The following is a 576,716-nucleotide window of genomic DNA, read 5'->3' on the forward strand; positions in this document are numbered from 1 at the left end:
AGCATAATGGGCCCCAGAGTCCAAGTACAATGCAAAGAATGCAAAATGTACAGTAGATATAAAGGGAGTCACTAACAGCCCCAATCCACCAAGGAGCATGGTCTCTCAGAATTGCCAAGAAAAATAAGAAAGGTTCTCATTAACTTTCTGCTTCCAAGTGACCCCTTCAAGTGCAGAAGTTTCCCTGGAAAACTCATGACCAGGAAATCAATCTCAATGGACAAAGAGAATTTGACCTCTGCCTAGTTATCCTCTACTTTGGAATAGTAGCCAGGTTGGAAAAACTGGGAGAAAAGGTGGCATGAAAACTGCCTTTAACTCTTTAACCACTGTTATGTAAAGAAGAAAATAATATCTTAACATTACAACCATCAAAAAATGCACAGATATGACAGAGGCTAGGGAACATGCTGTGTCCCTGTTTAAGTCTAAGAAAGAGAGTTTTTTCATAAGATATATAAGCTGAACTCCGGGGACTTTTGTACTTTCACCAAGCACATTCCTCTTCCAATGAAACTCCGTACTCTCTGTATCTATTGTGTGTGTGGGGTGGCGGGGGGGGGGGGGGGCGGCGCAAGGAAGAGGAAGAGAGGGAAGCAGCAGAGAGAACATTAGGAGAGACAGTTTGCTCCTAAACATGTGCCCTTTGCGCAAGGGGACATCATTCCTTTCACATCCAAATCAGCCAGTACCTACCACCTTGCCCACAGTAAGCCTGGTTAACAGAAGTCTGTGCTGCGGCCCTTGGTCTGAATAGGCATAGCTAAACCAATTAGCTGGGGAAGACAGAACAAAAGAGGGTCTCTCTGCAGATACCTCTTTCAATACCCTTCTGATGTTTCCTACAGTAGTAAGGGGGTGGGGTCAAGTCTAAACGACTTCCCTCTGAGTTTGTTGCTAATTCTATTTGACTACCCTCCACATTATTAATAAATATTATAATTCAGGCATTCTTAACAAACTCTACATGCCCTGACACTGCACCCTTTCTTCTAGGTCTGTCTTCTCTTCCAGATCTGCCCTCTCTTCCTCTGCCTTCCTTCGTCTTCCTTCTTAACACATCCGAGTTCTTTCTGCTGTCAACTGAAAAATTACAAATGTATACATTTAACAAGGAGACTTTATGTGATATAAAGAGTTACAGCCTGCAGGGTGGCCATCCTGACAGACTAGGAAATGTAGCCTCCAGTAGAACCCAGAAGCAGGCAGTTAAGGGAGTGGAGGGTGAAATGGGGATTTACACTGAATGGGTTGGCCAAGGATACACATTCAATAGGTTACAGGCAGAGTTATGAATATTGACGAAGGAGGGACATGTGCATGCATGAAAAGCAAACTTGCATGCTACATGCATCCTATGTTCACTCTGAAGTGGAGACTTAACAATTAAATGTACTACAGTTCAACCCCATGTGTCAAACTGTGAAGCAGGGACACAACAGCACTCAAGTGCACACATTCTGTAAACTGGCCAGAACCAGCCCATAGTCAGTGTTCTTTTCTCAGAAAAAAGTTACTGAAATCAGTCTCTTGTTCAATCAAAGATGTGGTTATGACACGTGGAGCAGGAGGATCCGTTTGTCGGCATCTGGTGGTGGATGAGCCGTCCTTATTCTAATATTGCTTATATCTGCCCAGTGATTGTCTAGCTGCTAGAGTAAATGAAAAACCTTGTGACAGTCAGAAAACAGCTTATTATTTAAGTATCGGGGTGCCTGATTTATCCCTTGTCTGGCATGGTCCTGCATCCTGTTTATAAGTCGGTATCTTATTGCTACAAAGATTTCATTCTGTCAGTCTTATGCTCTCTATGTTAACATTAATGCTGATCAGTTGTTGTGTCTAAATTGTAAAAGAGAGGGCCAATAATGAGCTGTGTCTGACCTCCAGACCCATTATGGCTGGGAACTTAATATTTCAAGGTTTTTCTAGGGTCCACCTGGCCAACAGGGCTCCATTGAGTTGGTTGGAGAGCTTAGAATTTTATTTTTAGTTGTAATTTCCTTGCTTCTCTCTATCCCACTTTCTTTCTGCCCATCATTTTTTCTAGTACTTCATCTTCCTTCTCTCCACCTTTCTATCTTCCTCAGTTTGGGCTCCCTTTGCCAAGCTCCTTCCTTTATCACTTCCCATTTAACCCTCCCCACTCTCTTCTTTCCAGCCACCATATTGAATCTCTGAAACTTGCTGACATTGAGATTCAAGATTGTTTAGTGTAGTAAAAACTCTGTCATTTATCATAATTGGGAGAAAAAAGGTCATTTTCACTTAATGAAATTTTGAGGAAGAAAATGTTTCCTCCACAAGAAAAAATCAGGCTTCACATAGACACAGAGAAGGGAACATCACACACTGGGGCCTCTTGGGGGTGGAGGGCATGGGGAGGGAGAGCATCAGAACAGATACCCAATGCACGTGGAGCTTAAAACCAAGATGATGGGTTGATAGGTGCAGCAAACCACCATGGCACATGTATACCTATGTGGCAAACCTGCACGCTCTGCACATGTATCCCAGAATTTAAAGTAAAATTTAAAAAAAAAAAGAAGAAGAGGAAGAAAATCAGACTTCAATACACTCCAGGAAAAAGCCGTGAAACCACTGTTGCAGAAGCAAGCTGTGAAGGTGTTTTAACTGATAGCATTATTTATAATTAGTACAGCCATTGTATGAGTACAAATGTTTCAGCTGAAGGCCTTCACTCTTAATCAGCGTAACATTTTCCTTGTTTACTCTATCAATTTACTCAGCAACCCCTTTTTCATGGAAGCAGGTTAAACAAAGATTCTGAGTAACAAAGCTCTAGGTCCCAGCAGATGGCCCATAGGAACAGCCTTGTTGGTCTAGTCAAAACAAATTTTGCGCAATAAACACTTGCTCTGTTCCACCGCCTTGTCACAATCACACTCCATGTCAGAATCATTCTCTGTGGAGGAAAAAAATTTTAATTGGTTACTGTTTGGTGTTTGCCTTGTAAGCTGTCAGAGTTGGCCTTGGGTATAAATATAGAAATAGTCTAAGTTTATCAGCTAAGTCCTGCCCTCTTGTTTTCTTATCCTTCTCCCTGCTTCTATCCCACTGGATAGAAAATGAACAAGTAGTTCATTTTCCTGCCCTCCATGGAAATGCCTCCCTCTTCCAATGATCAGTCCCCATTCCACTGGAAAATTTACCTCACTAATAACACTATTCAAAAGAAAAGACACCCAGCATTATGCCATGTATATAGTCAGGATTAAATAAATATTTGTGGCTGGGCACAGTGGCTCACACCAGTAATCTCAGCACTTTGGGAGGCCGAGGCAGGTGGATTACATGAGGTCAGGAGTTCAAGACCAGCCTGGCCAACATGGTGAAACCCCATCTCCACTAAAAATACAAATATTAGCTGGGCATGGTGGCATATGCCTGTAATCCCAGCTACTTGGGAGGCTGAGGCAGTCAAATCACTTGAACCTGGGAGGCGAAGGTGGCAGTGAGCTGAAATTGCACCACTGCACTCCAGCTTGAGCAACAGAGCAAAATTCTGTCTCAAAATAAAGGAATAAATACACACAAACATACATACATATTTGTTGAATAAACTAAAAAAAGTAATGTCCTATCAAGAACGCTTTTATTATTTTACCAATCAACTCTGTTTTCTGTAAGATTTAACCTGTCTAAAAAAGTGTTGAATTTTAAAGAATAATATCTTTTTCTGGATCAAAGACACACACAACTTTGAATCTGATGAATATGAGATCTCAAGGCACTTACCTTGTTGACAGCCCTTTCTGTGAAATCTACCCTTCACCCACAACCCAGCCTGCACCCCATTTTCAGAGAGTGCACAGCCACGCCTCTTGCTGAGAGGCTGGCTTTGGAACTGCTGACTACTACACAACTCAGAAACTTCACTGGCCAAAGCAGATTGAACTAGAACACCTTATCCAAGTTGAAAGAACCAGTGCTTTCTCCAGAGAAACTGGAAATAGAACCGAGGGACTCCGGTCATTTGGAGTCTAAGGGCTTATATTTTTATGCAGACCTAAAGGCTGAGATGAGACCAGTTTGGGAGTGACTGTGGTATCTCCCCATTGCAAAAACCTGCCTAAAATAAGTTGATCACTTACAACTATTGGTTCTTTCACTGAAGGCAGAGGCAACAATATTTTAGCATCACAATTCAGAAAAAAATTCTTATCACAACTGAATGGCAAAATGCATAAACAGAGTCAAACTGAGTCTTAAGACAAGAATTGCCCTTCCAAAAATGTAATCTTACACATTTTCTAGGAGAGAAGAGTTGTACATGTATTTCTAGCCAATCCAATATCCTGAACATCACATATTTCACTAATGAAAAGTCATTTCTAATGCACTTCATGCTAATTTTAAAATGGTGTAAAGCCGATCTGAGATAAACATGGTTTAAACTTGTGGTAACTGTCTTCAGAATGTAGATTTCTCCTTAAGTTATTTCAAACACTAAGAAGCAAGTGTATGTTGCCAATTAGCACCTCCCCAAGAGGAGCATCTGACTGGATATTTCAAATCTTAACTAATGATCCTTCAAGTACAAATCAACTATGTATATATAGATGTATGTATACATGTGCATACCTATATATGTATGTGGGTATGTGTGTATCTACATATACATATATGTATACATATACATACCATCTTCACTAAAGTGTTTTAATATAATTTACAGATATTATAATAGGCATGTGCTAGGAGAGCCCAAGTACCCACTCTGCAGAAAGAAGGATGAAACTTATGGAGGCAGAAGCAGAAGGAGGACACGGGGGACTCCAGAAAGAGAACTCTCAAGATACCTGCGTTTTGGTGATTTCCCTCATACTGGCTTCAATTCTTTTTAAGACCTAGTTGTACTTTCTACTTTGAGGTTGTACAAGATACCCCTATATTATTATATTAAATTTCTTCTTTACCTTAAACTCACTTGAATATATTCTGGTACTTGCCTCTAAACAATCCTAGGCTAAGAGATTAATGCTATTGTTACAGAGTTAATATAAATACAAACAAAAATAAAGAAACTGGACATTTTAGTTAACTTCCCAGCCTTATTACAGGGAAAGGTCTGATTTCCATTAGGCATACTAAAACACAGAAAGTGGTTCAAGGACCACACTTACCATCTTACAGACTCCTAGGGACCTCTAGTTCAGAACCACCAAACAGAGGTATGAATGCTCAACTGCTTTTCTACAAGCCTTTCTTAGTGTATGCTCATTTTAAAAGAGGAGACTTCTTAAACTCAACCAACCTTTGTTGGGTACTTAATGTATGCAAAGAACTGACTTAATTGCAGTCTAGACTTTGAAACATTGGCCAGTATCAGACAGACGCAGATGAAGGGAAATGGTCATTCAGACAAGGCTGGCATCGGACCCAGACTTGTAAAGGACACGGCAGAGGATCAAAGGATGAACCAATGAGTACTTCAGTAAGACCAGGACAAAGACAATTCTTGGAGCTGTTTCTAAATAATAGTGCTACTGAATTCTTGTTCACAAGAGAGTGAAGTAAATCTGTTTCCGTAATTAAGTTAACTTTTCAGTAAGATATATATGATTTGTTATATAACGTGCATTCTGCCAATTTATGCAAAAATATCTGTTCAGGCTGGGCGTGGTGGCTCACGCCTGTATTCCCAACACTTTGGGAGGCCAAGGCAAGCAGATCACGAGGTCAGGAGTTCGAGACCAGCCTGGCCAACATAGTGAAACCCTGTCTCTACTAAAAATGCAAACATTAGCCAGGTGTAGTGGCACGTGCCTGTAGTCCCAGCTACTTGGGAGGCTAAGGCATTAGAATCGCTTGAACCCGGGAGGCGGAGGTTGCAGTGAGCTGAGACCATGCCATTACTCTCCAGCCTGGGTGACAGGGTAAGACTCTGTCTCAAAAAAAAAAAGAAATCTGTTCAAAGCACCCTCTTTCACCCTAGCCCCTGTTAGAAAGTGTCAAAATGAATATTTGAACTCGGTGTATCCTAATTAACAATAGTAGTTAAGATTCTGTGGTCTTGAGGGGGCAAATCAGGCAATTCCCATTATCCAATTCTTATTAAGTCCTCCTGGCTAGATGTGTCACACTGCTTTTGTGAAAGCAGCCATGTCAGTCCTTTGTGTAGTAGCACAGATGCCCAAATGTTTGTTTTGCTTTCTTTGTTAACCTTGAGACTCTTCCATAATTTTCTCTATTCTCCAAAGGGCCTGTTCATGTAGGAACTCATCAGTCCAGATACCCTCTTGCTTTCCAGCCCTTTGGAGGGCCATGGTATCCTTTCTCACCAGCAGGTCAAGGCTACCTGGCCCACCACACTAGTGTCCTCCAGATCAGTATCATGGAAAACGAGGGCTGTGGTTCTCCTTTCTCCTCTTGAAGGCTTTGGCCTTCTTATACACAGTGATCTACCTTCTAATCATTAAGGACCTCTGCTTAGAAGAGGTCTTGGGGAAATACTTCCTAGCCCTCTCCTAGGATAACGGGGATCTTTTTGCCATTTATTTGCATAACTAAGAAGTTATTCAAATGACTCTCCTCTTCAAAGGTCTTATTAAGGTGACTGTGGCCTAAACCTCTAGAAGGCACTTCATTCATTCACACAAATACATCTTGAGTCCCTACAGAGGCTAGTATGCATTTCAAATGTTTACTTCCCACCCTACAACCCACTCAGCTCACCTAGTCTATAAAGGCACTGATTTGCATATTCATTTTCCCTTTGAATCTGACATCACCATGTATTTTCTGCCAACACACTTGATTTTCTTTCCTTTGCGCTCAGTGAGTTATGCTTCAAAAGAAAAGCAATCAAAGGCAGTGGTTAAGAGAATAGACTCCGTATCCCCACTTCCCGAGTTTGTTCCAGCCCTGGCACTTATTAGTGTGAACTTGGGTAAATTATGGCACCTCTGGGCCCCTAGTTTTCTCATTTATAAGATGGGAAAAGTGATAGCTCCCACTGACCTCCCGAAGCTGTTGTGAGGATTGAAGAAGTTGATTTAGGTAAGGCACTTCTTAGAAAAACAGAAGAGTTCCTGGCATATTACATAACCACTACATAAGTGTCAGCTATTATTATGCAAACTCCACTGTTAAAATGCTTCACTTCTCAGTTGTCCCTCACTGGCCCCTTAGTCTTGACCTTCCCCAGTGGCCTAAGCCTGTGGGGCTCAATACCATCACACTCAACATCCTCTTTATTAACAATTACCCCCCTGAAATAATATCGATAGATGACAAAACCTACCTATGTACAGAATTGCACAATAATTAATATAATGCCTTAATGATAATAAGTGAAATATATTACAAATAGTAAAAAAAAAAAAAAAAAAAAAAAGTATTTCACAACATAAATAATTGGGCAGGCTACAAGCTTTAAAGTTTTGGAGGCCTGGATAAAAAAGCATGATGAAGTAATCAGCCCTGTAAAGGCAATAGCCAAAAAGCACACTAATACAGGTGTATTGTGTTGGTAACCCAAGAACTATGAGTGGCAATGCTGCTAGTGGTTTTCTGTAATAGAAAATTTCAAGCAAAACAGAGTTCCATCTTTCCTCAACTTACCCACTAGTTATATTGGTAGAAAATTCACGGTATTGAAGGTGCACCCAAGATGGCCGAATAGGAACAGCTCCAGCCTCCAGCTCCCAGCATGAGTGACACAGAAGACAGGTGATTTCTGCATATTCAACTGAGGTACTAGGTTCATCTCATTGGGGCATGTTGGACAGTCAGTGCTGGTCAGCAGGTGCAGCCTGACCAGCGAGAGGGGAAGCAGGGCGAGGCATTGCCTCACCTGGGAAGCGCAAGGGGAAAGGGAATTCCTTTTCCTAGCCAAGGGAAACTGAGACACACAACACCTGGAAAATTGGGTAACTCCCAATCTAATACTGCGCTTTACCAAGGGTCTTAGCAAATGGCACACCATGAGATTATATCCCACACCTGGCCTGGAGGGTCCCATACCCATGGAGCCTCCCTAATTGCTAGCACAGCAGTCTGAGATCTAACTGCAAAACAGCAGCAAGGCTGGGGGAGGGCTGCCTGCCATTGCTGAGGCTTAAGTAGGTAAATAAATGAAATAAACCCACCAGGAAGCTCGAATTGGGTGGAGCCCACCACAGCTCAAGGAGGCCTGCCTGCCTCTGTAGACTCTGCCTCTGGGGACAGGACATAGCTAAACAAAAAGCAGCAGAAACCTCTGCAGTTGCAAATGTCCCTGTCTGATAGCTTTGAAGAGAGCAGTGGTTCTCCCAGCACGGAGGTTGAGATCTGAAATGGACAGACTGCCTGCTCAAGTGCGTCCCTGACCCCTGAGTAGCCTAACTGGGAGACATCCCCCACTAGGTGCAGAACGACATCTCACACCTCACAGTGCTGGGTACACCTCTGAGACGAAGCTTCCAGAGCAAGAATCAGACAGCAACACTCGCTGTTCAGCAATATTCTATCTTCTGCAGCCTCCGCTGCTGATACCCAGGCAAACAGGGTCTGGAGTGGACCTCAAGCAAACTCCAACAGACCTGCAGCTGAGGGTCCTGACTGTTAGAAGGAAAACTAACAAACAGAAAGGACACCCACACCAAAACCCCATCAGGACGTCACCATCATCAAAGACCAAAGGCAGATAAAACCGCAAAGATGGGGAAAAAGCAATGCAGAAAAGCTGGAAATTCAAAAAATCAGAGCTTATCTCCCTCTCCAAAGGAACACAGCTCATCACCAGCAACAGAACAAAGCTGGAAGGAGAATGACTTTGACGAGTTGAAAGAAGAAGGCTTCAGTCAATCAAACTTCTCAGAGCTAAAGGAGGAACTATGTACCCAATGCAAAGAAACTAAAAACCTTGAAAAAAAGAATGGAAGAATGGATAACTAGAATAATCAATGCAGAGAAGGCCATAAACGAACTGATAGGGATGAAAACCATGACATGAGAACTATGTGACAAATCCACAAGCTTCAGTAACTGACTTGATCAACTGGAAGAAAGTGTATCAGTGATTAAAGATAAAATGAATGAAATGAAGTGAGAAGAGCAGTGTAGAGAAAAAAGAGTAAAAAGAAATGAACAAAGCCTCCAGGAAATATGGGATTATGTGAAAGACCAAATCTACGTCTGATTGGTGTGCCTGAAAGTGATGGGGAAAATGGAACCAAGTTGGAAAACACTCTACAGGATATCATCCAGGAGAACTTCCCCAATCTAGTAAGGCAGGCCAACATTCAAATTCAGGAAATACAGAGAACACCACAAAGATACTCCTCAAGAAGAGCAACTCCAAGACACATAATTGTCAGATTCACCAAAGTTGAAATGAAGGAAAAAATGTTAAGGGCAGCCAGAGTGAAAGGTTGGGTTACCCACAAAGGGAAGCTCATCAGACTAACAGCAGATCTCTCAGCAGAAACTCTACAAGCCAGAAGAGAGTGGGGGCCAATATTCAACATTCTTAAAGAAAAGAATTTTAAACCCAGAATTTCATATCCAGCCAAACTAAGTTTCAAAAGTGAAGGAGAAATAAAATCCTTTACAGACAAGCAAATGCTTAGAGATTTTGTCACCACCAGACCTGCCTACAAGAGATCCTGAAGGGAAGGAACAACCGGTACCAGCCATTGCAAAAATGCCAAAATGTAAAGACGATTGATGCTAGGAAGAAACTGCATCAACTACCAAGCAGAATAACCAGCTAATATCATAATAACAGGATCAACTTCACACATAACAATATTAACCTTAAATGTAAACCTTAAATGTATTAACTAAACTGTCCAATTAAAAGACACAGACTAGCAAATTGGATAGAGTCAAGATCATCAGTTTGCTGTATTCAGGAGACCCATCTCACATGCAGAGACACACATAGACTCAAAATAACAGGATTGAGGAAACTCTACCAAGCAAATAGAAAAAAAAAAAAAAAAGCAAGGGTTGCAATCCTAGTCTCTGATAAAACAGACTTTAAACCATCAAAAATCAAAAGAGACAAAGAAGGCCATTACATAATGGTAAAGGTATCAATTCATCAGGAAGAGCTAACTATCCTAAATATATACGCACCCAATTCATAGGTGCATATAGGAGCACCCAGATTCATAAAGCAAGTCCTTAGAGACTTACAAAAAGACTTAGACTCCCATACAATAATAATGGGAGACTTCAACACCCCACTGTCAACATTAGACAGATCAACGAGACAGAAAGTTAACAAGGATATACAGGAATTGAACTCAACTGTGCACCAAGCGGACCTAATAGACATCTACAGAACTCTCCACCCCAAATCAACAGAATATACATTCTTCTCAGCACCACATCACACTTATTCCAAAATTGACCACATAGTTGGAAGTAAAGCACTCCACAGCAAATGCAAAAGAACAGAAATTATAACAAACTGTCTCTCAGACCACAGCACAATCAAACTAGAACTCAGGACTAAGAAACTCAATCAAAACTGCTCAACTACATGGTAACTGAACAACCTGCTCCTGAATGACTACTGGATACATAACAAAATGAAGTCAGAAATAAAGATGTTCTTTGAAACCAATGAGAACAAATATACAACATACCAGAATCTCTGGGACACATTTAAAGCAGTGTGTAGAGGGAAATTTATAGCACTAAATGCCCACAAGAGAAAGCAGGAAAGTTCTAAAATTGATACCCTAACATCACAATTAAAAGAACTAGAGAAGCAAGAGCAAACACATTCAAAAGCTAGCAAGGGGCAAGAAATAACTAGGATCAGAGTAGCACTGAAGGAGATAGAGACACAGAACACCCTCCAAAAAAATCAAGGAATCAACAAAATTGATAGACCGCTAGCAAGACTAATAAAGAAGAAAAGAGAGAAGAATCAAATAGATGCAATAAAAAATGATAAAGGGGATATCACCACTGACTCCACAGAAATACAAACTACCATCACAGAATACTATAAACACCTCTATGCAAATAAACTAGAAAACCTAGAAGAAATGGATAATTTCCTGGACACTTACACTCTCCCAGGACTAAACCAGGAAGAAGTTGAATCCCTGAATAGATCAATAACAAGCTCTGAAATTGAGGAAATAATTAATAGCCTACCAACCAAAAGAAGTCCAGGACCAGACGGATTCAGAGCCGAATTCTACCAGAGGTACAAGGAGGAGCTGGTACCATTCCTTCTGAAACTATTCCAATCAATAGAAAAACAGGGATTCCTCCCTAACTCATTTTATGAGGCCAACATCATCCTGATACCAAAGCCTGACAGAGACAAAACAAAAAAAGAGAATTTTAGACCAATATCTCTGATGAACATCGATGCAAAAATCCTCAATAAAATACTGGCAAACCGAATCCAGCAGCACATCAAAAAGCTTATCCACCATGATCAGGTGGGCTTCATCCCTGGGATGCAAGACTGGTTCAACATATACAATAAATGTAATCCAGCATATAAACAGAACCAAAGACAAAAACCGCAGGATTATCTTAATAGATGCAGAAAAGGCCTTTGACAAAATTCAACAACCCTTCATGCTAAAATCTCTCAATAAATTCGGTATTGATGGAATGTATCTCAAAATAATAAGAGCTGTTTATGACAAACCCACAGCCAGTATCATACTGAATGGGCAAAAACTGGAGGCATTCCCTCTGAAAACTGGCACAAGACAGGGATGCCCTCTCTCACCACTCCTATTCAACATAGTGTTGGAAGTTCTGGCTAGGGCAATCATGCAAGAGAAAGAAATCAAGGGTATTCGGTTCGGAAAAGAAGAAGTCAAATTGTCCTTGTTTGCAGATGACATGATTGTACATTTAGAAAACCCATTGTCTCAGCCCAAAATCTCCTTAAGCTGATAAGCAACTTCAGCAAAGTCTCAGGATACAAAATCAATGTACAAAAATCACAAGCATTCTTATACACCAGTAACAGACAAACAGAGAGCCAAATCAAGAATCAACTCCCATTCACAATAGCTTCAAAGAGAATAAAATACTAGGAATCCACCTTACAAGGGATGTAAAGGACCTCTTCAAGGAGAACTACAAATCATTGCTCAGTGTAATAAAAGAGACACAAGCAAATGGAAGAACATCCCAGGCTCATGGATAGGAAGAATCAATATTGTGAAAATGGCCATACTGCCCAAGGTAATTTATAGATTCAATGCCATCCCCATTAAGCTACCAATGACTTTCTTCACAGAGTTGGAAAAAGCTGCTTTAAAGTTCATATGGAACCAAAAAAGAGTCCGCATTGCCAAGACAATCCTAAGTCATAAGAACAAAGCTGGAGACATCACAGTACCTGACTTCAAACTACACTACAAGGCTACAGTAACCAAAACAACATGATACTGGTACCAAAACAGAGATATAGACCAATGGAACAGAACAGAGCCCTCAGAAATAATATCACACATCTACAGCCATCTGATCTTTGACAAACCTGAGAGAAACAAGAAATGGGGAAAGGATTCCCTATTTAATAAATGGTGCTGGGAAAATTGGCTAGCCATAAGTAGAAAGCTGAAACTGGATCCTTTCCTTACTCCTTATACGAAAATTAATTCAAGATGAATTAGAGACTTCAATATTAGACCTAAAACCATTAAAAACCCTAGAAGAATGCCTAGGTAATACCATTCAGGACATAGGCATGGGCAAGGACTTCATGTCTAAAACACCAAAAGCAACAGCAACAAAAGCCAAAACTGACAAATGGGATCTCATTAAACTGAAGAGCTTCTGCACAGCAAAAGAAACTACCATCAGAGTGAACAGGCAACCTACAGAATGGGAGAAAATTTTTGCAATCTACTTATCTGACAAAGGGCTAATATCCAGAACCTACAAAGAACTCAAACAAATTTACAAGAAAAAAACAAACAACCCCATCAAAAAGTGGGCAAAGGATATGAACAGACACTTCTCAAAAGAAGATATTCATACCGCTAACAGACACATGAAAAAATGCTCATCATCACTGGCCATCAGAGAAATGCAAATCAAAACCACAATGAGATACCATCTCACACCAGTTAGAATGGCAATCATTAAAAAGTCAGGAAACAACATGTGCTGGAGAGGATGTAGAGAAATAGGAACACTTTTACACTGTTGGTGGGATTGTAAACTAGTTCAACCATTGTGGAAAACAGTGTGGTGATTCCTCAAGGATCTAGAACTAGAAATACCATTTGACCCATCCATCCCATTACTGGGTATATACCCAAAGGATTATAAATCATGCTACTATAAAGACACATGCACATGTATGTTTACTGCAGCGCTATTCACAATAGCAAAGACTTGGAATCAACCCAAATGTCCATCAGTGACAGACTGGATTAAGAAAATGTGGTACATATACACCATGGAATACTATGCAGCCATAAGAAAAGATGAGTTCATGTCCTTTGTAGGGACATGGATGCAGCTGGAAACCATCATTCTCAGCAAACTATCACAAGAACAGAAAAGCAAACACCGTGTGTTCTCACTCATAGATGGGGATTGAACAATGACATCACTTGGACACAGGAAGGGGAACATCACACACCAGGGCCTATTGTGGGGGGTGAGGGGAGTGGGGAGGGATAGCATTAGGAGATATACCTAATGTAAATGACAAGTTAATGGGTGCAGCACACCTACATGGCACATGTATACATATGTAACAAACTTGCACATTGTACACGTGTACCCTAGAACTTAAAGTATAATAATAACAATAATAATAAAAGAAAATTCAGGGTATTCTAAAAACATTAAAAAATTACTTGGTGATTATATGTAAAACAGAATTGAGTTCCAGTCTCAGATAATGATAAAGAATATTACACCTACATGAATTTGAGGGTAACAGCCAAAAGCAGTACAATACGGAGGACATTTCTTCAGTGGGTCCATTAACTCCATGTCCCTGTCAGTCATTTGATAACTAAAACAACCGAAAAAAATTCCAAAATAGCTTTTGGGGATGATATTATCTCACTAAGAACCACTGGTTTCTTGAATGTGGAGTTGGAGAGAGGGAAGATATCTGTTGGTACACAGAAGGGATGATGCCAAGAGCATTAGTTCAATAATTGAAAGAGATCTAGTGGCAGGACTATCCTCACAATTGAACACTCAAAATATCCTTCAGCAAGTATGTATTACCTTTATAATGAAAATATTAAGAAATAAAAGATCATTCTCAAAAGCAAGTATGATCAGCAAAACCCAGATTCTTGGAAAATGTCTGAATACAAAAGTATCTTCACATATCAAATTGTAAGAAAAAGAGAAAGGAGATGAGAAGAGAGAGATTATAGATTTAAAAAGATGTAAATGATATATTATTCAGTTGGAATGTGTGGCTCTTATGAATACTATATATTTGGTTATACTAAATAATTATCATTAATTTTCTTGTGATATTAGAATTCTAGTTTTTTAAAATAAGCCCATATCTCCTAGAAATACAAATTACAATATTTATAGATGAAAACATATAGGATTTTCTTGAAAATAATATGGGGTTGGGGAAAGCAAGTGGAGATATAGCTGAAACAAGATTGGCCATGAGTTCCATTCTATTTCTGGCTTTGTTTTACATATTCCACAATCTTTAAATGAAAAGAAAATTATTAAGATGTGGCTATAGAGAAAGAAGAACTAAGAAGGATCACAGTTTGGTAACATTCTAATTAATGCTATACTTTATAGAGGGAGAAACTTTAAAATATAGAAAGGGAGAAAGAATCCCCCACAGTTTCATCACAGCATCAGTTCTATTGTGATTTGGGGAATTTGGCAATAATTGACACACATTTCTAGAAAGATCATATGAGTACCTTAGCAATTACATTTGTATAAATCTGGTCACCCAGCAGCTTACTCCCTTTGAATGGCATTCTTAGCCTAGGACCCTTTTATTTCCTGGGTTTTGCCATTAACAGAGAATTCTGTCACCCAGTTCCTGGGTTATTTGAATACTGGCTGCAGAATGTTATCTTCCTCTAGCGTACATTTCATGCAAGGTATTAGGCGTGCCTAAGAGTGAGGCTTCTAGAACAGATGCTATAACTGTGTTTGTGCCACTTGCTAGTTAATGTTTATAAACACATAGAATCTGGTGTCAGACTTGCTTACCCTGTAACTCACCTACTGGATATGAAGGTGGAATTGAGAGAGACTTACAGCCCTCACCTACATCCAAATAATAATAGCTCTTCCTTCTACCAATAAAAATCTACTCATTGTGCACTGCCAACTTGGCTTAGATCATTCTGTAACAGATGTGTTCTTGACATTTCCCTTTGAATATAAAATGTTTTTTTTCCTGCAGAATCCACAAGTTCCTTAAGTATTTTAACATACATGCAGTTACATACATACATACATACAGGAGTCTACTACTTAGAGGTCAAATATGGCTTGCCGCCTGTTTTTGTACAGCCAGTGAGCTAAAATTAGTTTCTACAGTTTTAAACAGTTGAAAAATTAAAAGAATATTTTGAGGCACTTGAAAAGTATATAAAATTTCAATTTCATAAGTAAATATATTGGAATACAATTACACTCATTTGTTCATGCTGCTTTCACACCGCAACATGAGATGGACACTGTATGATACTCAAAGCCTGAAATACTTACTATCTGGCCCTTCACAGAAAAAGTTGGTCAACCCCTGGTGTATATCATAGGTGTTCTTAAACCTATAGAAAACAAATACCATCATATTATGAACTGATATTTAAGTTCCAAATAGCTAACTTAAGAAATATCAGAAGTATGGGCCACCTGTAAGTTGGGAAAAGACTTTAAGAGGGATTTAGTACTTTCATTTTTGAAGTAAGATAAATGTTTATCACTCATGCATAAAAGTTAATAACCTTTGCTAGCCTTTGGACTGAGGCCAGGGCACAGCATCTGACCAAAGACACTGTAAACAGGGAATAGAAATGCCTTGCTCATAAGCAAAAGACAAAAATTAAAACTTAAAAAATTAAAAACCTTGAATAAAATTGTCACTACCATGCTGCCTCAATTTGAAATTCATTTCTATCTTTTTCTCTCTCCTTTTTAATCCTACAGATACATAAAAATGTTTTTTATTTAGCATCTGTGCATATTTCATGGTTTTTAATATGCCTGAAAGTTGAATACATTAAGAGGATAATTATAGCATGTTGAGTTCACAGTAATAAACCAATGATAAGTTTTTGATGAAGTTTTGGAGCAAGAACAGCCAGTTAAAGTGTACATGCCACTGCCTCCTGTCTAAGTCATTCTGGAGTGATTTGTCAACAAATAGGCCAAGAACTGCCATGAGTAGTTACTTTAAAACAAAAGAAGTAGACACATTTTCATATACTAATCTACAGATTTCTCTGGATTCTGTGTCTCTTCTATTTAACCTCAGTGACAGGCTCTCCAAGTTAGATGCAAACAACCTGTCAAAACAGTAGCTGAGGAAGAAGGTTCCAGTTCATTAAGACTGTGCTCATGATGATCTTATCTCCTGGAAAAATGAAACGTTAAGCAGGGCAATTCAGATTCACATTTTAAAAATCCAGACAGGGATATTTTTAAATTTATCTCTTTTATTCTTCATTGGCAAAGGCCACATTGAGCATTTTTGGACCATTCTTAAAAAGTGTTGTTAAAAGTGTATGTATTCCCACATGAAAACATCTCTTGATTTTCAAGATTCAGCAATCTATATTTATGAGACACTCACAACCAATGAAGAAGAAATTCAGTATATAATATTAACATATGGAAATATCTGTGGATAAACTCAAACTGGGAGAAAAATCAAAGCTATTTGTTGGTCTGATTTTCAAATGCATGCTTAAGAAATTGTGAAAGAATTTAGTCAAAGTTTTTATTTAGCCTTACACAGGGTCATGATGCTACATGCTTAATAAAAACTAAATGTTGAATGTGTCACTGAATAATAATATAGATTCCAGTAGGGGTGTGGCAGGCACACCGCTCTTTGTTCTAAACTATCAGTGAGTGATTCATCCTTTGTTTCCTAGGGGAATTGGGGAGATCATGCAACCCTGGGGAAACTAGTGTTGACAGTCTACTCAGCTCTACTCATTCTACTTACTCAGAGTGAGCATCTGGAGGCCATTTTGCCTTTACTTGGAACCCATAGGGACAGTCAGCAAGTCTCTCGGTCTCCCTTGCTAGTCCTGGTACAAACCACTCTGTGTGGAGACTCTGCATGGATCTGCATTTTCAAAACCGTTTACTTCCTAACTCTTAAGACATGATTAGAATTCTGTCCTTGTTTTGCCTGATGTTTCTAATGGCCTCCTACAATAGCAAGAAGAAAAACAGTGTTAAGAGTGTAGCTCTAAGATCCACAGCGTTCAGTCCAAACCCTGGCTCCCTACCTTACCAGCTGTGCAACCCGGGCTAGTTGCTTGTTTCCTGATCTGAAAATGGAGAAAACTGGGGGCGGAGCAAGATGGCCAAATAGGAACAGCTCCAGTCTCCAACTCCCAGCGCGAGGGACACAGAAGACCAGCGATTTCTGCATTTTCAACTGAGGTACTGGGTTCATCTCACTGGGGAGTGCCGGACGATCGGTGCTGGTCAGCTGCTGCAGCCCGACCAGTGAGAGCTGAAGCAGGGCGAGGCATTGCCTCACCTGGGAAGCACAAGGGGGAAGGGAATCCCTTTTCCTAGCCAGGGGAACTGAGACACACAACACCTGGAAAATCGGGTAACTCCCACCCCAATACTGCGCTTTAAGCAAACAGGCACACCAGGAGATCATATCCCACACCTGGCCGGGAGGGTCCCACACCCACGGAGCCGCCCTCATTGCTAGCACAGCAGTCTGTGATCTACTGGCAAGGCAGCAGCGAGGCTGGGGGAGGGGCGCCTGCCATTGCTGAGGCTTAAGTAGGTAAACAAAGCTGCTGGGAAGCTCAAACTGGGTGGAGCTCACAGCAGCTCAAGGAAACCTGCCTGTCTCTGTAGACTCCACCTCTGGGGACAGGGCAATAGCAAACACAGCCGAAACCTCTGCAGACGCAAATGACTCTGTCTGACAGCTTTGAAGAGAGCAGTGGATCTCCCAACACGGAGGTTGAGATCTGAGAAGGGACAGACTCCCTGCTCAAGTGGGTCCCTGACCCCTGAGTAGCCTAACTGGGAGACATCCCCCACTAGGGGCAGTCTGACACCCCACACCTCACAGGGTGGAGTACACCCCTGAGAGGAAGCTTCCAAAGCAAGAATCAGACAGGTACACTCGCTGTTCAGAAATATTTTATCTTCTGCAGCCTCTGCTGCTGATACCCAGGCAAACAGGGTCCAGAGTGGACCTCAAGCAATCTCCAACAGACCTACAGCTGAGGGTCCTGACTGTTAGAAGGAAAACTATCAAACAGGAAGGACACCTACACCAAAACCCCATCAGTACATCACCATCATCAAAGACCAGAGGCAGATAAAATCACAAAGATGGGGAAAAAGCAGGGCAGAAAAGCTGGAAATTCAAAAAATAAGAGCGCATCTCCCCCGGCAAAGGAGCGCAGCTCATCGCCAGCAACGGATCAAAGCTGGATGGAGAATGACTTTGATGAGATGAGAGAAGAAGGCTTCAGTCCATCAAATTTCTCAGAGCTAAAGGAGGAATTACGTACCCAGTGCAAAGAAACTAAAAATCTTGAAAAAAAAGTGGAAGAATTGATGGCTAGAGTAATTAATGCAGAGAAGGTCCTAAACGAAATGAAAGAGATGAAAACCATGACACGAGAAATACATGACAAATGCACAAGCTTCAGTAACCGACTCGATCAACTGGAAGAAAGAGTATCTGCGATTGAGGATCAAATGAATGAAATGAAGCGAGAAGAGAAACCAAAAGAAAAAAGAAGAAAAAGAAATGAACAAAGCCTGCAAGAAGTATGGGATTATGTAAAAAGACCAAATCTACGTCTGATTGGGGTGCCTGAAAGTGAGGGGGAAAATGGAACCAAGTTGGAAAACACTCTTCAGGATATCATCCAGGAGAACTTCCCCAACCTAGTAGGCCAGGCCAACATTCAAATCCAGGAAATACAGAGAACGCCACAAAGATACTCCTCGAGAAGAGCAACTCCAAGACACATAATTGCCAGATTCACCAAAGTTGAAATGAAGGAAAAAATCTTAAGGGCAGCCAGAGAGAAAGGTCGGGTTACCCACAAAGGGAAGCCCATCAGACTAACAGCAGATCTCTCGGCAGAAACTTTCCAAGCCAGAACAGAGTGGGGGCCAATATTCAACATTCTTAAAGAAAAGAATTTTAAACCCAGAATTTCATATCCAGCCAAACTAAGTTTCATAAGTGAAGGAGAAATAAAATCCTTTACAGATAAGCAAATGCTTAGAGATTTTGTCACCACCAGGCCTGCCTTACAAGAGACCCTGAAGGAAGCACTAAACATGGAAAGGAACAACCGGTACCAGCCATTGCAAAAACATGCCAAAATGTAAAGACCATCGAGGCTAGGAAGAAACTGCATCAACTAATGAGCAAAATAACCAGTTAATATCATAATGGCAGGATCAAGTTCACACATAACAATCTTAACCTTAAATGTAAATGGACTAAATGCTCCAATTAAGAGACACAGACTGGCAAACTGGATAAAGAGTCAAGACCCATCAGTCTGCTGTATTCAGGAGACCCATCTCACATGCAGAGACATACATAGGCTCAAAATAAAGGGATGGAGGAAGATTTACCAAGCAAATGGAGAACAAAAAAAAGCGGGGGTTGCAATACTAGTCTCTGATAAAACAGACTTTAAACCATCAAAGATCAAAAGAGACAAAGAAGGCCATTACATAATGGTAAAGGGATCAATTCAACAGGAAGAGCTAACAATCCTAAATATATATGCACCCAACACAGGAGCACCCAGATTCATCAAGCAAGTCCTTAGAGACTTACAAAGAGACTTAGACTCCCATACAATAATAATGGGAGACTTCAACACTCCACTGTCAACATTAGACAGATCAACGAGACAGAAAGTTAACAAGGATATCCAGGAATTGAACTCATCTCTGCAGCAAGCAGACCTAATAGACATCTATAGAACTCTCCACCCTAAATCAACAGAATATACATTCTTCTCAGCACCACATCGTACTTACTCCAAAATCGACCACGTAATTGGAAGTAAAGCACTCCTCAGCAAATGTACAAGAACAGAAATTATAAGAAACTGTCTCTCAGACCACAGTGCAATCAAACTAGAACTCAGGACTAAGAAACTCAATCAAAACTGCTCAACTACATGGAAACTGAACAACCTGCTCCTGAATGACTACTGGGTACATAACGAAATGAAGGCAGAAATAAAGATGTTCTTTGAAACCAATGAGAACAAAGATACAACATACCAGAATCTCTGGGACACATTTAAAGCAGTGTGTAGAGGGAAATTTATAGCACTAAATGCCCACAAGAGAAAGCAGGAAAGATCTAAAATTGACACTCTAACATCGCAATTAAAAGAACTAGAGAAGCAAGAGCAAACACATTCGAAAGCTAGCAGAAGGCAAGAAATAACTAAGATCAGAGCAGAACTGAAGGAGATAGAGACACAAAAAACTCTCCAAAAAATCAATGAATCCAGGAGTTGGTTTTTTTAAAAGATCAACAAAATTGACAGACCACTAGCAAGACTAATAAAGAAGAAAAGAGAGAAGAATCAAATCGACGCAATTAAAAATGATAAAGGGGATATCACCACTGACTCCACAGAAATACAAAGTACCATCACAGAATACTATAAACACCTCTATGCAAATAAACTGGAAAATCTAGAAGAAATGGATAATTTCCTGGACACTTACACTCTTCCAAGACTAAACCAGGAAGAAGTTGAATCCCTGAATAGACCAATAGCAGGCTCTGAAATTGAGGCAATAATTAATAGCCTACCAACCAAAAAAAGTCCAGGACCAGATGGATTCACAGCTGAATTCTACCAGAGGTATAAGGAGGAGTTGGTACCATTCCTTCTGAAACTATTCCAATCAATAGAAAAAGAGGGACTCCTCTTTAACTCATTTTATGAGGCCAACATCATCCTGATACCAAAGCCTGGCAGAGACACAACAAAAAAAAAGAATTTTAGACCAATATCCCTGATGAACATCGATGCAAAAATCCTCAATAAAATACTGGCAAACCAGATTCAGCAACACATCAAAAAGCTTATCCACCATGATCAAGTGGGCTTCATCCCTGGGATGCAAGGCTGGTTCAACATTCGCAAATCAATAAACATAATCCAGCATATAAACAGAACCAAAGACAAGAACCACATGATTATCTCAATAGATGCAGAAAAGGCTTTTGACAAAATTCAACAGCCCTTCATGCTAAAAACGCTCAATAAATTCGGTATTGATGGAACGTACCTCAAAATCATAAGACCTATTTATGACAAACCCACAGCCAATATCATACTGAATGGGCAAAAACTGGAAAAATTCCCTTTGAAAACTGGCACAAGACAGGGATGCCCTCTCTCACCACTCCTATTCAACATAGTGTTGGAAGTTCTGGCTAGGGCAATTAGGCAAGAGAAAGAAATCAAGGGTATTCAGTTAGGAAAAGAAGAAGTCAAATTGTCCCTGTTTGCAGATGACATGATTGTATATTTAGAAAACCCCATTGTCTCAGCCCAAAATCTCCTTAAGCTGATAAGCAACTTCAGCAAAGTCTCAGGATACAAAATTAATGTGCAAAAATCACAAGCATTCTTATACACCAGTAACAGACAAACAGAGAGCCAGATCAGGAATGAACTTCCATTCACAATTGCTTCAAAGAGAATCAAATACCTAGGAATCCAACTTACAAGGGATGTCAAGGACCTCTTCAAGGAGAACTACAAACCACTGCTCAGTGAAATAAAAGAGGACACAAACAAATGGAAGAACATACCATGCTCATGGATAGGAAGAATCAATATAGTGAAAATGGCCATACTGCCCAAGGTCATTTATAGATTCAATGCCATCCCCATCAAACTACCAATGAGTTTCTTCACAGAATTGGAAAAAACTGCTTTAAAGTTCATATGGAACCAAAAAAGAGCCCGCATCTCTAAGACAATCCTAAGTCAAAAGAACAAAGCTGGAGGCATCACGCTACCTGACTTCAAACTATACTACAAGGCTACAGTAACCAAAACAGCATGGTACTGGTACCAAAACAGAGATATAGACCAATGGAACAGAACAGAGTCCTCAGAAAGAATACCACACATCTACAGCCATCTGATCTTCGACAAACCTGAGAGAAACAAGAAATGGGGAAAGGATTCCCTATTTAATAAATGGTGCTGGGAAAATTGGCTAGCCATAAGTAGAAAGCTGAAACTGGATCCTTTCCTTACTCCTTATACGAAAATTAATTCAAGATGGATTAGAGACTTAAATGTTAGACCTAATACCATAAAAATCCTGGAGGAAAACCTAGGTAGTACCATTCAGGACATAGGCATGGGCAAAGACTTCATGTCTAAAACACCAAAAGCAATGGCAGCAAAAGCCAAAATTGACAAATGGGATCTCATTAAACTAAAGAGCTTCTGCACAGCAAAAGAAACTACCATCAGAGTGAACAGGCAACCTACAGAATGGGAGAAAATTTTTGCAATCAACTCATCTGACAAAGGACTAATATCCAGAACCTACAAAGAACTCAAACAAATTTACAAGAAAAAAACTAACAACCCCATCAAAAAGTGGGCAAAGGATATGAACAGACATTTCTCAAAAGAAGACATTCATACAGCCAACAGACACATGAAAAAATGCTCATCATCACTGGCCATCAGAGAAATGCAAATCAAAACCACAATGAGATACCATCTCACACCAGTTAGAATGGTGATCATTAAAAAGTCAGGAAACAACAGGTGCTGGAGAGGATGTGGAGAAATAGGAACACTTTTACACTGTTGGTGGGATTGTAAACTAGTTCAACCATTATGGAAAACAGTATGGCGATTCCTCAAGGATCTAGAACTAAATGTACCATATGACCCAGCCATCCCATTACTGGGTATATACCCAAAGGATTATAAATTATGCTGCTACAAAGACACATGCACACGTATGTTTATTGCAGCACTATTCACAATAGCAAAGACTTGGAATCAACCCAAATGTCCATCAGTGACAGATTGGATTAAGAGAATGTGGCACATATACACCATGGAATACTATGCAGCCATCAAAAAGGATGAGTTTGTGTCCTTTGTAGGAACATGGATGCAGCTGGAAACCATCATTCTTAGCAAACTATCACAAGAACAGAAAACCAAACACCGCACGTTCTCACTCATAGGTGGGAACTGAACAATGAGATCACTTGGACTCAGGAAGGGGAACATCACACACCGGGGCCTATCATGGGGAGGGGGGAGGGGGGAGGGATTGCATTGGGAGTTATACCTGATGTAAATGACGAGTTGATGGGTGCAGCACACCAACATGGCACAAGTATACATATGTAACAAACCTGCACGTTATGCACATGTACCCTACAACTTAAAGTATAATAATAATAAATAAATTTTAAAAAAAATAAAAATAAAATAAAAATAAAAATAAAAAAGAAAATGGAGAAAACTGTAATTATCTGCATCATGGGGCTGTCGTGAGGATAAATCAACAGTTCTCAATCCAACACGCTGTTACAAATATTTATTCACTTCCTCTTAGATATCTTGAAATGAAATTCATATATAACAACCAAGACACTTTAATGTAATAACTGTAATATAAGGAAGAAACAAAAAGTAATTTATATAAAAATAATGTGTGTTTCAATAAGTAAATACTTAGACATGATTATTCTAGAAAATTCAATAAATGGCTCCATTATGACACATGTACATGGTATTACCACCGTTAATGTAGCAGCTATAACCACAAGTCATGAGGTGCAGACAGGGACACGATGTCTGAAATAGTGAAAAGTTCTTGATAAGGTTCCAAACAAAATGGAGTACAATCTTCCTTCAATTTACATGACAGATGTGCTCTTGAAAATGTCACTATCTTCAAACCATTCAAAAATTACTTTCTGTTTATATGCAAAACAAAAGTAGGCTCTGGACTTGAAAAATTATAAACACAAGATTTTGTCTATAGGAATAGCCACAGAACATTACAGACATGTACAAGAGCTAGTTCTTCATTATGTGGGACTGTCTTTCACCATGCAGGAAGTCTAGCGTTTCTTGGCCCTCACCCACTAAATGTTAAGGGTACTCTAAAATCCCTGTGAAACCAAAAATATTCCTGCAAATTTTCACAATGCCTCCAGGGGGCGATAACATCCCCATTAAGGACCACTGGATTAAATGACAGGAAACACAAAAACAGGGTTCATCACATGGTCAATGTTCCATTTATAAAAGGTTTGGTTTCTTGTTTGTTTGAAGTTTTTTCTTTTTAAGTTTTTTTTCCCCAATTTTCATTTTAGGTTCATGAGGTACATATGCAGGTTCGTTACATGGGTAAATTGCATGTCATGGAGGTTTGGCGTACAGATTATTTCATCATGCAGGTACTGAGCACAGTTCCCAATAGGTAGATTTTTCAATCATTCTCCTCCAACCCTGAACCCTCAAGTGTGCCCCAGTGTCTATTGTTCCCTTCCTTGTTTCCTAGTATATTCAATGTTTAGCTTCCACCTGAAAGTGAAGACGTGGTATTTGATTTTCTGTCCCTGCATTAATTCACTTTGAATAATGGCCTAAAGTTGCATCCATGTTGCTGCAAAGGGCATGATTTCATTTTTTATAGTGATAGTATTCCATGTTGTTTATGTACCACATTTCTTCATCAAGCCCACCACTGATAGGCGTCTAGGTTGATTCCTTGTCTTTGCTATTGTGAATAGTTCTATGATGACCATATATGTGCATGTGTCTTTATTATTATTATTATTATTATTATTATTATTATTATACTTTAAGTTCTGAGATACATGGCAGAACATGCAGGTTTGTTACATAGGTACACACGTGCCATGGTGGTTTGCTGCACCCATCAACTGGTCATCTATATGAGGTACTTCTCCTAATGCTATCCTTCCCCTAGCCCCCAACCCCCGACAGGCCCTGGTGTGTGATATTCCCTCCTTGTGTTCATGTGTTCTCATTGTTCAAATCCCACTTGTGAGTGGAAACAAGTGGTGTTGGTTTTCTGCTCCTGTATTAGTTTGCTGAGAATGATAGTTTCCAATTTCATCCATGTCCCTGCAAAGGACATGAACTCATCCTTTTTTATGGCTGCATAGTATTCCGTGGTGAATATGTGCCACATTTTCTTTATCCAGTCTATCATTGGTGGGCATTTGGGTTGGTTCCAAATCTTTGCTATTATAAATAATACTGTAATAAACATGTGTGTGCATGTGTCTTTATGATAGAATGATTTATAATCCTTTGGGTACATACCCAGTAATGGGATTGCTGGGTCAAATGATATTTCTGGTCCAGATCCTTAAGGAATCATCACACTGTTGTCCACAATGGTTGAACGAATTTACACACCCACCAACAGTGTAAAAGTATTCTTATTTCTCCACATCCTCTCTGGCATCTGTTGTTTCCTGACTTTTTAATGATCGCCATTCTAACTGCCGTAAGGTGGTATCTCATTGTGGTTTTGATTTCCATTTCTCTAATGACCTGTGATGATGAGCATTTTTTCATATGTTGGTTGGCCACATAAACATCTTTTCTTGAGGAGTATCTGTTCATATCCTTTGTCCACTTTTTGATGAGGTTGTTTTTTTTTTCCTGTAAACTTGTTTAAGTTCCTTGTAGATTCTGAATATTAGCCGCTTGTCAGATGGATAGATTGCAAGAATTTTCTCCCATTCTGTAGGTTGCAAGTTCACTCTGATGGTAGTTTCTTTTGCTCTGCAGAAGCTCTTTAGTTTAATTAGATCCCATTTGCCAATTTCGGCTTTTGTTGCCATTGCTTTTGGTGTTTTACTCAGGAAGCCTTTGTCCATGCCTATGTCCTGAATGGTATTATGTAGGTTTTCTTCTAGGGTTTTTATGGCTTTAGGTCTCACATTTAAGTCTCTAATCCATCTTGAGTTAATTTTTGTATCAGATGTAAGGAAGTGGTCCAGTTTCAGTTTTCTGCGTATGGCTAGACAGTTTTCCAAACATCATTTATTAAATAGGGAATCCTTTCCCCATTACTTGTTTTTGTCAGGTTTATCAAAGATCAGATGGTTGAAGATGTGTGGTGTTTTATTTCTGAGGCCTCTGCTCTCTTCCATTGGTCTATATATCTGTTTTGGTACCAGTACCATAAGGTTTTGGTTACTGTAGCCTTGTAGTATAGTTTGAAGTCAGGTAACGTGATGCCACCAGCTGTGTTCTTTTCGCTTAGGATTATCTTGGATATACGGGCTCTTTTATGGTTCCATATGAAATTTAAAGTAGTTTTTCCTGATTCTGTGAAGAAAGTCAGTGGTAGCTTGATGGGGATAGCATTGAATCTATAAGTTACTTTGGGCAGAATGGCCATTTTCACAATATTAATTCTTCCTATCCATGAGCATGGAAAGTTTTTCCATTGATTGTGTCCTCTCTTATTTCCTTGAGCGATAGTTTGTACCTCTTCTTGAAGAGGTCCTTCACATCCCTTGTAAATTGTAGTCCTAGGTATTTTATTCTCTTTGTAGTAATTGTAAATGGAAGTTCACTCATGATTTGGCTCTCTGATTGTCTATTATTGGTTATAGGAATACTTGTGATATTTGCACATTGATTTTGTATCCTGAGACTTTGCTGAAGTTGCTTATCAGCTTACAGAGATTTGGGGCTGAGACAATGGGGTTTTCTAAATATACAATCATGTCATCTGCGAACAGAGACAGTTTGACTTCCTCTCTTCCTATTTGAATACCATTTATTTCTTTCTGTTGCCTGATTGCACTGGCCAGAACTTCCAATGCTATGTTGAATAGGAGTGATGAGAGAGGGCATGCTTGTCTTGTGGCAGTTTTCAAAGGGAATGCTTCCAGATTTTGCCCATTGAGTATGATATTGGCTGTGGGTTTGTCATAAATAGCTCTTATTATTTTGAGATACGTTCCATCAATACCTAGTTTATTGAGAGTTTTTAGCATGAAGGGCTGTTGAATTTTGTCGAAGGCCTTTTCTGCATCTATTGAGATAATCGTGTGGTTTCTGTCGTTGGTTCTGTTTATGTGATGGATTACATTTATTGATTTGAGTATGCTGAACCAGTCTTGCATCCCAGGGATGAAGCCGACTTTATCATGGTGGATAAGCTTTTTGATGTGCTGCTGGATTCGGTTTGCCAGTATTTTATTGAGGATTATTGCATCAATGTTCATCAGGGATATTGGCCTGAAATTTTCTTTTTTGTTGTGTCTCTGTCAGGTTTTGGTATCGGGATGATGTTGGCCTCATAAAATGAGTTAAAGAGGAGTCCCTCTTTTTCTACTGTTTGGAATAGTTTCAGAAGGAAAGGTCCCATCTCCTCTTTGTACCTCTGGTGGAATTTGGCTGTGAATCCCTCTGTTCCTGGGTTTTTTGTTTTTTTTTTTTTCATTGGTAGGCTATTAATTACTGCCTCAATTTCAGAACTTTTTATAGGTCTATTCGGGGATTTGACTTCTTCCTGGTTTAATCTTGGGAGGGTGTATGTGTCCAGGAATGTATCCATTTCTTCTAGATTTTCTAGATAACTTGCATAAAGGTGTTTATAGCATTCTCTGATGGTAGTTTGTATTTTTGTGGGATCAGTGGTAACATCCCCTTTATCGTTTTTTATGGTGTCTATTTGATTCTTCTCTCTTTTCTTCTTGATTAGTCTGGCTAGTGTTCTATTTTGTTAATTTTTTTTTAAAAAAAACTAGCTCCTGAATTCATTGATTTTCTGAAGGGTTTTTGTGTCTCTCTTTCCTTCATTTCTGCAGTGATCTTTGTTATTTCTTGTCTTCTGATAGCTTTTGAATGTGTTTGCTCTTGCTTCTCTAGTTCTTTTAATTGTGATGTTAGGGTGTCAATTTTAGATCTTTCCTGCTTTCTCTTGTGGGCACTTAGTGCTATAAATTTCCCTCTAAACACTGCTTTAGCTGTGTCCCAGAGATTCTGCTATATTGTCTCTTTGTTCTCATTGGTTTCAAAGAACTTATTTATTTCTGCCTTCATTTCATTACTTACCCAGTAGTCATTCAGAGCAGGTTGTTCTGTTTCCACGTAGTTGTGCCGTTTTGAGTGAGTTTCTTAATCCTGAGTTCTAATTTGATTGCACTGTGGTCTAAGAGACAGTTTCTTATTATTTCTATTCGTTTGCATTTGCTGAGGAGTGTTTTGCTTCTGATTATGTGGTCAATTTTAGAAAAGGTGTGATGTGGTGTTGAGAAGAATGTATCTTCTGTTGATTTGGGGTGGAGAGTTCTATAAATGTCTATTAAGTCCACTTGGTCCAGCACTGTGTTCAAGTCCTGAATATCCTTGTCAATATTCTCTCTCATTGATCTGTCTAATATTGACAGTGGGGTGTTAAAGGCTCCCACTATTATTGTATGGGAGTCTAAGTCTCTTTGTAGGTCTCTAAGAACTTGCTTTATAAATCTGGGTGCACCTATATTCGGTGCATATATATTTAAGATAGTTAGCTCTTTGTGTTGCGTTGATCCCTTTACCATTATGTAATGCCCTTCTTTTTCTGTTTTGATCTTTGTTGGTTTAAAGTTTGTTTTATCAGAGACTAGGATTGCAACCCCTGCTTGTTTTTGCTTTCCATTTAGTCCATTTACATTTAAGGTTCATATTGGTATGTGTGAATTTGATCCTATCATTATGATGCTAGCTGGTTATTTTGCCCATAAGTGTCAATGGTCTTTGCAATTTGATACATTTTTGTATCATCTTCATAGTGTCAATGGTCTTTGCAATTTGATACATTTTTGCAGTGGCTGGTACCGGTTGTTCCTTTCAATGTTTAGTGCTTCCTTCAGGAGGTCTTATAAGGCAGGCCTGGTGGTGACAAAATCTCTCAGTGTTTGCTTGTCTGCAAAGGATTTTATTTCTTCTTCACTTATGAAACTTAGTTTGGCTGGATATTAAATTCTGGGTCGAAATTCTTTTCTTTAAGAATGCTGAATATTGGGCCTCACTCTCTTCTGGCATGTAGGGTTTCTGTAGAGAGATCCGCTGTTAGTCTGATGGGCTCCCTTTTGTGGGTAACCTGACCTTTCTGTCTGGCTGCCCTTAACATTTTTTCCTTCATTTCAACCTTGGTGAATCTGATGATTCTGTGTCTTGGGATTGCTCTTTTCTAAGAGTATTTTTGTGGTATTCTCTGTATTTCCTGAATTTGATTATTGGCCTGTCTTGCTAGGTTTAGGAAGTTCTCCTGGACAATATTCTGAAGAGTGTTTTCCAACTTGGTTCCATTCTCCCCGTTACCTTCAGGTATACCAATCAAATGTAGGTTTGGTCTTTTCACATAGTCCCATATTTCTTAGAGGCTTTGTTCATTCTTTTTCTTTCTTTTTTCTGTAATCTTGTCTTTATGCTTTATTTCATTAATTTGATCTTCAATCCATGATGTCCTTTATTCTGCTTGATCGATTCAGCTATTGATACTTGTGTATTCTTCATGAAGTTCTCGTGCTGTGTTTTTCAGCTCCATCAGGTCATTTATGTTCTTCTCCAAACTGGCTATTCTAGTTAGAAATTCCTCTAACCTTGTTTCAAGGTTCTTAGCTTCCTTGCATTGGGTTAGAACATGTTCCTGTAGCTCAGATGTTATTACCCACCTTCTGAAGCCTACTTCTGTCAATTCGTCAAACTCATTCTCCATCTAGTTTCGTTCCCTTGCTGGCAAAGAGTTGTGATCCTTTGGAAGAGAAGTGGCATTCTGATTTTTGGAATTTTCAGCCTTTTCACACCACACTGGTTTTTCCTCATCTTCGTGGATTTATCTACCTTTTGTCTTTGATGATGACTTTCGAATTGGGTTTCTGTGTGGACATCCTTTTTGTTGATGTTGATGCTATTCCTTTCTGTTTGTTAGTTTTACTTCTAACAGGCCGCTCTGCTGCAGGTCTGCTGGAGTTTGCTGGAGGTCCATTGCAGACCCTGTTTGCCTGGGTATCACCAGCGAAGGCTGCAGAACAGCAAAGATTGCTGCCTGTTCCCTCCTCTGGAAGCTTCATCCCAGAAAAGCACCCACCAGTAGCCAGCCAGAGCTCTCCTGCATGAGACGGCTGTTGACCCCTGCTGGGAGGTGTCTCCCAGTCAGGAGGCACGGGGGTCAGAGACTCACTTGAGGAAGCAGTTGGTCCCTTAGCAGAACTCCAGCACTGTGCTAGGAGATCCGCTGCTTTCTTCAGAGCCAGCAGGCAGGAATGTTTGATTCTGCTGAAGCTACACCCACAGCCATCCCCTCCCCAGATGATCTGTCCCAGGGACATGGAAGTTTTATCTGTAAGTCCCTGACTGGGGCTGTTGCATTTCTTTCAGAGCTGCCCTGCCCTAAAAGGAGGAATCTAGAGAGGCTGTCTTGCTACAGCAGCTTTGCTGAGCTGCAGTGGGCTCCACCCAGTTCAAACTTCCTGGTAGTTTGCTTACAGTGTGAAGGGAAAACCAACTGCTCAAGCCTCAGTAATGGCAGATGCCCCTCCTCCCATCAAGATCCAGCATCCCAGGTAGACTTCAGACTGCTGTGCTGGCAGCAAGAATTTCAAGCCAGTGGATCTTAGCTTGATGGGCTCCATGGAGGTGGGCTCCACTGAGCTAGACCACTTTGCTCCCTGGCTCCAGCTCCCTTTCCAGGGGAGTAAATGGTTCTATCTTGCTGGCATTCCAGGTGTCACTGGGGTATGAATAAAAACTCCTGCAGCTAGCTCAGTGTCTGCCCAAATGGCCACCCAGTTTTGTGCTTGAAATCCAGGGCCCTGGTGGCATAGGCACCTGAGGGAATCTCTTGGTCTGTGGGTTGCAAAGACCATGGGAAAAGCATAGTATCTGGGCCAAAGTGCACCATTCCTCTGCATGTGTCTTTAAGGTAAAACAATTTATATTCTTTTTGTTATCTACCCAGTAATGGGATTCCTGGGCCAAATGATACTTCTGTTTTAAGTTATTTGAACAATCTCAAAACTGCTTTTGACAATGGCTGAACTAGTTTACATTCCCACCTAAAGTATATAAGCATTCCATTTTCTCCACAACTTCACCAGCATCTGTTATTTTTAAAATTTTTAGTAATAGCCATTGTGATTAGCATGAGATGATATCTCATTGTGGTTTTGATTTGCATTTCTTTGATGATTAGTAATGTGGAGGATTTTTTCATATGCTTGTTGGCCGCATGTATGCCTTTTTTTAAGAAGTGACCATTCATGTCCTTTGCCCATTTTAAAATGAGGTTGTTTGTTTTTTGCTTGTTGAATCAAGTTCGTTATAGATTCTGGATATTAGACCTTCATTGGATGCATAGTTTGCAAATATTTTCTCCCATTCTGTAGGTTCCCTGTTTACTGTATTGATAGTTTCTTTTGCTGTGCAGTTCTTTAGTTTAAGTAAGCCCTACTTGTCAATTTTTATTTTTGTTGCATTTGCTTTTAGTCTTCATTACAAAATCTTTGCCAGGGCTGATATTCAGGATGGTATTTTCTAGGTTTTCTCCTGGAATTTTTATAGTTTTAGGTTTTTCCATTTAAGTCTTTCATTTGTCTTGAGTTGACTTTTGTATATAGTGAAAGGAGTAAGTCCAGTTTCAATCATCTGCATATGGCTAGCCAGTTATCCTAGCATCATTTATTGAATAAGAAGTCTTTTCTTCATTGCCTGTTATTGTCAGCTTTGCTGAAGATCAGATGGTTGTAGGTGTGTGGCTTTATTTCTGGTTTCTGTATTCTGTTCCATTGGCCTATATGTCTGTTTTTGTATTAGTACCATGCTGTTTTGGTCACTATAGCCTTGTAGTATAGTTTGAAGTCAGGTAATGTTCATCTCTGGTTTTGTTCTTTTTCTTAGGATTATTTTGGCTATTTGGGCTCTTTTTTGGTTCCATATGAATTTTAGAATAGCTTTTTTCAAATTCTGTGAATAATGTAATTGGTAGTTTGATAGAAATAGCATTGAATCTGTAAGTTGCTTTGGGAAGTATAGCCATTTTAATGATATTGATTTTTCCAATCCATTAGCATAAAATTTTTTTCATTTGTTTGTGTCAGCTCTGATTTCTTTTAGCAGTGTTTTGTAGTTCTGTTTGTAGACTTCTTTCACCTCCCTGGTTAGCTGTGTTCCTAGGTATTTTATTCTTTTTGTAGCTAGTGTAAATGTGGTTTTGTTCTTTATTTGATTCTCATTGGCAGCACTGGTGTATTAAAAGGCTACTGATTTTTCAACATTGATTTTGTATTAAAAAAACTTTACTAAAGTTGTTTATCTGATATAGGAAACTTTGGGAGAAGACTATGTGGTTTTCTAGGTACAAGATCATATCATCTGTGAAGAGAAATAGTTTTACTTCCTCTCTTTCTATCTGGATGTCATTTATTTCTTTCTCTTGCTGATTGCTCTTGTTAGCACTTCCAATACTATGTTGAATAGGAGTGGCAAGAGTGGGAATACTTGTCTTGTTCCAGTTGTCAAAAGAAAGAAATGTTTCCAGCTTTTGCCTATTCAGTGTGATGTTGGTCATGGGTTTGTCATAGATGACACATATCATTTTGAGGTATAGTTCTTTAATGCCCAGTTCCTTGAGGGTTTTTAACGTGAAGAGATGTTAAATTTCATTGAAAGTCTTTGCTGTGTCTATTGAGATGATCTTTTTTTTTTTAGTTCTGTGTATGTGATGAATCACATTTGTTGATTTGCATACGTTAAACCAACTTCATATCCCAGGAATAAAGCCTACTTGATCATGGTAGGTTAACTTTTTGATGTGCTGCTGGGTTTGTTTTGCTAGTATTTTGTGAATAATTTTTGCATCGATGTTCATCAGGGATATTTGGTGCCATTTTCTTTTTTTGTTGTGTCACTTCCAGGTTTTAGTATCAGAATGATGCTAACTTCATAGAATGAGTTAGGGAGGAGTCCTTTCTCTTCAATTTTTTGGAACAGTTTCAGTAGGATTGGTACCAGCTCTTCTTTATATGTCTAATAGAATTTAACGTGAATCTGTCTGGTTGGTGGTCTTTGTTTGAAAAATTACTATTACTGATTCAATTTTGGAACTCATTATTGGTCTGTTTAGGGTTTTGATTTCTTCCTGGTTTGATCTTGGGAGATTGTATGTTTCCAGGATTTATTCATAATCTTCTAGGTTTTCTAGTTTGTGTGCATAGAGGTGTTTGTAATAGATGGGTTTTCTTTTTTGTATTTCTGTGGGGTTGGGGGTAGTGTTCCCTTTGTCATTTCTGATTGTGTTTATTTTGATCTTCTTTTTTTTTTTCTTTATTAGTCTAGCCAGCAGTCTATTAATTTTAGTTAGTCTTTCAAAGAACCAACCTTTGGTTTCATTGATTTTCTTGTATGGTTTTTCTCATCTCCATTTCATTCAATTCAGCTCTGATTTTGGTTATTTCTTGTCTCCTGCTAGTTGTGGGATTGGTTTGCCCTTGTTTTTCTAGTTCCTCTAGGTGTGATATTAGATTGTTAATTGGAGCTCTTTCCAACATTTTGATATGGGTGTTTAGCACTGTAAACCTTCCTCTTAACACTGCTTTAGCTGTGACTCAGAGATTCTGGTATGTTGTATCTTTGTTTTCATTAGTTTCAAAGAATCTGTTAATTTCTGCCTGTATTAGGCAATTTTTATGCTGATGATAAAGACACACCCAAGATTGGGCAATTTACAAAAGAAAGAGGTTTAATTGGACTTACAGTTCCATGTGGCTGGGGAAGTCTCACAATCATGGTAAAAGGCAAAGAGGACCAAGTGCCATCTTACATGGATTGCAGCAGGCAAAGAGAGAATGAGGAAGATGCAAAAGTGGAAACCCTGATAAAGCCATTAGATCTCATGAGACTTATTCACTACCATGAGAACAGTATGGGGAGGAAACTGCCCCCATGATTCAATTATCTCCCACAAGGTCCCTCCCACAACACATAGGAATTATGGGGGTACAATTCACGATGAGATTTAGGTGGGGACACAGAGCCAAACCATATCACTATCTCAATCTCATTGTTTACCCAAAAGTCATTCAGGAGCAGATCATTTAACTTACTTGTAATTGTATGGTTTTGAGAGATCTTCTTGACATAGATTTCTATTTTTATTGTGCTGCAATCTAAGAGTGTGGTGGCTATGATTTTGTTTTTTTGCATTTGATGAGAGTTGTTTTATGGCTGACTGTGTGGTCAGTTTTAGTGTATGTGCCATGTGCAGATGAGAAGAATATATATTCTCTTGTTGAGTGGACTGTTCTGTAGATTCTGTCAGGCCCATTTGGTCAAGTGTCAAGTTTAGATCCTAAATATCTTTGTAAGTTTTTTACCTTCATGATCTGTCTAATACTTTCAGTGGGGTATTGAAGGCTCTCACTATTATCGTGTGTTCATCTAAGTCTCTTTGTAGTTCTCTAAGAACTTGTTTTATGAGTCTGGGTGCTCTAGTGTTGGGAGTATATATTTAGGATAGTGAAGGTTTCTTGTTGAATTGAACCTTTGTCATTAAGTAATACCCTTATTTGTTCTTTTTTATCTTTGTTGGTTTAAAGCCTGTTTCATCTGAAATAAAAATAGCAAGTCCTGCCTTTTTCTGTTTTTCCATTTGCTTGATAAATCTTTCTCCATCCTTTTATTTTAAGCCTAAAGTTGTCATTGCTTGTGAGATGGGTCTGTCTTATAGACAGCATATGGTTAGGTCTTGCTTCTTTGTCCAACTTGCCACTCTACACCTTTTAAGTGGGGCCTTTTAGCCCATTTACATTCAAGGTTAATATTGATAACGTGTGGGTTAGATCTTATCATCACATTGTTAGCTGGTTGTTATATAGACTTGATTGTGTAGTTGCTTTATACTGTCAATGGTCTACATGCCTAAGTGTGTTTTTGTGGTGGTTGGTAATGGTCTTTCATTTTCATGTCTAGCGTTCCCTTAAGGACCTCATGTAAGGCAGGTCAGGCCTGATGGTAACAAATTCCCTTAGCATTTGCTTGCCTGAAAGAATTTTATTTCTCCTTTGATTATGACATTTAGTTGGTTGAATATAAATTTTTTGTTTTTAATTTTTCTTTAGGTATACTAATTATAGGCCTCCAATCTCTTCTGTCTTGTAGGATTTCTGCTGAAAGCTCCACTGTTAGCCTAATGAGGTTCCCTTTGTAGGTGACCTTCCCTTCTGTCTAGATGCCTTTAATATATTTTCTTTATTGTAGACCTTAGAGAATCTGATGACTATGTGTCTTGGGGATTGTTGCATTGTATAATACTTCTAGGAGTTTTCTAAATTCTCTGAATTTTAATGTCAACCTCTCTGGCAAGATTGGGGACATTTTCATGGACTATATCTTCAAATACGTTTTCCACATTGCTTGCTCTTGCTCTCTCTTACTCTTTCAGGGATGCCAGTGAGTCATAGGTTTGGTCTCTATGTAAAAATATGGAACTCTTTATGAGTTTCTATGTCATCCTTATGCAGTGGCCATTTTAATCCTCTCTGTATCATTCCAATTTTATTATATGTAGTGCCAAAGTAAATACCACTTATAACTGTTTTTGCAAACTCTTTACATTTCCATAAAGTGTCTTCCACCATGCTCAACAACTGTCCTCTACAGTACATTCTCACACCTGATTGGATGCTGGCAAAATAGAAATTGTTCTATTGGAGCTTTGCTGTAGGTTAGAGCAGAACATGAGAGTCAGTGTACACTTTGCCTTAAAGAGATGATGTTACTCTCACCATTGGTAAATAGGAAAACAAAGAGCAAGTTCTCCTCCATTATTTATCAAATGATAGGAAGAGCAGTTAAAAAGGCGTAAGGACCAAAGAAAATATTCACCTTGGCCTTCTGAAGGTTCACTGAAAAATGAACTCACAAAAATTAGATTTGTGAGAGAAAAGGCATATGAATTCATTTAACACGTATACATAGGAGCCTTCAGAACAAAGACCCAACCCCTCCAGTGGGGTACAGAAACTTAGATATCACCTCAAGGTTATAGAAAGATGGGAACATGAGCACTTCAATAACTGCTAAAAAGGAGCTCTAAATCTTGAGCCAAATCCTTGAAATATACCAAAATAGAACTTCCTTAAAGCATAAATCTCACATGATCTACAAAACAATAACACAATGAAAAAAAGATATTGAGGCAACAGCTAGCACAATGGATAGAATAGTACCTCACATGTCAATGCTAACATTGAATGTAAGTGGCTTAATGCTCCTCTTAAATGATACAGCATGGAAGAATGGATAAGAATTCACCAACCAAGTATCTGCTGTCTTGAAGAGATTCACCTAACACATAAAGACTCATATAAACTTAAGGTAAAAAGGTGGAAAAGATATTTCATGCAAACGAACACCAAAAGAAAGCAGGAGTCACTATTCTTATATCAAACAAAACAGACTTTAAAGCAACAAGAGTTAAAAAAGACAAAGAGAAACATTATACAATGACAAAAGGACTAGTCCAACAGGAAAATATCAGTCCTAAATATATATTCACCTAACAAACACTAGAGCTCCCAAATTTATAAAAACAATTACTATAGACCTAAGAAATGAGGTACACAGCAACACAATAATACTGGGGACTTCAATACTCCACTAGTACTAGACAGATCATCAAGACAGAAAGTCAACAAAGAAACAATGTGCATAAACTATACCCTAGAACAAATGGGCTTAACAGATATTTACAGAACATTTCACCCAATATCTGCAGAATGTACATGCTATTCATCAGTTCAAAAAACATCCTCCAAGATAGACCATATGATAGGACACAAAACAAGTCTCAATAAATCTAAGAAAATTGAAATTATATCAAGTACTCTCTCAGACCATAGTGGAATAAAATTGGAAATCAACTCCAAAATGAAGTCTCATAGTCATACAAATACATGAGAATTGAATAACCTGCTCCTGAATGATCATTAGGTCAACAATGAAATCAAGATAGAAATTTAAAAATCTTTGAACTGAATGACAGTAGCGACACAACCTATCAAAACTTCGGGGATATAGCAAAAGTGGTGCTAAGAGGAAAGTTCATAACATTGAATGCCCACTTCAAAAAGTTTGAAAGAACACAGACAATCTAAGGTCACACATCAAGGAACTACAGAAACAAGAACAAACCAAACTCAAACTCAACAGAAGAAAAGAAATTATAAAGATCAGAGCAGAACTAAGTGAAATGGAAACAAAACAAAAATACAAAAATAAGTGAAACAAAAAGCTGGTTCTTTGAAAAGATAAACAAAATTGAAAGACCATTGGCAAGATTAACCAAGAAAAAAAGGAGAGAATATCCAAATAATCTCAACTAGGAATGAAACAAGAGATATTACAACCGATACTACAGAAATATAAAAATTTATTCAGGGCCACTGTGAACACCTTTGCATACACAAACTAGAAAACCTAGAAAAGATGGACAAATTTTTGAAAATATACAGCCCTCCTAGATTAAACCAGGAAGAAATAGAAACTCTGAACAGACCAATAATAAGTGGCAAGATTGATATGGTAATTTAAAAGTTACCCCCCCCAAAAAAAAAAACAGTCGAGGACCAGACAGATTCATGTCTGAATTTTATCAGACATTCAAGAAAGAATTGGTACCAATCCTATTGACATTATTCCAAAGAATAGATAATGAGGAAATCTTCCCTAAATCATTCTATGAAGCCAGTATCACCTTTATACCAAAACCAGAAAAGGACATAACAAAAAAGAAAACTACAGACCAATATCCCTGATAAACATAGATGCAAAAATACTCAAAAAATACCGAATCCAACAGCGTGTCAGAAAGATAATCCAACATGAGCAAGTGGGTTCATACCAGGGATGCAGGGATCATTTAACATATGCAAGTCAATAAATGTGATGCACCACATAAACAGAATTAGAAACAAAAACCACATAATAATCTCAATAGATGCAGAAAAAGCATTCAACAAAATCTAGCATCCTTTATAATTAAAACCCTTAGCAAAATTGGCGTAGAAGGGACATACCTTAAGGTAATAAAAGCCATCTATGACAAACCCATAACTAACATTATACTGAATGGGGGAAACTTGAAAGCATTCCCCCTGAGAACTGGAACCAGACAAGGATGCCCATTTTCATCACTTCTATTCAACTCAGTACTGGAAGTCCTAGTCAGAGCAATCACACAAGAGAAAAAAAATAAAGGGCATTCAAATCGGTAAGGAGGAAATCAAACTGTCATTCACCGATGAGATAATCATACTCCTAGAAATCATATAATCATCACTAATGATCATGGAAATGCAAATCAAAACCACAAAAAAAAACCCTAAAGACTCATCCAAAAAGCTCCTAGATCTGATCAATGAAAATTTAGTAAAGTTTCAGGATACAAAATCTATGTACACAAACCAGTAGCACTCTATACATCAACAGCAACCAAACTGAGAATCAAATCAAGAACTCAATCCCTTTTACAACAGCTGCAAAAAAAAAAAAAAAAAAAAAAAAAAAAAAAAAACCCTTAGGAATATTTCTAGCCCAGGAGGTGAAAGACCTGTAGACAGAAAACTGCAAAACATGGCTAAAGAAATTACAGATGACACAAAGAAATGGAAACACATTCCATGTCCATGGATGAGTAGAATCAATATTGTGAAAATGATCATATTGCCAAAAACAATGTATGAATTCAATGCAATTCCCATCAAAATACCACCATCATTCTTCACAGAACTAGATAAAACAATTCTAAAATTAATATAGAACCAAAAAAGGAGTCCACATAGCCAAAGCAAGACTAAACAAAAAGAACAAATTCAAAGGCATCACATTACACAACTTCAAACTATACTATAAGGCTATAGTCACCAAAACAGCATGGTACTGGTATTAAAACAGGCAAGTAGACCAATGGAACAGAAGAGAGAACACACAAAGAAAGCCAATTACTTAACAGTCAACTCATCTTCGACAAAGCAAACAAAGACCAAAAGCAGGGAAAGGACACCCTATTAAACAAATAGTGCTGGGATAAACGGCAGCTCAATGTAGAAGACTGAGACTGGATCCTCATCTCTCACCTTACACAAAAATCATCTCAAGATGGATCAAAGACTTAAATCTAAGACTTGAACCCATAAAAACCCTACAAGATAACATCAGAAAAACCCCTCTAGACACTGGCGTAGGCAAAGACTTTATGACCAAGAACCCAAAGGCAAAGGCAACAGAAACACAAAGATAAATAGATGAGACTTAATTAAACTAAAAATCTTCTGCACAGCAAAAGAAATAATCAGCAATAATAATAAAAAATAAAATAAAAAAAAGAAATAATCAGCAGATGAAATAGACAACCCACCGAGTGGGAGAAAATATTTGCAAACTATGCATCCAACAAAGGACTAATAGGCAGAATCTACAAGGAACTCAAACAAATCAACAAGCAAAAAACAAACAATCCCACCAAAAAGTGGCATAAAGACGTGAATAGACAATTCTCGAAAGAAGATATACAAATGGCCAACAAACATGAAAATATGATCAACATCACTAATGATCAGGGAAATGCAAATCAAAACCACAATGCAACACCATCTTTCTCCTGCAAGAATAGCCATAATCAAAAAAATCAAAAGGTAACAGATGTTGGTGTGGATGTGGTGAAAAGGGAACACTTTCACACTGCTGGTAGGAATTTAAACTAGTATAATGACTATGGAAAACAGAATGGAAATTCCTGAAAGGGCTAAGTAGATCTACCATTTTATCCAGCAATCCCACTACTGGATATCTATACAGAGAAGTCATTATATGAAAAACATTCTTGCACATGCATGCTTACAGCAGCACGATTTGCAATTGCAAAAATATGGAACCATCCCAAATGCTCATCAACTGACTGGATTAAAAAATGTGTTATATATATACACCATGGAATAATACTCAGCCATAAAAAGAAATGAAATAATAGCATTCACAGCAACCTGGATGGAATTGGAGGCCATTATTCTAAGTGAAGTAACTCAGGAATAGAAAATTAAATATTGGATGTTCTCACTCATAAGTGGGAGCTAAGCTGTGAGGACACAGAGGCATAAGAATGATACATAGACTTTGGGGACTGGGGGAAAAGAGTGGGAGGAAGGTGAGAGATAAAAGACTACACATTGGGTACATTGTACACTTCTCAGGTATACCAAAATCTCAGAAATCACCACTACAGAACTTATCCATATAACCAAATACCACCTATTTCCCCCCTACCAAAAAAAACAATTGAAATAAAAAATAGAAATAAAGAAATGAAGAAACAAAAAAAGAAAGAATACGGGCTTGGACTCTGACAAAATAGGTTATGGGAAGGGCAAGAAGGGGAAGTCTCTCAAGAGGAAACAAATGATTACTAGGAGAATTCAATGGGCTTGAAGAACATACAGTGGTCTAGGACAATGTTTGGCCCACAGAGCAGACAATGGTTTGTGACAAAAGTTCATCTAGGTTTGTTGATAGACTAGTCTTCCTTCCTGCAATATGGGTTCAGTTCATGAAAAGTCAGGCAAGGGACCAGAAGTAATTGTTTACTTCTTTAGTGGGTCCAGACTTTTGCCAGATAAGGGAACTTCAGAGGATCCTATGCTTTGAGGCAGAGGGGGTGAGGAGATGGGTGTAGTAAGAAGGACCCTGAGGCTCTTTTTTTTAGTTCAGCATTTACAGGGTATCATATTTTGGGATATTAGTTTTGACCCCTACAAACGTATAAAACTCAGGATTTTTATAGGCCAGAGAAACTTCCTGATGAGTCTGGTTTCCTGATCTAAAAGTCCTAATGGGGAACTGATCATGGAGAATTATTCTGCAAGGAACTCAAAAAATGTATATATAACATGCTAGATTTGAATTGGGGTTTTAAAAGCTTCAGAGTCTTCTGTCTTCTCATGTATGTTCAGCAAGTACCAAATAAAGCAATTAAATGAGTTAACCCAAGGCCGAAGACTAGTGTGACTGATATCTAAAGACTTTGGAGGCCTGTTTTAAGCAGGAAAAAATGGTGCTTGGGCAGAGAAGTGCTTGACAGTCTGCAGAGGAGGGTGAAAGCAAAAACCCATCAGAGTCTTATTATTAAGGCCAAGCATTCGATGTTGCTTAAAAAAAAGTGGGGCTTTGGTGATATTATTCTCCCTGTCTATCTGTTCTCACTTTCTAAATAATCTCTTCCAATTCCCAAGTTTTAAAAATTACATCTAAATCTCTGGCCCTGGTCTGCACTCAACCTCAGACTTGTCTATCCAACAGCCTATACAACAACACAACTTGGTTGTCTAATGGGGTTCGCAAGCATAAGTATCTTCTGCCTGAAGATATGATACCCTGCAAAGCAAAACAAATATTTTTTGGATGAATGAACGAGTCAATGTTAGGTAGTAATAGCCAGAGTAGACAATGTGCAGCCTGGGTAGTATTCAAGGAATCTGAAAAAAGAGGAAGACCTCTAAGCCTGCAGAAACCAGGAGGAGCTAATATTGCTTAGGAAAGCCTGACTCCTGGATGGGACACCTTGGCCAGGGTCCAGGTACCTATGGGCCTAACAAAAGCAGAAGTATCTAAAACTGCTTAAGTCTGAATCTGTAATGATACATCTGAACTTATCTTAGCTTCAGAATCCCAGTGAATAATGCATCCAGGATGTAGGATTATGAGTATATAGGCATTACCTGAGGTGCAGAGGTAACTCAGGGGTAAGATACCCATTCATTCTTTTCAGACCAGAACCAGGACTGCTTTGTAAGAGAAGCCCTGACTTTTCTTTCTCTGGAGGTGGCTTTTTAAATCAGGTCTATATCCTGATTAGGTGCTTCATTTTTCATAAAAGAATGTTAACCTATTCCCAAGTCAGCCAACAGTTGTTGCACGCGGGTTGTTTTTATTCAATAACACAAATATCTGTAATCTCCTTACTTGTCAAGAAATATACTTCAGATTTTCTTCTGCCCAATGACCATGATATGATCATTTGTGAAAATGACACGCACGGTTGCCTGAAGAATTTTCCATCCATCCTTCTTAGAAATAAGTCATTCTTACAAGACTCTGCTGAGCCAGATCACTGAAGAACCAGGCCATATGACTGTTTCATTTCATATCGGCTATTACTCACCTGTCCTTGGGCATTATATCTTTAACATTCATTGGAGAACGTTATAAGGAAGAGCTCTAAGGTACTCCACATCTTATTAGCTATGCAAATATTGTTGATAAAGACTATGTTGTGACAGCCCATGGAAGAAGTCTCTCTGGACTCAGCTCCAAAAACATTCCAGTCTTCCCTAATCTACTGTCTTGTTTTCTCATGGACAACATGAGTCATGTAACTGATCATAGTTTCCTTTTGCAGGGTCTGTTGGAATGTTAGGAAATGAATTTTTCAACCACTTTACATGAGTTTGGGGTATTAACTTTATTGTGGGTTAACCTGCCCTTATCTTACTTTTGTTAATCTTTTATCTTTTCACGTATTTGTATAAACAGTAAATATAAAACTTACCTGTGTGTGTATATATTTTTTTATTTGAAAATTATTACCTTTTTTTATACTTTAAGTTCTAGAGTACATGTGCACAACGTGCAGAGTTGTTACATATGTATACATGTGCCATGTTGGTGTGCTGCACCCATTAACTCCTCATTTACATTAGGTATATCTCCTAATGCTATCCCTCCCCACTTCCCCCACTGCACGACAGGCCCTGGTGTATGATGTTCCCCGCCCTGTGTCCAAGTGTTCTCATTGTTCAATTCCCAATTCCCACCTATGAGTGAGAACATGCGGTGTTTGGTTTTTTATCCTTGCAATAGTTTCCTGAGAATGATGGTTTCCAGCTTCATCCATGTCCCTACAAAGGACATGAACTCATCCTTTTTTATGACTGCATAGTATTCCATGGTGTATATGTGCCACATTTTCTCAATCCAGTCTATCATTGATGGACATTTGGGTTGGTTCCAAGTCTTTGCTATTGTGAACAGTGCCACAATAAACATACGTGTGCAAGTGTCTTTATAGCAGCATGATTTATAATCCTTTGGGCATATACCCAGTAATGGGATGGCTGGGTCATATGGTATTTCTACTTCTAGATACTTGAGGAATTGCCACACTGTCTTCCACAATGGTTGAACTAGTTTACAGTCCCACCAACAGTGTAAAAGTGTTCCTATTTCTCCACATCCTCTCCAGCACCTGTTGTTTCCTGACTTTTTGATGATAGCCATTTCTAACTGGTGTGAGATGGTATCTCATTGTGGTTTTGATTTGCATTTCTCTGATGGCCAGTGATGATGAGCATTTTTTCATGTGTCTGTTGGCTGCATAAATGTCTTCTTTTGGGAAGTGTCTATAGCCTTCGCCCACTTTTTGATGGGTTTGTTTTTTTCTTGTAAATTTGTTTGAGTTTTTTGTAGGTTCTGGATATTAGCACTTTGTCAGATGAGTAGATTACGAAAATTTTCTCCCATTCTGTAGGTTGCCTGTTCAGTCTGATGGTAGTTTCTTTTGCTGTACAGAAGCTCTTTAGTTTAATTAGATCCCATTTGTCAATTTTGGCTTTTGTTGCCATTGCTTTGGTGTTTTAGACACGAAGTCCTTGCCCATGCCTATGTCCTGAATGGTATTGCCTAGGTTTTCTTCTAGGATTTTAATAGTTTTAGGTCTCTAAAATAATGATTTATATTTCATTTATCCAAATGCTATTTGTAAACAATTATTTGTTAACTTACCAAGGCCAGATGTCAACTATAATAATTTATTTTATTAGATCTGAGACCTACATCCTTTCTTCCTTTCAATTCATAGATAATAGTGTTTTCATTTAATAAATAACTGTGGATTTCATAAGTCTTAGGCTATAAAGTGGCTTATTTTATTTACTAACTATTTATTGAACACCAACTCTGTGCTAGGCAGTTTTCTGAGTATTAATGTACACAAATAAACAAGGTTACTACCCTTATATAGCATATATTCTGTGGCATGGAGTTAGGGGTAAATTAATAATAAACAAGCAAACGCATAAACAGGATAATTTCCAATCAGAGGCCAGACTTTTAAAACAATACACTGGGTTTATGTGGTGATAATTGGAGAGCGGTTTCAGACTGGGTTGTCAAGGAAGTCCTCTTTGGAGGTGACAGCTGATGAGGAGAGAGTCACGTAAATATCTTTAAGAGAAGAGAGCTCTAGACAGAAAGAAAAACAAGTATGATGTCCCTAATGTGAGGAATAGTTTGATGTATTGAAAAAAGGAAAAAAAAAACATAATTAGCAAAAGAGGAAGTGGTGTAAGACAAGTCAGGATATTGACAGAGACTATATTAGATAGAGATAAGGGATGTATAAAGAATTCAAAGTTATGTGGAAGAAGTCACTGTATAGCCACTTTAAATTGCATAATGGGAAAATAACTTTCTAAAGAGGTGACATCTAAACTGAGGCTATAGAGATGCTGAGCTGGTAGAAAAACCTTCGGGCTACTGAAGAGTCAAGCAAGAAGAGGACAGAAGAGTGGCCACTGGATTTGACAAGTTGAGGTTGTTCATGATCCTGACAATCAAAACATATTCATGGATTGTTAAGAAAAGAAGCCTGATTAGAATAAGTTAAAGAGAAATAAAATATATGCCATATTTAGGGATAAGAAGACTCAAGATAAAAAATATTTCAATTCTGTCTCATTTTGTCCTCAAATTTAAACAAAATTTAGTGAAAAGGTCTTCAGGGTTTTCATGATCTTGACATAATATTCATAAAATGAATATGGAAATACAAAGTACTAGAAATTTCTACAAATACTTTGAAGAAAGTACTGGGAGATATGGTCTATTAGATATCAAAATTTATTGTAAAACTACAGTAAATAAGAGAATTATACAAGTGAAGTATTAAACCCATGAAATAACATAGAGATCCAGGAAATACATATTTTTGTGCATATAAATATGCAAAATATATATTTGTGCATATAAGATACACATGACATTACAAAGCTGTGGAGAAATGGTGGGCTACTCATTGATAATGCTAAGACAAATGGACAAAAGATATGAACAGGTGATTTGAAAGAAAGAAAAACGGATGGCCAATACACATATGAAAATCTGTTCTACATGCCTAGGTATCAGAGTGACATGGTTTGGCTGTGTCCCCATCCAAATCTCATCTTGAATTGTGGTTCCCATAATCCCCAGGTGTTATGAGAAGGACCTGGTGGGAAGTGGTTGCATCATGGTTGGGGGGAGGTGAGGGTGATTTCCCTCATGCTGTCCTCATGATAGTGAGTGAGTTTTCATGAGATCTGATGGTTTTATAAGCATCTGGCATTTCCCTGCTGGCACTTCTCTCTCCTGCTGCATTGTGGAGAAAAAAGTGTTTGCTTCCCATTCCACCACGATCATAAGTTTCCTGAGGCCTCCCCAGCCATATGGAACTGTGAGTTAATTAAACCTCTTTTCCTTATGAATACTCAGTCTCAGGTATTTCTTCAAAGCAGCATAAGAACAGAGTAATACAGCAAATTGGTACCAGGAGTTGGGTACTGCTATAGGAATACCTGAAAATGTGGAAGTGATTTTGGAACTGTGTAACATGCAGAGGTTGGAACAGTTTGGAGGGCTCAGAAGAAGACCAGAAAAAGTGGGAAATTATGGGACTTCCCAGAGACTTGTTAAATATCTTTGACCAAAATGCTGACAGTGATATGGACAATGAAGTCCAGGCTGAGGTGGTCTCAAATGGAGATGAGGAACTTGTTAGAAACTGGAGTAAAGGTCACACTTGCTATGTTTTAGCAAAGACACTGGCGGCTTTTTGCCCCTGCCCTAGAGATCTGTGGAACTTTGAACTTGAGAGAAGAGATTTAGGGTATGTAGCAGAAAAAATTTCTAAGCAGCAAAGCATTCAAGAGAGGACAGAGCATAAAAGTTTGGAAAATTTGCGGCCTGGAAAATGCAGTAAAAAAGAAAAACCAATTTTCTGAGGAGAAACTCAAGCCAGCTTCAGAAATTTGCATAAGTAGCAAGGAGTCAAATGTTAATCACAAGACAATGGGGAACATGTGTCCAGGTAATGTCAGGATCTTCATGGCAGCCTCTCCTGTGACAGACCTGGAGGCCTAGGAGGGAAAAATGCTTTCCTGGGCTGGGTCCAGGACCTCCTGCCCTGCTCTGTGCAGCCTCAGAACTTGGGGCCCTGACAGCTGCTCCAGCCATGGCTAAAAGTGGCCAAGGTATAGTTTGGGCCACTGCTTCAGAGGGTATAAGCCATCAGGCTTGGCAGCTTCCACATGGTGTTGGTCCTGTGGGTGCACAGAAAACAAGAACTGAGATTTGGGAACCTCCACCTAGATTTCAGAAGTTGTATGGAAATGCCTGGATGTCCAGGAAGAGGTGTGCTGCAGGGGTAGAGCCCTCATGGAGAACCTCTGCTACAGCAGTGCAGAACGGAAATGTGGGGTCCAAGCCCCCATACAGAGTCTGCACTGGGGCACTGCCTGATGGAGCTGTGAGAAGAGGGCCACCATCCTCCAGGCCCCAGAATGGTAAATCCAATGACAGCTTGCCCTGTAGTCCTAGAAAAGCAAGAGGCACTCAATGCCAGCCCATGAAAGCAGCCAGGAAGTGGGCTGGACCCTACAAAGTCATAGGGGCAGAGCTGCCCAAGGCTATGGGGGCCCACCTCTTGCATCAGCATGACTTGGATGTGAGACATGCAATCAAAGATCATTTTGGCACCTTAAGGTTTAATGACTGCCCTATTGGATTTCCAACTTGCATAGGGCCTGTATCCACTTTGTTTTGGCCAATTTCTCCCATTTGAAATGGGTGTGTTTACCTAATGCCTCTACCCCCATTGTATCTCAGAAGTAACTAACTTGTTTTCTCTTTTAAAGCTCATAGGCAGAAGGGACTTGACTTGCCTGGTCTCAGATGGGACTTTGGACTTGGATTTTTGGGTTAATGCTGAAATGACCTAAGACTTTGGGGGACTACTGGAAAGGCATGATTGTGTTTCCAAATATGAGGACATAAGATTTGGGGGTGGAATAATATGGTTTGGCCATATCCCCAGCCATATCTCACCTTGAATTATAATTCCCATAATAATCACATGTCATGAGAGGGACCCAGTGGGAAGTGATTGGATCATAGGGGCAGGTTACTCCATGTTGTTCTCATGATACTGAGTGATTTTTCATAAGATCTGATGGTTTCAAAAGCATCTGGCATTTCCCCTGCTGGCACTTCTCTCTCTTGCTGCCTTGTGAAGAAAGAAGTGTTTGCTTCCCCTTCCACCGTGACTGTAAGTTTCCTAAGGTCTCCCTATCCACATAAAACTGTGAGTCAATTAAACCTCTTTTTGCTGGGCGTGGTGGCTCATGCCTGTAATCCCAGCATTTTGGGAGGTCGAGCTGGGTGGATCACGAGGTCAGGAGTTTAAGACCAGCCTGACCAGTGTGGTGAAACCTTGTCTCTACTAAAAATACAAACATTAGTTGGGCATGGTGGTGGGCACCTGTAGTCCCACCTACTCAGGAGGCTGAGGCAGGAAAATCACTTGAACCCGGGAAGCAGAGGTTGCAGTAAGCCAAGATCATACCACTGCACTCCAGCCTGGGTGACAGAGTGAGACTTCATCTCAAAAAATAAAAATAAAAATAAATTAAACCTCTTTTCTTTATAAATTACCCAGTCTTGAGTATTTCTCCATAGCAGCATGAGAACAGACTAATACATAGGGAAATGCAAATTAAAATTATAGTGAGACACCATTTTAAACTAATCAGTTTGGCAAAATTAAAAAGTCTGACAATTCAAGTGTTGGCATGAATGTGGAGAAATAAGAACTTCTCATTTATAATTGGTATAAATGGAAATTTGTATAATACCTGTCAACAGAGAATAAACTCAATAGCAGTTATTTAATGAAATATTAAACAAAATTGAAATGAATAAATTAGTATAAATAAATCTCAAGAACATAATGTTGACCAAAGAAATAAGTTGTAAAATGATATGTACAATATATTATTTATTTAACATTTGAAAGCTCATAAGAACAATACAAATATATATTTGTGCATTAGTATATATAAATATGCATAGACGTGATAAACACCAAATCCAGGTTAATAGTTGATGGTTAAGAGTTAACAGTTGATGATGGAAGATGAGGAAAGCTGAAGGACTATCCATCTGATTACAACTATTTTTGTATTTAAAATTTTTTTATAATTTCAAATGTATATTAGATTCAGGGGGCAAATGTGCAGGTTTCCCACATGAGTATACTGCATGATGCTGAGGTTTGGGTTAGGAATGATTCCATCACCAAAATAGTGAGCAAAATACCCAGCAGTTAGTTTTTCAACCCTTGGCCCCCTCTCACACTCTCCCCATAGAGTGTCTATGGTTGCCATCTCTATGCCCATAAATATCCAATGTTATAGCTCCCTCTATAAGGGAGAACATACAGTATTTGGTTTTCTGTTCCTACATTAATTCGCTTGGGATAATGGTCTGTAGCTACATCCATGTTCCTGCAAAGGACATAATTTCATTCTTTATATGGCTGCATAGTATTCCATGACATATGTATACTACATTTTTTTATCCAGTCCACCACTAATGGGGACTTAGGGTGATTCCATGTCTTTGCCATGCTGTGATGAACTTTCAAGTGCATGTATCTTTTTGGTAGAATGATTTATTTTCTTTTGGATATAAACTCCAGCAATGGGATTGCTGGGTCAAATAGTAGTTCTGTTTTAAGGTCTTTGAAAAATCTCCAAACTGATTTCCACAGTGACTGAACTAAGTTGCATCCCCATCAACAGTGTATAAGTGTTACCATTTCTCCACAGCCTCACCAGCATTGTTGTTTTTGACTTTTTACTAATAGCCATTCTGACTAGTATGAGATAGGTGAAGTCTGGGCAGGTAATCATCAGGATGGTAATATTAAGAAGAAGGAGAGGAATGGTTTTTTGTAAACTGGGAAGTTAACTTATAGAGAAAACTCACAAAGTTATGTGTTAAATTGATCTAGGCCAATTTAGGTAAATACAGATAGTTTGTTTAGTATGTTACATGGGCACTAATAGTTGAAAGTGGTTTAGAGGTAGCTACTCTCCTACAACCTTCTTACCAGGTTTCAGTAAAAGAAAGAATCAAACCAAAATCTTTCACACATGCAAACTATTATTAAAGCCTGTTCTGTAAGTTCAATGAAATCCCACTTTGGTTTCAAAAAAGGATTGAAGTCCTTCCAACCATGCCTTACATGAGCTTTCTTTGGTACAAATGCAAGACAGTCTAGGGGCAAATTTAAGTGACCTCATTTTCATCCTCCTCCAAAGATATGACTAGGCAACAGGACTCTTGAAGGAACAAGCTTCCAACTTCATCCTAAAAATGAAGAGTAACACAATGGACTCATGTCAGAACAGGAAATCTTTCTAAAATATTTTAACCAATTCACACATTTTAACTATTGTTAATATCACTTAGTACATGCCCATTTCCATGATCTAATTAACAAGCCACTGATCTCACCAATGAATGTCCAACTCTATCCTTCATTATGCTAGTATTTAAAACTCTGGTGTTAATCTGAATTAAAAGTCATTGAAGATTGTAGTAACCATGTTTGGAGTGTGGCTTCTTTGCTGAATTTCTGTTTGAGACTTGAGGTAACAAATTTCTCTCATTTTTACTGATAGTTAATAAGTGTAGGATTCTAACTTGTGATCAGTGACTGTACTTAAATCACTTATTAGCTATGACATGGTGAGAACTTCCTTAGCCTCCCTAAGCTCTAATGTCCTCATATGCAACATGACAATAGTAATCACCTAATATGGTTAATACAGAAATTAAAGACATCTAAAGGGCTTAAAACTCAAAAATATTTATTATGATTAGTGTTTTGGCTAGCATTTTTTGTGCAGCATCACATTGAAAGGTACTGAACTGGTAACCCCATTTCATTTTCTTTATATGCATTGTATCACTTTTAGATTGTATGCTCCTACAGAGCATATGTCTATGTGTTTCATGCTCTAACACTTTTTTGAGTCCTACAAAGTGAAGCAATTCAGGAACTTCTTTTTAAGCGAATGCTTGTTAAGCAGACACAATCTTGCACTAGCAGATCTTGAACTCGATCTCTTTCACTCTCTTCCTCCCTTAACTGTGCTACATACTTCCACCATGCCTCTTGCTCTGCCTCTATACAATCCTTTAAAAAAAAACTTCTCTAAAGAGAATTCTCACTCAGTGTCTCTTTTTCACCATCCAATTACTCTCTAATGCACTGCAAGCTGACTTCCTTCCCCACTAAGCTACTACTGAAATGGCCTCCCAAAGGTCACAGATTCCTCCTTATCACAGTTTAAGCAGAGTTTCCTCAGCACTAATCTTGATTCTCTTTTCAGCCCTTGACTCTGCTGACTCTCCACTCTTCCTTGCCGTGTACCTAAGTGCTCAGGCAATAAACACTGCAGGAATGCAAGCCACAAAGATATTTCAGCAGCATCATTTAAACTGGGTTTTAATGTCTCTCAATTCAAGTCACTCTGCTCTTAGAATGTGCAACATTTATCATGACTTCTGCAACCACATATAGAAGGGAATATATGTAACTTGCTGAGACCAAACATGTGGATTCTCTTAGCAGTTGTGGCTAATTATTTTTGAAAAATCTGCATTTCAAAATACATGCAGATTGACACATTTATGATTTTAAAAAATAAAAAGTTACCTGCTTGTGTGCTTTTCTAGTGTGTGGCTTCTGATTATGTTTACCAATGGACTAGATCAGTTTATTCTGTATTTGCTGTATTTATTACCAAGAAGTTGGAGAGAGGCAAGGAAGAAAGACAGGAAAGAACCCTACATTAAGAGCCCTCAGAGGAAGGCTGACCTGCTTTTTCTCCACAAGAGGATGGGATTATTCAACCCTTCCCACACTGGGATTCATTAAAGAGGTCTCTAAGAAAATAATGAGTGTGGATGAGGATGTAGGACCTCTGTGCCTGGGTTGCTATCTATCTCATCCTCACTAAAACTGTCATCTTGAGGCCCTATGGTTGCTTCTCTTCATTCTTGCTCTAGTGCAGTCAGCTTTTGGTAGGTTCCATCCCTTCCTTCTCCCTCATTATGTCTGAGGAATCCCTTTTTGTTTAATCCTGTAGTTTTTAGCTGACAGCCAAAGTAAGATGGATCCAGAGGGTAGACTCAAGGGATGGAAGCCTACCTTAGATGACATCCCAGTTAATGTTACCCTTGTGTTTCTGTGTATTATATCCCTAATTTCTAAGTTATAATAATGAAGGGAAAACTCTCTGAGTTACACAGAGTGTATCTTCTATTAACAACAAAGGCATTTCTTCACAACATCCAGAAATACAGGTGAGGACATTAGGGTTTTTTCATAACCAATAGAACCTATTCCTTCCAGATTACAGATTTCATACATACGGCAGTGCCTAACTGCCCCTCCTAGTAGTGGTTCCTTCTAGGAGAAGTTCAGCTACTCCTGACTAATCACACATTTTAATGGTGATAGAAATGTTTCAAGAGTCCCCTGTGCCTGCCTGGAGTGGAGAGACAAATAAACAGCCAATAATATAGCAAAGAGAAACCTAGAAACAGTAAGAGGACATTAGTCCTACTACCAAAGAAAAGACTACACCATTCCAGACACAGAAATTTTCTAGATTCCTAGGTAGTCACCTTACCTAAGTTTAAATTAGTAGATGTAATGTGAAGGAAAAGATCAATGTAAACAGTGAGCTTTTCATAGGACCCTGCCTTTTCAATGGCTTCTCTTCTGTTCAGTGTTGTTAATTTGTCCAGTATCAGTTGCTTTCTCAGCATGTTTTCCCTATAGAGGGAACATAGTGAGGAGCAATGGAAAGAACATAGGCTTTGAAAGTAGAGCAATCTTGGGTGGAAAACCTGCTTCAGTTTTGTTAGTTGCATAATTGAATAATGTACTCACCATTTCTAACCCTCAGTTTTCTCATCTGTGAGATGTAAATAAAAATAGTACTTGCAAGCTGGGTGCAGTGGCTCACACTTGTAATCCCAACACTTTGTGAGGCCAAGACAGGAGCAGCACTTGAATCCAGGAGTTTGAGGCCACTTTGGGCAACAGAGTGAGACCCCATTTCTACAAAAAAATAAAAAATCTCTAATAAAATTTAATTTAAAAAAATAGTACTTGCCTCATGGGGGTGCTGGGAAAATGTCATACTATGCATATAAAGCACTTAATTGAGTGTTTTATATTTAATAGGAACTCAAAAAAATGTGTCTATTTCGATTAACAAAAGGAATCATTTCTTTGTGATATTAACTGATTCATTTTGGTAAACATGATATGGTTTGCTCTGTGTCTCCACCCAAATCTCATCTTAAATTGTAATCCCCACATTCCAGGGGAGGGACCCTGTGGGAAGGGATTGGATCATGGGGGCAGTTTCCCCTGTGCTGTTCTCATGACACCGAGTGAATTCTCACAAGATCTGATGGTTTAAAAGTCTGGCACTGCCCCCCTTCCTGTCTCTCTCCTGCCACCATAAGAAGACGTGTTTTGCTTCCCCTTCCGCCATGATTGTAAGTTGTCTAAGACCCCGGAGTCATGCTTTCTGTTAAGCATGCCTGTTAGTCAAACTTTTTTTCTTCATAAATTACCCAATCTCAGGTAGTTCTTTATAGCAGTGTGAAATGGATTAATATAAAACTTATTATTTATATCTACTGATTTCAGATGAAGGAATATATCTGCAAAGATATACTGCCTTTTCCACCCTACCTTGTACAGTTTAAATGTACCACTGAAATTCTGCCAGAAAATACAGGGGAAAGCTTATCTCTTTAAGAATATACAATTATAGTTGACACCTTGAAGAAGCACCTCTGGATTAATTAACAGTGACCCATAATTAAACACAACAGTAATTAGAGAACAACTTGATGGTCCCAGAAAGCATTGTCTTGGGAATTATGAATGCTTATCATTCTCGTTTGCTTCCTAAGTGGGAGTTATCAACATTAGTTACCCAGATTTTTCATCAAAAGTGGGAAAAATGCATAAGGTACTTCCATCAAGAGAAACTTTTAAGTATTTATTATTTTAAAAGAAAATAAATGCTTTTATATTCATATCTATGATAGAGGATACCTTCTTGAACACAAATTAGTCTATCCTATACTTTTCTTTAAGCAACACGTTTCATTAAGAAGACTATTAAGAGAAAATCGTTTTCAGAACTTGAAATTGTTGGTTTCTTTCCTAGAGAAAGAAGAGATATTTCACAACAGGGTTAGAAATGTAAGTATAACATAGAACTATATAGCAAACCAAAAGAGAAGTATTTCTTCAGCTGACATGAATGTATTTTAGAAATATTTATGTATAAATATGTATCTAGTCTATTGCATTCTCATATCATTTTTTCTACATATAATCAAGAAAAAATCTATTCATCTTTCACCTAGTTCATTTCTCATTTTCAGATACATTGTTATAAGTAGGATTATATGCTAATTGATGGTAATTTTCTTTAAATATTACCAAAATAATCTGTAGTTGAAGGTAAGAGCTAAAAATCCATTACCTCTGACCACCTCTGGATACCCCAAGAAAATAATGTTTAAAGAATTTTTTTAAGTATGAAACCACAACAAACCATGAGAAAGAAGACAACAGTAATAAAGTTTTAGACTTTCTGCAGCTGACATTTTCAGTATCTAAATGAATGTTGTTTGCAACCTAGAATTCTATATCCAGCCAAACTATCAACCAAATATGAGGGTAGATGGAAACCATTTTCAAACATGTAAGATTTTAAATTTATCTACCACAAACTTTCAGTAATGTACTAGAGCATGTGGTCTGCTAAAACAAGAGATTAAGTTAAGAAAGAAGACAATACAGGATCCAGAAATCACAGGATCCAACACCAGAGAGAGGTTGAAGGAATCCTCAGAATGATTGCGAAGGGTAATCCCCAGATGACTGCTGTGAACAATGACAAGAAATTAAATAATACAGACTGGAGAGGGTTAGAAAGCCCTGGGAAAGACAGACTACTTGAAGTGTTTAACTATGTGAAGAGATTTACATATCCAGGGTAACATTTGGGGATAATTTATTATTTTGTATTTAGAAACTAAGAAAAGGGGTTTTTTTATTTTTTAAATGAGACAATTGCAAAAAGTATCATAGAAGGATAGTAGTGAAGGGTGTAGGCTTTTGGTAAGGTGCTGTGGCTCATGCCTATAATCCCAGCACTTTAGGAGGCCAAGGATGCTGGATCACTTGAGACCAGAAGTTCGAGACCAGCCGCCTGGGCAATATGGTGAAACCCCATCTTTACAAAAACTACAAAAAATCAGCCAGGTGTGGTGGCATCTACCTACAGTCCCAGATACTCAGGAGGCTAAGGTGGGAGGATCACCTGACCCCAGGGAAGTTGAGGCTGAAATGAGCCAATGAGCCATGACCACGCCGTTGCACTCCAACCTGGGTGACAGAGTGAGACCCCCAGCTCAAACAAAAAAACAAAATAGTGTAGGCTTTTGAACCAGGCTCTTTAGGTTCAAGTCCTGGCTCTGCCACATATGCTTTATTCTCCTCAAATTTAAAAGACATAATATTAATAGTACTTATATTGTCATATTGAGTAATCTATGAATAATCTATGGACATTTCTAAGAACAATGTCTATCCACAACACAAGAAAGAGCTCAATATACAGTAGTAATTGCAGTGTGTTTCATGGCTCCACAATATGCAGCATGTATACAGTCAAAATAATATGAAACCAAACATTCAAAAACTAAAATTACAATAATACTGATGCAGAAAGATGGAAAGATGTTTATGGTGAGTGGAAAGGGTATGTGTGGAAGTAAAGTTATTCTCAACATCCATTATTTGATAATACCTAAAAGTGAAAACCTCCAAAATATAATAGAGGCATGTTATTTAGAAGTGCAAATGAGACTACTAGAAGAATTAGCTTGATGAAGTAAAAATGGCTCCCCTTTGAAATAAGTCATGGGTAGAAGAAAGGCACAATTTTTTTCTTACAAACTTTGTAGAAAAAAAGTATTTGACTCCTTAAACTCAGTGTGTACAGATTTTAAACATTAAAACCAGAGTTAAAACAAAAAAGCCACCTGTATGTAATTCCAAATCAAAAGCAATTTATAAAGCAGAACACAGAAGAGAATGGAGACAGCTTCGCTACCTGCGGAGACTAATACAAATTGCATAACCATATCCTTTCAGGGATAGCAATTAAGCTCTTTTAATGGATGTTTCTTGTACATGTCATTTTAGAAAACATCTGAACCTAACTGTCAGCCTCATTCTCTGTTTGGCAGGACTTCCCCTGGCTCTCTGTGTCACTGTAACAGGTGAATAACTAAGAAAAAAGTGGTCTGTAGACTCTTGTTTATAACGGCATCCAGGGTCCTGGAGCTAGGCTGACAGATGCTCCTCCAGAAGGTTAATGAGATAAAGGTTCCTCCAGCTGGCCCTTAAGCAGAGATTACACCTGAGGGAAAGACAAGCAGATTATTCCAGAAACAGACACTGCTACCTGTTCTTCATAAATTAACATCCTCACAAAGGTAAACCGAGAAGGTTATCCTCTATCATCTGGTACCAGTATTTAATTATTTTTCACATTTCTGTTGCTTTTTAATGAGATTTGAGGTTGTTCTGATTGTTATCAGAATTACCAATGCTCAAAAGCCAGAATGTATTTGGAAAGTAGGAGAGCTATTTTTGTTTTTTGGATTTTTCTCCAAGTTCAAGGAACCGAAGGTAAGTTACGTAAATGTTTATTTTTAAATTGCTTATTTATAAAATCTACTTACAGAAGTGAATATTTAGAACCAACAAGGCCACCAATTTATCTCACGAGCTAGTATATAGTAGGCCTTGAATAAATATTGCCTGCTTGATTGAATAATTAATTATCAGAAATGATTTTCACTTGATTTGATATTTACTACATGATCTTAAGTGCAGTGAATACTAACATAATAGGAGAGATGAATGCATCCTATTTGCTGTTCTAAAACATTCATTGAAAATTTCTATTATTAATGCAAATAACATTAGTAGATCCATGAAACTGACTCCATTTATCCACCAAAACTCAATAAATAAAACCTAAAGGTAAAATTAATGTTTTAAGTCATTTATGGCCAGACCAAAAAAAAGTGTTTCTTACCTTCTCACAATGAAATCATGAGTTGCTTTCCCTTAGAAAATAGCAAGTATTCTTCATCTTCAGGGTTTATGATGAAAACCAACTTCAAAATTTGGTTGTTTTTGAAGTTGTACGCATAAAAGAACTAGGCAGTGTATGTTCTTATGGCAAATCTGCATCTGAATATGAAATTAAAATAAGCCACAAACAGGATGTTTTAAGAAAAATGTATTTAAAAAAAGAAAAAAAAATCCTGTTGGAGAAAATGTGACTTCTTTATATAAGGATAAGCCTAACTATTATAATATACTCAATCTTTTTAAGACATTTGAAGTCAATAAGGTTAAGGTTTTCTTTAAGGATGACATAGCTTCAAGATAATAAACACTTTAACTAAAGTATTAGTTTGGAATATCCATGAAAAAGTAAAATTAATAGTCATTGCATGTGTAAGTCACAAAATAACTGTGATTCCATCAGTTATTTTATATGAAACTTCTCAGTGGTTGCATTTGGAGGGAGAAAAAAAATTTCTGGAAAAAATTTCTTCGTGTTTTGTCACATATAAACAATAGTGAAAGAAGCAAAAGTTTATTCACTTTTTCATTAAATTATCAATTACATTTATAAAATCATTTTAATTAGAAATAATGAGATTTTGGTATATTCTGAACTGAATCTGATGAAGTAAACTAATTTGACTATTTCATAGACTTGATCAAGCAATTCAGCTGTGTTACATTTTTTGTTACATTAATACTGTTAATTTAACTATTTTTTCTATTTTCATATATTACATATCAGCTATTATAAACAATTCCAAATATATATAATTATATATAATTATTTATATGTAACATTTATAATTATGTTATATAATTATTTTTATATAACATTAATTATATATGTTATATAATTATGTATAATTATATATACATTCTAATGTATTACATATACATATAATTTAATATATATAATATATTATATATATAGGAAGTGAAATGAAATAAACTTATCAAAAAAACTGCCATTTGTTATATGCTTACTTCTAGGAAACAATGTCCGATAATTGCGTAACAAAAAATCCTAACATGTTACTTGTTTTTTTTTTTTTTAATATAGATTTAGGGAGTACAAGTGTAGTTTTGTTACACCCGTATATTGCATACTGGAGAAATCTGGGCTTTAGTGTAACCATCACCTGAATAGGGTACATTGTACTCATTAGTTAATTTTTCATCCCTCATTCCCCTTCCACTCTCCCATCTTTTTGAGTACCCAGTGTCTATTGTTCCACTCTCTTATGTCTTTCTTGTGTACACATTATTTAGCTCCCACTTATAAATGAGACCATATGATTCTTGACTTTCTGTTTCTTAGTTATTTCACTTAAGAGAGTGGCCTCCAGTTCCATCCAGGTTGCTACAAAAGCCATTATTTCATTCATTTTTTTGGCTGAGTAGCATTCCATTGATATATAACCAATAAAGAAAATAACCATTTTATATTTATATTTATATTTATATTTATATTCAATAAAGAAAATGGTTATTTTCTTTATTCATTCATTAGTTAATGTTCACTAGGGTTGATTCCACATCTTTGCTATTGGGAATACTGCTGCAATAAATATTAAAATGCAGGTATCTTTCTGATATAATGATTTCTTTCCCTTTGGGTAGATACCCAGCAGGGGATTGCTGGATCAAAGGGTAGTTCTATTTTTGGTTCTTAGGTAAATCTCCATATTATTTTCCATAGAGGTCATACTAATTTACATTTCTGCCAACAGTGCATAAGCATTTACTTTTCTCCACGTCTGTTATTTTTTGACTTTTGAAAATTAGCCATTCTGACTGATGTGAGATAGTATCTCAGTGTGGTTTTAATTTGCACTCCTCTGAGATTAGTGACATTGAGCTTTCTTTCATATGCTTATTGGTCATTTGTATGTCTCCTTTTGCAAAATATCTGTTCATGCTCTTTGTTAATTTTTTAAAATAATTTTACCTTTTATTTTAGATACAGGGCATACATATGCAGGTTAGTTACATAGGTATATTGCATGATGCTGAGTTTTGGGGTACAATTGACCTCATCATGCAGGTACTTAGCACAATACTGAAGAAAAAGTCCTTCAACCCTTGTCTCCTTCTTGCGCTGTTCCCTCTAGTAGTTCCAAGTGTCTATGGTTGCCATCTTTATGTCCATGGGGACCCAGTGTTAACTGCTCCCACTTATAAGTGAGAACATGCAGTATTGGGTTTTCTGTTCCTGCATTAATTTACTTAGGATAATGGTCTCCAGCTTTATTCATGTTGTTACAAAGGACATGATTTCATTTTTGGGGTTTTTTTAATGGCTGCAAAGTGTTTTATGGTGTATATATATATAACATTTATTTTTTCATCCACCAATGATGGGCACCTAGGTTGATTCCATGTCCTTGCTGTTGTGAATAGTGCTGTGATGAGCTTGCAAGTGTATGCGTCTTTTTGGTAGAATGATTTATTTTCTTTTGGATATATACCCAGTAATGGGATTTCTGGGTCAAATGGTAGCTCTGTTTTAAGTTATTTAAGAAATCTTCTTTGACCACTTCTTGATGGAGTTATTTAGTTTTTTCTTATTGAGTTGTTTGCATTCCTTATAGATTCTGGATATTAGCCCTTTGTTAGGTACATAATTTGCAAATATTTTCTTCCATTTTGTGTGACGTCTATTTACTCTGTTGAATATTTCTTTTACTGTGCACAAGCATTTTACTTTAATTAAGTCCCATTTGTCTATTTTTGGTTTTGTTGCATTTGCTTTTGAGGCCTCAGTAACAAATTATTTGTGCTGGCTAATGTCCAGAAGAGTCTTTCCTAGGTTTCCATTTATAATGTTTAGAGTTTTAAGGTCTCATGTTTAAGTCTTTTATCTATCTTGAGCTAATTTTTATATACAGTGAGGGATATTGGTCCAGTTTAATTCTTCTGCATATGGCTATCCAATTTTCCCAGTACCATTTATTGAATAGTATCTTCTTTCCCCAGTGTGTGTTTTTGTTGACTATGTCAAAGATGAACTGGTTGTAGGTATGTGGGTTCTCTACTCTGTTCCATTCTATATATATATTTTTATATCAGTGCTATGCTGTTTTGATTACTATAGCCTTGAAGTATAATATGAATGTGATGCCTCTAGCTTTGTTCTTTTATTATTTATTCTATTTGAGCTCTTTTTTGGTTCCATATGAATATTAGTATTGCTTTTTTTAATTCTGTGAAAAATAACATTGATATTTTGATAGGATTGCATTGAATTCGGAGATTAAGAAGTATGGCCATTTCCTGGTGTGTTGGCTCATGCCTGTAATCCCAGAACTTTGGGAGGCTGAGGTGGGTGGGTCACTTGAGGTCAGGAGTTCAAGACCAGCCTGGCCAACACAGTGAAACCCCATCTCTACTAAAAATACAAAAATTAGTCAGGCATGGTGGTGGGTGCCTATAATCCCAGCTATTTGGGAGACTGAGGCAAGAAAATCACTTGAACTCAACAGGGGTGGAAGTTGCAGTAAGCTATCACGTCACTGCGCTCCAGCCTGGGTGACAGGGCAAGACTCTGTCTCCAAAAAAAAAAAGCATGGCCATTTTAACAATATTAATTCTTCCAATCCATGACCATCAAACAATTTTCCATTTGTTTGTGTCACCTCTGATTTCTTTCAGCAGTGTTCTGTAACTCTCCTTGTTGATCACTGTTGGTGTATAGAAATGCTACTGATATTATGTGCTGATTTTGTATCCCAAATATTTACTGAGTTCATCTATCAAATCTAGGAGTCTTTTGGAGGAGTCTTTAGGGTTTTCTATGTATAAGATCATATCATCAGCGGCAAACAGATAATTTGACTCCTTCTTTTCCTATTTGGATTCCTTTTATTTTTCTTTCGCCTGATTACTCTGGCTAGAACTTCCAGTACTATGTTGAATAGGAGTGGTTAAAGTGGGCATCCTTGTCTTGTTCCAGTTCTTAGGGGTATGCTTTCAAATATTCCCCCATTCGATATGATGTTAGCTGTGGGTTTGTCATATACAGCTTTAATTATTTTGAGGTATATTCCTTCTATGTCTAGTTTCTTGAGGTCTTTTATTGTGAAGTGATGCCATATTTAATCAAATGCTTTTTCTGCATCTATAAAGATGATCATATAGTTTTTGTTTTTAATCCTGTTTATGTGGTGAATCACATTTATTGATTTCTATATGCTGAACCATCTTTGCATCCCTGGAATAAAGCTCATCTGATTATGGTTATTGTCTTTTTCTTGTGCTGTTGGATTCGATTTGTTTGTATTTTGTTGAGGATTTTTGCATCTATGTTAATCAGGGATATTGGTCTTTAGTTTTCTTTTTTTGTTGTGTCCTTGCCTGGCTTTGGTATCAGGGTGACACTGGCTTCATAGAATGAGCTAAGGAGGATTCCCTTCTCCTTGATTTTTTGAAATAGTTTCAGTAAGCTTAGTACCCAATCTTATCCATTCTTTTTTGTATGTCTGGTAGAAATCAGCTGTAAATCTACCTGGTCCTGGGCTCTTTTTTTTATTACTGATTTAACCTAACTATTCATTATTGTTCTATTCAGGATTTCTATTTCTTCCTGGTTCAACCTTGAGAAGTTGTATGTCTCCAGGAATCTATTCATTTCCTCTCAGTTTTCGAGTTTGTGAAGGTAGAGATGTTCACAGAAGTTTCTGATGATCTTTTGTATTTTTGTCATATCAGTAGTAATGTTGCCTTTTTCATTTCTGATTGTGCTTATATGAATTTTCTCACTTTTTTATTGGTTAATCTAGCTAGCAGTCTTTCAATATTCTTTACCTTTTTGAAGAATAAACTTTTCATTTCATTGATGCTTTTTTTTTTTTTTTTAGTCTCCCTTTCATTTCGTTCTCCTTTGATGTTTGTTATTTATTTACTTCTTCTACCTTTGGGTGTGATTTGTTTCTGTTTTTCTAGTTCCTTGAGGTGTGACATTAGGTTGTTAATTTGTGATCTTTCTATCTTTTCATGTAAGCATAAAACACTATAAACTTCTCTCTTAGCACTGCTTTGGCTGTATCCCAGAGGTATGTTGTGTCTCTATTTTCATTAGTTTCAATTTTTTTAACTTCCATATAATTTTGTCATTGACCCAGAGATCACTCAGGAGTAGGTTGTTTCATTTCCATGTACTTACATTGTTTTGAGTTCCTCTTGGGATTGATTTCTAGTTTTATTCCACTATGCTCTGAGAAGATACTTGATATAATTTCAATTTATTTAAATTTATTGATTCTTGTTTTGTGGCCTGATATATGTTTTTTCTTGGAAAATGTTCCATGCACTAATGAGAAGAATGTATGTTCTGCAGTTGTTAAGTAGAATGTTCCATAAATGTCTGTTAGGTCCATTTGGTATACAATACTATTTAAGTCCACTGTTTCTTTGTTGATTTTCTGTGTCCGTGAGCTCTCTAGTGTTGCCAGTGGAATGTTAAAGGCCCCCAATATTATTGTATTGCTGCCTATCTCTTTTGTAAGGTCTAGTAGAATTTGTCTTATCATTCTGGTTTTGAGTGCATATATAGTTAGAAATGTTATATTTTCTTGTTGAGTTGATCCCATTATCATTATATAATGACCTGCTTTGTCTCTTTTTCCCGCTGTTGATTTAGTGTCTTTTATTTTGTATAAGTCTAGCTACTCCTTCCCACTTTTGGTTTCTGTTTACATGGAATTTTTTTCTACCCCTTTAACTTCAGTCTATGAGTGTTTTACCAATTAGGTGAGTTTTTTGTAAGCAGCATATCATTGGACCTTGATTTTTCATCCATTTCACCAATTTTTATCTTTTAAGTGGAGCATTTAATTTATTTACATTCAAGGTAAATAGTAATATGTGAAGTTTTCTTTCTGTTATACTGTTAACTGTTACCTAGTTGCTTTGTAGTCTCAATTGTGTACTTTTATAACACCTGTGAGTATTATATTTATGTTTGTTTTTATGATGGCAAATACTGTTTTTTCATTTCCATATTTAAAATTCCCTTGAGCATTTCTTGTAGGGGTGGTCTAGAGGTGACACATTTTCTTAGCATTTGCTTGTCTGGGAAAGATTTTATTTCTCCTTCATTTATGAAACTTAGTTTGACAGGGTACAGATTTTATAGTTGAGTTTTTCTTTATGCAATCTGAAAATAGGACCTCAGTCTCTTCTGTTTTAAGGTTTCTGCTGAGAAGTCTGCTGCTAATACTATGAAATTTCCCTTATAGGTGATTAGAGGCTTTTCTTTTGCTGATTTTAGGATTTTTTTTCTTCACACTGACTTTGGATAATCTGATGACTACATAGCTCTGTGAAGTCTATTTTGCGACGTATGTTTCTGGAGTTCTCTGAGCCTCTTATATCTGGATGTCTAAATTTCTAGTAAAATTAGGGAAATTTTCCTCAGTTGCCTAAATTATATTTTCCAATCTTTTTGCTTCTTATTATCCCTCTGAAATACCTATTATGTATAGGTTTGGATGTTTTATGTAATCTCCTACTTCATGAAGGCTTTGTCCTTTTTAAAAAAAATTTTTTTTTTGAGACAGAGTCTCACTCTGTTGCCCAGGCTGGAGTGCAGTGGCTGGATCTCAGCTCACTGCAAGCTCCACCTCCCGGGTTTACGCCATTCTCCTGCCTCAGCCTCCCGAGTAGCTGGGACTACAGGTGACCGCCACCTTGCCCGGCTAGTTTTTTTTTTTTTTTTTTTTTTTTTTTTGTAGTTTTTAGTAGAGACGGGGTTTCACCGTGTTAGCCAGGATGGTCTCGATCTCCTGACCTCATGATCCACCTGTCTCGGCCTCCCAAAGTGCTGGGATTACAGGCTTGAGCCACCGTGCCCGGTCTAAAATTTTTTATTCTTGTCTGACTGGGTTAATTCAAAAACCTGCCTTCAAGCTCTGATATTCTTTCTTTCACTTGGTCTGGTCTATTGTTAAATTTTTTTTTTTTTTTTTTTTTGAGGCGGAGTCTCGCTCTGTTGCCCAGGCTGGAGTGCAGTGGCGCGATCTCGGCTCACTGCAAGCTCCGCCTCCCGGGTTCCCGCCATTCTCCTGCCTCAGCCTCCCGAGTAGCTGGGACTACAGGCGCCGCCACCACGCCCGGCTAATTTTTTTGTATTTTTAGTGGAGACGGGGTTTCATTGTGTTAGCCAGGATGGTCTCGATCTCCTGACCTCGTGATCCGCCCGTCTCGGCCTCCCAAAGTGCTGGGATTACAGGCTTGAGCCACCGCGCCCGGCCTATTGTTAAAATTTTTTACAGCATTTTGTAATTCCTTCAATGAATATTTATTTCCAGACATTCTACCAGGTTTTTTTATTTTAAATATCTATCTTTTTAGTAAATTTCTTATTCATATCTTGAATTGTTTTTCTGATTTCTTTGCATTTGTTTTCAACTTTCTCTAAAAGCTCATTGAGCTTCTTTAAAATCAATATTTTGACTTCTTTATCTGGTATTTCAAAGATTTCATTTTGGTTAAGATCCTTTGTGGGAGAGCTAGTGTGATCTTTTGGGGATCCTGTAACCCTTTGTTTTTTCACAATGGTTTCACAGAGCTTCTTCCTACCTGCATAAACTACCTCTTCTTTTGTTTTTGAATTTATTTGCATTGGACAGGATTTTTTTCCCCATCAGGATGTAACTATAATGTATGTTGTATATATATTCTAGTTACATCCTGAAGGGGAAAAATAGTCTTTTGGCTTTGGTTCTGGGTGCTTTCAGTGGCAATGACTCTATATGAGTTCCTTAGTTATAGGTAGCCTTTGTACTAGGCATATGAGCAAGTTCATGTCTCCTATGGTGCCAATATGGCTGAGGTCTCAGGAAGCCAGCACTGTGCACTTGTGTCAGCAGATTGTGTATTAGGTTGTGCAGTTCCATCTCCAGGCCAGCAGGTAGTACTTACTTACTGGTAAGAGCCAGCTGAAGCAGAAGCTGATAGGTATGTGCTTGATCTTTGTTTACCAGGAGAGTGTCTCCATTATCCCAGGCAACAGGCTGATCTAGGAATGCATGGTGACCTGAGCTCCCTCAGCACCTAAGTGAGAGACAATGCTGTGTGGAGCTGGACTGCCAAGCCCAGCCTTGGATACCCCAATGGCACGCACAAATAAGCCCTAAATGGTGGCAAGAGAAGCTCCTGGTGAAATGTGCTGAGGTCTCCCCAAGGACGAGAGGGAGCTGCCGCATCTACATGGTCTGGACAGGCAGAAACACAGTCTTCTTCCCTGTCACATTCCTGTCTCAGCTCTCAGGACACTAAGATTGGACAGACACCACTGCCTATCTCCAAGCTCCAATTTAGCCAACAGCCATAAAAAAAAAGGTTGCCCCATGGCTCTCCACTAAAATATCTATGGTGCAGAACCTCCTCCCTCAGCCCTGTTCTATGCAACAGGAACACTGCCACTCTGTGTAGAGAACGGGAGCACCTCACCTTTCCTGCAAGCCCCAGTCTGGTAGGCACACAGCCAGCAGGGATGCTGTAATTCCTAACAGCCATAGAATGGCTGTCCTCCATTCTGGGAGTTTATTCTAGTCATCTCTAATAGCCCTAGAATGGCTGTCCTCCATTCTACCCCTAGAATGTCTGTCCTTCATTTTAGCAATGTTACACATGCTGTAACCTTCAGGAGGAGCAGCCACAACTGTAGCCACAACAGTGGGTGGGATAGGGAGATGAGTAGTCCCCTTCTCCACTCCTGTGCCTGAGCACTAAGGCTGCCTGGCTGCTGGGGTAGAACCATACTCTTCCCCATAGGGCTGAACACAACACCCACATCTCCTCTGGAAGCAGTGCAGTTACTCTCAGTCCATAAGTGGGAAGCTCTTGAGCACCAGAAAGAACACACTTCAGGCTCCTTTGTCCAAAGAGGTGTTCCCTTAGTGCACTGCACTCTCTTTTCCTTTAGGAGCAGCACTCCATGAGGGCTGGAACAAGAGGAATACTGCAGCTCCCTTGGAATCACCCAGCCCTATGTGTCTGCTGCAATTTGAGCAGATGCTGGGATTGGCAATGTGAAAACACAAGGGCTGAGATTTCCTGGGCAGAACTCAGTCATTTAATGGATGTAGCCCGAAAATTGTGCCTGCCACTGCAGTTTGGGTAGAGGAGGAGGACAAGCAACCCTGTACGTGCTGGTATACTGGTGCAATGCCCTCAAGAAGTCCCCAGATCATTGCCCACACCAGTGTTTGTGTTCATGAGGACAGAGGAGCTCTCTGACATTTCAGATACCAAGGATCTGCCACCAGGGCAAGGAGAAACAAAACACTCCCACAAATCCTTTTCATGAAATAAAGCCCCTCTGGGTTTCATCTCTGACAGCCTCTTGCTTCCTTCTTTTCCTGTGCCCTAGTTACTTCTGGTGAGTTCTCCACTAGGCTCCAGCACTTTCCTCTTGAAAGTCTATGTAAAATTATTCAACTGTGACTTTGAGTCTTCTTTCTTTTTCTTTCTTATTTTTTTTATTTATTTATTTATTTATTTATTTATTTATTTATTTATTTATTTTATTTTGAGATGGAGTCTCACTCTGTCACCCAGGCTGGAGCACAGTGGTGCCATCTCAGCTCACTACAACTTCTTCCTCCTGGGTTCAAGCAATTCTCCTGCCTCAGCCTCCCAAGTAGCTGGGACTACAGGTGCCTGCCACCATGCCTGGCTAATTTTTGTATTTTCAGTAGAGGTGGGGTTTCACCATGTAGGCCAGGCTGGTCGCAAACTCCTGACCTCAAATGATCCACCCACCTCGGCCTCCCAAAGTGCTGGAATTACAAGCGTGAGTCACCGCGAGTCTTCTTTCTAAGGAGAACTGCCATCCAATGTCTCCAGTTAGCCATATTGGAGGAAGAAAAAAAAAACCTAACTTGTTACTCATTAAAGGCATTTTATTTCATAAGAATCTTAGATCTGTTAGATCTGTGAATATATGTTAATCTTTAATTAGCGAGGTCTATATTAAAGTTTTACCTCAGCCAACTGGTTTCTTATTTGTAACAAATTAACCACCATGAGTATATTTACATAGAAAATGGTTTGGGGAGAGAAAAGAAAGGTTCAATTCAACACAACTAGCTGCTAAGCATAATGATTGGGTGTTTAGTTAAATTCAACAGTTTCATTTTAAAAGATGCACAGTTTTGAAAAATTAAAGAGATGAAAATTGCCAATAGTTCCATCCAAATACAACCTATGCTAGCGCTACTTTTTATAGGTATGTGTATTTAATTTTTGCAAAATTGCAGTTCTCCCACACAAAAATTTTATGTCAGCCTTTTGGTAGTTTTATTACGTTATAAGAATGTTCCACATTGCCATCTAGTTTTGACAAGCATCATTTTATGGGCTGCATAATGTTTCTTTCAGTAAATGTGTCAAGATTTACTTTGTCTAAATATTCAACAAATGAAAACTAATTGTTACTAATTATTTTGTTACGGCAAATAACATTGCAATAAAGAGCTTTGTGCATAAGCTTCAGTATTTAAGACTCAGCATAAATTCAATAAAGCAAAATTATTGGGTCAAAGCAATGTAAACAGCTTTATGGTATTTGATTCATATTGCCAAATTGTTTCTCAAAAGTTTTCCTATGCCCTTAGATGACTTTTTACCAATTTGATTCTACAGAATGCTTACTATATACCCAATACTATGCTAGATACAGAATATACAATGATTTAAAGACATGCCAATATTTCAAAAAGCTTCCTTTAAGCTCTGCAGATTCTGAATGGAGTTTTTCACAGATACATAAAGGTGACATAGCTTTGATTTCAAAACATTCATTAAATAAAATTGTTTTAGCACAACAAAAGACAGTTGAAGAGCTCAAAGAACAATCACTTCATAAAGATACCAAGGCCCCTTTCTTTGAGGTTCATAATGGAAATACCAGTTCATCTGATATGTGCATCACTGCTTTATGTTCTTACTTTTCCATTTCATATAAATAATTTCATTTAATTCCTTGTGACATTCAATGTGTACGAGAAAGAGAAGAAAGAAAATTTACCCTTGGCGAGTCCTAAAATGGAAATAGTGTTTATCTTAGTATGTGTCTTTTGCATTACATTTGGTTATACTAAATGAAACCTTTAACCAAGTTATTATTAGTTCACCAAGGTAGGATAATTATTTTAGTAGCTGTGAAATGTCAGGAAATTTGCATTTTAAGACACTCCACTTCTTGCCAATCCTTTACTATTGGTGTGTGCTCCCATTTCATAAAATTACACAAAAGGTATTTTGCTTCATTGTGGCTTCATTAACAGAGAACATACCTGAGATAGCTGCCGAATAGTAGGCACATTAACTGTACAGCTCCTATACTTTGTTCATCTGTGCTAGTCTCAAGTCAGTGTCATTCAACGGTCCCAGGCAGACTTTCTTCTTCAATTATATCTGAGAGGATGTCCTTAAAGTTGAAACTATGTAAATTGAAGATTCTTCATGTACAAATGAACAATCTGTGGCAGCACACCTGAAACCACTTATTAGATTATATATTTGCTTTAGTAATAAAAAGCACTTGCTGCCTTGTGGCCCCTTTATCCTTGTGTCACTAAGGGACTATTGCATGTGAGAGCTAATTAAACAGGACTGAAATGACCTACTACTTTCTTAGCCATTTCTGTTAATCATGAGAAGGCAACCACCTTGAACATCAGCTACATTTGCATATTAATTATGTCTGGAAATTCAGATTCTCCATACCTTTGGTGCCACAATCATTTTCACATATTTTATTCTGTTTTAAAATAATTCATCTGAAGCAAGAAAGTTTATTTTTCACAAGAGTCTCTAGGCTTATATTTTAATTCAGAATACATGTTGTAATGATCATACTAAAAGTCCTGGTCTCCTCACTGTGTTATAAAGTGTCACACTCAAGGGTAACTGAGGTCTCCATCCACACCACCCCTTCTTGCTTAAGGGCAGAAAAGACCTCAGCAGTCATGGGGAAGGAACTTGTGATACCAAGCCTTAGAAAAACACAAAGCAATTTGCTGAAAGGAAAGAAGGCCTCTGACCAAAATGTGAGTTTTAATCTTCCACAGTGGACAGTTTTCAGCAACCACTGGACCTAAGTTCTCTGTCCAAGAAGATCATCTCATCCAAGGCTAGGATTTCAGCCTCACAAAACAAGAGCACCAAGGCAGATGAAACCTGTAATAAAGGAGGAGTGTGCACTCTGCTTTGGGTCCAAGGCAACCTGAATGTCCAAGCTTATCTCACAATGAGTTGATGAGATTGATTGGCACAGCCCTGGTAATAAGAATTTATACATGGAAATGCTGCTGTCAAGCTCTGAACTAGCAGCAGAATGCGCTGCCGTAATTATTTACTGAGAATGTTCCACCGTAATTATTTACTGAGAATGTTCTCCCTCTATTGCTCCTCTCTTCCAACCATAGGGAATGTAAAAAGAATATGAAAGAGCTACAGAACAGCAGTGCTGCCTGGACGCATATGGTTGTAGTCAGTCGATAAATATTTTCCCATTTACATTGGGTCATTCTTGAGGAAACAATGTCTTTCTGTGTGCCTTTGTAAAGTCATCTTAATTCATTCTGACTTCATTTTCTTCATTCAGCCATCTTAAGTCTCTTCACCATAGTCAGTATCTATTTTCATAATTGCCCCCGGGAGAAGAGTTAAGGAAAACTAAACCAAAAGAAATTTTGTGGAGAAAAGTCAGAACCTCAAAATTAGTGAAAAGTTTCTGCTTCAGAAATATTTTAACTACATAAAGAAAATAACACATGTAGGACTAATTTGTCTGTCTTAAGCTTCCTGCTGCATTTTTAAACAAGCAAATGACACATTTAATTAAGTTGAACTATGAAATACTATGACACTATTATTAACGCATTGTACCCAGATCAGTTTAGACCTGATCAAAACACTTTGCAGACAGTAATTATGTTAACAACCATTTAGATTAACATATCTTTTTAAATAAAAGCTCAAACTAATTTTCATTCCTTTATGGTTGGGAACCCAAGGCAGAGTGCTAAGTAATATTTCTAAATTCATTTGAGGTGAGAGGTTAGAACCAAAGTTGGGATGTGACCTATATCCAGTTATATCTCACATCTACTTCATCTATTAATAATAATCAGTCCACTGTAATATGATGAGTGGACTTACTATGGTTTTTACTATTAACCCAAAAACCAACTTTCCTCTGCTAACACCACCAGATGACTGCTGGTTCTGGACCATTTCTGACATCTGTTTTCATAACTGATCTCAGAACAGCTGGTCAGATCCTTCAGCTCTGTGCTAGAAATGGAGGCACCTATCTTAGGGTGTCTATTTTTTTCTTAAAAAGAAAAGGTGTAATGTCGTGAACTCCTCAAAGAACTGGAGCTGTTTCCTGATAGTGTCATTTTAAATGCCCATGACTTAAGTATAAGTTTAGTAGTAAGTACCTTGTTTAAGAGTGTGTTATGTATCTAAAGGCAGGACATTGCTTAATGGGTGTAACTTGACACAATGGGAAAATCTCTTCAAAACTACCCCCCTCAAAAATATCACTCCCCTACCCCACTATCAAAACATTGAAATTTCACCTCCAGATTTGCAGTCTTTTCAGCCTCTGGAGATATAAGATTCTGAAACACCTCCTTTTCAATAATTTCCCTGCCTTCTTTCTAATGGAGCTGATCCTATTCTCATCAAAACATCAGTCCTTCAGCCTCTGCCATTTTGTCCAATCCTTCAGCCTATTCCAGGCTTCGATAGGCTCACATAAATCCTAGGTCCTATAGTTTGCCACTGAACCACTCCCAACAGTCTTCTTGGTGGTACAACAGAAATCTTGCTCCTTGACCTCTGTCCCATTGGCTTTGTTAATCTCACTCTAGGAACTTAGCTTTTGCTTTTTCTACTCTCATTCCTGAGCCTACAAGTATTATTAAAGAAACTCAAACAGAGTGTTTCCATGAAACAAATTCCTGCACTATAAAGTTAGCTAGGCCCTACAAGCTATTCCATAGTCATACTTATATCTGATTCCCTAAACTAGTCCCCTGGCCAGATTTTCAAAACTTTCCTCTCCTGTTGAGCCTGCAGCATGATTTCCCTTCATTCACAGAAGCAGTGATAACAATGTAGTTAAGAGAAGAAGCTCTAAGGCTTGCACAGAACTTCATTCTGCACAGAACAGCTCTGTTACTAATTTTGTTCCGTTGGCAAATTGCTCAATCTCAAATATTACTCCCTCTTATGGTTTTCTTACCTGTAAAATAAAAATAATAATAGCCGTGTTTGCCTCAAAGGGCTAAAGTTTTTAGTGAAGTATCTGCTACAAAATGCTCAATAAATGCTAAGTCCGAAGATGGCTATAGCAACTACCACTGTTATTATTATCACCTCCTTCTACTTACCGAGAAAATAGAAGTCATTTGACTTCATTCGAAGTTTCTTCTTGTTACTTCAACGTTTCTCTGAATTTATCCAAACACTTATTCTCTTTGTTTTAGAGAGAGTAAAATGAATTCATGTCTTTGCTAATGTTATTTCTATCCACCTATGACTTTAACACCATTTACAATCAATTTCCTTAAGACCTTCCCGAAATGAAAAGGCAGCCTATGGATTGGGAGAAAATATTTGCGAACCATATATCTTGTAAGGGGTTAATATCCAAAATATGCTAAGGACTCACAAAATTCACTGCCAAAGAAACCAAACCAAATCAAACAAAGGAAAAAAACACAACTCTATTTTTTTTTATTTTATTTTTACTGAAGCACACTTTTATTTAGAAAAAGATAGAAACAATCCAAATGATTATTAAAGTTTATAACATGCAGCTATTTAAAGTAAAAGTTTTCAAAGACTAGTAGTGACTTGGAAAGATGACATAATGTTATATTAAAAATTTTACAAACAATATGATCTCAATTTTGAAACATATAGGTACATAAATAATGTACAAACAAAAAATTGAAAAAATATGTGAATATACCAGTGATTTTATTTCTGGGTGATTTTTATTTTCTTCACTATACTTCCATCATTTTAAATGTTCTAAAATAACTGTGTACTACTGGGATAGGAGACAATTAGGGGCTGGTTAGGCAAATAGAGAGAGAGGGTATCAGAAGAAGGATAGAGGAGGGCAGTGTTCACAGGCACAACCACAGGATAGCACCCACACTGCCTCTGCAGCTAATAGGAAGATATGTGGTTAAGAACTTCCCCTTGTGCCAGGATTTTGCTCAGAAGGGACTGTCCCGACTTAGGCGCAGGTCAAATAATTCACCTTAAATGTCCTTAATTTAGCCCAGCTCATTATAATGTCATTAACATGACATTAGCATTGTGGTTTTAGCCACCCCACCCCTCCATGGGTTTCACTTAGGCACTCATGAGTAATAACCAAGATGGAGTTCCTCTGGTCAACCTCAGGCACATGCAAATGCAATACCCTTAGGAGGGAATTTTACCCCTCCCATTTGGACAGAACCCACAGAAGACTTCTCTGTCTTTGCCACATAAAAGACCCAGAACTCAGCCCCATTTCTGGCAACCTGTATTCAGGCCCCCTCTCTTTGCTGAGAGCTTCCCTTTTGCCTAGTAAATCATATTCTGTTCACTCTCTGGTGGCCACATGCCTTATTCCTCTTGGTCATGGGACAAGAACTCAGACCTAGCTGATCTAGGGACTAACCAGACTGCAACATTACTTTTTAAATTTAAAAAGAAAAGAACATTATTTTGAAAGAAATCTTTAACTGAAATATTAAAAAAAAATTGAAGTAACATGAGTATTTTATCTTTTAAATTTGTTATGAAATAGCATACTAGGCTATCTAGCCAGGGCGCTTATACTCTATTTTTGGTATGCAATTTAAGCCCCACTTTTAGGAAGCACTACATGACTACTACATAACCACACCTCACAAGCAGATTTGAATCTCTTCCCCGCTGCAGGCCCCAACCTCTGGTGCACAAGCACCCCAGGCCTCACTGCTGCATGCCTCATCACATTGCATATGGGCTGTGCAGGTTTAGTACTTGGATTTTTTTCCAACTTTTATTTTAAGTTCAGAGACACATATTCAGCTTTGTTGTATAGGTAAACATGTGGCATGGTGGTTTGCTGCATAGATCATCCCATCACCTAGGTAGGAAGACCAGCATTCATTAGCTATTATTCTTGATGCTCTCCCTCTTCCCACCTTCCAACAGTCCCCAGTGTGTGTTGTTCCCTGACATGTATCCATGTGTTCTCATCATTCAGCACCCACTTATAAGTGAGAACATGTGGTATTTGGTTTTCTGTTGCTGAATTAGTTTGCTGAGGATAATGGCTTCCAGCTCTATCCATGTCCCTACAAAGGACATGATTTTGTTCCTTTTTATGGCTGCATAATATTCCGTGGTGTATATGTACCACATTTTCTTTATCCAGTCTATCATTGCTAGGCATTTACAGTGATTCCATGTCTTGGTCATAACACAACCCAATTTTAAAATGAGCAAAGGACCCAAGTAGTTAATTTTCCAAATAAGACATACAAATGGCCAACAAGTATGAAAAGGTGCTCTAATCATCAGGGGAATGTGAATCAAACCCACAATGAACTATTACCTCACACTTGTTAGGATGGCAATTATCAAAAAGACAAGAGATAAGTGTTGGCAAAGTTATGGAGAAAAGGGAACCTTTGAACACTGTTGATGGAAATGTAAATTACTACAGCTATTTTGGAAAACAGTATGGAAGTACTTCAAAAAATTAAAAATAGAATTACCATACTATCCAGTAATTTCTTTGCTGGGTGCATGCCCCAAAAATGAAATAAGCACCCCGTAGATATCTATGCTCCCATGCTGATTGCAGCATTATTCACAATAGCCGAGACCTGGGAACAGCTCAAATATCTGTCGACTATTTTCACATTTCATCATTAAGTATAATGCTTATTTTAGCTTTTTTTGCTTGTTTGTTTTCTTCTTGTAAATGCTGTTTACCAAGTAAATAAAGCTTCTAATTCTAATTTGTTGAGGTTTTAATAACGAATAAACATCAAAATTTATTGTTTCTTCTATATCTATTGAGATTGCCAAATGGTTTTTCTCCTTCGATTCATTAATGTGATAAATTGCCTTAATCAACTTTCAAATATTAAACCAACCCTACATTCCTGAGATAAATCAAACTGGGTCATACATTGCTTTTACATTGCTGGATTCTATATGCTACTATTTTATTTCTAATTGTTACACTCATATTCATAAGCAAGCTTGGACCATAAATTTTTTCTCATATTTGTTTTATCAAGTTTTATAAGAGTAGTGTGCAAATGGAATTACATTTTGCTTGAATGTTTGATAGAATCCACTGTTAAAGCCAGAGAAAGATATTTGTAGAAAGATATTTGACTACTCAATTTTTAAGGTTTTGATAATAATCATCCTACCTCTTTTTGAGTTAGTTATAGTAAGTTACATATTTCTACAAATTTATGCATTTCATATCAAATTTCAAATTTATGGATAAAACATTATTCATTATATCTTCTTGCTAATTTTTGTATATTTATAGAACATTTCATAGAAAGTCTGTAGAAAGCATAATGTTCTTCTTTCTCAATTCTGATATTGGTTAATTTTGTCTTCTTTATTTGATCAATCTCGTCTGTCTGTTTACCTGTCTTTGTTATCAGTATTTTCCAAAAAGGTTTGACTTTTATATTTCTTTTTTCTCATTTGTATTTATGTTCTCTTTCACATTTTATTACTCTCTGTTATCTTTGTTTTTCCTCATTTTCTTTGGTTTTATTTTGTTTTCTTACACTACTCTTTTGAGATGGATGCACAGGTCATTAATATTTAGCTTTTCCTTTTTCTAAAATAAACATTTTGATGATATCATTGTACTATTAGGAACTGCTTTAGTTTCATTCCACAAGTTTTATTATGTAGTAATTTTATCATTTCAGAAAAATACTAATAACCATAATTATTTCCTCTTTGACATATGGGTTATTTTGAATAATTTTTTCTTTTCAATGTCTAAAGATTTTCCATTTGTTTTTCAAACTAATTTCTAGCTTACTTCTCTATTAGTCTGAGAACATGATGCATATGATATCAGTCCTTTTCAATGTATTCAGATTTGGATTTTAGTACAGTATATAACCAATATTTGTTCATTTTCCCTCTGCTTGAAAAGAAGGTATATGTTATAGTTTGTAGATATGATGCCTCATACATGTCCATTAGGTCAAGCTTGAGCATGTTTTTCAAATCTTCCCTACCCTTACTGAATTTATTTGTTCATTCCATCAATTAAGAGAGATATCTTAAAATGTACCTACTATTATTCTGGATTTTATTTTCTGTTTTGTCTATCAACCTTTGTACTATATATTTATGTATTATTAAGTGCATAGAATTTTAACTTTCATTGTGACCTGTCTTTGTCTTTATCACTACCTTGTCATTATTAGGCAGACAATGTCATTATTAGGCAGAAGAACTTTGCCTAACAATGAACTTTGTCCATGGTTTGCTGGAACGGGCTTGTACTAACAACAGCCAATTGGGCACACCTTTTCCAGACTGTGCAATTATGTCACGTTGGTGGCTTGAAATCAGTCATGACAGAATATTAACACAGAGAAAGCAGCAAATGACAGAAATCTCACCCATGCCCCAGAGTTGGTTATTAATATTTACCAGCAGTGCTCTGACTTCCTATGATTTTAATATATCAGCTTTCTTTTGATTGGTAGTCTTCTATTATAACTTTTTTCCATTCTTCTAATCTTAACCTCTGTGTCTTTTGATTTAAATGTGTCTCTTAAAACAGCAAATCGTGGGTACTTTTTTTTTTTTTTTTTGAGAGGGAGTCTTGTTCTGTCGCGCGCAGGCCGGAGTGCAGTGGTGTGATCTTGGCTCACTGCAAGCTCCACCTCCCAGGTTCACACCATTCTCTTGCCTCAGCCTCCCGAGTAGCTGGGACTACAGGCGCCCACCACCACGCCCAGCTAATTTTTTTTGTATTTTTAATAGAGATGGAGTTTCACCGTGTTAGCCAGGATAGTCTCTGTCTCCTGACCTCGTGATCTGCCCGCCTCGGCCTTCCAAAGTGCTGGGATTACAGGCGTGAGCCACCGCGCTGGCCGGGAACTTTTTTTAATGTAGTCTGAAGATCTCTGTCTTTTAACAGGAACATTTTGTCCATATACATCTACGATGTCCCAAATATTCCATGGGACATACTTTTACTGAAAAATAAAATATTCATTATTTATCTGAAGCTTAAATTTGACTTGGTCCTATGTTTTTATTTGTTAAATCAGGCAATCCAATTCCTACCAGACCTAGCCCTAACCGTCAGAATGGAGTGGCACTAGATCATAAAAACAGGTAACAATGTGCCAGGCTCTCTGCGAAACACTAACATCTATTTTCTCACTTAATTTTTGAAATACAGCTACATAATAGGCAAGCACTAATCAAAAACTATAGTGTTGGAAATATTATCTACTTTTCAAGTTACAAACTAGAGCAAATAGAAATTAATTATTTGCCCAAATTGAGGCAGTGGCAGAGTGCTCTTACTATGCTTCAGTCCTCAAGTACCCAGAATGAAGTTTACCTGGCTTTTCTGAGGGAACTGTAGGTCCTTATGCATCTGAAAGTCAACAGGCAAAGATATACAGCTGTTACTGTTTGATCTCCTCCAATCCTGCTCTGCTTGAGAATATCATTCATTTTTGGTAATATATGCAACAAACAATCTATATATATATATGCAATTGTCTTTACTGAGAATTCCCAACATACTCCGAGATTAAGTTTACATGACAGCAGTAAAACCATAGGGCAGTGTGTGGTTTGTAATATTATAATCGTGGACAGCACAAACTTCCAGAAAACAGAGATGCTGGACTAAATTAGAGCTGACTCTGATATAAGTACTTCAGATATAATCAGAATCGAATGATATAAATTTTGCCCCCAAATATGTAACACTCTTAGCAATCACAGGAAGAAAAATACCTTCTATTTCAGCACCTCAGCACAGCTGGAACCAGAAGGAAAGTGGATATTTGGCACAAATCATTATGTCCCATAAGTAAATCAACATTCCTTTCCCCTAATGTTTCCTCAGTACACCTCAGCTTCTGAAGTTAGCTTCCTCCTGAATTTTTTGGAATTTGTTTTATAAGCTCTTAGTGGGTCTCTGTGAATTCTTGTAACTTGTCCCCATCCACCTCCAAGTCAGTTTCAAATATCAGGGGTGGAATCTGCCTCCTGCTCATGCATTACCTGACACTTTCTGGCATAACCCCTTGGTTTCCAATCTTTGTGTCAACCTAGGCTGTAATAGTGCTCTGGAAAGTACAGTGGTGCTAACATTTGTGAGATGCAATCACTATCTCGGATTTACTTGTAAAATCCCACACTTATTCTCTTACCAGTGACTTGTGTACTTATTTAAACTCTGCATTCTGAAACTTATGGAGCTGTATCCAAAAAGTACACATAATTAAGAACTGGGAGGCACAACAGTGAAAAAGGTTAGTTGAACTTCAGTTAATGTAAAGATGAGTTGATTAGGAGTGGCTTAATGGGCCCGAACCTATACACATGAGGAGATGGCTGCAGGGTGATTTGAGGGGTACTGAAAAGTAGCACTGAAAAGTCCAGCTGCTGGAGAAAGGACTGGTTTATTTGTGGCAGCCCCTGAAAACTAGGCAGCCATGTATGAAACCTTCACCAAGCTGGCTAACAATTTTAATATAACTGTTGTCACCTCAGTTTCACATTCTGTTTACTCCAACTTGACCTCAGCATTAATCCAACTCTTGTCACCATCTTTTTCAAAGTGATCATACATTTTACAATTAATCACAGTTTATAAAAATATCCTACTCTCATATTTTTTTAAGATTGGCTCATCTGTAGAGAAAGGATTTGTTGATTTTGTTTACGTATTCGGGTGGTCCTCAACATTTTAAATGTTTTGCTAAAATTGCCAAAGTAAAGTTAGCACTCCATGAAGAAGCCATGTGTTGATCCTAAGGTTTCTCACAACCCCTGGCACAGTACTGCATGCCTTGAGAGCGCCTGTACCCCTATTTGAGAAGTAAAGGCATTCCCTCATTACTAGAAATATAGTTCTCAATTTGCAGGAACAGTACCTCTGCAGCTGGCAGCTAAATGTTAGTGTACCTCATTCGAGAGGCTGCATTACCAAGTGGTTTCCCGCCTTAAATGGAGGCAGTGTGTACTACCTTTCCTTGCAACCACATAACAAGGAGCTCAGACGTGTTTCTCTCCTTTCCCAGGGCACAGAAACTAGTCAGCTTTGAGAAAGAACACTCCTCCTCTCCTCAATATGCCCTGCCCTCTCACCCTACTAAGATGGATGACGAGTTTGCACACATTTCTGTTCAGGGTACAGTTGAAAACATGGCCCTGCTAGACTCCTACCTCTTCACTCCCTGACATTTACCAGACCTTAACAACTGGCAATTCCACCTGTTCAGAAGGTCATCCCCTTTGGGGACGAAAAAGGCAACCTCCTTTTCCACCTCTCCCTTCAACTTCAGTTCTGTTCCTACCCACTCACCACGCTGCATAGGCCCTCAGCAAGAAGTGCATATGTCACCTATAGATTTGGTTCTTCTTTTTTTTTTTCTTTCTTTTTATTGTGCAATGAGGTAGGGCTCAGTACATATGTACATGTATGGAATAGAAGGTAGGCACTAGCAACCTCTTATTGCTTGTAAGTCTTTGCCAAGGTCCTAACCGTTTCCTTCTGACATAGCAAGTCTGATGGTTAAACCTGATTTTTGCAAGAAGAGAAAAATAATGCAACCACTCTAATTATTTGAGAGAAGAGACCGCTGATTTTTATCCTCAGCAGGGAGTACTGCTGCTGAAGAAAGGCTAGTTTTGGAGGTAAAAAAGACAGTGATGGCATCCAATTTTCAAAACCTACAGAGAGGGAAACGGTATAACATCCACCCCATGCATTATTGATAATCAGCATGCATGCTGCCTATTGTGAGAGTCTGTTTACTTCCTAATTCATTAAAAGAAAGAACTGCAAGTTTCCTTACTTTCTATGATCTCCTTTTGCATCATTTATTCCAACAAGTTTTGCCTCCAAGGCCACAGATTGGGGCTGGCATTGTGTAAGTTTGTTGAGAACTACCTGTAGGAGGGCAAGTGGGAGAGCAAGTTATAGAAGCTTCTCTGTTCTCTGCTTTATTGCCCAGAAAACAGTATGCTTAAAATCCATGGAAAAATTCTGGGATAGACTGAACAAGGTATTCAGAAAATCTGCATAATTTGTTGATACATACTCAGGTATGTTAAGCACGATTTGTATTTAATTGCCTTTGCTTTTTAGGAAAAATTTCTCAGGTGTATAATTGAGAATCTACTAATGTAATGGGAGGACCCAGGGATAATGCATCACAAACAAGAGAAGCATTTGCAGAAAGGCCACGGTCCCTCACTTTTTTTAGTAAGGTTGGAAAAATTGGAGAAAAATTAAATTGTGAGTTGTTTTTTTTTAACTTCCAGTCATTGATTTGGTCCTGAAATGTTACCTACCTACTCCCTATAGAGTTCTGTTCCTCAAATTATGATTTTTGTTCTGTAGAAATTACAGTAAATTTTGTCTCTGCTCCTGTTAATTTATTCATTAAGACATCGAGACCTTTTCCCCTAGGAAGACATAATGGGTTTGCTAAGTGCTTATACCAATGGCTGTTGCTTTCATAGCAATGCTACCGTGAAAACCTGATTCTCCTATTCCTGATGTCTAGTATTGTCACTGTATGTGTACAGTAAGCCTCTGTATGCCTACAGGGTTAAATAGCTTAAAAAAATTCCTCTAGAAGAGAGAGTTTGGTGAGGAATGGTCCAAACAGGTTGGTAAGTATCCACTTGAATATGTAACCAAGAAAGAGAATGACTTGCAGGCAAAGCTGAGCCCGAAATAGAAACTTTGTAAGCAGCCTGACTAGAAGCCAACTTTGGTACTGGAAGGAAAAAAGTAATAAACTCTTCAGTGATATGACAAGGAGATGATGTGGCCTATGTCTTCAGGGATACCAGTCAACACTGCAGTCACATGACCATCAGCCTTCCACCTAGAGTGAAAATAGTACTTTGACTAAAGGGCTGGCTTTCACATTAACTAATAAACATGCTTAGGTGATCCAAACCTAACTTTTTTTTTTTTTTTTTTTTTTTGAAGGAGTCTCACTCTGTCGCTCAGGCTGGAGTGCAGTGTCACAATCTCTGCTCACTGCAACCTCTGCCTCCCAGGTTCAAGCAATTCTCCTGCCTCAGCCTCCCAAGTAGCTGGGATTACAGGGATGTGCCACCATGTCTGGCTAACTTTTTTTGTATTTTTTGTAGACATGGGGTTTCACCTTGCTGACCAGGCTAGTCTCGAACTCCTGGCTTTAAGTGATCCGCCCGTCTCAGCCTCCAAAGTGCTGGGATTACAGGCATGAGCCACTGTGCCCGGCGGCCCAAACCTAATTTTTAAACAATAAACAAAGAGTCAAAAGCCCAGTATTTCAGAACTGCCACTCACATCCTTGGGCAGATTTGCCTGTTTTTGGGGATAAAGTAATGTTTGAAAGTGTTTAAATTCAGTGGTTGTTCCTTTAGTTTCTCTATCCATATATTTAGAAATTTCCAAAATTATCATAATTACACTGGGTTGCAGAATCTAGGTCAGCTCCAGGATAGAGTGGCTAAATTTTAAAAGGAAAGTAAATAAATAAAGAACACCAACCTCCCCAACTTAAGCCTTCAGTGCCAACCATTTTTCTTAGCCTGCTAGAAGGTTCCCTGCCCATCGACGTCTTGTCCTCCTTTATGCCCATCTAAATACTTTCTACCTGCCAGGTCTTTCATAAGAACCTCCCAGCTCAAAGGAGCCCATTCTACTATGCTAAATCCCTGCCTTTTCCCAAATTGTCTGTTTTGTTACAAAACCACCACCCTCACCACCTCCCCCATCAACAAATGTCAATATCCAAATTCAGAGAAGGGATCAGTGGAGCTATAGTTTACGGTCACTTTCTGTATATTGTGTGTTAGCTAGTCACACCTTCTGGTGAAGGGTCATATTCACACGTTGAATACACCAGGCTCTATGAGCACATCATAAATACTGAAATATAAAGAGAATGAAAGAGAGAGAGACAGAGAGAGAGAGAGAGTAAAGGTAGGGGACAGGTATTGGTATATATGCCTGTGGTATCAGAGGAAATCTTCACTCACTAGGAAGATCTTCCCTCCTTTTGTCTTGGAAAAGGAGGGAAAGACAAATCTTTTTTTATTTTAACTTTTAAGTGCAGGGGTAAATGTGCAGGTTCATTATATCAGAAAACTGTGTCATGGAGGTTTGGTGTATAGATTATATTTTCATCACTCAGCTGTTAAGCCTAGTACCCAATAGTTATTTTTTCTGATCCTCTCCTTCCAACCACCCTCCACTCTCTGATAGGCCCCAGTGTGTGTTGTTCCCCTCTATGTATCCATGTGTTCTCATCATTTAACTTCCACTTATAACATGCAGTGTTTTGTTTTCTGTTCCTGTATTACTTTGCTAAGAATAATGGCCTCCAGCTTCACCCATGTCCCTGCAAAGGACATAAATTCATTCTTTTTTATGGCTGTATAGTATTCCATGGTGTATGAGTACCACATTTTCTTTATCCTGTCTATCATTGATGGGCATTAGGTTGATTCCATGTATTTGCTATTATGAACAATACTACAATGAACATACGCATGCATATGCCTTTATAACAGAATGCTTTATATTCCTTTGGGCATATGCAGTAATGGGACTGCTGGATCAAATGGTATTTCTGTCCTTAGTTCTTTGAGGAATTGCCACACTGAAAAGACAGGTCTTTTTAAAGAGTTTTGCTGTCAGTGTAAATAGAAAAATGAGCTAGTATCTGGAGGAAACATGCTACAGAGAGAGGATTCTTTTAATAGAAGGTAAAATAATAGGATATTTGTGTGCTTCTAGAAATAATCCAGTAGAAAAAGGGAAAATAATGATGTAGGAAAGTTAGAGAAGAGTTTCTGGAAGAACGTTCTTGAAAGGTGAAAAAGGAGGGAACCTGGTGCCTAAGTGGAGAGTGGCTCTTAAGTAGGAGCACAGACCAATCATCAAATAGTCACAGGAGGCAAAGCATAGACCATGAGCACAGATGCAGCCAGTGAGCAGTGAGCAGATGCAGTGCTGGATGCTTGGGAAGTTCTCTTCTGGCTCCTCTTGTTCTCGGTAAAATGTGAAGCAAACTAATCAGCTAAGAGCAAGAATCAGCAAGAAGGTACCAGAAATCTGAGAAAAGTGTGTAGCTCTCCAGGAGAGTACAAAACTGAATTGGACCAGAGAAATATAATGTGATCTTACTTAAGGATCATAAATTTAAATGAGTTCCAATGCTTGTTTTTCTCCAGCCATGATCAACTATACAAAGATTCAGGTAAGGTGTAGGCAGCAGGTTGAATTTAACTATGATTCTGGTTTTGCCTGTCAAGTACAATAACTGAGTGGCAAGCAAGTTGTCATCCTCAAGAGCCAGGTAATAATGATATTCTTCCTCATTGATCTCCACATATTTAATTGGTTCCACTGACTATTTATTTATGGAAAGATTGAAAGTGTCTGGGAATGCAGATTGTACTAAAATATACTTTATACATAAACCATCTCTTTTCTGGTCTTTTGGTATTTATTCACAAAAGAATTTTTATTTGCCTTTTCACTTAGGATATTATCTTTAATAAGATGACTGTGTCCTAAGCCTCCGATATTAGACCCTTAAAAAGGGGACAGAAATTTCAAAGAGGAGTTGCAATAATGGAGGTGGGCAAGACATGAAACATTTTTTCATAGTCTAATGGTTTTTAAAACAAATCTAATTCATACATATATTCTAAAAATCCCATGAATATTTCCACACACATTTTTCATTAATTCACTTAATTAATATGTATTGCATCTCTGTCATGTACAAAACATTGTACTAGGCAAGAGCCAAGGTGAATTGGAGAGGGGAGGGCAAGACTACAATACAGATCCCAAAGGTATTTGCAGTCTAAAGGGAGAAGCTCATATTTACAACAAATTAGTATTCAAGACAGGATAAAGGAAGCACTACAATACAAGTTTCATAGCTTTTGTTTACCTCATTTACAGCTATGTGCCATAGTGGACCTGAAACAGTAGTCACTTAATGAATACAGGTGCATCAGTGAATGCCATAGAGATGTGAACCACCCTGGAGGAACAGGAGGGAGCAATGAAAGAATCCTGAATGTGGGATCTGAGAAAGCATAGTGGAGAATGTAACATTTCACTAGCTCTTAAAGGAAAAGTAGGAAAACAACAAAGCGCCTCCCATATGAAAGACAAACACGAGATGAGCACTGCAGTGTGGAAGCAGGAAAACTTCAGGGCATAGACATAGTCCTGTCTGAGGGCTGAGGATTCGCACAGTGAAGGGTGTGTTCAAACGGAAGAGTGGTAGGGGCAGAGTGGGAATAAGAACCAAGCTATGCTGGTAACGAAAATACTGTATTTAATCCATGACATATTAAGAAAACTTGTGAGCTGCATTTTTCCCACAAACCAGTTCTAAATATGTCTAATTTTACACTGTGTGATTTCATGCTCTTGCTGGTATTTTATTTCATAATTTTCGTAGGTACAGGTTTTCACTGATTTCTAAAATGTTATTCTACTGACTAATGAACATTTTGAATAAAGCTTTAGAGATCTTACTAAAAAAAAAAAAGAGAGAGAGAGAGTAAAGAAAGGAAGAGTGGTACCAACAAGTGGAATGCCTCGATTGTCTGATAAAGGAGTTTTTATTGAGCACTTACACTGTGTCTTACACTGTTTTAGATGCTGCCCATGTTATAACTCATTTAATTTCACAGAAACCCTGTAAGGGAGGTATTATTATTCCCCATTTTATAGATGAGGAAACTCAGGATGTACTTGGATGTCAAGTACACCCACATTATACAACTAGTAAGTGACAGCTCCAGGCCCTGTATACCATTGGTTCTATGAAAACATTTTGAATAGTTGAGTGACATTATATGATTTGTGTTGCTACTACCTTTTTCTTTCATAAGTAATGAACATATTTAAGCTAAATTCAGAAAGTAAACACCATGCGTATTACAGCTGTTCCTCATCTATATTTAGAAGTTCTGAATATTCAAATGTATTACTTTCCATTTCTGTCTTTTCTTTATTCAATGATATTACTATTTCCGAAACCATTGGCTTAAATGTCATTTTCCTAGTGTTTAATCTATAATTTAAAATAGTACAATTGTATTTTTTTCTTAATTCATAATTTATTTAATTAAACTGTTCTAATATTATTTTACTCCAATACTCTTTTTAGAACTACCTAAAGTAGGGAAAATATGAGGAAGTGTTTACGGAAGTAGCTGTAGCGTGGTGTTTGCTATACCAGAGGGCAGAAATAGGACTGATATATGGAAGTTATCAGAAAGTAATTTTCAACTCAAAGTGAAGGTGTTTTTTTTTTCTGAAATCACTTTGCCCTTCTCTTTGTAACTCTAATTTCATTCAGAAACAGTTGTTGATGGCAGCCAATTCATCATCATGTAGGTTACACTCATTTTGTCACCATCTTAGAGATTTCCTGCCTCAAAAACGTTTCCAGTCTTTTATTAAATATACTCTATTGTGTAGCAAGTCTTCCAACTATCAATTCATTCTCATTAAATTTTCACCTCCTCTTTTCAAGTACTTACATACACCAAAAATATCAAACTCGCAAAAGTGACGCAAAGAATCTTTAAAAGTTCAGTTCAGTATCAACATTACAATTTATGCAGCACTGGAGAACAGAATCTGATCTGGTCTAATTGCCTTACTCAAAAGTGCTTTCGTTAGCTCCAACAACTATCAGCTCTTTTTATTTCATTGAAATCCATAACAAACAGACCTTGTCACTGTGGCCTGTCCTACAAACATCCTTGGATTCAGGTGACCCTAAGTTTCTGATCTCTCACCTCGTCTCTAGTGAGGATGGGGCAGAGGCATAAACAAAAGATTCTAATCCCAGCCCGAGCTATAGCATCATCAAAGGGGGTTCTCTGTGGTTGGTTTTGTGTCACAGAAACAGAGTAGTCAAGGTATCTAATATTTGTGTGATACCAAAAAAAAAAAAAAAAATGGAGGTTGTTTGTTCAGCCAAGAGAACCTAAAATAGGAAAAAGATGAGGAAGTGTTTATGGAAGTAGTTGTATCTTGGGGTTTGCTGCACCAGAGGGCAGAAATGGGACTGATATGTGAAAGTTATCAGAAAGTAATTTTCAACCCAAAGGAAGGAATTTGTTAAGGGGAGATATTCAAAAGTGAAACATGGTACTTCCTAGAGGAAAGAAACAACCATTTGTAAAGTATTTGTCTCGGGTCTCCTCCAGCAGGAGATATTTAAAACCGGGTGACCTTATAATTTATTTCCCAAACAGGGACACATTTGAGAATGAAAGGATAACAGCTACAAACTGGGGTATCCCAGGCAAATGGATTCATATTACCCTAATTTGCCCTTGTAGACCCCTAGCTGTGTGGACTTGCTGACGTGTGGAGAACGGGGAAATACTGACCCTACTAGGGGAAAGGGAAAGGTGGGAGCTCTTGGAAGTGCTGAGAAACAGGGCAACTCTGTGACCCTCTCACCCCCGCTTCTGTACCTACCCTGATAGGATGAAACCTAAAGACCCATATCAAATAGGATCTCTGTCAGTGAACCTGCATATAAACAAAGTGTTAGGATCCACAGGGATCCACCTGGGAAAAATTCCAGGACAGCAACATTGTTCCCAGAGCCAGGGTAGAGTAGATACCCTTCCCAAGTCAAAGTTACCTACCCTGATAGGATGAAACCTAAAGATTCATATCAAATAGGATCTCTGTCAGCGAGCCTGGATATGAGCAAAGTGTTAGGATCCAAAAGGATCCACCTGGAAAAAATTCCAGGACAGTAACACTGTTCCCAGAGCAAGGGTGGAGTAGATACTCTTCCCAAGCCAAGTTACTCAGAGAGTTCTACAGGGCATAGCATTAGATAGTAAGAATAGGACCAGCCCCAAAGGACCAAGGACTGTGGTGATGACGAGGTACAGAACAGGACCAGCCCCAAAGGACCAAAGACTGTGGTGATGACGAGGTACAGAACAGGACCAGCCCGATAGCAAGACCCCACACATTACAGGCAGGCACAGTGAGAAGAATGGAGAAGGGCAAGCATATAGGGGCACAGCCTCCCTAAATATGGTCTGTGTTACACTGCCTAGACTTAGAAGTACCCAATGAGGCAGCTTTGTCTTCCATTCTAAATGGCAATTCAAATATAACAAAAACTTACTTTTTACTATGACAAGTTTATTGCAATCTATAAACTGCTTGAAAGGATTATTAAAATTAACATTCCTAAACAAAAAATCACATTTTACTAACTGTAATGGGTACTAACAGCTGTGTGCTCGGCTCCCATCCCTCTTTTGCACTTTGCCCCTAGATTGAATGGGCACCTTTCACTTCGCCATGCAGTCATTTTGACTCAGGAAAAACTGGTTCCAACTCTGTGGTTAGAATGAGCCACTTCAAGTAATCCCAGTTTCCTGCTCTGTAATTATTCAGATCAAGCTGACAGCACTGGCATATCCCTTGCAACTGGTCTTGCTCCAGGAACATGGTCTAAGTCAGCCAGACCTAAGGGAAAGGCTATTTTTCAACATGAATGAGAGTCAAGGTGGTGATCCAGTGCTGCTGGCCATCATCAGGGGAATTTGATGGAAGCCTGCCCGTGGATGATATCACCACATGAAGGGACAGAAGCAGACAAGTCAGAGCCAGACCTCCATTTCCACCAGGCATTCCCTGCCTCTGGCTGTCTTTTGGAGGTGATAACTTTCTTACTGTGTAAGCCAGTTTGAGAGGCACCCCTCTTGATTCTTCATGTGGAAGCATCTTAGTAGATCTATAGAACAGTGATTCCCAAACCTGCCTATTGAAATTACCCAAGGATCTTCAAAAATTGCTGATGCCCATATTCTACTCAGAGATTATGATTTATGGGTCTAGTGTGTCGCTGGGTAAGCCAATTAAACTGTAAATTTCCTCCCTTCCTGGAGATTCTTTCCTAAGAATGTACCTCTGCCCAAGGCTAACACAGGGCACTCTGAGACTTCTCAAAGTGACAGGAACATGTGTTCCCAGATGGACTTTCTCCACCCTCTACAATACTGAGGGACTTTCATGCTTTGCAAAAAGATTCGAATTGCTCTTCAGCTATCCTGCTTGGATTCCCCTTTTATCACATTTCACGAGATATGGGTTTGAGAGCCTTCCCTAGTAAAATGGGATTATAAGTCTCTATAAACCACATGTTGGGAGTCTCAAGAGGCCATAGTAAGAGGTCCCAATTTTTCATCAATAATTTTTTTTAAAGGTAGAATGGATAAAAGGAAAGAGATGGAGTAGAGGAGGAATAATTGAGATCTGACTACACTGTTAACATTCTCTGCCACCCTCTCTTCCCCTCTCTCTCTTTTTCTCCCAAACCCAACATCAAAACCTAGGTCTGTCTTTCACATTTATGTGTAACTTAGATCTCACTACACTGTTAACACACACTGCCACTCTGAGCCTCAGTACCCTAAACGCTGATGAACTGAGAAAAATGATATCTGTTTCACCTATGTAGTAAAGCTTTTGTGAGGCTATGAGATAATACATATAAAAATTCAAAATTAAAAAGTGTTTGATGAATCTAAGTTATTATTATGAGAGGTCCAGAAAGTTAAAAATGCAGTCTAGACCTAACCCTAATAGATACCAGCCATGCCAGCAGGATGAAATGGCTTAGAAGAGAGTTACATTCTCTGCCAGCCTGCCCCTTGGCATCCTCCCCCTTCATCCTTCCTCTCACCATACTTCATGAAACGGCAAAGCTTGCACTGTAAATACAACTCTAAGATACGTCCTTGCTCCAACCCACTTTCAGCCAAATTGCCATGCTCTGAGCCCTGCCCATACAGAATTCCTAGGGCTGCCACTCATAGGGAGGAAGGTTATTTTGCTGCCTTTTTCCCCTAGGTTTTTAGAAGCACTCCACTTCCTCATCAACAGTACACCTCTGGGCACCGCAATGCTATATCATTCCCTGCTTGAATTATATTATCTATCATAAGAGACATCTCCTGAGAGGCTTGAGTGCTAAGTGGGGAGTGATTTTTAGAAAGATGTGTGGGAAATGGTTTCAATATTTGGCAGTTCCTAAAGGCAAGATGATTTGAGACATTGGCTCTTTAAAAATACGCTTGATCAGCTCATTATACTATTCCCTTATTTCTGAAAATGCCTTGTCATTTGGAATATTACGTTTAGCAGTTGCACCAAGGTAGAAATTTCATAAACTAGAGGATTGTAATTTTCAGTTTATTTCAGTCATTTATCCATATATGTCACATATATCACATAAATGTATATATTCACCAGGATATCAATCTTTCTTTTACAGATATCTCCATTAACATATACCATTCTGAAACTAAAGACATAGACAATCCCCCAAGAAATGAAACAACTGAAAGTACTGAAAAAATGTACAAAATGTCAACTATGAGACGAATATTCGATTTGGCAAAGCATCGAACAAAAAGATCCGCATTTTTCCCAACGGGGGTTAAAGTCTGTCCACAGGAATCCATGAAACAGATTTTAGCCAGTCTTCAAGCTTATTATAGATTGAGAGGTAAGGAAAGAGGTGAAACCTGTTTAGCCTTGTGTTATTTCCATCCCTTCCCTTTCATTCATCCATAGGTTGTCTTTAGCCTAAAACTTCCAGGTCTGTCATTTAGCCACAAGAATTATAAAAATCAACCTAGTGGTAATCTGATAGTAATGAATAATAAACATTCAAAACTATGGTAGATATCAGCTCTTATGGTTTAAAGTAATATCTTGTGCAGCATAGAACCAAAAGGGCATTTATAAATCACCAGAAAACCTTGGCATCCAGATTTTACCCCTTTATTTTTTTATTTTTGCCAATGCTCAATATTGCATTTTAATGTTGTTCATATGAGTAAGAAGCACAGGATGATTGCAATGTCAGGGATCTAAGCAAATTGATTTATGACTTAAGATTTTATTTTTCAAAAGCAACATTACAATCCAGATCCTCTTATAAGTTAGTGTATTGATGATCCAGCAGAAACTTTAAAGTTTGGAAACCTAGAGGCAGTTGAAGTGCAGAGGAGAAACAAATTAAGAGTGGTTACCAAGATAGAATGCGGGAGTGTTAGCAGAATTTACAACACAATTACAGTGGTTTCTAGCAGAGTTACAGTCCACTTTTTACCCCAAGACTGCTTAAGAAGATTCTGATGGCATTCCCAGAAACCATTAATCACAGCGCAGCCATCAGTGACTATCCTTTTCACCAACTAACTATGGATGACAAAACTCTCATGGCTTCTTTTTTAAAAGAAAAAAACAAATCTTTGGTCGCTACTATTAAAATTCCCCAGGTGGCTCCAAACAATGCAGAATATCTTGTCTCTCTGAGTCCTAAATTCAATTGTCTTACATGCGAAAGTTGAGTTTTACTGATTTCTACCTTGATCACACTAGATGTTTGCTTCCATTCCAAAAAGCAGAGCCACCCTGCTTTATTTAAAGCCCATCTACTAGAGCAAGCTGGTTCAATTCCAGCCTGTGATGTGTTGTACACTATGACAACTGAGTACCCATTTCATAATGCTAACATCCAGAAAACTTCTTGGATGTCTATTTCTGTTAGATGTGTCGGGGTTAAATTAATCTGAAGAGTTCTTATTGGGTTTTGGAAGCATAATTAACTAACAGTCTCAAAAATATCAAGTCTATTGTTCCTCATGTGTCTCATTTTCTGTGGAAGTAAAAAGATATTCACTTTCTGAAAGAAGCCACACCCATAGAAAAGTGAAAAGTACTGGATCATAGTCTGAAAGAAGACTCTCACTATAGAAAATCAAGGGCACTATATTACTATTCTGAGGTCATAGAAGAGCATCTCCACAGAGCAGGTACTAGCCAATGCTTGTTGGTGTACACAGAACACAAAGAGCCCATTGGGAAAATAGAGAAAAGACACTGACATGCCTAAATTACTAATTTCAAGTGTGCCTACACATTGATCAGATAATGACCCTGGTAAATTCCATATCGTTTGCTCAGGGATGGACGTACATATAGTGTTTGCATCACACTGAATATGAATGCAACTACTCCTGTTTTCACATAACTTCTAATTCTTTACAACATTCACAGATAGGATTCACTGCAGGTATTTAGAATAGACTATTTATTGCTGCAACAAAATTTTTAGCCCTGAATTTTTATTCTCAGCTCTTTATTCTTGATTAGGTTGCCTCTTTCATTCTTGTTTCCCTGGATGAAACAAACCATTGTTTTTCTCCCCACAGCAATGACAGTCCATTATCTTTATGGCTGCCCCTAGGTAATATGAAATTTTACTATTCATCAGCATGGGTTTCTTAAGTTGAACAAATTGGTTCACAAAGAAACAAGAAATAAGACCCAGCTACAAAATGGTGTTCCTCTGACAGAGAGAACCACTTACTGTTCTTGTTGCTACTTTTACAAAATTATCTGTTGACATCTTTCAAACTTAGGAGAGAAAGCATCCATATTCCCAAATCAAATGGAACATTGAATTATTTCATTTTCCAGGGCTTAAAAGCAACGCAGTGAAATGTTCTGAGCTTTGTGGTAGAATCATAAATGTGCTTATCTCAAAGCACAAATGCAAAAGAGGCAAGTGTGTTTCTGCTAACTACAGGCTGAACTCTGTGCTCCAGCCAAACTTCCTGCTATACGGATGCCTCCCTTCAGACTCCCGTCACCCTCACCTGTGTCTCTCTCTCTATTTCCCTCCCTCTCTGTCTCCCCTACCCAACACCAAAAACTAGGTCTTGGCCAGGCGTGGTGGCTCACTCTTGTAATCCCAGCACTTTGGGAGACCGAGGTAGGCAGATCGCTTGAGGTCGGGAGTTCAAGACCAGCCTGGCCAATATGGTGAAACACTGTCTCTACTAAAAACACAAAAATTAGCTGGTGGCACAGGCCTGTAATCCCAGCAACTCAGGAGGCTGAGGCAGGAGAATCGCTTGAATCCAGGAGGTGGAGGTTGAAGTGAGCCAAGATCACATCACTCTACTCCAGCCTAGGCAACAGAGTGAGACTCCATCCCCCCGGCAAAAAAAAAAACAAAAAACAAACAAAAAAAAAAACTAGATCTTTCTTTCACATTTATGTGTGCCTTAGAGAAGGTTAAAGATGGATAGGGTCCTAGTTCTTGCTACTCCCTGTTGTCTACAGATCAACAGCATCACCACCACCTGGAAACTTGTTAGAAATACAGAATCACAGATCCCACCTGAGACCTACTGTCAGAATCTGCATTTTAACAAGTTCCACAGGTAAAATCCATTTGTACTTTAAAGTTCTAGAAGCACTAATCTAGAGAACATCTAGCCAACACTCCCTTTGTACAGATAAGAAAACTGAGATCTGATGAAGTAAAGTTTCATGTTCAGGGGCACAGCTGGCAGCAGAACAGGCGTAGAACTAAGTGTCCTGACTCCCATTTCAGTGTGTTATTTCTCCCCCTAATGTGTGCGCAACTCTGTACTGAGCATTTTCACATACCATTGGTCTAACAATACTAATTGCGAATAACTGTCTGCAGGCCAGGACTTCCAATTACAGACTGCCGTGTCTGGCCTCCAGGGTATGTGCTCCCTGGGGTTCTTCCTACACCATCAAATGACTTAGGATATGACCTTCAGCAGAGAAGCTGACGTTCTGTGATCAGATTTCAGGCATCGGCTGGCAACTGTGGGAAGACTGGGGTCGGGGGGAGGCGAAGGTGCTGGATTTCTTTAGAATCACTGTGGCAGTCCCTCCCAGTAGGTTCAAAGGAGGAGAGTACAGAACAGGTAAATCAAAGGTTTAGAAAACTCCAATTTTGAGAAGTTTTCAGATCGCTCCCAGCCCTGAAGTCCTTTGATGTCTCAACTTTCAAGGGTTTTTTTGATACTTCCCCAGTAAGGATGGGGGACTATCCTGGTGGGTTGTGGGCTTGTGCTGCCAATCATGGAAAGATTCTATGCCTCCTGGCTTGTGAGAAGCGTCCAAGAGAAAACTGACATCAGAGGAGCCACAGAAAAAGAAAGCCTGCCCCTCAGAAAGAGTCTGAGATTTCCTCCTTAACATTATGATTCCTATAAACTACAGTGTCACAGGGAGATAATTCTTCAAGCAACTTCAGACACTGTGCTCTAGGAAGAAGATTCTTTCAGGGCCCTTATGGAAGGTTTTGAGTAGTTCTGTGTCCTGTGGTAGGAGAAAGGACAGCAGGGAAAGGAGCAGAACTAGGAAGAAGATGCAAGCAACAAAAATAGCACCTCCTACTTGACTGCTCAACCTCAGTCTCCCCAACCATATGACAGGAACTGCCTGCAGAAATCTCTGCATAACTGGTAATGCATCCTCAGGCTACATAGCACCCAGGAAAATGAACTTCTGTATACATCTGTCTACATGAGTTATGATGCCTGCCAGTCTGAGTTTGGGCTCAACTGGGAGCAGCTAGGCTCAACGAAGAACACAATTAGTTCAAGACTTAAATTGGAATGAAATAAAAACAAGTCTTAATCTGAGACCAAAAGCCACACACTCAAAGGTTGTGCCTAACTTGTAACCAGAAGAGATTATCACATAATATCTTCCCCCATGTTTCACACACAGATAATGTCCATGAAATTCACCAATACTTAGATATTATCCATGAAAGTCACCAAAGACAGTGCTAGTTTATTTTATGTATTGTTGTATCTCTGGCACTTATATAGGTTTTGAACTGAAGTAGCCACAAGACAACATCCCCAGAGAGAGAGTATGGAGTATGTGGGAAAGAAGGCTAGCAAAGGCGGCTGGTTTGCTTAGACTGGACATACAACTGTTAGGATCTGGACAAATCTGAAAACATCTAAGTGCCGTTTCCTTCTTGCATATTATGTAGACTATTGACCAGAGATGAAGGATCAGAGACAGCTTGCTGGTTTGTATCAGACAAGGCATTAAATCTTCTTGATCCTTGCCTGTTATTAGACAGTTCACAAAAATGAATTCTGCAGGGTGAGGTACTCCATTGCTTCCCACATGTTGATCCCTGTTATTTCCCCCAGCGTGAGAAACCAGATGGCACATTTGAGGCGGTCAGGACTGCACCCTCTCCTGTCTTTGTGGGTTACTCATTAAAAGAACAATTACCTTGAAGGTTCTGGTCAGGTTGCTGCTGGTAAATGACCTGAGCTGCTATTGATCAAAAAGGAGTCTAAGAGAAATCCAGACGTGGAATAAGTGGGGAGGAGGGAATAACATACAGGCATAAGAGTCTCCAGATTGGTCTCCTCTCACCCTATTCCTCCCCACAGGCCTTTTTCTCAGCACAGCAACGTTTCTTTAAGTGTTTCTTTAGTAAGTCAGATGGTGTCAGCCTCTGCCCTAAAGGCTCCAATTGTTTCCATTGCTCTAGAGGTAAAAATCAACATATTACAAATGCTTATAGGGAGGCTTCCAACATTTTTTGCTCACTTAAGCCCCTAAAACAACTTTTAAGCTATATAATCCCCTCACATGCTTTTCCATTGACATCTAAAGTTTTTTGGCAAGTTTAATAAATAGGTTGTAATTTTTGGTGAGTTGTAAATATTGATATTTAAAATAAAACTAGAATTGGATCTTTCTTATGTATCCAGCAGAATCTACCACAGCCACTCAATATTTACCATCAAATTCTTTTAACAGATAGGTGAGAAAATTCTTCTTAACAGTAGGAAATGTCACATGGTTTCTTTTTCTCCATACACTTACATTTCCATTCCACTTCTCAGAGTCCCATTTTAATGTAATTTATGTTTATGCTTGAAAAATCTGTTATTGATTGCTCTAAAATACTTTTTAGTAACAAAAATATGAACATAACTTGAAATCACATTTTTTATTTCTTGTGACTATAAGATTTATGTGTAAAAATAAATTTCTTCTGGATTCAGTTGCATTTATCATTTTTAATATATAATCAATTAAAACTAAACACATATAGTTTTAGTTTTTGTTGATGGATATAGAGTGAGATTCAAGTTTTGTGGTTGTTAATGTTTGTAAATACAAAATCACAAATGCAAAATTCTAAACAGGGCTTTGGAAGAAATCAATGTTAAAAAAGGATCTGTAGCTTACGCTTCCTTAGCTTCTGCCTCTGGATCAAAGTGATTGCTTTGGTTTTGCTCCTCTAATTGTTCATATACAATTTGTCATTATTTATATTGTGCATTGATAAAATGAGACTAAATTTAACATCAATTTTATCCCTATTATCTTACTTAGTTTCAGTTAGGTGTTGAGAAAACTTCTTTAGATAAATAAGTAGATGGGAACAGATGGAGTTTTGTTACAGCACTGTTCTTGTTCTTTAAATTCCTTTTTCATTATATGCCAATAATCACATCATGATCTGTCATCATTATTTTTAATGATCTATCAATCAGCTGTCAACCTATTAGGACTCCTTCTAATTTGTTGAAAGCAAAGAATCATAAATCACCTAGATTGCCAAAATGTGTGTCATCCCTCAACTCAGTTCACTCCCTTTCTCAAACTCAGTACTGTTATTGCAAATTGTTCCTTGGTGTGGTAACCTAGAGGCACTGTGCCACAATAAGAGTAGGGATGGATGAATGGGGAAAGGATTGTGACCAAAAAGGAAGTGCTAATGAAGAGGTGTGTCTTTAGGGAGACCAATTTTGGGAAAGCTTGTACAGGAAAATGGAGACCCGGAAATTGATTCTCTTTAAATGTGTGTGCCTGCTCATCACTTGGAAAGTGTTCAAGGACAGCCAGGGGCCCTGTACTTCAGTTTGGAGACTGCTGGTCTGCGAAACCCTACACAATCTGTGTTCACCTCATCACATCTTTCTTTTTTTTGAGACGGAATTTCATTCTTGTTGCCCAGGCTGGAGTGCAATGGCATGATCTCGGCTCACCGCAACCTCCGCCTCCCAGGTTCAAGCAATTCTCCTGCCTCAGCCTCCTGAGTAGCTAGGATTGCAGGCATGCACCAACATGCCTGGCTAATTTTGTATTTTTAGTAGAGATGGGCTTTCTCCATGTTGAGGCTGGTCTCGAACTCTTGACCTCAGGTGGTCTGTTCGCCTCAGCCTCCCAAAGTGCTGGGATTACAGGCATGAGCCACCACACCTGGCCCTCGCCACATCTTTCTATCTTCATCCTCTGTTACTCTCAACCTTGCTCTGGCCACAGCGACATCCTCCCTGCTCCTTCAATGCCCCTAGCACTCCATAAACTGGGAGACTTTACTTTTCCCAAATGGCTCAAAAGTCACCTTTATAGTGAGGTCTTCCTCAACCACTCTATTTTAAACTGCAGTTTTACACACACACACCCGTGCGCACGCATGCACACACGTACACACGCACACAATATTCCCTATTTTCTTGCTTTCCTTTTTCTCCATAGCATATAGTAAGTACTCAATAAATATTTGTTAAATGAATTAACTTTTAGAGACTGTAAATTTGTGTGTCAACATAAGCCATGAAATAATTTTCCATGTTATTAGACTTTGCTTGGGATTGGGTATGGGGAGTCTCTTAGGGCATGGCCATTTTCCACCCCTAATGACTCTGTATTACAGTGTGTCAGGAAGCAGTATGGGAAGCATATCGGATCTTTCTGGATCGCATCCCTGACACAGGGGAATATCAGGACTGGGTCAGCTTCTGCCAGCAGGAGACCTTCTGCCTCTTTGACATCGGACAAAACTTCAGCAATTCCCAGGAGCACCTGGATCTTCTCCAGCAGGTGAGCCCAAACACCACACGGTTATTTGGAACACTGCACCAATAGTTCCCAGGCTCCAGCCCCTAGGCCTTTTGAATTGGTTTCCACAGCATAATAGTTAGTTGAAGAAGTGCTTGGAGGTATCTGATTAGGCCAATAGAAATTTTATTCTTGCAAAATAATATGGTACAGTCAGGTTGAAGTGTAGTTTAAGGGAGAAGGGAATGAAAATAGACTTTAGCTCTTCAGTTGGCATTATCTCCTGGTAAAATTACTTTTTATCTTTATCTTTTTGCAGAGAATAAAACAGAGAAGTTTCCCTGAGAGGCAAGTACCCAATATAGAGTGTGTGTGTGCTCTTGACTTTAAAAAGATAGTACAACGGAGTGAAACTAAGCTATTCTACCTGTAGGATTTTATGTCAGCCACTAAGATCTGCGTAGATTATTCTGACAGACAATTCCTGCATATAATGTACTGAAGATAAATCAGTACATAAGACAAAAATATATAGACCTTATAGATTTAGATAGATGTTTGCATTGTTTGCAGACAAAATGAATTAATCACTATGTGATATGTATCTAATGCGCACCTTCACTTATAAGAAATAGAGAAATTAAAATAGTTTGATTTTTAGAATTTATGGTAAACTATTAGTTACATCAAGAAAATATTTAATACAATCAAAGAACAACTTGAATTTTGAACTCTCACTTGGTATTCTGTAAAGTGTTAATATCTCTCAAACTAAATTACTAACGCTCTAAGTTATATCCTCAACAAGAACTGAATATCAAATAAGAAAATCAAAAAACAAAATAAAGAAAAAAGGAAAACTACATTAGATTAAATGATTAAAGAAGAGAGACGTTGTTGTCAAACTCTAAACTCACAAATTACATACATCTTATGGCATTTAGAAGTCTAAATCTGAAGATAATACTACAAAGAGAGACACAAATTTGGCCATACGAATTACTGACAGTACTTTACAATGCCTTTCATATTTATCCCTTTTGTTTCTATTCCCTTTGCCACTAACCTAGTCTAGGACCTTATTAATATACTCTGTGAAAAATGTCTAATCTGATCTCCCTGACAGATTTCCTTGCCTCTAACCTCTTCTTCTCCTTAACTTGCATAATTGCTACTAGATTCATAAGTCTGAAATATTCCTTTTATTACATCGAGCCCTGTTCAATGGCTTTCAAAAGATTCCTACATCTTCCTCTTGCCGTTCTGAATGTCCACCCCCGACCTTCTCCAACCCACCTCCGTGTGCAGGAGACTGAATGGTAAGAACTGCATCACTGGCATCCCTTGCCTCTGGCTTCTGGTTACGGCCAGCCAGTGAGGAGGAAGAAATCAGAGAGAGAAGAGAATGCTGGCAGAAAATGTACACACACACCTGCAGAGTCTTTAAGGCCTATTGGCCTTTGTCAGCTTCAGCTCAGTTCCTGCCAGGCCGTTCTTTCCAGAGGGCCTTCTCTGTGGCTGGCTCCTGGTCTCCTCTCATCCCTTCTGGCCCCAAGGATAGTTTTAGCACCGCACTGTTACTGAACCTGTGGGGTACTGTGCTCTCCCTTGTGGTTGCTCTTATACTCTTCACACAACTTCATAAATAATCCCTTTATTGAACTTTGCACAAGTTACCCCACTATGAGTGAGTCATCTGTTTCTTGCTAGAACCTTCACTGAGGCAGAAGCCGAACTAACTAATCCAGACCTTTCACCTCCTAACCTTTCCAACTTGGCCTCCCATTATTATTATCCATGATTCCACAGCTGCCACCATGCCTCTTCCTCACTGCATATCGACCACACCCTATTCATTCGGATTCTGACCCTAACCTTTCCCTCTTGCTTGGAAGAATCTGCCTTTTCCACTCCATCTATCAAAATTCTACTCTCGTTCAGGCTCCAGGTGGAATCCCGCCTCACCAGGATGTCTTAACGGACTATTTGAGTTTACAGCAATCTCCTCCTGCTTTGAACTTTGTACTCTTTTTGGCACTTATATTTTTATTGAACACTCCCTTGCTTTCTCCAGTTTTCCTGTAGGAGTATAAACTGCTCAAGGGCAGGAACTGTTTCATACTTTCCCACCTACTGTACAAAACTGAGCAAAATCCTCATATATTTTGTTAATCAATTATGTCTATCAAGCCACTCTTTTACAGATTTTAAAAAGAGATTGCCAGGAGAAATAATGTGACTAAGGAAAATCTTAATACTACGGTATTACCTTTGTTCACAAAACACAGACATATTGATTCTTCTCATTTAAATATAGGATAATACTTTACTGATGCTTCCACTTTTAAAAAAGAAAAAGAAGGCAACTCAGGGTGCATCCATAAGAAAAAAAAAAAATCAACAGAATGTACCAAATCTCGACAGAGAACCATTAAAAACTATAAGGAACAATTACCCAAGCCAGAAAGAAAAGGAAATAGAAGCATTTCATCTATTCCTGTACCTGCCAGCATTGCTGGAGAGAAAGAAAGGAACATGAAACAAACATTTTACATTAGCTATGGTTACCAAGTTGTTTTCAACAAAGAAAGAAAGAAAGAAAAGGAAAGAAATTATCTTTTCTTATAATCCTTTCTAAGAAGACAAAACAAAATGTTCTCACCTGACTAACCCGTAAGTCGGCCAATTTCAAATGACTTTGAAATAAATCCAGTGGAAGAACTGAGTAGCTCAGCTTCCCAAATTACAGATCCTTGGTGATGGTGTAGATTGCCAGTTTAATGGCAGAATCACATCTTTTAGTAAAGGGCAAGAAAACATCATCACAGCGTCCTGCACAAAATGGACTGTTGACTTGTAACTAATGCGATAGCCAGCATTTTACTAGCTATTATTTTGGTTATCATTTTTTTTTTTACGGCAAGACACAGAAGGAGATGAGAGTGATATTAAGAGGAAGGAGATCTTACTATAAACAAAGATCTCTAAAGTAAAAACAAATTGTCTGGGCTATGAGTGCTATAATGTTTGATATAATGAGAGTTGTTAAATATGGTCTTCATAAAAACCATTTATTAAGTACGTAGTATAATACCAGAAGAAAATAACAAGAATAGCTGATTTCAAATTCCACTATAGAGGCTAAATTTTTATCTGGCCTGTGTGCACAACTGTAGTCATCGATGTTTACAGTTAACATCTGTTCTGATGTAACAGATTAACATCTCTTAATTTTGTATATTACACATTAACAATATGGCAGAATTGTGTGTGGCAGAAATATGTAGGTGATACTATTGGCTATGACTAATTCTAGATAACTGTACTGTAAAACACCAGAACACCTAGCCATTCCCCTTGGCCTTCCCATCATCATGAGCCACAGAAAATTAGATCAAATATATCGGTCAAATGCTGCTATATTATACTAATGCAGACACAACACTTTGGACCTAATAGCTTATAGTAACAAACCTTTCAGTGAGTTTCAGAAAATATTACTACCATTGTTACAGGACTTTTCCCTAGTTCAGCTAAAAATGGGGTCCTTGTCTATCCCACAGCCATGAAAATTTAGGCTTGCGGATGGTTTGAAGGCTGAGTAAGGCAGGGTTTTATTGGGTGGAAAGGAAGAAAAGGGGGAAACGGACACTGGCCTAGCTAGACTGCTTCCCACCCACAGCTTGAATCCCAGGTTCCACACAGAAAGAGGAGGGGCCAGGCTCCTCCTTGCTGTAAATGGCATGAACTTCCAGAGGCTCTACCCCAGGGGGCAGGCTGGTTGGAATTTTTCCGGGGACCCCCTCCCCACTTGGCTCTCTCATTCCCCACTCTAAAGAAGTACGTCTAACCATTGGATTAAGAATAAAGACAAAGACAAAACCGCTTCCTGCTGACAGGGGCTGTTGTTTTGGGGAAACAGCAGTCAGAGCTCACTCAGAGGCCTATTTAAGGATTCCCAGCAGAAGGGGTCATTGTCTGAGGCTCTGGTTGCATGACTGTCAGAGTCTGATGGCCCTTTTTGCCAGCATGTTGGGCTTCTGGCTTCCTTTCCCCTGAGCCCAATCCTAAAACAACCAGTTTAAGGTTTGGGAAATTAACTCTTTCCAGTCTAGAGGATGCATCTGAGGGGAGCGTAGTATGAAGACACAATTATGTATCAGTGAAGAGGGAACAGAGGAGGAGAAAGGAAAAATAAGGCATTTTTTAAAGGAGTCCCAGGAGTTCGGGATGCATTTGCAAGGGATGCAGACTGAAGATGAATGGCTACACATCTAGAAAGAGGGGAGCAGGCATCTCTGGTTTCCTTCTCTTCCTAACATATGCCCAGGGTACATGAGGGAGAGAATGAAGAGTGTCCTCTTTCTCTCTTCCATCCTTGCATCCCCAAATCCCGGTGACCTTGTCAGTTCCCACCATGAATGCCAAAACAGCTTGCACCCATCAAGCAGGGAGGGCCTTAGAGAATGGAAATGATCTGCTCTCATCTATGTCTCTATCCCTGCTACCGTCAGTAGCCTTGGAATTCCCTAGACCTCATTTATACCACAGATATTAACGTGGCCTTTATCCACAAAACAGGAGGCTTGGGTTGGCTAAATCAGCAGGAATCAGCCATGTTCACCTGTGCTGTGCCTTTTAACCTCTGTTGTCATTTGCCTCTGGATCCCTCAGATCCAGTTTTCCTTCCTAGGGCTTTTGCCTGAAGCTTGGAATTGAGTTTGGGACAAAAATATGTCTCAGGGGATTCCATGGACTCGTTATCATAAGCTGAATGCTAAGGTGAAACTGTGGAATTGAGTCCTCCAACATGGGAGAGAAAAGGATGTCTTGTGACACACCAAGATAACTAGTAGCTATAGTTATGCTTGCTAGAATTTGGGTGCATGGTGCTTGGCTTTGGTTACTTCCCTTGGTCCTACTTCCCCAAAAAGGAAACCTCCATGTGATGGGCACCCTATTTATTCCCTATTTATTCCATCACCTGGCAGGATTTGCAGGATAATTGCTCAGAACTAGAAATTGATCCAGATTTCTACATTACCCATCCCTCTTGTTCTTTCTGAGTTGCAGCCAGAGATTGCTGGTTGGTTCACAGAAGAAGCAGGGTTAGTCTAAAATATAGGCAAAAACTTAAAAACAACTAATGAGTTTAGAATTTAATTACAAATGTGTAAGTTTTGAAACATAATTTCCCTCTCTCCAGTCCTCATTTTTGTTAAAAACAAAATCATAATAGGACTGAGTTGTTTGCAAATAGACTTTGGTTTTATACTTGGCCTAATTATTTACATAAAGTGCAGCAATAATAATTATTTCTACATAAGCCTTTTGGATTGGTTTTGGTGGACGTCTGTTCCACAAGGAATCTCAGGTGAGACCTTTAAATGCTGATCCCAGCTATGGTTGTATCCTCAAATGCTTGTGAGTTGGGTGATCCCTCCTCTTAAGGTCCTAAGATAAACTTGGAGGTCCTGGACCTGTTAGAAAGTGACATTCTTTACTGACCATAGGTCAAGGACCCTCTACAGGGACTGCATAGACAAGGGTATGAGGCCAGTTTCCCCACTGGGAGGCTTTTATTGGTTCGGTAAGTCAAGATGGACTCCTTAAAGGGAGGCATACACTTTCAGTCAAAGCCTTGATAAAATACCCAATTTTTCCAATTGTGTCTTGTTGCAAAAGAAAAATGGATTCTTATTGCACTGATGCAAACAACTATATTGCCATAAGTTAAGAATACTCACAGATAGTTTCCAAATTCTAAAGGAACCAGGCAGAGAGAAACAAACATGCTCCAAATTTTTATCCCAGGAGTATACATTACTTAATTTTTAAAGGCTATAAATAGTTCAAAATAAGTTTCCTTGACTCTGAAAAATAAAACAAGGACCAGCAATATTCCAAGAAAAAGTCAAAAGGTTGCTTCAGCTTTCTGAGTTCAGTCCATTTATTAACTCTGGTTTGGCTTGATATTCTTAAGCATTTCAGCTCCTCATGAGTCCTGTACATTTTCCCTTATTTCAATGTTACAATCTCCAAAGTTATCAGAAGTCTGTATTTGAGAGCACCTGTTAAAGTCCTACAGCTTATTATGAAACATCTTTTGAAAAGGATAAAAACAAGACAGCAACTGTCTGTGAATAGCAAAATGTCCAGCATAGTTACAGATAGAAACAATTGACAAATTTGGTTATCTCCGTGGTTTACAATAAGTTAACATAACAACCTTAATTATGATTGATAGCATACTTTTAGACATTAGAATTTTCAAAATCCCACAGAATTTTGGAACATAGATCAGCATTATTTACCCAGATATGACCTAAAGAAGATTGAACATCATTTTGACAATCCCACGTACCTAAATATGTCAAATAATCCTGTTTACCTCTTTTCTGGACATTCCAGGGGCTCTCCGGACTATCCAAAAAGCCAGGTGTCAAGAAGAACAATTTTGAAACTGAAGTTTGATTTTGGGTAGCCTTTTAAATATGTTTAAAGCACTTGATATTATGAAATGTAATTCCAGATTGCCATAAATTATTTATTGTGCCAAAATGACGACTCAGAAATCTTAAAGAAGCAAAAACCTTTTATAACTCTTTACAAATTTTGCCAAAGAGCAGATTAGGGCCTGAAGAAAATTTTGTTATGGTTTTATCTCAATGCTCAATTTACAGGAAAAACCACATAATACCTTTTGTTTAAATTTAGTCAATATGTTCACACAAAGAAACTCTTCTGAAAGAGTAATTTCCACAATTCTTCCAGCACGTCTTTGAACCTTCAGCCTTTTTCCATCTAATTTAATACAATCCTTTAACCCTAGGCCAAAGTTTACATTTCCATGCCTTCTTATAACCTTTTACTATAAAAACACATTTTACTGTTCTTACACCCCTTGCATGTCAATCTGTTTTCAGTAGTTTCAATTACATGTTATATTGTTAACTACCAACAATTTTTAACTTTAAGATAAAACCTGGTAAGTTACTTTAATTGTGTGCTAACTGCAGCAGAGGTTTGCCTTTTTAGTTAAGGGTGTAATTAGTTCCATATGTCCCCAGGCCTTACCTATTGTGAAGCCAACAAGACAGTTCTCAAAACCCAAAAAGCAGTTTATAACCTCAAAACACTTAGCAAACCTTGCATCTGACCTGCATAGTTTAGTTCACCTATTTACATTTTAATGATACCTTCATTTTACCAATAATCTTTAAGGTTGTTTTTATTTCTTAAAGATTAAAGTCACATGCACTGAAAGGTACTACAGCTTTTAACTTTCCTTAAAAAAAAATAGATCCAAGTGCTTGTCTTTCTTTAGGCCAAATTAATTAGAGCTCTTTGACAGACATTACACACAGTACACACACAGACAGGCAGAAGAAACACCAGTCATTTAAGAGACTGATTTAGAAAAACATTCAAATAGCAAACCAGAAAGGGCTCGTCTCCTAAGGCAGGATTACTAAACAAAGTCTTGCCACTGGAATTACAAGCCACGCCCTCAAGATGTATAACGATGGAGGCTTGATTTCACAACCAAAACTTTGCAGACAATACAGTGATAGTTGTTGGGGGTGGTGGTGTGGCCTGGTAAAGGGGAAAAGAACTTTAAAGGTTAACTGCAGAAGGGGTGGGGAAGAGTAAAGAAAAGAAAAACGTTTAAAAATGCCTCAAGAAGAACCTCTTATTCTTATGCAAGAGTTCCTCCACCAGGGAAGAAGTTTAATTACTGTCCGATGGAGGTGGACCCCTTGGCCGGGGAAGCAGAAGGCTGCTGCAGTGACACATGGCTGGGAACAAGCCAGCCAGCTGTGTAGGACCCTTAGACCATGTGTTCCAGCCCCAGCAGGGAGGGGAGAGCAGCGGGGAGATGCTGCTCACTGCTCCTTTTTCAACCCCTAGAAAGGAAGGAAACGGCCATGAAAATGCCCAGGAATGATGGAGTGTGGAGGCATGGTTTCCCCCACCCTCAGAAATCCGAGGATGAAAAGGCTTAGAAGCAACAGTGAGAGGTTTTGAGTCCCCATTTCACTCACTACTTCTCGAGGCCCACGTTGGGTGCCAAAAATGTTGCAGGACTTATCCTTAGTTTAGCTAAAGACAAGATCCTTGTCCCTCCCACAGCCATGACAATTTAGGCTCTCAGATGGTTTGAAGGGTGAGTAAAGCAGGGTTTTACTGGGTGTGTTGGAACCGAACTGTCGATTCCTTCCTGGGCAGGGGTCGCCGCGAAGGATCACCGACACGAGATTCACAGCAGAGAGTTATTTATTACTAGCGCGCTAGGGTCCCAAGTTCTAAGTTGGCCCTGGGACCCCGACTGCTTGTTACAGGCTGTTTATATAGGCAAATACAAGTTCAAACACAGCTTAGGGCGCGAAATTCAAACAAAGCTTTAGGCGCGTGGTAATTGGGTCTGTCTATGGCCTGAGCAAGTTGTCTTATGCTAATTGGTTAGAGCAGGACCTTATGAGGTTTTTTCTTGGAGTTGCTGATTCCGGGAACTTCGAGGCAGGGTGGGACCCCCGGAATTGGCAGGGTGGGACCCCATGAGGTTGTTTCCCGGAATTGGCAGGGTGGGACCCTATCCAGAGCCACCTGGTGTTAATTTTTTCTATATGAGGCCTATTTTCTAAATTTTATGAGGCCTAGTTTCAGGTGGAAAGGAAGAAAAGGGGGAAAACAGGGACTCTTGCTAGCCCAGAGTCCCTGCTAGAGTGCTTCCCGCATGCAGCTTGAATCTCAGGTTCCACACAGGAAGAGGAGGGTCCAGGCTCCTCCTGGCTGCAAACTGTGCAAACTTCCCAAGGCTCTATCCCATTGGGCAGGCCGGTTGGAGTTTTGTGGGGGACCCCGTCCCACCTGGCTCTCTCACCACTACTCCTTTCTAAGTAAAGCTTGTTAGAATGGGCTAACATTATACACAAATAGCTCTAACACCATGACCTTGGATCTGCTCCTAGAATCTCTTCCACACCATCATTCCATGGCACTGAGAACCTACCACCAACTTCCTGGCTAGTTACCATTACAGGCAATGGCTGTGCCCAGAATACAGATTTAGTAAACCTGTATTACCCAGAAATCTACCTCTTTCCCATTATTTAACCACAAGAGTTACTTTATTAGATAAGCTTAATGACTCTGAATATGCAGGCTTGAGGGTCTGAGATTTTAACAAGAATATTTCAGTCACAGATCATGTCATCAATTATCTCTGATGTCAAGAACACAGTGTAAGTGCAATGGAACTATAACATTAGGCCCCAAAGACCAGCTTTGCCTACCACAGAACCCCAGGACCACACAAAACCACTCCAGTGGAAAACACTGGAGCCAAACATAATCATTTTGGAGAGTTTTTTGAATTTTTCCTCAATGAAAATATATTCAAAAATTACTTCTGTAATTTAAAACCAGGTAAATCCAGTTTTAAAGTATGGTTTTCCTATAACTTTTAGGTCTACTCAGTATAAGAAATTTAAATGTATATTCTCTACTGTCATCAAGTTCTCTTTCACTACCTCTTCTTTCTTTTCTGTTGCACTAATAGAAAAGATGAAGTATCTACAGAGAAGACATTGGGAGAGCCTAGTGAAACCATTGTGGTTTCAACAGGTAAGCTTAGATCTAATTTCTTTGCTTCTAAACTTTCATTCAAATCATGATAGCATGTTATTTATAAAATAATTTCTAATTGAAGATAATGTTTAAAATGTATTTTCTCAAAGCTAGCTTATATTTCTAACCTTGTAAAATAATTTAAATTTATTGTATAAAACTCGGAAAATACAGAAAAGAATAAAGGTAAAACCAAACCACTCAATATCTTACAGTTTGGAAGCAACCATCATGAACATTTACTATTTTCTGCCTTCTTTCTTCTATTATATACACATGTTACTGAGACCGTTTTTACTTAGAGTTTGTGTCATTTTTTCCACTTAACCCGATGTAAAGGATATTTTATAGTTCCACTAAAATTTCTTCAAAATTATCATTTTAATGACTTGCAACATTCTATTGCATCCATACAGATGTCATCAACTTAACCATTGCATCATTGTAACTGACATTACAAATAGTGTTTTAATTAAGATATTTAAACATAAATCTCTGTCAAATCACTAATTTCTAAAAATAGGTTACTAAATCAAACACTATGGATTTTAAGGCTTTTAATAAATTTTGCCAAATTTGTTTTCCAGAAATTTTGTTACAATTTAAACATCCCACTGGCAGAAAAGACAAGAGCCTGTCTCATTACAACACCTATCAATATTGAATATTACTATTTATTCTAGAGTTTGCCAAAAGGCAGAGGAAAATAATTTCTCCTGTGTATATTAGATGTTTGAAATTTCTCTTTCATGTATATTTCTATTGCAGTCTTCCCACTTTCCCATATAATCTAAGAATACTTTTAAATATATACAATAAAACTATTCTCTGGGCATTGTATTCCCCAGTTCATTTGATTTTTAGTAATGTGAATAAGATTTTAAGAAATTAATTTTTGATAACTTAAAATGTAGAAATTGAGAAAATAGATATTTGTAAATAAATGACAATATTAGTTTCCCATTTCTTTCTTTACTGACATTCAGAGTAAGCTGCTGTGCCTATATTTCAGTTTTCTCCTAAGTTCAGCTGATTTATCATTTCTAGACTGGCTTGTAGATAATAATAGGACAAGCCTAGTTGAATTTTAATCATAAAATAGTTAGCAGTAAAATGCATTTTTAACAATAAAAAGAAGAACTGCATGGTTAATTCCCACTTATAAACAGCTCAGATTTGACCTGCGACACCTAATATCAAGTCTTATTCAAAAAGGTATTATTTAGAGGAGGAGCATACAAACATGTAAAAAGAAGTTTTGTACTGACTTCATTTTAAATGGGAAAACAATCAAAATTAATAAGAGAATTGAAATTTGTATTTCTACTTTAAATTTGTAGTTAGTATACTTTAGCTGATAGAAACTTTTGTAATAACAAGATTAGATTTAGTAAGATAAGTTACAATAAGTTAAAATGACCTCTTTCTTATAAATTATTTTTCATTTTTTTAAATAAAAATTTTTAGGGACCAGTGGACAACTGATATAATATAATGTGATATATCACCACCATATATTTGAGTTCTAGCAACAAATGTTTTAGAATTATTTACCCAGTACTTCTGGACACCTGAGGTTGAAGTACACACACAGAACAGTCAAGATTAGATTTTGATTGGGAAATGTTACTAGGTGCCTAGGTGTGAAGGAAGAGTGAGAAACCTCCAAAAGAGGCTGAATGCATTCAAAGGTAAACCCAGGCTACCTAATAATTGCTTTCGGTTGTAATTATGTGAATAATTTACATTTTCAAGGTAATAAAATGGAAGGATAGCCAAATAAAAATTTGTTCTTCTAGGGTACTAGCTAAGCACTTTCTTATTGTAACAAAAATTGTAGCATAAACCAATTATTCATAAAATTACAAAGTTTGAAGACGCCTTACATTGGCAATAGTCTGGTGAAGTCCAGAGCACAGAACACATCCATCCCAATTGCTCACAGCAGGATTCTTCAATGAGGGCAGAAGGGGAAGATGCCAGGGACCACATCCTTTGAGGTTCTGATATGCCACAGGGTATGTACTTTATTAGCCAAAAGTCTATCTTGCCTAGATGATTCTGATACCCGCTCTCATGCCCCCACTAGGAAGCACAATTTCACACCCAGTGCAATTACTTCACAGAGCCTCACAGTGACAAGTGACTACTTGTGACTGCCAATTCCCAGGTACCACATGCTCTTCAGGGAGTAAGGAAAGATCAAATCATTTTTCAGGATATCCTGTTTTCTAAAACACAAGAATAAACTAAGGCATTCTATGTTTTTGCCTAATTAAGGTTGAAATGGAAAGCTGTTTCTGGCTAAATATAAACCAATTAACAATAACACTATTTTATCTGAGCATTTTTTAAATAGTAATTTATTACAAAATAGAAATGCATTTGTATTACAATAATGCTTTTTTCTTTGCTTGAATAGAACCTAGACTTGCACTCTATGAAGATCTTTAAAAATATCAAAACATTTGCCACATATTTGAAATGGTTTGTGGTGATCTGTTCTAAAAGTGAAATTCATAGCATCTTAATGTTCTTTCATCTCTTGGATTTTCTGATTAAAATATTATGCCTCAATGATTGCTAAAGCAATCTACATTTTAAAGACTTGGGTAGTATTCTAAGAAAACTCTCAGAAGAGCAAATTCAAGGTAAACATCTGCCTATGCGTCCTTTGTAGTATCAAAAAGAAAAAAGTAATCAGGTCTCATCTAGCAAAAGCATTTAACTATAACACCTACAGGGGAGCACCAAACTTAGGTCTTTAATAGAAAGAATTAAGAATTTAGAACAGAGTATGAGTCATATTTTTTCAAGAACGTATTTATATGATCTTAAAAAGATGACTTCAGAAGGCATCTAACATCTGTAAATTTCAGAATGACAAAAAAGCATATTGAATTTTGACATCATTCTAATTTAAACTCCTCTGTTCTCATTTTTGTGTCCTTAATTTTTAAAATTTTCACAGATGTTGCCAGCGTCTCACTTGGGCCTTTCCCTGTCACTCCTGATGACACCCTCCTCAATGAAATTCTCGATAATGCACTCAACGACACCAAGATGCCTACAACAGTAAGAAGTTCCTAGAGTCGATCTAGCTCTTCATGTGCCTGTTTTTGTTCTTTAGCAAAACAGGAAAAGAGAATGGATAAACCATCCATTCAATAATATTAGTGCTGTATTGTTGTCACTCGGTTAAGAGTCAGTGACTTTGTTCTATTCTTTATTCTGACTTCTTCTTAGGTACTGAGGGGGGAAACATAGATTGAGACCTAGAAGAAAGGAGGAGGAGTTACAAGAAACAATTTAATTATAAGCTATGGAGTGCTGGGGCCTTTTTGCCCCAGCACCTAACAAAACTTAAATGTATTGGTGCTTAGCAAGTGTTAGAATGAATGAATCAATCAATCATGAAGCTCTTTCGCCACTGAGGTATAATTCTATGTTGACAGTAAGAGCGAAGGTTTTGTTCTCAGTCATGTCCAGGATGAATAGGTCAAATAGATATCAAAATGACCAAAATCCTATGTGTAAAACTGGAGAAAAATAAACACAGAACACAGTGAACCCAGTGTCCTAAGGCAAAGAGGAGCACTGGCCACCACTCTGACAGATGAGATGACTCATCTGTCATCTCTTTTCTCACAACCCCTATGTCCCATCTTCTTCAAAAGCTAACATAAGTTGCTCTCTCTGATTAAATATCCCCAGAATATTTCATTTCACATTCATTTAAATGTTCCATGAAACTTCAAATTTGCCTGACAAAATGGTAAGCTTCTAAAGAATACTGCATGTCAGACTTTTTAGTGTCCCATTGATCCTAGCACCATGCTACACCCATACAGATGCTCAATGTGTGTTTTTTGAATGAATGAAAATCTTTTAAACAAACATCAGAAGTCTTTTAAACGTGGATCCACATCCTCCTTGCGTCCTACTAAAGAGGCTGCAATACTGTCCACGCCCATGGCAGAGGGGAGTTTGTGACAAGAAATGGGGAGGAAATACATCTGCTACCATTTATCCAGTTGAGCTCTGTCCTTCAGGGCAATTTCCATTGACCGTTCTCTTCTTTCAGCTTCAGTAACTCTGATTTCACTATAAGAGACAATGTACGTAACCAGAGATATTCAACTTTCTGCAGATATATTTTTTACTTTTTTAAGAAAACTAACGGACCTTAGTATCTTCTGGGAATCCAAGGTTGAAAACTCTGTCAAACCCAAGTTTGAAACTGAGTTCTGGGCTCGCTCTGTGCCCTGGAAACCCATATGAATTCAGAGCAATGAGAGACCCCTGCTGGTTTCCAGACCAACAGGCAAGAAGGATGTCCCCTTGGCCGTTAGTGATGGAGCCGAGTCCAGATCCTCAGAACTGTGCCTCCGTTCTTAGCCACCTGCTTCCAAAGGTGGCCCAAATACATCATTCTTTCTGAGAGAAATTTCAAACTTTCTCTTGGCTTGATAGTACTTTCTAACTAGTTTCAATATGAAATTTAAGCACAGATATTCTCATTAAACCAGTCTAGTCTCTTCTCTAAGTTCTAGTTAAAAGGATTTTGATTGCAAAACACTTAAGCCTTCATAATCCACTTCTTGAGACAGTATCAACATATATTATCTAAAATAACCATTTATTTGTAGTTTAGGTTAACAGAGTTCTTTTTTTTTTTTTTTTTTTTTTTTTTTTTTTAACTCAGGAAAGAGAAACAGAACTCGCTGTGTCTGAGGAGCAGAGGGTGGAGCTCAGCATCTCTCTGATAAACCAGAGGTTCAAGGCAGAGCTCGCTGACTCTCAGTCACCATATTACCAGGAGCTAGCAGGAAAGTCCCAACTTCAGGTGAGTAGACCCGGCTGGTACAACCACACCCCAAGCTGTGACTGAGAGGTGGGAGCCGATAGGACATAAACCCTTATGGCGAATAGTTCCAGCTTCTCATGTCATTCATGTTCAACCATTTAAAAGAAAACCAAAATTACAATGGGTCCTAACATGTCAGAACAAATGGATCTCCAGGAAAGTTTTTTTTTTTTGGTTTTTTTTTTTGTTTTTTTTTTTTTTTTTTTTTTTTTGGAGACGGAGTCTCGCTCTGTCGCCCAGGCTGGAGTGCAGTGGCCAGATCTCAGCTCACTGCAAGCTCCGCCTCCCGGGTTCACGCCATTCTCCTGCCTCAGCCTCCCCAGCAGCTGGGACCACAGGCGCCGCCACCTCACCCGGCTAATTTTTTGTGTTTTTAGTAGAGACGGGGTTTCGCCGTGTTAGCCAGGATGGTCTCGATCTCCTGACCTTGTGATCCGCCCCTCTCGGCCTCCCAGAGTGCTGGGATTACAGGCTTGAGCCACCGCGCCCGGCCCAGGAAAGTTTTTTATTCCAGCTTTTTTATTCTCGAAACCTGCAGTGGTCCCCACCTGGCCCCTCTATCCACAGTTTCAGTTACCCTGTCAACTATAGTCCAAAAATATTAAATTGAAAATTCCAGAAATAAACAATTCACTAAGAAGGTCAATAGTCGCCTAACATATGTCACAATTTCTATACCATTTACCTTACTTCACCTCATCACATAGGCATTATACTGAGAGAGAGAGAGAGAGAGACCACATTCACATAACTTTTCTTGTAGTATATTGTTACAATTGTTCTATTTCATTATTAGTTACTGTTGTAAATCTTTTACTGTGCCTAATTTATAAATTAAACTTTATCATAGGTATGTATGTATGGAAAAAAAATAGTATATATGGGATTAGGTAGTCTCCACGATTTCAGGCATCCATGGGGTCTTAGAATGTACCCTCCACAGAGGATAAAAAGGGACTACTGTGTTTACATTTATATTTTCCTTAAAAATTAATAGGTTTTGCCAACCACGGTGGCTCATGCTTATAATCCTAGCACTTTGGGAGGCCAAAGCGGGCAGATCAGGAATTCAAGGTCAGCAATTCAAGACCAGCCTGGCCCCAATGTGGCAAAACCCTGTCTCTACTAAAAATACAAAAATTAGCTGGGTGTGGTGGTGGGTGCCTGTAATCCCAGCTACTCGGGAGACTGAGGCAGGAGAGCTGCTTGAACCCAGGGGGCAGAGGTGGCAGTGAGCCAAGATCGCGCCACTTCACTCCAGCCTGGGCGACAAGAGTGAAACTTTGTCTCAAAAAATAAATGAATGAAATTTAAAATAAATAAATAAAAATTAGTAGGTTTTAAAATCTCATTTAACTGAAAGACATATGCAGATGCTCTATAGCTAGACGACCATTATGGTGATGGTTTCACTGGTATATACTTATAGACAAATTCATCAAGATGTATATGTTAAATATGGACAGCTTTTGATATGTCAATTATGCCTCAATAAAGTAGATTTAAATAAAATAAAATGAATATTAGGCACCAAGTAGAGAAGATGCTGGATTAAAATATAAATTCTTAATTCATAATGCTTTGTCTTTACATAATACTTCTATTTTTACAGTTTGATGCAATTTAAAGACATAATATTTTTCATGGGTGATAAGAGGAAGGCAATTATATTGTCCATGTCATCAATTAATAAACTGAGGAGCTTTCCCAAGATGCCTCTTCCATCTCTGACCTTTGTTATATCTGTCTGTCCCTAATTACATTCAAAGGCTCTTCAATTCCCTGCAGGATAAATCCAGCTACTATGCTGAGTGTGGCATCTATACGCAATAACAAGATCTCTGCCTTTCTTTTTTTTTTTTTTTTTTTTGAGCCTCACCGTATACCAGTTCCTTATCATCCCCCTCCTTTTCACTCTAGTTTCCAGGAATGCAAACTATTTCCAATTTTTCCGACTGTTTAGCCTTTACATGTGCTGTCTGCTCTGTCTAGTACGCCCTTCCCCAAGTCTTGTTTTACATACTTCAACATGGAAAGTTTCCTCTACCCATTCTGCATCCAGTGTCTCTCCTGGGCTCACTCATTTCTTTCACAACACCCTTTGTTGATATTGCTTGCTTATGTGTCTATGGCCTTTGCTGTCTCTATTCCTCCCTCTTCATTCACCCTACTCATCGCCACCAGGCTATGAGCTTCTCCTAGAGAACAGGAGCTCTTTCAATCTCTGATGCCTAACCTTCTACTACAGAGTTTGGGATGCAGTTAACTACTCAGTAATCATTTGTATAAATGCAACTGAAAATAGAAGCATCCATGAGATTATATAACCAAGAACTACATTTGTGGACAACAGGAGTGCACATGAATCTTACTCAGCATGGCCAGGGAACAAACAGGCCCCCTTCTCATATTTGGAGAATTCAAACATATCTCTTCTCACCTGGAGAGGAGATGAATAAGTGAAACATTCTTAACCTCCAGCCTGTCTCTGCATCAGCATTCAGTCAATAAAATGTAAAGAATTCTTTCTACAAACGTCAAAGTAAAAGACAGCATGGGGCATTTATGAACCAGAAAACTAATTCAGACATGGATTATTAGAACAAATGAATTCAAGAATAATTTGTTAACAAACTATTTTTCTTTGGAACATTCTTTTTAGCAATTCCTTAATATAGTCAGAATATCTTCAAAGTAGAATAACTGGCCATAGGCTCTTCGATGATCTATTGTCAATTTTCTAAACACCTACAACAATTTGATGTAGAGTAATGCAAATATATTGGGATTTTTTAAAAATCAGAGTTCTAGTCCTGGTTTTGCAAAAAAATTAGCTCTGAGAAATTGGAGATCCCTAACCTAACTTCCTCACTTAGAAATTGTAGAAGATGACTTCAGAGTTCCTTTCCAAGTCGAAACTGCTGTGTATAGACATAATAGCTAGTACTTTTCTTAATGCTTCACATGTACTAACTCATTTCACTTTTCATTCTATAAGTGAGTAATATTATTTCCTCTTTTTATAAGAGGGAACTGAGGAAAGGAGATTAATATGTCCAACGGTGCCACATTTATTATCTAGCAAAACCAAGATTCCAACCCAGGCAGCCTGGCACCAGAACTCTTGCTCTTAACCACCATGCCATGCCTCCTATTTTTCCCGAATAAATATTTGTGGGAAAGGACTACTGTGTCATCATCAAATGGGCATGTCTTCTGTCTTTTTCTTTTCTTTCTTTCTATTTTTTTTTTTTTTTTTTTGAGATGGAGTTTAACTCTTGTTGCCCAGGCTGGAGTGCAATGGTGAATCTCAGCTCACTGCAACCTCCGTCTCCTGGGTTCAAGCAATTCTCCTGCCTCAGCCTCCCAAGTAGCTGAAATTACAGGCATGCACCACCACGGCCAGCTAATTTTGTATTGTTAGTAGAGACAGGATTTCACCATGTTGCTCAGGCTGGTCTCGAACTCCTGACCTCAGGTGATCCACCCTCCTCGGCCTCCCAAAGTGCTGGGATTACAGGCGTGAGCCACCACGCCCAGCCAAACAGGCATGTCTTGCTAGCCTCTGAAAAACTTATAAGCCAAAGAAGAGTATGCCCTGCCCAATCTTGTTCCAGAGACCCCTGGCATCAGTCCTGCTGGTTCCGTTTGCGCAGTCGTCACTGATTTCTCTAAGATGGAACCCCTCTGCTTACAGCATCTGTTCCCTCACCAGGCTCCCCAGCAGGGCCCCAACCACCTCACAGCCTGCCATCAGATAACTAATCAGCCCCACCACAGCCAATGCCTGCATTAGCACAGACATTCGGGCCTAATCAGGAATTAATGGACAGTGCTTTGCAGTAATTTAATTTCCACAATAAACCTAATGAGCAATTTAATACAAATGTCAAAAGGAATCATTTAGTTGTTGTCTGAATGCTTTCTCCTGTGCAAACATTCATGAGAACTCAACACGGCTGCCTTTTTATAGCCCAGTTAACATACATTCCAGCAGAATCAGGGAGGCCCCTGTGCATTCAGTATTATTAATAAGGTTAACTGGGCACTTAATTAGCAATTTAGTGGTTAGTGCTCCATGACTAGAAGGTCCCCAGAAGATTATTTAGCAGAATTAACTGAGGCTTTTGTCATCTCCTCCCTAGATGCCTTCCTCACACTCCTAAACAAAGTTGATTCTTAACCAATCCCAGACAGGTTCACAAAGAGGGCATGAACACAAACGATAAATCCCTTCCACCCAAGCCAGTGCCATGGAGCCCCTGGAGAGGAGGAGGGCTCTCCCCCGCAGTGCTCCCTGTTGCTGATGCTGCAGCTGCAGACATCTACAGTGCCAGTCCCAGGGTCGATTGACTGTTTTCATGTGTATAACAGCATCTCTGGTATCCTGGAGAAGAAAAATGGATGGTTCAGGATCTGAATCTGTTGCTCCAGAAACTGCAGCTCAGATTTAAATGTTAAATCCCTGGAGCGGTTACTGAAATGGCATGGCAAATTCCCCGTGGTCCCAAAGCTGTTTGTCCTAGGAAGCCACAGCAGACATGAAGCATGTACACAGACCTTCCTGCCTGCCCTCAGAATAAAGACTAGCTTTGCAAAACCCAACTTCCTAGATTTCTGTTGAGCCCATGGCAGGTTGTGGGTGGAGACACAGAAACTTGCTCCCCAGGCCTTCTGCTACTGTCCTCTCCAGGGACCCTCCTCCTGTCCTTCCTCCCTCTGAGTTTCAAAAATGACTAACTAAAGACTTGCTCTGCTCTTTCCAGGCTCCATGCCGTGTGCTCACTTAGGGGAGTAAGAGAAAAGTGGGCTCTCAGGAGCTGGTAATCCAGTAGAAGAAGTAGAGAATAAGAAAGTAAATAATACAAATCACTAACTGCCCAGCTGTGTGCCAGGCACTTGTTACTTATTAGTTGTCATTGTTATTCCTTTTTGGGTAAGGAGACCAAGATTCAGAGAGATTGAGCAATAAACTCAGGATCTTGCAGCTAGAAAGTAGCAGAACCAATATTTAAACCCCATCCTGTACAAATAGCTCCTCATCACTCAAAAGCTGAGCTACCTTCATCACTGTGGTTCCAATTATGTTCAGGGAATGAAACTGCTTTTAATATTGTCATCAAACATATATATAATTAGAAGGTAAATCAGTCTGCTGGGGGAAAAGAAATCGTACTGCAGTCTAAAGCCCAGTGTAAGTGATTTGGGGATTATCTGTGCATCACTGCTGTAGTCCTTCACACGAATAATGTAGAATTGGCAGTAATTTTTGATATGGTGACAACACAGTGGAATGATAATGAATTTAGAGAATGAAGAGATGCACTCAACTCAATTAAACAAAATTTGCTGAGTCCCTACTATGTGTATGACAATCTGCTAAATAGAAGGAGGGAGGTAAAGAAAAGAATAAACAAGACATGACCAAAGATCATGATCTCAGCGAGGGAAACTGACATGTACCTCACAGACTTTTATGGGGTATACTGCAATAAACTCTAGAATAGCAAAGAGAAAAAATAATTGAACCTGATTTTGGGGCTCTACAAACGCTTTTCAGTACAGAAGATGTCTGAGCTGGCTTTGAAAATGGGTGCAGTGTGGGGAGGAGGGAAAGTTAATAAGCAGAAGGTGGAAAAATTGAAGAGAAAATAATTCATAGGAACCTGAAGAAACAGAAGTGTATATTGTGTGTGGGAAGGAACAGGGGTTAGCTTAGTGTCCGTAAAGGACAAGATATTGGTCAAGGGGATAATGATAGCAGGAAGTGAACAGTAAGGTACCTGAGGGTGGGGTGCAGATTCTGGAGGGTCTTAAATGACACTCTAAACAGTTGGATCTTGTTCAGTGGGTCCAGCACGGAATTGTTAGTGAAGATTCTTAATAAAAATGTTAACTTCGAAATAAATGTAGTCAAGGAGATACCTTCTCCTTCCTCCTCTCCCAACACACTCAGAAAACCATTTCTTCTCTGCCCACTCACACACGTAAACCCATTTCAGCAGTGCAGGAGTGGGGATAGGGAGGGTGTGCCAGCCCTGTGAATAGGAACATGGGGAAAACAAAAGACCTCGTGGAATTCAAACCAACCAGAGTCAGTGTCTGCATGTGAGGGGTGAGAGGGAAGGTATCTCGGGATGCTGCGCTTTCTAGCATGGAAGACAATCGGGATTCATGACCCCGTCTGAGGCAAAGAGGCTGAGGACATAGGCAGATTTGAGAAGAAGAGAATGGCCCTGGTTTGGGCAGATTCACTTAGTGGCAAATGTTGGGATATTTATGTGGAGAACTCAAGGCTGCGTATCACTGATCAATTAAGCCACGGGAGAAAATGAGATCCCTTGAGGAAAAGGATAGGAGAGAGGAGACAGGGAAGAGAGGAAAGGGAAGAGAGGAAAGGGATGGGTGTTTGCTCACCTGTTCAGTCTCACCTTTCACCCTGCTTTCTCTCCCAAACTTCACTACTCAACCATTATCCATTCATCTTAGTCTCTCTTCCCTCCCAGTTTCCAACGGGAAAGCTGGATGGGGCAGTACTTGTCCATGTGACAGTGTCCCCAGAGCCTAGCAGAGCATCTACAGTAGAGCTTCCAGAAGAAAAGAGAGAGTGAGTGAAGCAGGGAGGCTGAAGGTGAAAACTCGAAGGCTCCTTATGTTTAAAGTAGAAAGTAAATACAGGAATAGGATGGAGCAAGGAAGATGGAGAGAGTGGTCAGAGAAGTGGAAGAAGAACCAGGAAAGAGCAGGAACACTGTAGATGGGGAACAGAAATTGCCACTGGATTTAGAGACAGCAGGAGAGACGGTGGCCTGGAGAGAATGGCCAGGCTGTGGTAGCTTAAGGATTAGTTAGTACAGCAATTATAAAATATTATGATAACAGGCCTCATTAGTAAGGTCAAATTAATTAAGAAAATTTATTGTGAAGTCCATATGAATCTAAGAGTAAATCTAATCTATTAGATTAGAATCTATTTCTACCACTTTGTTTAGGTGCAGCAGCCATTTTGAATGTAATCATCCCTTTCACATTATAGATATTTTCCAAGCCATATCATTAATTCAGAAAATATCATAGTTAAAATATTATAGCTACCTCTAGTTATAATTATAGTCAGAAAATATTACTCTATGTGTATAAGCAAAACTCCTATCAACAAAAAGTTTCCTTCAAATATCACCTTAAAGCTATTTTATATTTTATTTAAAGTAACCATAAGAGCAAATCAGAACTACCCAGTTACAGCTTTTAAATAAATAGGAAAATACTTGAAATCACTAGGAACAAAGAGTTTGGCCTCTTTAGTTGTTTCAATTTTTCATTTTCATCTGATTAATTTGGAGAGATTTTTTTAAAAGAAAAAATAATAATTTTCCATTTTCAGCTCTTCCCCTAACTCATCAAAAGTGTTTAGGTTTTTCAGTTAGGCAAGAACTGACCCAGTAGAACCAAAGAGTATTTTATAAATGTTTTTCTCTCTGCAGATGCAAAAGATATTTAAGAAACTTCCAGGATTCAAAAAAATCCATGTGTTAGGATTTAGGTAAGTAAGAGAATCAAACTCTTCTCAATTTTTAAATTACTTTCTTCCTATCCTTTTTTAAAAGCAATGTCATGAGGATTATAAGGTCCTTTTTCCCCAGTTGTTTAGCTCTGCCAAATCCTGGAAACGGAGTACGTTTCAGATAAAGGAACTGTCTAATTAGAACATGACTCCAGGTGATTCTTAAGGGGTAGCACAGGAGCTGTATTCCTTCCTTCTTCTGGGAATCAGAAATACTGCTCTCTGTAGAGAGCTCATCTGCTGTCCTTGGCCATGTGGTTATGAATGAGCTTCTTAGGAAACTACCTCAGTAGAGACAGATGAAAACAAGGTAGCAATTAAGCGCCTTGGTGTCTGATTGCCTGGTTTCCTATGGGATGCTAAATAGCATCACTATTTAAACAAACCATGCTGCCCAAGAGAGATAAGTGAACAATAAAAAGTCATCGCTATCAGGGTAGAAGAGTTGGGAAAATGGGATGGAAAGGAATAGGAGCATAAGCAAGACATTCTAAAATATACCTTTTATGTCATTTTGACATCTGACTCATAGTACTCTATTACCACTCAAAAATTATTAAATTAAAATTTTAAATAAAAACATAAGATCATAAGACAGTGCCACACTAAAGAGGGTTTAACCATGTTCCCACATCTTTGGCACAAGGAGGGCTGTATCCATCAGCATCACAACACTCTCATGTGGGTTCATGATAGGGGGAAATAATTTTTAAATCTTTTCTTTAAGTTCTCATTTTTCAAAACATCTACAGGTGAACTCATAATATGCTATTTTTAAAATGTGCCACAGGGTAAGTGTCAGTCCTGGTATGAGCAGAATGAGATTTCTTGCCCCAAACGAGCTTTGTAAACCAAGGAGAGTGGGCTTCCCCAGGAGTGTTCCAGCTCCTTCACTGCCTACTGTCTTAAAGCAAGAAGATGCGCAGAGCAAGGGCTCCACAGGCCCAGAAAAAGAAATAGCTTTGCAGGGAGCTCTCTTGGTTTATTTCTTCCAAAGCTATCAGGCCCCTCTGATTTGTATAACTCCAGAGAAAGGAAATACTGAAAAGTGAAAGTTATAAAAGATGAAACCCTTAATATCTACCAAAGCAGACTCATTTTTCTTTATTTCAAGATGCTGCTCTGTAGTATTTTATGTGAAATCAGATGGATTAGAGAAAAATAAAAGTTGATAGAAAAATATTCTGCATAAATGCAGACGTTTTCTGAATAAACCACTGCAGTGGAAGAACAAATTTTTAATTTAAAGCTGAAGGAAATGATGGGAACAGTTCTTTTGGTGAATATTAAAATGCTCATTATCCACCTCCCTTCAATAAATGAAAAACAAGTGTTTAAACAAAGTGTTTTAGAAGTAAACCAAAATGTTAGATGATGAAATTTTGCAAGGTAAATATTTTAAAGATATATCCCTTGACACTGAATTTTTACCAAGTGCTTATCTTTGTAAGGATTTATTATTATTTCTGCCAAAGATGCTTACAAAGTAAGTTTGATCACATTTTCCCAGTGATTTCCATGATGACATGAAGATTTAGTCCACCATAAAATATTTTGGCCCTTGAATACAATAAATAATATGCTCATGACAGTGGCAAAATTGTAATCATTAATAATGATGCTCACAATATTATAAAGTAAATATATTATTAAGGAAATTGCTTTTTTGTGGGCCAGATCCCTGAAGAAAACCAAAAACCCTGTGAGTCTCCTGGTACTGACTTTCCTCCAGCTCATTTGTATAAAGGTTGATTTACAATTTAACAAGTACTTTTTTATCAGTGACTTCACTGAATTCAATGTGACTGGGAAGTAGCTAGAACGTATCATTAACACAATTATGAGGATGAACAATGAAAATTCCTCTTTAAATATTGCTTTATCTCTCAGAAAGGCAGAAAACTATTAATAATCATGCAGTCTTGTTGAAGAGTATACGCCTTCAAATACTTGTTCACAAATGTTCAAAGCCACTTTATTCTTAATAACCAAGACCTGGAAATAACCCAAATGTCTATCAACAGGGCAACAAATTGTCACATATTCTTACCATAGACAACTTCTCAACAAAGAAATGAACTGTTGGAATACACAACAACATGGGTGCATCTCAAAATAACTATGTTGAGTGAAAGAAGCCAAACAAAAGTACATCATTATTTTATTTATAATAGACTCTAGAAAATGCAAACCAATTTACAGTAACAGGAAACAGATCAGCAGTTGCTTAGGAAGGTGAGGCAGATAGGGATAGGAGGGGAAGAATGACACAGTAGGATGAGTAAGCTTTGCGGATGATGAATATGCTCACTATCTTGATTGTGGTAATGGTTTGACAGGTGTATGGCATCAAAATTATTGGATTATATACCATTTATATGTCCCATTTGTTTATCACAATGATACCTCAATGAAACAATTATTTAAAAATTAACAGGACTAGAGTCTTGACCCAGGAAGCCTGGCCTCTTTACAGAACCACATGGATTACAAACTATTGCTGAAAACAAGCAAGAGGCAGGATGAATGTCTGGTTGGTAGAAAAGGAGATCTCACCCCATACAGCAGCACTAGTTAGATAGTCATAGATTCTTCCTTGCCTCCACAGAAGGAGGGTTGTGGTATGCCTGTAGCAGGTACATTTCAGTCACATTACATCTGGGGATGAAAGTTCGATTAGTTCAGATAGTCCAGGCAGAAAGGGCAACAACGCCAATCCTATCACATGTGTAGAGTGTCTTTGGCAGCAACTACCATTTGAAATGCAAAAGGAGAAAGCTGGACATAGCTACTAAACTGAATTCACACATATGTCCAAAGGAGTCCAAAATGCTTTCATCAGTTTGGTGAGTAAATGGTCTTTTTTCATGCACAAGCAGGTGGTAGCATGGAAAAATGAGCCAGGCTTGCGGTCAGGAAAGCCAGGGTTTCAACCCTGCAATTCCCATTTGACACCTCCTTCTATGTGCCTGTTCCCTTTTCTGTGAAGCTGGGATTACATTGCTGAAAAGATTAAATGAGAATGCATGTAAACGTTCTGGCACAGACCACTCACCCAGTAAACAAGTGTTAGTTTTTCTTGCAAGCTGTCCCATGGTGAATTGGACCAATCCCTCAAAGCTTACTGATTACAACAATTCAAAAAATAATCACTCAAGAAAACACCAGTTCCATGGTTTTGCCTCAGATAAATTATCTTCAAGAATAAACTAATCATTTAATGCCAGTAAGAACTGAGAAATCCATTTACAAAGTACTTTTTAAAAATGTTCCTGCACCAGCACCACCCAAAATGTAAAACATATAGGATAGATTTCCAGCCTCTTTAGGTGGAATATGAAGACATTAAGGAATTTAAGAAGAAGACCAAAGTACAGATAATCTTTGAACTAAGGCTCAAATCCTAATCAGAAACATATAATGATGTTTACTTCCTTAGATTCATATCGCTCTCAAAGTTTCCATTCAAATTCTGATGGCAGTTTATATGTTTCCTTCAAAGCTCTGGGCAAACATAAGAGACAATGGAAGGAAATTTTTTTTCTTTTGTATATAAAATAATTCCATTGAATGTCTCAATAAATGTCATTAAAATTTTTTCTCTTTTTCATGTTTCCATTGTGCATGATGAAATGAAGACCAAAGAAAGAAAAAGATGGGTAATTTGGACTTTTTTTATGTTTTGAAATATAGTACGTTTCCCCCTCCCCCAAATTTATATACTGATATTGCACAAATAATTTTTACATATAATGTCTGGGATAAGCCCATTACTTTTTGATGGTTTCTTATTTGAATGGAAGTAATTGAACAATTACCCAGTAAAAGAGTTAAAGAAAAAAACTCTCTAATCAAAGTCTCTATGTGGTATATAGGTATACATTTCCTTGGTCAACTGAACAGGATTTTATCATACTCAAGGTATAGTCAGAAAATAAAAACACATTTCTGTGCTGCAAGCATACTTTATTTCTTAAATGCCATTTGTATTGGGCATTTGTCTATCTGAAAGCACACATATACGTGGAAGCAACCGAAGTCTGGGATAAAACAGAGAAACTAATTTGTTCCTTTCCAAGGTCAATGTGAACTGAGAAAAGAGCCCACTATACCTTGGAGAGCTCAGTAATAAGAATCCAACTTTGGCTCTGTAATTGACTAGTGAAATAACAAACAATAGACTCTAAATCATTGTATGGTCTGAAAAACCACCAAGAATACGCATGATCCGTTTCTGTGGCCTTAAAACACTTCTACATCACTCTGTATAGATTTATGACATGAACTAAAGGTTAAACCTGATTCCTGAGGGGAGAGACATAAAGAATCCTGTTTCATTTTTGCATGCAAAAAAGCTTTGAGTTAATGAATAGGATAATAAATACAGCTACCTATGTACTGCTTATCTTTCTCTTTTCTCACACCTTCCTTCTAAGATGTTATTTTAAAAGCAGCTTGAGGGAAAAGAGTGTTATGTTTCAATTAAAGTTGTAATTTTTTATTTAAAAAATACTTCTTAGAAAAAAAGTAGGAAAGAAATAGCCTTAAGAACTGAACCTTTGACTTGGTTACTTGGTTACAACATATATATGGGTATATAGAAGGGTAATTTGGACTTTTTTACATACATATAGTGTGTGTATATATATATACATACTATTATCCTACTGCTGCTATATCTTACATTGCTATTTCATAGACCTTCCTAAAGGAGGCTATTTGTAGAAGAAAGGGTAATTCGTCCTTCTTCCTGATTGGCACGGCATGACTTATAAGATCACAAAAAATAGTGGTCAATACCAGCAACTTTTGACAAAAAACACTTTTTCAAAAAGACGTAGGTGGGCACGGTGGCTCAGGCCTGTAACCCCAGCACTTTGGGAGGCCACAGCAGGCAGATCACTTGAGCCAGGAGTTTGAAACCAGTCTGGACAACATGGCAAGACTCTGTCTCTACAAAAAACTTTAAAATTAGCCCACCTCCTTCCCGCATTCCCAGCTATGCTGGGGGATAAGGCAGAAGGATCACCTGAGCCCCAGGACTTCGAGGCTACAGTGAGCCATGATCATGCCAATGCACTCCAGCCTGGGTAACAGAGTGAGACCCTGTCGGAAAAAACAAACAAACAAACAAACAAAAACCTGAAGTAAAAATCTATAGTCACTTGATTCAGTTAGTAATCCTTCTTTGTGGTGGACTGAACTCCCTCCTGCCATTCTATTTTAGAACCAAAATATATGTTTGTTCTTTTTTCATATTTTAAGTTTCTGATAAATGTTGAAATGTTTTAAAGTGGGATATTCTCTCAGAGCCCATCAGGAAAGAGGTGGAAGCTATCCTGAAGCTTTGTAGCAATCTAGTGGCTCTCTTTACAAGGCATGTAACAATGGCTTTGGGTGGGGAATGTGTCTTCTGCTATCCACAGCTCAAGCTCCACAGAGATGCAACTTACAGCTATCTTTAAGAGACACAGTGCAGAAGCAAAAAGCCCTGCAAGTGACCTCCCGTCTTTTGATTCCAACAAAATTGAAAGTGAGGAAGTCTATCATGGAACCATGGAGGAGGACAAGCAACCAGAAATCTATCTCACAGCTGCAGACCTCAAAAGGCTGATCAGCAAAGCACTAGAGGAAGAGCAATCTTTGGATGTGGGGACAATTCAGTTCACTGATGGTCAGTTAGTGATTGCTTAGTTCTGAGTTTATTCTCATTTTGACAGAGACTAAGAATGTGAATGTCTCATGGAAACTGTCATTTTAACTTGGGTCTTCTAAAGTCAATCATTACTGTGACAGGAACATGTATGGTATCATTTCTAGCTTTTCTCACTCCTTCCTGTGTCTCATTTGATGTCTTTGGTACCCACTTCTTACCAAGGGCAGTTCTAGGAGAATCCAAGGGTTTCAGTTCAGTTCCAAGTCAACTGTAGACAGCCAGTGCAACCAAGGCAGAGAAAAGAACCCACAGACAGTTCTGTTACCCTGGCACGATCTAAACAGATTCTCTCATCTAGTCAATTGGTCAGATCTCAGCAAGAAACAGATGGCACATTCAAATTAGTATAATTTGAGGAGAGTTTAATAAAGGGACCATTTGTAAAGGTTTGCCGGTACACAAAGAATTAGGAGAGCTCCCTGGGGCTAGAAGCAGCCAGCCTCATTACTATCTCCAGACTTGAAGTGTTGCCTAATGTTGTAAGCCATGCCAAAGACAGAGCACAAGGAACCATTGATATAGCCAATATTATTCAACCTTCTGGGGCAGCAAGTGGCAGGGAGAGGAGGGGAGAGTGGATCTAAAGAAGTCAACAAGATCATCAGGCACACTCAAGATCCTCAGAGGGAAGTCCTCAGTAGGTTCAGTAAATGGCAAAGTAAATGGACACTGGAAATGCCATTTAGTACAACATGGCACGAAACTGTCATTTTCTGCCAGTTCTGTTTTCTGCCTAAGATAGGCACTCTAGAAAATCTCATAAAGGTCTCTTAGGACAAGATGAAGGGCCAGGGAAATTCACAGGCAAGAAAACGGCAACTTCAGAAGCTTCTCAGAGACAACCTGATACTCGGGGCTTCTCTCTTTTGAGCCCTCTGTGGCGTTCTGAGAATCAGGCTTTAGGCTGAAAGTTTGCCACAAATTATCATTGGTTCCAGTATTTATTCTAATAATTTTGTTTATTATCAGCTTAGTCATATTTTTATCCCCAATGGTCTAGATAGTCAGCCTGCTTGGTCCAAATCTATAGAATAAAACTGAACACCCTAAAAATCCACCTTAATAACTATTCTTATCACATAAACATGCAAGATGCACCCTTTGCATCTGTCCTTCAATATATCATTCAGATTAATGACCTTTTTTTCTATGCCTCTGGTTTCTTAATGATTTGTCATACTACTCCTTAAGGATTGGTTATTCTGCATGTTTCAACCTGGACTGTTTTATTGCCCCAACCTCAAAAGAAAAAGGAAAGATACACTCAAATCTTGTGATTTTTTTACCCACAGAAATTGCTGGATCACTGCCAGCCTTTGGTCCTGATACCCAATCAGAGCTGCCCACATCTTTTGCTGATATAACAGAGGTGAGTTTGTTGTCCTTTTGTTCTTTAAATAGGAACAAAGTCTCAAAACCTTCCATTAAAGAACAAATCAGCTTAGGAACTGAACAGAGCAAAATCCCCTTTGCAATGCTAATTATATTCTTTTCTGTTTTTTACAAGCAGCACTTGCTTAACCCATTTACAGTATCTGTATTAATAAAATATAATACAACTTGCATTTCAAATATCTCAAAGTTCAAAGTTTCCTTCAATTTAGTTAGATTTTTGTTTCAATTAGAATCAGGATGGCCTCTGTTTTTAATGAAACAAACATATTTTCATGAACTGAAAAGAATAATTAAAGCAGAACATATTATTTAACTTTGACTTTCAGAAATATGTATAAACACGATCATACTTTATAAATTTGTTTTTATGTCATGTCTTAAGGATTTACCTATGTATTTATTTAAGGGGTTTGATAAATGCAAATTAATGTCTTTAAAAGTAAATAATAAATTTAGTAATAATTTTTGTATTTAATTTAAACCTATGTTTACTTAATTTATGCCAGAAGTTGTCACTGGTGTGCTCATAAATAGAAGTGCTGGATTAAGCTTTATTCCCTCCTAAAATGAAATAATTCATAACATGATTGACATAAATCAAAGTATCTTAGCTATTAGTTAAGTCTATTCAGGCAGATTCAGTTATCCAAGAAGCAATAGATCTTATTTTACCACTGTATCAACGGATATTACCCTTTTAGAACATATTTCTATATCAGAACCTTCCTCCATAGTAGATTCAAGTCAACTACAAAATAGTTTGCTTAAATTTAAAAGAAAATTTTAAAATATGGGTATAGCCCTTCTTATATACATATACATCCTTCTCAACATCTGTCTTGCAAAATTCATTCTTCAGGATGCTACTTTGAGTCCAGAACTTCCTCTTGTTGAACCCCAGCTTGAGATAGTGGACGGAGCAGAGCATGGTCTACCTGGTAAGTTTCTTCTCACAAAGTCTATGTTAGATGACAACATACTCTTTGATGAATCCCATTTGATACTGGCCTCAAAGACCAGTGACAAAGCCATCCTCAACCGAGGAAAAGGTTCACTGCCACCAGCATTTCCAACAGAAAAGCAGTCCATTGAACTACCCTTTCTGCAGAGGAGGACATTCACAGCATCATCCCTTCAGCTCTAGTTCCCAGACCCACAGCCAGCACTGGCAGCCCTTTTCTAATGAACTGGTGAAGGAGGCTGAAAGCAAAACAGCACCAACTGCTGCTCACTCAGAACAACAATCTCCTCTGGGCTTGGAAACTGAGAGTCCATGAGGACAAGGTAGGTCCTAAGGCCCAAGTCCATGACAAGCGGCCATGTCAACAGTGGACTGGGCCTTTACAATCACTATATGTATTCCTGTGCCTCTTACATGCTGACCGTGGATACAGTCTGTTCTACTACACGTGTTTCTTTAGCGTAAATTAGCACGTGTGTAAGTAAGAAAGAATATCAGTAAACACTGAAGTCTTGGTGATTCACTTTTGAATCTCCAAGAAGGTTAATTTTGAGGCAATAGTATCAAACTTTTTCACAGTTAAAGAGAAATATTTAGCAACATGTGAAGACATTAGGGAAGAAAACGACCAAAAATCTTGCAGAGAGCCTTTTTTTAGTGCAAAAAGTAGCTGACTTAGTGGCTCCAAGAACTCCTATTATTTCCATTCTATAGAGCTCTGTGGTAAAAGTACAAGTAAAAAACACAAGCCCTAGGATACAAGGCTGATAAGAATGTACTGTGATGATAAATGCAAATGCCATTGGAGATTTGCTATGACTGGTATATTTAATAAGATTATTATTGTTTTAGTTAGAGGTCTCCACAAAATTCTACAAGTTTTGAGTGAACTACCTTAACTGCATTTCCCTCATAAACACTGTGCAATTATTATGCCATTTTACAGAATGCAAGGGAATACATATATGGCCTGATAGCAGAATTACTTATACAAATTGGATTTCATTTACATGATTATTGGTGAATAAATGTTAACTTCTTGACACGGTTATTTATTGCTGCATTACAAACCATCCCTAAAGTTAGTGGCCTAAACCAATAATCATTTATTTTGCCAATAAATCTGAAATTTGGGCAGGGATCAGCAGGGACAGCTTTTCTCTGCTCCATGTTGTGTCAGCTGGAATATCTCAACTGGTGTTGAAGATCCATTTCCAAAACGGTTCACTCACTGGCTGGCAAATCAGTGCTCACCCAGAGCTGTTGGCTGGGGGCCTCATTTCTTGTCTCTCCACAGGGTTGCTTGGGTTTTGCCACAGAATGGTAGCTGAGTTCAGAGTGTCAGTGTTCTAATATCGTAAGGGCCTAAAAATAGCATCATTTCATCACATTCTAATTGCTAGGCAGCTGTAGAGCCCTTCTAGATTCAAAGGGAGGGGACATAGACCTTCTCTCTTGATGGGAGAAATATCGAAGAATTTAAGCCATTTATAATTAACCACAATCCACATCAACCACTATTTGGGCATCCAAATTATTTTAAGAGTTGGTTGGACAAAACAAAACAAAACTTTTCGTGAAATGATTGATCTTATGAACTCACTGAATACTTTTCTTTCATTCTATCATAAAACTTCCTTATAAGATTAGCATTTCAGCTAGATTAATAAAAATAATAGTATATGATGAAAGCATTATCTTATTTTCAAATTGCTTTACTGTTTCCATTTTATTTATACATTTCTTTTACTCATGAATATACCATAGAACACTAAAACTGGAAGAAATCTTAGAGATGATTTGGTTAAGCTTCGGTGTTTCACAAATGAGAAAACCAAGGCTAGAAATATGAAGTGCCTTGTTCAAGGTCATATCATAGCTTGCGGCACAGCCAGGATCATTATTCAAGTTTTCTACATCTATTATACTATATTTGGCTTAAGTAGCTCCATCCTTTGCAAACAGTATAACCTCAAACTTGCTTTGCCCTCAAACCACAGCCTCTTCTCTATTTCACTACTCTGTCAATTTTTCTAAATTGTCTAGGCTTCTGAGTCTCTATTATGTCGCCTCCTAATCACCACAGGGTTTCACCTCTAACCACACAAAGCAGGGATGTAACTTTCACAAAAGTCACAGATGACTTCCTAATTGATCGATTTAGCAGTCTCATTTCCATCTTCTATTTGACATTTCTGGCACGTGACTCTTGTTAACCACTCCGCTCTTGAAACTCCTACATCTGGGCTTCCATGAAGTGACTCCTTCTTGGTTCTTCTCATATACCCTGCCTACTACTCCTCCATATCCTGCAGTGTGGCTTATTATTAAATTTTTTAAATTTTGCTTATTAAAATCCTACATCATTTAAAGAAGATTTATAGTGATTTACAGACATGGATCAATACAAAAAGATTTTGTATTGATTTTATTTTAAAGAATGGAAAGAAAAATGGAAGAGAAAATAAAACAAAGATTACTCCTTTAGTGAAATGGAGGTGTTTGGGAACTAGATTGATGTGGTGATCACACAACATTGTAAATGTACCAAATGCCACTGAATCATTTACCTTAAAATAGTTAATTTTATGTGTTATAAGTTTCACATCATTTATTAAAATAAGATAACTGTAGGAAAAATCATATACAAAATAAACATCATAGAGTTCTGTAGGTTTGCTTTCGGTGGTTCATGATTTGAGCTTCTTAACAGGCTGTGTAAAGAGGAAAATATAATCAGTCACCTAATATAGATCTGCATGCATACAGCATGGTAATTGCTTAGGAGAAAAATGTATCTGATGAATTCTCATAAGGACAGTCTGGGTCATAGTGCACCATGTCCTGTCCACATGAACCTTCCTACTGTGTAAAACCAGTGTCAAGTGTTTCCTTTAAGGCCCCCCGGACATGTTCAATGAATGCCAAAGCCCAGTTCATTACAGAACTTCCAGGAGGCACTAGGTGCTGACAGTTTGCCTTAATTCAAGAATTGATTTTGCATTATTTAGAGGAATAGCTGTGCTGTCTAACCTTCAGTCAATGCTCTATAAGTAAAAATTATATCTCATAATTGAGCTTTTGATTTGTATTGAGCAAGAAGAGTTATATTTGCTGACCTGGATCTAGAGTGCAAATATTCCATATTGACAAGAGCAGATCCATATGCTTTCATAATCAGCCCAAATGGGAGTAGAAATGACATATCTTAATGAAAATTGGAAACCCTAACTGGGAAGCATTGCTGATAAAAAGACAGTTATACATGGAAAATAGAAAACAAACAAACAAAAAAAGAAGTGGAGGGGCACTCTGGACAAGAACAAGGCTTCCCTCCCTCATAAAACAATTCTGGCTTTTTCCCAAGTACAGGTAAAATGAAAATTAGGGCTCCAAAATCCTGCACCACAGTATCAGTGAGATAATTTTAGCATGGAAAATTTTTGAGGTTAGTGTCACCAAACACCCACCAGGCCATTAAAATCTCAGTAAAGCACTCAAAGAAATCTTTCAGCTTCAGCAGTTTAACTTAGTAGTTAATTCTGAGATAAAGTATTTGCAAAATATGCATCTAGGACACTAAAAGAATTGGTATGTTGTATAGAATTGTGGGGTCTTCTATTGTTACTGTTTTTTATAGTAGCTGATCCCAAGCCATTCTTTTCTGTAGAGCCATTTATCTGTTAAGATCACTCCCATCGGCTGGGCGCAGCAGCTCATGCCTGTAATCCCAGCACTTTGGGAGGATGAGGCAGGCAGATCCCTTGAGGTCAGGAATTCGAGACCAGCCTGGCCAACGTGGTGAAACCCTGTCTCTACTAAAAATACAAAAATAAGTCAGGTGTAGTACTGCATGCCTGTAATCTCAGCTATTCAGAAGACTGAGGCAGGAGAATTGCTTGAATGGGGAGGCAGAGGTTTCAGTGAACCAAGATCGCACCACTGCACTCCAGCCTGGGTGACAGACCGAGACTTTGTCTCAAAAAGATCACTCCTATTTCATAAAAATGAGTCAGCCACATATAGGAGAAACTTGATATTCTGTCCTTCACACAACATGTATCCAACTTGTTCAAAAATAGTATCAATTCACAGGGTAAAAATTTTTTTGTGGTTTGGTTTGGTTTAGACGTGTGTAGGCGACAATACATTTCTCTTTTAGCTCATTAGAATGATCATCTGGTCTATCAGGAGAGAAGTTCTTTAGTGTCCTCCCTCCCAAATTACAGACTTTTTCACTTGCAACACATTCCATTTACAGTAGAAACCAGTCTCTTAATAAATTGCAGTATTTTAAGTGAAGAAGCAAGCTTTAAGCAGAGCTACTGTACTATTGGGCATTGTTTTGTCTTTTATTGCCCATCTAGGTAATACGTTGAAATTAACACACTTCCTACTTTTCTTTATCTCACCTCAGCCTTTGACTCTGTCAAAAGGAATCCGTGACATGAGCTAAACTGAATGAACTCAATATAAAACCAAGCTGCTAATGTTCCATGTGGTCAGGGACAGTCATCTGTCTCTATTCATTCCTATATTGGCAGTGTCCAGCCAGATGCTATATTAAAAATTAATATATGTTAAATTAATTAAAGCAGTGAATGAATGAATTTGTATTACAATATCTCCATGAAAGTCAGAGTTTATTGGAATAATCTAGTTGTCTTTTTAATCTGTCCAGTAAAAAACTTAGAGCCAAATCAATGTTCTAGAAGCAGTATTTGGCTATCATTTCTGGTCACACCACTCACCATTGCCAAAATTTGTCATTCATTGTCATGCTCTTGTGCTTTTACACAGTTACTTTTTCTTGTGCCTATAATACTCTTCCATTCTTCCAGCTTGATGACCTCCAACTCATATTTTAGTTTCAGCTAACGTGCTACCTTCTCTGTGAAGTTTTCCCCAACCGCTCCCTGAAAAGGATTTATAATTACCATCTGTTCCCTGATTCCACAGCAAAAAGTCATCTAGACCTCCATCAAACATTTACCATACAGAATTGAAACTATTGCTATGCATGTCTGGAATCCCTCCAAGACTGAATTCCTGAAGTGAAAAGATATGCTCTTATTCCTTTTTTTAAAATTCCTGTGCTAAGCTCAGTGGCTGGCATATAATTGCAGTTTCATAACTATTTGTAACTGCTGTCGACCTTATTGGGCCTGTCAGTACTATCATCTCAGACAGGAAATGCCTGGAGGATACGTGCCTTCCCTGTGCTGGTACCCACGTAGTTCCAGCCTCACGTGTAGGGCAATGTCCCTTATTGGTAAACACTTTCATCAAAATGAGAGTGCTGAAGAACTTTAATCAGCTCCACCTCATGTGATGTACCAACTACCACATTGATTACATGTAGGTATGCAGGGAAAGAAATTTGCAATAAGCCTTTCTCCTAGCGCAAAAATGGACACTTCCGGACTCAATCAGGAAGGCTTGGCAAAGATGTTATTTAAATTGCTCCACTTTAGGATGAAAGGATAATAGTAAGACTTGAAAAGAGTTGTAAGAACAACTCAACTGAACTGAGTTTAGGCAACAGTGGTCAATATTTTTGCCTGTTCTTTCCTACCAGGGAGCAAGCTTTTCTTAACAGGAGTATATTGTTTATAAAAATTATTCTGAGTGGTCTACAAGAAAAATGTCATCCAAAGAAAAGAAAGAATGGCCATTCAACAAAACTTCCAATTGCACCCCATCCCTAGATACAATCTTTACAATGCCCAGGAAAAGATGAAAAGTAAAATGACATTCTTTCAACTCTCAAATTTGGTACTTCTAGATTTAGCCTAGAAATGTCAGGTGACTTAATACATCCTTCAATATTTCAGTTTGGGAAATTCAGTACCCTGCCTCAAATGTTGGCAATTGCCAAGAAAATTGTTTTGACTTTCTGCCCTCTAGTGAACTGATATTATTCCATCTCCCTTCCTGAATCTGTTCCCTTCTTTCACCCCCTCTTCATTCTGGAGGTAGATATTTCTATGAGTAGATCAACTTTATTGTGAGTTGAGTTGATAAGGACAGGAGGAAGCCATAGTGCAGCACCACCCAGTCACCAACCTCAAGTTATTACATAGCTGTCCTGTCTTGACATGTCAGTCACATCCTTTGCTAGAAACTTCTCCCTAGCCAGTGCTATCTTGGTCATTCCCTGTTGCATCATGCTGTTAAGCCCTCATTCTCTCAAAGCCCTCTTCGTGACCACCCTTTTTCCAGGCTGCTCCCAACTCCTTTTCCAAGTCACAGTCCAATTTTTATGAAGAGTAGTGATCTGTTTAATCTCTTTCCAACATTAAAGTGAACAGAGAGAAAACCAGCACACAGCAGCTCAGGCCAGGAGTAGAGGCTTGCACCATGCCACAGAGCTCTGCAGCCCCTCAACAGACTACCTGGAAGCTGGCTTGGTTCTGTTTCCTTTCACACTCGCTAGCACTGAAACAATTAGGATAAACCTATTGAGCACTATTCCCTGATCATCCCTCAGTAGTAAACAGCTCTAATGACAAAGAGAACAGCCCTGCTTGAATAAACTTTTAAATGCTTTTCAAAATTAAGCAATTGTGACTATTTTAACAAAAATCTTTAATCTTAAAAATATATCACTCAGTTATCATATGTGGAAAATTAAGAACTTTTTTGAGAAAGGTTACTGAAGGCTTAAGGAAGAAAGACCTAAATCCTCACTGTGATGGTATTTGGAAGGTAATTAGGTCAAAGGTAAGAGCCTTTGGGAGGTAATCAGGTCATGAGGGCCAAGCCCTTATAAGAAGAGACGAAAGAGGGATGATTTCTCTCTCCCTTTCTCTCTCTCTCTCTCTCTCCTGTCTCTTCCTTTCTCTCCCTCTGTCTCCCTTTCTCTCTCTCCCTTTCTGCCATGTGGGGATACAACTAGAGGACAGCTGCCTACAAACTAAGAAGAGTGATCTCTCTAGGCACTGGTTTTGCTGGTGCCTTGATCTTGGACTTCATGGCCTCCCGAGTTGTGAGAAAGAAACGTCCATTGTTTGAGTCATCTGATCTATGGTATTCTTTATGACAGCTGTCAAAGATGCAATCCCAATTTAAATAACAATGCCCCTTACATATGTCTTAGATGTTTCCAAGGCCTAAATTTGGGGGTAAATTGAAATGTCATATTGAGAACTGTCAACAACTAATAGTTGTTAATAACTAATTAAAAACACCAGAACTTCAACATTCACTATTCTTTGTTCAACAAGCACAAAGTCTGGCTCTGAAAGGAAGATTAAGTTCACAAGAGACCGCAGTGCACTTCCCATCTACTTCCTTTATTCAAGACCTACACATATGAAATAGTGAACAATGTAAGATGTTATGTATAAAATATAAATACTACTTAAACTTTACATAGACTAAACAGAGGTACATAATTATTTTAGTTCAGAAGAGAAGAAAAACATGAGAAGCAGAGATATCAAAGAAAGCACTCATGGAGCTTTACTTGGGTCGAGAAGGGTATAAAGGACTTTCATGAAGAGAGAGGAGATGACCTTCCAAGTATAATAAGTTTCATAAGCAAAGCTGTAGAGATTGGAGTTTCAGGGAAGAATGCTGAGAAATAAGTAGGGAAGGATATGTATCAAGCAGGACTTTAAAAGTCAGAAAAAGGAGTTTGTTCTGGGTTTTCAGAAAATGAGGGGAGTAATGAAAATGGGGCTTAGGGAAAGTTTGTCTGCCCACAGCTTGGTGGGTGAAAAGTAGGGAAGTGGAGGATTTTGTTCTGTATTTGGTGTGAAGCTTTGGGAGCATGGATGCAGAAGGAAGGAAGATGATACAAGAGATATTTTATTTAAAAAGTAAAATAAATTCGGGACTACTTTGGATAATGGTGGATGGCGAAGGATAGGTCAAAGAGTCTGGATCACCATGAAATGAAACACCCCCATAGTCATCTATGTTATACATGAGACACCAAATTTCTTTTCATGCTGGAGTTGAAAATCTAATGGAACACAATGGGGCGGGGGGAGGGAGGTTTATTTAAGGAGTTGACTCATATTCTTGTGGAGGCTGGCAAGTTCAAAATCTGCAAGCTAGGTGACAGGCTGGAAAACCAGGGAAAGTTGCACTTTGATGCAGTTCTTGTTGCAGTCGATGGTCCGAAGGCCATCTGCTGGCAGAATTCCCTTTTCCTCTGCAGACATCAGTCTTTTTCCTATCGAGGCCTTTAGCTAATTGGATGAGGCCCACTCACATTATGTAGGGTAATCTGCTTTAGTCAGAGTCCACTGATTTAAATGTTAATCTCATCTTTTAAAATACCTTCACAGAAACATCTACAATAATATCTGGGTACTGTGGCCTAGCCAAGTTGACACATCAAATTAATCATCACAGTATGTCTCGAATGAGCTCAGCATAGTTGGAAAAAAACAAGGAGCCTTATATGTTATGTCAGCACCATAGATGCAAAGACAGAACTAGAACAGACAAAATCAAGTCACAATTCAACAATCCATCTGGTGCAAAGAGAAAGTGGTTTGCTTGACAGGATGCACTTAATTATAATATAGAAGACGTGTTTGTCGTTAATGGTAGTGGGTGTCCATTCCTGAGGAACTGGAAGGAGCTCGTAGCAGAAGAGAGGATAGGAAATATGTACTCAATAATGGAACGAGAATAGAGAGAAAGTTGTTCAGAAGGGGCTGGCGTAGGTTAGGTGGTCAAAGTGGCATCTAACCAGTTCCACAATTTTCTATTCTCCCACTAATCACTTCTCAAGTGATCAAGACATGGTGTTTTCATAGCTACAAAGGTTTCTGTATCATATTCCCTTGTCTGGACTCAAATGAGGTAACATCACAGTTAGGGTGGGAAGTCAGGTGTGTCTGCCTCTTTTGCCTTTCTTTTTTTTTTTTTCGAGATAGAGTCTTGCTCTGTCACCCAGGCTGGAGTGCAATGGTGCAATCTTGGCTCACTGCAACCTCTGCCTCCCGGGTTCAAGCGATTCTCCTGCCTCAGCTTCTTGAGTAGCTGGGACTGCAGGCACGTGCCACCATGCCCAGATAACTTTTTGTATTTTTAGTAGAAATGGGGTTTCACCGTGTTACCAGGATAGTCTCGATCTCCTGACCTCATGATCTGCCCACGTCGGCCTCCCAAAGTGCTGGGATTACAGGCGTGAGCCACCATGCCTGGCCGCCCATTTTTACAGAAAGTGAGAAGCACCCTTCATGTTAATGGTTTGAGGCCAGAGAATAACCAAGCACAGACAAAGCCACCTGTGAGACTATGAGGAAGGAATGTCACCTTGGGTTCCATTGCAGGGAATTGCCTTAGTACAGGTATGCAATGTGATCAACATTTTAATCAAAGAAGTAGTTCTTGCATTGAGGGAAATGACATCTTCGAAGTCCTAAGGTAGAAATAAAAAGAATATATGTAATGGATTGGGGGGCATGGATAGACACTCCTGTGAATAATCTCCTTCAGTTTTTATATTTTAAGAAAATGAAACAGCATTTGTGAAGGTGTCAGTAGATTCCAAGTTGCGTGCAATTGTCAGTTTATGGGAGAGGAGTCTACACAGCCAACTGAGCAACCTTCTGGAATTGTTATGCACTTCTGCTCAAAGTGACAGGTCACATCATCCATCTGACCTTAAATATGTAAAAGGCAGGAATGAGATTGTGTGTGTGTGTGTGTGTGTGTGTGTGTGTGTGTGTGTGTGTGTGTGTAGAGGTGGGGTCTCCTAATGTTGCTCAGGCTGCTCCCAAACTCCTGGGCTCAAGCAATCCTCCTGCCTCAGCCTCCCAAAATGTGGGGATTATAGACATGAACCACCACTGCTGGCCTGGGAAAATGAGATTTCCATCTTTAAATAGGTCCCATTAATCTCAAAGGGAATTTAACATTTTGACTATTGAATAAACCAAACGATAAGAGGATTTTCAGCTTCTTCCTCTATTTTTCTTCCATGGCACTGAATGAGATAGAAAAATAACTCTTCTTTGCTAGTTGGCCCGTTCTCTGTATTGCCAGGTTAAGTAAAATCCTTGCCAGACAATGTGTTTGAGCAGGAGCTTTATGCTATTTGAAATGCTGGAACAAGTGCTAATCCACAGAATTTTAATAATATGCTTACTAAATATCATCCAAAGTCAGCATTTCCAAAACTCGCCAAACCTCATTGATAGGGATGAAACAAATGAAAGCATTTTCAGAGAAGTAAATGAATACGTCTATTTGTATTTGTAAGTTTGTTTCTTTGCTTTGAATGACCATATGTTTATTGTTTTTTGGTTTATTTCATAAATCATATATATTTAAGGTAACAACATAATGCATTAATATACATATATAGTAAACTTATTACTACAGTCAAGCTAATTAACATTGTTTCTCTTCACATAGTTACCTGTTTTGGGTGTGTGCTAAGAACACAAGATCTACATATGTTTATTTTATTTTATTTTATTTTATTTTGTTTTATTTTATTTTTGAGACCAAATCTCGCTGTGACACCCACACTGGAGTGCAGTGGCGCAATCTCAGGTCACTACAGCCTCCACCTCATGGGTTCAAAAGATTCTCCTGCCTCAGCCTCCTTAGTAGCTGGGATTACAGGCACACACCACCACACCCAGCTCATTTTTGTATTTTTTGTAAAGACAGGGTTTCACCATGTTGGCCAGGCTGGTCTCAAGCTCCTGACCTCAAGTGATCTGCCCACCTCGGCCTCCCAAAGTGCTGGGATTACAGGTGTGAGCCACCGCGCCCAACCAAGATCTGCATATGCTTAGAGTTTAAGAAAATATATCTCTTTAGATCTTCAAACCAATCTTCACTCTATGGGATAGCAAGTTTGTCATTGATTTAAGGGCTTTTTATGAGAGTTTGCAATAATTTTGTCAGACTGTATATCTGGGACATTTTTGAATGATCTTTTAGTAAATTTCTTCAACTTGGAAGGCCAGAGTATCTCAAGGGTACTAAGCAAATTATGTGCCTCCCTTTTTGTTTTAAGCATCTTATGTGTGTTAAATTTAAATAAACGTAGTTGTACATGATGCTTTACAGTATTTGAGAAACAAAAATTAGCCAGGCACAGCGGCACATGTCTGTAATTACTACTCGGGGGGCTGAGGCAGGAATGCAGTGAGCTATGATTGTGCCATTGCACTCCAGCCTGGGCAACAGCATGAGACCTTGTTTCTAAAAAGGAAAAAAAAAAATGCCAGAAACGTTACAGCTGAGAGAACTGGCAGTGGTAAGGAGAAAGAAGACCAGAGGAAGGAAAAGTGAGATAGAACAAAACTGAAATAGCTAAAAGGGCCTTTTAATGGTGGGAAATCTTTGTTTCAATCATTGGATGTGACAGAAGAGGGCTGAGCAAGGCTTAAGACCTTGGAGGTGGACCAGTAGTGATCGGTACTGAGCGAGACATCCATGGAAGACACAACCATCAATGCTGGGGACACAGTGGCTTCCTGGAAAGGAAACTGGAACTGCAACTTGGGCATTTCCCTGGGAGAACCGATTTAAACGAGTAATGTTTCATGAAGAACCTGAGGTGGGAAAGAGGACCTGCTAGTTCAGGGAAAGGAGGCAAGCAGAACTAGTTAAGGGAAGAGGGTTCATCTTTCAAGCCGGACAAAGCCAGACTGCTATTGTGCTGTGTACCTGTAATCTGCTAGCTTTCTTGTAAGTTTCACTCATGATTTCCACATTGCTCTAAGGAGCTGAATATTTTCAGTGGTATCCCATAGAAATAAAAGTGAGAACACTTAAACAACAAGACTTGAGTGTCAGACTGAAGTTCAACGATCCTTCCCATCTTCCTGGGGGCAATGACAGAGGATGAAGAGTCATAGGAGGCCTTGGCTGAATTTCAGCTCAGGTGAATCTTTTCGCTGAACACCCCTCCCAGGGAGTTTTTTTCCTTCTTAGGGAAAGAGGAATTTAGGCCTCACCAAAGAAACACAGGTAACTAGTATTGCAATACCTAGGACTTAACTGCCCTATTCAATATGGAAAATAGAACCTGCTGCTCGGCATGACTCAACTGTAAGTGCCCTTCATTCCAGGCTAAAAACAAAAGAAAAAACTGATTGTGAGAAAACTTTCCTGAGATGTAATTATAAGTTAAAAGTCTCATTTATGGTGCAGTTTGATACATTGTTTCATTATATATGAAAGGTACAAAATTCTCCTGTTTCATTAGAATCATCTGAGGTTTTGTTGGTTTGACTGCCTGTTTTATTTGTTTTCTTTTTGCTTTTAAGTTTGCAGCCTTCACATGCAAACTAATGTATTTCTCATTTCATTTCTCCCCTAGGGAATCTCATTTTTTCTCCTCATAGTTAACATATTCTGCTTCCTCCTATGCAGGCTGGGCAAGAGATCCAATTTGACACTTTATGCAGTTTATGGCAATATTCCAGTAATGATATATTTCAGCCTTCATTATTGATAACCACTTTGCTTGATAAGGACGAGTTATATTACCTGCATCATTCTCCTCTACGGCCATTTTCCCAATTTCAAATTTTTCTCACAAATTCATGCTCAGCAATAAAGTATCTTTCTGCAGATCCTCTTCCAGATCTGAGCCTTCAGTGTCCTCCACCAATTCAAAGCCAATTTGCCCATGATTTGATGGACTTGTTTTTCTCCCCTCAATCTTTATTGTAATAATTATTAAGATCTTCAGTCCATACTGGGATTTTTTTTTTCAATTCCTTAGAATCTTTTTTCATGAATTCCTACGAAGACTTGGCTGACTCTTTCTTATTCCTCTTCACCTAATCTCAATGCACCATGTGAGTAACACGCACCACCCAAGTAGGGCTGGGATTAGAGTGCAGCGAGTGAGGCACTAGTGTCAGGTGCAACATTTAAAGGGAGCCAAAACCTCAGGAATCAAGATATTATGTAAATGTAATATTTCAAAAAATTAAAGTACCAAAGTACCAAAAAAAAAAACCATGGTACATAGCTTATCATTTACCATGATGAACACATGTCAAAATTGTAAATAAGGATTGGCTGTTGTTTGTTTTATTGTACTATTTTGTGACAGGAGCAGTCATTTCCAATCTGCCCATGGTTCCTGGCCTGTGAGGCCCTTTCATCCCTCTTCAGGTGGATTTATAAGGGTTGACATGGGCACCAACAGATGAGGCAACGTGAGACTTCATATATTGTTATGTTTTCTTTTATTAACACATTAGCACTTTTATTAACTTTTTCTTTTTGGTTCAAAATATGAGAGAATATTTTGATAAGTGCATAAAGAGGTGCACATTTTCCCTTTTGCCTCAGGATTCAGTATGGCTCAGCACAAACAGAACAAAGTCTCGCCAAAACCGGGTCCTATAAAGGAACTGCTCTCCAAGCTTTGTCCAGTCTGGAGCCAGATAATGGAATAGTAGGATTGAAATAGTCCATAAAACAACAGAAGCAATATACATAGAGTATTTATGAGGATAAGAAAAGGATTTGTTTTATATCACTAAAGCATTCTCTTAGATCAGAAATTTATTACTTTTTTTCATGTATTAATTGAAATATAAATACTTTTTAGCAGGATTCTGCAATTGGCTTCTTTTTTTTTTCTTCCCTAATGACTCAGCCAATCTGTTTAAAGTTATGATCTCTGATCTGGCCCCACCCGGAAAATGCTGGCTACCTGTGTATATTCCCTAGCCAGGCAGTTCTGCCTCTCTCTGCCTCTTTAACCATACAAGGGACACCCTGGTTCTCTGCCTACTGCATCCTGTCTTCCAGGGCCAGCGTTTTAAAGTCCCTTTTTGGTGGGAAGGTTCTCTTCCTTGGTTGATCCATATCATTCAGAATCTAACCAGAAAAACAAAACCACTTCAGACATGAGGTTACCGTATTCTGGGCCAAAATCACAAATATCAGGAATTTCAAATGGCTCAAACTATTGTTTACAAAAAAATGAATTTATCTTTATTTGTTTATATTTAAATGACAAAATTGTATATATTTATTGTGTGTAACATTGCATTAGGCTGTTCTTGCATTACTATAAAGAAATACCTGAAGTTGGGTGATTTATAAAGAAAAGAGATTAAATTGGCTCATTGTTCTGCAGGCTGTACAAACACGGCACCAACATCGGCTTGGCTTCTGGTGAGAGTCTCAGGAAGCTTGTAATCATGGTGGAAGGTGAGGTGGGAGCAAGCATGTCACATCGCAAGAGTGGGAGCAAGGGTAGGGGAAGGTGCCATGCTCTTTTAAACAACTAGATCTCACACGAACTACCAGAGCAAGAACTCAATCATAGCCAAGGGGATGGCACTAAGCCATTCATGAAGGGTCTGCCCCCGCAATCCAAACACCTTCACCAGGCCCCAACTCCAACACTGGGGATTTACATTTCAACATAAGATTTGGAGGGGATAAATATCCAAACTATATCAAACATGATATTTTGAAATATGTACACATTCTGTAATACCTAAATCAAGCTAATTAGCATATGCATTATTTTGCATACTTATCATTTATTTGTAGTAAGAACACTCTCTACTTGTAGGAATTCAACTTTTTAAAAATTCCTCATACAGTGTAAGTGAGATCATATGGTATTTGTCTTTCTGTGCCTGGCTTATTTCCCTTAACATCATGTCCTTCAAGCTCATCCATGTTGTTACAAGTGACAGCATTTTCTTCTTTTTTAAGACTGAATAGTTTTTCATTGTGTGGACAATTTTGTTTATCCATCCACTTGTTAGTGGACACTTAGCTTGATCCCATATCTTGGCTTTTATTAATAATGCTGAAAAGAACATGGGAGTGCAAGTATCTTTTCAAAATATTGATTGTATTTGCTTTGTATATATACTCACTAGTGGGATTGCTGAATAACAGAGTAGCTCTATTTTTAATTTTTTGAGGAACGTCCATACTGCTTACACTAATTTAAATGGTTACACTAATTTAAATTCCCTAGAACAATGTGCAAATGTTCCCTTTTCTCCTCATCTCACCAGCACTTTTTATCCTTTGCCTTTTTGATAATAGCCATTCTAAGAGGTATGAGGTGATATATTGTTGTGGTTTTAATTTGCATTTCCCTGATGATTAACGACGTTGAGCAGTTCTTCATATACCTGTTGGCCATTCGTGTGTCTTCTTTTGAGCAGTAACTGTTTGTGTGCTTTGCCCATTTTTTAGTCAGGTTATTTGTTTTTTTGCCATTGAGTTGTTTCAGTTTCTTATATATTTTAAATATTAATTGCCTATCACATGTATGGTTTAAAAATATTTTCTCCCATTTCTTAGGTTTCTCTTCACTCTGTTTCCTTTGCTGTGCTAAAGGTTTTTAGTTTGATGTGATCCTGTTTGTCTGTTTTCACTTTTGCTGCCTGTGCTTTTAGAGTTGTATCCAAAAAAATCATTGCCCAGACCATTGTCATGGAGATTTTTTCCCTTGTGTTCTTCTGGTAGATTTAGAGTTTCAGGTTTTATATTTAAGTCTTTAATCCATTTTGAGTTGATTTTTGTATATGGTGTGAGATGAGGGTCTAATTTCATTCTTCTGCAGGTGGATAGCCAGTTGTCCCAAAACCGTTTATTGAAGAGACTGTCCTTTCCCCATTCTGTGTTCTTGGCAACCTTATCAAAAATCAATTGGCCTTAAATGTGTGCATTTTATTTCTGGATGCTCTATTCTATTCCACTGGTCTGTATGTCTGTTTTTATGCCAGTACCATGCTATTTTGATTACTATAGCACACGTCATTTTACTTCAAAACTGTCCCTTTATTAGCTGCACTTAATTAAAATAGAAGGCTCTCTCCCTATATATTAATTCTAAAGTTGCTATAGGATTGCTTATTCATTATACTGCTTAGCATTTTATTGAAACCGATAGATTTGGGTGCACCAGGGATATATCTCCTTGTGCACCCAAATCTATCGGTTTCAATAAAATACTAAACAGCATGATCATTTAAGGTAGTTCTCATTTAGTGCTGACATCTTCTTGATGTGGTTATCCGTTTTAGCTGCCCTTGAATTGCAGCAATTTCACTCTTTCTTTTTACACTAACTCTTATCCATTTCCTTGTTTTCCTCTGCCCCAGGGACATTCTCTAGATGAATGGATGACTGACTAAATGGATGGAGGGATGGATAATGGCAGATGAGTGGATGTCAATGATAATGATGATGTCACTGGATTTTAAAGATGAGGGTGTTCCTCACCCTTTCTTTTGGTGACAGTGGAGACTATATAAAGTGCTATGGTTAATGCAGAATCATAGCTACAAAATGTGAACCTCCTCAATGTAACATTTTCTCTTCAAACCATAGTTAAAATATTACATTAAAAGTAAAAAGAGGTGATTTGCTCAGAAAAATAGTCATTATTTGGGCATTCTTTGTTGCAGGTGAGGAGAGTTGTTTGAATATATATATAAAAATTTTTTTTGAGACAGAGTCTCGCTCTGTCACCCAGGCTGGAGTGCAGTGGCACTATCTCAGCTCACTGCAACCTCTGCCTCCTGGGTCAAGCAATTCTCCTACCTCAGCCTCCTGAGTAGCTGGGATTACAGGCGCATGCCACCATGCCAGGCTAATTTTTGCATTTTTAGTAGAGACAGGGTTTTACTATGCTGGCCAGGCTGGTCTTGATCTCCTGACCTTGTGATCCACCCGCCTTGGCCTCCCAAAGTGGAATATATTTTCTTAATTCAGATGGTAAATTACAGTCTGTTGCCTGAATTATTCAGATTTTCTTCTTAACGTTCACATGACCTTAGCATTCAGGCTTTGCAGAATGCTATAAATTCTTCCCCCACCACCACCTTCATCCTACAATATATCATATAAAGCTGAATTTTTAATGGCTTAATGTTAATATATGATTAGGCTATGATTTCTTCAAATTCAGTTTGTTTTCCTTAATCCTGAAAATTTCTCGAAATCTTCTGTAAAATAAAAGTGGAAGAAATATCATATTTTAAATACAATTGTCAATACCAAGGGTGTGAAATTAATCAGGCATGTAATGCACTAAAGGCAGCTCAAGTACCTTTTATAAATCACTTGAGGATGAGTAATATTTAGAAATTTGAGTTTGAAATAGCTCCTTCTGGAACTACTAAAGTGTCCCCCAAAAAGTTGATGCTTCTAAACTATCTTTAAAAAACAGAAATTTAGAATTAATCTCTTGCATTCTTTCCTTCTTTGCACTCAACAATTCCCTCTAGCTGATAGAATGTGATGTGCTGTAGTAACATCTTCAAAACATGTATTTACAGAACCAACTTACAGAATGCTTTGAGGCAGGAAGCAATTATTTTAAGTGACTGAAATACAAATATCTTCTATTACTGTAACTTGGCAAAAGCACTAAAGACTATCTTACCAGTTCTTTTTTTATGAGGGATTTATATTCCATTAAGATCTAAGTAAAGAAAGATGTTGACCAGCTCAGACTGACAACACCTGGAAATTCAAACATGATTTTTCACATGTATTTGCTTTTTAACAAGTTCTTCAGCTACACAGCAGAAAAAGTCATTTATTTTTCCCAAATGACACTCCCTGATATAAAATGCATTTTAAATGTCAAATGGAAGAATGCCTCTAAAGAAACTTCAATGTGATCACATTATAGATTTTTCACTCATCAGAGTTCAAAGCTACTGACTAAAGTTGAATTTTCTTCCCTTTAATTAAATTAACTCTAAAGCAGCATTTCCTCTTTATGGATTTTACTAGATTTTGGTATTAAGCATAGAATGTTTGTGCGGTTCTTCTTGACCTAAGACTTTACCAGCAGACTAGCTATAATGAAGAGACACCTGTGGATCATTAGGATGTAAGAGGCTTGAGGGCAGAAGGAAAATGCTGTATTATATCCTCCACAGGGGCAGATCAGGACCAGTGCTTCATCGCAGTGCTTCGTCACTAAATTTCCCCATGACAAATTGTGGAACCTTTCCTCTACCAGTGTTCTCAAACTCTTCCATGAATCAGAATCCCACTAAAGGCTTCTTAAAACACTGACTACTGGGCCTCACCTTCAGTCTTACTGACTTAGTAGGTCTGGGATCGGAGCAAATTTGCATTTCCAACACACCCACAGGGTTCTCTAGAGGGACAGAACTAATAGGACATATGCATATATGAAAGGGAGTTTATTAAGGAGAATTGGCTCACATGATCACAAGGTGAAGTCCCACGACAGGCCATCGACAAGTTGAGGAGCAAGGAATCCAGTCCGAGTCTCCAAACCTCAAAACTAGGGAAGCCAACAGTGCAGCCTTCAGTCTGTGGCCAAAGGCCTGAGAGCCACTGGTGTAAGTCCAAGAATCCAAAACCTGAAGAACTTGGAGTCTGATGTTCAAAGGTGGGAAGCACCCAGTACAGGAGAAAGAGGAAGGCTAGAAGACTCAGCAAGTCAGCCTCTCCCACCTTCTTCTGCCTGCTTTATCCTCGCCACCCTGACAGTTTTTGGATGGTGCCCACCCCAATTGAGTGTGGGTCTGCCTTTCCCAGCCCACTGACTAAAATGTTAATCTTAATCTCCTTTGGCAACATCCTCACAGACACACCCAGGAACAATACTTTGTGTCCTTCAATCCAGTCAAGTTGACAATATTAACTATCACACCCCCCTATATTATGAATATCCTGCTCTCTTCCATGCCTTTGCACATACTGTTTTCTTTTCCTGATATACCTTAAAGGTTTAAAACTTCATGTTTAAGTTTTTTTAGAAAAATGTTTCATAAAGTTTAATATACAGTAAATCAGGACGGATTATCTTTTATATATATCTAATGTATATTGCCCTCTTTTTCATATTCATAAATCAAATTTCTCCTTCAAATTTGCACATTTTGTGGCACATCTTTTTCAATATTCTCCATTCCATAAGTGTGTGATCGTGTCTGAAACTATCCTGCTTGAAGCCTATTAGACATAGTTGACCAGACCTACTCTTCAGGTGGTACCCGAGTAGCTAATCCCCCAATACAGTGTGGAATCAGATATTCATTTCTCATCCTTGATTCATTCTTCTTTTTCTTATTACAAATACTTTGACTCTTCAGACTTTCAGTTTCTCCATTTGCCTCATTAATTTCAGCATTAGCCTCACAAAGGCCTGTGGTTTAACAGAGTGAGTGGCTCTTCTGAGACAAAGTTCATTGTTAATAAATATAGTTACTCTTTTGTTGTGAATTTGTATTAGGAATATAAATAAGGCTTTTGCTAAATTGGCAGAATTGCTACCATTAAAATATCCCTGATGTAATTTTCCTTAACTCAAAACTTCTACAGTCTGTGTTTTCATTGCAAAAAGGAATATCTGGACTCCTTGCTTGTCATTTACTAAAATCTCAGCTTCTGGACTCTCCCCAACCAGACTGGGGTGGGAAGGAGATTGTGAGTAGACTTGCTTTACTCAGCGCTTCAGACAGTTATACCACTTGGGAAATGGGATAAAAGTGATTTGGAGATCCACTGTTGACCATAGAAGACTGTCCTTCCTTTTATATAATGTATTAGGAAATCCACGTGCCCCTGACCAGCAGGGTCATTGTCCTGTGCAACAAGTGGCATTAATTCACAAAGGTTGAGCACTGCCACTTCATTGGAAGTCCCCTCTCCCCACCCCTTTTCCATTCAACTCTACACAACATATATTGGCTGTAGCACCTTGCCAAGCTACCAACTGTCCTTTGAGACTATGAGTATATTGCCCCAATGTCAGCCTTATTGAGGACCTCATCACTGATACTATATTGAGTTTATTAATCATAGTGGGGCGCAGTGGCTCATGCCTGTAATCCCAGCACTTCAGCAGGCTGAGGTGGGCAGATTCCTTGAGCCCAGGTGTTTGAGACCAGCCTGGGCAACAGGGTGAAACCCTGTCTCTACAAAAAGTAGAAAAAAAAATAGGTTGGTATGGTGGCACACACCTGTAGTCACACCTACCTGGGAGGCTGGGGTGGGAGAATGACCTGAGCCTGAGGAGGTGGAGGCTGCGGTGAGTCATGATCATGTCACCGCATTCCAACCTAGGCAACAGACAGAGACCTTGTCCTCTCCACCCCCCAAAAAAGTGTTTATCTTTCTATGCCACAGTTTGTCTATCTGCAGACTGGGGATGATAATACCTTATAAACTGGCTGTGACATTTAGGTATGACGTACACCAAAGGTGCTCAATAAATTGGAGTTATTGCAGTATTTTTAACTACTGTAATCACCTGAGGAAGGGAATATATTTATCTTATTTATTGTTATTGCCCCAGTGACTCACAAGTACATGGAAGATAGTAGATATTCAATAATTTTTGTTTAATAAATACAAGAATCCATACATGAACGAATGAATGAAGCCCTGGCAAAGAGTAAAACAACAGCTTTTGGCTGTTTTGTGGAAATAAAAGGGGTATGTTAAGGAAACTGTACATTAGTGCTGAATCTGCCATAGTTAGTTTCGAGTAGGACTTTTCATTTTTCTGAGCTTTAGATGCTTCATCTGCAAATGGGCTAACACTGCCTACCTTGCCTTTCTCAGAGGGGCATTAATAGATACAAATGAAATAAAGAGCATATAGAAAAGAAAACAATAGCAAAATATGTCAACAACAAAAGAGTATGCTGGAACTTATTAAAAGGAAAGATAGAGAAAGCACAAAAATGCATAATTACAAAGACGCTCTAGTGCAGCAAAGTTGCAGCATGAAATGGGGCCAGACATACAATACACAAAGCGGAAGAGGGAGAACCAAGACAAAAAGCCAAAGAAAGGTTTTCGAGTATTAAGTAACTGACATTGAATCAAATAACGGGAAAAGTTTTGGTTTATTGTGGGAAATATAAATTTGTATGTAATGTAAATATTTATAATATTTACTAAAACCTTTGGGGATCATAATGGATACCACAGCTCCCCCTATAATCCCAGCTACCCTGGAAGCTAAGGCGGGAGGACTGCTGGAGTACGGGAGTTGGAGACAGCAGTGAGCTACGATTGTGCCACTGACTGCACTTCAGACTGGGCAACAAAGCAAGACCCCATCTCTAAGAAATAATAATAATGGACAAAATATGTGGAAGCACTTTTTAAGGTATAAAATTTTATTATTTTTCAAAGAGTGAAATTACCTGCTGTTTTGTAGCTAAGGTATCACATTTAATGAGTGTACCACAAAGTCACTTCGGATAATTTAGAGTTCCTGCTTGGAAAAGACTCTCCAAGTCTTCCCATCCATAAACCACTCTGAGAAAATGGAAAACAATAACATTTCAGTTTGTTGTTAGCACTGATAGGTCATTAGTCCACCTCGAATTTTTTATGGAATGAAATGTGGTTTAAATAAAAAAATGTATGCTTAAGTCTTTTTTTTTTTTTTTTTTTTTTTTTTTTTTTTTTTTTTTGAGGCAGAGTTTCACTCTTGTTGCCCAGGCTGGAGTGCAATGGCGCAATCTCGGCTCACCACAACCTCCACATCCTGGGTTCAAGCCATTCTCCTGCCTCAGCCTCCTGAGTAGCTGGGATTACGGGCATGCATCACCAGGCCCAGCTAATTTTGTATTTTTAGCAGAGACGGGGTTTTTCTATATTGGTCAGGCTGGTCGCGAATTTCCAACCTCAATTGATCCGCCCGCCTCGGCCTCCTAAAGTGCTGGGATTACAAGCGTGAGCCACTGCACCCGGCCGCTTAAGTCTTTAACAGCAATCTTAATCTGCCAAGTTCCTAGCAATTAGAAAGACTGTAAGAAAAGATTAATTAAAGCAATTTATAGTCTTCTCATTTATATAATTGGATCTTTCAATCATGCCTTAAACTTAAAAAACTACATACATTATTGATATTATCATAGGTGTCCTAGCTATTATTTATTGTATATTTCATATCTTAAAGTAACAACTGGCCTTCGATATACCAAGAAAATTTTTTAAATACCACTTCCTCTAATTTACCAGTATTCAATCATGACTACACATTAGTATCACCTAGAAAGTTTCTCAAACATACCTCTCCTGAGGTCCTATTTTAATTTATTTGCAGAAGAGCCCAGGTATTGATGACATTCTGAAAACTCTTCAGGGTTCTTTTTTTTTTTAAAGACGGAGTCTCGCTCTGTTGCCCGGGCTGGAGTGCAGCGGCCGACCTCGGCTCACACTGCATGCTCCTCCTTCCGGGTTCACGCCATTCTCCCACCTCAGCCTCCTGAGTAGCTGGGACTACAGGCGCCTGCCACCACGCCTGGCTAATTCTTTGTATTTTTTAGTAATTTTGTATTTTTAATACGGGGTTTCACCGTGTTAGCCAGGATGGTCTCCATCTCCTGACCTCGTGATCCGCCCGCCTCGGCCTCCCAAAGTCCTGGGATTACAGGCGTGAGCCACTGCACCCGGCTAAGGATTCTAATATTCACTCAGTACAAAGCATCTCTCAGCCTTTTGTTGGTTTTGTTTTTTCGTTTTTGAGATGGAGTCTTGCTCTGTTGCCCAGGCTGGAGTGCAGTGGCACACTCAGCTCACTGCAACCTCCGCCTCCGGGTTCAAGTGATTCTTCTGCCTCAGCCTCCTAAGTAGCTGGGATTACAGACATGCGCAACCACACCTGGCTAATTTTTGTATATTTAGTAGAGACATGGTTTCACCATTTTGCTCAGGCTGGTCTCGAACTCCTGAACTCAAAGTGGCCCACCTTGGTCTCCCAAAGTGCTGGGATTACAGGTGTGAGCCATCATGCCCAGCCTCTCTCAACCTTTTGATTCACGGTCTCCAAATACCTCAGTTGAATGCCATTAACTACCTTTAGCAAATGTTAAGAAATAACTTTTAAGGGGTAAAATAATGACTCTCATTTAAATGTAAAATGAACATATATTGAAGATTTTATTTACCTCATTAGTTAATGAGGAAACCAATAAGATGTTATTACTGGTTCAAAAAATAATCCAAAGAACAGACCAAATATAACCCAGGAACCAGCACAATACAGCCCTGAAAACCAAATCCAACCTACCACTTGTACAGCCCACAAGCTAGGCTTGTTTTTTACTTTTCTAAGTGGTCCCAAAAAATCAAAAGTATTATAATATTTTTTGATATATGAAAATGTTATTTAATTCAACTTCGATGCTCATCAATGAACTTTTATTGGAACATAGCCATGCCTATTCACTTACGTATAGCCTATGGCTACTTTAGAGCTACAGCAGTACAATTGAGTAGTTGCCATAGAGAGCACATGGCCTACACAGCCAAAAATATGTATCATTTGGCCCTTGTCAGAAAAAGTTTGCCAACTTCTGATATAAGCAATCAGGAATGGTGACACAAATTTGCAAATTCATGCAAAACTGGTCAAAATCCACCCAGCAATAAAATGTAAGGTTGAAATCGTCTCTTTCACAGAAGGAAAATTGATGGCATCTCCATCAGACAAAATTCACTTGCATTGAATTATTTGCATTACCATTAGCTTTTTATAGTTTGTGGAGTCGTAAAATAGCTCCCCCCCTCCACAATAGGACCCGGTGTGTGATGACCCCCTTCCTGTGTCCATGTCCCTACAAAGGACACAAACTCATTCTTTTTTACTGGGGATATACCCAAAGGATTATAAATCATGCTGCTATAAAGACACATGCACACGTATGTTTATTGCGGCACTATTCACAATAGCAAAGACTTGAAATCAACCCAAATGTCCATCAGTGACAGATTGGATTAAGAAAATGTGGCACATATACACCATGGAATACTATGCAGCCATAAAAAAGGATGAGTTCGTGTCCTTTGTAGGGACATAGATGCAGCTGGAAACCATCATTCTCAGCAAACAATCTCAAGAACAGAAAACCAAATACCACATGTTCTCATTCATAGGCGGGAATTGAACAATGAGATCACTTGGACACAGGAAGGGGAACATCACACACCGGGTCCTATTGTGGGGAGGGGGTATTGGGGAGGGATAGCATTAGGAGATATACCTAATGTAAATGACGAGTTAATGGGTGCAGCACACCAACATGGCACATGTATACATATGTAACAAACCTGCACATTGTGCACATGTACCCTAGAACTTAAAGTATAATAAAAAATAAATAAATATAAAATAAAATAAAAATAAAAAGTAAAATTACAGCTGTCATACAATTATAAGATGAATAGATGCCAAAGGTTATATTTAATTAACTAATTAATAAGGAACCAAGTAAGATGTTACAACCAGTTCACAGGAGAATTCAAACATACAATCAGCAAAAAGAAATGAGGAAATAAATGTACAAGTAGATTCAAAGCTCATCAGTATCCACAGGGAAATAATCAATTACATTCCACCTGATGAAAATGCTTTGCATTTCCATGGACAAAAATAATTTGCATTACTGTAAATATTCTACCACTAAGAGGTTGCAAAGACAATATGGAAGGCAGAGGTCCCTTTGAATCAGATAGCCTGGAAGGTGCACCAGATAAGACACTTAAGTTTTTCGCATTTTTTCCTGACACTCCTTTTTGCACATACATGTAATTTGTAAAGTATATTTTGCAAAATTTATGTAAACCTGAATTTTCTAAGAATGCAATGAATGTGTAAATTAAGGGGAAGTTAAATTTTGTTTTGAACTACTAAGAGTTAACTGTCATTTCAGAAAATCACTTCTCTTAGGAAAGTAGGGATGATATTGATGTTGCCGGTACAATGTCTGAATCAGTTTGCATTCATAACTATGGAATCCACAGTGATACTTTTAGATATTAACAGAAAAGTATAAGCATCTAACTACTTTATTATGTCCTGTGTTGTAATGCCTTTTGAAGTACATATTATGTTATTAAAAATTATTTTCCTTTTATTTCTCCTTTGTTATAGTTGAAACAATGTATTTACTATTTTGAAAATGTGTATTAGCTAGGTTATATTCTTGATTAAGCTCATTTCGGGATCATAAAGGAGTCATTTCAAAACATTTGTTATAAGAAGGGGATACTGAGGTGCCTGGGTTGGGAACCCCTGGCATGGAGATTGCCTGTTACAACCTAGATTAGGCACATGCAAGTCAGAGTGGCAAAACCACTATTAGAAACCACATTCCTGAATGCACAACTCAGGTCTGTCTCTTTGCCCATATTTCGACCCACTCTTCTCCTTCTTACCATCAATACAAACACACACCCTGTTCTGAAAACTTTCCTGTAAATGGGAGGTTGACATCTAATGTCCCCATTGAAGATCAGGATACTGATAACAACATTCATTTCAGCTTATTTTATGTAAGTTATAATGCCTTCTTGTAAAATAAAGATATGTTTTAAAATAACTTTTCTACACCAAAGCCAGATGCTTTATGATAATCTATTAAAAGCCAGAGTCAGAGACTGGCAGACTGAAAACCTTGTAATGTTAGGTCTTTTGGGGTCATTTTGGGGTCATTTTATGTGCAGCAGAAACTCTTTAAGAGTTTTCTATGTGTATTGGTTATCTATTGCTACACATAAAATGACCCCAAAACTAGGTAGCTTAAAGCAAGAATAAATATTTATTATATCTCCCAGTTTCTGTAAGTCATAAATCTAGGCGTGACTTAGCTGGGGAGTTCTGGCTTAGAGTCTCTCAAGAGGTTACGGTCACCATGTCAGTGAAGGCTACAGTGTTCTTTAGACTTGACAGGGTCTGATGAATTCACTTCCAAGATGACTTACTCACATAGATGGCAAGTTGATTAAAAGAAGGCCTCAGTCCTTCCTCTTGTCAGCCTCTTCACGTGGCTGCTTGGGTGTCCTTACAACATGCCAGCTGGTTTCCACTAGAACAATTGATCCAAAAGAGCAAGGTGGAACTGCAAGACCTAGAGAGAGAACTTTAACTGACCCCACACCCTCTTACTCTAATAGGAAGATCATGAGGGTGTCTGGGCCCTTTCTATCAGTAACATATCCAACTCTGCATCCAGCAACTTCTAAAAGAGTAGTCCTTTCCCTAGGGGTATAGTTCCTCAAATAAACGACCATAGATTCCTTTGAAGGACATGGGGAAATCACTACAGTATGTACATGTTATGGTGTTATAGATTGAAGTAATATCTTTTATGACCTTGCTTCAGGAACATATATCATCCCTTTCATAGCATTCTGTGGAAGTCAGCCATAGGCAATTAAGGAAGATCTATACAGGGACATGAATGACAGGAAGTAAGGACCACCAATGATCATCTTAGAAGCTGACTACTATACGCTATGTTAGAGTGTCTTGCACTGTCCCAAATTTGTATTTTATTTTTAACCTTAATCTTTATGATTATCTCAGGTACATATGAAGTTATTAATAGATATAAGAATGTGTTGATTATTTTGCTTTGCAAATCAGAGCTGGAAAAACACAACCTTTTCAATAGTATTGGAATAAATAATTCAGATGCCATCCAGAATTGAACTTTGGTCATACTATTAAAAATTACATTATTGCATGTCAAATCCATGTCACAATTACTTCATTTATCCCAGAATTTTCATTTCTCCAGAGAAGGCAATTACAAATTTTATTAAGGCCACCAGGAAACCAGGAAATGACATAAATGTACTCTTTTCCAAATACATACTCACACTTTCTTCATATAGGGGCTGATTCTAAACTGAAAGCAATTAGTGATTATGTTTTTCAAAATGAAGACAGAAAGTAACAAGGTATGATATGGGACTGAGCTCTTTAGTTTTTATGTCATATGAAGTAATGTTTAAGTCTAATAAGATTTCACAGATTCAGCATGTTTGTTTAGTAAGGGAAAGTGTAATAAATTAGACTAGAAAAATGTGCCTTTAGTGCTTTAAGAAGGGAAATGCAGCATATTAAAAAAAGAAAGAAGAAGAAGTTTGTATTTCATTTTAATGATAACCACTGATCAAGGCAACACCCATCTTTGTAGCCTTGGGCTGCCTCTCTTAATTACCTATTTTAATCACTTAGAAAAGGCATAATTAAAAGATACTTCAAGGAATCCAAAAATTAACATCAAGTAGTAAGTGCAGAGTATACAATCAGGAGTTTATAAAATGGCTTGGGGAAAATGGAGAATTTTTTAAAAATATCCTTTGCACAGTGTCTAGAACATAAAGGTGCCAAATAAATAATAGTTTATTATCCTATCCTTCTATCCCATCCTCAATTCTGCCTCCCAAGATTCTAAGAGTGGATTTTAAGACTGTAACTTCATAGAAACATCTAACTAAAATAAGAAGAAAACACAATGTAGTTTCCCAGGGCTTAGGAATTAAATTTATTACCAGTTTCAGTTTTACTCCAGATGTTTTTTAATGGTATTAATAATAATAATAAGATAGTGGTAAAACATTTTTCTTCTATGGTGGTTCTGCCTAAGACCTTTTCTTAGAATATAGATATGTTTGAAATTTCACATTTTTCCCCAGTAACCAAGAAGCATTTGTGCTGTTTGTTTGTTTATTTTTTGAGATGGAGTCTCACCCTGTCACCCAGGCTGGAGTACAATGGCGTGATCTCGGCTCACTGCAGCCTCTGTCTCGCGAGTTCCAGCAATTCTCCTGCCTCAACTTCCTGAGTAGCTGGGACTACAGGCGTGCACCACCACACCCAGCTACTTTTGTATTTTTAGTAGAGATGGGGTTTCGCCACGTTGGCCAGGCTGGTCTCAAACTCCTCACCTCAAGTGATCATTCCACCTCAGCCTCCAAAAGTGCTAAGATTACAGACATGAGCTACCGTGTTCAGCCTCAAAGAACTATTTTTAATTAACAAATAAAAATTATATGTTTATCACATACATGATATTTTGACATATGTACACATATTTCAAGTTTTGAAAGGCTCATTCAAGCTAATAATGTATGCATTATCTCACATACTTACCATTTTTCTGGTGAGAGCATTCAAATTCCACTCAGCAATTTTTAAAATATAATACGTTGTTATTAACTATAGTCATCATGTTATACAGGTGATCTCTTGAACTTATTCCTCCTATCTAACTGAAATTTTGTATCCTTTGACCCACATCTCTCCAAACCCCAGCCCCTGCCTCTGGCCCCTAGTAATCACCATTTTACTATCTACTTGCATGAATCTGACTTTTATAGATTCCACATATAAGTGAGATCATGCAGTATTTGTCTTCCTATGCCTGGCTTATTCACTTGATGGTTCATTCATGTTGTCAAAAATAACAGAATTTTCTTCTTTTTTAAGCATTCCATTATGTATATATACCACATTTTCTTTAGTCATTCATCGATGAACACTTGGTTTGATTTCATATCACAGACTGGGTAATTTATAAAGAAAATAAATGTATTGCTTGCAGTTCTGAAGACCGGAAAGTCCAAGGTCGAGGGTCCTGTATCTGGTGAGGGCCTTTGAGCTGCATCATCTCATAGTGGAAGGCAGAAGAGAAAGAGAGGGTGAGAGCAAGAAAGCAATAAATAATGCTGCAATAAACTTGGATGGGAGTGTCAAAGTTTACAAAAAATCTAAAAATAATATCTGTGAAGAAAAAATATATTGAGAGGCTAAATAATAAGCCTTTTTAAAAAAATTAGTATTATTTTCCCTAAAAGTGAAAAATTGTAAATGATGGAGAAAGTAAAAAAATAAGGCTAAAATTTTGCTACTCAGAAATAACAAAATGATATCTATCATTTTAGGTATCTTACAATCTAAAAAGATGGAGGTATTTAGCATTTTAAGAGATAAAAGGATAGATAGAAGTACCTTTACAAAAATAGAAATTTTCTATGTTGCTATTCTAATAAAATTTACTAAATTTAATTTCACTTGACTTTAACAGAATAAAAAAGGAACTGAAATTACACTAAAGAAATTGCTGAATTCCAGATAAGCATTTTCTTATATTATAAGGTATTTATTCTTAAAAGACCTCTAGCAGTTAAGAAAAACCACCTGAAATATTTAGTGTAATTATTATTTACACCACACATTTTAACAGTAGACAGAATGTTTTAATGTAATGCAATGAAAGATAAAATTATCAGAACACTGGTAGCCTACCCATCTTCACTCCTCCACTCTCCAAGTTTTGGTAATTAGGTTTGTATTTTACCATTGTCAAGGTTTACAAATTTAGAATTGCTTCTACAACTCCCACAGCTTCTTGGACAGATTTTCATATTTAAATAGATTAGGTCTCACCCTCAAACCTTCTACCCCACAGTGTCTCCATTCCTGAGTTCTGTTTGATTTATCTTTTGGTTCGCTGGAATATACCAGCAGGCAATTATTTCAAAAAGGGTTCATGGGTTCCGTAGCTCCTGAGGGCTCAACTACTTACTACCTGTAACTTCCAAATGTGAAGGACAATGTGGCTAAATATCAAATTCTTGAACCACTCTTTCTTTCACTTACAACTTTGCTCCCGTGTCTTCAGCTATGTGATCAGCTGCAATAAACATGACACTAGCATGATTTTTCTGGCAATTTCTATATGGCTTCCTTTTTCTAACTAGATACTCACGTTTTGTTTTGTTTTGTTTTGTTTAGCTTTGCTTTGTTTCAATGCTTGAGATTCAAGACTTTTCTTTCTTGAGGGGTGTCTTAGTTCATTTGGGCTGCTGTAACTAAATACCTTATACTGGGTGGTTATACACAAGTTTATTTCTCACAGTTCTGAAAGCATGGGAGTCCAAAATCAAGGAGCTGACATTGTGTCTGATGAGGTGTCTGTTGAAGACCCAAGCCTCACAGACGGCACCTTTTTACTGTGCCCTCCTGTGGTGGAAGAGACTAGCTAGCTCTCTGGAGTCTCTTTTATAAGAACGCTAATCCTAATCACACCCTTCTCACCCCCAACCCACCAAAGGCCCAAACTCTTAATCATAATCTTGGGGATTAGGATTTCAACATATACATTGTGGGAGGATACAAATATTCAGACCATAGCAAGGGATAACTTGCCATGGATAATTTCACTTTGAATCATTTCTTGATATTGTTTGGGCCTCTACATTCAATTTTTTTTTTTTTTTTTTTTGATAAGAAGTCTTGCTCTTGTCACCCAGGCTGGAGTGCAATGGCATAATCTCAGTTCACTACAACCTCTACCTCCCAGGTTCAAGTGATTCTCCTGCCTCAGCCTCCCAAATAGCTGGGATTACAGGCATGCACCACCACACCCTGCTAATTTTTTGTATTTTTAGTAGAGATGGGGTTTCACCATGTTGGCCAGGCTAGTCTCAAACTCCTGACCTCAATGATCTGCCCACCTCGGCCTCCCAAAATGCTGGGATTACAAGCATGAGCCACCATGCCCGGACTTGTTTGTTTTAACATATCAGAAAAATTTTTCTCCTGTCCTAGGTTTGAGGACTTTTCCTAATTCACTTGTTATGTTGTTGTCTTATTGAAGGACACAAATTACATAAATGTAGGATTTCTTTTGTCTTTCTTCTACATTTTATCCCCTCCTCTATGATCAGTTTCTGAACTTTGTTCTTTTTCATATCATTTTTAATGATTTCTTAAAGCCTGTCAGTATTGACCTGAGTCTCTTCAAATAGTTTTATTCCATTCTGTGTTACTGTCACAAAATACCACAGACTGGGTAATTTATAAAGAAAATAAATGTATTGCTTACAGTTCTGGAGGCTGGAAAGTCCAAGGTCGAGGGTCCTGCATCTGGTGAGGGCCTTTGGGCTGCATAATTTCATGGTGGAAGGCAGAAGAGCAAGAGAGGGTGAGAGCAAGAAAGCGAGAGAGGGTCAAAGTGTCTTTTATAACAACCCGATTGCATGATCATGGCATTAATTCATTCATGACACCGGAGTCCTCATGGCCTAATCACCTCTAAATACTGCCACAATAACAATTAAATTTCAACATGAGTCTTAGAGGGGACATTCAAATAATAGTACATATTTAGTCTATATTTTTAATCGTTTTTTAATAAAATAAGGACATCATTTTAAAAGTTAAGTAGATTTCCACCCCCAGGAAGATGAAATGAATGTACTTTTCCTCCTGCTAAGTGCATCTAAATACCCTGATATTATACACAAAACAAATACGAGAAGGCTCTGAAAGGTAAAGAGAAGAAGACGGACTAACTAGGAACCTTAGGACCTAAAATATGACATGAAGTGAGTTTACTGAGTTCTATTTTTGTCTCGTATATCCTAGACGGAACAAAGTATTTGAATAAATAATGGCTCTGCAAAGGATGCTGTTACGAGGATGAGAAGAAAAGATACAGACTAGCGAAAATCTTTGAAACACGTATCTGGTAAAGAACAACTATGTGGAAAATATAAACAATTCTCATAACAATTAAAAATTCCAATAGAATATGAGCAAAATACAAGAAGCAACATTTTACCAAATAGGGAGGGACATTTTACCTCTTATACATGAAACGATGTTCAGATGGTTATTTATTAGGGAAGTACAAATTAAAACCGCAATGAGATATCATTAACACTGATCAGAATAGCTAAAATTAAAAAAAAAAAAAAAAAGTCACAACAAATGCTGGAAAATGCATTTGAATCTGTATCACTTGTACATTGCTGGTGGTGGAAATGTAAAACAGTACAGCCTTTCTGTGAAATAGCTTGACAATTTCTCCAAAAATTAAACATACAACTACCATGCAAGCTATTTCACTCTTGAGCATTTATTATAGAGAAAGAAAACGTATGCTCACATAAAAACCTGTACATGCATATTTATAGCAGCTTTATTCATAATAACCCAAAACTAGAAAGACACCAGATGTCCTTCAAGAGTAAATGGTTAAACCATCTGTGGTACATCTATATAATGTAATACTACTCAGCAATAAAAAGGAACAAATTCTTGATACACAGAATTTGGATGAATCTCCAGAGTTATACTGAGTAAGAAAAGTCAATCCCAAAAAGTTACATACTGTAATTTTCCATTTATATAACATCCTTGAAATTACAAAATTATAGAAATAGAAAACATATTAGTGGTTGCCAGATGTTAAGGGTGTGGGTGGGAGAGTGGGGGTAACTGCAAAAGGGCAACATGAGGGAATCTTTGTAATGATGGGAATTGTCTCTAGATTATCAATGTCAACATTGTTTGATATTATGCTATAGTTTTGCAGGATGTTATTGGGGTAATGAGTATGCAAGTTCTGTCTATATTATTTTTTCATTTTTTTTTTTTTCTTTGAGACTAGTCTCACTCTGTCACCCAGACTGGAGTGCAGTGGCACCATCTCAGCTCAGTGCAACGTCCGCCTCCCGGGTTCAAGCAATTCTCATGCCTCAGCCTCCTGAGTAGCTGGGATTACAGGCGCCTGCCACCACACCTGACTAATCTTTGTATTTTTACTAGAGACAGGGTTTCACCATATTAGCCAGGCTGGTCTTGAACTCCTGACCTCATGATCCGACTGCCTCTGCCTCCCAAAGTGCTGGGATTACAGGTGTGAGCCACTGTGCCTAGCCTATTTTTTCTTTATGGATATAAAATTCACATAACATAAAATTCACCATTTTAATCCTTGTAAGTAGACAATTCAGTGGTTTCTAGTATGTTTACAATGTTATGAAGCCCCTCAGCACTAATTCCAGAAATGTTTCATCGTCTCCAAAAGAAACCCCATAACCAGAAAGCAGCCACTTCCCTATTAGCCTTCTCTTCATGCTTTTGCAGAACTCTGAAGGTCAGAGAGAGATAAGAGTTTAATGCCCAGAACTATATGCATTCTCAGGTCCTTACTGAGCATGCATACAGCCCTGGGCATTAAAGTGGCCCTCTAGATTCCCAAAAATATGTCAGAGCTTTTGAAAGTGCTTTTTCCCCAAAGCATCTCATTCCCCAGCCTTTCCTCCCAAGTTTTTGCTTAGTCTATTGAGTGCCCAGCTGTTATCCATTGCCTCCCACAGTAGCAATTAGTGCATTTGCCTAGGTGTTTTTGACAAACTTTCCCCAGGTAACCATTTTAGAATCGGGAGAGTTCCTAGTTAGGAAAAATAAAGGCAAGCCTTTTGAGTTGGTATTCCAGGGAGTCAGGTTAAAACAAATAATTAAAACTCTTTGTCAATGAGGTCCATTCTGCTCCCTGAGGCACTGGTACTGGAAATGAGGGCTGTTATTTTCAAGGCTATCACTGAGCTGGGGAGTGGGGGATAAGAACAGGGTAAGTTAAGAATGCCACAAAGTTCACTGTTCTTACTGAGATTCAGCTGTTGTTCTTAATTAAGCATTCCCTTGTTTGCTGCAAGCTTTTGGTTAGTTTCCAGGTTTCTGAAAAAGTCAATTCTGACACTTTTCACCAGCTTTTTTTTTGAAAGGACAGACTTTTGGAGCTTCTAACTCTGCAATTTTCATGGATGTTACTCTCTGTATTATTTCTTATAACTGCATTTGAATCTACAATTATCTCAAAATAAAAAGTTTAATTTTTTAAAGTCAAATCACATTAAAGTGTTCTGACAAATACAGCATTTTACTATCTCACACCTCTTTACTGTGCAGTAACACTCACCAAAAACTGGACCTTTTAACTCAGCTGTTTTGTCTGGCATTTATTTTTCCCCATATTTTTAAATAATATACATTTTTGGGTCATCGTTTCAAGTATTATTTATTGACATTCCATTATTGTAGGTAAAGATTTAAGTTTCTTACAATACCATCCCCTCTTTCTCCCTTTAACCTTTCCAATATAGTGATATTATATTATTAAATTAGTATTCAGTATTTATAGTAAATATTCTCAGCTGATCTGTCTGCTGTGTTTCCTTTCTGTTTTCCTAGAGTTAATGTTTTCTTTGATTTTTTTTTTTTTTCTGGAGACAGAGAGTCACTCTGTAGCCTAGGCTAGAGTACAGTGGGGCAATCTTGGCTCACTGCAGCCTCCACCTCCCGGGTTCAAGTGATTCTCCTGCCTCAGCCTCACAAATAGCTGGGACTACAGGCACGCACCACCACGCCTGGCTAATTTTTGTATTTTTAGTAGAGACAGGGTTTCACCGTGTTGGCCAGGCTGGTCTCAAACTCCTGACCTCAGATGATCCACCTACCTCTGCCTCCCATAGTGCTGGGATTACCGGCGTGAGTCACTGCACCAGGCCGATTTATTTTTATTATTATTGTTCACTTATATTTCTTTGTATTTATTACTAGTTCTTCTCAAACTTTCCATTGCAATTTTAGTATACCACCTCTTTCTCTCTGGACTGCTGCTCTCTAGGACTTCTGAATTGCTGTCGTGTGGGTCTTCCCTTTGCTATCTATTTTGCTATCTTGGATTTTCCTTGGCCTTTTTTCCAGTTTGGATTCCTTGATCCCTTCTCCCTCTGGGTTTATTCTCCCAACACTTTGGGAGGCTGAGGCAGGAGGATCATTTGAGCCCAGGAGTTTCAGACCAGCCTGGGTAGCATCGAGAGACCCCCATTTCTACAAAAAAAAAAATTAAAAATTGCTGGGTGTGGTGGTGCATGCACATGGTCCCAGCTACTCAAGAGGATGAAGTGCAAGGATTGCTTGAGACAGGGAGTTTGAGGCTGCAGTGAGCCATGGCTATGCTACTGCACTCCAGCCTGGGTGACAAAGTACGAAGCTGTCTCAAAAAAAAAGGGGTGGGGGCAAAGAAATCTTTTAAAACTTGGTACAATTGCAGAAGGCTTGGTGAAAGATGCATTCAATGTACCTGTCTCTTGAGATGAATCCAGTTTTTTACTGGTTGCCTTTTACACCTGGGTAACTGGGTATTTCAAAGGCCCCTTTACCATCTTCCTGGAGATTTCCCTTTCCCTGAACTTTTTTCAGTATCCCATTTCTTTCTTTTTCTTGGTTTACTACCTCATTTTAGGTAAACGCACGCTAAGAAAAGGTGCCTGGGAGGAATTTTTAAGACTGTGTGTTTGAAAATGCCTTTAGCCACCCTGACACTTGATTGATAGTATAGAATTGCATTGTGGCCATGCTGTTCTCCCAGTTAGCTGCTCCCTGAGCATGACAGACACCCTTCTTCTTTTGGCCTTCTCATTTGCATTTGCCGAATGGCTAACTCATCTCCTCCAGGTCTATTCTCAAATATTATATTCTCAATGACAACTCTGTATAGAACTGGAAACCCTGTACTTCCATCGCCTTTTCTGCTTCATTTTATTTCCATAGCACTTATCACCACCTGGTGTACTATATATTTTTCTTGGTATTGTTTTGTTGTTTTGTTTTTTGTCCTCCTCCACTAGACAGTAAGCTCTTTGGGGCCAGAAATTTTATCTTTGCTCACTTATATATTTTAACACCTGGAATAATGCCTGGCACATACGAGGCTATCAATATCTATTTGTTGAATGAATGGATAATTAACATTTTCTATCTCTATAATATACCAAAAAGGAAGATAATAACTTTCTTGTTATTATAAATAAGAATGGATTTGCTTGACATAAAATTAAGAATTTGCTGGTCATGCCCCTTAAAGATATAAAGGAGTTGGATGGAATCTCTTCTTTTGAGAGTTTTTGACATGAATAAGCAACCACTTGATGCTTATGGTTTAGCATATATATGTGACCCTTTCTAGCAGCATTTAAAATAGCCTTTCATCTGTACTTGTTCCCCACACACTGTTCATCTTCTGCTTTGTCTTCTTCTGGCTACTGATGGGGCTTCTGGCATCTCCCACCCGCGTACTGCACTTTGGGCTTCAGCTGGACCTCAGTTCATCTACTTTGGGTTGGACTATATCATTTGTGGCCTTGCCTTTGGACAGACATCCTACCTAGAAAGTGAGCACAACAGCTACATACTCTACATTTGGCAGCTGGACTTAGAAATATTGCCCCTGACACATACACATACACGTAAACACACTCCATACCTTCACAGACCAACACACACTCTAGCATAACAGTTATTTTAAATCTTTTCATTTTGCATAGTTCAGAGTGAAATGAATGGCCTCGGCTTTTAGTGTTTGACTTTCCTATTGTAGTGCAAAAATACAATGTTGGAGTGGTCTGTGTCGCTACTATGTCTAATTTTTTCATATGAATTATATGAAAACATGATTATTTAAAATACACTTACAAATAGTGATAAGCTTTGGATAATATTTTTTCCAAAGGAATTGACTATAACCTTAGTAGCTTCAATCTCAAAACAAAAGGAGAGTAGGAGTCTTTTAAAATCACATTTAAATAGGGTTGCTGGACTCAGCAAAGAAAAATACAAGATGTCCAGTTAAATTTAAATTTCAGATAAAAAATAATAATTTTCAGTAAAAGTATGTTCCAATGAGCATCCTGTATTTTATCAAGCAACCCTATAATTAAATAGCAAATTGTTCCATTGATGAAATAACTTGTTTAAGTTTATTGTGAATATGAGGGATTAATATTAAGATGTCACAAAAAAACATCTTTTTTATTGGCCGGCAAGATGGCCTAATAGTAACAGCTCCAGTCTGCAGCTCCCAGCAAGATTGATGCAGAAGGCTGGTGATTTCTGTATTTCCAATTGAGGTACCCAGCTCATCTCATTGGGACTAGTTAGACAGTGGGTGCAGCCCACAGAGGGTGAGCTGAAGCAGGGTGGGGTGGGGCATCACCTCACCCAGGAACACAAGAAGTTGGGCAACTACCACCCCTAGTCAAGGGAAACCACGAGGGACTCTGCCGTGAGGAATGGTGCATTCCAGCCCAGATACTATGCTTTTCCCATGGTCTTTGCAACCCGCAGACCAGGAGATTCCCTCAGGTGCCTACACCACCAGGGCCCTGGGTTTCAAGCAAAAAACTGGGTGGCCGTTTGGGCAGACACTGAGCTAGCTGCAGGACTTTGTTTTTCATGCCACAGTGGCTCCTGGAACATCAATGAGACAGAATCATTCACTCCCCTGGAAAAGGGGCTGAAGCCCTGGAACCAAGAGGTCTATCTCAACAGATCCCACCCCCCACAGAGCCCAGCAAGCTAAGATCCACTGGCTTGAAATTCTTGCTGCCAGCACAGCAGTCTGAAGTTGAACTGGGATGCTCAAGTTTGGTGCAGGGAGGGATGTCCGCCATTACTTAGGCATGAGTAGGCAGTTTTCCCCTCACAGTGTAAACAAAACCACCAAGAAGTTCAAACTGGGTGAAGCACACTGCAGCTTGGCAAAGTCGCTGTAGCCAGATTGCCTCTCTAGATTCCTCGTCTCTGGGCAGGGCATCTCTGAAAGAAAGGCAGCAGCCCCAGTCAGGGGCTAATAGATCAAACTCATATCTCGCTGGGACAGAGCACCTGGGGGAAGGTGCAGCTGTGGGTGCAGCTTCAGTAGACTTAAACGTTTCTCCTGCCAGCTCTGAAGAGAGCAGCAGATCTCCCAGCACAGCACTCGAGCTCTGATAAGGAACAGACTGCCTCCTCAAGTGGGTCCCTGATCCCCGTGCCTCCTGACGGAGACACCTCCCAGCAGGGTTCGACAGACAACTCATACAGGAGAGCTCTGGCTGGCATCTGGCAAGTGCCCCTCTGGGACGGAGCTTCCAGAGGAAGAAATAGGCAGCAATCTTTTATGTTCTGGAGCCTGCACTGGTAATACCCAGGCAAACAGGGTCTGCAGTGGACCTCCAGCAAACTCCAGCAGACCTGCAGCAGAGGGGCCTGATTGTTAGAAGGAAAACTAACAAATAGAAAGGAATAGCATCAACAACAACAAAAAGGACATCCACACAAAAACTCCATCCGAATGTCACCAGCATCAAAGACCAAAGGTAGATAAATCCATGAAGATGAGGAAAAACCAGTGCAAAAGGCTGAAAATTCCAAAAATCAGAACACCTGTTCTCTTCCAAAGGATCACAACTCGTCATCACCAAGAAAACAAAACTGGATGGAGAATGAGTTTGACAAATTGACACAAGTAGTCTTCAGAAGGTGGGCTATAACAAACTCCTCCGAGCTAAAGGAGCATGTTCTAACCCAATGCAAGGAAGCTAAGAACCTTGAAAAAAGGTTAGAGGAATTGCTAACTAGAATAACCAGTTCAGAGAAGAACATAAATAACCTGATGGAGCTGAAAAACACAGCACGAAAACCTCGTGAGGCGTACACAAGTATCAATGGGCAAATCAATCAAGTGGAAGAAAGGATGTCAGAGATTGAAGATCAACTCAATGAAATAAAAGATTAGAGAAAAAAGAATGAAAAGGAACGAACGTAGTCCCAAGAAATATGGGACTATGTGAAAAGACAAAACCTACATTTGATTGGTGTACCTGGAATTGACGTGGGGGGGAGAATGGAACCAAGTTGGAAAACACTCTTCAGGATATTATCCAGGAGAACTTCCCCAACCCAGCAAGACAGGCCAACATTCAAATTCAGGAAACATAGAGAACACCACAAAGATACTTCTTGAGAAAAGCAACCCCAAGACACATAATCATCAGATTCACCAAAGTTGAAATGAAGGGAAAAATGTTAAAGGCAGCCAGAGAGAAAGGTCGGGTTATCCACAAAGGGAAGCCCATCAGATTGACAGCAGGTCTCTCTGCAGAAACCTTACAAGACAGAAGAGAGTGGGTGCCAATATTCAACATTCTTAAAAGAATTTTCAACCAGAATTTCATATCCAGCCAAACTAAGCTTCAGAAGCAAAGGAGAAATAAAATTCTTTACAGGCAAGCAAATGTTGAGAGATTTTGTCACCACCAGGCCTCCTTACAAAAGCTCCTGAAGGAAGCACTAAATATGAAAAGAACAATCAGTATCAGCCACTGCAAAAACATACCAAATTGTAAAGACCATCGACAGTATGAAGAAACTGCATCAACTAATGGGGCAAAATCACCAGCTAACATCATAATGACAGGATCAAATTCACACATACCCATATTAACCTTAAATGTAACCAGGCTAAATGCCCCAATTAAAAGACACAGACTGACAAATTGGATAGAGTCAAGACCCACTGGTATGCTGTATTCAGGAGACCCAATTCACGTGCAAAGACACACATAGGCTCAAAATAAAGGGATGCGGGAATATTTACCAAGGAAATGGAAAGCAAAAAAAAAAAGCAGAGGTTGCAATTCTAGTTGCTGATAAAACAGACTTTAAACCAACAAATATCAAAAAAAGACAAAGAAGGGCATTACTTAATGGTAAAGGGATCAATGCAACAAGAAGAGCTAACTATCCTAAATATATATGCACCCAATACAGGAGCAACCAAATTTATAGAGCAGGTTCTTAGAGTAAATTCAACCAAATTTATAGAACAAAGAGACTTAGACTCCCACACAATAATAATGGGAGACTTAACACCCTAATGTCAATATTAGCCGGATCAACAAGACAGAAAATTAACAAGGATATTCAGGACTTGAACTCAGCTCTGGGTCAAACGAACCTAATAGACATCTACAGAACTCTCCACCCCAAATCAACAGAATATACATTCTTCTCAGCACCACGTGGCACTTATTCTAAAACTGAACACATAATTGGAAGTAAAACACTCATCAGCAAATGCAAAAGAACGGAAATAATAACAAACAGTCTCTGAGACCACAACACAATCAACTTAGAACTCAGGATTACAGTGACTCATGCCTGTAATCCTAGCACTTTGGGAGACCAAGGCAAGTGGATCACGAGGTCAGGAATTCAAGACCAGTCTGGCCAAGATGGTGAAACCCCATTTCTACTAAAAATATAAAAATTTGCGGCGCATGGTGGCCGACTCCTGTAATCTCAGCTACTCAGGAGTCTGAGGCAGAAGAATTGCTTGAACCTGGGAGGCAGAGGTTGCAGTGAGCCAAGATCATGCCACTGCACTCCAGCCTGGATTACAAAGTAAGACTCCATCTCAAAAAAATAAAAGAAAGAAAGAAAAAAGAAAAAGAAACTCACTCAAAATGATACAACTACATGGAAACTGCACAACCTGCTCCTTGAATGACTACTAGGTAAATAACAAAATTAAAGCAGAAATAAATAAGTTCTTTGAAACCAATGAGAACAAACACACAATATACCAGAGTCTCTGGGACGTAGGTAAAGCAATGTTTACGGGGTAATTTATACCACTAAATGCCCACCAAGGAAAGTGGGAAAGATCTAAAATTGACACCCTAGCATCACAATTAGAAGAAATAGAGAAGCAAGAGCAAACAAAATCAAAAGCTAGCAGAAAACAAGAAATAACTAAAATCAGAGCAGGACTGAAGAAGCTAGAGACATGAAAAACACTTCAAAAAATCAATGAATACAGGAGCTGGTTTTTTGAAAAGATTAACAAGATAGACCACTAACCAGACTACTAAAGACACTAACCAGACTACTAAAGAAGAAAAGAGAGAAGAAATCAAATAGACACAGTAAAAAATGCTAAAGGGGATATCATCAATGATCCCACAGAAATACAAACTACCATCAGAGAATACTGTAAACACCTCTATGCAAATAAACTAGAAAATCTAGACAAAATGGATAAATTCCTGGACACATACACCCTCCCAAGACTAAACCAGGAAGAAGTAGAATCCTTTAATAGACAAATAACAAGTTCTGAAATTGAGGCAGTAATTAATATCTTACCAACCAAAAAAAATTTGGATGGATTCACAACCAAATTCTACCAGAGGTACAAAGAGGAGTTGGTACTATTCCTTCTGAAACTATTCCAAACAATAGAAAAAGAGGGGATCCTCCCTAATTCATTTTATGAGGCCAGCATCATCCTGGTACCAAAACCTGGCAGAGACACACACAAAAAAATTTTAGGCCAATATCCCTGATGAACATTGATGCAAAAATCCTCAATAAAATACTGGCTAACTGAATCCAGCAGCACATCAAAAAGCTCATCCACCATGATCAAGACGACTTCATCCCTGGGATGCAAGGCTGATTCAGCATACATAAATCAATAAATGTAATCCATCACATAAACAGAACCAATGACAAAAGCTACATGATTATCTCAATAGATGCAGAAAATGCCTCCTATAAAATTCAACATCCATTCATGCTAAAAACTCTCAATAAACTAGGTATTAATGGAACCTATCTCAAAATAATAAGAGCTATTAATGACAAACCCACAGCCAATGTAATACTGAATAGGCAAAAGATGGAAGATTTCCCTTTGAAAACTGGCACAAGATAAGGATGCCTTCTCTCACCATTCCTATTCAACACAGTGTTGGAAGTTCTGGCCAGGGCAATCAGGCAAGAGAAAAAAATAAAGGTATTCAAATAGGAAGAGAGGAAGTCAAATTGTCTCTGTTTGCAGATAACATGATTATATATTTAGAAAATCCCATCATCCCAGCCCAAAATCTCCTTAAGCTGATAAGTGTCAGGATACAAAACCAATGTGCAAAAATCACAAGCATTCCTATACACCAATAATAGACGACAGAGAGCCAAATCATGAGAGAACTCGCATTCACAACTGCTACAAAGAGAATAAAATACCTAGGCATACAATTTACAAAGGATGTGGAGGACCTCTTTAAAGTGAACTATAAACCACTGGTCAAGGAAATAAGAGAGGATACAAACAAATGGAAAAACATTCCATTCTCATGGATAGGAAGAATCAATATCATGAAAATGGCCATACTGCCCAAAGTAATTTGTAGATTAAATGCTATCCCCATCAAGCTACCCTTGACTTTCTTCACAGAATTAGAAAAAACTACTTTAAATTTCATATGGAACCGAAAAAGCCTGTATGGCCAAGACAATCTTAAGCAAAAAGAACAAAGCTGGAAGCATCATGCTACCTGACTTCAAACTATACTACAAGCCTACAGTAACAAAAACAGCATGGTACTGGTACCAAAACAGATATATGGACCAATGGAACAGAGCAGAGGCCTCAGAAATAATGCCACACATCTACAACCCTTTGATCTTTGACAAACTTGACAAAAGCAAGAAATGGGGAAATGATTCCCTGTTTAATAAATGCTGTTGGGAAAACTGGTTAGCCATATGCAGAAAACTGAAACTGGACTCCTTTCTTATACCTTATACAAAAATTAACACACAATGGATTACAGACTTAAGTGTAAGAACTAAAACCATAAAAACCCTAGAAGAAAACCTAGGCAGTACCATTCAGGACATAGGCATGGGCAAAGACTTCATGACTAAATTACCAAAAGCAATTGCAACAAAAGCCAAAATTGACAAATGGGATCTAATTAAACTAAGGAGCTTCTGCACAGCAAAAGAAACTATCAGCAGAGTGAACAGGCAACCTATAGAATGGGAAAAAATTTTGGCAATCTATCCACCTGAAAAAGGACTAATATCAAGAATCTACAAGAAACTTAAATTTACAAGGAAAAAACAAACAGCCCCATCAAAAAGTGGGCAAAGGATGTGAACAGACACTTCTCAAAAGGAGACATTTATGCAGCCAACAAACATATGAAAAAGAGTTCATCATCACTGGTCATTAGAAAAATGCAAATCAAAACCACAGTGAGATACCATCTCATGCCAGTTAGAACGATGATCATTAAAAAGTCAGAAAACAACAGATGCTGGAGAGGATGTGGAGAAATAGGAACGCTTTTACACTATTGGTGGGAGTGTCAATTAGTTCAACATTGTGGAAGACAGTTTGGCAGTTCCTCAAGGATCTAGAATCAGAAATGCCATTTGACCCAGCAATCCCATTACTGGGTATATACCTAAAGGATTATAAATTATTCTACTATAAAGACACATGCACACGTATGTTTATTGTGGCAGTGTTCACAATAGCAAATATTTGGAACCAACCGAAATGCCCATCAGTGATAGACTGGATAAAGAAAATGTGGCACATATGTACCATGGAATACTATGCAGCCATAACAAAGGATGAGTTCATGTCCTTTGTAGGGACATGGATGAAGCTGGAAATCATCATTCTCAGCAAACTAACACAAGAACAGAAAACCAAACATGTTCTCACTCATAAGTGGGAGATGAACAATGAGAACACATGGACATAGGGATGGGAACATCACACACCAGGGCTTGTCACGGGGTGGGGGGCTAGAGGAGGGATACCATTAGGAGAAATACCTAATGTAGATGACGTGTTGATAGGTGCAGCAAACCACCATGGCATGTATATACCTATGTAACACACCTACGTGTTCTGCACATGTATCCTCAAACTTAAAGTACAAAAAAAAAAGATGTCACAAAGGGAAATGGCCAGAAATTTATTTTTGTTGATTGATGACATAATGCAGAAACCTATTTTAAGCAGGTTAAAGTCTATGTAGTAAGAAAGAGGTGAGTAATGAAATGCTGGCAAAAGAGCAAAATGCAGACATCTATCATTGTGCTTCTTGCCAACTCATCACCTGCAGGAGCAGAGATCACATCATAGGAACACAGATTCAAATGCATTTCCCATGGCACAAAAAAAGTCAAATCAAATCCTTTCAATTTATCATCCCAGATCTGTTTGTGGGTATCTTAGTCTATTCAGACTTCCATAATGAAATATCATAGAGTGGGTGTCTTAAACAATAGAAATTTATTTCTCACGGTTCTGATGACCAGGAAATGGCAGATCAACGTGTTTGCAGATTTTATTCCTGACAAGGGCTCTCCTCCTAGTTTGGAGTTTGTTACTTTCTTGCTATATTCTCACATGGCAGAAAGAGAGATCACCTCTCTTGAGTCTCTTCTTACAAGGCCACTAATTCCATTTATGAGGACTCCACCCTCATGACCTAATTACCTCCCAAAGATCCATGTCCAAATATCATCACACTGGGGATTGGAGCCTGAACGCACAAGTTTTGCATGGACAGAAACATTCAGCCCATAGCAATGGAGATTTTAACAAAACTTTAAGTGTATCTCCAGAGAGATCTTAGATATTAGGTAATATTATTTCTCACAATTGAGTGAATTATGAGTAGACGCACGCAGGTACCCTCCCCAGGTGAGAGAAAAGAGGGTGCTTCTCTAAAAGCTGGCATAACTCACCAACAGACAGGTTTTATTTTAAGAAAGTAATAAAACTAATATGATTCCAACTTTCAGAGCTGTTTATCACTTGGAGTTTCAGTTTTGGTAATTTCACTGTAGTAAATTAGCTGACTGAGAGCCCAAAGATTATATCTGCATCCAGACAGTCCATTTATCATGCTTAGCATTTGGATTTCAATAGAGTTTTCCTGCATATTTGCCAACAGGCCACTGAAGAAATCACAAAAAGCTCCCTGTTTTTATCACTTAATGTCTTAAATATCATCAGTGGCTCTGGATTTAGGTTTAATGGAATATTTTAATAATTCAACAATCTGTTTATCTGAAAGTTTCCACCACTTTCTTAGTTTAGAAATATTTATTTTCATTTTGTACCAAAAAAAGGGATAGACTTTGGTAGTTCAATGTGTACTTACCCAAGATAGCAATGCAAAATGGTGATAGAAATTGTCAGAGTATAATAATGCAACTGTGGCAAAGGTTTTTTACTTTGTTTTATTATTATTATTATTTTAAGACAGAGTCTCACTCTGTCACCCAGGCTGGAATGCAGTGGCATGATCTTGGCTCACTGCTACCTCTGCCTCCCAAGTTTAAGAGATTCTCAGGCCTCAGTCACCTGAGTAGCTGGAATTACAGGCGTGTACTACTATACCCAGCTAATTGAGAGGTTTTAAATATTAATAAATAGCAAATTTTATGGTCAATGTAACATTCAAATTATATGTTCACCAACACCTTTATACTCCCAGTATCATTTTGCAAATTGACAAGCTATTCAATTAGATTACTCAATTTTGGAAAAGCATAATTTAAATTTTAAGTGGTAAAAATACCAAAACATCATTTTAGTAACCAAAAAAATCCAACTGCATAAAATGCAGGCTTGCATTATTGGAAAATGATTAAAATTTCTGGGCCAAAACTGCACACCTAGTTGTCTGGGAGTTCTATATGGGGATGAGGGATCTAAATCTGTTCCAATGCCAGCGGCAGTTTGGCACCAATTGGTGACTCAGTCAGTTTCTACTACTTGATTCCCAGGTGTATCGTGTCTGGCTAGGCAGTAATTCCAGAAATTCTAGTTAACTGGCGCTCTTTTAGTCTCATATATCAAGAACTGTTGGGCCTGAATAAAATGGGTGCAGGGATCCACTGTTTGTCTCCCTAGGCTGGGACAAAGGGCTGCCTGCCCTTTCTGTTCCAATTTATCTTCTTTTAAAAAAATGACTATTGAAATGATCTATGCAAATGCTATGTATTTTCTTAAGTTAAGCTTAATTTTGAATTTTCTTTTTTTCATTTTCCATTCTTTAGGGAATACTTGGACATAATGAAATTGATTTCAATAACGAAATTGTACTTCCTCCACAGACATTTCTTGGTCTCCCCCTGCTATGGCCTCTACCTCCCTATCAGAAACTCCACCTTTCTTTACGGCATCAAGTATCATCTCTCTGACTGATCAAGGCACCACAGATATAATGGCCATTGACCAGACAGTGCTAGTACCAGGGCTCACCATCCCCACCAGTGATTATTCTGCAATCAGCCAACTGACTCTGGGAATTTCACATCCACCTGCATCTTCAGATGACAGCAGGTCAACTGCAGGAGGCGAAGATATTGTCAGAGACCTAGATGAAATGGATCTGTCTGAGACTCCTGCCCCATCTGAGGTAGCAGAACTCAGCGAATATGTTTCTGTCCCGGATCATTTCTTGGAGGACACCACTCCTGTCTCAGCTTTACAGTATATCACCACTAGTTCTATGACCATTGCCCCCAAGGGCCGAGAGCTGGTAGTGTTCTTCAGTCTGCGTGTTGCTAACATGGCCTTCTCCAACGACCTGTTCAACAAGAGCTCTCTGGAGTACCGAGCTCTGGAGCAACAATTCACACAGCTGGTGAGTGGGCACTGCTCACGATTCTCAATTCTCTGTCTCTTCTTTCCTTGTTGTTATTTTATAATATAATCATTAGCTGTCTTGAGCAATGAGGGTTAGTAGAAACAAATCACTAAGACAGCTGTTGCTGAAGACATTCAACTAGAATTTTGAGATGAATTTGGATCCAGTTGGGGAAGTGAGTTCTGTGATAGACAAATGAGAAGACACCGCCACCCAACCTTGTGGGAATAAATTTATTCTTAAACTCTTTTCATTATAATTCTTCCTAACTTAGTTAATCCAGGAATAATACATAACACTCAAGCACTGAATGCGGAATCTAAAAATAGTGAGAGTGAACATTTTCTAAATTGTGTCAATCTCATGGAAGGGTACAAAGCTAGAATTGTCCAGCACAGATGAGGCTGAGAGTTCAGGAGTAAGGGTTCCTTTCTTAGTTCCCCTCAAGTTCTTGTTAACCTAAAAAATGACTAAATGGCTTATCATTCCTAGTCCCTAATAAAGAAAGTGAAAAGATGATTATTATGACATATATCTCTGAAAATAAGATACTCCCAAACTCACGTTTATTTTGTTTCTACATGTACAATGAGAAATACATATACCATAAGAAATGTTGAACTATGTAATATCTCTACACATTCATGGCTAATTAAAATAAATTATACAATGCATATCACACAGATTGCAGATTGTCTGACAATAGTAAAAAATTTGTATGCTTCATATAAGTTAAATCATTACACAGATTAAAATCCACATGACACCCAATTTCTCAAGTGAACATTTGCTTTAAAGTAAGATTTTATCTGTGCCATCTCCCCACCCCACACCATTTATAATGAGGTGAGTAGATACTGGGAGAGTCTGAGGCAACAGAGTCCCAGAGAACCTGTTGCAGAAAAGGGTCCTAATCCAGACCCCAAGAGAGGGTTCTTGGATCTCGCATAAGAAAGAGTTCAGGGCAAGTCCACAGTACAAAATGAAAGCAAGTTTATTAAGAAAGTAAAGGAATAAAAAAATGGCTACTCCACAGACAGAGCAGCCCTGAGGGCTGCTGGTTGCCCATTTTTATGGTCATTTCTTGATGCTATGCTAAACAAATGGTGGATTATTCATGCCTCCCCTTTTTAGACCATATAGTGTAACTTCCTGACATTGCCATGGCATTTGTAAACTGTCATGGTGCTGATGGGAGTGCAGTAGTGACCAGAGGTCACTCTCGTGGCCATCTTGGTTTTGGTAGGATTTAGCCAGCTTCTTTACTGCAACCTGTTTTATCAGCAAGGTCTTCATGACCTGTGTCTTGTGCTGACCTCCTCTCTCATGCTGTGACTTAGAATGCCTTCACTGTCTGGGAATGCAGCCCAGTGGGTTTCAGCCTCATTTTACCCAGCTCCTATTCAAGATGGAGTTGTTCTGGTTCACATGCCTCTGACAAACTAACCGTGGTATGTTAATTAGGGTTCACGCTAAGCTGCCATAATGAAGAGGTAAGGATATAGTAACTTTGATTCAATACAAGTTTATTTCTCTTTCACTTGATGGGTAGGACAGCTTTGCTCTACGATGTCATTCAGGGACCCACACTTCTTCCATCTTATAGCTCTGCCAACACCAGGGGCATTTCCTCATTCACATGGTCAAAGCTGGGTCATTGGTACATCCCTGTTTCCACTTGTGAGAAGCAGAGAGGAAGCTGAGAGAAAGCAATTTTCTCCTAAGCAAAAGACACCAAAGTTGCCCACATCATGTTAGTGGGAACTAGTCACATGGCCATCCTTGCCACAAGGGAGGCTGGAAAATGTGCTCTCTGGATCAGCAGCCTCTTTCTATGGAAAAGAGGAAAATGGATTTGGGAGAAGCAGCACCCAGCTATCTGAACACTAGGTGAAGACAGGGAATCTCTTCCCCGGCCAAAGCAATGCTAAGACACCAAGAATGAGGCTAGTCAAAGTAAGTAGGCAACATCAGGGGACAGTAGCTTGAAAAGGGAAGCTCCACAGTTTGTTTAAAATTTCATTTTACTCACACAAAAACCTTGTGAGGGAAGTACTAGAATGTGGGGCTGGGTCAGAGTCAAAATTGTGGTGGGGTGGGGACAAGGGCAAATACAAATCAGGTCTGGGTCATGCCTAGGAGGTTGACACTTGCATCTCTGTGCTGTCTGGGTTCATAGTACAATTCATGAAAGAGGGGGCTCACTTTCAGAGCCAAGGACAAAGTAGACATCACTGAGTTTCAGACATTTCTGAAAAATGATCTCTAGGATGGCTGTGGCTCACAGGAGGCAGATGTGGGACTCTGAAACACAATGCCATGGGGCATACTGTTGAGATTATGATAGTTTGGAAAGGGCTCGCTACGGGATCACTTTTTGTTCTTCCTCACAACTCAGATAAGGGCACTGAGGTACAACACAGTGGTTACAGGGCTTGATGAAGGTCCACGGCTAGTTAGGGACAGTTCTAGGACTGGCACCCAACTCTCCTAACTGCCAGTTTCCTGCTGTTTCCAGTGCCCCACATTTGTGTTGGCCGGGAACCATTTACTGCGTGGAGAGACATGCTGATGTTTAAGCTGATGCTTATTTTAATAGACCATTTCAAATTGGATGCATCCAAATAGATGTCCCATTTACACAGACATCGGTCAGTCTGCTCTTGGGCTCAGTTGGGAACATGTCTTTGTTTACTTGGTTTTTTTCTTTCTTTTAATAACTGAACTTGGCATTCCTGCTTTGCTAATAGCATTGGCTCGGGTTTTTAAAAATCATCTGTTCTCACAATTCACCATGAAAAAAATCACAGCCATCCATCTCAATACACAGACAGAAAGGTGGGAATGTGGAACATAATCACTGCACATCAACCATTAAGTAGTGGTGTTCTGGTCTCACATTAAATCCAAAAACAAAAATCAAAACAATAAAAAGGAACTAAAATATATGCCTCAGTTAATGAAAACTGAGTGTAAGTGGAATTAGCAGCAGCTGAGCACTTAGAACGCAGTTAAGAGTAAACCATCTTTTATTTTGCAGCTGGTTCCGTATCTACGATCCAATCTTACAGGATTTAAGCAACTTGAAATACTTAACTTCAGAAACGGGAGTGTGATTGTGAATAGCAAAATGAAGTTTGCTAAGTCGGTGCCGTATAACCTCACCAAGGCCGTGCATGGAGTCTTGGAGGATTTTCGTTCTGCTGCAGCCCAGCAACTCCATATGGAAATAGACAGCTACTCCCTCAACATTGAACCAGGTAAGAGAATCCAACCCAGAAAGTGAAGGAGATGTTTTGTTCATGTTGTTTTATTTTGTTCTGTTTTTAAGCATATATTTCAACCTTTAGGCCACAAAAATCAAACTGAAATGACACTAGATAAAACAACCTTTTGGAAGCTGTGGAGCACGTCATTAGAAAGGTAGAGTCCAAAGACATGCAAGTGAACATTTTCCTGTATCAAAAAGCAATGAACAAGCACACCTCTTGTTGCACAATCTGAGAGCTTTACTTATAAGTTTAAACAGAGCAAAACTTTTGCTGTGTTTAAGAGATTTTTTTTAATGTAGCCCACAGCCAAGCTAATTTACATTCTGCTAGAAGTCAAAAGCACTTTCTCAGTGCTCTGCAACAACCTCGGGGCTTCCTACCTAAGCAGTCTTTCAATCACAGTTCATTTTCAGAATAGCTACTTCATCACGTAATTCAGGATCAGAGACATCATTCTAAGGAAAGAAAAATAATCATTAGATAGAAATTCAAACTTGGAGAAAGTCACTTTGCCATCACCAAAAAAAAAAAAAAGAAGAAAATAAATTTGCTTTTTGGTTGTATACTACAGATCAGCTTCCATGTGAAGATTAAAGCAAAGAGTTAGACAAGGAGAAAACTTTTAAAGACATGGGAGCTTAGCCCAAAGTCACATAAGAGAAAGCAAACATTTGCTCTGATAATAAAGCAAAGTGTGTGCACCATTGTAACCAGCTGTGACCAAATTGGAAACTGTTTTTACCATTAGTTTCAAAATTCTGTTTTCTAACCAATTGAAAGAAGTCCTTTATTCCCTGGAGTGCAAGGTAGGGAGGGCTCCCGATTTCTGCCAAAGCCACCTCCCAGTCAAATTCAAAACAAAGCTTCCTAATTGGCTATGAATTAGTGGAGTGAATCTTTAACACCCTCTCTGGCTCTCTGTGGACTAACAATGAAAGCAGAAGGAAGAGGCCTCGGGCAAAATGCAAACCAAAAAGGCTCAGTGGGAGATATTTATATTTGATAGAGCAGGGCTTTGAGCAACTTTAAGCAAATTGCCTCAGTACCTTAGTAAACGGGATCCTTAAAAAGTCAGACCGCCTGTAGGCACTGAGCCTGGGAGCACTTACCTCCAAACAGGAGCAGCTAAGTAAGCCCTGTGGATCCCCTAAGAAATCAAACACCTCCTAAATGCAAGTAAGACACTGCCTCTTCCCGGGAAAACTACTTCAGAACTGAGAAGGAACCAGGGGTCTTTGCCAGTTAGGATCAGGAGGCTAATTTCTTCAACCAATTGATTAAGCGAGCAGGAAGTATATATGGGGAGAACTTGGAAAGCACTGAAGAAGTCATAGCACAATCCCCTGCCTTCCTTCCTCCCTCAGGGAGCTGACAGCTTACTTAGGGACCCATCCACCAGCACAAGGTCAACGTCCGAAGCCAAGTTGAGGCAAGGGAGAACCCAGGTGTGCGGCTGTCAGGAGCAGCTCCTCAGTGTAGATGCCACTTAAGTAGTGCCTTAGAAAGAGGGTGGGAAGCTGTTAGTGCACTGCCAGGGTGTATAAGGGACACTGTTGATACTGGAAGCAAGCACAGCATAGTAATGGTCTTGGGGATCCCCAGCCCTAAATGTGAATCTTGTGTGCTAACTGCAGCACTCAATTTCTGCAAATGGAAAATGGAGAAATTTTGGGCAGGTGTGGTGGCTCACACCCATAATCCCAGCACTTTGGGAGGCCAAGGCAGATGGATCACTTGAGGTCAGGAGTTCGAGATCAGCCTGGCCAAAATGGCAAAACCCTGTCTCTACTAAAAATACAAAAATTAGCCTGGCATGGTGGTGGGTGCCTGTAATCCCAGCTACTCAGGAGGCTGATGCAGGAGAATCCCTTGAACCCAGAAGGCAGAGGTTGCAGTGAGCTGAGATTGCCCCCACTGCACTCCAGCCTGGGCGACAGAGGGAGACTCCTCTCAAAAAACAAAAGAAAGAAAAAAAAGGAAAGAAAAGAAAATGGAGATAGTAACATTATGAGGACTAACTGAAAGAAATTTACAATACTTAGCATAGCATTTGACAAATTGTAGTTACTTAATAAACATTAGTAGTTACTATTGCAACATTGTCATAATTAACTTGACTATCAATTTGTGACCTGCATAAGGTACCAGCGAAAACAATAAAAAGTAGCATGACAAGGTATTTGTGGAGGGGGTGGAACTGAAATTATTTTCACTAATTTCTTGTGAATAGTTCTGCTATGCAGCTTTTCTTCCAAGAAGCCAAAGGTGGTAAGCATGAGATGGTGCTAATGTCAGTTTCACTCCCTGCAGAGTCATATTTATGCTGAGCTACCTAAGAATGCCTCCAGCCTACCCAGTGAACTATGGCATACATGCCCAATTCTTATTTTTAGTGGTGGAAAAGTAGGGGAAAGCCAGTGCCCGCTGGACAACCTGGGAAGTTACTTGCTTGCTTTCCAGAGGTAGCTCAACCCTGAGCCTGCACCAACTCAAATACTTTTGAAGAAATTAACATGTAAAGCCAGGAGAAGCAGTGAATCCGAATAAAAACTGTTGAATGATTGAATGACCACTCATGGTAACTACAAGGGAGATACTTTGCAGAAGCCACTGAATGTTACACTAAGCACCTCAGTGAACTTATAGTTCATACTCTATTCCTTACCAGATACCTGGAGAGTGACAAAATCTAAATTTTATATATATTGAAAATGTATAAAATAATAAATCTATGCAAAAGATCTGCCAAAAATTGGCTGTGTTGCACCAGTTAGGACATAGTGATGCTTGTCTTAATTGATGCTTAGGATATCATTAAGCATCAGCCAAATGGTGATGGTTCAATCAAAGCACTTGAGGACAGCAGAATTAGAAAGTCAAACATGGATTTTATAAAGTTAAAAATCATCAATGAACTGTGTGGGTTCATCTACGTAAATCCAAATGGGTAAATCCAATATCCAAAATGGTTCCTAATTATACTACACTATGCATAGCTAGAAGCCACTGTGGTAAACTGCCCTCAAATGTTTTCCTTCCAGTCAACAGTGAGGGGAAGGAGGAAGGTACCAGCAGGCAGGGAGGAGCAGGCAAGGAACAGAGAGGGGCACAGGGAATAGTCACTGACTCTGTGGGCTCCTTCATGCACAGCTGGGGATTCTGGTTTAGATATTTCACCAAAGGCGAAGGCTGGGTTCACCCATGTAATCAGGAAGTGGGTGCTGGACTGATGATCAGGACATTGACCATCTTCTACATGCTTAATCCAGAACAGCATTCGTCCACCACTATACAACATGTTAATGCACGAAAATCCATCCCTGCCCAAAGGAATTTGCACTGCAGTAGAAAAGGGACATCTTAGAACTATGCTGGGATCAAAACTACATCTTTTTCATTCTAACAGACTTTTTAAGGACAAGTTTCTTTTGTGCCAGCCTTCCTGTAAATTCCTGTGGGCCTGGACATCACTAAAGGATTGTCTCATAATGAAGAGAGCACTGAGTTTTCTTTAAGTGTCATTTTGTTAAGCCTGAACAGAAGAGAGAAAGTAGGAGTAGAAATAAATGAAAGGAACTCTAGTCCCTCCAGGCTGGTCAATGAGACGGTCTTCGATGGCCGGGAATAGCAAGGACTAAGCAGCCAGCTCCAGTCACTAAGGTCCAGGGCTGGGAATACAGAATACCAGCTGTCTTCATCTGTTTGTATTGCTATGAAGGAATACCTGAGGCTGGATAATTTGTAAAGAAAAGAGTTGGCTCATCTTTCCGCAGGCGCCAGCATCTGTTTCTGGTGAGGGCCTGAGGATGTTTCCACTCATGGCAAAAGGCAAAGGGGAGCCAGCATGTGCAGAGATCGCACGGTAAGGGAGGACGCAGAGGAGAGGGCGATGCCAGGCTGTTTTTGCTGGTGGGAGCTCACAGAGTGAGAACTCACTCACCCCTCCTTCCCAGGGAGGACATTAATCTACTCATGTCATGAGGGATCTGCCCCTGTGACCCAAACGCCTCCCATTAGGCCCACACTTCCAGCACTGGAGAGCAGATTTTTAATACGAGATTCAGAGGGGACCACTAACCATGCAGGGCACACAGCAGTACGAGCTCCCGTTGGAGGGTGAGGCTCCTGAGGAGGAGGAGATAGCGACCCCAAAGCGTGTGGTAGTCAGGTGCACAAACAGATTCACAAACACCACCCTCACTCACACCTCCTTTTTCCATTCAAAGCCTTGTTCCAATCCAGGGAGGAGACAGTACTAAAACCCAAAAATTCTCACCACCATTGCTTTTGAATAGAGTTAATTAACTTCTTAATTCTCTGAATCTGCATAACTTATAAAACTTTGTGAACATGAAATTTAAAATGCTGTTCTTAAAAAAAGCCTGTACAGTTACAGAAAAGTGTTTCTAGCATCAGTACTCCTATACAATTTTAGTCTGGGGAAATACATACAAAATTATTATAAGAGAAATGCATATCTAAATTTTAAAGGGGAATTTTAAGGGAAAATGTGCAGATGATTTTCAATCATTTTCTTCCTCTGTTTTAAATCTAGCAATATGACAGCTATTTTGCTCCTAGTTTTTCAGTGTGACTGGCTGATCCAGGTTTTCTCCTTTTGGTGGTATATTTGAGTGTAAGCTATCATGGTGACTGACAGGTGAGCTGATTAAAATGTCCCTAATACAACCAACCAGTGCAACCAGCAGATTGTGCTGTCTCTCAGGACCCTGGATCCGGAGTGAAGATAATTACTTCAGATTCCTAGAAAACAAGAACTCAAATTCCAATTTACCCAGCTCTTGGCTCTATTGCTGGTGTGGACTTTTCAGTTCCGGAAGGCTTGGGCTGATACACTGCAGTGCCCATCCTCCAGCAGGTAGTAAGAGAGACCCAAGAGACACTGACGCCCAAAATCCCTAATGATAAGAGGAGGTCACTTAAGCAAATTCAGGAATGGCCCCGATTGAGGTTTTGGTCTTTCAAGTATTTACTTGAACTCAACGATGACGATCCAATCTGCTGAGAAAATTCTCCTTGGAAGAGAATTAAAAGGGAGAAATCTTTAACAAGAAATAAAGGCAGCTGCTGGAAATTCTGTATGTCAAGAATAAGTACTTAGCTTTGTCTCTAGGAGAGAATCTCAAGAATCTATCCTTGGAAACTAGAGAGGGGATCCTATCATTTCAGTGTTTTCCAGCCAGGACAGTTGAATACAGCAAAACTGCATTACTGTTTTTCTTACTCTTTCACCCTTCCCTGACCACCTTCGTGGTAGACATAGATTAGAGCTAGTGGTCTGCAACACTGAAGGGTAAGAAGGTCCTCCCATCTCACGTCCAGTGTCCCCCCCAGCCTCCAAAACCACCAGCCCTACCCATCCCTGCCTCCCCTAACCCTTATCAAAGAATCATCCTCAAAATGTAAAAACCATAATTGTCATAAAGTAGATACTGAGCATATGTCAAAGTCCTATTTAATTTTGAAATAAGGGAATTGGTAGGATGACAAAGCTGGTTTAAAGAGAATATGAACATTGGAATTTTAGGTAGCCAGAGGACAAAAGAGAATGATGAAATAAGATTGGCAAATATAAAACAGAAACTACAATCATTGCACCATCAATTTTCTAATTTTACAGAGTTGTAAAATGCCTGGACCATAATCCGCAGAAAATAGTGAGTCAAACGAAGTTACTGCTTTCCATGCATCGGCAAACTTTTTCTTAAAAAGCCAAACAGTAAAATTTTAGGCATTGAAAGCCAAAAGGCAAAAATTATATAGGTACTTATATAACTAATTAGAAGTTAACCATTTAAAAATTTAAAAATCATTCTTAGCTTGCATGTTGTACAAAAGCAGGCAACTTGTCGGATTGGCCCACAGGTGGTCTCTGTTTACTGGGTGGGATTGTTGTATTCTAACATGACATTGAAGAGGCCACACAGTCAACTTTTCTCCTTATTTCCAAATATTGAATCATTTTTCTTAAATCATCAACAGTTACTCAAGCCTGTGCCTCTCTCTGGCCTTTATCTTTGCTGTTACAGAGAAGTTAGACAAGTAAATGATAATGTAATCATGATTTGGGTGCCTGTTCACTCATACATGAAGTGAACATTTATGGATTATCTGCCATGAGTCAGACACTATGATAGCCACAAGGACCAAAAGATAAATCGACCCCATCTCTGCCCCCTGCCAAGGAGCTAAATAACTAATGAGAAAAATGGAAGCATATACAAAAAGACATAATAGAGTCTGTTAAATACAGAATCAGGATGTGAGCAGAAAGAAATCTTAAGAAGTAATGAGGAGAGAGCAATTAATGCTACAGAGGCAAAGGGATATCATGGCAGGCTTCGTATACAGACAGTGAATATTGAGTTGGGTCTTGCTGTATGATGGCAGTGGGCCCAGGAAGAGAAAGGGGGGTGAGGGACTATTCCAGAAAATGCAGAAGAAAAATGTAGACATTTCTGGGAGTGCCAGGTTTCTTCGGTTACTCCACAGTGATGACAGCTTTGTTTACAGAACAGGGGTGAAGGGAGCGAAGGGAGCTCAGATTGGAAGGAAGGGAAAGCCAGGCTGAGCCAGTTCACTTAAAGCCAGGCTGTCTAAAAATGCCTGTCAAATCTATTTGCTTCGACTTTGGGTGTCCTATTTTTCTTTTTCTTTTGTTTCCTATGACTTACGGTCTTTTAAAATTAAACTTTAATAAAATTTTGGAAAGCCCAAAAAGTTTTCAAAGTAAGTGCTAGACAGTCCTTAAAGTGGTCTCAAGTTAAATAAAAATAAAACAGTTTATCGATAATGATAACAATAAACTGTTTGGAAAAACTTGGGAAAAATATAAGATAGGTACAAAGGGTGTGCACATATTAATTTGTTTTTAAATTTTAAATGCAATACATAAGGCAAAAATTAATAAGATCCTTTAAATATTTTTAAAAGACTCCAAAACTATTTGAGAGAAAACCAGTTCTAAGGAAATGGACAAGATAGATTGACTCTAGCCTATAAAGTAGGTGTCTGGAGGCCAAGGGAAAGCCAGGGCTGAAAGTATACATTTGGGGAACTTCAGCTGAAGCCAGAGAACAGATTTTTAAAAATGGCCTGGAGCAATGTGTTGGACGGGAGGAAATGGCCTGGGGCAATGTGTAGGATGGGAGGAAATGGCCTGGGGCAATGTGTAGGGTGGGAGGAAATGGCCTGGGGCAATGTGTAGGACGGGAGGAAATGGCCTGGGGCAATGTGTAGGGTGGGAGGAAATGGCCTGGGGCAATGTGTAGGGTGGGAGGAAATGGCCTGGGGCAATGTGTAGGACTGGAGGAAGAGCTGTGAATGGAACTCTGAGTAACCCCAACAGGTAATGGGGAAATAGAAAAATTACAGTAAAGGGAGTCAAGAAATAGCGGTCAGCGAGGTGGGAGACAATGTTGCAGAAAGCCGCAAAACAGAAGAGCAGAAGAGAGACAGGCCCATAATTTTAGCAGCTGTGAGTGAACAGAGTAGAGGGCACTTAAGTGGACAGGTCAAAGGTCATCAGAATGCTTTACAAAAGCAATCTAATGGAACGGCAAGGGTAGAGAAGCCAGACTTCAATGAGGCTGGAATGAAATGGAAATGGAGAACGTCAACACAGGCTGTCTACCTCTTGTCTTACAACTTAGAGCAAGGCGCCCTCCAGTGTTAGGCTCCTACCTTTCCACAGAGACCAGGAGAAAGCTGCTAACTTCCTTGAGGATCACATTTTACAGGATGGCACCCAGGCCCTGGAGCATAACATTCCTGAGTTGTAAAGGTGGCAAGAGGGTTTTTCAAAGATTTACATCTCAAAGGAACATGGAATTTGCAATTAAAAGTTTTAACTAACTGCTCTAAGAAAAAGGAAGTTGAGAGCCTTGTGGAAAAAGTTTGTCTTAAGTCTAGTGAAAGCTGGGAGTGGTGGCTCACGCCTGTAATCCTAGCACTTCGGGAGGCTGAGGCAGGTGGATTTGTTTGAGTCCAGGAATTCAAGACCAGCCTGGGCAACATGATGAAACCCCTGTCTCTACGCACACAAAGCAAAAGTTAGCTGGGTGCCATGGCACATGCCTGTAGTCCCAGTTACTCTCATCACTGCACTCCAGTCTAGGTGACAGGGTGAGACCCTGTCTTGGGGGGGGGGAAAAGTTTAGTGAAGTTGAGGGGACTGTTAAGGCTGCTTGGTCAGAATAGTTTTTTGTTTCTTTGTTTTTTGTTTGTTTGTTTGTTTGTGTTGAGATGGAGTCTGGCTCTGTAGGCTGGAGTGCAATGGAGCGATCTCCGCTCACTGCAATCTCCACCTCCCGGGTTCCAGTGATTCTCCTGTCTCAACCTCCTGAGTAGTTGGGATTACAGGGGTGTGTCACCATGCCCAGCTAATTTTTGTATTTTTAGTGGAGACGGGGTTTCACCATGTTGGCCAGTCTGGTCTCAAACTCACGGCCTCAAGTGATCCACCTGCCTCGGCCTCCCAAAGTGCTGGGATTACAGGTATGAGCCACCACATCCAGCCCAGAATAGTATTTCTTGTCTATGCCCCAATTTTATTGTATTTACAGGCAATGCCCAGATAATTTATTTAGTATCATTTGCAAGATTCAAAACAAATTCCAATTAAGTCTTTCTCTTTTCTTTTGCTTAATGTCAGGGTAGAAAGCAGTTTGTGGTCGCAATGGTGGGAGAGAGATAACATTATTCCACAATCACTTTTGAACTAAGGAGAAGAGAGAATTTGAAAACTCTCATAAGATTTTTAGTTAATACCATTCCACATTCAGATCAGCATGTGAACTCCTGGATGCATCCTCTAAATGAGGATCAGCCATCCCTTAGGCCAAATAACATCCACAGAAGTGCAGGCATGTAGGAGAAGCGACATGCTGTTCTTACTGCGTTAGGTGTGCCATTCCCCTTTTGAAAAACCCCTGGATAAATGAATCTGTGATATAAAAAGTATAAACCAGTGTTAGAACTTCCTGTGATTTATCAACTGAAAACCCGAATAAATCACAGCTTGCTCAGTATTCTGCCAGCATCTCCAGCAACTAGAGTCGTCTTTCATTTAGGCTGCTGTGAAAATTCTTCAGAAGCATGGAGGGCTTTTATGCCAGTTAGTTGTGCAGGCTGAAGATTTCAGAAATGCAAAACCACATCTAACTTATTCTCTCCTTGAATTCCTAAGAAGCCTCCTCAAAAATGGACAGCCCTCAAGGCTGATAAATGGTAAACATTGAAATTAATTACAGTCTGACAGCCAGGATGCGTTCACGACAATGTGGATCAACAAGCTTGTTTTCCCTGGAAAAGGCATAATTTGTAAGACCTTCGACAGCTCTGAAAAAGTGGTATATGTCACTCATCACAATAATGACAAAGTTACTCTTAACTAATGACAATAATAGTTACTATTGACACAAGTTTTAATCTTAATAAATATGCAAAGTAGATATTATTTCCCCCCACTATACAGTTGCAGAAATTGTGTTTCAGAGAAGAATAAGTAATTTGTCTTTTGCTGGTCAATTACCAAACACTGCAGATGGAATTCAAAGCCTGATGTGTGTGCCATCTTCAACTCTACCCTATAACCTCTTCACAAAAAAGAAACTTATAAGCCCTTCTAACTGGCTTACAGAAGCTGTTTATTTAGAAAAAGTGATAACACACTTCAGTTTAATTAATCCTAAATGAATTCTGTTAGTTTCTACACTTCACCAAATGAAATTTGTCATATTTTGTCATAGTCTTAGAATGAAAAAAAAAAAAGTGTTTATTCTCAGAAACAAAAGTTCTGAGTGCCCAAGAGTCCCCTTTATATGCACTGCTAAGAGTGTCCCTTCCCAGCTGGAGCAGTCATAGGAATTCTCCTTCCAGGTGATTCTCCTCAGCCTCTCCCCTCTTCATTTGCCCCTTCATCTCCTACGTCCCTGGCCCTGTCTCCTGGGGTCATGCTACTGGCCCTTTGCCTCCTGGGATGCGCAGCACTGCAGATTTTCTGTTTGACACTTGCCTTCACTAGAGGCCCCAACACTGGCTAGACTGCCACATTTCACCTCTCTCCAGGGTTTCAATCTGTGCCCTCATTCCACATTCCAACCACTGCATGGAGCTTCCTTAAGAGGCTCCTGGAGCTCTCTGCCCAACCCATTAACGCAAACCCCTCTACACAAGTCTGGGCCTTAGCCCAGCTGCAGAGCCTCCTCCCAGCTCCCCTAGTATCAGAATTCTCCCTCCACCCGCAGATCCTGGGTCACTTAGGCCACCACCCTAGCACCAATCCATCCAGAACACCGCTGTTCGGCAGGTAATAATAATAACTGAAAGCTGAGACAATTCTTCAACCTCATATCCAGGGCAAGATGTGTGTGGGTATTCACATATCCACTCACACAAAAAAGGATTATTGAGAGTCTACTATAAACAGCTGTGGTGGTGGTTCTTGAGAGTGGTGGAGAACTGAAATGAAACCTAAAGTCTATCACATTACTTGCCACTTTCAACCGGAAAGAACTCCTGTTAACTTAATTCCACAGATGTGTATTAAGCTCCAAACATGTGCATGGTGCTGTGCTATGTGCTATTTATCATTGAATATTCTCACTCTAACCTGCCTTTCAGCAATAAGCCATAAGCCAAACATTTTATAACAATAAAGTAATGAAGCAATCAACAATAACTTAAACATACATATTTTAAGATTTCTTTGAATCGCTGAATTGCATCAGCATTTCTGGAGGTATCATGAGCCACCTCCGTTGGCTTTATGCCGTAGAACATGCAGAATGGGAGACGTATGTTTGAGTTGGAGGGACATTAGTGATCACTTAATTTAAACACTCCATTTTATGGAAGAGAAAAGTGAGAGCCAGAGATGCTAACCTATGTTCCCAAGACCACAGACTATTTCTGGGAGCCAGGCCTTCCCCAATAGGGCCCTCTCCTGAGGCTTCTTCACTGGTAGAAAAGATGAGCAGATCCACTCTCTCTGAACGTACAACTCATCCCACAACCTTCTCAGGATTTGGTGGAAGCTGTGAGGTCCCTGTGTTACATCTCAGATGAACCCTCCGTACAGGGACATATTTATTCAGATTACTAAACACGAAGACCCAAGCACTATGTAAAAGTGATGTTCACGCCTTGAGAAGAGAACTGCCAGACTACCAGGGCCTCATTAAGACTTCCTGGGCTCTAGGCCCTTTGCCTTCATGACTATTAATAAAGAATATTAAAATTATACCTGAACTTCGTGAGCACAAAAATGAATATAATCCAGTATGGGTTGCATTAATTTTTTCTTCTGATTTTAACGAAACGTTTTCGTGGGCTCCTAAAAGCATGGCGGGCCCTCAAGCTGTGCCTCCTGCAGTTTGCTATTGATTGTGATGCGTAAGTTTGCCTTTCTCTGATGCCCCAGGCAAAGGAATGACCCCTTCACCTCCTCGCCACCAACAAAACCATGACCACAAAGCCTTGGTGATAAGTGGGGAAGGGGAGGGCGAGGAGGCGCGCCGATGCAACCAAAAATCTGTCACTTTGTTCAGGCGTGAAGTTTTGTCACGCTGGGCGCCAGGGCGTGGCAGCGCGGGAAGCGTCTGGATTCCAGAGTCTTAGCTCTGCCTTTTTGAAATGAGAAAAGATGATCCAGGAGTTTCCACCACATTACCCCCGCCAGGCAGGCCCGATCTGCCGCTGTAATCACGGAGTAATAATGGCTCTCTCAGCGGTCCCCTGGAGCTGCTCCTGCTACCGCGTGAATTCCTTGCAGACCTCGCTTCCCTCCACCAACACGCAAGGCGCAGTGGTTTTTAAGAAGTCAGAAATCAGCTGGGGTGCTTAAAATGTCATATCCGAAGTCTACTCTTGCTTCTTTTGCTACTGAGCGCCATCTAGCGAGACTTAGGTTTCACCGCATTGAAAAAAACATCCACGAAAGAGACTCAGCGGGACCTCAGCCCTGCCAGTCAAAGTGAAGCCTGAATTTTATAGGCAAGCTGAGCTGAAACCTTGCCCTTGGACAGGATCCAATCAAAGGAGATGTATCGCTTTCTGTCCAACACGTGAGTAAAATGGGACAGCGCAAAAGAAGGAGATGATGATATGATAAATGTTAGGGAGATGAAGGCACTCAGCACGCAGCCAGTAGGACAGGCGGCAAGAGCAGGTCAAGGTTAAGGGGCGGGGCTGGAGCGGGGGTGTCTCGGAAGGCACGATCTTGAGTTGGAGAAAAGGGAGTGAGACCCTGTGAGGTCTGGCAGACAGGGAAAGCCTATTTTCAGGCCTGACAAACATAAGTGCACTTGGGACCAGAAACAAGAGGCTTGAAAAAGAGGCAGTCTTGGACCACCAGGGACCTATGATCTCCATGAATTCATAAACTTTTTGGTGACAAGGACCATGATCTTTTTAACTTTGACTGTAAAATGCCTCAAGGTGTTCCCTGCAGGCAGGGGACATCTTTAAATTCTTTTTGATCACTTGATGGAGAGCTGGGAAACAAACTTCCTCAGTCACCAATTGGAATTGCTTTTCAGTACCTTTGAAATGCACACAGAAGACATTATATAAGTAAATCCAGGGGAGAAACTGTTACATCCAATGCGCTTACACTGGAAATCTCAGAATGATACAAATATTTCCAAGCCCTACATGGCAGCTCACTTACTTCAAGACACATTCATCTCTGTCATATTTAAACAACAGGAAAAAAGGTTGGAGCCACTGTAGTATCAGACTGTACTTTCTACAAGCAACACTCTGCCTCATGAAAGGGTGGAGCAGACAATGGATTTGAGCTTTTGTTTAGTTAGGGGAGCTTTATTTAAAGGAAAGCATTCATGGAGTCTGATACGTCTGCGAGTGAGAATGGCAATGCCGGTGTTGGGGCAGGGGGCCTCTCATTCTTTTTCCCTCATCCCTTATGAGCCCCTTGGAGTCCTGAGGTGTCTCCTGGAAACCCCATATTTGAAAACCTCTAGAATGATTTAAAAAGCCAAACATTGTAAACAGATATGAATGTTAATCTTGGATAATACTTACTAGCCAAAATGGGCTTCCGTTTTCTCACCGATGAAAATGATGTCAGCAATATCCATATGGATCTGAGAGGCTGCTGTGAATATGATTGAAGACACATGTTGAAAGTGCCCGGCACTGTACCAAACAAATAATGGCCCTTGATAAGTGTGGGCTCTTTGTTTATGTAAATAACTGCCCTTTCCACTGAAGCTGGAAGTTCAGGGTCATGATCCCCAGGGACACTCCAGGGACAAGGCCTGAAATGCAATGACATGTCTCTTCTGAATACAGCCAGAATCTACTGGGATACTAGTAGACTAGGCCCTGACCTCTGGCCCGGCTGGATCTGGATCTTCCCACCAACTGCTAACGAGCAGCCACTGACACAGATCTGCTTGCCGAGGTCAAATGCCCTGGACTGCCTCTATGGAGAGACTGTCAAATATGCTGTGTAGAAGAGCTATCCGCACGGCTTAAGAATAGAAAGCTAAGTCATTTTGCCAGCAAACAATTATAGTAAGCCCAGAGAATGCCTCAAACCATACTATGTATTTGTTAAACGTGGTACAGGATCATGGTGAAATCTCTGTACAGTACCAACAGTAAAAATAAATGGTTTGGGCCAGATGCAGTGGCTTACGCCTGTAAGCTCTGCACTTTGGGAGGCTGAGGCCGGTGGATCACCTGAGGTCGGGAGCTCAAAACCAGCCATAACCAACATGGAGAAACCCTGTCTCTACTAAAAACACAAAATTAGCCAGGCATGGTGGCACATGCCTGTAATCCCAGCTACTAGGGATGCTGAGGCAGGAGAATCACTTGAACCTGGGAGGCAGAAGTTGCAGTGAGCCAAGATTGTGCCATTGCATTCCAGCCTGGGTAACAAGAGTGAAACTCCATCTCAAAAAACATAAATAAATAAATAAATAAATAAATAGTTTGAAGGGAATTCAAACAAATCCAGGCAGCAAAGGCAATTATAGACCAATTTGTCTACACACCAATCATGAGGATTTCACTTCCTCGGACCCAAACACAATTTGATCATGACTTGAAAATATTCTAGACAATGGCATCTACTTTTTTCTCCCAAATTTACTATTGAGCTCTAGTCTCTTTGCCCGCTTCTTTCCAAGCTTTCAACCACGTTCAGAACAAAGCATTTCCAGTTGTTGCAGCATAGCATATAGATTATTATTATTGATCAAATCAATAGCAAAGAGTAGGAAGTTCAAACTAATTTGTCTCGTACACATGCTCTGGGATGTATTAAGGAAGAGACAAGAGACCAGGCGTCGTGGCTCATGCCTCTAATCCCAGCACTTTGGGAGGCCGAGACAGGTGGATCACCTGAAGTCAGGAGTTTGAGACCAGCCTGGCCAACATGGTGAAACCCCGTCTCTACTAAAAATACAAAAATTAGCTGGGTGTGGTGGAGGGCACCTGTAGGCCCAGCTACTCAGGAGGCTGAGGCAGGAGAATCGCTTGAACCTGGGAGGTAGAGATTGCAGTGAGCCGAGATGGTGCCACTGCCCTCCAACCTAGGGAACAAGAGTGAGACTCCATCTCAAAACAAAAGGAAGAAACAAATATTGGTATGGCCTACCCATGAATAAGTTCATTATTCTAAGGAAAAATGTCTTTGGGATATGGCAAGTAAAGACAATGATAACAACATAGGGAAAAGTTTGCTTACAAAAGTTCTGCTAGTTAAACTTCCATTCATCTATCATAGAGCCAATCTTTTCTATCCCTTCCATGGCTCTGTCTCCCCAGAATCAGCCCACATCCAGTTTTCAGTCTTTGCCTAAAGCCTAAAGTTTTAGGTGTCCCTTGAAAAATGACATGAAAGTAAAGAGGATCATGAAAATACCTAGGGAAAATATGTTTAAGGTAATAAGAGTGGAAGCAGTGTGAGTTGCTCTACAAATTACTGTTATGGTCTCTTGTTTTGACTCTAATTCTAATTGCCTTCACTTGCCATATTAGCAAAGAGGGCCAGTATGTTAGCAAAGTGGTCCCACAGCTCCTCCTTGGGGCTCTGCCCTTCCCTGGAACTTGTCCCACAGTCCACGAAGGGATGGGGGTGAGACCAGTCAGAGGACTTCAGCACAAACAGGCATGACCTTGGTAACATCACTGATTCTCAGCTTCCTCATCTGTAAAGTGAAGCAATTAGTTGAGAAGGTCTCTAAAATACCTTCTAGCTCTGAAATTCTACCTGAAATGTAAAATTTTATATATTGATAAAAATAAACATTAAAACAATCAGTTGGTCTGAAATTCTTAGAGCTGCAGATTTTGAAAGGCTAAGTCGGTATTTGTTGAATGAATGAAGGTTGTCTTAGCTGTCTTGTACCCATGAAGGCGTACACAACAAACAAAACCTATGCTTGGCGATTTAAAGTTTCCTACTACTTCTCTGTAGACTGGTCCTGAATAAATAACATGGAGAAAGCACGCAATTTATAAACTGGTTGAATTTGTTCTTCAATTATACCCAATTCAGGGCCCCCAGATTTGGAAAAATTTGTTTTTCCAATGTTGCCTACTATGCGCTTTACTGATGCATAGGTCATTCCTTGCTGAGCTAAAGGAAGTTATGGCAAAGCAGCTGATTACGTTCTCCCCTCAAAGATTCACAATAGACATTAGCTTATTAACAACCCTAAGAAGTTTAAAAGTAAAAAGAGAAAGGGCTAGGGTTGGAAGAAGAAAGAGCAAGATAAAGGAAGAAAAATCTATTATATTTATTTCACATAGCATTTTTAAAAACTTAGTCACTGAACTTCTTTTTAGTGTAAAACTTATCAAATCCTGCTGAATTAAGTTCAGCAAATGTTACCACTTGGGAAATATTGGACCGGATGATATCTGGTCATCCTAATTCTAAAAATCCTTTCTATTTATGTATCTTGTAAAGCACAATTCTGATCATATGCTTCCCCTGCTCAAAAATCCTCCATGGCTCCCATCTGACTCTAAAGTCCAAATTTCTTAGCACTGCATTTAGATACTGGCCTTAACTTACCTTTCCAGTCTTAGTTCCCTTCTTTTCCATCCACAAGTCTCTGCTCCTTCCTAACTGGGTTCCCTCTGCTCTCTCTTCTCATTTCTGTTGCTTTCCCATTTCTGTGGCTCTGCTCATGCTGCTGGCTCCAGTTGGAATGTCTTTCCTAGTCTTTGTATGGACAAATGCAACTCACTTTAAATTCTCACTTCAAAGCGATCCCCTCCATGATGCTCTCTTCTCCAAACGATCTTCCCTAGAGCTTATTTAAAGCTCTGTGCTGGTGGCCAGGTGCAGTGGCTCACACCTGTAATCCCAGCACTTTGGGAGGCCGAGGTGGGCGGGTCTCCTGAGATCAGGAGTTTGAGACCAGCCTGGCAAAACCCCATCTCTACTAAAAATACAAAAATTAGCCAGGCATGGTGGCGGGCACCTGTAATCCCAGCTACTTGGGAGGCTGGGCCAGGAGAATCACTTGAACTCAGAAGACTGAGGTTGCAGTGAGCCGAGATGGTGCCACTGCCCTCTAGCCTGGGTGACAGAGCAAAACTCCATCTCAAAAAATAAAATAAAATGAAGATCTGTACTCTACAAGATATTGGGCTTCTTGTATAGCATTATTTGTATGCATTACTTACTTCCCCTAAATTTCTTGGAAGAATGGCTTTACTGTTGCCTGTTCCCTAGTTCTTTGCACATAATAGGTATTTGGTTAAAGAATAATCTGAAAAGTAAGTGGCTGACGTGATTAAACAGGAAACCTTCCAGGGCAGAAACAACAGTGGTCTGACGACAAGAGGCCTGTTCTGGTTCTGCCATCAGCCCTTGGGGACTCCGGCCAGTTGCTTCTCTACTGAGAGTTCAATGTGCTCAGCTTTATAAGGATAAAGAAGGCAGACAGGGGCCACTGGCCTTCCAGAGCTAAATATCTGAGATTCTCTTGATTTCTAATCCACTTTCCAAACAATTGGAGACAACCCTGTAGAATTAGGAATAGAGTAAAATAGAACAATTAATGACAAGAAAGAAGAGAGTCTAAATATTAATAGGGAAGAAATAATTAATCCAAAAGAATGACTCCCTAACATTAGGGCCTTAGCAAGAGACCAAGATAAATTTATATTTGAAATCAGGAAATCATCCTGAGTTCTCAAAGCCATGAACATAAATGATGACTTTACTGCTTTATAAATGCTTACTTAAAAAAAAAAAACAAAAAACTAAGTAACAAAACATTCCTATTTCTCTAATGCAGCAGTTTTCAAAATGTGCTCCCCAGACCAGATGCATCAGCATTACCTGGAACTGTTTTAGAGCCAGAATTCAGTCCCCATTCCACGCTGCCTGCACAGGAACTCTGAGTGTGGGGCTCAGGAATATGTTTTAACAAGGCCTCCAGATGATTCAGATGCACACTGAAGATTGTAAATAATTATATTTGGAGCTAAATATAATATTACTTGTATCTGTAATTTCATTTTTCAAAGATACAGAGTGTGGTTCTCTTTTCCCTCCAGTCTGATATCACAACTGTGCAACCCACTCCAAAATGAGGTAATAGCAAATATATTTGGTCTCTTGCCTTTGACTGCTGCCAGTTCCATTGCTGAGAGAGTCTGAGATTCGCTAACATCTGCCCCATTTCTTACAGCTGATCAAGCAGATCCCTGCAAGTTCCTGGCCTGCGGTGAATTTGCCCAGTGTGTAAAGAACGAATGGACTGAGGAAGTGGAGTGTCGCTGCAAACCAGGATATGAGAGCCAGGCGGGCCTGGACGGTCTGGAACCGGGCCTCTGTGGCCCTGGCACAAAGGAATGCGAGGTCCTCCAGGGAAAGGGAGCTCCATGCAGGTGGGTCAAGCATGCTAACTTCACAGACCCAAGAACTCATTACTCATCCTTCTGGGAAACCCATCATTAGAGTAAATTCATATGGTCCTTTCAACCCACGGTTTTTGAACTTTAGTGAGCATAGGAATCACCCAGAAAAGGGCCTGTTTAAACAACATGGCTGCGCCTTACTATGCCCTGTTTCTGATTCAGTAGGTCTGGATGGGGCTCAGGTAAGGCTGATGCTGCTGCTTCTAGGACCCCACTTTGAGAACCCTGCTCCAGGCTTCCCGGCAAGAGTTCCTAAAGACCAATAGGGAAGGAAGAAAAAACCTGTATCAGCTTTAAAAGACTGAATACTTGGTCTACTACCTTAATTGGGGATGTATTTGTGCATAAAATTTGATTTTTCCCATTAGCAAACATAATAGCTTTCATCATAAGAAAGTTGGGAAATATAGAAAATTGTGAGCAAAAAATAAAAATCCCGTTAATTCAACACATTATCTTTTGGTGTTCATGTTCACATAAAATTGATTTATATGGAATTTTCTAAAGCACAATAGAATCAGACTTTCTTGTTTTATAGTCCTCTTTTTTAAACTTAGAATGTTTCCCCATATCATGAAATATTTTTGTAGCATCATTTTTACTGATTACATAATGGTCCATTTTCTAGATATGTTATGATGTGTTTAATCATTCCTTCATTTCCAGACAGAAAGGTTAAGAGAAGCTTTTTAGAAGGAGGAAAAGGAGGCAAGATACAAATGGCTTTCTATTCAGAAACCAGACTTTAGGTGTCATGAAGGTGGCCTTATGAGCAAAAAGGGAGCAGGAAAGTTTCCATATAATGCAACCTATATTACAAAGGATGAACATCCACATGTATTAATAAAGACAAACATCCTAGTATTAAAATGAGCAAAAATTACAGAGGTGTGATTCATAGAAGAAACCCCACATGACCAGTAAAATACAGAAGATTCTGGATCTCACTATAATCAGGGAAATCCAAAAACAATAAGGAGATACCATTTGAATCTGGCACGAGAAGATTGATGATACTCAGTGTGGGAATATGGAGGAAAGCAAGTTCCATCAAGCATTGCTGGTGCATATACAAATTGGAAAAGCCTTTTTTCAAAAGAAATTTGTCATTATCTATAAACTTTTAAATTTGACTTAGGTACTCTACTTTTAGACAACTATTTCTACAAAAATAGTTACACCTGTGCACCAAGATATGCTTACAAAAATGTTCACAGCGTTACTGCTTTGAGTCATGAAACAATTGTATAGCCCATCAATAGGGAAATGGTTAACCTAGAGCGCAGTACATTACTGTGAAACACAGCAGGTAAAGGCAGCAATATATAAAACTCTACTGGAGCTGCCATAGAGGGAAAAATAACATGTCATTAAATGAGAAAGCAAATTGCAGCATACAAGATCCTGTACATGTAATAAATTAGTAACAATACTGTACTTTAAGTATATTAGGTTCAACCATATGGCACTGCCATTTTGTCAGTCACAAATCATCAAATATTGGCAGTTTTGCATGGTTCAATCTAACATGTAAGTGAATTCATAGCAAAAATGTGGAATAGGTACACAACTATCATTCCAGTTAACAATGAAATGGACTGAAATTGAGGTCCGGGATTTTTAATAATGAGAATCTGTTCATGTATCACTTGTGTAGATTTTTTTTAGGCTAGTCAAGTGCAGTAGTAAGAAGAGGGAAAGAAATAGAACAAGCATTTCCATTTGCAATTGACTGTAAACAATCAGTTGAGAGAACTCACTATGTTCGGACCAGCCCACATGTGTAATTTAAAAGAAGGGTTGGGCTGGGAGCTGTAATCCCAGCACTTTGGGAGGCTGAGGTGGGCAGATCACCTGAGGTCAGGAGTTGGAGACCAGCCTGGCCAACATGGTGAAACACCGTCTCTACAGAAACACAAAAATTAGCTGGGCATGATGGCACATGCCTGTAATTTGGGACACCGAGGCAGGAGAATCGCTTGAACCTAGGAGGTGGAGGTTGCAGTGAGCCAACATCACGCCATGCACTCCAGCCTGGGCGACACAGCAAGACTCCATCTAAAAAAAGAAAGGTTGAGGGGTGGAAAGAAAGGGTCAATGAACAAGGCTGGATTAAAGTGAATAAGAAGAGGGTTGTATACTGCTTTTGTGAACAGGAATGTATTCCGTTTTTATTTTAATCGGCCCTATTTGGTATTTCAGATGGCTGTAAAGTTCATAATTTTAAACATTTCTCTTTCTTCAGTGAGAAAGATTACTTTAATTCTAGGTTGTCATAAGTGAGATCAGTAAAGCAAGGCATAAGGTGATCTGGAAATAAACACCTCTCAAAAAGGTTGGTGGTGCTCTACTTCCTCCACCTGTGGCTGTCTCTGGGGCATAACATGGGATTCAACTACATCAGAAAATTGACGCTCCTTAGACTAATGGAATGAAATGAACATTTTTCAGCACCATGTGCCAGGCACCCTGCTAGATGCTGGGCAATAGATGAGAGGAAGCAGGGAAGGAAGAAAGGGAGGGAGGGAGGGAGGGAAAGATGCTTAATTTCTTCAGGAAGAAGGGAAAAATTCCCATATCACCCCAATTTTGCCCTTTTCCACTTCCTGAATATTCCTGTTTAAATGTTAAGTATTAACCCCTGATATCCTCAGCATGAGGACAAACCCCTGTTGCCCCTACGAGCTACTTCAGACAGATTCCCATGAAGAAACAGGACCACAGCAGTGCTCTGAGGATCCCTTGTGCATCTCCGTGACCTGCCCTCCTCCCATCAGTTCTTTCTGTTCGTCCCAAGATGCCATCATTTATGTCATGAAATTTATTTATATAAGGATTAGCTGACAAATTAAAACCCAATCAACCATAGATAAGACACTGGTTACAATTAGAGGCTTTAAAGTTTGACCCAAATTTAAGAGCTCTGCCCCCAACGAGGTATGACTTTAAGCCACTTCCCCACCCCCTGCCCTGAAGCCCCAAATTTCTCATCTATCTAATGGGAATAACAGGAATAAATTCATGGGTGTTGGTAAGGAATAAATTAGATGCCTTTCAGTGTAAGCTACTCACTACTAGCATTATTGGAGCTGTTTCTGTCAACAAAGGGTAGCCCTGTAAGGAAAAACTAAGATTCCCTACCTGGCACTTAAACCTAAACTCAGAAGCAAATCCGTGAGAACACCAAGTGCTGCAACTTTGAAAACAGCGTTCTCTAAAGAACTGTAAATTTAGCTGCTGTTTTTGTTATTCTACCTGAAAGTGATGAGATGGGGAAATGATACTGAGGGCAAGTGCCCTCCTGAGAAGACTACCACTGACACACAAAGAGCAGTTTCCACTACTTCAGTTACTTGTCATTGTTTCTCATTACACTTTCACCTCTATTTTTCCTTCTATTCTTTTCCTCCATCCAATATTTATAACTATACTCCATACATTTTTACCTTTCCCTCAATTTTGGATGTCATATACATACATTCTGTCACACTAGGAACTTACTTGAAACTTCCTTTTTTTGGTATAATGAGTTAGGCTTTTATTAATCACAATTATCAGTATGCATATACAAAAACAAAGTGCAGATGTAAATCTAACAGAGTAGATTCTGACTTTTCCTTTTCAGGTCTTAACATTCTCACTTTTGTCCTTTAATTTAATAGGCCTAATATGCTCTCTGTGACATTACTTGTAATAATGAAAATTGTTTCTAAATATAGGGGACGGTTTCAGTAAATGATGGTACAAAGTGACATTCATGAGGATGTTTTAATCATATGGAAGTGCTTGTTGTAATCACAGCAAAGTCACAGGTTCACTCACATGCTACACCTCAAATGGAGAAAAGGATGTCTAGTTTTTTTCTCTCTCAATAGTTGTTACCAACTCCCTTTTGAGCTCTTTCTCCACTGAATAGTGGGTAGGTTTCGTTAGTGAGTAGGTTTGTGGGAGGAAAAGGTTGGGATTTTATATAGTCCAATTTAAAGTAGTCCAAACTTATCTGATTAATGATTTGAGCAATCACTTTAGACAACTCAGTTCGCTTGGAACATATAGTGAGGTATGGCTCTCCTGGTCTTGACAGTTCTTCTGGAAGTTTTCTAGTTCCATATTCCCCTCACCTGTGATCTCTTAGTTCTGATCCCAGGCATCTGCCCCTTCCCTGGCATTCTCAAAGCTTCCAAGTCTCCCAACCGGACAAATTGGAACCAAAAATGCTGCCTTAGGTGCTGGGACAGGGAACAATGAAATTGTTAATCAATTTCCTTGAAACAAATAAATACAGGCCTGGCACGGTGGCTCACGCCTGTAATCCCAGCACTTTCGGAGGCCGAGGTGGGTGGATTCGAGACCATCCTGGCCAACATGGTGAAACCCTGTCTCTACTAAAAATACAAAAATTAGCTGGGTACGGTTATGTGTGCCTGTAATCCCAGCTACTCGGGAGGCTGAGGCAGGAGAATCGCTTGTACCTGGGAGACAGAGGTTGCAGTGAGCTGAGATCAAGCCACTGCACTCCACTGGGTGACAGAGCGAGACTCTGTCTCAAAAAAAAAAAAAAAAAAAGTACAGATAGGGTCTCACTATGTTGCCCAGGCTGGTCTTGAACTCCTTGGCTCAATCCTCCTACCTCAGTCTACGAAAGTGCTGGGATTATAGGTATGAGCCACTGCTCCTGGTTTCAACCTCCTTAAACTGTATTTTTCCTCCTCTCTCCTCTGCCTTCTTCTCACCGAGCACTAGGACTGAAATTTTCCGTCCTTCTCCCTTTCCCTGAAATTGTAATAAACAGATGTTGAGAGAAAGAAAAAAGTTTAATAAGGAAATATATATAGGAAGATAGCTCCTAAATATTATGCCCATTTTATAATGCAAAGAGGAAAAACACAAAATGTAAAATGCATATACACTATCAATAGAAATTATGTATATAGAAAAGTCTAAAAATGTTTATTTTTTCTCTAAAAAAATTTAACTGACACACAATTGTACATATTGATGGGGTACAGTGTGGTATTTCAATACATATATACATTGCGTAATGATCAAATCAGGGTAATTAGCATTCCCATCATCTCAAACATTTATCCTTTCTTTGTAGTAAGAACATTCAAAATCCTCTCTTCCAGCTATTTTGAAATATACATCAACTACAGTCATCCTACTGTGCAGTAGGACACCAGAATTTATTCCACCTACCTAATTGTAACTTTGTACCCATTGACCAATCTCTCTCCATGATACCATGCTCCCTCCCCTCCCCAGTCTCTGGTAACTACTGTTCTATTTTGTGTTTCTATGAGATCAGCTTTTTAAATTCCACATGAGTGAGAGCTTGCAGTATTTGTCTGTGTCTGGCTTATTTCACTTAATATAATGTCTTCTGGGTTCATCCAGTTGTGGCAAATAACAGGATTTCATCCTTTTAATGACTTAATAGCATTCTATTATATATAGTATATAGTATATATAATTATATATAAATTATAGTTATATATTCTATATTATAGTTATATGTAATTTTATAATTGTATATGTAATACATATGTATCACACTTTATTGATGAACACAGGTTGACTCCAAATCTTGGGTATTATGAACACTGCTGCAATATACATGGGAGTGCAGATATCTCTTTGATATACTGATTTCATTTTCTTTGGCTAGATACCCAGTAGTGGGATTGCTCGATCATATGGTAGTCCTATTTTTAATGTTTTTAGGAACCTACAGACGGTTTTCCATAATGACTGTACTAATTTATATTCCCACCAACAGGATATAAGGGTTCCCTTTTCTCTACATCCTCGATAACACTTGTTGTCTTTTGGATTTTTGATAATAGCCATTCTAACTGAAATAAGGTGACATTTTATTGTGGTTTAAACTTTATTAGCAACATGCTATTACAGAGTTGTTTTTCAGCAACTACAACTCAGAACTTGACTTGAGAAATAAATCTATGTTTTGTAATCCTTCAGTCCTTCTGAGACCACTGCCTAAGAAATAGTAAGCCAACTAAAAGGCAAAACGCGGGGTAAATGCTGAAAGCACACTTCTTCCAACTCAGATGGAAGACACCTGCAAAAATGTTATCTATTTTCACTTGTCATGATATTAAAATTAAAATAGTAGAAAGATGTAGTTACTATTAATGTTGATAAGCCCAAGAAACAAGATACTATGTTTTTGCTTTCTTTTGTAGGTTGCCAGATCATTCTGAAAATCAAGCATACAAAACTAGTGTTAAAAAGTTCCAAAATCAACAAAATAACAAGGTAAAATCATGCTTTCTTTTATAAGTTGGTTGTAATTACTAAACTTGACTTTTGAAGGAAATTAAAAACATTTCTGTCCCTCTTGTTTTAAATAGAAATAAGCAAGATACTTTTTAATTTACTGTTTTAAGGGGAGGATATTTTCTAGTGCAAAAGGATATTTCTAGTGCAAGAGGATATTTTCTAGAATCAGAAGGCTGGGACTAACCGAAATGTGTAGATAAAATAACAGAATAACAAAACCAATCCAAGTATTTTATAATATTCCCAACCTTTTCTTATAAAAATATACATATAATTTATCAAGTATATTTTAAGGTTGAAATCTTTACAATAACAACATATTCCTGGCATTGAATAATTTTATATACTTTCAATTTCAAATAATAATCAGCTAAAGGAAAAATATGTAGAATATATGAAGAAACAAGATTTGTGAACAATAAGTAACTTAAAAAAATTCATAAAAGTTCATCTTCAGATATTTTTCAGTGTCCTAGATGTCTCTTTTAAAATATTCACTTAATCAACTTATTTTACTAAAATAATTTTATTTTACAAAGGAAAATAACTTGTCTATAAGCAATTTATATATAGTTGACATCGTTTTTTAAAATAACTTTGGGGAAAAAAACCTTGGACAATCTTTAGCCTAAAACTACCCATTTTCAAAAATTATAGTCTTTGATAGAAACAATTGGTGATAATCAGCCAATGTCTATCTAAAGTCTACAGCGCTGGATAAAAACAAATGCCTCAAAGTTTGCACCTACAAAAGTTATCACAGTCAATATATGATCAAGGATACTGGGGTAATCACACCAAATGCTAATAATAATTTTATGTATCCAAGTGCACACTGGGAATGTGTGCCACTTTAGTTTCCTGAAACAAAGAAAATTGGAAAAACAAAAAAAGTTTAGACTAGGGCCATAAGATGACAATAGGACACAGGATCTGATATTGACAAAACGTCCAACTAAATCCTGAAGTACCAGATAGAATTATGGATCATATTTCAAATAAATAAAAGGAAGTGATAATTTTCAAAGTAGGAAGTAAACTTGAAGAACTACATTTTACTTCAAGGCGGGAACAAGTATCAGTGCTAATTATTCCTGGCTAGGTGGATTTCTGTGTTGACGGACATTCAGAGGACACATGAGTTCCCTGCGGAAGCATGCTGTAATACATTAACGGTGTCTACTATGGTTGAATAGGAATATGGTGACTCATTCACAGACTATCTGCCACTCCTGCTACATGAGATGGGTCAGCCTGAGAATCTAAATACGCTTAAGAGGGCATGGAGTACATTTCTAGTCAGTTATAAAGTTAACAATATTTAGAGGCCATCTTCAACATGTCAAAGAAGATGTCATAAATGGCAAGCACGGGCCGGGCGCGGTGGCTCACGCCTGTAATCCCAGAACTTTGGGAGGCCGAGGCGGGTGGATCACGAGGTCAGGAGATCGAGACCATCCTGGCTAACACGGTGAAACCCCGTCTCTACTAAAAATACAAAAAAAATTAGCCCGGCGTGGCGGCGGGCGCCTGTAGTCCCAGCTACTTGGGAGGCTGAAGCAGGAGAATGGCGTGAACCCTGGAGGCGGAGCTTGCAGTGAGCTGAGATTGCGCCACTGCACTCCAGCCTGGGCTACAGAGCGAGACTCTGTCTCAAAAAATAATAATAATAATAATAATAATAATAAAATAAATGGCAAGCACATCCTCTTATCTACTAGTGGCAGTAATATTGGAATGAACCATTGGTTTGACCTTGGGTGGCATTTCTTAAGTTCTTAAAACTATTTCTCTTTCAGGTAATCAGTAAAAGAAATTCTGAATTACTGACCGTAGAATATGAAGAATTTAACCATCAAGATTGGGAAGGAAATTAAAAACTGAAAATGTACAATTATAATTTAGGCTATCTCAAGAGATTTGCTTTCTCAAGGAAAATGGGAGGCTGGCATATTCACTGGTCATCAAAATCCAGGCATACAGTCAACACTGACTATCAGCACACACCATATTTCAAGTATAGAAGAGTCATATACTTGACAACCAGTAAATTCTGAAGAAAAAGACACTTATATTAAAACCCCAAATGCAATCAGTGAAATACATTTTTACTAGTCTTGGACGATAGTCAAAGTGATCGTAAACCAGGTTTGCCTCCAGCTTCCGTGAAAATTTTACTCACAGATCATTTGCAACAAGCACAGCTTACTTACTGTTTAGGGACTGAACAATTTATTGGGAAGCAAACTCTTTATATGCTAGAATGTACATTTAAAAGAGGACTACCTATGCAGGGAGATGCAGGTCTCTCTAAATGCATGAATGTATGTAGTGTGTAGGCACTGTAGTGAGTGTATATATGCTCCACACGACAATGTCTGATAAACACAAACCTCAGTATGCAGTTATTAGGCACACTAGTTTTATACGCAACTACTGCTTACATAGTAGACTGTTTTGTTGCCAATAATCTTTGAATTGTTCTTTAAAAGAAACTGAGGTTCAGATATACATACCATGGAAAATCTTACTTTTCTTGTTACTACACAAAGCTATTTTTAAAGAAGATGGTATATTGGGAGAAGGGTGAAGTTGTACTATATGACATAATCAATTCCTGTCTTCTACCACAGATTAACAATGTCTTCCTATAATGACCAGAATACTTCCTCGTACCAGTTTTGGTGTGTGTATACCTAGACTGGCATCAATGTAATCCAATTCAGTCCATTTTTAATGAGCTGCTTAATAAAAAATGAATGTCTGTATCTCTTTCAAATGTTCTAATATCAGATATATTTGCAAAACCTTAATTTCAATAAAGTAAAAGCGCTATACTCATAGGTTTTTAATGAGCCTATGTTTTAGTATTCTCTAGATTTGCTTTATATATTCAATAAATGATTTTAAGCATGAAAATTTTAATGCTGCCAGAAGACAACAGAGTAGCAAATACAAAAAGCAACATTTAATGGTAAGCTTCAAAAATAAAAACAGGCCAAGCACAGTGGCTCATGCCTATAATCTCAGCACTTTGGGAGGCCAAGGCAGGTCTATCACTTGAGGTCAAGAGTTTGAGATCAGCCTGGGCAACATGGTGAAACCCCCGTCTCTACTAAAAATACAAAAATTAGCTGGGTGTGGTAGCATGTGACTGTAGTCCCAGTTACTCGGGATGCTGAGGCAGGAGAATCACTTGAACCCAGAGGTGGAGGTTGCAGTGAGCCAAGATCACACCACTGCACTCCAGCCTGGGCAACAGAGTGAGACTGTGTCTCAAACAGACACACACACACACACACACACAAAAACAAAATGTTCTCAATAATGGAGACAATTTTTTGGGAAGTGGTAGTGCCCCATAAGGGTTACAAACACCTAGCTTTCATCACCATTCCCATACCAGTCCTGTCTTCCACCACAGACGAACAATGTCATCCTATAATAACTTCATTGACTACTTCCTCACCCTAACTTTGGTGTGTGCGTACCAAAGTGAAGATCTATAATGTGGGACAAGGACTTCAAGGTGAAATATGATGACAAGGTCCCACAGAACAAAGAATGGTGGCAAGAGTTGGTGGCAAGAGGTGTACCTACCCACTTCCATATCCCTGGAACTTCACAGAGGAAAACAAATGATGGAAGCATGATAGGCTGACCAAAAGTACATGAAAACATTTCATCAGGAGAAAAAAGGATCTATCACTATCACTCCTGTATAATGTATTCCTCATTCCCTATACTGCTTGTGTTCTAACTAGTATAGGAAATGTAGTTTTCTATGGAGAAAGATAAGTAGGTAAAAGCCCTATATTCTGTGGGGAGGGTCCCATTTTGTGGTAAGTGTCTCTCACTCTTTGGATCACCCCTCTTTTGAGTTGGTCTTTTCCAACCAGCCAGGGAAGAGCTCATGAGGTGAGACAGCCAAAGTCTCCTTCCACTCTCAGAGGACCCACCAGGATCATGATAGGTTCTTGACACAGGGAATGGACCAGCTATATTCAAGGCCTTAGGGAGAAGGAGCCTTCTTTGGGTCCCCACTTTTTACATCCTGTGTCTTCTCACAGATTAGTAAGGGTCTGGAGAAAGGCAGCCAAAATTTGGTGTGTCTCTAATCTCAGCAAAATAAGTAGCTGTCACTCACACAGAGTCCTGCCTGTTTCCTGGATGGAGATCACATAGGAAATTTGGGGCCAATGTTCAAAGAAGTTTCAATCGCCTTGAGTTCCTTGCTTCTTCCTGCAGCCACCTAACACAGCGCTTCCAGCCCTGGCAACTGGATCAAGCTTCAGGAGCCCAGAATTCTCCAACTTATTCCATCTGAAACATGGCAATAAGTGCACCATTTACAACCTGTTCATGACACCCTGTAACTGTATTGAAAGCACAAGATGCAAGTGGAAATTCTACACACGGAGCATTTATTTATTTGTATTTCCAGTACATCAGTTTTTAGAGAAAGCATTAGATATACACTTTTAATGAAATGAGGAAAAACTGACAGTTTGACTAGATGAATTTTCATAAGTAAAAAGAAAACAACCAACTTATAAACCTGTGATTTAAAGGTAAGCTGCTACTTGGTACAAATCAGGATTAAATGTGTAGATATGGACACAGAGAGTAGAATAACTGACACTGGAGACTCCAGAGAGTGGGAGGGGGAGAAAAGCTTTAGGGATGAAAAATTACCTATTGGGCACAATGTATGCTTATCTGAGTGTTAGGTACACTAAAAGCCCAGATTTTACCACTGTGCAATATACCCATGTAACAAAACTGCACTGGTACCCCCTAAATCTTTTTTTTTTTTTTTTTTTTTTTTTTTTTGAGATGGACTTTCGCTCTTGTCACCCAGGCTGGAGTGCAATGGCGCCATCTTGGCTCACTGCAACATCTGCCTCCCACATTCAAGGGCTTCTCCTGCCTCAGTCTCCCGAGTAGTTGGGATTACAAGTACCCACTACCACGTCTGGCTAATGTTTTGTGTTTTTAGTAGAGACGGGGTGAAACAGGCTGGTCTCGAAGTCTTGACCTCGTGATCCACCCGCCTCGGCCTTCCAAAGTGCTGGGATTACAGGTGTGAGCCACCACGCCCGGCCCTAAATCTATTTTTAAAAAAACAAATTAGTATTGAAGATTCTCCTTTTGAATGTGCATTAATTATTCCTGATTATCTCTTGAAAAACTTCTGAGACAGCTAAGCTTGCTTCATATAGTAGGTTAGCAATGGGGAAAGAATACACTGATTTGAATTGAACTAAAGCGTACTCAAAGATGCGGTCCCAGCAGAGTAGGCGCTACCTCTGCCAGTCTCTCCATCTTACCCTTCCATGAGGCTTATGTACAGAACGCCTATTTACTGCTGACCTTCTCCAGTGTGGCAGTGCCATTCCTATATGCTAAGAATGTATACACTGAGCGTATCTTGATCCAAGTTTTAATAACCATAGGTTCTGATCCTATAAATTACACATTATTCATTCTAAAACTTAGTAGAGATCTACGAGTGCTCTGTGTCCTAAAATGTATCAGTGGTTCCAAACTAGGGGTGCAGAATCTTTAGGGGCACACAACCTGTCTCTTCCACTGCTGCTCTTTTCTTTCCTTATTGTTACAACTGCTCCCCCCACTCCAACATATTCTTATTCTCATGTTTAGATATTCTCTGTCCTTCCGTCCTTGTTAGTTTATCTTCTGGGAGAAATTTTAAAACTCTCAATACTTGTTATTATTGGTAATGATAAATAGGGAAAACCTGTCACACCTTCTCAATTTGTGGAATGACAGAGAGGCAACCCTTTGTAAATCCACAGGGGCTACTAAAAAGTATTTGTTTTGGTTCTTTTTATTACATATGATTGGAGCAAAGGCTTTGATATATTTTTCAGTCTAGAACTAAATTACTTGACCGCTCTGGATCTGTTACCTCTTCCATAAAAGGAGGCAGGTCTATCACTAACATGATATTAATTTGCTGACTGATTGACTCAATAAATATTTATTCTACTGATCCAAGTACTCTTAAGCTACTTCAGGTAAAAAAACAAAAAAAACAAAAAAAAAACCAATGATCTTCATGTTTGGATACCCTGAGAACTATAGTAATAACTTGTGAATGAAAATGTCTTTTAAAAAATATCTAATTAATAAAGCTCTACAAACAATACCATTATTCTTGCCGGTGGATTGCTATTCTCTAAGTGTTCACAACCACCACTGATTTTCCACTTAAGATGATCTTCCCTCGGTTGCTTGCAAAACAAAATGGTTCACAAGAATGACCTATGAAAAGTCATGACAGAAGCAGAATGAGCGTAACAATAGACTGCCTTTGTGTGGCCCTGTGCTCCTACATGCACTATTTTGTTTCTTCCTCATATTTTCACCTTTCTCTGAGAAGGTGCCATCTCCCCAACTTTACAACTAAGAAAACTCAGTATTCTCTTAACGTACGTGAATTAGAGTAACTTCCTTTTCCCAATGAGTTCCCATAACTCGTAATACATATCTCAACTGTGTTACCAGAATTAGGAATTATATTATAATTGAATCAAGTGTGAAAACATTCTGTCCTCTCATTTTAAGTATTTTATGCATGCTGCCTTTGCAAAGCATATGCTATGGAAGGAACTGGTATTAAGAAAAGATTAGTTCTTTAGATACAGTGGTTTAAACTTCTAATTTTAAATCTCACTTAAAATGACTGATTAAAATATGAGTGAATTTACTTTTGACTTCCACAGTTTTAACCTGGCATGCATGGGCTTGACTGTGAACATGGTAAAGCAGCTGCATGAACACCATTTAGGACACCATTCCTGCTGTTTCCTTTAAAAGGCTGACAGGGTCCTAAGTTTCTCCAGCAAAGGGGCATCTCTGTGCATGTGCATCTATTGTACGTAGGTTACTGTAAGTCTATCTGCATTAGGGCAGTTGCCCTGCTGGCCAAAATTAACTCAGGAAACTATTTTAAATAGATAAGTTCTAGGACAGCTATGTGACATGATTAGAAACATTATCACTTAAAATTAACTATAATTGTATTAATTATTAGAGTCAAAAACTAAGCACTTATAACAATGCTTTGCTGTGATACGTTTCTTACAAATTTCTTAAAACATTAGATTCTCTCATTTAAATAAGTTTAACTCTTTAATTTTCCATCTAGTGCCTATTAATGTACCTACAAGATTTATAAAACTATTTCTGAAAAACGTACTAAAGAGACACGTCATTAAAAACCAATTTGGCTACTAAATTTTGTTCAAGAACTTTACTCACTATTGGTTAGGAACAAACCTTATATCCTACACAAATAAAAACACCAATTAAAGGCGAGAGATGGAAGAGAGAGAATAGGTCATTTATTTCAGTAGCTACACCTTCTGTCACCAATCACAGGGACTAAATGACCCAAGGGTGGGTGAATCTATGCAGTAATACAGCCTTCAAAAGATAATCACATTTGCATTCTCAATTAATAGCACAGACACGACCATTTAACTCAAGACAATCATTTGCATGTATCATAATAAATAAACATTTCTATACTAAGACATTATGAGAGAATCAATTCTGAAGACAGTGTCTGTGGCTCACAAACACTAGTCAGCTGGGAAATACTTCTCTAACTGAGGTAATCTTTCTAGGGAAAAAAGAAATCACTGGAATTTCATTTCAAAGGTTAGGGTCTCTAAAAACTGGAGAAAAAAGCAGTACAGAGAATAATTTTACTTTATAATTTTATTCTAAAATACAACAAAACTCCTTAGAATTATGTCAGCATAACTCCTTTATGTATTTTTGTCTTTAAATTCCTAATATGAAAGTCATAAATATTAGGCTTAAAGCTGCTGACATTTGAATCAATACTAACAGCACACAAATAAAACATTTTAAAATTATCAGTTATGTAAAACAAGCACTTACTAAATACAAGGACTTCTGAATTACAAAGCTTATGAAACAGGTCTACAGTTACCAAAACCTCAAAGGCCAAAAAAGACACTAGGAATTTCTTAAAAAGAAAGATGTAGGAAGCAGAACACTTGCTAAATCAATGAACAACTTGGACAAGATTCTTATACAAAAATCGCTATTGAGATGAAATTGAAAGAATATTTGAATTCAGTCCAGTTAAGCCATTATGCCACCTAAAATCTATTTCCTTTCCTAATTGAAACAAAACTTATCTCAAAACTTTTAGGCATTTAAACAATCTGAATTTCCTTTATTTTTCCATGGAATATAAAAAGAATATTCTGACAGCAACACACATTTTGCTAGCAAAGAAAAGCAAATCTGTGCTGGATACTATTTAGTACCTCTTATCACAGAATACATCAAATACATTAAGGCTCTTTCTAGAATTGTAGAACTTAGAAGTGTTTCACTCAAACTAAGACATTGCAAAGGAGGAAAATAATAGATTTTCCACCTTTAATGGAAATTTCCAAAAATTTCTGAAAATGTCCATAACGAAAGTACACAGCTTTTCAGACCAAAACATTAGTGCCTGGATCATTTTAAGTGGCTTAGTTATTGTAAGACTGTAAGCTCATGTTTTATTACTCCAGTTATATGGTACTGTGCCATCCTTAAAAAGTATTTTGAATATTGAAAAAAGTTCTCTTTTCCTAGAGAACAATTATGATGGATTAAGGTAGTCTTCTGGCAAAGGATGAGAAACATGAGAATGTGCCCAAGTGTAATAGTTAGAGAATAATGAGAGTTTTAGGAGTTACAGCAGGATACAGAAAAATAATTTTTAGGTCCAAAATTTGCTACCATAATTAACCTTAAACAAATTCACCAAAAGCCATGATTAATAAAATCTGTTCACTTTATAGAAGTAACTCTAACATGATTATGGAATGGTTAAATCTGGGGGCACACACCCTACCTAAGTACCATGGCAAAGGTTCCCAGCTGTAAGGCTGGTGTGCAACATCTACTTTAACAGATTCTGCAGCATGGCTGTTGCATAGGTGGGCCGAGCCTGTCTGCTCTCAATCGCATTCTGAAGGTACTGGATGCCTCCACAGCGTTCCCAGATCTCTTCAAACTGTCTTGGCAAGATCTCAGCACCACGCTTCCGAGTCAGGCCAGTCTCCTCAAGATTCAGCTCACACATCTCCATGTCGTCCTTACCTGTATCCGTGAGATATCAGAAAATTACCATCTCTCTCTTCAGGACCATTTCTTACCAATTGTATTCCTGAAATACCTATTAATTCTCATAGATCTGAAAACTTCCTAAGACTTTATTTTTCTCTAAGATGGAAATCTGCTTAACAAAATCACTAGAAACAATTAAAATTTGTCCCCCATCAAGGACCCTTTCAATTTTAATAAACACTGCTATTGATCAAACAAATTATCAGAGTTAATAAAAATGCTACATTTCTTCAAGCCATTACAAATCAATGGATATGATAAAACACAAATGGAAAGGTTTTTTGGATACAGACAAGTTTCTATGTGCTAAGAACATAATTTAATCCAAGCAATTTCACATTTATAAATGAGTTAATCCTCAATGAACTGGAAATATGACTTAACCACAAGACTCCATCCCTCAACCCTGAAATTTAATAAATTATTATATTATACATTAGAATGTTTCAGTCAGAGAGTTTATGATCTTTTTTGTTTAATAATTTATTTTTCATGTGAATCATACACACCAGCCACAAGTAGGATGGGTGGCTTGTCAGGATGGAGTTCCATTTGCCGGGCAATCCATGGTCCATCAAAATGGGCATACCACCAGCCTTTTTTCTTATTCTGAGGGTCTTTGTACTGGTCGGCAGGGCGGATGAATGGGATGCGGAAGAAGCGTTGCTGTCGGTTCACTTCAATCTCCTGCTGCCTGGCAGGAATCTGAGCTGCTGGGTTCTGCTGAGCTATTACACAGAACAAGGAAACTTATACCAGCAGCTTAAGGGAAAAGAAAAGAGCCTTTGATCCTAAAATATACCCCCAATAATTTTTTAAAAAGAAGAAAGGTCCCTAATAGTAAATTTAAAACAAAATGCAAATATTTATTGCCTACAAATTAATAACATTCAGAGTGTTACTTGTTAGAATTCTCTTTCCCTTAAGAAGTTTCTTAGCATTGCAAACACACACACACGCACCCCACCACCACCACCAGCAACAAACCCCTATCAGATTCCCACAAATCACTGTAACAGTAACCTAAAATAAACTCATATATCAGGAAAACAAACTACTATTATTCACTAAATTTATATTCTTCCTCCAAAGAGTTCAAATTTGTCGAGTAACTTTTATTAGACTATTTATGATAGAACAAAATAAACAGTAATTTCAAAAATCTGAAGGATGTAGACATTTGTCAATTTAATCACTATTTCCACAAAAAGTAGAAGTCATATAAAATTTTTTTCTTTTGCCAACAAATTTTAGGATTTAAAATGATCAAATAACACAGATATTAACAATATTTAGATAACCATATGACCAAAAAAAACCCACCTTATAACAGCATAAACTTTCCCTTAAAGATAATTACTTACTCTGAAATCAGATTTCTTTTGGAATAAAATCCAATGAAGTAAGCGCAAAGTATGTAACATTTGATTCTCCTTGTCAATAGAAAAGAAAAATCCTTGCTTTTCTACTAGTACTGGGCATTTCATTCATATCAATCTTTCATTCCTAGCTCAATTTTCATTACTTAACAATTAGGTTTTACTTTATCTGCAAACGTAAACATTTCCCTGGGGCAATGACTTTACATCTTTAGCAGTATAAGTTTGGTTAGCCTGTTTAATATGTTTTATACTCACAGAACTTCAAAAGTGGACCAACCATTTACAGCAGCTCAATTAAGAGTCTCACTATGAAAATCTAAGTGTGTCAAAGAAATACTGTAAAATATACATATGATATAAAGTCGAGAACAGCTACATGGCTTTTGTAAGAATTTGCAAATACTGAAAGGATGAAAATACTCTTATTCTACTTTTTATACCAAGAAATAGCAAAAGCTTTATAGCAGTTGAATTTATTTCTTTGCAAACCAGAGAAAGGAAAAAGCAGTTAGCAAAGCTAAATATGCCTATGAAGGAACGAGAGGCCCGGTTTTGTTAGTAACTTTAAAAGTTGCATCACATATTAACAGACATCTGCTTATCTATTCTTTCGCTCCTGTTTTCCCAGAGCTACTTACAGTTCAGTGTTTCTACTTTAAGTTTTTAAAACTCCCTACATTGTGGAAAATGTACTAATTCAAAAATAAGAATTTTCAAACCTTCCCTCCATCTTAACTAGTGAATCAGAATTTAATGTCCAGTTTATGGGAAATTTACCATGATACTGATAGTCATTCATTAATTAACCTACTTTTTAATTTGAAGTAAGTCTCCTGTAAGTTAAGATACTGGATAAAATTAAGAAACTAAATAGTAAGTCTTTGATAGCTTCTCTTACTAATGGGAGAACTGAAATTTTGTTGGGGAAGACTAGAAATGAATACTTATCTGGAAAAACACAAAGATACAGACAGACATTAAAAGCTTGAAACTAATATTCTAAACAACTTTCCCTCATATTCAATTGTATAATCTTCAAATGCAGCCCTATAAATTATAAGTAGCACTTCAAAACATAAGGTCCAACCAGTTGGAAAATGAATGTGACATTATATCCAAATCATTACTGCCCAACTAATTCTATAAGAGATTTACTGTACACTAAGGTGACTAAAAGCTTTTAAATTATCAAAGAATGTGTACCATAAGAAGCTATAAACGTAACAATAATCTCCTCTTTCTATTTAAGGAGGTATCATTATTAAACCTGTATACACTATCACATTATCTATAAAACTAAAATACCTTTAGACAGAAATGCAGACACCATCAGTGTTTGAAAATACAGTGACCAAAAACCAGCACCTAAAAGTTAGTCTTTATTCTAAAAGGTCAGCTGCTATGTTAAGAGTTTTGCTACAATAAGAATTGTATACTCTCTCAGCTTAAAATGCTAGTCATTTTCTTAATGCAAGTAATTTGATAAAACATTAATTTCATTAGATTTTTTGTAATACATATACATATTGGAGTGATCCAAATAAAGCACCATCTCAAATTAAAATATATCTTAGTATGGATATAACAACTTTAACACACTACAATTCCACTTAAAATTGTAGCAAAACAACGTTTAATAGAAGTTAGTACTTTGTAAAGTGTTTTAACCCATCTTCCAGTTAGCTCATGAGTTACCACCCATTGACTTACGTGAACTGTTCAAAAATGGTGCAAAATCTGTGAACAAACATTTTATGTTGAAGAAAAGATAAAAATGCCAAAACTGTTAAATGAGCAGTTTTCTAATTTATAAAAGTCTTCCCATCAATTGAGGTGGTGACTGAAAAGTAAATATCCTATCCACAAGCCAAATATTCTCAGAATTACCTAAAAGCAGGTGCTGCTTTCTGATTTTTTTAAAAGGCCATTTTGACTGATTAGGTTTAGGAAATTTCTGATTGAAGCACATATAAAGAGGACCAAAATTTAAAAATCACACTTCATTTGTGATTTTTGGAACATATATCCAAACAAAAACAATGACTTAAGAGACATTATAGTACCTTTCATACATTACTAGAATTTTCATAGAAAATAATGAGAATTCATCAGAAAATTATATACATTAAAGGAGTAAAAACATTACTACTTGTTGATAACTATGTTTTGCTTTCTTTAAACTGTCTAAATCTTAAACTCATGCCATTTTTATTTTAGAAACTATACAACTACTTTCAAAAATCATTGTTTTAAACAATTACTATAAATATTTACTAGGTGATTTGCTACTGCCCAAAAAATTATTTCTAAAAATCTCCCTCTGCAGTAAATGAGATGAGAGCATGCTCATCCAGGACTGTACCAGGAAGAGGGTCTGAGGCTCCTTATGTATTATTTTAAGAGTTCACCATTAGCTGTCAACGTATTACTCTTTAAGTCAACAATATGAAGCTACATTTTTGTTAATCATAAGTTGTCATCATTTTTTCTCAAATTAATGAACTGTTCCTTCTAAATATTAGACTACACAGTATTTCCTTTTAAAGGGTGTGTGGCTGCCACATTAGGAAATCATCTAAGTGTAGAATTTTCTCAATTGAGCTTCTTGGTGCTCTTTACCTTTGCTTTTAGCTATGCTCCTGTGTCAGGATGAATTTTACATAAGAACATAAAGAGAAAGAGAAAAGCAAAAAAAGTACTTTTCAGAGCAGAAGTTACATTTGATAAAATATATCCTGAAAACGACTCATAATCAAGTTCTCTGAAGGCTTAATATGTATGTGTGGGGTTGTGTTCACATAAATTCCTAAATTTGTTCATAAACCTTGATAGAACCCTTAGGAAATTTTCCTAATCTACTCTTTTGTTTTCCCAAATAATATATACAAACAGAAACAGTAGTTGAACTGGCAAGGTGAGCCACATATTATTTGCATCTTTTTTGGGTAAAGCTAGATGAATAAGGTATCAAAGTTTGAGTCACAAATACAATAAATACGTGTATATTAATTTAAAATGTGTGTGCCAAATATTACAAGAACCTCTCTTTGTTTTAAGAAGTGTGATCACTCAGATGTATTAATTTTGAAATACAATATAATGAAAGTCTGTCAAGCTAAAGGTAGTAATTATAACATTTACAGCTAAAAAGAACAGTCCATTGTCATTTTTTGCAAAACAAAGGTAATCTGTGGTCAGAACTCAGTACACAGACAGTGAACAGCTAACGTAATCATTTTGTTGTGTTCAATTAGAAGAGGAAAAACATGAAACTGGAGAAGAGAGTGGTGTCACAGTGTTTAGTGTGGCTTCCACCTGCCACTTCTTGGTTATAAGTGACCTCCCACTGCCCTTGCATAGTCCTATATTCTGACTGCCATCTCTTGAGCAATCACTGGCACTAATATTACCCTTATTAATAATAATATTAATCAATCTATTCTTTGCAACAACTTAGAAATGCTAAAATTCCACTATTAAATTGACTTTATTTAAATATTGCTTTTATTTACTTGGAAGGTAGTGAGGAAGCAAAATATAACCAAGAACTCATTTTTTAAGTCAACTTGGGTCCTGCATTGCTAAACTATGCTATCAACTGTTGGGAATACACCCCTTGGGGGAAAAAAAAACACAAAATATTAAATCTGTTGTCACCTTGATGTTAACCAGAATTAAGCTAATAAATTGTGCCAACTTAAACATAGTAAGTCCAATTATTGCTTTAAAGATTGAAATTACAACTCACATATCACACGTATTCTCAGTTAATGTTCAAGTTCATGCATGCTTTTACTAGGTTATATCTCTCCTACTCTACTTTCCAATTTCAAGTATACACCTTGGCATTTTGCATAACAAAGTAACAAAATCCATGTTCAGGATCCCAATCAAAAAATCAAATCTTGATCTAGGCAAAACTGTAGTCAGAAGCAAGGTAGTATTTCTCACTTTCATATATTCACAGTATTGTAAAATAATGTTTGCAGTAAAATTCTTTTTGAAACAAAGGAATTAAGAGTGTAAATGGACAATGCATGAATCAATTCCTTTCTTTTTCCAGGCTATAACCCTATTCTGGGAGCAACAGAAAAGTACTTATACTGACATATAAAAAAGATAACAATATTGGGTATTTCAGGGAACTATTTCTAAAAACTGAGCTACATTCAATTTTAAAAATTAGAAAAAGGGGTGGGAGCAGTAGCTCATGCCTATAATCCCAGCACTTTGGGAGGCCAAGGCAGGAGGACTGCTTGAGCCCAGCAGTTTGAGACCAGCCTGGACAAAATAGCAAGACCTCATCTCTATTTATTTAAAAAATAAAAATTATAGGAAATTTAAAAATAAAAACCATCATCCTATTTAGCAACTCATTTTCATATGTAAAATTCATTTCACATGTAAAGTAAAAGATGCATGGCAATCCTGACATTTTCACATTTAATCTTGTGAGTGTGTGCATGTGTGTGTGTGGGTGTGTATGTGTGAAAATTATACATGCACACCCTCTTCAATACAGACAAGAAAATTATTGTCTGAATTATAGTAAATTCAATATATCTTAACAAGAAAGAGTTTAAAGACATACTCATAAAAATAATGCTATAAAAGGCCATCAAGGCTGTATTAGATTCAATGGCTCACAGTTCTACAGCAGGAGAAAATTTATATGGGACATTTTACCCAAATGTCTTAAGTACAGATACATGCATTTATATGTATATATTTTAAAACATTCAAAAGTACAGATTTGTTTTTACCATAATCAGTAACAGACTTTGGAGCACGTTGCTCTGTTTCAGTATTTCTCTTCTTGTTCTTAGATTTCCAAGCATGGTACACCTTTAGTCTCCTATGAAATTCTTCTCTGCAAGCTCCCAGGAGCTCAATATCTATTAATTACACAGAGGAAAAAAAAAAAATGACATGTTAATTTATTCATCTAACATAATAATATAATTATTCTGTGGCATAAGATTTTTTTATTTTTAAATTACTGATACAAAATCAAAAGTAAGCTAGTTATTCATAAAGATAAGCATTTTATAATATTGTTCAAATTTACAGATCATTTCCTTATGTCATTATATCTTATATCATTTGCTCCACAGAACTCTGAACTAAACAGGTATATATGAAGGAACTGAATCAGAAACGTTAAACAACTTGTCGAAGCCCACAAGTCTTGACAACAGAGTAAAAAGTCACTGTGATAAAATACAAACTAGATTTATAAGCAAGACTTTTCTAATTATGTAGATATACTAAATGGAGGGAAAGAATATAGTGAGAAATTATGTACAATTATGATACTTTTGTTTCTAGTCATAGTTTTCTGAATTCATCGTTCCTACTCATAGTTTTCTGAATTCAAACACTGTGATTTAAATAACACGACTATGTGGGATCCTCTGGATATAGTATTTTACTCTAATTGTTCTGTGGGAAGAAAAATAGCCTTAAAAAGAAACACTGGATTGTTATTTGTTACTTTGCATTCATGGACGAAAGTCAGATAATATAGGTATTATATATACATATATATATTTATACACATATATTTATATATACATATATACCTACACACACACACACCCCTCACCCCAATCTATGTGTTTATCACCTATCGCTATGAACATTTTCTATTATTGATCTTCTCCAAACACTTACCACAAGAGGTATTGATGGTATCACGTAGTTCTGCATATTTCCATTTACTAAGATCATATTTCTTGGTACCAGCAGCTGCTTTGGTAGCTTGTACAGCAGGACCTCTGTAATTATTATACATTTTTACATGTTTAAACCAGAAACATGAAGAAAACATTGACTAAAGAGGCAAGAAAGCATGCATAAGTTTGAAAACCGGAAACAGCTACTGGAAAAATATAATTTTTGTTTCTTTGACAGATGAGATTAAGAATGGCATACTAAAAGACAGCCAAATAAATTAAAATTTTCCAGCATGCCACTTGATAGTCATATTAGATTTTAAGTCCAAACTTTTGATTCTAATATTCTAGTTCCACAAACTTCCCCCAGACTTCAGTTTCAATGTTTTTACTAATGTATATATGAACTAAATTTAAAGTTTAAAAATATACTGACATATATTCCTCAAAATCAAAAAAGAAATCCTCAACACACTTGAAAGATCATTAAAAGCATATCGAAGTTTTGTTTATGAGCCATGAGGCTGCACAGTGCGACCACCCGGAGAGATTGCTGAAAGCTACAGATGGCCAAACTCCATTCACACACAGTGGCTCAGAATATCCCTGGGCCTCTGGATGTTTACGGAGTATATAGGTAAGTAGCCAGACCTGCAACCCACCACATTAGAGTCATTAAAGTCAGCTAAAAGAACGGATGGAATCTGGAAACTCTTACTTTCTAGGCTTCACTGCTATAAGAACACTTAGAAAAGTCCTATAAGCAGACAAAATCCATACCCTCATAATGAGAAAACTAGTAAATTCAAGAGATTTTAGCTCATGAGGTAAATAACAGAGACTTCAAAGGGCACAAGTATTGTATTATGACCCATTTAGTAGGAACATTTGTATGAGGAAAGAGAAAAGAAATAAAATCCAAAGCACTCAATTAAATGAAATAAATTCAACTTTTTCAAAACAGGACTACTCAGTACTTTAAGGCCTGCTTTTTTGTTTTTTTGTTGTTTGTTTAGTTTTTGTTTTGTTTTGTTTTTTTTGTTTTGTTTTTTTGAGAAAGAGTCTGGCTCTGTCACCCAGGCTGGAGTGCAGTGGTACAATCTTGGCTCACTGCAACCTCCACCACCGGGCTCAAGCAATTCTCCTGTTACATGAGTAGCCTGCTCTACTTTCTCAGTCGCCTAAATAGCTGGGACTACAGGCACCCACCAACCAGCCGGGCTAATTTTTGTATTTTTTGTAGAGATGGGGTCTCGCCATGTTGCCCAGGCTGGTCTCAAACTCCTGAGCTCAAGTGATCTGCCCACCTCAGTCTCCCAAAGTGCTGGGATTACAGGTGTGAGCCACCACACCTGGTCTTTAAGACTTTTATGCATATAATTTGAGATCATTAATCAGAAAATACGGGAACAATTTCTTTTCTGTAATAATACACTTATTTTTCAGCAAAAGATTACACTTGCAAATAGCAGACACGCAGAATAAGCTACAAGACTTTAAGCTCAATGTAACAAAGGAAGAGTTTAAATACATCACATTTCAAGACACGAAAATAAGGTGGCACAAAATATTAAAATAAGTATTAAAGAACAAAGTATTGCTTCTTATATATCACACAAGGAAATTCTCCATTATCATCTACTACCTGGAAGATACTTCCTCTTAAAGAGGGTTGATCAAAATATAATACCTGAAAATAAACATGTATTTCCTCAGTCTTTTACATTTTGAAAGATAACAGCCATCCTGGCAAGCAGTGAAGACACATACTTAATTGAAAAATGATGTCTGAGAATATGTTACTTTCTTCCTGAAGTAAAGGAAATTACTTTTTCAATATTAAGCTTAACAATGAAATAAATAAGGTGCCCTCGCTTCTTTAAAAGGCCTGCATATGCTTTCTTTCTAGAGAATAAAAAATAGCACTCTTCATCCTACATACTTAAAATTGTTTGACGTAGTGATTGTTAGTTACACATAAGACTAGCTAAAGAATAATGTGTGGCCATGAGTCCTTCCTGTATTTTTATGATTAAAATCTGTTTTAGCTTTGTTGCAGAATCTATACTTTTCATAAGCGGTGTAAGTGGCAATTTTCCATGTAGCTTTTTGGTCTTAATTGCTTTGCTCAAAAATGGCCAGCTGTGTATCAGCAAGGTCTCTCATTTCCTTAACAATAAATTATGCTTTTACATTTATTCAAATATTCTTTGTCTTTTGTACATCCCTAAACTACCAATCAATAAACCAAAAAAAAAAAAATCCTTTTATTTTTAAGCTGTTCTGGGACTCTTTTCTAGGAGGACAGCTGAAAATTATTGTTTTGTTCTTGTTTTCTTTTGAAAGAAGAGGTAAACTGACATACAGACAGTTTTATAGATTGTCAATGTATATAAAGTATTAGAATACATGTAAAATGTGTTTTGATACTTTTAAAAATTACATTAAATTCAAATGATTATTGCTTAAAATATGGTTTTAATAACACTAACTTTTCATTCCTATTAACTGAAACAAAAGTACATCTACTAAAAAACATAGCATCCAAAGAAGTACATCAATGCAACACATTTAAATGTTTCCCCACCTCCATTTCTGGAGTTACTAAAATAGTAAAGGGGTAATTTGCTGATTATTCAGACTTGCTATAAAGACAATCATGTAAAGAATACAACAGTAGCACACTGATTTTTAAAAATATATTAACACTATTATCTTTATAACTTCAAAATTAAGAATTAACATGTTAGTGAATCATATCCATTTATAAAAGTAATGGACCAGATCCTGTTGGTGGCTCAATTTACACCAGTGGTTTTCGAACCATGTGCCATAGTGCAGAGCCCCTCAAGAGCCATGCTCTTCCTCTGCCTCCTCTTCAACGAGGCACAAATTACGGGCAGCACCACCCCAGGGAGAACTGCGAAATACTCATTTTGTCATGATGAGGGGAAGAGATCCCCTACTGAGACTAAGTTGGTGGCAGCCAGAGATAAGCAGTAGAGTTCCACTGCCAAGGGAACTGTCCCATTCAAAATGCCAATGGTATCCCCACGACTTTGAAGGAATACTGCTTTTTAACTTTGTTGGGTGGGGTGAGGGAGAAGTGATATTTCTTGTACAGAAATAAATATCACTTTACATAGAAAAAGCAGGCTACTCATGTAACAGGTTCTGGTCCAAATAATCAAAAGTAATTTTAAAATATGATTTTGAGGTGAACACTCATTTCCCCCAATTACACTGCACTAACCTACTCAAAAATTCTGACATTTCTTTGGCCATTTGTTCCCTACAATAAAAATGATAACACAATATGGTTACATAAAAGGCATACTACATAAATTAATTAAAATATCTAAAAGTATAATTAAAATATATTTTTTCAATATTATTTAACAACTGTTTATAACTGTTTTACTTTGTGAATGCCTATGATATAGTTTTCAACAAATCCAGCCATAACACACAGCAATATTTTTATTTAAATCCAGTTAAAGTTATCTGAATGCCTCTCCATTTTTGCAGTAGCAACTTTTAGATAAAATCTCAGGAAAGCTTTTATGGTATTCTTTTACATACAGAATACAAATAACATGGTCTAAATCCATACAGGAAACTTGGCAAGATATAGATTCCATATGAGGATTTTTGCACCAGAATTGTTTAGTAAATATTAATTAGATAAGGCACAATGGTGGAAAACCACAAGCGGATGTATTTGACAGCATCAGAGTTTAAAAAAGAATCTGATGTATTCAGAGCTCTAAAATTCCAAATTGAAGCATGCTCTTAAGAAAAAGAATATCAAAATAGGGACTAATGAAAGATCTGAGGCATTCTGACCTTCCAAGGATAAACATTTGCCAAAGGCAAAAAACTTACTTTGCTTTTGTTACCCAAAAGAGTGTAACTTTTCTCAAAATTTGTTTAATTCTTTAAAAGGGAATGAAGTTTCAGAGTGTTCATCAACACTTCTTTAACTTATTTCCCTGCTCTTTGCTCTTTTCCTTCATAATTATTTTCTCATTCATTCTACTCATCAAACTCTAGTAACCTCAAACCCTTCCAAATCAGTAAAATCATAAGAAAAGAGGATGGGTATATTTGCTTCGAGGCGCAATTTCCTGAACGCCTGCCAAGAGCTGGGACCCTGACTAAAGGAGCAGAAGACTCCTGTATTCCTCTTTTCTCATAATGAACACTGTCTACAATTATGTACGGATGGAGGTCTAAGAAAGCACAGTCAGAGAACAAGATATCCTTCAAAGCTGACAGTGAAGGACAGCAAAAACAAAATATAACACAAATACAATCTAATAAAAATTATCTTTTGAGCAATACATTTATCAATCTCTCTTTAAGCTAGTAGTTTCTCAGAATCTTCTCACTTTCAAATGCAGCATGATTTTGGTAGGTATGTTTAATTGTATTATCACTCCACCTCAAGGTTTTTGTCTCAGGATTCAAGAGCATCTGTTTTTACCATCTTTTCCTCCTAAAGCTTCCTCCATTTCTTTTCCCATGGTTAGGTTTTAAGGGAGTCCATGGACTTTCAAATCTCTTTACCACTGGGTCTGTTGATCATACAGATGTTTTTCTGTGTGCTTTGACAGTACAATGGATGGCAGTCTCTACTGATGCATTATCCTCCTTGACCCTACATCAAGATACACCTGACCTAGACCAATACACTACAACAAATTCACCAGACAGAAATGGTTCCTGCACCCAGGCGCTTTCTTCCTTCTGATTTTACCACACTATATGCAAATACAATTTCACCTTAGACATTGACTGCAGGACCTATTTAATTCAAGCTCAAATGGTTAACTATAAAGCAGTTACGGCAATGGAGGGCAAGAGTACCCACTCAGAGGTATTTTCAAAATTTGGGGCAGTATTGTGGTAACAACGATGTGTGAGTATACTCCTGTCATCTGCTGATGTAAGGGGAAAGGAATGCCAAATGTCCTACCCAAGGAAGAACTGCTCCATGCCCCATTTAACTTTAACATGTCCGTCAGACATACAGAGGTGAAAAACACATACAAACACCTATTTTACATGTAAACAAAGTTTTACATGTAAACAACGTATTTTCTGCATGCCTTTAATATTCACAGAATTTTTCTAGGGCTTACACAAATACTGTGTAATTGAGAGAATATTGTACTTGGCTCTGTTCAGAACTTCACAAAGGACTGTTCACAATTTCATGGCATGTGAATGCCCAACACAACATTTCTATATCAATTTGTATTTGTAGCTACAGCATTCATGATGATTCTATACATAAACAAAAACATCTGATCACTTATCATGTCTTCTACTGTAGTAATGCACAAGCACTTTCATATTAAATAAGTATGTTTTATTATAAATGACTATCCTTGTATTTCTACTTTATGTATATTGTTTGGACAGTTATTTACATAGGTTGCATAGTTTATTTAAAAAATTGTTATTGGGGCTGGAGTCTGATAGAGTTGAGAACCATCAACATAAATGTTAAGCTGGAGTCCTCAAAGCTATTAGAGATTTTATATATGTTCCAAAATCCTTATATGTAGTATACATAACATACATACAAAATATGTTTTATATTTTATATAACAAAATTTATACTCCAAATGTTACCTGGATTCTTTGTGGGTAGATTTTCATAAGAAAAAGATACATTAGCACCGAAGTTAGCATTACATATGTAATTTCAGATTATGAATTATTTTAGATGTAGCAGAATGAACTATCATATATACTGAAAATCAAATATTTTATTATTATTTATGCCTCCACACCTGCTTCTGTAAAGAAGAAGGGGCAGTTTAAAAAAATACATAAAACAGGCCAGGTGCGGTGACTCATGCTTGTAATCCCAGTACTTTGGATCACGAGGTCAAGAGATTGAGACCATCCTGGCCAACATGGTGAAACCCCGTCTCTACTGAAAATACAAAATTAGCCAGGCGTGGTGGTGTGTGCCTGTAGTCCCAGCTACTTGGGAGGCCGAGGCAGGAGAATCGCTTGAACATGAGAGGCAGAGGTTGCAGTGAGCCAAGATCACACCACTGAACTCTAGCCTGGGCAACAAGGGCGAAACTCTGTCTCAAAAAAAAAAAGAAAACACAAAACAAAATGGGTGTTACATTATGGTTTAAGCAGACGATACAAAGAAGGAAACCAAATCATGAGCTACTGTGATTGAGCACCAAACAAGAGCATTCAACATTTTTCCTAGACAAGAAAAAGATGAAAAAGGTTATCTCATTGTCTTTCAACAGAAGAAAATAATTTAAAATTTACTCCAATGTGAAAACTACTCCCAAAAAATATCTACAACCTATTTTTAAAAAGGTAAAGGTAAGTGACATACGGTGTCATTTTGGGTCTTGTTCCATCATTTCTGTGAAAAGAATATATTTTAGTTAATATCGTAACCAATTGTGAACTGTGAAAATCTGGATTGTGCAAATTTGTGTTTCAATTACTTTACTCATTGATTTTAAAAACTCAATTGTTTCTAATCAACACATGAGATCACTCAGAATTTTAATATTTTTTAAGAATTCATTAAAAATGATTGGAAAATAAGGCATGCAGTGAAAATTAAAGAGCCAATACATTACATCTAGATTAGAAAATTCATACATTGTGAGGTTTGTTTTTAATAGAATCTGGATATTATTTTACAATTTTAGGTAATGTGAAACCATCTCTTTGCATCAAGGATCATATGTATAACTGATTGAAATTATATTTTAGAACATATGACATACATCGAAAACAATTCTTACTTAGAAGTTACTGGATAGGAATCCAAGCTGGAAAAGTAACTTAAAATTGCTTATTGAAGCAGAATCAATCTATAATATATATATTTTTAACACAGCATAGAACCCAACAACATCATGCTATAGATTAAGAACAGTTTACTTGGTTCTTACTCATAAATTTGTTATAGAAAAAACTCAGTAATAACAAAGGTAAAATAAATATTCAAAAACATTTAGCTACAGCCCATGGAGTAAGATTAAACTATCAAACATGCGATATCTGTACAGAATATCATTCATAATCAAGTGCTAATGCTTGTAGTTCAGAGTATAAAATCACCACGACGTCCAGAAGGGAAGGAGCTCATGAGGACCTGAGGGTCAGGGAAAGCTTCCCGGAGAGCTGACAGAAAGGATTTGGAGGGCATTCCTCATACCATCCCTAGGTCTGAACCACAGAACTAAAACTAGCTCTTCTGCCTTTCAAGTCATAATGATTTGAATACCTCCTCTTTACTTAATATGGTCCCATTATCTAGCTAATTCTGCTTAATTTAAATTACAAGTAATTTGTTTATGTCAAACAAATTTGAATGGTCCACTCTTTCTCAGAGACTACTCAACCTGGAAGAAGTGTACCTGTCTGAAGATGGGAAGGGTCCACACATGAGCCAGTATCTTGTATACAGTATATGGAATGGCACTGGATATAGCTTGATATTTCAAGTGCATAAACATAAAGCTTGACAGTAAGTACCAATAATGACTACATTAACAAGTCCCTGAGAAATTGACTTCTGCCATAATAAAACCAACTCTGTCAACTGCAGTACTTCCTCACAGACATCAGGGATAGCAGCTGTAAAAGTTTGGTTCATTTAAGAGCCTGCCCTAGGCGGCTAGTCAGTTACACATAAAGGCTCCCAATCATGCTGACATAACACAGGTGGAAGGAATACAACAGCAGCTGAGCTGAGTCTGCATTTATAAAAGCCCTATCTGGGCTAAAATATTTTAATTATAGTGAAATCTTAAAAAGCCCAAATATTTGACTCAAACCCAAGAGCTTAATAATTATAACATCTTTTGTTCATACAGCCATATTCAGTTTATTCACAGTATAATGTATGTTAATATACAAGCAGTCCCAGAGCTCCCCAATACAATCACATACTATTTGGTTGATGCAAAAGTTATTGCAGCTTTACCCATGCCAAAAACCGCAATTACTTTCGCATCAACCTAACAGAAAAAACGTGAAGGCAACTCCATACGCCCCTTTCCTTCCCTGTCTTTTGTTTTTTTGCTAAATACTCCATTACATTGCAATTTGATCCTTTCACAAGGAAACATCGCCATCTAGTGGTTGTACTCTATATTTCGTCATAAACTGCTTTTAAGTTCTGAAAAGCATGGTTACATGTGTCTATGTGCCTCTCAATATACACACAACATATATATACCTACATACAAAGGAACCTCACAAATTAGTTTTAATATAATCAAAATAATGCTTCTACATACTAATTTTTTTTAAAAATGATTCTATTAAAGCTTTCTGCAAATTTTAATAAGAGCTTTCAAATTCCTACACACTCCACTATAGTGGAGTGCTTAGAGATAATTCAGAAACCCTAGAAGCCAAAATATTTCAATGAATTTAACTCTCCCTTCTTGGAAAGGGAAACTCATTTATTCTGAGGCACTGCAGAGTACATTTCTCATTTCAACTAACAGGATGTTTAACATATTAAATTTTTTTGCATTAGAAAAATCTCAACTACAAATACATTAAACTGCATTATATAACACAGTCACTTATTTCGATGCCAGTGTTTGATGACAGGTATTTAGAAATTAGGTGCCTACCAAATATACTACATTCTTAAACAATTTCAGGGTAAAAGTTAATATGTTTTCTTAACAGAGTACTCATTAGTGAAATTTTAGTCTTATTTTTCAATAGTTTATTAATTTGATGAAAAACCAATTATTTCATTCACTTGAGTATGAAAGCTGATACAAATAATTTTAACATTATTTTAGCTCAAATATACCAGGGCCTTCAGAATATGATTTTCTCCTATTCCCTTTTGCATGGAAATGAGAGGCAGAGGTAGAAAAAGCAAAGGAGAGAGCGCTATACCCCACCCAGGGGCCCCAGTACCTCCGCAGTGCCAGGTCGGCCTGGGCCTCATCACTGATGAGCTCGGCTTCACTCTGGGCAATCCTCAGAGCCAGCTCCCGGTCCCTGCGCTCCTGCTCCAGAACCGCTTGCTGCTGGGATTCCTCCTCCTTCTGTCGGGCCAGCTGTGCCTCCACTTCAGCCTGACAAGGGCAGAAAGCCATTTCACCAAGAGTTCTTCACTTGTTTACTTGATCGCTCCCCTTATTACTTAAAATAAAAGGGAAGGCATAACTGCCCCCATACAAGTTCTTTACTAAGGAATTGCTTAAGCACAGATCTCTTCAGTCTCTATTTTCTTCTTTCTTGTAATTAATGCTTCAAACACATCCCCATTTTGCCTCTTTCCCAAGACCAAGAGAAGGCAGAAGAACCACAGCTTCACAATTCTATGACTATAAATATTAGTGTCCCAAACATCATATGAGTATCTTAGGCATCCCATTAACACTAGCACCTACAGAGCAGATGTCAGGAATTTAAAGTTTGGGTTATGCTTAGCATATATTATGAAAGCCATGACAAACAGAAACTCAAATACATGAGCAATTTATTCTTAACAAGGGACTTTTTAAAAACTAGGGGTGGAGAGAGAATCTCAATCCTAATTTATTAATACCAGTATCTACAAAGTTGTATGATATTTTAAAACTTAACATTTTAAGTGAATTTTCATTTGACTCTCCGCTAGGTACAATAACAATTATTAATATTTATTGAGGTACACAGTGTTCAAAATGCTTTAACATGTATTAACTATCAAATGCTCGCAACTATTATCTATCCACATTCTACAAAGAGAAAACTGTGACCCAAGTTACTCACTATAATCTGTACAATGTTACAATTTCTGTCAGTGACTGATCCTGTATTTGAACCCACTTCCCTAGTTCCAAAGTCCATTCCCACAACCACTTCAAAAACTGGCCTTTGGTCTCTGGGATAAACTAGTAACAGCTTATCTAGCGAATCAAGATCTCATTTACACTTCCTTTGTAGGTTCCATTTTATTTTATTTTATTTATTTTTGAGACAGAGTCTCACTCTGTTGCCCAGGCTGGAGTGCAGTGGTGCCATCTCGGCTCACTGCAAGCTCCGCCTCCCAGGTTCACATCATTCTCCTGCCTCAACCTCCCAATTAGCTGGGACTACAAGTGCCCGTCACCACACCCAGCTAATTTGGTTTTTTTAGTAGAGATGAGGTTTCACCACGTTAGCCAGGATGGTCTCGATCTTCTGACCTCGTGATCCGTCCGCCTCGGCCTCCCAAAGAGCTGGGATTACAGGCATGAGCCACAGCGCCTGGCCTGTAGGTTTCATTTTAATAGAAATTCAATCCAGTAAGTACGTACTTGAATACGTTTTTCATCATCTTCCCTTTTCTTTCTCTCTTCTTCTTCTTGTTTTCTCTTTGCTTCCATCTCAAGTTTCCTAATAAAAAATAGAAAACTCTTCAAAAATTTAACAGAAAATAAGGAATCCTTCAGAAGACAATTTAACTATTATTTACTAATAAAGGCAACAGATTGGGAATGCAAATTAACCTCCTGGCCACATATATCAACTTATTTTGAATAAAATCAAATTTAACTCTATTGACAATAATTCTTAAATAAAACAAATGTAATTGTATTCTATATAACTTTTAACATCTCTAGATTAATGTGATTACAAAGCCTGGCTGTAAGGTCCTGATTAAAGATGCTTCCCTTTACTCCCTCTCCAACTCAACAACTCATCCATTCTCTCTACCCTATCATGGCAATCTTTCAAAATGTTACCAGTTTTAAAACTGCAGAAAAGTAGGAATGTCATTTACCTAGCTTAGAAAACAATAAACAAATCATAGCTTTAAAAAGAAGAAAATCCTCAGGTATAAGAGTCTAACTAAAATTCAGATTATAGTTAAAATTATTTTATGTTATCATTATCATAAAATGAGCTTATTTTCTCAATTTTCAAACTTATTACAAAATTAGTTCATTAAAATAAGAACACCGTTTTAAGAATTGTCAACTTGGCACGGTTGCTCACGCCTGTAATCCCAGCACTTTGGGAGGCCGAGGTGGGCGGATCCCCTGAGGTCAGGAGTTTGAGACCAGCCTAGCCAACACAGTGAAACCCCGTCTCTAATACAAATACAAAAATTAGCCAGGCGTGGTGATGTGTGCCTGTAGTCCCATCTACTCAGGAGGTGAGGCAGGAGAATCAATTGAACCCGAGAGGCAAAGTGCAGTAAGCCGAGATCACGCCACTGCACAGCCTGGGTGACAGAGCGAGACCCTGTCTCAAAAACAAAACACAAAAAAGAACTGTCATTAACCACTGTGAATACCAATAATTCACTATTTAAGTCTCTTATTCAAAATAATATAAATGCCTCACATCCGCCTTTCCTCCTCTTCCTTTCTTCGACGTTTTTCATCTTCTTCACGTCTTTTTCTTTCCTTTTCCATTTCTTCTTGAATACGCCTCAGCCTTTCTGCTTCCTCTTCCTGCTGTTTTTTTTTCTGTAATGCACTGAGGAGTTGCTCTGAGCTTTTAACCAGTGCATCATATTCTTTCTGTATTTGTTCCCGTGTCATCATAGTGGACTTTAAAAAATAAAATAATAGGTACGTAAAAGCTTATTTCTTCTGTTGCACAACAATGTGAATATACTTAACAATACTGAACTATAAACTCAAAAATGGTTAAGATAAATTTTACGTTTTTTTTTTTTTTACAATTTAAAATAAAAAACTACTCCAGTATGCAAATACAGTAAAAACTAGGTAAGATGGTAAGCAATATGTCCGTTATCTTTGCTATACTGTTTGTACATTAAATACTATTCAAAAAATGTTTTATGTTATCTCTGCACACAAGTATTAGACATCAATTAGACAGGTGTACTGTGGACAAGATAATATATTGCAGTTAAAAATTATTTCTAGGCCGGGTATGGTGGCTCATGCCTGTAATCCCAGCCCTTTGGGAGGCCGAGGTGGGCAGATCACCTGAGGTCAGGAGTTCGAGACCAGCCTGGCCAACATAGTGAAATCCTGTCTCTAACAAAAAAAATACAAAAATTAGCCAGGCATGGTGGTACACACCTGTAGTCCCAGCTACTCGGGAGGCTGAGGCAGGAGAATTGCTTGAACCCGGGAGGCGGGGGTTACAGTGAACCGAGATCACGCCACTGCACTCCAGCCTGCACAACACAGCAAGACTCTTGTCTCAAAAAGAAAACAATATTTCTTAAGTAATGATCAGCTAATTTAGCAAGAGTTTACTACTACTTTATAATAATGTTCAAATAGTACCTAGAGAATACTTTAAAAATTACTAAATATATCAAAAATTATTAGATGATTTCGCCTTCAGAAAATGTGGGTGGGTTAATTTATAACACCACATAAACAAGGATGGCCCTTGACAGATTTATAAAATCAGCTGAGTCTATTTATAGCATTTTCATTTTCCTCCAGATCTTTTTTTCCTTTCTACCTCCAAGATTGCCATTGTTTACATAAAGTATCTGCAGAAAATATAAAATGCTCACATTAAGATATTTATTATATCCCACATACTTGCGCTGACCTATGAAACTGAGAAAAAGCATTAAAACTCTAAAATATAATTGAGGAAAAGATACAAAATGTAATTAATGAAATATGAAATATAATTAACAAACACAGAAAAGTCTTCAATTCCACTAGTAATCAAATAAATAAAAATCAAAACAAAAAAAGGGGTCCCATTTTTTTCCCACAAAATTGGAGAGGAAATTGCTATTTTCACAAAATTAAGTAAATTACATTATCGTATCTATGAAGATAATGTATTAACATGGACAAGTATATAACATAATGGTAGAGATAGAAATTGAAATGTATATTATGATTAAGAACTATGTAAACATTTATGCATAAAAGAGTGTAAGGTAAAGTAAAAACAAGTAAAATTATACTGTAAAAATAAAAGTAAAAATATACTGTGATATACAACAGTATATTAACTGAATTTGTTAATGTGGAGGTAATGTGGAGGTATTAAGAGGTTTTTAGTGGTTTCTCCAATTTTTTTTTTTTTTTTAAGCCACGGGTCTGTCACCTAGGTTGGAGTGCAGTGCTGCAATCTCTGCTCACTGCAACCTCCACCTCCTGGGCTCAAGCAATCCTGTAACCTCAGCCTCCTTGGGACCACAGGCTCATGCCACCATGCCTAACTAATTTTTTGTATTTTTGGTGGAGACAGGTTTTGGCCATGTTGACCAGGTTGGTCTCTAACTCCTGAGCTCAGGTGATCCATCTGCCTGGGCCTCCCAAAGTGCTGGGAATACAGGCATGAGCCATCACATCTGGCCTCCAAATTTGTTATAATATTATATTACTTTTATCATTTATTTATTTAATTATTTTTAGACAGAGTCTCGCTCTGTCGCCCAGGCTGGAGTGCAGTGGCACAATCTTGGCTCACTGCAACCTCTGCCTCCTGGGTTCAAGCAATTCTCCTGCCTCAGCCTCCCAAGTAGCTGCAACTACAGGCGCGTGTGACCACACCCGGCTAACTTTTGTATTTTTAGTAGAGACGGGATTTCACCATGTTGGCCAGGCTGTTCTCAACCTCCTGACCTCAAGTCATCCACCCACCTCGGCCTCCCGAAGTTCTGGGATTACAGGCGGGAGCCACCGTGCCCTGTCACTTTTATAATGGAAAAATTAGTTTCTCAAAGTAGAAAAGCATGAAACAAATTAAATTATTTGCATTCATCCTCTCAGTCATGATTATGCAAGAGCTCACCAATAAAGTATGGTATTTTAGTTGCTCTTTTGTGGAAGAAACATCTGGTTTTTTTTTTTTTTAATATATGTGTTTTGTGTTTTCTTTTTGCTTCAACTTTAATTTTTTTTTTTTTTTTTAGATGGAGTCTCACTCTGTCGCCAGGCTGGAGTGCAGTAGCATGATCTTGGCTCACTGCAATCTCTACCTCCTGGGTTCAAGCAATTCTCCTGCCTCAGCCTCCCCAATAGCTTGAATTACAAGTGCACACCACCATGCCCAGCTAGTTTTTGTATTTTTAGTAGAGACAGGGTTTCACCATGTTGGCCAGGAAGGTCTTGATCTCCTGACCTCGTGATCCCAAAGTGCTGGGATTACAGGCATGAGCCACCGCGCACGGCCTTCAACTTTTATTTTAATTTCAGGGATGCATGTGCAGGATGTGCAGGTTTGTTACACAGGTGAACGTGTGCCATGGTGGGTTTGATGCACAGATCATCCCATCACCTATGTATAAAGTTGTGGGGAATATCTTTCTTAGCAACAGAACAAATGGCATAAAAATTATCTTCTTTAACTTTTTGCTATGAAATTTTTCAAACATTAAGAGTAGAGGTAATATGATGAGCATCTACTTGCCATCATTGGGTCTCAACACATTTTGTAATTTTGAAAAACTAAGGACCTTTACTATACAATTTCAATACCAGTAACAAAATATATTAAATTATGTAAAAAGTCAAAGTCATTTGGGTTAAAATTACATACCTTAATTTTGGCCATCAAAGCATCAATAGAAATTTCCAGATCCTTGATCTGTTTATTCATCTCCGGTTTTCCATCTTTCAACACACTGACTACCTCATTAAATTTATCAAGTCGTTTTTTCAGTGTGCCCACCTTAACCAGGCCATCAATGCTGTAAAAATAATACTTCATTAGAGCCTAATTTCATCATTTAATACTTTTGGCAGATTTTTCATTTATAAAATGCTAAACAGGGTATTTCACTTCCGTTTTCAATATTATCTAGTATTCTCTTTTTCAGATCTTTTGTTGAAGGCTTAAAAAATCAAATATGAGTGTGAATGACACTGATGCCTGTCAACAGGATTAAAGCCTTCTACAACTTTGAGAATTCAAATCACAGAGGACCTTAAAGGAGTTATCTAAGTCTCTTTGAAAAGGTGTGATGGATCAATAGATATTCAGACTTCCAATTTTTAAGTCTAAATTAAAAATGAAAGATTCAAATAAGAAATAAAGACTAATTTATAATGGGACAATGTAATTCCTACAGATAATCTTGAAAATTTTGGTAAATACATTAGTGAGTTTTTTTAAAAAAAAGTCACCTTGACATTATCAAGAAACTCAAATAACTAAAATAATCGGAATAAAAGAGCTTCTCTCAACACTTATTTCTTGTTTTATAATCTTTACACATTTTCGTATGCCACTTCAAATCCTTTTATAGAATGAGGCAAGTAATAAGGTAATAAATGAATTAACTAATTTCAAATAAATATTACAAATAGAAGACTAATATATCATCTTACGAAGAACGTGAGAAAACTCCTTGAGTATCCAAACTGCTTTTTATTATGACTTTATTATCATTTTGTATTACAGTAACTAGGTTTTGTAGAGTTCTTTTTAGGGACTATTCATCTTACCGAGGTTTGTGTCTCCTCTTGCAAAGCCACATTCGAATAGTTTTTTGCATTTTAATGCAGGCTTCAGCTCGATATTTTATTTTGTTTTTCACTATGTGTAAGAGAAAATGATAGAAAATTATTCAGTTTAAATCTAACATATATTTTTAAAAACTCATTTTCATAAAGTAATTCTCAAGAAACATAAAATCTTGTATTATATATCAGATATCAAAAACAGAAAGTTTTAACATTTTTTTGTTTGTTTTCGTTTTGACAGAGTCTCAACCCAGGCTGGAGTGCAATGGCATGATCTTGGCTCACTGCAACCTCCACCCCCCGGGTTCAAGCGATTCTCATGCCTCAGCCTCCTGAGTAGGTGGGACTACAGGCACACGCCATGCCAGGCTAATTTTTGTATTTTTATTTGAGCCAGGGTTTTGCCATGTTGGCCAGGTTGGTCTCAAATTCGTGACCTCAAGTGATTCTCCCACCTCAGCCTCCCAAAGGGCTAGGATTACAGGCGTAAGCCACCATGCCCAGCCAGTTTTAACATTTCTATAATTTCTTATTCTTCTTAAAATAAAAAGATATTGAAACCACCTGCGTAAAATTTACAATGAAGGAAATTACGTAAAAGAAATCTGACCTAACCAAGTCCATCTTGCTTCTAACCTCTAAGCTGTCCTTGTTCATTCCTGGGTGTGGGCCAAACTAGTCTTAGGAAGGAATTTAGTTTATATAGTTTAACTTTGAAACAAACACGTTAATAGCCCTTTCCCAAAATAAACCCACTTCTTGCCTGGGGAACCAGTCAGCCTTTGCAGGACTAACAAATTGGCTCCAAGATTAGAAATTACTGTTTAGGAGCCACACAGCCACCTCCCTAAATTGCTCCCATATATAACATCACATTTGTAAAACCTAACATCAGTGCTTGAGATATTTTGCAGACCTTCCAATGCACCAGCTGATGCCACCCAGATAGGTAATCTGGCCCAGCCAGTTCTATGATCCCACTCATGAACGGAAGAAAGCAAGAAAAACTCAACTTTGACCCCCTATGATTTCATCTCCAACCCAAGCCCCTACCTACCAAATTATCCTTAAAAACTCAGATCTCCGAGTTTTCAGAGAGACTGATTTGAGTAATCATAAAACTCCAGTCTCCCACACAGCCAGCTCTACGTGAATTACTCTTTCTCTACTGCAATTCCCATCTTGATAAATCAGCTCTGTCTAGGTAGTGGGCAAGGAGAACCCACTGCATAGTTACAATATCATGTATCTGGTTAGGCTTACATTTTAAATGCATTATTTCCTTATTATGCTACACGGCTACCTCCTAAACTGTCTTAGGCAACATACTGAATAGGTATGTCCTGAAAAAAGGATTTACCTGTCAAATGAGTGTATGAAAAGCCGTACACTACACTTCTGTTTGGAGGTTCACAATGAACACACAGAGTGAAGCCTCTGAGAATCCTACAGCAAAGAAATCTACTTAACTTCAGTTACTCAGAATTTCCTAGGATGATCTGGCCATCAACTTTTTTTTCAGAGCTTCCTATTAACATTCCACAAAGATCCCTGCCCGGTGACTGACTTCAGTACCACTGTAGAACACAGTCCACAAATGAATGGTGTAACAGATAATTTTATTATAATGTGTTTTCTATCATAATGCAATGTGTAAAGCTGAACGTATTAAACTACAGTAATATATTTATATTTGGAAAATGATGGGAAAAAGAGATTCTGCTTTTTTCTTTTTATATTAATAGTTCTCTTTTTATCTATGTTCACAATTGTCTAACAAAATATCTCAAAAATAATCTCTGTTTGCATGATTCTTTTTCATTAGGCCAAAATAATTTTCCTTTCCTACTAATAAGGAAAAAATTACTGAATTCTTTTCATGTGCCTAGCACTATTTCAGGTACTCTGATGAGTATGAGGGGCAACTGTAAATGTAATCAAGTTACTGATTCCCACACAGTTCCCAACAATTAAAGGTTTGCCACAGATCCTTAGGCAACCCCAAAATGTTCTGTCCCTCACTTTTGTTTTGGGCCAGCTATGTAACTGCTATGACCTGGCCAAACCACACACAAAAGCAGCTTAGCCCAGTATGTCAAAGGGGTTTGAAATCCTAATCCCAAAATCCATAATCTCAAATGTTGAAATCCCAAAAGGTCAAAATTCCTCAATTAAAATCCCTAACATCTAAAATCCCCAAAATCACAATCACAGGGATCATAGAAGAATTTCAAAAAGAGCAATCTCATGAAGAAAATGAATATGAACATATTCTCCAAGAAGAACCATGTCCTAAAAGAAAAAAAGCACCTATTATTCATGGTACAAGATTTCAAAATATAGTTAATGACTGAGAGAGACAGCCAGCTCTTATGGCTGGCTGTCTATAATCTATTCCTATAATACACTTTTTTGTATGTCAAACTTTCTTTTTAGTTTTGGGGTTTTTTTTTTCTTTTTCTTTTCTTTGGTTTTATTTTCACTATCTTGAATTTTAGCATTTTTTAATTATGTAGAAATTTTTAGAGTTCTAATTTACTGTATTCATATTTTGCAAATTTAACTCCACGAAAATGCATTATCACAACATTTACTTTCTGGGTAAACACTGCGTATGTATACAAAAACACTGAAACTTCCTCAATCAGTGAACAGATGTATTTTATCACACATCTGCACTTGTAAAAGATAAAATTTCTCAAGATCTCAGTTCTCTGGGCAACTACAAATGCAGTAGTGACTCACCATCATTTTTGACTGATCTCATCAAAAGACAGCTTGTTCATCACAGTATTTCAGATGACTGCAGTAACAAAGCTGGGTGCACAATTACCAACCACAATAATATGTGTTTATGCATTTCACCTTTTGCCCTGCTTCTTTATGAACATGGTTTGTCTGCTCCTATTATACCCATGCAACTATTGTTAGTATATGTGTTTATACTTTCAAAAATATATATGTTGTTATTTCCTATTTTATTGTGTAAAGTGGCCTATGAAGAGTTCTATCATGTTTTTACATGTTTCTCAAATCCCCGTTTAAAAATGTAAATAAACATCTTTTAAAGAATGTTTTTATTATTTTTTACAGAATCCTAGTTTTGGGACTTTCATCTTTTGAGATTTCAACACTTAGGATTATGGTGTTCAAGACTGTGTCTTTCAGGATTATGATAGACTTCCTTTCAAAGAACAGGAATTAAGAGGGGATGGTAGGGGAAGAGACTGAAACAAAAAACTGACACACCATTTCACATGATTTTGAAAGACATTCAAATAATTCAGACTTCACCTTTTTTGAAAGGAAAGTCATAAAAAGCTTCTAGTTTAGAGAGGTATCTCTAAGAAACCAGGAAAACCAGTCTGGAAGCTAATGAAATTATGCAAAAGGCGGAAAAGGACCTCACTAAGGCACTGGCAAGAAAAAGAAAGGAATGTACAGTATTTGGAGGAGGAATCAATAGGATCTGGTGACTGACAATATTTCAGGGATAAGAAAGGAAAGTCAATTACATTTGGAATTTTGGGAGTATGTGTATTGTAGATGCCATGCAGGCAGAAAGAAAAGTTCTGGTTTAAGTCTGAGAGATCAGGGGATGGTGAGGGTTGTGGGGACGAGAGAAAAGAATCAAGACAGTGAATTCCATTTTGTTAGGACACTATGAAACTGACACTCTTATAACACATTTGAATAAAGAAAATAAGTATCATACACTCAAAAAACAAAAAAAGAAAGAACATACACAAATAGGAACCTGGGACCCAGTGTGAACAAGTCTCAGTCTCTGTTGCCCAGCATCACCTCTGAGACAGCTTTACAACACTCCACAAACCATCTCTGAACAATGAAAGACCCTATAGGTGTGAAGGAAAACACCTACATTTGATGACTGAGAGTGAGCACCACTGAACTTTCTTCCAGCGACTGCATGTGAGCCAGTGATTGACTCTTTTAACCAACTCTGCTAAGTGGTCAGGGTCAGACTTCATGATCTGATCAAATTCTGCAAACTAGGAAGTGAAATAATTTAATATCAGTATTAAAATATAAATGCATTTAAACACACAAAAGACATAAAATAGAATTCAAATCCAAAATCTAACTGTCGGAAAATGGTCACATGTTAATTACATAAGCCTTGGCGGAGAATACAACAAACCCAAACATACTTGGCCACATTTTGCTTCCTTTCTTTCTTCAGGAGCTTTTTTGGAGGTAAGGGAGGTTACTTAATGCTAGGCAGCATATTCAATAACAAAAGTGAGGGGGAAATGACTTTTAAATTACAGATGGCTGGCAAGAAGACTTTATTGAGAAAATAATGAAAAAGGACTACTGTATCTCTGAATTGGCTCACCCACATTCTCACATAGCCTTATGGAGCTTTTGATAAGTACATATTAGCTATATACTACCAGGTACCACCAAAATTATTCTGTCTCTCCTAACTCCCATTACCCACCCCCAACCTGTTTTGCAGTGGCACAATCTTGGTTCCTGCAGCCTCAACTTCCCAGGCTCAAGCAATCCTCCCACCTCAGCCTCCCAAGTAGCTGGGATAACAGGCACGTACCACCACACCCAGCTAATTTTTGTATTTTTTTTGTAGAGATGAGGTTTTGCCATGTTGTCCAAGCTGGTCTCAAACTCCTGGAACCAAGCAATCCCACTGCTTTAGCCTCCCAAAGTGCTGGGAGTATAGACATGAGCCACAGCGCCCAACCCCCATTTCCATTTTGAACAGAGATGAGAAATTGCTACTAAGTGACAGACAACACAAATAAAACAGCTAATAGCTTCTGAACTAATAAAATACATTATTTCCACTATATACCACAAAATTCCATAATGATTTCAATCCTTTACCAAATATCCCACTGCAATATTAAGAATGTCAAAAACCCATCAACCAATATAATGGCTTCTTATAGTCAAAATTTAAATTAAAGGTAACATAACGAGACTAAAGATATTTAAATCTTTGTCTTAAGCTTTCAATAAATATTTCTAATTTTTCTGTAGTTTAAACAAGAAAAAGTGCTTTCTCTATGAGACTATTAGTTCTCAAATAATTATTAAAGCTCTAAAACAAGACTGTCCAAGCTGCAGTCCATGGGCCACATGTGGCCCAGAACAGCTTTGAATGAGGCCCAACACAAACTCATAAACTTTCTTAAAACATTATGAGATTTTTATTGCAATTGTTCTGTTTTTTTAGCTCATCGGCTATCATCAGTGTTAGTGTATTTTATGTGAGGCCCAGGACAATTGTTCTTCTTCCAATGTGGCTCAGGGAAGCCAAAAGACTGGACATCTGTGCTCTAAAAATAAATGTGGAGTTTAGAATAAATATGTATGATTAAAGCTAAACAAATTATGAACATTACATATTATCTTCAACTTTTTTCTCTTTTCTGGGAAATGGTATGGGAAATGGCAATTCATGTTGTTAGTGACCATATGATTCAAGAATAATATAAATTATTAAATACTTTAAGATATTCACTAACCCCAACTATTTGTTTTCATGATGTTACACCTTAAAGTAAATGTGTATTTACCTTGCCAGGTCTAAAAAATACTTTGGTTAACCCAAACTTGTAGTCATTCTCATTTAAGCCTAAAGCTTTAAACAAAGCCTGAAAAATAAAAGTTAAAAAGTTAGTCAATTATTAATAGAAAAGACAAGTTTATAGCTAAGAAATTTCAATTTGGGTGGCATTTATACCTTACAAAATAGTCTTGGATCCAATCTTGCAAGTTTATCTGGCATATACTTTTTGTACATGTTGTAGAGTTCATGAAATGAAGCTCGTGATGGGAAACCACCCTGCATCAAGTCCAAAACAGACACCATCCCTAGATTCATGAACAAACACAAAGCACTGTCAATCACTGTTCGAAGTCCAAAGTAACTTGTGAATGATCAATTTTATAAGTTATTATTTAGAAATGGACAATTTATGAGAATTATCAGCAATTAAATATTATATAGGAAATATATTTATACTCATTATGTCCCAACTTATCCACCACCTAAAACTACTGTAGTCAAATTTCCCCTAAACCCAGTAAGACTCTTTTCTAGAGGCAAATTATTGGTCTCTAGACAGATTTAACTGGGCACAGTGGCTCATGCCTATAATCCCAGCACTTTGGGAGGCCATGCCAGGCAAACTGCTCAAGCCCAAGAGTTAGAGACTAGCCTGGGAAACATGGCAAAACCCCATCTCTACAAAAAAAGAAAAAAATAGAAAAATTAGCCAGGCATGGTGGTGCGTGCCTGTAGTCTCAGCTACTCAGGGCGCTGAGACAGGAGGATCTGAGCCAAAGGAGGTGGATGCTGCAGTGAGCCTTGCAGGACACTGTATTCTAGCCTGGGTGACAAAGTGAGACACTGTATCAAAACAAAACTAAGGAAAGATCAAGTCTAGTTTGTATCTTTTTTCTGTTAGAAGACTCTGTGTCACAAACGCAGTATATAAGGCAAAGCCCTGTATTAAACCACTTTCAAAGGCCTGAAGTTAATTTTAGAACAAAATTCCTGAAAGAATCTCCAAAAAGTAGACACATTCCCAAGTTATCACCAGTGCATAAGGCAAACGGAAAAGAAAGAAGAGCTCACTGTTTCACTATAAAGACTGCCTTTCACTCACCTGTCAAAGCAACTAGACTACTGGGATGATTAATCTATTGGATAAATACCTATTTTCAGTATAACTCTAGTAAGTGGTTAATCTGAATCCGCAGTCAATGCAAGATTTTTAGGCCAGAAAGAGTGTAAAATAGGCAGGGAAAGGCTGAACAGCTATAAGTGATGCCAAGACTTTTATTTACAAGACCTAGATTTCAGTCTCTGGGACGATTCAAATCAACGGAGAAAATAAGATTATTCAATAAACAGTATTATAACAAACAGCAAGCCATGTGGAAAACAAAAACAACATTAGATCCTTGTCTCACTTCTTACACCAAAATAAATTACTACTGGCCAAAAATTTAAATTAAAACAAACTCCAAGGCTTTTTAAACCAGTTAATTTTTATTTTAAAGTAATCTCACAGGAAAGATGGCCTTTCCAGGCAGTCAGATTGAATTTTAACCCATTTGACTGGCAAAGTTATAAGATATCAATTAGTACTCAGAGCTGATGACAGTGTAGGAAAACACACAGACGCATTCTTAGTAGCAAAGTAAGCCAGTGTTAACAATTTTGGATGGCAATTTGGAAATATCCCTTTGGCTCAGTAAATCTATTCTATGATTTTTCACACTTGTGGGCAAAGATATGCATGTGGACAATGTCCAGATGTCCTCTGGGTCATTGTTGGCAACAGAAAAAAAATCAGAAAAAAACTAAAATATCAATTGATTATGTTACAACCATATGATGGGATGTGAAATATTGATTTAAAAGAATAGAGCAGAGCTTAATCTAACCAGTGTAAAAAAATATATCCCAGATGTAGAGTTAAGTGGTCACCCCTAAGAGCTGAGCTTTTTTGTTACTTATATTATTCTGTACTATTTAATTTGTTACTGTGAATTTTCAATATTAATTAATGAAACACATACAAGAAATCATTCCTATGGGAAAAAAAAAAATTTCCAAAACTAGATTTAGCTCTAGGCTTTGCCTGGAGAAAGAAAAGTAAAGTTTGGTTAGTATCATCACAGTTTTTGGCCATTTGTATCAAATAAACAAGTACCTTTGGAAATGTACGCATCTAAGTCTCCTGGCTTGCCCTGTAGCCACAAACTATAAACTGGCTCACAGTTCATTAAGAATTTCATGGTGCTTAACAAATTACCAAGCCTACAACTGCTTTCTCAGCACTTGAAACTAGTTTACTCTTAAGATGTTTTGAAGCTTAATTTTTTTTTAACCACTAAGGCGAATACTCTGCCTTCTAAACGTTTCCATGAACTGGCTTTTACTCTTGGAGTTTGGTGAGTGGCTTCTTGGTGCAGAGCTGGCACCCCTCTTTGCTACAAGACAGGCAGCACAGCCCCAAGGTTACAGAAGAAGGAAACTTGACTTCTCTCAACCTCCCCTACTTTGCCCTGGTGTTTGCCAATCAGAAGATAGTAATTTTAGGCCAGGCATGGTGGTTCATGCCTGCAATCCCAGCACCTCAGGAGGCCGAGGCGGACAGATCATTCGAGGTCAGGAGTTCGACACCAGCCTGGCCAACATGGTGAAACTCAGTCTCTGCTAAAAATACAAGAACTAGTCATGCGTGGTGGTGGGCGCCTGTAATCCCACCTACTCAGGAGGCTGAGGCAGGAGAATCACTTGAACTTGGGTGGCAGAGGTTGCAGTGAGCCAAGACTGTACCACTGCACTCCAGCCCGGGTGACAGAGACTCTGTCTCAAAAAAAAAAAAAAAAAGTAGTAGTAATTTTAGTAAAAGGTGCCTTAAATTTATTAATTCTCTTTAAAATGAAAAAAAAATGAAAATGGAAAGTTAAAATACAATCCAAATCTTAAATATCTTTATTTTAGAAAGCTTAATAAATATTTTTATTTCTACAACTTATTGATAATTTTTACATATTCTCATCACCTAGCTACATGAGTGGAACAAATTCTATATCATTATTACTATTACAATATCTATTATTGGTACTTAAAAAAAATTAAAGTATAATGAATTGATATTATCTGTTAAAGTGCCAACATGTCTTAAGATGTTGAAATATACTGCTTATTGAAAGAGGAATCCTAGCTAAAGGATTCATCAGTAGCCCACTCTCTCTCCGCTAATCTAATAGCATATACAGCTAAACCTAAACAGGTGCAACTTGCCAGGACACTAGGTGTTCACTTAGGAAATAAAGAGGAATCCAAATGGGAAAAAAAATCGACTTGAAGAAAATATTACAAAAACACATCTCTACTTTATGGAAGAACACAAGAGACATGAATTACTTAATTTTCCAGTATTTGTTAGAATTAGTCACAAATAAATCTTCATATTTTCTACACTGTTCATTCCATTCAACAAATATATACTGAGTCTAGTATATGCCAGGGAAGTAGAAATGTATGTGTAAGCCAAAACAGATGCAGTTCCTGCCCTCATGGGGCTTATGGATTAAAGGAGGGGAAAAATAAATAATTATACAAGTAGGTACAAAATTTGTAACTACAACTGTGAAATAAAGGCTCTTGAGCTCAGCACCCCAAACTCAGGCTCCCCTCCAAGTCAGGAATATCAAGAAGAGCTCTCATAGGAAGTGATGACACAACTGAGATGTGAAAGATAAAGGAAACGGCGTGGCAAGAACATCCCAAACAAAGGAGGCAGCATGTGCACAGGCCCTGTGCTGGGAGAAAATATGCAGCATTTAGGGAACTAAAATGAAAGTCAGGGTGATTTGAGGACAGAGGGGAGAGAGAGAGAGTGGAAAGAAATGAAGCTAGGGACACAAGGGCCAGGCTCTATCGGACGTCTTCACCCTAATACTAATCTGAAGCCATCAGAGCATTTTAAGCAATAAAAGGACATGATGATTAGAGATGAGTTGTGGAGTGATAATTCTGGATGTGTGTGAAAAACAGAATGAAGAGACAGGAGAATACTTAGGAAGCTACAGCAAAAATCCAGGTAAGAGATGGTGACAGCTTGGATTAGAGACTATCAGGACTCACTGTTTAGGAGGTTACATCAGCATGATTGGGGAGCCTACCTAGGGGAATATACATCTGTGCTGTTCAACTTGGCAGTCACTAGCCACATGACTACTTAAATTTAAATCTTTTAAAATCAAAATTAAGGCCAGGCATGGTGGCTCACACCTATAATCCCATCGCTTTGGGAGGCTGAGGGAGGAAGATCACTTGAGCCCAGGAGCTTGAAACCAGCCTAGGCAACATAGTGAGATCCTGTCCCTAAAAAAAAAAATTTTTTTAATTAGCTGGACATGGTGGCACAATGCCTCTAGTTCCAGCTACTTGAGAGGCTGAAGCAGGAAGATCACTTGAGCCCAGGAGGTTGAGGCTGCAGTGAGCCATAATTGTGTCACTGCACTCCGGCTTGGGTAACAGAGTAAACCCTGCCCCTCCCACCCAAAAAAAAATTAAAATTAAACAAAATTTAAAATTTAGTAACTAACTCATTCCTAGCCACATTTCAAGTACTTAGGAGTCAAATGTGTCTCATGGCTACTAAATTGACAGATATGGAATATTTCCATCATTATGTAAAGGTCTTCTGGACAGTACTGACATAGAATGAGAAGAAAAACAGGTCTAACTTAAATCCTAAAAGATGATAACAAATATCCAGGTAGAAGAAAATGGGCCTGCAGGGGAATCAAGAATGGTCAGAGAATTCAAAAGAAAAGCATGGGCATAGGCCATGTCAGGAACCAAGAAAGAGTCAAATGTGGCTATGAAGTCCACTAAAATAAGGACTGCAAAAGGGACATTTGCTTCAGAACAAGGCAATCACTGGTGACCTCATCAAGGTGGGAGCTAAATTATCCTGGGGTTAAAGAGTAAGTGGAACGCATGAAGCTGAAAAAGCAAGAATAACCTATTCTTGGAGAGAAAAGAAAAACAGTAAGGAGGAGGAGGTAGCTGTAAGGGAATGTGGCTCAGAGATGAGATTTCAGCATGTTTAAATGGTAATGGGAAAGATCCATCTGAAAGGGAATAGTATGACAAACATAAACAATGCTGAAGATTCATGAAAAAGTAGGAAGAGATGGCTTTCAAGGAACTATAAGCCTCAACCAGGAAGAGAGGCAACCCCTACTTTCTTAACAGGAGGGACGGTAAAGTGGTAGGCAGAAGTGCTTGGTGGCAGACAAGAGAAGCTTTAGGATATTTAGTGAAGGAGGTAAGCCCATCTGCTAGCAGACGCGCAGAGATCTGAGGAAAGCAGGATGGGTCTGACTAATCTCTGATGAGAAACAGAACATGCTGACCAGGAAAACTTGGCAGGACAGGTTTGAGAGCCCTTTAAAGATCAGTGATGATGAGTTTAACTGATGCCATCCTGTCTTGTCTATCAACCCTATGCAGGTAAGAAGAAAAAACAGAATTAGATTCATCAATAGCTATGGTTTTGTGAGAAAGGTCAAGGGTAGATCCAGATTTGTGAGGCGGGGGCTGAAGCTTATACAGCTGGGGAGAGGCCTTTAGGGAAGCAGAAAATTACATGCAGGGCTTTGGAAGGGGTTTATTTAAATGAAGGACCCTGAAGCTTAAGTAATCTTAGCTTCATAGTAAATCTACCTCTCAAAGCAGCAAAATAAGGAGTCAGAGAAGAAGAAAGTGTAAGAAGTATCAGGAAGCTGAGCTGGACCAAAAGGTAAAGAAGAAAGAAGGCTGATACCTTGGGAAAAATTAGGGGTAGTGTTGGTGAGGAGGGAGGATGGGCATGACATAAAACAAACAGGGCAAGCCTGGTGCCTGAGCAAGGTCAGACACGGCAGGGTAAGGGGTAGGAAGTGATAGTTTAAGCAAAGGCATGAAGTGTCACAGACACAGAGGGAATTGTGTTTTCTTTTTTTTTTTTTTTTAAGTAAGTGGTGGACTGGGAAGAAAGGACAACAAAACCTACCTTCTGACCGTCATGTGTGGAATGAGAAATGAACTACTGCTGGATTGAGAAAGCTGCCTACTTAAGGAAGATCCAGTTTTGCTGTTAGAGAGTTTTCATAAATGTTTAATGTGAAATTGTTTATTTCACAATATACAATATCTCAATATTGCTCAAATAATTTGCCATCCATGCTTTTCTTTTCTTTTCTAAAACAGATCTTGCTATGTTGCCCAGGCTGGCCTTGAACTCAGGCTGAAACAGTCCTCTTGCCTCAGCCACCCAAGTAGCTGGGACTAAAGGTGTAGGCCACCCACATGTGGCTCTATACTTTTCTTATAATTAAAGAAAACAGATGAAAATTTTATTGCACTGTAAAATAAGATAATGGTGAATCATTTGAAAATATCCAACCTATTAAATTGTATTTGAGCTACAACTACTAACACACAGTGACAGAGATTATGAAAATACCTGAACACTGAAGCTGAGACAGAATTTGAGCACCTTCAAAGTGGTGACTTGTCATCTTTAAGTTAGGTTTGATGCAACGAATGAAGCTCGCTCCCTAGTAAAACAGAGGTACTTTTTGTTACAATACATATAGCATCCTTATTTTTCTGTTTCTATTAATACCTGCAACTTTCAAAGCATAGTAACATTAACATATGAACCTGTAAAAGTAATTACTAAAGAACTCAAGGCTGGGCGCAATGGCTCATGCTTGTAATCCAGCATTTTGGGAGGCTGAGATGAGCAGATCACCTGAGGTCAGGAATTCAAGACCAGCCTGGCCAACATGGTGAAACCCCGTCTCTACTAAAAATACAAAAATTAGCCAGGCGTGGTGGTGGGCGCCCGTAATCCCAGCTACCTGGGAGGCTTAGGTAGGAGAAATGCTTGAACCCGGGAGGTGGAGGTTGCAGTGAGCTGACATCACACCACTGCACTTTAGCCTGGGTGACAGAGTGAGACTCCATCTCAAAAATACATATATAATAACTCAAAATTTTATAAGCATACTTTTTCTGATTTAAAGTTTACAATGACTTTTTGCATTATTAATGTTACAAAAATGTTACATTTTAGATTTGAATGTCAAAAACTGTAAAATGAAAAGTCTTTCACTGTAAAGTTTAACACATTTAATTGTTTAACATATTTAAACAATACAACTTGCAGGATGACGTACATGTGATCTTTTCTATATTTAAATGTATTTATGTATGCCATATTTCTATAAGAAAATTTCCCTATGACAAAAGGAGTAAATAAAATTATGCCCCTTAAGATTTAAGCCAATGTGTAAAAGAAAACGAAACAATATTTTCAATCATTCTATTTCAAAAATACACAGTAGGTCTCTAAGTCGCACTGTTGTACATTTTAACATTTTGTTAAACAATATTTTTAAAAGCTTAAAGGCATTCATTTGGAATCAGTATCATATTATGCTAAATGAGGTAAAAAGAATACTGATTAGGTATACAATGAAATGTACTGTTGACTACTGAAATAATTAGACATCCAAATAACTGTTTCTCTTCAAAGTAGCTACCCTGCAAAACGGAAGAACTATTTCAACAATGATGCCCCCTACAAACACATTTATTTATTTATTGTTTTTTTTTATTTTTTTATTTTTATTTTTGAGAGCGAGTCTTGTTCTGTCATCCAGGTTGGAGTGCACTGGCGCGATCTTGGCTCACTGCAACCTCCGCCTCCTGGGTTCAAGTGATTCTTCTGCCTCAGCCTCCTAAGTAGCTAGGATTACAAGTGTGCCCCACCATGCCCAGCTAATTTTTGTATTTTTTAGCAGAGACGAGGTTTCACCATAATGGCCAGGCTGGTCTCAAACTCCTGACCTCAAGTGATCCACCCGCCTCAGACTTCCCAAAGTGCTGGGGATTATAAATGTAAGCCATGGCACCCAGCCCACAAACACTTTTAGAACACGTTTTAGAAATCCTTTTTTTCTATAAATCACAAAGTAATCTCATAATTTTAGAGCAGCACCCTATCTAAGAAATAAAAATAAAATACTCTCTTCATCAGTCTTGGATTTTAAAGATACATGGCCTTAAGAGATAGATATTTGCAGCCAAAGAGGATATTAAAAAGATTTTTAATGGTTCCAAAAATAAATCTGACAGTAAGTTAAGCAACAATAATACTGATATAATAAATGGCTATTCAAAACGACTATTTGAAAAAGCATATGCAAGTTCTAACCAGGTGCCGTGGCTCATGCCTGAAATGCCAGCACTTTGGGAGGTCAAGTCAGGCAGATCACTTGAGTCCAGGGGTTCAAGACCAGCCTGGCAAACATAGCGAAACCTCATATCTACAAAAAATACAAAAATGAGCCAGGACCGGTGGTATATGTCCATAGTCCCAGCTACTTGGGAGGCTGAGGTGGGAGGACCACTTGAACCTGAGAGGTGGAGGCTGCAGTGAGTTGTGATTACACCACTGCACTCCAGCCTGGGCGAGAGAATTGAGACTTTGTCTCAAACACAAAAACAAAATTTCAAGTTCTGTGGATTTCTGTAAAAAATAAGTCTTACTTTAGAATTATGCTGCATTTATATAAACCACATATGAAATTTCTGTCTATGATGTTTTTCTCATTTTAGAAAATGGGGTGAATTACTAAAATGTATAGTTAAAAAACAGGCTTCTAATAAATTTTGCCTCTATAGCGGGGCGCAAAAATATTTTGTCCATTTTTTCCACATCAACATTGCCATGTCTGGAGAATGTTACTGTAAGAGTAATAAAATGAGATTGAATTTCATGCCTAATCTTTAATTCTAAAAAAAAAATTCTTCTCCACAATTACTACTTATTTTCACCTTCCTGAAACTGTAAGATAATCTTAATTTTCAAACAGTCAAGAATTCCATATATTTATAAAATAATCTGATTTCACATATATGACATTTCTTCAGAAAAACCTAATCAAAACAATAACCATTTTTAAAACTAATTTTTTAAAATAAGGTAATAAAGTTTAAAACGTATTTTTAATTAGTACAGGGTTACTATGCCTACTTGCATAATTACTATTAATAGTTTTAGATGACCAATAAAAAAAAAACCTGTTTTTTTAACCGTACTCACAGTACTTCGAAGTTTATCCAGAAGCAAATTTAACTGTGTCTGTGAAAGAAAGGAAATCAGTTTATTATTTCAAAAAGCCAAAGTACACAGTGTCACGAGTTAGTATTAGCTTTCCAGTATTGGGATAAAATAACATGCAATAACATCCAAAATCAACACATTTCAGTTTAACAACCACCTGGTACACAAATTCTTTAACAGACAGTATCATGCAAAATGACTAATGTAAAGCAAGGACAATAACTTATACAGAAGTTGTATAATTAAAAGACTGAAAATTAGCAATATTTAAAAACATACACTCATATTTGCAGATGGGATGAATGAGGAAAAAATGTACAGGCAATGAAGGAAGTAAATGAAAATACTGAGGATGCATTTAATAAGAGATCAATAGCACAGTATTTGAATGTGGCAAACTGAAGTTTGTGTCACACACATTAAGAATGAAGACATGTTTAAAATATACACTAAAAGTATATATTAGGATTGTTTTATGGAACACTTAGCGTAAACAAAATTGTCCTGCCTAGCTACAGATATCCTTTTTAATGTTTTAAAACATTTTACATTTCAGTTATTTTTAAACGCTTGGACAATTTTCTCAAAAAAAATTGACAATGAACATTACAAGTTACTACGCTTTCTTGTTTTTATAACATCGATTATAATGTGGTATGGTGCAGTGTATTAAAATCATTTATTTGCCTTACTACTCTGCAAAATAAGTTAATAATGTAAAATTTTTCTATCTGGATTTTATACTGAGATATTTATTATACTACTTACAAAAGACAAACTAATATGTTATTTTTTAAACTAATATATTATATTCATCATAGCTATAATTAATAGTAAGTATAGTTTACCGAATGTCATCTATAAGTCAGGTACCGCTCAAAGCTTTTCACAGGCGTTACTATGTTTAATCTACTTAAGGATAGAACACGACAATCCTAATTAAGGATCTCATTTTACAGGTGAAAACATCGAGATTCAAGGAAATAAATAACTTGCCTGAGATTACGGAGCTAATAATGGCAAACATGATTCCAACATCGGCCTGACACCAAATTTCATTCTCCTATGAGTGATACTATTACAGTATACATCACATATACTGAGAGGCTTAAGTTATTAAAATGGAATGGATTTGTCATTGAATTACAGTAATACAGTTGTATCTCACTTATCTGGTTGACAGAGTTTTGACAACCTTAATCAATCTGAACCACCATGCCTGAGAAGTATTAAAGTGACTAATTTGTAAAGAAAGCAACTGTCACAAAGTCCAGACTCCTTCATCCACAGACTAAGCACAGTATTCTCCCAAAAAAAAAAAAAAAAAAAAAAAGGAGATAAAATCAGCATCAAAATAAACTTTAGCAGCTGAGAAGAGAGAGAAGAACGTCAACTATCAAAGAACAGTCAAGGACCATAAGGCTTAAGAGTAAAAAGCCTCAGGCAACTCATGCTTTATTTGTATTTTATTTTTATTAGAAAACATACCAATATTCGTATAATAGAATTGTTTCCATAAAAAAGGATGACTTTTTCTAAAACACTGACAGTAAAGCGTTTATGTTTCAATAACCTGAAAAAGGCACTTCCCAGTAGAAAATTTCCAGTTTCCAGTGATGCTAGATAACTGAAGTACTGCTGTAAACGATAGCCTGTTTTGTGTTTATTGCCTTATATACTTTGATTTTAATTTAATGAGCTATTCTACTATATTTAAAATTAAGAATCTATTACTATTTTATTTCAAGGTATCTCCGAGGAAAATGTGAAATATTTTATTATTAGTATTCAGCTATAACTTTCAGAGGCTTAATGTAAAAAAAGTGTATTAAATATAAGCAATTATAAGAAGTTTCAAGGCTCAACCTAAAAGATTATGTAATACAAAGAAAAACTGTAAGAATTTATTTATATTGTCTAAAATTTTCAAGTATGTTCTTATCAGCAATACTACAATAATACTAGAGTAGGAAAATAGTGAGTGACATCCGTTTCTTATAGGCAAATATACTATTTTTAAACCAACCTATCAAATGTCGATTCAGAAACAGAATATTCAAATAAGAAAAAAAGATTGTTCATTGAGAGAATCAGGAACTCGTAATTAATGAATATAACTTATAACAAAATTCAAGGCTTTTTATTCAGTTACCTAAAAATGTATTATGAGGTTTTCCCTATATTCATGTTTAAGCTTTAAAAGAAAACCTAGCTCTTATAAAGATTTTATCAATTTAGTTATTTAGAGTCCATTTCAACCCAAAACAAATTTGGGGAGGCTTATACTATCAGCACCATAACATTCTGACACTTAAATCTTTTTCCTAATTACATTATTTTAAATATTTAAAGTACATATAGTGAAAAGCAAATGTAGAGTTTTATTATAAATATAACAATAATACTTTGTGGATATATATAATAAATTAATTCTCATATATATTTTTGTTCTACATATTAGTCATTCATTAAACTCATAACATCACACATTTTCACATTAATTTTTCTACACTAAATACTCAACAACTAGAACCAATTAGTAGTGTTTCTAAGACAAATCCTGTGCTATTCCTTGTCAGATCTTAAAGAATAAATTCCTGATCCAAAATTAATAAAACAAATGAAATATTCTTCCATGTTAAATAAGCAATTAGAAGAGTTTGCCACACCTAAGTGCTTATCTTTAACAGAAATTATTAAAAGCTTTAATCAAATTTTAGTGTAATATGCACACCCAAAATGCCACTGTGAGAGAAACACATTGAAAATGAATTACAAACTGAATCATTAACTTGAGATGGGCTCTTTTTAACATGGCAGCCACTTTATAAATAGGAGTCCATGAAGGCGATCATTTACCTGAAGCCCCTGGCTGTGCCTGCTTTCCTCTCTCAACTCAACTAGTCCTCTCTAGCCATCCCGAGCTGGACTACTCCAGCTAAAACAAAACTGCTGAATGAGGAAGGAAACAGAAAACACATGGGAAAGAGAAGGTTTGAAGGTCAACCAGACAGTATGCAGAAGCAAGAACATTAGGAGAAGCAATCAGATATGTTAAGAACCAAGAATGAACACATTCAGAAAATTACAAGCATTTCTGTATGTTCAATTGCTAGGCCTACATTATGATATTTTACATACAAATATCAACAATGCAGGGTCTGCTCTTGAACTTCACTGTGAGATTTCTGACAGTGATCTACATTATCCACTTTAAAATATAAAACAATAATTTCATTTTAAATGTAGTAAAAAAAGTAAACAAATAACCTAAATACCTTAAACTTGTTTCCCACGCTGATGAAGCTAAGTTTTCCTGCTTTTTGTTTAGTATCTTTGTTGTTATTTGTGGATGATTCAAATAATTCCCGTATAAACTTATCTCTGGATTCACATATTAAGGATTCAAGAGACATATGTAAAGCATCATTATTTTTCTCCACAAACTGGGTCTGAAAAATAAATCAAACAGGAATGTTTCTGTCCATCTTGTGATAACATCACTTAACATAGCTCTGTCCAAAGGATCTTTCTGTCATGACAGAAATGTTCTATATCTGCACTGTCCAATGCAGTCACCACTAGTCAGTGTGGATGCTGGGCACCTGAAGTGTGGCTAGTGTACTGAGGAACTGAATTTGTAATTTTACTTAAATAACCACATGTGAAAAAATAAATAATCAACCACATGTGACTAGAATCTATCATACTGTACAGTGCAGCTTCAACATGAAATGGTTTTCTCCCTGTAAAAGTTATACTCACTGTTTCATAGCACACTGCCCCCGCAAAATGCCTGATAATGAAGCCTTCATCATCTCTGATGTTCCTATGAACTGCCAGCTTAGATTTTCTGGGAATCTGAAAAACAATACATATGTGAGTTACTAAATGATCAAAAATATATTACATAATCATTCTTTAGAAAACAACTGAGATGTAAAACACTTGAAATTATACATGAAATTTTCATACTTTTCACAATTATACTGCTTTTATGCATTGAGTATGCCTTAAAGTATCAATAAAATCTAGCAAATATTTGGTATAATCTCTTAGGAAAGAAAATAGGAGTAAGACACACACACACACACTCACACACAGAGACAGAGACAGAGAGAGAGAGAGACCCCCCCCCAAGAAAAACACACAATTTAAAAGTACATGGTTATAATAAAAAAAATTTTTTTAAAGCACATGCAAAACACAGTTGGCATTTTACAAAGTTAACCACCTATTTCTAAAGCAGTGGTTCTCAACCTTGGTGCTCTATTAGAATTACCTGGAGAACTTTGAAAAATCTATCTCTTTCACATCAGATGAGTAACGTGCCAACACATTAACAAGGCTGAGGGAGGAACATCTCACACATGAGCATGAAAATCCAATCAACAGGCTTATGAACTACGAAAGGATCAACCTGGAGAACTTTTAAACATCCCAAAGCCCATACCATTTATATCAAATGATTTCCATGTGCAGCTAGTCAAAGAAACACCTGACATCAGCACAGGGACTCTCCTACTGTTCCAAATAATATAGCCTAACATATTTACACAAGGAGCCTGAATCTGTTTCAAGAAAACTAAATCAGTTTAGGGTTGTGCCAGTGAATCATAATAGCTCATATTTATATCATAAAGTTTCTAAAATGTTTTCACTTACAAGATCACATCTGACCCTTGAAATAACCTAAGGTTAAGAAAAGTGATGTTGGGCTAGGTGCGGTGGCTCACACCTATAATCCTAGCACTTCGAGAGGCTGAGGCAGGTGGAATGCTTGAGCTCAGGAGTTTGAGACCAGTCTGAGCAACATGGCAAAACCCCATCTCTATAAAAAATATGCAAAATTAGCCAGGCGTGGTGGAGCAGGCCTGTAGTCCCAACTACTCGAGAGGCTAAGGTGGGAGGATGGTTTGAGCCCAGGAGGCAGGGGTTACAGTGAGCCAAGAAAGTACCACTGCACTCCATCCAGAGCAACAGAGCCAGACCCTGTCTCAAAAAAAAAAAAACAAAAAAGATATCATTTAAAATTGAGGGTCTACCGCCATACTACCCTGAATGCGCCTGATCTCATCTGATCTCAAAAGCTAAGCAGGGTCAGGCCCAGTTAGTACTGTCCAGGCACGGTGGCTCCCACCTATAATTCCAGCACTTTGGGAGGCTGTAGCAGGTGGGTCACTTGAGCTCAGTTCAAGACTAGCCTGGGCAACATGGCAAAATTCTGTCTCTACAAAAAAAAGAAAAACAAAAATCTAAAAAAATAAAACTGAGAAAACTGACTTGGGAACCTTAGAGGCTTGCTCAAGGTTGAAGAGGCAGCAGAACAGAGAGGCTCTTCCCTGTGGGAGGCAATACACCAGGACAAGTAAAGTGCAGGCTCTGCAGCCAAAGTGCCTAGCCTGACTCCCAACCTACCATTTCTTCACTTGCTATATTAGGCATGTCACTTAACCTCTCCTTGTATGTCTCCTCATCTGTAGCATACACATCTAACAGGATTAAATAATTCAGTAAAAACATTAGAATAGTGCCTGCCACATCTAAGTGTTTGACAAATGATTATTTTCGAAAAATACAACAAAAGGAATAACCTAAATAAAGTAGGATTTACTGCCTTATTCTTGTTCTTGGTTGACAAAAGCAGCCAAGGCCCATTCTTGATGCTTCAGTTTACCGTCCTTTAAGTCACATGCCTCTGAGACCCTCGTGAAAATTCTGTTGACTAGCAATCAGCGCCCCTGGTAAGTCATCTGCTTGTGACTCCAGGTGCCAACTCCTGGTAAAAGTAACCACGCATCCACGGGCTGGTCATACAAAGACCAGTGAGCTATGAATGAATAGGATTGGATACGTATCTTCAATTTTAGCAAAAGTTTTGTTGAGGATACATATTGTTTTATTTCTATCTCCACTGAAGTAACAGAAATAGGTTCCACATTACAAGAAATATTTAGGGATACAGAAGAATTGCAAGTCAATGGGGCAGGTAGTTGTGAGATTTTAGACTCTAGTGAAGGTTAACACAATTATATCAGCTTTTCAGGTAAATTCATTTAACCTATTTACCACTGATTTTGTTAATAATGAATGGAAACAAAACTACCTGTTACCATTCACTTAAGTTTCTGGATTCATCAAAGCAATAATCATTATACTATGTTACAATCTCAAAATAATATACAGTTTGTTTGGGAGGCAATTTTGCCTATTAGTTTCCTAATTCCACTAAGCAACTCTAAACAGTTTTTCTTTCTCACTCTCCTGTTTGTTGTTGTTGTTAATGATGTTATCTATGAGATGACGCAGCACCTATCTTTGTGGTTGAAACTGACATCCATTTGTGTGGCTAGCACATTGTCTGTACTAGCCAAGCTCTTGTGGGTACAAGGATGGAGTTGTGCTTTTATTACCTCAGGTGATGATGACTGAATGAAAAGACAGGCTCAGAAGAGGTGAACACAGGAAACATCTCAATAGCCACACAGTCCACCCCCATGGAGAATGGCTCTACTTTTCATTGCCACAAAGACTCAAGCACAGCTCTAGGACCTAACAGCCGTTCAGAAACCAAGTGTTCTGGGCCAGGCAAAGTGGCTCATGCCTGTAATCCCAGCACTTTGGGAGGTCAAGGTAGGGGGTTCATAAGGTCAAGAGATTGAGATTATCCTGGCCAACATGGTGAAACCCCCGTCTCTACTAAAAATACAAAAATTAGCTGGGCGTGGTGGTGCATGCCTGTAATCCCAGCTATTCAGGAGGCTGAGGTAGGACATCACTTGACCCCAAGAGGCAAAGGTTGCAGTGAGCCAAGATCGCACTATTGCATTCCAGACTGGGTGACAAGAGCGAAACCATCTCAAAAAAAAAGAAAAAAAAAAAAAAAAAAAAAAAAAAAAGAAACCAGGTCTTCTGGCCCTTTTATAGTGCACCTCTCATTTATTTCTACTGCTGTCTGTGTCTGCTCTTCTCTTTACCTAATCTTTCTATTGCTTCAGATTCAATTTCCCTCTCTGAGTATATTTTCCACTCAAAACTCCTTAGGAAAGAGGGTCAAAATGATTGGCTGATCATTATCTAATATGTATTGCCTGCACCAGTCAAGAGTTCTAAGCCACAACCTCAACTGCTGGTCTTACAAATGAGCAGACAGATGGCTGCTTGTGACTCCTGGAAATGTGATATCCACTTAGCTCAGAAGGGAGACCATGAAGACAGCAGGTAATCCTCACTGTACTTTTAATTTTTTGACACAGGATCTTGCTCTTTTGCCCAGGCTGGAGTGCAGTGGCATGCTAACAACTCACTGTAGCCTCGACTTCCAGGCTCAAGCTATCCTCCCACCTCAGCCTCCCTAGTAGCTCAGACTACAGGCACATTGTACATATTAGACAGATGAAATGTACTTTTCATCAGAGAAAAAGTCCCTTGATTACATAAAAATCATATATAAATACCCATCTAAGGAAGATACTGTGCTGGATATAATATAGTTGCTCTACACATGCCATAATTTTTATTCTAATTATTCAAAAATATCTAATAGCTAATGCACCCTTTTAATAATGTCTCATCCCACCATAGAGTCTCAGTTTCAGAATGGCAAACTCACAGTGAGTCGAAAATGATCCTTGTGCTTTTGGTGAACTGCAGATGTAAAGTGTTGATCACTTGGCTGGGGAAGGCGATTTTCCTCATCCAAAATATCCAGTATTCCCACTAATTTGGCTTCAATTAAATCTATTTCAAAAAATGAAACACTCACAATAGTGTAAAAACATAACATTTTAAAGATATGTGAACAATTCACTGATCACAGATTTCAAGGACTGATCAGAAACAAGATAGCATGTGATTCTATACGTGTTCTCTCAAAAGTTACAGAGAGCTGATGGATTTTTATTTCAAATCTGGCCATTTATAAAAAAGTAAGAGTATATAATTATATAGGTTTTAGAAAAACTATTACATAAAGACAGCAAAAGACTATAATAACCATTCCATTTGTAAACCAGGAGAAGAGGCTAAGGAATTTGAAATTCCTCCTTTTCCAAATGATAGCTATATTCAAAGTAAAGTGAAACTACAGAAACTTCTGCATGCATAGCTTTTTAATAATACTTTTAGAAACTGATGTAAATGCTTTCAAACAAAATCTGTAACAACACATTTTTACACTCTTTCCATTCGTTTGAATTTCCTTCCTGTCCAAACTAACTATAAAATGTAAACTGCTTGAATACAGTATGTAACAATTATTGAGTGGAACAAAGCGGTAAGACATAGGAAGAGAAAATTCTAACTACATTAGTGAGAAAATGATGCTTCTTGGGTAACTAGTGGTAGTGCAGGAGGGGCATGCTGAACTAAGCTACGAATGCGAGTATTTTGATAGATGTAGTAGCAGGTGAAAGTGGGCCAAAAGACAAACTGAAGGGAAAGAGTTCCAGCCATATCAAACCACACAGTCAAAGACACAGAGGTTAGAAAGGGTCAGTGTGTTAAGGAAACATGGAGTGGACCAGATGAAATGTGAAAATGCTTTGAAAATTTATACTGATGTAAAGTAATATTATTATTATACTATTTTTTTTTCAAATCTAGCCCATCAGTTACTAACAGGATTGTCAAATTGTGTTTTAAAAACAAGGCTTGCCCAACGGTCTATTTTAGAGATGGGGTGGGGAAGAAACGAAAGACTGAAAACCGGCTGTGGGGCTACAGGGAAAGGTTTCTTTACCACTAAAATGAAAGCAGAGCCTCTATTCTCCTGCTGCACAGTGTTATCTGGCTGTGACACATGAAGTCAACTCACAACCAGTTAGAGGGTGCTGTCAATGCACAGAGTACAGCAGAACCAAGAGAATCACAGAAAAGCAGGGCAGACCCTGACAAACTTGCCTGGAGCCTGGCCTAACTATGGACTTCCTCAGGTGAATAAATCTCTTTGCTGACTAGGCAATTAAGTTTCCCCCTTAACCAATTCACATGCTAACTATTTAAGTAGGAAAACATCCTTCAAAATAAATAGAAGAGATTATAGAAAACTTCCAACAAAGATAACTTTGATGTCTTGGTAGGAAAAAATAACTTCCAAGCAGTAATAGAGAAGTAACCTTCTCTCAAACACCAGTTTCAAGTCATATAACAAGTCATGTCAATTACAAAGCACAGAAAAAGTACTGAACCCATTCACTTTATCTTCCCATATTTTTCAAAGATGGAGTTAAAAAACACATACCTATACAGTCCTGATTATCCACATAATGTACTTCATTAACACCTAAACCTTCTTTTTGATAGAGTTCTTGTTCCTAAAAATGCAATAATCATAATCATAGATATGGAAATACAGAGCAATAGTAAATTTTGTGCTGTTTCTGAACATAACATTTACTAATTAGAATGCAAAGGTTTATACAAACTGGTATAGCCTTAAATGTTTTCCAAAAACATACCAGATTTTGAACATTTGCAGACAGGCACTAAAGGCAAGGAAATAGCAATTAACTGCAAATGGACTCTAGTATCAATACAGTGATATATACGAGGCATACATCACTTGGGGAAAATAAGCGTAATTTGGAAGAACAATATATGGTCAAATTTGAGTCCTCAACCATGTCTTGTGTCTTCTTAAAATTTTTAAAGGGATTTTATCATAGATGGGTAAACTATGCAATGAATTTAAGTAAATATGTTTTAACGTTGTTTCCTGAATGTTTAAATATTTCCTCCCATGAGAGATACTAGAAAAGGTTTCCAACATTCTAGAAGGCACTGTCCACTTTAACACATCTCAATTTGAAATTCACATTTATTTTAAAGGATATTAAAAAGGTGAACATAAATCAAAATACAGTCTCCTTTTTATAATGTTTCTAGATAAAGTTTTTCGGTAGGTTGGTGTAGAAGGGAAGGATTAGCTTACGTTAAATTAGAGGCATGAAGGTAAAACTTCACATAGTAATAGAACTAATGTGACTGGATAAACATTTCCAGAGAAATTACCTTACTGGTAAATACTTGTTTTACCTGTTTGTTTATGCCAGAATTTATTTAACTACAGAATGTAAGTAAAATGTACGAAACTAGAATGTGCTGGGAAGCCCGTAAAAACATAAACATAATAAAAATGTGGGAAAGATAGAAAGGATGGGAATAGGAAATAAAATACTGCACATTCCAGCCCAGATACAGTAGAAGCAGCTGACAGTCCACAAGGTGGCGTGACAAGGAAAGTACTGCCCAGAGGCACTCCAGGACAATCGACGCATCAAATCTGCTGACTTGGTGGCTTTGCTGCCAGACAGAGAAAGGTGAGCAGGCAGCAGAGTAGGCAGAAGCAGAGAGACCTGAAGAAGGGGAGGTACAGTAGGGCATGGTGACTCACGCCTTTAATCCCAACACTTTGAGAGGCTGAGGCAGGCAGCTCACCTGAGGTCAGGAGTTCAAGGCCAGCCTGGCCAACATGGTGAAACACCATCTCTACTAAAAATATAAAAATTAGCTGGCCATGGTGGCACGTGCCTGTAGTCCCAGCTACTCAGGAGACTGAGGGAGGAGAATCACCTGAACCCAAGAGGCAGAGGTTGCAGTGAGCCCAGATCGCACCACTGCACTTCAGCCTGGGCAAGACTTCATCTAAAAAACAAACAAACAAACAAACAAAAAACAGAATGAGAGATGCCAAAGGCAGGGATGAGGGTAGAAAGTTGTTTGGTGTGGTAGAAGTAGAGACAACAGACCAGGCGCGGTGGCTCACACCTGTAAGCCCAGCATTTGGGAGGCTGAGGCAGGCAGATTACTTGAGACCAGGAGTTCGAGAATAGCCTGGCCAAAATTGTGAAACCCCATCTCTACTAAAAATACAAAAATCTGTTGGGTGTGGTAGCCCGCGCCTGTGGTCCCAGCTACTGGAGAGGCTGAGGCAGGAGAATCGCTTGAACCCGGGAGACGGAGGCTGCAGTGAGCCAAGATCACACCACTGCACTCCAGCCTGAGCAACAGAGCGAGACTGTTTCAAAATAAAAATAAAAATAAAAATAAATTTAAAAATAAATTTTAAAAAAAAGTAGAGACAACAAAATCATAAAAAGAAACAGAGCTTCAAGTCCATTAAAAGTCACTAATAAAAATAGATGTTCACTTCTGAGGAAGCCCCCATTAAGAGTTTTTATCAGGTCCCTAAACTTCAGCTGAACCATTAACACTTTTGATGTGCTTGAGCCCTGGGGCCTCTGCCGGGCTTCAGTCACCTTCCATTATACAACATCCATCCCCACCAATCAGGGTAACTGCAGCATATCTCTTCCTTGAAATTTAAAACAGCTTTATGCAGATCTTAAATTTAAGTTATAAGGGCAATTACCTCCTTCAGAATCCTTTCATTAAAAAATTGTTGAAGTTTTTCATTGCAATAGTTGATGCAAAATTGTTCATAACTGTTATGCTCAAAGTACTCTGAAAATACAAAACCAGAACCAAGAGTCATTATGAGATCAACTTCATATAAATTTATCATAGAATAAAATGTAATTGTAATAATGGCCTAATTTAAAATTAGGTTAAAAAAATATATATACACATGTATATATATATATATTTGTTCTATACTTCTCAAATGTTCTCATTTCAAGACAAAACTTTATAGGCATTAAAAGTATTAAAAATACCCTGCTTCAGTTGACAAGGTGTTTCTCAAATGAGATAAATGCTGTATACTAAAAGATATAAAATGTAAGTCACTTGTAACTATTTATTTATTTATTTTTGAGACAGATTCCCTGTCACACAGGCTGGAGGGCAGTGGTACAATCTTGGCTCACTGCAACCTCCACCTCCCGGGTTCAAGTGATTCTCTTGCCTCAGCCTCCCGAGTAGCTGGAATTACAGACATGCGCCACCACACCCAGCTAATTTTTGTATTTTTAGTAGAGACAGGGTTTCACCATGTTACACAGGCTGGTCTTGAACTCCTGACCTCAAGTGATCTGCCGGCCTCAGCCTCCCAAAGTGCTGGGATTACAGGCATGAGCCACTGCACCTGGTCAACAATTCTTTAAAGCACAGATATTAAAGCAATCTGAATTAAGCACAAAAATGACTTAATATACAAGTGCTTTTGAAGATTTTTTTCTGCATAATCTATAAAATTACTTATCAAAAATGCTGTGGATACGAATTCATTTCTAAAATTAAGAGATTATATTACATGATGTCTAAGATACATTAGGCTTTACAATTTTATAATCCTTTGTGTATTATACTAAAACTGTTGTAAAAAAGGAAAAAATTAATAATAATAATTAATAATTCTCTACCTTTGAACCAAAGGTAGTTCAAAGGTAGAGAATTATAAAGTTTAAAATACATATTGCATCAAAAGCAACACTCCCTCCCTCCCCAAATGTAAACACTCATACATTTCTTCGGCAAAAACCACAAAGAAGACACTACTCCTTCACAGCCAGAAACAATGCCCACATCGATAAAGCCCAATACAAAACCCATTAGATTTACACTTCAAGATTTTTATATTTTTGTCATTCAGAGCAAAGCAGCATTTATATGCTGGTGACTCATTTCATTTCTGGTTGAACAGCTCTACAGCTATTTAATTACTTATCTTGATATCTTGTTCATTTGATGGAAAATATAGCTACTTGCTGACAGCAACAGCAATGAATTTCTAAACATACTAATGAGGTTGTCCTGTAAGTTAGGTCAACCTATCCCCAGCTCTACAAATTAGTCAATGGTTTTAGCAACTCTATTTATCTTTTTTGTTATTTAATTAGTGAAAGTATTATCTTTATTAGTAGCACACAAGGATTTACCTTTATTCAGCTGTATTCCTTTTAGAGTACAGAGATATCCTTAACTATAGCAGTTTCAATCAATGTTTTAATCTTAGCATTAGTATCATCAAAACTAATCCCCACGAGTCTTTCCTCTTCTCTTTAAAGTATCAGCTCCCTACCTAGGTCATATTACGAAATGTGAGTGTGGACATATAATTACACATACATCAAGTAAAATGAGTTACAAAGGAGAAAAGATTTAACAACAAATTCTAATGTGTGAAAAAATACGAAACGAATATATATTCACAAAAGAAACTCTACTTACCAAAACCAGCAATATCTAGGACTCCAATAAAATAAGATGATGTTTCAAAAGGAAAACACTGATTTACTCTGTTTACCACATGATCAAAAAGATGGCTATACACCGTCTTTGCCAGGGCATCACGAGCGTTGTTTGCTTGCTCCACTTTCAGAGGTACCCTATAAAAGAAAACTATACTAGTAAAAATTATTTATGAGTGTATACTGTGAAAATGATACCACAGTCAGAGTGCACCTAAACATACCCACAGGGAGAACAAAATAAATACCAAAGGTCGTGTGAGAATAGGACAAAATGGGGCTAAGTAGAAAACTGCTACAAGAGAACTAATGGAATTACCTAAAATTAGATCAAAAGTCTATTATCGGGTTAAAAAAAAAGTTAGGCTTAAAAAATCATTTTGACCTTAATTTACATCCTGAATTATTCATCCAAAATTATTCACAGGAATAATCTTCCTTTTGACTTTCCTTAAAAGCAAAGGAAATAGTGTTTAATTCAGGATAACTTTAAAGTTTGGTAACTTCTTTACACTGTTTAGGATAAAATGTTTACATCTTAAAATTTGAACTGTCCCATTCTACTATTTAATATAACTAACTATATGGTGTAACAGTATTAAATGTTGCAAGTACAGACACACAGCCATTGTCCTCAAGAAAACGATAGTCTGATGAAGAGACACTGCACAGAAGAGAATTTCCAAACACCATGCTAAATACTATCATAAAGATAAGCATGGGGTACCAAGAGAGCACCAAAAAAAAAAAAAGTCAAATTTGGAAGTAGAACTGTAAGTCATTCAGATCAACCTGACACTTGATACTTGAGCCTCTCTAAACAGTGATTTCTCACTTACGTTTTCTGCAATGGAACCCTTTCTTGAAGTGAGTTTCATGTGGACACGCTATATATAGAATACATAAAAAGAGCTGCTTTGGATTCTGGAATGGCATTGATTGAAAAGAAGAAACAACAACAAAAAACTGCTTTGGAACAAGGAGAAAATGGGAAAACGGAGGAAGCAACGCCTGAGAACCACCCACCCGCACATGTATGGGCTTTCCCTTGGGCCGCAGAGATATCTCTAAGGAACCAAGTAACTGTAGGCTGTAGGGTGCTGCTCTACAAACTTCTTCCAGAGTTTTTCTTTTCAAGAAGAACAATTTTGAATTTGCTTAGCAAAGAATCAGGCTAAGCATACCTTGCTAAAATTTTCAAAAGAGTAAGAGGTAGCCAATTTTCTGAGAGACTAAAAGCTTTTACAAAAAATTTTTCCTGTTTAAATTTGTTGCAAATTTTTCTGAAATATGTCACTAGAGCTCACTGCCTGTCTTATTTAGTAAGAGATAAAGGGTCTTTTTCCCTTCACAAATGAAGATCCTGCAGTGCCTCAGAATGACAAGGCTGAATGTCAATGTTATTCTACATTACCAAAACCAAAAATATATAAAATACAGGACACGGAGACAAAAGTATACAAACATCCAGGTACAATCTAGAAGTTCTTGCTTACTGATTTTAAAAATATTGGTTAAGCCCTTATTTTTTGTCATTTGTAATTTCTCCCAAATAAAGAATCCTAAACATAAGGAAAGTGTCATTTGCTAAGTATTTTGTTAAAGTGAAATCTGCTTAATACAAGTTTTAGTAAACATTATTAGTAAAATGATCTGTTGCCTAAAACTGTCACATATTGATTTATATCATCAGCTCGTATTTTCATAGTTGTAGAAAAGTAAATCTCTCTTACCTTATAAATTCCAAATATCAACAAGGAACAACTTTAAGAGCTATGTTAAACTCCATTTATTTATTTGATGAATCACTACACTGAGATGCACAGAATTTTGATCTATCAAGCTCAGGTTTTAAATGTAATGTAACTTATGTTTTTCCTTGACAAACCGCAAGGCAAAATTTTTGCTGCACAATTAGTTAAGGAACTTACTTTATAACTGTTCCTTTGGTGCCCCCTGCTGTTGTTAGCATGACTCTTGTGGTCAAACTTACTCGAAGATCATCTTGGTCCAAACCCAGTAATTCAGCACAACATTCCAAAGACTGAGCAGATTTATTCTTCAGATTACAACCACCTAATGGAAATATATTTTAATTGAAATTAATAAGTGTTATATATAAACCAGATTTTCAAGACCCATTTCTTACAATTATACTTCACTTACAAAAAACCATATAATGGGCAAGGCTTATCTGTAACTCTTAAATCCACCTCACTTTTTCACCATCCTTGTCAAACACTCATACTGCTAAGATCAACAGACGACCTTCCCTTGGGGAAGTCCATGGTATAATCCTTTAAGCACATCAATATTAAACTGCCACTGTTTCATTTTTTATGACCCTATAAGCAAACTATACTAATGATAGATTATAATCCTTTTTAATATATTAACTCTTTAGAGAAATATAGTATCTCATCATTAAAATTCATATGACTCCAATAAATTTCAAGGAGCAATTTTAGTGCAAACGCTGTAAGGCACGTGGATAGATCAATTTGGACGTATATATCTGTCTATGGATGTGTTTATGCATATGTAATAAGCATGTACTCATATTGCTTTGAAGTGGGTTGAAGGGAGTGAAGAGACAATTACTATTACCTGTACAGGTAGAGTATCCCTTATCTGAAATGCTTGGGACCAAAAATGTTTCAGATTTTAGATTTTTTCCAATTCTGGAATATCTGCATGATGAGCTCAATTCTAAACACAAAATTCATTTATGTTTCATATACACATTAATATACATGTATACCACTGTCCAGTTTCTCCAACAGCTTGACTTTCTGTGCTAGAGATCAATACATACAAACGCTTCCTCTTTTCCTTATTAATGTTACCCTTAGGGGTATCTGCAAGTCTTTTTGACATTTTCAGTATCTTTACACTGCAGAGCAGAAAATAGCAAAAAAAAAAAAAAAGGGGGGGGGGGGGCAATGCAGTTAGGTCTTGACCCATGTGGGCATTTTGAGAAATCTGCCATTGGCACATCCAGCCTGCACATGTGCCATTTTATTTTTTGTGTGCTTGTGCAGGGGCATGTGAGGAAAGGATATATTGCAGCAGAAGGCAGCCAGGCAGGTCATTTTTGCCTTAGTACATCATATCTATAGATTTCTATTTATAAGGGCTGTTTTAAAAAATACTATAAAGAAAGACAGTGCTTTAGTCTCAGGGCTGATCAGGCTCTACAACTACTAGCTATGTGACCTTGAATAAGTTACTTATTCTCTTTGTGCTCAGTTTCCTCATCCATAAAACTGGGATAATTACTTTACCTACCTTATATGGTTGTTATTTAGATTAATAAGGTTATGTACGTGAAGTGCTTGGAATAGTGTCTGGTACACAGAAAGTACTAGATAAAGATTAACTATTCTGTGTATTTATTTGCATTATAATAAAAGTAACATTTTCCAAATATTTTCAGATTAATATTAATAAATGATATATTCTAAGACTACCTAACTTAAAAACTACAAAGAATGTGTGAAAATCATGAGAATTTTATGACAAATTCATAAGTTACTTAACATACCAATCTCAGAATATGTATGAGAAAAAAATGTGAAAAATGAGACCTTATAAGAAGATGTTGTTGGGACAATTCATTGAGGAAAGAACAGCTTCTTTAATAAAGGTACTGGAACAATTGGATGTCCACATGCAAAAGAATGAAGCTGGACCCCTTCCTCACACCATACACAAAATTAACTCAAAATGGAATCAAAGACTTAAATATAAGAGTTAAAGCTATTCAACTGTTACAAAAAAACATAGGTATGAATCTTCATTTCTTTGCTATAATACCAAAATCACAAGCAATAAAAGAAAAAACAGATAAATTAGGCTTCACTGAAATAAAAATTTGAGTTTCAAAGAACACTACCAAATGAGTAAAGATAACAAACAGAATGGGAGAAAATATTTGCAAATTATATATCTGATAAAGGACTTGTACCTAGAATATATTTTTAAAACTCTTACAACTTGGTAATAAAAAGACAACCCAATTAATAAATGGGCAAAGAAACTCAACAGGCACTTCTCCAAAAAAGATATACAAATGGTCAGTAAGCACACAGAAAGATGCTCAGCATTTTGAGCCATCAGGAAAATGCAAATAAAAACCACAAAGAGATAACACTTCACACCCACTATGATTGCTATAAGCATACACATAGTACTGGTGAGGATATGGAGAAAATGAAACCCTCATACACTTTTGAGGGGAATAGCTCTGTAAAGTGGAAAAGCTACTTTGAAAAAGTCTGACAGTTCCTCAAAAGGTCAGAGTTTACCATGATGTGATTCAGCAATTCCACTCCAAGGTGTTTACTCAAGGGAAATGAAAACACATCCCAACACAAATTTGTCCACAAATGTTCTCGGCAGCATTTTTCATAATAGCCAAAAAACGGAAACAACCCGAATGTCTAGAAACTGACAAATGGATAAACAAAACGTAGTATATCCATACAATGAAATATTATTCAGCAATAAAAATAAAATGAAGTACTGCTAAATGCTATAACATGGATTAACCTTGAAAACACTATGCTAAGTGAAAGAAGCCAATCACAAAAGACCACATGTTATATAATTCCATTGATATGAAATGTCCAGAATAAATTTGTAGACAGGAAGTAGATTAGTGGCTGAGAGAAGTGGGCAGTGAGGAGTGACTGTTATTGGGTATGGGGTTTCTTTGTGGGGTGATGAAATGTTCTAAATCTATGGTGGTGGTTGCGCAACTCTGAAAATACTAAAAACCACTGAAATGTACACTTCAATTGAGTGAACTGTATGGTATATTAATTAGATCTCAATAAAGCTCCTACCAAAAAAGAAAAAGAAAAAAGAGAGATACTTTGAGAATATTTTGAATGTTTCATTCTATGAAAATGTGCTTATTACCCATGTGTAGGTTCTATACATATACATATTGCCTAAAATTATATAGCTCTCAAAAAACCAACCATCAAATAATTCATTTAAATATTTCTTCTTTTTTACTATATTGCAAAGTTTCTTACATAACTCCAAAAATTATGTAAGACTAAGAAAAAAAAAAACCAGGATTTTTAATAAGTCTTAAAAGGCAAAATACAATCATGCAAAGTTTTCATATCATTTGTTTCCAAAAAAGAACTTCTTCAAACATTTTAAAAGTTTGTTGTTATAATAACATTTTATTTGTTATGTGGAATTTTAAAAACACAGGCAGTCCCAATAAGTGTTTTCTGCATTTTCATCATGCAAAAACTTCTTTATGACAGTTAAAAGTCCTGTAAGTGCTTATTGGAGAATAATCTTTCCAGTGGAATAATTATAAAAATACCAAATTTTTTTGGAGACAGGATCTCACTATCCCAGGCTGGAGTGCAGTGGTGCAATCATGGCTCACTGCAGCCTCGACCTCCTGGGCTCAATCATTCCACCTCAGCCTTCCAAGTAGCTGGGAATACAGGCATGCACCACCATGCCACCTAATTTATTTTGTGCGTGCGTGTGTGTGCGTGTCTGTGTGTCTGTGTGTGTTTTGGGGTTTTTTTGTTTTTTTGTTTTTTGTTTTGTTTTGTTTTATGGGGTCTCACTATGTCACCCAGACTGGTCTTAAAATTTCTGAGCTCAAGTAATTCTTCTGCCTCAGCCTCCCAAAATGCTGGTATAACAGGCATGAACCACCATGCCCTGCCAAAACTAAGTCTTTTTCAAATTGCTAAGACATGCCAAATTAAGCTCCCTAGGGAAAAAAGAAATCACTTCTAATTAGAAAGAAACCATTTGGACCTATAGGAAGAGTCACAGGAAGGATGAAGACAAATATAAAATCTTAGCTTTTAAAATAATTAATTTAATCATGTATTAATCTTATTAATTCCCTGCCTCTTTTCAATCTTCCTTGATTTCTGTTCACTTTCCCTTCAACAGAAGGAAGTTAGAGAAGAAAAATAAGAGATAATGCAAAGAGCATTACCTTTTGGGCATTTCCTACTCTTCAACTAACTTGATCATGCAACACTTACAATACTCTATACAACTGCATCTTCTACCACAGGGTAATAATAAGAGGTGTGAAGATGCCATTTATCACTTCTAATAACATTTCTAAAGTGTGTATTAATTATTGTAAAGATTTTTTTGTGTGTTAGAATCTCCCACATGTGCTCCTTTGGTATAACAATGCTAGAGAGCAAATGAAATGTATGCTAACATTCATTATATTTTCAAAACAAATCTTCCAATCATTCAAAAAACAATTAAAAATTTTAATGCACATTAAGAACATACCTAATTTTACTTGAATTTTTTTTCATTTTCAATTGGGAGCAATCTGTATTTTAATTGTACTTACTCATTTAAAGCACTTATAATGATTACTATGTGCCAGACACAAGTATTCAAATCATTTTACAAATATTTAACTCAGGTATTCCTCTTTATAGCATGAGGTAGGGACTATTATCTTCAGTTTACAGTGAGGAAACTGAGACATGAAAAGGCTAAGTTCCCTGCCTAAGGTCACACAGATAGTGGTAAAGCATCTGGATCAGGAGCACATGCTCCCATCCACTATGTTATGTTGCATCTCACATTATTGATTTCACAGCATTACGGAACATTAAATCAGAAAATCATTAAGACATCTATTTTAGTCTGTTCATTCATAGATCACAAATTTCAGTGGCCTGGGAGAAAGAAGGGACAATTATCACAAGCCTCTGAGTTAGTCAGACATGAGCAGAACCAGCTCTCACATCTACAACTTCATCAATAATCACATGCATCACTTCAACACAGGTTCCACTTTTGTAAAACGGAGATGATATCCCCTACCTCATTATATTTATGATATACAGATTACAATTATGATGTTTATGATGACATACAGAGTAAGAAGGGACCTGCATATAACACTTTTTTTAATCTTCTTTTTTTTCCTGTCTTCTTGTGCTCTTTCCCTGTATGCACACTATTGCTAGTGAGAGGAGGCGCCAGCTGGGCTTCCAGGGTGGAGTCGGGGCTCAGAAAGCTGTGAAACTCACTCATTTCCTGCATCAGGACTTACTTTGGTCCTGGATGAATAATATTAAAGATATGTGCTTAAAATATTCCTAACACCAGGATTTGTACATGTGTTTTCTTCCCCAAGAAAGCTATAAACAGCAAAAATTTTGCCATAAGCTTCCCTATGTCCTCTCTCCTTCTCTCCCTTTCGCCTCCCCTGAAACTAAAAGAAATATTAAATGCCCATTTTTCTGTGACCAGCCGGCCTTATCTATGCTCCTAATTCCAATTCCTTGTAAACACACTTTGTAAAGTCCCATAAAATCCTGTCTCCTTTGCCATGCTGCGGCAAGGTCATAAAGTAAATAAAACCTAATTCTGGTTTTCCTCAAAATCTAAAACATATCACAAAATAATTTACTGCCTTTGTTTCTCGCTCTGGTAACATTTTCCCACTGCACGTATTTCCCGCCTTAAAGAGTTTAAAAGGCAACTGCATAATTTAACTCTGGCTACCCACTCGGGACCCCTTCCACGCTGTGAAAGCTTTGTACTGTCACTCTGCTCAATAAAGTCTACAGCTTTTTTTTTCTCTTGGTCCCTGTCTCCATCACTCACCGCGGGCAGCTGCCACACCAATTCTTTGGCGTGGCTAAGGCAAGAACCTTTAACGTTACACTAGCTACTGATTGTACTTTAAAAGTCCTTCTCATGGTTTATTCAATTTTGCAACTGAAGAAACCAAGGCTCAGAGAGCCTCTGGGATCTAACACCAAAGCCCATTATTGACTACTACATTAAATGGTGCTGTAGGTTTTCCTTAACTCATCCTTGGTATAAGATCCTACAATAATGTCTTAACATAGGGGTTGACAATCTTTTTCTCTAAAGGGCCAGACAGTAAATAGTTTAGGCTTTGCAGGACATACAGCCTCTGTTGCAACTACTCACCTCTGACACTAGCACAAAAGCTGGTATAGACCACACATAAATGAGTAGGTGTGGCATTGTTCCAATAAAATTTTACTTACAAAAAACAGGCAGTGGGCCAAATTTGGGCCATGGTTCATAGTTTGACATTCCCCGTATTCATAGATCAAATTTCCAATTATGTAAAGTCCTACTGTTTATGTACAGACTGAAACACTAGAGTTGAAAAGTTGCTTTTCTTTTCAATGTGCGTAATTAAAATTTTCATTTATCATTAATAAAGTACATGGGCTTTTATATATTAAATTGCCCTAATTAATTTATCCAATGATCCTGAACATTTTCAAAAATGCCTTAATAGCTGGCCAGGCATGGTGGCTCATGCTTGTAATCCCAGCACTTTGGGAGGCTGAGGTGGGCGGATCACGAGGTCAGGAGATTGAGACCATCCTGGCTAACACAGTGAAACTCCATCTCTACTAAAAATACAAAAAACTAGCCGGGCATGGTGGCAGGCACCTGTAGTTCCAGCTACTTGGGAGGCTGAGGCAGGAGAATGGTGTGAACCCGGGAGGCAGGGCTTGCAGTGAGCCCAGATAGCGCCACTGCACTCCAGCCTGGGTGACAGAGTGAGACTCTGCCTCAAAAAAAAAAAAAAAAAAAAAGCCTTAATAGATGATAGAGAATTAATCTCCTCACCTATTAGAAAAGTGCAATATAACTGGAAATTTTAAAAAGTGAATATAACTGGAAAATTTAACTAAAAATTACCCTAAATTTATCAGGATAAAATAATCAGTTGTTTATCCTTCAAAAATGAGAAGTTTATTCCTAAGCAGTATCACTGATTTGTTCACTGACTTGTTGATCAGAATTACAGATAATGAAACAGTCTTCATTTGGGAGATTCAACATGTAACCCAGTATATTTTAGATATTTCTTAAGCATTTTTTAAACAGCTGCACATAAACAGATTCAATTTTCATATTACAAATAAATAACAGAAATTCTATTTAATTTTTTTCCTCTTAAAAAAATAAAAAACAAACCTGAAGTGCTGCCAGCTTCCTCAAAATCAATATTTCCAAGGTGCAGGACACCAGCTACTACCCGGAAGAGATCAAGCTTTTCTTCATCATCCAAACCAATTTTTTTCATAGCTGTACACATTCTAATAAAATCACCATGGTCATCTAATAGAGGATCTTTCATAGAACCTGCCTTAAGGTACTACAAAACAAGAAGACACCAATTAACTGATTGTTACATTATTTAAGTACTCTAAAACTACTACACCAGGTCAATTAATGCACTATATAACATGCAAAAATAAATTCTGTCAATGGGAAAATCTTCACTATTCTAACATTCAAAAACTAAATGACCAGGAAAGGTATACACAGGATCTCTCTGTTCTATTTCTCTATTTGCTACGTGTGAATCTACACTTACCAGCAAAAATTGCAATTAAAATAATGGAATTAGATGTTTTTTCAATTAAATTACAATTTTCACTCTAAAGTCTTATAATCCAAGGATATTAGAAAAAGATAAAAAATTCAGTGGAAAAGGAGGGAATATCAATACTTGTATCAACATTACATATTTTTTAAAAATTAGGTAATGATAAATATATTCATTTAATTATTCCACAATGTATACATGTATCAAACATTACACTGTACTCCAACGTACAGTATAAATATATACTATTCTTGTCAATGAAAAAAAAGAAAAACTAAGTTAAAAAGTGCAATAAAAAATTTAAATGTGACAATTAGTATGACACTTCTTTAGATTAACTGCCACCAACTGCACCAATATTAAGTAGTAGTAAATAGTGAGCAGGCTGATACAATTTTCATACCTTAGAATTCCTTTTTAAAGTTTTTTATATGCATATATATATATATATGGTAAAGTATATTAGTAAGCACTATGCTTACTCTAATAATTTACACAATGACTTAAAACATTTCAGAAAAAATGAGAAGAAAATTTGTTTTCTCTCCTAAAAGAACTTGCATCTAATGTACTCATTTGTTAGACTCTATACCAACTCAGAAGACAAAAAGAAGAAGAAAGTCAGGTCTGCAGAAACTAGAAGGAGAAACATAAAAGTTACTGGACACGAAAAGATTGTACTAGAAATTTTCCAGAACTTGAGAATACATAATTTAACATTAAGTAACAGGATCACGATTAACTGGTCATTAAAGATGCCTCCCGGAGACGGATTTTTTTTCCTCCCAGTAAACAAATGATTCTCAGCTCAAGCTGAAATTGTCTTTCCACAAAATTATTTAAAATGTTCAATTATGAATGTTCAACATTTCTGGAAAATATCTAAGACAATAAAATTCAATTTATTCTTAAAAGAAGCAAAGGAAACAATCACATGCAGCCAAAACTGTTCAGCAGAAAACACACACCATGCAGAATTTTTAGTCTTGCAGTAGTAGAATTGCTTCATTTAAAAACTGTTTCTAATCAAAAGTTAATGAACATATTTGCTGTATGGCAGACTAAAAATACTGCATTTTTCTAAAAATTACACACAACCTAAAGACATTCAGATGGAACTGGGCAAAGGGTTTAATTAGTCAAAATGATCACCTCATCCTCCTGATAAAGAAGACATAAAAAGTAATTTAAACATATTAATCCATTATTTAACTATACACATAAACACACACTCACTCAATGCGAATAAGATTTCTGACAGAGTATACTGACTCTAGAATAAAAGGGTAATTTTCTTCTTTGGAGAGTACATGCTACTCTTTGGAGAGTAAACTTCAGTTTTCTTTTCTCTCTACTCCATTTTTTTCCATGGCAAATGATCAAATTTCTATCTTCCCCCGACCCTTCAGAACTGCTGCAATGTCCCACTAGGAAAGGTCTCCATTATCTTAGTGAAAAGAATATAACTACTATATTTTGATATCTCAGAAAAACATAGTCTTATCAAGACTAAGAAAGACACCATAATAAATATTAATGTTGCTTCTTAAAGTACCAACCATGGCTATAACAAAGTTTATAGTTTGTAATTCAGATTCTGTATCTATAATGATATATAAAATATCAAATTAAACAAAAATTAACTGTAGGGTTGTCTGCTTAGAATTTTAAATAAAGGAATATTTTATTTGCTTTCTATCCTTTTATATAAATATACTAAAAACATAAATCATCTCATCCATTTTAAGAGGAGTCAAAAATATCGGTCTTACAAATGTAGAAGCATTAAAAACTGACTATTATAAAAACTTGTTCGCTTACTCAATTTAAATTTTTAACAAAATTAATAAAAGTAACATTAACAAGTATCTATCATTAATCCTTAATATTTCATAATTTAAGTTCCTTGAGTACATGCAACTTAGTACCACTTACTAAACACTGCATATTAAAATTTAGAAGGGTTGTAAATTTCTAGATTAAGAAAATGTTTTATAAATAATTAATGGTATAATTATATCTAATTATTCTTAGAAATATAATTTACTGAAACCAATATATAAATTTTTCATATTACATAAATATGATGTTTTAAACAGAACTATAATAATATATAAGCTTTTTTTTTTTTTTGAGACAGAGTCTCATTCTGTTGCCCAGGCTGGAGTACAGTGGCACGATCTCCGCTTACTACAGCCTCCGTCTCCTGGGTTCAAGAGATTCTCCTGCCTCAGCCTCCCGAGTAGCTGGGATTACAGACACATGCCAAACACTTGGCTAATTCTTGTAATTTTTTAGTAGAGACAGGGTCTCATCATGTTGGCCAACCTGGTCTCGAACTCCTGAACTCAAATGATCCACCTGCCTCAGCCTCCCAAAGTGCTGGGATTACAGGCGCGAGCCACTCCACCTGACCAGGTTTTTTTTGTTTTTAATTCTGTTGCCCAGGCTGGAGTACAATGGCATGATCACGGCTCACTGCAGCTTCCACCTCCAGCGTTCAAGCCTCCACCTCCAGCCTCCACCTCCACCTTCAGCCTCCCAAATAGCTAGAACTACAGGCATACATGACCTCACCCAGCGAATTTTTTTTTATTTTTTGTAAAGATGGGGTTTCACTATGTTTCCCAGGCTGGTCTCAAACTCCTGGCTTCAAATGATCCTCCCGCCTTGGCCTCCCAAAGTGCTGGGATTATAGGTGTGAGCCACCACACCCAGCCTATAACATTTCTTCCCAAGAATGCTTAATCTATTTACTGTCTACATCAAGGCTCACTTCAGTCTTGAAATAGACAATAAATTATAAAAGACATATTCTTAAGCTCAAGTGGTAACATACGAGTAAGTTTCAAAAATGCTAGAAGAGACTGATTCTTACGCAATTTAATACCTTCATGCTTGAAAACAGAATGAGAGGAGAGCAGTGCAGTGATGCCCAACCAGAAAGAACAGAACCTGTTGCTTCACTAGATACCAACAAGAGGTATAAAGTATTACACTGTGAAAGAGACTTAGATGAATATTTAGTTTTTTAAAATATAAGCCTAAAAGTCAGAACTCCTACTTGGGCTCCAAAATAAAAATTATAACACATCTTTCAGTATGTTTTTTTTTTTTTACATTAAAGATTTTAAGAAAAATGGTCTACTATACCTCAGGACTTTTGCGGTTCTGTAAAATCTGTTTGTCCGTTTCTTTGTTAGCAAAGTATCTAGTGCAGCCTCGGTTTAAATACTATGAAAAAACAAATTAAATATAATTAACATATATGATCCACAGGGAAATAATACAGGAGAAAACACAACTTATAAAATAGTGCCAACCATGATGAATTTCTGAACACAACCTGAGTACTGTTTAATCTCACCATTAAAATCAATACTTCTATATTTTATAAACATTTTCTTCCTAATAATAAAACCAGGCATATTAAAAATCCTAATCTCTGAAAGGAGATTAAATAAAATGATTAAAATAAAGATCAATGACATAAAGGTTTTCTACTTTTAAAGGGCAACAATTTTATATCTTTTCAGTATCAAAAATCTAAATACAGTGCATAAAATCATGCAAATCAACTTCCTACTAAATATGTAGAACCTCAAGTAAGGACCCATACTGTAGTTTAATTTTTCAAGCAATATTTTAAATTCTGAAAAGTTAAGAAAGATAAATACTACCCTTGATTTTCTTAATTTTTTATTTTTAGAGTCAGTTTTTTAAAACATGCTTTTCACATTTATTGAAAACTAACAATGACTGTACATAAATTACAGTACTTGCTTTATGGATCAAATAATTTAAGGTTTTCTTATTTCAATGACTTTGCTTACCAAAGGCTTTCAAAAGCTAAATGCTTCCAAAATATAAAACAAGAGGAGTAGTTCAAAAAAAGAACATATATCTGTATCAACAAGAATCTACTGCTCACATTTATTGGTCTTGCAACTGAAGTCTTGCTTCATTTAAAAACTGTTTCTAATAAAAAGTGAATGGACATATTTGCTATATGGCAGACTAAAAATACTGCATTTTTTGGAAAATTACACACAGCCTAAAGACATTTAGATGGAATTGGGCAAATCTGATCAGGAAGGATGTACACAGAGAACAGGATGGACAAGTTTTTTAAACATCTCAGCTTGTAAACATCTCTTAAATCAGGTGACTATGATTTTATTGTACCATGGCATGAATTCCCAGATTAAATACACCACATCACACATACACCAAAAAAAAATTTATAATAAATTTGAATGATACGGGGATAAATTTAATATTTTAGACAATCAATGCATCTATTGTTCCTTCTCCATTATAATTAAATGCTAAAATACAGTAAAAACAAGACAACTATATACATTTTTTTTTCATTCTACCCTAGAATATTTGTGAATAAAAATAAAAGAGAAAGGAGGACAGACAATGTTGGTAAGCATTTTCAACGGACTGTTTCAAATAAGAGCTCTTTTACTTTGCAGAATAATAGCTTAAACACATAGAGCCAAAACAAATATGTTCTTTGCTACCAAGCATTTTGTCTCCTCACTCCAATTGTTTTGTCAAATACTTTGTTTCTGGACAGTGGGACCTAATATTACAACCTTGGATAGAAATGTGTCCTTTTAGTTTTTCTGTAACTAGAACACTACCCCTGCCATCTATTCTTATTCTATCCACCCTTTCTTCACATTCAAGGATCTATCCATGATTACAGCAAATGGCTCCATAAAACATGTGCAGAAATATTTGAAATGTCTAAATAATGCGAACATTTTTAAACCTTTTACTTTTTAAAGTATATGTGTGATTAATACAAGTGTTTTCAGACAGGTATACATCTACAATTCTTTACATACTAATTTTGATAGAGGAGTGACCAAAAACATTCAACAATTTTGGAAGTGTTCAACCTATTGCATGTCTCCCCTTTGTTTTTAAAACCTGATCTCTCAATTATAACCAGAGGGCTAAACTACAGAAAAACCTGATGAAATCACTAACACACTTTTAAGTCACTTTAAGGCAGAATTATTTGGGGGAAGTGGATATAGTAGTGTGTGTGTGCCGGCATACAAGAGGAATATTCAAGATGGCAGATGTATGCAACGCTGTTCCCCTACTTTCCCTCTTACCATCACAAGAACTCTCCTGTAAGAAAGGAAATCAGGCCTCCTGGTTCACACTGCAGAATCAGGAAACCCTCTGACCAGAAAAATTTCAATAGCTGCCCTTTCAGGATGCCTGCCATTGTACCAGGAAAGGCTGTATATTCTGAAACCCAAAAATACTATGTTCCCAAGCCTCCAAGCAGGAAGAAAAGCTAGATTAAGGCCAGAATAGTCACATCACTTTATTGTCAAATAAGTATTGACAAAACCGTATCATCATTATTACATTTTATGTAGTTCCTAGTAATTTATTCCTTTTTTAAAAACCATAGTAAAAAGAAATGCTTTCTTTACTTTCATGAAAATAATGTGGGCAACTAACTTCAAATTCCAATTAATTTGGAGAGTTCTAGAAAAGACTGGACATTTTAGAAGTATATAGATACATTTATAAAGCGTTTTAAGACAACAGACTTTTAAAATTTGCAAATACACATTAAAAGAAATTGAAGTAAAAGAAAAGCTGTCTGCACACACACACACACACACACACATACACACACACAGAGCAATAATTATGTGTGTTATGATTCTCAAATAGAGGGTTTCTGACCAAAAAAGACTATCGGAATCAGCTGGGGAACTCTATACAAATGACATTCCTTACTCACATTCCATTCCTTTGTATAAACAACATTCCCATACTCCATACAAGGACACTGTTTCCTAACCTGAGAATCTGAAAATTGTGTTAACCATCCCCAGTCACCGCTCCTAGAAACTCTACTCCCTTGGCTTGTAATGCTCAGGGATGGGGTGTGTGTGTGTGTGTGTGTGTGTGTGTATGCGTGTGCATGTGTGTGCACTCTTCCCACCACATTCTAAGTTGCTCAGGAGCAGGGACTGGGTATTATTTATCTTTTTAATCCTGGCCCAATGCCTGGCACCCAATGGGTAAGCAATAAATATTTGTTGTTGAAGTGAATTAAGAAATACAATCATCTGTCCTTTATTAATATTAATTCAGTGTTCAAACATTTTTACAGATAAGTCAAAGGTAACTTTAAAGCTAGTATTACAGAGCTATTATAAATTTCTAATTGAGTTTAAATTGATAATAGGGTTTAACATCTATCCTTTTATCTATTCCATTATGTGCCTCCTCATATAGTAATATATTATAAACTCAGCAGTACACCTTAATAGAGATCTTCTCAGTACAGTGGTCATTCTAACATGTTATACTTGATCCAATGTAAGTTACATACACACAACAAGTAGATTTCAAAATCCACTAAAATAAGTTTTAGGCTTGATGGCAATTCTGTTTTCAAAAATCGTACAAAATTTTTTTTTTCTTTGGGACAGGGTCTCACTCTGTTGCTGAGGCTGGCGTGCAGTGGCACAATCATGGCTCACTGCAGTCTCAACCTCCTGGGCTCAGGTGATCCTCCCACCTCAGCCTCCGAGTAGCTGGAACTACAGGTGATTGCCACCATGCCAAGCTAATTTTTTGTTTTTTTTTTTTTTGAGACAGGGTCTCGCTACATTGCCCAGGCTGCTCTCGAACTCCTGGGCTCAAGCGATCCATCTGCCTCAGCCTCCCAAAGTGTTGAGATTACAGGAATGAGCCACTGCACCCGGCTATATGAAATTTCTTTTCTTCTGACCTACCCGAAAATTATCTGGTGAGCTCAAATGAAGTTTTTCTCTAATATCTTCAGAAGCACCAGCACACAACCTATAAAAGATATGATAATTTCTTTCCTCTTTGCCTTGAACACAGATTCTAGATTTCTCTAGGAGATAATGTGAAACAAATCCTCCAACAACTGAGTTCTAAAAAACAAAACACAGAGAAAATATGTTTTTGCATTTAAAGTCTTAAAAGTATTATTTGCCAATGTTAAATTATTTACCTTTTCTAATACATATTTGTCTATCAAAGAAGTTATAATATTCATCAAATAAAGGGGAAAAAACAACTAAATGTAAGCATAGAGTATTTATAATGGTCATCCTTCATTTTAAACATCCTCATTTAAGTCTCTACCCAAATCCTGCTAAGTTTTGAGCCAATGAAGAATCACAATTGATCCTGCACTGTACTTCAACACAGGTGCTAGAATATCTTACATGACTAGCTATACAGTAATACTCAATGCTGAAGTCAAAATCAGTATCTGGGCTTTAAATTGTGAAAGGAGCTTTTAGATGGTTGTAGTGGACACGTATATTCCTGCAACCATCTAAAGTAACAATAAAACTTAAAGGGATTTACCATTAAGTGCAAGTACAGCACCAACTGACCCTTGCATTTTTACGAACACTCCCCAAAAATATCATTCCAAAGCTTACTCTCACTTACCTTTTCATTGAAATGTATTTCTACAAATTTCCCAAATCGACTGCTATTATTGTTGCGAACAGTCTTTGCATTTCCAAAGGCTTCTAGGAGTGGGTTAGCTATTAAGAAACAAAATAAAATCAATCAAAAAATTAGCATGATGGAACAAAACAAAATATGCATAGTATATCTCCATTTGTTAATGTATATGTCTAGAAAAAAATGTACTAAAAAATATTAACATGCATCAGGCGCAGTGGTTCACGCCTGTAATCCCAGCACTTTGGGAGGCCGAGGCAGGTGGATCACGAGGTCAGGAGTTCGAGACCAGCCTGGCCAAGAGGATGAAACCCCACCTCTACTAAAAAATACAAAAATTAGCCAGGAGTGGTGGCGCATGCCTGTAATCCCAGTTACTTGGAAGACTGAGGCAGGAAAATTGCTTGAACCTGGGAGGCGGAGGTTGTGGTGAGCCGAGGTCACACCATTATACTACAGCCTGGGCGACAAGAGCAAGACTCCATCTCAAAAAAAATAAATAAATAAATAACATGAAGGAATTCACATGTAATGCCAAATTCCACAAATATTTATTGACTACCCACTATGCTCAGGCACTATTCAAGTCCAGGAGATGTGAAAATTTCTCAAAAATATAAAAAGAAAATGTAAATGTTATAGGACTAAATTTTTAAGCTACTATGTTACAAAATGTATAATTCGACTTTAAAATTTTTTCCCTAAGAATTTTACTGTTTTATCAAGTATATTAGGCCCACAAGAGTAATTTGATAAAACAGTAAACCTCTTGTGAGAAAATACAGACAAGGGTTGTATTACTTGACTTACTTTTCTAAAACATCTAAAACATTTTACATATTAATAGTCTCCATATTTAACATTTTTACATGTATATCCAGTGAAATTTAACATATTAAGAGTTTACAGAATTACCTAAGAAAGATTCTCAGAATAAAAGGTTTTAAAATCCTAATGAACAAATATAACATTTTCACTGTTATTTTATAATCACCTATCCACATATCATGACTGGATAAGAGTTACTACAGTCTACTCTTATACTCACCTAAGTCTCAATCATACACATACCAAATTAGTGTTAATCTTACACACATATTCTCCTTCAACAAACTTAAAGTGCTTCATAATGTTTAGTGTTAAAACTTTTTTTATGAAGCATGTTCTTCCTATAATAAACATGAAGCCAGCCAGGCGCAGTGGCTCATGCCTATAATCCCAGCACTTTGGCAGGCCAAGGCAGGCAGATTTCGAGGTCAGGAGATCGACACCATCCTGGCTAACATGGTGAAAACCTCATCTCTACTAAAAATATAAAAAAGTAGCCGGGCGTGGTGGCGGGCGCCTGTAGTCCCAGATACTTAGGAGGCTGAGGCAGGAGAATGGCGTGAACCCGGGAGGCGGAGGTTGCAGTGAGCTGAGATCGTGCCACTGCACTCAAGCCTGGATGACAGAGCGAGACTCCATCTCAAAAAATAAATAAGTAAAATAAAAAATAAACATGAAGCCATATTTCTTATGAAGACTTTTCAGGTCAATTTTTCCTATTCTATCCACAGCAGAATGCTTAACTAGTCTCTAAACTCTTTTAAAGATCATTCCCCAGCCATTTCACGTGCCAAAATAAGAAAGAAAACATTAAAACTAAAAGAAATATTAGCATATATCTCTCATGTTTCAGATGCGACAAAAAAACTGAAGCCAACATGGCCAGCCGGGGCGCAGTGGCTCACACCTGTAATCCTAGCACTTTGGGAGGCCGAGGTGGGCGGATCATGAGGTCAGGAGTTTGAGACCAGCCTAACCAACATGGTGAAACCTCGTCGCTAATAAAAATACAAAAATTAGCCGGGTGTGGTGGCGGGCGCCTGTAGTCCTAGCTACTCAGGAGACTGAGGCAGGAGAATCACTTGAACCCGGGAGATGGAGGTTGAGGTGAGCCAAGATCATGCCACTGCACTCCAGCCTGGGTGAAAGAGTGAGACTCCATCTCAGAAAAAAAAAAAAAAAAAAAAAAAATGGTCAACTCACTCTTCAAAGGCCACATAACTGTCTGTTGACAAAAAGAGGACTCAATTACAGGTCTCCCCAACTCCCTTATTGGTAATCTACTAGTTTTTGCTGAAGAATTTAATACAAGTAAAATATCCCAAAATAGGATAAGAACCTCTCCAACAGAAAATCATATTAATGCTACTAATAATATACTCATTCCAAAACCAGCAACCAAACTTCTATTAAGGATGGCATCAAAAGACTCTATGCCCTTCTAGTTACATTTACTATTATCCATTAAGAGGCTACAGAGCTGGGCACACTGGTTTACGCCTGTAATCCCAGCACTTTGGGAGGCTGAGACAAGTGGATCACCTGAGGTCGGGAGTTCAAGACCAGCCTGGCTAACATGGTGAAACCCCAACTCTATTAAAAAATACAAAAATCAGCCAGGCATGGTGGCACACACCTATAATCCCAGCTACTCAGGAGGCTGAAGCAGGGGTATCACTTGAACTCGGGAGACAGAGGTTGCAGTGAGCCAAGATCACACCACTGCACTCTAGTCTGGGTGACAAAGTGACTCAGTCTCAAAAAAAAAAAAAAAAAAAAAAAAAAAAGCTATAGAAGCATTTGGAATAACACACTTTGCAACTTATCTCCACTATAACACACTACATACTGTACAGCACATTACTGTGGAAGAAACTGGGCTTATATCCAATTGTCAAGTGAGTGTGCTCCTCAAGTGAGCAAATCACAATACTAATTAGTCTTTTACTGAGGTAGCCCATAATTTGTTCTTTTTTATTAATTTGTTCAGTTTTTAAGAATGACTCCCTCGCTAAAGTAAGGCACTTTACTGTGAATAAAACATTACTTACGAGATAAGTACATATTTGGGTATGTCACAACACCACATAAAAACTATAAATGAAACTAGAAAATTCTTTATATTAAAAAAAACTTTATTGATGCTCAACTTTAAAAATGTTTATTAGAGTTGTATTTAGATTGATCGACATGCAGATTTTACATCATTGTGAAAAATGCACATATCATTTGCTATGATCTAGCAAAATGCATGAACATACAAGGCCCCATTAAGTTTTTGTTCAACTAACATTTTTCTTTAAAATGTCAAGAGCATGTGTGTTGCACTCGTAGAGTCCCAACTACTTATGAGGCTGAGGCAAGAGCACTGCTTGAGCCCAGGAGTTTGAGACCAGCCTCGGCAACATAGTGAGATGCTGTCTCTACTTTAAAAACAAAAAAGGCCAAGAGAGTGTAAAATATGCATTTACTATGGCATGTAGTTAAGATGTCTAGGTTTATACCCGAATTTCACAACTGATGAGCTATATGAGCTTCAGCATATTTAAATATTATCATCTTTAAAGTAGGGATAAAAGAGTTTCTAATTCATTCTGTGAAGATTTAAATTAGATAACAGATTTTTAAACAAATAGGATAATGCCTAATACATCCCATATATGTTATTATCACATCATCATTATTAAAAAATGCTTACTGAGTACATAGTGGGGGAAAGTAAGGCAGGGAGAAGGAGAAAGAGTGTTCAGAGAAGCCTGTTTAAGACAGTTCAAAGAACTACAAGGAGCCCAATGTGATTAAAGCATAAGGAGTTAGAAGAAACATGACTCTAGGTGAGATCAGAAGAGGCAGGAGCCAGACCACACAGAGCACTGTGGGTGATGTTACACATCTGGCACATGATGTTAACAGCAATATGAAGCCATCAGATGATTTAAAGCAAAAGAAATTGTTCTGGCCAGGTGCGGTGGCTCACCCCTATAATCCCAGCACTCTGGGAGGCTGAGGCAGGCGGATCACCTGAAGTCAAGGGTTCAAGACCAGTCTGGCCAACATGGTGAAACCCCGTCTCTACTAAAAATACGAAAATTAGCCAGGCGTGGTGGTGGGCGCCTATAAGCCCAGCTACTCGGGAGGCTGAGGCAGGAGAATCACCTGAACTCAGGAGGCAGAGGTTGTAGTGAGCCGGGATCAAGCCACTGCACTCCAGCCTGGGTGACAGGTGAGACTCTGCCTCAAAAAAAAAAAAAAAAAAAGGAAAAGAAATTATTCCAACTTCCATACAGAGACTGGATTAAGGAGAAGTAAGAATCTAATTGAAGAGACCAAGCAGGAGGGCATCATGATCTATGATGCAGGAGGGCATCATGCAGGAGATTCAACATAATGGTAGTCTAGGCCAGTAGTCTCCAAACTGAGCTACAAGAAGAAGATTTTCTAAGGAGGTATACAAGCATGGATAGCTTAAGGAAATCAATTTACACACTACTGCCTTTGTTAAAAAATGACTTCCCTAAAAAAGCACCTAATGCCAAATAACCCTTCTTCCTCTTCCCTTTACACAAAACAGCTCCACAAAACAAACAGGAAGCTAAAGACATTCCTGTATTTCTTTCATTCATTCAGCAGATATTTATGCTCTGTATCAGTTACCATTCTAGGGGTTTGCAATATGAAACAAAAATCCCTGCCTTCTTAGTGTTTTCATGAGGTGGGCATGGGGGCAGAAACAATTGATACTAGGTAAATAACAAGATGATATATGAGCAATGATTTGTAGGAGATAAGAGTGTCTTTTGCATCTCTGAGAGAAGAACATTCCAGACCACTGAAAGAAGTCTTGTAACTTAATTTCAGTACATGCATAACAACAGAAAAATTAGCAATACCTTCAACAATTCTGTCATCAATATCTTGACCTGTTCCATAGGATTCAGTCAGGTATCTGTTTAAAATATAGGATAAAAAATGTTGATGACAATAATATGGTATACAATTATTTATAATTTTATTATTTAGTACATACAAAACTGAAACCTAGATCATCACTATAACAAATGTGTACTTAAATGCAACTATTCTGCGACAGCTTTTTAAATGTATTTAAAATTATATGTGGGTCCAGGTGCAGTGGCTCATGCCTACAATCCCAGCATTTTGGGAGGTCAAGGCAGGTGGATCACCTGAGTTCAGGAGTTCGAGACCAGCCTGGCCAACATGGTGAAACCCCTTCTCTACTAAAATACAAAAATTAGCCAGTCATGGTGGCACATGCTTGTCATCCCAGCTACTCGAGAGGCTGGGGCAGGAGAATCGCTTGAACCTGGGAGGCAGAGGTTGTGGTGAGCCGAGACTGCACCACTGCACTCCAGCCTGGGTGACAGAGTGAGACTCCGTCTCAAAAAAAAAAAAAAAAAAAATTCTATTTGGTGGTACTATGCTCATTACCTCAATGATGAGATCATTCACAACCCAAACATCTATGTCACAAAATATATTCATAACAAACCTGCACATGTATGGCATGAATCTAAATGCTGAAATTATAAAAATGAAAAATAAATTCTATTTGTATTGCATTTAACATCTAACCTATTACATTTAACATCTAATCTAAAACATTATTTTTAAAATTGTTTTGGGAATGTTCTGATTTTATCCAACTATTTGATTTTAAATATATCATATTCATCAACTACAGGAGATTTCAAAGCCTTTTGTGAGAGCCTATTAATTCAATCTTCGGCTACGGAAAACAAGGCAATCTGCCTCCGAACAACTGGGAAGTTATCACTCTTCATATTGTTTCACTGAAATATGAAACACAGACAAATAACTATTTGCCTGGTACATTCCAAAACAAAAAGCAATCCTTAATTTAAAATATAAGTTCATATTATAAGTTTATAATTCCTTAACTTTTTGTTCATTTTCATATATTAACCATAGACTCATATAGACTATTACATACAGGAAAGAAAGAAAAAGAAATTGAAACACTTAGAATCCAAGAATACTGGGAAGCATTCATTTAACCAGAATTTTGTGTGTGTGTGTGTATAAAATAGCTGTTAAACTCTTCAGTTGATTTTATATAGATAACTCTGAACAGCTTACATATTTACATAATGAATAGCAAAAGTTCCTAGTACCACTATGCAGCAATCAACTAAGAACTGTAATTCTGTGGGAGTAACACTGGTGAGTATGCTGCTCCTAGCAGTAGTTCAACCACTAGATCTAACCTCATGGGTATGTAAATTAAAAGAACTATACTACAATGAGTGTTACGATTCCTTCCACTTTTAAAATGCTATAATTCTAAACAAAGTGTAAGGCCAGGCATGGTGGCTCATGCCTGTAGTCCCAGCACTTTAGGAGGTCAAAGTGGGAGGGTCACTTGAGTGCAGGAGTTGAAGACCAGCCTGGACAACATAGCCTAACCTTGTCTCTACAAAAAAACAATTAGCCAGGCATGGTGGCACATGCCTGTGGTCCCAGTTACTTGGGAGGCTGAGGTAGGAGGATCATTTGGCTTGGAGGAGGTCGAGGCTGCAGTGAGCTATGATCACACCACTGCCCTACAGCCTAGGTGACGGGGCAACACAGCAAGACCCTGTTTTCAAAAAACAAACCAAACCAAACAAACAAACAAACAAAAAAACACAATGCAGAGAGTTTAAGTTAACGGCAGCAAAGGGAACACGTTCAGAGGCAGGCTATAGGGAAATAGAAATAAGGAGGCCAATTATCATAAGCTTAAGGTAAAAAATGGTCTTTTTTTTTTTTTCCCCCCCCGAGATGGAGTCTCACTCTGTCTCCCAGGCTGGAGTGCAGTGGCCCGATCTCGGCTCACTACAACCTCCACCTCCCGGGTTCAAGCGATTCTCTTGCCTCAGCCTCCTGAGTAGCTGGGACTAGAGGCATCCACCACCACCCCTGGCTAATTTTTGTATTTTTAGTAGAGACAGGGTTTCACCATATTGGCCAGGCTGGTCTCGAACTCCTGACATTGCGATCCGCCCGCCTCGGCCTCCCAAAGTGCTGGGATTACAGGTGTGAGCCACCACGCCCAGCCAAAAAATGGTCTTAACCATGCTAACAACAGAAATATAGACAGAATGTAAATGTTAGATTCTTAAGGAACATTTCTAGATCACCCTTTGTCTAACCAGTACTGGTCTCCTCCAAGATCCTCATGTGAATAACATGTCAGAGCAGGCTTTCAGTCATCTATAGACTAGCTCCCATATAAGGTGTCTGTATCTTAAAAGGGGTAGAGCCCACCATTCCAAACTATGTCATGAAGTATGCAAAGGTATTAAAAGTCAACCAGTTCAAATTCTCAAAGAAATATTTACACAGCCATGTTCATAACAGCACTATTCACAATAGCCAAGAGGTGGAAGTCACCTAAATATCCATTGACAAATGCATGGATAAACAAATGTACCATATATCTACAATAAAATATTATTCGGCCTTCAAAAGGAAGGATGGGATACAAAATACTAAAAAATAAAAATAAAAGGAAAGAAATTCTGACATATACTACAACATGGATGAATGTTAAGTTGAGCTAAATAAAATAGGCCAGTCACAGAAAGACAAATACTGTGTAATTTCACTTACATGAGAGATAGCTATAGTAGTTAAATTCACAGAAAAACTGGAAAGTAGAATGGTGGTTACTAGGTGAGTGGATAAATGGAGTTGTTGAATCGGTCAAGTTTTAGTTTTCCAAGATGAAAGTTCTGGAGGTTGTACAGATTGGCTGCACAACAATGTGAATATACTCAATGCTACTATGCTATACACTTAGAAATGGTTGACAACTTTTACATATGTATTTTTTTTTGCCAGAAAAAAGTCAACCTGGGCCGACCGAGCATGGTGGCTCATGCCTATAATCCCAGCATTTGGGGAGGCCAAGGCAGGAGGGTTGCTCGAGCCCAGAAATTAGCAATCAGCCTAGGCACCACAGTAAGACTTCATCTCTACAAAAAAATTAAAAGATTAGCAGGGCATGGTGTCATGTGCCTGCAGTCCCTGCTATTCAGGAGAATGAGGTGAGACAATCACTTGAGCCCAGGAGGTCAAGGCTACAGTGAGCTGTGGTGGTGACACTGCATTCCATCCTGGGTGACACAGTAAGACCCTATCTCAAGGGGGGAAAAATACGATCAACCTGCTCAAATATTTCAAGTTAGCTGAATACTCACCTTAGAACAAATTTTGTATTTTCTGTTTTACCAGCTCCTGATTCGCCAGATACAATGATAGACTGACTCATCTTGAGCACCTTCATGTCTCGAAAAGCTTTATCAGCTAGGGTCAAAATAAGACATTAATGATGGGCAATATATTAAATACAAAGTTAATAATAGAAAGTTCACTTTAGGAGCACTTACTCTTAAAGAAATCATAAACGTTCAACGTTAATGAAATTTTAAAATAAAGTCATTCAAAAGTGTTCAAATCATTTTAGAAGTATTTACTTTAAATATTCTATCTTATTATCCTAAAAGTCAAGTGATATGAAATCCAAACAAACAACTCTTAAGTTTCTGATACAATGTCTTGATATTATGGGCTATGGCTCATCTCTTCGCAATTCCAGAGCTGATCTGCAGAGGGATTTAGAAAATGGTCACTACGCATAACTAATGAAGTCCCCAGCGAAAAGCAGGAATTAATGAGCTTCCAATTAAGAAATCTGGCAACCACAAATTCGGCTGGAGAAAACAAAATACGTAATGGCAAAATAAATCTGTGGGTTTTTTTCCTATAATACAACTATTAAATTTATGAATCTTGTAGAATTTGTCAACATTTTACAATGACGCAAAATTAACAGCTTTAAGTTTCCTAGATTTACCACTGTTTATACACATAATTTTTAACTATCTTCATTACACTCCAACAATTTAGGCTATAAACTGTATTAAATGTCAAGTCTACACAGACAAGTTGAAACAATTTAATGCTGTTAAAGCAGTCTCAAACTAATACAACTGTAATTCAAAATTAGGTCATCACAATTTGGCTATATAAGACTATTTCTCACCTCAGACATGTGCCAAGAAGACTTTAGAAATGGCTTTTACTCTAAGGGGAGAATGCAAACCATATGCAAAAGTACACACATCCCAATGCAAACCATATGCAAGAGTACACACATCCCTTTGTCCAATTTATCAGCAGCCTGTTCCCCTGTTCCACCCCCCACCCATTTTTGGTTTTTTGGGTTTTTTTTGAGACATGGTCTCTCTCTGTCACCCAGGTTGAACGTGGTGGCACGATCTCAGCTCACTGCAGCCTCGATCTCCTAAGCTCAATCGATCCTCCCACCACTGCCTCCAGAGTAGCTGGGACTACAGGCAAGCGCATGCCTGGCTAATTTTTTCATTTTTTTTTATAGAGACAAGGTTTTGCATGTTTGCCCAGGTGGGCATTGACCTCCCAGGCTCAAGCAATCCGCCCTCCCAAGTGCCTGGATCACAGGCAGGAGCCATCACACCCATCCTCCACATGTTTTTAAAGAATCATTCCAAACACTTGTTTTTTAGCAGTAAAAAGCTAAAAATAAAAGCTCATCGATTTACATTTTAAACATGTAACTTTTCTCCAGTGATAAGTTTGCACGTATTCAGGTTCTAAGGGATTTTGCAGGCTGAACACACGATGCCTGTCATAGCTTCTTTCAGCCAAAAGTAAATCTGCTGCTGCCCTGGTAGAGTAATTATGTCAGCCATATTTACCCTACTTAGTAGTAGACAGCACACAGGTCAACCAAATCTGGAAGTGAAGTCTGGTTAGGCCAACACACAAGCATAAAGAGAAAGCCCAAAGAGAAACAGGCTGCACTACAAACTAGTTCCAACACATGTCACTTAGCTGCTTTATGTCTGAATGCAAAGGGTTAGCTAACACTTCCGTATTTGGTGGGAAGAGGGGTAACGGCTCATTCTGATCAAAAACCTCCACCCCCTAAGCCTCAGATCTGGAGGACTTCAAAATAAAAGAGAAGCTGAGAAAGGCAAAGAGACACTACTATTTTCCCACACAGGTTCTCCAGCAGTATGGAGCATATACTACTTTTAATCCTTTAATTTTATAAACCCCTGATGCAAGATGATGCCCAGAAGTCTGTTCTTATAGCTCAAATCTAGTCCAAGTAACACACTCACAAGGGATGAGCTGGGTAAGAAATGAAGGCCAGGACCTCAAAACTGAGAAGGAGGACACTTTTAAGATGCAGCTGATGGTATTAAAGAGCCTAAAAGTACCATTAGGTCAGTTTTATTACATCCTACTTTCAACTGGGCAGACATCCCTTACAGGACACAGGCATTTAACACAGATAATGATGTACAGTATGCTTGCCCCATTAGTTGACTGCAAAAGTATTCTTCCCCACCCTGTGTAAAATACTTGCTCCTAACAATGTTGAGATATCCAAGAAGTATACAGTTCCTCCAAAATACATGTTCAATTTATGGTATCTTTTATTAATCTAAAAGAAAAATTGAGTAAATCTGTACAATATAAAGAAAGACAAGAATTAAAATACAATTAAAATCACTTACCAATTGCAAAGACATGAGGTGGTCTTGTCCCAAGAGATTTTCCTTGATATGACTTTATTGTTTCTGAAGAATATATTTTAGGTATGTCAAAGTATGGATTCACTGCAATCAGAATGTTGGCGACATATGTCTAAATATGAAAAGCATAAACATAAAATTTTCCAATTACTATTTTCATTTAAAGATAAACAAAGCTCATAGAAGAAATAAAATACAAAAAAATCTCAATTATCTATATAACTAAGACTCCCAAATCAGTCCTAAATATTCCGAGTATTCCCTGATCTTTATAGGACCCATATTTCTCCAATTCTTAATAAATATTTGTATCTTACCAACCCATAGGCACCTCAAGTTCAGCATATCCAAACTCAAAATCATCTCTTCCCACCTACCTCTGCCTCAAAGAAAGTATTCTCCTTCCATGTGCTTCCCCAGGGACATGGCATCACCACCAAGTCACCACAGACAGAAATCTGAGTCTCTAGCTCTATCTCATTCAGCCTTCTTCTGTTGACTCTACTTACGAAATCTACTCCTACACCTAAGTTTTGGTCATTTGTATTCCTTACCTAGTGTATTCACCCTGCTACTGAGGAGTTTAATACAGCTCGTAGCACCTTCTAGGCCCATCCCTATCACTGAATGCCAAGGATTGATTTAGCTCTGTGGTGACCATTTGGTTCCAGATTTCTTCCAAACAATATATGCTAACCATTATCTAGAATATTTATGGGTTAAATGTTTAATGAGCAACTTAAGCTTGCTTTTTATTTTGGAATTTAGCACATATTAGATGTTCAACATGAGTCAGTTGATTGAGTAAATTTTGCCTCTAAATATATTTCTAATCAAGAATAGCCACATGTAAACTTAAATATGTTCTTTATTTAGTTGATTTTGAAAAAAATCAGGGAGAGAAGTAAAGTCTTAAAACTATATATAACTAGAAGATGGCAAGTACACTCTTTTGGAATAGAATAAATAAGTCCTATTTCCCAGCTGTTACTACTTGGACAGATGGCAGAGACTAAATGTAATTTAGTCAGAATTAAGTAAGTACAATTAGGCAAATTGATAGTGATATAAAAGATTAAGACTGTCATTTGATCTAGTAAGTGTCAAAGAAGCCATGTGTTTTCTTCGTTCAAAAATAATGAAGAGCCCCATCTTTATAACAGGAGAACTACAATGGGGTAATTCATCTCCAGCCACCAAAGGACTATATGGTTAGGTCATATTGTAATAAAGTCTCATGCATGCCCAAAGAATAATTATAATTAAAACATACTAGGTGAAGTATCCATCTGAATGATTATTTCAGATCATTGTTTCATTCAGAATGAAGCCCTATTTACACTGAAAGCATTTTCTTTCATTTTTGAATATTCTGGACTTTCAAGGTAGAGTATCTAGGGTCTAATGAAATTCAGCAACTAAATATTTAGGTTCTATGGTCAGCATTCCTGTGTTCTTAATATTTCCTCAGATACTACCTTCTATTCTAATTTACATTTTTTTCCTCATTCAAATTTTTAATTTCAATATACATTCCTTACAGGCTGCCTTATATTGTCTTCCAAACAATGTGGAAAGTGAATCAAACATATCTACAGACATACCAAAAGCAAAAAATCAAAACCAAAAACCATTATAGTGCTTTCAAAAACACTTAAACTGGACATTTTTAAGTCCAAAAGATACTAAGCAACACTCTGAATTCATAATTTCTTTCCACGAACACTGATTAAGTGCCTTCTATGTACCAGGCATATTTTAACCCCCCGAGTTCGAGTTGTAAATTAGAAAAAAATATTTGTCCTCACTAAACTCATACTCTATTCAAGAGGCTCAGATCAAGCATGATTTTCTGTTAGAAAATTTCAAGTGTGACAAAATCAAAGAGTGCCACTTGAAATAATTATCTCCACAAAAACTGACACCATAGGAAAATACTTACATAAATTCTGTCTTTACTATATCGAACTTTGATATTATGGAGCAGTGTGGCTTCATTTAGATACATTAGTGAACCTAAGACATAAAATTTATATATCATTAGAGAGTTGAAGAAAACAAAATAAAATAATACTATCTTAATCTGAATCACTTTGACTTATCCTAAAAATCAATTGTTAGGTTACATTTAACTCCATCTTTTTTAAAACCCAGGCTGATGTAAACCCTAGAAGCTGATTTAAAAGCGATCCAGTTTACATGTGTTACAGTGATATTTTTAAGTAATGAATTTTCAACTAAAGGAGTAAACCTAGTGAGTACCAAGTGAGTACTCGTTAATGAAGGTTGATTAAAAAGTACAATTCAAGAGGGAAAAAAGTACTATAATAGATAGCTCTGATTTTAATATACTTCTGACACAACAAAGTGATGACACTAATCCAATCTGATACTCAGAATTTCACAGATAAAACACAAAAGATAAAACTTTAGAATGGGAACACACCATCAAATCACTCAGGGAGTCCCTCACAACTGACGTAAGAAGAATCCTGGATAAATTATGTATGTCTTAACCGAGAATATGAAGCTAATTAATAGCAGAGTTTGAACAGATAAATCTTGTTTCTGTGACATCTGCTCTACTAAAGTGTCAGGGTTGACTCCCAATCTATTCTCCAAGTCCTTCAATCTCCTGAGCTCCATTTCTATCCCATGCTAGAGTAGACAAAAACCACTCCTCTTCTCAGCCACCTTGTTTCTGTTATTAGCACCACCATTTTCTCTGTCACTGAAATTGTAAACCTTGGTCAACACTAAAATCATCTTCTCTCTCCCTCCTTATTCTAAACCAGTTTCCAAATCTTTATGCCATGTAAGAAAGTATAGCATAGTGCCAGTTCATGGCAGGTACTCAAAGCATAATCTGAATCTCTCAATGTATCTCCTTTCTTTCCATTTCTACCATTCCAATACCAGTTTAGTTCTCATTACCTCTTTTGTGATCATGGTAGCCTCTTATTTACCTATTGCCTCAGTCTCTCTCCTCTTTAATCCAGACTTCTCAGCACATTAACTAAAGTAGAGCCCTCATCAAATCTCTCTCCCCATAAAATCATCACTGGGTCTCTATCAACATCCATATTCACGTCTGATTAGGGCTCTTAATAAACCTACATTCATGACCTTTTCACATAATTTTCCACAATTCACCTTAATACTAACTTACAGGCAGACTGAACTATTTATTAAATGCAGGTATCATTCATCTATCAGCTTCCGTGTAGAATATCCTCTACATTTCTAGGTGTCAAAAATCTACCTATTCTTTAAGATCAGTACAAAGGTTACCTCACAAATGACACTTCCCCATTCTCACCACCACCACTAGAACTACTATCTTCTTTGTAATTTCTTTATGGCTCTTACCACACACTGCCAGTGTTATGATAATTTTACGTATCTGGTTTTGTCTACTATATCAGATCCTTGGGGGCAAGATGCTGCCTGATTCATTTGTTTGGTCCCTCACTGAAATTGCTCATGTGCCTACACTGCATGTATGTTAGGTGTTGAACACACTATTCAACACCTAACCAATGCTGTCAAACAAGAGCCTCTTGCCATATACCTACCTCCACAGACTGCCCATGCATCTATACTCATTTAATGCAGCCAATTCACTTTCACCTCACTGCTTTTTTTTTTTTTTTTTTGAGACAAACTCTCACTCTGTTGCCCAGGCTGGAGCACAGTGGCACGATCTCAGCTCACTGCAACCTCCGCCTCCTAGGTTCAAGCGATTCTCCTGCCTCAGTCACCTCATTGCTTTCCAGTGCCACTTAGGGCAGAATAAAAGAGAGTAAGAAGTGGGTGGAGGCTCCTAACAGCTGAATGGCAGCTTTCCTTTGAATTGAGGAAGGATATAGAGAAGGTTAGGCAGCAGAGGTATTAACATATCTGGTTTGGGTATGAGGTCACCTACCTTTCTATATCCCTAATCTTCTTCCATCCTTGTCCCCTGGAGCCTGGTCTTCATGTTCCTCTTTCTTTATCCAAAGCACTCTGTTGAACCATTTTCCATCTCTCTCACTTTCCTCTGAAATACCTGGTTGCATGATGTTGTCACTGCTTCCTCTAAGTAAAAACTCCTAATCCTACAGTACACTTCCCCTGTGAACACTAATCATATAAGCCTACACAGACATGGGAATTACTACTTGCTCTCCTATCTTTACTCCTTCCACACTCGCCACCTACCTTTTCAGGGATGTGTGTTTATTAAACCAAATAAATCTCCAACTGATGAAATATCTGCTGACTACAGTAAGAGTTTGGACAGGAGGGTACTCCTCTGAAATCATGCCACACAGGCCATTCCATTTTCAAGAAGACACAGAAAAAGAGAGAGGGAGAGGAAAGTATTTGCAACCCTTGTTTTCCCAGAATGTGAAATGCTAAGTCCCAACTGCCTACATCTCCCTAAAGGTATGACCTAGGGATGTTCACGAGGGCCTCTCAAATAGCTTCCTGCTCTACCGAATAATTCCTTCTTCCTTTCCTTTCCTAGTAGTCAGTCCTAGGATTACTTGGCTTGGCTATTTACATGCAACTCTTTATGTAAACTGTTTACCTTTTATGCCTAATTATTAACAGATTTAACTATCCCCAAAAGAATATTAAAATGTTGAAACAATTTAACCTAAGACATATAACAAAATATTTGAATAAACAATTAGTTTCTTTATAAACACTTTTAATAAATAAGTATATAACAAATATATGTAAACGTTTCTAATGAAGATTAGGTATGACTTCATTATTAAATTTAGATATCTGACTAGAGAGTTGTCTCAGCATTTAAGATCCTGCTTAATCATTACAGCTCTGGCTCACTAAAAGAAAAAAGGAACCCACAAACAACTTCAATACAGAAGTCAATCAATTCTAAATATATGTTGTTGTAGATGACATTGCACTACTGAAAAAGAGACTGAGGCAACTTTTAGAATTCTTTCCAATTGTATTAATTTATTATTTAGAGACAGAGTTTCACTCTTGTCACCCAGGCTGTAGTGCAATGGCGTGATCTTGGCTCACTGCAATCTCTGCCTCCTGGGTTTAAGGGAGTCTCCTGCCTCGGCCCCCCGAGTACCTGGGATTACTGGCGCCCACCACCACGCTCAACTAATTTTTGTACTTTTAGTAGAGATAGGGTTTCACCAGGTTGGTCAGGCTGGTCTCAAAGTCCTGACCTCAGGTGATCCACCCGCCTCAGTTTCCCAAAGTGCTGGGATTACAGGAGTGAGCCACTGCGCCCAGGTGCTTTCCAATTTTATGCTCTATACTTTATTATTCTCAAAATCTAATAGACAATAATTCACGAAGAACATTATGTGCCATGAAAGTCATAGTAGCTCAAAATCAGCAGAGAAAAATGCTATTATTTTCCTTTTAATTACTGACTTCACATGCCCAATTTTCCTATCCTTGTGACAATAACCAACAGTCAAGTAAAACAGCAAAATTAACATACTAATTTCTACATATAAAACCCTTCACATAGAAAACTCAGAGCTATAGCTCGGTGCAGTGGCTCACACCTATAATTCCAGCACTTTGGGAGCCCGAGGCAGGCAGATCATCTGAGGTCAGGAGTTTGAGACCAACCTGGCCAACACAGTGAACCCCATCTCACTAAAAATACAAAAATTAGCTGGACATGGTGGCGCACACGTGTAGTCACAGCTACTCAGGAGACTGAGGCAGAAGAATTGCTGGAACCTGGGAGGCGAAGGTTGCAGTGAGCTGAGATCATGCCACTACACTCCAATCTGGGTGACAGAGCGAGACTGTCTCAAAAAAAAAAAAAAAAACTTAGACCTAAAAGTAGGTAACAAATGTTGCTACATTGTTAGGGCACTATTAAAAGACAACACATGGTGGGGTGGGAGTGAAATATCCTCATCATTGTCCCCACTTCCTCCATTAAAAAAAAAAAAAAAAAAAAAGACTTAACATGCCTCTGTTTCAGTAGAACCTTCAACACGTACTTCAGAACACTCTCTAGAGGCATCAATCATTTAATCTTCACATTATTACCATAATAGAAAGAAGAAAAGAATTTTAGAAATATGCACGTGAGACCCTGTGTGTGTGTGCATGTGTGTGTGTGTGCAAGTGTATAACACAAAGTTACCACTATAGTAGTAGCTTTGTGTTACAGTGTGTCATTCAGCAGAGGACAGTGGTATGGTGGCATGCGTCAGATGAAAGTACTAAGTGATAGAACCACTGCAGTTGGAAACCCTATATTCTAAACTCAACAATCAAAGCTGTGTTAATAATGTGGTTTCAGAAAACGGCCTTCAGTAGGGATGGGCTACTATCTTATGAGAATAGTTAACACCCACACATTAACATTGCTGCCATCTGGCATCACCAAGGAAACCACCTGCAAGAGGCAGCAAATACTGAGGTGGTGAAAATTTAAAAGTTAGACAAGTATAGCAAGACAAAGCAAATGGAGAGAGAATGTTTTAAAATATTAATTTAAGAAATGGATTAAAAACTATTCAAAACCACTTGTTACATTCAGAGACATACACATTAATATATGAATAGGATTGATTCCCAGTTCTGCATACCCAAGCAAGTTTTAACAGAAGAAAAAAAATTCCATTTTAGATATGGTAGAGTCTCATTCCTTATTATTTTATTCTGATTGCTATCCAAAAATGTATTATTTAATCAGACAAACTCTCCAGCAATTTTGGAAAGGAAGGGAATTCTACATTTTTTTCCTCAACGTCTTGCACCTAATAAAAACAGCTACCATTTATTAAGAGTCATTAGACGCTGTGCAAAGCACTTTATATCATCTCTAATCATACAATATACACATTACTTCAATTCTACAGATGAGAATTTCAGAAGAGAGATGAAATGCCCACGAGCACACAGCCTCCTAATAACATAGTCAGAGTCAGAATTACGCTTGCCTAACTCTACAGTTACAGTCCACGGCTCTCCCATTACTCCCACTATTCTATGCTGCCACCATTCTACATATGGGGGTTTCATAGGTTTACTCAAATGTGAATTCCAGAGAAAATCAATAACAAATCTATGCCTTTCTCTTACCTTTTCTTCTCAAATGGAGAGTTTGTAGTATGAGGTACCTTTAATGAAATCCATGACAACTGTACATAATTGTTAACACTACCTTTTTTTGTTAAATGGAGAGTTGTTAGTGTCAAGTACCTTTAATGAAATCCATGACAAGTGCACATAATTTTTAACACTGCTGCCCCCAATATGAAATGATTACTGCTTAATCTTAAAAATGTAAGAATAAACATTGGCCTGTTCCACAGAGAAAGGCTTTTTTCATCAAACATGCCAAGATGTTATAAGTCAAATTAATGCTGTGTTTTAATATAATCGTTCTGAAATTAATTTTTCAATTAGTAATTATATAAATTTTTTTAAATGCTTGTTTGCTTCAAATAGTGATGTTAAATGCCTCCTACCAACTGAACTTCCAAATTAGTGAACCACACATAGTACTATAAAAACCACCTGACTCTAGATAAGGTTCAATAACTTTCAAAACTGTTAAAAAGAGACCTTTAGCTCAAGCCTCACAGTAATTACCATTCCCCATATTTATACAACTCAAATAACACCAAAAGAATACCCAAGACTCTTTCACCAAAATGCAAATATGAGACAACATGGAGGACTCGAGTTCCTTCATTCACATGAACATTCGTGTCAAAAGACTAGATTGTTTCTGAACCAGCATAGTGTATTAGTAATATAACCACTAATTAATTGTTTTAAAAGAACAGTTCCCTTTTCTGTGCAGAGAGTTGATTTTTAACTTGGTACTTACAGTTATCTTCCACATCTTTTTTACTGTCCTCTTCTGCAGGAAACACTTGGTTTATGAGAGCCAAAAATGTCTAACAAGCAAAACAAATGCTCATTAAACTCAAGGCTTTTAAATAGTAAGAACAATAGAAGGGCTTAATTGGTTGCATACACTGTAATAGTGGCAACAATATGCTCTATATTAAAATATAATACAGATCCTACTGTTTAACAAGTTATTAACCCCAAAACAGAACAACAACTTTACTCAAAAATATCATCTACTATTACTGTGGATGTGAAATCAACAATAAAAATCAGTAAGTAAGTATCCTAGGCTCTAACACCTAGAGAAGGACAAAAAAAAGAGGTACATCAATATTAAATTTACATACATATGCTATTTAACAATTTTTTAAAACAAAATTTTGATGTGGTAGATACAGCAATTTTAGTGTTTTAAAAAAGGAAAAAGTGGCCAGGCACAGAGGCTCATGCCTATAATCCCAACACTTTGGGAGGCTGAGGCAGGTGGATCACCTGAGGTCAGGAGTTTGAGACTAGCCTGACCAACATGGTAAAACTCCATCTCTACTAAAAACACCAAAATTAGCCGGGTGTGATGCGGCACACCTGTAATCCCGGCTACTCGGGAGGCTGAGGCAGGAGAATCCCTTGAACCTGGGAGTTGGAGGTTGCAGTGAGCCGAGATCATGCCATTGCACTCCAGCCTAGATGACAAGAGTGAAATTCCATCTCAAAAAAAAAAAAATTAAAAATTAAAAAGTAACATTCAATCAGATATAACCAGAGGATTATATTAATAGTTATTGTTTCAGTAAAATATATTTGACACAAACTCCTGTACAAAAATCTGTCAGAAATACAAAAAGTACCCAAAAATATTTCGTCTGTAAAATTACAAGTATCCATGAATACTTATATTTATTTTATCACTTAAATGCTCTAGTAGACACTGTAGAATTAAGATAACATCTCATCAGAGAGAACAAATGATCTCAAATGACATCCAAAGAGAATTAAATTTTAATCCATGCCATTCTCACAGTTATTTAGAAGCTGACACAGTGCTTCTCAAACAATTACAATTACTCTTGTGGTTGAAGTTTCTAATTGTATCAAAGAAAACTGCAGGGAAAAATGGTTCAATTATTTTAAAATAATACTTATAGGGGTGTATGTAGTATATGTGTGTGTGTGTGTGTAAAGCTACAACTATAAAGAGTAAAATCCACGCTGCTGGGACTACCTCAACTCTAAGTCACCCAATGTAGAAAACTGTTACGCCATAAAAACTCTGGAAGTTAATTATTTGGAACCCAGTACACATGTTCTTAATGTTATAAATGTGGAAAAGTTTGTAGGACAGGCCACATAAGCAAAATTAACCCATAATGTACATTAAGTATATTAATGATAATATAAAACAATATATAATAATGATTCTATAGGAAAATGCATTCAGAAATAACTGCTAATGTCATATATGTATGTGCCCAACTTTCACAGCCATGGCAAGAGGGTTACGGGCTCCCCAGACTTCAGGGTTTAGTGCTAGCCTGGTAGGAGCCATGTCAAATTAAAAAGGTTCCAAGAAGTTAGATGATGAGGGGAGTGGGGCTGAGGGGAGGCCAATGACAAAGAGCTGCTGGAATGAGAAAGTTAAGAGCAGGCTAAAAGGCCAGTAAGGAGTCCTGAAAGGTGTTTTGTCTCCCTCCTGCTTTATTTCTTAAATTATCACCAGCCCCATCTTCCTCTCTCCTTAAAGAAAAAGTGTTTCATTAATTGTTTTCTCTTAGAGGAAGGAGGCTTTTTTCTGCTAAAAACATATCTTGATCACTCAGCATTAAACACCTACCACAAATCAAATACAGAGCATCAAGCTCTAAAAACAGAATAAAATAGGCCCTGCACTTGAGATTACATAGTCTAGTAGGGAGGGGGAGACAAGGTAAACAATTCTCTCCAATAAAGATTAAAGAAGAGCTAAGAATTTATACCACTCCTCAAAGGAAAAAGTAGTCAAAGAGTCAATTCTACTGAATGGGGGGAAGGGGGAGATGGGTATTCATCGAAAAACTTCATCAACAAGGTGACCTCAATCTTAAAGTAAAATAAGTATTTTCTAAGCAAAAGGATATGGAGATTGGCCAGGTGCGGTGGCTCACACCTGTAATCCCTGCACTTTGGGAGCCCCCCGGCGGGTGGATCACCTGAGGTCAGGAGTTTCAGACCAGGCTGGCCAACATGATGAAACCACATCTCTACTAAAAATACAAGAAATTAGCCAGACATGGTGAGCACCTGTAAGCCCAAGTACTTGGGAGGCTGAGGCAGGAGAATTGCCTGAAACTGGGAGGCAGAGGTTACAGTGAGCCAAGATCATGCCACTGCACTGTTGTTGCCAGCCTGGGCAACAACAGCAAAACTCTGTCTCAAAAAAAAAAAAAAAAAGAGTGGGTATGGAGAGTGGCACTCCAGGCGGAGGCAATGTGAGCAATGACACAAAGCACATAACATCACCTGGGGCATAGTAAGGACTTAATACTTGCAGAAGAGAAGGAGAAAGAGGAACACAAGAGTAAGCGTATGAAGCGGAGACTTGGTTGACAAAACATAAGACCAGCAAAGCAGACAGGGAAAAGAAAATGCAGACCCTTCTATGCCATAAATTGAGGGCTTCCGCCTACAAGGCTTCAGAGCAGCTTCTTACGACTGCTGCAAATACAGAATATGAAACCAATTTAGTGGATTAAAATAGCTTTCTTTTTTTTGAGACAGGATCTCTCACTCTGTCACCCAGGCTAGAGTGCAGTGGACACAATCACAGCTCACTGCAGCCTTGACCTGCTGGCTTAAGTGCTACTATCACTTCAGCGACCAGAGTAGCTAAGACGGGCATGTACCACCATACTCAGCTAATTTTTAAAATTTTTTGTAGAGATGAGGTCTCACTATGTTGCCCAGTCTAGTCTCAAATTCCTGAGCTCAAGCAATCCTCCCTCCTTGGACTCCCAAAGTTCTAGGATTACAGGCATGAGCCACTGCACCTAGCCTAAAACAGCATTTTTAAAAGAATAAAAGTTATTACAAATTATCAGAATGCATAGCATGTGCTAAGAATGTTTCTTTTGACCAACTGTTTCATTTACAAGTAAACACACACAAACACTACATACACAGTTGTTGAAATGTAAAATTTATTTCTTATAAATTCACACACACACATACCTAATGCAATGTGAAATCTATTTTACTATGGGTTGCAAACAAAAATCCTGAAAAGCCATTGCTATCATCAAGACATGTTCCTCACTCCCTCACCTACATTTCCACTGTACTTCCACTGCGCACACACTGCACAAAGGTGTGCATGACCAATCCACCCCTTTATGTACTTAATTCCTTAATTATATTTTGAAGCTGATGATCTCTAGGCAATGAATGAGCTAAGCAAAAGACTGCTTCTCTTAAGGATCTTTTTAACTGTCTGGTTATTATGGCAGTATGTTTATTAAGACCCTGATCAGAAAGTAGGGAGGAAAATTAAGATTAAAGGTAATCTCTGAGAACTTGTTAATCTTCAAAAAAATTTTTATGGAAAAAACATACACTTTAGTTCACAGAATTATCTACAGATCCATGAAATTTATATCACTTCCTAATGTAAACAGTTTTTATTGGTTCTACATATGTACCTGAATAATATTAATAAGGCATAGTATAAGCATATTAAAATATTTAAAATATGAAAAAGTGTATCCCCTTAAATCAAGTTTCTTCTATAATTGAACTGAATTGTTCTGTCACCTGTGGATACAATGAAATATACATAACAACTATATATATACACCTAGGAAATACACTCTCAATTTCATTTTGGCCTTTTGATTTACTGTGCTTATAAAACATGTTAAACAAAAATCAAAAACCTTCAAATATGCAAAGTAATCGAGCTTATTTTTTTAAACATGTATTGTAAGTACAAATAGTTACTTGTTAATAAGAGGAAAAAACCTGAAATACTTTGTCTTTCCTGTCCTGAGGGTATCTTTAATTGGCCTCCTCTAACATGGCACATTATACATTATGCATTTCAGTTCCTGGGTTGTTTACAGTAACAGAATAGTTTTCTCTGTGAAAAGACCTCATGAGAGATCCACCTTGTTTTTCTAAGGTTCCCAGAAGGATGGTAGTCATATGGCATTAGTTAACCATGTATCGTACAATATAAATTATTCATGAACATTTTCAGTCTAAAGTAAACAGAAATGACATCTACAAATTTAATTTAGTCAGAAGAACGGTTTACCAGGCATACTTGTTAAACTAAAAATTGTGGACATCTATCATAGGAATATGTATTACTGTGCAAAGATAGCTAAGAGTTGAAAAATAAATCAATGGTGGAACCAAAAGAATAAAAAGAGATTATTCCCTCTGGAAAACGTCCCCTCAGTCTCTGAGAATGGAGTGAATTTCCACAAAAACGACTGTATCAGTCTCCATGAAGACTAAAAGAGGTATTTACAATGATGCCTTCTCTGTAAACGATTCACAACTCCTAGTCACCTTTCCCTCAGACTTTCATTTTGTAATGCTGTCTAGTTTATGTCTACGCATACAAAGAAATAAATACCATGTGTACAGAACTAAAGCATCTATCACAAAAATGACAGCAATAACTTTAAGTGAACAAAAAATGTTTAAAAAACACTTTATAATAGAAGCGAAGGCAAAAAAGCAAAATCTGATAACCTCACATTCACTTTTCATATTTTTACTTTGTGACATGTCGATCACAGACACACTAATAACTTTAGTAATGTGGTACAAGAAATAAAAATGTCATTATTGTTTATATTTTATCATATAGATAGTTCTTAAGAATGAAAGGCTCACTAAGAACTGGATGATCAAAGGGATGTGAAAAAAACAAAGAATGAAAGGCTCACTAAATTTCCATCTGATTTTATCATAGGACACCATTTTTCCCCCAGGGCACAGGCCTCTGATTTAATCAAAGTCAGGAGAAAACAGACTCACTTACCAGAAATACGCTTTCCCAAATACCTACTTCATTAAGAAGACAGACCTATCTCTTGTGAAAAAACACCTATTTTTGAAAGAAATCACACTTCAACATCTTTCTGAGAAACTCACCTTGCCTTTCTGATTCAAGGGTTCAATTGTTAAGCTGTCGGGGCCAATATCCACAATGTTGCCCATCTGAAATCCATCTGTAGGGTGTGGCGCCCAAACGGGCTTTCCATCCTCCATTTTTGAAGGAGGATCCACTATCTCCTGTTTCCACTCTCCACTGTCACCTGTTTCAAAGGAACAAATACAGCAACATGAATCATTTTCGAAATATATATAAAACAAATAACGTATCTTTTTCAAAAGTTCACATGTAAATCCCAACTAACAAACACATCTACCCCTGCCACATAAAATCCCCACCTCCTCCCTTGCATCTTGCTGAACTCTGCCACCCCCCGGCTTTTTTTTTTTTTTTTTTTTTTTTTTTTTTTTGAGATGGAGTCTCGGTCTGTCACCCAGGCTGGAGTGCAGTGGCACAATCCTGGCTCACTGCAAGCTCCGCCTCCCGGGCTCATGCCATTCTCCTGCCTCAGCCTTCCGAGTAGCTGGGATTATAGGTACCCACCACCACACCTGGCTAATTTTTTGTACTTTTAGCAGAGATGTGGTTTCACCGTGTTAGCCAGGATGGTCTCAATCTCCTGACCTCGTGATCCGCCTGCCTCGGCCTCCCAAAGTGCTGGGATTACAGGCATGAGCCACCGCGCCCGGCCGCCTTTATCTACTTTTAGATGAGGCCAAGCAGAGGTTGTTCCACCCTCAGGTACACCTGCTCTACTACTGCCTTCCTTCAGGTATGACTGCAGTAGAGTATAACCTTCTGGCTAGAACAGAAGCAAACAACCATAGTTTTTACCAGTTGAGTGTAATTTATAACAGCACTCCCTTTTGCTACCTAAAGTATTCTGCATTTGCACAATAAATTAAACGGGCATAGGAATAGATATTATTATGGGGAGATAGCTAAGAGTTGAAAAAAATAAATCAACTGCAGAAGTAAAAGGATAAAAAGAGAGAGTATTATCTCTGGGAAACTTTCCCTCACTCTCTGAGAATGAAGTGATGTGCTCCCGAAGCTCATCCTCATAGAACTACTCAGCAGGCCATTTTTGTCGTTTTCTTATTTTCCACTGAGGTAAAACTGACATACAGTGAAATGTGCAAATCTAAGTATACAAGCTGATGAAAATGGACAAATGGATATAGCCATTTATGAAACACTCCAATCAAGGTCATGAGTGGCGGCTCACGCCTGGAATGCCAACACTTTGGGAGGCCGAGGCAGGAGGCCTGCTTGAGGCTATAGTGAGCTTAGTGAGCTATTACTGTATCACTGCAATCCATTCTGGGAGACAGAATGAGACCCTGTTTCTAAAACAAAACAGTTTTCTCATGACTCCTTTTGGTCAATAACCATCCCCCATGGGCATCCCTACTGTTCTGTTAGTTTCTGCCTATTTTTGAACTTCATGTAAGTGACATCACACAGTATGTATTCTTTGGTGTCTGGCTTCTTTCATTCAACAAAATGTTTTTGCTTTCAACATATTTAACTTTGTTATGTGTACTAGTCCAATGAATGATTATATCACAATTGTTCACCTGTTGCTCTGTTGATGAACATTTGGACTGTTTCCAGTTTTTGCCTATTGTGAATTCTAACCTAATTTTTCCATTATCCCTGTATGGTTTCTTTCATACTTAGCATTCTGAGATTTAACATGCATAATTCTGTCTATAAAGAGTAGCCAAAACAATCCATGACATGCAAAATATGTTGTTTTAATGAGCCTGGATGCTATGAGACTAATGTGTAACAATGAATCATCTAGTGAAAGATCCCAGATGTAGTTTCAGCATCTTCACAGGAACTTATTTCTTCACTACTTATCTGTATTTAAAAAGAAAAGCTAATTCATGTGCCATAATCCTCCTTTTGTGTGGCATTTTCAAATCTGGGATCCTCAGGTGGATGCTCTCGGGTGCAGTTTCACGCAAGTCAAGGACGTTCGGCATACAGTTCAGTCAAAAAGCAACTAACTATTGGCATGTTTGCAACTTGCTTGTTGGTTAATGTTATCTATGCAGTGGCTACAAAGTGAGTTGCTTTCCCTATTCAGCAAATGCTATCAGGTTTATATATAATTCCAAGTTGACAACTTAGATGAAGAGTCTCCATAGAAGTGAATCAATACCACTACTTCAGACTTACATCACCACACATACATCTATACTCTTTCCCTAATCATATCTAGTCCCATGGCTTTAAATAACCATTTATATATGAGTCAGTGCTCAAAGTCGGTGCTCTAGACGAAACCTCCATTGAGTTCCCAGATGTTTACTTGTCTACTGGACACCTCTTCACAAATGTATCTAATAGGTGTAATATAATTATTATGTTATTATTGCCATGGTCTACCACTCCAGCTTGCTCTTCCCTATATCAGTAAAGGCACTAACAACACTCATTCTAATCAAATCCGAAATCATCCCCAATCCTTGAGCTCCTTCCAAATTCATATCACTTCCTTAATGTTGTCAGCTTTACCTCCAAAAGGCATCACAAATCCACCTCCTTCTCTGCATCTCCTCTACCATCCTAGTTCAAATGAACATCACCTTTTACCCGGACTTCTGTAATCAACTCTACTCGTACCACTTCATACATATCACTAGTAATCCTACCAAAAGGTAAATCTAATCATTTAATTTGTTTCATCAGGACTTGGACTACTCCTCTCTGTGTCCTTAAGGCCCAGCACAGAGTAAGCAACTCAATATTCACTGGTAAATGAATGAATTGTTCACACAGTTTGGGAAGAGTAAAAGTAGGTGTAGACTTAGAAGAGTTGAAATATCATTTTCTTTCTTTCTTTTTTTTTTTTTTTTTTTGAGACTGGGTCTCTCTGTCACCCAGGCTATAGTGCAGTGGTACAGTGATACAGTGATGCAATCATGCTCACTGCAACCTTGACCTCCCACGTTCAAGACATTCTCCTAGTTCAGCTTCCCAAGTAGCTGGGACCACAGGTGCATGTAGCTAATTTTTGTAATTTTTATTTTTTTTATATACGAGGTCTCATTGTGTTGCCCAGGGAGGTCTTGAACTCCTGGGCTCAAGCAATCAACCTGCCTCAACCATACAAAGTGCTGGAATGACAGGCCTGAGCCACTGGGCTCAACCTGAAATATCTTCAAATCCTAGGCTCAGCCAGGCACAGTGGCTCACACTTGTAGTCAAAACACTTTAGGGGAAGGAGACAGAGCAAGATGGCTTAATAGAAGGCTCCAGCAATCATTTCCCCTTCAGGAACACCAAATTTAACAACTATTCACCCAAAAAAAGGCATCTGCATAAGAACAAAAAATCAGGTGAGCAATGTACCTGTTAAAACCAGTCCCCGGTTTTAACATCACATCAAAGAAAAAGGCACTGGAGAGGGTAGCAAAAACAGTCTTCAACTCTCAGCACCACCCTCTCTCTCCCTACCCCTTGGTAGCAGCAATGGTGGTGTGGTGAGAGAATCTACAGGCTTGTGGGAGGGAGAGTTCACAGAGCATTGAGAGAAGCCCTAGCCAGAGGCAAATAGTTCATCTCAGTAAGCCCCACTGCAGGCTAAATTGCTCTGGGATCCTAAATAAACTTGAAAAGCATTCTAGACCACAAGGACTGCATTTTCTGGGCAAGTCCTGGTGCTATGATAGGCTCAGAGCCACTGGGTTTGGGGAGCATGTGACCTAGTGAGAACACTAGCTGGGTGGCCAGGAGTGCAGCTCAGTGCTCTGTTAAAGACTCCTCCCCTCCACTTCAGAGGAGAAGAGGGAAGGGTAAAGCGGACTTTGTCTTGCAACCTGGATACCAATCAACTCAGTCATAGCAGAATAGAGAACAGGGCAGGTCCTGAGGTCCCCATTCCAGGCCCTAGTTCCCAGGCATTTCTAAACACACCCTAGGCAGAAGATAACTCACTGATTTGAAGGGAAGAACCCAGTCCCAGCAGAATTCATCACCTGCTGACTAAAGAGCCCCTGGGGCCTAAACAGTCAGCAGTGGTAGCCAGGCAATATTCACCATGGGTCACAGGTGAGACTGAGAGCTACGCTGGCTTCAGATGTGACCCAGCACATTCCCAGCTGTGGTGTCCATGGGGTGAGATTGCCTCTGACTGAGGAAAGGAAAAGGAACAGTAAGGGGGACTTTCTCTGGCAGCCTGGGTACCAGCTCAGCCAGAGTGGGTTAATGAGCACCAAGCAGGCTCCTGGGGTCCCTGATCCCCGTCCTTGACTCTTGGGTGGCATTTCCAGATGTGCCCTGGGCCAGAGGGGAGGCCACTGTTCTAAAGGGGGAGACTGAGGACTGGTAGCATGCACCACGAACTGACTGAAGAACTCTTGGGCCTTGAGTGAACATTTTGGCAGTAGCCAGGCTGTACTTGCCATGGGCCTGGAATGGTGGTGGCCATGGAGAGAGACTCTTTGCTTGAGGAAAGAGGAGAAAGAGTGGGAAGAACTTTGTCTGTGGCTTGGGTGCCAGCTCAGCTTCAGAGAATACAGCAGCAGGTAGATTTCTAAGGTTCCTGACGCCAGGCCCTGCCTCCCAGGTGGCATCAATCCAAAAGAAAAGGACATTAATGAGCAACAAGAAATCATCTGAAGGTACAAAACTCACTGGTAATAGTTAAGTACACAGACTATTCTAAAACTGTAATTGTAAAACCATTTAATACAACTACTATGGAGAACAGTTTGGAGGTTCCTCAAAACACTAAAAATATAAAGACCATATGATCCAGCAATCCTACTGTTAGGAATATACTCAAGAGAAAGGAATCAGTATATTGAAGAGATATCTGCACTTCCATTTTTACTGCAGCACTATTCTCAATAGCCAAGATCTGGAAGCAACCCAAGTGCCCATGAGCAGAAGAATGGATAAAGAAAACATGGTACATATATACAATGGAGTATTATTCAGTCATGAAAAAGAAAGATCCTGTCATTTACAACAACATGGGTGGAACTGGAGGTCATTACGTTAAATGAAACAAGCCAGGCGGAGAAAGGAAAACTTCACATGTTCTCACTATCTGCGGGAGCTAAAAAAAAAAAAAAGGAAACAATTGAACTCATGAAGACAGGGAGTAGAATGATAACTGAGGCTGGGAAGGTAGTGGGGTGGGGAGTAGGGATGGTTAATGGGTACAAAAATATAGTTAGAATGAATAAGATCTAGTATTTGATAGCACAAAAGGGTGACTAGTCAATAGTAACTTACTGTCATTTAAAAATAACTAAAATAGTACAATTGGATTGTTTGTGGCACAAAGAAAGAATAAATCCTTGAGTTGCTGGGTACTTCATTTACCACAATGTGACTATGGCACACTGTACACCTGTATCAAAATATCTCGTGTACCCCATAATATATACACCTACTATGTATCAACACACACAAAAAATTTAATTTTTAAAAAAAGCACTTTGGAGAAGCCGAAGTGGGAGGATCACTTGATCCTAGGAGTTCAAGACCAGCCTGAACAACACACCAAGACTTCACCTATACAAAAATCAAAAATTTTAAATATCAGCCAGGAATGATGGCATAGCCCTGTAGTCCTGGCTACTCAGGAGGCTGAGGCAGGAACATGACTTGAATCCAGTTCAAAGTTGCAGTAAGCTATCATTGTGCCACTGCACTCCAGCCTGGGAGACAGAGTAAGACCCTGTCTCTGGGAAAAAAAAAAAAAAAAAAACAACCTAGGCTTGAAACTCAGCTCCACCACTTTCTGACAAGCTCTTAAGCAAGTTATTTAACCTCTTCGATTTTTATCTTTGTCCTTATCCATACGGTGGGATATCACTTACCTTTCAGAATTGCTGCGAGGATTAAGTGACAAAACTGAGATCACTGTTCTACTGGCACCCAATAGATACTAGTCACACCCCTCCCCCTTTCCCCTTTCCTTCCCCACTATATCCCTTGTTTGAAGCCACCAGTGAGTTTCAAGACAATAGTTGTGGTCATTTTAAACACAAAGAGAAATTACAGAATAGACAAGAGGGATCATTTAGGAAAAATCACCTAATGTCACTGTGTGTAAAATTTGTGACAGTGAAAAAAAAGAAAAGAAAAATCACAGCAAAGCAAAACTCCCAAAGTCCAAAAAAGAATGGCAAATTAAACTTCAAACTACTTTCCTATTTTCAACTGTTAACTACGACTTCCCAGTTAAGGTAACAAATTTAAAGGCACACAGCTAACGATGCTCCTTCATCAAAGCCCTCTTTCTACAGTACAGGGATTCTTTACAAATACATCAGCCCATGAGGATGGAGAGAAGCAAAAAGCAGAAAACAGAAGCATTTTCTAATTTGGAAAGCAAATGGCTGAGAGGCAACCAACAGCAACCACAAAAGAGCTGAATTCCAAGGCATGAATTTGAAAATATGAAAACCAACCCAAATTATACTACAGAATTCTCAAAAGATACAAGAAATTCAGTACAAGGTTCCAGAACAAGGGTGAAATCTAAAATAAGGAAAACTAGGTGAAAGTTGTTTGAGAAAGAGATTTCCTAACACCAGCCACACAAACGCCATATTAATGGACAAACTGACCCCCCTACCCCGCCCAATCCCCACCACCCCGCCCAATCCCCACCACCCCCACCAAGAAGAGTCTAGAGCCTATTCTCTGGAGAAGACTCTGGAATGAGAAACACTAAAAAAAATCATGGGTACGCCAAAAAAAACAAAAACAAAAAAACTGCTTAGGCGATAGGATCTCACTTTTTCGCCCAGGCTGGAGTGCAATGGTACAATCACGGCTCACTGCAGCCTCGAACTCCTGGACTCAGGCAATCCTCCCACCTCAGCCTTCTGAGTAACTGGGATTACAGCAAAGCCATTGCCCCTGGCCGAGACTCTCTCCTTGACCAACCAACTTTAATTAGGCTCCTCTGAAACCTCTCCTCAACAAGGCCTCAACCTTGGCCTTAACTCCGTTCTATCCCTGCCAGGCCTGCACAGCCCAGTTTTAGCAAGAATCCTGCTAAATCAATTCAGAAACACTCCCCAACCCTTGACACTTGATCCAATTCCAATCCCCCACCTTTCACGTCATAAACCAAAAATAAAATCCTAAGCCCCTAACCAACTGAATGGGGATCCCTCTAGGACGGGGGAAACCCAGAGGAACTTGAAAAACTGAATTCCCAGCCAAGACAGGAAGGGAGGTCAGACATGCCTCATTATACCCCCCTCCCTTTTGGAATTTAGGCACAACTGACCAATATTAACATTAAAATCGAGATCATAAGACTCACAAAACAGATGCTTTGCAGCAATAAGACACATTTCAACCTGACTCTGGTACAGTATCCACATGCCAGACAGCACACCCTGAAGGGAATAAAAATATTTTACCCCAAAATATATTTGACGTATTTTGAAATGGCCCTACAAAGCCGTCTTCTGTGGGGGAAATTTGCATCTGCAGAGAATTTCATAGTAATTAACGCAGCCAGGCATTTCCAGGATGGATCTGGGCGAGATTAACTAAGTCTGACATCTTTTAAGGTCTGAAAAGAGACATTTACCATCATTCTCTCTGTAGCCTGCTACCTTTAGCTTCCCTACATAACAAGAACCTCAACATCTACGGATCTTTTTTTTTTTTTTCTGAGTCAGTCTCACTCTGTTGCCCAGGCTGCAGGGCAATGGGGTAATCTGGGCTCACTGCAACCTCCGCCTCCAGGGTTCAACCAATTCTCCTGCCTCGGCCTCTGGAGTAGCTGGGATTACAGTCACCTGCCACCACGTCCAGCTAATTTTTGCTTTTCTTCTTTTCTTTTTTTTTTTTTTTTTAGTAGAGACAAGGTTTCACCATGTTAGCCAGGCTGGTCTCGAACTCCTGACCTTAAGTGATCCACCTGGTTCGGCCTCCCAAAGTGCTAGGATTCACAAGCCTCAGCCAGCATGCCCGACTGACGTCCCCCTTATCTTAACTCGAGCATTTCTTTCTACTGACTTCGAGTCTTTAGACAAAGCTTAACTCTTTCGACTGCCAATGAGAAAATCTCTGAATCCACCTAGGACCCATAAGCTCCCCATTCCGCCGTCCCCCAACTTCAAGATTTCCCAGTTTTCAGGCAGAACCAACATATACCTTCCATGTATTATGTCTTCGCCTATAATTCCTGCCTTCCTAAAATGTATAAAACCAAATTGTAACCCAACCACCTCACACACACTTTCTCAGAACTTCTTGAGACTGTTCATCGGGCCATAGTCACTCATACTGGCTCCGAATAAACCTCTTTAAATATTTTACAGTTTGCTTTTTCCATTAACACTCTAAAGTCCCTGACCTGACCTCAGTAAAAATCCTGTTAAGTCAGTTTGGCAAGACTTTCCATGCCCTTGATGTCTTCATGAATAATTTTCCATCCACTGATCCACTTGCTCTATTCCTTGGCTGTAAATCCTGTGAAAAGAAAAAATTCTCGGAACCCCAACACTAAGCCAAGGAAAAAGTCAAGCTGGGGACTATGTCAGGCAGGCCTACCTCCCATTTTATTCCTAAACAAGAGAGCTACAAAGATTTTTTTTTAAAGCTACATACCTCCCTCACAATTTGCCCACAAGGAAACTCCTTGTGGATGAAGGACAGCCAGAACTCAAAGTCATCCCGCTGAGGCTCATGTGAGACAAACGCACATCTCATTGCTTTTTCTACCATATTGTTTCACTAAGCCAGACTAAGGCATAAGATTATTTCCTCTACCCTCCTCTCACATATAAATTGTGTACTCTGTGAAAGGTTAATCAGAGACTCAAAATAATGCAACAGTTTGTCTCTTTTCTACCTAAGATTTGGAAGTCCCCTCCCCCTGCCTCAAGTTTATCCGCCTTTCTGGACGAAATCAATGTACATCTTACACAAATTAATTGATGTCTCATGTCTACCTAAAATACATAAAACCAAGCTGTGCCCTGACCACCTTGGGTACATGTCCTCAGAACCTCCCGTGGCTGTGTCACAGGTGCATCCTTAACGTTGGCAAAATAAACTTTCTAAATTGGTTGAGACCTGTCTCAGATATTCTGGGTTCACAATCCCCAGCTGTCTTTGCCATATTCAGGACTTGAGGCCCATCTCTCCCCCGCTACTGCAATACCCCTTGATAAGAACTGAAAGTACTGCTATGGACTGAATTTTGTTCCCCCCAAATTCATATGTTTAAGCCTTAACCCTCAATGTCTCTGCATTTGGAGACAGGGCTTTTAGGAGGTAATTAAGATTAAATGAGGTCGGAAGGGTAGGGTTCTAATCAGACAGGATTGGTGGCCATATAATAAGAGAAAGAGAGAGAAATAGATCTCTCTCCAAGTACATGCACCATGGAAAGGCCAAGTGAACACGCAGAGAAAAGGCAGCCACCTAGAAGCCAGGAAAAGTGCTCTTATCAAAACTCAACCGCAATGACACACTGACCTCAGATATCCAGGTTACAAAACTGTGAAAAAAAATTTCTGTTGTTAGAATACAAATGTTTGTGGTATTTTGTTACGGCAGCCTGAGCAGTCTACACTTCTATCAGACTAATACCACCCCTACCGCAAGAGTCTTGAATAAAGTATTCCTTGCTGTTTTAACAAGGCTCAGAATAATTCTTCTTTAACAACATAATAATAGAAATGAAATATTCACTAGAAACTATAGAAGATAAAGACAAGGGAATCTTTCAGAGAGTTAAAATAAAATGAAAGAGACAGAATCAGAGGCATGTGAACCAGAGCAACTCCATCTTGAATAGGAGGTGGGTAAAATAAGGCTAAAACGTACTGGGTTTTAGACATTTAAGGCATCCTAAGTCACAGGATGAGAGAGGAGGTCAGCACAAGACACAAGTCATAAAGACCCTGCTGATGAAACAGGCAATAGTAAAGCAGCTGGCTAAAACCCATCAAAACCAAGATGGCAACAAGAGAGACCTCTGGTAGTATAATCAAGAAGTAAACATAAAAATGGGCAACCAGCAGCCTTCGGGGCTACTCCGTCTGTGGAGCAGCTATTCTTTATTCCCTTACTTTATAAATAAACTTCCCTTCACTTTATGGACTCGTCTGAAATTCTTTCTTGCGTGAGATTCAAGACCCCTCTCTCTTGGGGTCTGGATCAGGACCCCTTTCCTGTAACAATAGAAAATTGGGGGATAAGAGAAAAAGGAAAATAAAATGTGAACATGAGACTAGTAAAAATAATCCAGCACCAAAATACCAGGAAAAAAAAATCCCTCCACACGCCCACTCCCCAAAAAGAGAGGAAGAAGGCTTTGAAATATCCAAAGAAAATACACCAGAACCAAAAGACATGATTTACTAGCGTCTAGTCAAAATTTCCAGGGAGCCCTCAACAATGTACTAGAAAACAGACACACAGAGACACCACTGTCAAATTTCAGAACACCAGAAATAAATAAAATGTGCTACATATTTCCAGAGAGATTAGTAAGAAGAAAAAAGAACGGGTCCTTCTAAGGATCATTAATCACAATGGCTTCAACAGCACTCAAAGCAGTAAGTAAATAAAACAATGTTTTTAAAATTCTAAAGGAAAGTTAATTCTAACCTAGAACTCTACTATACAGAGGCAAACTCCCAGTCCAGACTGGAACAATATGATCCAAGAGACAGCCACATTGAGCACTGTCATCAAAGACAGTCACTGCCCAAGTGACTGTGGCCCAGTTCAGTTTTTTATCTGTGGAGACCCTAACCCAGCGGTGCTAGAGGAATTAAAGACACACACACAGAAATACAGAGGTGTGAAGTGGGAAATCAGGGGTCTCACAGGCTTCAGAGCTGAGAGCTCAGAACAGAGATTTACCCACGTATTTATTAACAGCAAGACAGTCATTAGCATTGTTTCTATAGATAAGGATTAACTAAAAGTATCCCTTATGGGAAACGAAGGGATGGGCCGAAATAAAGGGGTGGGTCTGGCTAGGTTATCTACAGCAGGAACATGTCCTTATGGCACAGATCGCTCATGCTATTGTTTGTGGCTTAAGAATGCCTTTAAGCGGTTTTCCGCCCTGGGCAGGCCAGGTGTTCCTTGCCCTCATTCCAGTAAATCCACAACCTTCCAGCATGGGCATTATGGCCATCATGAACACGTCACAGTGCTGCAGAGATTTTGTTTATGGCCAGTTTTGGGGCCAGTTTATGGCCAGATTTTTGGGGGGCTTGTTCCCAACAATCTGAACATGTCTTATTCTATGTGATAATGATGTACTTCTGCCTGGAAGAAGCCATGGACACTCACTTCCCCCTTCTATTAATTTTTTTTTTTTTTTTTTTTTAATGAGACAGAGTCTTGCTCTGTTGCCCAGGCTGGAGTGCAGTGGCATGATCTCAGCTCAGTGCAACCTCTGCCTCCCAGTTTCAAGCAATTCTCATGCCTCAGCCTCCCAAATGGTTGGGAACTACAAGCATGTGCCACCACATCCAGCTAATCTTTTTGTATTTTTAGTAGAGGAGAGGTTTTGCCATGTTGCCCAGGCTTAAATTAAGTATTACTTTGTATCTAGTGCAAGATTTTCACTAGAATAAACCTCTTTTTTTAATGTCTTCATTTAATTGTTTTTGGAATCCTAAATATTTAAACACAAATTATCCTTCATTAATGAAGTCTGATTTATTCATCCCACCAAAGGTGACAAAATTCTTTCAGATATGTTAATATCTGTTCCCAGAAAATCCATGTGGTCAATATTCATTCTAACTAAACATGTTTGGGTATGAAGAGTACCTAAAAAGACACTCACTATAAGGGAAATTTTTAAAAGACAGTCTCAATTCCCAGTGCTATTGTACTAAAAGTCTTAAACACATTCTAACTTTCTAACTACATATACTTCGCACGAATACTAAAAGAAAAAAATAATAATTATTGGGGTTAAGGAAATTTTAAATCTTGGAAATTCCTACTGTTATTCTAAGAGAGATGATTCCCCATCATTAACTGAAAATTATCTTACTTTTAGTACTTCATTGACAATTGATATGTATTTTTAATGTAAATGCTGTGGTAATGTGTAGAAGTAATCCACAGAAGCACTATGTAATCCACAGAAGGCAATCCGTGGCCTTTCAAGGCTACTACACTAATTTTTCATTTTTTCTGTATCAAAATGTTAAAAACATTCACCAGGAGGCTCCCTGGGGAGCAAACTTATTGCAGGCGAGAGTAACAAAAACATACACAACTATATTCTCTTTTATCTGCATCTCCAATAACTCCAGTAACACCTATGTATTAAATACTACAGGCAGAATAGGCAGATTCATATCACAAAATATGAGCCGTTGCCTGCCACGTCACCATTATCTTCAAAAGTTACCCTTTTAGAAATATAGTTAGGTTAAGGCCGGGCACCGTGGTTCGCACCTCCCAACACTTTGGGAGGCCGAGGCAGGCAAATCACTTGAGGTCAGGAGTTCGAGACTAGCCTGGCTAACATGGTGAAACCCCATTGCTACTAAAAATACAAAAATTAGCTGGGCATTCTGGCCGCACCTGTAATCCCAGCTACTTGGGTAGCTCAGGCACAAGAATCACTTGAACCCAGGAGGCAGAGCTTGCAGTGAGCCAAGATCATGCCACTGCACTCCAGCCTGGGTTGACAGAGTGAGACCCTGTCTGGAAAGAAAAAAAAAAAAAATTATATATTTATGTTAGGGTATTAGACATTAAGTACCAGCTAAAAGTAATTTGGGTTTTGGCTGTAAGTGCTAGAATAAGATATCAAAAAGGAGAAAGCATATGGCAAACAGAACCCTTCCAAGACTGCCTTACAGAGTCATTTATTCTGTTAACTATTATTTATTTAGCCACCTACCATGTACCACATACTGCCAGGTGTTGGGGGTATAAAGATGAGCAAAAAGAGACAAGGTATCGGGCCTCAGGGAGCCTTCTATCTAATAGGAAAACAATCAATTAGAATAGAAGAGTAAACAGAATTGGCAAAATCCCTGCCCTCAGGGATCTTAAATTCCAGTGGAGGGGAGTATGAAGGGGTAGGGTAGATATATCAAGTTAGCCTTTTAAAAAGATTACTCTTTCATCTGGCCAAGCCCTGGCCTTGCTGATCAAAACAATGTTATGTGCACCTCTGGCACACAAGTTTTAAACTGGCAACTCCTCTCACCTCTATCAGTGTATCCTAAGGCTACCAGTATCTGGTATCCAGATACTGTGAGAAAATGGGGCACCAGGTAACAGCTGGCTGTGGCTAGTGAGTTTTGTGTGTACCTAGCACAATCTTTTATCAAGCATTTTGGTTCCTGAACCAAAGTTCAGGAATTGAATCATTCTCAAAAACATTTCAGCAGGGTTCCCTTTAGTCACTAAATTACCTTGAAAAGGCCCAAGGTGGGAGGATTGCTTGAGTCCAAGAGTTCGAAGCCACTCTGGGCAACATAGTGAGACCTTGTCTCTATCAAAAGTACGAACATTAGTCGGGCATGACAGTACACACCTGTAGTCACAGCTACTTAAGAGGCTGAAGCGAACGAATAGCTTCAGCCCAGGTGGCCAAGGCTGCAGTGAGCCATGATCGCGCCATTGCACTCCAGCCTGGGTGACAGAGCAAGACCCTGTGTCAAAAATCAAAATCAAAAACCAAAAAGAAAAAGCCTCCCTGGAAAATTAATCCAAGTTAATCTTCAGCTAGTTGCACAAAATTTGGATATTTTATTGCTATAATACAGTATTAATTGAACATAAGTACTGAAACTTATTGTGAATATCTTGGTTTTATCAGCAATAAACTTTTATTAACAATGGAAGGAAAACACCCATCACTAAGTCCAAACTCAGGACAAAGAAGAAAATATTTGAACATTAACAATATCTAAAAATTAACTATCACAATTTAATTAAGAAGTAATTTTGATATTTATTTTCAATGAATATTTACTGAGTACCTGCTATGTGCCAGGCACTGCTTTAGGCTGAGATACTGATGACAAAATATGCAGATCAATTGTTTTTCAAAATAAGACTGTCTATTCCAGCTATGACACCCCTTCTGAAAGTCTAGTTAATCACGGCCCTGGTCCTGATGTATGACCTTTTTACAAAGTGACTTCCAAGTATAACCTAAGAAACTCCAATGCAGCAATCAATGCTTAAAGCTAAGTCCGCTATCACTTGATTCTTAGAAACAGCAACCACCACCACTAACTTAACTGATATAGCTAAGATTAATGTGCTAACAAAAAAAAAGAGGATTAAAAAAATAAAAGCAAGTATGTCATTAATAAGCTTACTATGAAATATTTTAAAATACATGATTTGGAAACTGATACCAGGAAAATTACTATAAATACTATACAATCTGAATTGTGAGAACTGATTATATAATATATATAATGATTATATAATGTTTTTACAGATTTTCAGAGAAGAAATCATAAACTATATTTCAAATATAAACGCCTACGTAAATTACCATCACAAGACAGATTTGGATTTAGACATAATTCATATAATATATGCAATCTTTATTACAATACTATGGACAAAAAGCAGACTTTTTCAGAAAAAGCCCTATATTTTTAAGAGACTAAACATTCCAGTTTACCTAGATACTAAAAATTTCTTTCACAGATGTTAAAGTATCAGAATATAATAGCAAGATATTCATCCCAGGTGATTTAAATATTCCATATGCAGTGACTAATCTTGTTTATTATCCAATGATACACCCAGAAGTTACCTAGTTTTGTAATTTGTGCTAGGTTTAAGAGTTTTTTCCACCAGGTGCAGTGGCTCATGCCTGTAATCCCAGAACTTTGGGAGGCCAAGGTGGAGAGATTGCTTGAGCCCAAGAGTTCAAGACTAGCCTGGGCAACAAAGTGAGACCCCTGTCTCTACAAAAAAATACAAAAATTAGCTGGGTGAAGTGCTGCATGCCTGTGGTCCCAGCTGGCGTGGCTGGGAGGCTGAAGTGGAAGGATCACTTCAGCCTGGGAGGTTGAGGCTAGTGAGTCATGATCACACCACTATACTCCAGCCTGGGTGACAGAGCGAGAGACTGTCTTTTTTTTCAATGAGACTGAGTCTCTCGCTCTGTCACCCAGACTAGAGTCCAGTGGCGTGGTCCCGGCGCACTGCAACCTCCGTCTCCTGGGTTCAAGCAATTCTCTTGACTCAGCCTCCGAAGTAGCTGGGATTACAGGCACGTGCTACCACACCCAGCTAATTTTTATATTTTTAGTAGAGACAGGGTTTCACCATGTTGGCCAGGCTGGACTCAAACTCCTGACCTCAGATGATCCGCCTACCTCGGCCTCCCAAAGTGCTAGGATTACAGGCACGAGCCACCATGCCCAGCCAAAAAAATAGTTTTAAAAGGTAAACATGCTTTATACAGGAAGCTAATTTTGTCTTCTGGTTAGTAGTGCATTTAAATGACTCACTGAGAATCAGAGAGACAATCAAAAGAACTGGAATTTTTCATTTCTTGAATCAATTATAAAATATATTATTCTTTCTTAACTGACATAAAAATTATGCAGTAAGTATATTCAGATATTCTATAAGATGAGAGTCAAAAATTTTTTTTTTGAGAGGAAGTCTTGCTCTGTCACCCAGGCTGGAGTGCAATGGTGTGATCTCAGCTCACTGCAACCTCCACCTTCCAGGTTCAAGTGATTCTCCTGCCTCAGCCTCCTGAGTAGCTGGGATTACAGGCGCCCACCACCACACCCAGCTAATTTTTGTATTTTTAGTAGAGACGGGGTTTCACCAGGTTGACCAGGCTGGTGTTGAACTCCTGACCTCAGGTGATCCACTCGCCTTGGCCTCCCAAAGTGCTGGGATTACAGGCGTGAGCCACTTGCCCAGCCCTCAAATTATTTTTCCAAATGTCCAAGGGCCGCTTTAACTTCCAACCCCACTCCACAACATGCTTTGAAGACAGTATTCTACTAAAGTATCTCTGAAAATGCAAATACAAGTTTTCTCATTAAAAAAAAATTTTAAGCTCTCGCCATCACCTCTACATATCAATGTGCATCTGTACCCATACAGTCTTCCTTTCATCCTGTTACTAAGTCCATATTATTCTTACCCCATCTAAAACCAGTCACTACTCACCCACCAGATCCTATTCCTTCTTAAGCCATGCAACAACAACCCCTCCTCTCCTCTCCTCTCTCCTCCTCCTCTTGCCCCTCTCTTTCGCTCTTCTCCCCCCTCTTCCCCTCCTCCCTTCTGTGAAGCGCCTTGTGAAGAAGGTGCTTGCTTCCCCTTCGCTTTCTGCCATGATTGTAAATTTCTTGACACCTCCCCAGCCATACAAAACTGTGAGTCAATTAAACCTCTTTCCTTTATAAATGACCCAGTCTCAGGGAAGTTCTTTACAGTAGTGTGAAAACAAAGTAATACACCTAGTTTTAGGGCTTTAAACATTATCCATATGGCTAATGATGGCATCAATGTTATTAATATGCTAATAACACCCCATGTGGCCAGGCACGGCGGCTGACACACCTGTAATGTCAGCACTCTGGAAGGCAGAGGCAAGTGGATAACTTGAGCTCAGGAGTTCGAGACCAACCTGGCCAACATGGAGAAATCCCATCTCTACTAAAAATGCAAAAATTATCCCGGTACGGTGGCGCGCACCTGTAATTCCAGCTATTCAGGTGGCTGACACACGAGAACTCTTGAACCTGGGGACGGAGATTGTAGTGAGTCAAGATTGTGCCACCACTGCACTTCAGCCTTGGTAACGGAGTGAGACCTTGTCTCAAAAAAATAGTAATAATAATGCCCCATTTTCTATCTCTAACTGATACCTCTCTCCTAACTCCAGACATCTAGAGCTCATAGCCTATTCAATATCACTACTTAGGAAATGAACAGCCATCTCAAACTTTTCATATCCTAAACTGACCTCCTATCTCCCCGTTTAAATTTGTTTCTTTCACAATTATCTTCTTCTTATTAAATGACAATTTCTTTTTCTTTTTTTTGAGACAGGGTCTCACTCTGTCACCCAGGCTGGGTGTTACTCCAGTAAGAAATCTGATACCTTAGCCTACTTCAGCTTAATCAGAGCAAATATAAACCTTCCATCAGGCTTTGTGAAATACTGAAAATACATTAAGGACATCCGCTTGTACGGCCCTTGAGATAGAAGCCTTGGTACTTCTCAGCAGCTCCCAGGTCCGTCTCCTCTTAATTATGTTAGGGAACACACTGTATGGTGCTTCTGAGTGATTATGTTGACTCATTTACCTTTGTTCAGCCACATAACCAATTTTGAAATTTCTTTTGTGAAAGTAAGGGCTCACTCTTACGACAGGACTGTTTGGGGAGAGTAGAGTGTGGAGGGGGGTTGAACCATAAAGTGAAATTATTACAAATGCATTCTACAAACATTTATTGAATTCCCAGTATGTGTCAGGCATAGTACCAGAAAAAAAATTAGTATTTTTCATCCTAAACAAAAAACAAAAGCACATTCTTTCTAAATAAAAAACAAAAGCACACATAGAAATAAGATCCTAGAAACTCCTAAAATTATAAAGTTACCACCATTGTCATTAAAAGAATTGGAATTAATTATTGGGGGAAGGGGAATAACTAAAGTGATAATATCCCAGGTACTCAAATGCCTGGGGGAAAGCAGGAAATACTCAGAGAAGCAGTGCTATGCTTCTATCCAAAAGCACTATAGCATGGGTAAAGTTAGCCTACACCTACCTTCTCCTTCCTCATCTTCTCCCCATTTGAGAACGCTAACTTAGGCCCAAAAAAACAGGCAAAAATCAAGAAATAAGAGCTATCTTGTTTCATTTCATTCCTTGAAATGTAGGTTCAAACTCTAGCCTACATACAAACCCTACCTTGTAGTAAGTAAATTCACACTGAAAAAAAAAAAAGCAAGTATTTTCTTGCTTTACAAACAAGTCTATATTTGCTTGCCTTATTGACTCCCTAGGGCTAATACTTTTTAAATATTAATTTTTAAATTTCAAATGTTGATGATAAATTACAAAAATGAGACGCTCTTGCCTATAAACATGTTTGTTCTCCCTTAACCTAGGTGTGCCACATAAAGAAAGGACCAAAGTAAAATACTTTTTTTTTTTTTTTGAGACAGTTTTGCTCTTGTCACCCAGGGTGGAGTGCTATGGTAAGATCGAATCACCGCAACCTCCACCTCTTGGATTCAAGCGATTCTCCTGCCTCAGCCTCCGTAGTAGCTGGGATTACAGGGGCCCGCCACCACACCTGGCTAGTTTTCGTATTTTTAGTAGAGATGGGGTTTCACCATGTTGGCCAGGCTGATCTCGAACTCCTGACCTCCAGTGATCCACCCGCCTTGGCCTCCCAAAGTGCTGGGATTACAGGCATGAGCCACCGCACCTGGCCTTCTGATTTCTTTCAGAAGTGTTTTGTGGTTCTCCTTGTAGAGGTCTTTCACCTCCTTGGTTAGCTATATTTTTCAGTATTTCATTTTGTCTATGTGGCTGTTGTAAACGGGACTGTGTTCTCGATTTGACTTTCAGCTTGAACGTCACTGCTGTTTAGAAATACTACTCATTTTTGTACGTTTATTTTGTGTCCTGAAACATTACTGAAGTCATTTATCAGTTCTTGGAGTCTTTTGGGAGAAACTTTAGGGTTTTCCACATATAGAATGTATCATCAGCAAAGAGAGATAGTTTGACTTCTTTTTTCCTATTTGAATACCTTTTATTTATTCTCTTGCCTGATTGCTCTGGCTAGGACTTCCAATACTATGCTGAATAAGAGTCGTATGAGTGGGCATTCTTGCCTTGTTCCTGTTCTCAAGGAGAATAGTTTCATCTTTCACCTATTCAGTAGAATGTTGGCTATGGGTTTATCACAGATAACTCATTATTTTCAGGTATGTTCCTTTGATGTCTAGTCTGTTGAAGGTTTTTATCATGAAGGGATGCTGGATTTTACGGAAAGCTTTTTCTGCCTCTATTGAGATGATCAGATGGTTTTCGCTTTTAATTCTGTCAATGTGGTGAATCACATTTATTGATTTGCATATGTTGAACCACCCTTACGTCCCAGTAATAAAAGACTATTAGATCATAGTGTATTCACACTACCCGACTTCAAACTATACGGAAGGCTACCGTAACCAAAACAGCATGGTAGTAGTACAAAAACAGACAGACCAATGGGACAGAATAGAGAACACAGAAATGAAGCCCCACACCTACAACCATCTGATTTTTGACAAAGTCAACAAAAACAAGCAATAGGAAAAGGACTCTCTATTCAATAAATGGTGCTGGGATAACTGGCCAGCCATATGCAGAAGAATGAAACTGGACCCCTACCTTTCACCATATAAAAAAATCAACTCAAGATGGATTATAAAGATTCAAATGTAAGACCTCAAACTATAAAAATCTAGCAGAAAACCTAGGAAATATCCTTCTTGACACTGGCCTTGGTTAAGAATTTTTGGTTCCGTCCCCAAAAGCAACTGCAACAAAAAAATTGACAAATGGGACCTAGTTAAACTAAAGAGCTGCTGCAGGGCAAAAGCAACTATCAACAGAGCAAATAGACAAACCACACAAACTATTCACAAACCATGCATTCAACAAAGGATTGAGATCCAGAATCTACGAGGAACTTCAGCAAAATACAAATAATTCCATTAAAAAATGGGCAAAGGACATGAACAAACACTTATTTAAAAAAGACAAAAAAGCAGCCAACAAATATGAAAAAATAATCACTAACCATCAGAGAAATGCAAACCAAAACCACAATGAAATATCATCTCATACCTGTCGGAATGGTTTTTATTAAAAAGTAAAAAAAAAACAGAAGCTGGCAAGCCTGCAGCAAAAAGAGAATGCTTATACACTGTTGGTTGGAATGTAAATTAATTCAACCACTGTGGAAAGCAGTTTGGAGATTTCTAAACTTAAAACAGAGTTACCAACCAGGCGCAGTGGCTCACACCTATAATCCCAGCATTTTGGAAAGCTGAGGCAGGCAGATCACTTGAGGTCAGGAGATTGAGACCAGCCTGGCTAACATGGTGAAACCTCATCTCTACTAAAAATCCAAAAATTAGACAGGCGTGGTGGCAGGCACCTGTAGTCCCAGCTACTCAGGTTTCTAAGGCAGGAGAATGGCTTGAGCCCGGAAGGTGGAGGTTGCAGTGAGCCAAGATCATGCCACTGCACTCCAATCCGGGCAACAGAGTGAGACTCAGTCTCAAGAAAATAAAAATAAAAACTAAAAAATATATATATATAACAGAGCTACTCTCTGACCAGCAATCACATGACTGGGTATATACCCAAGGAAAATAAATCATTCTACCAAAAAGACACATGCATTCTTTGAACATAATATGCCTGATTAAAAACAAATACACACACAGAAAAAGAAAAGACACATGCCCTTTGTATGTTCATCACAGCACTGTTCACAACAGACATGGAATCAACCTCAGTGTCCATAAACAATGGACTGGATAAAGAAAATGTAGTACACGTACACCATGGAATACTATGCAGCCATTAAGAAGAATGAAATAATGCCCTTTGCAGCAACATGGAGGCAGCTGGAGGCTATTATCCCAAGCGAAATTAACACAGGAACAGAAAACCAAATACATTATGTTCACACTTACAAGTGGGAACTAAACATTGAGCACACATGGACATAAAGATGGGAGCCGAAGCCAGGCATGATGGCTCATGCCTGTAATCCCAGCACTCTGGAAGGCCAAGGCAAGAGGACTGCTTGGAGTCTAGGAGTTCAAGACCAGTACAGGCAATATAGTGAGACTTCGTCTCAATTAAAAAAAAAAAAAAAAAAAAAGATGGGAGTCATAGACATTGGGGACTACTAGAGGGGGCAGAGAGGGAGGGGGAAAGGGCTAAAAAACTACCTATTGGGTACTGTCCTCACCACCTGAGTGATGAAATCATCCATACCCTAAACCTCGGCAGCACACAGTATACCCATGTAACAAACCTGTACGTGTACTCCTGTATTTAAAATAAAAGGCGAAATTACAATTTTCTTAAAAAAAAAAGTCCAAAGATGTGAAACGAAAAGCTGAAATATTGGATATAAATGTTACTTAGTATGACTGGAAGGTGTACTGAGAGGGAGAAGGGGAAAAACCGTGTGGTGGAAGACAAAGCCTGACAGATAAAGGCAGATCTATGCCAAGGTGTAAACAAACTTAACTCTGTCCTACAGGTAATTGAGGGTCATCTAACTAGATCCGCATATCAGAAAGGTCACTGACCATATTAAAAAGGTCTCTGGTAGAAGAGAGTGGTAGGCAATAATCCAATATGATGAGGCAAAAAAGCACCAAAAGCAGGGCACCAGATGATAGCAAACAATTAGTGAATTCATAAACAAGGAATTAAGTAATTAATAACTGACTGGGTATTTCAAACAAAATTAAAAGAAAACTCCATACATATGAGAGATTTAATTCTTTATGTATACAGATTGTTGAGTGTCCACAGATCTTATGGGACTTTGTGTCATAAACCCATTAAAAAGCAACTTCAGTACAGCAATCATCTTTTAATAATGCTATTACTCAGCAACTAGATTTTTCTGATTATTTCCAATCTGCTGGAATGAAAATACCCTCAAATCAGATATATTCATCACTTGCCCTCCAATTTAGCATTTTGCACAAATGCGCTAGATTACTAATATTAAAGAAATACAGTAATAGAATCTCAAAACATGGATAAAAATACAACGTTTATCCAAACAGTTGGCAAACTTTTGGTGGGAGTTAGGGTTTTTTTAAAGTAGATTTCTGTAAAATTCTGCTAAGTAGCCAATAAATCAAACATTATAATGGGAATGTCTCCCAGTGGAATAATATGCCTGGATTTTTTTATTTTCAGACAAAGACTTGAGACAGACACAATTTATGCATTACTGAGATCCTCTATAAAACCTGGTAAAACCATAATGGTTTTGTCAAGGCACTTAAAAAGTTACTCAAACAGTTAACTTTTCACAAACAAAAATAATCGATCACACTGATTATACGATCCAAAGCTTCATATGCCTTCCCAGCTCATAAAGCATGGCAATATCTCAAAGGAATGTTCTTTATAGGGTTAAAAAGCTTCAGTTTCCCCAGAGTTAAAAGTAAGCAAACTTTTTGTTGTTTTTTTTTTTTTTAAGTAGATCTCACAAGAAAAACTCTCTTCTCTACTGTGCTGTGGGCATTTTGCCTTGACTCCTAACCACCAACATACGATGATTTCTTTTAAAGCTGCTGCTTTCTGCCTATACCAAAATTCATTCTTGAGCCTTTACACTACCAACTTTAAGCCCGTAGGTATTTAAGATCAGATAAATCTCAAGTTTCAGAGTAGTACAAGTACTCAGTTGCTATTTTATAATCTCACTCATTCTCTGGAATTAATTACACAGTGATTATTCAACAATTAAAATTCAACTCAGCTACAATTTTGTCTCACTTCACAAGAATTACCATCCTGGAATAGAATCCATTAGAACTACTGAGTATTCTTCATGAAGGATGAATTTCTTTGCATTGAAGGCTTGAGCCTTTTTTTCTTCAGTTTAGTTGTTCACAATGAAGTAGTATTAACTACAATCTTCTCACAAGTCCCATTCAATATTAACAGTGATTCACAAAGATGCATTTTATATTAATTATCTTATCAAGGTAATAAAAGAGCACATTTTGGTTTTTTTGCTCATATAACCAACAACACTGCCTTCCGCCCCTCCTTCCCTTGTTTGGCTGCTCTCTGCAACTACTGCCAGCTATCACTCTGGGGCTTCCCTTCACTGCTCTCTCCTAAGAACATATTTGAGTCCTTTCATGTTCAAGAGGGTCTTTGTTCTACCTTTATACTTAAATTACTGATTGAACACACACATATAACTGAGTTCTGGGTTGAAAGCCATTTTTCTTCAAGATTTTGAGAACATATATTTTAGCATCCAGAACTGCTATGCCTTTTAGGTTCCTGATTATTCATACCCCTTTTTATTTCTCCCCTATGACTTGAAAGCTTGAAGGATCTTGCCTAACTTAATCCTGGGTGCCCTAAACTTCCACGACAATATGCCTCTGTGTTGCTTGAATTCATCGTGCTACATACACTAAGAACATGTTTAGTCTGGAAGCACAAATCATACAATGAGGAATGTTCTGATATTATTTCTATTTTTTAGATGTCTTCTTACTCAGTTCTTGCCTTCTGAGGTCTATAATTCAATGTTCTCCTTCTAGGAGATTTCCACTCTTACTCTCGCCTCTTTTCTCTTCTATTACCTATGTCTTTACCCCTTTATTCCACCGTCTTGGGAATGTCCTCCACTTGACTTTCTAACCCTTCTACAGAAAATTTTATTTCTGCAGTCACATTTTTATTTTCTCTCCATTGTCTCTGATTCCTTTTGGCTGCTTTTTTCCTTCTATTGCTTTTTTCTTTTTCGTGGAAAGGCTTTTCTCAACTTACTTTCCATTCATCTTTAGAAAGTCACTAAGTAGCTAACTAGCAGCTCTATGTAAGTACATGGAGACCTATGACTTCATTCTAGAGTAACTAGGCCCATCTAACTTGTTGGTAGGGATGTTCCCAACTATAGAACTTTTTTTTTAATTCCTACACTATCATTCTAATGATGTTTCAGAAGAAAAGAAGATATAAATGTACATAGACATTCTCCATGTTTATCAAGAAGTACAATGTTTAACAAGGAAAAACATCTTTATAGAATAATTCAGTGTTAATTATTTTCATCATTGCCTTAGGAATGTTTAATAAAGTTTACTAATCTGACAATTTTACATTTCTCATTTTAATTTTTTTTTTTAAGAAGGAGTCTGTCACCCAGGCTGGAGTGCAATGGTGTGATCTCGGCTCACTGCAACCTCCACCTCCCAGGTTCAAGTGATTCTCCTGCCTCAGCCTCCCAAGTAGCTGGGATTACAGGCGCCTGCCACTATATCTGGCTAATTTTTGTATTTTTAGTAGAGACGAGGTTTCACCATGTTGGCCAGACTGATCTCAAACTCCTGACCTCAGGTGATCCACCTGCCTTGGCCTCCCAAAGTGCTGGGATTACAGGCTTGAGCCACTGCGCCCAGCACATTTTAAACATTTTTTAAGCCTCAATCCTTAGTAATATAATTGCCTTGTATAAGAATTGTAACTTAATCTTTAAAAGTTTGCTGTAAAATGCATTTCAGGTAAGTGGACTATGTTGTCACTGACTTGTATTCTAACTTTCACTATAAAATTGGAAATATTTTCCCTAAGGGGAAAGAGGACTAATCCCAGAGTACAGTAACATCTTTTGAGATCTCTGAAACTTTAAAATCATTATGCACAGTGGCTCATGCATATAATCCCAACACTTTGGGAGACTGAGGTGGGAGGATCACTTGGGGCCACGAGTTCAAGACCAACCTGGTCAACATGATGAGATCCTGTCTCTACAAAAAATTTTTTAAAAAAAATTTAGCTGGGTATGGTGATGTATACCTGTAATCCCAGCCGTCTGAGAGGCTAAGACAGGTGAATCGCCTGAGCCCAAGAGTTCAAGGCTGCAGTGAGCTATGATCACACCACTACACTCTGGCCCAGGCAACAGAGCAAGACCCTGTCTCTAAAGAAAATAAATAAAATAATTATGAAAAGAAACTAAGTTTCACAGAAACGTTCAAATATATACAATAAAGAAAAAGCACAACAACATAAAAATATGAGTATCCGAAACTATCAGAACGATTACTACTGCTGATCGTTCCTCACATATTATACCTACCACCTAGTGGCAACCCCACAAAAAAAAAAAATACTTTCTCAATATTTGCGAACGTTTTATTCTAAATGAAGAGTTCTACAGCTCGATAAAAGCGGAGGTAGAAATAGGAAACTTCAAAGAAGCTCTACCACTCTGAATAAGCCAGAGAGAAAACACTGTTGTTATTTTTTGGCATAATGACAAAAATAAATGAGATCTTTAGTTTCCACGGCACAAATTCCCCTTTTTTCCCTTTGTAGAAAATAAGTATACACTCCACCTCATATTCTTGAGAATAACTTAACAGCTTCTTTTGTTAACAAGATACTGATAACCCCATCTCATCATCCAGGGTAACTAATTAACATCTATAAAGTGCAATCATTTAAAATGTGCTGGATTGGATCAAGCCATGAAGTAAATCCATCTAAATCTAAAACTTAAAAACTTAGAACCAAGCAGCAACAGCAATTATAACTGACTGATGAACCAATTTTTCGGCAGAACATCAGAATTTAACTGTTTTTATAGTATGAACAATCCATAACCATTGTTATTGTTTTCACTTCCAAAACCGAAAACAGGCAGGAAATTTAAGTGACTCATCATAGCCACATAACAGAGCACTAGGACAAGGCTCCTCTTTGTCCATCAACTGGCTGTCAACTAAACTGTGCCAACCCCTCTACTTTCTTTAAAAAATCTGTTTCTATCAGAGCCCATGGGTAGAAATATTTTGCCATAGAAAAATTCTGCATTTTAATAAATATTACTTAACATCCAATTTTCTGTTCCAAAAAAATGATTCAAGTATGCACTGTAATACATATTGCTGAAAGCCAGTTTAAAATAGCTAGAATGAGCATAGCTCAGAAGTAACCAATTTTAAATTGTTCAATTTAAACAATTTTAAAACATTCACAAATAAATAGTAACAATTTTAAAATGTTCATGCCAAACGCTTCTGCTTCACAAGTATTCAAACAGATCCTTACGACACAAGATCAAGATACCTTTTTTCATTCTTACATCAGCTGAAGAAAGTCAAAGTCTCCTTGATTGAGTACTTTTTACTAATGGAATTAACTTAAGACAAAAGGAATACAGCAGAATCTTTGTTTTACCTTTTAAGTCTCGATTTTTTTAACCACTTGGAATAGCACATATTATTAAATATTTAGCATATACGATTATAATTTTAATAATTTTCAGATAATCAAGTTCCACAACTTTACAATGGTTAGAAATCATGACAATTTTATCCCAGCATTAAAAAGACAAGAAACGTTATACATATTAAATCATAATTCTTTAAAACATTAAATCTCACCTTAAAAATCAACAATTAAGCAACAGATCAAAATTAGAAATTCACAGGACTCCAAAATTTTCTAATTGCATCAATTATTCTTTACAATTAAAAATACAGCTATTAGGCCGGACACAGTGGTTCACACCTGTAATCCCAACACTTTGGGAGGCCAAGTTGAGTGGATCACGAGATCAGGAGATCGAGACCACCCTGGTTAACACGGTGAAACCCCATCTCTACTAAAAATACAAAAACAAAATTAGCTGGGCGTGGTGGCAGGTGCCTGTAGTCCCACCTACTCGGGAGGCTGAGGCAGGAGAATGGCCTGAACCCGGGAGACGGAGCTTGCAGTGAGCCGACATCGCGCCACTGAACTCCAGCCTGGGCGACACAGTGAAACTCCGTCTCAAAAAATATATATATATATACACAACTATTACATTACTATGAGGGAAAAAATAAATCTCACAATTAAAAATGTCATTACATCTTCATAATCACATCTGTTCTTAATTTATAATTTACCTATAATCACAAAAAAATGCCAGAAACTTATACACCAACTATCTCCTACAAAAACTAATGTGATCAAATGTTCAATCTAATCAGTAATCCCAAAAATATATATTTAAATGAGATGTCACCATTCTTTTGACATGGTCCAAAAAATGAGACACTATTTCTAGCCAGGCGCAGTGGCTGACGCCTGTAATCCCAACACTTTGGGAGGCCGAGGCAGGAGGATCACTCGAGGTCAGGAGTTCAAAACTAGCCTGGCCAACATGGTGAAACCCCATCTCTACTAAAAATTTAAAAATTAGCCAGACATGATGGCACATGCCTGTAATCCTAGCTACTTGGGAGGCTGAGGCAGGAGAACCACTTGAACCCAGAAGGCAGAGGTTGCAGTGAGCTGAGATCATGCCACTGCATTCCAGCCTGGGCAACAGAGCAAGACTCCATCTCAAAAATAAAAAAAAAAAAAGAGATACTATTTCTGCCTGCAGAATTAGAAAAAAATTTTATTGTGATACTCTGCTAATGAAGGTGGAACTTACACATTTAAGTACTGTAAACAACTTAAATTGGTATAGTAGCTTTGAAAAGTAACATGACTATATGCATGTATATTAAGAGTCATAAGAAAGTTTAGACTTTTTGACCCAGTATTTTCACTTTCAGGCATCTATCCTTAAGAAAATAATCAAAAGTTTATGTATACAAGACTCAGTATCAACCTAAATGCCCATCTACAGGTAAATAGTAAGTATTCCACCGCAAAGCAGAATGAAATCCTGTCATTTGCAGCAACAAAGATGGACCTAGAAGACAAGACATTATGTTAAGTAAAATAAGCCAGGCACAGAAACACAAACACTGTAAGAACTCACTCATACATGGAACCTAAAAAAGTTGATTTCATAAAAGTAGAGAGTAGAATAGTGATTACCAACGAAAGGGGGTGGAGGACAGGCGGCGGATCAGGAGAGGTTGTTCAATGGGTACGAAGTTACAGTTAGGAAGAATAAATTCTGGTATTCTGTTAACACAGTAGGGTGAATACAGCAAATAATAATGTAGGGTTTATTTCAAGATAGCTAAAAGAGATTTTGAATGTTGTTACCACAAAGAAATGACAAATGTTTAAAGTAATAAATATACTTTGATCATTATACTACATATACAAGCATTGAAATATCACATTGTACCCCATAAATATGTACAATTATGTGTCAATTATAAATAAAAATTAATTTTAAAAGAGCTTATATTCTCCGAAGTGGCAGTTAACAAAAAAAAGAGGAGGAGAGGGAGGGGCAGGTAAAAAACAAAACAAAGAAAAAAACTTGGAAATAAATATTTAACAATAAAAGGTAATTAACTAAATTACAATACAGTATAATTGGGCATTTGAAGAGTGAACAACCACAGGTTTGATTATTCAGTAAGAATTACCATGAGAAGCTATGACATACAGTGGATAATACGTACATGAAACCTGTTATGAGGATTAAATGAAAGACCATATATCTCCAATAGGCACTTTTTCACACATTAACATGTTTAAAATTAAGATGTATTTAGCATTTGATGATGTGTCGTTACTTAATTGGCAGTGACTTTCTTCTTTCTTAGCAGTATATAAAATACTAAGTGTGTACCTTAGAATTCATGGTATTTTAGATTCAATGAAACTTGGTACTGTAATGAATTGAAGACCTAAATTTGAAAGGTAGAAAGTACTCTGAGGTTGGTAACCTGAAACTAGACATCTAAATAGCAAGTGAGCCCAGAGACTGCTCAGCATCTCCCTTCATTTCATCAGTAAAACCTACTTGCAGCATACCAAATAATGTTCATTTTTGGGTTTTGTGAAGGGGTTACACTGCATATATGAAGGAATATCATGTTGCCTTTGCTTTTCGAAAAATTTGTTTAATAGCATGACAAATGCTTATTTCTTTCCTTAATTCCTTTCTCCCACCTCCTTCCTCAGGTCCACACTCTCCAGCCCTCTCAACTGCTCCAAGTTCCTCCAAGTATTCCAGGTTTATCCCATCTCTACGCTTTAGCTCAAATGGCTTCTTCTGACAAAATCATTCCAAGCTGGAGGCAGTGGTTCATGCCTGTAATCTTAACACTTTGGGAGGTCAAGGCTGGAGGACCACTTGAGGTCAAGAGTTCAAGACCAGCCTGGCCAACATGGTGAAACCCCTTCTCTACTAAAAATACAAAAATTAGCTGGGTGTGGTGGCAGGTGCCTGTAGTCCCAGCTACTCGGGAGGCTGAGGCATAACAATCACTTGAACCTGGGAGGCAGAAGTTGCAGTGAGCCAAGATCGTGCCACTGAACTCCAGGCTGCACAACTGAGCAAGACTCCATCTCAAAACAAACCAACAAACAAACAGTCATTCCAGAACCACGTTCTGGCATCACCTTTCCCTGAGCTTCTCCTGCCTCAGCCCAATCTCCACCCACCAGCCTTTCTCACCTTTATTCCCACTGTGTCCCCCACACATTCTTCCACCAGATCCTGAAAAAAATGATATTGCTTGTATTTACTTACGTTCTTCCCACTAAACTGAAGCATCCTGATGGTGGGGATATCTGATTCATGTATGCATCTATCCCTTAAGCGAAGGACATAGTAAACCCTCTATAAATGTTGCATGCACCAAGGGGTTTAGAGTGCACCACAGACAACTTGCTGAACTAACTATATCCTAGATACTCCAGAAATATTCAAATAGGCATCAAAACCAAATTTTTAGTCCTACATATTTATGCCATAAAATGTGAATTCGACTTTACTTACATATTTTATTTACCCAATATTTTTCCAAAAGAAAATGGTAGAGTAATTAATATTACTATTTGCGTCCATTTTGCTGTATATAAGCTCAAAGGTTTTTAAAATCACAATTGCCTGCCGAATTTTATCAAACTTCTGCACTGTTTTGTTGTTGTCAAGTTTTTTGTTTGAGAGGAGGTCTCACTCTGTCACCCAGGTCAGAGTGCAGCAGCACAATCTGGGCTCACTGCAGCCTCCGCTTCCCAGCCTCGAGCAATACTCCCACCTCAGCCTTCCAAGTAGCTGGGACCACAAGCACCCACCACCACACCCAGCTAATCTTTTGTATTTTTTTCGCCATGTTTCCCAGGCTGGAAACTTTCGCACCGTTAATGTGCCAAATTCTAATGATTTTTTAAAGTCACACTTATTGAGGTATAATTTACATACAGTAAAATTCAACTTCTTAGGAGTACAGTTCAAGATACAAAATAGGCCAGGCATGGTGGCTCAAACTGTAATCTCACAAGTTTGGGAGGCCAAGGTAGAAGAATCACTTGAGCCCAGGAGTTCAAGACAATCCTGGGCAACACAGTGAGACTCCTATCTCTACAAAAAACCTTAAAATTAGCTGGGTATGGTGGTGCATACCTGTAGTCCCAGCTACTCAGGAAGCTGAAGTGGGAGGATCACTTGAGCCCAGAAGGTTAAGGCTGCAGTGAGCCATGACTCTGCAACTGCACTCCAGCCTGGGAAACAGAGCAAGACTGTTTCCAAAAAAAAAAAAAAGATATAGAATAGTTCCATTCCTCCAAAAAGTTCCGTCATGCTCCCTTTGTAGTCAATTTCATTTGCCTTTCTTAGCTCCTGGCCACCACTTATCTGATTTCTGTTATTATGGAGATTAGTTTTGCCCGTTCTAGAATTTCATATATATGGAATCATGTATTCCTGAGTTCTGGTGTCTTTCACTTAGCATAACGCTTGTGAGATTCATCCATCTGTTGTGGCTATCAGTAGTTGGCTTCTATTTACTGCTGAGTAGTTTTCCACTGCATGGGGTTATTTGCTTATCTGTTGATTTGCTGATAGGTACTGGAATTGTTTCCAATTTGAGGCAATTATTAATAAAGCTGCTACAAATATTCACACGTAAGTCTCTGTGTAGACATTGCTCCCTGTGTAGACATACTGGGAGTACGATTCCCAGTAGTACGGTAAGCAGCATATGAGAGTTTCAATTGTTCTACATCCTTGCTAGCATTTAGTAGTGTAAGTGTAAAAAATTTTAGCCTTTCTAATGGGTGTGTAGCACCATGTAATTGAATAGGCATCTTTACAAAATAAATGGGCTGAACTCTTCAAAAATTTTAAGGTCGTGAAACACAAAGAAAGATAAATAACTATTCCAGATGACACGAGACTAAAGTACATAACAAGTGAATGCAACGCATAATCTGGGACTTATCTTTGCTATGAATGACATGCTTCAGACAACCTGTGAACTCCGAATACGGTCTGCAGATTTTAAATTATAGTAGTGATAACTGTTACCTATGGTCAGGTGAGATAATGATTCTGCTATCAAGAAATACACACTGAAGTATTTAGGGGTAAAGGGGCAGCATGTCAACTTATAGTCAAAAAGTTCAGAAAAATACTTGTTCAAGACATGTATATATGTATGTATATGTACAGAGAAAGAGAAAAAGATAAAGAAAATGTGGTAAGGGGTTCATCTGAGAAATCTGGGTAAAAGGTATGCAGGAATTCATTGTACACTACCGCCCTTGCAGCCCTTCTGGAAATATGAAATTAAGAGCAAAATAAAAATAAGAAAAAATATATAAGAATACTACAAAGAAACTATAAAACATTATTAAATTAACAAAGACCTAAATAAAGCAACACACTATGATCTAAGGTGAGAAGACTCAATACTACTGAAAATGTCAATTCTCTCCAACATGATCTCCAGGTTAAATGCAATCCCGATTAAAATTTCAACAGATTTTCTTCGGGGAACTTGACAAGCTTATTCTAAAACGTATGCAGAAATGCAAAGGCCTTGGCCGGGCGCGGTGGCTCAAGCCTGTAATCCCAGCACTTTGGGAGGCCGAGACGGGCGGATCACGAGGTCAGGAGATCAAGACCATCCTGGCTAACACGGTGAAACCCCATCTCTACTAAAAAATACAAAAAAAAACTAGCCGGGCGAGGTGGCGGGCGCCTGTAGTCCCAGCTACTCGGGAGGCTGAGGCAGGAGAATGGCATAAACCCGGGAGGCGGAGCTTGCAGTGAGCTGAGATCCGGCCACTGCACTCCAGCCTGGGCGACAGAGCCAGACTCCCTCTCAAAAAAAAAAAAAAAAAAAAAAGAAATGCAAAGGCCAAGAATAGCCAAGACATTCTTCAAGAAGACCTAGACAGGAAGAAAAGATTTACTATAAAGCTACAATAAAACAGTGTGGTAACAGTGCATGAATAGACAGACCAAGGAAAAAGAGCAAAGATTTATATATATAAATATGTAGGCTGGGCACAGTAGCTCAAACCTGTAATCTCAGCACTTTGGGAAGCCAAAGCAGGCAGATCACCTGAAGTCAGGAGTTCGAGACCAGCCCGGCCAACATGGTGAAACCCTGTCTCTACTAAACACACACACACACACAAATTTAGCTGGGCATGGTGGCAGGTGCCTGTAATCTCAGCTACTCAGGAGGCTGAGGCAGAAGAATCGCTTGAACCTGGGAGACGGCGGTTGCAATGAGCCAGGATCGCACCACTACACTCCAGCCTGGGCAACAGAGCAAGACTCCATCTCAAAAAAAAAAAAAAAAAAAAGTGTTTTAATTTAAAAAATAAACATATAAATATTTAGTGGATTTAATTTACAACAAAAGTAGGCAATGCAGATAATGGGGAAAGACGAACTCTTCCATAAATGCTACAGAGACAACTGGATATCCACTTGGGGGTAAAAAATAAAATTTGAGTACTACTGCACATCATATACAAAAATTATACATAGGTGGGTCATAAATTACACGTGAAAAGCAAACAATAAAGCTTCTATAAGTTTGTATAGGAGATCATCTTCATGACCTCACAACAGGAAAAAAAAATTAACACAGAACCCAAAAGCCAGGCAGTGGTAGCACGTGCCTATATTCCCAGCTCCACGGGAGGATTGCTTGAGCCCAGGATTTCCAGGCTGCAGTCATGCCTGTGAATAGTCACTGCAGTCTACTGTGGACAACACAGTGATACCCAGTCTCAAAAAAAAAAAAAAAAAAAAAAAAAGACCAAAACAAAACAAAACAAAAAACCAGGATCCAAAGCAACATTAATCACAAAGGAACCTTTGTATAAATTTGACAAATTAAGAACTTGTATTCTTAATTACTACGCTATACTTCTTCCTCCAAAAGAAAATATTTCAGCACAATTTCCAGCTATTCTTATGACTTTCTTTTTAAATAGGAGAAAGCTTGCTACTCTGTGCTTCAAAAGATTAGCCTGGGAAAAGCTACATATAAAACCAATGTAACTTGTACATTATACTGAATTCATTCCTGTTTGCCCAGTAATAGAACTGACAGCAATTAATATACATCCCTCTCTCTCCCTTTTCCTGAATTGTAAGAGCCTGACATACAGTTGATGCTCGATAAAATATCCCCTGAATAAATGACTAGATGAATAAATGAAAATTTACATTTACTTAATTAAAAACACTATATAAATCCACATTTGGAGAACAAATAAAAGTGCGCACTGAATACTAAAAGCATAATGAATTATAAAGTAACTACTTACATCATTACCCTGCGCCCCCCCAATTCCAAGGATTAACAAAGTAAACCACAAATCACTTTCAGTTTCTAACAAAGTTTCAAACTAAAGCTACACCCCTCAATCTTCAGCTGATACTTTATTCCTCTGCTCCACAGAGGAATCTTTTTCTTTGCTTTTTTTTTTTTTTTTAAGACGGAGTCTCGCTTTGTTGCCCAGGCTGGAATGCAGTGGCATGATCTTGGCTTGCTGCAAGCTCCGTCTCCTGGGTTCACGCCATTCTCCTGCCTCAGCCTCCCGAGTAACTGGGACTACAGGTGACCGCCACCACGCCCAACTAATTTTGTTTTTGTATTTTTTTGGTAGAGATGGGGTTTCGCCGTGTTAGCCAGGATGGTCTCGATCTCCTGATCTCATGATCTGCCCGCCTCGGCCTCCCAAAGTGCTGGGATTACAGGCATGCGCCACCGCCCCCAGCAAACTTCTCTTTCACTTTGCTCTTCTCTATACTGCCACATCCTATGGAATGCAGGCTTTCCCCAGCCTGATTCTATTACACTCCTAATTCTGGCTTTCAACTTCACCTCCATTCTCTGTGTCCAATCCTATTTTTTTTCAAGCTTTCCTCCCAATTCCCAGCCCCTCAAATAAAGTCTCCCCCATTCAGGATCTCTCACGCCACTCATATAAAAAGTCTTGGTTGGGAGCGGTGGCTCACACCTGTAATCCCAGCACTTTGGGAGCCCGAGGTGGGCGGATCACGATGTCAGGAGATGGAGACCATCCTGGCTAACATGGTGAAACCCCGTTCTCTACTAAAAATACAAAAAATTACCCGGTCACGGTGGCACGCGCCTGTGATTCGGGAGGCTGAGGCAGGAGAATCACTTGAACCCGGGAGGCACAGGTTGTAGTGAGCAGAGATGGCGCCACCACACTCCAGCCTGGGTGACAGAGTGAGACTCTGTCTCAAAAATAAATAAATACATAAATAAATAATAATTAAAAAGTCCTTCCACCATGATCTCCCTTAAGGCAAACTCTGATAAACAAGAACTATATTCAAACTTCTTTCCTCATCCCATCAACCATAAGGCAGAAATCTGACCTCTTCCTAATACACAGCCTACCTTTTTGCTCCCCTCACCTTAAAAAATTCACAAATAAATTGTGGTCTAAATGATAAATTTCCAACTGTTTCACAATGCCTGCAAACACTAAATGATCATCAAAATGATAGGCATTAATCCTAGGCATTAATAGAGGAACCTTGACTTAATTGTCAAAATAATCAATGTTATTGACCTTTTAGACACAGCCCAAGGCCCTTACTAATGATGGTATGTGTCAGCACTACTGAAGCAAGTAGGATATTTTAAATGGCAAAAAAAAAGGTATCAAATGCCATCTCAGAGGTGGAAACTATCCCTTCTGGAAAATATTTCATTATTAAAATAAAGACCTCTACCCTGTGAGCCATCACCAAAATACCAGAAGAGAAAAAGGGAGAAATGCTGAAAGTCCCACTTAACAAGTCTACTTCAACGTCCTAATTTCCACAAGTTAGGTTACCGGTTCAGTGAACCCAACCAAGTGACTCAGGCAAAATTCCCCATTCAAAATCAAAACAAGACCTTGTACCTATAGGCTATTTTCCAAAGGATAGAGAAATTAAAACTTTAGGAGAAAACTAGAGGCACTCTGAGGAAAGAAAGACTAAAAATCTCTCTGGGAGGCCAGGCTAGGTGGTTAATACCTGTAATCCCAGAACTTTGGGAGGGCAAGGGAAGAGGATCGCTTGAGCCCAGGAGTTCAAGACCAGCTTGGGCAACATAGCAAGACCCCATCTTTAAAAAAAAAAATTAAAAATTAGCTGGGCGTGGTGGCGCATGTCTGTAGTCCCAGCTACTCCAGAGACTGAGGTGGGGGGATCACTTGAGTCTAGGAGATCAAGGCTGCAGTGAGCTGCGATCATGCCACTGCACTCCAGCCTGGATGACAAAGCAAGACCTTGTCTTCTCAAAAAAAAAAAAAAAAAGCTAACTAGCTAACTGAGGATTATCAAGGACTATCACTTGTTCTTTTGTGAAAAGCTAAATTTGCAACAAGTAAATTTCAGAGAGGTCCCTCCACAAAGACAGTCAGAACCCTTGGCCAGACAGAATTTGTTTTCAGCTTAAGAGATAGTATGCACAGCAATAATAGATAAAGGGCAAGAAAACAAGGACACATGAAAACAGGCTAAAAAGGGAAAAGAGAAAGAAGAGAAAGGAAACTTGAATCTAGAGATGGGATAACAGAGCAACAATGAAAAGTGTAACAAACAGAGCAACAAACTGGTTAAGAGAACGGTAAGACATTCAGCACTGAAAACTAAATGAATAGCAGGCAAGGAAGAAATTAGAGATCTGTAATAATCACCACATGAAATGACTCAAGTATGAACCTTTTTCTTTCCAGTTTTCCTTTTAACCAGCTGTAAATAATTAAAAAACAAACAAAAAAAATACAGTCATGCTGCCCTGTCCCCTCCAAAAAAAAAGAATTAAAAAAAAAATTCTGTGGAAGCAGCAGCAATAAGAATCTTGAATATAAGGGTAAGAGAAGGTTTAAGACGGTATAAGGTGAATTTATCTTGGTATAAGAAACCAAGATAAATCCACAAAATCTATGACAATATAAAACTATTTTAAACTGATACACATTAAGGTAATTAATGTGTATTAAGGTAATGAATAGTAATTGCATTTCAGTCTATCACTAACTTCAAACAAAATCCCCAGCACAAGGTCAGATTCAAAATGCAAAGGAAAATGTTTTTTGAAAATTTCATTAAGCCAAAGAACTGTGCAACCCATCCCAAAGTCATCTCAATTTCCTGCCCATACTTTATATGACTCACCTCACTATAATATTTAGAGTAAGGTTACTCAGAATAATTAGTTTCATTCTGAACTCCAGCACCAGTCCTCATCTATCCACGTGTGGTTTAGGTATCTATCCACGTGTGGTTTAGGTGACACGCTACTCCCCCATCCCTTTGTCTTACCTTTTTTTTTTTTTTGAAACGGAGTCTCACTCTGTCGCCCAGGCTGGAGTGCAGTGGCGCGACCTCAGCTCACTGCAAGCTCCGCCTCCCAGGTTCAAGTGATTCTTCTGCCTCAGCTGCCGGAATAGTTGGGACTACAGGTACCCACCACACCCAGCTAATTTTTGTATTTTTAGTAGAGACAGGGTTTCACCATATTGGCCAGGCCGGTCTCTAAACTCCTGACCTTGTGATCTGCCTGCCTCGGCCTCCCAAAGTGCTGGGATTACAAGCATGAGCCACCTGCCGAGCCCCCTTTGTCTTATCTTATCTTGAATAGAAAAAGTTTCTCCAAAACACTGGAGGAAACACACACAACCTTGAAAACCTGGAAAGCTGAGTTATCCCCAGCAGAGATCAACGTGTCAACTCCATGCTGGAGATGGAGGCACTCAAACAATATCCCTCTCACTGTTACAGAATGGGTCAAATTCTCCAAGGGTATCCTCTACACGTAGCATGTATGCTGTGCACAAACACCACTGAAGAGTCACCATTCCATGCACACAATTTGCACTCCTACCAGAAAGACCTCTCCCCTATTCTTCCTGTATTTTATTTCTACTCTCTGCTTCAAAACTTAAGCAAATCTCTCCTCCTCCCTGAAGTCATTCACCCTAACCCTTCTCAGGATTAGGTACCCCTTTCTATGAACCTACTTTTAACTTTACATAGCATTAGTCTCTCTCTGCTTTGTTTTCTACTTTATTGTCAAAATAATCAATTTTACTGACCTTTTAGACATAGCCCAAGGTCCAATTTTGTTATTAAATTTCATTCTCGGCTGGGCATGGTGGCTTATGCCTGTAATCCCAGCACTTTGGGAGGCTGAGGTAGGCAGATCATTTGAGGTCAGGAGTTTGAGACCAACCTGGCCAACATGGTGAAACCCTGTCTCTACTAAAAATACAAAAATTAGCCAGGCATGGTGGTGCACACCTATAGTCCCAGCTACTCTACTCGGGAGGCTGGGGCAGGAGAATCACTGAACCTGGGAGGCGGAGGCTGCAGTGAGCTGAGATCAAGCCACTGCACTCCAGCCTGGGTGACAGAGCAAGACTCTATCTCTAAAAAAAAGAAAGTTTAATCTCTCCTTAGAGTTTAAGGGCCAGAATTACATACTGCTTATTCATAAGCAGCCAGTATCTAACATAGTATATCATATATAGGGAATTATTAAATATTTGTTGATTGAAGGGATGAGTAGTAAATGCCCTCTTTAACTCAAATGGCTAAACATAGCTCTATGTTCAGTTAAAACCTGGAACAAACAAAGTTTCAGAGAAGATTAAAGTTTCTGGGAGAACAGATGTATATCATTATTCGTTTATCTTCATAAAACTTCAAATCCAGCATATACCTGACATTGTCTCTATAAAGAACAAAAAAAATTAATATTAAGAAACATTTTTACATCACGTATTTATTTATTTTATTTTATTTATTTTTGAAATACAGTCTCGCTCTGTCACCCAGGCTGGAGCACAATGGCACGATCTCGACTCACTGCAATCTCCGCCTCCTGGGTTACAGTGATTCTTCTGCCTTGGCCTCCCAAGTAGCTGGGATTACAGGCGTGCACCACCACACCCAGGTAATTTTTGTATTTTTTAGTAGAGACAGGGTTTTTGCCATGTTGGCCAGGCTGGTCTCCAACTCCTGACCTCAAATGATCCGCCCCCCTCAGCCTCCCAAAGTGCTGGGATTACAGGCATGAGCCACCACGCCTGGCCACATCACATATTTAAAGTGTGCTACTTTAATAATGATCTTTGCCACTACCCATTTTTTTTTCTAGACCTCCAGCCCCCATTACCCAATTATTTTGCAACAAGTAGATTTCAAAGAGGTCCATGAAGACAATCAGAATCCAGAATCCTTGGCCAAACAGAGAATTTGTTTCCAGCTTAAGAGAGAGTACACACAGCAATAACAGATACGAGGCAAGAAAACCAGGACACATAAAAACAGGCTTAAAAGGGAAAAGAGAAAGAAGAGAAAGGAAACTTGAATCTAGAGATGGGATAACAGAGCAAGAATGAAAAGTGTAACAAGCTAGAGCAACAAACTGGTTAAGAAAAAGGTAAGTCATTTAGCATTGTAAACTAAACAAATAGTCAAGGCAGAAACGAGAGATCTGTAATATTTACCATATGAAATGACTAAAGCATAAAATCTTTTTCTTTCTACTTTTCTTTTCAAACAGCCCTAGAAAAAGAATTTAAAAAAAGAAAACACTAAAGTTAATGAACACAATATATAGTTCCTGAAGTGAAAATGACACTTTACAATAAAGTATCAAAAATGAAAGACAACTCAGTCAATTAAAACAAATATGGTGTCTTAAAATGCATTTTTTTAAACAGCAATTTTTATTAAGAATTTTTTTTTTTTTTTTAGACGGAATCTCACTCTGTCACCTAGACTGGAATGCAGTGGTGCAATCTTGGCTCACTACAACTTCCGCTTCCTGGGTTCAAGCAATTCTCCTGCCTCAGCCTCCCAAGTAGCTGGGACGACAGGCACACGCCACCACACCTGGCTAATTTTTGCATTTTTAATGGAGATGGGGTTTCACCATGTTGGCCAGGCTGTTCTCAAACTCCACTACGCCCGCCTCATTTTTCATTAAGAATTTACACCAGGCACAGTGGCAAATGCCTGTAATCCCAGCACTTTGGGAAGCCAAGATGGAAGGATCACTTGAGGTCATGAGCTGGAGATCAGACTGAACAATGTAGCCAAACTCTATCTCTTTTTTCTTTTTTTTTTTTTTTTTTGGAGACAAAGTCTCACTCTGTCACCCAGCCTGGAATGCAGTGGCAGGATCATGGTTCACTGTAGCCTCAACCTCCTGGGCTCAAGCAATCTTCCCACCTCGGCCTCCCAAGGAGCTAGGACTACAGGCATGCGCCACTATACCCGGCTGATTTTTTATTTTTATTTTTGTAGAGATAGGATTTATGTTGCCCAGGCTGGTCTTGAACTCCTGGGCTCAAAGGATTCTCCTGTCTCAGCCTCTCAAAATACTGGGATTACAGGCGTGAGCCACCACAGCTGGCCTCTATTTTTTTTTTTTTAATTAAATATTTAAAAAAAAGAAAAAAAGAGAATTTCATTAGCAAACAAACTCAAATGGCAACAGAAGTAATTAGGATAATAATAATTAGCTTATATTCTGGTTCACTTCCAATGCCTTTTGTTCCTCTTCAGGAAATTAGAAAAATGCAGAATTTTTTTTTTTTTTTTTAAACGGAGTCTTATTCCGTCACCCAGGCTGGAGTGCAGTGGCACGAACACAGCTCACAGCAAGCTCCGCCTCCCGGGTTCAAGCCATTCTCCTGCCTCAGCCTCCCCAGTAGCTGGGACTACAAGTGCCCGCCATCACGCCCAGCTAATTTTTTTTTGTATTTTTTAGTAGAGACGGGGTTTCACCGTGATAGCCAGGTGATCTCCTGACCTCATGATCCCCCCGCCTCGGCCTTCCAAAGTGCTGGGATTACAGGCGTGAGCCGCCGCGCCTGGCCAAAAACTTTTTAGAATTATTTATTTTACTTATATTCACTAAGCCAGCACAAGACATATAAATGAAATACCATAAAGCAATTAAACAAAACTGTTGACTTACTGCAAAATTCTTAAGAAACCATAAAATACCGAAGACAATATACTATATTCACTGGGTGTGGTGATGCACGTCTGTAATCCAGCTACTCAGGAGGGTGGAACAGGACGATCACTCAAGCCCAGGAGTTTAAGATCAGCTTGGACAATATAGCAAGACTCTGTCTCAATTTTTAAATAAAAAAAAATACCATATTGTACAGTATTGGTAAGGTGTCTTATACCTTGGCCATTATAAGTAACTAACAACCAAAATATCCATTTCTCTAAATCAGAATATAATAAGTGTCTTGATTCTATGCTGTACTAAACAAACTTGTGTTTTCTTCAAGTTTGAAACTGTCTCCCAAGGTCTTGGCCTTGAAATAATTTCATTCTGGAAACTGAAGAACAAAGAACACTTTTTTCTTTGTATTATAAGTCAAATAAAGCTAAACTAAAATGAATTGGGGGGAGGGAATAAGTGTTTCTTCATATAAAATCACAAACTTGGCTGGGTGCAGTGGTTCGTACTTGTAATTCTAGCAGTTTGGGAGGCCACGGTGGGCAGATTGCTTGAGCCCAGAAGTTTGAGACCAGCCCAGGCAACATGGCGAAACCTCGTCTCCACAAAAAAAAAATAATAATGCAAAAATTAGCTGGGTGTGGTGGCACACACCTGTAGTCCCAGCTACTGGGAAGACTGAGGTGGCAGGATCATCTGAGCCCAGGAAGTCGAAGTTGCAGTGAACTGAAATTGTGCCACTGCACTCCAGTCCAGGTGACACAGTGAGACCCTGTTTCAAAAAAAAGAAAGAAAGAAAAGAAAAAGAAAAAAAAAGAAAGAAATCACAAACTCAACTTTTTAAAAAATCTTTTAAACACAAAGTCTGTGTTTCAAACAGCCAGTCACATTTGTGTAAAGAATTATGCCAGAAAACCACATTTTATCCATCTTTATCACTTGAGCTTGGGAGTACTGGGCCCTGAAGACACAAGCGTAAATTCTGATATTTACCCTTAGGAAAGATATTAATATATTTAACAATGAGATACTTTTCTCATCCATCATAGTTACGAAAATTAAAACCCTGTCACATTGAGTGTCCTCACTTTGAGACTATAAACTGGTAAATCCTCTGAACCAGCATTTCTTAGTACACACCAAGGACATCTGCTGAAGCACTGTTAAGAGAGGAAAAACCACAAACGATCTGAAGGCCTATCGGTAAAAAAAAGGTTTCATAAACTATGCTGTATCTGGACAGAGTCATGCAATAATTTTTTAAAGTAAGGTGGGTCTTTATTTTCCAACATGAGCTATTGTTACATTAAAAATCAGAACTGTAAAACATTTTGTGGAATACAAAATCTTTCATGTTAAAAAAACAAACAAAAAAACACATACAAGGCCAGGCGCAGTGGCTCGGACCTAGAGTTTCAGCACTTTGGGAGGCCAAGGTGGGAGGAATGCTTGAGGCCAGGAATTTGAGACCAGCCTGGGAAACATAGCAAGACCCCATCTTTACCAAAACACACACACACACACACACACACACACATCACACTGCGCTTTTCTACAAGACTAAAAATGTAAGTAATAGTAAAAGACAGACATATGCACACCAAAATGATAGTAGTGCTTAGTTTCTAAATAGAGAAGAACCACCAGGTGGTGGCCTAGGGGAATGCCAACTGCTGTATTATTTTGATTTCTGGTTGGCAAAAGGATGCATTCACTTTTTAGTTGATTAATTTAAAATGAACACAATGTAAACAGATGTTATTCAAAAAGATTTATGGGGCTTTCACCCTTTCTAACCATTGCTGCTAATATTCTTTTTTAAAAAATAATATTATAAGTTCCCTGGCTCATTAAGTCCTTGACTAGCCCAATCTTACCACCTCTGAGAAATTTTATGTTGATAGGATGGCCTAGAATTTATATTTGGAGAAAACAATTTTTAAAAGAAGTGACAATATATTCACAGTGCACAGGATAAAATTATTTATTGAATAGACATTTGTGGAACATCTGTTATAACAGGGAAAATACTAGGCCCTGAAGACACAAGAATAAAATCAAGCATTTACAACTTACAAAAGGAGAAAGACAAGTACACCACAATGTACAGCAATATTTATAGCACTGACATAAAGTAGGCATAGAAATGGTGTTCGGTGGAGCAGTGAAGGACAAGGATCAGGACCCAGGAACTCCATTTTGAACGGAGTATTAAAAGATGACTAGAATAAAATCTTAAAGAAATGATACGCTATGCATTCCACGAAAACAAAACAAAAAACACCAGTGTGCCTATCAGGATTCAAGCCACCTTGTAAATATCACTAATTACTCATATTAGGAACAGATTAGTCAACTCCATTAAAAAGCCACTTTCCATTCCTGCATAATGGTAGCTCTATGGATTTGTGATTCAGACCATATTCCCTCAAACCAACGCATTACTAAACTTTAACTAGACATCAGAATTGTTAAACAATAACAAAATAAAATTGAACAACTGAATAAAGCTGAAGCCCTGAGCAACCTAACTGGAAAAGGAGAAGACCCTTTTATAGGTCATAACACCTCCTGACCTGTATTTGGCAATCTGCTCCCCAACTGTCGAGAGATAAGCAGCACAGCCCTCAAGGTTGGACACTGATCTTTGGTAAAGCAGGCATCCACCCCAGATGCTGCTGTCTCCCGTACACAGCCCTCAGAGCCAAGGGAGGCCTGGAATCTGAGAAGTTTATTTCCAATTTGGACAGCTGCCAATGCGTCTCATTTGAAGCATCCAGAGACAAGGGCCAGCCCAACCCACCATGCCAGGAGCCAAGGCAGCATTATCTTCTGTATGAGTTCCTGACCCAGAGGTGACCTGCACGATTTCTTCTGTGCCTGCTAAGGGCCATGGAAGAATTTGCTCAGCTCAGCTATTATGCAGACTCTAACCTCACCAGTGGCAACATGGCAACCACAAATCCCAAGTCCCGGGAGGATTATACTTAATAGAGAGAACTCACTGGTCTATTGGGACTATTGGCACTGCTGCAAAAACAGCGCCTTCTTTACAATGTATAAATGATAATATCAAAGGATAATCCTGTATACATAAATAATTTCTCACCGGGCGTGGTGGCTCTCGCCTATAATCCCAACACTTTGGGAGGCTGAGGCGGGCAGATCATCTGAGGTCAGGAGTTCAGACAACCCTAGCCAACGTGGTGAAACCCCATCTCTACTAAAAATACAAAAATTAGCCAGGTGTGGTGGCGTGTGCCTGCAATGCCACTTACTCCGGAGGCTGAGGCAGGAAAATCACTTGAACCCAGGAGACAAGAGGTTGCAGTAAGCCGAGACCGTGCCATTGCACTCCAGCCTGGGTGACAGAGTAAAACTCCGTCAAAAAAAAAAAAAAAAAAAAAGTCATAATAATTTCTCAATAAACTCCCCCAGTTTTAAGCACCACTTCATAAAAGTAGGGGGAAGAGATTAAAAATAAAGCAAAGGGGAAGACTTCAATCCCTTGATTTTCCTCAATAAGGAAAATCTCTAACAAATATACCATAAAATGTCAACTATTATTTAAGAAGCTACTTTTTTAAAGGTAAGAAGACAATTGTTACATGAAAAGTAAAAATACCCCTGTTGCTTTAGTGTATTTCAATATTTAAAGGGCTAAATGGTCACATAAAACATTGAATTGCATTCATTCACTAATGGTAGCAAAAAAGATCCAGTGGAAAGTAAATGAATATCAGCAATTTAGTGGTAGAAAGACACAGAAATTCATGAAAAGAACATGTCAAAAATAAAGATAACTTTATTCAAACTACTGGATTATGGGAGGTCTATCAATTATTTAAATTTGTACAGGGCTATAATAAAAATCATTAACCCTATTTGGTAGAAAAATATTAACTATCATGCTGTTAAATTATATTCACCTAGAAAAATAAATATATACCATTTTGTTATGTAAAAATAAATTCATTACCATTTTATTGTGTAAAAAAGCATTTATATTACCTGTTATATTTAACATCTCAAAAAACTATTTGCTTTGGACTATGAATGAACATTCATTTACATACTTCATCAAGCAATTATTAAGTGGGGCTATAGCAAGGTGTTACAGTAGTATCATTATAATTACTCTTCTTTTTTTTTTTTTGAGATGGAGTCTCGCTGTGTCACCCAGGCTGGAGTGCAGTGGCCGGATCTCAGCTCACTGCAAGCTCTGCCTCCCGGGTTTTTACGCCATTCTCCTGCCTCAGCCTCCCGAGTAGCCGGGACTACAGGCGCCCGCCACCTCGCCCGGCTAGTTTTTTGTATTTTTTAGTAGAGACGGGGTTTCACCGTGTTAGCCAGGATGGTCTCGAACTCCTGACCTCGTGATCCGCCCGTCTCGGCCTCCCAAAGTGCTGGGATTACAGGCTTGAGCCACCGCGCCCGACCAATTACTCTTCTTTATACAGCAGCATTAGTCAGAGAAACAACAACCATAAATTCCAGGTCTAGAAATGAAATTTCCCAGTCACCTTATAAAGATGAAAATGCATTTAATTTTTAAGGCCTTCTAAAAAACTAGTGATTATCTCTATGTAATAGAAGTATCAAAGATTCTTATTCGCTTCATTTTGGTTTTGTGGATTTTCAATAATGAACAAATGAATTGATTTTGAAGTTTGGGAAGGGTGGATTTTTAAAGAGGCCTGATTAATTCACAGAGATCCGTCACCCATCCTAATGTTTTGCCACCATCTTACACTGCTCTTTCTCACATCTTTTCTCTCTAATACGGTCTCATAGCACCCACAGAAATTCTCCACTGAAGCACAGCCATATGATAAAATGTTGTTTAATGTCCATCTCCCTACTGGAACATAAGCTTGATGATGGTGGAACTGTGTCTGTACTGCTCACAAATCCATCTCTCAATCCTGGCACAACTTTCAATGAATAAACTAACAAACTAGTCTAAAATCCCTCAGAGTGCAGTTGAAGATCAAGCCTTCTACTGTTCTCACCAAAAACTACTGATTGGTACATGAGCACTACCTTCTGCATTTGAAACATGTCTGAATCACCTCATTAGTCTTATTTATTTCAATGTACTCAATTCCAGTTTCCTAAAATCTTCTCTATGTGGCTGCCATTCCGAACCTTAGTTTCTCCACAGTGGCTCAGCGGCAGAGTTCAGTGTTAAGTCAAACATTCCAGTTTTTATTTACTATTGATTACAATTGGATACTCATTATTTTATATAAAATTTGGAAAAATTCAATCAAGTGTTTAAAATATCCTCACAAGTAATCAGCCTGCCCTACCAGAATATGAAATTTCAAATTGGGAAGAATCTGTTTCATTCTCACCACTGATAGTTTATCACTAGCACAGTATTTGCACCAATTATATTATTTCACTTCTAATGGATTCTACGTCACAATTATGACAATTACTTCATCTTTTTTGACTATCAAAAACACATATAGATAAACCTATAGTCACTTTCCTACCTCACAGAATCAATTTAAACATTTTCTGAAAAGTCAAGTAAATACACTTAAAAATCCAATTATTTGAACAGGATAATTGAACAACATGCTTTAATAATAAGTAAATTTACTAAAATTATAAAGCTCACCAACGCAGTTCAAATACTATCTCAAAACTTCAGCACTTCATTACGGGGCCCAATATTATCTCCCGCCTACTGAAAATCAAGATGGCCTAATGCTCACCTGACAGAAAAATACAACACAACAGGTATAAAATTCCTCAACACTCTGCCTCTCCAACTGAAAACACATCGGTAACTTCATCCATCTATACCTGAAGGTGATCCAAAACTCTTTTCAGAGCTGACTTCTCCACATGAGTTCTTAGTCCTGTCTGTTCTCAACCCTTGTAGAATCTGCATGCTCAATACTGTCTGAACTGGTTTTAGTCATTTCCTCATCACTATTTCTTTTTGTCAGTAAGGTTAGCAAAACAATGATTCCTCATGTAAAATGTTTCCTTTATATTAAAACCTAAACAAGCACTCAAAATGGAGAGTTTTCTAATTGAACTACGAAGAAATTTTATCTAAATTAGGCTATTCAGACTTACAAAACTACGTGAATGAGAAGGCTTTAAACTGTGTGACGGGCGGGCGTGGGGGATAGTGTATGAGTGTGTATACTCACATCAATGATCAAATGGCCTACCTACATCTCCAAACATAGAATGTAAACAAAGCAATTTGGGTAAGACATGAAGAATCTTTGTGACAAACAGGAGACAACATGAGGTTACAGAAACTTCACCTCAGAAGCTCATTAAGATAAGGATAAAACAAGTGAATGACCTGTTTAGAGTGGTTTAGATACGGTAGGCCAGAAACAGAAAATCAGATTCAACAGTATTAGTTTCAACAGTAATTTCTACTTTCAAATTTTGTATCAAGTGTACCATTTTAATAATTTTAAATAATTCTTAAGTCTCCATTCCAGAAAGTATTCTACTTTTTTAACTCCTCCACAAGACACCATACATTTTAAAAATTAGTACACAAAAACTAAATTTTTAAAACATTCTGGTTACCAAGAGTTTCCTCAACACCTGACAAGAAAGTTTTTCTACTTACACAGATTTAATTTTTAAAAAAGATAAGTAATTGAACTGCAGATTGGAAGTACCTGGGGATCTCTGAAAAAGTACTGACAAATACCACCCTCCAAGATATGGGACTTAATGGTTTAGGTTGTAGCACAGGTATCTCAACCCTAGAATTCTATTATTTGACTTCTCACAGTATCAAATGTGAATTCTATCATTTTCCTGTAAATAATTATTTGGAAAATCAACCTCAATTTCATTTATACTGCAAACAGGGGTAAGGGAAAGATTTCATACTGTCTTATAAAGTTCGGGAGGATTCTTAATTGTTTAGAATCTATCTTTGTGTAACTGATTTTTTCTCTCTAAACTCTATTTAGAGAGAAATACATTTAGCATCTGATATCTAAATATAGATACTGCAGTTTTGATGAGGAACAACTACAGATAAATGTACCTTGACTTAAAACACATATTCAATATTCATTCTTTTCCTTTTGTTTATTAATTAAACTCCTGGGAGTTATATACACAATTTAGTGGAGGCCACTAAAAAAGCCCTTTGAACAATCCTTTTTATTAAGAAAATTTCTGGGCTGGATGCAGTGGCTGGAGCCTGTAGTTCCAGCACTTTGGGAGGCCGAGGCAGGCAGATCACTTGAGCTTAGGAGTTTGAGACAAGCCTGGACAACATGATGAAACCCGATCTCTACAAAAAATACAATAAGCCAGGCACGGTGGCGCGAGCCTATAGTCCCAGCTACTTGGGGGCTGAGGCGGGAGGATCACTTGAGCCCAGGAAGTTGAGGCTGCAGTGAACTGTGTTTGCATCACTGCACTCCAGCCTAAGCAACAAAGTGAGACCATATCAGGGGGAAAAAAAAAAAAAAAAAAAAGTACTGCTATCTTATAGCTTATACATGTGTCTTGGGGTAAGCTATCAATACTACTCTTGTCAACAACACCAAACTCTTTATACTGTTATCCATCAAGATTCAGCTAAATCGCCAATGTGACATCAAATAATCAGTAAAGATAAATCAGTTAAAAGACATCTAGCTTTCAGTTACACAAACAATGATCATTGGAAAATGCCTATAAAACTAAAAGAGGCCAAGGGCATTGGCTCACGCCTGTAATCCCAGCACTTTGGGAGGCCACAGCTGGTAGATCACCTGAGGTTGGGAGTTCAAGACCAGACTATTTAACACAGCGAAGCCCCGTGTCTACTAAAAATATGAAAATTAGCCAGGCATGGTGGTGCAAGCCTGTAATCCCAGCTACTCGGGAGGCTGAGGCAGAATTGCTTCAACCCAAGAGGCAGAGGTTGCAGTAAGTCAAGATCATGCCACTGCACTCCAGCCTGTGCAACAGAGTGAGACTCTGTCTCAAAATGAACAAACCTAAAGGGAGTTAGTTTAGAAGTTTCAATACCACATACATAGCAACAAATACTTTATATAATAAACAACATGAGAACATTATTTCTGGCTGTTTTCAACTAGGCATCTCATTATGGAATCTCTCTTTGTATCTTTATGACAATCTTGCTATGAAGGAATACCTGACACAGGATAATTTATAAAGAAAAGTTTCAACTGCTTCACAGTTCTGCAGGCTGTATAAGCAGGGCTGCAGCATCTGCTTCTGGAAAGGGCCTCATGAAGCTTACAATCATAGTGCAAGGCAAAGGGAGACTGGGTGGTGTTACATGGTGAGAGCAGAAGCAAGAAGATGAAGCAAGAGAAGCACTGACAGAGAAATCTACTAGGGTAGTGCGGAGGGGAAATGTGGGGTCAGAGCCCCCACACAGAGACCCCACCAGGGTACTGCCTAGTGGAGCTGTGAGAAGGGGGCCACTGCCCTCCAGAAGTGAGAATGGTAGAGCCACCAGTAGTGTGCATTCCTGAACCTGCAAAAGCCACAGACACTCAACTCTATTCTTTTTTTTTTTTTTTTTTTTGAGACAGAGTCTCACTGTGTAGCCCAGGCCGGAGTGCAATGGCACAATCTCAGCTCACTGCAACCTCTGCCTCCTGGGTTCAAGCGATTCTCCTGCCTCAACCTCCCGAGTAGCTGCGACTACAGGCATGTGCCACCACACCCAGCTAATTTTTCGTATTTTTAGTAGAGATGAGGTTTCACTGTGTTGGCCAGGATGGTTGCGATCTCCTGACCTTGTGATTCGCCCACCTTGGCCTCCCAAAGTGCTGGGATTACAGGGATGAGCCATCGCGCCCGGCCCACTCAACTCTATTCTTGAGAGCAGCAGAGGGAGCAGAGCTGCCCAAGACCTTGGGAGCCCACGACTTGCACCAGTGTGCCCTGGATGTGGAATACAGAGTCGAAGGAGATTATTTTGAAGCTTTAAGATTTAATGACTGCCCTATTGGGTTTCAGGGGCCTGTAACCCCTTTCTCTCAGCCAATTCCTCTCTTTTGGAATGGGAATGTTTACCGAATGCCTGTCCCTCACCGTATCTTGGAAGTAAATAACTTGTTTTGATTTTACAGGCTCATGGGTGGAAGGAGATGAGTCTCAGATGAGACTTAGGACTTTGGTCTTGCTGGAACGAGTTAAGACTTTGGGGGACTTTTGGGAAGGGATGACTGTATTTTACAATGTGAAAAGAACACGAGATTTGGTGGAATTATATGGTTTGGGTATTTGTTCCCTCCAAATCTCATGTTGAAATGTGGCCTCCAATGTTAGAGATGGGACCTGATGGGAGGTGTTTCAGGCATGCAGGCAGACCCCTCATGAATGGGTTGGTGCCACCCCCACAAATGAGTGAGTGCTCCCTCTGAGTTCACAAGAAATCTAGTTGTTCAAAAGAGTGTGGCACTTCCCTCCTTTTTCTCTTGCTCCTGCTCTCACCATGTGACAACAACCACTCTCCCTTTGCCTTTCACTATGACTGCAAGCTTCCTGAGGCCCTCACCAGAGGCAGATGCTGGTACCATGCTTGTACATCCTGCAGAACACTGAGCCAATTAGACCTCTTTTCTTTATAAATTACTCAGTCTCAGACATTCCTTTAGAGCAACGCAAAACCAGACTAACAAATTCTCTATGGCAAAATAGTTCATATATAGTTCATGTATTTTACAGCAATAATTTGCTACTACCCTTTGCTTATTCCCAAACTCACTATCCCTTGAAGGTATTAAAATGAATTATTGGCCAGGCGCAGTGGCTCACACCTGTAATCCCAGCATTTTGGGAGTCAGAGGATGGTGGATCACTTGAGGTCAGGAATTTGAGACCAGCCTGGCCAACATGGTGAAACCCCGTCTCTAGTAAAAATACAAAAAATTAGCCAGCCGTAGTGATGGGCGCCGGTAGTCCCAGCTACTCAGGAGGCTGAGGCAGGAGAATCACATGAGCCCGGGAAGCGGAGGTTGTAGTGATCCGAGATCACACCACTGCATTCCAGCCTGGGTGATAGAGCGAGACTCCATCTCATAAAATAAATTAAAATAAAATAAAATAAAATAAAACGAATTATTTACACTTGGGGGAAAATTCTTTTGTGAAATTTTTTTAAAATCTTGTATTTAAATTCAGGTGCAAAACAGATCAGATTATGAACATCCAAATATTCTAAAACTACAGGTAAAAAAAGTTATTTATGCATGCTGCAACACATACAGCCATAAAAACACTGAGAGGTGCTCACTTTAGCAGCACATATACTAAAACTGGAAGGACCCAAAGAAGATCACCATAGTTCCAGGGCAAATGCAAACTGGTGAAATGTTCCAGTTTCTTTTTTATTATTGCGGACACACTGGGCAGCTCTTCCAACATGTAATCCCAGCTACTTAGGAGGCTGAGGCAGGAGAATCACTTGATACCCAGAGTTAAGACCAACCCGGGCAACAAACCTTATTTCATTATTTTTAAAAATGGTGAAAGTGTTTTGGGAGGCAAAATATAATTTCTGTAGTAAATTCATTTATTTAAATCCAAGAAATTTCCACCAATTTAATTGTTTAAGAATAGAATTTGTGGCCAGGGGCAATGGCTCACACCTGAAGTCCCAGCACTTTGGGAGGCCAAGGCAAGCGGATGGCTTGAGCTCAGAAGTTAAGAGACCAGCCTGAGCAACATGGCAAAAGCCCGACTACAAAAATACAAAAATTAGCCGGGCGTGGTGGTGCGCACCTGTAGTCTCAGTTACTCAGAGGCTGAGGTGGGAGGATTGCTTAAGCCCAGAAGACAGAGACTGCAGTGAGCTGAGATCATGCCACCACACTCCAGCCTGGGCAACAGTGAGACTCTGTCTCAAAAAAAAAAAAAAGGAATTTGTAAATCATGTGTATTTATGAACTATATACTATTTATAACTATTATAGTTTCTAATTTACATCACTTTCAATGAAACATTTTTTAATTTTACATTCATTCTAATTATTTATTTATATTTATTTATACGTATTATTATTCAGAATGTAAAAGCTTCAGTGTCTCACTTAAAGACAGGAATGCAACACTCAAGAATAAATTAAAGGCCAGACACAGTGGCTCACGGCCGTAATCCCAACACTCTGGGAGGCTGAGGTGGGCAGATCACTTGAGGCCAGGAGTTGGTGACCAGCCTAGTCAATATGGTAAAACTCGTCTCTACTAAAAATACAAAATCTTAGCTGGGCGTGGTGGTGCACGCCTGTAATCTCATTTACTCAGGTGGCTGAGGCAGGAGAATCGCTTGAACCTGGGGCGCGGAGGTGGCAGTGCACCAAGGTTGTGCCACTGCATTCCAGCCTAGGCGACAAAGCAAGACTCCACCTCAAAAAGAAAAAAAAAAAAGAATGAATTGAGGAAGATGACACAAAAAATAAAAATACTGCAGCCAACACAAATGTCTGTGAGGATGCCACAAACTGATTCAGACCCTGCGGGTACAGGCCAAGAACTTTTTATTTCAAATTTTCAAATTATTGTGATGCCACTAATGATGTATAGAAGGTAAAATGAACAGCAAATTCAGAGGAAAACATAGGTATGCCCAGAATCTAATCCAATATATGTACACATATATTTAAAATATTTTTGCATTGCTTTACTCACTGACTAAAAAACATACAATAACACATAAATTGAAAGAAGACTGTCCTTTATTTGGAACTTGACCAAAAGGTGTTCATCATGCTGGAAAAATCACATAATAGAGCAATGCTAATAAAGATATTTGAGTCACCAATTACAACACTCGCATATTAGTCTAATTTACAGCTGCTGCATTCATGATTATTCTACATGTAGATGTTAGTAGTATCTGACTACTTTATTCTGCCTTGTAGTAGAGGAGTGCGTGCACCTTCACAAACTGAAATAAACAATATATTTAATGTAATTACTATAATTAATAGTTTAATAAATTTCCTTTATGTTAGAATACTGTATTAATTTTTAAATGTATATATCTATATTTATATATACATAAAATATACACACACATAGGTGTAAGTAATACTGTCTACTAGTTTTTTTCTTTTTTTTGAGACAGAGTCTAGCTCTTTTGCCCACACTGGAGTGCAATGGTGTGGTCTCTGCTCACTGCAACCTCCACCTCCTGGGTTCAGGTGATTCTCCTGCCTCAGCCTCCCAAGTAGCTGGGATTACAGGCACCCGCCACCCCATCCAGCTAATTTTTGTATTCTTCATAGAGACGGGGTTTCGCCATGTTGGCCAGGATAGTCTCGAGCTCCTGGCCTCAAGTGATCTGCCTGCCTCAGCCTCCAAAAGTGCTGGGATTACAGGTGTGAGCCACCATGCCCAGCCTGCTTTTTTCTTTGAGACAGGGTCTCACTCTGTTACCCAGGCTGAAGTTCAGTGGTGCAATTATATCACACTGCCATCTCAAACTCCCAGGCTCAAGCAATCCTCCCATTTCAGCCTCCAAAATAGCTGGAACTAGAGGCAGCACCACCACGCCCAGCTAACTTTTTTTTATTCTTAGGAGAGAGGAGGTTTTGCCGTGTTGTCCAGACTGGTCTTAAACTAGTGAGCTCAAACAATCCTTCCACCTCAGCCTCCCAAAAGTGTTACATTACAGGTATAAATCACTGAGCCTAGCCTTTTTTTTTTGAAGTTCTTGCTGTATCGCCCAGTGCAGTGGCATGATCATAGTTCACCACAGCCTCAAACTCCTGAGTTCAAGCGATCCTCTCACCTCAGCCTCCTGAGTAGGTGGGACTAGATTCACGTGCCATCACTTCTGGTAATTTTTTTTTAAGAGGTGAAATAAATAGATGAAACTTGATTCTAGAGCACTGCATAAGAGTTCAGAAATATCTTCCCTACAGAATTTTATTATATTATAGCACAAAAAGAAACGTTTATTTTTGGCCAGATGCAGTGGCTCATGCCTGTAATCCCACCACTTTGGGAGGCTGAGGCAAGCAGATCACCTGAGGTCAGGAATTCAAGACCAGTCTGGCCAACATGGTGAAACCCTGTCTCTACTAAAAATACAAAAATAAGCCAGGAGTGGTAGTGTGCGCCTATAGTCCCAGCTACTCGGGAAGCTGAGGCTCGAAAATCGCTTGAACCCAGGAGGTGGAGGTTGCAGTGAGCTGAGATCGCACCACTGCACTCCAGCCTGGGCAACAGAGCGAGACTCTGTCTCAAAAAAAAAAAAAATGGAAAATTTAAAAAAGCTTATTATTTTAAGTCATAGTCGTATATGTGAAATTACCTTTAAATTTTTTAACTGCACAAAACTGACAGGAAAAATGAACTCCAAACTAAGAGACTTACGAATTAATTATCTTTCAGTTCTGCCAGTGGTTACCTATCTGATCTTTTTTTTTTTTTTTTGAACCCGGCCAAACCTTCAAGTTTTTTAAGCCCTCTAAACCAGTTTCCTCAAGTTCTTGTATGGAATTGGAATTAAATTAACTCTAGGATAATGTCCGATTCTAACATTCTAGGTTTCTACCTATCTAGTATTCATGAAACTTGCACACATTCACAACTCAGGAGGACAATTATTCAGACCAGCAGTTCTCTCTATGTATGGTCAATGGACCCTTTCAGAGGGTATAAAAGGTCACAACTATTTTCATAATAATACTGAGACGTTTGTCTTTTTCACTGTGGTTACATTTACACCAAGGATGTAGAAGCAATGATGGGTAAAACTTCTAGAGCTTTAGCTAGTATCAAGGCAGTGGCACCAAAACATACCAGTAGTCACTGTACTTAAAGTTATAGCCTTCAAGTGAAAAGCACAAAAGTAGACCTTATATCTGCCCCAGTGGCTATAAAAGCCTTCCAATAATTAAAGAAGTTTATACTAAGAATATAATTTTTGGCCAGGCATGGTGGCTCAAGCCTGTACTCCCAGCACTTAGGGAGGCCGAGGGGGCCGGATCACGAGGTCAGGAGATCGAGACCATTCTGGCTAACACGGTGAAACCCCATCTCTATCAAAAATACAAAAGATTAGCTGGGCGTGGTGGTGGGCCCCTGTAGTCCCAGCTACTCGGGAAGCTGAGGTAGGAGAATAGTGTGAACCCGGGAGGCGGAGCTTGCAGTGAGCCGAGATCGCGCCACTGCACTCCAGCCTGGGCGACAGGGAGAGACTCCGTCTCAAAAAAAAAAAAAAAAGAATGTAATTGTTTAATATCATCTAAATTTGAAAGATCTGCTAATTTTTGTATTTTTAGTAGAGACGGGGTTTTACCATGTTGGCCAGGCTGGTCTTGAACTCATGGCCTCAAGTGATCTGCCTGCCTCAGCCTCTGAAAGTGCCTGGCCTGGATCAAATCATTTTAAAATTTCTAATACAGTGAATATTAATAGATATAATCCACATAAACAAAATCTTTATGCGGTCTTCAGTAATTTTTAAATGTGTAAAAAAATCCTGAGATCTGAGATCCACTGATCAAACAAAACCTTACAAAGCCTCTTGCTAGGCAGTTTCTACACTCTAGTAATTCACAATCTAGTTAGACAAGAATGAAGGAAGATACACATACATCACATAACTTTTGATGTACATTATAATACCAGTATAATCCCAAACAGTAAATTTGTGGTGGCTACTTTCAAATATTTAATTCAAGCAGGTACTGAAAGATGGATAAGAATGACTAAAGAGAAGTGCACTCCAGACAAAGGGTTTGTTTGAACAAGACTAAGGAGAATGGAGACATGTTTGGGGAAGAGGCCAACAGGGCTAGAGTGAAGGAGAATGGCAGAGTGTGATGAGTGCTATAATGAAAAAGTGGGCCAAGATTAGGTCATGAAGGATTTTGAATCACACAATAAGAGTTTAGAGACCAGCCATGGTGGCCCACATCCATAATCCCAGCACTTTGGGAAGCTGAGGTGGAGGATCACTTGAGCCCAGGAGTTCGAGGCTGCCGTGATCTATAATAGTGCAAATGCAGTCCAGCCTGGATGAGAGTGAGACTCGCTCTCTAAAAAACAAAAAAAGAAATAGCTGAAGAGGCTGGAAAAGAATAATGCTCTAAATGAGGCCACTGGATCTATTAATTAGGTTACAAAGTAGTCACTGTTGAGCGTTTACAGACAGAGCACAAATCACAATGAGTCTGGGATCAAGACCTCATTAACATTATATTAACTACAGGAAACAAATATTTTACCCAGGGTTACACAAAAATGTTTTTCCAAAGAGTAGTTTGTCTTTCAACTATAAATTTTTAAGTTATCGCTCTAAAATTGTTTATTTTCAGATAATTTATTTCAGAATCATAAAATACTGATTCTAGCACTTAAGTAGAACTCTAGCATTTACCTAATGAATTTTATAACAAAATAATATACTATGGTGTTACATACTGAACCTCAACCTACTGCCTAAAAGAATATTATTCTTACTGTAGATAAGCCTACCAAAGTACATTTTAGTGCAAATCCAACAAGTGACATTTATTCAAAGAAAAAAACTATTATTCAATCCTTTTTTGTTAGTAATATGAAGCACGATGTAAGATCAAATTTCATTTTGGCATGTTTATATCAAATATGTATTTAGCTAGAACTATGTTTATACAAAAGTAATATGTGAAAAATCTATATTTTATTAATATAATCAAGAAAAACAATGATTTGTTTTATACAAAGATTCTTCTCTTTACAAAAGAAATTATCACTGGGATCCTTTAAATACGAAGCTTTCCCAGAATAATAAAAAAATTATGCCAGGCACGGTGGCTCACACCTGTAATCCCAGCACTTTGGGAGGCCAAGAGGGGAGGATCATGAGGTTAGGAGTTCAATACCAGCCTGGCCAAGATGGTGAAATCCCTTCTCTACTAAAAAAATACAAAAATTAGCCAGGTGTGGCAGGTGCCTGTAATCCCAGCTGCTCAGGAGGCTGAGGCAGGAGAATCGCTTGATCTCGGAGGGTCGAGGTTGCAGTGAGCCGAGATCACGCCACTGCACTCCAGCCTGGGCAACAGAGTAAAACCCCATCTCAAAAAAAAAAAAGAAAATTACAGGTTAGATGCAGTGGCTCATGCCTATAATCCCAGCATTTTGGGAGGCCAAGGCAGGAGGATCACTTGAGGCCAGGAGTTCAAGACCAGCCTGGGCAACACAGTAAGATCTCCATCTCTACAAAAAAAAAAAAAAAAAAAAAAAAATTTAAATTACAATTCAATTCATTATTTAATTTACACAAAACTTTACGGGAATACATTTGCTTAAAGCACATATATCAAGTATGTAATTATAACAGGTATATAACTAAAACAGGTGGTTGTTAAGAGATTTAAAAGACAAGAGCTGTAGACAATGGCTTAGATTTGGGCCTAGGAGTTCTCCCCTCTCTCATCCACTCAGGGGAGGCTGGAGAGCCCTGTGTAGAGCAGAAATCTGAGGGTGAGTCTGGCTCAGGAGGAAAGTGGGTATCACAGAAGAACTGTCTTCCCTGGACTTGAAAGTAGGCCATAGATGCACGATTGTCACCATTTTACTATTCTTTGTGTAGGGAGATAAAAACAGAACAGATTAACCCTTAAGGGATTTTCAAAGCTCTGAGTGTTTAAAAGAGCACACAGAAAAAGCGAGCTTAGAATTCTAAATGGAGCAGAGACTCTGGAGCCAGACCATCTGAAAGCATCTTTTGACTCTACTCCTTACTACTTCTATCACCTTCTCAAATCACTTAGACCTCAGCTCTCTCAGCTATAAAATGGGATAATAAGAATAGTCACCTCATAGGGTCAATGTGAGAATTAAATGAGAAAATAACTGCAAAAGACTCAAAGAGACGGCCCTCAAGAACTGTTATAATCATGGCCAAGCGAGACTCCATCTCAAAAAGAAAAGAACTGTTATAATTATACTGCGCTAGGATGATTTTAGATCACTCATTCAGTCCATCATTACAATATACTGCCACCCCAACCCATTCTGACATAAACCTTTCACTGTTCAATCATGCTGACCTACTCTGTTGTCCACATGTTCTGAAAATACTAATCTATATCAGTGTCATATACTAAACAGCAGAAACCTAGAAAACAGGACCAAAGTCCATGATATTCTGGGCCAGTTCCAGAAACACATCTTTAATAAATAATAGCTCTCTGTATACAGTTGCACATCTGGCAAAAAGGGGAAAAAAAAATGTGTGTGTGTGTGTATGTGTGCGTGTGTGTGTGTGTGTGTGTGTGTGTTTGTTTTAACAGCCCATTTTCCTAACATACTAGCATCACTGTACGCAGCCACCAGGCTATCTCCATTTTTACTAATGACTTACTAAATCACCAAATTGGTTTATAAATTCCTAACTTATCCTCACTTTCCTTCAAAAAAAAAAAAAAAAAGGCTTATTAGTAGAATGCATCCCCATAAAATATAACATTAAATTCTGATTGAAATAAGTACTTTCTGGTTGCTAAAACATCTGTCGTGACAGCTGGTCATATGGTCAAACTCATTCAATTTCCATCCTTCTTTTCCCTCCTCCCATACATGAAAGAAAATCTTTCTTTAACATAAACCTCTTCAATTAGCTATTTGAATACATGACGACTAGTTTTTCACTTTGCATTCATCTGTTTTCTCCATCATCTCAGTGGCCAATACAAGCCACGGTTTTGTTTGAAATATCAAGCACAAGAATAATAAATACGTGAAGTATTTTCTTCGTTCTTCTCATCTTAAAGATCAACCATGATGAACAAGAGCAGAGAAACTAATACATTCCTCTTCAAAACACACACAGGTTCTTTGTTCTTCCCCCAGATACTAAGACCAAAAGGATAACAGACAGCAAATCATGCCCACAAACCAAAACACAGCTGGTTCATCTAATTTTAGAAAAAAAATAACAAGGAAGAAGAGAAAAGTTCTCTCTGGAATAACTCAATCCTCAAATCAAGGAAATTCAAAGAATACAACATGGAAAAACTAAGAGCCTCAAATATCTCCTGCGGGATACTAATTCCATCAATGTCAAATCCAAATAAACAATATGTTTTTAGAAGATCCCACAAAAGTCTGAAATCACTCCTTTTAAAAAAAAAAAAAAAAAAAAAAAGGCCCACTTACAGAGAAAATATCTAAATGGTTGGTTTCCAACCACAGCTGTACAGGTGTTATTCAGTTGATTCCAAACCTGTTTCTCATTTTCACCATACGCTTTAAAAAAGACAAGCTGCGAAACATATTTGTTTGTTTGTTTAACTCAGTTATAACATTTATATCCAGAAATACACTTGATTTGTATGCTAAATTCTCACAGCCAGATGTTTATTAATTTGCTCAACTCTGCACAATATGGCTCTTCCTTTTCTGGAGGTCATGAACAAGGCCTTCTCTAGCTGCTTCTTAATCTGAGTAAGATCTTGTACTTCTTTTTAACTGGAATCCTCAAGAGAAGAAAGAAAATATAAGTCATAATCTAATTGTTTTGGGGGGAGTATTACTTATATCCCTAGAATCGTTCATACCATCTCTTTAAGAAGAGAAATCATTTTCTTTAGTAAGCCCTAAGGAATCTATCCAAAATAAAGAGCACAAACTTTTCACCAGAACTAAGATTAACTAGGTAAAATTGGTGCTAGCAAAATATCAGCTACTGCATGATAACCGCAAACTGCAACAGATTTATACAGAAATTTAATGTGTCCTCAAAAGGACTTCGGAAGGAAGAACAACTATTTCCCAATAGTCTTGTTTCTATTAACTATTACCATGTCAACACTATGTTCTAGTGTTCTTGTCGTCAAAAAAAATCCAGGTGAATACGAAGTATAAATTCCAGAAAAGCAAAAGACTTATTGCCAAAATATTTTTAATTTAGTCACTAAAGATTTTTAATGAATGAAACATGTATTCCATTAAACCCAGACTGCCTAGTGAAGAAAATTTCAGAAAACCTCAGCAAAGTACAACAATATATTAACAAAAGTGCTTTGTGTTAACAGACCTAGATTATGTTTCTTGTTGGGTTATATGGATCATCAAAAGTTCCTAAAATAATTGTTCGGTTAAATGAGAAAGTGATTAAACTATTTCTCAAAGCATGTATAAAACAATTAGTCCCAAGCATTTTGCAGATGTATCACAATGCTACAAGTTTTTTTAAATGGACCAAGGAAATGCTATAAATCCCGAAAGGTTCTAAATAATGTTCTAGTTAATCTCCATTTGCTCCCTTACATCCTCAATTCCTTCTCTGCTCTTGCACTGGAAGAATGAGCCTTAAAAAAAAAAAAATCATTTGGGCTCCCCAGCTGGGTTCTAGTAAAGTAAGTCACTGGTGGAGACTCGGAGGAAGAGGGGGGAGAGATCAGGGAACTTCCCTTCATGCCCCTCCTGCTTCAAAACCGCAGCTCCCTCTAGCCCTCCTCCACAATGCCAGCTTTCTGCTCGGGTAATTTCTGGGGAACTAAGAGTTTCTTACTGTTTCTAATCCCTGAGCACTTTACCACACTTGTTTGTTCTCTAACCTCTGCAAATAGCCTCTTCATGTGAACCATCGGGGTAAAATCTCTTTCCTTTTGGGACTTTGCCTGATAAGACTAACAATACCAAGTCTGATTATTCAACAGTACACTATCTAAAGAAATCTAAGTTTTTAACAGTTTTTACGATCTATAGAAACGGCCAGGCACTGTGGCTCACTCCTGTAATCCCAGCACTTTGGGAGAGTGAGGCGGGTGGATCAGCTGAGGTCAGCAGATCGAGACCAGCCTGGCCAACATGGTGAAACCCCGTCTCCGTTAAAACTACAAAAATTAGCGGGGCATGGTGGCACATGCCTGTAATTCCAGCTACTCAGGAGGCTGAGGCAGAAGAATCACTTGAACCTGGGAGGGGGAGACTGCAGTGAGCTGAGATCATGCCACTGCACTCCAGCCTGGGCAACAGGGCGAGACTCCGTCTCAAAAAAAAAATTTAAAAAAAGATCTATACAAACATGTATTTATACATTTTTACTATATGTATAATTGTTAAAAATTAACAATTTTTAACTAATATTAACTAATCACCTCCAAATGAAGCTAGTTAAAAAGCTCAGGCCAGTGGCTCACACCTGTAATCCCAACACTTTGGGAGGCTGAGGCGGGCGGATCATGAGATCAGGAGATCGAGATCATCCTGGCTAACACAGTGAAACCCCGTTTCTATTAAAAATAAGAAAAATTAGTTGGGCATGGTGGCAGGCGCCTGTAGTCCCAGCTACTCCGGAGGCTGGGGCAGGAGAATAGCGTGAACCCAGGAAGCGGAGCTTGCAGACAGCCAAGATCACGCCACTGCACTTCAGTCTGGGCGACAGAGCAAGACTCCATCTCAAAAAAAAAAAAAAGGCTGAAACAGTCATTACAATTTAATTTAGGTACGAAATTTAACACTGCGTTGTCTTCTCCATATAAATGCTGTAAGCCCCAATAAGCTTAAAAAAAAAAAAGTCAATGGGCTGGGCGTGGTGGCTCACACCTGTAATCCCAGCACTTTGGGAGGCCGAGACAGGGCAATCACAAGGTCAGGAGATCGAGACCATCCTGGCTAACATGGTGAAACCCCATCTCTACTAAAAATACAAAAAAAATTAGCCGGGGGTAGTGGCGGGTGCCTGTAGTCCCAGATACTCGGGAGGCTGAGGCAGGAGAATGGCGTGAACCCGGGAGTTGGAGCTTGCAGTGAGCTGAGATTGCACCACCGCACTCCAGCCTGGGCGACTGAGCAAGACTCCGTCTCAAAAAAAAAAAAAAAGTCAATGAAGAGATTCTGGTAACATATTTCACTTCCCTCTACCACACACTGCCTGGTTAACCCGAACAAATTGTCATTATTCTTGTTGAAGCCCTTCCTAACCAAAAGATACAGAAAAAGTTTAAGCCAGTAGTTCTCTAATTCCAGTTTGCACATAAATCAAAAGGGAAGCTTGCAAACATAGTGAAACCCCGTGTCTACTAAAAATATAAAAAGTGGCTGGGCATGGTGGCATGCGCCTGCAGTCCCAGCTACTCGGGAGGCTGAGGCAGGAGAATTATTTGAACCCAGGAGGCGGAGGGTGTGGTGAGCCAAGATCGTGCCACTGCACTCCAGCCTGGGCAACAGAACGAGATTCCATCTCCAAAAAAAAAAAAGCCAACTTCAAGATTCCAACCAAATTACTAATATATTGCTTTTCTTGCTTTTATTTGAAAATTCCACATTAAATATGGCAAAAAAAAAACCAGTAACAATAATAATGAATATACAATATGTGCTAGCCAGTGTGATCTGTGTTTTACATGTATTATTATCTAATTCAATCCTCACAAGAACCACACCAGGTAGGTAATATTGTTACTTCCATTTTATAGATGAGAAAACTGAAGCCCAGATAAATAAAATAATTTGACCAAGTTAATAAGTGACAGGATTGCCTCAGGTCTGCCTATCCTCTTACCCAGGAGCTGGACAAGAAAGCATTGTGCTTAAATGCAACTCTGGAGCCCCAGGGCTGTCAGAGAGAGGATTAAGCCTGACAACCAAGTAGTCAGGCAAGCAATACTCTCCCATCTCCTCCCAACCCCAATTCCCACCGCTCACCCAACAAGCTATCCTGACTCCCCACACCTATCACTCCCACCTTCGTGATGTGTCACACATCCTAATAGAACATCAGAAGTCTGTCTCTATATGTGTGTGTGTGTGTGCATACATATATATACACACACACACACACATATATATGTATACACATATATACATATACGTATACACATATATACATATACGTATACACATATATACATATATATGTATACACACACACACAAGTACCCTTCCACATTAGTATCTACTACATGCTTAGACCTAACAGAGACCCAAATTCCAGTACCACCAAATAAGCCTGAGGAAATTTAACAGCTCTGCCCCTCAGTTTTCTAATCTGTAAAATGAAGGTCATAACACCAACACCACTGAGGTGACAGTGATTGAGCTAATGTATACAAAAGTACTCACTTGACATAGTATCTGACATGGTAGTAAAAGCTCAATAAACAATAGCTGCTATCGGTCAGGCACGGTGGCTCACGCCTGTAATCCCAGCAGTTTGGGAGGCCAAGATGGGCAGATCACCTCAAGTTCGAGACCAGCCTGGCCAACATGGTGAAACCCCATGTCTACTAAAAATACAAAAATTAGCCGGGGATGGTCACGAGCACCTGTAATCCCAGCTACTTGGGAGGCTGAGGCAGGAGAATCTCTTGAACCCAGGAGGCGGAGGTTGCAGTGAGCCAAGATCGCACCACTGCACTTCAGCCTGGGTGACGGAGCAAGTCTCTGTCTCAAAAAAAGAAAAAACAATAGCTGCTATTAAAATTATACTTTGCTAATCTCTTCTCTTACAACACCAACATATCAATCCTACTCCCATTTATTTTTTGCTTGCATGTTGTTGGTTTTTTTGAGACAGAATCTGGCTGCGTTGCCTAGGCTGGCCTGGAACACCTGGGCTCAAGCATTCCTCCCGCCTTAGCCTCCTGAGTAGCTGGGACTACAGGTATGCATCACCGTGTCCAACTCTAGTTCCCACTTATTTTACCTCACTTTTCTTTGCTGAAAGTGTGACAAATGATGAAACATACTTACATTTATCAAAGCAGGTTGGTAACAGTGCCATAACCCAATAGTCTGGGAGTCTTTGACAGACGGGTTAGGAGTAGAATATTCCAGAGCAAATAAGTCATGCAGTAGCCCTCAAATTGCACCACTCTGACAACTGTCTATTTCCCAACTTTAGGGTCAGCTCTGTTGATTACATACTAGTATGAAGAGTCTATAATTAACTTAACTCAAAACAACAATAAAATGTCAGTACAGGGGCTTGGTCTTAATTTAATCACTGTATCCCTAGCACTTAGAATAGTGCCTGGTCCGTGGTAGACACTCAAGTATGTTTTATATAAATGAAGACATAAAGGAACCAACACAGACACACACACAGTTCTTTAGTGAGTCTTTACCAAGACAGTTGTAACTATCAGATCACTACCAATGCACAAAGTAACAAAAGTTATTTTCAAAATTCCCCCAGAACATTTTTCTCCTTCGTTTTAACTAATTGTTGGTTTTCTTTAAAAATTCTCCAACTAGAACAGCTAATTACCAATTTCAGTCTAGTAATCTATTAAAAATGTTAAAGTAGTTCCATCATGATGCATCATGCTCATCTCCTACCTTCCATTAAAAAAAACAAACCTGTAACAATTTAACAATCACCATTTTAGTGACCCTAAGTTTTCAGAACTTCCTGAACCACCTGACTTGAAGCCATAAGGTGAGGTTAAATACATAAGCAATAGGGGGAAAGGGGAGGACTTACTACTTTGGGACTACACAGAGAAAGGTTCCATTCTCAATGATGCTTCTAAGTAGCCACACTGACCTTGAAGAAGTTACTTAATTTTAAGTAATGTATTTATTTATTTAGAGACAGGATCTTGCTCTGTCACCCAGACTGGAGTGCAGTGGTGCAATCACGGCTCACTACAGCCTTGACCTATCAGGCTCAGGAGACCCTCCCACCTCAGCCTCCTACATAGCTAGGACTATAGGCATGCACCACCACACCCAGCTAATTTTTGTACAATATTTTTTTGTGAAAGGGTTTCACCTCCAGGCTGTTCTCAAACTCCTGGGCTAAAGTGATCCTCCCACCTCAGCCTCCCAAAGTGCTGGGATTACCAGCGTGAGCCACCACAAGCAGTCAGTATTTTTAATTTTTTGAGTTTCCATTTCCTCACCTATAGAAAAGGAATAAATTTACTAAATCTACTTCATTGAGTTGTTTTAAGGACCAGATGCATATACAATTATATTAAAGCAATAAAATGCCATATGAATATAAGTTAATAGCTTTTGACATGTATGTCTTTGGATTTTAAATGGATGATTTCTATTTATTTTTTCCTATCTCTGCAACTCTTCCCATTTCCTGAATCCAAAGATACGCCAGGACAGGGAGGAATCAGTTCACACTTGACATATCTAAAACACAGTGGGCCCTCAGTAAATATCTGTTGAAAAAGATGTTCATCCACATATATTAGAAATCAAAAAATTCTGCCACACAAAATATATTACTTTGTAAAGGTTAGTCAGCGGCTTACTTTCTTTTTTTTTTTTTTTTTTTTGACGGAGTCAAACTCAATCGCCCAGGCTGGATTGCAGTGGCACAATCTCAGCACGCTGCAACTTCCACCTGCCAGGTTCAAGTGATTCTTGTGCCTTAGCCTCCCGAGTAGCTGGGATTACAGGCACCCACCACCATACCCAGCTAATTTTTGTATTTTTAGTAGAGATGGGGTTTCACCATGTTTCCCAGGCTGCTCTCAACTCCTGACCTCAGGTGATCTGCCCACCTTGCCCTCTCAAAACGCTGGGATTACAGGTGTGAGCCACCGTGCCCCAGCCAGGTTATTTTCAAATAAAATAACAAATGACCTAACATACTCAAAAGATGACTGTGTTTTTGTAGGAGTTTCCTTTGTGCACATTACTCAGCTTGATATTTACCCCATGTGAATATACACTGAAGGAATGTGCTTCGGTGTTTTGGTTTCACTTGAGACATGCCTTCTGTATAAAATATTATTTCCTCTCTCTTTAGCACCAGCAAGATTTCTAAAGATGTCAGATTTCTTCTTTAGGTTTCACTTTCTATGCTTCAGTACTCACAGAGAAAACTTTTGGTGGACTTATGGTCATTTCTCAAACCATTATGTCATTCGTACATTAATCAATAAGAAAAATAAGCTAATTTTTGAAAACAGTAACTAGAAAGACACTGCAAAATATTTACAGATTCCAGTCCACTCAAATTTGTCAAATAAATCAGAACCATTTTAAATGCAAAAGATCCTGGTTCCTCTGAACATTATATAATGCCAGCAAGGCATGGTAGCTCATGCCTGTAATCCCAGTACTCTGGGAGTCCGAGACAGCACATCATCTGAGCTGAGGAGTTCAAGACCAGCCTGGGCAACATGGCAAATCCCCTCTCTACCAGAAATACAAAAAAGGTAGCCAGGTATGGTGACATATACCTGTGGTCCCAGCTACTCGGGAGACTGAGGTGGGAGTGTCACTTGAGCCTGGGAGATGGAGGCTGCAGTAAGCCGAGATCATGCCACTGCACTCCAACCTGGATGACAGAATGAGACCCTGTCTCCAAAAAAAAAAAATATACACACACACACACACACACACACACACACGCCATTTCCTGAATCCAAAGATACGCCAGGACAGGGAGGAATCATTTCACACTTGACATATCTAAAACACAGTGGGCCCTCAGTAAATATTTGTTGAAAAAGACATTCATCCATCTTTTTGGTCTTTTAGGACAAGACCATTAGCCCAGAAAATTATTTTGTAGATCAAGCCCCTCAATCTGTGATCTGTCCAATTATGGTAGATGCCTAATAAATATATAGATTATATATACACACACATATATATATAATGCCTCCAAAAGAGAACTTAAGCTTATTTAACTCTAGTTCTTGATGTGGATGTCACAGACCATCTATTACCAATTTATATTAGTAATATTACTAATTTATATCAGGTGGTGGTTTCGTATTTATACTTGAATATGAATATCCTTGAGATAAAAAATTCCTAATAGTTCAAGGCAAATAATGAAAAAACCCATAATGGTAGCCACCCAACTCAGCCTTCCTACCTTGCTTCTGCTCATTTACCCAACTACATCCTACTGCTGAAATGCATGATTCCTAGTTTGCTACAAAAAAAATGGACTTTACGTGCTCATTTTTGTCGTTTATGTCTATTGCAGCTCAAGGGATATTCCACAGACCATAGAAAAGATTTGTCCTAATAGTTTCTAAGTGACAATTTAATCATAATCTAAAAACAAGTCCCCCTCTCAAGATTAGAGAATTAATTACATAATATTTAAAGGATAGCCACTGCATTTATGGGCAATAATCTATCTTTTTCATTAGGGGAAAATTTTACAGTTCTATCCTAACCAGGAACATTACAATCTAATTCTAGTTCTTATAAACCTATCAAAGTTAAACGTGCACAATACATATAATGTTCTAGAACCAGACGAAAAATGAGAAGGCAGCAGCATCACTGTTCAAGGCTGTCAACTTGAGAATGAAGACACAAAAAGAGGATTCTAAATTAGTTCCAGAACTACATTCATGGCCTATCACATCTACTCCTGGATGCTTTTGTCAAACCTTGAATTACATTCTTTGACATAATACCAGTTTTGCCGGTTTAAACAGTCCACCAAGTGAACTGAAACCAAGGCAAACTGTTCTGGTGGAAAAAACACGGGCTTCGTGGCCAAATGACTCAGGTGTGAATCCAGACTTTGCCCTTCTGGAGCAAGCATTTAATTCTTTGAGCCTAGACTTCCTCATCTGTGTAAGGACAAGACCATTAGCCTAGAAAATTATTTTGTAGATCAAGCCCCTCAATCTGTGATCTGTCCAATTATGGTAGATGCCTAATAAATGTGCAACAATCTGATAGTAGTAAAGGGCCGGTTCACAAATTACCATGAAATATCTCATTATGGGGATCATAACTAAACTCTATGAGACCGCAATCCCAGCACTTTGGGGGGCCAAGGCAGGAAAATCACTTGAGCTCAGGAGTTTGAGACCAACCTGGCCAACATGGTGAAACCCCATCTCTACTAATAATACAAAAATTGGCCAGGTGTCGTGATGGGCACCTGTAATCTCAGCTACTCAGGAGGCTGAGGCAGGAGAATCAGTTGAACCCAGGAGACTGAGGTTACAGAGACCCGAAATCGTGCCACTGCACAGCCTGGGTGACAGGGCAAGACTCCAACTGAGAGGAAAAAAAAATGAATAAATAAACTCTGAGATGTATTTAAGTTATAACACTTTTAAATATTTTATTTTTAGATAAGATATTTTAATATATAAAAATGAAAACTACACAGAGGTTAGTAAACTCTTCTTAAAAGTGATATTTTACATGTCAAAAATGGAGCTTCAACTATCAACAGAAAGTTAAAATGGGTTAGTTTTTTTCAAATGTTTGGATGTTTGTATCCATTCAAGCCTCACATGGTCAAAGTCTTTAAAATTTTCTAAAGAAAGCTACATTTTGGAACCCAGATACAGCCCGGTTGTCTAAACAATGGGCTACATGATACACCACAGACTCCAGGCAAAGTCACAACAGGATGAGAACAGAGCCTTCAGCCTCTCTCAGATTTCCTGGCCACTGTTATTTTAAAACTTGACCATGTAAACATAAACAGGGAAAAAAATCCATTTCAGATAATCCCTACTGGTTATGATTTACGATCTTTTGTTTTTAATACAATATTTAATTGCATTAATTTACGTTAAATATTGTAATTGTTCATTACATTTTTCTTGCTCATGTTTCTGGGCACTAACCGAGAATATACATGTACACCATACATAGTTTTATATATTTATACAGTTTTTAATCATGATCTTTCCTTAAATGTCATTCATACTTCTGTTACTGACATTTACAATGGTTTCTGAAAACAAAATTGTAACTTACAAAGATGAGAGAATAATAAACAGTATGTCACACACACAAAATACAAAAGTAGTAGGTAAATGTACATAAGACTAAAATGACTTCTGTTTACCAATGTGGATGCAATTCCTAAGTAACATAAAATACTCAAAATGAGCTGTATATATAAAAGTCGGTGAGCTATTTTGAACGGCGGCATGGTTTCGAGCTCTGGCTACAGCCCACTTTGTAACATTTGCGGCGGTTTCTACAATTAAGGGCAAAAGGCACAAAGGTAATTTTTTCACTAAACATTCTCCAGTTTGAAAACCACAACTCAAGACATCTAGGAAATTCAGTTAATTTGTACAGAAATGCTGTTTTGCCGCCAACCTTTGTACCATGACCACTACCAGTCCAAGTTCAAGATTCACGTTTTATGGTGTGAAGATAAATTTCAGCTAAACCTTAAGCGTGTTAATTTTTAGTCCAGGCGCGGGGGTTCACACCTGTAATCCCAGCACTTTGGGAGGCCGAGGCAAGTGGATCACTTGAGGTCAAGAGTTCGAGACCAGTCTGGCCAACATGGTGAAACCCCGTCCCTACTAAAAATACAAGAATTAGCTGAGCAGTGGCGTGAGCCTGCAGTCCCAGCCACTTGGGAGGCTGAGGCAGGGCAATCGCTTGAACTCGGGAGGTGGAGGTTGCAGTGAGCCGACAGAGCGAGACTCTGCCTCAAAAAAAAAATGTTAATTTTTAAAACTCTCAAATTCTGACTTTATTTAGACTGCCTCTATACCACCAGAGCATTAAAAAAAAAAAAAAAAGAGTCTTGTTTAGCCCGTACAGTCTATTAAGTTAGGGCAGTACTCCTCATTTCTCACTAATACTTGTAAATCAGGATTTAAGCATCCCTCCACCACATCACTTTATGCCAGATAAGATGTAATGAATTTTTGGCCAGGCGCAGTGGCTCACGCCTGTAATCCCAACACTTTGGGAGGCCGAGGCGGGTGGATCATGAGGTCAGGATTTCAAGACCTGCCTGGCCAAGATGGTGAAACCTCGTCTCTACTAAAAATACAAAAAAAATTAGCCGGGCGTGGTGGTGGGCGCTTGTAATCCCAGTTACTCGGGAGGCCGTGGCAGAGAACTGCTTGAACCCGTGAGGTGGAGGTTGCAGTGAGCAGAGATCGCGCCACTGCACTCCAGCCTAGGCGCCAGAGTGAGGCTCCGTCTCAAAAAAAAAAAAAAAAAAAAGATGTAATGAATTTGTTAAACTGTGCGGAAATACTTTTAAACATGGATGTTCTAGTAATAACCCCATCAAATTATGTTCTACTTAAAATCCCAGAGTTTGCGCATTTTAATGTTTTCGGGAGTTTTTGGAAATTAACAAAAAAAGTTCTTGTTCAGTAGCATATCCGTAAATTGACATATTCAAGGTACTGGACTACCTAGAGACTAAGAATAAGGCTTTAGAAAGTCTCAATCTGGTCTCCTACATGATTAGACTATTAATGGTATCCTTTGATCTTCACATCTCAGAACAAATTACGCTCTCCCTGCGCTGAATTTTAAGCGTGTTTACAAAAGAGAAAATAAAACTATCACGGAGTGTCCAAGTCCGAGTTAGGCACCTGAGTGCTCTGCTTCTACCTGGGAGCCAGGGAAGAAACACAAAGGGACCTTGGTGATGAGAACCCATGAAAGGAAACTGTCTCTCGGTGGAAACGAGAACCACCTCGGCCCCACCGCTGCCCAGGGCCCACCCATCACCTGCTTCTCCCACCCGCGTCCTCGGGCAGTGAACAGAAGCGTCGGCTCCGGAGCTGCTACAGGAGGCCCGGGAGCAAGGCCGGGCCGGGGACCGCGAGACCCCGGCGCCGACGCACTGCAGCGGGGGCTCCGGGACACTCACCGGTGCAGGCGCAAAGGCAGGTGCGCGGCGGCAGGGCTACCTGTGCGGGTGAAGCTGGAGGGCGCAGTGAGAAGTGATGAGGGCCAGTGAAGAAGGCGACGACGCGGACGGGAACCAGGACGGGGCGGCGACAGCAGCCGGGCTGCGGCTGGCTTCCTGCTCGGACAGATCCCGAGTCGGTCTCCGCCCGCCGGCCGGCGCCCCGCCGAGTCCCCGGCACTGCGGCGTGCACGTCACGGCTACGGAGCGCCCGAGGGGGCGGGGGCGCCGGGGCCGCGGCAGGCCGCCGGGCGCGCGCTCTGGGAGGGGGCGCGCTCCGGCAGAGGGCGCGCGACCCCCGGGGTCGCCCCGCCCGCGGCGCAGAGCCTCCGGGGCGGGGGAAGGCGCCCTGCGGCGCAGGGAGGGGCTGCCGTGGGACAAGCCTGGAGTTGTTGTTCTTCCCACGGCGAAACGGCCTCCTTTGCCGCGGTAGTTGTTTCCAGACCCGACGAAGCAGGTCCTCTCCGGCTGGATGCTGTGACTGTGCAGTCTGCCAACAGCGAGAATCAGTTCAAGCAGGGAGAAAGTTGTTCGGAGAGGGGGCGAGGAGTCCGGAGCTCCGCGCGGGGGACCTAGGAACCAGGGGGACCCAGGAACCAGGTGTCCGCGCTTGGGCGGCAGCGAGGCTGCGTGGCGGTTGCGGCAAGAACCACTGTTCACTCGGCTCCGGATCGGGCCGTCTGCCCTTCCTAAGGAGGAACCTTCCTGCACAACTAAGTTGCCATTCGGTCTTTGTAGGAGGGAGTTTGGGATGGGAATTTCGCACCTGTTTGCCTCTTCCCCCTCCCACCCTCGCCACCGCATTCACTTTTTAGAGCCCTACCTTCTCAGTCGTTTAAATGTTACTGTTTTTTTAAGTGACATATCTGTTAGTCACCTTTTAAAATATGAAGTACCTATGCAAATTTGAATTATGTGGTGAAAAAACACCTTTACGATGAAAACAGCTTCTTTTAAGGCAAGGAAATGACAATTGACTATAATGCTAAATGTATCCGCTGAAAAAAGAGCCTACTTACACATGAGAATTACACGTTTTTCTCCAACATTTATATGTAGCGGCTTGGAAACGTCTGGAAATCTAGAAGATTCTGACAAGGAGACAAATTTCTGATACTTAAAGGCTCCGCGGCTCTCTGGGTGGAGAAATTTAAAAACTAAGTTCTGATAAGATGTTTTAGCATTCAACTAAAACAATAAAATATTTAAAATAGGGAAGTAAGAAAGAGGAAGAGAAACAAAGAACGGAAATAATTTACAGCAATCTCAGAAATTTAATTCCAAATTGCCAGAAGGTAAGTCTTAAGTATATAAAACTAAATTTCAAAACAAACTGAAAAAAAGAGGGAGAAGATGAAGATGGCTGCCTCAGTTCGCTGTTCTGACTCAATTTTGGATTTAATACTAAAACTTCATTTGGCAAACCAATAGAAGTCAATACTTTTTTTTTATTTTCTTAAATTTTTTGTGTTGTTGTTGGTAAACGGGCTTGCTATGTTGCCTAGGCTGGTCTTGAACCTTGGCCTCAAGTGATTCTCCCACCTTGGCCTCCCAAAGTGCTGGGATTACAAGTGTGAGCCACCACTCCTAGAGAAATCAATACATTTTAAAGATTTTTTGTAGCTAATGACTTCCGTGATTTTTTTTCTCTCCTTTGCCCCACACTTCCAATCCATTACTGAGTGCCTTTGCTTCTGGCTCTATAATATCTCTCTAATGTATCAAATTCCTCTTTATAGCCACCACCATTATCTTGTTTCAGGCCACTATCGTTTCAAGTATTGCATATTGCCTTAGTTACCTAACCAGTTTCCCAGGCCGCAGTTTTATCCCCTTCTAATCCAGTCTTTACAACGTCATCAGTTTGTCTTTTATGTACTCCACTATTTAAGTTTATGTAATGGCACTCTCTGACTCTTGATGTAAAGTCCAAACCACTTAAGATATGTTGTAAGATCCTTCTTGATTTAGCCACTAGTCACAACTGGCTGTTTTTGTTTGCCTAACATAATGGGGATTTCCTTTTTTCCTCTTCTTTTTTTTTCTTTTCTTTTTTTTTTTTTTTAGAAAGAGTCTCCCTCTGTCTCCCAGGGTGGAGTGCACAGGTGTGATCTTGGCTCACTGCAACCTCTGCCTCTGGGGTTCAAGCGATTCTCCTGCCTCAGCCTCCCAAGTAACTGCGACTATAGGCGGGCACTACCACACCCGGCTAATTTTTATGTTTTTAGTAGTGACAGGTTTTTGCCATGTTGGCCAGGCTGGTCTCGAACTCCTGACCTCAAGTGATCTGCCTGCCTTGGCCTCCCAAAGTACTGGGATTACAGATGTGAACCACCACACCCCCCGATTTTCTTTTTGAGACAGGGCCTTGCTCTATCACCCAGTCTGGGGTGCAGTGGTATAATCTAGTTCACTATAACCTCAACCTCCTGGGCTCAATGAATCTTCCCACCTCAGCCACCTGAATAGCTAGGACTATAGGCACATGCCACCATGCCAGGCAGTGTTTTTATTTTTTACTTTTTTATAGAGACAGGGGTCTTCTGGGTTGCCCAGGCTGATTTTGAACTCCTGGACCCAAGCGATCCTCCTGCCTTGGCCTCCCAAAGCACTGTGATTACAGGTGTGAGCCACTGTGCCTGACCATGTTTTTTTCTTCTAATTGAATGTGAATGTGTTTTCATTGGTTATGAGGTCCCCAATTCATTGCGGTCCAAAACTCACACAGCTGTCTGTCTTAAACCAGGCTTCCTCACACAGTGTTACCTGCTTGTCTTTGGAATGACTCGCATCGAGTGTCCTAGCCCTGCCTACCTCTCCAGTCTCATTTCTACCCACTGCCTTTCTCTATTTCTTGTCCTTTATATTCAGGCCATTCTGAAAGTACTTATGTGTCCCAGAACAGACGGCTATGCTATTTATTACATTGGAGCATTGCCAAGCTAAATCCAATTAATCCTTCAGAACAAAGCCTATTTGTTCCCTCCAAGAAGTTTTCCCTAAACCCCCTTGGTACAAATCCTAGGTGCTTTTTGGTGCTCTTTCCCATTTCTCACTTAACACCCATTGCACATACCTCTTCAAACACATATTTCACTATTGCTACTTAAGTTTACTTATAAGTATCCTCCAACTGGACTGTAAAACTCCTTGAGGTCATAGTGAGGGACTTAATCTTTGCATCCCTAATGCCAGGCAGAGTGGCTTTCACATGGTAGTCACTCATTAAGCAGTGCCTACCATAAGTATTACTATTGAATACATGGGACAGATGGATAACAACTGGCAAGAGTTGACACTTGTAAGAAACTGCATGCACTGGCAGGGCTCTGTCGCTTATGCCTGTAATCCCAGCACTTTGGGAGGCCACGGTGGGCAGATCGCTTGAGCCCAGAGTTTAAGCATGGTGAAACCCCGTCTCTACCAAAAAAAAAAAAAATACAGAAAATCAGCTGGGCTTGTATTCCTAGCTACTCAGGAGGCTGAGGTGGGAGGATCCTTTGAGCCTGGCTTGGAGGATTGAGACTGCAGGGAACCATGATCACACCACTGTACTCCAGCCTGGGTAACAGAGACCCTGTCTCAAAAAAGAAAAATTGAACGTGCTGTCGTTAAGCATGATGGATATAACTCATCTTATTTGTCGCAAAAACTTACCTTAACAAATTATTCCATCTCTCTACAGTCATGCATCACATAATCATGGGGATACATTCCGAGAAATTCATCATTGGATGATTTTGTCTTTGTGTGAACATCATAGAATGGACTTACACAAACCTAGATAGTATAACCTACTCTCTGGGCTATATGGTATAGCCTATTGCTCCTGGACTACAAACCTGTACTGCTTATTACTTTAGTGAATACTGTAGAAAACTGTAACACGATGGTAAGTATTTGCGTGTCTAAACATAGAAAAAATACCATAAAAATATGATATAATCTATGGGACCAGTGTATATGCAATCTTGTTATTAATCGAATGTCACTATGCAGCACATGACTAAGTTTTTCAGCTTTGCTGTCACTCGTTAAATATTTGTAAGACCCTGGATCTTCTTGTGCCATCCCAGAAATTTCTAACTGAGACCCATGGATCCTTTATCACAGATACGAACTCCACAAATCCCCCTGAAATCATGTGCAAAAATTTGTAGTTTCATTTCTCTTTTTTTGTGGGAGTAGATATCATAGGTATGTGAAGGGCTGTACACCCTCCCTGGCTGACATCTGCTTTAACAGCTTCAACTGCATCTATGTCACCAACTCTTTTTTATTATAGGCAAGCTTTATTATGTATGAACTTGATTTCACATGCAAAGTTAGAATTACAATTTCACTGAAAATTAACTCATTAAAATATATAAACATCACAGTATAGATATGTTATCCAAAACTCCAAAAGGTAATGAAACTGGTAACAGATATTGCTACTCATTTTTGCTCAGATACAACAGTATTAATGAAACTGGTTCCCAGACAAGTATGTACGACTTGCTCCTGTGCCTTAAGGAGGAGAGGATGTTATAACACAGGCATTATTGATGCAGTGATTCATGGATAATTGCTCCTTATTAACACTGCTAAAATTAGGTTCACATTTTTTACTTTGTGTGGGAGCTGATGACTCTTGTGGAGCTGATGACTCTTGTCCTTTTGTTTTTGAGGGATGTCTTTCAGTGCATTGACATCAAACCCACTCATTGCAAAATGCATCACAGATGGAAATGTAAGCCTCTTCGCAAAGCAAACCACTGGAAATTCATAGGTAGTATCCAACATTGGTGTATAACTGATCTCCAAGAATATGGCAGCATCGTTTCTTTGGAACATAATTTTCTTAATCTCACAAGAAGTGACAAGAAAACTCAAATGACAACAGTCAGTTAAATGATAGGACAGTTATTTCCCAGGTGTATGTCCCCAATTGTAATGTCTGCGTTGTTATCAAAGGGCCTTATTTTCTTTTTTTTTTTTTTTTAATTTATTTATTATTATTATACTTTAAGTTGTAGGGTACATGTGCATAACGTGCAGGTTTGTTACATATGTATACTTGTGCCATGTTGGTGTGCTGCACCCATCAACTCGTCATTTACATCAGGTATAACTCCCAGTGCAATCCCTCCCCCCTCCCCCCTCCCCATGATAGGAAGGGCCTTATTTTCATCCTAACAACCAATCATCAGAAACTGTTGAAACTATTCAATAAACCAACCATTGAAATTATTGCTGGATTGAGTCCAGAAGAATTCCAAAACAATAAAGAAAAGAGGAAGGGCCTGCCTAAGAGCACAGAGGTCTTCATTGCCCCAGACTCCAAGACATAACACAGGGACCCGGAAATGGCCATATGTCACCGACTTTTAAGTGAGGCAAGCTGAACACCCACAGGTCTAATATTTTTCTTCCTCACTGCCTCAGATAATCCCCTTTCCACAGACCTATTATGACTCTGTATAGTATTACCAGACACTGGTTCCTGGGTTTTAAGTCACCCAGGACTCCTTCCCTTCCTCAACTGTAGTTTTGGAGTCACCAAATCCAGTTCATTCTATATCATAAGGCATTTCCAAGTTGATGCCTTAATTCTCATCATCCCTTAGTACAGACCATCACCTTATTTTATCCAAACTCTTGACATTGCCTCTGCTCCTTCTAGTTCAGTCTCTCTACCACTCCTAGAGAGTTACCCCTCTCCCCAAAATCTGATTATGTCACCACCTTTACCAAGTTTTGATGCCTTTGGCTAAGAATATTTGCTTGACTAAACTTTAGTTAGGCTTGTGAACCTTCTCCTAGGTCCATCTGTGCCCTTCCTTACGAAATCCAGTTTTATCAAGAACCTTGCCAAGTCATTTTAGCAAGAACCCCCCATCCTCAATATCTGATCCCCTCTCTTGAAAGAAAAAGAAAGAGAAAGAAAGAGAGAGAGAAAGAAAAGAGAGAGAGAAAGGAAAGAAAGAAAAAGAAAAAGAAAGAGAAAGAAAAGAGAAAGAAAGGAAAGAAAGGAAAGGAAGGGAGGGAGGGAGGGAGGGAAGGAGGGAGGGAAGGAAAGAAAAGAAAAGAAAAGAGTCTTGCTCTGTTACCCCAGCTGGAGTGCAGTGGTGCCATCATGTCTCAGTGCCGCCTCAACCTTCTGGGCTCAAGTGCCCTCCTGCTTCACCCCCACCTTCCCCAGTCACTGGGACTACAGGCGCATGCCACCACACCTGGCTAATTTTACTTTTTGTAGACGTGAGGTCTCACTATGTTGCCCTGGCTGGTCTTGAACTCCTGGGCTCAAGTGATTCTCCTACATCAGCCTCCCAAAGTGCTGGGATTACAGGCGTCAGCCACTGTGCCCAGCCATGTGGTTTTATAATTACATTTTTATATCTGTTTTTCTCTTTAATAACTCTCCAAAATACTGAGCTTTTAAATTTAAAAAAGGCCGGGCGCAGTGGCTCACACTTGTAATCCCAGCACTTTGGGAGGCTGAGGCGGGTGGATCACCTGAGGTCAGGAATTCGAGACCAGCCTGCCCAGCATGGCGAAACCCCATCTCTACTAAAAATACAAAAAATTAGTCGGGCCTGGTGGTGGGTGCTTGTAATCCCAGCTACTTGGGAGGCTGAGGCAGGAGAATCGCTTGAACCCAGGAGGAGGAGGTTGCAGTGAGCCGAGATAGCACCACTGCACTCCAGCCTGGCAGACAAGAGTGAAATCCATCTCAAAAAATAATAATAATAATTTTTAAAAATGGTCTATTATTTTCTTTTTCTTTTTCTTTTTTTTTTTTTTTTTTTTGAGACATCTACTGTGTCACACAGGCTGTAGTGCGGTAGCACTCAGCTCACTGCAGCTTCAACTTCTGGGCTCAGGTGATACCCCTACCTCAGCCTCCTGAGTAGCTGAGACTACAGGCTTGTGCTACCATGCCTGGCTAATTTACGCATCTTTTGTACAGACCAGAGTTTCATCATGTTGCCCAGGCTGGTCTCAAACTCTTGGGCTTGAGCGATCTGCCTACCTTGGCCTCCCAAAATGTTGGGGCTACAGGCGTGAGCCACGGTGCTCAGCCTTTCCTATTATTTTCTTAGCACATTAGTTGGATTCGTACATTGCCTACCTCATTGAATTAATAAAAATAACAATGCAAATTTTATTGAATGCATAGTATGTGCCAGAACTGTGCTAAGCACTTTACTCAAATCGTGTCATTAAATTTTCATAGCCCTATGAGGTAATGTGGTAAGTATTTGCTTTTTGCCTACCTCACTTCTGTACTGCCATCTTACTTGTGGAGAATCCTTCATTCTGAGTCTTAGTGGAGGCAAAGCCCACCTCACACGTTGGAAACTGGTGCAGGCCAAAGTCCTTCACTTCGCAACCTGGCAGCTAGGGTATAGGCATGACATGGAACATAGGCTAAGCCAACTGGATGCTCTCACCTGAAACCTGGAATTTGGACAAAGAGATGCAAAGATGCCATGATGGAGAGTGGTAATTCACAATGGTGTGCGTGGTTGTAGCAGCCAGGGTCTGCAACAGTGCCAACAGTGACATCCTAAAGGATGGCCCTGTACCTTTTACAAACCTGGTTCTCCACTGTTCCCAGAGATTCTGTGGGCTACATTATATTCTTTCAATATATTCGCTTTCTGGATAAGTTAATCAGAGTTCATTTCTGTTGCCTTCAACCAACAACTCCAATAGATTTGGAGAAGTTATATTGTTAGCTCCATTTTACATAAGAGGAATGAGTAGGTGCTTATGTGTTTATTTAATAAATAAATGAGATATCTACAATTCGGTAGCTTCTAACAGTTTTGGTTTTTTTCTCAGTTATTAACAAATCTGCACTAATGTTTATCATCTGGAATGTGCAGGGAATTAAGCAGGTTCCCTAGACTATATCTTAACTCATACCCATACACCATCAACATCTGCATCTACCATACTTTATCATGAAAAAACCTAATGTTTAATAATTGTGAAAATCATAATTTTTTCTTTCCTTCCCTCCCTCCTTCCCTCCCTCCCTCCCTCCCTTCCTTTCCTTTCTTTCCTTTCTTTCTCTTTTCTTTCTCTTTCTTTTTCTTTTTCTTTCTTTCCTTTCTCTCTCTCTTTTCTTTCTCTCTCTCTTTCTTTCTCTTTCTTTTTCTTTCAAGAGAGGGGATCAGATATTGAGGATGGGGGGTTCTTGCTAAAATGACTTGGCAAGGTTCTTGATAAAACTGGATTTCGTGCAGTCTCAGCTCACTGTAACCTCTAACTCCCGGGTTCAAGCTATTCCACCTCAACCTCCTGAGTAGCTGGGATTACAGGTACATGCCATCACACCTGGCTAATTTTTGTATTTTTTAGTAGAGATGGGGTGTTACCATATTGGCCAGGCTGGTCTCGAACTCCTGGCCTCAAGTGATCCACCCAGCTCAGCCTCCCAAAGTACTGAGATTACTGGCATGAGCCACTGTGCCTATCCCATAAATCATTTCTTTAAAAAGACTGAATAGTGTTTATCCTCCTGAATTTGCTCTAGAAAGAAAGTAGGCTGGCTGGGCGCGGTGGCTTATGCCTGCAATCCCAGCACTTTGGGAGGCTGAGGTGGGTGGATCACTTGAAGTCAGGAGTTTGAGACCAGCCTGGCCAACGTGGTGAAACCCCATCTCTACTAAAAATACAAAAATTAGCCAGCCTTGATGGTGGGCGCCTGTAATCCCAGCTACTCGGAAGGCTGGGGCGAGAGAATTGTTTGAACCTGGGAGGTGGAGGTTGCAGTGAGCCAAGATTGCGCCACTTCACTCCAGCCTGAGCAACAAGAGCGAAACTCCATCTAAAAAAAAAAAAAAAAGAAGAAAGAAAGTAGGCTAATATATTTTAGAAAGACTTTCAATATAAAGACTAAAATTAAAGCAGAAATGTGTTTTATCAATAGATAATTTTTAAACCTTTCTTAACCAAATTACCACACATCTCTTAACATTCTAGCTTCTGGAGATTTCACTATAATTTCTCTAATTTTAATTCCTAGCTGGGCCAGGTGGGTGGCTCATGCCTCTAATCCCAGCACTTAGGGACTCTTAGGATCACTTCAGCCCAGGAGTTTGAGACCAGTCTGGGCAACATAGAAAGACCCTATCTCTATAAAAAATAAAAAATTAAAAAATAAATTTAAACTCCCAGCTAGTTTGGACTGTTCCAGCAGCATTATAATTCACAGTAAACTGAAAACAATAGCACATATAACCAGAGATTATCACCTCAAATATCTTAATTGAAATGTTAAATATTTTAATAATAGTATTTCATCTACTTTGTCCTATCTTATGACCTTAAGCTCAAGTGTGGTAATTTGATGAAAAGAGGAGAGTTGATCATTTTTTTCAAACTGAGCCAGATTTAACCTAAACAGGTTGTAGAAATGAAAAGAAAGCAAATAAGTGAAGGCCTGATATGGTTTGGCTGTTTCCCCACCCAAATCTCATCTTGAATTTCCACGTGTTGCGGGAGGGACCAGGTGGGACGTAACTGAATCAGAGAGGCAGGTCTTTCCCCTGCTGGTCTCATGACAGTGAATAAGTCTGATAAGATCTGACAGTTTGGAAAAACAGGAGTCACCCTGCACAAGCTCTCTCTTTGCCTGCTGCCATTCATGTAGGAGGTGACTTGCTCCTCCTTGCCTTCTGCCATGATTGTGAGACTTCCCCAGCCATGTGAAACTGTAAGTCCAATTAAACCTCTTCTTTTGTAAATTGCCTAGTCTCAGGTATGTCTTTTTTTAGCAGAGTGAATGGACTAATACAAAGCCATTCTAAAGGAGCAGAATTAGATTAGAATTTATTCTATTACTCAGTGAATAGTGTGAGAAGGAATGACAGCACTTGACACCAGGTGAGAAGCCACCAAGGTGAGGAACCTGCATCCAGGCCTGTCTTCAGAGGACTGTGACCTGGATAAATCATATAATCTCTCTGAGGTTCAGTTTACTCATCTATAAAATATGAGAATACCTCCTCCATAGGGTAATGATTAAATGATTAAATAACATAATCCAAAAATAAAAGCATTTTGCAAACTACCAAGAGGTCTACAAATAGCATATTATCAATGCCCATGTATAGATAATGTACACAATAATAAATCATTTAAAAGAATATGTTCATATGTAATCAAATGCTAGAACATTTTGTATATGTGTTTGAACAAGAAAAAAGTAGCTTTTTAAACATAAAACCGAGGCAGGAGGATCACTTGTGAGTAGGAGTTTGAGACCAGCCTGGGTAACAAAGGGAGAATCCATCTCTACCAAAAAAAAAAAAAAATTTAGCTGGGCACACCTGTGGTATCAGCTAGTTAGGAGGCTAAGGTGGGAGGATGACTTGAGCCTGGGAGACCGAGCCACAGTGAGCCGTGATCATGCCACTTTCCTCTAGCCTGGGCCACAGAGCAAAACCCGGTGTCAAAAATAAATAAATAAATAAAACCAGCCCAGAGCAGTGGCTCATGCCTATAATCCCAGCATTTAGGGAGGCCAAGGCAGGAGGATCACTTGAGCCAAGGAGTTTCAAACCAGCATGGGCAACAGAGGGAGACCCTGCCTCTAAAAAAAAAAAAAAAAAAAAAAGTGGCCGGGGGTGGCGATGCCAACTACTTGGAAGGGTAAGGTAGGAGAATCACTTGAGCCCAGGAGATTGAGGTTGCAGTGAGCCATTATCATGCCATTGCAATCCAGCTTGGGTGACAGAGTGAGACCCTGTCTCAAATATAAATAAATAAAATAAATACTAACATTTATCTGAAATTAGTTTTGTTTTAAATGCAGAGATTAATATGAGAAATCAGTTGCAGAATTTCTTTGTTATATGCAGTTTTGATGAAATCTGAATGTTAAAAATGTATAGAACTGTGTGTAAGAAATATAACTTCTAAAATGTTTTCCTACTTTAAAGATGTCTCCCTACTATAGCGATGCTACTCCCAGGAACAAAATAAGAAAAGTAGAATAGAGCCGGGCGTGGTGGCTCACGCCTGGAATCCCAGCACTTTGGGAGGTCGAGGTGGGTGGATCATTTGAGGTCAGGAGTTCGAGACTGGCCTGGCCAACGTGGTGAAACCCTGTCTCTACTAAAAATACAAAAATTAGCCTGGTGTGGTGGTGGGTGCGTGTGATCCCATCTACTCGGGAGGCTGAGGCAGGAGAATAATATGAACTCGTGAGGTAAAGGTTGCAGTGAGCTGAGACTGTACCATTGTGCTCTAGCCTGGCAAAAAAAAAGTAGAATGGGCGAGGTGGCTCACTTCTGTAACTCTATCACTAGCCAGATGTGGCACACACCTGTAGTTCCAGTTACTCGGGGCTGAAATGAAAGGATCACTTGAAGCAACCCAAAAGTTTGAGGCTGCAGTAAGCTGTGATTATGCCACTGCTCTCCAGTCTTGGTGACAGAGGGAGACTCTTGTCTCAAAAAAGAAAAGCAGTTGAATATATGTTATTGTTGTGTGTATATATACATATATGTGTGTGTGTGTGTGTTTTGTGTGTGTGTGTGTGTGTATATATATATATGTATTTTTTTTTTTAGACAGTCTCACTCTATCACCCAGGCTAGAGTGCAGTGGCGAGATCTGGGCTTACTGCAACCTCCGCCTCCTGGGTTCAAGTGATTCTCGTGCCTCAGCCTCTCGAGTAGCTGGGATTACAGTCATGCATCACCACGCCCCGCTAATTTTGTATTTTTAGTAGAGACAGGATTTCACAATGTTGGCCAGGCTAGTCTCAAACTCCTGACGCCACCTCAGCCACCCAAAGTGCTGGAATTACAGGCGTTACTGTTGTATGACTAAATAACAACTGAATAAATGGATATTATTTAATTTAAAAAATCAGATGTCTGACTCAAAGAAGCTTTGAGAAGGTAGAGAAAATAGCTTAAATTAAATTTGAAAGAAGGAAACCATAAATATATATTTGCTATAGATAGATCTTCTGTATATATTAGGCATAAATACCTGGAAAAAAATGAAAAAAAATCTGGTAGCACAATTCTGAAAGGTAAATTTTCTACAATCTACGTATTTCTGAACATCCAGTCCAGAAAACACACCAAAAAATTTATGGTGTTTAAAATCTGTAAAATTGTGTTTTTATACATTAATCCTAAATAGGTCACAATTTAAGCATTTTCAATAATTAGTTGACCCTTATTTAGACATTAATATTATAAACATAATTCTACCCTCAGATTGAATTTAATGCCCACAGGAAATAATCTGTGTAATTCTCTATTTTAGCACATTTTGTATTATATTGAATGTTTTATTTATTTATTTATTTATTTATTTTTTATTTTTTATTTTTATTTTTTTTTTGAGACGGAGTCTCGCTCTGTCGCCCAGGCCGGAGTGCAGTGGCCGGATCTCGGCTCACTGCAAGCTCCGCCTCCCGGGTTCACGCCATTCTCCTGCCTCAGCCTCCCGAGTAGCTGGGACTACAGGCGCCCGCCACCTCGTCCGGCTAGTTTTTTGTATTTTTTAGTAGAGACGGGGTTTCACTGTGTTAGCCAGGATGGTCTCGATCTCCTGACCTCGTGATCCGCCCGTCTCGACCTCCCAAAGTGCTGGGATTACAGGCTTGAGCCACCGCGCCCGGCCTGAACGTTTTATTTATATGCCTATGATCTCACTGAGGTCTTGTTTCTCTTTGCATATACAGAGCCAGCTGGGACATAAAAGGCATATACTCAGTAAATGTTTGTGTAATGAACTGAGCTGAATGAACTCTAGCTTTATCAGGTTCATACTCTTAACAGTGTAGGTCTTTCAGAAATGAACTTTTTTTTGGAGACAGAGTCTCGCTCTGTCACCAGGCTGGAGTGCAGTGGCGTGATCTCAGCTCACTACAACCTCCACCTCCTGGGTTCAAGCAATTCTCGTGCCTCAGCCTCCTGAGTAGCTGGGATTACAGGCAGGTGCCACCACACCCAGATAATTTTTGTATTTTTAGTAGAGACGGGGTTTCACCATGCTGGCCAGGATGGTCTTGATTTCCTGACCTCGTGATCCGCCCGTCTCGACCTCCCAAAGTGCTGGGATTACAGGCGTGAGCCACTGTGCCCGACCAGAAATGAACATTTTTTTAGGAACTTTTTAGAGCTTTGCTATAGAAGAGGGGGGGCTTTGCTCAATTCTCCACGGAGACATTAAATTGAAGTAACTATTCTGCAGGTGATTCATTCTTTATAAAGTATATATAATTTTTTTTTTCTTTAAAATGAATTTTCACTGTGCTTGTAACTTTTTTCTCACCCATGGACTTGGGTCACAGTACTTATTTTTATTTTTATTTTTTGAGGCAGGGTCTTGTTCTGTCTCCCATCTGGAGTACAGTGGCCCAATCACGGCTCACTGTAGCCTCAACCTACTAGGCTCAAGCGATCCTCCTATCTCAGCCTCCCAAGTAGCTGGGACTGCAGGCGTGCACCACCACACATGGCTAATATTTTGTATTTTTTGTAGAAATGGGGTTTTGCCATGTTGCCCAGGCTGGTCTCAAACTCCTGAGCTCAAGCATTCCACACCCCTCAGACTTCCAGAGTGCTGGGATTATAGGCATGCCTGGCCCAGAATTTGTAATTTTTAATTTCACCAATTATCCTTCAATTTTACACATGTAAAATATTCTATGATGTTGCTAGTTTACAAAAAAAAAACTGTAACTTTTCTCAAGGTTATGAATAAAATATTCAAAGTTGATACCGTGTACATAAGAAATTACTATATATGTAATATAAAAAGGCAAAAGAAAATATTGGGGGTGGGGAGTACTATTTAAATAAATTAGTGATACCTTGTATTCTTCTGAAAAATGTTTGTTAAATAAATTAAAAGTTTGTTTGTGGTTGGTTTCCTAGTCTTAAAAATAGTAGTATCTTGAAAGAGATCAAGGAAGTATTGAGTCATCACTGACCAGGAAGTTCCTAATTAAATATGTGTCAGAGTTAAATATTATCCTTCAGTTAATAATAAACGTAACTTGAAAGTGAACCAAACATTAAATTGATGCACAAAGTTATAACTTGAATTCATTCACTTAGGCTTTTTTAAGATTTACCAAATAATTAGTATATTAGTTAGCCTTTGCTATGTAGCCAACAAAGTCTCAACAAAATCTCAGTGTACTATTTACAAAGAGCATTTGTTTCCTTCCTGGTAAGTATACAGGTCATCAAGGCAACTCTAGTCGTCTGCTAGTCTATTTAGTCTGTTAATGTGTCTGTTTCTGGGGTATAAGATGAAGGTCCAGTGACTACCTGAGGCATGTACTCCTGTTGTCTTAGGTCAGAAACATGTGGTGCCTCTTAAAGCCTAACATCAGAATTGGCATACTGCTACTTCTGTACACATTTTATTGCCAAAAAAAAGTCAGATGGCCTATCCTAGATCAATGAGGCAGGATGAATAGTCTTATAATGAATGTGTGGGAAGCACATGTTTGCTGAATAATAACCTAATCTAAATATATATATTATAGATACTTATATGTAATATAAATATGTAATATATATTTATAATATATAATATATATTATATTTATATATTATATATTATATATTATATTATATTTATATATTATATATTTTGTAATATATTTATATATAATATAAACATAATATATAATAAATATATATTATATATATTATAGAGAGACAGAGAGAGTACATTTCCAACAATCTGTAGGTCAAAGTGGTCTATTAAAAAGTATTGAGGCCAGGTGTGGTGGCTAACACCTGTAATTCCAGCACTTTGGGAGGCCGAGGCGGGTGGATCACCTGAGGTCAGAAGTTTGAGACTAGCCTGGCCAACACGGTGAAACTCCATCTCTACTAAAAATACAAAAATTAGCTGGGGATGGTGATGCACACCTGTAGTCTTGGCTACTCGGGAGGCTGAGGCAGGAGAATCACTTGAACCCAGGAGGCAGAGGTTGCAGTGAGCTGAGATTGCACCACTGCACTCCAGCCTGGGCGACAGAGCAAAACTTCGTCTCAAAAAAAAAAAAAAAAAAGGATTGAAGCCATTCAGTGATCCCAGCTACTTGGGAGGCTGAGGCAGGAGGATCCCTTGAGTTCAGGAGTTCGAATTGAATCCAGCCTAAGCAACATAGTGAAACTTCATTTGATATAGTTTGGACATTTATCACCACCCAGATCTTATGTTGGATTGTAATCCCCAATGGTAGCGGTGGGGTCTGATGGGAGGTGTTTGGGTCATGGGGTTGGATCCCTCATGGCTTATGCTTGGTGCTGTCTTTGTAACTGTGAGTTTTCATGAGCTCTGGTCATTTAAAAGTGTGTGGCACCTTCTCCCTCCCTCCACCTCTCTTCCTTTCCCTCCCGCACCCCTCTCCATTCCCGTCTTTCATGCTCCTGCTTTCTATATGAATTGCCTGCTCCCACTTTGCCTTCTGCCATGACTGAAAACTCCCTGAGGCTTCACCAGAAACTGAACAGAGGCCAATACCATGCTTCCTGTAAAGCCTGCAAAACTGTGAGCCAATTAAACCTCTTTTCTTTATAAATTAAAACTGTGAGCCAATTAAACCTCCAGTCTCAGGTATTTCTTTTTTCTTTTTTGAGACGGAGTTTTGCTGTGTTACCTAGACTGGAGTGTAGTGGTGTGATCTTGGCTCACTGCAGCCTCTGTCTCCCAGGTTCAAGCGATTCTCCTGCCTCAGCCTCCCGAGTAGCTGGGACTACAGGTGCGCACCACCACGCCCAGCTAATTTTTGTATTTGTAGTAGAGACGGGGTTTCACCATGTTGGCCAGGCTGGTCGAACTCCTGACCTCAGGTGATCCACTTACCTTGGCCTCCCAGAGTTCTGTGATTGCAGGCGTGAGCCACCACGCCCAGCCCAGTTTCAGGTATTTCTTTGTAGCAATGCAAGAACAGCCTAATACATCATGTCTAAAAAGAAGGGTGAGGGTTTGGTAGATTAAGAAATGCATGTGGGAGACTTTGGAGATACTGGTAATTTTTTTAACCTGGGTAATGAATATACAGATGGGTTATCTTAGTAATAATACATTGAGCTGTACATTCATTCACTACCTGTGCACTTTTTCTGTACATGTAAACCTATAAAAGGGAAACTGTTTCTCTATACACTCACAGAATACTTCTGACACCAAATGTATGTAGTAATTCTCCAGCTATACCAACAACTGGGTATCCTGCAATTTAATTCAATTCTGACACTGTCTACCTGGTGTCAGACTTCCCTGGTTAAGGGCTCAGTCCCTCAAGACTGCCACCACTTCAGATGACAGTCACAAGTCCCAGGTTGTCACCTGCACTTCCGACGGACCATCTATAAATTAGGGATTCCCACTACCCTCTCCTTAGGTTTGATAATTTGCAAAAGTAGCTCACAGAACTCAGGGAACATTTGTTTATGTTTACCAGTTTATTTTAAAGGATACAACTCAGGAATGGTCAGATAGAAGATATGCCTCAGGCAAGGTATATGTAGGAAGGGGCTCAGATCTATGCTCTTGCCAGATATACCATCTTCCTGACATGTGAATTCACTTACCAAACCAGAAGTTCTCTGAACACCGTCATTTAGGATGTTTATGTAGACCTCATCATGTAAGCATGATTGATTAAGTCATTGGCCTTTGATGATTAAGGTAACCTCCAGCACTTCTGCCCTACCTGGAGTTCCAACAAAGTTCCAACCCTCTAATGACATTGTTGGTTCCTCTGGCAGCCAGCCCTCCCATTCTAAGAGGTTTTACAAAAGTCACTTCATTAATATAAGCCAAAAAGTGGTTGAAAAAAGCTTGTTCTGAATGAAAAAGACACTGTATAGAAGTATGTATTTTTGGGGCAGGGTGGGGTGGCAGGGTCTTGTTTTGTCATCCAGGCTAGAGTGCAGTGCTCTGATCATGGCTCACTACAGCCTCAACCTGGGCTCAAGCAATCCTACTACCTCGGCATCCTGAGTAGCTGGGACTACAGACGCACACCACCACGCCTGGCTACTTTCTGTGTTTTTTTGGTGATATGGAATTTCACCATGTTGCCCAGGCTGGTCTCAAACCCCTGGGCTCCAGCTATCCACTTGCCTCAGCCTTCCAAAGTGCTGGGATTACATGCATGAGCTATTGTGCCTGGTTCTTTGTTACATTTTTTGAACTAAAAGTTGATAATTTAAAAAATACAAGGCCGGGTGTGATGGGTCACAACTGTAATCTCAGCACTTTGGGAGGCTGACGCAGTTGGATCACCTGAGGTCAAAAGTCGAGACTAGCCAGCCGACATGGTAAAACCCTTTCTCTACTAAAAATACAAAACTTAACCGGGTATGGTGGCGCACATGTAGTCCCAGCTACTCAGGAGGCTACTCAGGAGGCTGAGGCAGGAGAAACGCTTGAACCTGGGAGGCAGAGGTTGCAGTGAGCTGACATTGCACCACTGCACTCCAGCCTGGGCGACAAGAGTGAAACTCCGTCTCAAAAACACACACACACACACACACACACACACACACACACACAAAACAGCTGAGCATGTGGTGCATGCCTGTAGTCCCAGGTATTTAGGTATTTAGGAGGCCGAAGGTGGGATGATCACTAGAGGCCAGGAGTTCCAGGGCAGCCTGGGCAACATAGGTAGATGTTGTCTCTAAAATAAATAAATAAAATTTAAAAAAAAACTTTCATAATTTATTCAAGAGGTATATATCAATATATCCAAGTTGGCACTAGAAAAAATTTTTACTGTTGTGTATTTAAATCTTTTGAAGCATAAAATACTAAAACCCTAGTGTTATTACTCAAATTGTGGAGGATGATAATATCAAGTAGTGGACTTTAAGGAGCACCAGAAAAAAAATAAGATAGAAATTATCAGAACAAATCTCTTTAAAAAGGTTAAGAATTGTTTTCTGAAGCTTTTTAGTTGAGTGTATGTGCATGGAGGGAGCTGTACGGAGAACTGTATTTTATATAGGAATTTAATTGAAAATATCCTGTTAAGTCTGACAAAGGATAAAAAAAAATCTGGCAGCCATTGCCTATCCCAGAAAAGATAGAATCTTCAGTTCATAAATCTGGTCTTGCTGTGGGATTTTTAGGTTATTTGGCAATTTGAGGAAATTATGACCAGTGCTGTATCTAGACTAGAACAATTTCTCCCTAGGAGGCTTATGATTATCCTTTTTATAGCCACCTTTCTCAAGATTTAAGGATTAAAAATAACTGACTGGGCTGGGCATGGTGGCTCATTCCTGAAATCCCAGCACTTTGGGAGCCCGAGGTGGGTGGACCACTTGAGGTCAGGAGTTCAAGACCAGCCTGGTCAACATGGTGAAACCCTGTCTCTACTAAAAATTCAAAAATTAGCCCAGCATGGTGGCAGGTGCCTGTTATCTCAGCTAATTGGGAGACTGAAGCAGGAGAATTGCTTGAGTCTGGGAGGCAGAGGTTGCAGTGAGCCAAGATCATGCCACTGTATTCTGGCCTGGGTGACAGAGCAAGACTCTGTCTCCAAATAATAATAATAATAATGATAATGATAATAACTGTTATAATAATCTGGGAATTAGCATCTCAAACCCTGCTGGTAACAGACAGCAATTTTTTCAATTGTTCTAATGAATAATTAGATTTCTGGCTCACTTCAGTACTCTTTATATTTCCCTTTTCACCCTTTGTGTGTTGTAGGTATGTCTTTTGCACATGGTCTTTCTCTGCCCCAGACAATTTCTTTAAACTCCTCTCATTTTCGTACTATCTTCCTCTCCAGATTCCATATTGATTTGTTTATAGTGACTTTGTCATACATTGAGATATTTTTTCTTTTTCTTTTTTTTTTGAGATGGAGTCTTTCTCTGTCACCCAGGCTGGAGTGCAGTGGCATGATTTCGACTCATTGCAGCCTCTGCCTCCCTGGTTCAAGCGATTCTCATGCTTCAGCCTCACTGGGATGACAGGCGTGTACCACCACGCCAAGCTAATTTCTTGTATTTTTAGTAGAGATGGGGTTTTGCTATGCTGGCCAGGTTGGTCTGGAACTCCTGGCCTTAAATGATCCACCCACCTCTGCCTCCCAAAGTGCTGGGATTACAGGCGTGAGCCACTGTGCCAGGCCATGCTGATATTTCTTTTCCTGGCTTCCCTCGGGAATTTTTCCTTTGATCTAAGCTTTGAGAAGTTTTTTTGTTTGTTTGTTTTGTTTTGTTTTGTTTTGTTTTCAAGAGACAGGGTCTTACTGTGTCATCCAGATTGAAGTGCAGTGGTGCCATCATAGCTCACTGCAACCTCAAACTTCTGGGCTCAAGCCATCCTCGTGCTGCAGTCTCCTAAAATGTTGGGATGACAGGCATAAGCCACAGTGCCTTGGCAAGTTTTTGAGAGGTTAAAAAAAATTTAAAACACCACCACTAACACTACTGGCATTATATAAAATTGCATTATAGTAACAGAATACTAGAAAGGAATCAATATTTTATAGTATTTTGCCTTCCCTTCTGAGAACATGATTATCTGTTTCTTTCTGCTCTTTGTAGGTCTTGTGCTCATGGATGAGGTTGTGTAGTTCTCTCATTTGCCTTTTTTCTTAGTTTTATTCCTAAGTATTTTAATACTTGTTGGTTATTACGGTGAATTTTTTTCAATTCCTTTCCTACATTCTCATTGTTAGAATTAGTTTTTTATCCAGGCATTGCCCAATTATCTTATTTGTTCCAGTGGTATTAAAAAAAAGTTTTCTGAGCTTTCTAGTTTGATGATAATCTAATAAACAGAAATGTTCCTTTTATTTATTTTTCCAAAGGTTATACCAGTTATTTCATTTTTCTAATGTTAGAATATTTGCTGTATGTGAAAAAACAATGAATAGTATTGTCTATTTCTTTATATTTAAAGGGTTTTAAGTGTTTTACTATTTAATATATTATTTGTTACTTTTTTCCGTCTTTACTAGAATTTTTAAATTAAAGATATACTGACTTTATAAATGATTTAGGATACCTTCACCGATATGTATGCCCTAGAATAGTTCAAATTGCCTCAAATTTAGTATTTTTAATTATTTTTATTTTATTTACTTATTTTTAAATTGTATTTATATTTTTGGAGACAGGGTCTTGCTCTGTTACCCAGGTGGAGTGCAGTGGTGTGCTGATGGCTCACCGTAGCCTTCATCCTGGCCTCAAGTGATCCTCTCACCTCAGCCTACTGAGTAACTGGGACCACAGGCCTGTGCCATCATACCAGCTAATTTTAAAAATATTTTGTAGAGATGGGTTTGCCCAGGCTAGTCTCAAATTCCTGGGCTCAAGCAATCCTTGTGCTTTGGCCTCCCAGAGTACTGGGAATACAGGTGTGAGCTACCACACCCAGACCAAATTTAATTAAAAAATTCAAATCTAAACAGTGTGGCGATTCCTCAAGGATCTAGAACTAGAAATACCATTTGACCCAGCCATCCTATTACTGGGTATATACCCAAAGGATTATAAATCATGCTGCTATAAAGACACATGCACACATATGTTTATTGCAGCACTATTCACAATAGCAAACACTTGCAATCAACCCAAATGTCCATCAGTGACAGACTGGATTAAGAAAATGTGGCACATATACACCATGGAATACTATGCAGCCATAAAAAAGGATGAGTTCGTGTCCTTTGTAGGGACATGGATGCAGCTGGAAACCATCATTTCTCAGCAAACTATCGCAAGAACAGAAAACCAAACACCACACGTTCTCACTCATAGGTGGGAATTGAAAAATGAGAACACTTGGACACAGGAAGGGGAACATCACACACTAGGGCCTATTGTGGGGAGGGGCGGGGGGAGGGATAGCATTAGGAGTTATACCTAATGTAAATGACAAGTTAATGGGTGCAGCACACCAACATGGCACATGTATACATATGTAACAAACCTGCACGTTGTGCACATGTATGCTAGAACTTAAAGTATAATTTAAAAAAAAAAGAAGAGACCTTACAAAAAGGATATACTTTTTTGTACTTTTAAATTTTTATCAAATTTATCATAAGTTCACATGTTAGAGTCAAATGCTTATATTCTAATTTTTATGAAACATAGTTTCTTACCATCACCCTACTTTCCCCTCCCAGAAGCAACATGCAACTCTCTGACTGATTCTTTCAGTGTTTTGTCGTCATTGTTGTTTTGTTTTGTTTTGAAGGTAGATGGTGCAAGAGAGTATTATTTAGGATCTAATAGAAGTTATAAGTAAATCTGAAAATAAATAAATAATAAAAAATAAAAATTCAAATCTAGCTGGACACAGTGGCCCAGCCTCTGGAATGACCTGACCTCTGGGAAAAAAAAATAAAAATTAAAAATTAAATGCAATAACTGATCTTGTGATTTAACACATTAACACTTTGCCAGTATCTTCTAAGTGTACATAATCTAATCAAGTTGTTTACTTCTTGAATTAATTCTGATATTTTCTGACTCTTCAGAAATTTATGTAATTTTTTCAAGCTTTCAGATTGTAGTAGTATAATTACATGTTAAAGTCTTTTTTTTTTTTCTTGCTCTGTTGCCCAGGCTGCAATGGCACTATCTCGGCTCACTGCAACCTCTGCCTCCCAGGTTCAAGCGATTCTCTTGCCTCAGCCTCCCAAGTAGCTGGGACTACAGGTGCATGCCACCATGCCTGGCTAATTTTTGTATTTGTAGTAGAGATGGAGTTTCACCATGTTAGCCAGGCTGGTCTCAAAGTCCTGACTTCAGGTGATCTGCCCACCTTGGCCTCCCAAAGTGCTGGGATTGCAGGCATGAGCCACCTCGCCGGGCCATATTAAAGTCTTTTTTAAGCCTTTCTGTATCTGTGATATGTCTCCTTTCTCCTATTTTCCTTTTAAAATTTTCTCTCTCTCTTTTTTTTCCCCCTATCGGTCTCAAGAATTTATCTAATTTATCTTTTCAAACAAATCAAATTGTGACTTTATTTTTGGACAGGGTATGGTAGTGTAGTAGGAAGTTCCAATCATTAATGTTAACTTCTGTCTCAATTTCCTTTCCCAATTTATTTGAAAAAAAAAAAATGTATTCACTGTACTGTTCCTAATTTTATTTTTGTATTTTAAAATATTTTGTAATTTAATGGACACACAAAACTTCACTGATAAAAACAATTTCATAAATTAATAAGTGTTAGGAAGTTGGGGGAGTGGTCAAGGTAATAGGAAGAGGGAAACAGCCAGTGTTTTTGTACAGGTGCTGTTTCACAAATCACCAGATGTTCCTAATTTTTTTTTTTTTTGAGATGAAGTCATCCAGGCCAGAGTACAGTGGTGTGATCTCAGCTCACTGCAACCTCCGCCTCCCGGGTTCAAGCGATTCTCCTGCCTCAGCTTCCCGAGTAGCTGGGATTACAGGCGCACACCACTACACCCAGCTAATTTTTTGTATTTTTAGTAGAGACGGGGTTTCACCCTGTTGGCCAGGCTGGTCTTGAACTCCTGACCTCAGGTAATCCACCCGCCTTGGCCTCCCAAAGTGCTAGGATTATAGGCATGAGCCACCGGGCCCAGCCCTGATTTTTAAACAAGAAGTTTTAGTTTCTTTAATTTTTGTGTTTAATAATGAAGATGTTTAAACCTATGTATTTCCTCTGAGTTCAGCTTTCACTATGTTCTACAGTTAGACAATCAATATAGAAATTTCAGAAATAAACTTCAGTAATATAATAATTAAATATATGACACACATGGGAATTCACTTTAGTGTGAAACAGGATTTTTAATAAATAGTGCTGGCACAAATGACCAACTAGAAAAATATAAAGTTTTAAAGAGTATAGGCCAGGCAAGGTAGCTCACACCTATAATCCCAGCACTATGGAAGGCTGAGGCAACCAGATCGCTTGAGCCCAGGAGTTAGAGACCAGCTTAGGCAACATGGTGAAACCCCATCTCTACAAAAATACAAAAATTAGCTAGATATGGTGGCACATTCCTGTAGTCCCAGCCACTCAGGAGGCTGAGGTGAGAGGATTGCTTGAGCCTGGGAGGTCAAGGCTGCAGTGAGCCAAGATTGGGCCACTGTACTCCAGCCTGGGTAATGGAGTGAGACCTTGCCTCAAAAACCAAACCAAACCAAAACAAAACTGTGTATGACAAGAGATATGGTTATTATATTCTTTTTCTTTTTTTTCTTTTTGAGACAGAGTCTCAAAGGTTGGAGTGCAGTCACCCAGGTTGGAGTGCAGTGGCCCAATCTTGGCTCGCTGAAGCCTCAACCTCTGTGCTCAAGCGATCCTCCCACCTCAGCCTCCTGAGTGGCTGTGACTACAGCAACACACCAACACACTTGGCTAATTTTTAATTTTTTTGTAGAGATGAGATCTCATCACATTGCTCAGGCCAGTCTTAAACTCCTGGGACAAGCAATCCTACTGCCTCAGCCTCTCAAAGTGCTGGGGTTACAAGCATGAACCACCACATATGGCCATTTTTTTGTGTGTGTTTTTTAAGAGACAGGGTCTTGCTCTTTCACCAGACTGGAGTGCAGTGGCATGATCATAGTTCACTGTAACCTCAAAATTTCTGGGCTCAAGGGCTCCTCCGGCCTCAGCCTCCTCAGTAGCTAGAACTGCAGGTGTGTATCTCACTATGTTGCCCAGGCTGGTCACAAACTCCTGGCCTTAAGCAATCCTTTTACCTTGGCCTCCCAAAGCACTAGGATTACAGGCATGAGCCAGTGCACTCAGCCTCTGTAGTTTTATTACTTATATTTTAAAAATTTCGCAAGAATCATGACAGTAAATGTACTATTCTGAGTCAAGAAGGAATGTCTTAATCAAGATTGAAAACTCAAAAGATACATAAAAAGAAAAACTTTGGTATGGAAAGTATATGACAAAGTCTACAGACAACAAATTAGGAAAAAATACATTTGTAACAAGATGGCAATGTTCTATGCAGAAGGCTTAAATATTAATGAAAAAAAAGACCAGTGGAGAATGGACAAATGATGGGCACAGCTAACGTGGGGGGAAAAAAAAGGCTCAAATTTAAACTAATGATGGGCCGGTCATGGTGGCTCACACCTGTAATCCCAGCACTTTGGGAGGGTAAGGTGGGTGGATCACTTGAGGTCAGGAGTTCCAGATCAACCTGGCCAATGTGGCAAAACCCCATCTCTACTAAAAATACAGAAATTAGCTGGACGTGGTGGCACATTCCTGTAATTCCAGCTATTTGGAAGGCTGAGGCAGGAGAATCCCTTGAACCCGGGAGGCGGAGGTTGCAGTGGGCACAAGCTACTGAGCTCCAGCCTGGGTGAGGGAATGAGACTTCATCTCAAAAAAGAAAAAAAAAAAAACCTAACTAATGATGAAGGAAATATGCAAATCAAAGTAATAATGAAAGATAGCCTTATATGCAAAAGGCTTGCAAAATTAAAAGAGCTATAATAACTATTGTTGATTAGAATTCAGGAAAAACTGTATTTTAATGGCTATAGAAAATTTAATCTTACATCCTTTTGGAAAAGAAGCTGGTAATATCTACAAAAATTAAAAGTACATATGACCTTTGATCCTACAATCCTTGGGAAACTATTCTAAAGAAATAAAACTACCAGCATATAAAGAATCAGATAAATATTTTAGACAATGATGATTGCAAAAAACTGGAAACAAGTGAATGCCCATTAGCGTGGTAGTCACAAAATATTCCTCTCCTTTTGGAAATATGGTGAGAGTAAACTGATTTGTTCCTTGTGAAGTTAGGAGTGTCCACTGACTTCAGAGCAGTGCAGCGTGAATGGAAGTGATGTGACACTTATGGGTAGAAGCTGGAAGACTCAGTGTGCTGCTCACCAGTTTCCCGTCCCACCCTGGAGTAGCTATGGAAGTTTGTATCAACCTAGAGCTTCATCAGTCTGGGTAGGTGAGTAAATGATGAACAGAGCTCCCCTATTTTCCTCTTTGGAACATGGAGCATGACCAAAGAAAGGAAACTTTTTGGGGAGGGTAAGTTCTAAGATTTTGGAATTGTTGCTATTGCATAACAAGCCTATTGACACTGATAGAGCAAGGGAATAGCTAAATAAATTATGGTCCATCATAAAATAAACTTTAATTATACCAGATGGCCTGAATTTCCACAAGATATGCTGAGACAAAAGAAAGATTCTGGAAAATGTTTTTATGCTTATCCTAGTTTTTACAAGAAAAACAATTTATAAATACACCTTTATACATGTATTAGTATGTATAGATGTATATAAGAGTATATGAATATAGGGAAAGATATGAAAGCATACAAAGTTAAAATAGGTTATAAAGGAAATTAAAATCCAGACTATAATAATTTAGAGAGCAAAGCTTTATGGGATGATCACATGACTCAAAGTTATTCACATTTAATTGTAAGTACAAATAAAATACTGTCGGTAGATATGATCAAATAATTTCATACATGTTTCATTGAATCCTGATGCTTTGATGCTTGCTGCTTTCTTGGTCTTACTTGCATCAAGAGGTTTTCAAACACCTGGCTGAAAACACTACTAAGAAGCCATACATACATCCTTGTGGTCTTGCCTGAGAACTTGTTGGAAATGTAAATTTGAAGGCCCTCCTGGATACTCCCTCAATCAGAAACTCTGGGGACAGGACCTAGTACTCTGCATTTTGTCAAGCCTTCCACGTGATTCTGATGCAAACCAAGGTGTAGCTTTATTCCAGAGATTAAAATATGAGGAAACAATGTCCGTTTTAGAAATAAGGTAATTTATCCAGGTGCAGTGGCTCACACCTGTAATCCCAGCACTTTGGGAGGCCGAGGTGGGCAGATTACAAAGTCAGGAGTTCGAGACCCGCCTGGCCAACATGGTGAAACCCCATCTCTATTAAAAATACAAAAATTAGCTGGGCATGGTGGTGTACTTGTAATCCCAGCTACTCAGGAGACTGAGACGGAGAATCGCTTGAATCTGGGAGGCTGCAGTGAGCTGAGATCATGCCACTGCACTCTAGCCTGGGCAACAGAGGAAGACTACGTCTCAGAAAAAAGTAAATAAAAAAGAAAGAAATAATTTATTAGACTATCATTTTAACACACCATCTTCTCTCTTCTTCCAATTTGCAAATTCGTTCCTTATTTTCCATCTAAATTCCCAGTGATCAAATCTGATTGGCCTGTTTTTGTTTAGCTTTTTATCTGCTAAGTCATATCACTAACCTTCCTTGAGATCAAGTATCTACCCTAAATACAGTTAGCTGTGACAGGAGGAGAATGGGATGGGGGAGAGCAAGTGATACAAAACATAACTAGCTATGTTACAAGAACTTTGGACAGTTTCGCTAAGAAACATTTGGAAATGTTGCCTGTTCAGATCAAGTATAGTAAACTGTTTTTATGTTGATAAAATCTTTTCCTCTGGAGTGTTGATATTCCATGCTAATTTTATATTTTTTATCTTTACATTTTAAAAATTGCAAAACTTTGGTGTTTTAGTGCTGTTTTTTTCTTTGGTGGTTATCACATGCTTTATACACAGTTTTGCTTTTAAAACCAATTTTCTTGCTGGACGCAGTGGCTCACGCTCGTAATCCCAGCACTTTGGAAGTCTGAAGCAGGAGGATTGCTTGAGGCCAGGACTTCGAGGCTGCAGTGAGCTATGATGTCACTGCACTCCAGCTTGGCCAATAGAGCAAGACTGTCTCTTAAAAAAAAATTAAAACCAACTTTCTATAAATGTCTTCAGTTAGACATTTTCTGTCCATTTTTCCACTGTATATATTTAGCTAATTCCTTTCTTTATAAAGAAAAAACAAAAGTCCTAAGACAAAACCAACCAACCAACCATTTCCTTTTTTTTTTTTTTTTTTTTTTTTGAGACAGGGTCTTGCTCTGTTACTCAGACTGGAATGCATTGACTTGATCATAGCTCACTGCAGCCTTCAACTCCTGGGCTCAAGCAATCCTCCCATCTCAGACTCCCAAGTAGCTAAGATTTTAAAATTTTTTGTAGACCATGTAGCCTTGTTATGTTGCCCAGGCTGGTCTCGAACTCCTGGCCTCAAGCGGTCCTCCTGCCTTGACCCCTGCAAAGTGCTGGGATTACAAGTGTGTGCCACTGTGCCTGGCCTACTTCCTGTTTTTATTGCATGTTTCTAAAAGGAACATTTCAAATGAAATATCCAAATTATGTCTTACTATTTCAGCATTCCTATGATCATAGGCATAATTGTTATCTGTTACCCTAACTACAGCACTTCATAATTAGTTTACTTATTAGAGTAGAGGTTTACACTCATTCTTGTCCCCAATAATGCTTTCATTACCATTGTGATATTTCTGACATTCACATTTGATGTTATTTCTCTGCTTGAAATGCTTCAATGGCTTTTTAGGATAATGACCAAAATCAATCTTTTTTGGGGGGACGGTGTCTCACTCTTGTCCCAAGCTGGAGCGCAGTGGTGTGATCTCGGCTCACTGCAGCCTCTGCCTCCTGGGCTCAAGCAATTCTCCTGCGTCAGCCTCCCAAGTAGCTGAGATTACAGGCGCCCGCCATGACGCTCAGCTAATTTTTTTTAATTTTTAGTAGAGATGGGGTTTCACCATGTTGGCCAGGCTGGTCTTGAACTTCTGATTCAGGTGATCCACCCACTTCAGCATCCCAAAGTGCTGGGATAGGTGACAGCCACTGTGCCCGGCCATGACCAAAATCTTGAACATAGCTTCAAAAGCCTGCATGATTCGGCCCCAGCCTACCTTTCTACTTCATTCTGAACTCGTATTACACATTTTCATTTTTAAAATTATGAAAATGTTTACTTATATTAAAAAAAAACAAACCCCTATACAATCAGTTTCAGTAATAAGCAAAATTATGCTACACTGCATCTCTAAAAAAAAATAGGTATATCTTATTTATTTTCACTTACTTTTATCTAGTACAGGTTAACCTAGCCTCTAGGTAAGGTTGTGAATTCAAAATCCAGCCTTGCTATTCCTTTGGATTTCTTTGTCCTGGAAATTGGGAGTAATAACAGTACATCTCTTATGTCGTTGTGAGGAATAAGTGAATTCATTGATTTAAAATGCTTAGACCAGTCAGGTGTGGTGGCTCACGCCTGTAATCCTAGCACTTTGGGAGGCTGAGGCAGGCAATCACTGAAGGTTAGGAGTTCAAGACCAGCCTGGTCAACATGGTGAAACCCCGTCTCTACGAAAAATACAATTAACTGGGCACTGGCTGAGTGCAGTGGCTCACACCTGTAATCCCAGCACTTTGGGAGGCTGAGGCGGGCGGATCACGAAGTCAGGAGATTGAGACCATCCTGGCTAACACAGTGAAACCCCATCTCTACTAAAAATACAAAGAAAAATTTAGCCGGGCGTGGTGGCAGGTGCCTATAGTCCCAGCTACTCGGGAGGCTGAGGCTGGAGAATGGCGTGAACACAGTAGTCAGAGCTTGCAGTAAGCCGAGATCGTGCCACTGCACTCCAACCTGGGTGACAGAGGGAGACTCTGTTAAAAAAAAAAAAAAAAAAATAGCTGGGCATGGTGGCGCGCGCCTATAATCCCAGCTACTCGGAGGCTGAGCAGGAGAATCGCTTGAACCCAGGAGGTGGAAGTTGTAGTGAGCTGAGATCGTGCCACTGCACTCCAGCCTGGGCAACAGAGTGATACTCCATCCCAAAAAAATAAAATAAGATAAAACATAAATAAAATGCTTAGACCAATGTTTGCTATCCTTAATAAATGAAGCCATTATCATTTAGAACAAATTACACATCTTCCTACCTCAGAGCCTTTGTACAGCCTACAAACACTATCCTCTCTTCCCCTTCCAGAACTTCCAGACTTCCAGTTCAAATGTTACACCTTCAGGGAAGACTTCCTTAACCTCCCCAGATTAAGCTATCTTATCTTAATATACTCCATGAACTTCTTATCTTAATATACTCTATACTTACTTGAAATGATTAATTTGTGTGGCTGATTAACATGTCTTTTCCATGACACTATAAGAAAGCTCCAGGAAGGAAGATGGCAACTGTTTGGCTGCTCTGTCACCAGCACCCAGTACAAAGTAGACGCTCAAAACATTTATTCAAAAAATAAGAACTAATTTATTTTCACCTAACTTGTTTTTGATCAAATCTTCTGTTACCATGTATAAAGCTAATTATGATTATGTAATAATATATTCTCTAACAGGTTTGAACAACTTTTTTTCAGTTAAGGGGTTAAAAACACTGGAAATTAATAACAATAATTTCTAACTTACAGAATAGTTAAACGTTTTTTACAGAGACAATTTTTTTAAAGACACGAAGGTCTTGCTTTGTGGCTCAGGCTGGATTTGAACTCCTGGGCTCAAGTGATCCTCCCACCTCAGCCTCCCAAGTAGCTGGGTTTACAGATGTGCGTCACCATGCTGAGCTCCAAGAGTACTTTCTTGCATATATAATTTTTTTTTTTGAGACGGAAGTCTCGCTCTGTCGCCCAGGCTGGAATGCAGTGGCGTGATCTCTGCTCACTGCAAGCTCCACCTCCCAGGTTCATGCCACTCTCCTGCTTCAGCCTCCCGAATAGCTGAGACCACAGGCGACCGACACCACGCCTGGCTAATTTTTTGTATTTTTTAGTAGAGATGGGGTTTCACCGTGTTAGCTAGGATGGTCTCGATCTGCTGACCTCGTGATCCGCCTGCCTCAGCCTCCCAAAGTGCTGGGATTACAGGCGTGAGCCACTGCAACCAACTGGCGCACAGATTTCTTTAGAAGAAAAAAAAATGCTTCTAGGTATAAACTTTGTCTATTGCAGTTTAATTCTAAAATAAAAGATAATTGAGTGGAAGTTGAGGGTTTAATCTAGCAGTTAAGTGGTTCAGATATAAACAGAAGGAAAAGTCTCAAGATAACATTTCGATCCACTTTCATATTTTTACACAATTGCTACTTGTATATGAGGAATTTAGGGGATTTGCTAACCTTTCAAAAGATTAGTATCACTAAATTTGCTTTTTTCTAGAAGAATCCACTTGTATAAAAATATTTGTAATTTTTTCACAATGGTTATTTTCATCATGATTAAAGAAAAATTCTCCTTATTAAACTTCATTTCCCTAAGACACTGGTCACATATTTTCAAGTTTCTGAATCATATATATACCCAACTATTAATAAAATGTAAAAAAAAACAAAATTCAAATCAATTTTAAAAGCATCTTCTATCGAAGGTCAGTTCACAAAAACCCCCAATAGTTGAAACTATGTCTTCTGACGGGTAGCATTTATAAGGAAGTTTAGAAAGCCAGTCCAGGAGAGAAAGAGGATATGGTCAAATTCTACAGTAATGCTGTGTTCTGCACATTAGCCTATTAGAGACTCCAAGAAGTCCCATGAGGAGACCTGCTTAAACTGTTTTCTAAATTTAAATGACCACATAATCTATTATCTATGAAAACAAAGTTATCAAACACACTTTGAAAATTCATGGTCTATCTGCATTCTACCGATTAACTGGTCCAGAATCCCGTTAAAAATATTAAACAGGCTGGGCACGGTGGCTCACGCCTGTAGTCCCAGCACTTTAGGAGGCTGAGGCAGTTGGATCACTTGAACCCAGGAGTTCGGGACCAGCCTGGGCAACATGATGAAAACCGGTCTCTACAAAAAAAAAACAAAACAAAACACACACACACACACACACACACACACACACACAAAACATTAGCCAGGTGTGGTGCCAGCTACTCAGGAGGCTAAGGCAAGACAATTGCTTGAGCCCAGGAGTTTGAGGCTGCAGTGAGCCAAGATCGTGCCACTGCGCTTCAGCCTGGGTGACACAGCAGGATCTGGTCTTAAAAAACAAACAAACAAACAAACTATATGAGACAAACTTGCTGTTAGTGGTCCCATGATCCCATGATATGATCCTGGTGACCCCTGCTTTAGGAGTTCATAAACCAGTCTTTTGATAATTCATCTTAGAGTCTTATCAAGAACTACTTTATAATTTGCAGAATCTACTTTTTCCCTTTGAAAATCAGGACATTTGCTAGTCTCTAACCTATGAGTAGTTTAATATAGGTTGAGCATCTCAAACCTGAACATCTGAAACATTTTGAGCACTGATATGACACAAAAGAAATGCTCCTTGGAGCATTTCAGCTTTCAGATTTGGAATGCTCAACAGTATGAATACAAGCACTCTAAAATACAAAAAAATCTGAAACACCTCTGGTCTGAAGCATTTCAGGTAAGACATACTCCGCCTGTACTTTAATTCCTCAAGGCTTAGTAATAGCACGACCTCATCAATCAGGTTCTCAATGGGAATTTGGGGGAAGCACTTAAAAGCGTTATCTTTAAGCACTGGTGAGAAGAAAACGCAGACAAGCCTCACTACCTTTGGGACCAGCAACAAGAAAGCCACCAGAGACAAATACTGATCCTTTCAAATCAGTGGCTTGCCACAAGGAGGTGTGCACCAGAAATAACTGGGAAATTCTTACAGTTTATAAAGCTCCTTGGATGATTTTAATACATGTTTAGATAAAAATCCTAGTTTTGTGGCATGCACCTGTAGTCCCAGCTACTTAGGAAGCTGAAGTGGGAGAATCGCTTGAGCCAGGGAGGTGGAAGTTGCAGTGAACCAAGATCGTGCCACTGTACTCTAGCCTGGGTGATAGAGTGAGACCCTGTCTCAAAAAAGAAAAAAAAACAAACCTATTTTTGGGTACCATCCTTCTCACTGTAATCATGTCCACTAAGGACAATTTAACCGTAATCATTTGTAATAAAGACCTCTATGCTTTTAACTTTTATGAGTATTTTAGGCCATGAGTCGATGGTATTTTTCTCTAAGTACACTGTACTCTGGTTTCCTTAATAGTATTTTAGGAAACTCTAGCATTATTCTTTGATCTGGCTTCTAAGAATTAAGATGGTAGGGCTGGGCTACTTTCCCCCATAATTCACATTGCTTTCACTTAACCAACCAATTCTCCCTCTACAGGTAGTAAGTTTTGGAATAGCAGTTTTCATAACCCTTTTTCTTCTTCCTGAGTAGGAAATGACAAATGTACCAGAAATCCCTGCTGGAGTATTTTAGCACATTTCTTAGTAGATAAGAGTCTGGTTTTGCCTCTCTGTACTTGGTGGTCTTCAACTATTTACTTACATCCACTTGACTAAACAGCCTGTAGTTCACCTTAACAATAATCTCCCTCTTCTTTTGTCCTTACAGTGATCTAAAGAGCAGCCTTGTTATCTGTATCTCTTCTAGACAAACAGCACTACACTGAGTCATGAGTTGTTTCTTCTGACCAAGTTATTCCCTTCCATTGTTATATTCCAGTCGCTTTGCTCCACCAAACTCTTGGTCATATTATATATTAAAATATGTTCTTTATTATTCCTGTTCAGTGAATTGTCTGAGATTTTAAGTACAATTATTGATTTTGGGGGAATTAAAACTTATTCTTTTTACATTGTCTTACAGTTTTCAGAGATCTTTTTTTTTTTAAATAAAAATTATTGAATTCATTTTGGTAGCTTAAAACAAGATGTAATTTAGAGAATCATTTATGCTTTCAAATAAAACCTCCTACATTTAATTGACTAAAAGTTTAAGCACAAGTTACTACACAAAGAAAAGCTGTTTTAGGGTTATGTGAACTTGAAATAACACCATTAAGTTTTCAGCTGTCTGAAAGTAGTACAGCAACATTAAAGGGAAGAGACTAAACACCACCTCTGCTCCTAAACTAACAAGAGCTGAGACACATACAAATTTTATGGCAAGTAATCTAAAACTCTTCTAAAAATGATTAACTGTTATTCTATCCAACAAGAAAACCAATACAACAGATCTATCTAATTAAAGACACCAGATACTCGTCATGCAGTTTCAGTGTCAAGTAACAAACCTCTATAAGTTGTTTCACAACTTCTAAGTACTCATAACATAACACATTTTAAAAGGCTGATCCCACTTTAAATAGAGTACACAATTATCAAGTGAATGTGCATATACACCAAAGATTCTCAAGTCTAATTTTGAAGCTCAATCTGGCAGCCTCCAAAGATTTCAATATATTGCAATGTCACTAGCATAACTTCCAAAAATAAAATTTCACATGGGGTGGGAAAAATACCATCAAATAGCTGAGTATTCTACCTCTAGAAAGCTGACATACATTAATCTGTATTTTTCATGTTAAAATGTGATTGACTTGAGTTGGTACAAGGGATAAATTATATTTTTATCTTATCAAACATTATCTAAGGGTGCAAAATGTAACCATTACAAATTAACACAAAAGTAGGCATTTTAGAATAGTTTTTCAGTACCTTCAGATTCTGACAAAATATAGTGCATTAAAAAAATTATGTGTGCCAATTTTGCTTATTGCTATTACGTTTTTTTAAAAAACTTCAATTTTTTATCCCAGTTTTATTAGAAATTGAAAAGCATTTTGCCATGTTCAGAAAATAACAAAATTAAACTTGTTTTTCCTATCTGAGCTAATTAAGATATCTGAGCTAATAGCTCTAAGTTACTACTATAAAGAGATAATCAGAAATATAGTTCAAAGTAACAAACTACAATTGATAATCACTAATGGTGACCTTTCTTTCATTTTAATATTTCTCTTATTGAGACTCTATTGTGTCTCAATAGATATTTTTTGGTTGTTAACATTCCCATTCACCCTGAAGACACCCATGGGACTTTATTAAATTTAAGAAAATACCCTAAGATATTGATTGCAATGTCAGAGATGGCCAAATTAAAAATAAAGTAATTGCTGATGATTAGGCCTTCTTTTTATTCTCAACTATTTTTGATATGTGTATTTAAAAACTCAATATTTAACAAAAAATGACTATGTTTCAAGTTTCAAAGTTCATTTGAAAGAAGTATATATCATTTCATTTGAAAAATAAGGAAGTTTCTGCAGATATATGTAAGATCCCTATATGTGCTATAAATCTGTCATGGAAACCATCAAATTTTAGTACTTTTAAAGGGGAATTCAAAGATTTTTCCTGTATTATGCAATTGAATACAGTAATTTTACATGTAAAAAAAAATTTACACTGAAAAACTCAAGCAAAAAGTCTGATACTTTATCAAAATAATAACAAAATGAGCAATGAAAAAATAGCAAAAGTTTACCAAAAAATAGTAAATTCCTATTTAAATTCCTGTGTTTACACAGATTAAAAATGCTTATCAATTAACTGTATGACACAGATTGTAGCATACTTCAAGCTGTAATATAAACACGGGATATTTGAAATTCAAGCTGCACTTACCAAAATAGTTTTAACCTGAGTCTTTGATGTCTTCAAAAATGCATTTGATGATAATATATGCAAGAATAGTTATTTTGTAGTAGAAGGTTACTTTTTTTGAATTGCTCTTAATACTCTTTCCTCTTAAATATTTGTGTAAAATTACAAATATTTATTACATTTCTTGGGTTCACTGAACACAAGGCAGTGTCTGAATTGAACAGCTGTTACTTTGTTCCTGTTATACAAGCATATAAAGATGCTTAGTTCAAAATATCTTAGATTTAATATTATTTTCACATTTTGACTTATTTTAGAACAAATATAAAGGGTCAAAATATTACCATAGATATCTGAATATTCCCATGAAATATGTCACACCCACTGAGGAATTAAAGAAGTTCACTAAAGAATATCAAATTAATCATTTCCTCCTATAAATATTTTCTTTTTATTTGTGTTTAGAAGTTGCAATTTTAGGTACTATTAACAGAAAATACATAACAAAAGCTTCCTAACAAGTGAAAAAAATAATTATAAATGTTGGAAAAATTGGCCTCATTAACATATTTACAGACTTTTACTTAATACATACGCCTTTGGAAATTAATTATGTGACATTTATACAAGCATCAAAATTTCCAAATCACTGAGTAGTGAGCACTTCAGTTCTTTACTGTCTACACCCAAATTTGAAAGTCATTTTTAGTTTTTGAAGGTAGAACTGACAAGTAACAGAAATGGTCAATCTGAGATACTATTGACATATTGTTCTATTCCTTCGCCTAAAGGTGCTTCTGTTGAGTAAGTGTCCTTATGCTTTCTTTTCTCTTTGCTCTGATCTTCCTGTAGCTTCAGAATTATGTTTCGGATTTCTTCTCTTTTTGTTCTCATTCTTGGTGGAGGAAACCAGTTTGCCAAATTCATAGGTAGTTCAAAATTGAGAATTGGATTCTGAAAATAAAACAATTAAATGCATATTAGAAAATTGTAATAAATAACCTTTCATTTCAATCACAGAAACATTCCAAAGTTAAAAATAAGAAAACCCAGCAACTCATTCAGTATGTATTTGTGTATTATCTATCACAGGTCAAGTACTGTGCTAGGTACTGGAGATACAAGACACAGTTTCTGTCACAGATCTTACAGTCTAGATCAGGGTGTGCCAGTGGACCAAATTCTGCCCACTGCCTGTTTCTGTAATAAAGTTTTATTGGAATACAGTCACACTAACTCATTTACATATGGTCTACAGATGCTTTCACTGGACAACAGAACTAAGAGGCAATAGAGACCGTACAGTTGCAAAGTCTAATGTATTTACTACTTTATTAACGAGTTTGCTAGCTCCAGTTTAGAAAGACAGGTAATTCAACAATTAAAACAAGAAATATGGCAAGTATTATGACAGAAGCATAGAGTACTGTGAAAATACATATCTGGGGGTTTTATGCAATTCCAAGAGGAAGTGATATTTAGGCTAAGACCTGAAGAAAGAATATATGTTAGACAGCCAAGGTATGATAGAGGCAACAAAAGAATATTCCAGGTTAGGAAATATGAATCAAGGCCCAGAGGCAAAAAAGAACACCAAACAATGGCATTCAGGTGGCTGGCTGTTATATTAAATGCTAGAGTGAAAATGGTGGGAAAATGAGGCTAGAAGCTTAAATTAGGGGTCATATCACATAGGTGTTTATCAATCATGTGAAAGATTTTGCTCTGTAAATCAACAGCCACAGGAAGCCACTATAAGATTTAAAGTAGGAAAAGAACAGGATTAGATTTATGTTTTTGTAAAACAACCATGAAAAACAGAAGGCAGGAGGCAAAGGAATCTGTTAGAGATTGGTATAGCAGTTCAGAATAGTGACACTTGAGGATAAAGAAGTAAACCTATCTGACATTAAGTGACAATTCACAGAAACTAGTGGTCAGCCACTGTATGATGGATGAAGATAGGAGTCAAGATCACTATAAAGAATATCCAAGAGAGGTATGTGTGGTACTGTACCTCTGAAGTCAAAGCCAAGAGAGTGAGGAAGAAATGGTTGACACTGTCGAAGGGTGCTGGAAAGTCAAAAACAATTTTAACATAAGGGTAAGGATGAAGCCAGATTTTAGAGATTACAAAGGTGGAATCTGTAGAATTAGAGTGTGAATATAAACACTTCTTAAGAAATATATCTATGAAGAGGAGAAAAGAGGCTAAAAGAGGCAGTGTGAATCATGGGAGAGATTTCTTAAGGTGGAAAGAGCTAGTAGAGAGGGCAGGTTGATTGTTCAGTGATAGAATGAGCTCAACAAGCCTTGGATTTGATGAACTGTAAATATACTATTTTTATCCCTTGAAGGTTCTTCCATTTAGAAGTTTTTGCTCCATGGAACAATTTTTGAAACAATAATTTTGAAACTCTGAAATATTTGCTTATTGTGTTTTTTACTAAGGTAAAGTAAAATGCACTATTTTATTATTTATTATATCAGATCCAACAAATTGAAACCCACCTCAAAAAAGCTCTCTACATACTGCAATACATATACACCACAGTCACTGAAGTTGTTTTGCTGTGGTACTTTTGGATTAGAGCCCTTCATAACATCTTTGGAAAAACTTCTTTTGCTTCCTTTTTTAACTTCCCATTCCACTTCTAAATACCTGCAATAATTCATATATATTAAGAATACACATATATAAAAATATACATAGTTCTTCACCCCATCAGAATACAAAATAAAGTGTGAACTTACTCTCTTAAAATTTTGACAACATTTGACCGAGAAGGGCCTCGGAGTGAGTCCATAAGTAAGATACAAGGTCTGCAGGGTAAAAATAACCAAAAGTCGAATACTTCATAATATTACAAGGGCATACAGGGATTAAAAGTGGCATATTATAAACAATCAAATTTGAAACATCCAAAATTCCCTTTGTATGACTCAGTACTAGTGACGGGAAAAAAAAATGAACCTTATAGACACATTTGAACTCTATAATCTAATAATACTTAAATATCTATGGATATATTAAATATTGAATTATAGAATATTAACCGTATCTTAGCTATATTTTATACTAAAATTCTGTAGTTCGTTTCTAAAAGTACTTCAAAATTAGGAAAAAGTCAAAACAATTCTGAAAATTTGAACATCCCCATATTCCAAATCAACAAAAGAAGGGCCATGAAAAAGTAGAAAGAAAATAATCCCCCCGACCCCAGGGTCTTACTCTTGTCACCATGTGAAGTGGCGTAATAACGGCTCACTGCAGCCTCAATGTCCTGAGCGCAGGTAATCCTCCCACCTCAGCCCCTTGAGGAGTTGGAACTGCAGGCATGTGTGTCCACGCTCAGCTAATTTTTGTATGTTTTTTGTAGAGACAGGGTTTTTCCATGTTGCCCAGGCTGGTACAGAACTCCTGGGCTCAAGCTATCTGCCCGCCTCAGCCTTCCAAAGTGCTGGGATTATAGGCATGTACTACTGCGCCCAGCCAAAAACCTCATTTTTAACTAAAATTTATTATAGATAAAACAGGTAATCATCATATAAAACAATTAGTTTAGAATGTGTGGTTTTTTTTTTCAAGATTTAACTTCAGAACACACTGTATAACACTCTGTATAACTCTGTATATAAATGTTGATGGCTGATGATTCAACTTTCAATATTTTAATTCTATAAAGTTATGTTGTAAACTCAAGTAAGGAAGTCTAATGTAGAGCCCAAAGCCCTCAAATGTTAAAAAAATCGAGGTTATTTTTTAGCCACCACACTTGGTTCTTTTTTTTTTTTTTTTTAATTAACTTTTTCCAGAGATGGGGTCTCACTGTGTTGCCCAAGCTGGTCTTGAACTCCTGGCCTCACGCAATCCTCCTGCTTTGGCCTTCAAAAGTGCTAGGATTATAAGTGTGACCCACTGTGTCTGGAATTGATCTAGGTTCTTCCTGCTAAAATTTTATAAAGTTTGGAGCAGATTCTTTAACTACCCTAGGTCTCTATTTTTCTGTAAAATGATGCTTCATTTTCAAAGTCTCTTAATAGTTTCTGTCAACATTTTCTATAAAAAAAAGTCAAAGGAGATTAAACCTAGAAATAGGTAATACTTCATCTAAGAAGTTCAACATCGCTGGAGAGACCTCAGAATAAACATGTACTTCTGAAAACCAAAACTGACTCACTCTTATTTGGAGCTCTCAGTTGGAACATGTCTCTTACATCTGCCTTAGGTTACTCCACAGCCTTCATAAAGCAGCTAAGGAATCAGTGTAAACTCCAACCCCATGTTACTATTTTGATATATAGTAATTTCTGCTCCAAAACACTGTTAAGTAAAAAGGAACAGTGGTTCACTATCAAAACTTGTGGCCAGGCGCGATGGGTCATGCCTGTAATCTCGGCACTTTGGGAGTCTGAGGCAGGCAGATCGCTTGAGGCCAGGAGTTTGAGACCAGTCTTGCCAACATGGCAAAACCCCATCTCTGCTAAAAATACAAAACTTAGTCAGGCATGGTGGTGCGCACCTGTAGTCCCAGCTATTCCTGAGGCTGAGTATGAGAATCGCTTGAACCTGGGAGGCGGAGGTTGTGGTGAGCTGGGATCGTGCCACTGCACTCCAGCCTGGGTGACAGAGCAAGACTCTGTCTCAACAAATATATACAAAAAAAAAAAGTAAACAAAACAAAACATTTGTGTGTGCACACGTGCATGCAGAGGCTGGGGAAACTGGCAAATGGAGGACTGAAATGATTATCCATTCTTCCCGTTTTAATCCCTGGATAGCATGCCTCAAGTTTCCTCACTGACTCTGACAGCATTTATGAGTTTTGCTTAAGTATTTGTTTAAAAAAAAAAAAAACTGTCCTGTTATGTTTTATTTTATGAGCATACTGAAATAAAAATTATGTAGTTTGCAAGATACACAGTTAATGCTTACTGTTTACAGATAGTAGGCTTTAAATGCCACTGTCCTATTTCTGAATTGCAGCTGTCATCAGCAAGGAATCCATCATCACTGCTATCATCCTATAAGAGACAGCCTACTGTTAATATTGAAAATATATAATCTAAATAACTAATAACCTAACAAAATAGCACATTGGAGACAAAATATTTGTAATGAATGTCAAAAATTTTTCTCTATTTAGGTGATTAGACAATAGAGATATATGTTACTTAGTTCCAATTATCTAATGCTACAACATTGATATTTTAAGGAAAAGAAACTACCAAAGGTTTATAACAAATTGTTACATCTATTTACTCAATCTAGAATAAATCTTTAAGACTGAATATATTATGACCGATTCTTATCTCACCAAATATCACTGCTCTGATTTTAGTTTATTTTTACAAAAATTTAGTTTGTTGGCTAAGACAGCTATTTCACAATAGGATATAAATAACATGTTATTTTACATGAATAATGTTTTCACACCAGAAATATTTAAAGGGTTTTTGGAAACACTGTTTTCCTTGAGAAACCCACATAACCATCTCACTTGAGAGAAGCTAACTTAAGGATACTGTGTCCTTATTCTGCAGATTCTCTTGTAAAATAAACAAGGCTTTTTTGGTCATTGTTGTTCTTTGAGAAAGCTTCTGGCAACTTTATGAATGGAATAATCAATAGTAGGAATAATAGTAATAATAAAGCACAGTTACATTAGCTTGTTCACATCACAGGTAACTGTTATAATCAAAAGTACCTAAGTGCTCATTATAAATCATGAATGTAATTCCTATATATGTTGGATTGAAAAGCTGTATTTAGCTGCCATACATTGTAAACCAAGAGATATCATAACATGCCTTTTGTTCACAGGAAGATAAAGCAAAAGGAAAGATGGTACAGTATAAAGCCATCTTCACTACTATACAACTCAGTATGTCCTAACAACTAACGAAAGATCAGAGAATTAACAAAATGGTATGCTGTAGATTATAAACTTTTCTCAATATAAAATCCTCTTTAACAGAAGCTAAAAAGTATTTTCACAGATACACTTTATTCTTGCTGTTAATACTGTTTATTAACAGTATTTAATAAGAGACTCTAAGGAAATGTCAAATGAGACTCTAAGGAAAAGTCAGAATTCATCTATATTAACTATAAATATTATCTGCTTCTGCCATGACATATATAAATTGAATCAGGCAGGAGAAAAAAAATCAATGGAAAAATGGGAAAACAATATAATTTTTTGGTACTCATGTACCACAATACTGAAGATTTAAACATTTGCTTCTTGAATGTCAAGTCAGGTTAAAGGTTAAGTATGACCCATAAATGCTTTGAAAGAGGAAAGTGGGTAGTGGTGGTGGTAGCTGAGTTAGGGTGGGATAATTAATATTATATTAAAGTTCAGTCCACACCACAGTAGCAGCAACAACAGCATGAATACATTTATCCTGGCAACTTCTGACTTGAAAGCTGAATTTGTTTTTTAAGATATGATCCAAATCCAGAAGCCATGATAAATTACTAGTTGAAGAAATTGCTTTACAAGACTTTATAAAGTACAAGTTTTTTCTTTTTCTTTTTCTTTTCTTTTCTTTTTTTTTTTTTAAAAGAGATGGAGGTTCCTTATGTTGCCCAGGCTGAACTCAAACTCCTAGGCTCAAGAGATCTTTCTGCCTTAGCCTCCCAAGTCACTGAGACTACAGGTATGCACCGCCATGTTCAGCAAGAAAAACGTTTAATCAGATAGAACATTAGAACTTTTTGCCAAGCATTAAGTTTTACCTGGTTATCCTGATCTTCTGAGAAGTCAATGAGTTCATCTTCAAGCATTTTACCACCTTCAGGTGATTCATCGCTATAGTTTAGTCTGATATTGCTTAAGCCATCTGTACCAGTAAGAAATATTACATAATAAAAAAGGCCATGTCTATCACTCATGGTACATGAGGCTGAAATTAATGCTAGTAGTTAATTAAGGATATAGTAGTCAAGGACACAAAATCTGCCTTAGTCTGTAATATCACAAACATAAAGTGAGTTATTTTAAAAACCTGGATTGACATGTCAATTACAGTTGTTTCCACTACTCAGATACTAAAATTCATTAAAATTTAAAAACTAAGTATCAGCTATATGATTAAGTATATATATACTTAAATACATATATATGTATATGTGTAAAGAAGTAAGTACTTTTGTGCTAGGCAAGTCAGGTGTCTTTAGTAATGAAAGCTATGACAGTCTGAAAATAACCTATGTCCAATAACAGAAACAGCAAATCACAGAACATAAAAGAAAATGCAACTGCATAATTAAAATTTCGAAAATGTGGAAAATTATACAATTCAGGGCAAAAATGAACATTAATTACAAGTAAGTAATAGGTCTGTTTTTAGACAAATAATAAGGAACTATTTTGCCAAAAGAAGCTAATCACATGTTTCAAAGAAATGTTAAGATTTACTACCACTTCAAAATTTTATTTTACTTATTTATTTATTTTTTATTTTTTTGAGACGGAGTCTTGCTGTTGCCCAGGCTGGAGGGCAGTGGCACAATCTCGGCTCACTGCAACCTCTGCCTTCCGGGTTCAAGTGATTCTCCTGCCTCAGCCTACTGAGTAGCTGGGATTACAGGTGCATACCACCATGCCTGGCATCTTTTTTCTTTTTGAGTCTTGCTCATTGCCCAGGCTGGAGTGCAGTGGCGTAATCTCGGCTCACTGCAAGCTCTGCTTCCCAGGTTCACGCCATTCTCCTGCCTCAGTCTCCCGAGTAGCTGGGACTACAGGCGCCTGCTACCACGCCCAGCTCCTTTTTTGTCTTTTTAGTAGAGACAGGGTTTCACCGTGTTAGCCAGGATGGTCTGGATCTCCTGATCTCGTGATCCACCCGCCTAGGCCTCCCAAAGTGCTGGGATTACAGGCGTGAGCCACTGCGCCTGGCCACATTTTTGTATTTTTAGTAGAGATGGGGTTTTGCCATGTTGACCAGGCTGGTCTTGAACTCCTGTCTTCAAGTGATCCACCTGCCTTGGCCTCCCAAAGTGTTGGGATTACAGGCATGAGCCACCATGCCTGGCCTTATTTTTTTAAGAGACAGGATTTCTCTCACTCTTTTGACCAGGTGGAGTCCAGTGATGCAATCATAACTCACTGTAACCTTAATCTCCCAGGCTCAAGCCATCCTCCTGCTTTGGCCTCCCAGAGTGCTGGGATTACAGGTGCACACCACTATGCCCAGCTGATTTTTATTTATTTATTTTCCTTTCAAAAATTTGAAAAGCATGACTCTTAGGTATTTTAGACAGGATAAAATTAATTTTGGTTTAAGTTACTAAAAAGGTGTTAAGATATTAACATAAACAAGATGGGATGAAAAGGAAGCAAAAAATCTGAAAGGATATATAATCCAGACTGGCTAACACAGTGAAACCCTATCTCTACTAAAAAATACAAAAACTAGCCGGGTATGGTGGCATGTACTTGTAATCCCAGCTACTCGGGAGGCTGAGACAGGAGAATTGCTTGAACCTGGGATACAGAGGTTGCAGTAAGCCAAGATCACACCACTGTACTCCGATCTCAGTGATAGAGCGAGACTCTGTCTCAAAAAAAGAGAAAAGATATATATCTAACTGTTGTGTTCAGAAGCATACTATTTAAAATAGCCAATAAACCAATAAAGCACCATGGGGCCAGACACAGTGGCCTAGCACCTGTAATCCCAGCTAGCACTTCAGGAGGCTGAGGCAGGAGGATCACTTGAGTTCAGAAGGATCACCTGGGCAACATAGCGAGACCCTGTCTCTACAAACAAAATAAAATAATCATACAGGTGTAGTGGTGTGCACCTGTGGTCCCAGTCACTCAGGAAACTGAAGTGGGAGGATCACTTGAACATGGGAGGTTGAGATTACGGTGAACTGTGATTGCATCGCTGTACTCTTAACTTGTATGAAAGTGAGACTCTGTCTCAAAAAACAACAAAAATCCACCACCACAACAAAAAAACCACTATGGGCTGAGGGCAGTGGCTCACATCTGTAATCCTAACACTCTGGGAGGCTGAGATGGATGGACTGCTTTAACACAGAAGTTTGAGACCAGCCTGGGCAACATAGGGAGCCTCTGTCTCTACAGAAAATAAATTTTGCCGGGCAGGTGACACATGCCTATAGTCCCAGCTACTCGGGGGGTTGAGTTGGGAGGATTGCTTGAGTCCAGGAGGTAGGGGCTTCAGTGAGCTGTGACTGTGCCACTGCATTCCAGCCTGGGCAACAGAGTGAGACCCTGTCTTTAAAAAAAAAAAAAAAAGAAAGAAAAAAAGAAAAAAAAGAATTACCTCTTCAATTTATCTTTTCCAAAAATCTGTATTTTTAAGTCTGTTTAAAGCTAAAACACCTGTATCTGAATAACATTTGTCCAAAATCTTCAGGCAATTCAGAATTAGTTACAATCGGGTTACTTCTAGCAGCAAATCATTATTATCTATGTAAACCGTGGTCACATAAATATCTATCTACCTTAAACTAAAGTACGAATGCCTTTCAAAAACAGGAGAAAAATAGCTTAAATGATGCAGTCAATTCCCTCCATAAACAAATGATCTGGAGTAAACTGAGAGGTGATGACTTGATCAGTGGTCCTCTCAATCAGTGTCAGTTCCTGAGAACTTCTCATATAATGAGACCATGTGAAGATGCTGAGCGTGATTCCAGAGTTTAAGCGTACACATATTTCATGCACCATGGCAAGCCAACTATTTCACAAGGTGTCAAGTGAAAAAACAGCAAGTGAAAGTAGTGATTCCACACATTGTTACTTCCCTAGTTTACTGTAAAAACCTAATTTCCACTTATTTACTACAGCCTGTTATCTGACATAGTCAACACTTGTTGACTATATGTGAAATCATTGTTTTTTGTAAAACATTTGTTTCAGAGGAAGAGATAGCTGATATGGTATACCCATACTAAAAACAAAACAAAAATGTACAAAGTATAATTCAAAAATGAGTAAATGGGATAAACAAGTATTAAGAAGGCAAACTACATAAAACAAGTTATTTTTGGCTTTGGTCTCCATTAGGATTTTTGAGGCTATTTACTCAAATTTAACTGGATGTTACTTGACCAGAAAATTAATTTGTAGGTGAGAGCACTAGAAATCTCTGGAGTTGGTGTATATGAAGTCCTAGGCTTTTGTCCCATTGCTTTAAGTCAAGCACCTTAATTCATCTGAATTTACATTAAAGTATGTAAGATTATTGGCCAAAAGGAGACTTAAAAAAAGAGCCATACTAAAATTTAATTCACATACCATATACACCCATTTAAAGTATACAATCTAATATTTTTTAGTATATGCACAGTCATCACAACCAATTTTTAAACCTTTTCATCATCTCAAAAAGAAACCCCATACCACTTAGCTATCACTCTCTTCCTAAATTCCCACCCACCTCACCTGACCACCCCCAAAAGCCCCAAGCAGCCACTAATCTACTCTAGATTTTCCTGCTCAGGAGATTTCTTACAAGAGCTCAACAGGTCGGGTGAGGTGGCATGCACCTCTAATCCCAGCTACTAGGGAGGCCGAGAAGACAATCACTTGAACCTGGGAAGGGGAGGTTGCAGTGAGCCAAGATTGTGCCACTGCACTCCAGCATGGGTGACTAAGAGAGACTCCATCTCAAAAAAAAAAAAAAAAAAAAAAAAAAAAAAAAAAAAGGCTTAACAATAGCTTTCTAACTCACTAAAATAATATAAGCTGGTATAAGTGCCAAGAGTATGTTCCATATTCACAATTTTTGATAGGTTCTTTCTGAATTCACATAATTTATTCTATGTCCTATACCAATATTTTTCATCCAAAGAAAATTCATTAGTTCCATGAGCAAGGTGTTAGGAAAAAAAGAAGAAAAATGTATTAGATCTATTCACAGTTTAAGAAGTTTGCAAGGCACACAATATAGCATGTTATGGGTTTTTATGGCGAGGACTATTTTACTTGTAGGTTGGAGAGGAAATTATACAATTGACTTGATATCAAATGTAAGAATTTGAACAGAAACTAGCTTTTTATTTATGTATTTACTTTTGAGATGGAGTCTCGCTGTTGCCCAGCCTGAAGTGCAGTAGCACAATCTCAATTCACTGCAACCTCCGCCCCCGGGTTCAAGTGATTCTCCTGCCTCAGCCTCCTGAGTAGCTGGGATTACAGGCGCGTGCCACCATACCCAGCTAATTTTTGTATCTTTAGTAGAGATGGGGTTTTACCACGTTGGTCAGGCTGGTCTCAAACTCCTGACCTGGTGATCCACCCGCCTTGGCCTCCCAAAGTGCTGGATTTAACCACACCTGGCCACAACTAGATTTAACAGGTTCTACAACTACGGAACTGACTCAAGGACAAAAATCAATATATTAGAGCTGAAGAGAGATTTAAACAAGCAGAGATTGGACCAGTGCTCCTCTTCCCACTGAAAACAGTGAAGGAGAGTGAGGAATGAAGAACCAAACTTTAATTGGAATGTCCACAATTATTTTGAGGAGAAAACTTTAATTTCTGCCTTGGTCCATTTGATCTCAATTTACACATTGGTAAATTTGTCTTATACATCTAAGACTGCACAATTACTGTTAATGCTGAATACTGTAAATTTCCTATGAAATTAAATCCAAGTTCCAATAAATGGAAAATATAAACTTTGTTCTACAATTTCAAAATTGCACTCTAGGGGTGACAGAAGAAACAGAATACAAAAAGGGCACAAGGGGATTTTTTTTTGGAGTGACGAAAAGTTCTTAATTTTTTTGTTTTTTTATTTTGAGATGGGGTTTCCCTCTGTCACCCGGGCTGGAGTGCAATGGCGCGATCTCCACTCACTGCAACTTCAGCCCCCTGAGCTCAAGCGACCCTCCCTCCTCAACCTCTCAAGTAGCTGGGACCACAGATATGCACCACCATGTCTGGCTAAGTTTTTGTATTTTTGGTAGAGACAGGGCTTCACCATGTTGCCCAGGCTAGTTTCAAACTTCTGAGCTCAAGTAATCTGCCAATCTTGGCCCCTCAAAGGGCTGGGATTACAGGTGTGAGCCACTGTGCCCTGGTCAGGTTCTCAATTTTGACTGCAGTAGTGATTACATGACGCTATATATACATTTATCAAAGTTCATTAAGCTACACTCATAAAATGAGTGAATGTTATTATAATTACACTTCAGTATAAATTAAAAGTAAGTTGTGTTACTATATTGTTATAAGTAAATTCTTTAAAAATTTTCTATTTATTTTTTTTGGAGATGGGGTCTCGCTATGTTGCCCAGGCTGGTCTCAAACTCCTGGCTTCAAGTGATCCTCCCACCTTGGCCTCCCAAAGTGCTGGGATTATAAGTGTGAGCCACCACACCCAGCCATTAACCTGATTTTTTTTTTTAAACAGGATCTTAATCCTGTTTATTAAAAAATCCAGATTATTCTGAATTTTTTCATTCTTTCAAAGCATTTAGATACGTACCTGTATGATGCGTGGAACTGAAACCTTCATTCTGTAGACCATTCTCACTTTTAGTCCTATCAGCAACTTTCTGGGATGTAGATTCTCCTTTATTCAATTCTTCATTTTCACTCGCAGTATGATTTATTTTTTTCACACTATATTTTACACTGCATATGTTTCTCTTGTAACGAGGGTCACTTTCTTCCTGCCCAGGATTGGAATCAGTTACAGCTATGCAATGTTTTTTGTTTAGCATCTTCTTAATTACAGGCTTGGCAGAAGAGTTTTGTGAACAACTGTCCATTTCACTGGCTGAAGAAGAAATACAACTGTCCTCTACAGTTGAACATTTCTGTATGACAGCATTTTCATGGTAATGAGGATTAGGTTCATACTTTGGTTTTTCCAAACCGGGGAAACAAACAACAGCCAAAAACCAGTGTGCACTGTAAAAAACAAATGAAATAACTAAATATGTTATTAGAAAAGTTTATTATATTTGGCAATACATATCAATTAAAATGTTTTTTTTTTAAAGTTCTTGCCAATGAATTTATTAAAAATGTCTAATTCTGGCCGTGGGGTAGCTCACGCCTGTAATCCCAGCACTTTGGGAGGCTGAGACAGATGGATCACCTGAGGTCAGGAGTTCGAGACCAGTCTGGCCAACATGGTGAAACCCTGTCTCTACTAAAATGCTACTCAGTAGGCTGAGGCAGGAGAATCACTTGAACCCAGGAGGCAGAGGTTGCAGTATGCTAAGATTGTGCCACTGCACTCCAGCTTGGAGGTGACAGAGCAAGACTCCATCTCAAAAAAAAAAAAACAAAAAAAAACAAACCTTATTTTTTAAAAATTCTCAAATTAATCTTGTTTTATGTGATCATTGATTCAGTAACAGAATACAATGTCTATTCAAAAATAACATAGTTTGTATTAAAATTATGAAGCCTGTATTTACTTTTGCAAACAATCCCTGAACCTCTTGTTTTTTGAATGAAAAATTCATTGCTTTTTCTGGCAAGTATGTCATTTTGCAACTTATCATTCCCCTTTGCCTTCTCTTTATGTAAAAAGATTAAACTATCGGTCAGGGGCGGTGGCTCACGCCTGTAATCCTAGCACTTTGGGAGGCCGAGGAGGACGGATTGCCTGAATTCAGGACTGAATTCAGGAGTTTGAGAACAGCCTGGGCAACATGGTGAAACCGCGTCTCTACTAAAATACAAAAAATTAGCTGGGCGTGGCAGTGTGCACCTGTAGTCCCAGCTACTCGGGAGGCTGAGGCAGGAGAACTGCTTGAACCCGGAAGGCGGAGGTTGCAGTGAGCCAAGATTGTGCCACTGCATTCCACCTTGGGCGACAGAGTGAGACTCCATCTCAAAAAAAAAAAAAAAAAAAAAAAGATTAAACTGTCTTCAGCAGTCTAATTAGGTTATATGATTTTCAACATTTTCTAAGAATTGCATATATAGTTTTGTTCTTTTTACTGTTACTGTGTGTTATTAAGATAGGAAAGGCTTAATATCAAAATACGTATATAAGTAATGTTTTATCTTATGCTATATTGAAATTTAATACGTTAAAAATAAATAACATATCTAATTTAGTCCTTGTACAAAAATTTAAGTATTAGTAGACAGTTCCAGCTATCAAGCAGTGCTTATGATACAGCTGAATTCAGGTATCAATGTTCCCAACAGTAGAGTACAGGACACAAGCAAGAAGCTGTACAGTACTGGCTAACATTCATTTTTTGCTAGACACAGGGCTCTGTTGGGATACAAGGAATAGGCTATAGATGTCAGGAAGCTTATTGGTCAAGTACAATAATGTTTGTCCTATGATAGGGTTTTCAATAAATATTTGCTGGATGAAAAACAAATTATCTTGCCGTGGATAAAAATTATTCCACATTCTCATTTTTGCAAAAGATTAGAGTACCCAAGGCAGTAATAAGAAACAGCACTATCTATCTCTTCATCGAACAGTATCCAGTAGAAATGGCTGTCATAGGCTGGCTGGCTTCATCTTCAGTATTGCGAAGGCCAGATGGATGAACGCTTGCTTCTCTCCTGTTCTTCGTTATTAATCCTTAGTACCCTATGGATTTAGATCAGGCTAACGCACCAACCTCCTCGTTTCATCATTTCTAACACATAGCTAATTTTATTTATAAAGTCACATCTCAACTTCAGACATGTTGCAATGAGAAAAAAATGTGTTTTAAAAATTGATGCCGGATATGGTGGCTCACACCTGTAATCCCAACACTTTGGGAGGCTGAAGCAGGTGGATCGCTTGAGTTCAGGAGTTGGAGACTGGCCTGGGCAACGTGGCAAAACCCCGTTTCTACCAAAAACACAAAATATTAGCTGGGTGTGATGGCACGTGCCTGTGGTCCAAGCTACTGGGGTTGGGGGCTGAGGTGGGAGGATAGTTTGAACCTGGGAGGCGGAGGTTGTAGTGAGCCAATATGGTGCCACTGCACTCCAGCGTGGGAGACAGAGTGAGACCCCATCTCAAAATAAATAAAATAAAATTGATGAAATACAGTGTAATACAGTGACTCTCAACCTACTGCTGTAATAAAGCCTATCACAGTTCTTAACATTTCTTAGCTATGCCAATATGGCTAAGCTACAAATTTCCTCACCTAAAAACTAGGAAAAATCCTTTTTGGCCTAAAAGAGAAAGCTGAATCAGACCATTACTTCCAACAATTACTTCCTTTAAGCCAGGGTTTTGCTTTTATGATTCCTTTTAATAATAGCTACATTAACTTTAACAGCAGGAGAGACGCTAACACAGACTTTTGGCCAGGCGCAGTGGCTCACGCCTGTAATCCTGGTGCTATGGGAGGCTGAGGTGGGGGAACTCCTTGAGGCCAGAAGTTTGAGACCAGTCTGGGCAACATAGCTAGACCCCATCTCTAAAAAAAATTAAAAAAAAAAAAAAAATTAGCTGGGCCTATGGCACACACTGTAGTTCTAGCTACTTGGGAGGCTGAGACAGGAGGATCACTTAAGCCTAAGAGTTTGAAGCTTCAGTGAGCTATGATTGCACCACTGTACTCCAGCCTGGGCAACAGAATGAGACTCTGTCTCTAAAAAACAAAACAAAACAAAATACCCAGGCAATTTCACTTAAGATGGATTAGACCCATACATCAAATTTGTGTTCCTGGAAATTACTATAACAATTTTTAATAAACAGCTTAGAAACTTAAGAAAAAAAATGGGCCAGGTACAGTGGCACATGCCTGTAATTCCAGCACTTTGAGAGGATAAGGCAGGTGGATTGCTTGGGCTCTGGAGTTTGAGACCAGTCTGGGCAGCATGGCAAAACCCCATCCTCTAAAAAAAACACAAAAATTAGCCAGGCGTGGTAGCATGTACCCATAGTCCCAGCTACTCAGGAAGCTGAGGATAGAGGATCGCTTAAGCCTGGGAGGTTGAGGCTGCACTAAACTGACATCATGCTACTACATTCCAGTCTGGATGACACAGAGAGACTCTATCACGAGAAAAAAAAAAAAAAAAAAAAAAGAAAGAAAAAAAAATTGGTACCACCAGAAAAAATAAAAACAAAATAGATGACAAATATATGGCAGCCAATCTAACATAATTAATGCATAAGTATTTGTAGCTTTATCTCTTCAAAAAAAAAAAAAAAAAAAGCAAAAACAAAAACAAGCTCTCTTGATTTATAGGCTATTTTTAAATCTATAAATGGTAGAGTCCTCTTACAGAGTTCATTCTCTACCTCTCACTAAGATGACTGGAAGCACTGATAATAACTTCCATGCACAGGTATAGTGATTAAGAGGGATGTGCCTCTATCCCTAAATCTTGTGTAATCAAATTATATTTCTATTTAAAATGTTTATAATTCATTTTCTCCCTTTCACTTAGTAAGCTGTTCATATGTTACTTTATAAGACAAATTTGTACCCAGTCAAGAAACCTCTTTTCATTCTTTCTTTTTGAGATGGAGTCTCACTCTGCTGTCCAGGCTGGAGTGCAGAGGCATGATCTTGGCTCACTGCAACTTCTGCCTCCCGGGTTCAGGCGATCCTCCTGCCTCAGCCTCCTGAGTACCTGGGATGACAGGCACACACCACCACGCCCAGCTAATTTTTGTATTTTCAGTAGAGACACAGGTTTCACCACGTTGGCCAACCTGGTCTTGAATCCCTGACCTCAAGTACTCTGCCCCCTTGGCCTCCCAAAGTGCTGGGATTATAGGCGTGAGCCACCACACCCAGCCAAAACCTTATTTTGAAGAGAATGAAGAAATCAACTAGTTTTAAATGTTTTAAATTTTACTATGATAATATGAATTTAAAAATATATAGCTCTGCCAGGAGCAGTGGCTCATGTCTATAATCCCAGCTACTCGGGAGCCTGAGGTGGGGGGGATGGCTTGAGGCCAAGAGTTCAAGACCAGCCTGAGCAACACAGTGAGATACCCACCTCTACAAAAGTTAAAAAAAAAAAAAAAAAAAAAAAAAAATTCGGAAGCTAGCTTGGCACAGCTAGACTTATTATACATAAACAATCTCATAGAATATCAACTCCAGGAAAGCATATTCTGCAACCATGATAGAGTGAGACAAAGTAGGGCCATATCATAATTTGTCTAAGCAGAGAAAAATATAAGGTTATAGTTGGAAACCACAAAATACTCAACATTCTTCTTCTTTATTAATAAGGGAATGCTACTTCTTTACCTAGGCAAACCACCACTACTTTAGACCCTCCCCCATTATCACCCAAGGAAAGCCCAGATGCTTTCACAGATTCTTTGAAACTCCCTTTTAATGAGAGGCTCCAGAGCTGCCCATGGTGTGTGTTATTCCTTGATGTAAGTAATAAACAAAGTTTTCCAACTACAAGTGTATTTCTGGTGGTCTTTGGATCGAGGGCATAGAAAAACAAAAGAACAAAATACAAAAAACTTTTAAGTCTTACTTGTAAAATAATACTATCTAGTCATTGTGAGAGAATAATATAAATATTTAAACACCTCCATTTACTCAGAAACTTCTTCAAGTAGTCCGCATGGTTTTTAATTGAAAAATGGCATAAATCCAACCATCATTTTCTCTCTTCTGGTTAAAAACAGAAGTGTATTTTAAACTTAAGATTCCAACTCCTTTATGTGACCTAATCATCTTTTTGTAAAAATAATACTTTTCTATAGATTATTTGCTAGACAATAAGCACCACTTTTTTTTAAAAAAATAGTATTATTTGACATTAATGAATAAAATGAGATTAGAAAGGTATCTGGTCTACTGTCTGTAAAATTCAGTATCTTACATGATTCACTGTGAAACTGCATTAATTCTTGTAAAACAGGCAGTACAAATATGAATATATACAAGAGACTTCAGAAAGATGTTTTAAAATGAATTCTTCACCTCATACTAATTATTTAAAAATTGCCATCATTTACATAAAGGAAATCCTTACTCACGCTTCATTAAGGGGTACAAAAATAAAATCCTTCTCAAAAATATCTACATGCCGGGTCCATGTTTTTACTCTCCCATGTCGCTTTTGCTGTATTCTGTAAGAAAGAGATAAATTATAAGCTTCTGAAATATTTCTAGTGCTCCAGCTTATATGTAGTGATTTATAAATTAAGAAGATTCAGATGTAATAGCTCAAACAGTTGCATAAAATGGTTTGACAAACTGGGGAAAGAAAATAGAACTTGTTGGATTGAAACTAGGAAGGCATGGGACTACCCACTGTTGAATTTGGAGAAAGATATTTTACTCCTGTTACTCCATCTGAGGGGCGAAGTTCTAGTGCTTATCTTGCCTAGACTTCTCTTTACTATTTTTATTACTGCAGAATTGGTACTGGCAACTATACTGAGAGGTGTAGCCAAGTAAAACTTAGGGTAACTGGGGAGAAAACAGTAGGAAAAGTGAGCATTATCTGATGGTAGATGAAGCAATATAGCTATGAGCACTGGTCAAAACCAATGACTATTATCAACTCTAAGAGGCAACATTAGGAATTGCTGAAATAAGAGAAAATATTATTTATTATTATTTATTATCATGCATAGCAGCCATCAATTCAAGACATCTAAGACTAGTTTTAAATTTAAAAATCTACCAATTCTTAAGTGTATCTTCTGATCAATTACCAGCAAATTATCAGAGCTAGATGCCATCACTATATGGAGAAGAATTATAAAGAAAATAGGTGGGCATGGTGGCTCACACTTGAAATCCCAGTACTTTGGGAGGCAGAGGCGAGCAGATTCCTTGAGCCCAGGAGTTTGAAACCAGCCTGGGAAACATGGTGAAACTCTGTCTCTACAAAAAATACAAAAATTAGCTGGGTAGGGTGGCATGTGTCTTAGTCCCAGCTACTTGAGAGGCTGAGGTGGAAGGATCACTTGAGAGTGGGAGGTGGAGTTTGCAGTAAGACAAGATTATACCAATGCCCTCCAGCCTGGGTGACAGAGTGAGACCCTGTCTTGAAAAAAAAACAAATCAGGCCTACTATGTACAATAGTACTTCCTTAATTTGTCTGAGAAGAATCACCCAAAGAGCTTATTAAGAGTATAGATTCACAGGTTCCTTTCTATTATGGATAAACACCTAGGATAAAACAGAGTAATCTGTAGTTAGTAAGTATCTAAGTAATTAAAAAAAAATCCTATTAGTCACATCTGGGAAACACTATTCTACATATTTGACCTAGAACATTTATAAATTCTAGGTATTCTGAAAGTATTAGAATGTTATGAATTATATTAATTTTGTAAATTGATAAGAGAAGTAAATGATATTGCCTCAATATAAGTAAGTTGTTAAAAAAAATTCCAAAACTAGCACAAAGTTAGTCTAAGGCAGGTGAATATGAACCCATGAAGCATGAAAATGGAACTGACTTATTTAGTGTGTTCTCTTCCTGGCTGGAGAATTTAAAAAGTAAGCAAAAGAATTGCAGAGATTTGTGTTTTCTTTCAAGTACGTGATTATTTAGTTAGTTAAATTTGAGTGACTTACATCTGTTAAATATTTTCAGAATTTGACTTACGACAGATTAGTTGTTTCATGATTTCTCCTCTCTCTCTGATTAAGGCGTTTATAGAAAAAAGAACTGAATATATGAATTCGGTCAGCGTCTTCCTTCTTCAGTTTTTCAAGCACCAAATATCTATTTGATACAAAATAATTCAAATACAATTAGTGTAACAGTTCACTTTATTTACTTATTTATTTATTTCTATTTTTTTGAGACGGAGTCTCGCTCTGTTGCCCAGGCTGGAGTGCAGTGGTGCGATCTCAACTCACTGCAACCTCCACATCCTGGATTTAAGTGATTCTCTTGCTTCAGCTTCCCAAGTAGCTGGGATTACAGGCACACACCACCACGCCTAGCTAATTTTTGTATTTTAGTAGAGATGGGGTTTCACCATGTTGGTCAGGCAGGTCTCAAACTCCTGACCTCAAGTAATCTGCCCGCCTCAGCCTCCCAAAGTGCTGGGATTATAGGCGTGAGTGATTGCGCACAGCCACAGTTTGCTTTATATTAAAAACTCAGTAAATCTTTCTTCTTTAGAACCATCAATCTCTCTTCTTTAGAACCAAGGAAATTATTAGCAAAGTTTGATAACTATCAGATTATCTTCAGACAATTAAAACTACTATTTGAAAATAAAATTATAACATAAACATTTAATGTTTTAAAACAAGGACACATTCTATGCAGTGAGCTGAAATTGAGCCAATGCACTCCAGCCTGAGCAACAAAGTGAGACTGTCACACACAAAAAACCCAAAAATCTTGTTAGGCTGAGCACGATGGCTCATGCCTGTAATGTCAGCACTTTGGGAGGCTGAGGTGGGCAGATCACCTGAGGTTGCAAGTTCGAGACCAGCCTGGCCAATACGATGAAACTCTGTCTCTACTAAAATACAAAAAATTAGCCGGGCGTGGTGGCGAGTGCCTATAATCCCAGCTACTTGGGAGACTGAGGCGGGAGAATCACTTGAACCTGTGAGGCAGAGGTTGCAGGGAGCCAAAATCACGCCACTACACTCTAGCCTGGGCATGACAGAGCAAGACTTGGTCTCAAAAAAATAAAAATAAACTTAAAAAAACCAAGGGCACACTCTAAATCTAGAGTAAAGCATATGTCCCCACATCATTCATAATAGCCCAAAAGCATAAGAAAAATGCTCACTGACAAATGGAAAAATAAAGTGTTACATTTATACAATCAAATATTTGAAATAGAAATGAAGTGCTAATACATATGATATCATAGAAAATCCTTGAAAACATGCTAACTGAAAGAATCTACTCATAAAAACCACATATTTTATGGTTCTATTTATACAAAATGTCCAGAATAAAAAAAGCCAGAAATAGTGAAAAGACTGACAGTTGCATAGGGCTGGAGGAGGGATTGGAAGAAAACAGAGATTGCTAATGGGTACTAGGCTTCTTTACGGAGCAATGAAACACACTGAATTGTATACTTTAAATGGGTGAATTGTATGTTATATGTATTATATCTGAATAAAAGTGTTATGTATTGTTTATTTCATTTTAAACAGTTCAGTTAATAAACAATGAAGAACCAGCAGCATAGTATTTTTTATGAAAATAGAAAATAAAGAGAAAGAACTTGTACACTGGTGAGGTGGTAACAATGACTCTGTAAAGTGATCTTCCATTGGCTCTAATTTTTTTTGAGATAAGAGTTTTGCTCTTGTTGCCTAGGTAGGCTGCAGTGCAATGGCACAATCTCGGCTCACCACAACCTCCACCTCCCGGGTTCAAGCAATTCTCTTGTCTCAGCCTCCTGAGTAGCTGAGATTACATGCATGCACCATCATGCCAGGCTAATTTTGTATTTTTAGTAGAGATGGGGTTTCTCCATATTGGTCAGGTGGGTCTTGAACTCCCGACCTCAGGTGATCCACCTGCCTTGGCCTCCCAAGGTGCTGGGATTACAGGTGTGAGCCACTGCGCCTGGCCTGGTTCTAATTTTTTATTGCCTTAGTTATTTTTTATACATCTATATCAAAACAAATAACAAGAGTCATTTATATCACAAAGAGAAATTATGATATATTAAATTTATGATCCAAACTTTCTCATAGGACTTATGCCAGTTCAAGCTTATGACCATATTAATATTATGAAAATGAGGACAATCTGAAAGCCTTGTGAAATCTTACACAGAAAGAGCAATGCTTAAAACATCTGGCCTCCAGAAGGCACATTCTTGAGACCTGTTACTTTCATCACTAATAAGCAAAAATTCCATAGCTCAAGTTTTAATGAAAAGGACATAATTTAAAAGATTTCTTGCTTTCAGGCAACTCAGTGTGCCCCTAAAGAAGATAATACAAGACAGTGAATCAGATCAAGACATAGTTTACATTAATTACTGAATTCTACAATCTTCAAAACACACCATGTAGAGAAATAGCTATTAGTCCAGGGACTATACTGTAATGAGTGAACCATGAGACTTTTGCTGGCCCAAACTACAATGGCTACTTTGGGGTTTTTTTTTTTTCCCCCCTCAGACCGAGTCGCACTCTGTCCCCCAGGCTGGAGTGCAATGGCACAATCTTGGCTCACTGCAATCTCCGCTTCCAGGTTCAAGTGATTCTCCTGCCTCAGCCTCCTGAGCAGCTAGGACTACAGGCACCCGCCACCACACCCAGCTAATTTCTGTATTTTTTTTTAGTAGAGGTCGGGTTTTACCATGTTGGCCAGGTTGGTCTTGAACTCTGTCCCTCAAATGACCCTCCCACCCTGGCGTCCCAAAGTGCTGGGATTTTAGGCGTGAGCCACTGTGCCTGGCCTACAATGGTTGTTTTACAAAACTGAATTGAATAAAGGGATATTCACCTTAAAAAAAGGAAATGTATTTGTGATTTAAGAAAACTGAGCTGGGCGTAGTGGCTCACTGCAGCCTCCACCTCCTGGGCTGAAGCCATCCTTCTACCTCTACCTCCAGAGTAGCTGGGACTACAGGCATACTCTACCACACCCAGCTAACTTTTGCTTTTCTTTTTTTGGGTAAACACGGGGTTTCGCCATGTTGCCCAGGCTGATCTTGAACTTCACCCTGGGTGACAGAGCGAGACTCTGTCTCAAAAAAACAAAAGACAAACAAACAAAAAATGAAACAAAAAAGATTTTAAGAGCCCGGGCGTGGTGGCTCACGCCTATAATCCCAGTACTTTGGGAGGCTGAGGTAGGTGGATCACGAGGTCAGGAGATTGAGACCATCCTGGCTAACAAACCCCGTCTCTACTAAAAAAATACAAAAAAATTAGCCGGGCGTGGTGGCGGGCGCCTGTAGTCCCAGCTACTTGAGAGGCTGAGGCAGGAGAATAGCGTGAACCCGGGAGGCAGAGTTTGCAGTGAGCTGAGATCAGGCCACTGCACTCCAGCGTGGGCAACAGAGCGAGACTCTGTCTCAAAAAAAGAAAAAGAAAAAGAAAAAAAAAGATTTTAAGGTTAGCCTCTCACGATATGAAAGAGACTCTGAACATAATTTTTATTAAAATAGTCCTCTTCTTCCCTACATTAACATTCCCCAGATGCAATGCCCTTCTATTCCTTATAATGTTGGCAAAGTTTGTTTCAAAGTTTCTTATTCAGAAAGTTAGAAATGGAGAAGAGTTGGCCGGGCGCGGTGGCTCACGCCTGTAATCCCAGCACTTTGGGAGGCTGAGGCAGGCGGATCACGAGGTCAGGAGATCGAGACCATCCTGGCTAACACGGTGAAACCCTGTGTCTACTAAAAACTTCAAAAAATTAGCCAGGCGTGGTGGTGGGCGCCTGTAGTCCCAGCTACACAGGAGGCTGAGGGAGGAGAGTGGCATGAACCCGGGAGGCGGAGCCTGCAGTGAGCTGAGATCGCGTCACTACACTCCAGCCTGGGAGACAGAGCGAGACTCCGTCCCCCCCCCAAAAAAAAAGACATGGAGAAGAGTTAGCAACTCTGGTTGTGGCAGTTACTCATTTAGTAATGAAGTTAAAAAAATTTTTTTCTCTTTAATTCACTTATAAGAATGTCATGAGGTAAACATAAATGAAGATCTTTTTTTTTTTTTTTGAGTCGGAGTCTCGCTCTGTCCCCCAGGCTGGAGTGCAGTGGCGGGATCTCAGCTCACTGCAAGCTCCCCCTCCCGGGTTCACGCCATTCTTCCTGCCTCAGCCTCCTGAGCAGCTGTGACTACAGGCGCCCGCCACCGCGCCCGGCTAATTTTTGTATTTTTTTAGTAGAGACGGGGTTTCACCGTGTTAGCCAGGATGGTCTCGATCTCCTGACCTCGTGATCCGCCCGTCTCGGCCTCCCAAAGTGCTGGGATTACAGGCTTGAGCCACCGCGCCCGGCCGAAGATCTTTTAAAGCATGGATTTTGTTAGGTCTTTTATTATTTGGTATCTCCCTCAGAGAAGGCAGACCTCATAGATATCATAAGTTTACTATATGAAATTTGTTTTAATGTGTAACTGTAAAATCTTAAAGGTGTTTGCTGAAAATATAAAGTCAGTGTGATAAACATTAAAGCTCTACTATAGTGTAGATTAAATATGAAATATGCTAAAATGTAAGCAAAATACAGGAGTTCAACTTAAGATTTTACATTGAGCAATATGCTTTCAAAAACACAAAACCATTTTAAATATAAAGACTTAAATAGCCTAAAAGTAAAGGAGTGAAGGGATATATGACATATGACATGTAAATGCAAATCAAAAGAAGGTGAAGTAGCTATATTCATTTTGAACAAAGGACAAGGAAGATTATCAAAGATAATGAGGGACATTACATAATGATATAGAGGTGAATTCTCCAACACATAAATGTGTATGTGCCTACCAAGGGAGCTTCAAAATACGTGGCAAAAATTGATACAACTTTGAAATAAGTAGACAAATTCATAATTATAGTTGGAGATTTCAACAACCCTTTCTCAATAACTGATAGAACAAGTAAGCAGAAAATCAGTAAGTATGAAGATAAGCTGAAAAAGTAGTATCAACCAACTTCACATAATTGACATTCACAGAACACTCCATCCAACAACAAAAACATTTATCTATACATTCACTTCAGGCTATTCAGTGGCTTGGTTTGTATTCAGGTAGTATACATTAGGACTGATAGATAATATTTTTTTTAATTGTGGTAAAAACATAAAATTTGGCCAGGCGCAATGGCTCACGCCTGTAATCCCAGCACTTTGGGAGACCGAAGTGGGCAGATCACGAGGTCAGGACCTTAAATGACCTGATGGAGCTGAAAACCATTGCACGAGAACTCCATAACACATGCACAAGCTTCAATAGCCAATTCGATCAAGTGGAAGAAAGGGTATCAATGACTGAAGATCAAATTAATGAAATAAAGCGAGAAGACAAGGTTAGAGAAAAAGAGTAAAAAGAAACGAACAAAGCCTCCAAGAAATATGAGACTATGTGAAAAATCTACGTTTGACTGGTGTACCTGAAAGTGATGTGAATAATGGAACCAAGTTGGAAAACACTCTTCAGGATATTATCCAGGAGAACTTCCCCAACCTAGCAAGGCAGGCCAACATTCAAATTCAGGAAATGCAGAGAACACCACAAAGATATTCCTCGAGAAGAGCAACCCCAAGACACATAATTGTCAGATGCCCCAAGCTTGACATGAAGGAAAAAGTGTTAAGGGCAGCTAGAGAGAAAGGTCGAGTTACCCACAAAGGGAAATCCATCAGACTAACAGTGGATATCTCAGCAGAAACCCTACAAGCCAGAAGAGAGTGAGGGCCAATATTCAACATTCTTAAGAAAAGAATTTTTGGCCAGGCGCGGTGGCTCAAGCCTGTAATCCCAGCACTTTGGGAGGCTGAGACGGGTGGATCATGAGGTCAGGAGATCGAGACCATCCTGGCTAACACGGTGAAACCCCGTCTCTACTAAAAAATACAAAAAAAAACTGGCCGGGTGAGGTGGCGGGCGCCTATAGTCCCAGCTACTCGGGAGGCTGAGGCAGGAGGATGGTGTAAACCCAGGATGCGGAGCTTGCAGTGAGCTGAGATCCGGCCACTGCACTCCAGCCTGGGCAAAAGAGTGAAACTCCATCTCAAAAAAAAAAAAAAAGAAAAAGAAAAGAATTTTCAACCCAGAATTTCATATCTAGCCAAACTAAGCTTCATAAGTGAAGGAGAAATAAAATCCTTCAGAGACAAGCAAATGCTGAGAGATTCTGTCACCACCAGGCCTGCCTTACAAGAGCTCCTGAAGGAAGCACTAAACATGAAAAAGAAACAACCGGTACCAGCTACTGCAAAAACAGGCCAAATTGTAAAGACCATTGACGCTATGAAGAAATGGCATCAATTAATGGCCAAAATAACCAGCAAACATCATAATGACAGGATCAAATTCACACATAACAATATTAACCTTAAATGTAAATGGGCTAAATGCCCCAATTAAAAGACACAGACTGGCAAATTGGATAAAGAGTCAAGACCCATCAGTGTGCTGTATTCAGGAGACCCATCTCACATGCAGAGACACAGATAGGCTCAAAATAAAGGGATGGAGGAAGATCTACGAAGCAAACGGAAAGCAAAAAAACACAGGGGTTATAATCCTAGTCTCTGATAAAACAGACTTTAAACCAACAAAGATCAAAAGAGACTAAGCTATTACATAATGGTAAAGGGATCAATTCAATAAGAAGAGCTAACTATCCTAAATATATATGCACCCAATACAGGAGCACCCAGATTCATAAAGCAAATCCTTAGAGACCCACGAAGAGACTTAGAATCCCACACAATAATAATGGGAGACTTTAACACCCCACTGTCAACATTAGACAGATCAACGAGACAGAAGGTTAATAAGGATATCCAGAACCTGAACTCAGCTCTGTAACAAGCAGACCTAATAGACATCTACAGAACTCTCCACCCAAAATTAACAGAATATGCATTCTTCTCAGGACCACATCACACTTATTCTAAAATCGACCACATAATTGGAAGTAAAGCACTCCTCAGCAGAAGTAAAAGAACAGAAATCACAACAAACTGTCTCTCAGACCACAGTGTAATCAAATTAGAACTCAGGATTAAGAAACTCACTCAAAACTGCCCAACTACATGGAAACTGAAAAACTTGCTCCTAAATGACTACTGGGTAAAAACAAAATGAAAACAGAAATAAAGACGTTCTTTGAAACCAGTGAGAACAAAGACACAATGCACCAGAATCTCTGGGACACATTTAAATCATCTTAACTTAAAGCAGTGTGTAGAGGGAAATTTATAGCACTAAATGCCCACAAGAGAAAGCAGGAAAGATCTAAAATCGACACCGTAACATCACAATTAAAAGAACTAGAGAAGCAAAAGCAAACACATTCAAAAGCTAACAGAAGGCAAGAGATAACTCAGATCAAAGCAGAACTGAAGGAACTAGAAACACAAAAAACCCTTCAAAAAAAAAATCAATGAATCCATGAGCTGGTTTTTTGAAACGATCAACAAAATTGATAGACCGCTAGCAAGACTAATAAAGAAGAAAAGAGAGAAGAATCAAATAGACGCAATAAAAAATGATAAAGGGGGTATCACTACTGATCCCACAGAAATTCAAACTACCATCAGAGAATAAACACCTCTATGCAGATAAACTAGAAAATCTAGAAGAAATGGATAAATTCCTGGACACATACACCCTCCCAAGACTAAACCAGGAAGAACTTGAATCTCTAAATAGACCAGTAACAGGCTCTGAAACTGAGGCAATAATTAATAGCCTACCAACCAAAAAAAGTTCAGGACCAGACAGATTCACAGTCGAATTTTACCAGAGGTACAGAGAGGAGCTAGTATCATTCCCTCTGAAACTATTCCAATCAACAGAAAAAGAGGAAATCCTCCCTAATTCATTTTATGAGGCCAACATCAATGCTGATACCAAAGCTTGGCAGAGACACACACAAAAAAGAGAATTTTAGATCAACATCCCTGATGAACACTGATGTAAAAATCCTCAATAAAATACTGGCAAACCTAGTCCAGTAGCACATCAAAAAGCTTATCCTCCACGATCAAGTTGGCTTCATCCCTGGTATGCAAGTCTGGTTCAACATACGCAAATCAATAAACGTAATCCATCACATAAACAGAACCAACCACAAAAACCACATGATTATCTCAATAGATGCAGAAAAGGCCTTTGACAAAATTCAACAGCCCTTCATGCTAAAAACTCTCAATAAACTAAGTATTGATGGAAAATCAATAAGAGCTATTTATGACAAACCCACAGCCAATATCATACTGAATGGGCAAAAACTGGAAGCATTCCCTTTGAAAACCCGCACAAGACAAGGATGCCCTCTCTCAACACTCCTATTCAACATAGTGTTGGAAGTTCTGGCTAGGGCAATCAGGCAAGTGAAAGAAATAAAGGGTATTCAATTGGGAAATGGGGAAGTCAAATTGTCCCTCTTTGCAGATGACATGACTGTGTATTTAGAAAACCCCATCGTCTCAGCCCAAAAATCTCCTTATGCTGACAAGCAACTTCAGCAAAGTCTCAGGATACAAAATCAATGTGCAAAAATCACAAGCATTCCTATACACCATTAACAGATAAACAGAGAGCCAAACCATGAGTGAACTCCCACTCACGGTTCCTACAAAGAGAATAAAATACCTAGGAATCCAACTTACAAGGGATGTGAAGGACCTCTTCAAGGAGAACTACAAACCACTGCTCGACGAAATAAAAGAGGACACAAACAAATGGAAGAATATTCCATTCTCATGGATAGGAAGAATCAATATCGGGAAAATGGTCATATTGCCCAAAGTAATTTATAGATTCAATGCCATCCCCATCAAGCTACCAATGACTTTCTTCACAGAATTGGAAAAAACTACTTTAAAGTTCATATGGAACCAAAAAACAGCCTGCATTGCCAAGACAATTCTAAGCAAAAACAACAAAGCTGGAGGCATCACGCTACTTGACTTCAAACTATACTACAAAGCTACAGTAACCAAATCAGCATGGTACTGGCACCAAAACAGAGATATAGACCAATGGAACAGAACAGAGGTCTCAGAAATAACATTACACATCTACAACCATCTGATCTTTAACAAACCTGACAAAAACAAGAAGTGGGGAAAGGATTCCCTATTTAATAAATGGTGCTGGGAAACTTGGCTAGCTATATGTAGAAAGCTGAAACTGTATCCCTTCCTTACACCTTATACAAAAATTAATTCAAGATGCATTAAAGACTTAAATGTTAGACTTAAAACCATAAAAACCCTAAAAGAAAACCTAGACAATACCATTCAGGACACAGGCATGGGCAAGGACTTCATGACTAAAACACCAAAAGCAATGGCAACAAAAGCCAAAATAGACAAATGGGATCTAATTAAACTAAAGAGCTTCCACATGGCCAAAATACACAAGTCGGATCTAATTAAACTAAAGACCTTCCACACAGCAAAAGAAACTATCATCAGAGTGAACAGGCAACCTACAGAAAATTTTTGCAATCTACCCATATGACAAAGGGCTAATATCCAGAATCTACAAATAACTCAAACAAATTTACAAGAAAAAAACAACCCCATGAAAAAGTGGCCAAAGGATATGAAGACACTTCTCTACAGAAGACATCTATACAGCCAACAGGCGCATGAGAAAATGCTCATCATCACTGGTCATCAGAGAAATGCAAACCAAAACCACAATCAGATATCATCTCACGCCAGTCAGAATGGCAATCTTTAAAAAGTCAGGAAGCAACAGATGATGGAGAGGATGTGGAGAAATAGGAACGCTTTTACACTGTTGGTGGGACTGTAAATTCGTTCAACCATTGTGGAAGACAGTGTGGCGATTCCTCTAGGATCTAGAACTAGAAATACCATTTGACCCAGCAATCCCATTACTCGGTATATACCCAAAGGATTATAAATCATGCTACTATAAAGACATATGCACACGTATGTTTATTGTGGCACTACGCACAATAGCAAAGAGTTGGAACCAACCCAAATGTCCATCAATGATAGACTGGATTAAGAAAATGTGGCACATATACAACATGGAATACAATACACCATGCATAGTTGCAGCCATAAAAAGGATGAGTTCATGTCCTTTGCAGGGACATGGATAAAGCTGGTAACCATCATTCTCAGCAAACTATCACAAGGACAGAAAACCAAACACAGCATTTTCTCACTCACAGATGGGAACTGAACAATGAGTTCACTTAGACACAGGGCGAGGAACATCACACACCGGGGCCTGTTGCGGGGTGGAGGGCTGGGGGAGGGATAGCATTAGGAGAAATACCTAATGTAAATGATGAGTTGATGGGTGCAGCAAACAAATATGGCACATGTATACCTATGTATCTATGTATCAAACCTGTACATTGTGCACATGTACTCTAGAACTTAAAGTGTAATTAAAAAAAATATATATAATCCTGATGTTGAGTAGATCCTGCTGGTTGATGGTGTTGTCGAGTTCTTCTATATCCTTGTTGATTTTCTTTCTAGTTATTCTACCAATTGTTGAGAGAGGGGTACTAACATCTCCAAGTTTATTTGTGGATTTGTCTGTTTCTCCTTTCAGGTCTATCAGTTTTTGCTTCACACATTTTATAACTCTGTTGTTTAGTACATAGGATTAGTATGTTTTCTTGGTGGATCACTTTTTTATCATTATAAAATATCCTTCTTGATCCCTGGTAATTTTCTTTCCTCAGAAGTTTATCAGGTTCTGCTTTCTTTTGTTTAATGTTTGTATGGTGTATCTTTTCCATCCTTTTGCTTTCAACCTATTTAATATCATTACCTTGACATGTCTTGTAGACAGTTCATTGATTCCTTCCTTTGTCTTTTCCATTCCGCTATTGAGCCCAGTCCCTGAAGTCATTGTTTCAGTTTTGTATTTTTAGTTCTAAAATTTCCATTATGTTTCTTCCTTTTTACATTTTTGTTTTTTTGTACAGATGAGGATTTTGCTATGTTACCCAGGCTGGTCTCAAACTCCTGGCCTCAAGTGATCTTCTCACCATGACCTCCCAAACTGCTAGGATTACAGACCCATCCATTTCTCTCTTCTTTATATTGTTTTGAGTTTTCATTTGTTTCACAACTTGTCATCATGTTCATTAAAACATTTTTATGATGGATGCTGTATCAGTCCGTTCTCTCTTGAAAAATTAATTCTCTCTTGAATTAATTTTTGCTCTAAAGAACTACCTGAAATTAGCTGGGTGTGGTAGTGAGTGCCTGTAATCCCAGCTACTCAAGAGGTTGAGGTGGAAGGACTGCTTGAATGCAGAAGGCAAAGGCTGCAGTGTGCCGAGATCACGCCACTGCACTGCAGACTGGGTGACAGAGAGAGACTCCATCTCCAAAAAAAAAATAAACAACGACAACAACAACAACAACAAGAACTACCTGAGACTGGATAATTTATAAAGAAAAGAGGTTTCATTGACTCACAGATCCACAGGCTGTACAGGAAGTATGGCTGTGGAGGCCTCAGGAAACTTGGAATCATGAGGGAAGGTGAAGAGGAAGGAGGTACATCTTACACGGCCGGAGCAGGAGTAAGAGAGAGCAAAGGGGGAGGTGCTACACACTTTTATAAACAACCAGATCTTGTGAGAACTTACTCACTATAACAAGGATAGCAAGGGGGAAATCTGTCCCCAGAATCCAATCACCTCCCACAAGGCCCCTCTTCCAACAGTGGGGATTACAAATGGACATGAGATTTGGGTCAGGACACAAACCCCAACTGTATCGGATGCTTTAAAATCTTTGTCAAATAATTCTGACATTTGTGTCTTGTTGGTGTTAATATCTATTGACCTTCTTATTCAGTTTGAGATCTTCCTGATTCTGGGTAAGGCAAATTATTTTCATTTCGAAATCTAGACATTTTGAGTATTATGGTTTTTGTTTTTGCTGGCAACTATGTAGAGCAATATAATTTTTGTGTTTTAGCAGACTTCCTCTAGCACCACACTCCAATGGGTAGTAGGGTGTTACCTCATTATTGTGAGGTGGGACTAAAAGTACATGTTCTCTACTAGACCTCCACTGATACCAGAGGGCTCCCTGTTACTGATGGATGGGGTGGGAGGTCTCCAATAGGCCTCCACTGATACCATCTCCAATGGAGTTCAGGGGTAACTTGCTACCCCTGGGACTGGGATGCAAGTCCAGGCTGCATAGTTGACCTTAATTACCTTGGGGTCATTGTGAACTCAAAATTATACTTAGCCCTTATCTGCCCTGATCTCCGCTATATTGTTAACACTGAATATAATCTCCTTTAAAGCTCTCACTTCCCTTCAATTTCTCTTCTTACTTCTTGAACAGCTTTGGAAATTATTCATGGGAGCCTTTTTATTCTCGGTCTATCTCTTCAAATTTAATCTCCAGGATCGATCTGTCCTTATACTCTTTTTCTCATTCTACATCCCTATCTAAGCAATTTCATTCATTCTCACAATTAAACAACATCTTACCATCTCTGTTGGTCAGAACTCAACCAAACTCTAAAACCATTTGCTAAACTGCTGATTGGCACTGTCCTTTTGTTATATCACAGATATCTAAAAGGGAACTTATCCCCTCCTCACCCAAGCCTGTTCTGCTTCTGCATTCACTGTTTTAGTGCCAACATCATTTAGCAGGTCTTTTGAGCCAGAAAATGAGGAGCTACCTGGCACCCTTTTCTCTCCTCCTTAACATCCACTTAATTAGTCCTGGAGTACTAATTCTATACACTAAACAATTCTACCTCATAAAACGTCCCATCATTTTAACTAAAATATCTTAATTAGGCTTCTTAAATCGTCTTGTTTCCTTAAATCACCTCTCATCTAGACTTCCACAGTGTCATGCCTGTCAAAATGGTCTAACAGAAATTCAATCGCATCATTTCGCTGATCAAAACTTTGCTCTTTATAACAACATGTGTTTTCCCACCAAACTAAGCTGCAACCACCAATAGGCTATAAAATCAATTCAGCAGATTCCAGCATCAATTTTTGAAAGTTTTGTTTTGTTTAACGAAACACAGTATAAGAGACTAGAAAATATTACAGAGAACTATGCATACTGATGCTAAGTTCTGTTTTATTTCATATACATGTCCATTTTATATCACAAACCAGTGAAAACATACAAATTGATACATGTATAAAGACACTGCACATAGGTGTATACATGTGTATGTTGGGTCATAACGTATATTGAGTCATAATGTAAGCTCTTCCAGGAAAGCTTCCTGGTCCCTCATATCTCCCAACCTCCAAAGATAATGAAGCATTCTCTCAACTGCTAGGTCTGCACCATGTTAATGCTTCTATCATTGCTTTAATTCCGTATTTGTGCTTCCTACAAGACCATAAACTTCTAACACTGTACTAGGCATTTTTCCTACTACTTCATATGTACGATCTCATTTAATTCTCACAACTCCTGTTTTTGGGAGGTGGGTGTGGGGGTAGGGTTTTGCTTTGTTGACCAGGCTAGAGTGCAGTGGCACCACCATGACTCACTGCAACTTCGAACTCCCGGGCTCAGGTAATCTTCCTGCCAGAGCCTCCCAAGTGGCTGGGATTACAGGTATATGCCTGGCTAATTTTTAAGGTTTTTGTGGAGACAGAGTCTCACTTTGTTTCCCAGGCTGGTCCTGAACTCTTGGGCTCAAGCGATCCTCCCACCTTGACCTCTCAAAGTGTCAGGATTATAGGCATAAGTCAACTCCCTGGCCCAATTTTCACAACTCTTTAGACAGAATTCTCATTTTTAAAATGTGCAAAGATAGAAACAGATTAAATAACTCCCCAAATGTCACACAGTAAGTGGTAGAGATGGAATTTAAAACTCAAAAAGCCTGACTCTGGAAAACAGACATACGATATTACAGAATGTTAAAGATTTAATAAAAGATCAGTGGAAAATTAACTTACTTCAAATAAAAGTCTATAATAACATCATTTAAAAATTCTCCTTCATTTAGACAGTGTAGGTCCTCATTAGTAACGGAGATGCCTCCCTTAGCTGGAGGTGGTGGATATACTATCAACCTGTAACAAAATTAGAAGGCAAGCAAATAAACAAATCTATATATATGTATACACAACTGAAATGTATACACAACTGAAATGTAATAAAACAGAGAAAGACATTTAAGATCATTGCAAATATAAAAGAATTCTCTCACTTTTCTACTGGGCCAATGAAGATGGTGTGGTTTTCTCCAGTTTCTTCTTCTTCATCAAAAAACTGAAATTCTTGTTTGCTTCTAAGCTGTATTTTAGATTCAAATGATACCTGGTAAAGGAAATTAGCAATTTACAGTCAATTAGGAAAAGTTTCAATAAAAAGGGTAAGCACAAGGCAAGAATGTTTTTCAATGCAAATGGATTAAAAATATGGAACTAAAAAGTATGCATGATATTTAACAATTAAAAATAAGAAATAGGCAAAACTAGGGGCCACTTTCTTTTTATCTGTAGCTTCTAGATAGTGACACTCTCCCAACTTATGTAACAGTAATTTTTCAGTATCTTACTTCTCTAAGATCTCTACTATCTACATTAAATCAGATAATGCTGGTAACATTCAAAGAACCTTTCTAAAAAACCAAAGTGGTTTTTGCCTCTTAGTTCAATAGCTAGGCAATCTATAAGATGCAGGGGCAGAGGCTCAGGGAACACAGTCGAATGAGTTTCAGCCCTCCATAAAGCTAAGTGAAATGGGTTCCTTAGAGGAAAGAATCTTCCATTGAAGTTTGAGTCCATCCCAGTTGCATTATGCTGCTCTTTTCTTCCGTTGGCACTGTCTCCCATGCCAACTATGCAAAAGAAAGAGAACCATTTCCCGTCCTTTTCTCAACCCACTAACTATATTTATAGTTTTTTGGGGAGTCCTTGCTCAACTATCACCAAGATTGTGCTGCGGATAGCCATATTTCCAAGTTTGCAGGCAGTTTGAGAGATCTGTTCCCAATAAATTAGGTCAGCAAAGCTAAGTTGCTATAATAGGAAATAAACTTAAGAGTTTTAAAATTATGTTTGTATTATTTACCATTATACTATGTGTTATAGTAGTATTGTGACCTTTGCTTCAGGTGGCTTCAGAGTTACCTAGCTATATGAGTAGTTATTCTAGTATTAGATACATGTTTTGACAATAAAGATCAAATAGCATGTATTCTTCATTTCTCATATATGCCTATGTTACATACAAATGTACACCATGGACCACAATTTCTTCAAACCTAAGACACAGGGTAACCAATCCATTTGAAAGTAGTGGTGTGTGCATATATATGTTGGAAGTAGGGTATAAAGAAAAAAGGATGACAGAAAAAATGATGATGAAAAGTAAAGATAAGGATAGAATGTGGAGGAACCAAAAATGCTTCTGAGACCTGTACCGAGTACTATTTGTCACCCACTCACCACTGTTTTGACACAAGGTAGTTTACAAATCACACATAAAAGCAAGTAATTCTGAAATAGAATTAAAAATATTTAACACTGAAAGGAACAGTATTAAAATAAAACATATTTTCCTTTAAAACTACCCATAATTTAAGAATATTTTTAAAATTAAAAAACATAATTACAGTTTTAATTTTGTTTTCCTTTTGCCCACAACTTCCTTTGATGTTCTCTTCATAGGTTCGTGTACAGGCAACAAGTCTGCCATTAGCTTCTTCAAAGGGAATTTTCGCAAAAAAACTGGAAATGTTATTCTTTATACCAATTTCATTAATGATACTTTCAAATACCATATTTGCCTGAGGATCAAGGCCATTTTGAAAAATTAAAATTATATATTGTTCTTCCAAATCTGAAAAGAAACAAATATAAGTCTAAAAAAACAAAAGTAAATAGAAAGTTTTAAAGGAGTAATTATTAATTCTTTCCGGGAAGATAATCAGAAATCCCAGTAAAAAGGTCCGCAACAATGTCTGACATACAGTGGATACACAACAATCACTGGAAAGACCAGTGTGTGTTACATGCAAAGTTCGCTTAAGTTATTAGAAGGAAGGAACCAGAATACATTACTCTAATAACAGTTCAAGAACAAATCTATTCACGGATGTAACTAATTTACTTCATCTAATAAATCTAAATCTATAAAGATATAATAGTTAACATTTTTGTCAAACACAAATAGAAAATTGCCACGTGAACTGATAGTATCTCAAGAGAATCTAACTGCAAAACATCTTTTCACTAATGTGCCAACTCTTGCAGATTCACTGGTAGCTAACACTTTTTCATAATTAAGCTGAAGCAGCAATTACTGCTGAAATGTGTTTATCTTCTAAGCAGTCAAGCCATGCTTTAAGTGTTAAAGGTGAAGGAAAAAAACCTGGAGAACCATATCTATGTATTATAAAGACTTAAGGCCCATTTTATGAACTTAATAACTTCCTATTCAGGCCAAGTTTCAAGATTTCCAGATTTATATGGCTGATTTACATTTAATATTCCTATCAGTTAAAAAATTTTAGTTTACTCAGATTACAGTGTTAGTTAAGAGTGCAGATCTTTTGGGTTTTAATCTACTTAGAAACTTTCTAAATGAGTAAGTCTGGGTTTTATCTTCAGCCCTTCCACTTTCTGTGAGTTTTTCCTTATCTGTAAAATGGAGAAAGTAATATCTATTTCACAAGGTAGCTGTGAGAATTGTAGATAATATACATCTAAGGCATCTGTCAAAGTGCACTCACATTTTGCTATTCAACAGCTATTGTAAATACAATATCTATTATAATTACCTATTATAATCTGTTTTACACAACTTACTTGTTAATTTATTTATTCCTTTACAATCATTCCAAACTTTATCCTCCTTATTCATTTGCAGTTGCATGCTCAGCTTTTGATAAACTGCTGGAATTGCCTGAAGAAACACTACGGGTAATTTTCGGACATTACACCATTCACATTTAGTTAGATCAGAGGTATTTAAAATAATCTCTACAGGATCACGGTCTCGTTCTGGAGGAAAACAAATGGAAATGGAAAAATAACTTTTAAGAGGGTAATATCATGAATGGGGGAAATTGTGAGGAAATACAAGTTTAAATGTAAGTACATATTTATTATGCTCTGCACATCATTACTCTTGTGGGTAATAAAAAAAAATCTTTATAACTGCTTTAAAGAAGCTTTTTTATTTTTTACAAATGAAAAGGGGTTTCTAAAAAGTTAGGCTCTGTGATATTTCTGAATGAAATTTACACCAAGATATATGCCCTTTGATAAGGATATATGTAACAACTAACCATCTTAATAAATTCTATGAATATTTTTAAATCTTTTATTCCTGTAAAGTGCTTTGGTGTAAAGAAAGCTTTAGTGAGTAAAAAAACATAAAATAGCTTACCGTCTAGCTGTATCTTGATAAAATCTAAACAAAACTAAAAAAGAAGATGAATTAGTATTGCTCTAGACTTACAAAGAAAGGCAGGTTTCACTTTTCTATTCAAGTACTTAGAATGTTTCCTATATTACTCGTTTATCTCTTAAAATCCCACAGAGAGGTTGGTATAACATTATAATGAACACCTAAATATTCCTTACCTAAATTTACTAACTGTTAAACTGTTAACATCTTGCCACATCCCTTCCATCACTCTTTCTTTTCTTTTTTTTTTTTAACTTTTATTTTCGGTTCAGGGGTACCTGTGTAGGTTTGTTATATAGGTAAACTGCACGTCATGGGGGTTTGACATTCACTCAATGGTTTTTGCATGTATTGATGGTCCTTGCCTGAATTATTTATTACTGGTGGTTACAAAATGGTATTTTCTAACTAATTATTTCAATGTGGAAAAGACACATTAAGCCTACTACAGCCTGAATTAATTATTTTAGAGAAGTTAACAGATTCAAAAAAAGAGGCAAGTATTTTGAAATGCATTAAAAAACAAGACAAACGAATACATACAGGGATGAATAGATATATGGAAAGCAAATACAATAAAATGCTAATAGTAGAACTTAGCTGGGAGTTATATAAAGTTCACTGCAAAATTCTTTCAACTTTTCAGTGTGAAGATTTTTATAATGTAAAAAGAGAAAGGAAATATAAAATAAATTTAGCAATTACTACAATAATTAATTGCAAAGTCTAGAATGTCACTAAACATAACTCTCTAAAGATTGCATTTGAAAGGACTATGTTAACTGGTTTCTCTGGGAAGTAATACATTATTTGGGGACATTAAGCACGGGTACCGGCAGGGAATGGTGGCTTTTAACCGTTATCCCAGCATTTTGGGAGGATCGCTTGAGCCCAGGAGTTTGAGATCAGCCTGGCCAACATAACCTGGTGAAACCCCAGTATTTATAAACCCCAGTATATAAAAGTATAAAAAATTAGCCAGGCATGGTAATGCATGCCTGTAATCCCGGCTACTCAGGAGGCTGAGGCAAGAGAATCGCTTGAACCCGGGAGGCAGAGGTTGCAATGAGCCAACATTGTGCCACTGCACTCCACCCTGGGCAAAAATAGTGAGACATCATCTCAAAAAAAGAAAAATGTAGCCAGGTATAGATGGCATGTGCCTATAGTCCCAACTACTTGGGGCCTGAGGTGGAAGGACTGCTTGTGCCTAGGAGTTCAAGGTTACAGTTAGCTATGAATGCAGCACTGAACTGGGGAACAAAGAGAGACCTCATCACTAAAAAAAAAGAAAAAAAAAAAAAAAAAAAACGTACTGTAGCTTGCGAAACGTTCTAGCATACATGGATGTTGACATTGTGTGTTTTGGAAAAATGTTAGCTGATTCAAAAAGTGTCAATAATGACGACATAAAGCATTCACTCATTCATTTATTTATCAGAATGAGTCTCGCTCTGTCACCCAAGCTGGAAGGCAGTGGCACAATCTTGGCTCACTGCAACCTCCACCTCCTGGGTTCAAGTGATTCTCCTGCCTCAGCCTCCCTAGTCGCTGGGGTTACAGTGCACGCCACCACACCCCGCTAATTTTTGTAGTCTTAGTAGAGATGGGGTTTTACCATGTTGACTAGGCTGGTCTCAAATTCCTGACCTCAAGTGATCCACCTGCCTCAGCCTCCCAAAGTGCTGGGATTACAGCCACCACACCTGGCTGACATATGCATTTAAATAAAATTGTTGCATAAGATAAAGGAATTGAAGGAAGTTATATCTAAATACTTGTCATTTAGAAATATGTAAGTAAATCACACATAAATATTAATATTATAAGTAGACACCGGGCTGGGTGCGGTGGCTCACACCTGTAATCCCAGCACTTTGGGAGGCCAAGGTGGGTGGATCACCTGAGGTCAGGAGTTCAACACCAGCCTGGCCAAGACGACGAAACCCCATCTCTACTAAAAATACAAAAATTAGCCAGGCATGGTGGCAGGCACCTGTAATCTCAGCTACTTGAGAGGCTGGGGTAGGAGAATTGCTGGAACCCAAGAAGTGGAGGCTGCAGTGAGCCGAGATTGCACCACTGCACTCCAGCCTGGGCCAACAACAGTGAGACTCAGTTTCAAAAAACAAAACAAAACAAAACAAAAGTGGACATTGGTCTATTTCATCTACATTGTGAAAGTTTCTAAATTTAAACTGAATGAAAACCTTGATTTTATATATTCTCATTTGAAAAATGAGGGATTACTTTGTATTTGCGCATATGTGGTATTCCTAATAATATATGCCATCTTACTTCCTTAAAAAAGCACTTGCTTTTAAATAAAATAGACACTTCTAAATAATGCCACTTGGCCGGGTGCAGTGGCTCACACCTGTAATCCCAGCACTTTGGGAGGCCGAGGCAGGCGGATCACGAGGTCAGGAGATCGAGACTAACACAGTTAGTCTGGCTAACACAGTGAAACCCCGTCTCTACTAAAACTACAAAAAATTAGCCGGGCATGGTGGTTGGCGCCTGTAGTCCCAGCTACTCAGGAGGCTGAGGCAGGAGAATGGCATGAACCCGGGAGACAGAGCTTGCCGTGAGCCGAGATGGCGCCACTGCACTCTAGCCTGGGCGACAGAGTGAGACTCTGTCTCAAAATAATAATAATAATAACGCCAATTATATCACCGAGCGAATTAAAATGATTAAATTATCTAATAATAAACAAGTGTAGAATTTTATAAAACACTGAATATAGTAAAACATTTAAAACCTGTTTCTCAGATTAATCATAACTTGGCAGATAAATCATTTCACTACAAAACATAAGGAGGTTATATTCAAGAAGAAGAAGAAAATATCAAATCATCTTTTTATTTATACTATCTGAAGAAGATACAGACCTACTAATTATTCTTCAATGCAGAACGCCCTTTGCGAAAAATCTCATGCTACAAGTAAGGCTAATAGTACACTGCAAATTTCTACATTATATTTTTTGACTGGAATATTTCATTTAGCATTATAATTTTTAAACTGACAATTTTACGTTACATATACTGCCTTTTATTTTTTTAACTAAATTTACAAAGTTTTTCTTCACCGTAGCAAATATAACCTATTAGAAAAAATTCACCCAAATTTTAATATGGTTCTTCATAAACAGCTTTAAGACTAAATATGTAACTTTCTAATTAAATGTCTAAATCACCAGCAAAACCTTACTCATCACACTGAAGAGTTATAAATAACAGTGCTAATGTGGGAGAAAACCATAAAAGTTACAGGGCACTCCTGAAAATTTTTGAGGTACAAAGTGACACAGAGTGACATTTTTGTTAATGGACAGAAACCAGGAAAGACAGTCTGCAGTATGAGGGCTGTAACAAAATACAAATTTCATAAATCCCTAAAAACACTGACATATGTTACAATATTATTGGGCAATAAAGGGTAGATAATTTATATATAATTGGCTTTGAATCTCCAGGGTACTTCTGAAACTTAGTTTGTAAACTGTGAGAAGCTTAAGGTTTTTGATGGAAAAGAAAAATTTGCTGGATTTGCATAGAGCTGTGCTCTGCTAAGAAATCAGGTTCACATTTCATTTTCTCCTACAAATAATTTTTTTTCTTTTGATCATACTGTATTCTAGAACCATGAAGAACCTTTACCAGAAAAGAAAGTTATTATTTATTACATTAAATAATAAAACACCTTACAACTTTCCTGCTGTGATATAATTATTTCTCTCTCTCTTCCTTTTTTTTTTTGGAGACAGAGGCTCAATCTGTCACCCAGGCTGGAGTGCAGTGGTGCAATCTCGGCTCACTGCAACCTCCGCCTCCCAGGTTCAAGCGATTCTCCTGCCTCAGCCTCCCGAGCAGCTGGGACTACAGGCACACGCCACCGTGCCCAGCTAATTTTTGTATTTTTAGTAGAGATGGGGTTTCAGCATATTAGCCAGGCTGGTCTCAAATCCCTGACCTCGTGATCCAGCCGCCTTGGCCTCCCAAAGTGCTGGGATTACAGGCGTGAGACATCATGCCCGGCAATAAGTTCTCTTAAAGACAAGTGCTTTATGTAAAAAGGACAATGTTAGGACAATTATGTAAAAAGGACAATATTAGTTTGAAAGAAGAGTTGGAAACACATAGGGACACCAAGTTAAGACATTATAAAATAAAGGCTTACAGAATGCATACAGTGCTGTACAATTAATCTAGAAACAATGTTTAGAATACATTAGAGAGAAAAATGATGACTAAGAAGACTAGTTAAGGAGATTATATTAAAATTTCAAACAGAAAATAAAAACTTGGATTGGTGGCAGAATAGTAAGTACACAGGTATGATGAGTAAGATAAAGTACACAAAGTCCTTTGGGTATTGTGGACAATGAACTAGTACAATGCACAATGCCTTTTGGGCAGCCATTATAGTACAATAATCTATTTCTAGGAGTCTTGATGCTGTAATACATTTTCCAGCAGATCCCAAAGCTTCTGGAATCTTCACTCACTACAGTTCTTTAATATAGTCTTTTCATGCACTTAGCTGGCATGATACTAAATCAGTAACATATTGGAAGGTTTTCTAACTCATTTTAATGGTGAGGAGCTACTATGTATATACTCTTAAAGCAATGTGAAATCTTGAACTAATTTTGATATTCTATTAAATATTTTAATTTACAAATTTAAAATATTATATATTATCTTTAGCAATGGAATTTTTAATGTTAAAATTGGTATAGTAAAAAGCTTAAGAATGTACTTACAATTACAGGCTCTATTAACAGCCGGAAGAGTGTTCCTACTCGTATACTTCGACAGTTTAAAATGACACTGTCAAAGGAACTTTGGCAGCTTAAAGCTAAAGGATCTGGAGTTTCTGGAGAAGACACTTTACGACGTTTTAGAGGTGTGTTGATAATAGAATTGCCAAACTAAAAAGGAAAAGAAAATTTTCACTTAATAATTTACTAAAACAAAGCTGCAAGCTAACTATAAACATATGCAAAGACCCAATAAAAGAAACGTAAATATCACAACATAAAATGGATTTCCCTTCAACAGTGTTAGATAAAATTAAAATTCATGGTTTTTATATAACAGTAAATACCTGTATCTTATTTAGCTATACTTTAGTTGTAATATAAATCTGAGTAATAGCACGGCAGTCAAGAATAGTACTCTGGGAATCAGACTGCCTGGATTCAAACAGCCACACCACCTTTTATTTTATTTTATTTTATATTTATTTATTTATTTTTGAGATGGAGTCTCGCTTTGTCACTCAGGCTGGAGTGCAGTGGCGTGATCTCCACTCAATGCAAGCTCTGCCTCCTGGGTTCACGCCATTCTCCTGCCTCAGCCTCCCAAGTAGCTTGGACTACTGGCACCCGCCACCACACACGGCTAATTTTTTTTTGTATTTTTAGTAGAGACAGGGTTTCACCGTGTCAGCCAGGATGGTCTCAATCTCCTGACCTCGTCATCCACCCACCTCAGCCTCCCAAAGTGCTGGGAGTACAGGCGTAGCCACTGCGCCCGGCCAACACCACCTTTTAAAGATCTGATCTTGGACGGGCACGGTGGCTCACGCCTGTACTCCCAGCACTTTGGGAGGCCGAGATGGGCAGATCACCTGAGGTCAGGAGTTCGATACTAGCCTGCCCAACACAGTGAAACCTCGTCTCTACTAAAAATACAAAAAATTAGCCGGGTGTGGTGGCAGGTGACTGTAATCCTGGCCACTCAGGAGGCTGAGGCAGGAGAATTGCTTAACTGGGAGGTGGAGGTTGCAGTGAGCCAAGAACACGCCACTGCACTCCAGTCTGGGCGACAAGATCGAAACTCCTTCTCAAAAGCAACAACAACAACAACAACAACAACAACAAAAACTGATCTTGTAAAACTTAATAACTTACGTAAGTTTTGGTTCCCTAAACTTTAAAATATACAGAGTAAGAGTATCTACTCAACTGAGTTAATGCATAAAAAGCAGTTTAGCAGAGTGCTTCATGCACAGTAAAATGCTGCTAGTTATAGTGGCAATGATACTTGAATTAAATCAGCAATTATTTAGAAAGCAAACAATTTAGGGGAATGGTTATCTGCATTACGAAATAACCCTTCCTTATATATTTACATATTTTAAACTATTTCATCTGTTAAATTATGATTCCAGTCACTTCCAAATAGAAATTAATCATAAACACTTTATATAGGTATATAATTTTAATTAAAAGTAATTATATTAGTATCTTTATTATCATCACAAGAATAAAACAATATCTTGACAGAAAATAAAGGAAAAGAATGTCCACCATTCCCATTATCCTTCTAAAGGTATTTCTATGATATATGTCACAGGAAAAAATATGTATTTTAAACAAAATATGATCATATATATGATATAAAATCATACATACATGATTTTGTGAACTGCTTTTTCAGGCTTATTAACAGATTTATCATTAATATTCGCCATTACTGTTACTATTTTTTGAGATGGAGTCTCACTCTGTTGCACAGGCTAGAGTGCAGTGACATGATCTCGGCTCACTGCAACCTCCACCTCCCTAGGGGGTTCAAGCAATTCTCCTGCCTCAGCCTCCCACGTAGCTGGGATTATAGGCACACGCCTGGCTAATGTTTTTGTACTTTTAGTAGAGACAGGGTTTCACCATGTTGGCCAGACTGGTCTCGAACTCCTGACCTCAGGGAATCTGTCCACCTTGGCCTCCCAAAGTGCTGGGATTACAGGCGTGAGCCACCGCATCTGGTCTATTTTCCCTTATTATTAAAGAAACCTGTTAGAGAGGTTTAAAAGTGTTTTGTTTTGTTTTTAGCTGTAGAGTTACATCTTCAAATGAGAGATTATTTAGCTCACTAATAAAACAGGTAAGAGCTGCTCCAGTTGAATCTACAGTAAAGGATTTAGTCTAGAATTTGAATGTTCCACCCCCTCCACGGAGCACCATCGAAGACGGTACACACTGAGGTATCCTTACGATTCAGTGTGTCAGTCTGAAAACTGCTCATCTAAACATTCCATTACATGGAAATTCATCATTAATTTAACTGAACTCATATGCTGGACATCTACGTTCTTTCCAATCTCTTGCGATAGCAAACTATTCTTCAAAGAGCATTTTTGCAGTCCAGTCAATTGTGGTACACATTTAGAATTACCGCCAAACTGTCCTCAACAGTTAAATCAACTTATACACTCAACATTCCACTTCTCCAAACACTGATCAAGATGAGACAATATCATAGTTTTAAAATTTTCAGCAATCTGAAGTTCACAAAAGGTATTTTAATTTCATTTTCACTACTTTGATTACTATGTTTTTTTGAATTCTATTCATTTCCTTTCCTTATTTCCCTATGGTTTGCCTCTATTTCTTGATTTTTAAAAAATTAAAAATATATTAAGGACTACTTTACACTTTGTCACATAGCTTACTATTTTTCCATTTCCATTCATCTATCAAATTGTGTTTAGAGTGTTTTGCTACACTGTTCTACTTTTCATTTAATCAGATATATTCATCTTTTCATTTACTATTTTTGCTTGTGCTACCATGTTGGAAAGGCATTCTGTAAGATTATATAAAAATATTAATCTAGCCGGGTACAGTGGCTTGCACCTGTAATCCCAGCCTGGGTGATAGAGCAAGATCCCCCCTTTAAATAAGTAAGTAAATAAATAAATCCATATATTTTTCTATTATCCTTATGATTACTTTTGTTGTTTCTCATTTTTTAAGGTTCCCATCTTAACAACCAAGTATATATGTTCCCATATTTTTATCTGTACTCCTATGAACACACTGACATGTATAAACACACACACAAACAATTTAACATACAAGTTTATTATTTTACAAAAATGCTCTTACTAAAGTAATATACACATATTTCCTTAATTTGGTATTCTCACTTAACAATATCATGCAGATATCCTAAAAGTCACTGATATAAGTTCTAATTTTTATTTTCAATGGCTGCATCATATGGATATACCGTAACTTCTTCAGCTATATCCATATTAACAGGCAATGACTTTGTTTGCCAATAATCATGTCTGCATATAAAGTCTTATGTACTGGGGAAGATGGAGTCTAAGGAGTTAATTATTTGGTCAAATAGTACACATTAAAAATTTTTTAATGGTCATTTTTACATTTCTTTCCCAAAAGACCATAGTAACTTTCTTTTCCATCAGCAGACTAGGAAAGTATCCTTTCCCTTGGATTCTTGACAACAGCATAATATTAACTGATTTTGTAACAATTTTTAAAGTCCATTGAATACAGTTGTATTTCATTTTCCTTAATTTGCACTTTTCATGTGGTAGTTTACTGCATGAATTTTCTATTTTTGTCCATTCTTATCCTTTGTTCACTTTATTTTTATCTTGTAAATTTTAAGAGTTCTTAGTCTATTACAGACATTAAAATATTATGTCATCTGCATTACAAATAGTTGTTCTAGATATTGTTTGTCTATTGACATCATCCATATTACCTTTTTCCATGTGAACTTTTTGAAACTTTTATAGTAAAATATAAAACATAACATAATGAAACATACTATTACAGTAAAATATATCCCTGTTAAAATGACTTCTCTCCTCTGCTAGATTTTATAAGAAATCTTTGTACATACTGACATTTTATTGTAAGGTTAATACTGTGTTTTCTTGTTGAATTTTTTAAACTTTAAGCCTTAAGTTTAATTGAAACTTATTTTTGTATATGGCTTAATGTTCTTTCAAATAATCTCCCACGTAGTATTTAAGCCCCACTTAATGAATAATCCATTGTTTTCTCCTGGCGCTACCAAACTGCCTTCTAAAAAAAGTTTACACCCCAAAATGGAGGCATTAATCTGAACAAATGTCAACAAATGTGAAAAGTACCTGGTCTTTCATTCTTGCCTTTCTTGGCAATGTAACTGTACTTAACTCTGAGTCTTCCGGAATGCTTCGTAGTTCACGCTCTACTCTGCAAGTATTTTCATTTAGTGCTGCTTCTACTTTTCCAGTGGATGGTGCAGGGGAAGAACAAGCTGAATCAGCAGGCTGAGGAGATATGCTCTCTCTTCTGTTAGTTCTGTCGTTGTCATCATCATCATCACTGGACAAAATGACTAAAAGTATTTTAATAATTTATAATTTATATTAAAACTACAGTCATAATTTTATATTTCATTTCTGTCCATTAAAAAGTCAAATAAATTACCAAAACGGAAAATACACTGAATTTGCTTTGGACCTCCTCCAGAGCTAAGATTAATAAAAGTGAATGAAGATACAATCCATTCTATCTGATAAAAAGTTAAATCTGAAGAAAGCATTTAAGACTTGGCATCTTTTAAAAAAATTATACAAATATAAAATTTGATTTTACAATTCATCATCACTCAACCAAACAGCAATATCAGCAAGTTACAAGAAGAATGATAGGTCCATTTCAGTGTCCCAAAAAATTTAAGGTGTAAAAAATAATTTGCATACAACTTGTTCGCAAAATAGCACGCATTGTAAATATGTGTGAAACTCCATGTAGTCAAGTTTTTTTTTTTTTTTTTTTGAGATGGAATCTCATTCTGTCACCCAGGCTGGAGTACAGTGGTGCAATCTTGGCTCACTGCAACCTCTGCCTTCTGGGTTCAAGTGATTCTCCTGCCTCAGCCTCCCGAGTAGCTGGGATTACAGGTGTGTACCACCACACCCAGCTAATTTTTGTATTTTTAGTAGAGATGGGGTTTCACCATGTTGGTGAGGCTGGTCTCGAACTCGCGACCTCAGGTGATCCACCCGCCTCAGCTTCCCAAAGTGCTGGGATTATAGGCTTGAGCCACCACGCCCGGCCATAGCCAAGTAATTTTATCTCACACAGGAAGTTACTAAAATCTTAACTGGTCCTCAGAAAAATCTGGACCAGTACCTAATGTTCAATAAGTCTTGCTGATGATAAATGGACGTGAGCAAGAAAAGACACTACAATGGTAATTTGCTCTTATACCTTGTACTCATTACTGAATCTTAGCGAATCTATCTCTGTATCTTAATTCCGGAAAGCCACTCATTTTGTATTTGAGTCAAATACAAACTCCTTGCTATGGTTTATAAATTTACATAATCTGGCCCCTGCCTATCTGTCCAATTTTCTCATAATATTCTGTTTTTTGTTTCTTTATCCTCCAGGCACACTAGTCAGTATTTCTGTCCCTCAAACACCACAAGCTTGCTCCTGCCTGAATTCTACTTCCCTCAATATTATGCATTCTGGCCACCAAGTTTTAGTTTACATATCACTTTGATAACCCAATAAAGTAAGCACACTCACAGTCAAATTAACTGATTTAAATTTTCTGTTGTTCTTTGTTGCAGATGTTCACTTGCTTATCTGTTTCCCCCTGCTACACATAAACTATAAGACAGCAGGGACATTGTCTTGTTCACTGCTATATCCTCAGGCCTAAAATAGCCTGACACAGAAAAAGCATTCAAAAGTCATATGTTGAAGAATGCATGAACTTGAAAGAGGAATTTTTCTTTATTAGTATTTCAAACATAAATGCTTAATTTTTACTGAGTAATGTACATGTCCCAGAGAAGCATCATCTCAGCATTTCTCTACCTGTCTTATTAATTTTACTGGCCAGTCTCAGGAACAAATACTGAGCATGGTTTCTCTTTCAACACTGGTCTTTCATTAGCAGAAAACCTAACAGGCCAGATTAGACAATCTAAACAGATTTACATACATAGCATTTGGGAGGTGGGGTTTTGCCACTTACTGGTTATTTGGCTCAATTTCTCTTCTCCGTAGAATTAAGGACAGTAAGGGTATCTATTTCACAGAATTGTTGCAAGGAACAAATGGTATGTAAAATGCTTAGCGCAGTACCTGACATATATAGATGTATATATACATACAGATGTACGTGTACACATGTATACAGATTTTTTAAAAAGGCCCATGAACTGTATTTTTAATGAAAAACGGCACAAGTATATATTAAAAGGAAAGCCTAGTGTTCTATTTACAATTATTAATATTTTTTTTTCGCAACAGGGTCTTGCTATACTGCCCTGGCTACGCTTCAACTCCTGGACTCAAGCAATTCTCTCATCTCAGTCTCCTGAGTGGCTGGGACACCACTATGCCCAGTTTCTATTTTTTAAAAGAAATTATGCTCATTCTCCACAGTATACACTCTTATCGGTAGCTTGCATTACTCACTTAAGGATCTTGGAAATTATACAGTTTATCAGATCTTTCACTCCTTTATCGCTGTATACTCTAGTCAACCAATCCCAATAATTTCTAATCTTTTGCTATTTATTATAAACAAGGACTGCATGCCATATGCATACACACAAGAGTAAAAAGACATGATGCAGATTTAAGAACAAATGTGGTAAGGATATTGTATGTCAAATATTTTATTGGGCTACGCGTATTTTATGTTATTTTAGCTCCCCCCCACCCCAGAAAAAATTTCACTATCAGCAGGAGATATACACATTTACAGATCAGAAAGATTAAATTAACCTGGCCAAAGTCCGAATGCTGGTTTTAACTAGCAATTCATCTAAGACTAGGGTCAAGTTCTGTGTTTTGTTTTGTTTTGTTTTTTTAAACTAAGATGGACAGGATGAGAACAAGATTAGTTTTAAGCTCACACTTACATTAAAAATACATATGGGGTTGGAGAGACTGGTTGTAAAAATATATCTGAAAAATATTGGATTGATATAAGCAATATTAAAGGGAGTAAAATACTTACTTGGATCATTTAGGTCTGACAAACTTGTTTTCCTTTCTTTCAAGTTTGTGATTTTGGGTATTTTTGCCCCAGGTAAAATGACTTTTCCATTAGTCTGTAAATAAGTGTGTTTACTCTCATCACAATTCACAATAATATCAATTGGAATCTTTTCCATACTGTTGCCATAAAACTTCTTGGTTGTTAATCCTGTGTTTTGTGACTTCTGTCCTCCAGAATTCTGATGAATTGACGTTCTTAATAATGGTCCAGCAGACTCATTCAAAGTAATAGCTTGTCTGCAATTTCTTTGCAAATCCTTAGAAAAAAGAACACCATAACTTTGGCATTTGGTCTGATTTTCTTTTTCTTTTCCACATTTTGGACAACATTCACGGTGTTCAGAAACTTTAAGTTCCAAAAGAATAAAAGAAATAAAAGATTTTGGCATTTTATTGCATCATTAAGGAATCCCCTCAAAGTCTCAAAATTAAGTCCCTCTCTTCCCCATCATTACCATCATGGCTACCATGAGATCCTAAATAAGTCATGTTAGTTGGGATTTAATATCAAAATGCTGGAAGAAATTTTCAAGACTATCCAGTCTAGCAGTCAGCTATATATAAATTAACTGTCACCAAGAATCTGAGGATACGATCAAGCTGAGTACTGACTGGCTCCATTACATTAGTGTCTACAATAAAGGTAAAGAGGGCATATCTAAATGAAAAGAACTCCATGGAAAAGTGCTATTTCCTCTCATAAAATTGACACTAAAACAGAAAAAACACATTCCTACTATTAAAATCCCCAAGATTAAAATATGAAAGGAAGTATGTTCTGAGCTATTACCATATGCCTTCCATCAGCTAAGAAACATGTATCTTGGAACTCTGTGAGAATTAGGAACAAAATGTAGATACACTACACTGAGTAAGATAAAAAAACTTTCATGATAAAAACTAGAGATTAACATTTTATCAACCTAATTCTCTAAAAACTAGAATCTTAATACTGCTCAGTTTTAGTAGAGAATACTGTAAAGTAATACATTTTCACAAACATTTTATGTTAAGTGTAATTTCTTTTGGAAAACAAAAACTGACTAAGCCTGGACATTGTGGGTCAGGTCTGTAATCCCAACACATTGGGAGGCTGAGGCAGTAGGACTGGTTAGGGTCAAGAGTTCGAGACCAGCCTGGGCAACATAGCAACATCCAATCTCTCCAAATAAAAAAAATTCAAGAAAAAGAAAAACTGATTAAAATCTCACTCCCTGCTTTGGTCAGAAGTGGAAGGCTTTTTACAAAATTAAATAATTCCAAACTACATATCACATAGTATCTGCAAGACTACCTATAAATAACCAACTGCACTTAATAAGTCTGTCTTTGAGACTATGTCATTTTTATTAAATATCCTAAAGATGTTAATCCCATTAAATTCACAGACCTTGTTTTCTTTTTCATTTATTTATTTATTTATTTATTTAGAGAAAGAGATTTGCTCTTGTTGCCCAGGCTGGAGTGTAATGGCACAATCTTGGCTTACTGCAACCTCTGCCTTCAGGGTTCAACAGATTCTCCCGCCTCAGCCTCCCAAGTAGCTGGGACTACAGGTGCCCACCACCACGCTCAGCTAATTTTTGTATTTTTAGTAGAGACAGGACTTCACCATATTGGCCAGACTGGTTTCAAACTCCTGACCTCAGGTGATCCACCTGCCTCGGCCTCCCAAAGTGCTGGGATTACAGGTGTGAGCCACCGCACCTGGCCCACAGATCTTGTTTTCTTACAAGTGGTACATAGTGTAGAATTTCAGAGACTATACGTGGAAAGAAAAACCACTAACTTTGTCTAGGAATTAAAGATTACATAGAGGCTGGCTATGATTCTTTATCTCCACTAAGAAGAAAACTAGAACAACTGGCATAGGAATAGAGTAAAAGAAGGAAGACTTTTATTAAAAAGTAATTATTGTTGTGTTTAATACCTAGGTGATGGGATGATCTGTGCAGCAACCACCACAGCACGTTTACCTATGTAACAAACCTGCACATCCTGTATGTGTACCCCTGAACTTTAAAAACAAACAAACAAACTGAGGTTTTCAGTGGGCATGTCCACTGGACGAAAGATATTGTATCTAGGGAGGAGCTTTCCTCCTCCTTTATCTAGGCTAATCAGTAGGTGATATCAGTATGGTCTGAGCCAAACTTAGGTTGGCATGGCAGGACATTACCACATAAAGAAAAACTAAGCTAACAGGTAAATACACTGGGGATGATGGGAGTCAAGTTAATCACTTCTGGAGAAGGGGGTTACAAACATGAAACATGGGAAAAATTAAAGTCAGTGGTGTTGGACTGGAATTAGAGTTATTGTGTGAACTCATGGATTCTAATATGGATTAAATATTAATACACACACATGTATTTCTTAGCTTTGTCCACTGAGAAGGCCGAGAAACAATAATGCCCACATGAATGAACATAACTAGTGTCCAAACATGTTCCTTCCACTTAAAGGAGAAGATATTTCCTTTTCCTTGTATGCATGGCTCCTCGGAGAAATGAATGACTCTAGGGCTGAGACAGAAATACAAGATAATGGCCGGGCACAGTGGCTCAGCCTGTAATCCCAGCACTTTGGGAGGCTGAGGTGGGTGGATCACCTGAGGTCAGGAGTTCAAGACCAGTCTGGCCAACATGGTGAAACCCCATCTCTACTAAAAATACAAAAATAAGCCAGGTATGGTGGCATGCACCTGTAGTCCCAGATACTCACGAGGCTGAGACAGAAGAACTGCTTGAACCGAGAGGTGGAGGCTACAGGGAGCCGAGATCGTGCCACCCAGACTCTAGCCTGGGTGACAGAGCAAGACTCCATCTTGCGGAAAAAAAAAAGAAATACAAGATAAGTTAAGACCATCTTGTTATACTAAAAAGCAGAGAAGTGAATGTCATAAATGTCTTCAAAGAATGATAGGGACATGTCAAAAAAGACAGAGGCCAGCTTGAAGGGACTCACATGGAATTTGGGACAATTGAAGCATCAAAGTAAGTCATGAAACATCATGGAAGTTACAGACTATAACCCTTTTGAGTAAAACAACTATTCATATGTACATGCTGATATAAATGAATATATAAATGTGGGATAAGAAATACTTCTAGCTCATGTTAGAAATCTTATTAATAAATTAGTCAAAATACCTATTCACTGACATTGCAGTGAAGAAATCTAGAACATCTTAACTAAGGCAAAATATCATTAATGTGAAAATCAACATCATATGTCTCCTGACATAATGCAGTAAGATTACAGCATCATTTCTGAAGCATTCTTGAAAACTACATACATCATTTACAAACATCAGACAAACCCAATTTGAGGCACAAAGTGTCCTGTACTCCTCAACAAATACCAAGATTATGAAAGATGAGACTATGAAATTATTTCTATCGAAAAAGACTAAAGATTCGTGGAAACTCAATGCAGCACATGACCCTGAATTGAATTCTATACCCATAAAGGACATTATTTAGGTGAAATTTGAATGGGATTTGTGGATTAGATGGTAATTTCGGATCAATGTTAATTTTGAGATTTTGACAGATGTACTCTAACTATAAAAAAAAATAAAAAACACACATACTTAAGTATTAAATGGTAAATGGGCATCATGCTTGTAACTTCAACTCAAACAGTACAAAAAAATACACATACACATGCTTATGGGTAGGCAGGAGGAAGGAGGGAAAAAGGCATAGAGAGCGAGGACAATAAAGCAAATGTGAAAAACAAGGAATCTGGAAGATAAATATATAGATTTTCTTTCTACTTTTTTTTTTTTTTTTAACTTTTCAACCTCTTAAAATTATTTGAAAAAATTTCTGGCAGACAGCAATCATTTGAAGTATGTTGCAGGGAAGCGATGATAAACTCTTTACAGAAAAATAAATTCTATATTTTGGACAAGCATAAAAATGGTCTACTGAAGGCAGAAAAGTTTGCCTAAATAACTTTTCCAGGTCTCTTCTGGTCCTATGATAAAAGATCACCTAGAATTTAATAAGTACTGAAACTAATATTAATAAAAACACAATCTGATTAGCAATAAAGAATAATTTCTCTACTTACCTCCAAATGGGTTAAACATTTTTTTGAAGCAGGAGATAGAGGAGAAGTAGGCTGATAGGTACTACAGTGCCGTTTCTGTTGTACTTTCCTCTTAATTTCAGGCTCCACTTGTGATTCGGACTCTTCTGTTTTCTTCATTATACGTTCTAAAGGAAGGAGAAAAAATAAAGTTTAAGTTTTACTTAAAATAAGCTAGTGTTTCAACAAAAAAATAATCAGAACATAAGACCAAACAATAGTTATATCCTGGCTAACTCTTATTTATTTTTCACTCCTCAGCAGGATCTCCACAATGTGGACAACTTCATCAAGTTATCAACATCCTCTTCACTTTAACTTCATTTTGTTCTACTAAGGTAACACAAACCTTTCCTGTGCCTAACCACTCACATACTCACAAATCCTTTTTTTTTTTTTTTTTGGAGACAAGGTCGCATTCTGTCGCCCAGGCTAGAGTGCAGTGGCATGCTCATAACTCACTCTAATCTCAAACACCCTAGCTCAAGTGATCTTCCCACCTCAGCCTCCAAACTAGCTGTAACTACAGGTACGCACCGCCACACTCAGCTAATCTTTTTTCTTATTTGTAGAGACAGGGTCTCCCTATGTTGCCGAGGCTGGTTTCTTTCTTTTTTTCCAAGTCACTTAACTCTAAGAGTAGCAATGAGAAAAATCTGAATTCAAACAGTACAATTGTTTGGCAAAGGAAACTAAACTAAGCCTGCCTCAGGCTAATTTTCTTTTTTAACTTCAGAACACACAAGGTAATTTTTCTCGATATTTTTAATGTAAATTTAATAATTTTCATTACAAATATAATTAGAAGTTTCAAATGATTTGATGAACTCCAAACCAGGACAATTTAAAATTTACCACAATCTGACTTTATCAGCAAAGGATTAAGTATGCAAAAGGCCAAACACGTTTCTAAAACATAAGTGAAGAATCTGTAAACCAAAATAACCTGCACAATCCTAGCTTTGTTAAATACTTCTACTTCTAGTTTCCCATATTTAATATTCTTCTATCGGTTGGTTTTTAAAAATAAGATTATGTAGACAAAAAAAATCAACATTATCTAATATTTAGTTTGATATACAACACTGTCTTAAGAAACCTATATAATTATTCTTGCTGAGTGCAATCACAAAAAGTTTCACTAACTGATTATCATCCTCTGTTTGCATGTCTATTTTCCTAGACACCAAAGCTAGATGTTTAAGTAATCGATGACTACTCCTTGTCCCTTCATCTTCACTTCTAAATAGCTCTTAAGTTCACTCTATCTTCTCCAAACCCACTGCCACTACATTTCTGATGCTTAACTCTTGCCTAAACTGATGTCCTCTATCCCAATTTTGCTCTTTTTAAATCTTTCCCCACTACTGCCAAAGTGACCTAGTTAAAAATTGTGACTTTGTCATTCTAACACTCTAACTAAATTCCATCTCTTGGCAAGCAGAAGTTCCTGTTTCAATCTTACTTCCACTCAAACTTTACCTCAAAAAGGTTCATTTCTTCATATGTTCTCTCTTTCACCCTCACATATGCTGTTCTTTTCATAAGTAAAGCTCTGCCAATCTATGTGGTGAATTCAAACCCTTCTTTGTTAAGAAGCTGCCTCTGCCCCACTCTAGGCACAGTTAAGCAATCCTTAGTTTTCATAGCTCTCATTGTATTGTTATTTGTACTTCTGTTCCCCCATTGTATTGCCAGCGCTGGGAAGAGCAGAAATGATGTTTTAGTCATGTGTTTCCCCAGTATCTAAAAACTGCAGAAGGGCTTGATAAATGTTTCCTGGATTAATGAAGTACATGAGAAACATAAAACTATATGACACATTAAAAAAATTACAGGGGTCGGAGGAAGAGACATTGTCACTACGTCATCTCTGAAAATGGCATAACCTTTGACACACAGAGATAATGACTCATGCACAGATCTAGAACCATAAGGACTTAGCCTCTGGCCAGAGAGTAACTAAAAACTGCTTTTTTTCTCCCGAGATCTAAAATCTGAGGTTACAGAGCAGCTGCTCCAGTCCAGAGCACCCAGGTGCTATTATTTTTATGAAGGCTAAGTTACTTTGTTGAAGAGCTACGATGTGACACTATAAGAAGAAGGCAGACATTTTGGAATCCAGAAAATAAACACAGTTGTCTGAAACACACAACCAATTATTTGAAAAACTTAATGTACAGTAAAGCAGTCTTAAAACATAGGCCCCAACAAGCTTTTTTGGCCTTACTAAATTTGATAATGTACCCAAAGGAAAGCTTTTTTCCTTTTTTTTTAATTTTTTTTTTTGAGACGGAGTCTCGCTCTGTCACCCAGGCTGGGGTGCAGTGGCCAGATCTCAGCTCACTGCAAGCTCCGCCTCCCGGGTTCCCGCCATTCTCCTGCCTCAGCCTCCTGAGTAGCTGGGACTACAGGCGCCCGCCACCTCGCCCGGCTAGTTTTTTGTACTTTTTAGTAGAGACGGGGTTTCACCGTGTTAGCCAGGATGGTCTCGATCTCCTGACCTCGTGATCCGCCCGTCTCGGCCTCCCAAAGTGCTGGGATTACAGGCTTGAGCCACCGCGCCCGGCCAGCTTTTTTCTTATAAACATACTTCATTAATCTTTTTAAGCCACACAGTATCTTTGCACATTATTTTGCTCAACCATGTATCTAATTAGTTTTCTGCTGGTTCTGGAGACTGACATTTTAAAAAACAGTATCATTTCATCTTGATTATGTAATCACACTCTTCTCTTCACCATACCTATATCATCATGTCCATGTTACATTTTCTCTACCATCATAAGAGGGAAACAAACGTCCCAAGCTTTGATATAATGCAAAATTTTAATTAATAGAGAAAAATGACATTAAAATTCTGATCCCTACCTAAATCAAGGTTTTTAATAAGGTTCCGAAGGAAAGAGATAGAAAAAGGAAGCAATGAAGAAGGTTAAGCTGAGACTTTCGAAACCAATGTCATGGGGAGAAATGATAAATGACTGACAGTGTTATAGGAAACTAGAGTACAGTGAGTCAAGAAAAAAACACAAAAAATGTTAGCCTCAGGGTTAAGAAATTCCATTAGGATTCCATTTTCTAGGGAAAGAAGAGAAAAACACTTGAGAAGATTTGGTAACTCAAGTAAAAATGAACTAGTTTCAAATTACAGCAGAAACATAAAATTGAAAAAAGCTTAAGATTGGACTGGTTCAAGGATGGCAAATAATTAATAAGTGGCCCGTGGAAGTTTTACTAGCTAACTGATCACAGAAGTGATTTTTGCTAGGCTGTTGTAGCCTCAAATCCCCAACAGATTACTCCAGAGAAGTATTTAAGATGAAAACCATGTAACATTATGCTGAATCCCTCTTACAGGGATGAGAAAGAGAATAAAGAGTATTTACCAAAGACCCTGTGGTAGGAACATGAAGATTAGGATACTCCCTTCTAGATTTTGTAGCTCAATGTTTTGTTTTATTTGTTTTTGTTTTTTTGAGATGGAATCTTGCTCTGTCGCCCAGGCTGGAGTGCAGTGGCGTAATCTCAGCTCACTCAACCTCTGCCTCCAGGGGTTCACGCAATTCTCCTGCCTCAGCCTCCTGAGTAGCTGGGATTACAGGTATGCATCACCATGCCTGGCTAGTTTTTGTATTTTTAGTAGAGACAGGGTTTTGCCATGTTGGTCAGGCTGGTCTCGAACTCCTGGCTTCAGGTATCTACCCACCTCAGCCTCCCAAAGTGCTGGGATTACAGGCGTGAACCACCACAACCAGCCTAGCTCAAGGTCTTTTTCAATACACTACACTACTTCCAGGTATGCACAAAAGGGGAGACTACTGAAGATATTACTGGGTAAGCGTGATCTATATACAGGTGGGATATAAATAGAACACATTTAAAAAATCAAGTTAAAAAAAAGATCCTCCATAAAAAGAAAGTTCATAGCAGCTTTATTCTTAATAGACAAAAACTGGAAACAACCCAGGTGTCCATCATCAGGAAAACTGATAAATAACTTGGTATACCCATACAATGCAATGTTAAAAAGAAACAAACTATTGATGCAAGCAACAGTATGGATGAATATCAAAAAAAGATCCTGAGTGAAAGAAGCCTCACATAAGAGTATACAGTGCATTACTCCATTTACATGAAGTCCTAAAACAGATAAAATTAATCTATGCTAGGAAAAATCAGAACAATGCTTACATTTGAGGGGGAAGAGGTAGGGACTAACCGTGAAAGAACATGAGGGAACTTTCTAAGGTGCTGATACTATTTGTACTATGTCTTCGTGGGGATTTTGGTTAGAAAGGGATATGTAGTTTTCAAATTTTATTGAACTATATACTTAAGATTTATGTATTTCATTGTAGTAAATTTTATTTCAAAAGAAAGAATGTGAGGGCGACCTGGCTGTAACATCTGTCACCCCACTGATCGCCAGGGGTAACTGCGCTGATCTTGTTGGCTAGGTGGGTGTCTACTTCCTCCCTCATGGCTCCATGCGCGTCCCTTCCAAAGCTGCACGCTGGGTTAAAGAGGATGACCATCCCTGATAGAGGAGGACCGGTCTTGGGTCAAGGTCAAGGATATATAAGTAGCTGTGCTCCCCTGCTAGAACCTCCAAACAAGCCCTCAAAAGAAAATAAACTGTAAACAAATATTGAACTCTAGTTAATATGCCCACTGAAGTGTTTAGAAGTATACCAGGCGTCTGCAATTGACTTTAAAATGCATCAAAAAAATAAGATGAATTAACGTATAAAGGGATGATTAGAACAGAAAAGTGTTAATTGTAGAATCCATGTGGTAGATATAGACATGTTCACTGTAGAAGTCTCAACTTTTCGGCATATTTAAACATTTTTATAATAGAAATTGTGGGAGAAGCAGGGTAAGAAAGAGGCTTAACTTTCTTATTTGAGATTTTAGTTGTGATACTAATATGCTGAAAAATAAGTACCCAGAGGACAGTGATAGAATACAAACGGTTATTTTTATAATGGTTATGTATTTGCTTTTACATTATTTTTTATAATCTTTCAAAAGAGAAAGACAAACTAAAAAAAATGGTTTTCTCCATCATGTAGCTGCTGACTGACTTTCAATGTAAAATAAAACTGAAGTCATGTATCTATCACATTCTCATTATCTTCTTTAAAAATCACTTCTGGCTATATACTATACTTTTGGCCTATAGGATTTTGTAAGAACTCTTTAGCATGACAATCTACCTCTACTTACTTCTATGGCTTCAACTCTGGCTATCCTGTACCCATTCTCCAATCAAATGTATCATTTGTTAAAATAAGATGAGACTCTTTCACCTGTTGTGCCTTTGCATTCCATCCTCATTAGGTGCAAAGCTTTTCCTCCTCAATTTGGTATGTCAAACTCCAATGATTGAAAACTCAGCTTTACTTACGTTTTGTTTTGTTTTTGAGACAGGGTCTCTCTCACTCTGTATCCCAGGCTGGAGTGCAGGGGCGTGATCACAGTGCACTGCAGCCTCAATCTGTGCTCACTGCAGCCTTCACCTGCCAGGCCCAACAGATCCTCCCACCTCTGCATCTTGAGTAGCTGGGACTACAGGTGCTCATAACCACGCCTGGCTAATTTTTTTATATTTTATAGAGACAGGGTCTCACTACGTTGGCCAGTCTGGTCTTGAACGCCTGGGCTCAAGCGATCCTCCCACCCTGGCCTCCCAAGGTGCTGGGATTACAGGTATGAGCCACCATGCTTGGCGTCATCTTTGTGTGTGAAGATTTAAATAAAACTCCAGAAAAGGGTAGTGACCACTCCTTTATGATACCACATTTTAAATTGGCTTTTACATACTACTTTCCAACTCTACAACAGTACGTTTACAAGTTTGTAGTCTCTCTAGCCCTTGAGTTTGCCAAAAACAGACACTGTCATTTTATAAAGACACGAGGCAAGCTTGAATTAATAATCATACCTATCAGTGGAAAACTTACAAATACATTTGCAAAATAAACTACTTAAAAAAAAAAACACAACATTCCAAAAACATGAGGAGAAAAAATACAGTTGAAATTGATTCCTAGAGCAATTTATTAAATACTTCAGTAGGCATTCCTGACATTCACCCAAATTCATTGAGGGAAAACAAAGTTAATTAATAAAATAATGCTGTTAAATAAAAATGATTTACGTGTAAAAACACGTAAATAAATAAAAATAAATCTACAAGGACTTCTGGAAAATAAAGGTGAATATTTTTAAAATTTCAGGGTTGGAAAAGCTTTACTAAACACAACACTAAGGAAACCCAACTTTAACAACAGGTTCAACTACAATTACTACTTGACAACATTAGAAAAAAGTAAGGCCAGGCATGGTGGCTCACGCCTGTAATCCCAGCACTTTGGGAGGCCGAGGTGGGGGGATCACCTGAGGTTGGGAGTTCGAGACCAGCCTGACCAACATGGAGAAACCCCGTCTCCTCTAAAAAATACAAAATTAGCTGGGCATAGTGGCCCAGGCCTGTAATCCCAGCTATTCAGGAGGCTGAGGCAGAAAAATCACTTGAATCTGGGAGGTAGAGGTTGAGGTGAGCTGAGATCGCGCCATTGCACTCCACTTGGGCAACAAGAGTGAGACTCTGTCAAAAAATGAAAAAAAAGAAAAGAAAAGAAAAGAAAAGGAGTAACAGAAAAACCACAAAAGGGAAAGAAAGATATCTACATCAGAGATAACAAAGAGTTGCTAAATAAGTAATAAATAGGCAAAGGACATATAAATAAATGGACAGACATAAATAAAAGAAATTCAAATGGCCATTAAACCTGTAAGATATCTCACCAGTTACGAAGAAAATATAAGAAAAACATTTTGATCAGATTGGCAAAGACTAAAAGAATGATAATCTAAAATTGCTGAAAAGTGGGAGAAAATAGGCCGACTCAAGTAATACTGTGCTGGGAGCTAACCACCTTTACACAGGGCATTTTTTCTTTTTTTTTTTTGAGATGGAGTCTCACTCCATCGCCCAGGTTAGAGTGCAGTGGTGTGATCTCAGCTCACTGCAACCTCGGCCCCCCAGGTTCAAGTGATTCTCCTGCCGCCCAGCTATTTTGTTTTTGTATTTTTAGTAGTGATGGGATTTCACCATGTTGGCCAGACTAGTTTCAAACTCCTGACCTCAAGTGATCTGCCTGCCTCGGCCTCCCAAAGTGCTAGGATTACAGGCGTGAACCACTGTGCCCAGCCACACAAGGCATTTTGGCATTAACATATCAAATCTTAAAAATGTGTGTATCATTTGTCCCTGAAATTTTATTTCTACAGATTTGACCTAAAGAAATATATCAAATATATAACATGAATGTACCAGTATAGTAATAATATTTTAAATGTCAAAACATTGAAAACAAAATTATGCCACATAAATATAGTGGGCCACAACACATTTATTTAAAAAAAGATTATAGAAACTTGGATATAAAAATTTGTAGCTGGGCATGGTGGCTCACGCCTGTAATCCCAGCACTTTGGGAGGCTGAGGGGGTCGGATCACGAGGTCAAAAAAAATTTGTAAGGAAGTCCTCCATAAATTTAAGAACCATTTGATTCTTTTCATTTTTCTGAGATATGGTCTCACTCTGTTGCTCAGGTTGGAATACAGTGGCACGACTGTGGCTCACTGCAATCTCGACCTCCTAGGCTCAGGTGATCCTCCTGCCTCAGCCTCCCAAGCAGCTGGGACTACAGGTATGCGCCACTATACCCGGCTAATTTTTGTATTTTTTTGGAGAGTTGGGGTTTCATCACGTTGCCCCGGCTGGTCTCAAACTCCTGGGCTCAAGCGATCCTCCTGCTTTGGCCTCCCCAAATGCTGGGATTAAAGGTGTAAGCCACCATGGCTGGTGCATTTCATTCTTAAACTTCCTTTAATTGTGTTTTCCATGCTGGTTCCATGTCTGTCATCTTTTAATAAGCCTAAAAACTAGGTATCATAAAGTCAACAAGCAAGTTACATACAGAACAGTACACACAGTATGAATACTGTGTATCAATTTTAAAAACGAGTATATGTGCATAGAGAAGGTCTGGAAAGTTATATATTAAAATGTTAACAACAGTTACCCTGACTGGTTGAAAGTAAACATGTGGCCAGAGCAGTGATCCAAACCTGCAATCCCAGCACTTTGGGAGGCTGAAGCGAGCAGATCGCTTGATCCCAGAAGTCTGACAGCAGACTAGGCAACACTGTGAAACCTCATCTCTATAAAAAATACAAAAAATTAGCTGGATGTGGCAGCATGTGCCTGCAGTCCCAGCTACTTGGTGGTGGAGGTGGGAGAATCATGTAAGCCTAGGAGGTCGAGGCTGCAGTGAGCCATAATCATGTCACTGCACTCCAGCCTGGGAGACAGAGCAAGACCCTGTCTTAAAAATGAACAAAAAGCAAAAGTTAACGTGTGTTAAGTAGTGCTAAATTAGGTGACTGAGTTGTAATTACACAATGTAATTACATGAAGAATATAATTAAAAGTACATTCAGAGACAGTATATATCTGTTCTCTCTAACAAGGATACAAAAAACAGACTAAAAAAAAGAGAGTTTAAGAAACAAATGACAGAGTAAGTGGGGAGAAAAATGAGATCTTAACAGTTGTTATTCTATATGTTTAGAAAATAATTTTAAAGCAACTAAACAAAAAAGCAACAGGACATGTAGTCTGACCAAAAATTATACTTAATGGTTTACAAACTTTAATTTTATAGTAAAGAACTGCTTATCAATGCTGGTAAGTACTGATATGTGGCTATAACTTATAAAAAAAAAAAATCATACTAAGTGCCTCAAATTCAAAATAAAAAAGGCAAAAAGAACAATAAAGAAAATCATGTTGAGTGTTAACTAGAAAGACCATATTGTTTAGGAAAAAATTATGCTTGGTGTTATGCAAGTAATTAGTGATCCTGCAGTTTGAAATCTCAATGTTTTAAAAATTATCTCCAAAGGAAATCATGAAATAAAATGCAATCCTCATATAACAATACATACAATATTATTATAGCATTGCTAATTATCCTACACCCAAGCATACATGTACCTACCTAACACAAAAGAAGTTGAAAACAAAGTTTACAAGTTAAATATATCAATATTCCTCTCCTAAGGTTTACAAGTATTACTCATAAAACCCTCATTTATTAACAATGAGTCCACAGGTATAAATAATTATCAACAAATATATCAGGAAAGTATAGATCTTCCCTACAGAAGATTTTCAATCAATAAATGTAAAAGAAATGAAGAAAACAGAAAATCACCATTAGACAAACATTAAGCAGTAATTGATGCCAGCAAGATCCACCAATGGATGCTAAAATCAGTGGGTGAAAGTTTGAAGAAAAACAGGATATCTGCACAGTTTCAGAGTATATCTCTTCTAAAATCTTTATTAAGTACCAAGGGAAAATAGTAATTTTACAGTGAAAAAACCCAGCAGAGAGTATCTTAACCAAATGATCATGGTTAACACTACCAATCCTAAGACATACTCAACATCACGGAACCCCTAAAATGATGCACTGAGAAGGCCACACATCACTTCTTGGGAAGTCTTGCCCCAAATACATAGGCTTACTCTAATCCTAAGACATCATCCTCACCAAATTGAAAGGCATTATACAGAGCAACTGACTAGTCTTCAGAATCATGAAGGAAACTAAGAGAACATGACAAATGCCATGTGGGATGACAGAATGAATCCTGGAACAGAAAAAGGGTATTAGTGAAAAGCTGGTGGAATCTAAATAAGTTCTACAGCTTAATTAAGAATCTTATACTCACAGCAATTTCTTAGTTTTGATAAGTGTACTAGAATTATAAAATACTAACATTAAGGGAAGCTGTGTGAAAAAATAAACATGCATGTCTCTGTATTAATTTTGTAAATTTTCTCTAAGCCTAAAATTATTTCAAAGTAACAGGTTAAGGGTCAGGCACGGTGGCTGACGCATGTAATTTCAGCACTTTGGGAGGCCGAGGTGGTAGGATCACGAGGTCAGGAGCTCGAGACCAGCCTGGCCAACATGGTGAAACTTTGTCTCTATTAAAAACACAAAAATTAGCTGGGCGTGGTGGCGGGCGCCTGTAATCCCAGCTACTTGGGAGGCTGAGGCAGAGAATTACTTGAACCCAGGAAGCGGAGGCTGCAGTGAGCTGAGATCACACCACTGCCCTCCAGCCTGGGCTACAAAGTGAGACTCCGTCTCAAAACAACAACAACAACAACAACAACAACAAACAAACAAAAAACCCAAGTTAAAAGAACAGTAAATAAGCATGCTCTTTTTTCTTTTAACTTGAGTATGCTTATTTACTTAATGAATGTTGTTGAATAAGCTTTAAAAATTATTTGTAACAAGCCTGGCTGACTGGCATCTAAAACCATTATCAGTGGGCCAAATCACTTAACATCTTTGAAATGCTTTTTTTTTTTTTCATTTTTGAGACTGAGTCTCACTCTGTCACCCGGGCTGGAGTGCAGTGGTGAGATCTCGGCTCACTGCAACCTCTGCCTCCTGGGTTCAAGCGATTCTTGTGTCTCGGCCTTCTGAGTAGCTGGGATTACAGATATGTGCCATCATGCCCAGCTAATATTTGTATTTTTTTTTTCCAGTAGAGATGGGGTTTTGCCATATTGGCCAGGCTGGTCTCGAACTCCTGACCTCAGGTGATTGCCTGCCTTAACATCTTAAAGTGCTGGGATTACAGGCATGAGCCACTGTACCTGGCCAGAAATGCATTTGTTAAAATAAAAATAACACCTTTTGTACGGTTCTGAGGATAAGAAGTAACCTTCTTTGTGACAGAGCAAGAATACAGTAATGTACAGTGTTTAAGAGTGTGGGATGTGGCATTAAACAGACATGGGTTCCAATACAAGCTTTGTCATTTACTAGCTCTATGTCCTTGAGAAAGTTTTTTAGCTTATAGGAACCTTGAACAGAAAGCTAGGATAAAAATAAATAATGAAAGCAAAGCACTAGACTCAGCATATAACTGAGTAAGAGCTCAATAAAGATTTAAAGTATAACAGAATAACAGAAGAGAGTAGTCACTATTACTAAACTTAATAAACTTAGCATAACTATGCTTAGTATGTAAAGTATAATAATTCACATCTATAAAGACTGCCCATTATTAAGAAAGGATGAAATAAGTTTGGAATATTCTCTTCATAAAATAGAGAAACGTTCACTACATGCACAAAAGATTTTCACCCAAAGTAGAAAAAAAAAACTGTGGGTGTTTTTTAAAAGCACATTCTTAGCTATCAGAAAAATCTAGCTTTTAAAAATTATTCTATTTTAGAACTAAGAGCCATCAGAGCTATTTAAACAAGCAAAGGCCTTGGAAAAACAAGATGGACACACATTATTAAGAACCATGATTCTAGATAATGAAAACTGATTTTATGATGATATATTTTTTATAAATGTTATTTGCCCTTATTTTAATTTTTGGATTAATAACCAGTATATTGAAAAATATTTCAATATGAATATAAATTTATACTCACAATGATTTTCCAGTATCTACTAGTAACACAGTTGTAGCAGGTGTGGTCTCTTTTTAACTGAGTGTTTCTCTAATGTATTCTAAATTTTAGGAGCAAAACCAGTAAGTGGAAACACAATTACATAATACAACATTATAACACAGTTTAATAAAACTCAATTTCAAAGCTATAGCTCAACTACAGTTACTATTTGCATTTGTAACATAACAAAAATGCTAAAATAATCAAAAGATTTCAAACTGTAATCACCTAACTGTGCAACTGTTCCAGGTATCAGGTTACCATTAAAGAAATTCTCAAATCCATTACAAAAAATGGTTTTTCATATATATCTATTATACCTGGGAATATTCTAAAGCCAGCATCATATCTCCATTGTACTTTTCATACAGCAATTTGAAATCCTTCACAGGTGTAACAAAACTGCACACTTACCAACACCTTGGAGCCGACTTAACCTTACAGGATTAATTTCAACTTTTTGGACATGAGGTGGGTATTCTTTCCTAAAAAAGAAATTTATATAGTTTTATTCTAACAGGAAATACAGTTTTCAAAATGAAAAAGTTAATGGCATACTTACAATAAGCTTATTAAAAGCAAATCATAGCTTCTTTGCCATATAAAGAGTGATACTATAAAATAACAAAACTATACCAATAAATGAAACTCAATTTGTAAAATTTTACTGTAAATTTTTTTTAGTTGTTTAAAAACAAATAAATAAAGGAATAAATGTTGAACGAGATTGTCTTGAGGACAATTCCAAAATCAGAACAAAAAAACATTATGTACAAGACCAGCAATCATGGAACAAGCATTTAGTCTTGTAGTATGATTACATTATGTCAGGGCTATAAGTACATTTGTTTTAAAGTATTAAATTCCACTGTTAAACTTCAAATACATACAATATCATGGATTTTAAACATAATCCTTAGTAACTAAATACCGTATCTAAATACTACATCCAAATACTGCATCTATTTGAACACGAATAAACACTGATTTTGGGGGAAAAAAGCAAAATTTCGGGGGAAAAAAGCAAAAACCTTACGGCTAATTGTAGGATAAAAGCATTAGAAAAGGGGAACTGCAAAAAGTGCAATAGACCAGGGAGTTACAAGAGCTACTTTCCTACTCTAAATAAACCACATAAAAATAAAAGAGGCTATTTATTTGTAATTCTATTCACACTGGTGATCCAGTAATATAAATCATAGCTTTCATTTCATTAAAATCATTTTACTCAAACAAAAATTTCAAAGAAATTTTCTTGCAAGAATTTAATATTCTTATATTACAAAAAGTCAAAGCACTTGAAGTGAAAACAAAATATGAAAATAACAAAAGAAAAAATACTATGGGCAGAGACAGTAGTGTACTTACTTTTTTTTTTTTTTTTTGAGATAGAGTCTCACTCTGTTACTCAGGCTGGAGTGCAGTGACGCGATCTCGGCTCACTGCAAGCTCCGCCTCCCAGGTTCACGCCATTCTCCTGCCTCAGCCTCCCAAGTAGCTGGGACTACAGGCGCCCGCCACCACGCCTGGCTAATTTTTTGTATTTTTAGTAGAGACGGGGTTTCACCATGTTAGCCAGGATGGTCTCGATCTCCTGACTTCGTGATCCGCCTGCCTCGGCCTCCCAAAGTGCTGGGATTACAGGCGTGAGCCACCACGCCCAGCTGATAGTAGTGTACTTATAACAGCAGTTAGAAAATAGCATCATGTGCCATGTGTGCTTTGTATCTATTAATTTCTTTAATCCCCCCAATAACCTTATATGACATTATTAATACTTTATAAATGAAAAAACTGAAATGCAATGAGGTTAATCAACTTATCCACAGTCACACAATTAAGTAGCAATGCCAGAATCTGAATCCCAGCAAATTGCACCAATATCAAGCAGAGCAACATCTGGTACAACTGGGCAATTTCCACCCTGAAAAATTTGAAATTTGTGAAGATATGCATTATGAAAATGAGAATTTGCCTGAGATGTAGTAGTAACAGTCTTACAAGAAAAAAGGTAGGTTTTTAGTTCCTAACTTGGGATTAAAATAAAATGCATATTTTCAAATTCCATACACTCGCACACTAAAGAGAACATAATATAGTCTTATTTCCAAATCCAGGTTTACCCAGATTTAGTAAAAACAATTGACATAAATCATCTGAGACAGTAAATCATACAAGCATGTATAGAGATTGATGAAACTATTAATGCAGTGCTCTTGCAATTTGAACCTGTGTACTGAACCATCCACTGTGAATGAGGGACAACATGCTGAATACATCATATGATAGCCACAATCTTACCAAGTATTGTCACATTAAACTAATGTGTATACTTCCCTGTATTTCCAGAATTTATGGCCACTGTTTTCAATATTTGCTATATTTTTTCCTATAAAAGCAGGGCAAATTAAAGTTCTGTTTTTTAAAAATTACAATAAATTGAAGAAACAGTATCTTAAATACAAGAATATAAAAATTTCAAGATAAAAATGTGTTTGATAAAATTAACTACCTAGCCCTATATTATTTTCTCCAAAATTCAGTTTTAAAAACTTTTTGCTAGATGATCTAAAATGAAAATTTACATTTTCTTTTCTTTAAATTTTGAGACAGAGTCTGGCTCTGTCGCCAGGCTGGAGTACAATGGCACAATCTTGGCTCATTGCAACCTCTGCCTCTTGGGTTCAAGCGATTCCCGTGCCTCAGTCTCCTGAGTAGCTGGGATTACACGTGTGTGCCACCACGCGGGGCTAATTTTTGTATTTTTAGTAGAGACGGTGTTTCACCATGTCAGCCAGGCTGGCCTCAAACTCCTGGCCTCAAGTGATCTGCCTGCCTCGGCCTCCCAAAGTGCTGAGATTACAGGCGTGAGCCACCGCACCCAGCCGGCATTTACATTCATTTCTCAATTTGAGGATTCCATTACTCTTGCAGGTATAAATTTCAAACTCCAAACTCGTTGAAAATCAAGGCTAGGATTTAATCTCAGTGGCTATTTCTTTTCTACTCCTAACCAACCAGATGCAGAGAAGCTCTACTGTCATCTGCTGTCTTCCTGTGTAGGTGGGGTAGAATTTTTGCTTCTTAGGGTTTGTGTCTGTGTAGCTTCAGAGGTCCCATTTCATAAACCCAAGATTTTTACAAGCTGTTTAAAATAAACTAAAGAGCATTTTATTTCTCTATCCTGAATTGTTTAAATAACATCAGAATGCTCTGTTCATTAAAAGTTAGAACAGCCTCAGTTGTGAAAGTCTATTTATTGTAGTAAACTAAGTTTGAAAAATAATATTAGATTTGCAGAAAAGTTACGAAGACAATTCAGAATACCCTTATATCTCTTACCCTAATGTTAACACCTTAATATTTCCATCACACATGTCAAAAAAGAAACCATCACTGGTCCACTATTATGAACTAAACTCTAGCCTTGGAAATTTACTGGCTGGGCAATGTGGCTCACGCCTGTAATTCTAACACTCTGGGAGGGAAAGGCCGGCAGATCACTTGAAGCCAGGAATTCGCAGCCAGACTGGCCAACATGGTGAAACACTGTTTCTACTAAAAATACAAAAATCCGGCAGATCACTTGAGGCTATGAGTTTGAGGCCAGACTGGCCAACACGGCAAAACACCGTTTCTACTAAAAATACAAAAATCAGCCAGGCATGGTGGTGCGTGCCTGTAATCGCAGCTACTCAGGAGGCTGAGGCACAAGAATTGCTTGAACCTGGGAGGCAGAGGTTGCCGTGAGCCAAGATTGCACCACTGCCCTCTAGCCTGGGCGACAGAGCCAGACTGTCTCAAAGAAAAAGAAAAAAAGAAAGAAAGAAAGAAATTTACCAGCTATTTATAATACCCCATTTTTGTTCCAGGATCCAATCTAGGATACAACGCATGAAGTCATCATGTCTCCTTAATCTCCTTTCTGTGTTTTTCAGTATTTAGAAGAGAACTCATCAGGTATTTCATAGAGTGTCCCTTGGTCTAAATTATAATCCAACTGTTATCAGTTTGGCTATTTGGGAGCTCTTTCAGTTGGCTCCCGTCTCCCTCTGATATAACTACATCCTTTTGGTGTTTTTTTGTTTTTTTTTTTTGTTTTTTTTTTTTTTTTTGAGACGGAGTCTCGCTCTGTCACCCAGGCTGGAGTGCAGTGGCCGGATCTCAGCTCACTGCAAGCTCCGCCTCCCGGGTTCACGCCATTCTCCTGCCTCAGCCTCCTGAGTAGCTGGGACTACAGGCGCCCGCCACCTCGCCCGGCTAGTTTTTTGTATTTTTTAGTAGAGACGGGGTTTCACCGTGTTAACCAGGATGGTCTCGATCTCCCGACCTCGTGATCCGCCCGTCTCGGCCTCCCAAAGTGCTGGGATTACAGGCTTGAGCCACCGCGCCCGGCCTGTTTTTTTGTTTTTTTACTGTGATAAAATATACATACACAATTTACAAGAATATGAAATGCTTTACTAATTCATGTGTCATCCATGCTAATCATCTCTCTATTGTTCCAATTTTAGTACAGGTGCTTTTGAAGTGGGCACTCTTAATTTGTTGAACATTTTCTAGGTTTCTGATACCACACTCATTCTGTGTCTGACCTATCACAACCCCAGAATCAGCCATTTCTCCACATTCCTTTTAGTGGAGACTGGTTCTTAGAAACCAGGATCTGGACACCATTTCTCTTTTTGTTATTGTTGTTTGCCTTGCTTTAATGATAGCTCTTTTTATTAATCTTTCCATTATTACAAAAGATGGCCAAATATATACATTTCTATGAAAATGGATCCTCTTATTTATTTTACAGTTAAAATCCATTATTCTTATTTAACTGATAAACCAGTTTAATTTTCAAGATATATTAAAATCTCCCACAATTGTATTCATTGTTTTCATTTTTTGAGATGGAGCCTTGCTCTGTCTCCCAGGCGGGAGTGCAGGGGCGCTATCTTGGCTCACAGGTTCAAGCAATTCTTGTGCCTCAACCTCCCAAGGAGCTGGGATTACAGGCGCATGCCACCATACCATAATTTTTGTCTTTTCAGTAGAGGCCGGGTTTCACCATGTTGAATTTCTTGAATTTTAACTATTTTAGGGGAGGCTTTACATTTACTTGTTCTGTTCCTATAAACTGTGCCTATTACAAAATGTGCTCCTTTATCCTGTCTACTGCTTTTAATCCTTAACTCCATCTCCCTTGTTACTAAAATTCCACTCATGCTTTCTTTTTGTTTGCATCTCTTGTGGCTCTAAAGTTACTTCCACATTATTATTTTGGTATGATGCTTGTAAACAATGTAGTATAGCTGGGTTTAATCAAATCAGCATGTCTTTTACTAAATATACTCTAATACAGTCATTATAACTGCTGATAGGACTTGTTTTCTTTTCATCTTACTCTATTACTTTTTATATTTCTATTTATGTTTATTATTTCATTTTGTTTCCTCTTTTCTCCTATTTTTATACAATATTGTTTGCACAACATACTCTTTCCCTTCCTTATTGAATTTAACAAATGAATATAGATACCTTCCCTCTCAACGCTTATTACACTTACCAAGATTCAAATGATTTCCTCAAGCAAATTCTATTATATCCCTAATGGGATGAGACCTTCAAAATCTTTTTATTTTTCCACCTTAACCCTCCCAATCCCCTTCTCCCCCGCCGAAAAGATTGGTTTTGCTTCTGTCTTTCTAACGCCCCAACTCCTAGACCTTGCTGAGATAGTTTTAAGTACTTACAGACTATTTGATTTTCCTTTGTTACACATCTCTATTTAGAGAAGAACTTGCCCAGCCTTAACTGAACTGGCACTGATTTAAACTTCTATTTGTGCCAAATTATAAATCCTATGCAAAATATTGTGTTTAAAAATCTCAAATATTTATCAGGTAACAATACTTCCCTACCTTAAATACTCTGAAAGCTTCTATTGCACTAATATAAAATCCAAAAGCTTCAGATCACCTTACAAAGCCTTTTATCACCTAGGTCCTAGCCAGTCTCTCCAAACCCATCTCATAACATTGTCTCCTTTGCTCTCTAAGCTCCAGCCTTAGTTGTCCATTTTTTCTGTTCTTCGACATGCCAAACTCATTCCTGGATTAGTAACTTAGCACAACCTCTTCCCTATCTGGAAAAGCCATTCTTATGATCATGGCACTGCCAATTCCCCATTTAGTCTTTAGTTAAATGTTAGCTTCATAGTAAAGAGTTTCCCTGAATATGCAATTTAAAGAAATCGTACTGTCAGTCTATCACATCACCCATTACACTTCTCTACATAGAAATTATTATTTCATGTTTTACTTATTCAGTATTAGTCTTTGTTCCATAAGAAAGTAAACTATAGGACTGCAGGGATCTTGTCTGTTTTATTCATCACTGTATCCTTATGCCTGTAACAGTAGGTTCGATAAATACTTGGAATGAATAAAAGTGTATGCCTCAAAGGCAGCATGTAATCAAAAATACCATTTCAAACAACTGTAGAAATATTGCTGTCCATGTCATCACCAAGGATGGTAATGCTGTCAAAACTGAAGCACTGGCCACCATGCCCATGCAGAGCCATCATATATCAATTCAAAATATTAATCCATCAGCTGATATACAAATGTCAAAATTCACGCATTTGAAAGGCACTATAGACTCATTTTTAAAAATTGATTCCACAATTTGGTTGGAAATTAAAAATAGCTGGACTTTCCGGTTTGTTTACTGTCTTACTACCTATACCAGGCCAATTATTTTATTTTTTTGTAGAGACAGGGCCTCACTATGTTGCCCAGGCTAGTCTGGAACTCCTGGACTCAAGAGATATTCCTGCTTTGGCCTCCCAAAGTGCTAAGATTATAGGCGTGAGCCACCATGCCCAGTCCAGAGAAGCTACTCTTATGGATACCCACTTTAGAACAATTATGATCATTTTACTTTGAAACGTTCAAAGAAATGTGTGTGTTTTCTTAAACACTTTTCCATGCCATTATAGCACTCAAATATCCCCTAAACGCCAGTGTTCTTACAAAGAGAAAAAATAATGACAGAAGACGACTGATCACAAGATTCTCTTACTTTTCAGTCAGAAGAGAATACACTTGATGTTTAAAGTTTTAACTCTAAGCTTAAGGTGTTCTAATACATTTCCCTGCCCCCCATCTATTAAAGCAGAAAAACAAGAGTATTATCACTAAAATATAATGACAAAGATTCTGATAATGTAACTGAAAGCAATTTTACTACTAAAGCATTGAAATATTCTATTTTAAAAGAAAGTAGTCACTTATTAGCATAAATATAACCATTCATAGAAAACTGTACATTCAGAATGAGCCTCAAATACCACCTATATAAGCCAAATACCATGTTGTATTGTCAACAAGTTTCCTTTTATTCTAGAGAGTAGAACTGTGGATACTATAGGCTGAGAAGGGTGGGGGAGGAGAGGATGGAGAGAGGTGGGTTAACAAATACAAAATTACAGCTAGACAGGAAGAATGAGCTCTCACTTTCTGTGGCACTTAGGGTGAATATGGTTAACTATAATATATGTTTTCAAAAAGCCAGAAAAAGGGACTTTGAATGCTGACAACACAAAGAAACAATAAATGTTTGAGGTGATGGATATACTAATTACCCCGATCTGATCATTACACATTGTATACCTATATTGATATATACTCTGTATCCCATAAATATGTACAATTATTACATGTCAGCTAAAAATTTAAAATTAAAAAAGTTTTAATTATAAACTCTAATTCAACAAATGTTTTTCAAAACATATAAACAATTTTATATTTTACCACTATATCCATGCTCTAATTTCTTCAATATTAAGCTTACCTTTCTTTTCGGTCCAGACTGCTTAAAACATGAAAAAGAAAAAAAATGTAAGAGGCAAGACCTCATTGTTGATATATCACTGTAGTTGTAGTAACTATAGTCATAAGGCAAAACTATAATGTGATCAACTTGTTTTAAATACATTATATACATATATAAAATACACTAGGTTTTGAGTCATGTCTAAATTGTTTTTCGATTTCTATCAATACACAAAATAAACAATCTTTTTAGATATTTAACAGGAAGATGAATACACAAAAATATAAAAAATTCTTGAAAGGGCTTTAACTATCAAATATTTGAAGATATGTTAGAACACAATATTCCCTGCTATTCTCCAAGGATCTGTTCCAAGACCCTCAGTGGGTGCCTGAAACGGAGGATAGTACCGAATCCAATATACCAAAATGAAGCATTGGTGGAAACATTTCATAAACAAAATGGCTGTCAACCACATTTTCTGATTACGCTGCCAGAAGATGAGCAAATGTTTTTGTGAGCACACGGGGTTTTTGCTCCGTATACTACACTTGGTTTTATCATATGCCTGAGAGTGTTGCTACATAGCACCAGAGTTAGCCTGTCCTTTCATGTTTAATGCCATGGTACCTCCTTTGTACTTCTATGAATAGTATGTACTTTCCTCACCTGGACATAATTCTCAATATCTGAAAAATTCAATAATGACATCATAGCAAATTTAGAAACAATCTCAGTACTAAAAAGGGAATGGTTAAATCAAAACCACAAATAAGGAGGAGACTACTGTTGTTACAGAAATAGACTTCGAGAAACAATAGCATTTCCTAGAAGTTATAAAATTTGTATTGGTTCCGGACTGATCCTAATATCAGGTATGATTATTTCCTTCGGAGTAAGAAAAAAAAATTGTTAAGGCTGAAACTTTTGCACGAAAGTCTTAGATTAAATACGATATATGATTTGGGACACAAGGAAAGGCCTATAATTTAAAATCATGGCTTCTCATCACAAGTCCAATGTATAAAAGTTGCACCCTTCTCCATAGTTCATGAAAACTCCAAAATGCTATTAACATCAATTACTCAAGAATGAAATTATATAATCCCTCAATTTAGAATAAAATGAGATTCACATCTAGTATTATTTCTCCTTATAATAAAAGGAATGAAATATTTGGAACTATCAGCAAAGCATAAATTACAAAATCCCCAAATTCCTTTATCAATTCTTATACTCCTATCATGTGGAGTATGCAACTACAATATTGATTTAATCCCAGCAAATGAAGAAAAAAATATATAGTAACTTGTTTTTACATGAAAACATTAAAAACACAAATTTTTAAAAATTTTTCGTTGTATGAAAGGAGAGAAGGTTAGCACTCCCCTTGACAAGGATGGAAGAGGCCCTCGGGCCTGACAACACGCATACGGTTAAGGCATTGCCACCTACTTCGTGGCATCTAAAAATTTTTCAAAAGGAAAAGCATTATAAATGTACATGAATATATCTGAAATTTTATCTTTGCTATTTAAAAAAGAATAACTTGCATAAAATAAATGTTAAATGACAGAAAAACAAGGTAATATAATCACATCCCTATTAAAGAAGCGAAGCAAGATATAAACATAAAAGTTTAAATCTAGTCTATCCTATCCTATGTATTTATTTCTTATACAGCTGTATTTCCAGAAAAAGTAAAATGAAAACCAAAAGTTAGGCATTAATACCTAATGTAGCCATTTCCAATTCTATACTGCTGTGCCCAAGAAATAAGAACAGTTTGGTACTCTCTTGTTTTTGTTTTTGAGATGACAGGGTCTGGCTCTATCACCCAGGCTGGAGTGCAGTGGTATAATCACAGTTCACTGTAGCCTTGATCTCCCTAGGCTCAGGTGATTCTCCCACCTCGAGCAGCTGGGACTACGGGTGTGCACCACTATGCCTGGCTAATGTTTGTATTTTTTACAGAGACAAGGTTTTGCCATGTTGCTCAGGCTGGTCTTGAACTCCTGGTCTCAGGGTATCCTCCTATTTTGCCCTCCCAAAGTGTTAGGATTACAGATATAAGTCAACCATGCCTGGCCTTGGTTGTTTTTTATACTCACCTGTACAGAGGAAAGGAAATAGGTAGAAGAACAGAGGTAGAAGAAACGGGTTAGGTATAATGCTTCCCAATAAGCCAAGGGAGTTAGGAAAAGGAAAACAGTAAAAATTAAAAATATATATATATACAAAGACACACACCAATGCTCATTTTTCTTATCCTTAAGAAAAAATGCATTCATTATAATATATCTGATTAACAAGTCATGGAATTCTTACAAGTATCTTCGATATGTGTTTTTATCAAGACCTGCCTTAGAGTTGCTTACATATTAAAATAAAACATAAAAAATGGGGAAAAGTCATTATTAGTAATGCAGGACTTTGTAAAAATGTCAACTTACATTCTTGTTGGACTATTTCATACAATATAGAAAAGAAAAATTACCTTCAATTAGTACTGTAACTGTGGCATTAAAAAAAAAAAAAGAAAAGAAAAGAAAAGAAAGGGAAGGGAAAAAGACTAATAGATAAATTCTGGTATCATTGATCTCATTTACAACTTCAAAAATTCTCTCAAAATGGGCCAGGTGTGGTGGCTCAAGCTTGTAATCCCAGCACTTTGGGAGGCCAAGGCGGGCGGATTGAGGTAAAGAGTTCAAGACCAGCCTGACCAACACAGTGACACTGCATCTCTACTAAAAATACAAAAAAAAAAAAAATTAGCATGGTGGCACACACCTGTAATTTTAGCCACTCAGGAGGCTGAGGCAAGAGAATTGCTTAAACCCAGGAGGTGGAGGATGCAGTGAGTGGAGATCACACCACTGCACTCCAGCATGGGTAGTAGAGTGAGACTCCATCTCAAACAAACAAACAAACAAAACCTCTCAAAATGGTGCTTTTCACTAATAATTAAATATTACTTATTCCAAAAGCCCATATTCCTATTTATGAATTACATAAGCTTTCATAGCTATCCATTTCCCCCTGAGGGGGAAGACTAGATGATAAGAAGACTTATAAGGACCTTATAAGAATATTATCTATACTTAATAAAAAGTCAAAGTGTAAGTGTAAGTAAAACATAAACCCATATAATGTGTTGTTTCAACAAGTCTGATTGGAGTTAGGGGCACGGATGGTATGTATAGACTTTTAAACTTCTGCATTTTGTTTTTTTTCCATACTTCTCTACCATTATTAGTGTATAAACAATCTATCTTGTAAATATGAATTTAATTAACAGTTGGAATAGTAGTTAAGAAAATAGACTGAACCTTAATTATGTCCCAAAGACTAATCTAATGTGATATTTTACCAAACTTCACTCATTCTGTTTAGATAAAAAGGTGTAAAGCACTCGTTCCCATATATGACTAAAGAACTACAAATTACCCAGATTTTGGCACATCTGATTTACTTAAAAGACAAGATATACCACTCACCCCAAGAATACACTATGTATGAATTACCAGATTGATGGCATTTGTTTTCATTTCAAATTATTATAAGACTTGAGGCAGGTGCAGTGGCTTAGGCCTGTAAACCCACCACTTTACGATGCTGAGGCAGGAGGACTGCTTGCAGCTGGAGACCAGCCTAAGTAACAAAGCGAGACCACATCTCTACAAAAAAATTTGTTTTAAAAGTTAGCCAAGTGCGGTGGTGCATGCCTGTAGTCCTAGCTACTCAGAAGGCTGAAGTGGGAGGATTGCTTGAGACCAGAAGTTTGAGGCTGCAGTGAGCTATGACTGTGCCACCACGCTCCAGCCTGGGCAACAGAGCAAAACCCTATCTCTATAATTAAAAAAAAAAAAAAAAAGACTTCAGAAAATAAGAACATTTAGGAGAAGCTGTAAAAGCCAATGTGTTTACCCTCACCTGAAGTCTAACAATTGTGCTAAATCCCTGGAAGCAACAATCTTAGTTAAAGCCTTTCTTTGTGCCTTTGAAGATGTGATTCCTCCTGCATGCAGTGTCCTCTTCTACCTGGTACACTCAAAAACTCCTTTAATGTTTCCTTTATAAATTCTTGTTCCCTTCTCTATAGTTTCACTACACATATTTTGTATATCTCTACTGCTGCCCTAACCATGCATGTAATCATTTGTTTACTTGTCTTTCTGTACCCTAATCAACCTCTACTGCAATCAAACTTGAGCTTTACTGGTAGGAATTTTATCATAATCATCTTAATGCACCTCATCTATGCCTGGTATGCAGCATAAAATCATTCAATGTTTTTGAAGGAAGAAAACTGAAAAACTCTCAATGACTTGTCTTTGAACATCAAAATCTTTTTAGTGACAGTCATACTGCAGTTGGAATAAGAAATGTTTATTCTTATACAGAATAAATAAAAGACAAATGTAAGTAGTATCTGTCCTGCTGACTTGATTATACAGTTTTCTGTCCTGCTGACTTGATTATACAGTTTTCTTTACTGCCCCTAATCGTTAAGAATTTTTCAATCAGGATTATTTCTTAAATACAAATTAACTCAGGTTGTTGATTTTAACAATATTTTAAACATTTTACCAATATATACAAGTTCATATTAACTGAATCTAATCTTTTATGTAAATGAGCAATAATACACATGCAAAATGTTATAGGTGTTGACACCTAGAGTAAAACAAATCGCAACCCAATTTCCAGACTCTTAACTGTTTTTTTTAACATACCAATGAGGAAATGAGGAACGGAGAATAGGTCACTAGTAATTCTAAACTAACAGACAACTTCAAAAGCAAAAATAATGTAATAATTTTGGTTATAAATGAATCACCTAAGTTGACTATAAGGTTTAAATTAGTATTTCAAACTTAGACTACATTATCAGAATATTAAGACACCTTTATCAGCAATGGTTTCTATTAGTATCATCAGTGCATGAGCACGTGTCTACTCTTTTTCTCTCCCCTAATTATTCTCCTTTTATTATTTGTTCTCATGTTTTTGCCACATGTAGGCCAGAGAGCTTGATTTGTTTGTGTACTTTGCAGTAGAGCAAGCCAATTTTTGGTATGCATAGTAATTTCTTTGTCCTTTTAAATTTTTCAAGTATCTTATGTGAACACTATTTGATACAATAATATATTTAAGGCAAAAAAAAGGTTGGTTTATCGCGAAGTGTGAGGTTACTTAACGTTTTTAAGTAAAAGAGCTGATGGCACATCTATGTAAACAGAAAAATATAGCAAGGTTCAGGACATGTCTTCTAAATGAGTCTAGATTTTACATTTTTAAAAAATGAAGAACAGCATCTAAAATATATGCCAAATTTTTAAACGTTACTAGTTATAAGGAACTGTTTATAATGCAATAAACAGATTATTTAACTCTTTTAGCCTAAGAATTTCAGTCAACTGAAAGGTCATGTAACATTCCAAAAATGGTCCTCCAAATGTTACTTTATTTCGAGTCAAGCAGTACTTTCAAGATCAATGAGAACTCCTAAATCTAACTAAAACTACAAAATAACATTTTCTCCAACATTTAAAACTAATGTGACTTGTTTTGATGCTATGAACTTTTATAAGCCTTATAAACAAAGTATGGTATTAACTGTAATTTTACTCTTCAGAGCTAAACCACCAACTGAAGATAGTTAAACACTGTAAGGTCATTATTGTAAATCAGTTTAATTTAAATATCATCTTAGAGTCTCTGGATTATAATGCAATAGAATAGGTCTTATTGAAAAATTCTCTATTTACAGAATGTGATTACTCAAAAACAAATATAAAATAGCATAATTTCATGTCATGAATTATTTCAGAGATATATCTCTCTACAGACAGTGAAAACAGTAAGTTTTCACAAAGAAAAAAATGGTTAAAAAAGGTGAAAACCTATTGAAGAGGATGCCATGTATATACTAACCAAAGACAATTAGAATTCTTACCTTTGGGCTGCTGTTTTTACTACTGGTATCTGTGCATGAGCATGATGAAAACGTCTACCATGAACTACAGTTCCAGAACATAATGACGTATTTTGCGTATTTTCACTGCAGATTCAAGAAACACAAAATAATTTGAACACGGAAAAATTATATACACATTTATAAAAGAAATCTTTTAAAATCTGAACACACACAAAAACCTTTACCAATAATAATTTAAAAAATTTATGGATAAACCCAATTGTCTATTGGGAGTTTTCCATTTCTTGAATTTGTCTTTCAAATGTTTCCAGTCCAATTAAAGAAAACTAAAAAAATAGCAGATCACCTGAGGTCAGGAGTTTGAGACCAGCCTGGCCAACATGGTGAAATCCCGTCTCTAATAAAAAATACAAAATTCAGCCGGGCATGGTAGTGGGCACCTGTAATCCCAGGTACTCAGGAGGCTACAGCAGGGAATCATTTGAACCTGGGGAGGCGGAGGTTGAGAAAATTTAAAAACTAAAGCAGAATTCTAAAATAAAAATCAGGAGTCCTAAATACTATTTCTGATTTTGCCACTGACTTGAAAGTTACTGAGCTTTTATGTACTTCATTTGTCTATGTGTAAGTTGAGACAGCAGAAATAAAAGTGAGTTTCAACCCTATTTCTGAGTTGCTACTGATACCCAATCCTACCAGTAACAGTGGTTCACTATGGTAACCAGTAGGAAAGGTGGGTTATTTCTGAAAAAAAGGAGGAATAAGAAATTTTTAAGTCCCCTATTGAGACAATCCTGATTAGTATTTCCTAAAGGAGACATGACCACATCACTCTATTGTGCTTCTTCAAATATTATGACTGAGATTCTACTAAACGTATGAAAACAAAATCATGAGATCCCACCCTAATAAAGTATTTCTTGCAATGTTTTATTCAGAAACAAGACAATGCAATCAATCCTACTCCTAAGATTCAAAGCAAAGAATCCATATACTGGGACCATGCTACCTCTTGGCCCTCTTGACAAATTCAGAAGAAAAGGTACAGGTTGGGCCTGTTAGCCTCAAAGTTTTTGGTGTCAAACTCTTCCTTTATCTTTTCTATAGGATGTGTGGTGAAGTGCCTATACCTCAATTTCTTATTGTTGCTCAACATGTTAAGTCCAATTGGGTTGCCTTTCAAAGTTTTAAAACTTTCAGACTTGTTTCGTCTTACATATGTCTTCAAGATGAATTCACCAGAACTATTAGCAACAATTTCAGATCGACGATTTAACTGTAAAAAAAGATCCAGAAATATGAGTCGATAAATGCTATAATGTGATAATCTATCAACAACTATTTGAAAACCATTTAAAAGTAGTGAAAACGTACAGCTATTTAGAATGATGGTGGATAGCACTGGCATGGATCTAAGAATGATTCAACTGCCTACTTTTTTTTCCTAAAGACAATGCAAATTTGTAAGAACATGGAGGTTTATTGTATTACTTTCTTTTTATGTAAATCTCTCCAAAGATATTTGAGACAATTAGGGTAGAGGATCTTAGGACAGCTTTCTCCAGAGAGTAAAAAGTAAGCATTTCCCCTGCTTATCAGGCCTTGCTGCTATCTGGAGAACACTACAGCCAAATACGGCAATTGGCTGTCATTTCAACTTGTGCTTTTGTGTAAGAACTTTTGCCTTAGTATCAAAGTTTCTATACAGACAGAAATTGATACTTTATACTTCAATAGATGCAAATAATAGTATAAACATATCAGTAACAATCACTTTAGAGAGATCACAGTATATAACGGGCAAAAGGAGCAAAATAAATTTGTAAAGATTCTTTTATCATACAATTATACAATTACAGGACACAATTTCAGTTCCCAGAAAATTTAGAGACAACTGTTGAATTAAAATACAACATATATAGGCCGGGCGCGGTGGCTTAAGCCTGTAATCCCAGCACTTTGGGAGGCCGAGACGGCGGATCACGAGGTCACAAGATCAAGACCATCCTGGCTAACACGGTGAAACCCCGTCTCTACTAAAAAATACAAAAAACTAGCCAGGCAAGGTGGCGGGCACCTGTAGTCCCAGCTACTCGGGAGGCTGAGGCAGGAGAATGGCGTGAACCCGGGAGGTGGAGCTTGCAGTGAGCTGAGATCCGGCCACTGCACTCCAGCCTGGGCAACAGAGCGAGACTCCGTCTCAAAAAAAATAAATAAATAAATAAAATAAAATAAAATACAACATATAAATTATTTTAGAATCCTGGCAAATCTACTCACCTCCTAATTGTTTTGATTTTCCATCATTTTATTTGTGCTCCTAATTTGGTAATCTACATCAAATTACTGGGAGGAAATAAGGTGTAAATAAGTTTTTAAAAATTTATGGTTGATTATCTCACAGATTAGAGTACTCCCATTAATAAAATCATGATGATATGTTCAGTCTGGAATTGCCTAAAACTTTAATCCACTGCCCTACCCCAGCCTAAGACAGCTTTCCAGGTAATGCAAGCACAGCATCAAGAGAACTACTGTGAACAGATGAATCCATTTGTTCAAAAAGAGATCAAATGACTAGAAAACCAATTACAAACAAGGACTTCACTGATGTCAGACCTGAAACTATAAACATTATTTGCAAAGAAACATCAGTTTACAAAGCTTCAATAACACTGCATTTAATAATAACAAAATATAGCTATTTCCAGAAAACTGCTAGTGTCATATACTGTGTGAATTACATCATCTCATATAAATCTCATGACAATTCTAGAAAGTAGACAGTATTGGCAAGCCTAGAGTCTGCTATTCTGTCTGGTTAACATACAACTTATCCAACAATACTACATAGTAGTCCCCCTTTATCTATGGTTTTGCTTTCTACGGTATCAGTTACTAACAGTCAATTGCATTCCAAAAAATATTTTAATTTAGCCACTCCTCTGCTAGTACATACTAAGATTGTCTCCAAAGTTCTTCTATGGTATCACTGTTAAGCTTTTCAGAGATTATGAATAACACTCAGGCAAGGGAAGTACATACTAATTCATAAATACACCAGGGCATAAAACATGAAAGGACAGCTTAACTCTGGTACTATGTAGCAATGCTGTGGGGGCATAGTTAAAACCAGGTATTACTGTCCAGAGTGTTTAAACCCACACGCTCCCAAAAACAAAAACAAAAAATATCTGCCTGTGTTCTGGCAACACAATTAAAGTGTGGGTGACAGTCACTTTGTTTATGGAATGGTTTCACCAATGCTTCATCCTAGGATATATGATTCAGTATTCTCTGGGGTTTCAGTCATTCACTGGGAGTCTTCAAGGGGGACTCTGGATATCAATCTATGAAATACATTTATACAAAATAAACACTGATACAGGGATCAGCAAACTTTTTCTGCAAAGGGCTAAAAGTATTTTAGGCTTTCTTGATCATATAGTCTTTGTATCTACTCAACTCTGTCCAAATACTCAAATCTGTTGTTGCAGCACAAAAGTGGCCACAAACAATTTATAAATAGGCATGGCCGTTTTCCAAGAAAACTTTACTTATGGACACAGATTTGAGTTTTATATTATGTTCACATGTCATGAAATAGAATTCATTTGATTCCTTCTTCCAAGCATTTAAAAATGTAAAAACCATTGTAGCTAACAGACAATAGATTTCAGGCTAGAGCTTTAACATGACAACCCCTGTTTATAACATTAATCATTAAGTAACTAATAAGCATAGCAAGTTACTAGAATTTAAGTTCCACAAGAACAAAAAAATCTGTTTTGCTCCAACACTGTGCTCAATATGTATTTGCTGCATCAATGAATACTTCATTGAGAATACTAAATATGCAAAAAATTATCAATGTTATCTTCCACCCAAAATTATCACACATCATATAATTTAAGTACAAGTATTGATATTCAGGAAGTTTAGCTCTGAAGAATATCAGATAATAAGAGAACCTAAATGAAACCATTACGTTAGAGACATACGTATGTTAAAAGCACTCAAATTCTGAAAAAAAAAAAAAAAAGAATTGAAACAGTAAAAAATTAGACACACTATAGGAAATACAACTTTGAAAGAGAACCAACAGCAGTTCTATAAATGATGTCACTGAAATTTTTAAAAAGTACAAAAAAAATTCAATGTATGGATTACCTAGCAGCTTAGATAGAGCTAAAGATAAAAGTAAATCGGAAGATGGAGCTAAGGAAATTACTCAGAATATGGTACAGAGATATACTTCATTCCATTAGCCTTTTTTTTTTCCCCTTTTTTGCTTTTAAACATAAAATACAGGTTACAGGATTCTTCTTATTTTTTTTTTTTTTAATGATGGTTTTATGTCTATTAGAAGGTCTAGAAATAATAATGTAGAAAGGTAAAATCCACAGAAATAATGACTAAAATGTTTTCTTAACTAACAAAAGATATAAATCCCTTAAAAGAAGCACAGTGAAACTGCAGACGCCCAAAGGCAAAGAGAAGATTCTGTGAAAGAGAAGGGGAAAGATATGAAGACACTGTGAACTAAAATAAAGGATTTCTCCTAATTCTACACTCATTTTCAAACGGAGAAACCAGTCTATAATAGTTTAAACCAATGATCCATATGGACCTGAGGAAAGAAAAACAGCTCAGAGCAGTCTGAGCTCTGTGAGGCCCAGAGAGACGTAAGGAATTTCAGTCATAGTCCCCGACTCATGCCCAAAGGCAACTATTTAAAGGTGTTATGTGCTTTTTCTTGCCTGTAGTTTCCTGACTAGCAGATAAATTACCTAAAATGTTGGCCAGGTACAGTGGCTCACGCCTGTAATCCCAGCACTTTGGGAGGTCAAGGCTGGTGGATCACCTGAGGTCAGGAGTTCGAGACCACCCTGACCAACATGGCAAAATCCCATCTCTACTAAAAATATAAAGATTTGCCAGGCATGGTGATGCATGCCTGTAATCCCAGCTACTTGGGAGGCTGAGGAAGGAGAATGGCTTGAACCCAGGAGGCGGAGATTGCAGTGAGCTGACATCATGACACTGCACTCCAGCCTGGGCGACAAAAGACTCCATCTCATAAAAAAAAGTTATCACAAGTTGCACATTGTAGTCCTCACTCATTATTTTCATGTTCCAGGAATTTGTGATACAAAGAACAAAGTATGGGCAATCAGTATCTATTGTTAGCTACTTTAATGTAAATTCTTGGTAAACAACTTAGGAATAGTCTCTACTTTTTTTCATTAAAAAACTCACTCGTAACTGCTGCTGATCGAAGCATACATGTGGGACAACTTAAATCTATGCTCCCAGGTTGCAGTCCTCAAATGTGACTCAAATAAACTCACTATAATATTATGAAACCCCGTCTCTACTAAAAATACAAAAAACTAGCCGGGCGAGGTGGCGGGCGCCTGTAGTCCCAGCTACTCAGGAGGCTGAGGCAGGAGAATGGCGCAAATCCGGGAGGCGGAGCTTGCAGTGAGCTGAGATCCGGCCACTGCACTCCAGCCCGGGCTACAGAGCAAGACTCCGTCTCAAAAAAAAAAAAAAAAAAAAATATATATATATATATATATATTAATTTTTACTATATTAACTTATTAACTACATTAATTTTGCCTCAGTTTCTTCCTTTAGTTTGACAGATCTATACATTACCTGTAAGCTATTCAAAATCCAGGTAGATATATGTATATATCCCTGGGACACATAAAGACTTTCTGAAGGATTATCAAGCATGGTAGTCATGGTAATCAACTTTAAATCCTCAATCTGGCTGGCCATGGTGGCTCACACCTGTAATCCCAGCACTTTGGGAGGCCAAGGTGGGCGGATCACCTGAGGTCTGGAGTTCGAGACCAGCCTGCCCAACATAGTGAAACCTTGTCTCTACTAAAAATACAAAAACTAACCGGACATGGTGGCACATGCCTATAGTCCCAGCTACTCAGGGGGCTAAGGCAGGAGAATTGCTTGAATCTGGGAAGGGGAAGGTTGCAGTGAGCCAAGATCGCGCCACTGCACTCCTACCTGGGGGACAGGAGACTTTGTCTCAAAAAAAAAAAAAAAGTACTGTATTGGCAAAAGCATACAGAAAATAACAAGATTTCAGTTTTTCCAATTATTTCTGAGAGTATTTGGTTAAAACAAAACAAAACAAAAAAAGAAACCTAAAAATAACAAGTATACTAGCTATTCAAACCTTGGTAAAGCTTTTTTAGTGTATTTCTCCAAAATCTGGAAGGCCAGGACCTAATGACTGGATTACAAATTATGTTTAATTTTTAAATGTTTGGTCACTATGTAATTTTTGGCATTTAACTCAAAAGGAAAGAACTGTGGCTAGGCACGATGGCTCATGTCTGTAATTCCAGCACTTTGGGAGGCCAAGGTGGGTGGATCACTTGAGGTCAGGAGCTTGAGACCAGCCTGGCCAACACGGCAAAACCACTAAAACTACTAAAAATACAAAAATTAGATGTGGTGGCAGGCGCCTGTAGTCCCAGCTACTTGGGAGGCTGAGGCGGGAGGATCACTTAAGCCTAGGAGGAAGAGGCTGCAGTGAGCTGAGATTGCCCCACTGCACTCCAGCCTGGGAGACAAGAGATTCTGTCTCAAATAAAAAAAGAATTGTACGATAATACTATAGCAAGACTATTTCCATATTTATCTACTTAGAATGTAACCAGGATTTCTCAGCACTTGTGTCTAACAAAAAAGTTTAAAAATAAATTTCCCTCCATAAATATGTACAACTGTTACGTGTCCATTTTTAAGAAAGAGTAAAATTATTCAGAAAGTTTCATTCAGGTAATACGGATTCATGAACAGATGAACTAAATGAATAAAAAGGGAAACCATCAGCCTCATCCATGTTAAAAGATAAATTTCCAATACTATTTTGCATAATAAATTTAATAATTATAAATATCTATAGTAATACTTTTTAGATCAAGTGTTCATTAATCATTATAATGATAACTCAGTTTTTAAAAAAACAAACTTTAGTAGCAGGAGTTTTACTTAATGTTAAGCTTCAGTAAAGTTTATCTTCAGTGAAGAATATCTCTATTAAAGTGCGATAGGATAATAAAAAGATTTTCAATTACATAAAAGTATATCATATTAAGATTCTGTGGGAAAACTGAACAGAAGAAATATGAATTTAAGAGGGAAAAGGCACAATATAAAATTTCTAACTGTTAAAGAAGAGATGGTCCATGTATATTTAAAATAGATGATACTATCATATCAAAATGATCTTTAGAGTTCACTACATAAATCAATGTGTCCTGTAGGTTTTACCTTAAAACATAAATATTTACATTTTAAAAATATGTAATAAAGCATATACTTTTACAAAAAAATCATAAGAAATCTGAAAGCAGGCCAGGCACAGTGGTTCACACCTGTAATCCCAGAAATTTGGGAGGCCGAGGTGGGCGGATCATGAGGTCAGGAGTTCGAGACCAGTCTGACCAACATGGTCTCTACTAAAAATATAAAAAATTAGCCAGGCGTGGTGGCGTGGTGGTGTCTCCAGTCACTCTGGAGACAGAGGCAGGAGAATTCCTTTAATCCAGGAGGTAGAGGTTGCAATGAGCTGAGATCATACCACTGCCCTCTGGCCTGGGCGAAAGAGCAAGCCTCCATCTCAAAAAAAAAAAATCTGAAAGCTCTATATATGTACATTAAGACCAATGCCCTATATAAGTTAGTGATAGAAAACATCTTTTATTTTTTATTTCTGGTAGAGTCTCATTTTGTTGCCCAGGCTGATCTCAAACTCCTGGCTTCAAACGATCATCCTGCTTCATCCTACCAAGGTGCTGGGATTACAGGCAAAAGACACCGTGCCCACCCACATCTTATTTTCATCTACCCAGTTCACTCCTTTTTTTCTATTTTTTTCTTGTCTATGTAAAGAACACCTAAAAAGCAGCACTTCAGGAAATCCAGATGTTAAAATAAAAGCTAGGAAAACCTGCAGTGGGAAAAACCTTAAGAGTTTTTCAGTATGAAAAACTTCATAAAGAAAAACTTAATACTATTAACAGAAAAACATCAAATTCAGTAATTTCCTCAGGCCAGGCACAGTGGTTCACGCCTGTAATCCCAGCACTTTGGGAGGCCAAGGTGGGCAGATCATTTGAGGTCAGGAGTTCAAGACCAGCCTGACCAACATGGTGAAACCCCACTTCTACTAAAATATAAAAATTAGCTGGTTTGGTGGTGTCCGCCTGTAATCCCAACTACTCAGGAGGCTGAGGCAGGAGAATTGCTTGAATTGCTTGAACCCGGGAGGCAGAAGTTACAGTGAGCCGATACTACACCACCGCACTCCAACCTGGGCAAGAGAGTGAGACTCAGTATCAATAGATAAATAAACAAAATAAATTTCCTCAAATTATGACAAAATAGAGCTGTTGAAGAGGGGAAAAAAAAAACAGAAAGACAGGGGAAAAAAGGAAATGTAAAAGTTCTTCAAATTCTTACAGTGTAAATACAGGAAATATGTGAAGAAGGTGCTATGTTCAGATCAGCAAAAATTCAAGTGTGACTACATATTTTGCAAGATTATAGGGAAATAGAGTCATACACTGCTAGTGGGAATGGCTAATGTTAACACTTATAGATAGGGAATTTGGCAGTATCTAGCAAAATCACATGTGAATTTCACCTCTGAAATAGCAACTTCAATTCTAGGAATCCCACAAATATACTACACAGATATGAAAAAAATATATATGCACAAGGTTTTAGTAAAGTCTTATATGTAATAGCAAAAGACTGGGGGGAAAATCTCTATTCATCAGTAGGTACAAATTAAATATCTACAGTATATCCATCCAATGGAGTACTATATAATAAAAAGGATGACAAAGATCTGTAAATACTTTGCTGTAGAGTGATCTCTATAACATACTGTTAAGTAAGAAAATCAAGGTGTCAGCAAACAGTATGGATAGTTTTTCCAAGAAAAGTAGTATATGCTTACATATATATTAAAAAAAAAGCTAAGCCACCTAATTTTTAAAACAAGTCACTTATAGGGAAAACAGAATAAAGGGAATCAAGATAAAATTAGATTTCTCTGAAAATTACTTCTTTTGAGATGTGATGCTGAAACCATACAAAAAATTTATACAATAAAAATTAAAATGAAAATAAAATGCAATTCCTCACTACAAAAAACAAAATTAAAAACAACAACAACAACAAACCTAACTCTCTATTCAGTTGGTAGAATACCAAACAGAAATAAACAATTCCAAATTACTTAAAAATATACTAATTTAAATACACATTCCTAGTGGGACACATATACCTGTTATATGTGTCATCAAAAACTAGGAAACAAAATAATTTGAAAATCATTTTATTGGTAATTATGTTGGTATTACTGTTGTGAAACTATTTTACAGATCTAATAAGACAAAGCATATCAAAGTGGGTTTTTTTGTTTTATTTTTTGTTTGGAGACTGAGTCCCGCTCTGTCACCCAGGCTGGAGCGCAGTGGCGCAATCTCAGCTCACTGCAACCTCCGCCTCCTGAGCTCAAGCAATTCTCCTTCCTCAGCCTCCCAAGCAGCTGGGACTACAGGTGCCCACTACCACACCTGGCTAATTTTTTCTATTTTTAGTAGAGACGAGGTTTCAACATGTTGGCCAGGCTAGTCTCGAACTACTGACCTCAAGTGATCTGCCTGCTTTGGTCTCCCAAAGTGTTGGGATTACTTGCATGAGCCACCGTGCCCAGCCCCAAATAAGTTATTAAATTAACATTATTAAGAACAAAGACAGTAGACCCAAAAGCCTTTAAAAGAAAAAATGATACATCTGATGACATAAAGAAATATATTTTCCCCATGGCAATAGTCATCATAAGCAAGGACAAAAGACCAGTGAAAAACCTGAGTTAAAATTTTAGTAATGGCCAGGTGCGGTGGCTAAGGTCTGTAATCCCAACACTTTCGGAGGCAGAGACAGGACAATCACTTGAGGCCAGGAGTTCATGACCAGTCTAGCCAACATGGTGAAACCCGTTCTCTACTAAAAATACAAAAATTAGCCAGGCATGGTGGCGTATGCCTGTAATCCCAGCTACCCGTGTGGCTGAGGCATGAGAATTGTCTGAACCCAGGAGACGGAGGTTGCAGTAAGCTGAGACTGCACCACTGCACTCTATCTTGGGCAACAGAGCCAGACTCTGTCTCAAAAAAAAAAAAAAACAGTACACACACACGTATATATATTAACAACTAGTATCACAGCAAAGGGCCAATTTCTCCAAAATACCTTATTTCATCAAACCCATAAAACTATTACATAATATACCACTATCGTATATACTGTGCAAAAATTTTTATTTTTTAGAGATGGAGTCTCACTATGTTGCCCAGGTAGTCTCAAACTCCTGACCTAAAGCAATTCTCCCACCTCAATTTCTCAAAGTGCTAGGATTATAGGCGTGCGCCACTACGCCTGGCCAAAAAGTTTTTAAAAATAATTAAAGCGTGTCACACTATCTTATAAGATGCATCCAGATTTCAAAGATGTCAAAATGTGGAAAAAAAAAAAAATGTGTCTTAGACTAAATATAAAAAGAATTCCTATGAATAATATTCTAAAGACCAGATAGAGAAACAGGCAAAGGATATTAACTGACAATTATTTTAGAAAAGAATTAGACTATACATATGAAATGATATTCAACCGCACAAAAAATAAAATGGAAATTAAAACTACACTGAGATACCAGTTTTCACTGGCAAAGATCAAAGGTTGATGACATTATGACAGATGTGTGGGGAAACAGATAACGTTCAGATATTGATGGAACAAGTGTAAATCTGGTACGCCAAAATTAGAAATGGACCTGTCCTGATAAAGCAGTGCAACTTTTAGGAATTCATTCTACAGATACGCTTGTATGTCTGCAAAATAACCCATATAGAAGGCTAATTTACACATTATTTTAGAAAAGAATTAAAAAGTTGACAACACTAAATATTCATCAATAGGTGCAACTGGTTAATGGTATATAACACAATGGAATACTATGCACTCACTGAAAAGAATGAGGTGTTTTTATGAACTCTTACAGATGGTCTCCAAGATATATTAAGTTAAAGGAAGATCATGCACAGTATCTTACCAATTGTGTAACATGGGAGGTAGAAATATTTCTCTTCTTTATAATGCATAAAACATTCCCAAAGTGATAAATAACAAATTGGGAACACCATTTGCCTCTGGGATGGAGAAAGTGGGTAACTGGGGTTTATAAATTTAAAATATTAGGTCTTCTTTTGAGGTAACAATTTTTTTTGTATATAACGTAAAACAATATTTCAAGCAACACTTGCCTTTTTTCCTTTTGAGGTTTCAGAATCCTCATCTTCATCCACACTGAGCAGATTTGTCCCACTACACAGAAAATAAGGGGAAAAAAACCTTAAGTAGCAATTATAATCCTTATATTACATTCTGAGGTTTTATCCTCTATGTTCACCTAATTCAGGGAATCAGCAAACTTTTTCTGTAAAGGGCCAGACCACAGGCTTTGCAGGTCATAGGGTCTCTGTAGTAGCTACTCATATGTTGTATGAAAATAGCCATAAACAATACATGTAGCTATGTTCCCACAAAAATTACTAATTAGATAGCACGCAAGATTAGCCCATGGATCATAGTTTGCTGAACCCTACAATAGATGAACACATAATTCTGTTTATTTAGCTACGGATTTTGTTTATTCTCACTTATTTTTCCTTTCTGTCTTAGATTGAAAATTAAGGATAGAAAGACAAGAGAAACAAAATAATGGAGAAGAAATGAACTGAAAGGAAAGAAAGTCTTAGCTAATGAAAAGGAAGTAATTCCAGTGTTATTACCATGGTAAAATAGTATACTTCCACCACTCTTGGAAATATCAACTCTTCACTGAGAAATCACTGGCCTGAAATTCTAAAAGATTAAATTATCATGTTATCATGTTAATAGATAACATGAACCTGTTAATAGATACATGTTCAAAAAGCTGATATCCCTGAGACTCATGATGAACCAAAAAGTACAATTCATAAATGAAATGTACAGAACAGGTAGCACCTTAAAGACAGCTTTTAAAAAATGTGTAACTATAGTAAATCTGCCACCAAAGAAAATCAAATACAACCTTTTCGAAGACAACTCAGCTAAGGTATTTATTGTAAAGTCCTAGATATTTACACAAAAATGTAAAATATTTTATTACAACATTTATATACATCCCAAATTTTTTTAATGATAAAAGTTATCTCATAAACATTTTACAAACATGTTTAAGAGGTGTTATATTTTCTATGCAGCTTAATTTCAGATTTAACTCTTAATTTTTCAAAACTATATGCATACTGAATATAACAATAATTGTTTAATATTTTAAAGTAATCAGAAAAAGTATAAAAGAAATGAAAGAAAGAAAACCATAAAATACTGATTTTAAATGAGAGACTTACCAGTTCAAAGTTCTCCTTCAAATAAAACTTCAAATCAACATCTCATCGGTGAAGGCACATAAAGTGGTAATGATGAACGGAGCTGTTGCTCAGACAGAAGTGAAGCACCTACAATATTTAGCCAATATATTCTGAATGACTTCTTGTATAAAAATTTCTCTAACATATTTATAGTTTTGGTAGAACTTCATGTGTATATTTGTGTATCTCTGAATTTGTTGTTTATTTTGGCCAGCAGAAAACAAGATCAATAAATCAAAAACCTAAAAACAATGTTTTCTTGTTTGTTTTTGTTTTTTTGAGACAGAGTCTTACTCTGTCGCCCAGGCTGGAGTGCAATGGCATGATCTGGGTTCACTGCAAACTCTACCTCCCGGGTTCAAGTGATTCTCCCGCCTCAGCCTCCTGAGTAGCTGGGATTACAGGTGTGCGCCACCACACCCAGCTAATTTTTTGTATTTTTAGTAGAGATGAGGTCTCACCATGTTGGCCAGGCTGATCTTGAACTCCTGACCTCAAATGATGCACCTGCCTTGGCCTTCCAAAGTGTTAGGATTACAGGCATGAGCCACTGCGCCCGGCCAAAAAACTGAATGTTGAATTTTAAAAACAAATCTCACAACATACAAAAAGTTCTATTAAAACTATCATTTAAAATTTTTACACAACAGTCATTCCAAGTAGATTAACAAAGTGTAATGAACACTTTGCTTAACTTCTGTCTGGGTAAACACCTGTGTTTATCATTTATAATGGTTCTGCTTTCTCTGGTGAGAATCTGACCTAAGATGGATGTGGTAGGGGTGTGGTCACAACTGGGGAAGAAAGATACTACAGTATTTAAACTTTCATACAAAATGCAAGGGTCTTAATCTGGGTTCACTTACTCATGATAAATGGTGGCTTTTCAAACTGCTGCCTGAACAGAATGCCTTTTTAAAAAACAAAAAACAATTTCCTTATTTTGAAGCCTTCCATTGTACAGTCAATTTTTAATTATAAGGTTACATGTATTACAAGCATATATTTATACATTTCAAAAGATGGAGAAAATAACAGTAAAATAATTTATCAATAAAGAACTGCTTTTTCTTTCCTTAAAGCGACTGTGAAAGAGTTAAATGTTTTCTTAAGAATACCATATTCCTAAAAATATTTCTATGGAATAGAAATTGTTTTTCTAATGAGAAGTTTTATTCTTATAAAACATCTGAGGGAAAAAAAAATCCTTACTCTTTATCTGTATCTCCTTCACTTTCTTCTTCATGATCAAAGCTCCAATTATTTTTAAAACCTCCATCTCTCTTAGACTCTGATCTAGCCAAAGCTGAAATAAAAACAAACTGCAATAAGTATTCATTAATAGAGCTATTCAATATAAAACAAATGTGAGCATTTCCCAAGCTCTTTGATTATTCTAGATTTTGTTTTAATTGGCTTGTCTTTGTCTATTTTTTGTAAACATCTGATTTCCTCCAAAGAGAAAAAAGCATTAAAATCTGTTTTTACTAATTCATAGTCATCCATACATGTGTTTGCTACACAAAGAAGCTCAGATTAGAAAGCTATAATAAAAATGGAGGGCACATGAATATGTATTAATATGAAAATCAGCCCTAAATCTCATCTTTGATCACTGATTCTAGAAATAAGTACCTATAAATAGTTTGCTTGCATTCTTCACGAGAACTGTATGCAGACTGCTAGACTCTCCCTTAAACTCACTGATACCTGCCTTTTAACAGAAGAAGAACAAAACAAGGTTTCCTGCTTTGGCAATGTAGTTAAAACTTGACAACTTGAAAAACTCTAGATCAGAACACTAAATGTGCTCATTATGAATTTTAAAAAATTTTATAAGTGCATGGCTGAAACCTCTTGAAGCGATTAACAACTAGAAAGTGGGAACCCGGAGGGCTAAATGAAATTCCAAAGATGGCATTTCTTTCTCGGTACTGTATGACTAAAAACCCGATGTCCTAGAACCCAGGCTTTATTAGGTTAACCTCAAGGCCCCAGCAAAATGAGAAGTCAGACTGAAAACCAGACAAGCTGAAGGGCAACACTCTGGGTGAACTAGGGAAAAACAAAACAAAACAAAAAACTCACTGAAGACGAACTGGGGATAATTCTGATGTCTTACGCTTGGTTCTGGCTTTTTTACTTGAACTAAAGACAAATAAAGTATATTCACCCCATGGTCAGTGCTACGGTCTGAATGTTCCCAAATTTATATGGTGAAATCCTAACCCCAAGATATGGATGGTATTAAGAGGTGGGGCCTGTGGGAGCTGAGTAGATCACGAGAGCACAGCTCTCATGAATGGGATTGGTGCCCTTATCAAAGAGGCCCAAGGGAGACTGTCTGCCCCTTCCATTCCTTGACGAGACAGCCAGAAGGTACCATTTGTGAAAAAGTGGGACCTTACCAGATACTGAATCTGGACTTCTTGATCTAACTTCCCAGCTTCCAGAATTCTGAGAAATGTGAGGTTTAAAAGCCTCTCAGTCTATGAACTTCAATAAAGCAGCACGAATAAACCAAGACAGTTAGGAAATCCCTAACCATAAGAGACCACAATTAACTAGGGTATGTAGTCAGAATTTTCACAACGTACAAGGCCATGAAAAACCCATAATTAAAATACCCTCCCATGAAAAGATGCTCAGCATCACTAACCATTAGAAAATGCAAATCAAACCCATAATGAGATACTACTTCTCACCCATTAGGACAGCTTTTTTTCCTTTTTTTTTTTTTTTTTTTTGAGGTAAGGTAGCCCAAGCTGGAGTGCAGTGGCGCCATCATAGCTCACTGCAGCCTTGACCTCTTGAGCCCAAGTGATCTTCCTGCCTCAGCCTATGGAGTAGCTGGGATCACAGACACATGCCACCATGCTCAGGCAATTTTTACTTTTCTTGTAGTGGTGAGGTCTTGCCATTTTGCCCAGGTTGGTCTCGAACTCCTGGCCTCAATCCATCCTCCCTGCCTCAGCCACTCAAAGTGCTGGGAATACAGGTGTGAGCCACCCTGCCTGGTTGCTATTATTTACTTTTAAAAATGGAAAGTAACAAGTACTGGCTAGGATGTGGGAGAAATTGGAACTCTTGTGCATTGCTAGTGGGAATGAAAAACAGTTCAGGCACTGTAGAAAAGAATTTGGCAGTTCCTCAAAAAGTTAAACATAGAATTACCATATGAGCTAGCAATTTCACTTCTAGGTAGACATCTAAAATAACAAAAGCATGTATTCAAACAGACACTTGTATGCCAATGTTCACAGTAGCATTATTCACAGTAAGCTAAATGGCGGAAACAACACAAATTTCTATCAACAGATTAATAATAAAATATAGTATGTGTGTACATATGTACACACACACACACAGACACGATGGAATGTTATTCACCCTTAAGGGGATACAAACTGGATACAGGATACAAGATGGAAGAACCCTAAAAACAGTTACTAAGTGAAATAAGCCAGATGCAAAAGGACAAATATTATATGATTCCACATATATGAGGTACCCAGAATAGGCAAATTCATAGAGACAGAAAGTAGAATGAAGGTTACCAGAGGCTAAAGGAAGTAGAGAAATGGAGAATTACTGTTTAATAGGTACACAGTTCTTGTTTATAATGATTTAAAAGATCCAAAAATAAATATTGGTGGTGGCTGCACAACATTATAAATGTACTTAATACCAAGGAACTGTATAAATGTACACTTAAAAATTGTTAAACAGTAACTTTTATGTTATGTATATTATACCACAATAAAAAACTGCTTTTAAAAGGGGGTGGGGGGGGAACAGCCTGAAAGTGACTAACACAAGCAAACACAAATCTTCTCTAAAAAATATAAAACTTCAATGCAAGCCCGAAAAAAGGTTTCAGAAATATCACGAAGAGGAGGAAATAAGTCTTAATGAGCAAACTACCAGTATACATTAAACTTCTTAACATGTATACTGGGATTGAAAACATAATAGGCCGGGTGCGGTGGCTCACGCCTGTAATCCCAGCACTTTGGGAGGCCGAGGCAGGCAGATCACGAGGTCAGAAGATCGAAACCATCCTGGCTAACATGGTGAAACCCCGTCTCTACTAAAAAAAAATACAAAACATTAGCTGGGCGTGGTGGCGGGCGCCTGTAGTCCCAGCTACTTGGGAAGCCGAGGCAGAAGAATGGCGTGAACCCGGGAGGCGGAGCTTGCAGTGAGCAGAGACCATGCGTCACTGCACTCCAGCCTGGGTGACAGAGCGAGACTCTGTCCCCCCGCCCCCCAAAAAAAGAAAACATAATAAATAGTAGATAATAGAAACAAGGTTTCTCCCTGTCAGATAAAGAAGTTACAAATAAACAAGAGAGGAAAGATAGAATGAACCCTGTGGTACTAGGTTACAGTCGGACATACCAGCATGAACTCACATTTATTTAATATATATACAGATGGACAGGTATGTTGTAACATGGGTTAGTATAGAGAGTTAGGGCTGCTTTCTTAGAGGGTCTAGAAGCAGAGACACCCCAGTAGCAACAAACACACTTACAACTAGATCTTGGTTTCTATATACCATTCTCTCTAATAAAAGGAGCCAGGGCTCCTAGAAGAAATGACTGATTCTAGGCCAGAGGCAGAAAAAAATGCCAACATGAACCTGGTGTAACTTACAGGGTCAGAATGCAAGACAGTCATTTTTTTTTTAAAGATGGGGGAGTATCAAAAGGTTATGGAAGCCAACTTGAAAGAATTCCCAATGGCCAAAGTTGGAACAATTTTAGCAAAAATAAGTAACATTGGCATTGGGTTATAACTCCTAAATAAAATAAACATTCCAAAATCCATACTGATAAAAACAGATGATTGAATAGATAAATAAATGGAAAGAAGGGACACATGTTCCTTATAGAAGAATTCCAAATAATATAAGCATATACTCCCTTCTCCAAAGGTAAAAATGAATTTTCCTTGAGTACGGGCTCACCTTGGTAACTTACTTCAAAAACACAGACATAAAAGGGGGGGAAAACAAACTGACAATGGAGACTACCTCAGCCAAGTGATCATACTTAACATTCATAGTGATATGTCTTATTCATGGCATGTACGCTTTAATACAGTATGATGAAAATAGCACTTCAGCACTGTGATCTTTTCCCTGAAACTCATAATCCCAGTTTAATCATAAGAAAACATCAGACAAACCCAACCTGAGGGACATTGTATAAAATACCTGTATACAGTACTTTCTACAACTGCCAAGGTTATGAAAAACAAGGAAAGATTAAGAAACTGTGAAAGAACACAGTATACTAAGGAGACAAGACAAATCAAATCTGAAGTCTTGGATTGGACTCTTGAATACGAAAAAGGCGTTAATGGAATTACTGGTGAAATACAAAATAAAGTTTGTAGTTCAGGTAATAGTAATAATACTATCATACAAATGTTAAATTTCATAGTTATGATAAACATACACTGGCTATATTTGGTGGCAACATTAGTGGAGGCTGAGTAAAAGTTACATAGAAATTCTCTAAACTGGCCAGGCGCAGTGGCTCACGTCTGTAATCCCAGCACTTTGGGAGGTGGAGGTGCAGGCGAGGCGGGCGGATCACCTGAGGTCGGGAGTTTAGACCAGCCTGACCAACATGGAGAAATCCCATCTCTATTAAAAATACAAAATTAGCCGGGCGTGGCGGTGCATGCCTGTAACCCCAGCTACTCAGGAGACTGAGGCAAGAGAATCGCTTGACCCCAGGAGATGGAGGTTGTAGTGAGCCAAGATCACACCATTGCATTCCAGCCTGGGCAACAAGAGTGAAGGTCCATCTCAAAAAAAAAAAAAAAAAAAAAAAGGAAAGAAATTATCTAAACCATCTTTGAAACTTCTATTAAATGTATTCCAAAATAAAAGGTTTTAAAACACCAAAGGCTGGGTGCAGTGGCTCATGCCTGTACTCTCAGCATTTTGCGAGGCTGAAGCGGGCAGATCATTTTAGCCCAGGAATTTGAGACCAGCCTGGGCAACATGACAAAATCCTGTCTCTACAAAAAAATACAAAAAAACTAGCCTGGCATAGCGGTGCTTGCCTGTAGTACCAGCTACTGAGGAGACTGGGATAGGAGGATTGGACGGAAGATCAATTGAGCCTGGGAGGTTGAGGCCGCAGTGAGCCATGATCACACCACTGCAATCCAGCCTGGGTGACACAACGGGACAGTCTCAAAAATACATAAATAAAAATTTAAAAACACAATGTAAAATGAACCTATGTTTCAAAAGTCAAAAGAGATGTTATAATATTTACGCACTAAAGGAACTAGGGTTCTTTACACAGAGTTTTTTTTGTTTTTTTTTTTTGAGATGGAGTTTGACTCTTGTTGCCCAGGCTGGAGTGCATTGGTGCAATCTCAGCTCACTGCAACCTCTGCCTCCTGGGTTCAAGCAATTCTCCTGCCTCAGCCTCCTGAGTAGCTGCGATTACAGGCGCACGCTACCACGCCCAGCTAATTTTGTCTTTTTAGTACAGACGGGGTTTCACCACGTTGGTCAGGCTGGCCTCGAACTCCTGACCTTGTGATTCACCCGCCTCGGCCTCCCAAAGCATTGGGATTACAGGTGTGTGCCACTGCGCCTGGTTGTTTACACACAATTCTAGCAAACTCAAACATACCCTAATTGATATTAGATTAGAACCTCTGTAGAAGTAATGATTTCAAGGAAGGAAAATTACTGAGGAATCTCACATAAAGACAGATATAAACTTTAAATAAAACATTAGCAAATCAAACTCAGTGATATATAACACATTACAATTAGGTAGGGTTTATTCTAAAAAGCAAAAGTAAATGTTTGAAAATCATGAATGTAATTTACAATATCCACTCACAACAAACAAAAACTCTTAGCAGGCAGGGCATGGTGGCTCACGCCTGTGATCCCAGCACTTTGGGAGGCTGAGGTGGGTGGATCACTTGAGGTCAGGAGTTTGAGACTAGCCTGGCCAATGTTGCAAAACCCCGTCTCTACTAAAAATACAAAAATTAGCCAGGTGGCGCCTGTAATCCCAGCTACTCGGGAGGCTGAGGCAGGAAAATCGCTTGAACCCAGAAGGCAGAGGTTGACTGAGCTGAGATCGCGCCACTGCACTTCAGCCTGGGCGACACAGCAAGACTCTGTCTCAAAAAAAATGAAACAAAACAAAAAAATCCTCTTGGCAGGATAGGCGAGATAATCCCAGCACTTTGGGAGGCCAAGGTGCGTGAATCACTTGAGATCAGGAGTTCAAGACCAGCTTGGCCAACATGGTGAAACCCTGTTTCTACTAAAAATACAAAAATGAAATGGGTGTGGTGGTGCATGCTTGTAATCCCAGCTAATTGGGAGGCTGAGGCAGAAGAATTGCTTGAACCCGGGAGGTGGAAGTTGCATTGAGCTGAGATCAGGCCACCACTGACTTCTAGCCTGGGTAACAAAGTGTGTGAGACTCTGTCTCAAAACAACAACAACAACAACAAAAAACTTGCAAATCAGGAATAGGAAGGCACTTCCGTAATCTGAAATAGGAATAACTCCCCAAACCTTCAGCCAACATCTAACTCTTCCCCAGCAATAAACTATCAACAAGTCTATTGAAGTACATAGTGAAGGCCAAATTTGGCTGGGTCATAGTTTTGTTTTCTTTTCTAATGTTGGTGCAGTAAAGGGAGAAAAATCACTAGGGAACCATTATATTAATAACTGGGGGATTCAGGCATGAATCATCAATGGATGCTGAACCGGTGGGTGAAATCTGGTAAGAAACAAGTTATTTACAAGGTTTCAAAATATCTCCCCACACAATATTTATTAATTTCAAAGAGAAAGATAGTGGCTGGGTGCAGTGGCTTGCACCTGTAATCCCAGCACTTTGGGAGCCAAGGCAGGCGGATCCAAGGTCAGGAGTCCGAGACCAGCCTGGCCAATATGGTTATACCCCATCTCTACTAAAAATACGAAAAATTAGCCTGGCGTGGTGGCGCACACCTGTAATCCCAGCTACTCGGGAGGCTGAGACAGGAGAATGGCTTGAACCCGGGAGGCAGAGGTTGCAGTGAGCCAAGATTGCACCATTGCACTCCAGCCTGGGCGACAGAGCCAGACTCCATCTCGAAAAAAAAAAAAAAAAGATAGTAACTTTCAGGAGAAAAATCTGGCGAACACCACCTTAACTAAGTGATCAATTGATCAATTTTCCCAACAAGACAAATTGACATCATGGTCCTCTCGATATGACACACTGAGAAAAACAAAAAATCATTTTTATGGCATTCCTTATATTTTAAAAAAATGCATAACCTGACTTGAATCATAAGGAAACATCAGATAAACACAAATTGGGATTAAACTACAAAATAACCATCCTGTTTTCTTAAACAATGTCAAGGTCAAGAAAGACAAAGTCTGAAAAGCTATTTCCATATTAAAGAAGACAAAAGGGACATGACAAATCAATGCAAACATCATTCTGTATCAGATCCTGAACCCAGAATTTTTTCTCTTTTGCTATTAAGGAACATTTTTAGGTCAACTAATGAAAGTGGAAAAATGTTTGTAGATTATAGTAGTGTATCAATGTTAATTTTCTGAGTTTTATAACTACACTGTAGTAATTTAAGAGAATGTATATTTCCTAAACAAAAGCACGGGTAAGTTACACAATAAAGTAATTAGGGTTAAATGAGCAGCATGTCTGAAATTTACTTTCAAAGGGTTTAAAAAAAAAAAAACTCTAGTGTTTTCATTTTCAGCAGAAAGAAATAAAGGGTATTCAATTAGGAAAAGAGGGAGTCAAATTGTCCCTGTTTGCAGATGACATGATTGTATATTTAGAAAACCCCATTGTCTCAGCCCAAAATCTCCTTAAGCTGATAAGCAACTTCAGCAAAGTCTCAGGATACAAAATTAATGTGCAAAAATCACAAGCATTCTTATACACCAGTAACAGACAAACACAGAGCCAAATCATGAATGAACTTCCATTCACAATTGCTTCAAAGAGAATAAAATACCTAGGAATCCAACTTACAAGGGATGTAGAGGACCTCTTCAAGGAGAACTACAAACCACTGCTCAGTGAAATAAAAGAGGACACAAACAAATGGAAGAACATACCATGCTCATGGATAGGAAGAATCAATATCGTGAAAATGGCCATACTGCCCAAGGTAATTTATAGATTCAATGCCATCCCCATCAAGCTACCAATGAGTTTCTTCACAGAATTGGAAAAAACTGCTTTAAAATTCATATGGAACCAAAAAAGAGCCCGCATCTCCAAGACAATCCTAAGTCAAAAGAACAAAGCTGGAGGCATCACGCTACCTGACTTCAAACTATACTACAAGGCTACAGTCACCAAAACAGCATGGTACTGGTACCAAAACAGAGATATAGACCAATGGAACAGAACAGAGTCCTCAGAAATAATACCACACATCTACAGCCATCTGATCTTTGACAAATCTGAGAGAAACAAGAAATGGGGAAAGGATTCCCTATTTAATAAATGGTGCTGGGAAAATTGGCTAGCCATAAGTAGAAAGCTGAAACTGGATCCTTTCCTTACTCCTTATACGAAAATTAATTCAAGATGGATTAGAGACTTAAATGTTAGACCTAATACCATAAAAATCCTAGAGGAAAACCTAGGTAGTACCATTCAGGACATAGGCATGGGCAAAGACTTCATGTCTAAAACACCAAAAGCAATGGCAGCAAAAGCCAAAATTGACAAATGGGATCTCATTAAACTGAAGAGCTGCTGCACAGCAAAATAAACTACCATCAGAGTGAACAGGCAACTTACAGAATGGGAGAAAATTTTTGCAATCTACTCATCTGACAAAGGGCTAATATCCAGAACCTACAAAGAACTCAAACAAATTTACAAGAAAAAAACAAACAACCCCATCAAAAAGTGGGCAAAGGATATGAACAGACAGTTCTCAAAAGAAGACATTCATACAGCCAACAGACACATGAAAAAATGCTCATCATCACTGGCCATCAGAGAAATGCAAATCAAAACCACAATGAGATACCATCTCACACCAGTTAGAATGGCGATCATTAAAAAGTCAGGAAACAACAGGTGCTGGAGAGGATGTGGAGAAATAGGAACACTTTTACACTGTTGGTGGGATTGTAAACTAGTTCAACCATTATGGAAAACAGTATGGCGATTCCTCAAGGATCTAGAACTACATGTACCATATGACCCAGCCATCCCATTACTGGGTATATACCCAAAGGATTATAAATTATGCTGCTATAAAGACACATGCACACGTATGTTTATTGCGGCACTATTCACAATAGCAAAGACTTGGAACCAACCCAAATGTCCATCAGTGACAGATTGGATTAAGAAAATGTGGCACATATACACCATGGAATACTATGCAGCCATAAAAAAGGATGAGTTTGTGTCCTTTGTAGGGACATGGATGCAGCTGGAAACCATCATTCTTAGCAAACTATCACAAGAACAGAAAACCAAACACCGCATGTTCTCACTCATAGGTGGGAACTGAACAATGAGATCCCTTGGACTCAGGAAGGGGAACATCACACACCGGGGCCTATCATGGGGAGGGGGAAGGGGGGAGGGATTGCATTGGGAGTTATACCTGATGTAAATGACGAGTTGATGGGTGCTGACGAGTTGATGGGTGCAACACACCAACATGGCACAAGTATACATATGTAACAAACCTGCACGTTATGTACATGTACCCTAGAACTTAAAGTATAATAATAATAAATAAATAAATAAAAAACAGCACTTCTACATTAAAAAAAAAAAACTCTAGTGTTTTCATTTTCATTATCATTTAGTGTTCCACAGTATAAATATAATCGCTTATGTATATATCCTCCATTTGTGGAAATTTAGTTTACATTCACCTTTTTACTGTTACGTACGTTGCTACTATGAACATTTTAGTATGTCTCATATTGCTATTAAGAACTTTTTTTTTTAAGTTTGTTTCCTTGTGCATGTGTGTTTCTCCAGGGCAGAGGTCACCAGTCTTTTCTGTAAAGGGCCAGACAGTAAATATCTTACACTGTGTAGTACACACAGTCTCTGTCAGTTACTCAACCTTGCCATTTCAATGACAAGGCCGGGATAATGCAAGCAGGTATTGCTATGTTGCAATAAAACTTTATTTAAGGGCAGTGACATTTGAATTTCATGTAATTTTCATGTGTCATAAAACATTCTTCTTTTGACTTTTTCCCTCCAGTCATTAAAAATATAAAAGCCATTCTGAGCTCATGAGCCTCTTAAAAACAGAACGCTAGCCAAATTTGGCTGGGTCATAGTTTTCTTTTCCTTTTTTTTTTTTTTTTTTGAGACGGAGTCTCATGCTGTTGCCCAGGCTGGAGTGCAGTGGCGCGATCTCGGCTCACTGCAAGCTCCGCCTCCCGGGTTCCCACCATTCTCCTGCCTCAGCCTCCCGAGTAGCTGGGACTACAGGCGCCCGCCACCGCGCCCGGCTAATTTTTTTTTGTATTTTTAGTAGAGACGGGGTTTCACTGTGGTCTCGATCTCCTGACCTTGTGATCCGCCCGCCTCGGCCTCCCAAAGTGCTGGGATTACAGGCTTGAGCCACCGCGCCCGGCCCCTTTTTTTTTTTTTTAAGATAGAATCTCGCTCTGTCACCCAGACTGGAGTGCAGGGCACAATCTTGGCTCACTGCAACCTCTACATCCTGGGTTCAAGTGACTCTCGTGCCTCGGTCTCCCAAGTAGCTGGGATTACAGGCATGTGCCATGATGCCCAGCTGATCTTTGTATTTTTAGTAGTGAGGGGGTTCTCACCATGTTGCCCAGGCTGGTTTTGAACTCCTGGCCTCAAGTGATCTGCCCACTTTGGCCTCCCAAAGTGCTAGGATTACAGACGTGAGCCACCAAGCCCGGCCTGGGGCATAGTTTTCTGATACCTGACCTAGGATATCCTTTAGCAATGGAATGAAATTGCTACATCCTCAGGGATGTGCAATTTCAAGTTCAATAGGTATTGCCAAATTGATCTCCAAAGTGGTTTCAGTAGCCGTTTTTAAGTTTTCCCGTTTCTATGCATCATCTCCCACTGTAGTGATGTTTTAATTTCTGATAGTCTCATAGGGTTATCAGACAGCTTACACCTATAATCCTAGCGTTTTGGGTGGCTAAGGCAAGAGGATTGCTTGAGGCCAGAAGTCGAGACCAGCTTGAGCAGCATAGTAACATTCTGTCTCTACAAAAATAAAAAAATCAGCTGGCTGTGGTGGCACATGCCTGTAGTCCCAGCTACTCAGGTGGCTGAGGCAGGAGGATCCCTTGAGCCCAGGAGTTTGAGACTGCAGTGAGCCATAAGTGCACCACAATTATGAATATGAGAAAAACTCGTAAGAAAAATGTAACTGAGAAATATAAATGCAGCAAAAGAAAATACAGAGAGAATTAAATGTGAAAGTTAGGAAAGCAATTTTATGTGGTTTTGTAGGCTACAGCCCAAGTCGTTCTCAAGAACTATCAAGATTTTTCAAAGCCTTGAGTCACCATGTTACAAGTCTGAGTACCCTGCTGCAGAGGCCATCTAAAGAGGTCTTTAGACTGCAGACATAGAACTTCCCAACCAAATCACACAAACCACCACCAAATCATCCCTGCAGATGCTACATGAAGAAGAAAAATCACCTAGTCAAGCCTTTCTCAAGTCCCTGATCTTCAAAACCTGTATCTTTTGGTACAGAAGACAAACCAATAGATCACTACTACCTTCAAGATAAAGTCTTAAAATATTATATTTCTGGATGTCATATTAAATTAGACCCCTCTGTGAGCTACCAAAACTAAAATATTCTTTCCCTTAGGACCCCAGCTTCACTAGGCTATCTATTTCTATGTACCTTTCAGCAGGATGCTAGCATAGTCAGTTCAGTTCATTAGTGAGGCAGCAGTTTAGTGCTACAGGTGTTGCCAGAAACTCCTTAGCTTTCTATGGAATGAAGAAGTCTAGCAATGATACCTATTCCAAAGTGGTGCAGTTGGTGCTACCTTTACACAGAATACACAATCTCTTAAAAATACACGTATCTCAGGCTGAAGCACACAAACTTAGAAGCCAGAAACTAAACTGAGAAATGACTGCATGAGATAAGTAGTTCCAAATGTTCCTTATGCTCTAAGTGAGAGGATCATCAAAGTGTCAGGGAACTCAGGATTCTGTAAGACAGACCAATGACATTTGAGGAACACTCTAACTCTCAAAGTGCAAACACATAATTCAAGAAGATGGACAGTTTCATAAAAAGCTTACATTAACAGAGACTCAAGAAACAAGTGAAGTCTGTAAATAGTGAAAGCAAAGGAGACTGAGGAGCTGATATCCAAACTTGTGAAGGAGAAGCAGATAAACAGCCTCAGATTTATTTGCTATTATGATTTACTAAATCATTCTTTGATATCTCCTGTGGTTAAAAAATGAAAACCAACCTGGGCTGAAAGCAGAAGATCAAATGCCAAAATGTTTGGAATCCCACTTCATTCAAATAGTGACCACTGGGGTTATGAAGAAAAAGAAGTTATTGGTTTCCACAGAAGTAGAGTCAGCAGGGGTCATGGTAGTTAAGAAGTAGTACCTTTATCTTGTCTCCAGAATTTAGTGCTAGATTCATAAGTAGGAGGTTATGAGGGTACAAAGTTTGTAGATTTTTGAATATACGAAACAACAAGGTTACTAAACAGTTTAAATTCTCCAAGCCTAGGAGAATTTCTAGTTCCTCATTGTCCACTCTTTATCAAAAATGAAAAGTGAATTTACCATCTTTTGGATGCCAGCACTTTGTTATTTTTTTCTCCCATTCTGTTTCAAAGACTGTAATGCAGTGAATTTGGGAGGGGGAGAAAACACATCTTCAAAAAGTATAAAATGTGTTTGAAATAGCAAGTCCTCTCTCACCCCACCCCCAAACAAAACAAACAAAAACAACCTCCAAAGGCAAGATCAGAACATGGCTGTTGTCATACTACTCCAGGCTAGTTTCAGATGGCTTCAAATTAGCTGTTGTTAAACTAGGACAAGGCAGAGTGTTCAAACATCCCAGTGTGCCTGGTACTATCCCAATTTTAGCACTGAAAGCCCCATATACTCTGAAGATGATAGGTCCTAAGTTTTCCCAATGGATGCAGAAGATTCTGGGAAGCACAAAACCCAAAGGTAGACCAAAAAATTAGGGGCCAAAAGCAACCCTATTTTTAGTGTCAAACGGATATGGCACAGATTATCTATCACTTTAATTTTAGCCATTGTTTTATTACCTGATGATGGCAACCATCATTTGCAGTTCACAATAATGGATTATCCATTGTTGCATCATTCTAAGTAATATGACTTAGGTATGCAATTTAAGTGTACTGTAACTGTGAGCATTAACAGTCTGTGACTTAGTGGATTAACTGGCACTTTGTATCAAGATACTGTTTTATTTTTAATATCGTGAATAGTATGACCATTTCTAAGAGCTTAAGTGATGAAAATGATAGTATGACCCAGGCATCACTAAGTGAAAGAAAAAACAAAAGGAAAGAAAAATTTCTAACATTCTTCCTCTTTTGTGCATACTTATGCTTGCCTAGTTTCAGAAATTCCTGAATCCATTCCCAATCAACTAAAAATTAAACTAAGGCCAGGTGCAGTGGCTCACACTTCTAATCCCAGCACTTTGGGAGGCTGAAGTGGATGGATCACTTGAGGTCAGGAGTTTGAGACCAGCCTGGACAACGTGGAGAAACCCCAGTTCTACAAAAAATAGAAAAATTAGTCAGGCATGGTTGTACGTGCCTGTAATCCCAGCTACCAGGGAGGCTAAGGAAGGAGAATTGCTTGAATCTGGAAGGAAGGCGGAGGTTGCAGTGAGCTGAGATGGTGCCACCACACTACAGCCTGGGCAACGAAGCCAAGACTCCGTCTCAAAAAACAAAACAAAACAAAACACTAAACTAATGACTGTTTCTGTTGCTATTTATATCTTTGAAATAAATTACTAATTAAGTTGCCAATTTTATTTTGTCTTTCTTTAGCTTCCCAAACTGTCCAAAAGTTGGATTTTCGGTTTCTTAAGAATTGTCATTTAAAATACTATATGACTGCTGAAAAATACTATGACTGTTGAAAGAATGGGGAAAAAATACCAGGTAGGTATGGGAGACAAAAGATGGCTGTATAGATTAAGATAGCTGCAAATAATTTGCCATTCTTCCCACTGAAGGGTGGAATCTACTCCCTCTCTCCTTCAATCAGGGCCAGCTCTGTGTTCTTTTGGCCAATACAATATGGAAGAAGTAACACTAAATTTCCGAAGCTGGGCCGCAAGAGATTTGTGGCTTTCCATTTTTGCCTTCTTAAAAGTGCTGCTTCATCAATAAATAATACTTCTCCATAATAACTTATTATTTTTCCTTCTCTTGTTCGGTTGCCCCTTCCTTTAGGGGGAGGTACAGGAAAAAGAGGTAAGAGTAAGAACAGGGAAGCAAACTGATGAGGAAGGGGGGAGAAAGAGACAGGAAGGAAATGCTGAAGAAAGCTGAAGCTATTAAGTCGGTCCCAGGCTACAGTCTGACTTCCCCAATAACTTAAGCTGTGCCACACAACCCTTCTATACCTCAAGTTCCTCAAATATTCAACATACTTTTCTAATAGCAACAGGAATACTCAACTTATGAAAGTCTAGCCATACAAAGTATGTAATTTCATTCTCTTTCCTCTCTCATTACAACACTGGTCAAAATCGTTTACTATCTAGAAAAAGGTAGTCAGTGAAAGAAAAACAATGCAAACTAAAATTCAAATAGAAGACAAGCAAGGAAAGGAAGCTGTTTTTCTTTTCTCTATCTGCTAATAAAATAAACAATATAAAGTTACACGGAGTGCTTATTATATGCCTGGAATTGCTTTAAGTAATATATATTACCTCAATCCTTATGGCAATCTTAAGGTAACTACAATTATTATTTTTTAACAACAATTATTATCTTTGTTTTACAGCTGAGAAAACAGAGAGGTTAAGTAATCTATCCAAGATCACATAGCTAACAAGTAGTAGAGCCAGATGTTGAACCTCAGCATTCTGACTTTTGAATTCATATTCTCAATGCATTTCTACTGAAAATCACTTTCTTTTCTCCTTCCTCTCTTTCTCCCCCCTTTCTTCTCTTTCCTCTTCTTTCTTCCTCCCTCCCTCTCTTTTTTTCTTTCTTTCTTCTCAGCTCTGTAACCCAGGCTGAAGTGCAGTGTCATGAACTGCAGGCCTCAACCTCCTGGGGTCGAGCAACAAGCAATATTCCCACCTCAGCCTCCTAAATTGCTGGGACTTTGGGTGCATGCTGTGACATCCGGCTAATTTTTGTATTTTTTGTAGAGGTGGGGCCTCGCTATGTTGCCTAGGCTGGTCTTGAACTCCTGGGCTCAAGCAATCCTCCTGTCTTGGCCTCCCAAAGTGTTATCTCAGGATAACAGGTATGACCCACTGCACTTTGTCTGAAAATCACTTTCATTCCAAGTGAGGTTCTACTTTACTATTTCAAGTACATGAACTCACATGATAAACAATTTATCACTTTAACTGGCATGAAATCAGGAAATAAACATACTTAAGTAAGGAGTAAATAAGGAATGACACCATGATGTAGTTTCCAAAAGTAATGCAATCAAAAGAAAAAGAGGTGTATTCCCCTAAGTAGGCAGAAACTAAAAACCCTGTTCATATGCCATAGAATGCCAATCGTTTGGGAGAAACTGTGCTCTAGTTCAACAGACAGTGTGAGGTATTTAGGTCTCCAGTAAAACTGGCAAACCGATTGGGTTGTGCACTGAGTTTATGTATAACATAAAAGACTGGCTAAAGGGAAATGGAAAACACTTTTCATTTGGAGACAGAAACATTTTTGTTGGTATCTGTAGAGAACAACATTGCATGCAACAGTTTAGCATCACTCTTTTCAACCTAGTAGAGAAGGTCCATAAAGGAAGACAGGCTGAAAGGAAAAGGAAAACAAACTAAAGTAGTAATATATGTATATTAGAAAGGAAAGGCAGAAAAAAGTTACTTCAGGAAAAACAGGAGAAAATATAGGAGAAGGAATTCACTTGGTCAAAAAAAAAAAAAAAAAGGAAAAGAAAACCAGATAAGAAAAAGTGCAATACAAAAATGAAGAAATGAGAAAGTAGACTTGTTAGAGCCCCCAGAGTGAAAAAAAGAGGAGGCAGAATATCAAAAGAAAGTTTATAAGACAAGCTAGCTACCATCAATCACCTTTGTCCTATGTTCCAATCATCTCCTAACTGGGTAATCTTTTACCCCCTCTCTGAAGCATTCTCCATGTAGCAGCTAATGACTCTTTTGGGGGGGGCAGCAGGGTCTCGCTCTGTTTCCCAGGTGGGAATGCAGGGGTACGATCATGGCTCACTGCAGCCTCGCCCTCCTGGGTTCAAGAATCCTCCCACACCATTTTTTAATTTTTTTGTACAGACATGGGCTCACTATGTTGCTCAGACTGGTCTCAAACTCCTGGGCTCAAGCAATCCTCTCACCTCGGCCTCCCAAAATGCTGGGATTACAGGCATGAGCCACCATGCCCGGCTGTTGACCTTGTTTGAAACAAATGATGTCACCTCTAGTATCATCTTGCATCAATCTCCTGACACCATATTGTCCTCCCTTAAGTTCCCCAAACATGCCATGCTCCGCTATTTTATTCCCTCTGCCTAGAAAGCACTGCCTCCCCACTTTCTGTTCTCTAATATCCACTTCAAACCACCCTGATTAGATCCTATTCTCATGATTTCAGGTTAAGTGTCCCTTATCCAAAATGCTTGAAACTAGAAGAAATGTTTCAGATTTCAGAGTTTATTTTTCCTGGATTTTGGAATATTTGCAAATTATATTATCCCAACCGAGCATCCCAAATCCAAAAATCTGAATTGATTCAATGAGCATTTCTTAGGAGGGTCATGTTGGCATTCAAAAAGTTTCAAATTCTGGAGCATTTCGGATTTCTAAATTTGGGATGTTCAACTTGTATAAACAACCTACCATTGCTGTACTTGTCAGTTGTAATTTTACATTTAAGAGTATTATTATTTTATTATTTTTTACTTTCCACACTAGACTGAACACTCTGAAAAAAACACGGTTTCTTCTCTCTCACTGTTATGCCTCTCAGTGCAGCGCCATTGCCTACAACACAGCAGGTGTTCAATAAATATCTGTTGACTGAATAAATGAATACAGGGGAGCAACCTGCCAAAACTGTCTATCATAAGTGGAAAAGGGGTATGAGCAACAGTTAGTGAAGAGAAGTGAAAGAAACAAGTCAAAGAGGGGAGAGGAGAGTAAAAAAATTTAACACGTGACTTAACGAAATCCATACAATTTTAGTGTTTTTGCATGAATAAAATAAAGAATGCAGCCAGTACGTCTCCTTTTCCCTAGAGAAGCTATAAAAAGAAATGGAATTAGAATCTCAGTAGTTATAAAGATGTAAAACATACTTTAGAGCAAAAATGTCAAACAGGCATCTCAAATTTAATATGACCAGTGTTGTTAATTTCCTTCTCATTCTTCTATCAGTCTACTCCATCTCAGTAAACGGCAGCAACACCAATACCTCAAGCTAAACAAAACCTTTTGATTCCTCTTATTCTGATACTCAGGGTACAATTCATCAAGTCCTGAAGCTCTACATCCAAAGATATCCTGAACCTATCAACTTCTTTCCCAATCTCCATTGACATCATGCTAATTGAAGACCTGACCACTTCTATCTTGACTACTACAATATTATGCTAATTTATTGCCTTGCTTTTAATCTTGTCCCGTTTTAATTCATTCCACAGAGAGCAGCCAAAGTGATTTTTTAAAAAAGATAAACCATATCATTACACCCCCTTGCCCCAAACTCTTCAACGGCTTCCAGCTACTGAGAAAGATATAAAAATTATTCATGATCCTGCATGAAAGATCTCCTGCCTCTCATACCACTCTCTCCTTTGCTTTCTACATTTCAGCCTTTTTGCTTATCAAATGGTACCATATATTACCTCTGAATCTTTACACATATCCCCTCTGCCATATTTTAAAGTGTCTCTTAGTTAAGGTGTTTACTTAAGTGTAACCTCCTCAGGGATGCCTTTCCTGACTTCAATGCTATGTAAAATGGCTTCCCCATCACTGCTGTTTATGTCTTCCAGTGTTCATCACACTGTTTATCATCTGGTTTATTTCATTAACAACAAACATGTTTCAGGTGCAAGACATATGATGATGAAAAGATAAAGTTATTACTTTTTCACAGTTTATTACAGAGATATGCTTTCACAGAACCTAAGATAGAAGACTAAATAAAGGCAGAGTCCTTGACTCTCGTATGCACTGTTGTATTCACCGTGGTACACTGCCTGGTACAGTAGGATGCTGTAAATGTGATGAGTGAATGAAAACCTAGTTTAGTTTTTCAAGGAGTCGACTGGAAAGTAAATAAAGCGTAATATGTAGATGTCTTAATATTAAATCCTAGGAGCCTATGTATGGGGAAATATTTTGAACATCTATAAACCTGATAATGTAGAATATATGGCAAATTATGGTGGAATATTTTATTTTTATTATTATTATTATTTGAGACGTAGTTTCACTCGTTGCCCAGGCTGGAGTGCCAATGGTGCGATCTTGGCTCACTGCAACCTCCAGCTCTCGGGTTCAGGCGATTCTCCTGCCTCAGCCTTCTGAGCAGCTGGGATTACAGGCGCGCCACACCACCCCAGGCTAATTTCTGTTTTTTTTTTTTAGCAGAGACGGGGTTTCACCATGTCAGCAAGGCTGGTGTCAAACTCCTGACCTCAGGTGATCCGTCCACCTCAGCCTCCCAAAGTGTTGGGATTAGAGGCGTGAGCCACCACGCCTCGCTGAAATATTTTATTATTATTAAAAGTGTAAGACACCAAAAGAATCATGGGAAATTAAGCAGAAAACATAAGTAGTATTAAATACAATTCGTTTATTTGGAAAGATTCAATATAGTATATGAAAATGTGTTATGAGGAACTAAAATTGCTCCTTTCCCTTACGCTTTTTTTTTTTTGGAGACAGAATCTCGCTCTGTTGCCCTGGCTGGAGTGCAGTGGCGCGATCACTGAAACCTCTGCCTCCCGTTTTCAAACGATTCTCCTGCCTCAGCCTCCACAGTAGCTGGGACTACAGGCGCACACCAACCACGCACGGCTAATTTTCGTTATTTTCATTAGAGAGGGGTTTCGCATGTTGGCCAGGCTGGTCACCAATTCCTGGCCTCAAGTGATCCGCCTGCCTCGGCCTCCCAAAGCGCTGTGTGTGATTAAAGGTGTGCGCCACCGCGCTCAAAACCCTTATGCTTATGCTCTAAAGAAGTTACCATTTGCTTGCTTTATGAAAATGCTTAAGACATGGTGAAACTCGAATGTATCACACCTGTACACTCAAAGACCTTTAGATTAGAATAAACTAAAAGCAGTAGTTTGAAACTCACATTAACTCTACATCTGTGGCTTTATTTGTACTTTTAAAAATCCTCCCTATGTTCATCCAATTAGAATTTTAACTCAATCAGGCCTACAGAAGCTGGAAATCTAGGATAGCAGAAAAGTATAATCATCTGCATACTGAAGATAATAAGCACGAGTAAGCCATCTTTTGTCTCCGATTTCAAAACAAAAACAACACACATAGCACTACCTGTAACACAAGCTGCACCCTCAGCCTCTTGACAGGTACCCATTCTGCAAACTGGAATGGAGATAATACGAAATGAACCCAGAAAAACTCAGAAGCTTTTCTTACTCTTACTAGGAAATCTCCTGTAAAGTTCTCATCACTTTCAGATAAAGCCTGGCTTGTACGGTAAGATTTTTTTTTCACTTCACTATACTCAAGAAAAAAGAATTAAGAAAAATTACCTCTATTATTCACTAGTCTTTCACTAGACTAATATTGAGTACCTATGGTGTTCCAGGTACTGTTCGAGGTGCTGTTAACAAAGCAGTACCAAGGCATTCCCATTCCTCAACACCCTCCTATAGAACCTATTTAGGGGTTTTCTTAATTTCAAGTTAAATCGTACTTTCTTGATTCAGTAATGTTTCCGAAACATACTAAAAAAAGTTATTTTTTGAAGTAAAGCTTATGACATATTGCAATGAAAATCATCTTTGCAAAATTATCCAAAGAGTAGTTAATTCTTTTTAACAAAACGAGTCTGTGAGCAGCAGAGACTCATTTTGATAAACATATTTATAAACTCAATCACTAAACACTGAACCCATAGTCAAATTAAGTAATATAGACACTTCTTGGTCTACAATTACAATAACATTTAGCTCTATTTTGGGGGTCCTTATATATTCATAGGCCAAAAAATCAATATTGCTCCCCATTACCACCTTCCCCAACAAAAACGTACAGCTTTTCTTGAGACTGGCTTAGTCTACTTACAGCAAACGTTTAACTTTCCCTCACGAGTAACTAAAACACTCAAATTGTGTCAATGAGCTTTAGTTACGGCCCCAAAATTGATACTGTAAACCTTACTCTTTTTCCAGATAATTTTATAGAATGTTTTTATAAAAACACATTCCGAAAGAATATCAGACAAGGCCAGGCCTAATCGGAAGGCTGGCTGCAAAAGCAAGCCTGAAACTCTGAGAAACAGACCAGAGGGTATAAAACACACCTCAATGAAACTGTCTGTCCCCTCCCTACTTAGATTGGTCCCCAATTGCACCCAACCTTAGCAATTTGAAACTTTTCATGAACACCAAACAAGATGTGAATGCTGGCTGCTCTCATCCTTAGGCCACCACCCCAAAATTTTTTTAAATGTCAAAGACTTCAGCGCGCACTCTCAAAGGACGCCCACCAACTCTGGCTCGCGGCTCAATCCACCCGCGCCCCCTGGGCCGAACCGGCTCGCAGCCGAGCCCCTCGCCTGGGCGGACTCGAACCAAGCGCGCTCGCAGCACACTCCCTCTCCGTCATCGCTCATCCCTCGTACTTCACCGCCCCCCAAACCCACCCAGCGCAGATAACTGAATACCCGGGGTTCTGGGGGCCACGTTTTCCAGTATACCCTCTTTTCTCTCCGTCAAGAGCAGAAATAGACGTACCTTCCAGAAAAGTAATCTCCCCGGCGCTGCTGCCGCTCTTGCCGGCCGCCATCTTCCTCCTCCCACGCCGCCTCCTTCTTAATCCATGGCCCACACCGCCGCCGTGCTCGCCGGGATGAGGGGCCGCGCCGGAGGAGGGTAGACGCCGCAGGGTTGCGGGCCTCGGGCTCAGCCGTCAGGCGGGCGGCGCTCCCACGTTCAGATGGGCCTACACAAAAGCAGGCCAGGCGCGCCCGGGCCTGTCCGCGGGCTGGCGGGCAGCGAGGCCCGCGGCCCGAGCTTCTCAGGCCCCTCGGGGGGAACGCGAGCGGCGACGACGACGACGGCGCTTCCCGGGCCCGGTTCCTCTCGGCCCACGACTCCCCATCCACCGCCCACCTAGGCTGCCTGAGAAACTTCCCCCGGCCGTGGGTTCCCAAGAAAGGAGGATGAAAGCGAGCACACAAACACGCCTCCCTTCGTCCCAGGCCGTAAAATGGCCGCACCGCCGCGCCGGAGCGGCGAGGTCTCCGCGACCGTCAGGCGCTTCCAGGCCCCCAACTCGTTCTGCAGCCGCCGCCGCTACGGCCGTCCGCCCACCCCGCCCAGGCGTGAATGCATCAGCGGAGGCCTTTGCGACTGTCCATGTGGACAGGGGTGGGTCTCCTCTGCCACCGCCTCGCGTCGGTCGCCACAGCAGCTCCAGCCGCCGCCGCTGCCGCTCCTCCCCCACGGGCGCTGGAGCTGCCGCCCGGCTCCCGCCCGGCTCCCGCCCCCGCCCCGACGCCGCCGCCCCCGGCGCTGCTCCCCCTCAGCAGCCCGGACTCGGCTCGCCCGCAGAGCTGGCTGCCGCGCCGCACCGAGCCCTGACTTGTGGGCGCCCGCCGCCCGGGCTTTCGGCAGGGTCGGCCTTTCACGGCGCAGGTTCGGCCTAGACACGTTACATCCAAAATCCCCACAGCTCGGGGCCCGGTGGCAGACCTGGCGTGTGCGCTTCTGCGCCAGGCCGGTGATGGGTTTGTTCCTCTGACACCACAGATGCCTAAGAAATGTGAAAATGTCATTTCTTGAGGAGGCCTTAGAATTTAAACTACAGCCACCTGAAGAGAAAAGGTAGTGAGGTACTGGAATCACATGTTTGGTAAATGATTCGTGGTCTACATTTATTTTTCAAGAAGTTTTCAAAATAACTTAGGGAAGATCGTACCAGTCAGCTTTAAATGGCAGTGTTTTTTTGTTTGTTTGTTTGTTTGTTTTTTAAAGAAGTCCCTTGTCATTTACGTGCCTGAGACTTAAAAAAACCATACCCTACCTTACAAGTGAGGCTTTTTTTTTTTTTTAACTTCTTTTCCTTTAAAATTTTTTTCATATTAAAAAACTACATTCTCATTCAAGGAAATATGGAAAGCACAGAAAACGATTATACTGTTTCACGACTGAAACTCAACTCCTTTACGTTTGTACTCCTCTGATAGCATTTTTCTTGTCTTTCAGTATCGTTCTTTAAAAAACAAAAATGAGGAAAAATCTATGCTAAATGTCAATGAAAAGTCAACAGCAATTAAAATGATGCAGAAAACCGGTATGATTAAGTGCAGTCTTTGGGGAATGGACTGTTCTAATTCAGCTGTCTTATTAACGAAGGCCTATGCAGAAAGGCTTATTGTTTTAAACGTCCTTTAAAATCTTTTTCCTAATGCCAACCAATAATCTTTCCTGATTGGCAAGAGTAGTGCAATGAATATAATTTATGTTTGTTGCCTGAGGTTATTGCATGATCCTGTTGTGATGTTCTATGACATCGTCTGTGCCAATGACAGTATAATACTGAGATGTGTAGGTAATAGGCAAATGTGGGTAACTGGCCATTTGTACAGACTTCAACATGTAGTTTTTAAAAAAATCTTTCAGGCTGGGCGCGGTGGCTCACGCTTGTAATCGCAGCACTTTGGAAGGCCCAGGCGGGTGAATCACCTGAGGTCCGGGGGTGTTAGAGACCAGCCTGACCAACATGGAGAAACCCCGTCTCTACTAAAAGTACAAAATTAGCTGGACGTTGTGGCGCATGCCTGTAATCCCAGCTACTCGGGAGGCTGAGGCAGGAGAACTGCTTGAACCCGGGAGGCGGAGATTGCAGTGAGCCGAGATCTTACCATTGCACTCCAGCCTGGGCAACAGAGCTAGACTCCCTAAAAAAAAAAAAAAAAAAAAAAAACTTTCAGCAGCTTGATTCCATTTGGAGAAACTGTTTTTTTAATTAAAAATAAATCTTTGCTTTTAAAATGCATATATGCTGGCTTTGAAAATGGAGGAAGGTGCCAGGAGTCAAGGAATGTGTGTGGCCTCTGGAAGCTGGAAAAGGCAAGAAAATTCTCCTCAGGAGTCTCCAGAAAGGAAAACTGACACTTTGACTTTAGCTCAATCAGAAAGGTATTGGACTTCTGACCCTACAGAACTATCAGAAAAGGTTTGTGTTAAATTGCTAAATTAGTGGTAATTACCATGTGTTACAGCAACACATGCAATGGGAAACAAGGTAAAATGTGTAGAAGATTTTTTTTTTCCCCGAGATGGAGTTTTACTCTTGTCGCCCAGGCTGGAGTGCAATGGCGTGATCTCGGCCCACAGCAACCTCCGCCTCCCAGGTTCAAGCTATTCTCCTGCTTCAGCCTCCCGAGTAGCTGGGATTACAGGCGCCTGCCACCACGCCCGGCTAATCCACGCCCAGCTAATTTTTGTATTTTCGGTAGAGACGGGGTTTCACCACATTGGCCAGGCTGGTCTCGAACTCCTGACCTCAGGTGATCCACCTGCCTTGGCCTCCCAAAGTGCTGGGATTACAGGCGTGGGCGACCGCGCCTGACCCTTTCCTGGTTGTCTTAGCCTAGTGAATAGCATTGTCATTCACTCATGTCATTCACGCATTTCTGGTTTCACAAGCCAAAAAACTAGGAATCACTCATCTCCCTTTCTCGCTCCCTCTCTCTCCTATTCCCCTCTCTTTTAAATCAAATCTCCTTCCTGATTATCTCTTGAATCTATTCATTTTTTCCAGTTCCAGTGTGTCCCCACCAATCTTAGCCACTATAATCTTTCAGCTATACTACAATAATAGCTTCAAACAGGTTATTTCTTATTCTCTCTACCCCTCTTCTAATCCATTTCTCACACAAAAGCCACAATAATCTTTTTAAAAATTAATTATTATTGTTGAGACAAGGTCTGGCTCTCTGACTCAAGCTGGAGTGCAGTGGTGCAATCTCGGTTCACTGTAACTTCTGCCTCCCAGGCTCAGGTGATCCTCCTACCTCAGTCTCCCAAGTAGATACAGGTGTGCACCATCATGCCTAGCTAATTTTTTTTTTTGTATTTTTTGTAGAGACAGGGTTTTACCGTGTCACCCAGGCTGGTCTTGAACTCATGAGTTCAAGTGATCCACCCACGTTGACCTTCCAAGGTGCTGGGATTACAGGTGTGAGCCACCGCGCCTGACCTCTTTTTTTTTTTAATGTAAACCAGATCAAAGCACTTTACCGTTTAAAACCACTCAAAGATTTACCTTTGCTCTTACCTAAGTCCTAAATCCCAGGCCCTTCCCTACCTACCTCACTAACCTCCTCTTGCAGCATTCTCATCTTCTTCATTAAGCTCCAGCCATTTTCAATTTTTCAGTTTCTCTTTTCTACATCGGAGCCTTTGGACATGTTTTACCCTCCATCTGCAATGCACTTTTTGTCTGAATAGAATCCTTCACCAATAGATATTAATACATATCTGCTTAATGAGTAAATAATACAATAGATCAAAAATAATTTTTTCCCAAGGAAAATTTAGGATGATAGGATCGTAGAACCCAGCTCCTTAAAGACTATGTAATACAATCTTCTCAGATGTTCAGAAAATGTCTATGCCCCAAATAACATTGTGGTAGAAATCAAGGAAAGATACTCTAAAACGGACCAGCAATCGGGCTGTGAACCTAGGGTTTGGATTTGAAGATTATGATGTTGAAATAACCTAAGTTGCTCTGAGGGGTCTGGGAATTGACAAAAGGAAGATTTGAGTTGGTTATAGACACATAACAAAGTTTTCTCTCTGTGTATGTTATCCCTAAGGCTGCAAATTCTTTTGTATCATAGCTGATGTTTCCTCTATTTTAGCCAAATTTAAAGTGCTGTATATAAAACTACTTGGATAAACTGACCCATAGTCTATACTGGTAGAGCTTAATAATGATTAATAAAATAGCAACTTTTAATATTTTAATTTAATATTTTAATATTTCTTTGAAAACATAGTTATCAAATCCCATTCTTCTAAACACCACACTGAGACATGCAGTATATAGTTAATCCACAACTAAGTACAAGTTTCAGGAGACAATAGCAGGTTCTGCAATTAGTGACTGGTTGATGGTTTTTCAAGGGCTAAATGTATTTGTGCCCGATGAAACGAGGAGCATTATATGAAAATAGTATATCCATTTCTGTTATAAGGATACAAGTTTCTATTCTAACATTATCCTATTTCACTTTCAACTTGCTGATTATCTTATTAGTGTTTGTTTTAATCTTACCATATTTCATGCTCATTTGTAATTTCCAGTTCTTCTCTTTAGTCAATGATTTCTATCCCTGTTCCATGTTGCAGATTTTTTCCTAGGGTTTTAGCAGGTTGTTTATCAGCCATTTTAATGCTTACAATTTTAAACTTTTGATTAAATGAATCTCAAAACTAATCTTTTAAAAATTGTGAGTATATCCTCAAAATAGCACACATTTCTTACACATAGTCAGTTCCTACCAGGCACCTTCAGTGTCAACATTTATAAGTGAACAGGGAAGTTTTCAGGTGACTAGGGCTGCATTATGACTTTCCTGGGCCCTAAGCACTATGACTTCATGGGGCCCTTCCTCCATAGGAAATATATCAAACTTTTTTTAGCAAGAGTTTAAATGCTATATATAAAACTACATTTAAAATTTTTAAATCAGTTAATTTTACAACTACTTTGGTATAAAGATAAAATATAATCCAGATTGGATTTGTTGTTATATACTTATTATCATTATGTTCATTTTTTTCTTTTGATTAAAAAAATTAAAACATTTTTCTAAGACCTTTAAAATGTCATGGGCCCTTGGCACTGTGCCTCTTGTGCCTAGCAGATAAACTGGTCCTGCAGGTGACTACTAGATCCCTTCATGTTCATTAATGGAATTGATCACAGGGAAATCATTTCTAGCCGATCTCTGAGGCAGTAGTTCTCAAACTTTAACATGCATTAAAAATCAACTAAAGAGCTTATAAAGCAGTTTCCTGGGCCCTATCCCAGACCATCTGATTACATAGGTCTGGGTAGGATCCATGAATTTGCATTTCTAATAAGCTCAAAGATGGTGCTGATCTGAGAACCACACTTTCAGGATAATATAGCTATTTATGTAAAGGCAGTACTCTCTATATGATTTGGTAGGTATACTATCCAGATCTCCTAACCAATATTTACTGAACATCTACTGTCATTCTTCTTTTTTTTTTTGAGACGGAGTCTCAGTCTGTCACCCAGGCTGGAGTGCATTGGCACGATTTCAGCTCAGTGCAAGCTCCGCCTCCCGGGTTCTTGCCATTCTCCTGCCTCAGCCTTCCAAGTAGCTGGGACTACAGGCACCCACCACCACACCTGGCAATTTTTTTTTTGTATTTTTAGTAGAGATGGGGTTTCACTGTGTTAGCCAAGATGGTCTTGAACTCCTAACCTCATGATCCGCCCGCCTCGGCCTCCCAAAGTGCTGGGATTGCAGGAGTGAGCCACTGCACCTGGCTATTCCTATTTTATAAGTGAAAATAGACTTAAAGTTCAAATGACCTTGCCAAGGTGACTCAGCTAGAAAACTGTAGACCTAGGATTTGAGCTGAAGTCCATTTAGACTCCAAGGTTCATGGTCTCCGATTGTCATTATAATGTGGTAACGACAGGTAGAATATAATCCGTGGACCTAGAAGCAAACATTTAAACATGAAATAATGCATAAAAGTGGTACTTTTTTTTTTTTTTTTTTTTTTTTGAGACGGAGTCTCACGCTGTTGCCCAGGCTGGAGTGCAGTGGCGCGATCTCGGCTCACTGCAAGCTCCGCCTCCCGGGTTCCCGCCATTCTCCTGCCTCAGCCTCCTGAGTAGCTGGGACTACAGGCGCCCGCCACCGCGCCCGGCTAATTTTTTGTATTTTTAGTAGAGACGGGGTTTCACTGTGGTCTCGATCTCCTGACCTTGTGATCCGCCCGCCTCGGCCTCCCAAAGTGCTGGGATTACAGGCTTGAGCCACCGCGCCCGGCCTAAAAGTGGTACTTTCATAGATCATCATTATTGTATTGTCCTTATTTATTTGAGTCTGTTGAAGGTGCTATTCTGTTCTTTTTTTTTTTTTTTTTTTTTTTGAGACAGAGTCTCACTGTGTGGCCCAGGCTGGAGTTCGGTGGCGCAATCTTGGCTCACAGCAACCTCTACCTCCTGGGTTCAAGCAATTCTTCTGCCTCAGCCTCCCAAGTAGCTGGGACTACAGGTGTACACACCACACCCGGCTAATGTTTGTATTTTTAATAGAGACAGGCTGGTCTTAAACTCCTGACCTCAGGTGATCTGCCCGCCTCGGCCTCCCAAAGTGCTGAGATTACAGGCCTGAGCCACTGTGCCCAGCCCGAAAGTGCTATTCTTTAAAGCTGACTCCAAACTAAATCTGATTAGAATTTTGTGTTTTTCATTAACTTCACTTTGCAAACTGAACTGCCTCATTACTTCTGCAGGTTGACAAACTTTAGTCTTCAGAACACACACAAAAAAGGATTAAATAGCACTCTGAGCTTTGGACTTTAAACGCCTTTGCCTTAGGAGATTAAAAGACTCATTTTATAACTAGCTTCCTTATCTATTCTTCTAAATATAATTTTATTATAAATACATACGTGTGAGATAATTACTTTATCTTTCTCCCTAATTTGTGTGTGTACATATTTGTAAGTTTCTTACTGCTTTTCTTTCTCTGATTCTTTTATTTCTGAAGAACATAGTCTAATACAAATGTTGGCTATTTTCTAAAGTCATATTTTTCAAGAAGATGCTTTGATGACCTCAAAGTTTGCCAAACCGTTGTGCACCACCCCAGTGTAAAGGGGCCACAATGTTTTCAGGAATCACACAAATGTTAAGTATAGGACAAATATATATATATATACATATATGTATATTTTTAGTAGAGATGGGGTTTTGCCAGGTTGGCCAGGCTGGTCTCCAACTCCTGACCTCAAGTGATCAACCCACCTCAGCCTCCCAAAATGCTGGGATTACAGGCCTGAGCCACCATGCCCAGCCAAGTATGGAAAGATATATTATCAGGATAGAGAAATTATCAAATACACCATGGAACATCTTTTTGGCAGAATGCTTTGCAACTATTTAAGCCAGTGAAGTAGATCCATTAGTACTGAAAAAGTTGTGGATATAAGGATATATTTTTGGTAAAGAAGGTTAAAAAGAAAAGGATAATTTTGTACAAGAAAGAATCTTGTATGGTAAATTTTTATCCTAATGTCAAATGACTGGTTAATAAAGAGAAGTATAAGACAAAGCAGAAAATTCAAGCATGTCATCAGTGGTCTGAATAAGGTTGTGATAAGGTTTGTGAAAGCGAACTTTATGAGAGGAATTTTGTTTATGATTAAGTTGGCTATAATTAGAAGGCAATTGTTTATGAGTCTTTCTAAAATTGAGCTTTAATATTAAAAATACACTAATACAAAACTAAACAAATTTGGTCCCCTATGTTAGAAGAACAGGATTTTTAAAAAGTATTCATTTGCTCTTAATAAAATTACCAGAGGTTTTGATTCTGAAATCTGTTTCTTTAACAGCCATCCTCTAAACTGCTAACAGTTTGTATTTCTGCCACATTTCTTCCTGAGATCTATTTAGTTTCCCAAGTTTTAGGTTGGAGATGCTGTCTTTGTTTTTGTTTTTGTTTTTTCTTTTCTTTTCTTTTCTTTTTTTTTTGAGACAGAGTCTTGCTCTGTCACCCAGGCTGGAGCGCAGTGACACAATCTCGGCTCACTGCAACCTCCGCCTCCCAGGTTCAAGCGATTCCCCTGCCTCAGCCTCTGGAGTATCTGGGATTGCAGGCATCCTCCACCATGCCCAGCAAATTTTTTATATTGTAGAGACAAGGTTTCACCATGTTGGCTAGGGTGGTCTTGAACTCCTGTCCTCAGGTGATCCACCCACCTTGGCCTCCCAAGGTGCTGGAATTACAGGCGTGAGCCACCGTGCCTGGCCTGATGCTATCTTTTTCATTAAGACTAATAATTTTATTTCTCAAGGTAAAATTTTTCCTTTTTGTAACTTCTCAGATTTGTATTTTAGAAGTTCAACCAACTTTTTTTTTTTTTTTTTTCAGATGGAGTCTCACTCTGTCACCCAGGCTGGAGTGCAATGGCGGGATCTTGGCTCACTGCAACCTCTGCCTCCCAGATTCAAGCAGTCTTCCTGTCTCAGCCTCCTGAGTAGCTGGGACTACAGGTGCGTGCCACCACACACGGCTAATTTTTGTATTTTTAGTAGAGACAGGGTTTTGCCATGTTGGCCAGGCTGGTCTCAAACTCCTGGCCTCGAGTGATCGGCCCACCTTGGCCTCCCAAAGTGCTGGAATTACAGGTGTAAGCCACCACGCCTGGCCTTTTTTTTTTTTTTTTTTTTTTTTTTTTTGAGACAAGTTCTCACTCTGCCACCCAGGCTGGAGTGACAGCTCACTGCAGCCTTGACCTTGCATGCTCAAGCAATTCTTCCACCTCAGCTTCCCGAGTAGCTAGGACTACAGGTGTGTGCCACTATATCCAGCTAATTTTTGTAAAGACAGGGTCTCCTATACTCTCCAGGCTGGTTTCGAACTCCTGGGCTCAGTGATCCACCTGCCTTGGCCTCTCAAAGTGCTGGGATTACAGGTATGGGCCACATGTTCAGCCTAGAAGTTCAATGTTAACTTAAGGAAAAAAAGTTCAACTTTTGCTGTACCTTGTTGCATGTGATTTTCAGGTCATACATCATTGCCCTTTGTTCTTTCTTCCTTTGAAGAGGTGTATCTTTTTTCTTGGCTGAGGTGATAACTCTCTCCTTCAATCTTTTCATCAATTTCTATAACTTTTTTTTCTTCCAACTCTACTATTACAGTTGATGCTCAAATTTTTAAAAAATTATTGTTTTTTAACAGCTTATGGCCATGCTAATCTTCTCTGTATCATTCCAACTTTAGTATATGTGCTGCCAAAGCAAGCACTGAAATATTTATCTTAAAGGCTTAGAAACACAGTGTATTCCTTCAGTATACCCAATTCTGTACACTTGGCTTTTACTGATGTGCCTAAATTGTTCCGTGTAATCAGGACACTTCCTGTGTTGTTAGTGAGAGCCATGTATTCCCCCACTCAAGGTATTAGTTTTCTTGCTTACATTGCTGTATAATGTAATGCATATTCTTAACCCTAGATACATTCTCCCTGTGCCTGATTAAATTCAAGTACCCTTTTCATCAGGATTGACTTCCAGATTATCTAAATGGGCTTCCCATAAGGAGAAGCAATCACGCTACAAGAGATTTTTCTTGTAGCGTGTTCTGGTAACTGGCCTGAAAAAAACAAAGATTTTACGTTTTATCAAGATAATTTCCTATCTTGTCTTTATTAGGTTTTGGATTACATAGAAAAACTGAGCTTTAAAAGGGTTAGGTTTTTACATCCATATAACTTTCTGTATTGCTTTTGAAGTCTTTTGTCACTGTGGTTAAATTAATGGCTATTATTTTACGGTAACCTGTGATTTTGTTTTGATCAAGGGTTTTGAACTTTTTAACATCTTTGGCAGGTCCTCCCCGCACCCACATCATCAAAATCTGAAATTAAATCTTTTTGACTCAAAATTAACATTGGGATTTTCCAGTTGGGCCACTGGAGAGCCTCAAAGTTGTGTCTCTCATCTTTTAGAGATATTAAATAATTAAGCTTATTTGGTAAATTGTATGAGAAGCATTGTAAAATGATAAGTGATACTAGATATTCCCTCAGTTACATTTATGTGTGTGCTATTGATATAAATGTTCTAAAAGTTACATCAATTCATAAAAATATAATATGTTACAGTCATAATTTTGGTGGCTATATTAAATCTTTCCTAAACTTATATTTGTATGGATATATAATAATGTGAGTATTCTAATGGTTGTATAAGATTTATAAAAGTTTGATCCTTCTGATATGACATTGTCAGTCATGATTCTGATTCTTTTTTTTTTCTTGTTGTTGAGATAGAGTCTTACTCTGTTGCCCAGGCTGGAGTGCAGTGGTGTGATCTTGGCTCACTGCAACCTCCGCCTCCTGGGTTCAAGCCATTCTCCTGCCTCAGCCTCCCAAGTTGCTGGGACTACAGGTGCCTGCCACCACACCTGGCTAATTTTTTGTATTTTTAGTAGAGATGGGGTTTCACCATATTAGCTAGGATGGTCTCCATCTCCTGACCTCATGATCTGCCGACCTCGGCCTCACAAACCTGATTCAAATCCTGCATGTAATGGAAATAACTAAATTTCCTTGTCAATTGGGAAATTATTTATTTTTTATTTTTTTGAGACAAGGTCTCACTCTGTTGCCCAGGCTGGAGTGCAGTGGTGTGATCTTGGCTCACTGCAACCTCTGCTTCCTGGGCTCAAGCAAGCAATCCTCCTACCTCAGCCTCCTGAGTAACTGGGACTATAGTTGTGCACTACCACACCCAGCTAATTTTTGTATTTTTTGTAGAGATGGGATTTCACCTTGTTGTCTAGGCTGGTCTCAAACTCCTGGGCTCAAGCAATCTGCCCACCTCAACCTCCCAAAGTGCTGGGATTACAGGTGTGAACCACTGTGCCTGGTCAGGAACTTTCATCAGATTTTTAACCATGACTATTTTAAGTTTCTGTCATCGACAGTTATTGCTTTGAAATCTTCTCTAAAAGCATTTGCAATCAGCTCTAGTCCAAAATGACTTTTCATGGAAAAGACTCTAACAAGTAGTCTTGAACACAGATTTCTGATAACTTTAAGAACAATGAATGAAATAAAAATCTTCAGAACTCTAATAAGGAAACTTATAGGTTCATACAACTGCTAATCAAGATCAAGCAAAACAATAAAATAGTTACATGAAATTAAGTAATTGGTAATGTTTTTATGACTTATTTAAACCATTGTTGGTTCTTTATTTAAATGTTTTTTTTTCAGATTTAAGAAATTTTTTTCTCATAAGCTATTTATAGTTTACAAGAATTTGGTAAAGTATACTTCTAATAAAGATGGAAACATCTTTGCTTTTTTCCCCTACTTGATTCTTCCAAAAATTGGCAAATATTTATGAGTATTCTCTATTTACGTAAGTTCAATAAAAATTTGCTCTCTCTTCATAAACAGGATGTAATTGGAAACACTGAATTTGTTTTGTTTTTTTTTTCACCAAGACTTTTTTTTGTATGTTTGTGTTTTTGTTTATTTGTTTCTTTAGAGACAGAGTCTCACTCTGTAATCTAGGCTGGAGTGCAGCAGCATGATCAAAACTCACTGTGCTCTCAAGCTCCTAGGCTTAAGTGAAACTCCTCCCTCAGCCTCCTAAGTGGCTAGGACTACAGGTGTGTACCACCATGCTTGGCTAATTAAAAACAAATTTTTTTTTGGCAGAGGTGGGGTCTCACTATATTGCCCAGGTTGGTCTCAAATTCCTGACCTCAAGTTATCCAGGATCCTCCTGCCTTGGCCTCCCAAGTTTCTGGGATTACAGGTGTGAGCCAGTGCCCCTAGTCATTTACCAAGGCTTTGAATAAAATGTTGTATTTAAGAGTTTGCACAAAATGTCTGGCTTTAGGAGTTTCTAGCCTTACAGTGAGTGAATAAAAATTGTAGCTTCTTGGCAGACCCAAGAACCTTAAGACTGAAATAAAGTCTAAAGTCTGCCTTGGTTTGGCTTCCCATGCTCAAGAAGTTTTTAAGCCTGAGATTCCTAATGATCAGTGTAGAGGGAAAAAGTTATATTTCTTTTTTTTTTTTTTGAGATGGAGTCTTGCTCTGTCGCCCAGGCTGGAGTGCAGTGGCTGGATCTCAGCTCATTGCAAGCTCCGCCTCCCGGGTTCACGCCATTCTCCTGCCTCAGGCTCCCGGGTAGCTGGGACTACAGGCGCCCGCCACCTCGACCGGCTAGTTTTTGTATTTTTTTTTTAGTAGAGACGGGGTTTCACCGTGTTAGCCAGGATGGTCTCGATCTCCTGACCTCGTGATCCGCCCGTCTCGGCCTCCCAAAGTGCTGGGATTACAGGAAAAGTTATATTTCTAAAGAAATTTAATACAGCTGTTATTAGATAGTAGCTCTGTGCATTTTTTTTTCAACTTCTTGTTGTCTACCTGTAGACTAGATCAGACCTTGAATTCTCCTAATTTCCTTCAATAATTGGCAGTATGCTTCTTTGTTCCTAAATCCCTATAAGTCAAAACTAGATGAAATGTAAGAAACAAACCTCATGCCTGATGTATGGGCCGCACAAAAGGTTTACCAAGCCACTTGGTGTCATGACCAGAGACTTTCAGATTACAAACCAAGAGCAGCAGTTGATGTTTTCACGCTGTAGATAGCTTTTCTCAAGACACTGAAGCAAGACTCCATATCATAATTAGACTCTTACCCCTCTTAATGCTACCTTTTACACTTGGTAAGCTAATGATGTAATTGAAATTTCACCATCAGTATATTCTGCTGGTAACTTAAGAGAGCCTAACCTAAGAAATTGTTTAGTAGGCCGGGCGCAGTGGCTCATGCCTGTAATCCCAGCACTTTGGGAGGCCTAGGTGAGCGGATCACCTGAGGTCAGGAATTCGACACCAGCCTGGCCAACATGGTGAAACTCTGTCTCCACTAAAAACACAAAAATTAGCCGGGCATGGCGGCACACACCTGTAGTCCCAGCTACTTGGGAGGCCGAGGCAGGAGAATCACTTGAACTTGGGAGGTGAGGTTGCAGTGCCAAGATCGTGCCACTGCACTCCAGTCTGGGTGACAGAGAGAGACCCTGTCTCAAAACAAAACAACAAAATTGTTTAGTGTCCATTGGTTAAATAAGAAAATGTCTGTGCTATTGGCAATACTATGTGCTATACCTGGATAAATTCCTCTGAAAAAGTTGAGACCCATATATACAAAATAAGAAAGTAGTTCACCTGGTTACAATAGGTCTCGCCTAATTCCCTATGGTCATTTGATTTATTCAATTGGTTATCTTTAAGCCTAGATTAATGGCTCAAAATAATTATATAAATTAGAATAGTCATATTACTATTAATTTTACTTCGTCTTTTCCCTTTTTAAACTTTGTGTATGTTAACTGTAAAATTTTTACGGAAGTACAACTCCTAACAAAATAATGCTGACCCAATACTTTGAGATGAAAACAAAAGACCACAGAACAGAACTTATTAATGGACTTCAGGTAGACTGAGCCTTACAGCTACTCCCTTTAAACCTCCCTTGTTGCTCAAACATGGCTAAAAGAGTTTTGACACTGACTCCTAGTTGCCTATTACTCCCTATAATATGAGAGAAGACCAATAACAAAGACAGGTCCATTCTGTACTGAGGGACATCAAAACCTAACTACAGGGTGATTAATCAGTGATGCTTTTGGAGGAAGATCTTGATGAAATGAGGAAATTGTGGATGTTGTCAGAATCAAAATGAAGTTACTGATGTAAAAAAAAAAAAAAAACAAAACCCACTGACAAATAGAGCTGGTGAACGTCATAAAGAAAAGGCTCTCATGCTTATATGCCTGATAATAAAAACTATCACAAAGACTGTAAAAACCACAATCTTTCATAAAACCCACTGCAACCTTACACAAGAAATACTTCTGCAGGGACATCTGCCCAACAACTGCCTTTCCAACCTTGCACTGGCGTCACACTTGTTACAGATCTTTATAGCCAAGGATAATGATGTCAAAACAATTCTGTGATCCTCCTCATTTTTTCCCTTGAAAACCCTTGCCTTCCTTTACCTCCCTGAATATGCACATAATTTACTATGGCACACATATTCTCATTGCAATGCTCTAGCCCCAAAATAAATATCTTTTATAGCATCTTTTATAAAAGGTTGACAGTACTGATCAGGAAAGCATCCATGATTAATTAAGAGAAAAAACAAAGGTGTGGTGGCACACATCTGTAGTCCCAACTACTCAGGAGGCTGAGGTAGGAGGATTGCTTGAGGCTAGGAGTTCAAGCCCAGGCTGGGCAACATAGTGAGACCCCCATCTCTAAAAAAAGATTAATAGAAAAATTAATAGAAAAAGAAAAAGCAAGCTATAGGCCATCTTTTTTTTCATCAGAGCCATCACACTGGATACAGGCCAGTGTGTTTATCATTTATATAAATGTTTATCATTTATATAAACATAACTTATATATAGCTAATCTGTATGGCATAACTATGTCAGAAGAAAGGAATTAGAGGGTTGGTGTGGATGACTTTGTCTTTTTTTAAAATTTATTTTTGTTTTTTGAGACAGAGTCTCACTCTGTTGCCTAGGCTGGAGTGCAATGGTGCAATCTCGGCTCACTGCAACTTCCACTTCCCGGGTTCAGGCGATTCTCATGTCTCAGCCTCCCCAGTAGCAAGGATTACAGGCGCACGCCACCATGTACCCAGCTAATTTTTGTATTTTTAGTAGAGGCAGGGTTTCAACATGTTGGCCAGGCTGGTCTCGAACTCCTGACTTCAAGTGATCTGCTGCCACGACCTACCAAAGAGCTGGGATTATAGGCATGAGCCACCGTGCCCAGCTTGTCTTCTTTTTTATGGAATTTTAGTTTGGAAGAAGTTACTTTCTTTCTAGTATTTTTCAGTATTTTCAAATAATGTTAAGCTAACAAATAAAGAACAGTTTAGATGTTTTCTCTGAAACTCCAAAGTTTGACAGTATTATCTTACCTTTCTTTTAAAAAAGTACACCTTTTCTAATGAAAATATGATCATTGGCCAGGTGCAGTGCCTCATGCCTGTAATCCCAGCTACATGAGCCCAGAAGGCAGAGGTTGAAGTGAACCTCCCAGCACCAATGAACTCCGGTCTGGGTGATAGAGGGAAACTCTGTCTCAAAAAAAAAAAAAAAGAAAAAAAGAAAGAAAGAAAAGAAAGGAAAAACAAAGAAAAGAAAAGCAAAGGAAAGAAAAGAAAAGCCAATGTGGTCATTGTGAACTTTTCCATATTTTGTGTAAATTTCCTCATTTTTCAGGCCTTGCCCATCATTAAGGTTTTAAAATTCTAGATGTGAAGACCATACATGTTCTATAATCTTGAAAGTAGGAAAAACATTTTATGTATCAGTCAAAATTGAATTCTAGATAACAAGTTGGTTCATCTCTTCTCTCTTTCTTTTTTGTAGTTTAATGTATTTTGATGGCAAACTTGCAGGGATAGCACAGAAGACAGACAACATTAAAAATATGTACTTGCATATGGGACAATTCAGTTAGAAAAGTGAATGGATGGAATCTACTGTATGATAAACTTGCAACAAATACCCTTTAGTTGCCATCAATAAGCATTTACTTGTTTTAAAAATGCTGGCACTGTCCAGAAAATTTTAACAGGGTTATTTATAACCATTATAAAGTTGAAACAGTGAAACTTGTTCACTGAAACATTTTGACTTGCATTAATACTTTACATCCCTGGCATTTATACTAAAAATTCACATGCAAATGAAAATGGAAAAATTGCCAATACCTGTTTCCTGTCCCCTGTTTATCCACTCACAATCATATATTTAAGTACCTTTTGACCCCAAGAAAAAAATATAATGTTCAGAACTACCAATAACAGGAAGAAGAGAATTTTTTTTTAGAGTGAATATTTCCCATCATAGTGGATTCTTAAGCACTTTTTCCCACATATGCAGCATGCTACCTGGATGTCTTTTGGCATAATTTATTACACATGGATAGCACACAGTTTGGTGTCTTCAAAAAGGCCAACCAGATGGGCTTCACTTACCTCCTGCAAAACACCAATAGCTGTGCTCTGGAAGTGCAGATCTGTTTTAAAGTTCTGAGCTATTTCTCACGCTAGATGCTGGAAGGGAATTTGGCAAATCGTAAGTTCAAGGGACTTCTGTTAATGTCTCATTTCAAGGAGTGCCACAGTACCAGGTCTATAATGATGAGGTTTCTTCACCCCTTAAGTAGAGGGTGCCCTCTCTCGTGTGGCTTTTTTAGCCATTTGCTTTCTGGATGCATTACCACTGGTCGATTTGCAGGCAGTTTGCTTTGTATGAGCTATGGTACCTTCTTACTTACCCCACTTCTCCTTTGGCTGGAGCTCTGGGGGCTAGGTGCACTGCTGATGTTGCTGTGGTGACTGCCTCCTCCATTCTCTTTTATTATTATTCAGTTTGTGTATACTATCTTAAAATCACTATGGGATAAGATGGAATCAAATGAATTGCTATTTTTAATTAATTAATTTTAGAGACAGGGTCTTGCTCTGTCACCTAGGCCGGAGTGCAGTGATGCAGTCATAGCTTACTGCAGCCTTGAACTCTTGGACTCAAGCAATACTCCTGCCTCAGCCTCCCAAAGTGCTGGGATTACAGGTGTGAGCCACCATACCTGGACGTGGCTGTTTTTGTAGGTCAAAATGATCAAATGTTGGTACTTTCATATGACTCTATCTAGTAATCAATAGCTGTTTGAATTAAGTAGTGTGTGTGTGTGTGCGCATGTGCGCGCGCGTGTTTTTGAGACAGAGTCTTGCCATCTCTGCTCACTACAACCTCCGCCTCTGGTCCAAGCGATTCTCTTGCCTCAGCCTCCTGAGTAGCTTGGATTACAGGTGCACGCCACCATGCTCGGCTAATTTTTATATTTTTAGTAGAGACAGGGTTTCACCACATTGGCCAGGCTGGTCTTGAACTCCTGCCCTCAAGTGATCCACTCGCCTCAGCCTCCCAAAGTGTTGGGATTACAGGGATGAGCCACCATGCCTGGGCAAGTTGTATGATATCTTTACTGTGGTGGATGAACAGTGACTATCTGGGGCTGGTAGTGTGGGGGTAAGAAAAATTTACCAAGACAGTTGTTGATAAATAAAGACAGATTTGTTAGAGAAAGTATGAAAATACATTGCAAGAAAGCAACAGGCAAGTTAGCAAGAGAGCAGCTAACTACAAAGAGACAGAGGTGCTGGAAATTTTATAGGATTTTATAGAATGGAGCTTGTGCTGTATGCTGAAGAGGGCTTTGTGCAGTATTAATGTCAAGGTTGCAGTGAGCTAACTTACAATTTTTCTATCAGCTGAGGGTCTGGTGATAACTGGTCACAGGAAGGTTGTGAGTTGTTTGCACAGGACGGTTATGTGTCCTGGACCATGAAGAAAGGCAGACTTGTATTATAGCTCATTTGCTTCTTCTTTTTGCTTTACCCTGGTCCCACCAGCTTGACTCTGTGACCCCACCTGCTCCCAGTTAGGACTCCACATTTATCTAGCAAATAATTGTGAAGAATTTAGATTTGTCTTAATATTATGTCATATGCACATAAAAACTATACTGGAAAGTTTGGTTTACTGAAGGTATTGAACTTACATGGTAACTATTAAATCTATAATAAAGGGATATACTACAACACTGGTTTCAATGTATTAGAAAAGCAGATAGTACATACCATTACCATTCTGTTTTGGTAACTATAGCTTTGTAGTATAGTTTGAAGTTGGGTAATGTGATGCCTCCAGATTTGTTCTTTTTGCTTAGTCTTGCTTTGGCTATGTGGGGTCTTTTTTGGTTTCACATGAATTTTAGGATTTTTTTTCTAGTTCTGTGGGAATTGCATTGAATCTGTAGATTGCTTTTGGCAGTATGGTCATTTTTCACAATATTGATTCTACCCGTCTATGAGCATGGGATGTGTTTCCATTTGTTTGTGTGGTTGATGATGTCTTTCAGCAGTGTTTTGTAGTTTTCCTTGTAGAGATATTTCACTTATTTGGTTAGATATGTTCCTAAGTATTTTATTTTATTTTTATTTTCTGCAGTTGTTGTAAAAAGGATTGAGTTATTGATTGTTTCTCAACCTTGTCCTTGTTGGTGCATAGCCATGCTACTGATTTGTGCACGTTGATTTTGTATCCTGAAATTTTGCTGAATTCATTTATCAGATCTAGGAGCTTTTTGAATGAGTCTTTAGCATTTTCTGGGTATATGATCATATCATTGGTGAACAGCGACAGTTTGACTTCCTCTTTACCAATTTGGATGCCCTTTATTTCTCTTGTCTGATTGCTCTGGCTAGGACTTCAGTACGATGTCGAGTAAAAGTAGCAAAAGTGAGCATCCTTGCCTTGTTCCAGTTGGCAGGGGAAATGCTTTCAACTTTTCCCCATTCAGTATAATGTTGACTGTGGGATTGTCATAGATGGCTTTTATTACCTTGAGATATGTCCCTTCTGTGCTAATTTTGCTGAGGGTTTTAATCATAAAGTGATGCTGGATTTTGCCAAATGCTTTTTCTTTATCTCTTGAGATGATCATATGATTTCTGTTTTTAACTCTGCATATGTGATGTATTTATTGACTTGCGTATGCTGAATTATCCCTGCATCCCTGGTATGAAACTTACTTGATCATGATATATTATCTTTTTGATATGCTGTTGGATTTGGTTAGCTACTATTTTGTTGAGGATTTTTGCACCTGTGTTCATCAGGGATATTGACATAGACCAATGAAACAGAGTAGAAAACCCAGAAATAAAGCCAGATGCTTACAGCCAACTGATCTCCACCAAAGCAAACAAAAACATAAAGTGAGGAAAGGACATTCTATTCAACAAATGGTAATGGGATAATTAGCAAGCCACATGTAGAAGAATGAAACTTAATCCTTGTTCTCATCTTATACAAAAATCAATTCAAGATGAGTCAAATACTTAAATATAAGACCTGAAACCATAAAAATTCTAGAAGATAAAATTGGTAAAACTGTTTTAGATGTTGGCTTAGACAAAAAGTTCATGACCGAGAACCCAAAAGCAAATGCAACAAAAAGATAAATAGATGGGACCTAATTAAAATAAAAAGCTTCTACATAGCAAAAGAAATAATAAGCAAACAGACAACCCACAGAATTGGAGAAAATATTCACAGACTATGCACCTGACAAAGGACCAATATCCAGAATCTATAAGGAACTCAAACAAATCAAGTAAAAACAAATAACCCCACATAAAAGTGGGCAAAGGACATGAGTAGACAATTCTCAGAAGAAGATACACAGGCTGGGTGCGGTGGCTCACGTCTGTAATCCCAGCACTTTGGGAGGTCGAGATGGATGGATTTCCTGAGGTCAGGAGTTTGAGACCAGCCTGGCCAACATGGTAAAACTCCATCTCTACTAAAAATACAAAAATTAGCTGGCGTGGTGATAAGCGCCTGTAATCCCAGCTACTCAGGAGGCTGAGGCAGAAGAATCCCTTGAACCCAGGAGGCGGAGGTTGCATTAAGCTGAGATCATGCCACTGCACTCCAGCCTGGCGGACAGAACAAGACTCCGTCCCCCTCCCCCCCAAAAAAAAGAAAAGAAAAGATATACAAATGGCCAATAAATGTAAGAAAAATGCTCAACATCACTAATTATCAGGGAACACAGTGAGATACCACCTTACTCCTTCAAGAATGGCTATAATTAAAAAATCAAAAAAATAATAGATATTGGTTTGGATATTGTGAAGAGGGAACACTTTTACACTGCTGGTGGCAATGTAAACTAGTACAACCACTGTGGAAAACGTGTGGAGACTCCTTAAAGAACTAAAAGTAGAACTACCATTTGATTTAGCACTCCCACTACTGGGTATCTACCCAGAGGAAAATAAGTCATTATATGAAAAAAACACTTGCACACTAATGTTTATAGTAGCACAATTTGCAACTGAAAAAAATATAGAACCAGTATAAATGCCCATTGACCAACAATTGGATAAAGAATATACACCACTGAATACCACTCAGCCATAAAAAATAATGAAATAATGGCACTTGCAGCAACCTGGATGGAGTTGGAGAACATTATTCTGAGTGAAGTAACTTAGGAATGGAAAACCAAGTATCCTGTGTTCTCACTTGTAAGTGGAAGCTAAGTTATGAGGACACAAAGGCATAGGAATGATATAATGAACTTTGAGGACTTGAGAGGAAGGGAACAAAGTGGGTGAGGGATAAAAGACTACACGTTGGGTAGAGTGTACACTGCTTGGGTGACAGGTGCACCAAAATCTCAGAAATTACCACTGAAGAACTTATCCATGTAACAAAATATCACCTGTTCCCCCAAAATGACTAAGAAAAAAATTGGCCTGGAGCGGTAGCTCTTGCCTGTAATCCCAGCACTTTGGGAGGCTGAGGTGGGCAGATCACCTGAGGTCAGGAGTTCCAGACCAGCCTGGACAACATGATGAAACCCTGTCTCCACTAAAAATACAAAAAAATTAGCCAGGTGTGGTGGCACGTGCCTGTAGTCCCAGCTTATTGGGAGGCTGAGGCAGGAGAATTGCTTGAACCTGGAATGCGGAGGTTGCCCTGAGCCGAGATTGTGCTATTACAGACCAGCCTGGGCTACAAGACCAAGACTCCGTCTCAAACAAACAAACAAACAAGCAAAAAACAAAACAAAACAAAGCAAAAAAAACACCAAAAGGAAGCAATTAAAAATATTTTTTTAAAGGATTGGTTATACTCTGTATATGAAACATAAATCATTTTCTTTTAAATCTCTGCTAAAAAGATGCAGCAAATATATTAGCACTATGTAATAAAATTTGTAACTGAAAAAAGAAAAGCAGAGACTATAATATTAAGAATAGATACCAACAATTATCTGTAGTATGACAAATTGAAGATGTAAGTTTCTATGAGATCATCTCATTTGGAGAGAGGAAAGGGAAGATGTGTCAGGCCTTTAATGGGAGTTCCTTAGGCAGAATTATTTATGATTATCTCCTCTTGGGAAAAGGACAAGCAAAAGTTACAATTTAGTTTGGAATGTTTTGGGAATGTATTATATAGTGAGCTAGACAACATTTTGTACTCATCAGGACTTTATGCTCATGAAAGTAATTTATTTTCTAAATATTGCCGAACATTGTCATCTTAAGCAAGATAAAACAGTTAGGTATTTGGTTCCATAAATGGGTCTTTATTATGTAAAGGCTATTGCTTCTTAGGTAGGAAACTTGGATGAGTGGGACAAGTGCTTATTTTGGATACAGAGAAGCATACTAGCATGCGTTACGTAAAACTTGAATTGTAGCTATAGACCCTACTTTAGCTCTCCAGCTCCCTTTCCAGAAAAGGCTTTATGGACAGCCTATGGACAAGCAATGGTCCTGGAGGAGCCATTAACGCTGTGTCAGTAGCCAGTCATATGTGCCTTGAAGGGGAGAGACTATTTGGAAGAAAAGAACTGCTGCCAGTTTCTCAGAGCTAAAACTATCTTATGTAACCTTTCTTCCCAAAAACTTTTTGTATTTTTTGTTCTTCTTCTCAGAAGAACAGCACACTCTGAGGTGAGGCATGAAAGAATAGGGGAATGGGAATTTGGTGCTATTTGCTTTTTATCTACTGTTATCAGTAAATTGGCCTATTTGAAAAAACTTTTAGAGAGCAGAGCACGGTGGCTTACACCTGTAATCCCAGCACGGGGAGGCCAAGGTGGGCGGATCACCTGAAGTCAGGAGTTCAAGACCAGCCTGGCCAACATGGTGAAACACTGTCTCTAAAAATTAGCCAGGCATGGTGACAGGTGCCTGTAATCCCAGCTACTCGGGTGGCTGAGGCAGGAGAATAGCTTGAACCTGGGACGTGGAGGTTGCTGTGAGCAAGATCACACCGTTGCACTCCAGCCTGGATGACAAGAAAAAAAAAAAAAAAGAAAAGAAAAAGAAAATAATTTAATTATCTGATCTGTTTTTGTTAAATCACGTGGATAAATTAGGCTGCCTTTGGTGTCTTTAATAGTTTTAGACGATAGATTGTAATATGGAATACAGAAGTTCCCCCCTTATTAGAGATATCACTTTCCATGGTTTCAGTTACCTGTGCTCAACTGTGGTCCAAAAATATAAAATGGAAAATTCAGAAATAAACAATTCCTAAGTTTTAAAACACAGGACACTCTGAATAGCACGATGAAATCTCATGACTTTTCATTTGGGAGATGAATCATCTCTTTGTCTAGTATTTTCACACTGCATATGGTACCTGCTCATTAGTCATATAGTAGTCTTCTCAGTTATTAGATTGACTGTTGTGGTATTGCAATGCATGTGTTCAAGTAACCCTTTTATTTAATGATGGTCTCAAAGTGCAGGAGTAATGATGTTGGTAATTCAGATATGCCAAAGAGAAACCATGAAGTACTTCCTTTGAGTGAAAAAGTGAAAGTTCTCAAAAAGGAAAGAAAAAATTGTGTGTCAAGGTTGTTAAGATCTATGGTAAGAACAAGTATATCTGTGAAACTGTGAACAAGGAAAAATAATTTCATGCTAGTTTTGCTGTTGTATCTCAAACTGCAAAAGTTATGGGTACAGACGGTGATAAGTGCTTAGTTAAAAGGAAAAGGCCTTACATTTGTGGGTAGTAGATAGGAACAGTAACACGGTCCAATTGATGGTGTTAACCAAAACTAAAACTTTTAAGGTAGAAATCATTTGATAAAGGTTTATTGGAAGCCAAATATGAGGATTGACCTGGGAAAACACACAACAAAGTTGGGAGCATTCTGGAGTCTCACAAGTTGGAGGGCTTTTGTAGGAAAGTTTAGGAGAAGGAAGGGGGATTCCTCTTACCATAGTTGTGCTTTTTTTATTGGAGGATACAATAAAGAGGTTGCAATTTTGGATACAGTTGCAACATATGGGCTAAAATATTAATATCTACGTGCAAGACAGTCAGTAAAACTTTATGATTCAGAAATAAATCAGTGTCCTTTCAGTGTCAGTAGGTTATGCATTAATCAGCACATCAACAATTTGAGAAACTTATGATCAGATTCTTTACTCAGGAACAGGGGTTGCCATGAATTATAAAACCTTCCTTAGGCCGTTAATCTGAGAGCCTGTTTACTTATTTATTTATTTTTGAGACAGAGTCTTGCTCTATTGCCCAGGCAGGAGTGCAATGTCATGATCTCGGCTCACTGCAACCTCTGCTTCCCAGGTTCAAGTGATTCTCCTGCCTCAGTCTCTCAAGTATCTGGGATTACAGGTATCTGCCACCTAATTACAGGCATCTGCCAGGCTAATTTTTGTATTTTTATTAGAGATGGGGTTTCACCATGTTTGCCCGGCTGGTCTCGAACTCCTGACCTCAAGTGATCCCCCCGCCTCTGCCTCCCAAAGTGCTGAGCTTAGAGGCATGAGCCCCTGTGCTCGTTCACCTATTTACTTTTAAAGAAAACTGTCAAATATGACCTGTAGGTTATCAATGGCAATCAGGTTTAGTACTATCCATGTTTCAGGCATCTTGGAATGGGGGTCTTGGAATGTATCTTCCACAGATAAGGGGAGACTATGGAAATTTTATAACAATTAAATAGTTTTCTGTTAAGTTCATAGAATAACTTTGTCTAACCCTGTGTAGGTAAATATACTTACTTTCTCCACACAGTCTAAGGCAGGTTGTGTACTTTGATTGTTTTTCTAAATTAAGAATCAAATAGTTGTGACTTCTTCATGTTTGTGTCAATGTCACAGAGAGATTTTTGGTGTATTGGACACTGAGGCTGACCAATAAGGTCAATTTGCACCTTGTTCTGATATATAGTCATTATGGCTTAGGGATGACCCCAGCTCTAAGGGACATGCCTGAATTGTCTAACTCAGGCTAACCCCACTCCCCTTGGTATAGTGATTGTTTCAAATAAACCAATCTAATCCTAAAATACACCTTGATAAAAGTGAGTTATCTTTCATGTTGAAGAATAGTATCCAAAGCCCATTAATATCATCTTGACAGTTAGCTGGCTTTATCAGTTTCCTAGTCATTATATTAGCCTGTTTCAGAGGGTTAACTTTGTACTGTGGTACAGTCCTCTTTATGACTACACTATGTAGAGTCTGTGTGTGGATTAAGGTTGTAGAAAACTGAAATGGAAATACAAAAAGTTTTGGGGAAGAAAGGTTACGTAAGATAGTTTTAGCTCTGAGAAACTGGTAGCAGTTCTTTTCTTTTGAGAGGGGTAACTAAAGTGGAAGGGAAATTTACTTTTCACTGCACATCTTTCTCTACTTTAAAATTTTTGTACCTTATGTATGCATATTACCTAATAAAGATACTTTTATATATTAATTTTTAATTTTTTTTAATTTTAGAGATAGGATCTCACTATGTTGCCCAGGCTGGACTCCAGGGCTCGAGAGATCCTCCTGTCTCAGTCTTCCAAGTAACTGAGACTACAGGCTCGCATCACCACAACTGGCAAGAATAATTTTTAATTGGTGCTATAATAGTCTTAAAAAGCTCCCTGGACACTTCCGTAGTTCTCACTTTTTCTAAAGTGAGGCACTGCATATGCGACAACGATGTTACTGAGCCATTGCCCTTGGGTTTTTATTTCAGTTGTCAGTTCACAGTAATGATTACTATTACTTTTTTTTTTTTTTTTTGAGAGGGAGTCTCGCTCTGTTGCCCAGGCTGGAGTGCAGTGGCCTGATCTCAGTTCACTGCAACCTCCACCTCCCAGGTTCAAGTGATTCTCCTGCCTCAATCTCCTGAGTAGCTGGGATTACAAGCACCCTCTGCCACGCCTGGCTCATTTTTCTATTATTAGTAGAGATGGGGTTTCACGATGTTGGCCAGGCTGGTCTTGCACTCCTGACCTCAGGTGATCCGCCTGCCTGGGCCTCCCAAAGTGCTGGGATTACAGGTGTAAAATTAGTCATGCTTCTATTTTGAAAAACTCATCTCTCCCTCTCTCTCTTCTCTCTCTCCTTTCAGAGAGAGTCTCACTCTGTCACCAGGCTGGAGTGCAGTGGTGTGATCTTGGCTCGCTGCAGCTTCCACCTCCTTAGTTCAAGCGATTCTCCTGCCTCATACTCCCAAGTAGCTGGGATTACAGTCGTATGCCACCATGTCTGGCTAATTTTTGTAATTTTTGTAGAGACAGTTTTCACCATGTTGGGTTTCACCATGTTGGCCAGGCTGGTCTTGAATTCCTGACCTCAAGAGATCCTCCTGCCTCAGCCTCCCATAGTGGTAGGATTACAGGCCTGAGCTACTGCGCCTGGCCATTTTCTAACTTTTTATTGGCTACTTTTATTTCTTCATTAGCGAATTGCTGCCTGATATAATTTGCTCATTTGCAGTTTTCTTATTGATTTGTATAAACTTTCTGTAAAGTAATAACTCATTTTTTGGTCGTTTTTGCTGCTAATGTTTTTATCCAGCTTGTTATTTTCTTTTGTATTTCAGTTTTTTTAAGGTACATACATGTAACATTATTATATTGTCAATATTACGTTACTTATGTGTTCAGCGTGTTTCACTGGATATTTGACAAATGTTCACTTTTCTTACCTTTTCTCCTTTGGTTTTAATTTCTTAAGATTCTAATATTCCATCTATTTATTTTTATTTGGAACTATAGGGTGAAGTGAGCATTTTTTTTTTCAAAATTTATAAATTGTCAATATTTTAAAAAATACTTTCTTCTTTCTTATGGATTTGTGATTCCTCCTTTATCTAATATTAAACCATAAAACAGGGCATATTTTTATGCTCTATATTTTATTTCATTAATGGTCTTTTATTCCAATGTTACTACTGTACTTTAAAGATTCTTGTCATTTTATAATATATTTGAATTATTGATAGGGCTTTTTCCTGCCCATTGCTTTCTATTCTCACCTAATCATACTATATGATTTTTAGTATCATATTATTTTCAAGTTCTAAAATAAAAATCTCCTTGAAATATCAACTGGAGTTATTAAGCCTATAAGGAAAACAGAGAGCATGAGGTTTCCAGTTAAGAAAAAATTATTTTTAAGAAACTGGAGGGTGTTTTTTTTGAGTCTTCCAAAAAAAAATCACCAGGCTTTAAATATATTTTTCCTTTTTACTCCCCAAATGGCACCAGCTGTGTAATTTACTGCCAGCCAGAATGTTGTTTTCAACTTCCACTGGGTGTTTTTTCTTGTACTCAATTTGCAAGCTCTTTTTCTCTATTGCATTTGCCACAACATGACATATATACTGAAGTATATTTTATCACATATTGCATATATATGGAATTGTTATATATGCATTACATAAACACTGAAATACATTTTATTTCTATTTATTTTTATATTCTTTGGATAATTTTAATGTAAATAATCTTTTAGCATTTGGAGTATTTTTATTTTTTATTTTTTATTTTTTTTACTTTCAGTTCTGGGATACATGTGCAGAACGTGCAGGTTTGTTACACAGGTATACGTGTATTATGGTGATTTGCTGCACCTATCACCCGTCACCTAGGTTTTAAGTCCCACATGCATTAGCTGTTTGTACCGATGCTCTCCCTCCCCTTACCCTACCCCACTACCACCGATAGGCCCTGGTGTGTGTTGTTCCCCTCCTTGTATCCATGTGTTCTCATTGATCAACTCCCACTTATAAGTGAGAACATGGGATATTTGATTTTCTGTTCCTGTGTTAGTTTGCTAAGAATGATGGCTTCCAGCTTCATCCATGTCCTTGCAAAGGACATGATCTCATTCCTTTTTGTGGCTGCGTAGTATTCCATGGTGGATGTGTACCACATTTTCTTTATCCAGTCTATCGTTGATGGGCATTTGGGTTGGTTCCATGTCTTAGATATTGTGAATAGTGCTGCAATAACATACCTGTGCATGGATCTTTATAATAGAATGATTTATATTCCTTTGGGTATATACCCAGTAATGGGATTGCTGGCTCAAATGGTATTTCTGGTTCTAGATCCTTGAGGAATTGCCACACTGTCTTCCACAATGGTTGAACTCATCTACATTCCCACCAACAATGTAAAAGCATTCCTATTTCTCCACATCCTCACCAGCACCTGTTGTTTCTTGACTTTCTAATAATCTCCATTCTGACTGGCATGAGATTACAGCAGTTTTAATTTGCATTGTGGTTTTAATTTGCATTTCTCTAATGATCAGTGATATTGAGCTTCTTTCTGTATGTTTGTTGGCCGCATAAATATCTTCTTTTGAGAAGTGTCTGTTCATATCCTTTGTCCATCTTTTTTTTTTTTTTTTTTTTGAGACAGAGTCTTACTCTGTCACCCAGGCTGGAGTGCACTGGCATGATCTTGGCTCTCTGCAATCTCTACGTCCTGGGTTCAAGCAGTTCTCATGCCTCAGCCTCCTGAGTAGCTGGGATTACAGGTGTGTGCTACCACACCTGGCTAATTTTTGTATTTTTAGTAGAAATGAGGTTTTATCATGTTGGTCAGGCTGATCTTGCACTCCTGACCTCATGTGTTCCACCCAACTGCTCAGCCTCCCAAAATGTTGGGATTACAGGTGTGAGCCACTGCACCCGGCCTCCTTTGCCCAGTTATGATGTTTTTTTTTTTTTTCTTGTAAATTTGTTTAAATTCATTGTAAATTCTGGATATTAGACCTTTGTCAGTTGGGTTGATTGCAAAAATTTTCTCTCATTCTGTAGATTGCCTGTTTGTTCTGATGATATTTTCTTTTGCTGTTCAGAAGCTCTTTAGTTTAATCAGATCCCATTTGTCTATTTTAGCTTTTGTTGCAATTGCTTTTGGAGATTTCATCATAAAACCTTTGCCCATGTCTGTGTTCTAAATGGTATTGCCTAGGTTTTCTTCTAGGGTTTTTATGGTTTTGGGTTTTACATTTAAGTCTTTAATCCATCTTGATTTAATTTTTGTGTAAGGTATAAGGAAGGGGTCCAGTTTCAGTTTTCTGCATATGGCTAGCCAGTTTTCCCAGCAGCAGTTATTAAATAGGGAATCTTTTCCCTGTTGCTTGTTTTTGTCAGGTTTGTCGAAGATCAGACGGTTGTAGATATGTGGTCTTATTTCTGAGGTCTCTGTTCTGTTCCATTGGTCTATATGTTTGTTTTGGTACCAGTACCGTGCTGTTTTGGCTACTGTAGCCTGGTAGCATAGTTTGAAGTTGGGTAACTTGATGGCTCCGGCTAACCTTGTAGCATAGTTGGAAGTCAAGTAGCTTGATGACTCCAGCTTTGTTCTTTTTGCTTAGGATTGTTTTGATTCCATATGAATTTTAAAATAGTTTTCTCTAAATCTGTGAAGAATGTCAATGTTAGTTTGATGGGAATAGCACTGAATCTATAAATTACCTAGGGCAGTATGGCCCTTTTCACAATATCTATTCTTCTTATCCATAAGGAAGGAATGTTTTTCCATCTGTGTCCTCCCTTATTTCCTTGAGCAGTGGTTTGCAGTTCTCCTTGAAGAGGTCCTTCATGTCCCTTGTTAGCTGTATTCCTAGGTATTTTATTCTCTTTTATCAATTGTGAATAGGGGTTCATTCATGATTTGGCTCTCTGCTTTTCTATTGTTGGTGTATAGAAATGCTTGTGATTTTTGCACATTAGTTTTGTATCCTGAGACTTTGCTGAAATTGGTTATCAGCTTCCTCTTTTCCTATTTAAATTTGCTTTATTTTTTTTTTTTCTTGCTTGACTACCCTGGCCAGAACTTCCAATACTGTATTGAATGTGAGTGGTGAGAGAGGGCATCCTTGTCTTTGCCAGTTTTCAAAGGGAATGCGTCCAGCTTTTGCCCATTCAGTATGATACTGGTTGTGAGTTTGTCATAAATAGCTCTTATTTTGAGTTACGTTCCATCAATACCTAGTTTATTGAGAGTTTTTAGCATGAAGGGATGTTGAATTTTATCAAAGGCCTTTTCTGCATCTATTAAGATAATCATGTGGTTTTTCTTATTGGTTCAGTTTATGTGATAAATTATATTTATTGATTTGTGGCTGTTGAGCCAGCCTTGCATCCCAGGGATGAAGTCAACTTGATTGTGGTGGATAAGCTTTTTGATGTGCTGCTGGATTCAGTTTGCCAGTTTTATTCATTCATTCATTCATTCATTCATTCATTCATTCATTCATTCATTTATGGAGATGGAGTCTTGCTCTGTTGCCCAGGCTAGAGCACAGTGGCATGATCTTGGCTCACTGCAAGCTCACTCAAACCCACTCCTGGTTTCAAGCGATTCTCCTGCCTCAGCCTCCCAAGTAGTTGGGACTATAGGCACACGCCACCTCGCCTGGCTTTTTTTTTTTTTAAGTAGAGGCAGGGTTTCGCATGTTGGCCAGGCTGGTCTCAAACTCCTGGTCTCAAGTGATCCACCTGCCTCAGGCTCCCAAAGTTCTGGGATTATAGGTGTGAGTCACCATGTCCGGCCTGCCAGTATTTTATTGAGGATTTTTGCATTGATGTTCATCAGGGATATTGGCCTGAAGTTTTCTTTTTTTGTTGTTGTGTCTTTGCCAGGTTTCGATAGTAGGATGATGCTGGTCTCATAAAATGATTTAGGGAGGAGGGCCAGGCGCAGTGGCTTATGCCTGTAATGCCAGCACCCGCCAAGGTGGGTGAATCACTTGAGGTTAGGAGCTTGAGACTAGCCTGGCCAACATGGTGAAACTCCATCTCTACTAAAAATACAGAAATTAGCTGGGTGTGGCAGTGTGCGCCTGTAACCCCAACTACTTGGGAGACTGAGGCAGGAAAATCTTTTGAACCCAGAAGGCGGAGGTTGCAGTGAGCCAAGATAGTGCCATTGCACTCCAGTTTGGGTAACAGTGAGACTCTGTCAAAAAAAAAAAATTTGGAGAGGAGTCCCTTCTTTTCAGTTGTTTGGAATAGTTTCTGAAGGAATGGTATCAACTCCTCTTTGTACTTCTGGTAGAATTCAACTCTGAGTCAGTCTGGTCCTGGGCTTTTTTTGGTTGGTATGCTATTTACTATTGCATCAATTTCAGAACTTTTTATTGGTCTATTCAGTGATTCAACTTCTTCCTGGTTTGGTCTTGGAATTTATCCATTTCTTCCAGATTTTCTAGTTTATTTGCTTAGAGGTGTTTATAGTATTCTTTGATAGTAGTTTGTATTTCTGTGGGGTCAGTGGTGATATCCCCTTTATCATTTTTTATTGTGTCTGTTTGATTTATCTCTCTTTTCTTCTTTATTAGTCTAGCTATTTTATTAATTTTTTTCAAAAAACTAGCTCCTGGATTCTTTGATTTTTTAAACGGTTTTTCATGTCTCTATCTCCTTCACTTCTGCTCTGATCTTAGTTATTTCTTGTCTTCTGCTAGCTTTTGGATTTGTTTGCTTTTGCTTCTCTAGTTCTTTTAATTGTAATGTTCGTTCTTTTCTAGCTTTCCAATGTGGGCATTTAGTTCTATAAATTTCCCTCTTAACACTGCTTTAACTGTGTCCCAGAGATTCTGGTATGTTGTCTCTTTGTTCTCATTGGTCTCAAAGAACTTGATTCCTGCCTTAATTTCATTATTTACCCAGGAGTTATTCAGGAACAGGTTGTTCAATTTCCATGTAGCTGTGTGGTTTTGAGTGAGTTTCTTAATCTCGAGTTCTAATTTGATTGCACTGTAGTCTTGAGAGATTGTTATGATTTCAGTTATTTTGTATTTGCTGAGGAGTGTTTTATTTCCAAATATGTGGTCAATTTTAGAGTAATTGCCATGTGTCACTGAGAAGAACGTATATTCTGTTGTTTTGGGGTGGAGAGTTCTGTAGATGTCTATTAGGCCCATTTGATCCAGAGTTGAATTCAAGTCCTGAATATCCTTGTTAATTTTCTATCTCACTGATCTGTCTAATATTGACAGTGCAGTGTTAAAGTCTCCCACTATTATTGTGTGGGAGTCTAAGTCTCTTTGTTGGTCTCTAAGAACTTTTTTTTTTTTTTTTTTAAATGAATCTGGATGCTCCTGTATTGAGTGTGTATATATTTAGGATAGCTAGCTCAGCTGGACGTGGTGGCTCACGCCTGTAATCCCAGCACTTTGGGAGGCTGAGGCGGGCGGATCACGAGGTCAGGAGATCGAGACCATCCTGGCTAACACTGTGAAACCCCGTCTCTACTAAAAATACAAAAAATTAGCTGGGCATGGTGGCAGGCGCCTGTAGTCCCAGCTACTCAGGAGGCTGAGGCAGGATAATGGCGTGAACCCGGGAGGTGGAGCTTGCAGTGAGCCGAGATGGTGCCACTGCACTCCAGCCTGGGCGACAGAGCGAGACTCTGTCTCAAAAAAAAAAAAAAAAAATGGATAGCTAGCTCTTCTTGTTGAATTGATCCCTTTACTATTATGTAATGCCCTTCTTTGTCTTTTTAAAAAATCTCTTTTTGTTTAAAGTCTGTTTTGTCGGAGACTAGGATTGCAACTCCTGCTCTTTTCAGCTTTCCATTTGCCTTGTAAATTTTCCTTCAACCCTTTACTTTGAGCCTATGTATGTCTTTGCATGTGAGATGGATCTCTTGAATACAGCACACTGATTGGTCTTGACTCTATCCAATTTGCCAGTCTATGTCTTTTAATTGGGGCATTTAGCCCATATACATTTAAGGTTAGTATTGTTATGTGTGAATTTGATCCTGTCATCATGATGCTAGCTAGTTATTTTGCACACTAGTTGATGCCATTTCTTCATAGTGTCATTGGTCTTTATATTTTCGTGTGTTTTGTGGTGGCTGGTACCAATTTTTCCTTTGCATATTTAGTGCTTCCTTCAGGAGCTCTTGCAAGGCAAGCCTTGTGGTGACTAATTCCCTCAGCCTTTGCTTGTCTGAAATGGATTTTATTTCTCTTTCATTTGTGAAGCTTAGTTTGGCTGGGTATGAAATTCTGGGTTGAAAATTCTCTTTTTCGGCTGGGTGCAGTTGCTCACGCCTTCATCCCAGCACTCTGGGAGGCCAAGGCGGGCAGATCACAAGGTCAGGAGATCAAGACCATCCTGCTAACACAGTGAAACCCTGTCTCTACTAAAAATACAAAAAAATTATCTGGGCGCGGTGCCGGGCACCTGTAGTTCCAGCTACACTGGGAGGCTGAGGCAGGAGAATGGTGTAAACCTGAGAGGCGGAACTTGCAGTGAGCCGAGATTGCGCCACTGCACTCCAGCCTGGGTGACAGAGCGAGACTCTGTCTCAAAGAGAAAAGAAAATTCTCTCTCTCTCTTTCTTTTTTTTTTTTTAAAGAATGTTGAATATTGGCCCCCACTGTCTTCTGGCTTATAGGGTTTCTGGAGAGAGATCCACTGTTAGTCTGATGAGCTTCCCTTTGTAGGTGACCTGGCCCATTTCTCTCTGGCTACGCTTAACTTTTTTTCCTTCATGTCAACCTTGGAGAATCTGATGATTATATGTCTTGGGGTTGATCTTCTTGTGGAGTATCTTAGTGTGGTTCTCTGTATTTCCTGAATTTGAATGTTGGCCTTATCTTACTAAGTTGGGGACGTTCTTCTGGATAACATCCTGAAGTGTGTTTTCCAACTTGGTTCTATTCTCTTCATCTCTTTTAGGTACTCCAATCAGTTGTAGGTTCGGTCTTTTTACATAGTGCCACATTTCTCAGAGGCTTTGCTCATTTCTTTTCATCCTTTCTTCTCTAATCTTGTCTGCCTTCCTTATTTCAGCAAGATAGTCTTCCATCTCTAATATTCTTTTTTTTTTTTTCTTGAGACAGAGTCTTGCTGTGTCACTCGGGCTGGAGTAAAGTGGTGTGATCTTGGCTCACTGCAACCACCACCACCCAGGTTCAAGCGATTCTCCTGCCTTAGCCTCCCAAGTAGCTGGGATTATAAGCACCACGCCCAGGTAATTTTTTGTATTTTTACTAGAGACGGGGTTTTGCCATGTTGGCCAGGCTGGTCTTGAACTCCTAACCTCAGGTGATCCATCTGCCCCAGGCTCCCAAAGTGCTGGGATTACATATCTGATATTCTTACTCTCACTTGACTAATTCGGCTATTGATACTTGTGTGTGCTTCACAAAGTTCTCATGCTGCAGTTTTCAGCTTCATTAGGTCATTTATGTTCCTCTCTAAACTGGTTCTTCTAGTTAGCAGCTCCTCTAACCATTTATCAATGTTCTTAGCTTCTTTGCATTGGGTTAGAACATTCTCTTTTACCTCAGCAAAGTTTATTATTAACCACCTTTTGAAGTCTACTTCTGTCAATTCGTCCATCTTATCTTCCATCCAGTTCTGCACCCTTGCTGGAAAGCTGTTGTAATCATTTGGAGAAGAGGCACTCTGGCCTTTTGGGTTTTCCGGTTTTTTTGTTGATTCTTTCTCATCTTCATGAGTTTGTCTATTTTTGATCTTTGAGGTTGGTGACTCTCAGATGAGGTTTTTGTGGAAACTTTTGTTGTTGTTGTTGATGCTGTTGTTGTTGCTTTCTTTTTGTTTGTTTTTCTTTCAATAGTCAGGTCCCTCTTCTGTAGGGCTGCTGTGGTTTACTGGGGGTTCACTTCAGGCCCTATTTATGTGGTTCACTCCTGCATCTGAAGATGTCACTCGAGGAGGCTGGAGAACAGTAAAGATGGATGCCTGCTCCTTCCTCTGGGATCTCTGACCTTTAGGGGTACCAACCTGATGCCAGTAGGAACGCTCCTGTATGGGATGTCTGACAACCCCTATTGGTCGGGGGTGATATGGTTTGGCTGTGTCCCCAGCCAAATCTCAACTTGAATTGTATCTCCCAGAATTCCCACATGTTGTGGGAGGGACCCAGGGGAAGTAATTTGAATCATGGTGGCTGCTCTTTCTCGTGCTATTTTTGTGATAGTGAACAAGTCTCACGAGATCTGACGGGTTTATCAGGGGTTTCTGCTTTCACTTCTTCCTAATTTTCTCTTGCTGCTGCCAAGTAAGAAGTGCCTTTTGCCTTCTGCCATGATTCTGAGGCCGCCCCAGCCATGTGGAACTGTAAGTCCAATTCAACCTCTTTTTCTTCCCAGTCTCGGGTATGTCTTTATCAACAGACTAATAGGGGGGTCTCACCCCGTTGGGTGGCATGGCAAGCAGGACCCATTTAACAAGGCACTTTGGCTATCCCCTGGTGGAGGAGGTATGCTGAGCTGGGGGGAAACCTACTCATCTGGGCTGCCTGGATTCCTCAGAACTAGCAGGAGGAAAGACTAAGTCTGCTGGTCCACAGAGACTACTGCCACCCCTCCCCCTAAGGGCTCAGGCCCAGGGAGATCAGAGTTCTGCCCCTGAGCCCATGGCTGGAGTTGGAGTACCTGCAGAGAGGCCCTACACTCGCAGTGTTGGCTGCCGCCTCTCCCCCAAGGAGTTCAGATGGCTTAGAATGCAGGCAGCCACAGGAGTGGTGATGGCCGCCCCTCCTCACTGGGAACTTGGCAGGCTTACACCGATTCTAGCTGAGTAGTGTTGAGAATCTGCATGGCTTTGTGGTTGGGGCTCAAGGCCCCAGTGGCATGGGTTCCTGAGTGGGATCTTCTGATCCATGGATTGCACAGTTCTGTCGAAAAAGCATGGTTTCCCAGGTTAGGGAGCAGGCTCACTCAGCACTTCCCTTGGCTGGGGGTGGGTGCTCCCCTGCCATGTGTGGCTTTCAGATGGGCTGCCACACCACACTGCTATTCCTTCCTCTCCATGGGTCAAGCCAGCCACCTAGTCAGTCCTGACTGTTTTTTTTTTTTTTTTAAATTAAATTTTTACTTAAGATATTTTCTTTCTTTTAGTTTTTTAAGTTGTTTGGTGATCACTAAGAGGAAAAAACGTATTTTAGTACCTTTTCTACTGCAACTGGGATATCTATAGGCATGGTCATAAATGCCAACTGGCTTGTTGCTCACTAAGGAAGGAACCATCTGAGGATAGCTCTATTGAAGAAAATCTCAGTGGCTCGTGCTTATAATCCTTGCAGTTTGGGAGGCTGAGGCAGGAGGATCACTTGAAGCCAGGAGTTCAGCAAAGTGAGACCCTTGTCTCCACAAAGTTAAAAAAAAAAAAAAGGAAAGTCTTAAAATCATGTCCTCATATGATATCTCCAATTCTAATTCAACACGTCAATTTCTTTTTGATCTTCTCCCTCCCCATGTAAGTAAATGCCTTCTCCAAGTGGGAAATCTGATTCTTGTAACTTTCAACTTAATTACTCAGTGTCTCAATTAATTTACTTATTTTTTGCATTCTATCTATTTCCCAAACTCTTGTCTCCTTCATTCACCATCTCTGTGCAATGCCGTCTTACCTTTCAGAGCCAGTGTGCACACTGCTGATTAGTCTCCTAATGGCTTCCTCCTCCCTGCCTTGCATTCTCTTCTCATGCACTGGCAGCTGTTGTACCTCTGCATAGCATCCTATTCACTTCTTCCTCATGCTATACCAAGAAGAAAAAGAAAAGAAAGGGAAGGAAAGGGAAGGGAAGCAAAGGGAAGGGAATAGAAATGAAAGTGAATAGGAAGAAAAGGAAATAGGAAGGGAAATGAGGGGAAACAAAGAGAAACAAAGAGAAGAGTTTGTCTTCATTTAATTTTTAGGAAAACAATACAGTACATAATTAGGTATATAAAATAAACAGGACTTCTGAAGACTCCAAAGGTTCTAGCAATAAGTGAAACTCCAGCACTTTTGGTTTAACCTGTGTAAAATTAGGTGACATATACAACTTTATTTTATCATTTGAGTGTGCCACATTTGGGCAAGGAACATACTTACAGTTCATCTTGGCTATTGGTTTCTACTTCAGTTCTAATTTATTGAGGCTTGACTGTTAGAGTAGACAAGGGGAACAATAGGGCTGAGATGGCAGAGAGGCTTTCTTCTCTAATCTGTTTTGGAATGAACTGTTTTGGGAGACACTGCTTCCTGCGTCCCAGAAACTCCAGCTCCAGCTGTGGCTAAAGGGCCCCAGATATATCCCAGGTTGCTGCTCCAGAGAGCACAAGCTGTAAGCCTTGGTAGCTTCCATGTGGTGTTAAGCCTGTAGGTGCACAGAGGACAAGAGGTGGTGCTTGGGAGCCTTCACTTAGATTTTAGAGGATGTATGAAAATGCCTGGAAGTCCAGGCAGAAGTTTGCTGTGGGGTGGAGCCCTCATCGAGAACCTCTGCTAGGGATGTGTGGAGGGGAAATGTGGGGCTGGAGCCCCGACACAGAGTCCCCAGTGGGGCACTGCCTAGTAGAGCTGGGAGAAGAGAGCCACTGCCCTCCAGACCTCAGAATGGTAGATACACTGACAACTTGCACCATGTGCTTGGAAAAGCCATAGGCACTCAATGCCAGCCCTTGAGAACAGCCATGGGAGCTGAGCCCTGCAGAGCCACAGGGGCAGAGCTGTCCAAGGTCTTGGGAGCCCACGCATTGCATCATTGTGGCCTGGATATGAGACATGGGTTCAAAGGAAATAATTTTGGAGCTTTAAGATCTTATGATAGCCCTGCGGAGTTTCAGACTTGCGTGGAGCTTGTAGCTCCTTTGTTTTGGCTGATTTCTGCCTTTTGGAATGGGTATGTTTATCCAATGTCTGTACCCCCATTGTATCTTGGAAGTAACTAACTTGTTTTTGATTTTACAGTCTCATAGGCAAAGGGACTTGCCTTGTCTCAGATGAGACTTTGAACTGTGGACTCTTGAGTTAATGCTGAAATGAATTAAGACTTGGGGGATTGTTGAGAAGGGTTGATTGTATTTTGCAATGTAAGAAGGACACGAGATTTAGGAGGAGCCCCTTCACCTCAATTTTTTAGAATAGTTTCAATAGAATTGGTACCAGCTCTTTGTATGTATGGTAGTATTCTGTTGTGAATCCATCTGGTCTGGGTTTTGTTGTTGGTGGTGGTGGTAGGTCTTGGGTTACTTACTTAATTTTGGAACTTCATATTGGTCTGTTAAACGTTTCAATTTCTTCCTGAGTCAATCTTGGGAGGTGGTATGTTTCCAGGAATTTATTTATTTCCTTTAAATTTTCTAGTTTGTGTCCATAGAGGTGTTCATAAGAGTCTCTGAGATCTTTTGTATTTCTGGGGGATTTGTTTTAATGTCACCTTTGTCATTTCTGATTTTGTTTGGATATTCTCTCTTTTTCTTTTTTTATCTAGCTAGTGGTCTATAGACCTTGTTCATACTTTCAAAGAACCAACTTTTGGTTTTGTTGATTCTTTGCACGGGTTTTTGGATCTCAATTTTATTCAGTTCTGTTTTGACTTTAGTTATTTTCTTTCTTCTTCTAGCTTTGGGGTTTGTTCTTGTTTTTCTAGTTCTTCTAGGTGTGTTGTTAGGTCATTGATTTAAGATCTTTCTAAGTGTTAGGACTATAAATTTTCCTCAACTGTGCTTTTGTTGTACTCTAGAGATATGGTATGTTGTGCTCTGTTTTCATATATTTCAAATAATTTTTGGATTTCTGCCTTAATTTTGTTGTTTATCCAAAGTCATTCAGAAGCAAGTTCTTTAATTTCCAAGTAGTGTGGTTTTGAGAGATCTTCTTGGTAGTGGTTTCTATTTTTATTCCACTGTGGTCCAAGAGTGTGACTGGTATAGTTTTGGCCTTTTAATTACATGTCTATTAGGTCCAATTGGTCAGGTGTCAAATTTAAGTTCAGAACTTCCTCATTGGTTTTCTGCCTCAATGACCTGTCTAAGGCTGTCAGTGGGGTATTGAAGTCCCCCATTATTATTGTGTGACTGTCTAAATCTTTTCATTTCTAGAAGCACTTGCTTTATGAATCTGGGTACTCCAATGCTGGGTGCATATATGCTTAGGATAATTAAGTCTTCTTGTTGAATTGAATCCTTTATCATTATGTAATGGCCTTCTTTATCTTTTCTTAACTTTTGTTGGTTTGGTTTAAAGTCTGTTTTATCTGATATAAGAATAGAGACTCCTACTCATTTTTTTGTGTTCCATTTGTGGGATAGATCCTTCTCCAATCATTTACTTTGATACTGTTGGTGTCCTTACATGTGACATGGTTCTCTTAAGATGGACTGATGGGTCTTGTTTTTTTATAGAACTTGCCACTCTGTGCCTTTTAAGTGGGGTATTTAGACCATTTACATTCCAGGTTAATATTGATAAGTGTGGTTTTGAACCTGCTGTGGATTTGTTAGCTGGTTTCTTTGTAGTTTCTATCATGTGTTTGCTTTATAGGGTCTGGGGGCTTATACTTAAGTGTGTTTTTGTGGTGGCAGGTATCGTTCTTTTGTTTCCATGTTTAGAACTCTCAAGGATTTCTTGTAAGGTTGATCTAGTAGTAACAAATTTCTTCAGCACTTGTTTATCTCTTATCTCGCCTTCATTCAGGAACCTTAGTTTGGCAGGATATGAAATTCTTGGTTGGAATTTTTTTTCTCTAAGAATGCTAAAAATTGGCCCCCAATCTCTCCTTGCTTATAAGGTTTCTGCTGAGAAGTCCACTGTTAGTTTAATGAGGTTCCTTTTGTATATTATCTGACATTTTTCCCTAGCTGTCTTTAAGATATTTTCTTTAGTGTTGACCTTGGACAGTCTGGTGACTAATGCCTTGGTGATGTTCATTTTGTGTAGCATATTGCAGGTGTTCTCTGGATTTCTTGTATCTGGATATCTACTTCTCTAGCAAGATTAGAGAAATTTTCTCAAACTAGTCCCTCAAAAAAATGTTTTACAGGTTGTTCTCTTTTTCTCAGGAATGCCAATATTTATAGGTTTGACTGCTTTACATAATCCCATATTTCTTGAAGACTTTGTTCATTTTTTAAAATTCTTTTTTCTTTATTTCTGTCTGACTAGGCTAGTTTCAAAGACCAGTCTCCGAGCTCTGAAATTTTTTCTTCTTCTTGGTCTAGTCTATTGACAAAGCTTTCAACTGTATTTTGAAATTCCTTAAGTGAATTTTTCAATTCCAGAAGCTCTGATTGATTCATTTTTAAGATGTTCATCTTTTCCTTCATTTTCTGAATTGCTTTAGGAGTTTCTTTGAGTTTATTTTCAATCTTATCTTGGATATCATTGAGCTTTCTTGCAGTCCATGCATTGAATTCCTTATCTGTCATTTCTGAGTTTCCATTTTGGTTAGGGACAATTACTGGAGAGCTAGGGTGATCCTTTGGTGGTGTCATTACATTCAGGTTTTTCATGGTGTCAGAATTCTTGCCCTTTTTTTTTTTTTTTTAATTTAGAGATGCTCACACCTCTAATAATTTTCATGTGGGTAATATTGTTTATTTTTCTGTCTTTCCTTTAATATTCTTCTTTTATCTCCCGCCACGCCCTCCCCCCGCTTGTCCCTCCATACCCCCCCCCCCACGCCACACACACACAGAATATGACTATAGAGAATGCTGGGTAAGGTCTTTTGGCTTTGGTTCTATAGCCCTAAGCACTTTTGTTAGCAAGTTTTTTATTGGGCTGTGCAGTTTGACCTACAAGCCAGTAGATGGGGCACTTACGTGTAACAGCCAGCTATGGTCAACATTGCTCCAGAGCAGGTGCTCCAATCTCTGGCTTGAGACTAAAATACTTTGTGGGAATGCTGCCAGGTCAGCCAAGAAATGGCTGACTGTATGAGCCCAGATTGAAAATGGCACTCCATTTTTGGTCCCACGTCTGGGAAAATGCCTGTAGCATCTCCAAGTCTCTCCCCAAGTTAGCTCCAGGGCTTGGGAGAAACAAAATGTTCTCCCTTGGCCTGAGTTGCCCTGCTCTCCAGTGGAAAGTAGTCACAAAGGGAGGCCCTATGCCTTGCTCACATACCGCAGCTTCACCCACTTACTTTTAACAGCTAGATGTCATCACAGCGTCTGTTTGCTTGCATTCTCCTTCCCAGGATCTGAGGTGTTCTTCATGATTCTGGTGAACTCCCATATTTCTTCTTGAATTAAAGGTCACAAAGTTAATATTTATGCAATACCTTACTATTTCCAAGTGTCTAAGGCATGCTAAAAGCTTTAATCTACCATCTTGGGGAAAAAAGAAAACTCTTTAATTATTTCTTTGAAATTTCTCTTTACTCCTTTTCTCTATTCTTTCTGGAACTCTTACTTGTATGTTGTTGAATTTTCTATGCTGATTCTTTACTTTTCTTTAACTTTTCCTCTCCTATATTCCCTCTTTTTTTCTCTTCTATGCTCTGAGAGATTTCCTCAACTTTATATCCAATTCTGCTACTGAACTTTGAAACTTACTGTCCCCTTTTTTGAAAACCTTAATATTTCAAAAAAGAGGAATATTATTAGGTGGATCAGAACAGAATACATTTCCAGGGGGAATATTTTTCACTGGCTGCAGGTAAGATGTTACAGCTATCTAATTCATCTACTCTATAAACATTGCTCAAATTTGGAAATGCTCACCTTCTGGGAGCACACCAAAGATTGGACCTCTGCTATTGAAAGGTGTATACAGGCTGGGCACGAGGGCTCATGCCTGTAATCCCAGCACTTTGGGAGGTGGAGGTGGGTGGATCACCTGAGGTCAGGAGTTTGAGACCAGCCTGACCAACATGGCGAAAACCCGTCTCTACTAAAAATACAACAAATTAGCTGGGCTTGATGATGGGTGCCTGTAATCCCAGCAACAACTTGGGAAGCTGAGGCAAGAGAATCGCTTGAACCTGGGAGGCAGAGGTTGCAGTGAGCTGAGATCGCGCCATTGTGCTCCAAGCTGGGCAATAAGAGCAAAACTTCATCTTAAAAAAAAAAAAAAAAAGAAAAGAAAAGAAAAAAAAAGAAAGAAAAAGAAAAGAAAGATGTATGCAGATTTCAATGTTCTATGAGAAGTCAACGACAATTCTTATCTTTCTGTCCTTGTGTATAATGTGCTTTCCCCCCTTGGGCTCCTTTAAATATTTTCCTTAATAATGTTTGGTTTTTTGACAATTTGATTATGACTTCATGTGTTTTTCTTTACGTTTATGCTGCTCAGTGTATGGAACCTCTTGAATTTGTGGGTTGATAGTTTTCATCAAATTTAGAAAAAATTTGGCTGTTATTTCTTCAAACTTTTTTTTGCTTCATTGCTTCTTCCGTCTGTCTTCTTTTGTATTCCAATTACAACATTTTGGGCCATTTGATTTTGTCCTACAAGTCACTGAAGATTTCATAATTATATTTGACATTTTATCTTTGTGTGTTTCAATTTGAGTAATTCCTACTGTCTCTGCTTTGTTTTCAAGTTCACTGATTCTTCTCTTCTTTGGTGTCTAATCTACTATTAAACCTATCCAATAAAATTTTCATGTCAGATGTATTTTTCCGCTCCAGGATTGGTTCTTTTGTAAAGTTTCAGTTTTTCTATTGGTAGAATATATTGCATCTGTTCACTCATTAGGCCCTTTAAACATATGTATACACACACATATATACACACACATATATGTGTATATATATACATGTATATGTACACACATATATATGTATGTATGTATGTATACACATATATATACACATATATGTGTATATGTGTGTGTATATAGATACACATATATATACTTCTGAGTCTGTAAAATCTGTTTTTTTTTCCTGCTTATGGCTAGTATTTTTATGCTTCTTTCTATATCTAGGAATTTTAAACTTTCATATTGGACATTGGCTGGTACATTGTTATGAATACAGATTTTGTTTTTTTTGAAGAGGACTGTGTTTTGTTCTTGCAGACAATTAATTTACTCGCCAAATAAGCTTGATAATTTTGAGGCTTTAAAAAAGATGTGGTTAGGGCAGGTCTAGTCTAGCCTTTACTTTACAGCTTAAGCAGCCCTCCTCCTCCTCCTCCTCCTCCTCCTCCTCCTCCTCCTCCTCCTCCTTCTTCTCCTTCTTCTTCTTCTTTTGTTCTCCTAGTTTCTTTTTCTTTTTTTAAATTATACTTTCAGTTCTGGGGTACATGTGCAGAATGTGCAGGTTTGTTACATAGATATACATGTACCATGGTGGTTTGAAACAGCCCTTCTTCCAAAGTGTAGATTTTCTGGGGTCTCAATTGAATGCCTAGGCTAACTGAAATGTCCCTACTCTGGCATTTGAACTCCAGCATCTCTCAAGCATGTGGCCTCCAGAACCCCCTTTCTTCACGGTTCTCTAGTAGCTAGTCTCTGCCAGGCCTTACATTGTGTCATCCTTTATTAGTATTTGGCCAAAAATTTAAAGGGTCTCTAATGCAGATTTCTGGAGCTCATTCTCCACACAACTCTCTCTTCTCTAGCACCCTACCCCACAGGGTTCCAACATCTCAACTTTGATCTCTGCTTTCTCAGAGGCAATGAGACCTCTGTATTCAACTCGGTCTCCTTCTCTCTCTATGTCATAGTCTGGGATGTGCTCCCAAGGGAAAATTTAGTCAATTGTGGAGCTCACTCACCTCATGTGTTTTCCTTTTCTTAGCAATCACCATCCTATGCTCTAGTTGTCTAATACCTGAAAACAACTATTTCATATATTTTGCCCAGTTTTTTTAGTTTAGTTAGTTTGTTTTTTTACTGCCGAGAGGGCTAGTCTGAGACTAGTTACTCTGTCATAGGCAGAAGAGCAAGTTGCTTTTATGTTTTTAATCCCATCTCCACAAGAAATTAAAATAAACATTAGCCAGGTATGGTGGTGTGCACCTATAGTCCCAGCTATGCAGGAGGCTGAGGTGGGAGGATTGCTTGAGCCTGGGAAGTTGCGATTGCAGTGAGCCATGATTGCACCACTGCACTCCAGCCTGGACAACAGAGCAAGATATTTTCTCAAAAAAATTTTTTGTCTAAGAAATTTTTTTTTTTTTTGAGACAGGGTCTCACTCTGTCACCTAGGCTGAAGTACAGTGGTGTAATTTCAGCTCCCTGCAGCCTCAGCCTCCCAGGTTCAAGCAATCCTCCCACCTCAGCCTCCCAAGTAGCTGGGACCACAGGTGCATGCCACCACACCAACTAATTTTTGTGTTTTTTTGTAAAGATATGGTTTCACCATGTTGCCAAGGCTGGTCTCAAACTCCTGGGCCCAAGTGATCCACCCACCTTGGCCTCCCAAAGTGCTAGGATTATAAGCATGCGCCACCATGTCTGGCCTTTTTTCTAAGAATTTAAAAACATTCTTTAATGTTTTATTCCTTCTGCATTTTTTTTTTTCTGAGATGGAGTCTCGTGTTGTTATCCAGGCTGGAGTGCAGTGATGCGATCTTGACTCACTGCAACCTCCTCCTCCTTTGTTCAAGTGATTCTCTGCCTCAGCCTCCCAAGTAGCAGGGGTTACAGGTACACGATATCACACTCAGCTAATTGTTGTATTTTCAGTAGAAACAGGGTTTCACCATGTTGGCCAGACTGGTCTTGAACTCCTGACCTCAGGTGATCCGCCCACCTCGGCCTCCATAAGTGCTGGGATTATGGCTGTGAACCACCGCACTGGCACCTTCTGCACATTTTTTATCTCAAATTCTTTCTATTTCTTTTTTCATTACTGATTCACATTAGAGACTTCTCAAGTATCAGGCAATCCTTGGCTATCAGCTTCTATTGGATGGTAAGGCAATGTGAGGTTGATTTGAAGCTCTGCATGTGTATGCAGAACTAGTCACAGGTAAACTTTACTATAGTGTCATCTGGCAGGGTCTGATACCAGACTCTTCAAGTAATTTTCCTTGAGCTAGGAGAAATCTTCCATTCTCCCAGGGAATGGGGGTCAGAGATCTTATTTTTTAGTAATGAATAATGATCACTTGATCATTCTGTTTCAGTATCTTGTCCTTGAATTAAAATCTCTATAGTTCCATTTCTTCAGAGAGCAGATCTTTAGTTGTCTTCTAGGATTGGGGATGGATAGTAGCTTCAGTTTCGGGGCAGGTTTCTGAGGGAGAGGAAGCTGTCAAACTATATAGCATTTAAAGAAATCAATTTTCTATTTTAAAATCCATCTGTACTAACTTTGACTTTCAAGAGTAACTGATGCTTCAATTTTCTGAGCATTTCTGGGATTTCGTTGTCTGTTTCTGGATTTCCCTTACCCTGCTAGGTTTTAGTATTCTGTGTTTTTTTAAGTCAGTTACCACTCATCCATCTGCTTTTCAGCCAAAATGTTGATTGCTACGATCTTTTTTTAAATTCTCTTTCTCTTTGTGGTTAAAAAAAAAATCTACTTACTGTCGTTTTAGTGTGGTTTTAGGAGAGAGAGGCAATACATTCTATATTTTTAATCTACTGTGTTTAACTAGATGCCTGTGTTCAGGATTTTAAGTCTACAATTGTCACATAATTAGGGCTAAATATTTCTGTGGTAGCCTGGTCTCAATCCTTAGTTTATCTGCGTTGTGGTGAAGTCTTTTTATTTTCGTTTTTAAAAAACTGTGCAACAGAGCAATGACTTTGTGATTTTCTGTTAATCAAATATAATATTGATTTCTGAAATATGAGTTAATGTTTTAAATATAAGAAAAATATTACTGATACCAAAAAAGCCAAAAAGAGTTCATGGATTCTTTGAAGTTCCTCCATAGAACCAAACGTGCTGAGCATGAAGTGCATAATTAAATAATCAAATGAAGAATATATATATATATATATATATAAAATATATTTTATCTCAAAAATCTTTTACCTTTTTTTTTTTTGAGATGGAGTCTCACTCTGTCGCCCAGGCTAGAGTGCAGTGGCATGATCTTGGCTCACTGCAACTTCTGCCTCCCGGGTTCAAGCGATTCTTGAACCTCAACCTCCAGAGTAGCTGGGATTACAGGTATGCACCACCACACCCAGCTAATTTTTATATTTTTAGTAGAGATGGGATTTTGCCATGTTGGCCAGGCTGGTCTCCAACTCCTGGTTTCAAGTGATCCACCTGCCTTGGCTTCTCAAAGTGCTGGGAGTACAGGTGTGAGCTACCATGGCCTGGCCTGTCAAGCCTTTTTATAACAACATCAGTTCATTCATGATGGTGGAGCCCTCATGACCTAAATGCCTCCCCCACAGAAGGCGTTAGGGATTAAGTTTCTAATACATGAAGTTTGGAGGACATATTCAGACCATAACACTTAGTAAATTGTAAGGAAATGTTAAGAGAATACTTATCTTTCAAACCCATAAAATCCTCCTTCCTTCCCCTATTTACCTTCCTTCTTTCCATACTTGTTTACTAGTAAATATTTTCTTTAGGACTGGATTAGGCACTGTAAGAGATTAAAAACAAGAAATTGAAAATATAGTTCAGTGTTGATAGAAGATTGATAAAGTCTATTTTAGGACATGATGCTTGTGTTTGTGGTTTATCTTTAGCCTATGTCGATGTTTCAAATTAGCTGAATTCTTTTTAGAGGATGAGTTGCTTTGGCATATTGGGTCATTTACTTAGAGACAGCCTGAGAAAACTGCATAGAAATAATTGCATTTCAGAAGAAATACGGGGGCAATGTGATTAACATACAATTTGGGGTTTATGATTTTAACCAGATCTAGATCATACCTTCGGTTACCAGACTGTTTATGCTCCTGGAAGCCTGGGAAAACTTGTTTTAGCATCTGCTAGTAGTTTTGGAATTTCATGTTGTTTATCTTTTGGAAAATAATTAAACTAATTTATTTGAAACAAAAATACAGCACTAAAAAATAGTGTTAACGGTGTAGACATCACAGAGATTTACCTGAAACAAACTTGGGGAGGGGAAGCAGTGTGTAGTTTTTCTACTCACTAGCCCAGAGCTCAGGAAACATTTCACTCTGTTGTACCCATCCAGGAAAGCAAAAGTGAGTGTGTGCTTTGGTACTTAATGAAATGAAATGTACTTTGTTAAGGTACACATTTCTTCATTAATGGATGTGGTTGGAAAGGTTAGGGGAGGATACTGTTGTTACTTTGCTGAGGTTTTGTCAAAGGGCAATAGACTACTTGTGATCCAGCAAAAACTGAGATTGCATTAGAAATCAAGTGTAGACCAGATTCTCTGAGTTTTAACAATGAATGAAAGTGCTATATTTTTGTAATGTCTGCATTTAAAATTGTATAATCTATTTAAGAACTTCATATGGCAATAAGCTTACCTTGGGGATTTGTATTAGTTATCTACTCCTGCATAATGCACTACCCGAAAATCTAAATTTAAGCTACTAACAGCTTAAACAAAAATCATTTATTATCTCACAGCTTCTTTGGGTCAGGAGTCCAGGTACAGCTTATCTGGGTGCCTCAGTCTCAAGATTTCTCATAGGCTGCAAACAAGGTGTTAGGTGGGACTACAGTCTCGTCTGAAGCCTTGACTGGGGGATGATATGCTTCCAAGCTCACTGTCATGGCTGTTGGCAGGCCTCAGCTTTTCACTGGTTGTTCACTAAAGACTATGATTTGTTGTCATGTAGGCCTCTTTCATAGGATAGCTTACAACATGGCAGCTAACTTCCTTAGAATGTGTGTGTGTGTGTGTGTGTGTGTGTGTGTGTGTGTATGTGTGTGTGACAGAGAGAGAGAGAGAGAAAGAAAAACACAAAATAGAAGCCACAGTCTATGAAACCTAATCCTGGAAGTGACATTTCATCACTGTCGGTACTCTGTTTGTTAGAAGTTGAGTCAGTAGGTCCAGCTCACACTCAAGGGCAGAGGATTATACAAGGCTATGAATACCAGGAAATGGGGACCATTAGGGACCATCTTTGTTTTCCCCATACCCACTCATCTTAAAGGCAGCTTACCATTAAAAACCATCTTAAAAGCTGCCTATCATGATTTTGTGGGACTCAATGTTAAATAAAAATGCAGAGCTCTTTGTTCAAAGGATATTAATATTTTCAAGATGATGATAGCAGTGAATTAAACCAAGTCTGGGGCTCTTTTAAGTGTGGGTCCTGCTGATTGTCCAGGTCACATGACTATGAAGTTGGCCCTGCTGCCTACCATAGGTCTAACTTTCCATCCTGGTCACTCACTTCGTTAAGCCAGACTGTAAACCACCTGGGGCCACAAATTTTTTTCTGACTTATGAGGAGGAGATGAAAAAAATCTCTTTCAATAATGATCTTCCAAACTTAAAATAATTTGAATGCTGAAAAGATACAGGTGAAAATGAATACAGCTAGGATTCTGCATGTATTTTAGTAAGTGTTATGAAATTTAAAGAAAGAATATCAGTTTGAGGTTAAATGAATTTTGAATTGCAACTTGGGAAAAAGAGGAGCAAACAGTTGAGATAAAACATGCAAATATTAGTTTAAGAACTAATTACAAGGGTTGAAATGATTTATCAGTTAGGGCCTGGAATGAAATGGCATACTCAAAGTGTATAATTTGAGATGAGTTGTAAAAAGGAGCTATAGTTATCCCCTGGCATCTTTAAGGGATTGGTTCCAGGACCCTGTCAGATACCAAAATCCACAGATGCTCAAGTCCCTTATATAAGATGGCATAGTATTTGCATACAGCCTACACATTGTCCCATAGACTTTATTTATTTATTATCATTATTATTTTTTGAGACAGAGTCTTGCTCTGTTGCCCTGGCTGGAGTGCATGGCATGATCTCAACGCACTGCAACCTCTGCCTCCCGGGTTCAAGCAATTCTCCTGAGTAGCTGGGACTACAGATATGCACCACCATGCCCAGCTGATTTTTGTATTTTTGGTAGAGATGGGGTTTCACTGTGTTGGCCAGGGTCGTCTCAAACTCCTGATCTCAGGTAATCCACCCTCCTTGCCCTCCCAAAATGCTGGGATTACAGGCATGAGTCACTGGGCCCAGCCTGTCCCATATACTTTAAATCATCTCCAGATTACAGTAAGTTTTATAATACCCAATACAATGTAAATACCCCATAAATAGTTGTTATACTGTATTGTCTAGGGAATATGGACGAGAAAAGGAAGTCTGTTCATGTTCAGTACATATGCAACTGTCCACTTTTTGGAATATTTTTGATACATATTTGGTTGAATCATGGATGTAGAATACCTGGATATGGAGGGCTGACTGTATTTACAAAGCTGTGGCTGGGGTACAAGGAACCTACAAAGAATACAGCAATAATCTGGTTCTCATAATAATGGGACTGCTACCATCTCTACAATTGAATGATGTGGTGGGGGTGGAGAGAGGGACATGAAGAAGCTGGTACTGGAATGTGGACACACAGCAGGCTGTGTGGGAGGACTTGCTGACAGGAACTGTAATCCATGGTGGACAAAGGCAGCTCTTCCTGGGATGTCTTAGAAGGGTAGAATTTAGGAAAATATAGATGGTGCCTGACTTACAATGACTCGGCTTAAGACGTTTTTGACTTCATGATGGCACAAAAGCAATACACATCGAGTAGAAATAATACTTTGACTGTTAAATTTTGATATTTTCCTAAGCTAGCAACATACTCACTCTATCATGATGTTGGAGGTGACAGTAAGCTGCTGCTTTCAGTCAGCTACTTGACCACCACCATTAACAACTAATATTGTACTCTACTGTGTGCCATGTTCCATAAATTATGTGAGATATTCAACACTTTATTATAAAACAGGCTTTGAGTTAGATGATTTTGCCCAACTGTAGGCTAATGGAAGTGTTCTGAGTAGTTACAGTAGGCTATGATGTTGGATAGGTTAGGTGTAAGTGCATTTTTGACTTACAATATGTTCAACTTAATGATGGGTTTATGGAGACATAACCCCATTCTAAGTGTGAGAGCATCTGTATCCAGATCTCACTGTCTTTTTTTCCTTCAAATATCCTGCTGAACACAAGCAAGGGTGGACAATGGGTAAGTACCAAACAAAAGATTTCCAGCAGTGATAGATACCAAAAGAGGACTGCAGTGGAACAGTCTAATAAAGTGGACGTAAGTATCTCATCTGCCTATTTATAATGCTTTTGTATGGGTTTAGACAGGTCTAGGTGGAGGGAGTTGCTTAGTAGTTTCTTTTGCAGCTAACATATATTTATAAACAAAATCACCTTCTAATAAACATAGATTCTATTTTTTGTATTTAAAATGTTTTAATTATACTTTTTGGTGATATACATTTCTATGGTTAAGAATTTGAAATGCAAACACTATCTCTTCAATTCCTATGCCTCAGTCCCTGAGTTTCCCAGTCACTGGTATTAGTTTTGAATATACCCTTCTTGAGATATTATATACTCAATAAAGCAAATATATTAATAAGCCATTTTCATCTTTAAATGGATACTATACATATTTTTCTGTACCTTACTTTTTTCACTTAACAATATATCTTTGAGGTTACTTTATGTCAATACACAGAATCCTTCCTCTTTCTTTCTTCCTTCCTCTCAGTAATGTATTCATTTAGTAGCTATATGCAAGGTATTGTCCTAGGTGATGTGGTAGATCTCATATTTTTTTTCAGCTGCATAACGTTATATCATATGAATGCACCATAATATATTTACTAGTCCCTATTGGTGGACATTTAGGTTATTTCTAACCTCTTGATATTACTAATGATACTTCCTTGATTAATCTTGGTCATCCATCATTTTGCAAATAAATGAGTATATCTGGAGGGTAAATTCCAAAAGTGAAGTTGTGGGGTCAGAAGGTAAGTATATTTATAATTGTGATAGATACTGTTACATTACATTTCATAGAGGTTATGCCCACTACATTCCCAGAAGTAATGTATCTTGCCTGTCAAAGTTATCAATTTTTTAATCTTTACCAATGTGGTAGGTGAAAAATTATCTCAGAGTTGTTTTGCTTTTATTTTATTATGAGAGAGACTACTTTTTCAGCAGCATAAGAACCATTTTTACTTTTTAATAAACCAACCGGGTATGGTGGCTCATGTCTGTAATCCCAGCACTTTTGAAGTCGGAGGTGGGTGGACTGCTTGAGCTCAGGGATTTGAGATGAGCCTGGCCAACATGGCAAAACCCTGTCTCTGCACAAAAAAATACAAAAATTAGCCGAGTGTGGTGGCACGCACCTGTAGTCTCAGCAACTCAGGAGACTAAGGTGGGGAAGATCACCTGAGCCCAGAAAAGTTGAGGCTCCAGTAAGCCCAGATTGCACCACTGCACTCAAGACTGGATGACAGAGTGAGACCCTGTCTCAAAACAAAAAAACCAAAAACCAAAACCCCAAAACTGAAAAACACCACAACCCAAAAAACCCAAAAACAACAACAAAAAACCATCTCTTCATAAAATTTGCCTATTTTTCTAAAGGGCTCTTGAGCTTTTTCTTATTAATTTATGAAAGATAGGTATAAATACAGAAATATCAGTCATTTTTCAGTGCCATGAGTTGCAATATTTTTCCCAAAGTGTTTCTGTTTATGATGGTTTTAATGTGCAGATATTTTAGCTTTTTTAAGTGGTTGAATTTATAAATCTTTTATTTATGGTTTCTGGGTTTGTGCCATATTTAGAAAAACTTTCTGAAACACTGATTCATCTTTGTGTTCCTGGAATAAATCACATTTGATTATGGTGTGTTGTTCCTTAATTGTGCTACTGAGTTTTCTTTGCTAATATAATGTTTAGCATTTCTTCCTACAAATTGGTATTATTCATTATTTAGCTCTTTCTTCTCTACTGTTTGAAACAAAAGAGATGTTTTTGTTACTAGTCTATGTATGCTATGTCTCCTGTTTTTGACAAGTGGTTTCAGTTTCATACTTCAGTGTGTGTCTGTGATGGTTAATTTTATGTGTTAACTTTACTGGGCCATGATGTGTTCAGATATTTGATCAAACATTATTTTGGGTGTTATTGCGAGTGTGTTTTCGGATGAGATTAACATTTAAATAGGTAGACTAAGTATAAAGTAGAATGCCCTCCCCAATGTGGGTGGGCCTCATCAAATCAGTTGAAGGCCTTAATAAAACAAAAGGGCTGATTGTTCTTGAGTAAGAGAGAAGTCTTCCTGCCTGACTGCCTTTGGACTTCAAGTGAAACATTAGTTATTCCTAGGTTTTGAGGTTGCCAGTGTTTAGATAGGAACTACACTATTAGATCTCCTGGTTCTCAAGTCTTTGGACTCAGACTGGAACTACCGTTAATTCTCCTGAATTTCCAGCTTGCTCGATTCACCCTGCAGATCTTGGGACTTGTCTGCCTCCATAATTGCATGAGCTAATTCCTCCTTATTATATGCCTCTTTGTATGTGTGTATGTGTGTTTGTGTGTGTATATATAATCAGAGACAATAGATTATAGATAAAATATTAAAATATATACTATATAAATATATATCACATTAATATATAGGAACATAAGATACTATGCATGTTTTATATATTCATATATATACACACATATATACATCACCTATTGGTTCTCTTTCTCTGGAGAACCCTGACTAGTATAGTGTCTTTCACCTAGGAGAAATGTACATTGCTGATTAATTCTGAGATTTTTACCAACAGACCTCCTCTCTCTGTTTTCTCTTGACTTTATTTTTTCTTCTCTGGTTTTGGCCTCTCTTCCAAATATATTGTGGCTTGGATATCAGCTGTCTCTAGTCTCATCAAAGATGAACCAGACATTTTTTTCTTTCATGTTATTTTGGTTTCTTTCACATTATCTTGTTTTTAAGTGATTGTGTTCTGCAAGGAGAAGAGGGAATTTCCTATGGTATTCTTTGTTCTGTAAACCACAAGTTTAGGTCTTGTTAAACTGACCATGTCATTATTCTGCTTATCCCCTTCTTAGGTTTGTTATTAGTGCTTTACAAAGAAGGAGGAAAATTTGGAACACTGAGTAATTTGGAAAGGAAGAAATAAGAAATAGGATGGGGATGAAAGGAGATGACTTGAGGCCATAGGAGCAAAACAATTGCTGGAAAATTACCAGTGCAATATTTAGAGGAATTTTAAGTATGACAATATCCACCATGCTATTTGAATTTGTATGAAAATCCTTTCTGAGACACATCCCCTCTCTCAATTCTCAGTAAATTCTTCTGGAAGTATGAATTTTTTTTTTTTTTGAGATGGAATTTCACTCTTGTTGTCCAGTCTGGAGTATAATGGCATGATCTCGGCTCACTGCAATCTCCGCCTCCCGGGGTTAAGAGATTCTCCTGCCTCAGCCTCCTGAGTAGCTGGGATTACAGGTGCTCACCACCACACCCGGCTAATTTTTATATCTTTAGTAGAGATGGGGTTTCACCATATTGGCCAGGTTGGTCTTGAACTCCTGACTTCAGGTGATCCGCCTGCCTTGGCCTCCCAAAGTGCTGGGTTTACAGGCGGGAGCCACTGCACCGGGCTGGAAGTATGAAAAATTTTATGAACAAATTCTCTCTCTTTCTCTCTGAATATGCATTTTGAATTGAGGGAAAGGCTGAATATCATGCCTGGGACTTCTTGGTGTAAAACAGAAATAGATTATGCAGAAACAAACTTCAAAGCAGAGGTGCCAATGAAAAAACCTCCTCGTAGTAGATATTCAAAAAGATTGAGACAGGTTAGGAGCTCTCAAAATGTGGAATAGCCATTCTAGCTAATCACATCTAGTTGAAAAGGGTTTGAGAGACTTGAAGACGATAACTTTTTTCTAAACTGATAATATGCATTTCTTTTTACCATTTATGTATACTTTAGGGTAGATGCCTTTGGGGGCATAGAATCATAAATAAATCCCCTGTATCAGAAGAACTCATAGAAGTAACCCAAGTTTAGAAAAGAACAATGGTTTGATATGTTCACCTCCTTTCTACTCCTATTTAGTCAGCAGACCACTCACAGAAATGTGTCCCTCCATGGTGTCCCTATGTGTGCATGATGTAGGGGAATATCTGTATGTATGTAAAAGCACCAAACTTGGTCCCATGTGTCTCAAAGCTTTTATATAGCATGAGAGCATTTAAAAAACAGTATTTGGGGTGGCTGAACAGGGTTTGAAAAACCTTTCTCTTTCTACTCCTACCTTCCCATCTTTCAGTCACCAAAAAAGATATTTTTGGAGATGGTTTAATGATGAAAACAGTTCAAAAATTATTTGGGAAGAAGAGAGATAAATCCTGTGCATTCATTATGATTGGTGTAAAAATTGTATTTGAATGGAAAAATAGACAAATGAAATTTCTTTCAGTACTGGGGCACTAGATGATTTCTGTCTTAAAAATTTCTGTGTATTCTTGATTTAAAGGTTACTTCCAAATTTTGATTTAATATGTATTTTTTTCTTAAAAACAGTGACTATGATGTTTCTTTCTTTCTTTTTTTTCTTTTCTTTTTTTTTTTTTGATATGGAGTCTCGCTCTGTCGCCCAGGCTGGAGTGCAGTGGCGCTATCTGGGCTCACGGCAAGCTCCGCCTCCCGGGTTTACGCCATTCTCCCGCCTCAGCCTCCCGAGTAGCTGGGACTAGAGGATGTTTCTTTCTTAAAAAGATGATTTTCTTTCTTAAAAATTTCTGTGTATTCTAAATTTTAAGGTTACTAACAAAATTATATATATGTGTGTATATATATATTATATATGTATTTTTTTTTTTGAGCCAGAGTCTTGCTCTATTGCCCAGGCTGGAGTACAGTGGCATGATGTTAACTTACTGCAAATTCCGCCTCCCGGGTTCAAGTGATTCTCCTGCCTCAGCCTCCTGAGTAGCTGGGATTACAGGTGCATGCCACCACCCCTGGCTAATTTTTGTATTTTTAGTAGAGACAGGATTTCATCATGTTGGCCAGGCTGGTCTTGAACTCCTGACCTTAGGTGATCTACCTGCCTTGGCCTCCCAAAGTGCTGGGATCACAGGAGTGAGCCACCATGTGCAGCCATATTTTTTTTTCTTAAAAACAGTGACTATGATGTACACATGTGTAGACTGTGGAGTGCTGACTTTCCAGAAACTTGATAGTCTTCTTTATTTGATCTCTACTGTACACTAGATGAGTTTTTATTTCTCTGTCATGGTTTTACCTTAATATATTTATGTGTGTGAGACATATATTTGCATATTCCTATATGTTAACTTAATGAACTAGGAAAAATGTTCTAGTTAAATATTTGTAGAATTTTAAATTCAAATGTACCCTTTTCTTTGTGGAGAAATCTATTTTCTTCTTAATTTAAGAATCAAGATTGATAGCCTTTTATATCTGACAAAATAAACAGCTACTCTCTTGGTGAAAAACAGCATCCAATTTATAGTATAAAATTACATTACATATCTGTGGTATGCAAATATTTAAAAGAATAAAATTTTAATTATTCAGGATAAATATTAGGTGGGAAGTTAATGTTTGAGCTTATCCAGTGTTTAAGCCAAGATTACTTTAGTGGCAAATAACAAATTCACAGAGGCAAGATTTAGCAAGGAGAGGAAATTTATTATAAGGATGCAGGGATATTTCTCAAAACTCAAGGGCAAGGATATTGTCCAGAACATTCTCAGGCCTCGAACCAAGTATTGGAAAGTCATTAGAACTACAGAGAGCTGGATCCTGTGTCTCTCTGGAGACATCTGAACTCTTTCTCTGCCTGTCGTCTGTTTTATTTTTGTCTGTAGACAGGTCTGTCCTAGTTCTTTTGCAGATGACAACCTTAAAGCACTTCATTTTACATCCTTGGCTCAAGTGAACATCTCAGACTGATAAATGTATCAACATTTCAAATCTAAATTCCTAGAATAAAGGATTTGATGGACCCATACTGAGATGAGTTTCCAACCCCGGGTCAATCACACATGAGGAGTGTATGAGGTCATATATTACTAATAAAGTTGCTGAAGGTCTGTATTTGAAGAAGAAAGTGCTCAAAGAGAACTGATATTCCCTCTTTTTTTTTTTTTTTTTCCAGACAGAGTCTCGCTCTGTGGCCAAGGCTAGAGTGCCGTGGCACGATCTTGGCTCACTGCAACCTCTGCCTCCCAGATTCAAACGATTCTCTCACCTCAGCCTCACCAGTACCTGGGCCTACAGGCACGTGCCACCATACTTAGCTAATTTTTGTATGTTTAGTAGAGATGGAGTTTCACCATGTTGACCAGGCTGGTCTCAAACTTCTGACCTCAAGTGATCTGCCTGCCTCAGACTCCCAAAGTGCTGGCATTACAGGTGTGAGCCACGGTGCCCAACCTGATCACTCCCTCTTATGTGCCTTCCATGTATCTACTAAATATGTCTATCATAGCACCTGCTAACACTTTGTTGCATTTGGTTTTTTCTTTGCATGTGGAGGACAGGGACAGCTTGCTTAGTGTCCCTATCACTAGCAGACATGAAATTAGGAAGTAATAATAATTAACATCTATTTAGCACTTATTTGTGTATCAGGCATTAAACATTTCTTTTTCTTTTACTAATTTATTTAATTTTCTCAGCAACTCTATACAAGGAACAATCTTAATGTTCTTCTTTAGAAATGATTAGATGAAAAATAGCATTGACAATGAGTCTTAGAAGTAACATATCTGCTATAGTATGAATATTTATCCCCTCCAAAACTCATGTTAAAATTTATCTTCAATGGGGCAGGATTGAGAGGTCAGGCCAATAAGAGGTGATTGAGTCATGAGGGATTCATGAATTAATGGGTTAATTGATTAATGGGCTATCATGGAGGTGGGACTGGTGGCTTTATAAGAAGAGGAAGAGAGAACTGAGCTGGAATGTCATGTGATGCCTTGCAACACCTTGCGACTCTGCAGGGAGTCCCCACCAGGAAGAAATTCTACACCAGATGTGCTCTCTCAACCTTGGACTTCTCAGCTTCCATAACTGTGGGAAAGAAATTCCTCTTCTCTATAAATCATATTGTATTTAGAATACCAGTTTCAGGCATTCTGTTATAAGCAACAAAAAATGGGCTAACAAGGCCGGGCGCGGTGGCTCAAGCCTGTAATCCCAGCACTTTGGGAGGCCGAGACGGGCGGATCACGAGGTCAGGAGATCGAGACCATGCTGGTTAACACGGTGAAACCCCGTCTCTACTAAAAAATACAAAAAATTAGCTGGGTGAGGTGGCGGGCGCCTGTAGTCCCAGCTACTCGGGAGGCTGAGGCAGGAGAATGGTGTGAACCCGGGAGGCGGAGCTTGCAATGAGCTGAGATCCGGCCACTGCACTCCAGCCTGGGTGACAGCGCGAGACTCCGTCTCAAAAAAAAAAAAAAAAAAAAAAAAAAAAATGGGCTAACAAAATATCACTGACTGAAAGGCTGTAAAATTTTTGGTCTACTGCAGTATTGTTTATTCAAAGAGCTTATACTTTTTTTTTTTTTTACCACTTGGTGTCAGAGTTGTACTATTTGAATATATTAGTGCACTTGGGAAATCTTGTGGAAATTATCTGTGAGCTTTTAAGCATTTACTCTTTTTTTTAAAGAATTTCTTAGTACATAACTACCTTTCACATGACATCACTAAGGAGAGCAAATGTTCTTTTAGTCTTCCTCTGATATTTTTAGGTTACATTGTATTTGCTGCCACATTGGAAGGGAAGATTACCACTGTGAGAAATGCACACAGAATTTATGAGAGAATTCTTGGAGGCTCAAACAATGTTTTCTCATTTTTGCATAAGATAGGAATAAGTCTGTCTCTCAGATTAATCCTCTATGTAAGAACCAATTAAATACTTCTCCCTCTAAATGACATCTAGGAGGATTTACCTCTCACAGGATGACAGCCTGATTTCTGATTGATGGATCAGAGAACCAGGATAAATACTGGATAAATGGATCAAGTATTTCAAATACAAAAACAGTGCTAAATGACTATTAAGATAAATCACTTATTAATTTATTCAACAAAGACATATTGATCTTCTGTAACGTGCTGGGCCCTGGTTTGGGAAGATTCCTGATTCCCATGGTATTAGCCAACTTTTCTTCCCAGCCCACCTTTGGTGTCTGTCTATTCCAGTATTCCTCACATATCCTGAGTTTGACAAACATGAAAAAGTTTATATACCTGTTATTAAAAGGTTTATATACCTGTTATAAAAAGAGAGACTCAGCCCAGACCAGTTTTATAACAGGTAATTACCTGTTATAAAAAGAGAGACTATTGCAGGAAAAAGAATCGTCTTGGTGCGTGGAATATTCAAGGTATTCTCTTTTAAACAAGTGGTAAAACATACATAAACATAAAATTTGCCACTTTCATTAATCGTCAGAGTGTTATTAAGAATTTGCCTGTTGGACCCTGGCACGGTGGCTCATGCCTGCAATCCCAGCACTTTGGGAGGCCAAGATGGGTGGATCATGATGTCAGGAGTTCAAGACCAGCCTGGCCAGTATGGTCAAACCCTGTCTCTATTAAAAATACAAAAATTAGCTGGGTGCAGTGGCAGGCACCTGTAATCCCAGCTCCTCAGAAGGCTGAGGCAGGAAAATTACTTGAACCCGGGAGGCAGAGGTTGTAGTGAGCTGAGATTGCGCCATTGCACTCCAGCCTGGGCAACTACAGCAAAACTACGTCTCAAAAAAAAAAAAAAAAAAAAAAAGAATTTGCCTATTGGTATCAAGGTTTTGCAATGACATTTTAATGAAAGTGGGGTTATAAGAATATGATTAGGCCAGGCGCAGTGGCTTACTCCTATAGCACTTTGGGAGGCTGAGGCGGGCAGATCACTTGAGTCCAGGAGTTTGAGAACAGCCTGGGCAACATAGTGAGACCTCATCTCTACAAAAAATACAAAAATTAGCCGGGCATAGTGCACACACCTGTGGTCCCAGCTACTTGGGAGGCTGAGGTGGGAGGATCATTTGAACTTGGGAGATATAGGTTGCAGTGATCCATGATTGTGCCTCCAGCCTGGGTGACAAAGTGAGACCCTGTCTCCAAAAAAAAAAAAAAAAAAAGATTAATTAGGCACATTAAACATGAACCTAAAAGCAACTATGAATAATTAAGGAGTTAGTTTAAAAAAAAAAAAACTAAACAGAAGTGGAAGATTTGCATAATTACTTTGAAACTGGAGATATCAAGGCTGTATACTATGCTATTTTTTCTTTTTAAAAATTTTAATTTGGCTGGGCGCCGTGGCTCACGCCTGTAATCCCAGCACTTTGGGAGGCCAAGGCGGGCAGATCACGAGGTCAGGAGATCGAGACCATCCTGGCCAACATGGTGAAACCCCGTCTCTACTAAAAATACAAAAATTAACTGGGCGTGGTGGCACATGCCTGTAATCCCAGCTACTCAGGAGGCTGAGGCAGGAGAATTGCTTGAACCAGAGAATTGGAGGTTGCAGTGAGCCGAGATTGTGCCACAGCACTCCAGCCTGGCGTCAGAGCAAGACTCTGTCTCAAAAAAAAATTAATTCATTCACTTAAAAATATATTCTCAAGTTTCAAAACTCAAAGACGTAAATTTTTTTTTTCTTTTTTTGAGATGGGATCTTGCTATCTTGGCCAGGTTGGTCTTGAATGTTTGGCTTCAAATGATCCTCCCACCTCAGCATCACCAAAATGTTGGAATAACAGGTATAAGCCACCATGCCAAACCCTAGAAGGTTTTATATATATACTGAGAAGCTTCTCCTTATCGTGGATCCCTGGTCACCCTGTTACCCTTGCTAGAGGCAACCAATAGTGATAGCTTTAAAAAATATTTCCAGAGATATTTTATTCTTCTGTATACCAAAATGCATATATTCTCTATCCCCCCACCCTTTTTAATGTCTGAATAGTATTTCATTGTATTATCAGGCAAAATTGTGAAAGATTTTGAAAGGGGAAAAAAGAAACAGAGAAAAGAAAAAAGATTACTGGGTGTCTTTTCAATGGAATACTAAGTATTTTTTAGTGAACACTTCTAGGTTACCTAATACTATAGGAGTCTGTATCTTCCACTGACTTAATGGAGTATTTTAAACAGGGTGGAGAAAACGAAAAGTAATATAAGTGAATTTTGCCTGCTGGAGAGGCAATTGATTTCCCTTTCTCCCCAAGAGGTCCATTTTATATCTATTAACAAATTAATTTCATTATTCCTAATGGCCTGTATTTCTGTTATTTTTATCTTTATTTTATTATTTTTTTTGAGGAGGAGTCTGACTTTGTCGCCCAGGCTGGAGTGCAGTGGTGCAACCTCAGCTCACTGCAACCTTTGCCTCCTGGGCTCAAGTGATTCTCCTGCCTCAGCCTCCTGAGTGGCTGGGATTACAGGCGCATGCCATCAAGCTCAGCTAATTTTTGTATTTTTAGTAAAGACAGGGTTTCGCCATGTTGGCCAGGCTGGTCTTGAACTCCTGGCCTTAAGTAATCACCTGCCTCGGCTTCCTAAAGTGCTGGGATTACAGGTGTGAGCCACCATGCCCAGCCTATATCTGTTATTTAGATTGTTCTTTGAACAATTTATTACAAAGAAAATTTTTCTTTTTCTTCTTTTAAAAAACTCATGGTCTATGTAACATCTTATTGGTTCCCTCATTAATCAATGAGTTACAATGTTGGCATATGTTAATTTCATATTTGTATGATAGCCATAATTTTACCAAATTATCCCTAATAGTCTTGGTGGTCATCCACTGAGACACCTGATGACAAAGCCAGGTAAACTGTCTTGCTGGAAAAGTGGATTTTGTGGGTTACTTAAACCTAGGCATATTGTTTCTTAGATCCCAGAGTAATCCCTAGTGTCAGTAGAACTTTAACTTGGCTATTTCTCTGGTTTTTTTCTCCATTTTTTTTCTTGATTTTGTGTTTTCTTTTGTTCACACATGACAAATAAGTATTCTCTACTGGTGGCAGCAGTGACTGGGGATTTGATTTTATGGTATGGCGTATTTGATGCTTTCTGTAAATGGATGATAGAGATTTATTTTCTATTGAGTGAGAGATGACAGGAAATTTGGCTTGCTAGGTTTTTTTTGTTTGTTTATTTTGAACTCGGTTAAAAATGTTATGTTCAGTGGGAAAGAGAACAGTTCTTTGATATTTGCACTGTGGGGCTTCTCTGTATGTGTGTGTGTGTGTGTGTGTTTATGTGTGTGTGCGTGTGTCTGTGTGAGAGAGACAGAGTCTCTCTCTGTCACCCAGGAGTGCAATGGCACGATCTCGACTCACTGCAACTTCCATCTCCCAAGTTCAAGCAATTCTCCTCCTCACCCTCCCGAGTAGCTGGGATTACAGGTGCCCATCACTATGCTCGGCTAATTTTTGTATTATTAGTAGAGATGCGGTTTCACCATGTTGGCCAGGCTGATCTCAAACTTTTGACCTCAGGTGATCCACCCACATTGGCTTCCCAAAGTGCTGGGATTACAGGCGTGAGCCACCGTGCCCGGCCGTTGAGCTTTTGTGTTTCTATATTTACTCTTGACCTATGGCTGAAGTTGTAGAACTAAAGCTATAAGTTTTCTATATATCTGTGCCTATGTGCCTTTGTGTTTATATGTCTATAATTCAGGAAGACCCTTTCCTCCCATTTTATGAGTATAAAATATTTTCTTAGCTCCAGAAAGTATTAATAAATTAGATTATAATCTCTTAAATTAAAGCGGCTCTGTTCTGATTGGCTTATTGAGTTAAATAAGTACTTATATAAACCAAATGTCCCTAAAAATGCCTGTAACAGAAGGACTTTTTTCCCCCCTTTTTGTGGAGAACAGGGTCTCACTATATTGCCTAGACAGGTCTAGAACTCCTGGACTCAAGCTATCCTCTCGCCTCTACCTCCCTAAGAGCTCTGATTACAGGCATGAGCCACTGCGCACAGCCAGGACTTTGACTTCTAACATTTTAAATGTGCTAAACTTAAAAAACTTCTTCTTACAGAAACTTAATTTAGGAATATTTTAGGAATCCCCATTCACATAATTAAAGCAAATGAGATCAGTATAATTTTGGTGAGAAAATAACAGCTATATCTTTTCTGGATTTATCAGTGTATTAAATGATAAAATACAATTATACAATTTATTTTACTGGGGCTTATTTTTTCTAAACTTATATAGGACATACAGATTTTCTAGTCAAGT

General features: G+C 38.3%; 4 protein-coding genes, 3 non-coding genes and 2 pseudogenes across 52 annotated transcripts; 3 read left to right on the forward strand and 6 right to left on the reverse strand.

Annotated features, from left to right (window-relative positions):
* Nucleotides 1-35,680: 35,680 nt before the first annotated feature.
* Nucleotides 35,681-35,787, reverse strand: LOC114677795 (U6 spliceosomal RNA). Its single transcript, XR_003729242.1, has one exon. It is a non-coding gene; the product is annotated as a U6 spliceosomal RNA (small nuclear RNA).
* A 20,128-nt stretch (nucleotides 35,788-55,915) lies between these two features.
* Nucleotides 55,916-201,967, forward strand: IMPG1 (interphotoreceptor matrix proteoglycan 1). 2 transcript variants are annotated; one of them, XM_001113655.5, is made up of 17 exons: nucleotides 55,916-56,154; nucleotides 88,227-88,460; nucleotides 95,493-95,659; nucleotides 95,937-95,965; nucleotides 105,180-105,244; nucleotides 108,219-108,322; nucleotides 109,953-110,093; nucleotides 117,599-117,657; nucleotides 121,317-121,337; nucleotides 123,105-123,352; nucleotides 124,687-124,763; nucleotides 125,649-125,727; nucleotides 171,082-171,614; nucleotides 174,658-174,877; nucleotides 192,595-192,793; nucleotides 199,030-199,102; nucleotides 200,926-201,967. In XM_001113655.5, exons 1-17 carry the CDS (start codon nucleotides 56,088-56,090, stop codon nucleotides 201,001-201,003), a joined length of 2,394 nt encoding a protein of 797 aa, XP_001113655.3. In that variant the 5' UTR covers nucleotides 55,916-56,087; the 3' UTR covers nucleotides 201,004-201,967. The 2 variants fall into 2 exon arrangements, with proteins under 2 accessions (XP_001113655.3, XP_014992294.3); XM_015136808.3 differs by lacking the exon at nucleotides 88,227-88,460.
* A 4,507-nt stretch (nucleotides 201,968-206,474) lies between these two features.
* On the reverse strand, nucleotides 206,475-368,596 carry MYO6 (myosin VI). Of its 13 annotated transcripts, XM_015136771.3 has the most exons (37): nucleotides 368,412-368,596; nucleotides 302,995-303,088; nucleotides 298,980-299,143; nucleotides 293,818-293,887; nucleotides 287,923-287,996; nucleotides 285,963-286,092; nucleotides 283,596-283,701; nucleotides 280,263-280,318; nucleotides 275,527-275,624; nucleotides 274,833-274,997; nucleotides 271,201-271,281; nucleotides 267,633-267,813; nucleotides 260,567-260,711; nucleotides 258,616-258,773; nucleotides 256,856-256,947; nucleotides 254,726-254,798; nucleotides 253,097-253,224; nucleotides 249,250-249,345; nucleotides 248,763-248,936; nucleotides 245,464-245,502; nucleotides 242,815-242,908; nucleotides 236,517-236,647; nucleotides 236,350-236,427; nucleotides 234,669-234,798; nucleotides 230,768-230,858; nucleotides 229,860-230,010; nucleotides 226,713-226,921; nucleotides 225,680-225,758; nucleotides 224,310-224,470; nucleotides 222,164-222,190; nucleotides 221,743-221,772; nucleotides 218,620-218,658; nucleotides 215,365-215,468; nucleotides 214,455-214,586; nucleotides 211,402-211,428; nucleotides 208,819-209,037; nucleotides 206,475-208,282 (listed from the first exon to the last, which is right to left on the reverse strand). In XM_015136771.3, the coding sequence occupies exons 3-37, from the start codon at nucleotides 299,094-299,096 to the stop codon at nucleotides 208,083-208,085; spliced, it is 3,885 nt and encodes a 1,294-aa protein (XP_014992257.2). In that variant the 5' UTR covers nucleotides 299,097-299,143; nucleotides 302,995-303,088; nucleotides 368,412-368,596; the 3' UTR covers nucleotides 206,475-208,082.
* LOC114677911 (small nucleolar RNA U13) lies at nucleotides 249,798-249,900 on the reverse strand. Its single transcript, XR_003729337.2, has one exon. It is a non-coding gene; the product is annotated as a small nucleolar RNA U13 (small nucleolar RNA).
* Nucleotides 368,187-373,429, forward strand: LOC114677561 (uncharacterized). The gene is made up of 3 exons (XM_078001039.1): nucleotides 368,187-368,431; nucleotides 368,530-369,745; nucleotides 372,136-373,429. The coding sequence occupies exons 1-2, from the start codon at nucleotides 368,187-368,189 to the stop codon at nucleotides 369,263-369,265; spliced, it is 981 nt and encodes a 326-aa protein (XP_077857165.1). The 3' UTR covers nucleotides 369,266-369,745; nucleotides 372,136-373,429.
* A 29,766-nt stretch (nucleotides 373,430-403,195) lies between these two features.
* SENP6 (SUMO specific peptidase 6) lies at nucleotides 403,196-516,474 on the reverse strand. 33 transcript variants are annotated; one of them, XM_077999722.1, is made up of 26 exons: nucleotides 515,779-516,474; nucleotides 494,774-494,867; nucleotides 493,541-493,648; nucleotides 492,407-492,467; nucleotides 483,312-483,377; nucleotides 482,162-482,307; nucleotides 481,050-481,154; nucleotides 475,109-475,126; nucleotides 467,675-467,745; nucleotides 455,670-455,815; nucleotides 451,549-451,846; nucleotides 448,670-448,899; nucleotides 444,516-444,683; nucleotides 439,724-439,757; nucleotides 439,141-439,335; nucleotides 437,946-438,172; nucleotides 436,536-436,645; nucleotides 436,282-436,398; nucleotides 422,302-422,421; nucleotides 420,715-420,807; nucleotides 415,252-415,679; nucleotides 409,514-409,617; nucleotides 407,705-407,793; nucleotides 405,523-405,591; nucleotides 405,280-405,430; nucleotides 403,196-403,722 (listed from the first exon to the last, which is right to left on the reverse strand). In XM_077999722.1, exons 6-26 carry the CDS (start codon nucleotides 482,185-482,187, stop codon nucleotides 403,513-403,515), a joined length of 3,009 nt encoding a protein of 1,002 aa, XP_077855848.1. In that variant the 5' UTR covers nucleotides 482,188-482,307; nucleotides 483,312-483,377; nucleotides 492,407-492,467; nucleotides 493,541-493,648; nucleotides 494,774-494,867; nucleotides 515,779-516,474; the 3' UTR covers nucleotides 403,196-403,512. The 33 variants fall into 33 exon arrangements, with proteins under 33 accessions (XP_077855848.1, XP_077855843.1, XP_077855847.1 ...); XM_077999717.1 differs by having other exon boundaries at nucleotides 475,109-475,129; XM_077999721.1 differs by lacking the exon at nucleotides 483,312-483,377 and adding an exon at nucleotides 494,428-494,472.
* On the reverse strand, nucleotides 471,705-471,798 carry LOC114677838 (U6 spliceosomal RNA; annotated as a pseudogene).
* LOC114677894 (U6atac minor spliceosomal RNA) lies at nucleotides 476,446-476,567 on the forward strand. The gene has a single exon (XR_003729320.1). It is a non-coding gene; the product is annotated as a U6atac minor spliceosomal RNA (small nuclear RNA).
* Nucleotides 516,475-524,991: 8,517 nt separating the features above from the next.
* On the reverse strand, nucleotides 524,992-525,080 carry LOC114677839 (U6 spliceosomal RNA; annotated as a pseudogene).
* Between the last annotated feature and the right edge of the window lie 51,636 nt (nucleotides 525,081-576,716).

This window comes from Macaca mulatta, chromosome 4 (genome assembly GCF_049350105.2).
Source record: "Macaca mulatta isolate MMU2019108-1 chromosome 4, T2T-MMU8v2.0, whole genome shotgun sequence".
In the NCBI taxonomy this organism is placed as follows: domain Eukaryota; kingdom Metazoa; phylum Chordata; class Mammalia; order Primates; family Cercopithecidae; genus Macaca; species Macaca mulatta.

Coding starts and splice junctions, on each gene's coding strand:
- SENP6 (XM_028847400.2), bottom strand. CDS start 515,830: ATGGCGGCCGGCAAGAGCGGCAGCAGCGCCGGGGAGATTACTTTTCTG. Junction 420,808..422,301: donor CATGAAACAACTAATCTGTC/GTAAGTCAAATT, acceptor TCTTTCTTACAG/AATACAGCAAAAGCGACATG. Junction 403,723..405,279: donor ATGTAGAGAGCTTTTTTGAG/GTGGGTTTCAAT, acceptor TTTTATTTTCAG/AATCCAATTCTCAATTTTGA.
- MYO6 (XM_015136770.3), bottom strand. CDS start 299,096: ATGGAGGATGGAAAGCCCGTTTGGGCGCCACACCCTACAGATGGATTT. Junction 254,799..256,855: donor ATGAAAGGATTCTGAAGGAG/GTAATTGCCCTT, acceptor TTGCATTTTTAG/GAACAAGAACTCTATCAAAA. Junction 209,038..211,401: donor ACCATTTTTGAACAGTTCAC/GTAAGTCAATGG, acceptor TCTGTGTAATAG/CTCAGCAGAACCCAGCAGCT.
- LOC114677561 (XM_078001039.1), top strand. CDS start 368,187: ATGAGAACCCATGAAAGGAAACTGTCTCTCGGTGGAAACGAGAACCAC. Junction 368,432..368,529: donor CGGTGCAGGCGCAAAGGCAG/GTGCGCGGCGGC, acceptor GACGGGAACCAG/GACGGGGCGGCGACAGCAGC.
- IMPG1 (XM_001113655.5), top strand. CDS start 56,088: ATGTATTTGGAAAGTAGGAGAGCTATTTTTGTTTTTTGGATTTTTCTC. Junction 95,966..105,179: donor CAGAGAAGTTTCCCTGAGAG/GCAAGTACCCAA, acceptor TTGCACTAATAG/AAAAGATGAAGTATCTACAG. Junction 110,094..117,598: donor CAGGAAAGTCCCAACTTCAG/GTGAGTAGACCC, acceptor TTCTCTCTGCAG/ATGCAAAAGATATTTAAGAA.